The sequence below is a fragment of the Macrotis lagotis genome, chromosome 1 (genome assembly GCF_037893015.1).
Source record: "Macrotis lagotis isolate mMagLag1 chromosome 1, bilby.v1.9.chrom.fasta, whole genome shotgun sequence".
Classification (NCBI taxonomy): Eukaryota; Metazoa; Chordata; class Mammalia; order Peramelemorphia; family Peramelidae; genus Macrotis; species Macrotis lagotis.
In genome coordinates, this window is record NC_133658.1 from 237,535,575 (window position 1) to 238,094,199 (window position 558,625).

Below are 558,625 nucleotides of genomic sequence, written 5' to 3' on the forward strand. Positions count from 1 at the left end.
ACCCACAAAATAACAATGTTTTACAAACACCTGTTTCTAGAAATTGTCCCACATTTGATGACTTACCTAGGTTGCTCAAGATATATCCTCATGGGTGCCTAGTATTTCTGAGTTTGAAAGGGAAAGGGAAGGGAGAGAGAGGGAGGGGAGGAGGAAAGGGGGAGGGGAAGGGAGGGGAGAGGAAGGGGAAGGAGGGGGAGGGGGAGTCAGGAGGATCTGAGTTCAAATGTGGCCTCAGATGCTTAATTGCCTAGCTTTGTGACCTTGGGTCAGTCACTTAACCCCATTGCCTTGCAAAAAAACAAACAAAAAAACTACTTGTTCTCTTCTTTCTTCCCTTTTTCTTTTGATTTGGGGGACCTATGACACTTCAAAATGGGAAGAAAAACAAAGAGAAAGGTGGAGAGGGCAAATAGAGGAACAGGTTTAAATCCCACCTCTGCCCCTTACTACCTATGTGACCTTAGGCAAGATGCTTTCCATCTCTGTGCCTCCATTTCCTCCTCTGTAAAATGAGGAGTAGCATTATTTGATATCCACAGTCCCTTCTACCTCTAGATCTAGGAACCTTTGAGTTCCTCATATTTACTTTTAAATGAAGATCAAAGACCAAACTATCCCATGGTATAAGCAATATTATAAGTTGAGCCCAAAAGCTGTCAAGGGACCCTAACCCCCATTTATAATATTATCAATAGCTTATATTTTTTTAAGTTTTTTGCAAGACAAATGGGGTTGGGGTGGCTAGGTGGCACAGGTGGATAGAGCACTGGCCCTGGAGTCAGGAGTACCTGAGTTCAAATCCGGCCTCAGACACTTAATAAATTACCTAGCTGTGTGGCCTGGGGCAAGCTACTTAACCCCATTTGCCTTGCAAAAACCTAAAAAAAAAAAAAAAAAACAAATGGGGTTAAGTGACTTACTTGCCCAAGACCACACAGCTAGGTAATTTATTAAGTGTCTGAGGCCGGATTTGAACTCAGGTACTCCTGACTCCAGGGCCAGTGCTCTATCCACCTGTGCCACCTAGCCGCCCCAACAGCTTACATTTTAAAAGATTTTTCACGTACTTTATTTCCTCTGAGTCTTTGAAGTGTCCCATAAAGTAGGCAAAGGAGATGTTGTTATTCCTATTTATAGAGGATGAAACTGAGGTTCCAAGTGAGAAACTGATGTGCTTAGTATTATCAGAGGCAAAATTAGAACCCAAGACTTCTGGGTGTTAGCCCATGCTTCATCCACTATATGAGGTTATTTCTAAAGGCAAATTAACACACAGACTCATTGATCAAGAGCTGAAAAAGATCTTTGAAATCATCTAGTCACAATTTTATGGAGGAGGAAACTTGAGGCCCAGAAAGATGATATAATTTGACCAAAGTTACTCAGTTGGTAAATAGCAAAAGTGGTATTTGAACAAAGGTCCTCTGGTGGCCAATCTAGGGCTATTCCCATTGTGTCATGTTCTTCTTCATAATGTTGGGAATATATTCTGCCATTCCTCCCCTGCCCTCAAACCTCCCACATACACACACACTAAGTGGAATTGTAAGCTGACTCATGTTGCAAATGAAATGAGGCCATAACTAGAGAATATTTTCATTCCAGAACACATAATCAATGAAATATGTTTTCCTTCCTAGGGCTCTGAGAAGAACCCATCCCTCACCTCCTGCCCAGTGAAGGTGAGCCCCCATTCTTTCTATGACACTCCAAGACATTCATTGGCAGGTAGTCTTGTGCTTGAAGTATTTGGTTTAGAACATTAGTAGAGTCTTTTGGTAGTCATTTGATAGAACACTGAGAGTCCTTTTTCTGATTCAGAATCAGAAGACCTGACTGTTAAGTTCTGCTCAAGTTCTTCCTTGCTATATCCCTGTAGATAAGACAGTCCCTCTATATCTCAGTTTCTGTATTTGGAAAGCAGGAATGGAATCAATTGACATTACTTTATGTGATTGCTTTGAGTATATATATAAAATGTATAAGGGGTGGCTAGGTGGCGTAGTGGATAGAGCACCGGCCCTGGAGTCAGGAGTACCTGAGTTCAAATTCGACCTCAGACACTTAATAATTACCTAGCTGTGTGGCCTTGAGCAAGCCACTTAACCCCATTTGCCTTGCAAAAAATCCTAAAAAAAAAAATGTATATGTAAATTTTCACAATAGTAATTAGTAATTGCTTTCACATTAGTAATAATAAAATAAAATGATCAACATTAGTGAGACAGCATTATCATATAATGGAATAAGCATTGATCTGGGAAGGAGCCAGGGCTTGACTAGCACATTCTAGCCCATGTGACTTTTCATTTAGCTTCTCTGAGTGGTTAAAATAAAGATAATCATTACAACAGATAGAGTATTGTCCTTGGAATCAAGAAGACCTGAGTTCAAGTATGACCTCAAACTAGATTTGATCTGTGTGATCTTGGATAAATCACCTAACCCTGATTGTCTACAAAAAAACAAATAAGCAAAGATAATGATATTTACAGTTTGCCTCCTGGGACAATGGTCAGGAAAGTATTTATATGATTATTCATCTAAATGTGAGAAAAACATCAGAAGCCATCTGATCCAAATTCCTCATTTTACAGTTGAAAAAACTGAGGCTCAAGAGTTTAAGAGTTTAACTGAAGCCAAGTGACACAAATATATTTGAACCCAGTTCCCCTAACTTCAAATCAAGAATTCTTTCTATTGCATTGTACTGACTACCCTTCTAAACCTTCAGATACTAAAGATGTGTATCATCCATACACACAAAATTAAATTAAATCACCAGTGATCTAGGAGTTTATTGGCATGGAGAAGAAAATTTGATAGCACCCTTAACCACCACAAATAAGTGCTAAGGTCCATATTGTATGTTACCTAGGGTAACACAAGTTATTGAGTGTCAGAAGCAGGATTGCAATCCAGATGTTCATTCCCTGCAAACTTAGCTTTCTAAACATTTTGCTATATTGTCTCTTACAAAATTAAAAGATAAAGAGGAAATTACACAGAAAGGTACCTTAGTATTCAAAGGAGATCAGATCAATCCTGCCTTGTCCCATTATAATGTTGAGAAAATCGAGCAAAGTTCCAAAGATTTACATATCAACTGGAATTCATCTCATCTCTGCTGGATTTTCTTTTCTCTAGCTTGGCAAGAAACTCAAAGAATAGAAACTAGGAGGAAGATACTATTTTAAGAGAGTTTGTAGAACAAGTACAGGCACTTTCCCAAAGCTTTAAATATTTGTTTATCACTAAATATGTAAACAATCCAGTTAAATATTGAACATAGTGTCTCTGCAGTCTCTTTCTTTTGGGGAATGGGGCAAAGACTTCCCATCATAGCACAATATTTCCACCAAACTTATTAAAAACTCTCACAGGACAGACCAGGGTTCTTTTCCCTTTAAAGGATTTGTTCTGGAAAAGGAGAGAAGCATGGGCTTCAGCCTCCTATCCCATTAATTGTGATGTCAGTGGAAGTCAAGCCTAACGGGCGTCATCAAGCAAAAAGGCAAATAAAAAATTTCTTAATTAGGAAATGCAGCAGACAGTGTGTTACGGTGGAAAGAACAATAGTTTAAGAATGAGATCTGGGTTCTAGTCCCCATTAGAAGTGGTTCAAATTTTCATTTTGTTACTTTTTAGCTTTGTGATTTGACACAAGTTACTGGCTCTCTCTAGTCCTAAATTTCCTCATTTTTTAGAATTATGGAGTTGGATTAGATGATTCCCATGTTTTCTTCTAGCTCTAAACACTGAGCTCTGAACTTAGATTTTATAAATACAGGGCTGCTTAGAATAACAAGTGGGGCATTTTGTATCTTCCCTCTGTGGTACTCATGATCAACAATTCTTGCTAGAATCCATGCATGATTGACTTTTGGTTCACACATGAGAAAAATAAATAGAATTCCGTGTTTGGCTGCTTTTTCCTGCACACCATTAAAGAAAAATGGGAAAAATTGAAAATTATCTCAGAATCACAGAGCTGGAAGAGATCTTTGAGGCAAGAGCAAAACAAAAACAAACTGCACCTGAATGAAAATGCCTTTACAACTTTCTCAACATGCTTGAATACTTCCAATGATGAAGAGACTATTATCTTGTCTCTAGTGTTTAACATCAAGAAATTACTATTTGACTCACAGGGGCTAGAGTACTGTACTCAATCCTTGGCATGTGTCTGCATCTAAACATCCAGGTTTCTCCACCTGGCGAACTGAGGTAAACAGAGGGACTTAGGTTCCTGTCCTCATACTTATTCACTTGTTAAACCCTGCACTCCAGCATCACAAGACAAATTTACTTATAGATTAAATTATAGCTTACATCTAGGATTTTCCCAAAATGAAAAAGTAGAGAAGTTGTCAGCATACTGTATGGAATAGGAAAATTATTCCTAAACATGAAAGAAACACTAAACCTAAAAGACTCACAGCAAGCAAAAACAGAACAACTTGAATCAGAATTCAGTAACTTAATTTACTAGTACCATTTCTCCTTGCATTTGATACCGAAGGTTTGCAGAACTGCTAATTAGGAATTTTACATTTCATCTGGTTTTGCACTATACAAACAACTTCCAGTTGAGTACCTTGCACTAGATGCCATATATAGTTGTGGTTACTATGTTACTGGCATGAAGAGAGTCATCTCTTCCCCATCCCTCTCTTGAAATCTAGTAGTTATACAATACTACTTGAAATGTCAAAATCTGAACTGGGAGCTGTCTCTTCTTTGACATAGAAGCCCACTAGTTTGCCAATGTCACAGGGAAGAGTAGGAACTTTTCAAGGTTTATCACATCATGCCAAAATACCAACTCCTTTCAGTGCTGGGTCACCAATTGCACAGAACCAGACAAAGCTTCTACATAGTCAACCAGAACCAGTAAGGACATTAAAGAGCATGTTCCATGGGCTGTCTTATCATAAATGTCTCTCTTCTTTCCTACCCTCCCCTTTCCTACCCTACCCTCAGAATACTTATACCCCTATCTCTCCTTTTCCTAGTCCATCCCCTAAATTCCCCATAGAATTTAGAATTAGAACGTTCCTTAGAGGTTGTCTAGTCTGCCCTTTCAGTTCACAGATGGACTTGGAGTTGTGAAGTAATTTACCTAAAGTCACACAAGTAATATATATCATGGGTTTTCTAACCCACTCCTCTGGCTTTCAATCCAAGCATCTTTCCTCTGCTTCAACTTATTTGTTATCAGTCATTGATTTTTGATGATTGATAGGTGAACACAACACTTGTTGGGGGGAGGGTCCTGGGTTACCTGGTTTTTGTATTATATATATTTTGTATTATTGTATATATTATTTGTGTATATATGTATATATTATATATTATTTGTATATATATATAATATATATATATTTGCCACTTTAATTTATTGCAGGGATGGATCAATATTAGGAAAATAAAACATAGTTGAACATATCAATCACAAAACAAACATAAATCATATGAATATCCAAATAGATGTTGAAAAAGTCTTTGACAAAATACAACATCCATTCCTGTTAAAAATACTAGAGAATATAGGAATAAATGAAGTTTTCCTTAAAATAATAACCAGTATCTAAAACATGAAAAATATTATATGTAATGGGAATAAACTAGGATCATTTCTAATAAGATCAGGAGTGTAACAAAGATGCCCACTATCACCACTACCATTCAACATAGTATTAAAAATGCTAGCTTTAGCAATGAGAGAAGAAAAAGAAATGGAAGGAATTAGAATTAGCAATGAGGAAGCAAACTCTTTGCAGATGATATGATGGTATTCTTAAGAGAATCCTAGAAAATCATCTAAAAAATTATTTTGAACAATTAATTTAAGCAAAGTAATGGAATATAAAATAAACCCACATAAATCATCAGCATTTCTATATGTGAGGAACAAAGTCTAAGGGCAAGATATAGAAAGAGAAATTCCATTTAAAGTAACCAGACAACATAATAATAATGTTTGTCCTTCATTTTCAAAGAAGACCATGACATCAGGGAAATGAAGTCATGACAAGCACATGAATTGGATTTGAGTGAGGGGCAGCCATGCTAAGTCACCAGCATCACTTTCTCCTCCATAGCCATCTGGGTCTAGTGGCTAGATATGAATCAGGATGACTGGAGATGGCCCTGGATGTGAGGCAATCAGAGTTAAGTGACAAGGTCACACAGTTTGCAAGTTGCAAGTATGTGAGGGCAGATTTGAACTCCCCTCCTTCTGAATCTAAGGTCAGTGATCTATCCACTGAACCACCTAATTGCCCTTGGAGACAATATAAACTACTTGGGAATCTACTTCTCAAGACAAATCCAGAAACTTTATGAACACAATTACAAAATACTTTTCACACAAATAAAGTCAAATCTAAATAATTGGAAAAACATCAATTGCTCATAGTTAGGCCAAGCCAATATTATGAAAATGACAATTCTACCCAAATTAATTTACTTATTCAGTGCCATACCAATCAAACTAATAACAAAATTCATCTGGCGGTAACAAAGGTCAAGAATATCAAGGGAACTGATGAAAAAAAATGCAGAGGAAGGTGGCTTAGCTCTACCAGATCTAAAACTATACTATAAAGCAGCAGTCATCAAAACTGCCTGGTACTGGTTAAAAAGTAGAGTAATGAGGGGTGGCTAGGTGGCACAGTGGATAGAGCACCAGCCCTGGAGTCAGAAGTACCTGGGTTCAAATCCGGTCTCAGACACTTAATAATTACCTAGCTGTGTGGCCTTGGGCAAGCAACCCCAATTGCCTTGCAAAAACCTAAAAAAAAAAAAAAAATAAAAAAAAAAAACCAGAGTAATGGACAAGTGGATAAGGATAGGCTCTGAGGAAACATTAGTAAATGATTATAGTTATCTACTACTTGACAAACCCAAAACCCATACACATTAGGGTCTGGGATTAGAACTCACTACTCAACCAAAACTGCTGGTAAGACTGGTAAATAGTATGGAAAAAACTACATCTCACACCTTTTACCAAAATAAGGTCAAAATGGGTACCAGATTTAGACATAAAGGGAGATACTAAATAGACCTATTAACAGATCAAGAAATACTCTATCTGATGGATCTATAGAAAGGGGAGAATTTATGACAAAACAAGAAATAAAGTACATTATAAATTGCAAAATGAACAATTTTGACTATATTAAATTAAAAAGGCTTTGCACTAATAAAACTAAGATTAGAAGGAAAACAAAGCTGGGGAACAATTTTCACAGCTAGAAGTTCTGATAAAGATCTCAATTTAGAAATTTCTAAAATATAGAAACAATTGAATCAAATTTATAAGGTTATATGTCATTCCCCAACTGATAAATGGTCAAAGGATATGAGCAGTTTTCAAATGGAAAAATAAGACATATATATATATATATATATAGTCACATACGCCAAATCATTATTGATTAGAGAAGTACAAACTAAATCAACTTTGAGGTACCATCACACATCTATCAGATGGTCTAAGATGCTAAAAAGGAAATGATCAATGTTGGAGAGGTTGTGGGAAGACTGGGAAATTAATGCTGGTGGAGTTGTAAACCAATCCAACTATTCTGGAGAACAATTTAGAACTATTCTCAAAGAGCAATAAAACTGTTCATGTCCTTTGACCCAGCAATACTAGGCCTATATCCAAAAGAAAGCATAAAAAAAAATAAAACAGAAAAATTCTGATATGTTCAAAAATATTTACAACAGCTCTTTTGGTAGTGGCAAAGAATTAGAAATTGAGTGAATGCCTGTCAGTTGGGGAATGGCTGAACAAGTTATGATATATGAATATTATTGAGTACTATTATTGTATAAGAAACCATGAATGGGGGGCAGCTAGGTGGCGTAGTGGATAAAGCAGCGGCCCTGGAGTCAGGAGTACCTGGGTTCAAATTCGGTCTCAGACGCTTAATAATTACCTAGCTGTGTGGCCTTGGGCAAGCCACTTAACCCCGTTTGCCTTACAAAAAACTAAAAAAAAAAAAAAAAAAAAGAAACCATGAATGCTTGGACTTTAGAGATACATGGAAAGAATTATATGAACTGATGCTGAGCTATGGGAGGAGAACAAAGAGAACATTTGTACATATTAACAACAACATTGTGAGTTGATCAGTTATGATGGATGCAGTTCTTCTCAGCAGTTCAGAGATCTAGCACAACCCTGAGAGACCTATTATCGATAATGCCATCCACATCCAGAAGAAAAAACAAACTATAGAATCTGAATGGATACTATGCTCATTTTTTTTAAACTTTTCATGTCTTTCTTTCCTATCCCATGGTTTTCATTCTTTTCCCTTAGCATTAATTCCTCAAACACAAAATGACTGATATGTTAAACACAAATGTACATGTACAATTTTTCTAGACTATTTGCCACTGAGGAGAGGGGGTGGGAAGGGAGGGTGGTAGAAAAATGTGTAACTTATCAATATGCAAATAGATGAATGTTGAAAAACTTCCATAACATATAATTGGAAGTATAAAATAAAAAATCAATTGAAAACTCAAAAAAAAATTTTTAAATTGTGGTTTTTGTAAATATCCTACCTGGTCTCTAAGAATATTCAATAATCAGAAGTAAATCTGAAAGAGAGATACCTTCTCTTTCCCAGCAGCAGCAAATTCCTGATGATAAACGAACAAGCACACTGGGTGATCATCCCTGTGGAAAATTCATCGGAAGACATAGACAAGATGAGAAAGCCTGAACAAATTTCAATTTTCTTTTTTTTAATTTATTTTTTATTAAAGATATTATTTGAGTTTTACATTTTCCCCCATCTTGCTTCCCTCCCCCCCTCCTCAGAATGCACTCTGTCAGTCTTTACTTTGTTTCCATGTTGTACCTTGATCCAAACTGGGTGTGATGAAAGAGAAATCATATTCTTAAAGAGAAGTCTAAGAGGTAACAAGATCAGACAATAAGCTATCTGGTTTTTTTTTTTCTAAATTAAAGGGAATAGTCCTTGTACTTTGTTCATACTCCACAGCTCCTTATCTGGATACAGATGGTACTCTCTGCAGACAGCCCAAAATTGTTCCCAATTGTTGCACTCAAATTTCAATTTTCAATGTCAAAGGTAGACTCATAGTAGAAAAGGAAGAACCAAAGATCAATGTATAACTATTGCAGAAAGGCAGGTCTTAGATTGAGGAACATCTTAAGGATTCAAGGTGAATATTGGCTCATATTTATTGGTCTTACTGCAGAAATTGTACTCTATTCCCCAATTAATAAATGATCAAAGGATATGAACAGACAGTTTTCAAATGAAGAAATTAAAGCTATATATAATCATATGAAAAAATGCTCCAAATCACTATTAATTAGAGAAATGCAAATTAAAACAACAATGAAGTATCATCTCATGCCTATCAGATTAGCCCAGATGAGAAAAAGGGTAGATGATCAATGTTGGAGAGGTTGTGGGAGGATTGGGGCATTGATGCATTGCTGGTGGAGTTGTGAATGGATACAACCTTTCTGGAATGGAACTATGCCCAAAGAGCAATAAAACTGTTCATACCCTTTGACCAAGCAATTCCAATTCTAGGACTATATCCAGAAGAAATTGTAAAAAAATGGGAAAAGTCCTACATGTTCCAGTATATTCATAGCAGCTCTTTTTGTAGTGGCAAAGAATCAGAAATTGAGGGGGTGGGAAGGTGGAGGGGGAAAGCTAGTCCCCTCAATTGGGGAATAGCTAAGCAAGTTATGGTACATGAATACTATGCAATATTATTGTTCTATAAGAAACCATAAATGGTCAGACTCTAGAGAAGCATGGAATGACTTATGGGATCTGATGCTGACAGAAGGGAGTAGAACCAAGAGAACAATTTACACATCAACAACATTATGAGATGAACAGCCTTGATGAAAGCTCTCAACAGTCCAGAAAGCTAGAACAACTGTATTTGACTGGTTATGGACTATATTATCCCCAACCAGAGGAAGAAAAACAAAACACACAGAAAAAAAAAACCCTTCTGAATCTAATGAACACTTTATATAAATTATTTCATGTATCTCTTCCCTTTAATCCTAATTCCTCATGCCAAAAATTACTAATTTGTAAATATGTTTGACAAAATATGTATGTAAAATGCTAATCTGACTGTTCCCTGCTGGGGGAAGAGGGGTGGGGTGGGAAGGGAAAGTGGAGGGAAATTTTATAACTTGGAAATATGCATGTACAAATGCATGAAAATAAATAAATAAAAAAGAAATTGTTCTCTAAATAGAAGAAAAAAAGGTAGACTCAGGGCAATCAAATTAAGTCTCAAGATGCTATTAAGTCCATAAAATACCAGAACTACTTCCCAATATCTATGTAACATACCTTCTTATAAAACTTTGATTGTTTTAAGACATTTAAGGCAATAAAATGATCCCTAAAGTCCATTTAGATCTCTTTTCTTTCTTTTAAGGAATTTTAGTCACTCTAAGGAAACATTCTTTATACTTTAGAGGTTGAGTGTGCTACCTATCACAGTTGTTATTCAATCATTTTTCAGTCATGTTTGACTCTTCATGACCCCATTTGGCATTTTCTTGCCAGATACTGAAGTGGTTTGTCATTTCCTTCTCCAGCTCATCTTACAAATGAGGAAACTGAGGCAAGCAGGGTTAAATGACATGCCCAGGGTTATATAGCTTAAAGTGTCTGAGACCATATTTGAACTCAGAAAGGTGAGACTTTGTGACTACAGGTCTGGAATTCTATCATTGGATCACCTAGCTGCTCATTAACCCCTGGCCTATTCATGGTTATAGGCAGACAGATATTAGCAGAGAAATTTGAAACTTAAGACTTCCCTCTGCCTGGGTCCAAGGTACTATAGAGCCAATGACTTTCCTGGGAATATCCCTTTTCTGCCACAACTTAGTGCTTTTTTTGCTCCATGCTTGGTCCAACTTCACAGTCCAAACACTTAAAACCTCTTCTGAGATAGTTTTTCCTTTCTTTTATACAAATATTTTTAGGATATGAACCATGCTATAGCTTCTATTTATTCAAGATGGTAGATAGAAGCTGTCCACACTCAATTCTGTTTGATTCAATCAAAAAGTATTTTCACCTACTCAAGGCAATAGAGCTAAATAGAATAGTTTCAACTTTACCCTTACATTTTCCCTCTAGATTTTTGTCTGCTGCCCTCCTAAGCAGGTCTATCTAAATTTGTCAGGTAAAGATCAAATCCCAGAATCTATATTGTAAATTGATGAGGCTCTGAATTATCTGATTTGAGCAAGTCTTTGTGGCATAGTTTGTAATCAAATCTGATAATTAACATTCTTTTACATATGTATTATGGCTAAAGATAGAATATTAACTAATGTTTGAGACAAGAGAAATAATTACAAAATTAATGAAATGACATTCTCTTTATTATGAAGAATGATCATTTGTTAACTTAAGTAAAAGCCTTTTTGATTGCGAGTGTCAAAACAAAAAAAAAATATGAGGCCCTTCTGAAATACAAGACCATATGAAATTAAAATCAAAATCCCCCAAAGCTCCATTCTGGGACCTCTAATATCTGTAATATCCCACTCCCACTATATTACCTTATTTGATGTTCTTATCAACTCCTATGAGTCCAATTATCATCTCCTTGCAGATTCTCAATACATTTATATAGCCCTAATCTCTCTCTCCTGATTTCCAACCTTGCATTTCCTACTGTCTATTGGACATTCTCAAACTGGATATATCATAGACATCTGAAACTCAGCATTACCAAAACAGAAATCATTTCTTTCATCTAACTATCTTCCCTCTCCCATTTTCTCTACTATTCTATAGGGTGCCATGATCTTCCCAATTTGCTCAAGTTCATCCACAGTGTTACTGTCACCCTCCATTCATCACTTTCAGAATCCAATATATCCTCTCTGTTGCCAAGACTACTGTCAATCTACCTTCAGTTGATCCCTACACTGTTCTAAGAACTGGTGATAAAATGAAAAGCAAAAAAAATTGTACTCTCAAGGAGTACACAATCTAATTGGAGGAGACAGCATTCAAAAAGTAAGATAGAACCAGGATAAACTGGAAAGATGCTGGTATTAAGGGGAATCAGGAAAGACTTCTTAGAGATGATGGGATATAAGCCTAGAAGGGAGCCAGAGAAGCCAGGAGACAGAGACAGAGCGTTCCAGGTAGGGAGAAAGTCACTGAAAATGTGCTGAGTCAAGAAATAGTCTTATTTGAGGAACAGCCAGAAGGTCAACACCACGGAAACATGGAGTACACAGAGGTGTGTAAGGTAGAAGAAGACTGGAAAGGGAGGGAAGCTTTTGAAGTTCTTTGAGTATCAAAATGGATTTTGATGTTTGATCCTGTAGTGAATAGGGAGCACCTACTAGAATTTATCAAGCAGGTGGTTGACAGTCAAACCTGAGCTTAAGAAATAGTATTTTGGCAGCTGAGTAAAGGATGGACTCTGGAATGGGGAGATTTATGGTAAGGACACCAACCAACAAGCTATTGCAAAAGTCTTAACATGAGGGGATGGGCCTTGCTCCAGGGTGATAGTAGTATCAGAGAGAGGGAAAGTGTACAAGAGATGTTGTGAAGGTAAAATTGACTGGCCCTGACAACATATAGGACTAGGAGGGGGTTACAGAGAATATATGGGAGCTAATGATGTCATCAAGTGAAATATTATAGGAGAAAAGGGTTTGGGAATGAGACTTAGGAAAAATATACACTTAGTTGGTACAAACCTGAATGAATATCTAACAAAGGAGACTTAGAAGAAGTGGTCAGACAGGGGAAGAGAACCAGAAGAGAGTAGTGTTACAAGAATCTTGTTGAGAGAAGAGAGTTATCAAGAAGAGGATAATGTCAAAGATTGAAAAGGAGTCAAGAAGGATGAGGAATGAGAAAAGGAAATTTAAAATTTGCTAAATAAGCAATCATTGTTAACTTTGGAGAGCATAACTTCAGTTGAATGATAAAGTTAGAAGCCAAATTGAAAAAAATTAAGAGAATTGGAGAAAAGGAAGTAGAAGGATTTCTCAAGAATCATGAGTTACAGAACAATGATGACCAGAGGAGGTGGGCAAATAAAATGAAGAAGGGAGATGTGGGCATGTTTAAGAAACAACCAGTAGACAGACAAAAATTAGAGATATGTATGTGTAAGTGGAGGTGATAGAACAAACTGTTGGGAAAAAGTGGATGGGACAGGATCACTTGTATAGAATATTTCTGAACCACATCCCATCCACTCTATGATCAGATATCAAAGTGATTTTCCTAAAGCACAGGTCTGACCATGACCCCCCAAATTCCCTATTACCTCAAAGATAAAATATGAAATCCTCTAACTTTACAAAATCCTTCTTTTCTAGTTTTACACTTTACTACTCCTCTCCATATATATATATATATATCAATGGCTCAGAGTGAGCCATTGATGTTTGAATTCTCTCCATTTTCACTAGGTGCCCCCCTTACCTGGAACTTCCTCCCTCCTCATCTCTTTGCTTTCCTGACTTCCTTCAAGACTCAGTTCAAATTCTGACTACTGCAACTGGCCTGTTCTCTGACTGCCAAGGGCTTCCCTTGAAATGAGTTTCCATTTTCACCTACATCTTGTATGAAGGTTGTTGTTTGCAAGTTGCCTCCCCGATTAGAAAGTGAGTTTCTTGAGGGCAGAGACCATGATTTTGCCTTTCTTTTGTTTCTCCAATGCTGGCACATAACCAATGCTTAATAAATGTTGACTCACTCACTGACTGACACATCTCATATAATGAAAATGAATTTAATCAAAGAAAAATGTCTTATTTTAAACAAATGATTTTATTTGGCAGCAGAAGTATAATTAGGATCATAATTAACGACTCACTCATTATTCTTCCTTGTTTTAGACATTAGTCATTACCATCTTTAGCCTTGAAATGTGTATTGTACTGTCTCACCCTCTTCCTTTCCTACTTACATCATTGCCTACATGAGTGTGTGTATATGTAAGTATATTACTGTTAAGATCAGACTTTGACTAATGTTTGTGGCAGGGGAAAACAATTAAAAAATTTATGAATTGTATTTTTCTTTCACTTCTAAGCTTAAAGATAAATGTTAAAACAAGAGTTTCTGAATTGGTTTTATTTTTTAAATCAATAATTGTGATTTCATTACAATAGGGAGCTCCTAGGTAATCCAGAGAAGAAACTCTTCACCAATGCAAATGGACATTTTCACTGCAACTTAGAAATTTAAAGATTTCCCTAGAACAGGGGTTTTGTTCAGTCACTTTGGACTCTTCATGACCTCATTTGGGGTTTCCTTGGCAAAGATACTAGAATGATTTGCCATTTCCTTTTCCAGTTCATTTTACAGATGAGGAAACTGAGGCAAATAAGTTTACTAGTCTGAGGACAAATTTGAACTCGGGGCTTTCTGACTTCAGGTTTGACACTGTACCACCCAGTGGTATCAAACTCAAAAATCTACCTAAAGATCTCTGCAGGTAACATATTGAGTTAGAAAAGTACAGATTAATATTATCATAGCCTATTATGTTTTTACTCCATTAAATATTTCCCAGTTTTCTCCATTTTAATCTGGGTTTAACTGCTTTGACCCTTCTCTTCTAGGGCATTGGGATATTCATTGTGTAACCAGGATTATAAAGCCAATATATATCAAAGACTTAACTTGAATCTAGATCTTTATGACTCTGTGATGAGAGATCTATTTACCATATATACTACTTCCCTTTTAAAATCCATAGTAAAAGCAAATCTTACAAAATCCAGATATAATTATGAAATGCAAAAATATTTTCATTTACCAACTCCTGAAGAAAATAGTCTTTTAATTAAACCCAGACCCCAAATTAAACAGGAGATAGAAATGTAGAAAACAATATAGTTTAGAAGTTTGCTAACTAGCCCTTCCTCTCACAAAACAAAACATTCTTAAAGTCACTACACAAAAATATCACCATCCTTTTTATTCTGACTGTGATTACTAATTGCAAATGTAATTAAAATTCCAGTGGTCTTCAAGCTAATCTGTCTACTCTGTGTATACTGAATTTTAGCTAATTCTGTAGTTCTTTGTTTCTGGTTGTTATATTTTAAACCCTGACCTTTATCTTGATGCTGGCTTATTCTATATCAATGGAACTATTTTGTAATGATTATCACTTCAGTCCTGAAAAGACAGAATATTTTTCAAGAATTCAACTTTGATATAGAATGTAAGCTCCTTGAGGGTATGGACTATCTCTCTTTTATATTTGTAATCCCTACCATCCAGAATCCCCATAATTGTACCTGTAAAGAAGGAGGCCAGGTTTGTTGATTGTTTTTCTGATGATATTATCTTGTCTTTGAACATCTGGCTCTTGGTTGAAGCCAATGGAACTCAAGAAGCCATTGTTACACTTGCATCCCGCCTCACAATCCCATCAAAGTCAACTTTACAGATGTTAAAATGGCCTTTATTTTAAACTGAGACTCAATGCCATAGTGGAGTAATCTTCAACTTGACAAGATAAGAAAACTCTTTCTGGTCAACTAATTCAGACATGAAACAAACTATAGTGAGAATCTCTAATTATACATTTATAATTCTAAATGAGACATTCCCAAAATGTGACTCTGAGGTTGACTATGTGAACCTAGCCATGACACCTTTCTGATCATTAATTTCTTCATCGTAAAAGTATGAAGATAATAACGTTTAGGTTACCTGACTCATGGGGTAATTTAGGAACTACCATGTAAAATCTTGAAGACCATAGAAGCAAACTGTTATTATTATTATTATCATGGTTATTTTTATCATGATGGAGACATTGATTTGAAGTATAGTTAAATTTCCATAGCAAGGAGTCATAATAGGATTTCAATGTAACTATGATTTGTTATTGAAATGAAGACTTCTATATTGAATGAGTCCATTTTTTCCATTATTGAGTGCAAACTAATGCACCAATCATATTTTTATTAAATGCTTATTGTGTGTCTACTATGTGTTTACTGTATTCAAGTACAATGAATATTTTTGTAGCAAAAATCATAGAAGTGGTGATATTTCCAATCCCCAGTGAAATTATTTCTGCCCATATTCCATAAATAAAAGTAGAAAGCAGTTCTTGGCAATTCTTGGAATTCATTATGACAAATCTACCCATTTTTTCATGTCAAATGGTGAATTTTTCAGTAAACATTTAAGTGCCTGTTCATGGAAACTTAAAGATCTGGGATAAGGTATTTGTTGCCCTTGAGAAGTCTAATATTTAGAGGATAGAAGAGCTGAATTTGGAGACATTGATTTAAATTATAGTTAAATTTCAGAACCATGGGTCAAATTCCAGATTGGCTGTTTCTTAGCTGATTAGTGTAACTTTGAAAATGTCCTTTCAGGGCGGCTAGGTGGCACAGTGGATAAAGCACCAGCCCTGGAGTCAGGAGTACCTGGGTTCAAGTCTGGTCTCAGACACTTAATAATTACCTAGCTGTGTGGCCTTGGGCAAGCCACTTAACCCCATTTGCCTTGGGGAAAAAAAAAGGAAATAAAATGTCCTTTCATGTCTCTCTGACTCTGTTTCCCCCATCTCTAAAATGAAGTTAAATTAATGACCTCTAAAGTCCTTTCCAGTTTGAAATCTGTGATCTTATTATCATATGGTCCATGAATATAATGATTTTCACTGGGGAGGGGAAGACATTAAGGGATTTTTAACAAATTAGAAGCATCTTAATATTTTAACTAAAAGGGACAATGATTCACCTACACTTGTATCACATCCTTGATCATCCCTACAAAAAGCTGTTGACCTGCTTCATAGAAAGACTTTCCTCATCTGGGAGTTCTTTATAACAATTAAATCATAGGTCCAATAACTTTGCCTATCCCTTTACACAGGGAACTGCTGGAGCAGTGACTCATGAAAGCCAGTTGTTAAATTTTCAGTATAAGCACTTATAATTCAGACATCAATTACAAATCATGCCTTGATATATTGTTTTCTCATTGTCTAGATCAGAAGCGTAAAACTGCATGCTGCTTGCCACTCTACTGAGTACAGCCCCAACCAGATTAAATTGTAATTCACAATGTCATTATTATCATAGAAATTGTTCTTCTGGTTTTACACATTTCATTCTTTGTCACCTCACAGTCACATCCAAATTCCTTGCCCTTCTCAAACTTCTGACTTTGTCTTACCAACTTACCAACTTATTTCTTACATTTTTATTCACCTATTCTTCCCCTGCTTTACCTTATCTTATTGTTTACACTTTTTATTACCTTATTTTTATCTTTTAAAATTTCCTTACCTTCTTGTTTGTATTGCTCTTTCCTACAGATTTAGCCTTTCTTCTCCTCCTTCAATTTTATTCTCTTTCAACTTTCCCTGAAGTTCTCCCCAAATCAATCTCTAAACAACTGCACATTTCTAAGGCCCTCTAAGTTACCTGCTTGATGTACTTATCATTTTTATTCAAGTCCTTCTTTTTTTGGCCCTTCTCTACATAATCTCCTTCAAAAGACAGAAAGATTATTCTAAATATACATTTTCACAATTCTAGAAATATTTGATTCAGTCAGTCAACTGACCAATCAATAAACATTTATTGAGTGCCAGTTACTATACACTGTATTGGGCACAGGGACTACAGACAAAAATGAACAATTTTCAGCCTTTAAGAAGCTTTTAGCCTATTTATATGTATATCTATAATATTTGTATAAATTTTATCTATATATTATATGCATTAACATAAAATCAATATATAAATACTATATATGAAATATATATGTTATATGTATATATAAAATTAATAAAAGTTAAACTGAAGTCATCATACTCTCTTACCTTTGGAGCAATCAATAGGGTGGGCAATATCAGATGAACCAAAGCTGTGCCCTTGCTGAATATACTTGCCATGCTAAGTGTTAGCTAGGTGACTCAAGTGAATTGAGAGCTGAGCCTAGAGACAGAAAGATCTGAATTTAAATGTGTCCTCATATACTTACTACTTGAGTAACAAATAATCTACCTCAAATTTCTCTACTATAATTTATTTTAGGTCTTTAAAAAACCATGTACTGAAATCAGAGGGGCAACTCATAGACTTAGTCATTTATTGAATTTCTATATCTTGTATTTTGGGGTGATTGTCATTTCTAGCCCACTAGCTATGACAAGTTTGTTGAAACTCACTAAAGAAAGTCAGTGCTCAAATCTCCCTTAGTATCCCAAAGAACTTTTCAAAACTGGGGATGAGGACAAATGTGTCAAATGAACTACTTCTGATTTCCTGAGGAGAATAATTATTTAAAAGGGATAGGCCATGTCAGTTGAAAAGACAGCTTCCATTCCTGCTCCAATATACATGCAATACTATTCTCTCTCTTTGGATTTCCCATGAGGGGGTGGGGAGGGTTCCTTCCCCAAGTCTTGGCATTTATGGAACCAATAAAATTATGTGCTATTCGAACAATGGACCCAGGGCCTCACGTAGCCTCTTTTGCTTTGTTTTTCTTCACCTGAACATAGGTGACTGAACAGTGATCATGAGGTATTGATTTCCAGCCTGGAGAAACTTTGCGAGTTCAAGGGGTTGGGAGCACTTGGATTCTTCAGTTAATACTGGCTCCACTAGGGGAAGGATCCCCTACAACTACTACAATGCTTTTTGGAGAAAATGAATACAGGAGGAGATCAAAACTCATTACTTAACTTGCCAGAATACACTTACCATGAGAGAGGTATTATAAGAATATCATGGCAAAGAACTGTAAATTATAGGGATTCTCATCAGCTGAAAAATAACTGAACAAGTTGTGATGTATGGTAGTAATGAAATACAACTATGCTATAAGAAATGATGAGCTCAATTCTTAGGCACAAAAAGGCACTATTTACACAAAATAGTGAAGAGAAAAATGAACAGAATCATGACAACATTGTAATACAGTAATAGCAATATTGTTTTTTATGACTATCACTTTATTTTTTTAAACTTTCTATAAGAATTTTATTTATTTTGAGTTTTACAATTTTTCCCCTGATCTTACTTCCCTTCCCCACCCTCCAAATTTGTCAGTCTTTACATTGTTTCCATGGTATACATTGAACCAAATTAAATGTGATGAGAGAGAAATCATATCCTTAAAGAAGAAACATAAAGTATAAGAGATAGCAAGATCAGAAAATAAGATATCAAGTTTTTTTTTCTAAAGTAAAGGTAATAGTTTTTGGTCTTTGTTCAAACTCCATAGTTCTTTCTTGGGATACAGATGGTATTCTCCATTGCAGAGAGCCCCAAATTGTCCCTGGTTGTTGTATTGATGGAATGAATAGCAATATTGTTTTAAGAATGACTTTGAGTGGTTAAATAATTTTGGTTATTATAAAAACACTGTTAAATAAAAATAATATAGAAGTATGTATAGAATAATTTTACAAATATCTCTACTTGTATCTAATGGTAACCATATCCAAGGTGGGCGGTAGGGAGGAGAGAGGGGGAAAAAAGGTTTATAATAGATCTTTAGTTTCATATGAAACCATCTTTTTTTAATTATATTATGTCATGAAAGTTCTTGTCTTATTCCACAAGTTAAAAAGCTTTTTTAAAAGTTTTAGAATAATATTAAGACTTTGAGTGGCAGTTGAGAAAAGGATTTGATAACTTACAGTGGACTACAGATTGCTGATCAAGTTCCTCACTGCTTCAGTTAGTCCTCACCTCACTGGGGTGGTAGACAGTCAGAAGCACATGCCTACCTGGCCTGCAAGCATATGCAGTAGTTAGAGCAGCAGGCACAGAAAGCTTGACAACAAGGGTTCTAGTGAAATAAGCATCATCCCAGATCCCAGAGCAGTGGGTGGCAGCATGATCCCCAACAGAGGAGTCAGTGATAGCAACATGGGTACTGCCTGTCCAGCAAAGACGGGCAGCAATTCAGGCCCTGGCAAGAGCAGAACACAGGCAGGCCAGTAGTAATCCTTGTATTACTGCACTCTGGAACTGATAAAACTATTTACAGTGTTTGCCAATAAATCACCCTATGGTCAATGTCATAAATATCGTCTACCAAGTAACAAAGGGCAGAATTGTTAAGAGGTACCTTGCTTTAAAGGAGTAAGGAATGAAATCAATGAGATGTGCTGTATAAAGGGCAAGAGAATACAGAGTGGGTAATGGTATTGACCCTAGTGTGCGCAAAAAGGCACCATACCATAGATGGCCTTGCCCTACAGTAAGGACCAATGACTGTGCCAGAAATGTTAGCTATGCTTCAGCCCTTGCTCATCAGCATTGCCTTACAGAAACTTCAAATGCTGGCTTCACTCATCCCATGGACCCAATCTTTAAGATTTAGGATTCCACCCTGTTCCCAACTCTTCTTTCACTGCTACCTATACAAGACTTGTAAAATCAAGATTATCTAATAACAATCTTAAGACTACTTAAGTGAAAGAAGAAAAAGACCACGATATCCAGTAGATTTTTATGACTGCCACCAAAGGGTGGTGTATGGTAGAAACATATATTTCCTATAAGCTAGGCCAATTTCCCCAAAAAACAAGTAAAGAAACTGTCCTTAAGACAATTTACACAGGGGACTAAGGCTGAAAGTGTTTATTTTGCTTTCTGGTTACTTAAGGCATAAAAGTCAACCCCACTAATAATCAGACCCCCCCACCTTAGGTTTAATGAACTTTGTTCATTAACTCATGTTGCTATGTGAGACAACACACTATCCTAATTGGATCCATCTCCCCATGGAGACCAGGGGAGATTCAACCAACCTGAAACAATGCTACATCTTTGCTGAATTTCCTTTTATTAACTGAATTCCTTTATTCAAAGTCATATAGTCTAAAAGTGTTTCAATTTTGTTCCAATATCAAGTCTGAGCCACCATAGTGGCCCAAGTCAGGCTTAGCCCAGAACAGACAGAATAAAAATAAGTTCCACTTTGAACATGTTGAGTTTTAGAAGCAGAACAGCTGATTTGAAATTTCTAGTAGATGGTTGGTGAAAGAGCAGTTCAAGAAAAAGATTGGTACTTGGAAAATATACTTATTAAGTGCTTAAATATAAGACATTATAGACTAAATGAATGCAAACAAAAATAAGACTCTATTTGTTCCTGTGTCATTTTTATACACTTTTTTTTAGGTTTTTTGCAAGGCAAATGGGGTTAAGTGGCTTGCCCAAGGCCATACAACTAGGTCATTATTAAGTGTCTGAGACTGGATTTGAACTCAGGTACTCCTGACTCCAGGGCCGGTGCTTTATCCACTGCGCCACCTAGCCACCCCTCCTGTGTCATTTTTAGTTGTATTTGACTCTTCATAACCCCATTTTGAAGTTTTCTTGGTAAAAATACTGGAGTGGTTTGCCATTTCCTTCTCCAATTCATTTTACACATGAGGAAACTGAGGCACATAGGGTTAAATGACTTGCCCAGGGTCACACAACTAGCAAATGTCTGAGGCCATTTGAACTCAGGAAGAGGAGTCTTCTTAACCTTAGGTTCAGTGCTTTATCTGCTATGCCACCTCACTGCTCTTGGAGTTTATAATCTGTCTTGGTTGTTAGTAGTTTACAATCTGTCACTATGGTTTGTCCTTAGTTCTCAAAGACGACCATGATATCAGGGAGGTGATGCTATGACATGCAAGTGAATTGTAATTAAGTGAGGAAAGTGATGTGCCCTAAAGATATAGCTACAAAGACATGTAGGTATCTCTTGTACAAAGCAGAATAGGAAAGTACAATGATGGATTCATTGCTAAAGGCACATTAGCAACTCACAATTGCCTTTAGAGATCACAGTCACTTTTTAAAAATAGCTCTGCTGATTGCATATTTTCATCTTCTGAAAGCAGATTGAATTTTTTGGAAAGAGCCAACAGTCACTTTGTGCTTTATTCATGAATATAGTGTGTGACCCAGTTGAGCATGCTATTAGAATATCATTGTACAGTAAAAAGTTCAACTGATTTTAAGTCCAGAGACCCAGGTATGTCACTTGACACCTTTGGGTTGTTGAATAAGTCACTTATTTCTCTGGGTCTTCATTGTAAAAAGAAAGACTTGAAATAGATGACCTTTAAGGTACCTTCCAAATATATTATCCTATTATAACGCAAAGGAATAAAGTTTTGAAGCTTAGTTTCCTTAAAAAATAATTCTAAGCAGATTTTATTTTTAGCAAAGCCTATATTGTCCTCTCTACTTCTCCCTTTCCCATTCCTAGAGAGCCATCCTTTTAACAAAGAAAACAAATTTTGAAGAGGAAGAAAAAAATTCCATATCACAATAATAAAAAAAGAGACTAGACATATGCATTGTTCCATACTCTCTAAAAGCTATGATGAGGTTATCTTCTTCATATTACTTCTTTGAGGGCATGCTTGTTCTTTGTAACTTAGCAGAATTCATTTTTATTGTTTTCTGATTGTTTTTCCTATGTACATTGTGTATATAGTTTTCTTGATTCTGCTTACTTCATTTTGCATCAATTTATGCAAAACTTCTCATGCTTCTTGGTATTCATTGCATTCATCATTTCTGCATAACTGCCACTAACAGGTAAGTAAGTCTCAAAGTCTCAGGAATGATTGGCATCACCACCCAGATTCCATCCTGTTTCCAGTCCAGCCCCTAGTTTCCCCATCTGGCAAAGATAAAAACCTGGCAATTTCTGATGGTGGTAGAGGTGGTGGTGCTGGTGTTGTTGCTGCTGCTGCCATAGCTCCAGAAGATTCAGAAAAGTAAATTATCACTACTAAAGTCTTTGTAAGTGATTCAACATCAGGATACAATTTTATTAGTGGCAATAACATTTAAAAAAGGCATCACCTTCTGCTTTCCTGCTGTACCCCAAGAACTTTGGGACCTTTCTTCCTGACTTTCAATTGAAGACTTCTATGTTTAGAATGCAAGCTCCTTGAGAGGAGGAATTATCCTAGTTTTCTATATCTATCTCCAGGGCTTTGCATATATAAGCTCTTTAAAAAACACTTTTTCATTCCTTCTTTCCTTCCTTCCTTTGTTCCTTCCTTCAATCAGTCCAGGAACATTCTATAATAGTCCAAGAACATTCACATACCTCAATTTATTTAGTCATTCCCCGATCAAAGCACAATTCATTTTGTTTCCTATTATTTACTTCTGCAAAAAGTGCTGCCAGATATATTTTGGTATCTAGAGAGCTTTTCTTTTTGTCAATGATCTCCTTGGGGCATATGCCAAGCAATTGGAGCTCTAGCTTGAAAGGTATGGACAAAATTTTAGAGGTTAATTTTCTTGTGCCTGGTTCATGAACATTCTTGGAACGCAATTTATTCCCAAAGAAAAGTGCCAAATAAGTTTTGTGAAACATCAAAGCATCCCTGGGAATGAAAGTATTCCCTCCTGAGGGGGCTTGCTTGAGAGGTTATGGTGCTCATTTGGATTTGGAGTGCAGGCAGGTCTGTTTTCAAAATCAGCATCATTATTTCATATATCCCCAATTGTATCCCAAAGTCAGTAAGTACCCACTAAATTAAGGTAGAAAATTTGACTGAAAGCACTGGCCTGGGATCTGAGAGCTCTATTCCTAGAATTCTATTCCTGTCCCTGCCACTGATATGCCCACGTGGTCTTCAGTAAATCATTTAATCTCCCTAAGCCACTGTTTTCCCAGTCCTTATCTCTCCCTCAAAGGACATTCTTAAGTATTTGAAGGTAGTAGAAAGATAGATCCTTGTCAGAGCAATTAGTAAAAAAAAATAAATTAAAAAAATGAGCCAGGTTTCAAAATGGCAGTCTTTAACTGATGCAGAGCTATTCTGGGCTCACTCTCTTTGAAAGACTAGCAATATGCACATTCAGAGGCAGTGTGGTATAATGGAAGGAAAATCAGATCTGGAGTCAGAGGATGCAGGTTCAATAAATCAGCTTATTTCCTCACTTGTAAAATGAGAGGTTTAGACCAGATGGGATCTGAGGTTCCTTCTAACTCTAAATCTATGATCCTGGGATTATTATATTATAGAGTATCCCCTAGCAGAAGTTTTTAGATAAGAAAAAAGGACAAGGAAAGAAGATGTAACTTGCCCAGGATCATATAGTCAGTGTTGTCAAAAGCAAAATTTGAACCCACATCTCCGTAATTCCAAGACTAGGTATGTTGTCACTTTGCAGTGCTGTCTTTCACTATGAAATTATTTTGTATATATATTTTGTATTTATTTATGCCGATGTTGTTTCATCCCAAAGTGTGTAAGTTCCTTGAGGGTATAAGGGCTGTTTCATTTTAGTCTTTGCATCCACCAGCAGAATCCCTGACACAAAATAGGTCCTTAATAAATGCTTGATGAATGAATGTATGAACAAACAAACAACTGAATCAGTAAATGAGAGGAGGTTGAATATGAATGAGGTTTTGGAATGATCCAGAAATACAAGTCATAGAGTGACACAACTATGACAGGAAATCAAGTAATTCTTATTTAGCACTAAATTTAGAATTTGATGTTTGTTTCAGGATTCCCAGGAGTCACTAGAATCAAAGGTTTTCATAATGGATGATTTAAGCCTTAGACCTGAATCTTGAGAGAAAGAATATTTACATGACAAATTTTTAAAATGAGTTTTTCACTATAATAAACAGAGAAGCAAAAGGAGAGAAGATGAAAAGAAAAAACCCAAGCTGTTCCCCATTTGGCATCCTGTTTACTCATCCAACTGAGCCCTGGGACAGACTTTAAAGCAGCATCTCTTTCTGAAGGCATATATCCCCCAGGTACCAGTTCTGTTTTCTGCTTCCCATTACCTCCATTTCTAGTAAACAGATTGGGAAACTCAATTAATTATACACTCTGGGGCATAGGGCAGTGATGGGCCCTGGGACTCATGCTCAGCCACCAGCTTCCAGTGGTTAACATTTCCTCATGGCAGAGGATGCTTCTCGGAGCTGAGACATCTCTCAATGACAGACCCAAGGGCTGGGGTACTGTCTTCAGAACACCTATCTCCCCTTCCTTCTCCAAGCATACCCCCTTTCAAACTCCCCTATGTCTGACCTTGGCATTATCATCCTAGTTGCCAAGGATCTGAATCAGAGTCATCCTGGACTCCTCATTCCAGTCTTGTCTACTTGACCTCCATAGTGTCTCTCATAGCTCTCTCTTTTCTCCTCTCCTCCACCTCCCCCACCTCAGCCCTTTCTTGCACCTGTAGTCAGTTCATACAGATATTCAGGTATCAAACAGAGGGTACCCTCAGAATATATGTAGCACAAAAGTTAAAACATGTCATTCTTAAAAATGGAATCCCTTCTAATCAATATGAAATCTGTGACATTGACCATCTGCAGAGGAACATCATTTGGAGAGAGAGAAGGAAGAAAGAAGAGATGAACAAACCCTAATTTGGAGCCCAGGGATCTGAGTTTGAATCCCAATTCTGTCACTCATTAAGTATAGTAGCTTGGGCAGTTTTGTTGAATCATAGACCAGTTTTCTCAACTTTATTATCATAGAGAAGCAGCTTTGGCATAATAGGATAAAGCACGGAACTTGCAATCAAGAAGAATTGGGTTCAGATTCTCCCTCAAATACTTTACTAGATGTGTGACTTTTGGCAAATCACTGGATCTTTCTGAGGCTTAATTTCTTCATCTGTAAAATAAGAGCAAGGGGAGGGGGCGGGGGAGTAATAATAGTGTTTTTCTAGTAAGGTTGATTTAAGTATAGAATGAGACAGGGTATTTAAAACATTCTGTAGATCTTAAAGAGCTAGATAAATGTCAGCTTATATTATTACTATTTTTAACAAACCTGTTTTCATTGACATTAGGGTATTCCCATGAAGGGCAGCTAGGTGGCACAGAGGGTAGAATGCTGAGTCTGGAGTCAGAAAGACTCATTTTCCTGAGTTCAGATCTGGCCTCAGACACTTCCTAACTAAATGAACCTGGGCAAGTTTCTTAATCTTGTTTGCCTCAGTTTCCTCATTTGTAACATGTCCTGGAGAAGGAAATTACAAACCATTCTAGTATCTTTGCCAAGAAAAACCCTAAATGAGTTCTTGAAGAGTCAGACATGACTGAAAAATGGCTGAGGAACAACAAAACTTGCAGTGAAATAACTTCCTCTGCCCATGCAGCTTCCCTTCTGCTCTTATTTATAGCCCTACAGAGTTGTTGTAGATTCATAGATTTAGAGTTGGAAAGGACTTGAGAGGTCATCCAGTCAATCCCCTAATTTTTTAAATAAGGAATCTGAGACCCAGAAAGTCTACTTGACTTGCCTGAAGTCACATGGCAGAGTCAGAATTTGAACCCAGGTCCTCTGATTTTAAAGCTATTTGCTCTATCTACCATCCCACATTGCCTCCTGTGACATAAAGTGATTTACCCAAGTTCACCTGTCCATAATTTGTCAGAAGTAGGTCTTGAACTGAGACCTTTCTGCCTCTAATGTAAGCACTCTATCCATTACTCCATAGTTTTTTCTATCTACCCATCTATCTCTCTATCTATCTATCTAGATGTCTGTCTGTCCATATATACACACACACAGTCATGTCCAACTCTTCATTTGAAATTGTCCTGGCAAAGATAGTGGAGTGGTTTGATATTTCCTTCTCAAGAACATTTTGCAGATGAGGAAACTAAAGCAAACTGGGTTAAGTGACTTGGTCATGTAGCTAATAAGTGTCTGAGGTTAGATTTGAATTCAAGACTTCCAAACTCCAGGTCCCATGATCTCTCTCTCTCTCTCTCTCACACACAGACACACACATACACACACACACTTTAAAAATGTGACCTGCCTCAGCTCCCTGGAGATAGAACTCTCTCTTCCAATGCAAGCCAGCCTCTACTCTTCAACTGATAGTCTTAGAGCTATTTGATTTGTCCAGGGTTACTCAGCCCTTATGGGTCAGAGGAAAGGCTTGAGCTAAGATCTCCAGGCTCTGTGGTTAACTCTCTACTTACTTTGTAAGGAACAGAGAAATTTCTTATCATCAGTAACAAGATGTTGGACCTGGGCATTATGTGAAGATTTTCTTGGCAAATGTGTTATTAGAGAGCTTAGATGAGTGTCTCCTGACATCTCATCAGGGAGATCCCAAAATAATAACAAACTAAGTGTAACTAATGCAAAATAAACTGCCACCTCAGGAGCTGGAACTTATTAATAAGAAGTCAAGTAGAACATCTCTATGTACTTTAAGAAAAGCAAGTTGGGTATGCCAATTCTTAACTAGCATGATGGGGGAGGGGGCAAGTGGGGCATGGCATTATTGGGAGGGGTGTACAGGAGTGGAGAGGGTCCCTGTAAAGGTAATAGGAATATTTCTGCCTGTTTAGCATCTAGCTCTATCCAAACCATGGAGAAAAAGTGTTTTCAGTCTAGATGACATTTCTTTTCCCTTTGTCCTGATCTAGACTTGCCCCACAATCTTCTGACAAGAACTTTGTAACTCAGGTGGACTTTCCTACTGAGAAAAAAAAAAAAAAGCAGAAGTTAACATGAGTTCTGGTGTTTGTATGCCAATTATCTTGCTCCGTGGATAATAATAAATATTTTGGTCAAACAACTCATTAAATGCTGACAATCATTGACCAAATCTTGACAATTCCTTTTAATAGGGATGACCTGTTAGGTAATAGAGGGGGAAAGGATACAATGGAAAATGAAGGTGATGTAAAAACAAAATATATCAATAAAATTAAAAAAAAAAAAGAAAGACAGGCAATTAGGTGGTGCAGTGGATAAAGCACTGACCCTGGAGTAAAGAGGACCTGAATTCAAATCCAACATCAGATGCTTAAACAATTGCTAGCTGTGTGATCTTGGGCAAGTCTCTTTTACTTTGCAAAATCAAAAAAAAAAGACTATTGGAAAAGTAGGCTAGGTCAAAGTGTGCAGGGCTTGATTCCATAGGCTGTAGGGGAATTTTTTGTGCAGAAGAGTGATTATTGTAATAATGTTTGGGGAAGCTTAATTTGGCAGGAGTGTTCAGAGTAAGTTAGAGAAAAGTGTGACTTGAAGATGAGGAAACTAACAGAAATAAATAAATTCAAATGTGCAGGGATGAGAACACTGGCAACATATTACTGACAAATTTCTCAAACTTGTGTTTAATAAATGCTTATTCCCTAGTTACCTTACCTATCATTTAAGAGCAAACTATAAGGAGTTTTTGTGATTATGCATCCATTTTTACAGTTTGATAAGTTTCCACACTTTATTCTTCACTGTCTCTTGCCACTCTATACCAATCAGTGGCTAAGTCTTGTCTTGGTACCAGCCTCTGGATCATCCTTGACTCCTCACTCTCACTCACCTCACATATCCAAATTCTAATGATTCTGCCTCCATTATATCTCTAGCATCCATCCCTCATCTTCGCTCACACAGTCATCACCCAAGTTCGAATGCTTACTACCTTTTCCTGGACTTTGTCAGTATCCCGGTTTCCCTGCTTCTAGTCTTTAACTCCCCAATACATCCTTCACTTTATAAAGAAAATGATATTCCAAAAGCATAGGTCTAACCAATTTTCTCCCCTCTCCAACAACCATTTGAGGCTCCCTATCACAAATTCTTCTTTTTGGTATTTAATTATTTCACAATTCGTTTTCAGCCTACCTCCCCAAGTATTGCAGATTACTCCCCATTTCATTCTTTAGGTGCCAATTAAAATTGGTCTGCTCGATGCTTCTTCTAATCTATATGACTTTTCTCCTTTATTTATTTCCTTCTGAAAGCCTTTATACAGGTTGTCCCCCTCTCCTGGAATGCATTTGCTCCTCATCTCCACTTCTCAAAATTTTGTTTCACACAGTAAGTGCTTAAGAAATCCTTACTCAGGGTGGTTAGGTGGTGCAGTGGATAGAGCACCAGCCCTGGAGTCAGGAGTACTTGGGTTCAAATCCAACCTCAGACACTTAATTACCCAGCTGTGTGGCCTTGGGCAAGCCACTTAATCCCATCTGCCTTGCACAAAACCTAAAAAAAGGAAATCCTTACTGTTATTTTTTCCTTCAAGAATGATGAGAAGCCTTCCCCCAATTCCCTCAATTTTCTTTTTATTTACTTTCCATGTACCTGCTCCCCAGGTACCTCCTTAAGATCCACGGGGACTGAATTCCACCCACCCCTCACTCTTGCCTAGTGTCTTATCCCTGAAAAGTGATAAATAATTATTGATTGAAATAATTTAATTGAATGAAGACTCTAGAACAACCTATCTGATTATTGCTTCTAGAACAGAATTGAATTGAATTGAAGCCTGCCAAAGCCATGGCCTCTTATAGCAAGATGAAAAGCAAGAAACCCAACTTATGGTGTCCTCACTTGCAAGAGTAGCAAATGGTTTCTAATCCATGCAGGTATAATCAGAAACTATTGACCAGGAATGGACTGGGGAGACGACCAGGAAGAGGGAGAATTTTCTTAAATATCACCTCCCTATTTCTTGTTTATTCATAAATTGTTCCCCTGTTCCTAAGTCTGATATGTAATATGTTCCATGTTCTTCAATTTTCTTGTAATATGTCTCTTTTTATCTAGGTCATATATCTACTTTTCCCTTATCTTGGTAAATGTTGTAAGACACTAGTTTATGTCCAATTTCTGCCAGACTGTTTTCCAATTTTCCTAACTTCATTTTGACCAAATAATGAATTTTATCCCCAAATCTTAAGTCTTTACATTTGTCAAATACAAGGGTAACTACATTTTTAAATGATGGAGGACCATCACCATGGCAAACCTATACCTTGCTTTCTCACACTGATTTCTGAGTAAGTAGTTTATCATTTGAGAAAGAAAATAAGTCCTATTTCAAGTAGCCTAAAATATTGTACAGATTTAAGTTCTAGTTATGGAGATAAATGGGGAGCCTGAGACCTAGAGAGGTTAAGCAAGTTACCCAATGTCACTCAGCTTGCTAGCTACTTGTGGGGGGAGTTTTTAAGGATCTTTCTGCCTGAGTGTTGTTGCCTTTCTGCCTTGTCATTCTTATATTCTGATTGACTTTGAGCTTCCCAGAATAGCGTTTGTGCTTCTTAGACTTCTTCAATCAAATGGGGTCTGTTACTATAACTGACACTTTTTATTTCTATTATAAAGAATATGAAAGTCACTTTTGTTTGTTTCCTCTTCATTCAAAGGAACTCCTCACTAATGCAGTTCTATTCATTATGCTATAGAAGGAAAACAAGTTATTTCTTTGATTATTGTCTATCAGTTGTTCAGGGGACATGCTTAGTATAAGTCACAAAGGTCACTTCCTTTCTTCCAAGGTTGTTCTGTCTCCATCCAGCCCATATCTCCAAGAGCCCTTCTGCAATTATAGCTCTTTTCTCTTGATTTCCCACAGTGTTGGATGAGGATTAAAAGTATAAACACGTGCAAAAATAATCCATCTCCAGAAATAGTAAATGCTGAAACACTGTATGTTGAAACCCACTGCAGATGCTGACTGCTGAAGCATGATTAACCTAATAGGCTTAAGTCTTTATTTGTCATTCACATCTGTCAGGACACAAGCAAAAGCCCTAGGGTTCTTTAATTCCACAGGGTAAAGCCCTTTAGAATCTGCCTGTTGTTCACTGGCCGCTGAGAATTCAAAACTGAGAAAGAAAACAAGTCTTCAGTTTGGGGGCTAAAAGAAACGAGAGGAAGTTGATTATCCTCTAGGGGTCATTGCCCCAAACTTGGCATGAGTGGGTTGCTGTTGGGGTTTTGATGGCTGGGGAAGGGAAGAGACCTGGATTCCTGCCCAGAAGAGTTTCAGTGCTGCTGAATGAAATGGTGAGACTGATTTTTGCTTTTATTTCTAATCTGATTCTCTGAAGATGGGAGAGTAGGAAAAAAGTCATTCAGAACCATGGGTTGTGCACCATCTCATATTGACATTGTCAACAGTGTGACTAGGAGTGGTATCCAGTTTTGGAAAAAACCCAAGACCATTTTGTCAGCACATCAAACTGGCAGTGAAGGGTTGTCCATCCCTTTGCTGGTCCAAGGCTCCACCTGCTATGGTGATGGAAATTGGCAGCATCCAGATCCCAGGAGGGATCAAAGTATGGCCAGAAGTCTCCATCTGTTCCCAGGGAATCCCTCTCCAGGCAGGAGAGAACTTGGGGATATGACCCTAGATGCCAAAGCTGCCATGTCAGAAAACATCAATTCTCAGAAACATTTGACTGAGGATACACAGTTAGAGAATCAGAACTCCAAGGACTTCTATTGGAATGAAGAGAAAGGATGTAATGCTAGGGAGTCTTCTAAGAAAGGAAAGATACCCACTGGCCACATATTGGGGAAAGAGAGCTGTCACTGTCAAGTCCAAGACCTTCTTGCTTATGGGTCTGAAGACAAGGTAGATTTCCCTGAACCCCTAGTGAAGGCTCACCACAGGGCCTATGCCTTTCTGCACCCCAGCCTCTCCAGATATGAAGCAATCCTAGGCATAGCCCATGAGGCTGCCCAAACCCAGCAGTACCTTCAGCAAATGGTGGGATTCTTGCTTTGCTGCTTTGATGAGATCAACAAGCTCTTGGGAGAGATCACTAATGATGGAGAAGTCCTCCTCCAAGAAGCTGGAGCCTCTCTAGCTTGGCCAGCCGGAAAGGAAGACCCACAATGGCAGCCAGATCTCCTTCAACAGCTGCTACAATATACTGCCAATAGGATGCAGGTTCTCCACCAAACTGTGACTTCCCTCACCTCCAGTGCTCTGCAGGACTCCAGTAGTTACCTCCACTCTGCTACCCAACATCTGGACAGAAAAATAGAGGTGAAAAGAGAATTGGACCAAGGTCTCCTGAAGGCTATTGGGCTCCTCATAAACTGTGCAGCTGGCCCTACTTCTCCCAAGGTCGATGATCGACCTCTGTATTCTGAAGACAGTGGCATTGGGGCTGACAATGAGTCTCTGCATTCTGTGGACAAACTGGGGAAACAGACCAGCTGGGATTCTTTGGATGAGCCCACAGAAAGGAAGCCTTGGGTTTTCTCTGACCGGGAGACCAGGGTGTCAGCCTGGCAGCAGCATCCATTGGTGTCAGAGTTCAGCAGATCCCAGGACTGTGCACTTGGAAAACAAAGAGTTCACCTCTCTGCCAATGAAACTTCAACAAATACACATTCCAGGTCTCTGCAGCTGGGGAAGAAGTCTTCACATAATGGCCTCAAAGACGACAGGTTAACTGCTCCCCTGCTTCTCACTGATGAAGAAGGTGGCCATTCCTCAGAGGAGGAGGAAGATGACAATGAAGATGACACCCCTAGCCTGACTTATGGTCAGAGAGAGACTCGGTCTTTGAAGCCAACAACTTCTCCAGCTCTCACGGAAAGTATTTTATGGTCACATTTCAAGAGAATCGAGAGCCCCTTTGCCCAGGAGATGATTCTCAAGATGAAAGATGCAATTAGTGAAAGAATCAAGTTTGTTCCAGCTCAACGAGCACACAAGGAATGGATGGAAGATGAAGAAAAAAAGATAATACTTCCTGCTAGACCAAACACAGTCAGTGAGGGCAGGAGGTCATCTGGGAGACCAAAAAGATCCAAATCCGAGGAATACCTCAAGGGCCATGCTGAGGACCCCACACTCCTGGAACTGCAGAGGGCCCAGAAGGACCTTAGCCAGAAATTAGAGTTGTTTTATGGTTTCCACAAGAAAAGGAAAATGCAAATCAAAGAGGAGCATCATGTCCCCAAAACCTTTATGTTGTGTCTGGACAAAAGAAGTAGGCCTACCCAGGGCTCCTCTATTAGCAAGCTGAAGGCCTCCCTTGCCAAGAACCTCCGTATTCTGCCTAGTCAGGAAAGGATAGTCTTACAGAAACCTGATCCCAATTCTAAGAGTCAGCAATTCAACAAAGAAAAAGTTGAGACACTTTCAAAGGTTACCATACCTGTCCAGGAACACATATCATGGGAAAGAGAAAATGAAGCTCCTGAGACCCAAGGGTGGAATGGTGAGAGATGTAGCCCTCGACTATCTGTTAAGAAACTTATTGAAACATTTAGTTCTACTGAAGAGATGGTGATGCCATTGAGTCCCAGATTCTCAGAGGAAGTAAGTGGTATCAAGAAATTTAACATTCCTATCATGTCTTCCAGATGTCCTATTTATAGAGGCCTTGCCCCTTTGTATCCCAAGCCCCAGATTTCTCCAGGAACAACTGGAGAACCCGCCAAATTGAATCCAAACTGGAGGCCCTTTGCACCAATCTTTACACCTCTCCCCACAGTGACACAAGTCTCCAGGAGTGCTCCAAACAGTGAAAGAGAGAAGGACTTAGAGGACTTCCCTCCCCCACCTCCAGAAATCCTAATGGACAACTCATTCAATTCATTGAAGACCCCTGGAGATCCAGATCCTGGAGTATGTCCTGCTGAAGTACCCAACAAACTTAGTGCAGTGGGGCCTCCCCCCACCAGGAAAACAGCTTCCCAAAGACTGAAGGTTTCCCTGAATCCCATTGACTTACTACCTAATAAAAATATCCCAAACCCCATCTCTCCCAGTGGCAAAGGGTCAGGGGACACCAAGACAGAGCGGAAAGCCAGAAATCTCTCCTTAGAACTGATCCTTGCACCTGGAACCAGTCACAGCCAAGAGAAACCAGGTGAGGCCAAGGGCCAGCCAGAAGTAGAAGAGGCTGCAAGTCTGAACAAGCAAGCCCATAAAGTGATACCTCTGCCCCCCAGCAGCAAAGCTGGGCTGAACAGAAACAAGGAAGCCAGCATGTCCAAGTCACCCCAATCTGAAGGGCTGAGGCAGGGGCCAGAGAAGAACCCAACTGTGCTCAGGAAAAGCTCCCCTACAAGGATACACTGGTCACATAGGACTGAAAAGAGAAATCTTAGCCCACCTGCCTCACAGAGACCTACTGGGCTGCCAACCCAACCAAGCCTCTCCCATGTGCAAAGGCAGTCCAGCCCTCCTTTTAGCTCCAGGATAAACTCTTCAGTCCAGACCAGGACACCTAGCCCCCCAACAAGTCCCAAGATGACAAGCCCCCCAATATCAAGAAAATCACCTCTATTCCTCCAACCCCAAAATCCCAGTTCTCCCACAGAAGTCCCTCAGAGTCCTCCAGTTTCCCAAGAACTCTCCAGTCACAGAGAAGTGAGCCCTCCTCCCTCTGGCTCCACCCTAACTCCTCCAAACTCCCCATCCCAGGAACCTAAAGAACCAAGTTCATGGGGGGAAAGTGATCCCACTCCAGCCAAGGTGATCCCCAACACCTGCTCAATATTCTGTCCTGCAACCTCCTGTCTGTTTGAGGCCAAATCCCTCTCCTCCCCCAAAGGATCATGCACAGAGGGTAGGGAACATCCGGAGGTGGAAGCAGAGGCTAAGAGAACCATGGTGCTGCCAAGGCAGTGGGGAGAGCCCCAGAGAAGGATGGCCTTGTGTGCTCTCAACCCTCAGCCTTTCATCAGACGGACTGCGTCTGACCATCGGCCAAGAGTACGCCTCCAGCTGCTAGGGTCAGCCTCTGCTGGGACCACAAGTGAATTGTTCAGTCAGACCAGGTAAGACTGGCCTCAAGCTCATTGTCCTTTAGTTGAATCATATCATGGAATGTTAAAGTGGAAAGGTTACTTAAAGAGAATCTAGATTCAATTTACAGGTGAGGAAACTGAGGCCTTGGAAGCTAACTTGCTAATTGGGGAACAGTATAGTCCAATGGAGAGAGCCCTGAAGTTAGGAGATCTAGGATCACAATCCTGGCACTGATTAGCTGGGGAGTTTAGGCAGATCAATTTACTTTACTAATTTTCAGTCTTCACCCTTATAAAATGGTCTAATAGTTGATTGACTTTTTCAGGGTTGTTGAGATAGCATGGGGTATGCTGGATTGGATATTCAGCTTTGGAATCAGGAAAACCTGCATTCAAACTCTATCTCCAACCCTTTAATGGCCCTGGGCAAATCACTTAACCTAGCTTGACTTCAGTTTACTCTTCTTTAAAATGGGAACAAGAATAACTGTAGCATTTACCTCATAGGACTGGTATGAAGATCAAATGTAGATGAAGCCTTTTACAAACCTATTTAAATTTCAAAGTTATTGTTAATGATGAGGCCTTGTAGATCTTAAAGTGATATGTAAACATAAGTTTTGATGAGTTTGACTGACTTGCCCATGTTCACACAGCTAGTAAAGTCAGAACTTGAACCCTGGTAGAAGCATGGAATGTTCATCAACAGGGTCTTCAGAAATCATCTATTCCAGTCCCTTTCATTTGTTGTTGTTCAGTCATTTTCAGTCATGTCCTCTGGAAAGACCTCTGGAGCTGCAGTCATAATCACTATGTTCAAATCCTAACTGCCCCTTTCTGATAGGCAAGAAGAATTGGGTTCAAGTTCCACCTCTAATACAAATTCTTTGGGTCTCATCTATCTCCTCATTTAAACCATGATGGGGTGGCAGCTTCCATCTTAGCAATTATTATTGTGAGGATGAATTGAGATGAGATGGGGAGAGCTCTTTGCAAACCTCCAAGCGCTATTTAAATGTTGACTATTATAATGGTGGAGATGAACTGGTCAAAATCTTAGATTTAGGAAGAGACCTTAAATTTAAGGAAGAGACCTTAAAAGTCATCCAGTCCAACCTCCTCATTTTGTAGGTGAGGAAACAGTGAATAAGAGTGAAAAGTGGCAGTCAGAATTTGACCTCTGACTTCAAATCTATTGTCCTTTTTGACCTGTGAGTTAATTTGATTTAGGGAACCCCCATATAGGTTGCAGGTGATTCACCCAAGGTCTGGTTAATGATAGAGATTGGGTTAGATCTCAGGCCTTCAGCCTGGTGTCCTTTCCATCCATCAGGGCTGGCCCACTAATGAGATCTGAATCATTCACCGTTCACATGGCTCTTTGGGGTGGTTAGAAAGTACTTTACCAACTCGGTCATGTTGATCTGCTCGACAGCTGAATGGGGGAGGTAGCAGAGTTGTAGGATCACAGATTTAGGACTAGAAGGGACCTTGGAAGTCATTTAGTTAAACAGCCTCATTTTAAAGGTCATCAGGCACATTCTCTCTTCCCTTCTCCTGCTCAACACCCACCTTCCTAAGTCAAAGTTATTGCTGTTGTTCTAGTCACATCCAACTCTCTAGGATCCTATTTAGGATTTGTTTGGCAAAGATACTGGAGTGGTTTGCAATTTTCTTCTCCAGATCATTTTACAGATAAAGAAAATGGTGCAAACAGGGTTAAATGAATTACCCAGGGTCATATAGCTAGAAAGTTTTGAACTCAGGTCCTTCTGACTCCAGGGCCAGCACTCTATCCACATTGCTCTCCCTCACAGCTTACAAAGAAGACTGGCTAAATGATATGTGGGAAAGCTGTGGCCCCTGAAGCACTGAGGAAAGGAATATTAACTATGTCTAGAGTTGGAAGGGACTTCAAAGGTTATTTAACCTGAGACTCTCATTTTACAGATAAGGGAAGTGAATTTTCCAAAGTCACATGGATAGTAAACAAATAGTAACTGCCAGAGGAGGGATTTAAATGTAGGTCTGACTTTGTCCTGGATCATGTCTGAAGCCTTGCCCAAGATCCCACAGGTGCTGCAGCTGGAACCTGAATCAGATTCAACCTTTGATTCCAAATTTAGGTCTCTTTCCATTGAAACCATGCCCATACCTAAGGCAAAGGTTCTTAACCTAGAGTCTGAGAATAGATTTCATGAGGAACATGATCTTGGATAGGGGAAAAAAGATTATCTTTATTTCAATGCAACTTTATTTTATTTTATGCATTTAAGCATATTATTCTGAGAAGACCTTCATAAGCTCCACTAGACTGCCCAAAGGATCCATAACACATAGTGAAGATTTCCTCCCCTAAAGTATGATGGGTTCTATGTTTGGCTCTGTGGATAAAAGACAAAAACAAAAATGGTTCTTGTCCTCAGAGAGGTTACTTCTCTTTTTCAGCCAATGTTAATTAAACTACCATGATTCATGAAAAATTATACATTATTATAGTTAAAAACCATATGAATTTTCCCAGCTCCTGGAGGAAATGAGGGATGGATTATTTACAAGAATTTTTCTGTTATGTTACTCATTTCTTAAACCAAAGATGAGCTGCCCACAGCTGGGAATCTGAGAGCAAATCATTAATGTTACTCCTCAAGCCATTCGCTTGTTTTATCATTAGAGTTCTAAATGGGTGCCTTCCTGGAAATGGCTGGCAAGAGGAGGAACAACAACAAAAAAAAAGCATTGATTAGAAACACTAGCATTTCCAAGCAGCAGGAGTCAGTAATCAAAAGACATAAAATTGTGCAAGAATAAAATATCCCTCTTCTTTTCACTTTCCCTAAGGAATAGTAAAGCTAATGAAAAGAGCACTTTAATTTGGAATTAAAGGAATTGAGTTAAATACCAGTTCTGCTATACACCACCTACATGATCTTGAGCAAATAACTTAATTCATGTTGTTAGTCATGTCTGACTCTTCATGACCCCATGAGACCCCATCCTCTGTCCTCCACTACCTCCCAAGGTCTGTCCAGGCTCAAATTCATTGCTTCTATGACTATCTATCAAGCTCATGCTTTGCCATTCCATTCTTTGCCTCCAATCTTTCCCAAGAAACTTGGCCTTTATGTAAAATGAGGTATTTGGACTAGGTGGTTCCAATACATTTGGAGCACTGGTAATACAGAAAAGATAGTAAGTTCTCAAATCATGAGAGCAGGACTTGAAATCAAGACCTGAGTTTACATCCTGCCTCAGATGTATATTTAACTGTGTGACCCTGAATTAAGTCACTTCACCTCTGTTTCCCCATCTGCAAAATGGAGGGTAATAGAAGCTGGCTTGTGGGGTTGATGTGAGCACAAATGAAATAACCTATTCGAAAAGGGCTTTGCAAGTCCTAAAATGCTACCCAAATGTTAACTATTGTTAACTTAGTTGAATGGGATTTTTAGGAGTCATTTAAGTCTATTCTCCTCTCTTCAGACAACACTGCACCTAATGAAGTTGCATTTTTATGATTCCTTAGGATTATGGAATCATCAATTTAGAGGTGCAAAGAATCTCAGAGATCTAGGTCAATGTTTCTCAAAGTGTGGTTATTCCATTAATTTCTAACATGAATTTAGAAGCTAAGTGGCATAGGTGGACAGAATTCTGCTCATGGAGTCAAGAAAACTTATTTTTCAGGTTCAAATCTGGCATCAGACGTTTAATAATTATGTGACCCTAGGCAACTCAATAGGCAACCCACCATACTTTAGGGGAGGAAATTTTCACTCTGTGTTATGTGGAGATTATGAACGTCTGTTTGCCCCAGTTTCCTCATCTGTAAATGAGTTAGAGAAGGAAATGGCAAACCATCCTAGTATCTGTGCCAAAAAAATAAATAAAAGCCCAAATGGGGTTACAAAGAGCTGGACATTATTAAAAAACTACTGAACAGCTAGATGATGGAGTGGATAGAGTGATGGATCTGGAATCAGAAAGACTCATCTTCCCAAGCTAAGATCCAACCGCAGACACTTACTAGCTATGTGAAATGGCAAACCACCGCAATGCTTTGTCAAGAAAACCTCAAAATGGGATCATACAGAGTCAGATACTACTCAGCAACAACAACAATCATCGATATGATGTAATCTACACAAACAAAAGTTCTTTGGAAGGAGATCCTCATTTTTTTTTTAGATTTTAAAGGATTCCTGAGTTCAAAGATTTTGAGAACCACTGATCTGGGCCAACCCCTCTCACCTTGCAGAGGAAGAAACTGAGGCTTGGAGAAACACAATACCTTGTTGACAATCACACAGGTAGTAAATTAAAGATAAGGATCTGAACCCTTGGTTCCTCATCGTACTACATGAACCTTCTTCCATGTCCCACATGATTTCCTTTCCCTCTTTCAAGTATAAAGCTGACTGCTAAATGTTAAGGCGTATTAAGTGATCCCCTGAACTTGTAGCAGAAGCAGACCAACTGAAATATAAATGCACATCATCACCTTAGGGGTAGCATTTAAACAAATTTATAGAATTTCAGACCAGGGATGAACATTCAATGAAATAATGTAGTCTGATACTTTCATTTTGGAGATGAGGAAACTAAGCCTCAGAAAAGAAAATTTCAACTTTCCCAAGGTCCCTTAGTGAGATGGTGGATTTGAAATTCTATGATCTTGACTAACCACAGATATCAAGTCTGCTTCCCAGCCTGGGACAGCAGCAATCAGGGTATAGATCCCTTGACCCCAGGATTCTGCTTTGAGACAGTGGCAAAAAGTCATTATCCAAAGCTAATCTCCCATCACACCTTCACTGTGAAGAGAGTTCTGTACAACTGCAGTCAAATTCTGCCTGTCTAAGCTCCCTGAACTTCATTAGTGGAAATTCTTGTACTATTTTTTTCCAGAAAATGAGAATGATGTTTATATCTTTACTTAGAGATCAGGGGCTCAAATGACAGTCCACTGTACCTCTCTTTTGTGGGTGGAGGAAGCTTCAGTCCTTCACTATTAAATCCTTTGATGGGGCTTAAGGTCTCAGGATGCTAGGACATTGCATAGATTCAAAAGAGGATCAGGTTGTTTCTTTAAATACAAAGTAATAATTCTGCCTCAGATCCCTCAAACACCTACCTGCTTTCTAGCCCTCTCCCACTCACTACCCAGCTTCCTGAGTCAGGTTACATAGCAAACAGGCTGCAAGGTGTGTGGGAAGGCTGGAGCCCTTGAAACCCTAGGGAAAGGGACAATAACAACAGAGCATCATAGGTCTAGAGATAAATGGAGAAACTGAGACCCAGAGGAAGTTAAGTAACTTTCCCAAAGTTACACAGTAGCAAGAATCAGAGGTGGGATTTGAATTGAGGTCTTCTGATTCAAGGGCTGGGGCTCTTTCCTTTGCTGCATGCTCCCAATCTATGGGTTGACTTTCTCTCATAACCCTTGAACAACTGGATAAAAAATGAGTGTTCTTAGGCAATCCATTGACTGGCTCACCACCATAACATAACTCGGGGATATCACATCTATCTGTGAAACTGAAAGGAAGCTCATGGGAACATGATTCCTGTTCCCATCAGCCCTCAAGTTATCTAGCAAGGGGTTATCCAGCCCCTCACTCTCCCCAAAAGATGTCAGTACTATTCCATCCTTTCTTTGGAGTGCTACAAATTTCTCTTCTTGCCTCAGTTTATATAATGGATAATCAGATTCAATAGAATACTTCTCGTTAAGTCATATCTGACTCTTTGTGAAACCATTTGTGATTTTCTTGGCAAAGACACTGGAGTAGTTTGCCATTTCCTTCTCCAGATTATTTCACAGATGAGAAAACTAAGGCAAACAGAATTAAATGACTTATCCAGGGTCATGTAGGTAGTAAATGTCTGAGGTCAGATTGAATTCAGGAAGGTAAATCCCCTGAATCCAGCCCCTGTGCTCTATCTATTGTGCAACCTAGTTACCCCTAATTCACCTTTCTATAATGCCTTAAGATGTATGTGTGTATGTATGTATATATATATATATATATATATATATATGTGTGTGTGTGTGTGTGTGTGTGTATACATATATATGTATGTAAATATATATGTGGGTATATGTGTGACCATAAACAACCCTGCAAGGTGGGAAGAGGGTAGTAAATACTTTCACTCCCATTTTTATAGAGACAGATCTAAGACCCAGCAAAATGGCCATGACCTGCCCAGGGTCACACAGCTAGTTAGTATCAGATCTAGAATTCTCATCCAACACAGGATTATATTTTCAGGACTAGGAGAGACTGACAATCCACTTAATCTAACTCACTCATGTTTTAGAGGAACTGAGGCTCAGGAGTCAAAAAACTTGTATTTGACCAACAGGTAGCAAGAGCAGACCTTGAATCAGAACTTCAGATAGCAATCTTTCTACTTCTGATTATTAATCCATACTCCTTCTTTAAATGCTGAATGAAGATTCAGAATAGAAAGGTCAAGGAAGTATAGGTTCCAAAGGCATGGGCTTTCCTTCAAAGGTAAACCTGTTCAAGAGGGAGTAAGGGCAGAGAGAACAAACAATGATCCTGACCCAATCATCTGGGATGTACCACACTGATCACACTGATCACACAGATCTCAAAGACCATCTTGTCTCTACCACACTGTCATAGTTGATTTTTTTTTGCTGATACATTGCCTTTAGGATTATTCAAGTCAAAATCCAGGTCTGGTCTCTAAAGAAGGCAGAGAAAGCAGGAGGGGACTCTGTTCTTCATCTAACCCAGTTCTCAGCATATGGTTGAAAATTCTTGTTTGTGTGACTGCCGTGGAATGGAATTCCACCACGATGGAATTTGCTGGGCTTTGTGGGTGGAAAGCTGCAAAGGAACTTGGGAAATGTCAGAACTCCTTATCTGCTATCTCAAAAGTGGATCTATGATAGCTTATATTTCCATCTTCCTGTATGGTCACAAGGTATTTCCAATATATAAAGGATGGTGGAGTAGAAGGACTACTTGTTTTGGAAGCAGGAGACCTGAATTTGAGGCTTCATTGCAGCACTTATTTGTTGTGTGGTCCTGGACATCTTACTGATATTTACATTATCTATGTCTATGAAATCACAGGTCCACTCAAACAAAATCATATCAGAATCAATGGTCTATTAACAGAATCCTAGGATTATTTGCTAACTTATCCCCTCCTTTGTTGCTCTTTCCAAGAGAGGTAACTAGGGCATAAGAACTGGGTCTTTGACCCAAGGTCCCTAAATCTTAAGGGGGATGACAGCATTCTTAATCCTCCAAAAGAATAGCAATAACTGAGTTTAGCACTTAGTTAACAAAATTATACTTGAGCCAATAGGTTACCAGATGGTCTCCTAGCAGCTGCCTTACCCACCCACTAGCCTCCCTAGAACATTAAGGGTGCATTCAGTGCCATTTACCCAAGGACTGGGTACAGTCTTCAGTGTTTCCTAGTAGATACTGAGATCCACCCGATGGCCCGCTGAGCACTCAGCACTCTGTTTAGACACCATGGGAAATACAAAGGAAAAGATGATACACCTGCTCTGGAGGAGCCGACAACCTACTTGGGGAGACAACATATCTAAACACAGGAGAATCATGTAGGGAAAAGACATGTAGTTTTTCACTGTGGTGATATCAGGAATGAATCCCAGAAAGGCTGTAATCAATTCAAGTAAACAAATATTATTACACATGAGCCTGCCTTTTGCTAGGCACTGTTTGAAGCATTGGGAAAGCTAGGTGGTGCAGGGGATAGAGGGGCAGATCTGGAGCCAGGAAGACCAGAGTTCAAATCCAACTGTTGATACTTATCAGCCTTGTGATCCTGGGCAAGTCCCTTAACCATGTTTGCCTCAGTTTTCTCATTTGTAAAATGAGCTAAAGAAAGTTGGACCCAACTGTTAATAGCAAAACAATCTTAGGCATTAAAGATTGAAAAGGATTCAAAGGAAGATTTGTACCTTCCCCTTAGGTAGCTTTCATTCTACTGGGAAAAAACACATGGACCTACTGAGTACATTCAAAGGGATATATATTAAGGAATTTCAAGGGGAAGAGAGAGCACCATCTAGCAAAGGGAGCAGAAAATCCTCCAGAAGCAGTCAAAGCCACAGCTTCTTCAAGACAGAGGGAGGAAAGGCATTCCAAATATGGGAGACACAGCCTGTGTAAACATACAGGGACAGGAGATGGATTACCATTTTTAGGGAATAGCAAATGGGCCAGTTTAACCAGAAAAGGGATATAAATAGAATTGGGGGGGGGGTGCAAATTGAAACAAGAAGACAAGAAGTTGGGCAAAAGTCAGATTAAGGAGGGTTTTAAATACCAGGTTAGGGATTTTATATTTTCTCCTAGAGAAAAGAGGGAACCACAGTAGCTTCTTGAATAGGAGAGAGATGATGTCAGTCAGACCTCTTCATAAAATCACAGATATAAAGCTGCAAGGAATCTGAGAAGCCATCTAGACCCATTTTATAGATAAGAAAACTGAGACCTGGGGAATATCAAGTGACAAACTCATATGTCAAGACAAGTCTACTGACTCCAGAGTCAGCATTCTTTTTCATTTACCATATGTGTTAGGGAGGTCATTTTGGCAACTGTATGGATGAACACTGGAGAGGGATGAGAGAAATGTACTTTCTTGAAGTAATTGGATCACTTGTAGTCAACCATTAGGACTGCCTTTTAAAATAAATCCTTCTTTTGTCCCACCAAGGAAGGCCTCATCTAATGGTAGCTCCTCTTTTCCTCTCTTCTTGGTGGGAAGGATGGCTTTAATAATAAGGGATTGTGATTCAGCATTGGTCCAGGGACTTGCATTAAGTTACCATTGGATTCTCAGTGACGCCTCTAGAAACTCTTTGTGTGGGATTATGACAACTAAATGAGCCAGGCTCAGCCCTTCATTAAATAAATGAAACCTACCTTTTAAAAAGAAAAGTCATAATAAAATTCCAGGTTCTACAGTTCCTAAGGGCATTGCTTGGTTGAGAATAATAGGTATTGGCATCAATAGATAGAAGGTGAAATTTTGTTATATATTAATATTGAGTTATTCTCATTTCCACAGTGCTGAGCATTATTGGGGGAGAGAACAGAAAGAGTAGCCCATCATTCTTATTCTTGAAGAATTTACATTTGATTACAAAAGGGGGGGGGGGGGAAGGCCATCCAGTCTACTAAGGATTAAGAATAATAGCTATAATGTCCATGTAAATGGATCTTTAAGAGACTTAGAATTCTATTAGGTTTTTACCTCTTTTCAAACCTCCAGAACTTAACATATATACAGTATGTGTTTAATAAATATTTATTGATTGGAGAGGCTAGGTGGCACAGTGAATAGAGCACTGGCCCTGGAGTCAGGAGTACCTGAGTTCAAATCCAGCCTCAGACACTTAATAATTACCTAGCTGTGTGGCCTTGGGCAAGTCACTTAACCCCATTGCCTTGCAAAAAAAAAAAACCCTAAAAAAAATATTTGTTGATTGACCTGACCTGTGATGTAGACACTATGGGTGATTTAATTGCATTTTCAGAAGAGGACAGTGAGGATCAGAGGGAAAAGTGACTAGACCATTGATGAAGTACAGAGCCAATCACACATCCAACACTCCTTCTGTTATCCTGTGGTTTCTGTCTTTTCTCCTTGCAGCTCAGAGGAGAGTTCCCCAAAGGACATGGTCCCTTGGAATAGCCTCTGCTTATCAGACACGAAGGGAAGCAGCAAATGGGCATCTCACCCTGACCTGTATGTGGTTGGTCGAGGGATCCAGAGAGAGTGAAAGTCCCATTGGGCAGTCTCTCATCACCTGAACCTGAATGAGCTGAAGAACAGAGACAGCACGCAAGACCTGCCCAGAGTTTGAAATGCCTAAAGCCAACCTCTTCCATTTTCCTAGGGTACTGCTGGGGAATGGGGAGGCCAGAGACATTTGGGTGCCATTTCCAGGGAAATCTACTCTGCAGACTTATCCTTCCTAGTCAGAGGGTCCCTTTATCTTGGGATCCAGAAGGAGATTTTAGAACCCTGGTCTTTGTTGCCTATTGTTCTAAGAACTAGCCTTACCCTGGGGACAAGGATCCAGGGCTGTTATATCTCAGTTGTCTTGTAGCATTTTATATGTAAATAAACCATCTCAGAAAAGTCTTCATTAACTTTGACTGTGTTTCTATTGTGGTGAAGAGTCAAATGGATCTTTAAAACCTTGAGGTCAGAAGACCTGAGTCTGAGTCCTAGAACTGACATTTATTAATCGTGTGACCTAGGACAAACCATAGAATAATAATAATAACTGACAATTATGGAGCACTTTAAGGTTTTCAAAGCTCTTTGCACAATTCTCTCTCACCTAATCCTCTCAACAGCTCTAGGAAGCAGGATTAACTACTCCCATTTTGCAGATAAGGAAACCAGCTCAGATCACCTATTGTCAGACAGGATTTGAACCCAGATCTCTCCTAACTTCAAGTCTGAAGTTCTTTTAACTATCCTAGGGTGATTCTACCTTAAAAGTCCCTGACAGTTCGCTTAACTTTAAAGTGAGGCTAAAAATAATTGACCACTAGGCGTTGATCAACATCCTGTTCCTATTGTCAAGAAGGCTTAGGCATAGGCATGCCCATATTCACATGGGTGGTTGTATGCTCTGCCCTACTGGGGAAGTGCCCTGCCTTCATAAGTCAAGTTCTCACAAAGTGAATGACCATCCCTTAGCACTTTCTCTGACTGACTGAGCCATATTACTCCTCTAAGGATCTAGGGATTTATCCTATAAGAACACTTCTGAGACCCCCTTCCTGCTGGAAGAGCCCCCTCCACCCTGAACTTATCATATTCTATTGAGCCCTAGCCTATAGGACCTTCCTTCTCAAGGAGGGGAGAGGGACACTTGACTACTCAGATAGACAGTGTTTCCATAAAACAAAAGGAATCAAGAATACATTATATTCGCATGTGCATTGTTTCTTTCCTCCCCCAGGTCATCCTAATCAGTCCATAGGAGATCCCAAGTCCAAGAGTCTTAACAAGGATATAGTTAATGGGTTTAGACCCTCCACGGCCAGTCCCATGAGCTGGCAAAGAGCGTACAAAATACAACCTAGCTTCTAACTTGTGTATACTTGGCTTATGTGTGCAGTAGAGTCAATCATTAGGATAACCCAGAAACTCTGGATCCAGATCTCAGCTTCTCCTCATGGTGCAGGTCATGGAGCCATGTTTGTTATTTGTCCTCCGTTCTTGAAAACAATCATATCATAACAAGTACATGAATTCGATTTTGAGTGAGGGGGTGCTGTGCTAAGTCTCACTTTCTCCTCCAGAATCAATTGGGGCCAGTGACCAGATAAAAATCAAGATGACTGGAGATGACTCTGGATGTGAGACAAGCATACAACTATTAAGTGTCGAATGTCCCAGGTCAGATCTGAACTCGGGTCCTCCTCCTGACTCCTTTCTACTGTACAACCCATCTGCCCCATGGAACTATAAACAGGAGTTGGGTTTTTTTAAAGAAACCCTTAATTGCTTCTTACCACTGCCCCATTCACCATCTTGTCGCTTGGTGGCATCTGGATGGTAAAGTGGATAGGACACTGGGCCTTCTCTCCCCATCTTTGACCTGGAGATCTTCAGCATTCATTTCACATGGCTGAGAGCTGTCCTATGTACCTTCCCCCTCCTCAGCTCTTTTCTTCTTAGGGATGGGGCCAGATGCAAGGCATAGACAGAGCTGCTGCCATCCAGTGGATGTAGTTTATTACACTTCCCTGAGGTATAATGGATAGAGAGATGTGAAGTAGAAAGCCCTAACCCTAAGTCCTGCCTTTGATACATGCTGTCTGGTTGACTGTTAAGACTGCAAGGTTCAGAAAGGGGACTGACCTGTGTTGGTAGAAGGCATTTCCAATACAAAGTCCAATACCTATTCTTATCTTCCCTTTTTGTTCTGGCCAGAAACTCTGAGGATCTTCCTCTCTCAGGCTGATTCTTCTGTGAGGTCAAACTGGGCCATCTTTTGTCTCATTTCTTACCTAGTCTTTAATTCCTGAATAGTATTGCCTCAGACAAACTGAGACCTGGGAAATACCTCAGCTTAAAAAGACCACTTCATCTGGACCCTTTAGTCATTATGACTTATCCAGTCTTGCCACTGGATTCCAATAACTCTAGAGGAAAGAATGAGACTGATGACTTGGTACAGTCCTCCCTCAGTTAAATCTAATTCACTTACAAATAAAGACATCACCCACCTGATGTCATTGGTCCTCTTTGAGAACAAAAGTCAAACAACAATACCCCAATCCTCATTCTTACATTACTTAATTCACAAGGGTTCTGAGAAAAATCACTTTGTGAGCTACACAGCACTATAGAAATAGGATTATTATTCTGAAAGCTAATCAGAAAATAATATAAATAATACTTTTTCTCTCTAAGAGTTATAACATCTCTACATAAATTTACTCTGAGGTTCTGCTTAGTAAAGCTGCTTACCTGGAGGACATGGGGATGAAGCTGGAGCTAAGATACAGGTGGTTCCTATCCCCCTAATCTCAACTTTGCCTTTCCTCTCACAGTTTTTGGAATATTACGTGTTCTGCTCCCTGAAGCTCTGCTCTCAATGGGTCCTGAGCTGGTGCCATCCCTACAAGGCAGTGCATGAGGTCTTCCTAAAGTCTGAGACAAAGGGATAATATTTTTTAGTTGTGTTCTAAAGGCAAATAGAATTGCTGTGGATAAGTCCTTGTCTTTCCAGCAGCAGGCACCAAGTAGAAAATGATACCCTAAAAGCACCATCCCCTCCCCAGCCAAAGCTGAGCAGAAGGTAAAATTGTGATTCATGAAATAAGATTTCCAAAAACCCAGGAGGAAAACAATCACTACTCTCATACTGAGAAGGGAGAGAAAGAAGGAGGAAGAACAATTACCTTGCCAGTGTATTCTGAGCTGTTCTGAGAGGCACTTTGATCCAAAAACACTTTAATCAGTTTGCCCTGCCCTGTCCAGCCCATACACTTGAGGCAGTTAGGTGGCTCAATGGATAGAACACTGGAGTCCAGAATCCCTGAGTTCAAATCCAGCTTCAGTGTGACCATGAATAAGTCACTTAATCTCAGTTTTCTCATCTGTAAAAATGGGGATAATAATTGCTCTTACCTCCCAGGGTTGTCAGGATAAAATGAGATATCATAAAATGCTAAGCACAGTGCTTGGACTCGGAGTGTTACAGAAATGTTCATTATTATTATTATTACTATTATTATTATTATTATTATTATTATTGTGTTTAGTTGTTTTTCAGTTGTGTCTCACTCTTTGTGATTCCATTTGAGATATCCTTGGCAGGGATATTGCAGTGGCTTGTTGTTTCCTTCTCCAGTACAGATGAGGAAACTGAGACAGATAGGGTTGTGACTTGTCTAGAATCACATAGCTAGTTAAGTGTCTGAGGTCAAATTTGAACTCAGGTCTTCCTGACTCCAGACCTACTACCTGCTGAATCATGTAGCTGCTTATTATTCTTATTACTACTAATACTTGACCCCAAATCTCCACTATTGTTAAGAGTCACACTTTTGTATTGCACAAAGAAAACCAGGGCATGATTTTTGAAAGGCTTATGTTCAAATATTCAGCAATTTCTATTGTCTAGATTATATACTCTCTAAAGTCCTGTCCAACCAAAAATCTAAGATCCATTAGCCCCATTCCATTAGCATCATTAAAATAGACTATTTTTTTAAAAAAAAATCAGATTAGTTATTGTCATTTTAGAAGCCCATTTTACTAAGGAGGAAACTCTGAGGCTTTGATCCACAGATGGAAATATCAAAGCTAGGATTTGAACCCAGGGTTCCTGGCTCCATACTACATCTCAGCACAGAAGACAGTCCCTTTGTATGCTCTAGCTCTGTCACAGGTCATGCAAAGAAACCCTTTCATCTCCTCCTTTACCCCTTGCCCCTCAGTCTGAAAAAGCACTTTTAATACTAGGTCTGGGCTGTTGTGCAACTCTCTTCATTCCTCTCCTCCCACAGGCTCCCCCTTGGTCAGTCCAAAACCAGAGGGAATAACTGCACATTTCCTGAATTGTAGGGTGATCCACTGTATGGATCTCTTCCCTGGGCTCCTACTTACCTATTTCCCAGCCTCCTTCTCTTTCCTAAACTCTAGACCCTCCCCCAGGATTATAAATAGTAGATGGCACAAGCCTGGAAAGTTGTGGGGTGAGGGAAGACTGGTTGGTTTCTGGTTTTTGGTTTTATTTAGGTGTTTTTTTTTTTGCAAGGCAAACGGGGTTAAGTGGCTTGCCCAAGGCCACACAGCTAGGTAATTATTAAGTGTCTGAGACTGGATTTGAACCCAGGTACTCCTGACTCCAGGGCCGGTGCTTTATCTACTATGCCACCTAGCTGCCCCTGGTTTCTGGTTTTAAGTGATGTTCCCTGTCCATTAACCTATTGTTTTTATCTTCATACCTGCCATAAAGTAGATTGTAGGAGGGAAGGATGAAAAGTCCCATGATTTCCAAAAGAGGAGGATGGGTCCTGCTTGACTTATCCCTTTCTTGTAGACTTCTAGGCCCAGTCTTTTTTTTTTAAATAAATTTTTATTGATAGTTCTTGATTTTATATCACTTAAATTTTACTCTGTATTCTTTTCTTTTCCCCCCTCCTAAAGAGCTATCTCTTATAATGAAGAATTTCTTAGAAAAAGGGAAAGGGATAAAAAAATAAAAATTGATCAGTCCATCAGAAAAACCTGACATTATATGAAGTGTCCCACAGTCATACTCTTTACTCCTAAAGGAGTTAGAAGGGAAGCTTTTTCTCAAATTTCTTTGTAATATTCAAATTACTCATTTTGATGTGTTTGTGATTGTTATTTTTTTCACCTGTGTTGACTTAGTCTTTGTGTATATTGTTTTCCTGATTCTGTAAAAATCTCTATGATTCTCTGTATTCAGCATATTTGTTCTTTTTTATTTTAGGTTTTTGCAAGGCAAACAGGGTTAAGTGGCTTGCCCAAGGCCACACAGCTAGGTAATTATTAAGTGTCTGAGACCGGATTTGAATCCAGGTACTCCTGACTCCAAGGCCGGTGCTTTATCCACTGCTCCACCTAGCCGCCAGCACAATCTTATTCTATTATATATACCTATCACAATTCGTTTAGTCATTTCCTAAATCATGGGCATCTACTTTGTTTCCCGTTGTTTGCTACCTACCAAAAAATGCTGCTAGAAATATCATGGTATCTATGGAGCCATTTTGTCAGTGATCTCCTTTGAGTAATAAGCCTGGCAGTGGGATCTCTGAATCAAAGGCTATGGAGATTTTAGTGACTTGATTTACAAAATTCCCAATTGGGTTCCAGAATGGTTGTATTAATTCTTAGTTCTACCAGAATGCATCAGTATACATCTCTTCCATAACTCCTCCAACATGAACTATTCCCATCTTTTGTTATTTTTGCCAATTTGTTGGATATGAGGTGAAACCTTGGGGTTGTTTTGATTTGCATTTCTCTAATTAGTGATTTGAATCATTTTTATGTGGTTATAGTGTAAATTTTTTCTTCTGAGAACTGTTTATCCATATCCTTTAACCATTTATCTATTGGGGTATAGTATTGGGTCTTAACATAGGTTTCTGTTATTTTCCATATATCCTGAATATTAAACTCTTAATGGAGAAAAAAAAGAATTTATGCCTTGACATGAGAGGTTATGTTTCAGCAGTTGGGGCCAGTCAGTCCAAGAGTAAATGAATACACGGCAGCTACTGGGAAAGAGGGATGGGACATTGACCAAGGCAGGCAAATCCCTTGGGGAGCTCAGTGGGGACCCTGGCCTTCAGCAGGACAGCCAGAGGACCTTGAACCAGAGGAAAAAAGCATGGGAAAGTGTGATGGGACATGGCTAAGCTCCAGTCAACAGGCTAGTGCAAATAGGATGTGGGAAAGGAGGAGTAAACATGGAAAGGGGCAGTGGGGGTGGAGGTACATCCTTTAGGTCATGTCCAACTCACTATGACCCTATTTGGGGTTTCCATGGCAAAGATACTGGAGAGGTTTGAATCCTTGACTAGCTAGTCATAGACAGCCCAGGCAAGGAGCAGAACAAGGATTGCCTCTCCCATGGTCCCCTCTCACTTACACATGTACACCTTCAATCAGCAGAATGAAGATGAGGATGGTGATGGAAAGAGGAGAGAAAGATTCTCCATAAAAGCTTGTCAAAAGAATGAATGAATGAAAAGGAGGAAATGTTGGGGAGAAGGGAGAAAGATACTGAAAATTAAAAAAAAATAGGGAAAGGAAAAAGTCCCTCTCTCAGGAAATAGAAGAGAAGGAGAAATGAAAAAAAATGGTTAGAAAGAGAACATGATGAGGAAAAAGTAAAAGAAAGAAGTCCAGAAGAAAGCTAGGCTCTCTGTCCATGGATTGGATTGTGACCTTGAATATATTTATTCACCTCCTTGGGCCTTGGTTTTTTTTAATCTTTATCTTTATTAATTTCTAGGTTTTTATCTTGTTTATTTTTATGTAAAATGAGGCATTAGAAGGTCTTTAAGGTCCCTTTCAAATATAACATCCATGAATCTCTAACCACTGAAGAATATGTTGGGACAGTAAACAGACTTTTAAGTAATTTTTCAAACAGACAACCTCAGATAAATGATAAATGTGATGTCTACTTGCTCTGAGTCAATACCCAAGAGATGTATTCAGATATCATATGTGTGTAATTTGAAAAAGAAAAAAAAACTCCTGGTGAGATAGATGAACTCTACGGGATACCTATAATGAAGATCATCATGATGAACTCATTCCATAAAGAGACAACTAACAGCCTACTTGCTATCACTGTCACCATTATTTATTAGTCTTTCTCCCCCTCCCCTTTTCCCCTGACTGAGGACAGCACAATGGAAGAAAGAGGGAAGGTTTAGACACAGAATTAAAAGATTCATAGGTGCCTAGATGGTCTGTCATATTGTAGAGCAAGAGTTCACTTTTAAATTTATTTCTGGTTTAACAGAGAATTGCACCTAAATTTTAATCCTCTAAAATCTAGAGCAATGGATTCTGACCTCTAATCACACAAAGTGATGCTGATGTATCTAACAACTAACCAATATTGGGTCCTTTGAAGTCAGCTTGAACATCAAGTGGCTAATTCAAACAAGGTTATAATGAAGTGACTTGCCCATTATCACAAAGCTAGTTAATGACAGAATTGGGATTCAGAACATGTTGCTCTGAATCCTCATCATATTAGAAAGAACAGGCAGGATCAGAGAAACAGTTCAGGGAGGCCAAGCAGGAGCTAAAGAAAAGAAAAGGAAGGACAAGAGAGGACCTGAAGAATGGGGTGGTGGGGGAAAGGACAGGCATGATGGACAATGAAGGTATCTAGTAAATTCAAATGTTGACATTTATAAAAGGGTAGTTAGATGGTGCAGTGAACTGACCTGGAGTCAGAAAGACCTGAGCTTAATTCCTACCTCCAACACTAGCTGTGTGACCCTAGGCAAGTCACTTAATCCTGCTTGCCTCAATTTCCTCATCTGTAATATGAGCTGGAGAAGGAAATGGCAAACCACCCAAGTATATTTGCCAAGAAGACCTCAAATGGCATCACAAGGTATCAAATATGATTGAACAACAAACAAACCAAAAGTGTTAGGTATTGTACCAAGACACTTTACAAATATTCTCTCATTTGATCCTCTCAACAAACTCTGAAAGTTAGGTTATTATCCCCATTTTACATAGGAGAAAACTGAGACAAACCAAGGTGAAGTGACTTGCCCAGAATCATACACCATGTAAATGTCTGAGACCAGATTTGAATTCCAGTCTTCCTGATTCTAGGCCAAACACTCAATCTATCTACTGGACTACCTAACCACAGTGAAAGGTTTTGGGTTTTTTCCTTTGGATATATTACATTAATAAAGAAGTAGGAAAGAAGAAAGAAAAAGGGTCTGAAACTCCTTAAGGACTATCATGTCTTTTCTAGTTCTTTGATCCTATAAGAAATGTCTGATCAAAGTCAAGTTCTAAAACAGGCCAAAAGGAGACAAGCTTCATCACAGTCACAATTTCCCCCAAGGCCTACCCAAGAAAAAAGAGAAGGGAATATTTGTTGGTCCACATTATTTTTTTTTTAATGAGGGCTAATATTGGACAGAACTAGATCTGACACTGGTCAGATATAAAGGGCAGGCATTCTTGCTCCAGTGACTTTACAATTAACAATAAATGAGTAGTTTAGAAATAAAATATTCTTGTAGTAGGGTCCTCCACTGAAGTTCTTCTCTGAAGTTTTATTGGCATATGAAGGTCACCCCTAGGGCTTTGCTAGCAAAGTCCACATGTTGACAGATTCCACAGAGCTGAAAAAAAAATCTAGTATATACTAGCCACTGACTGAGTATCTGTCACACAAGGACTGGTCTCACGAAATAAAGGAAGGCTCACTACAGAAGAGTGACTGCTAATTTTATTTTGGTCCCAGCACTTTATAAAATAAATCTATTTACAAACACTTATTTTTACTCTCTTCCCAATTAAAAAAAAAACACTTGAAATTTTGATGATTGTTTTTTGTCTTTTGTTTTCAAAGACCAAAATGACATCACAAATATTAGAGACAAGAGATAGTGTGCCCTACTGTGGCTGATCAGACCAATATGAGCTGGGCACGCTCTATCACAGAATGGAAACAAACAGGTCATGTGAATACCTGGGAAGGATTCTCTAAACTTACACAACTCACTTTTTCATTGAGCTGCTTCAACTCTCACTCACAGAAGACAGCACCCTCTCTGATGAGGGCATGCCCTGCTGGGCAACTGTGCCAGTGTCTCCCATGCTACATGATTAATCCCAAAGTTCTTTCTTTTGTTTGTTTTGCAAGAAATGGAGTGAAGTGATTTGTCCAAGATCACACAACTAGTAAGTATCAAGTGTCTGAGACCGGATTTGAACTCAAGTCCTCCTGACTCCTGGGCCAGTGCTCTAACCATTGTGCCACCTAGCTGCCCCAGTTCCAAAGTTATTAAAAAGTGACCTTCAGAGTGTCCTTGTATTGCGTTTTCTGACCTCAGTGCACTCGCCCTTTGTGAGTTCTCCATAAAAGAGTCTTTTTGGCAAGAGTGCATTTGACATCTGAACAACACCACTATAGCTGCACTCTCTGTAGTAACATTTGAATGCTTCTTGAAATAGATATAATCCAACAAAAACAGGTTTCCACCTTGTTTGTGTCCAAAAATGTTTTAATGTGCATCGCGAATCCATAACCTCTTTTTTAGGAGGTGGGTAGCATGTTTCTTCATTGGTTTTCTTATGTTTTGGTCATTGCACTGATTGGAGTTCATCTTAAGATCCTTTTTTTAAAAAAATTTTCTTTATTTTAGGCAATGGAATTAAGTGACTTGCCCAAGGTCACACAGCTAGGTAATTTTTGGTAATTTTTAAGTGTCTGAATCTGGATTTGAACTCAGGTCCTCCTGACTCCAGGACCAGCACTCTATCCACTGTGCCACCTAGCTACCCCTGGAGTGTGTCTTTACAATGTTGTCACTGTGTAAATTGTTCTCCTGGTTCTGCTCACTTTACTATGTATCAGTTCACAGAAGTCTTCCCACATTTCTCTGAAATCATCCCTTTCATCATTTCTTTTTTGTTGCTGTTTTAGCATGCAATGGGGTTAAATTACTTGCCCAAGGTCACACAGCCAGGTAATTTTTAAATGTCTGAGGTCATATTTGAACTCAGGTTCCTCCTAACTCCAGGGCTGGTGTTCTATCCACTGTGTCTCCTAACTATCCCCTCCTTTCATCATTTCTCATCACACAGTGGTATTACATTATATCCAAATACCACAATTTGTTCAGCTATTCCCTAATTGATGACTATATCCTTAGTTTTCAATTCTTTGTCACCACAAAAACAACTATTATAAATATTTTTCCTCGATCTTTTTGGGATATAGACCTAATGGAGATATCACTGGGTCAAAGGATATACATAATTTGGTGAATTTGAGGCAATTTCAAATTGCTTTCCAGAATGACTAGAGTAATTCATAGTTTATTAGAGTGTTAATGTGCCTTTTTTCCATAGCCTTGCCAACATTTATCATTTATCTTTTTTTTTGTGAACTGAACACAGCAATTCAAGGATACCATCCCTTAAGGTTTTGAGGGTTTTGTGCTTTGCAGAGGTGGAGAAAAGAACTAATTCAATGAAATCACAGAGTCCATACTAAATACTTTTAATTTCCAAACTATTTAAAATCAAACATTTTTAAATCACAGTGACCCTCTGGAAGAAGTCAAAATGACATATGAACTGGATGTAGTATATAAAATTCCCATCATCTTATCTGTTTTCAGGGAGCCTATAGAAGATATTTACAACACAATACTTCTTTTCATTTACAAAAAAGTAGGTATTTTTAATTATCCACATCTGGAAAATATTAAATATAAAAGAATAATAACAAGATAATGACTTTTTCCAGGACAATTGGACAATGGTGATGATGATAATGATAATAAAAGATTTTTTTTCTATAGAAAATATGTGGTTCAGTGGAAAGAATGGTGGATTTGGAATCAGAGAATCTGGATCTGAATTCAAGTTTTAACTTGCTACTATTGGTGACCTTGGAGGAATCAGTCTTCATCTATAAAAGGAAGGGATTTGACTAGATAAGCTCTAAGATTCCTTCTAGCTTTAAATGTATAATCCTGTGGTGCTTTTAGATTTACAAAGAGCTTTACATATGTTATCTCATTTGAAAAATATTTAAAACATTTCAAAAGAATCCTTGGAGGAAGAGACACATAGAAGATAGTGGCAGAACATTAGTGACTTTTTGCCTGGGTTAAGTGTGACCTTCAAGATGAAATACAACCTTCCTCCACCTTCACGTAGGTCTGGGGGTGAGCAGCTCTTTAGCATAATTGGTGGTCTTATTTCTTTCCTCCCATTACCTTCTGGCTCCACATCTCTGATAACTTTATGTTGGTATTCAATAAAGGGCAGGTGAAACAAAGATAACCTTCTTTCATTCTGAAGTCTTCATGTTTGACAAGACCTGTCTCCTAAAGCCCCACAGGGTAACTGACAAAGTAGTTTAGAAAATTTATTATTGCTACAAAATAAAATGGTGTTTTGTATGTAACCATAGTGAATGCAGCCTATAATATATGCATTGAAGTGAGTAAGGATAGATGGTTGCCATTGCTTGCTGACACCCCTTCAAGCTCCCACAATGGTTGACAAAAGAAATCTTTTCAAGTGTACAGTGCTTTAAGTGGTCCCATATCAAAGATTGTGGGTCGTGCTGGTGGTCTGAGCCTATATTCAGCACAATTTGTTAGACTGCAATATCCTTTACTCATAGCAGCTGCCTGAAGTTTATATAAAGTTCCATCAATCCATCTGGACGTTTTTATGAAATCTAATTAAAGGTACATACCCTACACTGGGGAGCACGTCTTTAATTCACTCAACACTTTAAGTCAGTTTTATAGCAGAAACTCTTGACTGCTGAGATGACTGAATTCACAGGGTCCACAATGGAACTCAGTGGAGTTTCCCTGGATTCTCTACTTGTCCTGGGAACAGAGATGCAGAGAGTGAGAAGGGAGATGGAGAGACAATCCAGCAGCCAATAGGAAATCAAGCCCTCCTTAGGCTTGACTGATGATACCAGGAGGGATTAAACAATACCTGTGGGAGATCCTCTAAAGGCAGAAGAAAGAGGAAAGAGGAGAGCAAGAAAGAGAGAGAGAGAGAGAGAGAGAGAGAGAGAGAGAGAGAAAGATATAAAGAGACAGAAACACTAGGACAGATATAGAGACAGAGACACAGAAATAGAAAAAGAGAAATAAGAAAAGAAAAAGGAATAAGAAGAAAAAGAAAAAGGAAGGGAAGAGAAGAAAGAAGAAAAGTTATCTGGTTTTTGCACCCCAGACTGAATTTTTCCTTTATCTTTACCTCTTCAGAAGACTGCATCATATGCTTGTGTAGTGAAGCAACAGAGAACCTCAGAGGTCAGCTACTCCAATCCCCTCATTTTACAGATGAGGAAACTGAAGCCCAGGAGCTTAAACAATGAGGCCAAAATTACTCAGATACTAAGTGGCAGAGTTCAGATTCTGATTCCCACTGAGAGGTCATTCCATCTTATTATTGTCTCATTATAATTCATTTTAACCCATTCTGTCTTGTGCTGTTCCTAGATGGAAAAACAAAATATCTCAAGAAGACAAATAGATGTGGATCAAGCAACTGCTACCCTCACATACAGCAATACCAAGAAATACACCACTCTCCAAATTTCTTACTACTGCTGCTTCCTTTCCATGGGATAATCTTCACATCAATTGTCTGTTAAACTACAAGGAAAGATGGGACTTTTGGGGGGAAAAATAACAGCCAGAACAGGGACAGACTACATCCCAAGAGAGAATATGCTTTATATTGAAAGGCTTCCTATAAACAATAGAAACCAGGTGAAATGACATAAAGGAAATAAAGATTTGGGGATATAGACCATCACCATGAAAATTATCAGTTGGATTTTTTTGAGAAATAGAGCAGAAGTTGAGAAGAAACAAGAATATCCCCATGGCTTTAAAAACTATTTGTCTAGTAGTTTATTATTGTTGACCCTGGGTCATTTCCTGATCCTCAAAATTCTCAAAAGGAAGCCAACTAGACAATTTTGATCACATTAAATTAAAAAGCTTTTGCACAGACAAAACCACAGTAATCAAGATCAAAAGAAATGTAGCAAACTGGAAAACAATTTTTACAACTAGTATTTCTAACAAAAGACTCATTTCTAAAATATACAGAGAACTGAGTCAAATTTAAAAAAAAGACAAGCCATTCCCCAATTGACAAATGATCAAAGGATATGCAAAGGCAATTTACAGATGAGGAAATCAAAGCAAAAAATTTTTCTAAATCACTATTAGAGAAATGCAAATTAAAGCATTTCTGAGGTCCATCTCACACCTCTCAGACTGGCCAATATGACCAAAAAGGACAATGATCAATGTTGGAAGGGATGTGGGAAATGTGGGACACTAATATATTGTTGGTGGATCTGTGAACTTATCCAACCTTTCTGGAGAGCAATTTGGAATTATGCCCAAAAGGCAAAAAAAATGTGAATTATCCTTTGATCCAGTAATATCACTACTGGGTCTATACCTTGAAGAGATTATGAAAAAGGGTAAAAATATCACTAGTACAAAAATATTCATAGCAGCCCTGTTTGTGGTGGCAAAGGATTGGAAATTAAGTGAATGTCCTTCAACTGGGTAATGGCTTAGCAAACTTTGGTATTTATATGTGATGGAACACTATTATTCTATTAGAAACCAGGAGGGATGGGAATTCAGGGAAGCCTGGAAGGATTTGCATGAACTGATGCTGAGTGAGATGAGCAGAATCAGAAGAACATTTTATACCATAACAGCAACATGGGGATGACAGTCAAGTTTAATGGACTTGTTCATTCCAACAGTGCAACAATCAGGTACAATTCTGGGGTATCTGTGATGGAGAATACCATCTGTATCCAGAGAAAGAATTGTGGAGTTTGAACAAAGACCAAAGACTATCACCTTTAATTTTAAAAAAAATATTATCTTATTATTTAATTTTGCTATCTGTTATACTTTGTTTCTTCCTTAAGGATGATTTCTCTCTCATCACATTCAGCTTAGATCAATGCATACCATGGAAACAATGTAAAGACTAACAGATTGCCTTCTGTGGGGAGTGGAAGGAGGGAAGCAAGATTAGGGGGAAAATTGTAAAATTGAAAATAAATAAAATCTTTCTTAAAAAAAAAGCCAATGCAAACCCAATGTCAAATAGCATCCACCAAGAAGGTTATTATAAAAGAAAAACTTTTGGGGGAAGAGGTAATTGAGTTAAGTGACTTGCCCAGGATCACACTATCTCAGTCATAGTGTTTGAATACACATTTGAACCAAGGCCCTGTTTACTCCAGAGTCAGGTAACTTTTTTAAAAAAATAAATTTAGTAGGAATAGCTGAGCTAGGCAGGTGGTAGCAGAGGAATAGAGAGCTGGGCCTTGAGTCAGGAAGTACTAAGTTCAAATGTGACCTCTACTAGCTCTGTGACCCTGGGCAAGTAATTTAATCTGTTTGCCTGTGTTTTCTCATCTGTAAAATGGGGATAACAACAGGGTTATTGTGAGGATCAAATGAGATAATAATTGTAAAGTGAACAATGCCTGCCTTTATAAATATTAGCAATTATTATTCTGTAAGAAAAAAAAGGACTAAACTTTAAATTTAAAGATATACAATTTCTTACCTATGAAAAAAACCAATATACATGGACTATTTCAATAACCTCCTAATCGATCTCCCTGTTCCAGAGGCCAAATAGATATTCTTAAAGCATATCTGACATGTTACTTCCCTACTCAAAAAGCTAGAGTGGTTCCCAGTTGCCTTTAAGATAAAATATAAACTCCTCTATTTGACACTGAAATCTACTTTTCCATACTTGTTGGGATGGGAGATTTAGAAATGCAGGGCCCCTCAGATACCATCTTGTCATTATATAGAAACCCAGTTTTAGTTCAAACTAAATCAGTTGCCTGGAGTCACCCAGGTGTGTCTGTACTAGAATTTGAATCTGGTTAAATCTAACACTTCACTATATTAGCTCCACCCACTTCTGCACACTCCTCTCTTCCGGCCAAACTGGCTTAACCCACATACAACATACCCCCAGTGATCTCCTTTGTTGCCTTTGCCCAGCTTATCACCAATGCTTAGAATTCACTCTATATTTGGGAAACCCTAGCTTTTCTCAAGTCTCTTACCAGCTCCTACAAGAAGCCTATTTTGATTCCCAGTTTGTCAGTTTCCTATCTTGAAGATTACTATTTACTTTCTATGTGCTTACATTTACCTTTCTTGTTCATGTTGAAAGGTAGGACAAGAATTCAACCTATTACAGATGGTTCCATGTCAGAAAACCATCTAAAACTTTTGGCCATCCTTAAGGCTGGCTGAAAGTCAGTTACCCCAAGTCTTTTTGCCATGGTTAGATGGTCCAGCACCTCAGACCGCAGAGCTTTTTTAGCAGTCAATTGAAGGTTTGATTTGATCCTGGAGGTAGGACCGAATCAAGCCAAGGACATATTAGAGTTTTCTGGAGGAGATTCTCTGGGCCCTAGGCTAGCTCATAATTCCTTAGAAAAGCTATATTTTTAGATTTCCCCCCACAAAATTCATATCAATTGTAGGAAAGGCAAGTTATAGCCTAAGCTGGTCCATCGCTATCATAGGGACTGGCAAAAGGCAGTCAAATCTAGAATGAAAGATTCTTGAAATCCATTAATGAACATCAATAAGAGAAGGGTCAGGGCAGCTGGAGCTAGTTTCAAAACTGCCTATGGTTTAGCTTTGAGTTTATCAGATTGAGCGCTCAGAAGATAAGGAAACTGAGGCATCTGATTGAAGATGCCAACATCTCTACAGAGTCTGTCCTTAAACAAGATACAAAGAAGAGGCACTATGGAGCTTAGCAGGGAGAGGCAAAAGGAAAAACCAGATCAATGTGAGACCCATGGTAAAGCTAGAGAGAAACTATCCAAAGCATCCAAGAAGCATGGTGGAAAGATTTCATAGGATCTGTGAATGGGGATGGCAGTGAGGAAGACGCACCATCTTGAATTCTTGCTAAGAATCGCAACTCAGCTGCCAAGTATTGTCAGGTAAGTATGTGTACTCAGGGACTGTGGGTTTCTTTAAACCTGTGTTTTCCCTTTCCTTTACTAGGAGTCTATATTTGTTCATATAATTTCCCTTTCTTTTCCAAATGGAAGAATGGGTTTATAAAATGCCATAAGAATGAATTGCTCTATTTTCTCTCACTCTGCCTCTTTCAAAGGGTAGCCCTGAGGAGCCTTCCAGTTCTAAATCTATAATCCCATAATATCCTTAAAAAACCCATGTACCCTCTGCTTAAGGCCATGCTTGTTAGCTCCAAAAATGATCACAAGTCCCATTTGTGCCAGGCATTGAGGATTACAGAAAACTTTCTTTGCAACAGCTTTCTGAGTTAAAATAGTACTTGTGTTATTATCATCTTTTATGGGTGAGGAAACTGAGGCTCAGAGATTATTAAGGAGGAAGGAGAAGAATTATACAAGGAAAGTGCTGTTCTTTATTCTTTCTCAAAGAGACAGATATATGTTCAAGGAAATCTGCTGCACAAGAGTGTTCTCTGAAGGTTATAGTGAGTGATGTAGTCATGAGAAAAAGTGGGGTTTTAAAAAGACAAAGGAAGAGACCAGAGCCATTCCCTCACAGATTCTGGGTAAAAGATCTTGACAAAATCCAGGAAATGACTGTCCAAATAAAACCACTTTATGGGAACAGACACCAAAACACCAGAGAGAATTCATAGAATAATGGTAGACACTTTATTCTCTGAAGTTCTGTACAGAAGATAATAGTACCCATGGGAACCAGGTACCTCAGAGTCCATTAGGGAATAAACATTTTCAAATCTTTCACATGCTAAGAACATTGGAACCCACAGAAGTTCTTTTATACCAGATCTCCCAGTTCCCTGAGAAGTATCCACCCCAGAGGAGGCCCATTAGTGCTGTGTGGTCAAGACAGGTCTGAAAAACTAATAGTTCTTATCAACTTGAGTAGATAAACCTTCAGTCTGTTCCTTGCATTCCTGACAGACTCAATCTGACCCTGTTGAATTTCTCATGTTTGCTGGATGGGAGTTAATTGGGAATATTACAAGTCAAGAAGATCTGAGTTCAAATCTGACCTCAGACACTAGCTGTGCCACCCTGGTAAAGTCTATTTAACTTTGTTTGCTTTAATCCACTGAAGAAGGAAATGGCAAACTGCTTCAGTGTCTTTGCCAAGAAAACCCCATGTATAATATGGTCCACAAAGAAGAATAATTAAATAACAATTAGAGTACATGGAGTGACGGTGAAAGACCAGGGTTTGAGTTTGATAACTGTTCCTCCTTGACAGCCTCTCACCCACATTCCCCCTTCACCCCTTTGGACAGATTAGCTGGCCAGGCCTTGGACTTCTAACATCCCCAATCGACTCCCCTCAGCAGTGGTAGGCTAGATCATAAGAAACCCAGAACTTCAGATAATAGTGATCCAGATGTAGAGCTAGAAGGCTCTTCAGAGGCTGCCTAGGACAATCCTTCTTATTCTGAAGTCAAGGAAACAGGCCCTGTTAAGCAACTTGTTCAAAGCAATGTAAGATAGTACTGTCTGTCTGATGTAGGATTTGAACCAAAATAATGGTATTCTCACTGTGTAGCACTGCCTTCTTTGACTCCATGTTCATTGTTTAAGTAAAAGCAGACTCTGATTAGCACCTAGCAGGACCCAAGGAAGATACCAGCCTTTGTGGTCAGAAGCAGTGGCATTGCCATCTTTTTTGTGCCTAAGAAACTGGGAAGCAAAGGGAATAGAGGACAAATATTTCTTCAAAAAATGTTCAGGGGCCATGGAAAGGTACATAAAGCACTCTTTGGTTATGTCAGTCTATGGTGAACAGTTGACTCTAGCAGGGTATAGGTATTAATGAAACTAAGGTTGTGGGTCCAACCCATGTATTGTGTTTCCTACACAGAGAAAAATCTTTGTTCTGCAGTCACAGACTGTATCCTTAATCCCAGTCAGTCATCTTGTAGGTGTTATCTATTGGCCACAAGAATGACTAGGCAAGAGAGTGTGGGTGGCTATTTGAAATTACCCCAACAACTGGAAAAAAAATCTCTAGAGTTTATATCCTGGTCATAATAGCCTTCATTTCTATATGTGAAGAACTATACATGTTCTGATTGATACTAAATTAAACCTCAATGTGTGCTTGGCCTATAGCTCTCCTAGAAACTACCAGAGAGAGAGAGCCCAAGATCAGGTCACACCATGGCCTTCACTTTATGGGGTTTTTTTGAAAAGGGATGGTATAGGAATGGTTTGAGATAAAAAGCTCCCAAGGATTGCTGTGACACCTGTTTTTGTCAAAAGTATGGTCCTCACACTTATATCCATGGGTTAAAGTACCAGATAGGACCTAAGAATTTGGGGTTTTTTTTAAAGTCCACAAGTAAGTATTCTTAACCTCTCAACTGAGCTTTAAAAAAATATCCCCAATCACTGGGGCAAGAACTAAGTGCTCAAGATAAGAGGCTTGAAAGTTGGAGATAAGGCAAAGTAGAAAAGGATATAGTTATGTCACTGAATCCAATATGTATCCTGAAAGCTGTATATTCCTAAACATGCTAGGAAAACTCCAATAAGTTTCTGAATTCCTGAAAAGCTCCCAGGTTCTAAAGGAAATGTTAGTTCCAACTTCTCAGTTCTATCTCCACTCTTTCAAGTATTGGAGTGAGAAGAGGAGAAAAAAAGACAAAAGTTTATCTTATCTCAAGGTGCTACCCCACCAAAACAAACAAACAAACAAAAAAGAGCCAACTTCTATAATGGAAAAGATTTTTCCTTCCAAAGTCAAGGACCTATGATTCTTTTGGACACTGATGCATGTCACAATGATGGTTTAAGAATCTTAGAGATTTATCCAGAGTTGAGAGTAAGAGTCAGAAAAAAGATTCCAACTCAGCACTCCCTACCTCCAAGTCCCGCAACACTATCCACTAAAGTTCTACCCAAGGGTGAAAGAAACCTGGAAGGTAGGTTAGAATATAATCAAACAAACCCAGTTAATCAAACAATCAACAGTCAGATGAGTACATCTCTACATGTAGGAAAAATAAATGGCAGAGTAGGCTCTTGGTGACTTTGGGGCCGTGATCAAACTTCCATCTGTCCCACTGGCATTCCAACCTTTCTTGGTTGTAACTGGAACTGGCAACTAATGTGGTTGCCCCTGGAAGTACCCTGCTACCCTGCCCTGAGCAAAAAGGCAACTAACCCGAGGACCCAAGTCTCTTAAGGGACACAAAGAGTGCCTCCCCCAAACAAAGAAGCTTCCAAATATCTTAATATCATCACAAACATTTACCTAGAGACTGAGGGGAATCCCTATCCAGCCCTGGGTGAAAGCTAAAAATTGGCAGGGAGTGGGTAGGATGTGGAATTTCTGTAGTGTTCTAAGCAGGTCTTACTCCAAATCTGAAATCTCCCTAAATTCAATGGAAAGGCTCAAAACCCCTTGTGTAGAACCTGGAACCAACTGGAAGCTGCCCCCAATCTAGAGCTTCCTGGACCTCCTCCCCAACCCTGAGGTCATAGAGACTGGGAAAAGGCCCTGAGTTTACAGTGTAGAATTGAGCACCCTGCTATCCAATTTCCAGTGATGCCAACTTCCTTTGGGCTGATAATTATGGATTGGCACAGAAACTTTTGATTTTACAAGTTCTACCTTTCCAGTATATATCAGTACAGTAGGCTCAAGTTAACTCTTTTCCTGTGGAAGAGCTCTGTCAAATTACCCCTAGTCCATCTACTTCCTAAGCATCCTATTCCTGAGATTAGGGCTCTAATTCTCTTGCTCCTTCAAAAATCAAAAATACTAGATCTTTGCATCTGAAACACATCTTTCCTCCTTTATTCCTTCCCAATTCCTGACTATGTTCCATAAGATAAAAGCCTTTATGCTAATACAAGAGAATAACCAGAAGAATCCTGACTAAATGTGGGACATCATTTAAGGCTACTCAAAAACCTACCACTACTATTCTCAAAACCCACAAACCCTCAGACACACTCTGAAATTGTTCTATAATAATGTAAAAATCAAGTTAGTACTAACTTATGATTTTAAGAAACTCTATAAAAAAATGAGCCCAAAGGGGAATTCTTCAGACTTTAAGGATTTTCTGTGGATAAGAACAAAGGGCAAAAGAACTAAACCCCATTGGCCCAATCTATATTTATTCAGTTTATCTCCAACTGGACCTAACAATCCTTAATGGCCTTAAACATCTCTAAACAGCTCTCTTCATTAGGGTATAACTAATCTGAGCATTCACAGGTGAGTTTGGTCTATCTGCAAATGGGCAGGTATTCACATATAGGCTATAACATAAATAAATAATGCCCTGCCTTTTCCTTCCTTTTAACATCACAGAATAACTCACAATTGATTGTGTTTATGATATTTTTGTTTGTGTTTCTTGTTTTGTTTTTTGTTTTTTTTTTCTTACAAAAATACTTGTGTAAACTTCTCTGGGGGATAAAAGAGTGCAAGAAAATAAAACCTTAGAAAAATAGGTGTTTTTTTTAATTCTACCTCAAAATAAACTATATACATCTGAAACTCTATAGGACTATTCTACCATAGATTCTTCCATCTGAAAAAAAAATAAGAGTTAAAAAAATAATTGCCCATCTCAGATCCATGTTTTATCCAGCTGAAAGTTCTTGAGATGCCAATGGCCTCAAAGAGGGGGGGCAGTACCCTTGTTTTTTCCTCCCCCGGCCCCCAGCCCCTGGTCCCGCCTCACTGAAAGTTCGAATCCAAGATTTCCTGGAGCATCTTGCTAACTTGCTTTGGCTGTCCAGCAGCACAGTCCCACAGTCGGTTTCCCATTTGCTCATAGAGGCTCTTGGTCAGCTGACACACCACAGTTCGGACATTGCCACTATGCCCTGGCAGGACCCCATTCCCAATCATGTTGTTCAGGAAGTACCAGAGAACAGGGAGGACATGTCGTTCCACACCCTGAGGCTTCCGGGAGTAGACTGAAGTCACAAGCACTGTAGAGCAAAGAAGACCAAAAGCAAACTGAGGCATGAATTGTTTCCCACTCCTACATTCCCCCTTATAGATCAGTCACTGATCAACCAAAACAAGTCAGCTCTGCCATCAATGGCAGTCCATGCTGTGAGGTCAAGCGATCATTGCCCCACTCCCCACCCCAATTCCATGCCCCATCCCAACATAAACACACATGTTGGCATAATCAAGAAACCTGGGATTTAAGAGGAATCAGGATACACTTGGTCACCTGCAAAATTGAAATGAATAGTTGAGATTAAGACACAACTTGAGGGGGCAGAGCCAAGATGGCAAAAAGAAAGGATCAGGTCTTAGGCACTCTCTGATAAAACTCATAAACTAAGGACTCTAACTAAACTTTGGAGAGACAGAACCCACAGATGGACCAGTGAGGCAGTTCTCCTACTCAAGGTGACCTGAAAAAGAGCAGAAAGGCTCTGCTCCCCGGGTCGGAGGGGTGGCCCGCCGGAGGGGTGGCCCACCAGAGCCAAAGAACTTCAGCCTCCCGGAGGCAGCCCCAGGGCACTGGGAGCCACAGCTCACAGCAGCACGGGAGTTTCCTGACCTGTGCCCCGGGGAGCACTGGCACAAATTGGCGGAAGAGTGGGGGACTTCTGCCAGAGAGAGCACGTGGAGCCCAGCCCTCAGGGCACACAGCAAGCCATGTGGTCACTGCATTCCAGATCCAGGGCATGAGCCCATTGAACTTAGGGAGGGGAGTGAAGAGAGAGAGACTGCCCAGCTCTGTCCTCTGCCCCTGGAACAGGACTCTGGAGCTCTGACCACATTCAGATCCTGATTGCAGTCCAGGCCTCCCCATAGAACAACAGGGCCCCCCCACCTCAGCCTCATGGTAGAGGGAGGGAGCTTGTGGTCATTTACAGACCAGGAAGGAAGACAGAGCCTCACACACTGAGACTCTTGTGGGAGTGTCCCAAAAGCTCAGGAAGCACCCCAAAAACATGCTTAGGCTGGGAAAATGAGCAAGCAGAGAAAAAAGAGGAACACCATTGAGAAATACATTATCTATGATCCCAAGAAGGATCAATATACTCAGTCTGAAGATGACTCCTGCATATAAAGACTCCAAGAAAAACAGAAATTGGGCTCAGGCTATGACAGAGCTCAAAAAAAACTTTGAAAATCAAGTGAAGGAGTTAGAAGAAAAACTGGGAAAAGAAATGAGAGAGATGCAAGAAAAACATGAAAATGAAGTCAGCAGCTTAGTCAAGGAAATCCAAAAAAATGCTGAAGAAAATAGCATGCTAAAAACCAGCTTAGGTCAAATGGAGAAAACAGTTCAAAAAGTTATTGAGAAGAATACTTTAAAAAGCAAAATTGGCCAGATGGAAAAAGAGATAAGAAAACTCTCTGAGGAGAACAAATCCTTCACATAAAGAATAGAATTCAGGGAGATTGATGAATTTATCAGAAATCAGGAATCAATACTTCAAAACCAAAAAAATGAAAAATTAGAAGAAAATGTGAAACATCTCATTGAAAAAACAACTGATATGGAAAACAGACTTAGGATAGATAATTGAAAAATTATTGGAATACCTGAAAGTCATGATCAGGAAAAGAGCCTTGACATTCAAAGAATTACTACAGGAAAATTGCCCTGATATTCTAGAAGCAGAGGGCAAAATAGAAATGGAGAGAATCCACCAATCCCCCCCGCCCCCACAAGAAAGAGATCCCAAAAAACCAACCCTGAGGAATATTATAGCCAAGTTCCAGAGCTCCCAAGTCAAAGAGAAAATATTACAAGCAGCCAGAAGGACACAATTCAAATATCATGGAGCTGCAGTCAGGATCACACAGGACTTAGCAGCAACTACACTGGAAGCTCGTAGGGCTTGGAATATAATATACCAGAAGGTAAAAGAGCTTAGAATGCAACCAAGAATCAACTACCCAGCAAAAATGAATGTCCACTTCCAGGGAAAAAGATGGACTTCCAATGAACCAGGGGAATTTCAAATGTTCCTGCTGGAATGGCCAGAGCTAAACAGAAGTTTTGATCTTCAGATACAGGACTCAGGTGAAGCATGGAGATTGGAGGAGAGGGGGAAAATATGAGGGACTTAATGATGATGAACTGCATGTATTCCTGCATAGAAAAAATGACACTGATAATACTCATATGAACCTTCTCAGTTAATAGAGCAGGTAGAGGGAGCTTTTATAGTTGAAGCACAGGAGAAAGCTGAATTCGAAGATAAAATATGGAGTAAAAATGGAGTCAATAGAAAAAATGGAAATGTAATGGGAGAAAGAAAAAGGAGAGGGGGGAATAGGCCAAGATATTTCATATAATAAGATTTTTCTTTATTACAATGAGCTATTCCAATGATATGGAAGGGGGGAAGGCAAGGGGGAATGAGGGGATCTTTGCTCTCATCAGAGGTGGCTAGGAGAGGAAACAGCATATATACTCAATGGGGTATAGACATCTGGAGTAAGAAGGAGGGGGGGACAGGGGGAAGGGGGGGATGTGAGTGATGGAGGAGAGGATGGACCATGGGGGAAAGAGTGGTCACATATTTTCTTTTTTACTTCTTGCAAGGGGCTGGGATTGGATGGCCTGTCTGGGACCATAGGGCCAGGTGGATGCTGGGCCTAAGGGGTAGTATGGGGGCTCAGGGCCTCTTGGCCCCAGGGCCAGGGATCTGTCTGCTGCATCACTCAGCTACCCTACAGCAGAGCCAGAGTGAAAGGAGAGAGAAAATATAGTACATGGCAGTGGAGAAATAGGAAAGGAGGGAGTTACGATCAACAATGGCAACAGTGGAAAAATATGGAAGTAACTTTTGCCATGGACTTATCATAAAGAATGTGACCCACTCGTGACAGAGTTGTTGGTGTTGGAACAAAGCCTCAAACACATTTTTTATTATTATTATTTGGGGGGGGGTGCAGGGCAAATGGGGCTGGATGGCCCACCTGGGGCGGCATAGCAGGATGATCCTTGGGTGTCTGAGGCCAGATTTGGACCCAGGTGCTTCTGGCTCAAGGGCCAATGCTCTGTCTGCCACCTAGCCGCCCCTACTATTATTACTATTTTATTTTATTTTTTTTTTTATTTTTTTGTTTTTTGCAGGGCAGTGGGGTTCAGGTGGCTTGCATGTCACACAGCTCGGTGATTATTGGGTATATGAGGCCGGATGTGGGCTTGGATGCTCATGACTCCAGGGCTGGTGCTCCGTCCACTGTGCCACCTGGCCATACCTACAATTATTATTATTTTTTTATTTTAACTTTTTTTCTCTCTCCCCTTTACTTTATCGCTCAAGTGAGTCTATATTTGGGGGGGGGTATTTTGTTTACTCTTAAACAAGAATATTTTATTAATGTATAAAAAAATTGATACAAAATGAGAATAAATAAATATTAAATGTTAAAAATACTAATGGTACCACAAAAAAAGGAAAAAAAAAGACACAACTTGATTTGCCTAGGTCCTAATTACAATATCCTTAAATAATCTATGTCCATCCTCCATTTAAGGTTCATTTCACATTATTCTCTTTCATTCACTCAATATTCCAGCCCTTCTTGCTATTCTATACATATTTGATGTCATCTCTCACTGCTCTGTACCTATGCTTGAAAATCCCACCTTCTCAAATTCAAATCTTTATCTTTCCTCAAGATTAAATCTCTAAATCAAAGATTTTCCTGATTCTCTTGAATCCCTATTTGTCAAAACTTTGCCCTTCTCAATTCATCTTGAATTTACTTGCCTGTATACTTGGCATGTTCTTCAATAAATTACCAAAATAAAAGCATTTATTAAGTGCTTACTATGGGTCAGATGCTGTCCTGAGCACTAAGGGTACAGAGAAAGGCAAAATTATCCCTACTTACTCTCAAGAAGTCTAATAGAGGAGACAACAAATAATTATATACAAACAAAACCTAGATGGGATAAATTGGAGATAATCACAGAGGAAAGAAATTAGCAGTAAGGAAAACTGGGAAGTCTTCTTGGAGAAGGTTGGATATTAGCTATGAAGAAAGCTAGGAAGCCAGAAAGCAGAGACAAAAAAGAAAAAGAAATCCAGATATGAATTGGGACAGTCAATGAAAATGTTTTAAGTTGGAAGATATCCTGTTCAAGGAATAGCAAGAAAGACACTATCACTGGATCACAGGGTACATGGAAAAGTATAAGGTGTAAGAAAACTGAAAAGATGGCAAATGGCTAAGTTATGAAGGGCTCTGAATGCCAAATAGAGAATTTTGTATTTGATTCTGGAGAATAGGGAGCTAATAGAGTTTATTGAATAGGAGGTGACATGGTCAGACCTGTGCTTTTGGAACATCACTTTGGCAGTTGAGTGGAGGATGGATTGAAGTGGGGAGTGATTTGTGGCAGCAAACTTGCAATAGTCCTAGCATGAAGTGATGAGGGCCTACAGCAGGGGACTGGCAATATCAAAGGAGAGAAGGGGCAATATACAAGAGATGCTATGAAGATAAAAATCATTGGATTTTGGCAACAAATTGGATATGGCAGTAAGACACCAAGCAGTTGAGAATGACCCTAGGTTGTGAGTGTGGGGGCCTGGAAAGATAGTGGAGACAGAGGGGAGTTTAGAAGGGGAAAGGGAAAGGAAAATTATTTCAGTTTTAGACATATTGAGTTTAAGATGTTGATGGGAAAACCAGTTCAAGATGTTCAATAAGCAGTTGGTGATATAAGACTACAAGTTAGGAGAGAGATTAGGATTGGATAAATAATTTTAAGAATCATCCATATAGGGGGCAGCTAAAGTGGCACAGTAGATAGAGCATCAGCCCTGGAATGAAGAGAGCCCTGAGTTCAAATCCAGCCTCAGACACTTAATAGCTGTGTGACCTTGGGCAAGTCACTTAACCCCATTGCCTTAAATAAATAATCATCCATACAGATGATAAATTGATATGTGGGAGCTAATGAGATCACCAAACAAAATAGTATGGAGGGAATAGAAGGGAGCTCAAGATGGAGTCTTAGGGGATATCCAAATTAATAGATATGATGAATAAAAATACAGCAAAGAAGATTGAAAGAATAGTCAGATAGGTAGGAAATGAACCAGAAAACCAGAAGTTTTCCCCAAAAACCTAGAAAGAAGAGAGTATCCAAAAGAGAATGACATGTCAAAGGCTGCAGGTCGTAAACTTATTTAGGATAAACTCATTTAGGATTCCCATTTTGAACTTTTTGTTTCTATTAGCTCATAGCAAGTAATTAATCTATTTTTAAGTTGAATGAATTTGAATCCAACTAACTCTGTGACCTTAAGCAAGACTGGGCTTATTATGACCAGAATTTTCAGTGGTCTCTGAAGTTGATAAAGTCCCACTGGCTAAAAGGAAAGGTCCAGGTGAATATATCATAGCAAATAGGTTTATTTTCAGCATCTGTCAGCTATACCTAAGGCATGATAGATAGATAGATAGATAGATAGATAGACAGATAGATGGATGGATGGGTGGATGTGCTCACTATGGGTCAGGGCATTCTGCTAAACATTGGGGATACACAATTTAAAAGTATGATGGAGGTCCGAATAACACAAGAAAAAGTCAAAACTGGCCTCCACACTTCAGGGTGCTTTCAGTAACAGAGTCCACAGTTTCATCGGGGGGGGGGGGGGGGAGTGGAAAAAAACATGGTGTGGAATTAACCTCGAATGCGATGGAAGTTTCAATGTAAGCAAGCTAAAGTTAAAGCTAAAGCTAGCCTATCAGATTTCAAGGTGGTTTTAGGATTAGAATCCAAGGTGTCAAGGGAGAGTTATGGCCTGAGTGGAGACATATAGAAATGGTCAGGAAGCGTAGTAGAGAGAAGATATATGTGAGATATGTAGAGAGAAAAATAACAAGGTCTGGCAACTGATTTGACATGTGTTATAACTACAAATGAGGGGGTCTAGGATTATACCAAGATTTCAAACCAGGGTGATTGGATGGATAGTCTTACACTTGATAGAATTAGGGAAGTTCAATCAGAGCTGTACCATGGTGGATTGAGCTACCTAGAGAAGTAATGAATTCTCCACCATTAGAGGTGTCTAAGCCAAAGCTGAATGAACATTTGCTGGGGAGTTTCTATATGGGGAAGCTTAGACTAGAAATCTCTCTAAGATACCTTTCCAGCTCTGAGGGTCTAGAATTCTAAGATGCTAAGATTTCCTTCTATTTCTTCAAAGAGTTTGTGATTGACTTTGAAATACCTACAGGAATCAAGCTTGAAATGTCCAACAGAAAGTTGGTGAGCTCAGGAGAGAGATTAGGACTAGATATGTAGATTTTGGAATCATATGCATAGAAATGGTATTTGAATCCATGAGAACTGAAGAGATTCACAAGTGAGAGAAAACATAGAAAGAAAAGAAATGAGACCAGTTAGATAGGACGTACAGTGAGATGAGGTAATATGGATGATGAGTCAGTATAAAAGTCTGAGAAGGAATGTCCAGACAGGTAGAAGAAGATCCAAGAGACAGGAATATCACAAAACTCAGAAGAAAGAGTTCTGGGGCAGGGGGGGAGGGGGTCAACAGAACTAAATGCTACAGAAAAGTCTAAGGACTGAGGACTTAGAAGGCAGTTTTAGATTTGACAATTAAAAGGTCATTAATAACTTTGAAGGATGCAGCTTCAGTTGAGAGATAAAGTCAAAAGTCAGATTATAGATTTAGAAGACAGTGAGAATGGGGCAGCTAGGTGGCTCAGTGGATAGAGCACCAGCTCTGAAGTCAGGAAGACCTGAGTTCAAATTTGACCTCAGATACTTAATAATTTCCTAGTTGTATGCCCTTGGGCAAGGTACTTATCCCCACTGACTTGCAAAAATCAAAAAAAAAAAAAAAAAGACGACAACCAAAAAAATGGGAGAGAGAATGTTTTGTGTGAAACCATTTTTAGTTTGGAGAAGAAAGGAAGGAAAGATATAGGATTAGTGGGTATGGAAAAAATCTAGTTAGGGTTTCTTGAAGATAAAAGACATGAAGATCTTTGAAGATGACAGAGAAGGAACTATTAATAGAGAGGGTGAAGATTTAGAATGAAAAGAGAGATAAACAATCTACAGAAAAGATGAGAGATATGAGGTATCAAGAACACAAAAGGGGAAGCTAGATGGTGGCTGGGTGGTGCAGTGGATAGAGCACTGGCCCTGGAGTCAGGAGTACCTGAGTTCAAATGCAGCCTCAGACACTTAATAATTACCTAGCTGTGTGGCCTTGGGCAAGCCATTTAACCCCATTGCCTTGCAAAAACTTTAAAAAAAAAAAAAAGAGTACACAAAAAGACTAAGAGAAGAGAAAGGACTATATTTCCATCGGAGATTGGAGTAAAGGAGGAAACAATGGAAGTCATGACAAAGAGTTGTAAGAAACTGTTGAAGATTTATGAGATAAGGAGAGCAGCACAAAGGGAAGTTTGTGTTGAATGGCCTTGAAGTCTATAACATATAAGGGGATGTTCTCAATTAAGATGCTCATAGAGAGCAGACGCCATAGAATTAAGGCTTAGAATAGTCAGGGTGGAGAATTCCTCTTCTCACTTAAGGAGGAGTAAAAAGTATTATCCTGATACAATGGAAGGCTAGTTGGCAATGGATAACAAATCTTTCTTGGATCCAATCAGCATGATCATGATTTCCTCCAGTTCCATTTATCAGTATTTGGGTAGAAGAGTAAAAGTAATCTAAGACAATATAGAGTCTGAGTGATTCACCAAGGAGTGAGGTTAGAGAGAAAGAGGAAAAAGTGGTTGAATTAGGAATAAGAGTCTGGGAGCCCTGAGGAGTAGAAGGATTGGAGATAACAATGAGGACAAAGAAGCTGAGAAGGGATGAGAAAAAGGAAAGAATGCTATGGTAGAAGAATGATAGTAGCTCCATCTAACACCTCTATGTGGATGACTCTCTCTCTCTCTCACCAGCCCTGAACTATAGTATAGTCCTTGGTCTCCAACTTAGTGATGGATTCTTCCATTTGGATATCCTGCCTTCACTTGAAATTGAACATGCCTTAAATTGAAATCATCCCATGGGGGTGGCTAGGTGGTGCAGTAGATAGAACACCAGTCCTGGAGTCAGGAGTACCTGAGTTCAAATCTGGACTCAGACACTTAATAATTACCTAGCTGTGTGACCTTGGGCAAGCCACTTAACCTCATTGCCTTGCAAAAACCTAAAAAAAAAAAATTTAAATCATCCCATGTCTCTTGAATAAGTTCCTCCTACTGACTTCCCTATTCCCTGTCCCCTATTTTTTTCTGTCACTTGAAAACAAGCCCTCTAAGATTAACTCCTCTCACATTTCTACCTCCAAACCTTTGCATGCAATGTTTTCATCACCTGGAATGTCCTTCCCATTCATTCAACAAACATTTACAAATTATGTACTGTGTGTCAGTGTGCTTTTTTGTCTATCTGAAAAGATAGATCTTTGGCCAAGGCTGAAGTCAAATCCCACCTTCCCCCAAATGCCTTCCTCACTATCCCTATCTCCCATTGATCTCTCTGGTCTCTCTGAGACCCTAGAGTATAACTAAAACATAGAAGGATAAAACAAAGAATGAGAGCCAATATTACTGAAATTGCTGAAAAAAATTAAAAAATAAAAAATAAACCATCACAGCAATATATTCAATAAATCATTCACTGGATCAAATTAAAGATATACTAGCGATATAAGGAGTTCCACATTAGGAAAATAATCAACATTATTAACCATATTTTTAAAACATTAAAAATCACATGATTACTATCAGAAGTTGAATAAAAAAGCTTTGACCAAAGAACAACACTCCCTAATACCAAAATCTGAGAACAGCATTTTCTGTAACATTCATGTACTTAGCAGATACTGGTTGTTGTTGAGTTGCTTCAGTCCTGTTCTACTCTTCATGACCCTATTTGGAGTTTTCTTGGCAAACCATTCTAGTATCTTTTCCAAGAAAACCCCAAATAGGATCACAAAGAGTTGGACATGACTGAACAACAACAAATGTGTCAAGCACTTTTCAAATTTTATCTCATTTGATCTTCACAACAATTTTATGAGATAAGTGCTATTATTATTCAAAGAAATTGAAGTAGACAAAGATTAAATGACTTGTCAGGGTCACACAGCTAGGAGGGGTCTAAGGTTGTATTTGAATTAAAGTCTTTATGTTCAAGCCCAGCACTATTCAGTTGCACACCAAGTTGCAAAGAATATTAACAGTTGAAGGTGCCAAATAATGGGGGGGGGAACCTAACTTTAAGGCTAAAGAATTGAGTTGATGACAATGGGAATTCTATTCTAGGAAGGATCCAGCGGGACAGGGCTAGCCTCTTAAATTTATTTGCATACACACACACACACACACACACACACACACACACACACACACACACACACACATTCTCATTCTCTCTCTCTCTCTCTCTCTCTCTCTCTCTCTCTCTCTCTCTCTCTCTCTCTCTCCAGATAACCAAGGTTTTGTTCTCTCTGGAATTTTGAGAACTCTCTGGGACAGATAAGAGACAAAAGGTACCTTTTGCACCTGTACCTCAGATTGTCAGATTCCAGCTCTCAGATGCCTGCCTCAGGTCATGATTGTCAAATACCAATCACTTAGTGGTTGGCAAAAATCTGACCTGTTATTGTCCAACATTATCCCCTCCATTGCATCAGGAAGGATATAGCTTCCAGGTAAGTCTATTCAGAGGAACCCTTGGGACAAACATTTATTCACAGCCATATAATTTTTTACTGCTGCTAGCCTAATTATCAATGGCAGGATGAAGAAAGAACCAATGATTCTATAATCACCTTGTCACACCTCTTCTGCAGACTGATATTCCCATAAGCTCAGAATGAGGCACAGGCAACTATGTCCCAGGATGGGACAACATCCACAAAGCAGGACAGGAATGTTCTCAGCATGCCAAACTGTTAGGGAGGATGGCAGAGCCTGGTCATCTGCTCCCTCTGCTGTCAGATAAGTGTAGGTTATGTCCTTATAGAGTTACAAGCTAATACATACTTTCACCAATGTCCACAGTTAACCAGACCAGACCAGCTGGAAAATGAGAAACTAAAGGAGACAAGAGCATATAAAACAGTGGTGTCTGTAATTATTATCTGCCCTTTCAGTGGGCAGTGATTTCATAGATCATAATTCTAGACTGTTATAATTTCTTATTCTACAGGTAAGGAAATTAAGACTCAGAAAGCTTTAGTGATTTGTCCAGGGTCACACATTAGAGGAATATAAATGCAATTTGAACTCATGTTCACTGACTTCAGACCTAGAAATTCAATCATGGGCAGCAATGTCATAGGACTGGACATGAACTGCTCAGTAACAGAAGTCCAACTAAGGAGTGGATACTAGAGATCTAGAAAAGGAAGCAGTCAATCCTAAGAAAGTCAGTCAAGATTGGGAGAAACAGGGGCAGTTGGGTGGCACAGTGCATAGAGCTTTGGCTCTAGAGTCAGGAGGGCCTGAGTTCAAATCCGGCCTCAGACACGTAACAATTACCTAGCTATGTGACCTTGAGCAAGTCACTTAACCCCATTGCCTTGCAAAAACCAAAAAAAAAAAAAAGATTGAGAGGAAACAAGTGTTAAGTAAGCTGGAAATAGAGCAAAGAAGACCAAAAGAATTGAAGCAGCACTAGCAAGAAAGAAACACCACAGAGTAATGCTGATACTGGGGCAGAAGGTCTAGAATCTGCTTTGCCTTATCCTGCCTTCCTAAAAGCAGTTCTTTGTCCTCAAATATTGTTACAAATATTGTCAGACTTGCTGATGAATCTTGTCCCTAACTAAGGCTGTGAAATGCTTATTCCAGTCACTAAAGATTAATGCTAACTAAAATTAAGTGCCAACTCCACTGATCCTAAAGTAACTCCTACCCACTGGAACACTACTCTCTACTTGAGAAGACAAGAACCTCTCAAACTCAGTGATGTGAATGTATTTCAAACTGGAAGAAGAGCCACCTTCCCTTATATTCCAATGACAGATACAATCCCTTCCACCCTTATTTTTTGTTCCTGAGTCCTAAACTCCATTTCTATTCATATTTTCTTTGCTGAAAGAGAGGGAGGCAAGCCAACTCAGGCACCGTGATTGTAGGAATTGGCCGTCAATGGTCTTTCTAGCTGACTGAGACTGCAGATGTCCTCTTGGGAGACATCACAGTGGAAAAAGGCCCATTAAGTTTAGGCTTAAATGTAGCTGGGGGTAATTAGCAAGAGATTTACTCCTATTAAGCCGAGCTTTTATTGGCCATCTCTCTATGTCAGTTGAAATTACCATCTCCTCTACCCATGGCTAGTACTGAGCTTAATGAAGAGTGGCTTCAGGGGAGAAACAGCTGCCATTTTTAGTCTCTTGGAACAGAATGGAAAAATTATAATAAAGTTCAAGGATTGGAGAAAATGATGATCACCTATTTCTAGACTGAAGCAGATTGTCTGCATAAGGTCAGAAAAGAATGTCCCCAAATCAGGGATTGGTGTATCTAAATCAAGAGTGAGTGTTCTTGTATAGAATCCATTCCCACATATTTCTGCCTACCCCCCAGCATGCCCCCAAATCAATGCTATTGTCATTTTGGCACCTGAGTGGCAATAGAACCAACTGAAGCACCCAGGACAAAAAACAGGGGTTGCAGATGCTATAAATTAACTGGGCCAGTAGTTTAATCCAGACAAGTTATCAATGTCAGAGACGAGGAGACAGGAGTTATCCATCAGATTTAGACAGACAAGAATTCTAGAGTTCATAGATGTGGGATAAATGAGGTAGAAAGAGCAGACTAGAGCAATAAGGCAAGGGATCTAAACAGAAGATCTGAGCCACGAGGACATAGTTTAGGTAACAAGTAATAAGGCTCTAGGTCAATTAAAAAAAGGAACAAGCAGCAGGCAGAAACTGCAAGAGTGGTGTCATGCTGAGACAAAGGCTCTGTGAAGCAGGGATAGAATAGTTATCAGATTGGGGATAAGCACCATTCCACAGGTAGAAACAAGCTAGTTTCCCTGGATGAAATGGAAGAGTTGAATTCTTAGATAAAAAAGATTTAGAGCTGAAAGGGACCTTAGGGGTCTCTGATTTTATAGATAAGGAAAATGAGACACAAAGAAATTAAGTTATTTGCCCAAAATCACACAAGGAATAAGTGGCAGAAATGAGATTTGAACTCAAGTTCTATAACTACAAATTCAGTATTCTTTCCACACTGCCTTCCCAAGGCACTTCTGGTCAGCAACTCAAATAGCTGAGAGTGGATATCCTCATCCTTCCATTAACCAGAGAGTGAAATTCCAGGTCTATAAACAATGTGCTAATTTCTACACAAGGAAGATATTTTTGGCTACTAGATTTGGTAAACAAGATTTTGAAACAAGAGTTTCAAAGCATTATCCATATTGTTCCTCTGGCAGAAGGCATACAGAACACTTCAAGCCAGGTCTGAAATGGAAATTAATGCTGTTATTAGATGCAGGCCAAAAATATAAAATAATCTCTGAAGAATGGGGATTGTGCAGAATTGCAAAGGCAATAGAGATCAGAAACTCAATACTAACTTAGCTGTGTGACCTTGGACAAGTCACTTAACCCCATTGCCTTGCAAGATAGATAGATAGATAGATAGATAGATAGATAGATAGATAAAAGGCAATAGAGAAATTTAGAGAATATCAACAAACTATCACATGTTAATCATGAGGATGTAGATACTACAAAGCATAATAAACATGATCAAAGAAAAGGTTCATCAGAAAAGGAGTTAGGTAGATTGACTGATACGACAGAAAAGGAAAAAGATAAATGTTGGAGGAGATGTGGAAAGACTGGGACACTAATGCACTGTTGGGGGAGTTGTGAACTGATGCAGCCATTCTGAAGAGCAATCTGGAACTAAATCTAAAGGACAATCAAACTGATCCAGTAATATCACTATCGGATCTGTCATACATAATGATTAAAAAAAAAAGAGGGAGGGTGGGGACGGAAGGACCTATTTGTACAGAATTATTATTTATAGCAGTTCTTTTTTGTGTTGGCAAAAAATTGAAAATGGAGGTAATGTCCATCAATGGGGAATGGATGAATAAGTTGTGGTAGATGATGAGCAAGTTAATTTCAGAAAGACTTGGATGAATGGATGAAGAGTGGAATAAGCAGAAGTAAGAGAATGCTGACACAGAAATAGCAATATTGTAGAATAATCAACTGAAAATGACTTCGATATTCTTAGCAATACAATGATCCAAGACAATTTTAAAGAACTCATGCATGATGAAAAATGCTTTTCACCTCCAAAGAAAGAACTGATGGAGTCTGAAAATAGAGTGAAGTATACTATTTTTCACTTTAATTTTTATGGGGTTTTTTGGTCTGTTTTCTTTCACAACATGACTAATATGGAAATATGTTGTGTATGATTGCATGTAAATAACCTCTAACAAATTGTTTACTATGTCCAGAAAGGGTGAAGAAAAGGAAGGGAGAGAATTTGACTCAAAATTCTAAAATAGAAATGTTTAAAAGCATTTTTACATTCAATTGGGAAAAGATTAAATATTTTTTAAAGAGTAAAGAAGTTAGACAGGTGATTTTATGAAAGTGAGAGATAACAGTTAGCCTCAGAATATTTAAAATCCAAGAAGGGCTCGAGCACATAGGGTAGATCCTTTGAGCATCATTTGTGGGAGGGCATAAATAAAAATTGCAAAGAAAAAACCATCATGAATGGGTTGCAATCTGAACCCAGGGAGAGAGTACAATAAAATCACTGATCTAGCTAAGTAAATATGAATTCCAAAAAATGGAATAGGAGTTTTTCTCACTCTAGGGTTTTGGGCTACTTGCTAGTAAAGAACTCTGCCAGGTCCTGCTTCTCTCTCTATCCATCCCAGCAGCAGCTCTCCTCCATCAGAGTCCAGTATCCTCAAAAAAATGGTTGTATCATCACAGAAAGGGTACCCTTTCACATTTATCTTCTCAGGTCCATATCAAGCCCACCCATATCAGAGTTTACACCATATATCTCATCTGCTTAGGCAGACTGTTATCACTCACTCTATTCTGTGAAGACTTAAAACTAACAGTAAACAATGCTTCATATCTCTTTAATGGAAAAATGTTTCTTGTTTATGCTTTTCTTTATTTTTAAAAACAGTTAGGGTAGCTTTTCTTTTAGTGTCACCTTTTTTTTTCAAAACAATTCCTCTTCTGTATTTCAAAACAATTCCTCCCTGTATGAGGGAGGTGGGAAGGGCGAGGGAGAGAAGCCATTCAGTGAAACTAGCCAATCTCAATCCTCATCTTTCTTGGCCTCTCTTGTAAGCATTTGACATTGTCAACTTCTTGGATTTTCATTCTAGGGTTTTGTGATACATTCTTCTCTTGATTCTCTTCCTACTTATCTGAACAGTCTCCTCCTAGGCTCCCTTCTCTTTTCACACTGTCATTTGATGACCTCCTCAATACCCATGAGTTAATTATCATCTCTTCACAGATGACTCATAAATCTATTTATCCAGTATTCTATTCTCTTTCCTGAGCTCCAGTTCAGCATCACAAACTACCTATTATACATATTGAATAAGATATCACAGAAGTACACACACACACACACACACACACACAAACACCTCTCCCAAACTTCTCTATAATTGACAAGTGAGACATCTTTCTAGATACCTACCTTTGCAATATCCATGTCATCCTGGGTTCCTAACTTTCAGTCACTCCGCTTATATATACTCAATTACCACATCTGATCATTTCTGTCTCTTTACCATCTCTCATATCCTTTTCTCTCTGCTTACATAACTGTCACACAAAGTGATTCAAATAGCCTCCTATTTTTTTGTCTTCCTGCCTCCTATCCCCACAGATATCAAGGTGATTTCACTAAAGTTATAAGTCTAAGCACATAGCCTGCCCATTCAAAAAAACTCCAGTGATCCTGTATAGCCTCTAGAATCAAATATAAACTCTTCTAGGGCTTACAGTTCTTTATGACCTAGTCCTTTCATTTCTTTTCCAGTCTTCTGACACATTTCTCCACTCCATGTTCTCTGCAATCCATACTAGCCAACTTAATATTCTATTTGCACAATCTCCTATTTCTTCTTCTCTCGTTACATTCCTTCCTCACCTCCACATCTTAGAATATCTGGCTTCTTTCATGAATTAGCTCAAGCTCCAACTCCTTCATTACGCCTTTCTTGATCTCTTTTCAACCTCAACTGCTAGTGCCTTGATGCTCAAAATTATCTTATATTCATTTTGCATTGTCTGTATGTACTTACATACATATTTTCTGTACTTTCATACAAATAATCTATATGTATTTACATCAATACAAGCTGTCTCCTCCATTAGAATATTAGCTCCATGGCAATGCAAGAGTTAGAAAGATAGGCATATGAATACATTGTTGGTGGAAATGGTCCAACCATTTTGGAAAGCAATTAGTGACCTGTAATACTTATAAAATAATGACTAATCAAGTGACTCCAAAAAAGTCCATATGTTGAGTCAGAGATTTCATTACTGAGGAAATTATTTCATTGTAAGAAAATTATTGGTAAGAAAAAGGTCATCATATACTCAAAAATATTTATATAGCAACACCTTTTTATGATAACTAAGAATTGGAAATAAAACAAATGCCTACCAATTGGGGAATGGCTAAACAAATTGTAGTATATAAATATCATGGAATTTACTGTTTGCTATAAGAAATGATGTGTGTGATGGCTATAGGGATGATGCAGGGGAAGATGAGAATTTGAATGTAACAGAAAGAATTTGGGTGGAGATGTAAATTGACTTGAAGTAGAGAATTATGACTGTAACAGAAATAATTGTAATCTTGGGTGAGGACCCTCCCCATTCTTTTGGGGGGTTTTTAGGTTTTTGCAAGACAAATGGGGTTAAACGGCTCGCCCAAGGCCACACAGCTAGGTAATTATTAAGTATCTGAGACTAGGTACTCCAGACTCCAGGACTGGTGCTCTATCCATTGTGCCACCTAGCCGCCCCCCCCCCATTCTTAAAGTTCCATTGTTTAATGTAAAATTTGTATCCTGATCTCCTTGGGCTTTACCCTCTACCTAGACCAGTATAGGGGAAGGGAGTTCACCTTTTGCCCTCGGGATGAGAAGCAAGACAAAAACCTGGGTTGGACCCTGGTTCAGGGCTGACAGTCTTCTCTGACCATAGCCCAGCCAAGGTTCCTTGGCTATTCTTTATCTATCTCTATCCCTAGCCCTTCCTATGTCTTGTAACTTCTTCAATAAACTTTTGCTTTATTTCCACCTATGCTTTCCCATTCTGAATAATGATTCCTCACAGGCAGAATCAAACCCAAGTAGCCAGCGGCTACAGGGAAAGCATGGAAAGATCTATGTGAACTGATGCAGAATGAAGCAGAACCAAGAAAACAATATGCACATTAACCACAACATTGTAAATGGAAAGAACAACACAGCAAAAAAAACAAAAGTGAGTTTAATAAAATTGAGTGATGATGTTTTTCCTTCTTTTTCAAAGAGGACCATGATATGAGGGAGGTGATGGCAAGACAAGTACATTGGATTTGAGTGAGATGGTGCTGTGCTATGTCACCAGCCTCACTTTCTCCTCTGGAGCCATCCGGATTCAGTAGCCAGATAAGAATCAGTATGCCTGGAGATGGTCTTTGTTTCAAGGCAATCAGAGTTAAATGACTTGTGGAAGGTCATACAGCTAGTGGTCTGAGGTTGGATTCGAACTCCATCCTCCTGACTTAAAGCTCAGTGCTCCATCTAACTGAGTCACCTAGCTTCCTCTTTTAACAAAATTATAATGATCATATAGAACTTTAATGAAGAGATATGAGAAGACTCACTAACCCACCAATTTGTAGAAGTGGGAGGCCTATGGGTTTGTGCAATGCACATGTTTTTGGACTTTTTCAATGCATTGACCTGCTGTGATGATATTTTTCTTAATCTTTAAAAAAGTACTGTTTATCATATGGAGTGGCTTTTAGGAAGTGGTGGGGGAAAGGATACATGGGATACTATGGTGAGGTAAGAAACAGAAAATATAAAAAAAAACTTTAAAAACATGAATATTAACTCCTTGGGGCAGGATCTGTTTTCACTCTTTTCTTTGAATTCCTAGGTCTTAGCACAGTGCCTAATTCACTGTAAGCTTTTAATAAAGCTTGTTGATTTATAGGGATTAACAGGATCCGCAAGGTTCCACACCCATAGAATTTTTACCTTGGCCAAGAAGAGAGGGAGGGGCATTTTCAAGGAGATAGTTTTAACCTCTTTCAAAATCAGTAGTAAAGAGTTTTGGAATTGCAAGGTTAAATTCAATCCCTTTTTAGGAGTAAAGTAACTAACTTCCCTGGACCCTGCCTCAATGAAGCCCTCCTGTAATACATTCATCTCCAAATGGACTGTGAAAGGCCTAGAAGAATCTGGTCCTAAAATAATTTGAGGTGGGGAATGATGCAGGGGAAGATGAAGAGAATGTGAATGCAACAGAATGAATTTGGGTGGGTATGTAAATTGACTCTTGAGATGTAAATTGACTTGAAGTAGAGAATTATGATTGTAACAGAAACAATTGTAATCTTGGATGAAGATCCTCCTCTTTTTTTTTAGGTTTTTGCAATAGGTTTTTTTTTTTTTTTGCAAGGGAAATGGGGTTAAGTGGCTTGCCCAAGGCCACAGAACTAGGTAATTATTAAGTGTCTGAGACCGGATTTGAACCCAGGTACTCCTGACTCCAGGGCCTGTGCTTTATCCACTGCGGCCACCTAGCCGCCCCATTCTCCTCATTCTTAAAGTACCATTGATTCATTGTTTAATGTAAAATTTGTATCCTGATCTCCTTGGGTTTTACCCTCTACCTAATTCCCAGTCTATAAGAGAAAGTGAGTTCACCTTTTGCCCTCTAGATGAGAAGAAAGACATAAAAACCTGAGTTGATCTCCAGTTCAGGGCCTGCTTAGTCTTCTCTGACAATGGCCCAGTCAACACTGCTTGGCTGTTCTTTTATTTCTATTTCTCACCCTAGTCTTCCTATGTCTTGTAACCTTTAAAATAAATTTTGTTTTATTTCCAAAAAAAAAAAAAACCTAACTAGGCTAAATACAAATTTAATTCCTCACAGAGGCATAAAAGAAAGAATACAAAGACTTGAAGCAAGACACTCTGGTTTTTCAAGTCTCAGTTCTCCCACTTACTGGCTGTATGATTTGGGTAAGGCATTTCCCCTCCATAGAATAAAAGACCTTACTTGGTAACTTAAAGTTGTAGACATGCAAGCTTAGACTAATTGATGCCTGAGGCCCCTTCTAGATCTCATATTTTTCAGAGAGTTAATGAGAAATGTGATCAGTTTACAAGGATCATAAATTTAAGAATTGAAGGAGTGATAGACTCAGTTTCCCCTTTATTAGCCTGTCATTATCTAAGGGCAAAAAGCCAAATATTTTGTCATGTTCAATCTAAAAGGGAGATAAAAAAAATTCTTCTAGATCAATTCCATCAATGGCACCAGAATTGGAGATCTCCTTTACTCTAAGAGTAAAATGTTTCTAAGCTTACTTTCTATCTCTACAAGAAGCTAAACTCAGGTCAGTATAACTTAGCTGAAATCTGAATATGGTGACATGACAAGCAACAGCCTGCTTTCTAACAGTCTATTCTCAGAAACTATGTCAGAAAGAATGGTAAAAAATGATTCCTGTTAGCCTCCATATGATTTTTTGGTAAAGCATTCTCTAATAGATAAATGGCTAAAGGATTGGAACAAATAGTTACTGAAAGAGGTATTTCAAGAATTTCTAAACAGGGGTGGCAAGGTAGTGCAGTGGATAAAGCACTGGCCCTGGAGTCAGGAGTACCTGGGTTCAAATTCAGTCTCAGAAACTTAATAATTATCTAGCTCTGTGGCCTTGGGCAAGCCACTTAACCCCATTTTTTTGCAAAAAAAAAACCTATTAAAAAAATTTCTAAACCACTAATATATTAAGAAAAATACAAATTAGAATAACTCTAAGGTTTTATCTCTCATAAAGTAAATTGGTAAGGATAATAAAAAATGAAAATAGTCAATGTTGGGGTGGTTGCAGAAAGGCAAACTAATACCCTGTGATTGAAAGTATGAACTAGTCAAACCATTCTGGAAACCATTTGAATTATTAAGAAAAATGATTTTAAAAAAAAGAGAAAAGGACCTATTTGTACAATAACAATGTTTGTGGTGACTAAGAACTGGAAATTGAGCAGATTCCTATCAATGAGGAATGGCTAAACAAATTATAGTATTTGAATGTGATGGAATATTATTGTGCTATAAGAAATGATGAGCAGGAAGACTTTAGGAAAACCTAGAAAAACATACATAAACTGATACGAAGTGAAGTGAGCAGAACCAGGAAAATACTAATCATAATAATAGCAATATTGTTCAAACTGTGAATATAATTTTTTACTTTCTCTCTTCTATTTTTCTGTATTCTTTTTTTTTTTTGCAAGGCAAATGGAGTTAAGTGGCTTGCCCAAGACCACACAGCTACATAATTAAGTGTCTGAGACAGGATTTGAACCCAGGTACTCCTGACTCCAAGGGCGGTGCTTTATCCACCACACCACCTAGCCGCCCTTTATTTTTCTGTATTCTTGAATAAAATGACTAATATGGAAATGTTTTAAATGATTGCATATTTGTAAACTGTATCAGATTGCTTTCTGTCTCAGGGAGGGGAAAAGGAGGGAAGGATAGAAATTGGAACTCAAAACTAAAAAACAACTAATGTTAAAAATTGTTTTTCCATGTAAGTGATAGTGAGGGGGGTAATAAATTATTATTTAAGAAAAGAAAAATGACTAAACTATATATGTCACCTGATATTCTACTCCTAGTTATATATTTCAGTGAAGTCAAAGTCAGAAAAATAAAGGTCTCTATGACCTAAAACATTTATAGCAGTACCTTTTATAGAAGCAAAGTATTGGAAACAAAATAGAAGCCCATTAATTGAGGAATGATTGAACAAATTCTGCTATACAAATGCTATGAAATATTACTGCAGAAGAGAAAGGACAAGTGAGAAATTTAAAGAAATATGGGAAGACTTTTATGAACTGATGCAAGGTAAAGTCTACAGAACCAGTAAAATGGCATACATAATGACTTACAAAAACCCAAATACAAAAAACAATGTCAAAACCAAATGTCATGTCATTATGATGCCCCACCTTGGTCCTAGAGATAAAAAAATACATGTTCTTTTCACCAGTGATGTTTTTCACTTATTTATCCTTATATGTAGAATGTGGCACACTCTGTTTGTCAGACATTGTCACGATTGGCTGGTTTTTCTTAGTTGTTTTCCTTTGTTACAAGGAAAAAATCATTGGGAGGAAGAAGTAGGAAAAAGACCCAGGAATGGGGGGGTAGAGATCTACTCAGAAATGACTATTATAAAAACAAAAGGCATCAATAATATGTATAAATGAATATCTCTATTATACAAAATAATGAGTATGTTCCATCTTACATACTACATGTTAAATGAACTTAATATATATTATATACATATAGATTATATATAAATTTTGTTAAATCCAACTCAATAATTTTCCTTATTAACACACCAAGAGGCACTCATACATAAAATGAAATGCTTGAAGAAATATGTTTCAACTATTTTACAAAAAAGGGTAAAAACTAAGGAATGGACCATTTAAAGTAGTTATATATGAAAGGGCAGGGTGTTTTAGACACCATAGAATGGATACAACAGCAAAATGTAGTGTACCATAATATGAGGAACATAAAACTCATCCAGGGGTTTCTTACCTGATAGACGCTGTGTGATGTCACACATTGCTCTGCCAGTCAGGAAACAAAGTCGACCCGCAAATGCTTGCAGCAGGGAAAAATTGTCTGAAAGGGATACATTAAAATAATCTTGAATTTCTGGAACACACTAATAAAAAGGACTCTAAAAATACAAAATAATTCTCTCAGGTCAGTTAAGGAACCCCTACTATAAAGAAGCAGAAATTGGCCACATAGGATCCTAAAGACCAGAGGAAGTTGTTGGCACAGTAGAGAGAGCATGGGACCTGCAATCAGGAAGACATGAGTTCAAATCCAACCTTAGCCCTTTTATAAACCTTGTGACCCTGAGAAAGTCAATTAACCTGAGTTTGCCTCAGTTTCTCAAATGCAGAAAATGGAGATAATAGGATAGTTGTGAGCATCAAATGAGATAATTTTTTAAAGTGGTTAGCACAGTGCCTAGCCCATAGCAGTTATTATACAAACACTTTTTCCCTTTCCTTATCTTCCTTTTACTCAGGGGATGATGTGGAAAAGAGAAGAGAGTCAGGAAGACCTGATTTACAGGTCTACCTCTCTCCCATACCCCACTCTTGACCCTGGGCAAATCTCTCAAGCTCTCAGGAACATTACTATTTTTTCATTTTTTCAAAGTATTTTCCCAGTTGATCTCTCCTTTGACCTACAAACAACCTCTGTGAGTCACATGAGAGATAGCTAGGGTGGGTATTATTCCATCCATTTTGCAGACTGAGCCTGTGCAATTCAACTCTGTATGTAATTCTGAACCTGGAATGTAGAATGTCATCTAGTACAACCCCCTTCAAGAAACTTGGAAACATAGTGGGTAGATCTCTCCAGAAGTCCCAAGTTAAAATCTTCACTTTCTAGCTGTATGACTCTCTAGGCAAGTCACTTAGCCTCTCTGAGTCTCAGTTTCCTCATATGTAAAATGAGGGGATTGGGCTCAATACATCCCTTCCAACTCTAAACCTATCATCCTAGGAATCATTCCAAAACTTCTTAAAGATAAAAAAAAAACTGAGGTCAAGAAATTGACCTGCACAGAAGAAAAGAAAAATAGTATTTATTAAATATTAAATATTAAATATCATGAATCAGAACTATGTATATCCTTACAATCACCCTGGAATTAAGTGCTATCTCTATTCCCATTTTACAGCTGAGGAAACTGAGGAAGACAGAGGTTTAGTGATTGGCCCAAGGTCACTCAGTTAGGTAAGAATCTGAAGCTGCATTTGAACTCAGTTCTTCCAAAGTTACCAGAGGCACTTGGTCTCAGAGAAGTCAAAGCAAACTATAGGCTGAGAAGGAGAATTCAGTTCTCTTGATTTCTAATTCTTTCCCCACAATATTCTGTTGTGTCTCTTTGGTTGCCTCAGATTAAATTTTGCCTCATGGCAAAACATATGCCTCAGGTATAATAAACTCCTTGACCAGCTGTAGAAAAAATTGCTAAATCTTGGAAATTTCTCTCTGTATCTGGTTCTATCTCTTTTTGTCTCTCAGTCTCTGTTTCTGTCTCTCTTCTTTGGTGCTCTGTCTTTGTGTGTGTGTGTCTGTCTCTGTCTCTCTCTCCATGTCTCTTTCTGTGTGTGTCTCTGTCTTTTGTCTTTCTGTCTCCTCTCTCTCTGTATCTCACTCTGTCTCTCTATCTCTCACTGTCTGACTGTCTCTGTCTTTTGTCAGTCTCTGTCCATCTGACTGTGTCTCTCTATGTCTATCTCTCTCTGTCTCTGTCTCTCTTAGGGTCTGTCTATCTCTGTTTCTCTCCTCCTTTCTCCTCCTCCTCTCATCCTGGCCTGGACAACTCAGGCTTCTTTCACTCCTAATATCTTCTATAGTACACAAAAAAGAACAATCATTCACATTTAGGCATTATTAGTGTTACCTTTGGAAAACATTATCATTGTAAAAGAGCATCAGAAAAAGAGACATGATTAAATCAGAGGATTGATGGAATTTTAGACACTGGTGGAAGAAATCTCCAATTATTCCATTTCTAAGTCAAGTCAGCCCCAACATGTATTTTTTTTTAATTTCAATTTCATTCCACATTTCCTAAACACCTGCTGTGTCCCAGATACTGTGTTAGATACTAAGGATGCAGAAATGGAAAAAACACTAGAGAAATCTAGAGAGATTCCTATAAGAACAAATGGGAATAAAAAGTTACTCTTAGGTGGATGGGGGAAAATGAAGGAGGGGGTGTCACATCATTGTGCCTAAATGTCTCTTGCCAGCATTGGTTAAATAAATATTAACTGATGTGTTGAATTTAGAAGCAACTTTATCATCCCTATGCTACAATTAGCTCCCCCTAGGGCCTCAGTTAAACCACAGTAGTAAAGCCTGATTCCTATCTTCCTTTTGCTAAGGCAGCTACTTGGAAACAGATCTTGTATAAAAACACACCTAGTCCCACAGAGAGCAAGGAACATTCGTCATCAGGGGCTTGTCAACTTAAGGCTGGCAGTGGCGCAATACAAAAGAGTGCTGCATTTAGAATGAGCAGGCCCAGGTGAAAATCCTGGCTTTGCTATTTATTGTTGATGTAACAATGGTCAGGTCAGTTGACCTGACTCAGTCCCACTTTCTTCATCTGTAAAATGAAAGGGGCTGGCCTCGATGGCTCTGAAATTCTAAAATCTCTAGGTACACATTGCTAGAACATTGCTGCCTCACCTTCTGTTCTGAATATTGATATGAATATTGGACAGGCACACCCTGACCCTGGGATTTTGCAGAAATACTTTGACAACTTCAAAGAGGAGATGGTAGGACAAGGAAGACGCCCTGTGTTTTCAGTAAAGGTGGAGCTGCACAGCTTGTCCACACTTGCAGGTGAGGTGCAGGGGAGATGAGGTGTTAGAACAACAAGCCAAGCCAAAGAAAGGTTTCTCTCCATATGATTCATCTGCCCTTCTGCAGAGCTGAATTTCTTTTATCAAGAGTAAAAAGAGACCTCATCCAGGGAATGTGCCAAAAAGGACTGAACTTTTTCCCAATGTGCCTCAGGTTCCTCATCTGTAAAACCGGTATAATCAGTGGTATGCTGGTAAAAGTTTAACAACAGGTTGAGAATGGGGAAAGAATTGTACACACACTACACTTTTAAGTTTAATCTATACTGTTCACATTTTCTCTATCATTTTAAGCCTAGACATTCATCAAACAATAAACCAAAATTTAGTGGCATTTGTAGCATTTGTCAATTTATGATGTGTAAATGCTCACACTGAAAATTTAACAATTGACTCTCCTGGAGATTCATCTTGGCTCCAGTACATTCCTGGGTATGATATTTAAGATTTAAATATTTCATCCAATCTGTGATCTCTTCAGTGTTGGTTCCTCCCTGCAGTGGGGCAAATCACATTCCCCCAAGCCTCCTTATCCAGCACAATCTGTCCATATTTTCCTTCAAATCTCCAAAAAAGAGGTCCAACCACTGGGTCCTTTTAAAACACAAGTCACATGGTTACCAAAGCAATGTGTGAGCTGTTGTTCTTCATGCTTGATTGCATGACATCTTTTCTGGAAATACATCTTTTTCATTCAATTTTTTCCCATTTTTCATATATAATTCATTTCTGTTTAAATGCTGCAGCTCATTTACATTCACCATGTTGTCTCTCCATTGCTCTTTGGATCATCAAATTCTTAGACACTGTGGTTCTTCATGATTTATAGCTATACAACATCATGAGATTACTTCTTTAAGTTACAAGATGGGAATTCTGTTTTCAGAGAGGATCTTGGGGTCACTGAAAGACATGCTACATTTTTTTTTACTATACTCGAGTACTACTTCTTGCTCTCATTAAATTCTAGACCCAGGGCACTATCCATATGCAGCTAAATGAGTTATCCATCCAAACAACAGGCATTCTTCATCTATTTGATTTTCCCTATCTATATGAATAATTAGGTCAATGTTTTCAAAGTTATTATAGGTCTTATGGATGAGGTACTGCCATGGTTCAAGTGCCCTATGCAGTTAACTCAAAGTTATTCAGAAACAGGAGTGATGTCAAATTCAAAGTACTGACTTAGCAAGCCACAAATTAGCATCTGTTGCATTGTAATTTTATTTATTTTGGTAAATATTTTCCAAATATATTTTAAGGCAAGAATTTGCTACTTTTGAACTAGAAGATTTCACATCATGTAAAAAGTCTGACTCATACTTGGACTCTGCATTTAACATCTTCCATGACAGTAGTAAACACCTTTGGTGGTCATTTATCTCCTGCTTTCTTTTATATTAACAGAGAGTCACTAAATAGTTATCTCTTTTTTTCAATATTTCAAAAAATCTTATGTGATTTTGACATATACACAAAAGACACCTTTGCAGGAGAGACTTTAAGACCTTGCTTGTCTCTATTGAGTCAAATTCTTTTTTGTAATAAGCAAAAAAGAAGCATAGTGGTATCTTGTATTATCAATATTCTTTAGTTAATTTATGACTATAATGACATTGTCACCTATAGAATAACACTTAAAAAAGATTGGCTGTCTCTTCTCATATTTTTATTAAATATCTCCTCAATACATAAGTAACATTCTCACAAAAAATTTTGCAGGGATGAAAAAGCAAGAATATAAGTGGTAAGTGGAACTCTTTTTTTTTGGTAGTAATAAAGTCTATGTCTTTTTTTATCTTGATGTCTTCCCTTTTTCCACTATCTTAAGAAATTCTCCCTGAGTGACATCAAAAACAGCATCTTGCATGTAGTATATACTTAATGATAAATCAATAAATAATTGATTGAAATTGCTGGCACAGACCTTCTTTTGCATATATTTTGATCTAGTCCAGCTATCATTTGTTTCTTTGTTTTCATTAGTGGCATTTCTACTTTTTTACTCAACATAACACAGACTGTGATGCTAGAGTTTAAATGTAGTTTATCCATTGACATTAAAACAGAAGACACTTTGTTGGAGAAATCAATGGATTTTTCCCATATTTTATCCAAATTCTGGCTTCCCCAGACTCTAATGGAAGAACCCCTGCTCTCTCCATCTAGGGCAGACACTTGACCCTTGAGTCACTCTTGACTGTAAGCCTTTGTGTTGAGAATATAACTTACCCACCCATGCCAGAGTTCCTTTCTAGCTTTAAGACCAGGGTGCCCTGTTAAGTAAATAATATCAAATGTCCTTGTATGGGCAAGCGGAGGAAAGATCTTAGTATCAAGCAACTAGGCAAACACTCATTCCCCTGTGAAAGAAAAGGAGAAAGCAATCCCTACCCTTCTAACCAATCCACAGAAAGTCAACTAGGGGAAAATTTTGGCTGTTTTATCTACTTTATTCCTGAATTCTAGAATTAGAGGGAACATCTAGTTAGCTGGCTGAAGAGACAAGACCTCTGAATTGGTCAACATGTCTTTATTAAATACTTACTATTTACCAGGAACCAGACTGAGTCATGGGGATATAAAGTAAGGCAAAAATAGTCCCTACCCTTAAGGAATTCACATTCTAAAGGATAAGATAGTATGTAAATAATTAGGTACATACAAGATATTTACACAATAGATGAAAGTAGTCTGCAAAGGGGCAGATATTATCTATTGAAACTGAATTCAGGACTTTGTCATTGAAGACCACACTGCCTCTATACAAGATAGATACAAAATAAATCCACAATAATTGGGAATTGGGAACCACTAACAATAAAGGGAGTCAGGAAAAGCCTCTTAAAGGTGACATTTGCACTAAGCTCTGAGGGGTTCTAGGAATACAAAAGGCAATAGTGAAGAGGGAGATCTGTGAAAGCCTCCTTTTTTCAGTCATCCAAGAATGGTATAATTCCTTAATTCATTGGAGATCTTCCTCATTCCTATTTAGTTTTGTAACTTGCTAGGATGGCCACACTTAAGTCACTCAAGAATCCTAGAATCTTGTGTTGGGTGGGACCTTAGACATCACATCTAGTTCAACTTTCATCTCACAGGAAGACCTCAACTTGTCTATCCTGCCTTTTTCTCCCCAGGCATCACACACACTGCTTTTTGCTAGTGACAGATGGGCTGTCAGCAATTCATTTCATAAATTTCTCTGACAGCTCAAGGTGGAAAGCTCAATGGATTTACAATTAACCTGGATCTGTGGCTCACTAACTGTGTAACTTGGAGAAAGTCTCTTCATTTCTCTCAATTTTAAAACAAGGATAAGCCTTGTTCCACCACCCTCATAGGCTTGTATGAGGAAAGCATTTTGCAAAGTGATTAAAACACCATATTATGGTGACACTACTATTACTCTACATTCAGAGGCAGCTCTGATAGACTTGGTGCTGGGAAGAATTGAATTTGAATTCCATCTGACAAACTAGGAATACTATTAAGATATTACCTGGTATAGTGAATAAGGCTAGACCTGGGATCAGGAAGACTCTATCTTTCTGAATTCAAATCTGAGACACTAACTAGCTGTATGATCCTGGGCAAGTCACTTTAACCTGTTTGCAGCAGGAGCCAGAGAAGGAAATGGCAAACCACTCCAGTATCTTTGCCAAGAAAACCCTAAATGAGGTCACAGGAAGTCTGGCATGATTGAAAAATGACCAAATAACAACAGAGATAATGGTGCAACCTTGATCAATTTGCTTTTAACTTCTCTGTGCCTCAGATTCCTCCTCTGGAAAAAAGAATTGTGAGGATCAAGTGAGGTGTCTAAAGCATTTTGCAAACCTTCAAGTGTTATATCAATACTCCTGTTGCTGTTACTTTTAATTTAATTTTTTTATTTTTTATTTAATATTTATTCTCATTTTGTACAAAGAATGTTTTTATACATTAATAAAATATTTTTGTTTAAGAGTAAATGAAATACCCCCTCCCCCCATAAATATAGACTCGATTGAGCGATAAAGTTGCTGTTACTTTTAACAGTCAACTTTCTCAGCTGCCAGCTAGCCCAACCTTCTCCTCAAAATTGTGCCATCAACAAACCAACACCCAAGAACATTCCATTCTACCTCCTAAGTCACTGAGGAAAATGTTACCTTGGATATCCAGAATAAACATTATTTTTAACAGCCCTTTTATTCAATTCTGAAGAGTTGGAAATCATTCTACATCAATCCTTTCAGTCCTCAGTCCATAATAGCGGGGACCAGACTCATACAGAAAGAAACCAGCCACACCCTTAGAGCAGACTTTACCTTTAGCCAACATTGTCAACCCCAAAGGGGTGAGGTTCACAAGCCATAGCTTCCTCTACTTACTCCTGAGTATTTATTCTACAGGACAGATTCAAAAGTCAAAAGCTACCAACCATGAGATAGATTGCATCTCTGTTTCCCTCCATCTTCCAGACCTACCTCTCCATCACAGTAGGAGATTAAATGACAAACTGTCAGGTCTTTTTTCCCCAAAGCTGAGCTGGCTGTGACCTCCTCAGTCTCCTCAAGGTGTCTCTAGTTTTATTTAGGGATTACTTTTCCTAATATTTTCCCTCCTGGCCTTAGAGCTTAAGCTTTTAAAAATACAATGCTGTATCTCAGTGGAAGCTAAATCTATAAACCTGTCCATCCCAAGATCATTCTTTTCCCCTTAAAAAAACTTCTGATAACATTTTGATTCATTCAGTCACTTGTAATCATGCAATGGAAAGAATTCTACTGGACTTGGCATCAGAAGACCTATTCTACCTTGGCATGAACATTGCCAAATGAGATAATGGAGATAAAGCCCTTTGTTAACCTAATGGAGCTATATAATGTAAACCGAATTAGAGATCGGGATAGGCAGATATAGAGTGCATTCTAGACTTGGAAGGAGCCTCTATTAAAGCACCAAAGAGGATAGATGGAAGACTTTGTGTTAAGATGGCAAGAGCACCGATGTGGTTGGACCATATTATATGATCTATGAAGGGAAATAAGATATAAAGCTGGAAAGTAAGATTACAGTTAACTGCACAAATCACAGCAAGTAACTTCTGAGTATTTCCTCATCTACTAAATAAGGATGATAATACCTACATTATCTATCTTATAGGCTGTTGTAAGAGTCAAATAAGAATGGATATGAAGTGCCTTGCAAATTTAAGCATTATGCACATACCAGCTTTCATTAGTATTATCATTAATAATTTTATTCAAGCTAAGAGATGTTAAGGATAATTAAAAATAGCAGATAATTCAAGGATTGTTTACATTTTACTTTGGAAAGTTTTGTTTTTCTTTTTATCCCTAATACAGTTAGATTTAATTCAGTGGTTCCCAGCTTTTGTGTCATAGATACCTTAGGGCACAAGTAGTTATTTCAAGGGGTCTACAAATCCCTATGAAACCCATTTTTTAATTTTTGATTTATTTATTTAAGGCAATGGGGTTTGAATGACTTGCCCAAGGTCACACAGCTAGGCAATCATTAAATGTCTGAGGTCAAATTTGAACTCAGGTCTTCCTGACTCCAGGGCCGGTGCTCCACTGTGCCACCTAGTTTCCCAAAAACCCATTTTTAAACAAAACAATTAGATCTTCTGGGGACTAAATAATATTATATATATATATATATATATATAATTTTCCAAATAGGTTTAATTATTTTCAGTCATGAGTAACTCTTTATGATCCCCTCAACTGGGATTTTCTTAGCTGAGATACTGAAATTGTTCAGGGCAGCTAGGTGGCACAGCAGATAGAGCACTGGCCTTGGAGTCAGGAGGGTAGGTGTTCAAATCAGATCTCAAACATTTACCACTTACTGAATAACCTTAGGCAAGTTACTTAACCCTGATTGCCTCACATCTGGGGCCATCTCCAGTTTTCCTGATCCATATTTGTTTGGCTCCTGGACTCAGACGACTCAGAAGGAGAAAGTGGGGTTGGCGACTTAGCACAGCACCTTCTCACTCCAGTTCATGTACTTGTCATGGCATCACCTCACTGATATCATGGTCTTCTTCTAGAATGAAGGACAAATATCATCACTGAAATTGTTTGCCATTTCCTTCTCCAGTTCATTTGACAATGAAGAAACTGAGGCAAACAGTGTTAAGAGACTTGACCAGAGTCACACACAGCTAGTGTTAGGTTGATTTGGAACTCAGTTCTTCCTAACTCTAAGCCTAGTTATCTATCCACTGCACCATCGAACTGTCCTGGCTTATATTTACTTTGTTTACATTTTGCAAATACTTAAATGCATCCATGCTTTCCTTGAGAACTATGAGCTCCCTAAGTTTGACAGCAACTGTTTCATTTCATAAATCTCTAGCACCTAGCATAGTGCAGACAGATAGTTAAGTAGGTACTTAGAAAGTAGGTACTTACACATTTTCTTAACCAACAATTACTAAAAGTAATTGCTATCATTTTGGGATCTATGCCTTCTTTTGTTTCTTCTTTTCTCTTTTTAATTATTGTAATAGTTAAATAATAGAGATCATGTTATGCTGGACAGAAGGCCAGTCTTAGAGTCAAGACCACTTAACCTCCCATTGACCTGAGGCAACAAGGTCCAGGAATAGAGAGATGGAACTGATCCTCTTGGAGAAGAGATGTTTCTGCTCTACGATGATCCAATAGCAACATTTTACATTTAGGTAACATTTTTTGTGACTATGAGTTTCGGGGACCTGGGCAACTCAAGATTCTAAATTAATGCTAAATTGTCATTGCTGAAAGGAATTGCCCCATGCCAAGAAGTTCCCTATACTGGATGAAAACACAGGTCTAGACCCTGACCCCCCCCAACATTCAAGCACACACACACACACACACACACACACACACACACACACACACACATTCTCACATATCACTTCATATACATCATTAAAAATTTTGTGAAGGCAAATATTATATATATTATGCAAAATTTACAGATGAGAAAACGGAGGTTCACAGGTTACACTATTTAGTAACACTACTAATATCTCAAATAGAATTCAATACCCAAATTTCTTCTGACCCCAAGGTCAATGCCACATTGCCTCTTGAAAATTTTGGCTTCTGTGGACTATAATCTGATTGTTATTTTCAGACCCAATGAAGATATGGAAAGGAAGGCCAAGAATATATACAAGTCCCATACTGAAGGTGGATTGAGAACAAAAACTCATGGGACAGAACTTTATGGAAGATTATTTAATTTCAGATAGAGATTACATTGATTATAAACTTGTGTCTGACCTCTGCAGTTAGGTTGGTTTAATGGATAGAGTTCTGGCTTGGAGTCAGGAAGACTTGAGTTCAAATCCAGAGTCAAACATTTACTAGCAATGGGACCTTGAGCAAGTCATTTAAACACTGTCAGCATCAGCTTTCTCATCTGGAAAATGAGAATAACAACACCTACCTCTTGTGGTTATAGTGAGAATTAAATAAGACAGCAATTGTAAAGTGCTTTGTAAAACTTAAAGGCTATATAAATGCTAGTTATTATTATTATTATTTAATATTAATTAAATGACTTCACACCTTTGATGTCCTAAATTTCACATCTCTTTCTCTGTTCTTTGGTCTGAGTTTGAGTTTCCTCAGTTACAAAATGAGGATAAAATACCATCAATACCTCTCTCCAAAAATTACTGCAAGGTTCAAATAAGATAATGGAAAATTTTCCTTTGGAAATTTTGAGATGGAATAAAATATCTTGAGGCAGTATATAGCAGTAAACAGTAATCAAGACTTAAGAATCAGGAAGACCTGGGTTCAAATCCTGCCTCTGACACATACTGGCTATTTGACCCTGGGAAGGTCACTAAACCATTTGGTTCTCCTAGTCTATGACACAAGTTTTTTCCCCCAAAAAATGCATTTTGTTTCTTTTTTTGTTTTACATGCATTTATCATCTTTCCCTCTTCCCTCCCCCTCCCGTTGAACAAGATGGATAAAAAAAATCAATCTACATAACAAATGTGCATAGCCCAGCAAACCAAATTCCCAAATTGGCCATGTTCAATTTTTGATCGTGTTCAAAAAATTTGCATCTAATAATATCACAAGCTGCAAAAATGTTGTCAACCTGTATTGGGAGAGGTTGCCTTCTCATCCAAAAGGCCCCTATCCCAATGAAATTACTGGTCCAGATTCATCCCTATGATTATCATCATCACTATTGGGATACTAAAGCCTGTGCTATTTACTTAATGGGCCCATTCAGAGAATGAAATAAGAGGTGTGAAAGTGTAATTCTCTTCCTGAAAGGATCTAGTTGTACTCTCAAGTATAGGGAAGAGTTAAAATTCTTCCAAGATGTGGGGGTCTTATAATCTTCAAGAAGTTAAAGCCTATTTTGCTGGGTGCTGGTTTTCCCAATAAATCCATGTGAGTCGATGATTTAGCAAGGGCCTTGGCCGTGTGGTTATTGGCAATAGCAATCTCACTTACACAGAACAACAGTTGGAACAAGCCATAATTTAGAACTGGATTTATATTGTTTGTTCTGTCGCCACACACTGGGCAAGTCATAAATTCCCTTGAAGAGGAAAAGGGAAAATTGACAATATTTATGAACTAGAGATGGGGAGGAGAACCCGATTGAGAGCCTTGATTTGTTGCTGCCAGGAAATGGCATCTCTAGGCTCCAGTCAATAACTGCTCCCTCTGGTGCTCAATAGACCCCAAAGGCCATGTACCAAAGTCACCCCTCAAGTGTTACATGATTAATGGTGGTAATGGTTAATGGGAAGGATCTACCTTTTCATCAGCATGAGAAACTCCATCCACCAACAGAGATGGAAACTCAACTACAATTTAGTGGAGACAGAAGTTGCTAGCAGTGCTATGGGTGATCTTTCAGACTCCAAGCTCAGAACGCTATACCCTACATCATGCTATCTCTGTGGTCTTTGTTTAATGAACTTAATTTCTTCAGAAAAGATTTTCATATCATCTATGTTCTGGTCCCAAGGATGAGATATGCCTATTGTCAGAGTGCTAATGGTCCTATTTTATCTTCCTATTTGTCTTTACTTTGGCTTAAAGAGAAATGACAATGTAGAAAGAGCATTGTTTTTTGAATCCCACTTCTACCACTTACTACCTGTGTGACCTTGAAGAAGTCACTTCATTTCTCTTGAATTCAGTTTCCTCATCTATAACATGAAGGAGTTAGATTAGATGATTACATCCAGGGTCCTTTTCAGCTTTAACTCTAGAATTCTAAATAGAACAATTGTTGTTGTTTAATTCTTCCCCTGGAAAATTTTCAACTCTCTAATTTAAATAGTGCATATGTGAGACCATGACAGGAACAGAGAAATTTAGCTTAATATTTAAAAGAACTTTTGAAAAAATCAAAATTAATATTATCTCTAGTTTTTAAATTGTAAAAATTTAATTAATTTTATGCTATATTAATTTTAAAATTGAGTCAGTTTTTCCTCTGAGTTAGCTTAAAGTTACAAGTTAACTTATTATCATCCTCATAGGACATATTCTCCAACCTTGCCTGTCCTTGTAAGGAGGCCTTCTTTCCCTAGGAAACCCTTCTAGGTGCCAGGGAGTCTGCAGGTCCACTAAGAAAGCCTGCAAGATGCTGATTTGTTAGCTGTGTGACCTTGGGGGCAAGCCACTTAACCCCGTTTGCCTTACAAAAACCTAAAAAAAAAAAAAGATGCTTATTTGTACCATAAAATAGTTAACATTCCTAAATTGTCAGAGAGGGATGATCACTAGTCCCACATGGGTAGACCAGGCTGCTTTCTTTAAAAAAAAAAACTAATCATGTTGTCCTCACCTCCACACTGCTATGTACCCTGTAAACAATTATATTGCCTTTCTACCTACCAATATAAAATTGGGGAAAAATTTTTATTAAGGCTGGTGAGTCCTACCTTGGGGCTCTTTGGTCATTGAGAGAGGTCATTGTCCCAATTTATTGGCTACTGCTAGCCTGACTAATAAAGTGATTATGCTTAGACCATTGTCTCTCAGTTTACCTTAATTTTCTAATGTAACATTTTACAATTAAAACTATTTATAAGGAGAATGGACCAGTCTTGGATAGATCAAGTTCCCATTTACTGGATATTAAAGATTTCAGTAGAGTCTGGACAATGCCTGTTGGAAAGGTTGCAAAAGGGGACTCTTTCAGGATGATGGACTTTGAAAGTACTTTCCATAATCAAGGTTCTATTTATGCAGTCTTCTGTCCCTACATTCCAAAACACTCATAAATCTATCTTCTTAGTACTTTTGTGAACTGTCTTTGCAGTCTGGCAATGAGATACCATTTTATAATCATTTGTAATCATGTCATATCAGTCAGCAAACATTAATTTTAACAATATTATTTAATTTATTTATTCCATTAGGTCTGGAAAGTTGATGCTATTATCATCCCTATTTTACAGAGGAGAAAACTGAAGTAAACAGAGATTAGATGACTGGTCCAGGGTCACACAGTTAGTTAGGAAGTATCTGAGGTTGCATTTGAACTCAGGTCTTCCTGACTCTAGGGCCAGCACTCTATTCTTTGAGCCACCTACCTGCCAATTAGAGACAAGCTAAGCATGAACTTTAGACAAGATTAAGTGGAAATAATCTTTGGAAGGAAGAAATTGATAATTAAGGGGAATGGAAAAAGGCTTCTTGCAGAAGGTAAGAGCATAGATGTAGTATCCATCTTTTCTAATCTAGCTCAGTTGCATGCACCCTGAGGAGTATGGACTATAACACATACTCATCCACCCCCTCTATGTGGACTGATTACTTCTAAGGAGAGGATTTGACCATGTCATTTCGCCAATCAACATTTCCACTACTGCCCTTTAGGGTCAACTTACAGGCTTCTCTGACTATTAATGCCCTTCACGTGGACAGGGTAGATTTCTTGTTGGCAGGGACTACCCGAAGCACCTGGTAAATGTTAGGTGACTGCTGTGGTTTAGTTGTCAGTTTGGTGGCTTGGATTCTGAATATGCACCCACAGGCAGGCCAAGGGAAGACTGTGCAGCAGCAGACAGACAAAACTGAAACAAGATGGGGAAGGGAGCTGAACTGGGGGAGTTGGAGATCTGAGCTAACTCTGCCAATAAATATATTCATGACCTGGGGAAAGGAATTCTATTTCTCTGGCCTCTGTTTTCCAAAAGGAGGGAGCTGAACTAGATACAAACTGAAGGAGGTCAGTGATATAAAGTAAAAGTTTCCAAATTCACCAAAATGTTATCTCAGCAATTTCTGTAGTAGCAAAGAAGTGGGATTGAAATAGATGCCCATTCTTTGGGGAATGGCTCATCCAACTGTGCTGCATGAAAGTGCATGAATATTATATCACTGGGAAAAATGATGATAATGATGAATTCTGAAAAAATGCCTTGTACTGCAAGGTGAGGTAAGCAAAATCAGGAAAACAACTTATTCAATGATAAGCACAATGTAACTAAAAGAACATCAATGTCAAAATAATTGAAACTGACCACTATTAAATTATAATAACCTATTTTGGACCCAAAAAATGATTGCTAAGAATGAACTAGTATATACATTTGAACAGGATAGTTTTGTAGTGAACATATAGAATATGTTTTGTTGTTCAGTCGTTTTCAATTGTGTCTGACTCTGTGACACCATTTGGGGTTTTCTTGACAAAGTTTTTGGAGTGGTTTGTATTTCCTTCTCCAGATCATTTTATAGATGATGAAACTGAGGCAAACAATGTTAAAAGACCAGCTGAGAGTCACACAGCTAGTTAAGTATCTTTAGCTCAGATCTGAACTCAGGAAGATGAATCTGACTCCTGACTCAGCAATTCATTCACTGTACCACCTAACTGCCCAGGAAAATTTCTTCTAAAAATATATAAACTATACGTAACAGATGTATGATACAGATATATGGTACAATGGACATTCTTTAAGTCCTTTTGTTTATATGGAAAAGCTTTATGTGATTTAAAAAAAACAACTTTTTTTTAGAGGAAAAAAATGTACCTCCCTACCCTCTCTTTAGAGATGGGAGAAAATGGGTGTAGAATCTTTTGATATGTTGGTTATTTTTCCTGAACTTTTTTCCTCTTTTTAAAAACTTCTTTGTTATAATAATAGCTCTAAACATATTGGGGAGAATAGATAATAGAAAAACAAAAGGTATGTGTATAAACAAAGACATACATACAAATATGTATTGGACTATTCTGTGGTCTTAAAAGTCTCTTCTGATTATACATGTCTGATTCCATCAGATTTCTGCAGCAGTTTTGATGCAGCCTCTACCTGGAGAGAAGGGCCACCAGTACTGGTCTGGCTCTTCCACCAGCTAGCTGCATGACCTTGGGTAAGTCCCATAACATCTTTGGCTTTAAGTTTAGCTTAGTAAAATGAGGTGCTTCCTCAGATCCCTCCCTGTCAGCTCTAAATCCTGTAAGCCTGTGAGGATCCCATCATGCTTGACTAATTGGCTCCCCACTGAAATACATCTTCCTCTAGGGTAAGACCAGGCTTTGTTAAACAACACCCACAACACCTCCCAGGGTTGTTGAACAAATGTAAGTGAAGACAATACATTTATATCTACCTAAAATTGTGACAGCAGATTTATATGTGTGTGTGTGTGTGTGACAAAGAAGCAAAGGGCAGAGAACTGAATTCCAGGACAGGAGACAGTCTCAGGATCACCAAATTAGAGCTGGGAGTAGAGAGTATTAAATATAATCTAGTCCACCATCACCCCATGTTCCAAATGAAGATATAGAAGATAGGAGAAGTGAAGAGATTTGCCCAAGGTCACCCGATAAAGTGGAGGAGGTAGAATCAGTACCTATAAGCCAGGGCTCTTTCCTCCAGACCACACACCTTCCTATGTAAAAGATGAAGAGTTGCACCTCCACCCCAAGCTGCCCCAGTAATCTCATGAGATCAGACAATGTTGGAGCCAAAGGGACTTTGGAGGTCACCTAATCCAAGGGATCTTAAGCTAGGTTTTATGGACTCCCAAGGGGTCTGAGGATAGATTTCAGGGAGTCTGTCAAGTTGGATGGGGGGGAGGGGGAAATGATATCTATATTTTTTACTAACCTTTAGTTTCCCTTGCAATTCTTTTATTTTATACATTTAGAAACATTACTGAGGAGGGGTGCAGAGGTTTCAAAGAAGTCCGGGATGCAAAAAAAGTTAAGTTCTGCTCTAATCCAATGTTCTTATTTTGTTGCTACATCACCTATATTTCCTAATACATTCTTCCCTCCCCAACCCAAGTTCCAGAGAGACATCCTTTATAACAAAGAATTAAAAGAGGGAATGAAAATAATTTAGCAAAACTAACCAACATATCATCTGACTCTGACATTATATGCAGGTTTAATGTTAGCAAAAATAATTGCAATAACTTAGATTTATATCAAACTTTATAGTGTATAAAGCATTTCACATCCAGGATTTCATTTGATCTTACAGCTATCCTGGGAGGTAGGTGAAGCTGGGATTATGGTCCCCTTTTTACTGATGAGGAAACAGAGAGATGAAGATATTCACAAAGTGGGCATACCAGAGCCTGTGTTATAGACATACATGCATACATATGTACACAAACACACACATGCTTAATTAAGCAATACCAGCAGACCTGAGTCCCAGGCAATTGAGGAAAGAAGCAGAAAAAAACATAAGAAAATAAAGTAGAAAAAGGAGAAGAATGGGAGAGGGCTGGGATGGGGGGGAACAATAAGAAACATTTTTGTTTCCTTTAAAACTTTTCAAGCACCACCATCTGCAAGGTGTCTGACTTCTCCTGATGCTAGCCCTTCCCTTGTAATACCATCCTTTCTCTCTTATTTTACATGCCATCTTGAAGCAGCTAAGTGGTCTTACAGATATTCAGCACTCTGACCTAGAGTCTGGAAATTGAGTTCAAATTTAGCCTTAGATACATCCTAGCTGTGTGATTTTCGGTAAATCACTTAAACTTAAGTTCATAAATCCTAGATTACATACACCTCTCATATCTTGCTAAAATCAAGACCTTTCTTAGAAATCATTAATTTAAGAATCAACCAGTATTTTCTGATTAGTAAACAGAAAAAGTGAGTGTTGAAGATTTTCAGATAATAGATAAAGAGTCAGTTTCAGTGATAGGAACTGCTTTGAGCACATACTAAATGATCCTGGGTAAGTCACTTAACTCCTCAGGGTCCTAGAAAATCTCTAAGACAGTAAATTGTAGAGCCAGGGCTGATTGCATTGAGAAAGGGAATAGTTTCTATACCCATGAAATCACAAATAGGGACCAAAACAAGCCACACCTCTGTGGAACTGCAGGACAGAGATGAACTGACTCAGAGTTAAAAGGAAGCATCTCACCTATGTTCTCAATCATAGCATCCAAAGCCATCACAGCAGCTCCGTAAATGGCAGAACTCTTGGAGTTGAGGTTATCTGAGACTGCAGTGGCCACGGAGACCAGCACCGGGTGTAAGTTCTCTTTGAGGTAAGGAATCATCTCCCTAAAGACCTCTAGGGCACATTGGTTCACTTTCTTGTTGGGATCCTGGAGCCTTGGGATGAATGCATCAAAGATCTAAGAAGAGAGAAAGGAAAAACAAAGACTCTCTGGGGGTTCCTGCTGGTCAAGCCAGGAGGACACAGAGGATGGTGGTCAACCAAGTGATCCATTCAGGCTGTGTGAGTTACAGAAAACTCTAAATTCCAAACTCATCATGCAGAGATACTAAAGACCTTTATTTCAGAAAGCAGTGTGGTATGGCAGAAAGAAGAGTAACTTGACTCAGAAGACTTGATTCTGTACAGCCTTGGACAAATCACCTTTCTGACCTTCAGTGTCATCAAATGTAAAATGGGAAAGGTGGAGGAGTTGGGGGTGGGTGTGAATGTTCAGTGGTATCAAACTCAAATAGAAATCTCTATAGGCTACATGATGAATTAGGAAACCACAACTCAACATTATCTAAGTTTTGTTGTATTTTATTTATTTTGATATAAATTTCCCAATTATATTTTAATTTAACCACATTCAGGTGTTTTTCATGAACCTCATGAAGCCTGAGATGGTCTCTAAGGACCTTTTCCAGATCTACTATTTTAGGAGTAAATGACATATATTCCTCATTAATCAATGTTTATTTCCTGCTACACACAAGAAGCATAATGCTAGGTGCTAAAAAGAGCAAGATAACCAACTTCTTTCCTGTCCAAACACAGACATACAACATTGAAGCAGAAGGTTTGGGAGTGAGGAAGTCTGGCTTTCAGGCTGAGGAACAATGCAAAATATACTGGACAGAGAGGCAAAGGACTAGGTTGAGTCCTAGCTTTGTCAACAACTATGTGATCCTGGACAAGTCATTTGACTCCCTTAAGTCTCAGTTTTCTTGTCTGTAAAATGCAAATTAACCTGCCCTTCCTACCTCCCAGGTTTATTTTAAGGCTTAAACAAACCAGATAGGAAAGCTCTTCAGAGACATAAAGCATCATACAAATATGAGCCATCACTGCCATCACCCTCTGCTTTTACCTATAGTGGTGCCTTGTTTGATTAATCTTCTAAAACTTAAGTTCCTTTATGTTTAAGGTAGCCATATTAAAAATGAGACAAAATGTTCATAAATCATCATGCGAAATAGAGTGATAAAGAACCTGAGTGATCATCTAAGTGCTATCTGTCCAAACTTCCTAACAATGAGAAATGCCCATAATGAAAAGCTAAGGCTTGTGCAGTAGTGAGTTCTCTGTTCCTAGAGGTCTTTCAAATGGAAACTGCCTGACCCCTTGCCAAACATATTGCAAGAGAGGATTCCTTCTCAGACAAGGGTAGGATCTCTGAGCTTTTTATTTCCAACCTCAAGTTTCCATTATGAAGGGATATCTTCAAAGTAGAAATACACTAGAAAGGAAGTCGTGTCTAAAGCCACTTCAAAGTCAATGTCAAAGCAGTCACAGACTAAGAAGACCAAAGTGTCAGCCTTTGTTATTTTTCAAGATTATTGACAGAAGGGGCATAGCGAAAATGAAAAAATCAACTGCCCTCTTTGCATGACTTCCATGTTCCCCATATGCTCACCTGTGTTAAGTTGGAGATGACAAAATTTTGGTTGTTCCTGCAGTAGCCAGGGAGAAGTATGATGCCTTCTATTCGAGTCCGGTACTCCTTGGATTGAAGCAAGGTGTTCAACTCCTTCAATTTTTCAGCCATGTCTGTGCCACGAGTGGTAGTGCGATGGACCACTACTGGCTCATTCTCTGAGCTGCACCTACAAGGTGGGTAGGGAACTGCTTAAGAGTCAGCCTCCAAGGAACACCCTCTCCTTCCCCAACTACCTCTATCCCCAACCACATTAAGCTTTAAGAATGAGCTCTGGAGATGGAACCTCCAGTCAATACCAAGCAATCTTGTCCATCAACTGTGAAGATGCTCACTAAACCTATAACTTAGTTCATGGAAACTCAGCAAAATCACACTTCTCTGAGAATGATGAATCTGGTTTTCAAGGGCACCAGACTTTGGCAAAGTAGCATTGGAACCTAGATGTAGACCTGGAAGGATAGTCAGAAGCCATCTTCTACAACCCCTTCATTTTACAGATGAGAGAAATGAGACCAAAGAGGTTAAGGGACATGTCCAAGGTGATAATGATAATCACGTATCAAAGGCATGAACATTCTGAACCCAAGTCCTTTGCCTTCAAAGTCAATGATCTTTCTGTACCCCTTTTCTTACCTTTCTCCCTATCTTCAGAGAGGATAGAAAACACTCTCTTCTCTCCTAAGATCTTCCTTGGAGCATTTTGTTTGGATCATATCTTGCCCATCACATTCAACCCTCTGTCATATTTATTTCTGTCCATGTCATATCCTTCCTCATAAGCTCATGTCATCCTTCCTATCATAGATCATAAGCTCCATGAAGGCAGGAAATATTACTTTTGATTTTTATATACACACAGACATATCTGTGTAGTATTTATTTTGTAAATTTTGTTGATTTAAATTGCTGAATATACAAAATGTAAACACAGAGTGTTCTGTGCAGTATATCCTTTTTAAAAGTTTATTTATTTAAGTTGTTGAATTCTTGAGAATGGGTTAAAAATAAAGATAGTAGACAGTGAAGGAATCAAGAAACAATGGAAAGTTTGAGTCCATAGAATGAGATGTGGGAATTTTGTTTGACTACTTATTTGTCATTGAGGGTTTTGTTTTCCATTTATTCTAAATTTTCAAAGCAGGTGAGGGGTAGGAAGGGGAAAAAATGCTTGTTAAGTAACCAAAAGAAAAGGGGGAGAAAAGGAAGGGAAGAAAGGAAAGGAGGGGAGGGGAGAGGAGGGGAGGGGAGGGGAGGGAATGAAGGAAGGAATAAGAAGGCCTGGATTTGAATCACCAGTTTTGCCACTTCCTACCTTGGTAACCTTGGACAAAGTCATTTAGCCTTTCTTGGTCTTCTTTCCCTCATCTATAAAGTGAGGTCCCTAGATGACCTCCAGGGACCCTTCCAATTTAAACTCTACAATCTTAAGAACAACTTCTCTAAAGTTCTCCCATGTACAATGAGTTCTATTTTTCACGGAATTTGAATAAATCAGGACAATGTCTGTGTTCTTTTAATATGTTTCAGCACAAATTCAGAGAAAAATAGAACTCATTGTATATGGAAGGACCCTAAGCTCCTTCTTATTTTAGTACCAGTATGTTCATACAAGTATTGCCCTGTAAATTCTCCCTTTAGTCCTATTCATCCCCAAGACCTATTTTCCTTCCCCCAGAATCCTCCAGGACACAAGGGTTCTCCTCACAGACTGGTCCTAAAATCAGGATTCTGTTATTCAAAAGCAGTGACATACATACCCTTGTTCACTAGGCTGGACTTCCTGACAGGCTAGCATGTTCTTCAACAGCTTTCGACCCTTAATAGGTGGAGGCTCTACCTTTTCTTCAACTCCCTAAAAACAATATAGATATAGATATAGATTATAGAGATAGAGATAGAGATAGAGATGATAGAGATGATAGAGATGATAGAGATAGATACGCATACACACACACAAAATCAATGAAGCAAGAAGTTCATTCTAGAAGCACCAAGACACATTTCAAAGACCGTGAAATGACAGAAGATGAACACCATTCTTGGGTTTTCACAACAGAAATAGCAACCCATTCAAAAGCCTTGGCTCTTCACAGACTAGTTATCTTTAGACTTGCTTTCTAGAACCATAGTCTCAGGTTCTCAGAAAGCTAAGTAAAATCCACCCCAAGGAAAAGAAAGGAGACAAACACTTCCCTAGAGGAGAGTGACATGCACACCTTCCGGAAATGTCTCCAGAAGAAGGGGATCAGTCAGCTAAGAAAAGTTATTCTAACTTTTCTTCCATAGCTATGATTGGCTCTTAGAAGCAAGGACTGCTTCTTTAGGAGCTTGATAAATGTTTGTTTGATTTATGGAAGACTGTGGTTAAACTATGTAACTTCTATAACTATCTAATTTGTAACTTAGTTCAAAAATTGATCGTTATAAATAGGGATACTATATTCCATGTCAGTCATACTGATCAATATTGTTTTAGATTATTTAAAATAGCTAGATACTATAAAGTTGGAATATTGCTATGGTTTAGGAAATGATGAGCTGGTGGATTTAGAAAAATAGAGAAAGGTTTGAACTTATGAAGGAAGATGCTGCCCACAAAGAAACAGAGGAAAAGTGGAAATATGCAGAGTATAGTCTTATAGATATGTATATGAATGTATTTTTGTATATATGTGTGATTATATATATCTACCTATATATGTACATATGTCTATGTGTATATATGTATGTGTTTATGTATATATATATGTGATTGTATGTATATGTGTATATTCATACATAATTGTCGCGTTAGGAAGAGGAGAAGGGAAAATAAGGAAAAATGTGTACAGCAGAAAACAAAAAACCCACAGGGAAACAAAAAAAAGATGGATAGCTTTGAATACAATATGTAGCATTTGCTGAAATTTATTGCTTTATATTGAATCCTCTCATATTCTGCTGTGTACATGGAATTATTTTTCCTTTTCTCATTTTGTATTTAAGTTTAAAATAAAATTTTTAAAAATAAAAAATAATTGGCTGTTATTTACTAACAATAAGACTAAGTCATCATACTGATATGAGCTTCAGCTCTCTGATCCAAAAATGGAAGTAATGATATCTGCACACTCTACCTTATGCAATTATTTTGGAGAAAGTCCTTTGTACACTTAAGCTACCTATGGAAATGTGAATTATCTAAAATCCCCATATGAAGTTTCCCTAAAGGGATTAGCAATCAGAGCCTTAAGAAAAGCCAAAACAAAACAAAATTTTTATTTATTTTTTAAAACAAAATTTTTTAAAGTAGAATATAAGATAGTAGCTGTAGTCTAGTCAAATACTTCATTTCGCAGATTCGAAAACTGAGACTCAGGGAGAATAAATAAGAGGGTCCTGGTTCAATAGAAAGTTAACTCTGGGTATCATATTTTAGGAAGAACAATGACTAACTTTAGAGGGCAACCAGAATGATCAATAAACTGAAAACCATCCCTCATTCTAGAAGCCCCATGACACGTTCCAAAGAACATGAACAGACAGAAGATGAACACCACTGTTGGGTTTTCACAACAGAAACAGCAGCCCACTCAGTAATATGCATTGGCTATTCACAGACTGGAAACATATGGGGATTTTAAATAATTCACATTTCCATAGATGGCTTAAGTTTACATAGTACTTCTCCAAAATAATTACATGAGGTAGATTGTGCAAATCACTTCCATTTTTGGATGAGAGAACTGAAGCTGAGATCAGTATGGGACTTAGTCCCATTGTTAGTAAATAACAGCCAATTATTTTATTTTTTAAAATTTTATTTTAAACAAATTCAAAATGAGAAAAGAAAAAACATTTCCACATACACAGAACATAGGAGAGGATTCAATATAAAGAAATAAATTTCTAGAATAAACTGAAAATCACTGAAAGAGCTCTAATTATACATAAGAGGAACTGAGATTCAGGCAAAGCAGGTGAAGGAGCTTATTCAAATTCACATAGCTTCCCAAGTTCACATTTGAAGCTGGGAGGGACCCCAAAGGTCAACCAGTATAACCCCTCATTTGAGAGATGGACTAACAGGAAAGCAGGTGACTTGCCTAGATGACAAGAACTTTTGACCATTAGTCATTCTAAGATGTTTTTTTCTCCACCATGGCTACACCTCTTTCAAAAAGAGAAGGAGGGAGGGCAGCTAGGTGGCACAGTGGATAGAACATTGGCCTTGGAGTCAGGAGTACCTGAGTTCAAATCCAGCCTTGGACACTTAATAATTACCTAGCTGTGTGGCCTTGGGCAAGCCACTTAACCCCATTGCCTTGGGAAAAACTAAAACAACAACAACAACAACAACAACAATTGCTTTGGGGTGGCTAGGTGGTGCAGTGGATAGAGCACTGGCCCTGGAGTCAGGAGTACCTGGGTTCAAATCCAATCTCAGATACTTAATAATTACCTAGCTGTGTGGCCTTGGGCAAGCCACTTAACCCCATTTGCCTTGCAAAAAACCTAAAAAAAGAGAGAGAGAGAGAAGGAGGGAAGAAACTGCCAGGAGGTAAATTATAAGAAATGTTGAAACATTTACTCCACCTGAGAAAGTAATGAATGATATGATTAATATGGATCTATAATTAGCATGGTTATGCATGTAGAGTGCTTTCTATCAGGAGGAGGGGGGAAAGAAGGGAGGAGGGAGAAAAACTCAAAACCTTACAAAAAATATAAATGTTGGAAGTTACCATTGCAAGTAATTAGATAAATAAATAAATTTAATTTTTAAAAAGAGGTAAGTGAAAACCCTGCCCCACTTCCAATCATGCTCTAACCCTGAAATTCCTTTCAGGCATCAGAATCTTGACAATCAATCCTCTGTCACCTCGCCAAGCTAAAAGCTCAGATTTCCCTCTTCATCTTTGGCACTCACCTTTTGCCTGATGGTTGCCATCACATCACACAAGTCATGAGAGGGGAGGGATTGTTTCAGGTATGCATCAAACCTTGAGTTTGACATCAAGATGCTTATCATCTTCCGGCCATAAATTCTGCCATGAGAAGAGGAGAAAGATACAGACAATCTTAAATGAAGCTGCCACACATATATTTTCCCTGGTCAATATGGGAAGGAACTCAACAGCAACTCTTGAAAATCTGAAATGTCCCAGAAAGACCTCTTATGCATGGAATCTTTCTCAGCTAGGAAAGACTCAGCTGGATTCATGAGACTACCTAGAGGATGAGTATGCTGATGGAACAACCTCTATAAGGTTGAGACTTCCAGGAAAGACTTCCAGGTACTTATACAGATGGGTCAAGTTTACAGATCATATTCGTAAACCAAGATCTGGAAGTGACCAGAGTCACCATCTAGAGTCTAGACCAATTCTCCCTATTGATGAGAAACTGAGGCAAGTGGGTTTAGTTGACGTGTTCAGGGTCACAAAGCTCATGTGTCTCAGGTAAGATTTCAATCCATGTATTCCTCATGTCAAGTGTGGCACTATGGCATGTTGTCTAGACTTCTGAGAGGTTTTCATGAAGATCACACCATCTTACTGTACTTTCTAGGCTGGTATGATCTCAAATCAAAAATGTCAAAAGAACAAGAAAGTATATACCTCATGTGTGCATGCCACCCACACACGTAGAAAATTACTTCCATGTTTTAAAGATGAATGTGACCTTTATTTACTTTTCTTGCAGAACATTGCCACAGAAATGTAAGATAGACACAAGTGATTGTTTATTAGCAAGCTGATATTTTTACCCAGAATTCCCAAGGGTCCATGACATTGAATTTGATGGCACCAACACAACCACAGGCACCTGGGAGCTCTGGGTAAAAATGTTTGCCTGCCTGCAAGCAGAAACTTCCAACTTCCTAAGTTTCCATGGTAACAGAGAAGAGAACAAGTTAGGGCTACTTACAAAAAAGATCCAGATTTTCTTCTTCAAACAAACATATGAAGGGATTCTGATTTACTTCCCATAAACATATCTCTATGTTTGGATGAGAGAACTCTCATCCATCTCCCTGTCAGCAAGCTGACATGCTGCATAGGTAGCACAGTGGATAGAGCACCAGCCTTAGAGTCAGGAGTTCAAATCCAGCCTCAGACACTTAATAATCACCTAGCTTAATAATTACCAAACATATCTCCATGTTTGGATGAAAGAACTCTAACCTATCTCCCTTCTAACAGTATAGGGTTCTGCTGTAATATGAAAAATACTTTTCCCCCCCATAGTCTATGAAAAAATGTTTGGAACATCCCTGTCTATCAACTAACCCTGCTATTCTTTTCTTTCCACTTTGCTGTAATGAGGATCATGTTTTTTAAAAGTAATAATGGATAGACTCAATTAATGCCCAGAGAGAGGCAAGTACTGAAGCATAAAACTAATTTGTATCAGCTCTTCTGATCACTGGACAATGCTAACAAGGCCCCTGAAGTTCTGTCAAAGTTTCCCTTATTCAACAATTCTTTTTTTTTTTGACAGTCATTTCAAAAACAATGGTCACTATTTTGAAAAGCAAGTGAGCCAGAGTAGGTGGAGCAAAACAATCCCATCCCCACTACTGGAAAGACTATTCCAAGTTCAAACTCCATGGACTGAATCCCTAAGTCCCCTCTTGAATAAAGACAAAGCCTAGCCTTGGAAAAGGCCTGAGAAAATGTGCCTACCTCCCCTCTTAACAGAGGTGGTGAGACGGGGTATGGAGCAGCATATATATTATTATACATGGTTGATAGGTTGATGGATTCTGTTGAACTATTTTTTTCTTTTAAAAAATCTGTTACAGGGGAAGACTTATTGTATAGGAAAGGAGAGAAATTATTTATAAATATTGTAATAAAAAAATTAATAGGGGGTAGAGCTAGGTGGCTCAGTGGATAGAGCACCAACCCTGGAATCAGGAGGACCTGAGTTCAAATCCATCTTCAGACACTTAAAAAATTACCTAGTTGTGTGACCTTGGGCAAGTCACTTAATCCCATTACTTTGCAAAAACCAAAAAAAAAAATTATCATTAAATAATAGGAAGGACTGGCATCTGTCTTACCCAGAGATGGAACTGGGGAGCAGCAATCATTTTAAACAACTGACTTGGAGGGTAGCAGGAGACACTTTTTTATATAACCAGCAGGGTGGAATAAACATTCTGGAGGTCAGAAGACCTAGGTTCATGTCCCAACTCTGCCATTTACTCCCTGTTTGACCTTGAGCAAATCATTCCCCTCTGTGGGTTTCAGTTTTCTCTTCTGTAAAATTGGGAGAGAGGTTTGACTCGACAAGCTCTAACGTACCTTTCTAACTCTCAATCTTCCAGACTAACTATAGAAACAATATCTCCCATCTCTAAACTCTACCAATAATCAGTATTTATACTTACACTACCAACCACACACCACACAGAATCACTAGGAGAAAGGCTTTACTTAAAAGTGTTCTTTTCTTCTACTATTATTAAACGAATATATATTCCTGTTATCAAGTCCCTTGACATGTTGACATTTATTTTGTATTAAGTAGCAGGTGTTATAGGAAAAGTGAATAGGAAGATGCAAAACTTGCTGCAGGCACACCAGAGGGTCTTGTCTGGACCACAGCTGCTTCCTGCCCTTCCCCAGTCCCCCTCCCAATGCGAGGTACAGTTGGAGCATGTTTTACAATTTTATAGGATAAATGAGCTACCCTCTTGGCTTCCTACCTAGCCTTTGCTGTTATGTTCATGGGATCATAGATTAAAGACAGTATCCTTATTACCCCAATGCTCCCATTTTACAGATGGGAAAATCCAGTGATGGAAGTGACTTGCTTAAAAACAAAGTAGCACCCAGAGATCTTTTTGCTACATCACGCAGTGTCTCATTCCTTTGCATAGAGTCCAGGAAGAGCAATTTAAACTCCATTGGTTCAGAGGCTTTGACTTTTTAAAAGATCTGCTAGGGGGCGAATAGGTGGCACAGTGGATAGAGCAGCAGCCCTAGAGTCAGGAGTTCAAATCCAGTCTCAGACACTTAATAATTACCTAGCTGTGTGGCTTTGGGCAAGCCACTTAACCCCATTGCCTTGCAAAAACCTAAAAAAAAAAATTTAAATAAAAGATCTGCTAGGCAGTTTTCACTTTCCCAAAGTACCTAGTTACCTTGTATCTTTATTGGAGTCCTGTGCAAGCTTTACCAGTGTTCGGATCAGCATGTCAATACTGTCTCTGGACCCTGACAGTAGTCTCTCAGCTCCAATCTGCTCTAAGACATTGCATAAATGCTCAGCAGTGCATCTTCGGACCAGTGGGTTTCTGTGGCTGGAAGAAAACACAGCATGGCCAGGGATGTCAGCCCAAGGAAGGGCACCTAGACCTAGGGAGAGAGGACCAGTAAAACCAATCACTGGGTCTCAGATTCCAAGACATTTCATGTCAGTGATCTATAAACCCTGTGGGAGCTACAGGATCAACTGCTCATGTGGCCCCTGGAAATCCAGAACACAGATATAAAGAAAACTATCCATTCCTGATCAACAGACTGGAGGTGTAGATGCTAGCAGGCAGGAAAGAAGGAGGCAGTAGGAAGGAAGGCAGAAGTGTTGTCTGGCTGCTAGAAACACCAAAAAGCTCAACTCTTCTTTCATTTCCTCCAAAGCTCCTAAGTCCACTAAACTATGCTGCTTCTATGTCCAACGGGCATCTGTAATGGGATACCAGATGCTTTTTTCCCTCTGAAAACCTGACCTTGATTGTTCTTGGCAAGGGAAGGAGTGCAATTACTCCCAAAGTGGACAACCAGTGATAATTAATCAAGGTCACCAATCTGCAGCAATCTGAAACAGGACCCCAGATCCACACATTATTCCAAGATGCCCAATCTATAAAACTTGATACAGTCACCAAGCTGTAGTTGCATACAAAGAGAGATGTGCAAGCTAATACAAGACCACCCCCTGCAGGTCTTAGACAAGATCACCAATCTGTAGACTCGTGCAGTATCCCAGATGTGGAGGTTTAGTGAGGCTTCCTAAGGGGGATTTTCAGAAATCTAAAAGATTAGACTCACAAGTGAAAAAGGATTAAAATTTAATATTTAAAATGTTTTTAATTTTTAAATTTTAAAAATATTTTAAAAGAGGGAAACAAATCGGACTGAAGAAAAGCTAAGCAAGAAGTGGGTCCAGCTGGTAGGAAGAACAGAATCTGCCAGTCAATGTATCAGAATTTGCCTGATTTCACTTCTCACTGGCCCAGGTTTCATCAGAAAGAAACATCTCCTCCTCTGGGAGAGGAAGAGGAGGCTCTCCACAAGGACCAACCCTCTTCAGGTTTGTCTCCCTTTGGTGCCTATTACTGCAGTCGGCAGGTACCCCCAGTCAGCCTGCTTCTGTAAAATAACAAGGTGCCTCCTCTCTCCTTCCTGCCCAAGGGTTTGGGGCAGAACACATACAGAAGACCTAACTTTTCTCTCAGCATCCCTGTCACATAGACTACCTGTGAGAGAGAACAGTCAGGAAGGAGAATGGAAGAGAAGTCTTTCCACCCAAAGACAGCTGCTCTAACAAGGAGCTGCAATGTGTAAACTCGAAACCTATAATGAAGGGTCTCCCCTTTTCATCTTTCTCCATATCTTCCCTCCTTTCCACTTTCCAATCTCTTCCCCCAAACCCTACTCTTCTAAAATGAGCCTCTCTTTGTATCCCACCCCATCCCTTCTAAACCTCTGCTATTTCCACATCCTTCTCACCCCCTTTTGCCCCTTTCCTTCTACCTTTCTCATTCCTCTCACCTCTGGGCTCCATTCTTCCTGTATCCTCAGCTCTCTAGACATTACTATGTTCCCTCCCCCCCAAATGACAGCCAAATACATACTGTACACCTCCCGTGATGAGGGCCGCCAGGGATTTGGAAGGAGTCACATTTTCTACCATGGCTCCGAGGGACCGGTCAGCAGCTCTTTGGATGAATTCGCTAGTATCCCCCATCCTCTGGAGCAAACACCGGGTGATTTCCTCTGCTTCTGGGTCCATGTTCTTCTTCATGGTTCGGAAGAGGTCTCCCAATGTACTGATGGCCAAGCGGGACACCTTGGAACGGAGGTTGGTAACCTTTGGGGAACAAAGAGAAAAAAGAAAAGTCTCTCAGAAAAGATGATGGCATGGCATGAAGAATGATTACATTCCCAATGAAGGATGAGAACTAACTTCCCAGGCTCTTCTGGGTCTCATCCAGGAGTCTATCACTTTTCACTCAATGACAAGGCCAAAAAAGTTTGGTGGAGGGAAGGTATAAAGAACTAAACTCAGGAAAGTTGGGTAAATAAGACAGACACTGAGGGCTGAAGGATATTCTATACATGGGGGACAAAGTGAAAAAAGACAGAATAAATCTCTATTTTGATTCCTCCTCCAGTATTCCACCCAACACTCTACACTGCCTCTAATCTTAAGGTCTCTAATTCAAGTTCCTCAAGGATTAGGGTTACTGCACTTTTGCCTTTTTATCTCCAGGATCTATTGTTTGTGGCACATAGCAGGGCTTAATAAATGCTGGTTGCTGGAATGGTTGGTTGAATTATATCTGATATTACCAGATTGGTATCATATCAGATCATATCATAGAATATCAGTCTTCTGAGGAAAATGTATTGAAATGGCCAAGGTTACATAGTGTATTAAGGGAAAAGAAATTGCTTGGGAAGCTTTTGCTATAATTCAAGTATGAGACCATTCAACAATAGACTTCTTCCAACAATCTCCATCAGGCACCTACTATGTGTAATATACATAAAGCTTATCTGATGACTATGTGGATTGGGGGGGAAAGGCAAGCATTGTAAAAAAGTCTGCAGAAGGAATCAACTTCTTAGATTATAGCAGATATGTAATATATATTGAACAGAGTAAGCAGAGGTTTGGGGCCAGAGAGGGATAGATGATGGAAAATACACCTTGTGACTTGCCCACTGAGCAGTGAGTGCTTCCTCACCTCCCTCATCACTGCCAAAGTAATGTCATGCAGTCTCTCTGCAAGGACCTCAGAGTGACAGGTTGCCAGGCGTCGAATGCTCACCAGCCCTTTTTGTTTCGTCTGCCTAAGAAACAAACCCCGAGGATCCAGGTCACAAGGCAGATGGAAATATCATTAACTTTACCCTAAACCCAAGAAGACCCCTCAAGGCTTGGACAGGGCCACCTGGATTATGCCCCCAGCACTGCCTCCCTCCAAGGCTACCCAGATCACACCTCATGAAACTTGTGCACACAGATAGCATGCATTTCCCCAAATTACAACAGACATGACCTCAAAGCTGATGTTTCTTCTTTATATCAAATACTCATTATGATATAAAAATAATATTTCCTGGAGCAAAAATTCATTATGACACAACTGACTTTACTGCAATTTTGCTTATATCATATTTCCTGGAATACTGTGAGGAATATTGCAATGTAACTAATAGACCTAACCACAAAACCCATTGTGCAAATGTTATTCTTGTCCATTTACAGGGGTGGTCATTAAAAGAGACCTCAACTCTACCTTGCAGAACTGCACAGATATTGTGGAAGCTTCACCAGACCCCTGGTATATTAGCCTGAGACAAGAATAAACTATAACTTTGAAAGGGGAGAGATGGAAGGAGGGATAGAATTTGGAACTCAGAACTTTTTTCAAAATTATTAAACCATTGTTTTAATATGTAAAAGGGGAAAAATCTTTTTATAAAATTAAAAAAATATTCCTAGCAAATAACCTAGGAAAGTCCCGGGTTCTTCACCCACCCTTCATTCATGGACAGAGCACTGCAGTACTCTACATTGCAACCAATCTCCAAGAGAAGGTACGGGGTCACTCCTGATTGTTGGTGATATTCAATAGTCATTGTTCAGACCCCACAAGGGCAGAGGAAGATGAGAGAGCATAGGCAAATAAGAGAAAGAAGGTAGGGTTGGTCCTCACCAATCATTGCTCTCAAGCCATTGTAGGGAATTCATCAGTGCTAGTTCTGGGTTTGAGAGAGGCCTCAGGTCTTTGGAGTTGTTGTCTATTTGTTCTTCTTCCTCCCATTCTGGAGAACCCACTGAGAAGACTGCAGGCAAAGAATTGGCTGGAAAAAAAGAAGGGAGGATGGAAAGAAGGGGGGGGGGAAGGAATGAGGAAGGAATGAAAGGAAGAGAAGAAATGAAGAGAAAAGCAATAAAGAGGCATTACAGAGACCAGTTTTGTGGGCAAGACAAGAGCTAGCAAGTCCAGAAGATTGCTTGCTACAAAGTGTGGCCTGAACCAGATTAAAATTTAATTGGGGAATGTTTAACAAAATAAATTTTGAAAAACTTTTGAAAATGTTATTTTGTGGTTTCCTAAGCCAATATCCAGTTGACTAGGTTCTATTTCTATTTAAGTTTGACATCATTGGGTAAGATAACATAATTAAGCTTCTTCACTTTTACAAGTTTCTTCTTATGGCACTTAGATTTCCCCAGACCTAACCCACAGCATTTCCCCAAAAATACACAATAAGTTGGCATACCTAACATGAAGCGGGAAAGGGCTTCGGTGACAGCTGTGGGCAGTTTTCAATACCTGCAGGACTCCCGGTGGACTGAGGGAGGGAAGCTGTAGGTCAGCTGTCTACCTGAATGGGTGCCCCCCTTCCTCAGGAGCCCTAACTTAAGGAGAATGTCCATTATTACATATGGAAATACTGGCTTGTGATAGGCTACCTGTGCTCATATGACAGACTAATTCATTCTATGTATTTAAAGTCAACTCTTCATTATCTATAGTTGGGTGCTGGGTAAGTGGATGAATAACCATCAGAACTGATATTCTTTTTCTCACTGATAAAATCAGAATTCCCTTAGAAGCTGAATTTTTTAATTAGTCTGTTCTGTGACTGACACAGGCTGTGCTTCAGTTTCTCTTCTATATAAGACAAGGATCGTCCCAGACCATCTGTACTTCACTGGATAGCATGAGGATTAATTAGATGATGTCTGTGAACCCCTTTAAATCAAAGTGTTAGCAGTTGGATAAGAGTACTAAATCCCCTACAACCCTGCCAACTGGGCTTATAACTCACAAAAATCATAGTCTATCAAAGCATCTTAGAGGTCATTTAGTCCAACCCTCTCATTTTATAGCTTAGAAATGTGAATTACAGAAAAGAGAAAGGATTTACTCAAGGACATAAGCAAAGTGCTAGTTGGTTCATACTGCATCCAAGTCCTAATGAACCCAGGTCTAGCCACTATGACATTTCCCAGTACCTTCTCCATCATCAAGATCCAGTAATATTAGTGCTCACATGGAGACAGCCTAATTTGCAAAATATAAGCACAAGAACACATTCAAGAGAACTCCCTCAATATTTGAGTAGTGTTTAAGTGGCAAACAATTTATAAACAAATAAGAGATAAGAATGTCTGGTAAGATTTTATTAAAGTTTCTATTAATTAGCTTCCCTTTGGTATCCTTTCATTCATATAACCCACAGAGTCAGTAGCAATAGCTATCACCACTGTCACTACCACCAGTATGACCACTCACATAATAGAGAACAAGGAGATCATGATAGGCTGGAGGCCCATACCCTATTTCCTCTAATACATCTTCCAAAATGCATAGAACTCAAAGTATTGATTCATCTTTTCCCTTGGTCTCCTAGGAGAAAGACCAGCCCTAATATAGGATAAGGGTTACTTGAGTTGTTCAAATACAAGTCTTCCACACTCAATAAATCAACCAGCATTTATTTAAAAATCTACTACTTAGCCAACTGGAATTAAGGTTGCTGGGGAAAATAGAAACAATCTCAATTTGCAGATGATACTACTCTGATGACAGAAAGTAAAGAAGAATTATGAAGCCTCTTGATGAGGATGAAAAAGTTGCCTTGAAGCTTAACTTTAAAAAAACTAAAAAAAAAAAAAAACTAAGATCCTGGCAACTGTTCCTGTCACTTCCTGACAAATAAAGGAAGAAGAAATAGAAGAGTGTCAGATTTTATATTCTTGGGCTCAAGGATTACTGCAGAAAGTGATTGCAGCCATGAAATTAAAAGACACTTACTCCTTGGAAGGAAAGCCATAGCAAAAATGGACAGCATACTAAAAAGAAGAGACATCACCTTACCAACAAAAGCCTACACAGTCAAAGCTATGGTTTTGGGGGGATAGTAACTTATAACTAAGAGAGTTCAACTATAAGAAAAGCTGAGTGCCACAGAACTGATGCTTTCAAATTGAAGTGCTAGAGAAAACTTTTGAGAATCCATTGGACAGTGAGGAGATCAAATCATCAAGGAGATCAAATCAGTGCAACAGACCCTGATGTTAGGAAAGAATGAAGCAAAAGGAAAAGGGGATGGCAGAAAATGAGATGGATAGATAGCATCATGGAAGCATGAATTTGGATAGACTTGGAGAGATAGTAGAAGTTAAAAATCTCTGGCAAAAGACCAAAAAAATCCCTGGCATGCTTTGGAAAATGGGGTCACGAAGAGGTAGATAAGACATTGAACAACAATGCAGCAAGTACCATGCTAAGTGCTGGTGATACAAAGACAAAAGTGAAATAATCCTTGCCCTCAAAGAGCTTACATTCCAACCAGAGAGACACAATATAAAATGGTTGGTTGGTTCTTGTCCTTCATTACCAAAGAAAACTAAAATGACATCAATATGTTAGAGATAAATTACAGCATGTCTGACTGTGGCTGATCAGCCCAAAATGAGCTCAGGATCCTCTACCACAGGTGGGGCACAAATTCCATGTGAACACCTGGGGTGGGTACTCTAAACTTAAGCAACTCATGTTTCGTTTGGGCTGCTTCAATTCAACCTTGATCATAGAGTCCAGCACCCTCTCTGATGAGGGCATGCCTGTGCCATATCTTCCATTCTATACAATCAGTTCTAAAGTTCTTAAGAAAGACTTTCAGGATGTCCCTATATCATGTCTTCTGACTCCCCTGTGATCACTTGCCCTGTGTGATTTCTCCATAAAATAGTCTTTTTGGCAAGTGTACATTTGGCATTCTAACAACATGTCTAGTCCATCATAGTTGCACTCTCTGTAGTAATGTTGGAATGCTAGACAGTTTAGTTCGAAAAAGAACCTCAATGTCTGGTACCTTATTCTGCCACATGATCTTCAAAATTTTCCTAAGACAATTTAAATGTAGGTGATTCAGTTTTCTGACATGATGCTGGTATACTGCCCAAGTTTCACAGGCATACAGTAATGAGGTCAGCACAATGGCTCTGTAGACATTCAGTTTGGTAATCAGCCTAATACCTCTTCTCTCCCACACTTTCTTTTGGAGCTTCCCAAAATACTGAGCTAGCTCTGGCAATGCATTTGTCAACATCATAATCAATGTGTACCTTCCTGGAAAGTACACTGACAAGGTAAGTGAATTTAATGGTTTCACATATGGATGGTGTGGTGTTGGTTGATGGAGAACCTTTGTTTTCTTGGTGCTATTAGGCCAAAATTAGCATATAAAAATTATATAGAAAATAAAGCAAGTTAAGTTGGGTAGAGGGAAACATTGGCAACTGGGGATAATCAAAGAAGGCTTCATGTGAAAAATGAAGCTTAAACTCTAGCTTTAAAGGAAGCAAAGAACTTTAAGAAAGGGGTATGAGAGGAAAATGCATTCAAGTCACAGGGGAAAGACAGACAGTACAAAGACTGAAGAAAGGAGATGGAGTACCACTCCATAGAATTCAGTCAAAGAACATCGATCATGAAAGGCAGGTTAGAAACAGTTTAGGAAGAACCCTAAATTCCAGAGATGTAATAGGGAACCACTGGACTTGGTTTATACCAATATGTCATGGATCTGTGTTTTATTAGTGTAGCGACTCCTTACAGCAATGGGGATCCCATTCTGTCTCTACTGTAAACAGACATTCTAGAGAGTTGCCTGAAACACAGAAGTTAAGGATCTTGTCCATATCATCAGAATTTTTAATGCTAGAGGCTGGATTCGAATGCAGGTCTTCTTGATTCCAAGTTGAGCACTCAACCCCCTAAACCATGTAGCCTCTCTTATTTTTGGAATTGTATTAAATTTATCTGTGTGTGTGTGTGTGTGTGTGTGTGTGTGTGTGTGTGTGTGTGTGTGTGTTGTCTTTATCCTTTCTATGATATAACTCAATTCAACAGGAATTTATTAGATGCCTTTTTTATGCTGAGGAACTGAGAAAATATTAAGTTTAGATGATATATAGTCCCTGCCATTGCTGAAGCACATAGTTTAGTGGGGCTGTGGGGAGGATGAGATGTACAAAGGCAACTGAGATACAACAGAGATAGAAGCCATCAAAGAAACTGCTAAATGAAATCTAAAAGGGATAGTTATTATTAACCAAGGGAATCAGAGAATATTTTAGAGAGGAGTTGGAGTTTATGCTAGACTTTGAACCAAGAGCAGGATTTGACAGGCAAAGAGGTGGAAACAACTTTCTAAGGTAAAGAGAATAGTATGAATAAAGGTCTAGAGACAGGAAAGCCCAGAATAAGTTCAGGATGGCAGTTTGACTGAATATTGGAGTGCATAAGAGAAAGTAAAAAGAGAGAAGCCTGGGAAGATAGAGAGGTTTCAAGGGATAGATTTTGAATGTCAAGCAAAGGAATGTGAATTTGGCAAACAAAAAGGAACCACTAAGATATTTGAGAAAAGGGCTATAATTTGATCAGATGCATATAGAAGGGAAAATGGACTGAGAGAGAGAGAGAGAGAGAGAGAGAGAGAGAGAGAGAGAGAGGTGAGAAAATCTATAAAAAGGGTAGTCAACTCAAGGCAGTGGGATTAAAGGAAAGGGGACTGATGAAAGAGATGTTATAGCAGAGTGATTTGTCATTTCCTTCTCTGGCCCATTTTGTAAATGAGAAAACTGAGGCAAACAGGGTTAAGTGGTTTGTCCAAGGTCACAAAGCTAGTAAGTGACTAAGGCTAGAATTGAACTTAGAAAGATGAATCTACTTGACTATAAGTCCAATACTCTTTCCACTGCACCATCCAGCTGTTCTTCAAGACAACCAAGGGCAATGGGATTAAGGGGAAAGGGATGTATACAAGAGATACTCAAAACATAAAATCCATAGGATTTAGTAACTATCTAGGTCACAGAGAGAGAAGAGGAAAGAATCAAAGATAATGCTGGATTTTAAACATGGGAGATAAAATCTATCCAATCCTTCTTCCACACAACTCCCAAATTGAAATTCCTAAAGATCAAGAAGCTTCAGTGGTACCCTCTTGCCTTTGCATAAAATACAAATTCCTCTGTTTGACTTTTAAAGTCCTTCACAACCTGGCTCTAAGCTACCTTTCTGAGCTTATTGTGTATCCTGATGTTCTAAGTTGTCCACCTTGATATTATTTCAAACATATTATTTCAAACATATTCAAACATAATTCAAACATAATTTTCAGTGAACTTTTTCTCCTACTAATAGAATGGAAGTTTTTCTCTTGAGGGATTGTATGGTGTATTGGATACAAGTTCAAATCTTAGGCAAATCATTCCCATCCACAGGGCTGTGTTTTCTCATCTCAAAAGAAGAGAGGGTTGACCTAGATAGCTTCTGAGGTTCCTTCCAATTCTATGTATGAGCCTATGATTCTTTTGGGAAGAGGAGTGACATTTTCTTGTAATGAAGAACATTCTCACATTTGATCATATCCTATAAAACCCAGTGATTCTGAACCCCTGAGAGTGTTCAGTCATGTCCTACCAGTCTATTTCTTATTCCCATCCACCTAAATCCTCCCATCCCAAGCACCACCCACCCTTTTCATTGTACCATCTGAGATACAATACAAATATCCATTCATCCTAAATCTTTTTTCTCCCACTCCTTCCATCTATTAGCTTTGACTGAAATCTGCGCCAAAGGGGAGAAGTTGGAATATTCCTTGCTCCTCATTGCCACATTCAGGTTCTCCTCCTTCATCCTTTTCTCAGTAACTCCCTTCCTTTGAGGTTCATCCTATTCTTATCTACCACTGAATCAAGATCTTGGTAGCTGTTGTCTACTGACACCCTAGATCACTCGCCTTCCTTCTTCAATAAGTTTAATATTTGGCTCACAAGTTTTCTCTCTTCCCAACTCCTACCTCATGCTGAGACTTCAACACACTCAATGATTCTCTCTCTCAACCTAATCACTGAGTTCTTCAGCCCCATAACCTACTCTTCTACCTCAACCCACACACAAAGATGGTCATACCCTCAATCTTGCAATCACTCATAAATGTACCACATTCATGTTCAGGAATGCAGAAATCCCTTTATCTGACCATAATCCACTTGTTTTCACCACTCCCTCTGCATTACTAAGCTTTACTCTCCATCTGCATTATGACTTTCAATCCTTTGACTCCTTGATTCTCTTCCAGGCCATCTCTCCTACAATAGTTGCTCTCTCCTCTTTTCTCCATCTTGTTCCTTGGTGAACCAATTCAAATTTAAACTCTCCTTATCTCTTGAGTGCCTAGCCTCCTTAGAATTTTGCCAATTACAACCTATTGATCCTCAACCTTATATTTCTCCCAGCATCCACAGTTTCATTTCATGTGCTACTGAACAAAGATGGAGAAACTCACTGTTCTGACTGAATCAACTATAAATTTATGTAACACAACCTCTTCTGGGACCCAATTACAAAATACACAAACAACCAACTCCTTTCCCAGTTCAGCATGGAGGCTAACCCCTTAACTGTCCAACTCTTAGCCTTCACTCCTTTAGTCATCCTTTGGTGAAGGGAAGTTAAGTAGCCAAGAACATCTTTGCCATGGATCAAAGTGCGCCAATATAATGACTGGAAAACCAAGGATAGTGTCCTAATAAAGGACCTTCAGGGTCCAAATTCCAGGGGGGGAAAAAAGTTGAGCCTCACCTGAGGCATGGCGGGTAAAACAGGGTCCCTGGTTAATGACAGGAATATTGGGCAGCGAAGACCGGTTAGCTCGTTTCTTCAAGATAATGCCGAGGCTGGTTCTGCATGGGCTTCCCAACTTGGAGGAAACAGAGAGGGATCCACCACTGTGGAGAGGTATGAGTCCTACAAGGAGCAGAAGAAGCAGCATCTTAATTAGCACTAGCTATTGCAGCCTATGCTGTGAGTGACCATGCCAGGCCTCTTAGCACATTGCCCAGGCTCTTAGAAATGGGCCCAGCAAGAGCCTGAGCCAGATAGAACAGATGAGTGACACTTAAATATTCTCTCAGGAATGACTCAATAACTTGATGTTCCATGAAGTAGGAACATCCCCTTGGCTTAGAGGATGTTCTCATTCTAAAGGTCCTCAACTTTCTCTGTTCCAGGCTTCCCTTACCTTCCTTGATCATGCTTCTGGAGGTCAGACTCTGGGATAGAAAGTCTCTCTCTCGATGCTTCTCTTCTCGCTCCCTGACCCGTTGAAATAACTCCATTTCTTTCATTTGTTTCAGACGCATCTTCTCCTGGGCTGATTTGGCAATGGTCACCTGGATCTGTACATTTTCAATGCAAACGTGAATTGTACCCCAAGGATCTTGTCCAGTACCTAATGGTGTCCCTTTTGCCCATAGAACTATATTAGTTTACAAAAAAAAAAATTACCCAATCATTCTAGATCCTCCCAGGAAATATTCTTTTTCTGGTCCTTCTCTCTTAACAACTAGCAAAAAAAAAAAAAAAAAGCACATGGGGGGAGGGGTTGTTTCTTTGCTTTCCACTAATATTCAATCTGAGTTTCTCTGAGACTAAGTGGGATGTGAACCCTGAGCTTGTCTCAGGAGTGTCCAGTGAAGCTGGATAGAACAAGCTAAATATGCTTGGGTTATACCCAGTTCAAAAGTATACTTCTTACCCATTCATTTTGATTTATTAGCTCTAAAGGAAGGGGACAGCTTAATCAAGGGAAAAAACCCGATCACTTCCCATCCTTTACTCTTTTATCCAGACCAAAGAAATGAAGGGAAAATGAAACTGAGAAAAGAAGACAAGAAGAAAAAGAAAAAAGGGGACTAAAAATAAAAGGAAAAAAAAAGAGCAATGTGTTCAAGATTAGATCACAAATTGGAGCAGAATCACAGATTTTTCTTGAGTCAGTTGCCCTTTAGTACAGTCGGTAAGAGAATTGGACCTGAGGGCAGGAATATCAGAGTTCAAATCCCCCATCTGGCTCTTACTGGCCATATGATCTGGATAAGTCACCTAACCTCTCTAAAACAGGATTAATAACAGCATCTATCCCACAGGGGTATTGTAAGCATCAAATAATATTGTCTCTAAATCACTCTAAAACTGCCAGTCATTATGGCTGCAGCAAGAGGTGGTATTCTTTGATAACTTGGCAGTTGCTCAAAAGACCTGGTTGCAGTTTATTTAAACCCATCTGCCTGATCTGTCATCCTTTCTCCTCTTTGAGCTATGCAGTCCCTTCTATCTGATTCCTGCCCCCAACCCCAAGGATCTATCTCTTCCACTCCTGTTCCTTCTCTTTCCCTTTTGTCCCTTTTTCCATCCCTTACTTCCTACTCCCAGCAGTAATTTGGTTCTCAAGTGACACCCAATACCCTCCTCCAATGAGGTTCAAATCACTGAGATACAATGGGGCAAGTGCAGGTCTACCAAGTGGGTTCACTCCCTCCTGTTTTTACTGCCTAGATTCATAGTTACTTTAAAACACACACACACACACACACACACACACACACACACACACACACACACACACACCACCACCACCACCACCACCACCACCATCACCACTACCACCACCAGTCGCAGCAGCAGAGTCTGTAGCTGAAACTGTTCATCATCCTCTATGATGGCCATCATCTCCATGGTCTTTGAACATACCCTGGGGCTGCTCTCTGACCGGTCCGCTTCTCTGAGCAATTGTTGGCTCCTTGTCCGTTCATCTTTATTGGCATGACTGAAGGAGGGTGTTGTCAGTGGAGATACACTCTTCAAGGAATGGACAGCAGACTTTGTGCCATCAGCTGGCCTGATTCGGACAGGAGGGATCATAGACCTTGCCTCTGAAGAATTAAGCATAGTGGTATGGTACTGATGGCATTAAGACACCTAGCATACCTGACAACTCTCCAATCCAAGGACTAGCATTGCTATTATTCCTAAAGCTCTCAAAACTTGTCAAAAAACACTTCTAATTGACTCACCAAGATATAAATTAAGTTTAATCTTCAAAGGCACTAAACCAGGAACAAGATAAACCATCTGAGGAGCAATATAATCAAAGAATTTCTTAATCTACATGTCAGATCAGGAAAAGTATAAGAATTTAGTTGTCTTTCATTTATGACAGAAGGAAAGATAAAGGAAAGGGAAGAAAAAAGAAAAGTGAAGAAGAGAAGGGGAAATGGGAGGAAGGAAGGAAGGAAGGAAGGAAGGAAGGAAGGAAGGAAGGAAGGAAGGAAGGAAGGAGGAAAGAGGTAGGAAGGGAGGGAGGGAGGAAGGGAGGGAGGGGAAAAGATAACATATTTAGTAAGGATCTGTAATGTTTAAGGGCTATACAACACAGACCCTGTCCTCAAAGAGCTTCCAGCCAAAGGGAGAGGAAGACTACAAATACATGGACTATCTGTTAGCAAGCACTTCAAAGTCACACAACATAGAATGTTAAGAATTGGAAGGAATCCTAAAGATCCTCAAGCTGATGCCCTTCATATTACAGATAAAGTGAAGCCTCAAAAGAAGTGACTTAACCAAAATCATATTACTGGTTAGTGTCAGAGCAGGGACTAACATCCATCAGCTTTGCTGCCAGCACTGCAAGTTTAATTCTGCTAGACATCAGTGAACTTTATTATCTGTGTTCCACCTACATGAGGAAATGAGTTCTGGGAACTGCAAAAATGTAATTTGCAAGAAATGGCATTATCTTAATTTTTCAGACTTAAAAATTAGACCTAATTTAGACTAAAACCAGCTCCTAAAAGTTTTTTCCTGCTTCACTTTTCTCTATCCCTTTGTAGGATGCAGCCCAGAAAGTGAAAAGAGCTCTCAGTGCCTGTTCCAACATGAATTAACTATGTTATGTGACTCTGGGTAAATGGCTTCATGTCTCTTAGTCTCAGTTTCCTCAGTGGGCAATAAGTATTTCTAGAGCTCCTTCAATTTTTAAATATTGTTTCATTGGATTCACACAACAACCTTACACAGTGTTATTATTTCCACATTCTAACTGAAGAAAATGAGTCAGTTTAAATGATTTGTCCAGAATCACACTTCTAATAAGTACCTAAGACTAAATTAGAACTCTGATTTTATAGAAGAGTATCCACTAAATCACTTAGTTATCTCATCTGTAAAATGAAATAAAAAATAGCATCTGTCTAATGGGATTGTTGTGAGGCACTTTGCAAACTCTCAAGTGCTATATAAAGGCTGTTATTGTTGTGGTTTAATAAATTCTCTGTGCCTCAGTTTTCTTATTTGTAAAATGGTGATAACACTTGGGCTAAAAAATGACAATGATGTAAACAGAAACAGCAACCACAAAACCTGAAAATTGAATTATAATGCAATTTCAGTGACCAAGTTTGTCTAGAAGGAGTTACATCTCTGCTTTTTCTTCACAAAGGTGGAGGACTAGAGGTTGTAATGTCTCTTGTACTGTCAGCCACAGCTAATGGTGTGGCTGGTTTTGTTGTACTGTTTTTCTCATCTTTCTTTTTAATCTTGGTTATAAAAAATGATCTCCTTCATAGGGGAGGGGAGGGAGAAGGAATACTTTGGAAAGGAGGTAATATAAAAGAAAATATATTGATCACAATAAGATATTTAAAATGCTAATAATACTTAATAGGGTTGTGAGGACAGTTTATACCCCATGAAACTTGACTCTTTGAGTGTGAATCATTGAGGGTGCTGAGTAGCATTTGACCCACACCAGAATGCTAGGGGGAAGTTAAGACTTAAGTGGAGATGGGTGAGGAGCCAGGTTGCTGCAAAGGCTGAGCATGTCAGACTAGTTTTCCCCAGGCCTAGAACTTTGTGTCCTGAAATTGGGCACTCCCTGGCCAACAGCCACACCTGCTGAGCATAATTCAGGGGCCAAAACAAGCAGGGGAAAAAAATCTAAGCTATCATCAACCATATAAAAATGTTGCAAATCAGTAATAATTAGAAAAATGTAAATTAAAGTAAATCTGAAGTTCCACACATGAGATTGGCAAAGATGCCCCTCCTTTCCCCCTCCCCCACCCCCCAGGGATAAACATTGGAAGGGCTGACGTAAACAAGTACTTTAATACATTGCTGGTGGAGCTGGGAATTGGTCCAGTCATTCTGGAAAGCAATTTGAAATTATGCCCCAGAAGTTATTGAACTGTGCTTATCCTCTGACCCAGCAAAACCACAACTAGACCTGTTTCCTGAAGAGGTGATCAAAGAAAGAGGGACAGGACCCATATGAATAAAAATATTTTTGTGATTAGTGGGAGCTAAACTTTAGAAGAAGCTGCCCTGGATAAGTCCAATCAATAAAATAGCTACTTCTCAAAGTCCCTCCCTTCCTCCAGGAACACTGTACATATTATTTCAACTCTGCCAAAACTCACTCCTTGTACCTGTTCTGACTTGGGCAACTCCTGCTATGTAGATTCCAATCCCTTCTGCAACTCTGTCTCTGGAGGCTTCTAACTCCCCACCCCTCTCAACCAATTAGATCAGATCCAGCCTCCCTTCCTATATAACTTCTCCTGCCCTTTCCCGAATCAGCATTTCAAATCTGAATTCCTCCTCACATTAAAAAAGATGCTCAATTCCCCCACTCCTCTCCCTCTCCCCACCCAAATCCTCTCATCTGACTACCTTTCCAGGAGTGGTTTCACTCTCCTGACCTTTAATCATCCCAGGGACCTCATTAAATTTGGGGGTCTTAGGGTTTCTCTCTCCATAGAATGTCAAAGTTTGTAAGGGACTTGAGACAACATCCTCTGTTGATGATTGAGAAAAACTGAAGCCCCGAAGGGATGTGACTTGCTCAAGGTAGGACAGTAACAGATTGCTTCTTTCATCTAGGCTTCCTTATCCAAAACTATTGTACTTGCCACTATATGACACTGGCTGCTTGGAAAGGATTTAACTGCAAAGTGCAGTATTCCCCACCTCCCATTCCTACCAACTTGCTTAAACTATTGAAGCCAAGGCAACTAGATGGCATGGTGAATCAAGAACTGGCCCTGGAGGCAGGAACTGAGTTCAAATCCAGTTTCGAACACTTGCTACTTATTAGCTGTTTGACCTTGAGCAATTCACTTAACCCCATTGTCCCACACACACAAAAAAAAGCACTATGGCCAAGAGTGCAGGATAGGAAATTAGTAGTGTTAGGTATACATACCCACAGATTTTGGGGTTCTCTCCAGGGAACTGTTCTCCTGTGCCAATCTTAAAAGAAATTGGAAAGGAAAAAGTTTTAAAAAGACCTTTTTAAAGCCATATTAAGAGGTAAAAAGCCAGAAATGTCCATTTCAGGGTGAGGGTTGAAGATTGCCTCTACAAAGATGCAGGGAAGGATTGGGAAGGAGTGGGGAGGATAAAATCTAGCTAGAGAAAGTACTCTTTTAAAGGAAGAGTTAAAATCTTGAAAAACTTTAGGACTCTGATTAATAGAATGATTGACCATCATTCCAAAGGACCCTGGATGAACTGTTATCCATACCTTCTGACAGAGGTCCCCTCATTAGATGGTTGAGAAAAACTGAGGCCCAGAGAGGTTGTGACTTGCCCAAGGTAGGACAGTAACATATTGTTTCTTTCATCTAGGCTTCCTTATTCCAAAACTATTGTACTTGGACTTTATGATGCTGGCTGCCTGGAAAGGATTTAACTGGAAAATGCAGGGAAGGATTGGGAAGGGAGAGATTAAAAAGCAGAATGAAACATAAGCTTTTGGACAAAGCCCATGAGGGAATTAGCTTTGCTTGACTGTACATTTTTGTCACAAGAATTTTCTTTCATATTAAAAAAAATTGTTGTTCAACGTAGAGAAGAGAGAGGGAAAAATCAATACTTAGTAATTGGAGCAAATAATAAAAATAAAGTTAATACTAGGGTCAAGAGGCTATGTTCTAGTTCCAACTCAAGTATTATCTAGCTCTGTGATCTTGAGTAAATAATGCCATGTATCTGGGCTTTGATTTTCTCATCTTTTCATAGGAATAAATGATATTCATAGAGTAAGGCTTAAGATGTATATGCTAAATACATATAATAAAAATATAAAGAATTCAAAAAATAATAAATTAAAAAGAGTTTAGCAGAAAGTACAGATCAGTATAAAAGTAGTTTAGCAAATACAGGAGCAGTCACATGATAGAATTCAGCACTTAGTAGGATGATTGACATAGTAGGTACTTAATAAATATTTGTTGATTGAATTAGCTACATACAATTTTCAAAAGAGAAGCAACTCATTTCTTATAGTAGAAAGAGCCCCAAACTTACATTCAGCCCTAAGTTTACTGTCTGACCTCTATATGACCTAGGCAACTCACTTACCCTCATTGAGTCTCATTTCCCTGGCTTTAGAATCAGGATAACTATAGCTCTATGGGCAGACTTTGTACAGGGCTTTTGCAAAAATCAAATAAGAAGTTGCTGCCTACTTACCAACCATGTGACCTTTGCCAAATAAGTCACTTCATATTTCTGAGCTTCAGTTTCCTCATCCCTACCTTCCAGAGATGTTCCAGAGGGTCAAGAGTATAGAAAGTGTGGCAAGAACTTTGTAGCCAAAAAGCACTCTGCATAAATGTCAAGTTGTTATTAGTAAGTAATCATTCTTCTACCCCCCCGCCTTTATTTTCTTGTACCAAAAACTCAGAATCACAGAATCTCACACTGGAAGGGACTAGCCAGTGGCTGGTAAGTCTAACCTATGACCAAAAGCAAGTACCTGACACAACATGACAGACAAGGGGCCTGCCACCCCTTCTTGAATATCTCCAAGGAGGAAGAGTCCACCACCTCCCAAGGCAGCCTATTCCATATTGAGGTATATCAAATTGTTCTTGACATCAAGTCCAAGTTTGTTTCCTTGCAAACTTTCACCCCATTGCTCCTGGTTCTGTCCTCTGAGGCCAAACAGGAAAAAAAAAATCTCATCTTATTCCCATACTGGACATTCCAAAGGTTTCCCAAGGACCCAGGACTCCTGATGGCCATAGCTTGATCTTGGTAAAATAACAACTTGTCTTCCAGGGAACAGAAGCTAAAGCAGTTATAGGAGGGCTCCCTAGGAACCAAGATGGGATTAAGGAGATACCCCTCTGCCTTATTGTGTTTTTTCTTAGAGCACATCCAAGTTTACTCTATCAAGCTTCTCTTGGTCAAAATACACATAGAAGCTCACCCTGGAGGGAATTCCTTTCATTTCCAAAAAGAAATCAGCCCTTGGTATCTTGGTGTAGGGGAGATCTGAATGCAAATCTAAAGACATTCTTGTTGTACTGGGTGAGGCATTCAACTAGAAATCAGAAAAAACTGAGTTTAAATCCCACCTCAGATATTCACTAGCCATGAGACTCTAAGCAAGTTACCTCACTCCTCTGGGTCTCAGTTTCTTTATCTGCAAATTGAGGAGGAAAATAAAAATAGATAAACATTGATGGCAGTAAGATGAGCCTATTGGAGTCCCAGGGGCTCCCTGCCAAAGTTCTAAAACTACTTATATATTCTTCTGCTCATCACTTCAAGATCAATCCAAGTTGGGGAAAAGATAACCAAAAATGTCCTTGGTCTTCACTAAAGCTTCCTTGTTCACACCAGTCCCCATTGGTATTGTGGAAATATGTAGGGAGTGGGGAGGAGGGGTGGTAGCAACCAAAGTGGTTCCAGGGCCAGTCTGGGAGTCCATGTCTTCTCTGTGGTAGCTGCATGATAAATTAGACTTCCAGAGCCTTCCCCAGAGTGAACATGACCTCAAAGATCTCCCTGGAATTGAAGCCGCTTCTTGGAGTTCTATAAATTAAAGAGTACCAGATCTCCAAGCTTGGCATCAACCCCTTGCATTCTCTGAACCCATCACCAATATTAGGCCAAAACTCCACTGATTTTTATGGGGTAAAAAGATGGAGCTGGGAAATTCATCAGTTTCACATTTGCATTCCCATGGACCCTTTCAAACTAGTAGCAGTATCTATCCCCAGGACCAGTGATCACACTACCAATTATCTCTACCTGTGAGCAAGTAAGACACTGGAGAAGATTAATTGGGACCCAAGATGTGGATGGTCTCTTTCTCTTGTGATTCACAGCCCTAGACTCTAGCCACAAGGTGTGACAATGTCCCTGACATCCCAGCATAGACAGCTATCTTATCCCTACTATTGATGCTTTTCAACAATCAGAAACAAGATTATATGGCCACAGGCTATAAGCTTTGAAATCATAATTTTAAAATGAGAAAGATTTCAGTAGCCTTCTAGTCCAAGCTTCCACAAGAAATCTGAGTTCCATGGAGACTGTGACTTGCCCAAAGTCACAAAGGTAGCAAATGTCAAGAGTGGGATTTGAACCCAAAACCAGAGAGATTGTCTTTATTATACTGCTTCTCCAACTGATTGCAAATTTGATTATTCTTTCTTACTTCTCAAATAGGGCCCTCTCTTTCTATCTCCTTTCCTGAATCTCCTTCCTCCTTTTGCTTCCCAAAAAAGGACATACCCTGGGGCTCAGTCTTCATCCCTTTACTCTGCTTTCCATAACCCTGTCCCTTAAAGCAGTCTTTCATTTAGTTGGACCCACAAGCAGGACATCTTTGGATGGGCAGGACTGCATGGAACAGGCAGAGATATGAGAGGAGTGCATTTCAGATGGATGAAGAAGCATAAGGAAAGACACAGAGATGGCTGTGATTGGTAGTCCTTTTTGATCAGATAGAAGATTATCATTAGGTAAATTATATTTAGTGGGAAATAAATCTGGCTGGGCCAAAACTTGGAGGATCTTGAGCGCCAGACTAAGGAGCTTAACTTCATTTATAAGGTAGTTAATGATTAAAGATTTTTGAACAAAAATGTGACATGACCAGTCATGGTCAGACTGTGCTTTAGGAATATCAATTGGGTAGTCATGTGTAATAAAAATCAAAGCATACAGTGTCTAGACACTGTAATGCCAGCTTAAGGGGGGGGGAAGCTAAGTCAGACAGAGGGTCTAAACAAGAAAATAGAGAGGAAAAGAAAAAGGCAATAGATAATCTGTAAACAGAATCAACAGCACTTCACCATGAATGAAGAAAAATAAGAGTTCCCATTGACTCTGAGGGTTTTGAGCCTGGACTTCTGGGAAAACAATTATCAACAGAAAACAACAAAACAAGAAGGAAAAGCTGGTCTGGAGGCAGGAAGTATATAGTGCCAGTTTTGATTTGGGGCAACTATAGAAGTGCTATGTAGAAATGATCAACAAGCACCTAGAAATGTGAGACTTGACTAGACTGGGAAGAGGTTGAGGTTGGAGGTAGATATGAAAGTCAGTCAGAAAAGTTAGATGAGGCTAGATGAGGGTAGATAAGATCACTAAGTGAGGAGAAGCCAAGAGAGAACCTTGGAGAATGCCCACATGAGGAGAAAGAAGAAAAGGAGGAAATGCCTATAAAAGAAATAGAAAAGTAATAGCCAAAAAGAAAAGAGGGGGTCCTAGAAGCAGAAAGATGAAGGAGGAAAGAGTTTCAAGGAAAGGATTGTTGATCAATGGAGGCACATGCTGCAAAACGGTCAAAGAGAATGAGACCATCTGATTTTTCAGTAAAAGGGAACCTTTAAGAGAGTAGCGCTAAGGGGCAGTGGATGGTGCCCTCAGTGGTGCAGTGGATGAAGCACTGGCCCTGGAGTCAAGAGAACCTGAGTTCAAATCCAGTCTTCCCTTGATACTTCCTAGCTACAACCTCGGGCAGGTCACTTAACCCCATTGCCCCACAAAAACAAAAAAGCAAGAGAGTAGCTCCAGCAGAGTAGTGAAGATGGAAAGCAGATTGCAAAAGCCCAAGAATGTGAAGGTATACATACTGTACCAGAAAGAAGTCTGGAGAGAGAAGCAAGATGGCAACCCAAGGGGAAAGTAGAACTGGGTTCTTAGGTAAAGGGAAATCTGAGCAGGTTCACAGGTAGAAGGGGCACCCTTAAAGATTTAAAGGAAAGGAAAGGAAAGAACAAGCTGGGGACAGAATAGAGGACCAACCCAAAATCTACTTCAGAGCATACCCGAGAGTCTTGTCTGGGTTCTTGCCCACATTCTGACACTATCTGGACTGACTCCAGCCTGGAGTAGTCAGCAGCTACCTCTCATGGGTAGGATGTACTACTTTCTTGGGAGAGTGGAACTTTCCTTTTCTACAGGATATTCCACTCAAAGGAACTGGGTATATCAAGGAGAAAAACACCAATTATCGAGATTAGAAAACCAGTCTTCCAGTCTTTTGATAAAGCAAAGACCCTCCAGAACAGGTGTTCTTAATCAGTTTTTATATCCCAGGCTCTTTGGTCATCTGGTAAAGCCTATGTACCCCTTCAAGAGATGTTTTTCAATGCATAAAATAATGCATTCAATGCATAAATAAAATATATATGCATAAAATAAAATATATAGGATTATTAAGGAAACGTATTAAAATGCACTTATAAAAATATTTTTAAACATCAATTAGGAAACATGCAGTCCAAGCTGGAGTGTGAGTTATGGTGTGAACTGGTGAATCCAGTGACCAAGGCTGAGCTGGAGGCTTGGGTGAGGGAAACAGGGATCCAACTGGTGCAAGTGAACAGGCAAAGAAAATACAGAGGTCCACCCCCAGGCTGGGTGGGCAGCCCCCCACCAGTGGGCTGAGGTATTCATCAACTGTCTTCCCCAGGATGTGTATGAGCACCAGCTGATCCCCCTATTTCAGCGAGTGGAGTATTTCTATGAGTTTTGCTTTATGATGACTTTTAGTGGCCTGAACCACCTATGTGCAGGCCCAGGCCACCATCGCCACTCTTCGCAATCATCTTCTGTGGCTGGCCTGCCTGCTGCTCATCTGCTGCAGCACCGAGAAATTCGAGCTGACCCTTGATGGGTTGAGCCACCAGGCCTTGCTTCAGGCCTTGCAGTCTCTGGGATGAGGTCTACAGGAAGCACTGCTGCTCCCCAGCCTTATGCACCCCCACACACAGATTGCATTGCTCAACTTTAGCTCCCACCAGGCTGCAGCCATCACCAAGAAAGCTCTTGCAGAAGGGCAGTCAAAGCTCTGGGTGAGTAGGTGACAGTAGAATAGCTGAAGTCAGACTTGAAGCAACGACTACAACAGCAAACTGAAGGTCCTTTATTTCGAGGGTTGGGGCTTGAGAGCAGTCATAGGATCTTACCATCCCTTCGCTGTGCCCAGACTACCCTTAAGACACTGTGCCAACAGAGGCACCTAGGCATGCCTGTATTTCTCACTAAGTGCTTGGAAGCTGCACCTGTAGGCTGGCACCACCTTTAGTACCAAGTGGTTATCCCTGATCACCCTGTGCCTTTCAGTGGCCTTATCTGGGTAGTTGTAACAAAGAAGGGGCCAAGTGGTCATGAAGTTGCCAAGAACACTGTGCCCCTTTGCCTCCTAGAAGTATTAGATAAGTCAAGGGAAAATGAGAGCCCAGGGTAGGGACTGTTTTCCTGCTAAATAGTTACTGTTTCCTTTCCTCTCTGCATACTGGAGGCTTGGGTGAGGGAATGCAGTTGGTCACCAGATAGCTGTGGAGGGTAGGGTAAAAGAGCTCCTTAGTCCTTCAAGAAAGGCAGGGCCCTGAAGCTGGACAAATGGGAACACAAATGGGAACACAATTCTTGGCTGATCTAGGAGGAAAAACACCTCTGTTCCATTCTTTTTATGCCAGGCACATCCCTCCATTCACCTAATCCTCAAATGTTTATGGTTTTGTCCCTTAAGATGTTTACTTGCTGACTAAAGTGAATTTTTTGACCCCTCTGTTCATTACTGTTTTTCCCCTTAGTATTTGTTGTTGGTTTAAGCTTAAATCTGTTTAATTAAAAATCTAATGTTGATGTTAAAAAATAAAAGCAATTAGGGATCTTAGGTTAAGAGTCCCTACAATATCAATAATAATCCAAGACACTCAACTACAGAGTACTGGCCCAGGGTACCCATGCAGACCCAACAGAAGCTGATTAACCCTTAACAATTTCTGAATCTTTAAAATTCCAATGAAGGGCCAAATATGGCTTACCTTATTCCAGAGACCTCCTGGATAGTGAGAACATCTTGGGTTGAAGGTAGGGAACTAGGATTGCTAACAACAGCTGGCAATGTCACTGACTTGGTCTCTGCTGGCTGCCAGGCCTTTGGGATGGGAGGCATCAAGGAGCCTCCCAATGATCGCCTCATCTTCTCATCCTTGCAATGCAGGTACTGAAGTGATATCTGTACCTGGAAACAGTATCGGGAGAGGGAGTTGAAGTCTAGCTATTCCTTCTCACTCCGATATTTTTAAAGATCTGCAGTTTTGATGACATGGGACTCTCCATGGATGCAGAACACATCTCCTCCAGTCTTGGAATTTAGTTACCATGAATGACGTGGTCAAATAACCCCAATCCCCCCGCCCCCCCGTCCTTCTGGTGATGAATCTCTTTAAACTGAGCTACGTTAATCGTCAAAATGATAGTCAAGTCTTCACTTATATTCAAGCCTTCCAGCCTGGAAAGACCTGCTAGAGTGTAGTCTCATTTCTAGTCTTTGAGAGCCCAAAATTGCCCTCACACCATGATGAATCATGAGAGGGAGATTTAGACAAAGGAAATCTTATAGAGAAAAATGAAGTTTAGGACTCTAATGTCCCAAGGAACATTACACACACACACACACACACACACACACACACACACACACACACACACACACACCTTTCTCCTTCCTGTGACTGCTGTGGGTATAAAATTAGAAAAACCAGCACTGGCCCTGGGTCCAATGGGGCAGGATCACCCTATGGATACCTTCCTTTGTGGCCATCTCAAAATCATCCTACTTCTTTATTTTTCCAACTCAGAAAGTTCCCCAGTCAAACTCTACTTCCTTTTTTCTTCCAATTTCAGGGAATCATAGAATTTTAGACCTGAGAAAGCCAATAATACAGTGATCTTAACCATGCTCCATACCTGCGAAATTATTTGTTCAGGAACCTACATGACCTTGAGCATGACATATCATTAGTTTACTACTTTTACTAATAATAATGATACCTGTTATATAACTATTACATATTTATGTGTAGTATGCTTATATGTAAATATATAGAACTTTAAGGTTTACAAACACTCAACATCTTCCTCCTTTTCCTCATCAACAGAGGCAGTATTTAAATCATACTTTAAGGTTTGCAAAGTGCTTTATATGTTAACTCATTTGATTACCTACATTATCCCTGTGATACAATAACCTTGTGAAGTGGCTGCTATTATTATTGCCTTTTTATAGGTGAGAAGATCAAAATGTAAGATAGTAAAGTAATTTGCCCAAGACCTTATAGATAGTGTCTAAGGCAAGATAAAAACCTGGTCTTCCTGATCTCAGGTCCTGTACTCCAATCTCCTACTTCATGCTGCCCTTACTTTATTTCTTGGGGCCTCAGTTTCCTCATGTAAAAAATGAGGGATTAGACTTGATCACCTCTAAACCTCCTTTGGATTTCCTCAGCTCCAAGGCAGCCCTCATTTTCCCATTGTTAAACTATGTCCAACATGATCCCATAAAAGTTTGACACAAGATGAGCATCCATTAGTCAATCAATAAGCATTTATTAAGTTTCTACATGGAAACTTTAGGAAGAATGAAGCTACTTTGTGCTTTTTTCCTTGATAAAAATAACTATTTCAGGGCAGCTAGGTGGTGCAGTGGATAAAGCACCGGCCCTGGAGTCAGGAGTACCTGGGTTCAAATCCTATCTCAGACACTTAATAATTACCTAGCTGTGTGGCCTTGGGCAAGCCACTTAACCCTATTTGCCTTGCAAAAACCTAAAAAAAAAATAAATAAAAGTGGAATTACTTTAAAAAAAATGACTATTTCATGTCTTCCTGTGATGGAGAAGACAATTTTATTAGAGACGTGATTATTTTTATTCCTGACAAAACATTTTCCAGATTTGATGAGGTACAAATGGTAGGCAGTCCTAGCATCCAAGATGATGAACTCTTTCTCTGTAGAGTTTCAGGGTCAAAAATCCCTGGACCTTTAAACTGACCTTAAGTACCTCAGAGAAGTGAATAATTCTCCCTCCTATTTGGAATCGATAATGGATCAAATCAACATCCTTTGCCAAAGGATGCAGGATATGTTACCTGTTGAGGCTCAGGTACCCTTTCCTTAGGAAAAAGTCTTTCTTGATGAAAACAGTTATTGGTTCTCTCCATCTCTCAAGACAATTTGTAAGGAGTTTGTGTGAGCATGCAGTTTAGAAAGGGGAGCTTCTTGAAGACAGGGACTAGCTCTCTCACTTTTATATTTGTTTTTCTAGTGAATACCAAAGTGTCTGGAATATTGTAGGTGCCTAATAAATGCCTGTTATTTGATTGATTGAAGATAGATCACATAAAAATAAAAAATAAATCACATAAACAAATAAATGAGTGGATAGACAGAGAAATACACAGTTTCTGTGATAGTAAATAGAAGACATTTACTCTATGAAGAAAGGACCAAACTTAAAAATGGTAGGTCACAGATTACCTCTTGGGCAGCTAGAGTTGCCCTTGGCTGGCCCTTACTATTCCCTTGTGGGCCCAAGCCATTCTCCAAGGGTCCTTTGGACTCTGGGGTGGTAGGGATGCTCTGGATGGGAGGCATTGGCCTAGAAACTGTCAGTAGTCTCTGAGAGGTGGAACGGGGGATGGCACTCTTCAGGGAAGCACCCTTAGTAACTCCTCCAGGATCCAAGGAAGCTTCAGAGGGGAAAAAGAGGAAATAAATACTTTATTATTTCATGTGAATAAAGAGTGAGAGGTGAACTGAACACCCCTGGGGAACAAGAGACTTGGAGGTACTCAGTACCACATCTGACTTAGTAGAATGTAAGTTTCTGAAGGTTCGTTTTGTCTTTGCATTTCCAGTACAGAGCACAAGAAAGCTCTTTGCATCTGCTTGTTGATTGATTGAATAAGTGAGTGATGAACCTGAATCTGAGTCTATCACGGCATCTTTGGTCAGCTAACAGCAGGGGAAACTCAGGGAAAGTAATTTGACTTTCTTTGGTCTGCTGTCCATTTAAATATTGTCCCTTGGATTGCACAAAATAAGACCCTGAGGGACCCAATTCAGTCAGTCTGTCTTCCAATAAGCATTTATTAAATCTTTACTATTAAATGCTAAGTTCTGGACATACCAAGACAGGAAAAATCGTGGTCCCTGCCCTCAAGGAGCTCACCGTCTAAGGGGGAAACCACAGACCAACAGCTGCATGTATAACATCTACAGACAGTACAAGAGGAACATCCCCATAGCTGGAAGGACAGACCAATTTTCCTAGGGGAAAACATGCCCAGTGAGGAGGGGAGAACAAACACTCCCTCCAGGACGGTCATCACCCAACGAGAATCTCCTGGATTTGGAAAGGCCCTTTCTTCCAGAGAACTCAAAGTCCTTTTATTTACATCAGCAATGTAGTTTAAATAAAAGAGCAATGGATTTGGAGACAGAAGATTTGAGTTTGAAGACTAGCTACAAATAACCTTGGACAAGTCATTTGACTTCTTTGGGATTCAGTTTCCACATTTATATAATAAAAATACTGTATTAAGTAATCTTGAAAAGCTTATGACCTGTGATCACTGGGCTCTCCCCACTTGACTACTTCCTTAGAATTTTAGCCAGGCCTAAATCTTGAGCTCCTGGCCCCGGTAATCAATCAGAGTGATTACAAAGTAAAGTCCCTACACAGCCAACCTCCTTCTCCCAAACCCCCACCCTCACCCTTCCACCCCTCCACCCCCTCCACCATCCTCTGTTGCTCTTTCCAGATCCAGGATTTCTGTGGCTTATGGAGTCTTTGTCCATCATACAAATAGACCCCTCTTATCAGAGTGGCTTCTGTTTTCCTCTCCTCGTGGGGTGTGTCTTTCCCAGGAGACCCAGAAGGACTTTTACCTCAAGCTATCAGAGGTACAATAGATTTTAAAGACCACCTAACCCTACCCCACCCCAAACACCCCCATTTTACAGATAAGAGCACAGGCCCAGAGATGGGAAATTGGTTGTCCAAGGCTCACCAAGCAGTTGAACTAGGTCTAAAATTTGCCTGTCTGATTGCTAGCCTTCCCCCTTCCACAAGCGGAACCACTAGGCTCACCTCGGGGAGAAGAAGCAGACAACCCCTCAGAAAGTCTCCTCTTCTTCAGCTTGTCCTTGATCTGCGTGGTCTCCAAGGCTGCACTGTTGGCCTCCATCTCCCGGACTGTAGCTGGCAAGAGAGGTTGGGGTCCTGAAGGGATAGCCTCCACATTCTTTATATGGCCATTCCTGGACTGCCAACCCTTTGAGGCAATACTGGTCTTGAGGTTGGTCAGGTCTCCATTTCTGGTCCACACAGGTGACTGCTTCTCCATCTGGATTTTCAGCAGGGACTGGGGAGAGCCTGTGGACAGACAGAGGACTGAGTTGCCTTGGTCCAAACATAGCAAAGTATCAGGGGTAAACAAATGCTTCTACCTACTGCAGCTGTAAAACTGAAGATAATCTAAAAATAATCCCTAAATAAAGTTTTAGATTGCTGTCATAATGCAGAATGAAGTAAGCAGAATAAAAAAATAATTTATATGCAGACACACACACACATATATAATTATATATATATATATATATATATATATACAATAACTATAACAATGTAAATTGTAGATAGACAGTAATTTTTAAAAAAGAAACCCAGTGCTGAATAATTATGATTAGCAAGCTTGAACTTAAAGAAGAAATCAGAAAATATGCCTCTCTCCCTTCTTGGCAGGGGTAGACCATGGGCATGAAACATTTTGGATACTGTTAAACTTGATTAATGGATTGAATGGTTCTGCTAAACAGATTCCCCTTTCATCTCCCATCCCACCTTCCTTTTTTTTATTTTTTTTATTTTTTAGGTTTTTGCAAGGCAAACGGGGTTAAGTGGCTTGCCCAAGGCCACACAGCTAGGTAATTATTAAGTGTCTGAAACCAGATTTGAACCCAGGTACTCCTGACTCCAAGGCCAGTGCTTTATCCATTATGCCACCTAGCTGCCCCCCCATCCCACCTTTCTTTTTAAATCTTCATTACAAAGGATAACTTACTAGGTTGGAAAAGGAGTGGGTAATAGAACTAATATCTTATCCTTTATAGTTTGCAAAGTATTTAAACATATATTATCTCACTTTATCTCCATACAACTTAGGGAGGTAGGTGGTATTGCTTTCCTCCTTTTATATATGAAGAAAATGAGGCCCACAGAGACTTACCCAGGGCCACACAGCTAGTAAGTGTCTGAGGTCATATCTGTACTCTGATCTTCCTAAATCCAACTGTCTCATCTATTCATAAATGAAAGTGATTGAGAAACAAAATACATCATTAAATATTTAAATGCTGAAGGAAGGCAGGCACACACTCAAATGTGTGCTCACTTCATTCTCCAGGCCTGGTCTAAATAAACCTCAGCCCTAGCCCAGATGATTCTGGGCAGTGCCCAGAGGTAAAATCTAGGTTGTTGAAACTAGAGCTTATAAATAATCAATGATTGAGTGTGTGTGTGACTATATAAACATACAACAAACATATATATGTATATATATATATATGTTTGTTGTGTGTGTGTTCAATGCATATTTGACCATCTTTATACACTTGTATGTGTGTATGTATTTACCTACAGATATGTGTAAATGTAGATAGATGTGTGTGAAACATGCACATAACTCTTTCTTCACATATCCCAGGAGACATTTTATTTCACTCTAATTCACTCTGTGGCGACCATCCTACCCTCACTGTCTCCTGTCCATCGACCTCCATAGTCCTGCAGGCTTGAGTTGTTGTTTCTATTGGGACTCTGGAAGGTGCGGAGGCCAGAACTGGCACTGGATCGGGGTACGCTGCCACAATATATGGCTACAGGAACCCGGAACTTGGCTGGAAACAAAGACATGGTGCATGGGTTTTAACACCTCTGGGGAGAATAACTAAAGGGAAAAAAAAAAACAAGAGAGCTTGGCACCTCCCCAATGGGCAATGGGCCAAGGTTCAGGGCCCACTTTGAAAATCAGATGCAACTTAGCCAACAACTGTGGGAAGAACCCCAAAGTGGTCCTGTGCCTGTTAACTATCAAAACCAGGCAAAGGAGCTCAGATCTCATAAAAGGTGGATCGATCCTATGAAATTTGTCTTGATTTGCTTTTTCTGTATCTTGTATGTTCTTAGTCATGTACTTATTAGCTCTTCCTTACCCTTAGAATTGACATTCTTAAAGACAAGAGCTATTTCACTTTTTTCTTTGTATACATTAGCCCTTAGCACAGTGCCTGACTAAGCTTAATATATACTTGTTAATTAACACACATCTTTGATTGATATCAAAAGGTCCCGCCACTTATATCATGGCCCCTGACCATATTCTGGGTCCCCAATGCACAAGGGTGCTAGAATTGCAGTGAGCTTGGAGCTCATCTAGTACAATCCCCTAAAGTCCAAAGAGGCTAAGAGACTTATCCAAGGGTCACCCAGCTTCCCAAGTCCAAGTTTCCCTGACTTATATAGACCAGTTTCCTTCCCAGGATATAATTCAGTATTTGCCACTCTGTGGTTGTATTGGAAGGAAGAGATAGTTGACCCAAGCTGAAGATTTGTCCTCAAATCCAGCCCACCCCAACTAAAGGGGAAGAGACAAAACACTTCTTGCCCATGGGAGACCTCTCCTCTTTGGGAGTTTGTTACCTGTAGCGAAGTCATCATGTGTGGCCATGTCTCAAGAAGCACAGGACTCTACAAAGGCCTTTTGGCCAATAGGAGCTACTTGCTGAGCATTTGGCCACCAGGGCCTGGGTGGTCATTGAGGTTCAATATCTGGTGACCTAGCCTGGAGAAAAAATACCCTGCTTACATAAAAAGACATAAAAAGTCCCTCCTTGGAAAGGGGCTCTAAGCTGGCCAGTCCCATCACGCTCCATGGTGTGCAGGGGTCTGAAGACCAACCTTCTGGCCATGATCATGAGCCAGAAAAGGAAGCCTTTGGGAGAGCTTTTCAAAATCATGTGACTCAGAACTTGATTTAAAAATAAAAAATAGGTTTAAGCCTAGAAAATAAATGAACCCAGCCAGCTTTTCATCCCTTGGAATTGGAAAGGTGAGTCTGGGGCCCTTGCAGTGATAATTGGCTCACCATCTTTGATACAGAGCAATGGAGTTTTCTCTTAGATACTTAATCACATCAGTCATATACAGTCCTCTCCTCCAGAAGCAGGCACTGTCAATTATAGTCAAAAAGTCAAAAAATCAAAAGAACTAAAATTTAAAAACCACTTCAATAGATACATTAAACACAAAAATTCAAATAAAAAAGTATTTATTAACCAACTATGATGTGTCTGACCCTTTGCAAAGTTTTATAGAATTTAGACAAAAACCAAAATGAAACAGTCCCTAACCTTATGCTTACATTCTCCTGGGGAAAAACTAAATGAATGTGGATGAGAAAATGTGAAATATGCTAAATAAATAGAAAATAACTTCAGGAAAAGGGAGGAGTGATGAAGAATACTATGAAAAGGTGGGGGGGGAGGACTTGAGATAAGCCTTGAAGCAAATTCAGAGATTCCAAGAAGTGGAAGTGAGAAGGGAGAATGCTTTAGTCATGGGCTGGAGTGTGGGAGACCTGGCTTTGAAGAGACATGCAGGTGGGAGATGAAATCTCATGGACTGGGTACAGCAAGGAGGCTGGCTTGGCTAGAAGGCAGGGGAGTGAAGGAAGGAAGGGAGAAAAAGGGAACTGACATTTATTATTATATTCCAGCTGGGCAGTTAGGTGGTGAAGTGAACCAGGTCTGGAGTCAGGAAGACTCACCTTCATGAGTTCAAATCTGTCCTCAGACACTAGCTGTATGACCCTTGGCAACTCACTTGATACTGTCTGTCTCAGTTTTTTCATCTTTAAAATGAGTTGGAAAATAGCAAAGCACTCTAGTATCTTTGCCAAGAAAACCTCAAATGGGGTCAAGAAGAATCAGGCATTAAAAAGAAGAAGAAGAATCAAGCATGATTGAAAACATCTGAACAATACTATTTCGAGGCTCTTGTGAAACATGCCTTACAAATATCATCTCATTTCAGGGGGGCAGTAATGTGCAATCAATATGGAAAGACAGGCTGGAATGAGACTCTGAGAAACATTGACATTATCAGCATTTTCTAAGAAATTTAACCTACCTAAATCAACCTTCTTGACAAGAAGATCAAAAGTTTAGAAATTGCTAGTGAACCAAGCAAGGACAGGACTGTCTCATACCATGATCTTGAAAGGAAAATGGTTAAACATTAAGAATAATATCACAACAAGGAGACAGTCTGGAGTAAGAAACAAATTTAAAGAAAGCCTGGGGGGAAGGGGAAGAAAGTTCAGAAAAAGAATAGGAAAAAAGTTGGAAAAGATCTGTTAAGATTTCAGTAACAAATTTATTTCTCATTTAAAAAGGTGTCCAGTCAATCACAAATCCAAAAGACTCAGAATGAAACTTGGTATTTAACTCCAGATATAGGAGTGATGAACTCAGGACAGATTGAAGAATATTTTCTTTTTTTCTTTGTTTTTTTGGAGGGAGGGGAAGCATAGCTAATGTGAGATTTGTTATGCTCACTATACATATTCCCAATAGAGAAGGGAAAAGAGGAGGGAGGAAGAAAATTCAGAACTGAAAATAAAACTGAAGTCTTAAAAAGGTGTCCAAGAATATTGATAACTAGTGACCCTTATACTATCTTCCCCATCTCCATAAAATTTTTATGAGAGTAATTTTCACAAAAATATTGGTGACATATACAAGAAAAGAATGACAGGTTTTTACAGTTAATAATTGAGAGCAGATCACATTTACATTTTATATTCTCTAGCAGTCACACAATTAGTTGAAAGGTTCACAGAATACAAGATTCCACTATACTTCTTGATTGTTGATGATTAAAAAAACTCCATTTGATTCAGTAGAACAAAACATGGTTTTAAATGCTCTTCTCCAATAAGATGTCATCCACACATATGCCAAACACATGTTATAAATGACTCAGTCTTCTAGATATTAATTTCAAGAAATGTATGCTCACCCAAAGATGTTTACTACTGTCATGGAGGATGTCCAGTTCAAAGTCTAACTGTAAGAGGAATTTCTTTAAATAGTGAGGTCCTCCGGATGCTCCTGTTGCTGGATGGCATTGTGCTCCTTGCATCAAGTTTCAGAACACTGCAGCATCTCCTAAATGAGATCCATAATTATTTGAGAGTTTGGTTTAGCTATAGAGGAAAACTCAGTAAATGAAAAAAGCTTATGGTCCATTATGCTATGCAGTTGGATAGACAACCTATAGAATTGCTCTGTCAATAACATATCTTATACATGCCTCATGCAAGGACAATGAATTGAATAGAAGAAGAGCAAGCAATCCACCCTTTGAGAAAGTGTAGTTTTTTAGGACCCTCACTTCTCCTTAAAATAAAAATTATTGGGGTGGCTAGGTGGCGCAGTGGATAGAGCACTGGCCCTGGAGTTCAGGAGTACTTGAGTTCAAATCTGGCCTCAGACACTTAATAATTACCTAGTTGTGTGGCCTTGGGCAAGCCACTTAACCCTATTGTCTTGAAAAAAAGCTAAAATAAAATAAATTATTTTAATATCTTTATTCTTTTAGTGAGGATATATGGTTGCAAATCATAGAACAGCATAACCCTCCTTAATCTAAGGCAGCTGGTAACTCAGTGAATAGGGCTCTGGCCCTGGAATCAAGAAGACGAGTTCAAATCTGATCTCAGACACTATGTGGTTGACTCTGGGCAGGTCTAACCCTATTTGCTTCAGTTTTCTTATCTGTAAAATGAGCTGTAGAAGGAAATAGTAAATCAGTCTAATATCTTTTGCCAAGAAAACCCCAAATGAAATCACAGAGTCAGACATGACTGAAATGACTCCAGAGCCAGTGCTCTATCCTTACAAACCATATAGCTATGTGACACTTAAAAAACTATTCAATCAATAAACATTTTTCAAGTACCTACCATATGCCAGATGCTAACTGGGAATACAAAGAAAGGCAAAAGACAGCCACTGCCCTTAAGATTTTCACAGTCATGCATAAACAGATGCATGTGAAACAATGAAGTGAGCAGAACCAGGAGAATAATGTATACATTAACAACAACATTGTGTGATGATCAACTATAATGGTCTCAGCTCTTCTCAGCAATTTAGTTATCAAAGGCAATTCTATATTCATCAATTGGGGAATGGCTGAACCAATTGTGGTATATGTATGTTATGGAACACTATTGTTCTCTTAGAAAGCAAGAGGGATGGGGTTTCAGAGAAGCCTGGAAAGACTTGCATGAACTACTGTTGAACGAGATGAGCAGAACCAGGAGAACATTCTACATACTAACAGCAACATGGGGTTGATGATCAATCTTAATTGACTTGCTCATTCCATCAATGCAATGATCAGGGACAATTTTAGAGTACCTGCTACGGAGAATACCATCTATATCCAGAGAAAGAATTGTGGAGTTTAAACAAAGACCAAAGTCTATTACCTTCAGTTTTTTTTTAAAAAAAAGGTGTCATGTCCTACATAATTTTGCTATCTCTAATATTTTATTTTCTCCTCAAGGATATGATTTCCCTCTGAACACATTCAATTTCGATCAATAGCATGGAAACAATGTAAAGATTTTCAGATTGCCTTCTGTGGGGAGATCAGGGGAGTGAAGGGAGGGGTGGGGGAAAATTGTAAAATTCAAAACCTTGCAAAAATTGTATATAGGGGCGGCTAGGTGGTGTAGTGGATAAAGCACTGGCCCTGGAGTCAGGAGTACCTGGGTTCAAATCCGGTCTCAGACACTTAATAATTACCTAGCTGTGTGGCCTTGGGCAAGCCACTTAACCCTGTCTGCCTTACAAAAACCTAAAAAAAAATGTATATAATTGGAAAACAAATAAAATATTAATTTAAAAAAGGCAATTCTAAAAGACTTGTGATAGGAAATGCCATCCACATCCAGAGGGAAAAACTATTAAGATTGAATGTAGGGGCAGCTAGGTGGTGTAGTGGATAAAGCACCAGCCCTGGAGTCAGGAGTACCTGGGTTCAAATCCAGTCTCAGACACTTAATAATTACCTAGCTGGGTGGCCTTGGGCAAGCCACTTAACCCCATTTGCCTTGCAAAAAAGAAAAAACCTAAAAAAAAAAAGATTGAATGTAGACCAAAGCAAACTACTTTCACTTTTTAAAACTTGTTTTATATTTTTCTTTTTCTCAAGGTTTTTTCCCTTTGGTTCTGATTCTTCTTTTACAACATAACTAATATGGAAATATTTTAACATAATTGTACATGTATAACCTATATCTGACTACTCACCATCATGGGGAAGGGGAGAGGAAAACAGAGGTAAAAAAAATATGGGATTCAAAAACTTACAAAAAGATGAGTGTTGAAAACTATCTTTGTATGTAATTGAAAAAATAAAATAAAATAACATTTCAAAAAAAGTTCACAGTCTAATGGGGAAGACAAACAACTATTTATAAACAAGCTACATACAGTATAAATTGGAGCTAATCATCAGTGAGAAGAGACTAGAATGAAGGGGAATCAGGAAAGGCTGCCTGAAGAAGGTGGGATTTCAGTTGGGACTTGAGAGAAGCCAGGCAGCGGATAGGAGGGAGAGCATTGCTGTGGGGGGAGAGGGGGAGGGAGGGAAGAGACAGACAATGAGAATGGCAAGAATAATGAATGTTTTGTTCTAGGGAGAGCAAGGAGGCCATTTCCACTGATTGCAGACCCTGTGAGGAAGCATGAAGTAGGAGTCAGAAAATCAGGGGACCAGATAGATGATAAAGAACTTTAAATTCTTGCAGAAGATTTTTGTATTTGATCCTAAAGGTCATAGCAACTGGAATTCATTAAGAAGAAGGGTGACAGACCTGTGGTTTAGGAAGATCATTTTTGGCAGCTGAGGATGGAGAATGGGAAGGTATGGGGAAAGACTTGCAGACCAACCAGCAGGCTATTGCAATAGACCAGGTCTGAGGTGATGAGTGTATAGACTTAGAGCAGGAAGGGACCCAGAGGCTATATAGTCCAATAGCTTCACTATACAGATGAAGAAACTGAGTCCCCAGAGAAGGGACATGTTAGAGAGGTGGTATAGTGTTGGAGTTGGGGTTCAAACCCTTGCACTCTCACTCCCAGTCCAGAACCCTTTTCACTGTGTCATAAACTTCTCACCCAGGTTTCCAAAGTTTGCTACTTCCAGCCTGGGTCCCAGGTCTGGGAGGTTTGTAGCTGGTAGGCTCAGCTTTTTTTAATAGTAGCAGCAACAAACTTGGCAGGACCAGAATTAAAACCACCCCCATGTTCTGACCCAGAGGGAAGGACTCTTTCCAATTAGCCAACATGAGCTGGCACCCTTCCCTCTTATGTAAAAAGAAAGGAACTGGGAGGAGGAAGAGGTTCTTTACCGATTTACTTTTGCAGGTCTATAAAGCTTCTCTATCAGGAAGGATGACCCTTTAGAAGCAATGAAAAGCATCTTTGCTGATATCTGTCCCCTGACAGAGCAACTGCTCTCTTTTCTCCCTCCTCCTTGTAACAACCCCCACCACCACCTCACCACACCTCATTCCCACTCCTCACACGTACCCAGAGGGCAGACAAGGCTCCTAGCAACAGCTCTGGTCAAACACACAGCCAGTTAGTCCTCTGGGCTTGGCTGCCCCAAAGCCCAGCAGAGACTCTGGCCTTTCTCCTTCCTATCCTGTCTTCCCCTCAGCACCCCCTTCTTCAATCCCTTTGCCTGACTTCACTCCATAGACTGCCAACAATCCTGGCTTTATCAGGGGAAGCAATAAACTCTTGCTTTTCCTGGCATCAGTAAGACAAATGTCTTGCCACCCATAGGCTGATGAAGGTGCCTGAAATTCAGACACACACACACACACACACACACACACACACACACACACACACACACACACCACTCATGAGAAGCAACATTCCATCTCACAAACACCTCTCCTCCCTCTGGGCTGCCTAGAACCCCCAAGGGAAGTAACAAGGTATCTCGGGAAACACCAAGCAGAAGTTTTCCAGAGAGGCCCAGCCTAACCTGTTACAACTGGCCTGAAGCCACCACAATCCCCTAAAACAATAAATAAACAAATAAAAACATCTAGTTGAGAGAATTTTGAAGGGGGAAAAAATAAACGACTGAGGATTTCAGTGAAGACAAAGAAAGGGTAAGAATAGCTCATATTTTTCCAGTCCTTTTAAGTTGAAAGATATTTAAAGGACTTCACAATCTGGTCCAACTTACCCTTCCAGGACGATTATCCATCATTCTCCCTTCCCAAACAGGCCTTCTTGTGGCTCTCCACCCCAGACATCTCTATTCCATTAGGCAGGCTGTCTCCAAGGCCTGCTATGGGTACCCTCCTCAAGCTAGTCTCTTGGAATCCTTAGTTCCTTCAAAACTCAGCTCAAATTTATCTTCCTACAAGAGTTTTCATGGATACTCTAATGCTCCCCCACCCCAGATTATCTCATACTAAGTGTCTTAATTTTAAGTGTAGTTTTAAGCTACTAAAATAAAATAAAATTGTATTTAGGGAAGCTAGGTAGAGCACCAGTCCTGGAGCCAGGGGGACCTAAGTTCAAATCTGACCTCAGATACTTATTAGTTACATAACCGTGGGCAAGTAATCCTCATTGCTCCCCAAACTACATTTTGTAGTTTTGCATAAACCTACCTGTGGACATGCTATCTTCCCTGAGGAAAATGTAAGTTACTTGAAGGCAAAAGTTGATTTTTTTTTGTATTACAGTATCACAGTGCCTGGAGCTTATTAAATGATTACTGATTGATTACATTGTTTTATTTGATCTTCACAATGACTTTATGAAGTGAAGTAGGTAAAGTAAGCACATGGGAAAACTGAAGTTCAGAGGGAAGAGATCTGTCCAAGGTAACAAAGATTACTAGTTGGTGATCAAAACTCAGTCCTCCACTGCTGACTTTTAATAACGTGGCAATTATAAGAAAAATAAAAGACAGATTTGCTTTATAAAAATTTAATTAACAACTCATGCAGTCTTTGTAATAGCTATGCAGCATCAAAAAATTCCTTGTTTTTTTACATCATATTTATGTTTATGGTTATGAGGTTCAAAAGGTGAGAGAGCTAAGAGAGCTATGATCAATAAATATGCATCTGAACAACGTGCTGTGGACTTAACCCTACATTTAAAAATGATAGTTTCTCTCATTAAAAACAACAGAAACACAGACAAAAGTTAAGGAACCAAGTCTGTTTGTCATGAGCCACATACATTCCAGAGGAAGTAGGGGGCCCATGAATAGGAATCCTGCCTTGCTAAGAGCAGGTACCCAGGGGCAACTAGGTGGCACAGTGGATAGAGCACTAGCCCTGGAGTCAGGAGAACTGAGTTCAAATCTTACCTCAGACACTTAATAATTACCTAGCTATATGACCTTGGGCAAGTCATAACCCCATTGCCTTAAATAAATTTTTTGAAAAAGAGTAGGTGCCCAAGTTCTGGGAAGATAGAATTTAAACAGGAGGCAGAAAAGATTGGAGGTGAATAGAACAATGAAGTAAAGAGAAAATAGGTAGAGAGAATAAAGAAAAAAAGAATAAGGAAAGGGAAGGGCAAGACAAAAGGATAAGAATGACCCACCTATCTTTTTAACTACTTACCTGACCTTCCTACCTATCTGATTGATCTTTCTCAGTCTCCTTTGCTGACCCAAACTTATCTCATTATCTCTCCTCCAAAACCTGCCCCTTCCTACCTTGCCTATTTCTTTAGAGGACAGCACCATTCTCCAAGTCCCCCCAGGTTTGCAATCTGGGAGTCACTCTGGACTCCTCATTCTCTCTCACCCTCTCTATTCAAGCTCTTGCCAAGGCTTTTCAATCTCACCTCTACTAGTTTCATTTCCTGAATATGCCTCCTATACAGCCTGCTGGTGGACTGACCTCAAGTATTTGCCCAGTCCAATCCATCCTCCATTCACCAACCAAAATGACTTTTCTAAAACACAGATGTCATTCTCTTCCCTTCCACCACTCAATATATGCCAGTGGCTCCCTATCACATTTTGAGATGAAATACAAAACCCTCTGTTTGGTGAGCAACCCCTCTAATCTGACCCCCTCCTTTTCCTTACATCTTACTCTCCTTTCCCCTTTTTATATCGCAAGTAGTTAGCACAGTAAATGATACATAGTAGGCACTTAATATATGTTTATTGACTGACTGATCCCATCCTTCATTCTTGAAATCCATCCAAGATCCCTTCAACTTGCCCACAAATTCAGACACCATTCAAAGGGTACTTCCACATCTGTGCCCCTTAAGACATCTAGTCAGTTGAATTCAAAAGACATATTGTTAACAGTGCCTACTAGGTAGGAACTATTTCACAAAGATGAGTGACTTTCCTCTGCCCTCAGGAAGTCTAGAAGAACTGAGAAGATATCAAAAGAGATAATTATTATGCCAAATATTATATGATGAGGGAACTTGAGACAAATTTGAGCTCACTTGGGCTTACAGTCCTCTGAATATTTCTTTCTCCCTTTGCCCCTAGCTAAACCAAGTCATACTGATTCTACCTAGCAATTGATTCTACCTTCTCAATGGATTTATCTAGGCATTCATTTGGCTTCTGTTCAGACCTTTATCACCTCCTGTGGAGGTGGGCATGGGCACAAAGGATAGGACACTAGACTTATCACCTAGAAGACCTAGGTTCAAATCCTACCTTAGACTCACACTAAGTACATGATTTGAGCAAGTCAGTTTATGCTTATGTTTATGAGGTTCTCTGTGCTTTAGTTTATTTATCTATAAAATAAGGGTATTGGACTCAATGGCCTAGAAGGTCCCTTATAACTCAAAATCTAGTCTATGACTTTGCCTGAATGATTGCTTCTGACCCCTAATTTATCTTCCTGAATCCACTTCTCTCTTCTCCAAACCATTCCTCTGTCCGCATCTAGGGCCATTTCCAGTCATATCATATTGATCCATATCTGGCCCCTGGATCCAGATAGCTCTGGAGGAAAGAGTGAGGCTGGTAATTTTTCATAGCCTCCCCTAACTTAAATCTAAGTCACTTCTATGATTTCATGGTCTTTTCTAAGAATGAAGGACAAACAACAGCAATTGCAGAAGTGATTTTGATAAAGTACAAATCTAATCATTTCCCTCCCCGGTTCAAGAATTTTCAATGGCTCCTTACTGCCTTGGGATGAAATACAAATTTCTCAAATTTATATCTATCTTCATCCCATCTTGCCAGTGCTTTTTAAGAGTACTCCTTTTAGGGGCGGCTAGGTGGCGCAGTGGATAGAGCGCCAGCCCTGGAGTCAGGACAGCCTGAGTTCAAATTTGACATCAGACACTTAATAATTACCTGGCTTGGAGCTGTGAATTCATCCAACCTTTCTGGAGAGAAATTTGGAACTACACCCAAAGGGCAGCAAAATGTGCATACCCTTTGATCCAGTCATACCACTACTGGGACTATACCCTGAAGAGATGATGAAAAAGGGTAAAAACATCACTAGTACAAAAATATTCATAGCAGCACTGTTTGTGGTGGCAAAGAATTGGAAATCAAGTAAATGTTCTTCAGTTGGGGAATGGCTTAGCAAACTGTGATATATGTATGTCATGGAAGACTATTGTTCTATTAGAAACCAGGAGGGATGGGAATTCAGGGAAGCCTGGAGGGATTTGCATGAACTGATGCTGAGTGAGATGAGCAGAACTAGAAAAACACTGTTCCTCCTAACAGCAACATGGGAGCAATGATCAACTTTGATGGACTTGCTCATTCCATCAGTGCAACAATCAGGGACAATTTGGGGATGTCTGCAATGGAGAATGCCATCTGTATCCAGAGAAAGAACTGTGGAGTATGAACTAAGACCAAGGACTATTACCTTTAATTTAGAAAAAAAAACTGATATCTTATTGTCTGATCTTACTATCTCTTATACTTCATGTTTCTTCCTTAAGGATATGATTTTTCTCTCTCATCACATTTAATTTGGATCAATGTATACCATGGAAATGATGTAAAGACTGGCAAATTGCCTTCTGTGGGGGGTGAGGGGAGGGAAGTAATATTAGGGGGGAAAATTGTAAAACTCAAAATAAATAAAATCTTTTTTTTAGGTTTTTTTTTTTTTGCAAGGCAGATGGGGTTAAGTAGCTTGCCCAAGGCCACACAGCTAGGTAATTATTAAGTGTCTGAGACAGGATTTGAACCCAGGTACTCCTGACTCCAAGGCCGGTGCTTTATCCACTACGCCACCTAGCCACCCCTAAATAAAATCTTAAAATAAAATAATAAATAAAATAATTACCTGGCTGTGTGGCCTTGGGCAAACCACTTAACCCCATTGCCTTGCAAAAAACTAAAAGAAAAAAAAGAGTACTCCTTTTGACAAACTTTCCTTTTCTTGATGATTCACAATCATCATTAAGAATATCAATTTAAGTAGCAGCTAGATGGTGCAGTGGATAGAGTATTGGCCCTGGAGTCAGGAGGACCTGAGTTCAAATTCAACCTCAGAAACCTAATAATAATTGCCTAGCTGTGTGACCTTGGGCATATTCCTCTTAACCCCATTGCCTTAAAATAAATTTAAAAAAGAAAGAATATCAGTTTAGTTCTGGGTCATAGTACAGTATAGCCCTCAAATTCTGATTCCAACATTAAAAGATCCCAGACTGTTCTACTTTTTGAATTTTTGTATCTGCTTTCTATAGATTTATGTTTCTCCATCCCCACCATTAATCTAACAATTTTTGCTGCTATTGATTGTTCTTGACTCTAAACATTCTTCCATTCTGTGTTCACTCCCATCCATCTCTTGCAACCTTCTTATTTTCTACTTCTAGCCTGCTATGACCTGGGAAACCAGGTAATTAAACTTGTTAAAAATGTTTCAAAAAGAGAGTAAATGAATTATGACTTAGAGCATCCCCAATGTGTTTCTCATCCATTCTTATCTCTCCATTCACAGTCACAGCTATCAAGCTATCACCCATTTTAGGCTTTTATCACTTCTCTTCTGGATTGTTATTAATTACTTTCTAATGATTTCCCTGTGTATATATTCTCTCTTCACCCCTCCCCCAATTCATCTTCCAAAGAGCTGCCCAAATCACCTTCCCTCCTGAACTCTACCTCTCAAATCACTAACTTCCTTCAAGGAACAGCATGAGAGCCATATGCTACAAAAGGCCTTTCCTGAACTCCTCAGTTGTGAGCACCTCCTTCCCTAATTACTTGGTATTCACTATGCTTGAATTTAGTAAGAGCTGTTTCCCCTAGTAGAATTTATAACTTCCTTGAAAGCAGGGATGATTTCTTTGTCTTTTCATCTGTACCACTGATGTCTACCACATAGTCGGTCCCTTAATAAATCTTTATTGAAATAGAATTCCTAAAACATAGGTCTGATCATCTTATTCCCCTGGTCAAGAATCTTTAGGGATTCCTTGTAGCTTCTAGCTTAAAATGAAAATCCTTCAATTTAGCATTTTACTTTTTTTTTTTAGGTCTTTTTGCAAGGCAGTGGGGTTAAGTGGCTTGCCCAAGGCCAGACAGCTAGGTACTTATTAAGTATCTGAGGTCACATTTGAACTCAGGTCCTCCTGACTCCAGGGCCAGTGCTCTATCCACTGCACCACATAACCACCCCCAATTTAGCATTACAAAATCCTTCAAAATTGGCTAAGATGACAAAAAGGGAAAACAATCAATGTTGAAAAGGTTGTGGGAAGATTGGAACATTAATGCCTTATTGGTGGGGTTGTAAACTGATCCAGCCATTCTGGAGAGCAATATGGAACTGTGCTCAAAGAGCAATAAAACTGATCATACCATTTGACCCAGCAATTCCAATACTACATCTATATCCAGAAGAAATCATAAAAAATGGAAAAAGTCCCACATGTTCTAAAATATTCATAGCAGCTCTTTTTGTACTGCAAAGAATTGTAAATTGAGGGGATGTCCATCAATTGGGGAATGACTGAACAAGTTATACTATATGGATGTTTTATACTATTGTTCTATAAGAAACCATGAATGTTTGGACTCTAGATAAGCATGGAATGAATTACAGGAACTGATGCTGAGTGAAGGAAGCAGAACCAAGAGAACATTCTACACATTAACAGCATTGTGAGTTGATCAACTCTGATGGATGCAGCTACTCTCAACAGTTCAAAGAGTTAGGACAAACCTGGGAGACCTTTAATGGACAATGCTATCCACATCCAGAGGAAGAAAAACAAAACAAAGCAAAACCAAAAAACCTACAGAATCTGAATGAATACTATATTTTTTTAAATTTTTCTTTTGCATTTCTTTCCTATCTCATGGTTTTCTTTCTTTTCACTTAATCCTAATTCCTCATACCAAAAATGACTAATCTGCAAACATGTTAAACACAATGTATATGTACAATATTCACCTGACTGTTCACTGCTGAGGGGAATGGGGTGGAAGAGAGGGTGGAAGGAAAATTGTGTAACTTAGAAATATGCATATGCATGTGGATGAATGTTGAAAAATTTTCATAACATGTAATTGGAAAAAGAAAATATCAATTGAAAAAAATTTAAAAATAAAATAAAATCCTTCAAACTCTAACTCCAGATTACCTTTCCCAGCTCCCTTTTGTGAACTCTCTATTTTAGTCAAATTGATCTACTTCTGTTCCCTGAACTCGGATCCATCTCTTATCTCCATGCTTTTACACAAATGCTTCTCCCCCACCACTGTCCCCAGCCTGGAATGCTTTCCCTACCTTACCTTCCTTTAAGAATCCTTAGATCATACTTTTAATACTGGAAGGGACTAGATACCATCAAATCCATGCATATACATACTTTATATATGAGAAAACTCAGGCTTGGTTTCTCTTTAGTAACTTTCCCAGGAATATATGACTAATAAAAGCCTAAGAAGAATTTGAACCCAGGTCTTCTTGACAAATCCAGGGCCTATCCATTATGTATAAACAAAACCAACAGGTGTTTTTCTGCTTTCTTCTCCCTGCTGGACAGTGACATAGCTGACTGCTGCCTAGGATTTTGCCTGGAAAGAGGCGGCTTGATTTAGGGTGTGGCCTTTTTCTAGTCATTTCCCTCTCTTCCCTTACACTTTTTTCTCTATAGATTTCATCAGCTATATTCTGTTAAAACATTCAGTTTCGGGGCGGCTAGGTGACATAATGGATAAGGCAGGAGTACCTGGGTTCAAATCCGGTCACAGACATTTAATAATTACCTAGCTGTGTGGCCTTGGGCAAGCCACTTAACCCCATTTGCCTCGCAAAAACATAAAAAAAAAAAGAATCTCAAAATCATCCTAGGTAGAAGTCCAAGAACCATCATTGTGCAGAAAAAGAGAGTTCAGTCTTTTACATCTTTCTGAAGTTTTTCTCCAAGAAGTTCAGAACATTTGAGATTTATGTTACTCTTCTCTTCCATCAATACTCTGAATAACACAGGAAAAACCTTGGAGTTTACATTTGACCCTAGAAATAATAGGGGAGTCACTGGGAGTTGATTTTTGCTGTTGTTGTTGCTGCTGTTGTTATTTTGTTGTTTTTAAGTAGGGGGATGATAAGGTTAGACTTGAAAATTCACTCTGGCAACTAGGTGGAGAATTGGTAGAGGAGATGACTTGAGGCAGGGAAACCAATTAAGAGACTTTGACTATAGAGTAGAACACAGGAGAGGAGGGCCTGACCTAGATGATGGCCAAGGGCATGGAGAGAAGGGGACGGATTCAATAATTGTTGTGGAGTATCCAGAGAAGGAACTATGGAGTCTGAATGTAGCTTAAACATACTATTTTTAATTTTTAAAATTTGTTTTATATTTTATGTTTTCCCCCCTCATGAATGTTTTTCATTTTCTTCTGATTCTCCTCTCACAACATGATTAATATGGAAATATATGTAATATAGTTATACATGTATAACATCTATTAGGTTACTTGCTGGCAAGGGGAGAGGGGAGGAAAGAGAGAGGGAGAAAGAAAAATGTAGAATTCTAAACCTTACCAAAAAATGAATGCTGAAAACTATTTTTGCATGAATTGGAAAAATAAATAAATAAATTCATATTTAAAAAAAGGAATTACTGTTGAAGTAGAAACATCAAGATCTAATTGGTTACATAAAGTGAATGAGAGTAAAGGGTTGAAGATGATGACAAGAATGGAATGCTAGATAACTGGAAAAATATTTTTGGCATCAACAGATGATGGGGAGTTTGGAAGAGAGGTGAATTTTTTGTCACTTTTGGCTGGGGGAAGAATTCTGTTCTGGACATGCTTTATTGATGACTATGGAATAAACAGTTTGAAATGTCTTGTATAGTAAGTGGTTCATAATGTGGCACTAAAGTTAAGAAAAAAGACCTTGTATATACTATATAGATCTGTAAATTATCTGCATGCCAATAAGTAAAAGAATAGAGAGAATAAAAAGAAAAAAAAGGTCCAAGTCAGCACTCTGGGAAACACCCCAATTAAGTGTATATATAGAAATTATAAATGTTGAGCTAGGAAAAAAATATCATAAATAACCAAAAAAACTGAGAATGGAAAAGAGAGTAATGTCACTAAAACCCAGAATAAAATATTCAGGAGGAAAGGATGGTCATCTGTGTCAAATGCTACAGAAAACAAAATGAAGTTTGAGACAAGGCCCTCAGATTTGGCAATCTGACTTCATTTCTCCCATCAGGACACACTCCTTCCTCCACAAGACTTTATTATGTTTCAGAAATTCTTCAGCCTCGAAGCTCACAACATTGCTATTTCTTGAATTGAAATATTCTCCATCCCTGAGGCCTCACCTTCTGATGGGCTGGTTCTTCTTGACCTTCAATTTACAGTGAAGTCAAGGCCAAGGATATCTGCACTGCTGACTCACTTCCATAGGTCTTTCTCTACCCTCATCCCCTAACCTTCTTACACCCCTCTCCTCTTTCCAGGTGCCTTTATTTTTTTAGGGTTTACATTTTATTGACATGCATAGAAATACAAAGCAAATAATGACATTAAAATAACAACCAAAATATTTAAAAGACAGATTCACCATCTTTTATACTATATACTATATATCCTATATCCTTAAATACCAAAGTTAAGAACCCTACCCCTGAAGGCACTAGAGGGAGAAGGTCTTTTGTCCATGATAACATCTGGTCTGATAAGCCATGATCAATGAACATCAATAAAGACTACCAGGACCACACTCTTTCAAAATTGCAAAAGGGGATTATGGGTTTAAAAATGGAAGAAGCTTTTAGAGATCTAAGCCAACCACCTGATTTTATAGATGGGCAAAACCAAGATTGACAAAGTATTTCTTGTAGAAATAAGGAAATGTTGATTCAAAGTAGGTCAAAGTCACACAGTCAATACAAAGCAGAACCAAGATTTAAACTCAAATCCGGTGATTCTAAATTTAGGGAATGGTTCACCATACCACGATGCCTTCTACAACTCCATGTTTTATCTTCTACCCATCCTTCCAGGTGTGAATATGCAGAAATATTTAGAATTATATGATCATAGATTTAGTGCTGGATGGGTATGACTTTACAAGCTCATATAGTTCAGTTCTCTCATTTTACAAATAAGAAAACTGAGGTTTAAGAAATTAAATAGTCAATGGCAAAAACAGGATTTGAATTGGGTCTTTGGACTCCAGATTAACCACATTCCTTTTCACCATGCCTCTTGACCATGTAGTGAAAGGATGAAAGAGCAAATAGTGTAAGAGTTAGGTGCTTCTCCCGGATATTAAAAAGAAAAAAAAAAAAAAAGGTGCTCTGAACAATCCACAAATCACTTGCTCAATATTTGAGAGTTACTTGCCTAGAGAAAAGGCCTCAGCATCCTCACGAATATGTCCTTCATTTAAACAAGACATTCAATAAATGTGCTTTTGGATCAGATTGTGATAAATAAATGGCATAGACTATATAACTCAGTCATAAGAAACAATGAAAATGAGGAATTTCAGAGAAGTGTGGGAAGACTGATTCAGATGGAAGTTAGCAGAATCAGGAAGAATAAATACAATAAAATGAATGGAAAGAATAAAAAAAGAGAACTTAATACTGTGTAATTATAATAACCAAGACTAACCCTAAAGAACAGATGAGAAAAGGAGTTTCCCTTCCCTGCTGTGGGGGGGAGAGGTGGGAGGGGGAGTCAGAATCTGGATGTAGAGCACTGAACATACTGTCAGGCTCAGTTAATGTGCTGGGTTAGTCTTGTTGGGTGGCTCTTTTCCTTTCGAAAAAAAAAATCTTTCTTACTAAGGATGGCTTGTGTAGGAGGAGAGAAGAGAGGGACACATTTTGAATGAAAGTGACATTTAAAAACAAAACAATGCAATGTAAAAAGAAAAGATTCCCCAAACAAGAGGGGTCACTCACTCCAGATGCCATCTTCAGTGATACAGAGAAGATGGAGAATGAATTCTCACTCCAGTCTCCCTGAGCCTTCCCCTCCTTCATCAATAACTTCATCTCTCAAATATCCACAGATATCACCTGCCTCCTGCTAGCTCCTGAGTTAACTCTATTCGCCAGGCTTCTCTGATGATTGGCATCACCTCTATCCTTACGGATGTCTGGCATGCAATAAAGGGGGATGGTTCAGAATGGCTTCCCTCTCCTCCCTCTGCCCTCAAACCTTTTCTTTTGCCCTATTGGATATGTGGTCCTCTGCTCAAGATCCCAGGGTTTCTCTGCAGTAATGTGTCCAACAATGACTTCCTTCCCCGCCTCCCTGATCACCAGGTGGACAGCTCACTCACCTCACTTCCCAGAGCTGGGCATTTCCCTCTTACTTCCGTAATCTGATTTGCATCACACCTGGCCAGGATCTTCACTCCCTTCCACATGAGGGCAGCTACCGAAGGTCTGCCACCTTTGGCCCTCTTTCCTCCCCCTACACACCTCTGTTTGATGTCACTGCGGAGCCTCAAGTCCTAGGTTTTGCACCTGGGGCTGAGGGGCCTGCTTCTGTCTAGGCTGGCACAGGTAACCACAGCCCGGAGGAACAAAGCTAAGTGCAAGCTCTACCTGCACACTCAGCGTTGCTCACCCTGAATAAACAAGGCTGCATAGCAACCACTTCTCCGAAGAAGTCTGAGAACTCCCTTCATAAGGGAGAGAGGGAGAGAGAGAGTAGTTTTCCCTTTGGCCTCTTTTCCTCTGCTGCTCAGTCAGTGTCAGGGCACCCCCAGGAGGCCAGCCTGCAAGGAGACTGGGGAACAGGAAGGATCTGAGGTGTCTGGGCTTCCTGCCCTGCCCCCTACCTCCTTCGCTCTCCTCCCACCCCACTGATGTGAGCAAGTCCAAACCAACATTCCTTTCCCACTACCACCACCACCCCCACTCCCCACCCACCCCCAGACAACAGCTCTAGAAAGTAAAGGAGAGTGGAAAGGTGAGCTTTTCATTAATAGCAGGACATAGTGTTCTGGTCTAAATGTGACCCACTGGTACATCTCTCACCCCTGAGTTATAGATCAGATCTTGGAGAAACTGGTTCCAATTCAGTAAAGTTTCATTCTTCCAACTTCAAGAAAGTCCCTCTCTGGTTTCTCAAATTCCCTACTATGTGAAATAGGGTTCAGGATGACCTCCCTTCTGTACTTTGAAATGAAATCCCATCTCTTTAAAAGTTTTCCTGGGATGTGCTGTGACTGGCTATGGCCAAGTAGCTATTTCCTAAGAAGGCTTTGCCACCTTGGGTACACCAGAATGTGACAGAAATCCTGCAGAGGTGAGAGTAAGAAGAGGACTAATTTTAAGAGAAATGCAAATTTTAAAAAATCTGAAATTTTATCTTGCACCCCAAAGTAAGCAAAGTTAACAACAGATAAAAATAATCAGTGCTGGAGTGCTACAGAGAGAAACTAATTACTCTGTTGATGGAGCTGTGTATTTTTTTTTAGTGGGTTTTTTTTTTTTGGTAAGGTGATGGGGTTAAGTGGCTTGTCCAAGGCCACACAGCTAGGTAATTATTAAGTGTCTGAGACCAGATTTGAACCCAGGTACTCCTGACTCCAGAGCTGGTGCTCTATCCACTGTACCACCTAGCCACCCCTGGAGCTATGTATTGATTCAACTATTCAGGGATTGGAATTATACTAGGAAACAGACTAAAATGAATTTTGACTTCAAGATCCCATTGTGAAGCAAATACATCAAAGAGACCAAGGGCAAAAAGAAAGGCCATATATGAACCAAAACATTCACAGCAGCACCTTTTGTCATAACAAAGAACTAGAAAGAAAGCATATGCCCATTGACCGAGAAATGGCTAAACAAACTTTGTTATGTGGATATAATATATAAGATTATCGCATGTTAAAAAAAATAAATATTATGACAGAAAAGGAAAATGATAAATGATGAAGAGGATGTGAGAAAATTGGGTTACTAATATAGTACTGGTGGAGTTATGAACTGATCCGACCATTCTGTAGAGTAATTTGGAACTATGTTCAAAAGCCCACAAAGGTCTATAATCTGAAGAGATCATCAAAAAAAAAAAGAGGAAAACACCCACATGTACAAAAATATTTATAGCAGCTCTTTTTGTGATGGTAAGGAATGGGAAATAAAGAGGATATCCTCAATGGAGAATGGTAAACAAGCTATAATATATACATATATGTGTATATATATTAACATATATATGTATATATGTTTATAAAGGAATATTACTGTTCTGTAAGAAATCATAAGTAGGCTGATTTCAGAAAAACCTGGAAAACTTAAATGAACTGATGCAAAGTGAACCAAGCAAAACTAGGAAAACATTGCACACAGTAACAGCAACATTGTCCGATGATCAATTATGATTGACTTAACTCTTCTCAGTAATACAATGATCCAAGACAACACCAAAGTACTCATTCTGGAAAATACTATCCACATCCAGAAAAAAACTGATGATCTAAATGAAGATCAAAGCATAATATTTTCACTCAATTTTATGTAGCTTTTTCTTTTGTTCTATTCTTATACAACATGACTAATATGGAAATGTTTTACATGAGTGCATATTATATATATATATATATATATATATATATATTATATTAAATAGCTTACTGTCTTAGGTAAGAGGGAGCAGGAGGGAAGGAGGGAGAAAGCTCAGAATTCAAAATTATATTTTTAAAAATGAATTTTTAAAATTTTCTTTACATGTAATTGGAAAAAGTTTAAAATACTAATTAAAAGAAAAAATACAATAATTCAGAGACACATAGTAAGATTTATTTGGATTGAAACAGAACAAAGAAAATAATATGCAGGGGGTGGCTAGGTGGCGTAGTGGATAAAGCACCGGCCTTGGAGTCAGGAGTACCTGGGTTCAAATCCGGTCTCAGACACTTAATAATTACCTAGCTGTGTGGCCTTGGGCAAGCCACTTAACCCCATTTGACTTGCAAAAAAAAAAACCTAAAAAAAAGAAAATAATATGCAATAACTACAACAATGAAATTGAACTTTATACTTATAACACTCTGAAAAAGATAAGAGAAAATGAATCTACCTTCCTTCCTTGCAGAGGTGGATATGAATTATTGCATACATTGTCAGACTCAGCTGATATGTTGGTTGAGTTTAATAGTCTGCTTTTCTCTATATACTTTAAAATTCTTTGATATGAGGGATGATAATCTGGATATGCATGAGGAGGGATGAATTCAGAAAGAAAAGTGATTTAAAAATAAAAGTTATCAATAATTTTTTAAAGGTTCCCTCTGGTTTCTGATAGTTACTCACCATGTGAAGTAGGGTTCCAGGACAATCCCCCTCTAAAGCTTTCAAGTTAAATTCAGTTCCAAAAGCTTGCCAGGTACCCAGTGATTGACCTCCGCCAGAAGCCAAGTTTTGATTGGTCTACTTTTGCAACCTCTCTCCTACCTATCTCCTCCTTTCTTTTCACAGAGCTATTACCTAGTTCAGTCGCTCATCCAGCCTCACTCACCCTAGTGCAGTAGCCTCCTAATTGGCCTCCCTGCCTCAGGCATTTCTGCTCTCCAAAGAGCTGTCAAAATGATTTTCCTAAAGCATCGTTCTGATCAGATCACAGTCCTACTGAGAAAGCTCTAGAGGCTTCCTATGCCTTTTACAGCCTAGCTCCAAAGCATATTTCTGGGTTTATCATATATGACTCTCTTACACACACTCTAAGATCCAACCAAATGGATTTCTTGCTATTCCTCATATAATCCTCACACCCCATTTTAGAGTCCTTGTACTGATTGTATCTGGAAAACCCTCCCTCCTCATTGAAACTATTGATGAGTTCACCAAGACACAAAAAGATTAACACAGGTGACAAGCAGATTAGATGGATTTAAACTGTGTCTTCCTGACTTCTAAAGCTGTCTAGGCTTCATAGGCCCAGAAAAAGGTAAAAGGATCTGCTCATTCCATGGAAGTAAGAGTAGGCTTTCCTTCTTGCAAGAAATGCCATCACCCCACCTACGTGGGTAGGGGGATGCCTCCCTAAGAACCTCCTATACTGGTGAAAGAGCAGGTCCAAGAACTGTCTACATGAGCCAGTCACAGTCCTGGGGATACAAAGACAAGGAAGGTACATTCTACCCAGGGAGACATCATACATACGTCAGTAATTACGTACATGGAAATACAAGGTGACATTTTGTAGTGAGGCATCAACCACTCAGGGGATCAGCAAAGACCTCCATAAGGAAATGGCCCCTGCACTGGACTCAGACATAAGAGAAGTCTTCAAGGTATACTAGCATTAGCCCTTTCCCCCAGGTCCTGCCAATTCCTTCTTAGGGAGGCATTCATCCAGGTGAGCAGGAGAGGTCCCAAAGAGCCTTCTAGGGCATTGCCACGGACAGGATTCATGAATCAACCGTGGCAGGAGGCCGGGGAGGACCAAAACAAGAAAGCCCAATGGGCTGAGGTTTGGCACCAAGCCGGGATGTGACACTGGGTCTCTGCCAGGGGAGACAGGCACAACTTCCCTCTCCCTGAGGAAGCAATTTGGACAAGTTAGACTGAACTCTTGAACTCTTCCCAGAAAAGATTCAGGAGGAAGGTCTTTCCATAGCCCTAAAGGAGCTGGTTCTTACTGCAAAACCCACACTTTGGGGGAAAGGCAGGAGGGCAGCCAGGATACTTCCCAGGATGGAGAAAGCCTCCCCCTTTCTTCTGATTTATATATTTAAGTTTATAGATAAAATAATATTAAAACCTTACCTTTACATGACAGCATTTCATTGTATGTATTTTCATTGGTATTTCCCCCCCCAAAAAAAAAATAAAAGATGAAATTTCAAACTTAGAGATGCTCCTGAGGCCTCCTTGCTTAGAGAAAATCTTCAACAAAGAAATTTCATTATCTTCACAAATATACCAAACTCAGACTTCTTGGAGACCTCAGCACCTTCACACTCACTCAATATGAAGCTGATGCCCCAGATGTGAGGCTTTTGTTTATACTCTGAATATTGGGCCCTAAAAGCACCTCTCCAATGGATGCCCTTCTCTTTATTACAAGTCTCATGACTGTTGCTTGTTCTGATGCTGTGATCATTTCCAGCCTTTCTATAAATCTCTTGGCCCCATTGCTATCTTTCCAGTTCTGCCTCTCCAGATTCTTCCAAGCCCAGTTATGACAGATGTCCAAAAAAGCATTCCCTGAATCCTTTGAAACTAAAATCTATCTGGCTCAAAGTAGCTTTTTAAAGAACTCTTCATTTCTATAGGAAAAAATAAAATGAAACTATCTTCAATTATCTAAGGGTTATCATATGAAGGAGAAATTCTACTTATTCTGCTTAGTTCCAGAAGGCAGAACTAGGAACAAAGAGCATAGAAGTAACAGCAAAGCAGATTACTCCTCAAAATAAAGGAAAAGACTTTCTAGTAGAATGTAAGCTCCTTGAGGAAAAAGATATTTCTAATTCTCTTTGTATACCCTGTACCAACAGAATAGTTTGCATATATTATTCATGGAATGTTTATTTATTAGAATTGAACTGAAATAGGGAAGGATTTCCTAATATAGCAGTTGAGAAATTAAATGGGTCACTTTGTCATAAATAATAGCATAATATTTATAATGCATTTTGCAAACTTTAATGTTCTCTATTTATAATATATTATTTATATATAAAGTTATTATTTTAGCTATTGTTAAGTAATGAGGCAATTTATTTTTGCTGGTTTTTTTTAAATCACTGACATCTGAATTAAGACATCTGAATAACCATTTGTTGAGGGTGTTGTAAGTGGGATTCATGTTTCAGGTAAAGCCTAAATTGGGATAATTCTGAGATCTTCTCCAATTCTAGGATTCCATCTTTTCATAATTATAAATATAATGTACAAAAAGTTTACAATGATTTATGTTTATGTTGATGAATTAAAGAACAAAACATAGAAATTATAAGTAATTTCATTAAGGCTAATAACATTAGAAATCAAATATTTTGGGATGCAGCCAAAGGAATCCTTAGGGGAAATGTTATCTCTCTAAACTATCATCAACAAAAGAAAAAGAACTTATCAATGAATTGGGCATGCAACTAAAAACTAGAAAAATCAACAAATTTTTACAAACTGAATTAAACACCAACATGGAAATGGTGAAAAATCAAAAGAGCTTAAAAAATTGAAAGCAAATAATAATAATAATAATAATAATAAATCCATAAATTTAAAAATAAGGTATGTTCTTTAACTTAAAATTAATAATTCTTTTTTAAAATTCCATTGGGATACTTCTCCAAATTGAATTCATGCTCTTGGATTAGGTCCCCAGAGGGCATCTGATACTCTTGGTTCATTGGTATACTTCTCTGGGACCACTCTTAAAACTATAATTCGTGAGGCACCACCAGTGTATTGTTTTCTAACAGTCATGACAATGAATGCAATTAGCTCTCAGCAAAGGCATTTATTCAAACGGCATAATAAGAAAAGCACCGGCACAACATTTTCCCCATAATCCTCCAGGTACCCTCTCTCCCAAATATGCAAAGTTTCAAATAGGAAATAGGGACTCAAGATTAAAAGTATAATAGTAGTGAGGTACACACAGGCAACTCACACAACTATGTTACTACAGAGACCTGATGTCCTTTCTCTTCTAGAAGAATCTTCACAAAGCTCCTGGAGGAAGTCAGTAATTCCTAGTGTGCAGGGTGCTCAGCTAGGGTCCAAAAGTCTGCTCCTTCAGGCAACTCAACTCTGCCCAGTTCTGTGCAGAATAGCTCTATGGAATCCTTAGTTGTTTCTTTTCTTTTCTCCCAAATCACCAGTTCCCTAAGGCTGTTGATAACCCCAAGTAACTGCCTCAATGACTAAGCTTCCTTTAATTTCATCAAAAAAAGTTGCTCACTCTTCACCAAGCAATCACTAATGGTAAACACTTATGATCACTATATCAATACCTTCTCATCTCAATTGTACAGAAAGTGGGGGGGGGGGGGGAAGGAATAAGTATTATTGAGCCTACTATGTACCAGTTGCTGAGCTAAGTACTTACAAATGCTAAAACTCATCTGATCCTCATAACAACTCTGTTGTAGTATTACTTTAGTCCCCAATGTATAATTGAGGAAGACAGAGGTTAAGTGATTTGCCCAGGCTCAGAGATCTAGTAAGTGACTGAAACTAAATTTGAACTCAAATCTTGTCTCCAGGCCCAATGCTCCACTGAGTCTCTAGCTGCCACCTAATTTCTTTTAATATCTTCCCCAAAATTAAAACATTTGCCAGCCCCAGCAAATCAATTGAGGTACTTTAAGATAATAACCATGCTCCTTTCAATTGCATCACACTTCTAAAGGAATAAGGGATATTAATATCTTATCAACACCTCATTATCTCTGATTATGTACCACTCTTTAACAATCAATAAACATTAAACACCTATGCCACTACAAGGATATAACAGTATCATCGAGGTCACTACCCTTAAAGAGGTCTAGTCTAGAGGAGAGGAGACCATGCAATATCCCTGGGATTTAGTTTTCTCATCTATGCAATGATGGGACTTGAAACAAAGATCTCTAAGGTCCTGCCAGTTCTAAATCCTTTGCTTCTATTGCTAAAGAAACAATGAGAATTTTGAAAGCCCCCATATTTGTATAGCTCTCCATTTATTTCAATGCCCTTTCACAACGATATAATACTATTTAAAGACAAAGGCTATTTCATTTGTGTCTTTGTATCTCCAGGGCCTAGTTTAGTGCTTAATACCTATTAGGTATTTGATAATTGTTAGTTAATTAATTGATCTATTAAAACTAAAAGGATTACACAGAAGAGTATGCCCAATAGTATAGAAATGATACTATTACTAGATTATAGGTTCCATTAGTTCAGGAACCTTATCATCATTATCTTTGTGATTTTCACAGAATTTATTGCAAATAGTAATTACCTAACAGGGTTATTGAAATAAATTAAGTAACAGTTATTGTAGGGTTCCAACTTCAAAAGACTTGGATAATACTATATTCCCAAGTTCTAAAAGATTCTCAGGCATCAACATCATTTTTTGGGTACCTGAAAGAGATGATAGAGAGTTTACTAGGGGCTTATTCCTTTTATCTTCTCAAATCTATATGTGAGTTTACAGAGCTTTGAGGAACAGAGGAGGAAGGAGTGGTCTATATGTATGTTTGAATATAACTTTGCCACAATCAAATAAAATATCTAGAGATACTACTCTTGAGGCATTTTAACTGTCATTATTATTATTAATAAGGGGAGGTCAATAGTAGGCTAATAATCCCCCCTGGGTTCCTAAAGTCACTCTTTGGTTTTAATACATCCAGCCAAAGGGAGCAAATCTTTGGCAAGCTTATAATTCTTGGCATTAGGTTTGCTTATAACTTTCCTCATTATTTGTATTTGAGATTAGGAGGTCTTCAGAAGTCAACAGCTGATTCCAATCTCTCTCCTCCTCCACTTGCAGCTTTTTTTATTCTTTTTTCTTTTTTTCTTTTATTCTTTTATTCTCATTTTGTACAAATGTTTTTTTACATTAATAAAATATTCTTGTTTAAGAGTAAATAAAATACCCCCTCCCCCCATGACTTATAGACTTGCTTGAGCGATAAAGTAAAGGGGAGAGAGAAATAATTAAAATTTTAAAAAATAGTAATAATTGTAGGTATGGCCAGGTGGCACAATGGACGAAGCACCAGCCCTGGAGCCACGAGCACCCGAGCCCAGTAGACACAACAACCACCCAGCCGTGTGACATTCAAGCCACCCAATCCCCACTGCCCTGCAAAAACCAAAAAGAAGAAAAAAAAAAGACCCAAAATAAAATAAAATAGTAATAATAGTAGGGGTGGCTGGGTGGCGGACAGAGTATTGGCCCTTGAGCCAGGAACACCCAGGTCCAAATCTGGCCTCAGACACCCTAAGATGACCCTGCTATGTGGCCCCAGGCAGACCACCCAGCCCCATTTGCCCTGCACCCTCCCCCAAATAATAATAATAAAAAATGTGTTTCAGTCTTTGTTCCAACACCAAGAACTCTGTCATGGGTGGATCACATTCTTTATGGTAAGTCCATCACAAAAGTTACTTCCATATTTTTCCACTGTTGCCACTGCTGATCACAACTCCCTCCTTTCTTATTTCTCCACTACCATGTATTATATTTTCTCTCTCCTTTCACTCTGACTCTGCTGTAGGGTAGCTGAGTGGCACAGCAGACAGATCCCTGGTCCTGGGGCCAAAAGGCCCTGAGCCCCCATACCACCCCTTAGGCCCAGAATCCACCTGGCCCCATGGTCCTGGACAGGCCATCCAATCCCAGCCACTTGCAAGAAGTAAAAAAAGAAAGTGTGTTATATCTGACCACTCTCCCACCATGGTCCATCCTCTCCTCCTTTATTCACATCCCCACCCCTTCCCCCTGCTCCACCCTCCTTCTTACTCCAGATGTCTATACCCCATTGAGTATATGTGCTGTTTTCTCTCCTAGCCACCTCTGATGAGAGCAAAGGTTCCCTCATTCCCCCTTGCCTCTCCCCTTCCATATCATTGCAATAGTTCATTGTAATAAAGAAAAATCTTATATGAAATATCTTGGCCTATTCCTCCTCTCCTTTTTCTTTCTCCCATTCCATTTCCCTTTTTTTCTATTGACTCCATTTTTACACCATATTTTATCTTTGAATTCAGCTTTCTCCTGTGCTTCAACTATAAAAGCTCCCTCTACCTGCTCTATTAACTGAGAAGGTTCATATGAGTATTATCAGTGTCATTTTTCTATGCAGGAATACATGCAGTTCATCCTCATTAAGTCCCTCATATTTTCCCCCTCTCCTCCAATCTCTATGCTTCATCTGAGTCCTGTATCTGATAATCAAACCTTCTGTTCAGCTCTGGCCATTCCAAAAGGAACATTTGAAATTCCCCTGGTTCATTGAAAGTCCATCTTTTTCCCTGGGAGAGGACATTCAGCCTTGCTGGGTAGTTCATTCTTGGCTGCATTCTAAGCTCTTTTGCCTTCTGGTATATTGTATTCCAAGCCCTACAAGCTTCCAATGTAGTTGCTGCTAAGTCCTATGTGATCCTGACTACAGCTGCACGATATTTGAACTGTGTCCTTCTGGCTGCTTGTAATATTTTCTCTTTGACTTGGGAGTTCTGGAACTTGGCTATAATATTCCTTGGGGTTGGTTTTTTTGGATCTCTTTCGGGGGGGGGGGGAATCGGTGGATTCTCTCCATTTCTATTTTGCCCTCTGCTTCTAGAATATCAGGGCAATTTTCCTGTAGTAATTCTTTGAAAATTATGTCAAGGCTCTTTTCCTGATCATGACTTTCAGGTATTCCAATAATTTTTAAATTATCTTTCCTAAGTCTGTTTTCCATATCAGTTGTTTTTTCAATGAGATATTTCACATTTTCTTCTAATTTTTCATTTTTTTGGTTTTGAAGTATTGATTCCTGATTTCTGGTAAATTCATCAATCTCCCTGAATTCTATTCTTTGTCTGAAGGATTTGTTCTCCTCAGAGAGTTTTCTTATCTCTTTTTCCATCTGGCCAATTTTGCTTTTTAAAGCATACTTCTCCTCAATAACTTTTTGAACTGTTTTATCCATTTGACCTAAGCTGGTTTTTAACATGCTATTTTCTTCAGCATTTCTTTGGATTTCCTTGACTAAGCTGCTGACTTCATTTTCATGTTTTTCTTGCATCTCTCTCATTTCTTTTCCCAGTTTTTCTTCTATCTCCCTCATTTGATTTTCAAAGTCTTTTTTGAGCTCTGTCATAGCCTGAGCCCAATTTCTGTTTTTCTTGGAGTCTTTAGATGCAGGAGCATGTGTTTCCTCATCTTCAGACTGAGTATATTGATCCTTCTTGGGATCGTAGATAATGTATTTCTCAATGGTGTTCCTCTTTTTTCTCTGCTTGCTCATTTTCCCAGCCTTAGCCTGTTTTGGGGGTGCTTCCTGAGATTTTGGGACACTCCCACAAGGGTCTCAGTGTGTGAGGCTCTGTCCTCCCTCCTGGTCTGTGAATGACCATAAGTGCCCCCCTCTGCCAGGGGGCTGAGGTGAGGGGGGCCTGCTGTCTATTGGGGGGGGGCCTAGACTTCGATCAGGATCTGAATGTGTTCAGAGCCCCAGAGTCCTGTTCCAGAGGCAGAGGACAGAGCTCGGCAGTCTCTCTTCATTCCCCTCCCTCAGCTCAATGGGTTCATGCCCTGGGGGCTCCTGCTTACCAGCTCTGCCTGCTTCTATTCCTTTATCTGGGCTGGGGAAAGACCATGCTGCTGGCTGTGTGCCCTGAGGGCTGGGCTCCTCGTGCTCTCTCTGGCAGAGGTCCCCCTCTGTTCCCCCACTTTGTGCCCGGTGCTCCCTGGGGCTTAGCTCAGGAAACTCCCCCCTGCTGTGAGCTGAGGCTCCCAGTGCCCTGGGGCTGCCTCCGGGAGGCTGAAGTTCTTTTGCTCTGGCGGGCCACCCCTCCAGTGGAACGCCCCTCCAACCCCAGGGAGCAGAGCCTTTCTGCTCTTTTCCAGGTTACCTTGAGTAGGAGAACTGCCTCACTGGGTCCCTCTGTGGGTTCTGTCTCTCGAAAGTTTAGTTAGAGTCCTTAGTTTCAAAGTTTTATCAGAGAGCGCCTAAGACTGGATCCTTTCTTGTGGCCATCTTGGCTCCACCCCCCCACTTGCGGCTTTTACAAAAAAAGCAGAAGTCTAATGTGTTCAATGGTATCAAGAAGCAAGGATTGTGGGGTAGCTAAGTGGTACAGGGGACAGACCACCATCCCTGGAGTTAGAAGGACTTGAGTTCAAATCTAGCCTCAGAAACTTAATAATTTCTTAACTGTGTGACCTTGGGCAAGTCACTTAACCCCATTGTGTTATAAAAACCAGAATAAAAAAGGAATGGTGTTGATTTACCTTATACACATTTCTCTTTTATTACTAGATCCAGGTTGAGGTTAACTCAGTCAAAGTGTCTTAATGGAACAGGCAATCAGGTAACAAGGACGAGGCTTGAAGCATGGGAGTACATGATGCTGTATCATCAACCTCAGATCTGCAAAGCTCTCTCTGTAGAATGATCCTTCCTCAGTCTAATCATTTGTAAGCATTCATTAAATGTTTACCATGCGCTGGCTAATACAATACAAAGAGATGGGGATACTAAGAAAGGCAAAAATAGTCTTCTTGGAACTCAGAGAAATTTTGGTGATGCTGGCACACTCAATTAATATTTGTTAAACACCAATTATATACCCAGCTAAGAGCTAGGAATTTAAAGACACACAAAAAACAGTGCTGGGGATACAAAGAAGACAAATGACTTGTCCCTGCCCTTGAAAAGCTCACAATCTATTGGGCAGACATGAACATGCCAACAACTTGTGGTCAAGTTGTAAAGATCTTTGAAAGCTAAATAGAGGAGGAGGAAGGGAGAGGGAGAGGGAGAGAGAGACGGAGAGAGATAGAGAGAGACAGACACAGAGAGAAAGAGAGAGAGAAAGAGACAAACAGACAGACAGAGAGAGACAGAGAAAGAGATAGACAGACAGAGAGAGACAGAGACAGAGAGAGAGACAGAGAGAGAGAGAGGATGGATGGAAAGACAGACAGACAGACAGAAAGACAGATAGATAGATAGATAGATAGATAGATAGATACATATAGATAGATTATTCTCAAGTCAATATAAACCCACTTGAGTGTGGTTTATGTGACAGGGTATGATTTGAGTAAAAGGAAAATCACTTTGGTAAAAGCATGGAGAAATAACTGACATGAGGAAAGCTTGTGGCTGAATGACCAGTGAAATAATATAATCTCAGGGTGGCTAGGTGGCGCAGTGGATAGAGCACCGGCCTTGGAGTCAGGAATACCTGGGTTCAAATCTGACCTCAGACACTTAATAATTACCTAGCCGTGTGGTCTTGGGCAAGCCACTTAACCCCATTACCTTGAAAAATCTAAAATAAAACAAACAAAAAAAAAAGAAAGAATATAGTCTCAGGGAGGTGTGAGAGGAAAAAGAAAGGGTCAGCTGCAAGAAGTTTTATGAGAGTAGAAACAGTAAGGTTTGGCAAATGACTATATATGAAAAGTGAGGGAGAGAAAGAAGTTGGGGATAATAATGAGGTAATAAACTGAGGAGGTTGGAAGAATGATGACATCTTTGACAGAGAGAAGTTTAGGGGCAGTTAGATGGTTCAGTGGATAGAGCATGGGCACTGAGATGAGGAGTTCAAATCTGTCTTCAGACACATACTAGTTTTTGTGTCTGGGCAAGTCATTTAATCTCAATTGCCACCACCATCACCACTAAAATAGGGAAGTTTGAAAGCAAAGTGTACTTCGTGAGAAAGATAATGCATTTTGTTTTAGAAACAGATTGACCTCTCTGGGACATCAAGTTTGAAATGTCCAATAGGCAACTGCAAGTAGAACATTCTAAGCCTGAGGGATCACACAAAAATGGAGGATAAAGTGCTGTGAAGAGGCAAGAGGGTGCTGGTTCCCGCTTGAGAGCTGACTGATAAATTTTCAGTATGCATTTACACCTCAGAAATTGGAAAATGCTACAAATCAGAGTTTGATCTATTGCATTGCTGATTATCTAAACTTAAGAAAGTGAGGGAGAAAAATGTGAATAAGGCAAGATTAAATTTAAAATTATATCATACATTTTCTAAATAATTATTCCTTTATTTTTTGAATAGTATAAAAGTGACTGAAATTTCATATTTAGTAAGTTCTCAGATTTCAAAATATGGGGAAGTTTATTCTATTGCAGAAAAATTAATTTTTGTTGTATGTCAAAGCAATTGGCAAGTATATACTTGACAACAATTCCATTAAGAAATTAAAAATGATAGCCCTTTCTAATACAATGTCTCATCAGATACATGTCTGATGATGTTGAATCAATTAATGTAGATAAAGTTCAAAAAAGTGACATTTATGCTTTGCAATTTAATGAGACAATTTATATGTGTAACCCATGAATTTCAATTGTATTCATGAGAAAGAGATTGATGTGATGGTAAAATGGAAAAGAATATGCTATTTTATCATTAATTGATAAGGATCACACAATTGTAGAAGACATTTTAAATCTAATTAATTCATACTTTGAGGAAAATAAATCAATTGGTCCTCTTTTGGAATTTGTTTAGAAAGAGTAAAATTGAAGAATGGGAAATTGGAAGCATTATTTCTCATAGCATGAATACATTGTGGCATACCCAAAATTTTGTCATCAAAGAGAATGTCATAACTTAAAAACCCATTATTATTGTTATTATTATCAATATTATGTATACTATAAAAACAATTTTATAAATTTATTTTTTATCTTCTATATAATTTGGGGTGGCTAGGTGGAGTAGTGGATAAAGCACCAGCCTTGGAGTCAGGAGTACCTGGGTTCAAATCCGGTCTCAGACACTTAATAATTACCTAGCTGTGTGGCCTTGAGCAAGCCACTTAACCCCATTTGCCTTGCAAAAACCTAAAATAAATGATTCATCATTTTTAATTTTATAAAATCAGGATCCACTCTCAATTGTTTGTCATTTTATGCAGAGAGATGGACAACAAGCATATTACACTTGCAAAACATACAGATATTAAGTGAGTTTTCCATGATAAACTTACTACAAAGAGAAGAGTTATAGGGAGTGGTCAGGAAGCTGCAATTTTCTAGTTGTTTTTCAGGTGTATCTGACTCTTTGTGGCTCCATATGGGGTTTCCTTGGCAAAGGATACTGGCATGGTTTCCTATTTCCTTCTCTAGCTCATTTTATAGATGAGAAAACTGAGGCAAACAGGGTTAAAAAAATGAATCTTACTCATTCACTTACTCAGTCACTCACAGGTAACAGAGCCAGAAAGACCTAAGTTCAAATGTGACCTCAAACTCTTACTAGCTGTGTGACCCTGCAAAAGTCAATCTTATTTAGGTTGGAGAAGAAAATACCTGGAAGAAAAAAAAAACAGCAAACCACTCTAGTATCTTTGCTAAAGAACATCAAATGGGTTCATGAAGAGTCAAACACAATTGAAATGCCTGAAAAACAACAATAGTAGTTAGCTGACTTCTTCATTGACCCTCCTTTTTCCTTGAGTGTACAAATGATATGATATGATTACAAAGATGAGTCTCTTTAACAGACATCTTTTCAAAAATTAATGAACTTGGGGCGGCTAGGTGGTGCAATGGATAGAGCACCAGCCCTTAGTCAGGAGTACCTGACCTCAGATGCTTAATAATTAATTACCTAGCTGTGTGTCCTTGGGCAAGCCACTTAACCCCATTGCCTTGCCAAAAAAAAAAAATTAATGAACTCAAAGTATCTTTACAGGGAGGACACAAATACAAACACATTCATTGCTAAAAACAAAGTAAAAAAATATTATTAAGAAACTAAACTTTTGGAACTATAGTTTGAGAACTAGTATCTTGTGGCATTACATAATTTCTCATTTGAAAATAAACCATTGGGGCGGCTAGGTGGCGCAGTAGATAGAGCACCAGCCCTGGAGTCAGGAGTACCTGAGTTCAAATCAGGCCTCAGACACTCAATAATTCCTAGCTATGTGGCCTTGGGCAAGCCACTTAACCCCATTTGCCTTGCAAAAAATAAAAATTAAATTTAAAAATTTTAAAAAACAAATAAAATACAAGGCCACCTGGAAATATGTGAAACAGTGCTACAACCATGGGGACCAAAAAGACCTCATACAGAAGGTGATGTTTATTTCTTTTTTTTAGGGGTTTTTTTTTTGCAAGGCAAATGGGGTTAAGTGGCTTGCCCAAGGCCACACAGCTAGGTAATTATTAAGTGTCTGAGGCCGGATTTGAACCCATGTACTCCTGACTCCAGGGTCAGTGCTTTATCCACTGAGCCACCTAGATGCCCCTTGTTTATTTCTTTTTTTTAAGCCATAGAATGTTTATTAAAGATATTATTTGAGTTTTACAGGTTTTCCCCCAATCTTGCTTCCCTACCCCCACCCCCACCCCACAGATAGCACTCCGTCAGTCTTTACTTTGTTTCCATGTTGTACCTCGATCCAAATTGGGTGTGATGAGAGAGAAATCATATCCTTAAAGAGAACAGAATTCTCAGAGGTAACCAGATCAAACCATAAGACATCTGGGGTTTTTTTCCCCCCGAATTAAAGGGAATAGTCCTTGTACTTTGTTCAAACTCCACAGCTCCTTATCTGGATACAGATGGTACTCTCCTTTGCAGACAGCCAAAAATTGTTCCCAATTGTTGCGCTGATGAAATGAGCAAGTCCTTCAAGGTTGAACATCACTCCCATGTTGCTGTTAGGGTGTACAGTGTTTTTCTGGTTCTGCTCATCTCACTCAGCATCAGTTCATGCGAATCCCTCCAGGTTTCCCTAAAATCCTGTCCCTCCTGCTTTCTAATAGGACAATAGTATTCCATGACATACATATACCACAGTGTGCTAAACCATTCCCCAATTGAAGGACATTTACTGGATTTCCAATTCTTTGCCACCACAAACAGGGCTGCTATAAATATTTTTGTACAAGTAATGTTTTTACCCTTTTTCCTCATCTCTTCAGGGTATAGACCCAGTAGTGGTATTGCTGGGTCAAAGGGTATGCACATTTTTGTTGCCCTTTGGGCATAGTTCCAAATAGCTCTCCAGAAGGGTTGTGTGAGTTCACAGCTCCACCAACAGTGTAATAGTGTCCCAGATTTCCCACATCCCTTCCAACAATGATCATTATCCTTCCTGGTCATACTGGCCAATCTGAGAGGTGTGAGGTGGTACCTCAACGAAGCTTTAATTTGCATTTCTCTAATAATTAATGATTTAGAGCATTTTTTCATATGGCTATGGATTGCTTTCATCTCCTCATCTGTAAATTGCCTTTGCATATCCTTTGACCATTTGTCAATTGGGGAATGGCTTTTTGTTTTAAAAATATGACTCAGTTCTCTGTATATTTTAGAAATGAGTCCTTTGTCAGAATCATTAGTTGTAAAGATTGTTTCCCAATTTACTACTTTTCTTTTGATTTTGATTACATTGGTTTTATCTGTGCAAAAACTTTTTAATTTAATGTAATCAAAATCATCTAATTGGTTTTTAGTGATGTTCTCCAATTCTTCCTTAGTCATAAACTGTTCCCCTTTCCATAGATCTGACAGGTAGACTAGTCCTTGATCTTCTAATTTGCTTATAGTATTGTTTTTTATGTCTATGTCCTGTAACCATTTGGATCTTATCTTGGTAAAGGGTGTGAGGTGTTGGTCTAATCTAAGTTTCTTCCATACTAACTTCCAATTATCACAGCAGTTTTTATCAAAGAGGGAGTTTTTATCCTGGTGGCCTGACTCTTTGGGTTTATCAAACAGCAGATTACTATAATCCTCTCCTGCTTTTACACCTAGTCTATTCCACTGGTCCACCACTCTATTTCTTAGCCAATACCAAACAGTTTTGATGACTGATGCTTTATAATATAATTTTTGATCTGGTAGTGTTAAGCCACCTTCGTTTGCATTTTTTTTCATTAAGCTCCGGGCAATTCTTGACTTTTTATTTCTCCATATGAATGTACTTACAATTTTTTCTAGCTCATTAAAGTAATTTTTTGGAATTTTGATTGGTAGGGCACTAAACAGATACTTTAGTTTTGGTAGAATTGTCATTTTTATTATATTAGCTCTACCTATCCATGAGCAGTTGATATTTGCCCAGTTATTTAAATCTGATTTAATTTGTGTGAGAAGTGTTTTATAATTGTTTTCAAAAAGATTCTGAGTCTGTCCTGGCAAATAGACTCCCAAGTATTTTACACTGTCTGAGGTTACTTTGAATGGAATTTCTCTTTCTAGCTCTTCCTGCTGTTTCTTGCTAGTCATATATAGGAAAGTTGAGGATTTATGGGGGTTTATTTTATAACCTGCAACTTTGCTAAAATTGCTAATTGTTTCCAGTAGTTTTTTAGATGATTTCTTGGGATTCTCTAGGTAGACCATCATGTCATCTGCGAATAGTGAGAGTTTTGTCTCTTCCTTCCCAATTCTAATTCCTTTAATTTCTTTTTCTTCTCTAATTGCTGCTGCTAACATTTCTAATACAATATTGAATAGTAGTGGTGATAATGGGCACCCTTGTTTAACCCCTGATCTTATTGGGAATGCCTCTAGCCTCTCCCCATTGAGTATAATGCTTGTTGATGGTTTCAGATAAATACTGCTCATTATTTTAAGGAACAGTCCATTTATTCCTACACTCTCTAGTGTTTTTAATAGGAATGGATGCTATATTTTGTCAAAAGCTTTTTCAGCATCTATTGATATGATCATAAGGTTTCTGATAGGTTTGTTATTGATATAATTGAGTATACTAACAGTTTTCCTAATATTGAACCAACCCTGCATTCCTGGAATAAATCCTACTTGATCATAATGTATTATCCTAGTGATGACTTGTTGTAGTCATTTTGCTAATATTTTATTTAGGATTTTTGCATCTATATTCATGAGGGAAATAGGTCTATAATTTTCTTTCTCTGTTTTAACTCTTCCTGGTTTAGGTAGCAGTACCATATTGGTTTCATAGAAAGAGTTAGGCAGAGTTCCATCTTTCCCTATTTTTCCAAAGAGTTTATATGGGATTGGAACCAATTGTTCCTTAAATGTTTGGTAGAATTCACTTGTGAATCCATCAGGCTCTGGAGATTTTTTTTTAGGGAGTTCACTAATGGCTTGTTGAATTTCTTTTTCTGAGATAGGGTTGTTCAGGTATTTAATCTCTTCTTCATTTAACCTGGGCAACTTATATTTTTTGTAAATATTCATCCATTTCACTTAGATTATCAAATTTATTGGCATAAAGTTGGGCAAAATAATTTCGAATTATTACTTTAATTTCCTCCTCATTGGTGGTGAGTTCACCTTTTTCATTTATAATACTAGCAATTTGGTTTTCTTCTTTATTTTTTTAATCAAATTGACCAGAGGTTTATCAATTTTATTGGTTTTTTCATAATACCAACTTTTGGTTTTATTTATTAATTCAATAGTTTTTTTGCTTTCAATTTTATTAATTTCTCCTATGATTTTTAAAATTTCTAATTTGGTATTTGGGGATTTTTGATTTGTTCTTTCTCTAATTTTTTTAGTTGCATGTTTAGTTCATTGATTTCCTCTTTCTCCAGTTTATTCATATAAGCATTTAGAGCTATAATATATCCCCTGAGAGTTGCTTTGAATGAATCCCATAAGTTTTGGTATGTTGTTTCATTATTATCATTATCTAGGATAAAATGGTTAATTCTTTCTATAATTTGTTTTTTGGTCCACTCATTTTTTAAGATGAGGTTATTCAGTTTCCAATTTGCTCTGGGCCTATATCTCCTTGGCCCAGTATTGCATATGACTTTTATTGCATTGTGATCTGAGAAAGATATATTCACTATTTCTGCCTTTCTGCAGTTGATCATTAGGTTTTTATGTCCTAGTACATGGCCAATTTTTGTATAAGTTCCATGTACTGCAGAGAAATAGGTATATTCCTTCCTATCCCCATTCAGTTTCCTCCATAAGTCTACCATATCTAATTTTTCTAACAATTTATTTACCTCCCTAATTTCTTTCTTGTTTTTTTTTATGATTTGATTTATCTAGATCTGATAGTGGGAGGTTGAGGTCTCCTACTAGTAGAGTTTTGCTGTCTATGTCTTCCTGTAATTCTTTCAGCTTCTCCTCTAAGAATTTGGGTGCTGTCCCACTGGGTGCATATATATTCAATATTGAAATGACTTTATTGTCTATGGTACCTTTTAGGAGGATAAAGTTTCCTTCCTTATCTCTTTTAACGCTATTTATTTTTGCTGCTGCTTTGTCTGAGATAAGGATTGCTACCCCTGCTTTTTTTACTTCAGCTGAAGCAAAATATATTTTGCTCCAACCTTTTACCTTTACTCTATATGTATCTCTCTGCTTCAAATGAGTTTCTTGTAAGCAGCATATTGTAGGATTCTGGTTTTTAATCCACTCTGCTATTTGCTTACGTTTTAAGGGAGAGTTCATCCCATTCACATTTAAGGTTATGATTACTAATTCTTTATTGCCCTCTGTGCTATCTTCCCTCTGTTTGTATTTTTCCCCCTTTATGCCCCTTTTATCCATATTCCCCAGTATTTTGTTTTTGAATACCACCCCCTTCAGTGTGTTTGCCCTCCTATATCACTCCCTCCCCTTTCTTTCCCCTTTCCCTGTTCCCTTCCCTTCCTTTTGTTATTTCCCCTTATTTCCTCCACTCCCCTTCCCTTTCTCTGTCCCCCCCTCCCCTTTTCCCCTTTTACTTCTTGAAAGGTTAGATGTTTTATAAGTTAACTGAGTATGTGTAGGTTGACTTAAGCCAAGTCTGATGAGAAGAAGATTCAGGTGTTTCTCCTCTACTCCCTTCATTCTCTCTATTACCATAGGTTTTTTGTACCTCTTAGTGTAATGAGATTTGTCCCATTCAATCCCCTCCCTCCTCCCGTCTCTTTCCTGTCCCCCTTTTTAGGGAGGTAGTGTATTTTTTTTAGATCATTCTATCTAAGTCATAGAAAATTCTGAGTGTCTGACCCTTCTAGTTCAGTATATTCTGTTGAATAGAGTCCAAATTCCTGAGAGTTATTAGTCTTTCTCCCTGGTGGAGTTAAAGCCAGTTACATCCCATTAGATATCAGTCTCCTGGATAGGTCATGGATGTCCAGCATTTCTGGCTAGGTATATTCTCTCTGTTAGAGTTACATTTCTCAGGATTCTCAGGATTTATGAGAGTCTCTACCCCACCCGCCATGCTGGGATATAGCCAGTTTCAACTTGCTGGATTGCATTTTTTCCCTTTTACCGCCCCCCCCTTTTTTTTACCTTTTCATGTGTCTCTTGAACCTCCTGATATCCAAATTTTCTGTTTAGCTCTGGTGTTTTCATCAGAAATTTTTGGAATTCTTCCATTTCGTTAAATGTCCATCTTTTTCCCTGGAAGAGAAGGCTCAGCTTTGCAGGAAAGTAGATTCTTGGCTGCATTCCAAGCTCCCATGCTCTTCGAAATATCTCATTCCAGGCCCTTCAATCCCTTAAAGTTGATGCAGCCAGGTCCTGCGTGATCCTTACTGTGGCTCCTCGATATTTAAATTGTTTCTTTCTGTCTGCTTGCAGGATTTTCTCTTTTTATCTGATAGTTCTGGAGTTTGGCCACAACATTCCTTGGTGTTTTCCTTTTATGATATTTTTCTGGTGGGGATCGATGTACTCTTTCAATAACTACTTTGCCCTCCGATTCCATGATGTCAGGGCAGTTTTCCATCACTAGATCCTGTAATATTAAGTCCAGGCTTTTTTTCTCTTCAATGTTTTCAGGAAGTCCTATAATTTTCAGGTTCTACCTCCTCGATCTATTCTCGAGGTCAGTGGTTTTGTTGATGAGGTATTTCACATTTGCTTCTATTTTTTCTATTTTTTGATTTTGTTTAACTGACTCTTGCTGTCTCGTGGAGTCATTAGTTTCTGTAGACTCCATTATTTTTTTGGGGGGGAGGAGTTTTCTTCATTAACCTTTTCCAATTGGTCGATTCTACTTTTGAAAGAGCTTTCCATTTGACCAATTGAGGTTTTGAGAGAATTAATTTCTTTTTGCATTTGCTCATTTGAGGATCTGAGAGAATTATTCTCATTTTGCAAGGTATTAATTGTCTCCCCCAAATTTTCCAGTTGATTTTTAAACTCCTTCCTTATTTCTTCAAGGAAGTCTTTCTGTGCTGGAGACCAGATTGTATTCTCCTCAGAGGTTCCAGGTCTCTCTGGGTTGGGGTCTTTCCCTTCCAGGAATTTTTCTATGGATCCATCTTTCCACTGACCCTTCTTCATTATGCTAAGACCTTGAGTTGGATGGGGCTGGTTCACCTGGGCTTGGGATCTCTAAAGGCTTTACTGAGTGCAGTTTCTCTGGCTGGCCAGTAAGAGGAGCTGGTTGCTCTCTCTGGGGTGTCTGTGACCTTGGTTGCCAGGCCTTCTCCCTTTGCTTGAGGGAGGGAATTGGAGCTATTGAATTCTTTTGCCTTCAATCAATGGTGGGCTTTACCCTGGCCTGAGGTGATTCCTCAGCTGGGCTGGTTCTTTTGCTCACACACCTGGGCCTGCCAGTACTCAGCCAAGGCTGCTGTAGGAGACGAATCCTGAGGTAGATTTTCCTCTCCTGGCTTTTCTTTCTGGGTTTCCTGGTTCGGATTTCTTTTAAGAGGTTTGTTTCATGTGATAGATGGGGAAGAGATCAGGAGACTTTAGAACTGTGCCTGTCTTCTCTCCGCCATCTTGGCCCCGCCTCCCCCCTTGTTTATTTCTTAAAGGGATAAATTAAGATTCCACAAGTAAGAGAATGTATATTCAACCTACTGGGGACAGTGAGGGTAAAGGTGCAGAAGTGGGAAATGAGAGAAACAGTAAGAAGGTCAGTTTGACTTTAGGATCATAAAAGACTGAGTCCAGGGAGATAAGTGAGGTGTGATGAGGTTAGGAAAATATCCTGGCTTGGTGAAACCTAGACTGGCAGACATAAGGAGGTGTACTCAACTTAAATTTACAATAAGAGAACTTCAGATTACTGAATCAAGATCTTGTGGCAGTTTTCTGCATTAGTCAGTCTTCTCCCATGCTACTGCCTCAGAACTCTCATGGATGAAGAGATGATGAACTCAGAGTAGTATATCAGTGCTGGGCAGAAATTCCTAACCCCTACTTTACCAGCCCCCATAACTGCCAAGCATTCTCACAATACAAAATATAAAAATCTACTCTCACTACCAGAGAACTAGAAAAATGGAAGCCAGCAGAATCTGTTTCCTTGACTTGCACCACAGACTCATCCTTATAAGGTGACATGCACCCCACCTGAGTTGATATCCCTTCCTGGCTCAGTTACCCAGAAGGGGCAGCCCTGGAAAGTGTACTCCTCTATAGATTGGGGGGATACTTCCATCTAAAGTAACCACTACTCATACGTTCTTCAGGCAGGTGGCTGTTGGTGCAAAGGGAAGACCCAAGCAACCCTGGTACCCCTGAGAGAATGCCAGTCACTGTGTTAAACACTTATTATCTAATTTGAGCTTCACAGCAACACTACTATCATTATTCCCATTTTATACTGTCATTATTATTACTCTAATATTTAAGGTGTTTTTATGCTTAATATTATTATTATTCCCATTTTACAGTTGAGGAAACTGAGGTAGGCAGAGGTTTAGTGACTTGCCTAGGTCACATAAATATTAAGTGTTTGGGGTCACATTTGAACTCAGGTCTTCCTGAGTCTAGGCCCAGCAATCCTTGCACTGTGCCACCTGGCTGCACAGGTTGAGTCCTGTCCCCATTCTGTGACCAGAAAGGAATTGCAAGCTCAATAGGAGCCAAGATGGGTGATATGGATGACAGAAAAGATCCCTGGTTTGTATGTGGAAAGGTATAGCTTCCAAGCAAAGGTGGGGGGCGGGGGTGCCTCACCATCTGCTCTGATCAGACTCCAGAATCTGGAGTATGGGTTCAGTTCTGACAACTCAGTCTAAAAGAGGAGGGTAATAGCAACAGGAAAGGGCCTCAAATCTATGCCAAAGATCTGTTGAAGAACCTCAGGGATATTTTTAGTCAAAAGAAGAAGGAAGCCTCAGAGGGAACAAAAAAGCTGTCTTTAGGTATTTTTTTTTTCCAAGGCAACAAGGATAAGTGGCTTGCCCAAGGCCACACAGGTAGGTAATTATTAAGTATCTGAGACCGGATTTGAACCCAGGTACTCCTGACTTCAGGGCTGGTGCTTTATCCACTGTGCCACCTAGCTGCCCCTGTCTTTAGGTATTTTACAGAATCACAGAATTTGAAATTTGAAAGGAATCTCAGTGAGCTCCTAGCTCAGTGAGCCTGGCTTTAAGCCAGGCACTGTACTTTACAATTATCATCTAATTTGATAATCACAACCACTATTGTCTCCATTTTACAGATGAGAAAAACTAAGGCAAACAAAAATAAAGTGACAGCTAGTAAGCATCTGAAACTAGACTGGAATTCAGGGCTTCCTGACTACAAACCCTATCCATTGCATACCTAAGAGAGGTAAAATGGAGATAAGATCTCAGAGGAAACATTAGCTATAAGGGGCATCTGAAAAGATTTCTTGTAGAAGGTTGGATTTGATTTGAAGGAAGACAAAGATGAGGAGAGAAAGATTTCTAGATGTGAGAGACAGTCAGTGAAAATGCAAAGAGTTGGGGGGATTGGGTGTTGGATTGAAGAGGAGAGGAAGGAGGGGAAAGACATGTCAGGAAATATTTTCTAATATTTAGGAAATTCCAAAAATAAAATAAACTACCTGGGAAAAGAAAGGAATTCCCCTTATTGGGTATGTTAGAAGAGGGATTTTATCCTGCATGTAACAGGCCATAAGTTCAACTCTAAGGCTATTGATGTCCCTACCAACTAAAACCTTCTATGATTCAGATTTTGAAAATCCACTTTTTCCATTTTGCACTTCTCCTCAAAACACAGAAGGTAATTCTCTGTCCATTAATTACTGAGCTTAGAAAACCAAGAACCAATAAACTATTCTGATGAGCCTGCCTAATTAATCCTCAGAAAATAAACAAATAGCTTCAGAGGAACTTGGAAGCTGGAGTGTTCTCAATAGTAAAGAACAAGTTTCTTGAAAGCAAGATAAACAAAACCAGATAAACAGGAGATGATGATTTTTATTAAGAAAAAATGTTTAGGGGGTGGCTAGGTGGCACAGTGGATAGAGAACCATCCCTGGAGTCAGGAGTACCTGAGTTCAAATCTAGCCACAGACACTTAATAATTACCTAGCTGTGTGGCTTTGGGCAAGCCACTTAACCCCATTTGCCTTGCAAAAACTAAAAAAAAATAAAATAAAATAATTACCTAGCTGTGTGGCTTTGAGCAAACCACTTAACCCCATTGCCTTGCAAAAAAAAAAATGTTTATCAACTGCAAGACAACATAAAGAAAGGAGTACTGAATATTGGAAAAAAGGGTCATTTTTACCAATGAATTTTTTCACCAAAGATTATACCAAAAGCATTGCTCAAAGAAATACAAGTCAGAAAGATCTTAGCATCTTCATCAGTGAAAAATATACACTTGTAAAGATGATTTGAAGAATTTTTTTAACTTCCTGTGAGCCTGGAAGCCTTGTCCTCATTGAAATTCTGATGATTAGATAAACCTACTGAGAAACAGACTCTTCAGAATTACAGAAATTTCCTTAAACTGATAGAATTTTGGAGTATAACCACTCAAAATTGTAACATGTCACAAAAGGTTAAGAAATCTTAGCCTTAGTCAAAGTAGTAGAGATAAGCATTCTTTAACAGTCTAGAAACTTCCTTAATTTAAACACCACTGAAAATCAAGGCAAGACTTGGAAAAAAATTTTTTTTTATTTTACTTTTTTTAATTACATGCAAAGATAGTTTTCAACATTCATTTTTTTTTGTAAGGTTTTGAGTTTTTCATTCCCTTCCCTCCACCCCTCCCCATGGCAATGAGTAATCTTATATAGGTTACATATGTACAATCATGTTTAACATATTTCCATATTAGTCATGTTGTGAAAGAAGAATCAGAAATAAAGGTGGGAGAAACCACGAAAGAGAAAAAAACAAAAAGTTTTAAAAAGTGAAAATAGTATGCTTTGGTCTGCATTCAAACTCCATAGTTTCTTCTCTGGATGTAGATGCCATTTTCCATCACAGGTCTTTCAGAATTGTCTTTATTACTGAACTGATGAAAGGAGTGAAAGGAGTTAAGTTTATTACAATTGATCATGACACAATGTTGCTATTAATGTGTACAATGTTCTCCTGGTTCTATTCACTTCACTCTGCATCAGTTCATGCATAGTCTTGGAAAAAATGTTTGTCAAAGGTCCAGTTAATGTCCAATATATTAGAAATACTATTTCATGATAAATTAAAGAATATGTCAAAGTCTTATGAACTCAACATCAAATCATGTAAAACAAAGTAACAACAGCAACAGGATTCATATCAAAATTTTTACACTATAGAAAGCTACAAGACTTGTTATGTAAATTAATAAACTTTTATTATTTCATTTTATTCCAAGTAACTCATACACTACCTAACATGGAGGATGCTTTGCAAACTTTAAAACACTAGTTAAGGAAGTGCCTGAAATTCAGTTCTCCTCCAGGAGATGGTGCGCAAGATCCTACTTCAGAGGAGGAGCAACTTGAGCTTCTGGAGTCAGTGTTAAGGTCTGCACATTTCCAGAGTGCAATACCTCTGGAAATCTGCTTTCCTTCCTCTGGAGTCCCCACACTGCCAAACTCATACATAAAGAGTCTCTTCTAAAGGCTGCGGGAAAGCCTTATTCTTGATCCACTGAATCTTAAGATTCAGAGAGACTCTTCTACTCTCTGTCCCATTTTTATCAAGGCAGCTAGGCTAGACTGTGCAAATTATTATAAACTGTTCCTCAAAAAATGATCAAATGCTATACTGTCAGATTCAGCTAAAATATAGGTTAATTTTTGTCAAGGTGATTTCCTTTTTTCTTTCTTCTTTGTTTTTCTTTTTAACCACAAGAGATGGCTCGATGAGTAGAGAAGAAAGGATATATCCAGAAATGAAGGTGATATTTAAAAAAAAAAAAGAAAGCAATTACCTTTTTTTAGATTAAAACTTTCCAAAAGGGAAGGACAGTAAAGTACAGATATCTTTGATTTGGGGAAGGAGACAAATTTGTTCCAGGGGGAAGATTTTTGTCTTTTTAAGACACAGGAATTCACATAAAAGGAGGAAAATATCAATCCTATTTTTTTAATAGGTCACCTTTGCAACTTAAAAACAAAAAATGTAGGATAATGAATAGAGAACTGAACTTGTTATCAGAAAGACGTGAATTCAGATACATCTTCAGACACTGACCAGAGAAAGTCATTTGATTTCTCTGGGTATCAGTTCCTTCTTCATCTGTAAAATTGAGTAGAGGAGCTTGGACTTCAGGCCTTTAAGATCCCTTCCAGCTCTAGATTGTCAATCCTATGACTTCCCAGTTGGGTCTTAGAGACTGGGGAGGCAGGCACCATAGTGCAATCAGAGATCAGGCCACTTTTCAGTTCCCCAGTTGTAACTTTTATGTTGGACTTAAAATCCGAGAGCCCAGATTCTACCATTTAGTAATTGTAAGATCTTGAACTAGTAACTTCTCTATGATTCATTTTCATACTCTTTCACATCAGTGAAGATGGACTCCTGAATAGTGATGGTCTGAGCCTTCTAGTTCTAATCCATGAGTCCAGAACCTCCACCAAAGATCTATTCTGCTGCCTCACTGTAGAATGGAGTTGGTCCTCGGGTGCTCTAGAAGATTGCGCCTGAAGAGCATCATTACTGGCTGGTCTTCTCAAATTAGAATGGTTTAGAGTATGAATCCAATGACAGGTTGCAGCTCTGTCTTCCAAGGATCTGAAAGTTAAGTTCAGAGAGTCTCATAGCTGATTTTTTAAAAGCCACACAGTGTCAGGAAGGTCCTCTGCTGGACATGATTGAGTTTCAATCAGCACTGATGGAGGGGAGCTGCTGCCCACAAAAGCAGATAGCAAGTTTACAAAAGTGGTGTAATGAGAGAGTGAAGGAACTCCTTTCCTATGATGGATGAATGAACCTAGGTAAGGTGATAGAATCATAAAATGTGAAAAGGAAGGTACCTCAGAGACCATCTAGTCCAATATCCTCATTTAACAGATGAGAAAACTAAGGCCCAGGATGTTAAAGTGATTTGCCCAAGATCACACAGGTAGCAAGTATCAGAGGCAGAATTCAAACCCATGATTTCTATGTATCCACAGAGTCATAGGACAAGGAAAAGGGTCCTCGGACCCAAGTGCTCACCTGGCCTCTAAAATTCTGAGATTTGAATTTGACAGGAGAGGGATAGGAAGGTATTTCTCTTCCTGTTTATTTCCTCTTCCCTGACCCCTTCTTCTGGTCCCAGAGTTTCAACTGCTCTAATTTCTCTGTCCAGGTTGAGTCTCTACAAAACCCTCCTGTCTTTTAGAGATGTCTCCCTAATGCAAGATGTCATCAAAACACAAACATCCTGAGTTTTCTTCTCTTGGTGGAAAGATTGTAAGAATCTGAGCCAGAGGCTCTAGCAAATATAGACTCTGGTTCTGGTACTTCCTAGTCACCAGAAGATGAGACAAGTAGCTCGACTTTTACTGAGACTCAATCTATACATAATATGAAAGTGTTGGACTGGACATCCTCCTCCAAACTGGGCACAAAACCCAGTACTGAAGTAGGGGAAATATTGTACAGAGAAATGTTTATTAATTACTAATCTATACCCTCTGTACTGACTCTGTATCTTCCCTTATTCCCTTTTCACTGTTCAAGTTATTGAGATGAGGTCAGTGAATTTTAGGTAAAGTTCCTTGCCCCACCCTGAAATCCTAACAACAAAATAATGGTCCCAGCCCTAACCAGAAAGGATTACCTAAGTCTTTGCTCTACTACCCTCATTAGCATATCTCTCTTTACCTCAGTCTCTGCTTTCTGAGTTATCCAACCCCCACCTACATCTCTCTAAGTCTCCCTATATCCTCCTTAAAAACTCACTTACTGGGCAACCTGCTTTGGGGGAGTGTGATTTCCCCAAATAACCTCTCTTGCTCCTATACTTTTCCTTACTGCTCAAGGTTTAGGTTACTTAGGTTGTTTAGGAATTTGTGGTTTCCTGCCCTTTAGTCTTTCTTTTCCCTACCTTAAGCTAATTACAGCAATATTTAAATAAACTTTTTTGTCCCTAAAATTCGTTCTGGGTCAGAGTTGGTCTTTAACATGAATTCTTTTGTGTTCTGCCCAAACTTTTAGCTGGCTCCATTTTTCCCCAGCAACAGTATGACCTATATCCTTCCTCCTCCCATGTCTTCACACAGTCAACATGCCCCACACCTGGATGCTCTCCCTTCTCATCTCCACCTCACAGAAGAGCTCAGATACTATATCCCACCATGAGGTCTTTCTTAGTCCTCTCCTTCCTCCCTTCCCTGAAATTGCTTTGTATATGGGCCGGTGCTTTATCCACTACACCACCTAGCTGCCCCTGCTTTGTATATATTTTGCATGTGTACATATATGCTCTTTGAGGACATTTTTATTTTTGTATCCTCAGTGCCTGGCTTGTAGAGGTTTAATAAATGCTTATAGTTTGATTGATTCTAGATCCTCTATCTATGAACATTGGGCTAATTGCTCTCTTAACTGCAGTCCTCTCTGCCTGGTCTCAGTGGACAGGTAAACAAACCTTTTACTGTTGACTCAGAAAAGGATAACTATTATAGCAATGGCTACATTCATTTGCAACAGCTGGTTGGCATTAGGTATTCTTGATATCTTATAGAGCAGCATGTTGTGGGGGTGGGTAGGAGGCAGAAAGAGTGGGATCTAGGAAACGTGGGTTCTAATCTTTCTATACTTGTGACAAGTAGTGCCCTGCTCTAGTCTTCAGCTCTCTCCTCCACATCAAGAAGAATTTGGAGGGATCATTATTATGGTATATGTGACCATATCATGCTGCACATGGACCAATTGGTTTATAAACCTGAAAGTGACCTGGGCAGGGAAGGAATTGGGAGACACTGAGAATTCAAGTGACTTGCCAAAGGCACACAGTCAGTATGTGACAGAGGTCTTCTTGATTTCAGAACATTCTATGCAATATCCCGTATTACCTATTAAATTATCAACAAATGTTAAATGATTTCTTAGTTTGAACCAGAAGGTATGACATTCCAGAGTTGGAAGCCCTTAAAATTTTTCCACTTTGCTAAGAGAATGATTCAAATGATGTTCTCCTGATCCCATTCAAAAATAATGATTAAAAAAATAAGAAGCAATTAATTTGAATTCTGAGAAAAATTCTGAGTAAAAATGGCATCTGGGGCAGTCAAACTGGAGTGGGGGAACTCTGGGGAGAAAGAAATAATGTAGGGGCGGCTAGGTGATGCAGAGGATAAAGCACTGGCCCTGGAGTCAGGAGTACCTGGGTTCAAATCCGACCTCAGACACTTAATAATTACCTAGCTGTGTGGCCTTGGGCAAGCCACTTAACCCCTTTTGCCTTGCAAAAACCTTAAAAAAAAGCAGCTAATCTTGAAACTATCAAACCTTCCCTATATTGACTCTGTACTAGTCTACTATGTAATCCTATCTAAACTAGTGTCTCCAAGTTATCTCACCAGGCTCTCCTGTGTTTTATGGTTAATCTAAAACTCTACATCCCAAAGACATGTGCAGAAACACATCTTATATAATGTTTTAAACCACTCTTTAGTCCTTCCAGATGCTGCCCCAACCCCACCCTTAACTCCTTCCTGCAGAGGGCTACAAGCCCCATAAGAGTTCTGTTGACTTATTCCAAACTGTGGATCTTAGCTGACTTTAACTAATCAGTCCAGTTATGTATTTACTATTTCTCTTCTTCCCTCCCTCTGTCCCCATACTATAGTGACAGATAGGTGAAGTAGTGAAATTGCCTTATAGCTGGGTCCATCCCCAGTCATCTTGATCCAAATCTGGCTGCTGGACCCATATGGCTCCAGAGAAGAAAGTGAGATTGGTGACTTTGCACAGCACCCCCCAACTCAAATCCAATTCATGTGTATATCATGGCTTCACATTCCTGATGTCATGGTCCTCCTTGAGAATGAAGGACAAACAACAATAATCATTTAGCTGACCTTTATATTCTCACTAACCCAGCTAGGAGCTGTTTCATCTTTGCTTAAACTTACTATTTTCTTTTTAAAAAAACTCACTTTATAGAGCACCAGCCCTGGAGCCAGGAGTACCTGAGTTCAAATCCGACTTCAGACACTTAATAATTACCTAGCTGTGTGGTCTTGGGCAAGCCATTTAACCCCATTTGCCTTACAAAAACCTAAAAAAAATTTTTTTTAATTTAAAAATTAAAAAAAACTCACTTTATTTACCTTACTTAAGAACATAAGAATGAATTAACTTGTAACTTCTTTATAATAACCTGTGGATTAAAATTTATGCTTTTTCTTACCTTTCTGAGTCAGACAGCTTGGTTATTTCCTCACTGATAAAAGGATCCCCATCTTTGCAAGCCCCCCTCCCTGAAGCCATTCACTTAGATTCAAAACTATCTAAAAACAATTATTTAGCACAGATTGTATTCTAGGAACTCTTTACTAGATTCAAAGACAAATTTTGGAAATAGTTCCTGTTCTCAAGGCTCTCACATTCTATTGGAGTAAGAATGAAAAGCAACAGGAGGAATAAATGTATACCAAATATCAAAAGTAGCATCAAAAAACAACAAAGGAAATCTCAAGTGACATTCTCAAAAGAATAATCTTGCATCCAAATAAAGAATTGAAACTAGTCACACATTGATAAATGAACATAATTAAGGGAAGAATGGTACATAGAAAAATCTCCAGAGGTGGAAAAATAATGAAACTCACTAAAATGAAAATACTGTTTAAAATTTTAAAATATCAATTATTACTACAATAATAAGATCTATCACAAAAAAAAAACAAGCAAAACAAATCAATATTGAAAGAGGCATTACAGATTTAAAAAGAAAAGGGAAAAGAAAATGCAGGGGGAAAAAAAGAGTAGAAGAAAGGGAAGGTGGCCACCCCAAAACTAAAACTATATTAGATCAAGGTGTATGAGGGGGAGGAAAAGGGAAGGTTCCAAAATGCTTTGTCATTTAAATGCATATATGACTCAGCCATCAGGATAGTAATTCATGTTTTATAACTCAGGTCCACATCCTCTCATTAGTTTGTGTTGGGGGGGGTCTTTCTCACTGTTTTCTAACCAAGGACACACCATTTTTGTATCAAGCTATTCCCCATTTATCCCTTCAAAAGTGTGAACACTGAATTTTACAAATACATAGTGTATGTGTGTGCATACATACATGTGTATATTTTTAGATATATACATGTTTTAAACTTATATAAACATATTTATAACATAGATATACATATGAATCTATGTTTTAAACTTTTATTTCTTGTCAAAGTCTGCTTCTCTCCCTCAAATATGAGTATAAAAATGTCAAAATCCTCCTTCCTTGAAGAAAAGGAAAATTACTTTATCTTTTTGATAAATTCCCTATTGTAGGATGGCACAGATATCCTGGAAAGGAGAATCTCATGTTTATTGGAAATCTGTTACAGCTAAGGCCCAAGTATCATGAGTTAAGAAAAATCATTTCTTGTCCCCTAATGGGGACCCTTTGTGACATGAAGAAGAGACCCTGAAATCAGGGGAATGGACTATAACATATGCTGTGACTTCATTGGCTGCTACTAATCATCCTATGGTCCTTTTCTACTTTCTCTATCTGTGTCCTAAAATAGAGTACTAGACCTGAAATTAGGAGGACCTGAGTTCAAATTTGACCTCAGACACTTGACACTTAGCTGTGTGATCCTGGGCAAGTCACTTACTCCTAATTACCTCATCCCAAAAAAGTTTCATTTACTAAAAGATATCAGAAAGTCTACAAAGCTTTCTGACAAAACAATTTAACAAATAGTCATTTAATCAAATTTAGTAATTGAACCTTGATAAATGAATTAAAATTACCTAATGAAAGGGGGTTACAAAACAGATTGCAAATAAAATAAGAATTTTTTCCTGTAGAAAATTTGTTTTTCTTATTTCAAAGGATCTATGATACCATCTAATAATACAGCATGCAACTTGTCTTTGCTTGACTTTGCTTTATACCTCTCATTCATGTCCTTCCATAATGCCTTGGGAAGAGACACTGAACATACTGATAGGTCTTCTTCTATTAATATCACATGGATAAGGAAATTAGGAATTAGATGGGAAAGTAGAGCTGGTAGTTCTGTAAACCTACTTTCATTGGGACTGGGTTAAAGAGGGAATATATTCATAAATAGATATATAGGTATATAAAAGTCTTTAATTCAGAAAGAAAAGGGAATAGGGAGAGTACTACATTAGAGGGGGAAGGAATAAGATAAATGTATATATAGAAGGATGTGTATATCAATGCGGAAGGGGAAAATAAAAAGTTTGTAAGGGAGGGATTCTTAGAAGGGTGATAGGTCAAGGAATAGTAGGATAGGGTAGCTAGAAGCAAGTAGAGAAGTATGGGGGCAGCTAGGTGATGCAGTGGATAGGCCCTGGAGTCAGGAGGACCTGAGTTCAAATGTGACCTCAGGCACTTAATAATTGCCTAGCTGTGTGACCTTGGGCATGTCACTTAATCCCATTGTCTTAAACAAAAATAAAAGAGTTGTTGCTTTCAGGAAATGCTATTAAAAATGAGAGATACACAAAAAGCAAATATATAGATATCTATGAATATGTATGTGTATGTATATGTATATGTGCATATATAAGAATGTTTATATGTGTGGATATGGATCTGTATGTGTGTTTGTGTGTGTGTCCATGCTTAAATGCAGCTCTCTGGGGTAGGAAGCAGAAAGGAAATAAATAAAGCAAACAGTGAACAGAAGAGGACAGAAGAAAACCTTCAAGGCAGCAAAAAAAGGGCAATTTTGGACATATTGTATAGTATTTGTTATATATAGGCTTTCTTGAAATAGAAATTCATTGCTTTATGTTATGAATCCTTTCATGTTTTGTTGAGCACATGACAATTTTTTTTTATTTTTATTTAAAATTTTTTTAAAAATGAAAAAAAAATCACTTGGATACTAAGGGAGCACCTAGTTGTTCATCAGTGATCCCTCACTATCTCTATATAACCAGTTCAATTTTAAAGGGACTGCTTCTTTGATATCTTTTATGCCACCTCTTGTACAATTTCTCATTAGTAGTGGGCTGGGATGGCTGGCCAGACAAGATCATCTGGGAGCTATACACAAAGAAAATCTAGGAGTGATAATTTTCAAGACCACTGAAAGATTATTCATTTTTAAAATAGCTGAAAGATGAAAGAATAGCAAATTTTGGAGAAAGGGGAAGGAGAACTTAGACCTTATTATTAACTCTCCAAAAAGACAAATGAGATGATATCAGTAATTACTGATCCAGATGCTTACTTTCCATATCCATAAAATCTTCCTACACAGAAGGTTGGAAAGGTATGAGAAGGGAATGAGCAGACTTTAACAAGTGAAATTCCATAGTAAACTATATCTATAGTTAGACAACTTATTGGAAGATGGAGAGAAAGTAAGAATCCACTATTATGGTGGTTGTTGCTGTTCTGTCATTTTAGTTGTTTCCATCTCTTTGTGATTCCATTTAGAGATTTCCTGTCAAAGATACTGGAGTAGTTTGCCATTTCCTTCTCAAGTTCATTTTGGAGATGAGGAACCTGGGGCAAATAAAGTTAAGATGACTTGCCCAAGGTGAAACAGCTAATGTCTAAGGCTGGATTTGGACTAAGGTCTTCTTGACTCCGAGTTCAATTTCCTATCCACTGTGCCACCTGGTTGAGTAGAACAATTTGCTACACACATTAAAGGCTACTCAATCAAGGTATATATATATATATATATATATATATATATATATATATATATATCTATCTTTGTCAAATTCATATAAGATTCCTTGAAGGGTGGATAAAATGCTTTTCAATAAACTTTTTGCTCTTAACATCAAGGGAAGGATAATTAAGACTGAACTAGAATCCTACCCCAGATATTTATTGTGACCCTGGACAAGGCACTTAACCTCTGCTAAAGTCTCATAATACACAACCAAATGACATAATATACATAAAGTGTTTTGCGAAATAGTTAAAGTGCTACATGAATGTAAGCTAATATATTAATTTCATGTTATGAAGACTGCCTACAATCCTGAGTCCAGGGCAGAGATTGTCTTTTGTCTTTTTGTGGCCTCAGATTAGAGGCCTGGAGGATAGAGCAGTAAACCCCATCTAAAGTCTTCCTTTTGTAGAGGGTTCCAAACTTTTAGGACTCTCCAGGTAAATTCTCCATTGTTCATCAGCAGGTCAGGTTGGTTTGGACTTCCCAGAGAATCATCTCCCTTACCTCACCACTTTACTTTTGGGAGTTGTCTTCAATTAGTAGATTATAAACTCCTTGAAGGCAGGGATTATCCTTTTCTTATTTGTACACCGAGTGTTTAGCCTAATAGTGTATGGCATATTTCTGCTATTTGTTGCTGAGTCCTTTCTGACATGTTCAACTCTTTCTGATCCCATTTGGGGTTTTCTTGGCAAAGATACTGGAGTGGTTTGCCATTTCCTTCTCCAGGCTAGCACAAAATGGGCATGATATGACTGAATATACTTTGTTTTATTTTATTTTTCAAGGCAATGGGGTTGAGTGGCTTGCCCAAGGCCACACAGCTATGTAATTATTAAGCGTCTGAGGTTGGATTTGAACCCAGGTACTCCTGACTCCAAGGCCGGTGCTCTATTCACTGCACCACCTAGCCGCCCCTGACTGAATATACTTTGGACAGAAAGATCAAGAGATGAATAGATTGAATTGATTTTGGCAAACTAGTTGTTTCAGGATCCCAAGATCCTCCCCCATCACAAAAGCTTGCCTTTTCAAAAGATGAAGCTCCTCCAGGTCATATTATTGATGCTGGGCAAAGTGTAGCCAGCTAAAAGTTCAGGTTGAGCGGGATAGTCTGAGATTTCTTCAGCAGAATATTATAGATTGGAGAATAGTTAACTATGTGTCCCTCCTCCCTTCACAAAGCAACTTCTGGGATATTGGTTAACTGTGACCCCACCCTATCTGTTGAAGTCTGGATGACCATTCAATTCCTGGGGCTGAAAAAATAATCCAGTTTCGGTTTGAATTTTATGCTCTTTTCCCTAGATTAGTTTGCTGGTCTAGATTGTAAAAACCACATTCCTCATTAAAGAGGGTGGGTCAGTGAGGGGCAGGAACTGAGTTAGGATAAATGTGATTCTTGGGCCTTTTGCTTTTGCCTCAATCTCTGCAGTTGATTGTGGCCCCTTACTGGAGAAAGGAATAAAGCCTTCTCTCCATACCTTGAGAGATCTCCGAAATTTATTTAAGTGGCATTTGTTCCACACAAGGTGAAACATGAAAGAATTCATGGAAAATACCAGCTCTGACCCAGAAAAAATTTTAGGGAAAAAAAGGTTTAAGTATTGATCTGGTTAGCTTAAGCTAAGGAAAAGCAAAAAAACTAAAAAAATCCAAAGAAAAAAATACAGTTGGAAGCCACTGATGGCCTAAGGGGGACTAGCAGCAGCAGCAGCAGCAGTTGCATCAACAATATAAATTACCATGAGAGGATAAGCAATAAGAAAAGGTATAGGAGCAAGAGAAATTACCTGGGAGACCATGTTCCCCAAGAATGCATTAGCTTCGCTAGAAGCCAACAAGGTACAAGCAGTAAGGAAGAGTAGAGGGGCAGGAGAATTTATTTTTGGATCATGCTCCCAAGACAAGCATCTTAACTGAGGAGCGTGAGCTTTTAAATGGGAAGGAAGATGAGGTAATTAGGTATAAATTAAAGGGGCAGTAACTCAGAGAGCCAAGATGAGGTAATTAGGAATTTGTAGATAAAGGATGGTGCTCAAAGACTTAATCCTTTCAGGCTATTGTTTTATTGATAGGGTCTTGTTTTGTGCCTGGGAGCAGGGATTAATAGGAGTTCTCCTCAGGGAGACAAGGGATTTATTAAAAGTTCACTGGCAGGAGCAGCTAGGTGAAGCAGTGGATAGAGCACTGGCTCTGGAGTTGGCAGGACTTGGGTTCAAATGCGGCCTCAGACACTTAATAATTACAAGTTCATTGGCCTCATCTTATAGTCTGAACTCAGAGTAGAGGGAACAATTATTGAACATAATTCTCTCCTGTATTCCAGTCATGGAATACCAGAATCTCTGAAGGTCTGAAAGTGAATACCATCTTGGGTGAAAATGGGACAATGTGGGGAGGTACGTGATGGGAAAAGAAAAGTGTGTTGGGGGTGTGTGTGTGTGTGTGTGTGTGTGTGTGTGTGTGTGTAAATTTAAACAGTGACTTTAGCCCTTTTTAAAATACATTTTGAATTATTCTTCTTCTGGGTCTATTAGAACAGAGTTGGGTGAGGCCATTTTTAATCAAGTCAATTTATCAATGGAAAAGGTCCTTAGAGGGAACTCCTTTAATTGTAAACATTACAAAGGATTGCCTTCTTAATCCTACCAAGAACCCCTTCAGTTTTGAAGATCTTTTAGGATAAGGGACTCCCTTTTACTGGAATCTCATGACAGTCTGGCATCACCCTCTTTCTTGTCTCATCTGAGAGAGAGAGAGAGAGAGAGAGACAGAGAGAGAGAGAGAGAGAGAGTTTGTGTGTGTGTGTGTGTGTGTGTGTGTGTGTGTGTGTGTGTGTGTGTGTGTTGGGGGGGACTGGGGGCAATATTATTTTTTATTGGACAATTTTCCACCTTTAAAAAAAGATCCAACATTTTTTGGTTCTCTACCAGACCTGCCCCAATACATGCTGGCGAAGTTCACAGTTAAAGAAATATTAATAACTGTGCTTCTTAATCTAATTTTGCTTTGCTCTTTTTTAAGGCCAAGATCTCTGGTGATTTTTGTCCCTGATTAGGACTAACCCTGGGAAGGTTAACACAAAATTTATTTCCAGCAGGTCAAAACTCAGTGAGTGTCTCTCCTCATTTGGGGGAGAATTTTTCACAACACATACACATACATATAGATTATAGATTGAGAGAGTCAACTTAAATTCATTCTATTACAGCTAAGTTTGAGAAAATATATTATATTAACAATAACTAACAAAGTCAAATATAAACCAGAACACATTAATGGAGAAAGTCAAGGAAACATCTAAACACATCTAAACATATCAATGAAAATAGCATATTAAATTTAACTATTCACAAAATAAGATAATTAAATTTAAAGGAAAAAAGTGCTTTTAAAAGGAAATTAATACCTCCACTATCAGAACATTTTAAAAAATTTTTTATTTATATAAGGCAAGGGGGTTAAGTGACTTGCTCAAGGTCACATAGCTAGTAAATTAAGTGTCTGAGAATGAATTTGAGCTCAGGTCCTCCTGATTCCAGAGCCTTGCTCTAGCTACTGTGTCACCTAGCTTGCTCCCATCCACCCCCACCTCCACTAGAATATATAAAACTAAGATAAGGAAGACATCATGGACTTGAACTCTAAGAAACTAAATTTAAACTGAAGGAAAAAAATTGCAGAGAACATACTTTTTTCCTCCTCCTTCTTAGTGGCTAAAAATTGGATCATTGGTCTCAGACACTTAATAATTACCTAGCTGTGTGGCCTTGGGCAAGCCACTTAACCCTGTTTGCCTTGCAAAAACCTAAAAAAATAAATAAATAAAATAAAATAAAAATTGATCATAATGTTGACTATAGAGAAATTCCAGGTAAAATTAGAAAGGTGAAAATTTTAATGGACAGTAATTCAATAGAACTAGAAACCAGAAACAATAATGTGTTTGGGGAAGGGGGGCAGAAGTAATAAGCCTTTCTAAAGATTAAAATAAATAATTTATTAAACATTGCCAGGGTTAAAAAGAAGTTATAAAAATAGCAAACTATTTAAAAATTAATAACAATATAAATACTGTGTATTACAACAGGAGCTATACTCAGAGGGCATTTTCTAAAGAATGTTTAACAAAAGGGGATTAAAAAAGTGAATTAAATTGCATTTCAAGAAAATATAAAAGGAACAAAGTAACACATTAGAGAAGCTAAAAAGAGGAAATCTGGGAGGTCAGAGGAAATTAAAAGAGGACAAAAACCACTAAAACAACAAACCAGGAATTGGTGTTTATTTTTTTAAAAGACCAAAACAATTGATAAATAATTTGCAAATGTCATAAAAAATTCAACTTTACCCCACTAAAATTAAAAAAAAAAAGAACACAGTTAACACAATATAAAGTACCAGGCATTGCTCTGCATAAAATTATACTACTGTATTTGAGAACTAGGATAAATATCTACAAAAATATAAAAACCAACTCAGGGAGAAAAGAATACATAGGTATGTTAAACAAACCAATTTCAGAAAAAGAAATGAGATAGATTGTTCAAGAGCTTCCCTGTAAAAAGGCACTAGATTCTTTAAAAAATTAAGAAAATTATATTAAAATCTTCGAAGAAGTTATAATGTAGACAAAGTTTCTATGGAAATTCTTCTCATGGGGCAAATTGTTTTGATATACAATTTCACAAGGGTAAAGATGAAAAAATTAAAAGCTAATGTCATGAATACTGATTTGAAAACAGTAAATGGATGTAAAATAAATACATCAATATTCCCACTCCCACCCCAAAAGTCATTACCATCAAGTAGCAGTGCTGTCAGAAATACAACTGATGGAAGGTTCAATATTCAGAAATCAAAATCATAGCACATACCAACAAAAATACTTTGAAATCAATAATCTCACCAATAATTATTCTATAAGACAGCTGTTTAAATAAAATACTGTATCTGTTTATGAATGTTTAAAAAACATTCAAAAGTATAATAGAAAGTTTTTTCTAAATATGATAAAAAGTGTCTATTTGAAATGAAACGCAATCAGTATAGCAGGACAACATGAATAGTAATGATGACATTAAGTTCATTCCCAATAAAAACAGGATAAGACCAAGGTTTGTACATTTTCATTAACTCTACACAACAGTTTTAGAAATGTTAACAATAAAGAAAGGGAAAAAATTGAAGAATAAGAATTAGCGATGAAGATACTTCAAAAATCTCTACTTTCAAGAGATTAAACAACAAAATGAGAGATAATTAATGTAAGGTATTCTTATGTGTCACTATTCTAAAAGAGGGAAAAAATTGAAAGACAAATATTTCCAATATTTGTTTACAATTACTTATCAATTACCTACCAATAAATAGTTAGCATCTATTTTTAAAGACCATTTTAAAATTATTTGACTAAAGTGAGGAACTATCCTTAGCTTATATAAGGATTGAATCTACACAACAGAAATTTCACTTCTTCCTAAATTAATTTATAATGTTTAATGTAATTCCAATCAAAATATAAATGAACTATGTATTTAATTTTATAAAAAGATTAATAAAATTAAATAAGGATTAAGAATATTAAAGACAACTGGGGGCCATAAAGTCAATGAAGAGGAACTGACTCTCCCAGATTTCAAAATATGTTATAAAGTGGCAATTATTTCTAATTAAACATTATTAGATTAAACAAAGAATAGATATGGGAACAGAATAGAAAATCCTAAATAGAATCAAATATATATAAGAGATTGGAGTTTGATAAACACAAGATCACAAACCAAAAGTAAAGAGAATCACTAGTTAATATAAAGGATTGGGAAAACTGAAGAGCAATACAACAACAAAACTGGTAGAGAGTCTCACCATTTACAATAAATTTCAACTGGATCAGTAATCTAAATATAAGAGAAATTTGAAAGAAAAAAGATGTGCATCTCAAGTCAGGAGAAAATGTTTTAATTACAAACAGAAGCAAATTATGAAAAGAAATAGATTATTTAAGGTTATAAAAATGAAAAGATTTTGCCCAAGAAAAACCATGATTTTGATGTGAAGTTATTCTCTCTACCCAACTCCCACCTCAAACCATAGCTCCTGAATATCATTCTAGATAATGGCCAGGGTGAGAAGATTACTGTACAGTCAATGTGGTGTGGAAGGCCTCCAAAATTATCGAGGCTGATCTTCAGATGACAGATATCCAGTCTGTTGCTGGGGTCATTTGAAGCTTTTTCTGGTTGATATTTCCTGTCAAAGTATGGATTTCACTGCACATTCTTCAGAGAACTAGGTCATAGCTGTACCACAATAAAGTATAAGGAGAAGGACTTCAGTGAAAATTGTGGCAAATATTTGATAAAGCAAGCATCTGATGTTTAGAATCTACTGATACAAACAAGAGGAAAAAGGACATTCTTCAAAAGTTTAAGGACAGGAATATAGATTTGGAGCTTGAAGGAACCTTCAAAGATAATCTAGACCAATTCCCTCATTTTACAGATAAGGAAACTGATGCTTAGTGGTTGGGACTTGCCTGAAGGTACATAGCAATTCTCCTGGTATGGTCAAAATTTAAGGTATGGTTGAGATTTGAATCCAGGTTTTATGAACTCCAAATCCAAATAGTTCCCACCTCCACCCCCCACTGCACAATCTTTTAATTCTTCAGGGATATTGTCATTTTTTGAAAGAGGTGGCCCAATTTCTTCTCGTTTGACCCTTCTCAATTTTTTCCCTTGGGTCTTTACCTTGGTCACACCTGCTGTCACCCATTGTGCCGTTGGGTTCTCCTTTCTTCTCCCTTTATATTATTTTGCTTGGTGAGCTCATCAATTCTCAAAATTTACTTCCAGTCTCATAGTTCCAACTCTCTACTGTATCTCAAACTGGATGTCCCACAGATGTCTTAGACTCAACCTATACAAAACTAAATTTAATTATCTTTTCTCCAAGTCCTCCTCTCCTCTTAACTTTCATACCAATGCCAAGGGGGCTACAATACTCCCAGTCACTCTAGGTGTTACCCTATTTTCTCAGTTCTCTCAACATCTATATCCAATGCATTACCAAGTCCTATAAGTTTTACCTTCTAAATAGCTTTTATTTACCCGATTCTTTCCTCTGACATTGCCTGGTGCAAGTGCACTTCAAATCTCTCATCATTCCAGCTCTCTACTCAGCTGTCAAATGGATAATTTTTTTTTGAGGAAACTGGGGTTAAGAGATTTGCCCAGGGTCACACAGCTAGTAAGTATCTGAGGTTGAATTTGAATTCATGTCCCTTGACTCTGTTGTATCCACTGCACAATCTAGCTGAGCCTTGTCAAATTCATTCTTAAACAAACACGTATCTGATCATGTAACATTCCCTATTCAATAAAATCCAATGGCTCCCATGACTTTCTGAATCAAATATAAAATGCTGTTTGTTTTTTAAAGTCCTTCAAAAATCTGGTCAACCCCTCTCTTCAGTCTATCTCCTTCACCCTTGTGTGTTCTGTGATGCAATGACCTTGGTTTCATTGATGTTCCTTGTGTAAGAGGCTCTTTCTCCCAACAAGAAACATTTCATAGACTCTTTTGTAAGTGGAATTCTCTCTGCTCTTCTTTGCCTCTTTCTCCTGGATTCCTTGGTTTCCATCATGTCCCATTTAAAACCCCACCTTCTACAAGCCTTTCCCCATCCCCCTTAATGCTGGTGCTTTCCCCCTGCTGATTATCTTCAAATTACCTTCTCTGTCCATAATTGCTTTCATGTTGTCACCCCCATTGCAACCAGTTAGTAGTTCAGGAGATAAAGCAATGGGCCAGGAGGACACCTGCATTTAAATTTGACCTCGGAGACATACTGGCTGGGTGATCCTGTACCAGTCGCTTAACTTCTGTTTGTCTCAGTTTCCTCAACTATAAAGTAGGGATAATGATAGCACCTCCCTCCAAGGTTTTTGGGAGATCAAGTGAGATAATAGTGCCCAGTTCATAGCAGGAGTTATATAAAAGCTTATCCCTTCGCCTTCCCTTCATTAGGATGTGAGCTCCTTGAGAGCAAGGCTAGGTTGTGCCTTTCTTGGTTATCCCCAGCATTTAATAGTTGCTTAGCACTTACAAGGTCTCTAATAAATACATCCTGCCCTGACTTCAATTTAGTGTGCTTCCTCTTTAAGACTGGCAAACCTCTCCACCCCTCCACTTCATCTTATCTGCATGTTTCCCTACAGTGGATTCTATGTGGGACAGTTCCTCATTCTTTGAAAATCTCCTGCTATCAGCATGGTAGATCCTACCTGTCTATTCAACCCCCTGAATCTCACCAGGAGAAAGACAAAAGAGACACCCCACCACCACCCCAGGAGTTTATATGCTATTGAGAGGTGAGGTGAAGGGAGCAACAGGTGTATGGAAATTTAAGCTAAATTTTTTGCAGTTACACTAGTAACTAGGGTAAGGGGGGTGGGGGTAGGGAGGGAAGAGATCAAAGTTTACAAAAATATATTTAAGCTGATCCTTGAAGGAAGCTAAGGATTCTGCTAGGTGGAAGCAAGATGATGTATTCCAGGTAACTGAAGAGTCAATGGGAAGGAATGGAAAGAGAATGGAATGATTGTAGAAAGAACAACATACTGGCCCAAATGGTTCAATTTATGCTGAACAAGGTGTTCTCTACAACATACAGAGCTTTTGAATCCTTTTAGTGAGGAGAAACTCAATAATTCTTTGGGGGACAAAGGTGATAAATAGCAATTATATCTTTGAGATGTTACTTTGTAATCAATGTAACAGGTAAGACTTTAGACAAATAGGTAAACACCATTACATTGCTGGTGGAACTATAAATTAGTGTTACCTTTTTGAAGGACATTGATAATAAAACCAAGTAAAATTGAATATGCATTTTGTTTTACTAGCTGCCCACTGTTCAGGATTATTTCCTAAAGTATTTAACTTCATACTAGCAAAAAAACAGAAACTTCTACATCCCCAAATCTGTGGTCTACCAAGATGGTGAAATAGCAGACTATAAAAATGACACATGTATGAATATATACACATAATTATATATAGTTTTATACATACTATCTACATGTATTTATATATGCAATATATACATATATATTCACAAACACAATTATATATATACACACACACACACACAATTTTACGCACACATACACACTCACTTTAACTCTGCCTCCCTGTGCAAGGACTGCTTTAAATCACCTAAATTGGGATCCTTGACAGTCATATCCTAGTTTTCTAATGATAAGGACAGCAGATCCATACACACACACACACACACACACACAATTGCAAACAAGGAAAAACCCAAGACTTGATCAAATATTTTCTACATGCTCACCTATCATTCCCCTTTTTGAGAAAATTGACAGAAATCTTCACTCCTTTCTTCAGTAAGTCAAGCTTGGGGGATTTCCAAACAATTGGTTCATAAATGCTTTTTCCACACTTTTATGGGAAAACCAACTTTGACAGAAAAGTATATAGCAGGAAAAGATAAAAGTCAGATTGTTCAAGGAGTTTCTACAGAAGATTGCAGTTATACAAAGTAACACACTTTGTCATTCACAGAGATTCTGCTGCTCCATAAACAAATGAAGACCCCCTTCCCTGACCTGGGTTGAAGTTTCACATGTGTGTTAAATGAGTTTGTCTTACACGCAATTCCCTGGTAATGTCCATGGCCTTCAGGTACTGAGTGACCTCTTGCTCTCTAAACCTTTTTCTTTTCTCAAGTCCAAAGTTAAATTGAGGAAATTTTATTTGGTCAAAGTTTAAGACACTTTATGTCAATGTGAAATTTATACTGCAGTCTACCTGACAACAGTTGTGTACTTAGAAATTTGAAAAACATAAATAGAAATAGAATGGAGATAGATAACTGAGGGAAGCTTCCTGCTAATGGACCCTGACTGTGGACCTTGTCACTCTTTTGATAGAGGAAACACCAGCCTAAATAAATTTCAAAGATACAGAGTAACTTATGAAATCAGAAATTTAGATTAAGGATTGAAATAAGAGAGTTGGTCTCAATCTGGAATGAAAAATTAATGAAAAAACATTAATGAAGCACCCCAAACTCTTTATATGCTGGGGGGATAAAAATAGAAAAGTGAGGCAGTCCCTGTTCTCCAGGACCTCACATTCTTATACAGCAAGACAACATATAGGAGTTTTTGTCTAAGTTAGATAATGTCCAAGGTAGTCCAGTTGATAAAAACACTGGGTCTGGAGTCAGGAAGAACTAAGTTCAAATCAGGTCTCAGATACTGGGCAAGAAGACACTTAATCTACCTACCTCGGTTTCCTCATCTGCAAAATGGATAGGAACAACCTGCCGGCATTTTTGCTGGGATCAAATGAGACATTATTTGTCGGGAATTTAGGACTGGGTCTTGAACATGAATAGGTACTTAATACATGCTTACTCCTTTTCCCTTCTCGTACCCCTACTCACATGATCATTAGAGCATAAGAAGACCTGGGTGAAATTTTATTTTATTTTTTATTTAAGGCAATGGAATTAATGTGAACAGATGGCATCAATCAATTTTGGTAGAAGAAATTCTTAATCAGGAGTTCCTCACCCCATGGAAATCAAAGGGCTAGTAAAAAAAGAAAAAAATTATAATCACTCTGGGCAAGGCAGCCCTGGCTCGTAACCTATGGCAGCATAGGAGAGGTGGTGGTCAAGCGCTTGAGTGTGGGAGTTCAGGGCTAGGGTGAGTTAAAACAGATCTGATATCCTCACTAATGCAATAAAGTGAATCCCTGAGCATCTAAGGAGGAATGAACTGGCAAAAACTGGTAAAGCTCCTTGGCCAATCATCACAGATCAGGTCTACCCATGGGATTGCCCTTCCAGACTGGGTAAGAGAAAGATCCAGTCTCAAAAAAAAAAAGGGAGGAAAAGGAAGGAGGGAAGGAGAAAAGGGAAGGAGGGAGGAAGGGAAAGGAGGAAGAGAGGGAGGAAGGAAGAAAGGAAGAAAAGAATGGAAGAAAAAAGGTAGAAAAGAACTGAAATTAATGGAGAAATCACAATTGTTCTAGTCAATTATAATTTTACATCTTTCTTGTTGGCAAATTTAGTATCTACCATTTATTTGGTCCTTCACATTCAACTTTGTTTGATGAGTTATCATTTTAGGTATGTTTGCGTTACAGGAATATAAATTAAGAATAAAAAGAGATAATCCATCTCCTCACTTAATAGATAAACCACATTAACTGCCTTGTTCAAGGACATAAAACTATTAAGTACCAAAGCTGAAATTCAAACTCCTGTCAGGACTCCAAACTTAGAATCATAGACTTGAGCCTCAATTTCCTTGAATCATAGAACTGAGCCCCAATTTCTTTCAACTCAGTTGTAAGCTTCTTGAAGGAATTAGGTACCTTGCGTGCTATATACATCTTTACATCTTCCACAGAGTATGGCATAATGCTAGGTCAAAGCAATCAAATGTTTACTGATTGACCTTTCATTCATTATGATTTAAAATGTGCATTTACAAGACAAGCCTCTATAGAGATTTATTTCCTACAAGGTGCAGGTTTGTTGGAAGTTCCTCTAGCAGTTATCTGTTTTGAATTAGGAGCCTTCAGAAGCAATCAGTTGCCAATCAAAGGGAAACATTTGTTTGAGTTATCCAGTAGGCAATAAAGTTGCCACACAGCTCATGAGTCTGCATTAAGACAGAAATTCACTCATAGGCATATTCTGGTTACTAATTTTGCTTTTTTCCTCCTTAAACACAGAATTCAAGAAAATCAATTAAATAACTTCAAATTTTACCTCAAGAGTTAAAAAAAAGTGAATTGTTTGTTACTTAGCATTTTAAAAAAATGTACAAATAAATTCAACTACTGGAAGGTGGGGCTGGTAACAATATCTAAATACATATAGTGAAAACTTTCATAACACTTTTTTGAAATAATTAGAAAATTTAGATTTAGAACTATACTATTCAGACAACGAAGAGATGACTTTATAGAGCTAGATAAAAACAAAAAGACTAAACTAGGGATAAAAAGGGAATAGTATTTGTTATGAAGCAATAATTATCAAAACTACTCAGCATTTTTTAAAAGTAGATCAGTGTAATTAGACAACCAGGAACCATAAATAATCAAAGACAGCAGCCTAATGTTTGACAAAAGGAAAGGAAATAAACATTTATATTTTTTACCCTTTCTTAAAACTGCTGGGAAAACTGAAAAGCAGTTTAGCAAAAACTAGCATTAAATCAAGGGAATTATTCAAAAAGTGGTTATAATATCCACCTCCTTTTACTCAGAAATTCCACTGCTAGATATATATACCCCAAAGATGTAAATGAAAAAGGAAAGACTGTATACCTCAAAATATTTAAAGCAGCACATTTCTTGTAGTAGTAATAAACTAGAAACAAAGTAGATACACATCCATAGGGGAATGGTTAAACAGTATGTGGCACCTGGATGCAATGGAACATTACTGTGCCACACATAAAAAAACATAGGAATACAGAGAGAAGCATTAAAAGACTTGCATGAATTCATATAAAATCAACTGGGCTGAGCTAAGGAAAAAAATATATATGAATATGATTACAACAATGTAAATGGAAAGCTACTACAAAAATAATAAAAAATTAATATTTCAAAATTGCAAAGGATAAACTTGGTCCCAAAGGAAAGATAGACGACATCTGTCTCAACTCCTTTGAAGAGGTGAGGATCCACAGATGTGGGAATTTCACATTTAATATTAGATTTGTTTTATCTTTCTTTCAAAATACCTCTTTGTTATAGGGGGGAAAATTAGGTGACAAAAAAAAGACCCAATAAAAATGTATTTTTTAAAAACTGAAGTAGTTCAATGGAACAGATTAGATAACCAAGAACCAGAAATAACTGGAGTAATCTAAACACAAAAACAACTGAAGAAAGGAATCAATTACTATTTGATTAGAACAGCTAAAAAAAAAATCAGAATAGTTTGGCAAACGTAACTTTAGATTGGGAGTTATAAAAAATTTAATTTGTGTCACAGATCCCTTTAACTTATCTATTCAAAATAATATTTTGTTGTTGCTTACATTCATAGTAGAGGAAAATGTCAAATTGCAGTTAGAAGTTGCTGACAAAAATTTATTTGGAACCAAGTTCACACTCTCTGAAATCTATTCACAGATAAACTTGGAAGTCCATGAACCATGAATTAAGAACCCATTTTTAGACCAATATCCAATAAATGTTATAATAAATTCCAAATGGGCAATCTGCAGAAGTATAAAGAGCTAATTCATAGGAAAAAAAAATTTAAGCAAAAGAAAGAAGGTATGGTTTCACAACTATGGTTCATTCTTAAATATGAGAAAGAAGAGATTAAAAATAGGGAAAATCAATAATTTCAAATATGTAAAATTAAAAAAACTATTGCACAAACAAAATAAATAGGGCAAGACTAAAACTGGGAAAAATCTTTTCATCAACTATCTTTGCTAAAAGTCTAACATCCAAGATACAGAACTTGAATATTTAATACCAAGAGCTATTGCTCAATATTTAAGAGGCAGTAGTCAACACCTACCACCAATTTTCAAAATAACAATTATAAACTATCACCAATCATATTAAAGATTACTCTCACTAATAAGTGAAATACAAATAAGAACAATTCTGAAGTCTGACCACACAATCATAAAAAAGGTAAAAGTGGAGCTGAGAACTGGTTTAACCATTCTGGGAAAACAATCTGGAATTATGTGAGAAAAAGTTAATACATCAGTCATACCCTGTTACCAAGTTATCTCATTATCAAGAGTATATCCCAACATCAAGTTTATATCCCCAAATAATTTAAAGTCATCAAGGTAGGTCTCACATGTACAAAAGTATTAAAAGTAGTAGTTTCTGTGGTCAGGAAAAAAAAGGAAACAAAGGTGCCCATCAAATGAAGAAAATCTAACGAAACTAGCATATGAATATAAAAGAATGTTAGCACAGTGCCTGGGCCCAGAACAGGCACTTAATAAATGTTACTGATCATTATACTATAAGAAATAACCAACACAAATAATTCAGAGAAGACTTACATGAACTGAAAAAGAATAAAGAACATGCACAGTAACAACAAAAGAATGCTAAACCCAAATTGAAGACTATTATTTCTTAGCAATCTTGGCCAAGGAGAAAAAAATGAGGAAAAGTGCTGCTCTCCTTTCAGGAGCAAGGTAGGGGACAATGAATCCAGACTGTTCCATATACTGCCAATTACAGAGTTTAAGCTTGGTTTTATGAAACATTTTTTGCTGTGCTACATGGGAGGACCCGTAGTAAGAGGTAAGGAAAGCTGGGATATGCATTTTCAGAAGGGGGGGGGGTTGGGCTGGAAAACATAAGGCATCAGTACAACAACATAATAACTGGAATCACCTGACTTTTTTGACTGGTTCTTGTTTCTCAACATAAAATGTCAAACTAAATGGCCTTTAAAATCATGTCCATTTCGATATATGGATCATCTTGTCTTCAGCATGGGCATGGAACCTACTGGGAATGATGGGATCCTAAGTTTGGCAACAGGAGAAACCTCATCAACTAGTCTGAACTCAACTTTACAACTGAGACCTTGAATCAACTTTGACTCCCAGCACTGTGGCTAGAAGATTGGAAGCACCTCACACACACTTCACCTCCAAGACCTTCCTATGCATCATTATTTAAATCAGCAAACTTGGATAGGTGTTTCTTCAGGAGTTATCATATTCATCTCTAATATTCTCAATCAAGTCTTTTAACAAATTTCCAAAGCAATGGACAAGTGGCAAGTGAGTTTTCACTTCTTTTCACATTGTCCTCATATTCACCAATGGGTGAAGGTGCTGCTCAGAAACCAAAAAATCACCCTGAAGTGGCCATTAAAACAGTAGTGATAGGGGTCTAGATAATTCTATCTCAAACAAATGACTTCACTGGGGAGTTTTCCTTTTAGGGAAGATTAATAAACAGATTTGTATGGAGACTAGCACATTTACAAGGTTTGATGTGATCTGTTTGAACATGGATCTAATTTATTAACAACTTAAAATTTTTTAAGTAAAGAAAAAATACTGAGAATGAAAGGTATTGGTCTTTCTCCCTCACTGCAGCAGTAGAAAATTGCCTAAAGTATTGAATTCATATGCACTACCATACAGTCTCCATACTGGATATTTTTGCTTAATTGTTTTCCTTTGGCACAATGGAGAGCACAAATTGGAGAAGCTGGAGGGGCATGATATGAAGACCAAAAAAAGGCAATGAAACATTTTTGAAAGCTGTTGGCTGAAAACTGAGGGAGTCAGACTAGATGATCTGAGGTTTCTTCTAGTGATAAATCTGTGATCCCATCACTCCCAGAAGAACATATGCATCACTCCAAGGGTAAGAAGTTCATTCAAACAGTGATCATGATTTAAATTAGAACAAGAAATTAAAGACCTCATATTTTTTTTTCCTACTACTGAATCTTCCCTTTTTGTAAGGGAGTTTGTCAGACCTTCCTTAGTCAGGAGAGGCCTTGGCCAAAGTCACTTTAACTTCTCTGATCCTTAGTTTTCTTAACTGTAAAATAGGATTAACTTTGGTACTCAATCCTCATCAAATCAAACACATAACCTACAGATATGTTTATATGTATATAGAATTTTTTCTTCAAAGAGCTATAAGAAGTTTGGTTTTTCTTAAAAGGTGACCTATTAATTCTTCCCACAAATAAGTAAGAAATACCACAATAGGTAAGAATGGTACTGAATCCAACCTAAAGGAAAAGAACAAGCAATTAATAAGCACCTACAAAGTACAAAGCATTGTACTAAATGTTATACAGATATTATCTCCTTTGATCTACACAAAATCCTATCAGGCAAATGGAATTATTCTCCCCATTTAATAGTTAAGGAAACTGAGGCAAAAAAGGTAACTGGGGGCAGCTAGGTGGCGGAAGTGGATAAAGCACCAGAACTGGAGTCAGGAGTACCTGGGTTCAAATCCCATCTCAGACAATAATTACCTATACGTGTAGCCTTGGGCAAGCCACTTAACCCCATTTGTCTCGCAAATATATAAAAAAAGCCAACTGATTTGCTCATGGTCAGGCCTAATTTGAATGCTAGTTTTTCAGACCTGACCCAATTCTGTAGCTACTGGGTCATCTAGCCAAGGAAGAGAAATTACATAGTGATACCCTACCTTATATTTTCTTTTTTTAGTCTTTATATTACCTTCATTTTCATATTCTCTCTCCTCTCATACCAAATGAAGCATTCTTAGCAACAAAGAAACGAAATAGAAGAAAGTTCAGCAAAATTAACCAACAAAAATAACTGAATCTAACTATATATACAATGCTCTGCCAAAAAGTGAATAATTTTCTTACCCCTTTTCTGAGGTCACTCAAACTATACAGCATCTATATTAAAAAAAAACTAGCACATCTCATGAAGGAAAATTAAAAACAAAAAGCATTTCATTGAACCATTAAAAATGATCTTTACATTTACTAGAAAACAAGAGATACAACTAATCATGTGGTACTGGTAGGTGACAAGAACAGAATCAGATATCCTGGAATGGATCTTAAATACTATTAAGTTTAAAAAAAAAGAGTTCCCTTTCTATGACAACTCAGTTCTTACTCAGCTTTTCATTTGATGTGCTCCAACTCTAGATTCAAGGCCTGTAGCATAAGCTTAAGAGTTATGCTTCCTTAATAATAGTAATGACTATAATAGCTAAACTTTCACAGCACCTGAAAGTTATCTTACAGGACCTGCATAACAACCCAGTTAAGTGGGTGGTGTCACCACTCCCATTTTACAGGTTAAGAAAACAGGATCAGAGAGGTGAAGTGATCTGCCCAGGGTCACATGGCTAGGATTCACATCTAGACCTTCTGGTCTCCCAAGTATTTCCCACTACATCCCACTGCTACATATATTACATAGTCTTATATGTAGTGCATCTCAGGATGTAGATGAAATATAACAAATATTTTTCCTTTAGAAGGAAATTCAAATTCCCAAATAAGTACCCAATGTTGAGACATCAACATGAAAAACTTCATCATAAACCTTAGGACTCTACCTTATACTTATACTCCACCTGACAAGAGCATGGGGGCATGAAGGAAAGAGGTCAGCTCATTAATCTCATCTCTCCTGCTTTTACTACTCTGAACTTTTCTTACTTACCCACCATGCCCCAACATCCTCTACCACTTTTTTTCAGTCCTTTACCCCACAAAAAATTCACTGATAACAAAGCCCTTATGAACATCAAAATATTTATAGAAGTACTTTTTGTAGTAGCAAAGAACTGGAAAATGGATGTTTATTAATTGGATGATGACTAATCAAACTGCAGAATGTAATGGATTGTAACTGCTGTAAGAAATAACGAATCCAGAGAATACAAAAGTTTGCAAGATGTAATGCAAAAGAGCCAATATACACAAAGACTACACAATGAAAATAATCAATCAAAAGTGAATGTTATGAAACTACAAACAACAAACATGGTCCCCAAAAGGAGATAATAAAAAAAATTTCCATCCTATTTCTTCACAGAACCAAGAGATTCTTGAGTATATCACATATATTTTAAGACTTTTCTTAATTGTGATTTTTTTTTCTTTTCCCCCTTTATCTTTTACAAAAAAGATAAATTTAATTTAATGTTACAAAATTATCAAAATACTTTAAAAATTCAAGTTTATGTACCTCAGATTTAAAAAATGCCAGTGATAAGCTTCATAAGAGACCACTCTTCCATCCCTCAACTTCTAGATCACACAAGTAATTCACTTATGAGGATCCCAGTAAAGCTTTATAAAGGGCTTGAAAATACACCTCAGCCAAGAGGCCAATAAAGCATAAGCAACAGCTATACAACCCCAAGGAAATCTGGTTGGCATGATACTCCCAAAAGATCATTCATTCTGAGGAATCATCGTTTTTTTCTCATGAGCTAAAATCAGTGATTAATTTGCTTGAGTTCTGGATTTTTACTAAAGCAGAGCTGACTCCCAGTGGCTGCTTTTAATATCAATGTATGATTCAGCCATGAATAAAAAAGTAGAAGTGAAGAAAAACCACCTGCCCTCCCAGAACAAAACAAAAAAACACCTCCCAAAATGCTGCTTTAACAACATATAACATAAAAGATTTAGAGGCCCCGCTGAAGTTCATTTTCACCATATGAGGAGCTTCCCTCAAAGAGCTAAGCAGCTAAAATATCAGAAAGATTAGACTGAAGCAGTTAGGCACAGTTAGGAATTAAACCCAGGTCCTCTGATTCAAGATCCAGACCTTTTTTACTTCTGTACTCCATTAACACCTGAATGGGAACACATGACATTGGATTCAGAGATTATACAAGCATCCAGAAATTCCAAGAGTACTGAATGAACACCTATGTGTAAAATCCGCAGAACAGTCTAGCTAAGAAGGAAGGAAGATAGAGGGAGGAGGGAAAGAAGGAAGAGGAGGGGAAAGGGAAAGGAGAGAAGAAAAGAACCATGACTCTCCTAGAAGGATATATAAGGCCAATTGTCCAAAGTACAAAATAGCAAAGTAATTGGTCACCTCAACACAAGAGGATAAAAACAAACTTTCCATTCTCTCCTTTAAAGAACTATCATCCAAAGAAGAGTAACAGAATGAAGGTTGGAACAGGCTCCTAAAAAAATAAAAAAAGAACTTGTGTTTGACTTTATCCTTCAAACTGGGACCCAATGGAGGTCTTGGAAAAATCCTACCCTGTGGAAAACTACACTTAGCAGTGCCTGTAACTCTTAATTGGATATCCAGTACTTTTTATTTACTTTACATTCAAACTATTCTTACATGGTCAAGTACTTTTACAAGATAACTTCTAAGTCCCCTTGAATTCCCACCTTTTCTGAAACTTAACAAGACTATTATTTGATACCAACTTCTGGTTGATGAAAGACAATCCCTGGACTCCCACCCCTGGCACCCAACCCCTCAACTTAGCAACTTTTAAAATAAAAAATAAAACATTTATAAAAAACTTTTAAGGTTGGCAAATGGTTTTACGTTCATTACATCATTTGAGCCTCCAAATCACTCTATGAGGTAGATAATAAGAGGCATTAATATGCCATGCAACAGATGAAGAAATTGAGGTGTAGAGCTGCCTGTGATGACAAAGTGTTAGAAGGTGAGATGTAAACCCAGATCGTTTGGACTGTCATTAGGTATCTGGTTTTAAAAACAACTTTCACACAATGATTACAGGAAGAGCAGTATCTTAAAAATTAGTCCCTTGGTTTAACTCACTTAATCTAACAACCTAGCAAGAATTGTTTCTAATAACTGCTCATAGCAGGGTTTTCAAAAACAGACAAGAATTTCTTCAATCATAACCCCATGGGCTAAAAACTCAAAAAATGAAGTCTAAGTAAAATATACAATTCTAAGATGGTAAAGGCATCTGCTAAAAAAGAACTTAATTTAGAAACTGGTACTGATAGTTCAACAGTATTTTGAACTGAACTTAAAACAACATTCAATCTCACATTATATACCAGCATATTGTCCAGCCTAATGGAAAGGGGACCTTCAGTCAAAAGTCAAGGCCTTAAGCATCAAATTAGAGGCCTCTCCTATTATCTGATACCACTTGGTTATATCAAGAGTGTGAAAAAGTTATATAATACATTAATATTTACATTATAACACTGATCAAACTATAAAAGATTTGCCTAGATTTTCCTCCAACTCAGGCCTAAAATTATCTAAAAAGTAATTAGCAGTTGCCAATTCCTAAAAATGGCACATTTACCAACTGCCAAATGGACAGTGATTAGCACTGTGATATTTTATAAAGATGTGGCCTGTTCAAAGTCCCAATCCCTCTGCTTGTTAGCTTAAATTATATATGTACATAGATAATTTCAGTAAGTGCTCAATATTTGAGAAAGGAACTATCCATAATGATCATATTGAGTTAGGGTATACAAATCACCTTGTCCACCAATTTTAAAGGATGGATCTTTGGTTTTGCTTTGTAGATTGTGGGAAACCCTGATCTAGAATTATTCCTATTACAAGGTCACTTTCCCCTACAAGTTGGACCAAAGAACTTTGATTCTATTGTCTACTACAGATAGCTGGTAAGGCAACAGAATGTGAGATAGGGAAGGGAATAAGCATTCAGGATGCCACCTACTTCGGTGTTATGGGAGGGAAAAGAAATATTATTTATAGATGATGGTGATTTAATGACATCATCTTTAATTAATCTTTTGGAAATGAAGAAAAAAATTATAAACAACCCTCTCCAGGTATAACCACTTGTGTCAAAATAGTCATCAGGAAATTACTGAGCTTTTTCCTCTTCGTAGGTTTCCCCATAAATACTGGTAAACTCTCACCAGATAAAATCCATGTTAAACAGGAACACTTTAAACCACCTGAAATTGTCCCATTCAACAATGATCTATTTGAAGAGACAGGCTCATGAAACCTTTTATAAAGAACATTGGACAAATCAGCCTCCATGTATTTTGTAGATGAGAATAACTGAGGTTCAAGAGATAGGAAGTGGTTTGCTCAGTCACAGATAATGGCAAAACCAGTGGTAATTAGCGAGTCATTAGCTCAGAAAGCAAACCAAAAAAATAACTAAAAAATTATTTGAACTCAGGTTCTAACCACTATGCCACCTAGCTGCCCCAGTCTTTAGAAAATAAATTAAAAAAGTAAGACGATTATAGGTAGAATTTCTGCTATCAAATGGTTGATATCTTCAAACTGAGCAAGTACAATGCTAGAGTGTTACTTTTTATCCTACCTCCATCCTCAGGTCATCCTTAAATCAGGGACCAATATACATCAGCTGTTATCCATAAAAATAAAAGGCAGAGTGGCACTTACTAGCAATGTGTTCCTAAAAAACACATGCAGATCAATTAATAATCATTTTCAGATGTAATACTGTTATCGAAAACGTCAGTAAAACATTTTGTAATATGTTCTTTCAGAATAACCTAATTTGTTAGAGTACCTAAAATATATCCAAACCTGACAAATTTTCTTAAAACTGGAGCATTTCTTCCATGATAAAGTTATTAAGTGGAATACTATTCACAACCAAAGTAGTTATGTTAGTCTAGTGTCAGCCAATTCCCTTTCACTACCTACTGTACAAAATCCTGCCAATATGAACATTACTTAAGTCTCTAATATCGATCCAAGCCTGCTTGAGAATGTGGGGTCACTCAAGTGATGGTTCATTGATTTTAAGTCTTAAAAGACTTCCTGACCCACTTGCTAATCAGGCCTTGCAATTGGATGAAGGAAATACTTTTTCATGACAATGTCTACAAGAGCTAGGCCTTAAATTCAGTGTTCTATCAAGGCCACTGAAAATGAAACACCAAGCAATGAAGCTATGCTTTCCTTGCCTCTTCAGCAGATACAACAAGACAAGCAAATGAGTAAAGATGTATATTTATTCACTTTACAAAGAGAGTGGTGTTTGGGAGCCATAAACAGCTCCATTTATAGACAAATAGACTGTACATACAATATGCCCATGGCCAGGTCAAACTTATTTGGCCCAAGGTGTTAATGTGGCTCCAGTTCTGTTAGCAGAGGAAAAGGAGATTCTTGTTTGGCCACTGAGATAAAAAAGTCCCTAACAAATATGGTTTAAATATTCACAGGAAAAAAAAACCCCAACAACTTACCAATCCAGCCCTTCCTTCCTGTTTGAAACCATGTTATAATGAATATCCTCCTATTATGCCCTAAACTAGGTCCAAAATTTTTCAACTAAGTCACTGATAAATTCTAAAAAGTCTTTTTTCAGGCCACAAAAATAAAAATATTGATTTATACACACATAAAAAAGCTTGAGTCCAATTTTTTTTCCTTAAAAAAAAAAAGGGGAGGGAAGGGGTATCCAAACTTTGCAAAGCTCAGTTAATAGAGAAGGAAAAAGTAATTAGTTACTAAATCATAAATATATCTGCCTTGGATTTAAAAAAAAACACAAACCTACAACAAAAATCTGTTGCTAGGATTGTCACCAATATTATTATTAACTGAAGACAAAAGAAAAAATTGGTCTCTGTTCTAAAAATCTAATCGACAATAGAAAGCTGGAGTTCATGACTTCAGCAGTGACTGTAGGTGAAAACCAAAGAAAGTGCGTAGGCAGTTGGTGTGTGCTTTAAGAATGAACATGAATGGACCCCTGGCCATGTTCTACAGTCACAGAGAACCATTCATGTGGCATGGGCTACTAGTTATTTTGATGTCTGAATACCATAATTATTATTCTTTAAAAATTACTTAAATATCTAAAAAAAATAGCATATTTTCTGTGAGGGCTTTTTGGGAGGTGGGGTGTGTGTGTGTGTGTGTGTGTGTGTATGTGTGTAGGAGTGGGAGGATATGACCAGTGATTTCAGCCTGCCTGAGCAAGTCTTCAGGTTACTTTGGCCAATATTCCTAGAGATTAAAGGAATCTAAAAACTTGCAATCACATTTACAACTTCATTTTTTGCACTGTTTAACCACACACAAAGGCAAATTTGGCTCAGGATCCTCACTTCTTACCAAGTTTACTCAGGACAAGGTCACAGCTGAACCAGATTACACATACCAACCTGAAGTAAAAGTGGATCCCTCCAAAGAACAGGTTGGGCTGTGGTTCTGATGGGGGATGGGTTGGGGGAGAATTTCCTCATCTTCATTTAACTCAATTCTTGATATAACCAATCATTCCAGGACTTTATTATATTATAAAAATATAAGATATGTAGGACAATCGTGTCAGTATGTTGCAGAAAAATGTGTCTATTTACTGTGTAAAGTTTATTAACATTTGAAAGAAACATTCTTATTTACACAGTTAAGTTTGAGGTGGGAAGGATAAGGGGGCTGGCATGGTGAGATCACCATTCTGAATTTGGAAATGTGGGAGGGCCTGCTGCATTCTGCCATACAGAGGTCAAACACACAGACCACCCTCTCCAGGAGAACATGGCAGCATTCAACAATGAGAGCCAAAGTTTATAGTTCTATTGGCCTATTTTTCCTTTCTTCTTCATTCTTCTTCACTTTCATTTTCTGGGTCCAAATCAGAATCTCCATTTATTTCTTTTTCAAGAGCCATTTCTTTCTCCTCACCATTTTCTGTGTCCTGATCTATTTCTTGTTGATCATCATCATCATCATCATCATCATCATCATCATCTTCTTCCTTTTCACTTTCTTTCTCTTCTTCATCCTCCTCCCAATTCTCCTGATAAATTAATAAGAAACATTCACAGAAGCTCTTTATAGAGCTGTAAAAAAGGCTAAAAAAACATGACAGCAGGAAGTTACTTACATCAGAATTTTTATCTGCCATTACTTCATCATCAGACTCCTCATCAGAAGATTCTATAAAACAAAATTTTTTCTTAATCCCCAAAACATCTAAAAAGCTAAGCTCTAACTTCACTTTGCCAGATAGAACCAATACCCAAGCAACAATATTTTAAACAATATTTATTTCAACAGCATTTAAAAAAATTAGAGCAGTAACTTTACAGGAATAGAGAATTTCTAACAAGGAAATTTTGCTCACCTCTATTAAGAATGTGAGCACCTTGGGGGCAAAGAATGCTTTTTTGCCACTCCTGTGAGTGTGTATGTGGGGGGGGGGGGGGGGAGAGGGAGAGAGAGAGAGAGACAGAGACAGACACTCCTTATGATTAGTCTTGGAATATTGCTCAGGGCATTAAGAAGTTAAGTGTCATGCCCAGGACTGCACAACTACTATGTGTCAGAGGTGGGACTTAAAGCCCAGGTCTACCTAATTCTAAGGCTGTCATTTTCTTCACTATGATGTGCTGCCCCCTTTATATTAGATACAAGGGGCAAATGTTCTTGATGCCAAAATCTCAATACCTGCTGAAAATGATACACCAAAAGAGTCAAGGATCTATACATAATTTATTACCTATACAGATTTCCCATTTCAAAGCTGAACTTAAGAGAAGCAGAATTAAAGTGATATTTCTCAATGTCTATGTTGAAGATGAAATCTAGAACTACAACTCCAATTTGAATTCCTGCTTCTTACCTTCCTCATAAACCAGTTTGGCTGTCTGTCCTGGGGGAGGCACACCTTGAGTTTTTTCAGATGCTGCAACCTAAAAGATGAACCATTAACTGAAAAGTCAGTCATAACCCAGGCTCCCCCACCTTAACCATAAAGAAAAAACAAAAACCTGACACCAAAAGGTAGGGAAAAGGATTAAATGTATTTTCAAAATTTTAATGACCTAAGTTTCTGATAGCATGCAGCCATACTTCCTCTACCCCAATAGATCTACAAAGTCAGAGATGGCTTTTGAGAACTACTGGTGCTAATAAGCTGGTGGTGAACTTTATAAAAATGACAAGGCCTGCTTGTTTTCACCAGTCAGAGAAAACACCCTCTAACCCCCAACATGAATAGGCTTCAGGAAACTCCTGGCAGACCAGGCTAGACAATTAAATGTTTTTTTAAAAGCAACTCCAAAAAATTTATATTAACTAGGGTAAATTATAACAGTGCTAGCGAAAATTACAAAAATCAAATGCTGTGTGAATTCTGACAAACAGGGCATTTTTTGAAAATTAAGATTAGGACCCTTTTACTACTATTTATTCCAAATTGACCTGGCAATATTATTCTCTAAATTCAAGTAAAGATTCACTATAGGATTAGATCAATATGTTCTCATGCTTCTAATACTACATATACAAAATCAATCACCATGGATTAAACACTGATATATATATACCTGTGTAATAAGAAGGATGAGTTTTCCATGCAGTCGAGAAAGCTTCCTTAAGGTTTTGACTCTGCTCTCCATCAATTGGTATAGCATGCCCAGCTGGGGTACCAGGTCAGGCAACTAGAGGGGAAAATGATCAAGGTAACACTCCATTTCATTTTGTGTCAAGCAAACAGAAGAAAAAGGAATCTCACAGAGCACACATCATTTCTGACACAGAACTATTCTATAGGGAGGGGGGAAAAAAATCCATTCCATCGGCCATTTTCTTAGTCCTCTTTTCCCATTTTAAACAGTATGCTTCAAGTTCACTACTCAACAAACATGGAACATTTCCTGACACAAATCCTGAGTGTGTTTCAAATGCTGTCATTACCCATGAAAGATGTATATTCTAAGGGGATGAATTCAGAATCAACTATTAAGGTTAAGGGTAAGGGTATGGAGATGTGAGTTCAAGTTCACATAAAGCAAATTCAACTCTGATGCATAATTTTTTAAAATGATTAAAAAATTGTCACATGACAAAGGATCAGTTTCTTTTTAAGCAAAGCTGAATACAATTTTTAAAAATATTCTCATCTATGGAATAGACATAATCTGTAAGGATATATTCCAAAGAGTGGGAGAATGTGCCAAAAGGACTTTCCAAATAATAAAATATTTTGTTAATGTAGTAGTAGCAGTAGTAGTACTGTGTGTGTGTTTGGGTATGTAAGTTTATTTAATGAATGTGAAATTGAGTACTATTCAGTTGTTAAAATATAGTAAAGCCTAAAAATATAATCCATATAATCTATAAACCATGTTTCCTTCTACCTCCCTCACTCCCCAGTCAAGAAGGGGAAGGGAGAAAGGACCTGAGACTGAAGGAGAACTTTTCCAAAAATTTTTCCCATTCTTCTTTCCCTTGAAATCTCAAAATAGAACAATGAAAGCAAAGGTCATACAGGGATTAACTAGAAAAATTACATTACTGACATTCTTTCTTTAATTTTTCAAGGCAATGGGGTTAAGTGGCTTGCCCGAGGCCCCACGGTTAGGTAATTATTAAGTGTCTGAGGTCAGATTTGAACCCAGGTACTTCTGTCTCCAAGACCGGTGCTCTATCCACTGCACCACCTAGCTACCCCTAGACATTCTTAATGTTGAAATCAAACTTTCCCCAAATTCTGTTTAATCTGATTTATTGAGGTCACAACAAAGAAAAGTGCAAAAACTTTTAAACATCAACAAGATCAATTTTAGGAGCAAAATGATTACATGTAGGAGCAGGCAAGTAATGTAGGGGATAGAGCACTGGGCCTTTGAGTCAGAAGAGTTCAAATTTGGCCTCAGACTCTTACTAGCTATGTGGCTTTGAGCAAGTCACTTAATTTCTGCTTCAATTTCCTGTCCATAAAATAGGGATAATAATATCATCTATCTCCCAGGTAGAAGTCAGGAGATAATAATTGTAAAGTGATTAGCAAATATCTGACACAGAGTAAAATGCTAGCTATTATTATTAATAACACATTCTTGTGTCCCTTAACGAAATAGCTTCAGATGGGACTAAATCATTTTGATTTGGTCAAAATTCCTATTCCTCCATAAACAGTGTTTTGGTTCTTCCTTCACCCCAAAGAAACTTAGCAATTTTGGATGTGTGTGTGGATGGTCACCAAAAAAAAAAAAAAAGATGATTTATACTCTCCTTTACATTCTACTAAGGGATAAATCTAGTTTTTTACTCTCACATAAAAATACGACTACTTCAAACACTCTCCACTTGCTTTTAACCTACTTAATTAGGAGCAGAATATCAGATTCAAAGGAAAACAGAAATTATTTCCTTGAGCATATAAACACCTCTCTCCCTTCTTATCCTCCCCCATTCATGCAATAATGACTTCTGTAGTTGTTTCTGCTTGATGTATATGTCTTTCCCAGCAATGAAATCCTCTGTCCTGCCTTCCAGGAATTTGAGGCAAAAGTAAATGGTCAAGAAGATAATTTTGAGAATAAACATTTGGTCAGTCTTGCTGTTAAACACATCTTGAGGACAAACTTGTTTTGACAGCTTTTAGGATACTCTGAATAGGATCCAGATGCCCAGAGAAGACTATCTTCAGTCATCTTCCCTAGCCCCTGGGCTCATTTTCCATTTTCTGGGAGCTACTCTTTTTTACCATTATTATATACTGCTTCTTAATAACTAATGTAGATAATGAGACATGGCAGGATCATGGCCTTATATTTAAACCAAACCTTTCATTGAACTTTAACAAGGGTGGGGGACTCCCTCCCAAAGATAATATAAAGTATTTGGTTATTATTACTGAAGATACTTACTGTAGACAGATAAGATGCATGTATGGTTAATACGGATTTTAACCATGGAACCATAAGCACAGCACTGGGGGAAAAAAAAGACAGCAATTTAAAACTCAAAATTCAAAATAATTTGGTCATTAACCTTGTTGGGGGGGGGAATAGCTAAATAGGGGAATTAAATTACAATTACTATTCTCTGAAGGTAAACTGTCACATTAAGTCTTCTAGTTTTTTCCCCAACATTCACAATATTCTATTTTGAGAAATACCCTCCACCACACAGGGGAGTACAACATTATTTCCCTTGGAAACTGCAAATCCATTTGAAGAAATTATATTCCTTTTCCCATCATCATTATCATCGTGAAGAGAGTACAGTATCTGGACAGTCACTGGTTAGGTGACCATGGGGGCAGGTTGTTTAACCTATCTCATTTCCTCATCTTTAAAATGGGGGTCAAAACCACTACCTCATAGGGCAGCTGCAAAGATCTACTAAGATTATATGTAAAGCAGTTGACAAGTTTTATCAAGAAATTTAAACCTCTTTACTAACTGAAAGAAAGGAAGAGGACATTTTAAAATCGTTATTATTATCATTAGTTAACAGCTATGGTGATGTGATAGTCTCAAAAGCTTGAAAGGCACACATATGTATGTCTGTGCATTCTGTGTATTCCTGTAACTACTTCAAAGGTTTAAGGATAAGAAAAAGAAATCGATAAATTCTGTGTCTTTATAAGTAGATAGAACAACCATTTCTTTACATCAGTATTAAGAGATTACGAGTTAGAGTCTGAGTCATGTAGAAGACATGTTGTGAATCATGCATTTCTTCCCCCAACAACAAAAAACTTAAATGTTTTATAAGACATTTGGAACAATGAGCTAACTCTAGAAGGTCAAAATTAAAATTCTCAATACCTCAGCCTCAAGAAGAAACTCATATAGAATGTGCAACATGAAGATACAAGGTGAGATATGAGTTGGGTCCGGAAGAGATTTCTACAAAAAATGTTAAGAAAGATACTTTCCTTGTTTGGGGTCATGGGGGAAGGAGGAAAAAGTAACACCAGGCAGGATATGAGCCAAACTCTTAATATTCTATAAAGGATAGTCTAAATCTGAAGTTTGGAGGGTATGGTACAGTTAGCAGTCCAGTTTGTCTAGAAGCTTAAGTGAAGGCAATAATAATGCTGATATGTTGCAGCTACGTTGTCAATCTTAAGGTTACATCTATATTCTACCTTATAAGTATTACAGGACCAACAACCTATACATAAAAAAAGATTATTTTGGCATTCTGTGTGAAAGATGATTTGGAGAAGTGAGAGACTACAGACAGGGAAATCATTCAGGAGGCAATTAATAATAATTCACCATTAGACTGTATGAGGAAAAGAAACTGATTATAGAAGGATTTTGTGATTTTTGTATCTAAAGCATCAAGCAGTTTCTGGCAAAAAATAAGAACATTAAATGCTTCCTGATTGCCTAAGAGTTGTGATGTTGTACTACTAAACAAGAGAATAAGCAGTTTTTAAGTTCTATTCTGTGGCAGGTATTGGGCTAAACACTTAATTATTAAATACTAACTCATATGATCCTTACAACCACTCTGGGAAGTGGGTATTATTATCATTCCCATTTTACAATTGAGTAAACTAAGGTAGCAGAGGTAAGGTAACTTGCCAGAAAAGGTAGTTAAGTGCCTGAGGTCAGGGTTGAACTCAGGACCTCAGGCACAGTGCTCTAGTCATTGCACCTTAGCCCCTTCCTTCAATGACTGCTACACCAGAGTTCTACAACTAATGCAACAATAGCTACTACTACTATTGCTGTCATCTCCAAACAAGAATTCTGGAGCCATCATCAGCAAGGATCCCTCTTTCAATTTAACTACAAGCTGGACATCCTTCATTACATCTGTGGCAGATGCCCCCCTGTGATATCAGTAAACAGAGCAAAGTCAAATGAAGTTACCTCTATTACTGCATCTATTAAAGAATTCTGAATGACCTTAGAGAGGGATTTGAGGGACTGGATTTGTCTCAGGAGAAATGAACAAGGCCAGATAGCTCATGTCAAATGTACAACTCTTTTACAAACCCCAAGATTCTCCTGGGAAAATAATCTCATCTTATCCATATTTTTTCCAGGCGTTCTTTATGACTGCAAATTAGATAATGTCAAATTCTACAACCAAATTATAGGTTGCTCAGGGGGAAATGGAAATAGGTATGATAGGCCCTCCTGAATAAGCAAACACACACACACACACACACACACACACACACATACACAGTATCAATGAAATGTATGATCAGAATAGAAGGTTAAATGGTCACATACTGAGAATGAATGATAAATATATGGATAGCCTAATTACTGTCCTGTTGTATGTGCAGTGTTCAGAAAGGCCCTCAAGGACAGGAATAAATTAGAGTCTGCATCATTGGAAGGAATACCCAACACCAATGAAATATGGTTAGTCTTAGTGATCTCCAAAGCTAACCTTAAACAATTATTTAAAATCAAGCTTCTATTAGAAGAAAATTAATTCTCCTTGATTTTATTTTTCTTGATATCCCTGCAGCAAAGGCAGCAGAAAGGAAGAGAAAAGATTTCATGATTCCTCTAAGAGCTACTCTCTGGGTAGGGATTCATTTACATTTTCTCTTAGCCTGTCCCAACACACTCCTAAATGTGCCACAAGGCATGAAATTAAATTTTTATTTATTTATTTTTTAGGTTTTTTTGCAAGGCAATGGGGTTAAGTGGCTTGCCCAAGGCCACACAACTAGGTAATTATTAAGTGTCTGAAGTTGGACTTGAACTCAGGTACTGACTCCAGGGCCAGTGCTGTATGCACTGTGCCACATAGCTGCCCCTCACTTATCCTTCTTAATGACATATTTCCTCCTCTTTTTGTTCTGGATTTATGGATAGTCATCTTAATCTATACAAGTTTATAACAATCTGCAAATACTCCTTCAAAGTACAATGTTCAGTGACAAATTTTTATTTATTTATTTTTTGTTTTTTGTTTTTTTTTGCAAGGCAATGGGGTTAAGTGGCTTGCCCAAGGCCACACAGCTAGGTAATTATTAAGTGTCTGAGGCTGGATTTGAACTCAGGTACTCCTGACTCCAAGGCCATTGCTCTATCCACTGCGCCACCTAGCCAACCCCATGAAATTAAATTTTTAAGTGAATAAAAGATATCCTGGGGTAGTCTCAAGTTTGAGCTATGAATTACTATAGTAACCTCCTACTTGTGTGTGTATGTGTGTATCAAAAACAAAAAGATAAAACAGACACCTTACCTATTTGGATGTCCTTGCAACCTCTTAGTAAGCTGGAAATAAAAAAATAATTAAAAACATTTAATACATGACATCTCTAAAATTTCATTAGGAAATTTTAAATTTTATTCAATTTCTATAATGACAATTTTTTACAGTACGATATAAAAACACTTTCATACTAAAAATAAAATTTTGATATACAAGTCTCCATTAGAAAAGTCTCCCTCTGATTTGCATGAACTGATGCTGAGTGAGATGAGCCGAACCAGAAAAACACTGTACACCCTAACAGCAACATGGGGGTGATGATCAACCTTGATGGACATGCTCATTCCATCAGTGCAACAATCAGGAACAATTTTGGGCTGTCTGCAATGGAGAATACCATCTGTATCCAGATAAAGAACTGTGGAGTTTGAACAAAGTTCAAGGACTATTCCCTTTAATTTAGAAAAAAAAACTGGATATGATTTCTCTCTCATCACTCAATTTGGATCAATGTACAACATGGAAACAATGTAAAGACTCACAAAGTGCTTTCTGGGGGGGGGAGGAAGTAAAATGGGGGGAACTGTAAAACTTAAAAAAAAAAAAAACTTTTTTCACGTACCATATTCAAAGCTCTAAGAGAAATGTTCCACTAATCCAACAACACTTAATACATGGTCCATAGCAACACACTGCCATTTCAGCTATGTCTGAAAACGCTAGTTTTAGCAAGTACTCTTTCTAACAATAGGACTATCCGCTAATTACTATTAATTCCAAAGCCTGAAGCCACTGTAAGCTTTGGACTAATATCTTTACCTTCTCTCTAGCTTGCTCCCCACCCAAGCAAACCTTTATATACTTTCTGGAGCTCTGGATTTTTGTTATATAAAATTCTCAACTATGTTCAAGTTTAAAAAAAAAAGGATTTGATTCAGAGAGGAAGGAAGCAATGTCAAAACAGTTTCTTTTCAATTAAAGTCTGTACTACAAGGGGGTTATCCACTTAGGATGATACTTTAAGTGGTCTTATTGTCTAGCAAGTTTCAAAGATAACATTTTTGCTAATAAAGTAACCAAATGTGCACAAGGTACATTTTACATCTTAGACCAAGTAGCCCAGCAGAGTAAAGTTCATACTTAGTTTGAATTCTGAGCACAGAATTCAAAGCCCTGCCACATACTGTGCAAATCACAACTGCCTTGGTTTATTTGAACTACTCAAAATGGTCCAAGAATTGTAGCAACACCCCCATCTTACCTCATTCAATAAAGGAATAACAGCATATACAGGAATCCTTAATACTGTGTTTCTTATTAAGGTATCCTTTCTTGTTTGAAGTACTTTCTGAAAGTAAAGAATAGAAAATTACCCAGTAATATAAACAAGACAAAGGCAAGAACAATAGAATTCCATAACATTCATATACAATAGCTTGTTCAGCCATTCCTCACATTGATAGACATCCCTTCAATTTCCAGGTTTTTGCCACTACAAAAAGAATTTCTATAAACATTTTTGCGGTTAAGGATTCTTTAAAGGTTTTCTTTCTAAAGTTTAGTGGCATTCTTTCTGACTGCATAATTCTTTTGTTCTATAAGAAACCATAAATGGAATGAATTACAGGAACTGATGCTAAGGGAAGGAAGCACAACCAAGAGAACACATCAAAAACATTATTGTGAGTTGAATATGAAGCATGAAGCTCCTCTCGGCAATTCAGAGAAAAAGGCCAACCCTCAGAGACCCGTAGATGGACAATGCCATCCACATCCAAAAGGGGAAAAAATAAAATAAAAATAAAACTACAGAATCTGATGTATATTATCTTCAATTTTTTTTAAGGTTTTTGCAAGGCAAATGGGGTTAAGTGGCTTGCCCAAGGCCACACAGCTAGGCATTTATCAAGTGTCTGAGACCGGATTTGAACCCAGGTACTCCTGACTCCAAGGCCGGTGCTTTATCCACTACGCCACCTAGCCGTCCCTATCTTCAATTTTCAAAAACTTTTGTTTTTTCCCCTATCTCATGGTTTTCTTTCTTTCGGTGACCTATCGAAAATGAGAAAGCCACATGAACTGTGAGTTTTCATGTTATAGAGGAATCTATTAGGGTACAGGCAGGTGGGATAACTCAACGCTCCACATTATCAGTGCTTTTGTCTTTCTACTGCATCCACAAAATGTGGAATGAAAAGTATATTATAGTCAGGATACAGTTGTAGCTATGTTTCACATAAGAGAGATTTCTCAAGGAGATGCAGTTCCTTAATATAATATTTTTAGTTTTCTTGGACAGGCTGGCCCCAGGTATGTGACCTTAGGCAAAGTCACTTTAATCTTCTTGAGGCTCAATTTACTGCTTCCACAACATCTCACAGGATCAATGGTTCAAAGATCTATTCAGTAATCTCCAGTGGCTCCTGATTACATCCAGGATCAAATCAAAAAAGTTCTCTCTAGCATTCAAAGCCCTTCATACTATAGCAAACTTTCTAGTCTCCTTACACCTCACTCCTGAATATATAATATATCCTCTTTGATACAGTGGACCTGGCCTGCTGGCTATTCAATGAACTAGACACAATCATCTCTTGGTTTTAGGGATTCTCTGGCTGTCTTCCCAAGCCTGGGATGCCCTCCCTCTTCAACTCTGCAGACCTCCCTCCCTTGCTTTTATGTTCCAACTAAATACTTTTACAGGAATCCTTTCCCAGATGCTCTTCTGTTACTTATTTCCAATTTATACTGTAGATTACTCACTTTAGACACAGTTGCTTGCACTAAATGCCAGTTTTAGCAAGTACTCTTAATAATAGTACCATTTGACATTGCTTCCACTCTGAATCAAATCCTTTTTTTAAATTAACTTGTAAATAGTGGAGAATTTTAATTGAATAACATAAATCCGGAGCTCAGAAAGTATATAAAGGTTGGGGGGGGGGGGGAGAGGCTAGAGAGAAGACAAAGATATTAGTCCAGAGCTTACAGTGGCTTCAGGCTTTGGAATTAATAGTAACTAACAGATAGTACTATTGTTAAGAGTACCTGCTAAAACTGCACTATTACACTGAGCTCCTTGAGGATAGATATTTCTTTTAGTATCCCCAGTGCTTAGCACAGGGCATGGAACATAGAAGGTACTTAATAAATGCTTACAGATTGGTCCATTCAATGAGGACATTTAGTCTAACTCTCTCATTTTACAGATGAAGATAATGAGACTCAGGAGGTTAAAGTTACAGTGAGACTTGAGAATTCACAACTTCTGATGAGGGCAGTGCTCTTCTCAGTATGTCTTGTGAGATCTCTAGCTAACTGGTTAAAAAAAACTGTGACTATAAGAATTTTTATGATAGATCTAAGCCTCATTACATAACTGCATACAAGTTCAACTTATATTTAAAAAAATTATTTGAAAAATATTAAAAATAATTTAAAAACTAAAATTTTATTTAATATCATTCAATTTCCTGAGAAAAAGATAACACATGACAGTAGTAAACTCTGAAAATTCAGTTAAATGACAAATAGAATAAAAGGTCTAAGTCACTAGAAGTTAAAAACATTATTGCACATTGAAACTAGAAACGTTATATAATTGCACCCCCTTAAGGATCTCTCTACTTGGGAAGTAGTTATGCCACTGTATCCTGACCATGAAATATTTTTCATCCCAGAGTGTAAATGTAGTACAAAGACAAAAGCACTGATAATGTGGAGCTTCCAGTTATTCCATCTGTCTGGACCCTAACAGATTCCTCTATAAAATGAAAGTACATATCATGTGGTGACAAGAGCATTAGACTTGGGAGTCAAAGGACCTGAGTTCAAAGCCTACATGTACAAAAAGAATATTTTTGATGTTATCACAAGGGTAAAGTCAAGCATCCACTGTTTGATAGTAGTAACAGTAACATAACTGAATGAAGAGTATACATTATGGAAGGGACAAATGTGCTCACTATTGATCATAAAACACATTTGATGAGCAAAAAAAGATTGTATCACAGCATGTTTCTAGTGTCAAGATTCTGAGATTACATAATGCAACAATAGAAAATTGATTTGCATTTGGGTACAGTTGCTGTACTGGTTAGAGATCTATGTGAAAATATCTGACAAGACATCAATAAAACCTCAAAATAGATACAGCACAAATTTTGTTCAACAGGACTCAAAAAAGAAAAATGTGTCCTTCCCAAAATTATTCTCTGCTTTAATGAGATCCACAATGCCTTTTAAATGACTAGCTAAACAATCCACATAGAAAAAAAACGAGATAAAATCACGTAACTACATGGGCAACACATTCAGTCAGTCTGTTTAAAGGAGCAGCTAAGTGGCGCAGTGGATAGAACACTGATCTTGGAGTCAGGAGGACAGGAGCTCATGTCCAGCCTCAGATACTTGACACTAGCTGTGTGACCTTGGGCAAGTCATTATACCCTGATTGCCTCACATTTAGAGCCATCTCCAGTTGTCCTGATCCACACCTGACCACTGGACCTAGATGGGTCTGGAGGAAGTGAGACTGGTGCCTTAGCACAGAACCCTCTTTGTCATGGCATCACCTCTCCTGATGCCAAGATTTTCTTTGAAAATGAAGGAGATAGGGGCAGCTAGGTAGAGCAGTGGATAAAGCACTGGCTCTGGAGTCAGGAGTACCTGAGTTCAAATCAGGCCTCAGACACTTAATAATTACCTAGCTGTGTGGCCTTGGGCAAGCCACTTAACCCCATTTGCCCTGCAAAAAAAAAAAAAAAAAAAAAAAAGGAGAAACGGTCACTGAGAACACAACCCTGGTTAGTGGGGGAGCAAGGTAAGGTCCTGGGCCAGGAAACTTAGTAGAAAATGTAAACCGGTAACATGTAGGCAATTTTATGGCACTTTCCATCATTCCAAATATTACCCAACACAATGCTAAAAGCACATATTGTCAAGCATATATTATGCTTGATAAACATACTTTTTCTATCTCTGATCACATAGCACAGACAAGGACCTTCCAGACAAGGTAACTAATGGACACCTGGACATGACATCCCACTCCTCCACCATAACACTAGACCATAAAAGCATTACAATACCAAGTAGTAGCTCCTCTATGAAAGATATGGATGAAGCATGGATTATGAGCTAAATTACTGGCTAAATTATTGGAAGAATTACACAATCTAATCTATTAAAACATGTTTGAGTGCAGACACAATGTACATATATCAAATCACATACACTAGCTAGTCCCAACAAAAATATATCTTAGAACTAGAGAATGTGACCCCCCCCCCCAAAGTTCTTATGACTCACTAGAAACTGCAGTGCCATTTTAGAACTATGCAAAACCAACAAGTACCACTTACATTTAGCATATAACAGTCGTTGCTTTCCAGGCCCTGAACTAGAAGAACAGGGTAGCTGTCCGCCTTCAGGTCCCCCTTTTTTTTTCCTTTTATGTTATCTATGTCCATTGCTCCCAACCGTTCTTCAATGCTAACTTGCTGAATGAATAAAAACACTGTGGTTAAAACACATTTTACTTCCATTATTAATGTGTATATGAAGTCATACACTAAAATATAATGTTTTCTTCATTAAAGGGATAGTGAACAGTATAAAAATTACACTCATAATATACATTTTCTTGTCAGAGGAGAACAATGATCCCGGAATGCAAGGAAGGAGGACTCAATGTGCTTTTTTCAGATGAAACACTACTAGTTACACTCTCCAAAGATTATATTTATGAACTGAAAAAATAAAGCCTGTGATTTGTCCTTCATCCAGTCAGTTTCTTAAGTTGATAGTAACTCTAACTCATTCATCAACTCATTCCCTGCCCTCCATTCTTCTCACACTCCATTATCACCTGCCTGACATGACATTAACTTGTTAACAATAACTAGATTCCAACCCCAATTCTCTGCCAACTAATCTCCCTTATTAGTAGATCTGATTAGACCAGTCATTAGTCTATTCAACACTTTTAAAATCTAGGCAGTGAAAAATATAAACTCCTTAGCCAGATATCCAGCAATCTGAAGTCACTGTAGGAACAAAGTTCTCTATGTCAATACACTTTACTTCATGTATTTCACATGCCCACAGAAGTTTCTTGAACCAAACAGATATCCAAGTGAACTGACTACTAACATATATATATGTATATGGTATGCATGTATGTTGCAAATGCTGTATGTATCTACTATCTGAAGTTATATGTTTTGAAATGCTACACATTCTTCATGATACAGCTTTAAAATTCCTACTTCTACTATAAAATCCTGTTTTCCCGATTACTCAGTTAAGAAATCATCTTATCTTCATCCTCTCTGGATCCTTAGTTCTAACTATGAGACAGCACACAATATGAACTTAATCTTATATCATGAAGTGTCAGGCCTGAGTTCAATTCCCTAATAGGTACTAGCTCTGTGAACCTGTCCAATCAGTTTAACTTCTCTGTGACTGTGTACTGATATTCTACAACATCAGAAGGCTATTCTTTTAGGCTCTTAATCTATGGTCCTGTGATTAAATGCCAGATATGCTCAGACAGCCAAGAGAAAGGCATCACTGGATCTCAGCAAAAAGCGAAACCAGACTGAAATCATCACAGCAAGTACTGGCTTTTATTTAATTCAGAAATATGAAATATTCCCACAATGATTATACATGCATGCTCCTTTCTAGGTGGTGTGTTAAGAAAACAACTCAAAATTTCTATTTCTAACTCCAAACTGGCAAGGGCATTTTCTTCCTTTTTTAGCACTACCCTTCAAAACATAGTAAAGGAAAATAAAATTGCTGCACAAAGCCAGCAAACTTCTAAAGGATTTAAGACTTGTATACTATCCTCTATCTGTTTTTATGGAAAAACAAACAGTCAAAAAACAGATCTAATCCAAATTAGACATAGTATGTGATAGAAAAGGTGCTGTCAAATCCCTCTGAAGGTTTCAATGACAACCTAAGCAATGACTGATAATTAGATGCTCCAAAATCTGTCATTTAAAATTAAAGAATCAGTTGAATGACCCATCCCATTTAATAACCTGACTTCATTTACCTCATTCTCTTTTAATCTCCTTTTGCTTTCTGTTTTCTCTGTCTCCAATGTAGGTTTGATGGCTGCATGATGCCCAGGAATCCCAGGACCTAAAACTTTGGCCTCTGAGTTCACCACTGGTGTTCTAACCTATAGAATTGGAAATAGTATTTAGAAAAGTGTGTGTGGGGGAAACCTATGCAACTCAAAATTACTCACTCCAAGACAAGATTAATCTGTAATAATGGTAAGAGACATCACAAAATGGTGAGACAGCACAAATGTCTGATATTTGAAATTCAACGTGTATTAATTTTTCTCTAAAAACATGTTTTAAACAAGACATAAATTTTTCTAAACTAACAAATTTTTAAAAAATCTAATCTTGATTTAATATGAAAATTTTACTGGAGAAATATGTATATTTTAATTAAATTGCCTACAAACAAAAGTTTCTAAACTATAAAATTACATATTTATCAAAATCAATTCTAATTTACTTATGTAGTTTAAAAAGAAGCTTCAAGTAGCTTCATTATCTTAAGAGGAAAAGCACACTAACTCGGTCCTTTGCAAAACTTACCATTTAAAGACATAGCTGATTACTTCACCAAAGTTACCTAAGTGATATATGCCAGGATTGCTCAGACAGCCAAGAGAAAAAAGCATCACCTCTGAAAGTCAGTCATAAGCGAAACCCAATGGAGGTCATCACAGCAATTCCCAGCTTTTATGTTTTTTTGTTTTGAAGTATACCAAACTGATTTTGAAAAGACCAGTTTTATTAATGAGTTTTAACCAGAAACAGAATGCCATGTTCTCTTTGCCTCTTTCAAATTAAAATCTATGGTAACTCTAAATTCCACATGCCATAATTCATTGGACAATACCCTTTTTATAGATCATCTGTATAGATCATCTTTTCTCAAAGATTTGAGTACTCTCAGATATACTTTCAACATTTCTTTATTCAGTTATACTCATCTCATAGAACGAAGTCACTTTAACTCTAATATAATCTAATTATACATAATATCTTTTTTGGGTGCTGGTGATGAGGGGCCATAATGTCAACTGACTTTCCCAGGGACACAGCTATTAAATATTAAAATATTGAGGTTATTTTTAATAATGCTAGTAAAGCATAAATTAAATTCTCCCTCAACCACAGGCACAAAACCTAAAATCATCCAAGTTCATGAAAATGAAGAGCATTTCAAAGTATATGCTGAAGTAATTAACATTACAGAAGATGTAAATCTCAAATTGCCTTTTGATCAGTAGAATAAAAATAGGCAGTTTGAATACAAATCTTAGGTTCAATTGCGTTTCCAGGTTTGCTAAAGTTTGAGATGAGTAGCTACTGGAATAAAAACTGAGATGCTGAACTGAATGGCAAAAGCACAGATTATATACTGCAGGGAGGAGCAAACAGCAGTCATCCAACAAGTAGCCCACATGTTCTATGCCACTGTAGGAGGTCATGTAGGACATAAAAGAAAGACCGCCTGCTGGGAAGGATTTTGTACACTAACAGAGAAGACAAAAATGATATTAAGAACAAATACAAATGAACACAAAGTAGTCAGAAGGAGAAATACCTGAATTAGGTCAGGAAAGGATGTGTGTGTCAGGGGTGTTTGGGCTAAGTACTGAGAATTCTTGGGGAGTCCAAACTGAGATGAAGAGCATTGTGTAAGGCAGACAGAAAGACCCAGGCTATGGCACTGAAGAGCAATAAGATAGGGGGAGACCGGATGCTGAAATACTTTAAATGTTAAATGCTAAATGACAGGGTTAGAAATTTATCTTAGAGTTAACTGGAAACCACTGGAGTTGTTTAAGGAGGGGAATCACATAGACAGACCTGCACTTAGAAACAGACATAGTGTGCAAGATAAAGTGGATGGAGTAGGGAAAGACTTGAAGCAGGAGACCAGTTAGTTGGCCACTGAAATAATCAAAATGAGAGATGATGACGACCCGAACTAATGTGACTGGCAAGAAGAGATCAAGTTTCAGAGACACTGAGAAGGTAGAAATAGCACAACATGGAAAGTGACTAGATATAGTAGGGGAAGGAAAAGTTGTGGTCTAAGATAATATTAAAGTTATAAACCCAGGAGTCCAGAAATATATGGTTGTTGTTTTCAATAGAAGATATGAGGTTTAAAAGCAGGAAGGTAAGGAGGAAGGAAATGGGATCTGTGGGGAAGCTGCATAAGAATAGTAGCACCAGCCCAAGAGCAAGAAGGACCTGAGTTCAAATACAGGTTTGGACACTTAATAATTACCTAGCTGTGTGACTTTGGGTAAAAAAATAAACAGAAGTTGGGAATCTCCAGGGTCTATTGTGGCTGGGAAAAGGCACCCTATAGAGTAAACTCTCTCCTGTAAATTTGGGGTGATATCAACCAAATGAAATCAGGATGGTTTCACTCCTAAAATTTGTGCATATCCAACATATAATAAAAATCTAATATTTATGACAAACTGATTCATTAAAGCTATTATCAAAACTCACCTTTGTTACAGCTATTCCTATTTTTGGAGTCCAACAATTGACATCTCTTATCAGACACATATGGGGTTCTTTAGAATTCAAAGACTGGAACAGATATAAAGTAAATAAATTAATTTCAGATACCATACTCAATCAACCACAAAAATTTAAACATACATGCCAATGTAGAAATACATGCACAAAATGTACACATATTAGAAAATGGAATATAGCTTAAAAAAAAAAAAGCAATTTGTATTCTGATCTTTAAAAATTATGAACAACACCCTTAATGCTAAGGAGTTCAATTATATAAAATTATATATTATATATAAAGAAATTATATATATAAAGAAATGTTTGCCTCTCAAAAAAATCACATGCATCTTATTACATCTATTTTTATATGTAGGTAAATAACAGTCCAAAATATCACACCAAAATCTTCTTCAGCCTTAAATACAGAATTTTATATTAGTTATTCAAAAGAAGCACTTAGTTATCCACCTACCACTCTTTCAATAGATGGCTGCAAATGACTGCCATACACAAGTAGCAAAGATTGCTTGTCTGAACAAAAAGCTGCTGCTAGAATTGGAATAGGTGTTGGTGTTGATTCTTTTTCTTTCCCAGATGTTGCAATCTGAATAGTGCAATTTGAAGTCAAAGGCTTTTTGCAGTATCTAAAAATATAAAAAAAAAATTAAAAAACTCAAATGCTATCAAACCATGAGATTAAGTAGCAGGCCCAAAATTATGATGGGAACCCCCTTATTATAATGCAGAGAAGTAATCATTACCCAGAATATTAAAATGTCCTAACAAGGTAAAAACTAGATGCAGAGGGTACAATGAATACACTTTTGCTCATAAGCTATCTGTATAGTCTACTTCACCAACCTTGTCTCTACACAGGTACAGTGCAGGCTGCTCCGTGAGTGCACCAAGAAAGAGGGATGCACTTTGAAAAGTTAATACTGGGGCAGCTAGGTGGCACAGTGGATACAGCAATAGCCCTGGAGTCAGGAGGACCTCAAAACTTAATACCAAAAAAGCATGAAAACACAAGAATCTAATGTTCTTCCATGGGGATAGTCTATAAAAACCAAACTAATTATTTTCTCACTCCTTTCAAAGGTTTTCATTTTAGGTATATAATTTGATTCAAAAAAATTTCTATTTACCACATTCGAAGCTCTGTGGATAATCCAAGAAACACAAAACAAAAAAACTATTTTTGAGGAATTCATAAACTAATAAAGGATGGGCAGAATAAGACAAACTACATATTGATACAAGGCAATATAGAGAAAGTGCCAAAAATTTTAGGGACATGACTTCCTGTTGGTGGGGGTGGGTGGGTTTGTGAATTAGGGAATCACAGAGGCTTCATAAATTAGCTGGTAAAATAGATGTCATCAAAAAGATGGAAGGAAAATAGAGTACCCATTCTACACAGGGAGGTAATTGCAAGGCCTGAAACAACTACAATGGGAGAATAAAGACTCTACAACTCTGATCAATGTAACAAAAAACCATAAGTTCAAAAGAATAAGCCCTAACAAAGAAGTGATAAAATTAAAATGCCAAAAGAGAAAAAACTATTATAGGAATATGATCTGTTATGCAACACATGCATCAATGGCTATGGGTTTTTTGGTTTACTCAATGAAGAACAAAAGAATGAATGGAAATGAGTAGTGAGAGGAACAGATAAATTTTTTTAATCCAAGTGATTACTGTGAACAAATTAAAAAAATATAAATAATTTTCATGAATTGCTTTTCAAGGTAAACAGAAGTTGGCTTTCTTTGTGGGGGAGGGGTAGGACTGAGAGGTAGAGAAAACAAATAAAAGACAACAGCTGAGAAACCTAGCAATGTATGAGGTTGGGAATATATTGTTCATAGAACAGACAGAAGAGATTGAAGTGCAGAGAAGAGCACAGACAAAGCACAATCTTGAAGAGGAAAGTCATCTTCTAAATCTAGAAGAGGACTGATTTAAGACATGCAGTTAGAGAAACAAGGGGGATATGACTACTAAAACTTACTATCTGGTTGAGGGATATAGAACATGCATATGATAAAAACTTAAGAACAATTAAAGGAAAAAAACACAAAAACAGACTTACAGTAGGAACCAGGTGAAGAAAAATAAATTTCCATTCGAAAAATTCTAACTTACCCATTTAATATGTGTTCAAATAAATGGACCTGTCCATCTTTGCAAACAACAGCTAACTTCACAGGCTAAAGAAGTAAAAATGCACTGATTATGCTCAATGAAATCAAACATTCAACAATTTCCATTATGTGTTAACATACTAACTTCCTGCAATAAATCAATTGTTCTCAAAACATCTCTGTCCCCTCTTAGTTGTAAATTTCCTAGACATCCATATTATGAAGGGAAAAGGAAAATACCAAGGTAGACTTTTAGCATAGCATTTTTAGGAAAAGTCTGGTTATTGTAATATGTGATTAAAATTTCTGTCTAGGATTCAGTAACTTCTTCACATACACTATAGATAACACTACTACCAGAATGGTAGACTAAGTTACACAAATGGAGTGAAGGGCAAAGATATGCCCAGGCATTATTATGGGTTCCCCTTGTTTACTGCTATTCTAGGATTTCTTAAGTTCCAAGACAAACAAGTCACAATTCTGAAGGAGCTTGGTTAAACAAATTCCTTAGGAGAATCAGCTCCAAACTCCTAGGTATGTGTTTTGCTTTAATGAGTGTAGGATTTCATAGAAACAGAAAATGGGTGGAGAAGATTCTATTATGCATAGTAAAAAAATAAATAAATAAAACCTAAAAAACAAACAAAAATAAAACCTATTATGCATAGTAAAGGGAAGAAATGAAAAAAAAAAAAAAGCTTTAGAACACCATTCTCTTTACTACTTAAAGCCATGTTAAAAAATGTTAACTCACTATTGATGGGGCAAATAAAAATTAAAATAATTCTGATATAATACTTCATACTCATTAGATTAATAGGACAGAAAAGGAAATTAACAGATATTTAAGGGGATATGGGGGGAAATGATTCAATACACTGTTACCATGTATTTGCTTTGACTTAACAATACCACTACAAGATCTGTATTGCAGGAGAGTGAGAAAAAAAGAAAATGATAGGACCTATATGTACAAAACTATTTATAACAGGTTCTTTATTTTAATGGGGTTTTTTTGCAAGGCAAATGGGGTTAAGTGGCTTGCCTAAGGCCACACAGCTAGGTAATTATTAAGTGTCTGAGACCGGATTTGAACCCAGGTACTCCTGACTCCAAGGCTGGTGCTTTATCCACTATGCCACCTAGCTGCCCCAATGAGTTCTTTTCTGGGGGAGGGTGACACAAAATGAGAAACTGAGGGGATGTCCATCAAATGAGGAATAATTATACAAATTGTGTTATTTGATTATGATGGACAAACAAGATGCTCTCAGAAAAACCTGAAAAATCTTACATAAGGTGACACAAAGTGAAGTGTATTGTGTAAGATGATCAGATGTGAATGATTTAGCAAATCTCAGCAATACAATGACCCAGGACAACTCTGTTGGTAGCTTTTTTGGGGGCCAGGCACGGGCTGGGTCTATGCTTTCTTACATAACATGACTATTATAGAAATGTTTTACATGATGTCATATGTATAACCTATATCAAATTGCTTGCTTTTACATTGTGGGGTAAGAGGCTGGAAGAGAGGAAGCATTGAGAATCTGGAATTCAAAATTTTAAAAACAAATGTTAAAAATTGTTTCTCCATATAATTGGGGAAAATAAAATGCTAAATAAATTTATTTATTTAATTTATTTATGTTTTTGCAAGGCAATGGGATTAAGTGGCTTGCCCAAGGCCACACAGCTAGGTAATTGTCTGAGGGCGGATTTGAACCCAAGCACTCCTGACTCCAGGGGGTGCTTTATCCATTGCGTCACCTAGCTTCCCCAGCTAAATAAATTTTAAAAAATAAAGTTCTCTTTCCTGATACTTATGAAGCAAGTCATATACTGAAAATCTTATTAGGTTAAGTAAAAATTTGGGGACAAATGAAATAGGCAACATTTTAGAGATTCTGCTCAAGAAACTGTTAGCTTAGGAATTCTAAAATAGATGTGAGCTTCTTTCCTCACAGGAACACTATTTAATATGAAACATATGGAAGGACTAGAAAACGAAAAATGAAATTGGAAGGAATGAGGGTAAAGAAACAAAATCTTTTGTCCCCTGATTGTTGCCTTGAATGATAGAGAGAAGGTACTAGCTCAGTTGTTCCTATCGACTATCTTATGTTTGAGGCAAGGTAGTTTGTTCAGTTCATAATAAAATATTTCTATGAATTAGAAAGGGAAGACACTGAAAAACTGTGGTATAAAAGTTAACATTATGCAAACATCAAGATTCCACTATTTTTTTTTTTAGGTTTTTGCAAGGCAAACAGGGTTAAGTGGCTTGCCCAAGGCCACACAGCTAGGTAATTATTAAGTGTCTGAGACCAGATTTGAACCCAAGCACTCCTGACTCCAGGGCCGGTGCTTTATCCACCATGCCACCCGGAAGATTCTACTATTTTTAACGTTTCACATTACTCTGAACCTTTAACAGTAGTAAACAAAAATATCAACTAATAAGAAATTTATTATGTTATAAGGGCTTAGAACTAACTATAAGTATGCAAAGTGGAAAGCTCAATACTTTTGCAGTCAAGAACACAGGTTTCAACCCAGACTCTGCTACTACTAACTGGACAAGGTATTTCACCTTTTTGTTTCTTTCCTCAACTATAAAAGTAGGCACCCCAGATTAAGTGATCTATAAAATTAAAATTATTCTACATAACTTATGCCTCTTGATCAATTTTATGACCACTCTAAAATGCAGATTTTTTATTTACTGAAGGTTGCTAAACTTATGGAGAAAAATCAGAATTTTTAAATGGCAAATTTTCATTCTGTTAACTATCAAATTCTAGGGAATTGCCTTTATAAACTCAGATGGTTTAAAGTAGAAATTTAAACTAGTTATGATGTGAGGTATGATCATATTAAAACTATCATTTGCAGCAATCTTTAGAGAAATTGATACAATCTTTAACCTTAGAACAAAGTAAAATTCAACATTGTAGAATTTTGAGCTTGCAAATGAACTATCTGGCAATATAGCAAAAAAACGCAATTTGTCCTGTTAATAAAATCTTAATACCTGGTCAGGGTTGCTGTGAGATTTAAATGAGATCATATTTGTAAAGCCCTTAGTATTGTTTTCCTCCCCTTTCCTGTCTCATTCTTTACTCAAAAATTTTATTAGTCATTTTATTACTTTTTAAAAAAATTCTCAACAGATGCACACATTTCACTCTTTTTAGTCATTAACAAAACTGTGACCCTCCCACCACCCAAGTTTGTACATGACTCAAATTCAGTAACATGCTGCACCTTGCAAAATGGGATAAAAAGGAAATAGCATTACTGAAGAGTCAAAACCAAATTATACAGTAATTTTACCTCCTCTTTGTTTTCCGACAAAGTAAGGTCAATGTAGACCGGTTCATCAGTAACTGTAAAAGACATCACTGCATTCTTCTCTTTATTTTCTGATCGAACTTGCCTAGGATACATAAACCAGCCCAGTGAGATATAGAGAAATTGGAAACTATATAGGATCACATTATTAGTTAAGTGGAATAAAAATGAAACTGAAATTATTCTATTACCTAAACTAGATGACTGGAAAACCAAAAGCATTTATCAATACTATTTGGCAAACATAGCATAGTTAAACAATAACACAATTCATCAAGCAGAACACAAATTTAGGAGTGAGGACTCTGGTAGGAGCAGCATCTGTTTTATATAAGCTGGGATGGTTCACTCAGGGACTGAGGACACTTGAGACATGAAAGCCTCTAGAAAGGGGATGTGAGAGGCTTAACAGATTTCCTATTGCAAGGCAGGGATACTTACCTAGCAGAGCTCTGGTGGCTTTATGTAAGTTTACTTTTTAATCACTCCATGTTAAGTTTTAAGTTGATTTTTTGGTCCACTAAACTGCATTCTAAATTTCTACCACAATCACAGTACTGTCTGAGTTAGACTTGGCTGAAATAAAAACCTTAGAAGTCATCTGAGCTCACCCTTTCTTTAAAAAACAATAACAATGAGGATAAATGAGGATTGAAATCTAGAGAAGTCAAGTGATTTTCCAAAAGTCACACAGGTAACAAAAGAACCAGCATTTATTCTGAATCCACTTTCTCCAAATCTAACAGCTCTTCTTTTTGTGGCTATAGATGCTATGCTGCCAGTTTAGTTATTAAAATTTCTGGACATATACTATTTAATTTTGTCTATGTTCATAGAAAAAAAAAATCTCTATTTACTCAAAACTCATTACTTGGATTCCTATATATTCTAAAACCAAATCATGGTCCCTCCCTCACAAATTTAAGACTATATTAACTGATATTAATTAGTCTACTATAGAGGCCAGTTCTTTTCATTAATGTGGAGAAATTCAACTCTGGTAATAAAAAAACCGTGACATTTGGAAAATATAATAAAAATTTTTCTTTGACAAAATAATGTCCCATGACCTCAGAAATAATTCAAAATTCAAAACAATTAAAAAAATGCCAGTTAACAGCAAAGATGTTTACCCAATGATACTGAAAAAATTTGTCAAACTGGCCATTAAGACCAGAATACAGAAACTAGAATGCAAAAAAGTCTAGAAAAGTAAAATTTAAATTTAAGATCACGACACTGGAGCTACAGTTACAATAATATTGATACAGAACAATCACTTGTAATTAATCATTAGTTAACAATATTTATCAAGTATCTATGTATCATGCACTTGGCGCTAAGTCCTAGGAATACAAGCACAAAGATGGAAATAGCCTCTTTCTGAAATAAGCTTTGATAGAAGACAGAGATAATGTGATTTGAGTTCTACCTCTGCTCTTTTATTATTGATCACGAGCAGATCCCAATCGAATTTTGCTTTATATATAAAATAAGGACAAGATCTAAACTGCATATCAAAAAATGGAGATAATGGAAATAATATGATACTCATCTCTCAAAACTATTGTGAGCATCATATGAAATGAAGTGCTCTGTAACTCCAAAGCACTGTGATTACGTGAAACTATTAGTATTTTACAGTCTATTTATATTAAACTACTTATTACCCTTTAGAATTTCTGCCATTCACCTTGAGGGAAAAAAGCAAAATTATTTAACAACAATATCTAGACCACTTCACATTGGTTTCTATGTTCCAGTAATGTTGTTTCCAAAACATTTTATCCAACTTCTAATGTAAGAAGTCAGAAATTTTGGTTTTTACAAAATTGGTGTGAAGGTAAATAAAATATAAAAATGTTTATAATAGCATTTTAGATGAGGATTTGATGAATGTTTATCCACAATGACCTATAACTAGGTCCTGACTTAGTACACAAATGAATATAGAGAAGTGCATTATTCAGATTCACATTTCCTAATTCCTTTGAACTAGAACAAATAACCAAATCTTACATAATTACAGCTTCAAATACAAATCTGAACACATGGAACTACTTTTCAGGATTCATTATTTGCATTAATTGGGGTGTAGCTGTTTTAATAAAAAACATATTAGTTTCTTTTATTCATCTATTATCTCTACTGTAAGTTAAAAAAGTCCTTATAAAAGTTAGAGATGTAAAATTTACATAAAAGTACAGTCAGTTATACTTTTTGGATCCACAAGTGGCATTTTTTCAAGTCATAACTTCTTCCTAGTGAAAAGAAATACATACCACACATTAAGTAACCGATCATGCACAGCTCCAGACAAGAAATAAAGGCCTGTAATTCCATCAAAGGGCTGACTTTCATTAGGAGGTCTTATAGTTGTGAACTTAAGTGATGAAACAGTTGTTGCATGACCTGTGAAATGCTATAAAAAATTACATTTCATTAGAAAAAGATGGTTCTAAAGCAATGATATCAAAGAAACTGGATTAATTCTTTCATCTATAAATTGTAATAAACAATGGGGAAAAGTGATCACAACTAAATGAAGAAAATAAATTATTCTGAATTACTGAATTATTACTATACTTGGAACTAGTTTGATTTACTCACTCTATAGACTTCTTTGTTCTCCAAGTCCCACAGTTGGATAGTTCAAGCAACTGAAGGTATTTATGCTGCACTCTTTAGAATTCTTAGGAAAAAGGGCATCTGCCTAAATTATAAAAAACTACAAAGTAGTCCTTCTTAATAAACCCATGTTTCCTTAAATTTCATAGTAGAAGGTTAATTTCATAATTCTACCACAAAAATCAAAAAGGGTACTGAATATGCTCAGACACAGCCAAGGAATTAAATGTCCTCATTCAACTATCAGTTAAGTTGAAATGAATTCAGTATCATCATAGCAACAAATCTCAGTAACCCAAAGAACTTTTTCTTCAACTAATATATAGTATAAAAATCTCTATTTGATTTTAAACAGTACAGTTTTCAGTCTGGAAAACAAAAAATTCTATGGTTAGCGGTACAGTAAAAGCTCATTAATTCAAACTAACCTAAATCAAAATCTATAGTAATTTAACTTATCCTGTACATAAATTGCACTAGTTGTTTTTTTTTTAATTAACACCAACCAAATTAAAATAAACCAAGATTTCTGGGTGCATCTTTATTCTACTTAATAAACTACTGTATCTAATAGATTTGAGCAAAGTCATAGTGAAATGATTCAGAAGTTTCAAAAGCTAGAAGGGGGATATAGGAAGGAAATCATCTTATCCAACCCCTTCATTTTACAGGTGAGAAAACTGAGGGCCAGAAAGGCTATGACTTGGCCACAATCACAAAGAAATTATAAGCAGCAGGGCTATAAACCCAGACCCACTATCTTCAAATCCAGTATGTAAACAACACTGCTAATTCTAATTGATTCCTATAGCTATTTGGAAACATTTCCTTGGTTGTTGATTCCAGTAATTAATTCAGTGTACTTCACAAACACAGGATATTTTATTAACAAAAAAATTCATACTTTCCCTAATTCAAAATGTTGTTTCTCCCAAATTAGTCTGAATTATTGTGCTTTTACTATACCTGCACCTAGTTTGACTCACTCACTCTATAGACTTCTTTAGTCTCCAAATCCCATAGTTTGATAGTTCGACCAGCTGAAAGCAACATTTTTCCATCAGGACTGATGCACAAAGCACTGACACTGCTGATGTCACCTTTCCATTTGCTGTATTACAGAGAAAAAGATATTGCAGAACATCATTATTTTCATTCCTTTGTAGCAGTAAAGTAGTAAAAGTTACCAACAAGAGCTTCATGCCAGGCAGTGCTCCTGGAAAAGTCAAACCTTGTGTTCAGCTATACACAAGCAAAACTGACCCAGCACTCTGTCGTTCTGTCCCAACATAGCCCAGGCCCAGCCTTGAGAAAACTTGACTGGCTGCTGTCCAAATCATCTTAGAAGTGGTTCCTTTCAGCAGATAAGGGTTTAAGAAAGACAGGCAGACAATTCAGTCACAGTCCCTGTCTCCCAGTGTCTAGTCTACTTCTCTTTCTTGTCCCTGGCATCATCCCATCCCAATCAAGTCTGGATCACACACTAACCTGAGCTTTCAGTCTTTCAGCCCAAGGTAGATTCATGTTGATGTGGCTGCTAGCATTCTCATCTCCTTAGAAAACATGTTTCCTAATCTTATTTCCAGGTGTAGGCCCCTGCTGGAGGAAAGCATCAGGGGGTAGTGCAAGAACATGGGACTAGGAGTCAAAGAGACTAGGGCCTCATCCCAGCTCTGTAAACTTGAGCAAGTACTCTAAACCTCTCTAGACTTCAGTTTCCTCAACTGTTAAACAAAGAGATTGAAACAGAAGATAATTTTGGTTCTACATTTCTATGTTTTTCTCTTCTGGACCTCAGGACACTCTGACCTTGTTGTCAAATCCTATGTCCTACAGAAGACACTTACACATTTGGTCCTATAGGACCAAAGAACTTGTTGCTGTCACCTAATCACCTGAAGGACCCTAGAACAATTTTCACTCTAGCTAGTATCATTATCATCCCACTCAAAGAGCATCATAAAAATGCTTTCTCAGTGTCCATTCATTACAAGAAAAAAAATCTTTTTTTTTAAACTTTCTAACTGATTCTCTCACTCCTCAGGGCATCAACTATATTTTATCTCTCAATGTTTACCAGCTGAGTTCAGCATATATTCTATAATCACACCAAGATCTCTCAAACTTCTCACTGTGAAATGCATTAGTAAGATGAGGAAATCCTATACAAGTAGTTTGTTATGTTTCTTCAACAGTTATGTAGATCTTCTCTTTGAATTTCTCAAGTAATGACTGGATAGCATATCAAAAACTCGGTTTTCAAATGAGATTAAGAATATTTTTAATTTTAACTGGCAAAAAAAAATTATACTGGAAAAAAAGAACAAGCTATCAGCACCCCTGAGAAATTCAACTTTTACTTCAAGAACAGTCTTCTAATTCTCAGTTATTCAGAGATATATTAAAATATCTTAAAAATTTCAGGTATCCCAAAACTTTTAATTAGCACATTGAATGACGGACTACTCATATGGAACAATTCTGAAAAATACAATACACTGGAAAGATGCATAGAAAGAACAATGTGAGGAAAACATGACTGAACAAAGTCATCCTATAGTCAGTGCTACTTATTCCTCACAAGAATCATGAACTAATTATTTTGTGAAATTACTTCCCACATGCAATATCCTTTTAATAACAACACAAAGACTTCGATAGTTTTAAAGGCATCTTGCAATGAAACAAAATTATGTGTAATTCTAATTCACAGGTTTGAAGAAAAATAAATACCCTCTCTCTCCTTTGCAGAAGTGAGGGACTCTGATTATGAAATACTGTATTTATTCAAAGACTTAACTGATATGGTTAGATTTGAGGATCTGCATTTTTCTTTCCTCTTTTTAATCTTTTGTAAAATGGATAACCCTCTGGCAAGAGTAGATTTTTTTTGGGGGGGGGAATCAAAGTGATGTAAAAACAAAAACTAAAACTTAAAAAACTAAGTTGCTTTGATTAAAACAAATTTTTATCTCAAACTGCCTATGTTACAAGTCCTTAATTTGATATCTTTTTAAAAAAAGTTGTCAAGTCACATCCAGAACACAGCTGCTCTTTTATTTGGACCATATAGCAATGATACTTTCACTTATAAAAGAGTTTGAACCTCTAATTCCTTTACTATTCACTGTCTCCTAAATCTATTGAAATTTGGCTTCTCTAACCAATATTCTCCTGAAAACTAAAATCTAATCTAGGAGCATCAACAAAAACCTTCCAGAAGCAGTCAAATTTTTTTTTTTCTTCAGGCCTCATTTTTCTCTCACCTATGTAGTTTTTGATACTATTGATTTATGACTCCTACACCTCCACCTGGCTGATCTGACAGGATACTGGTGGATCTTTCAGTTCTCTACCATTCCCACTCAAAGGATCTTACTCCCACAGGTTCAACTTATATTTCTATATCTATTTTTTTTTAAGACATTTGCAAGGCAAATGGGGTTAAGTGGCTTGCCCAAGGCCACACAGCTAGGTAATTATTAAGTGTCTGAGACTGGATTTGAACTCAGGTACTCCTGATTCCAGGGCCGGTGCTTTATCCACTATGTCACCTAGGCGCCCCTCAATTTATATTTCTACAAAGATGATTCCGAAACCTGCAACTTTGTCCCAGCTCCCAAACTGTGAAATGCCTAAAATCTAAACCCAAGAGACAACATGTTTAAGTGGGAAAAATCATTAAAGAACAGCAAAGCATTGGTAGGATGAACAAAAAGGACCTCCACATCAAGCAGATCTGATCCAAGTTCCACCTTTAACATAACAAGTGATCCTAGGCAACTTACTGGCCAAATCATGCTAGGTTTATAAGACTGTAAGTTGTGGATCAGCTGTTGATTTGCTTCAGCAGAGGGAATTTCCTCTAGGAGTTCATTTTTGCCAATGAAATCACAGGTTTGGACCAAAAAAGCACCTCATTTGTATCTACATGTGTAAAATTGGGATAAACAATATGTACAGCATCTACCTTATGAGTCACAAAGAAGGAAAGCCCTTGATAAACAATAAGGGGCTAGATCAACATGGGTAGTTATTAACTAAATTAATCATACTGTTCCCCAAATAGATAACCCCTTTCTTCTTACTATTCTATTACCACTCTCCTGGTCACCCAACTTGAAACTTAATCTTCTTGGAATTTTTCTTATTCCTTTCTGTCACTAAGTCTTCTTAAGTCTTTCTTTAAAATCTCTCTCATATTTCTTCTTTTTTCATTCTTACTTTGACCACCTTAGTTTAGAACATGTTCAAAGCCTTGAATTTCAATAATTACCTCTACTTTCTCTTTTCTTCAATTGATTTCACCAGATTATTTTTTTAAACAAAACACTATTTTAATATTACAACTGAAGTTAAAACTTTTCAGTAGCTTCCCAATGCCTGCAACAGGAGAATACAATTTCTGCATTTAGGGTCTTTCGCAATTCAACTCCCACCTACCTTTTAAACTGTATCTCTCAAATCTCCCAAATTCCAAAGACTTTACGGTTCTCTTATCATCATCATCCAGCATCTTTGCAGCAGCCTATTCTTTGTACAATTACCCAAAACCTAATTATCTGAGACTTTTTTTTTGTTTTTGCAAGGGAAATGAGTTAACTGACTAGCCCAAGGTCACACATCTAGTTAATTATTAAGTACCTGATTTGGATTTGAACTTGAGTCCTCTTGACTTCAGGGCAGGTGGCTCTATCCATGCCATCTAGTTACCCCTTAAGACTTCTTTCATGTCTTTTTTCCTATAAAACCTTTCCAAGCTATGCCAAAACATTTCTCTATTCTCTAAATTCAGTGTTTATTGCAAATATCATGCATGACCTTGAGAGTTTTTCCTAAACTATCATTTGCCTTTTTATCTCATTTGTAACTTTTAAAGACTTTTGCCCCCTCTCCATCCAAATGTTAAATTCCTTAGGGACAGGTTCTATTATCTTAAACTTTGGTGTACCCCTACAATACCTAACAAACATGTCTACATAAAGAGCGAGAATCACATGCATTATCTGTTGATCTGTTAAACTTCAACTCAATTCTAAGCAATCCTAGAATCCTTATTTTGAAATAGAACCATCTTACTCACCACTTTACTCTGCAAGTCTGTGTATTCCATTCCACGATATATTTATCATCTGAACAGCTATACAAATAATCATTATCCTGGTGCCACTGTATGCAATTTACTTTATTGTCATGTCCACCACTCTAGAGAAGGGAAAAAAATTAAACAGAAATATAAAAGACAATAAAGTGATTACTTAAATGAAATAAACTCTTATAATTTCATTACCAATTTATATCCAAAAAACCTAAAAACTAATTTACCTACAAGGCATAGAATATATTACATCTCCCTAGCTGTAAAGATTCAGCTTACACCACTCTATTTTCCAAGTTAAAGTATAGCAGGTCAAAATACAGCATTCCAATTTTTTTTTTAAGATCTGGTAGCCTATGTCAACTCTCAAAAGGGCAAAAGACTTAGGAGTAAACAACTGCAATACTTTTTTTAAGCCAACAGTAAATACATACATTTTAGAGATACAAAGAAACAAAGCTTAAAACTTTACCTCATTGTATAAATCTTAAAATAGTTTGTTGCATCAATCGTTGGGGTGGGAGAGGAGGAAAGCGTAATTATCATATCCAGAAATCACTGCTACAAAACCCATTTAATTTTTTTTTTTAAATAAAAGATGCCAGTGCTACTTCAAAAGAAAAACATTTTCAAAAGTAGAATTTAAACACTTTCTACTAAACTCCTAACGTTTAATAATTTAATTTCAATGTTTCTAATGTATTGTACATTTCTAGGGGAGTAAAAATTCCAAGATGACTAAAATACCACTCATCAGGCTTCCAGCACCAATAATGGTCAATAAAATAAGGAGGCTTCTTTATATTTGACCATAATTTGGAATTCTCCCCTTCATTTCCCAAAGAAAATAACTCATTCTTTTCATTATTCTATGACTACAGAATCTAAGGAAGAAAAGACAAATAATTGGTCTAGAAATGGTTTTTTTTTTGCTTGTTTCGGTTTTGATTTTTGTGAGGTACTGGGGTTAAGTGACTCATTTAAAGTAAATATCAAAATGCCTGAGGCCACATTTGAACTCCTGTCCTCTGACTCCAGGGCCAGTACTTTATTACTTTATCTACTGTTGAGGGAGATGACCACTATCTTACTCTCCTATCTCTACTTTTTTCTCTCTCACTCTCCATCTTCTAGACTATTTTTTCCCTACTCTATTATGAGTCAATCACCTTTCCCTTCCCCAAAATCAAAGAAACCGTATACAGTTTATGACAAGGGATCATATCAATACATACCATGACAAATTGTTGGACCAAACAATCCAAGCTCATAAGTCCTTAAAAAACCAAATTTACAACTAACAAAATAACTTACTGTAGATCTCTCAAATTCGTTATAACCTTCCTATTAAAAAAATAAGTAAACGTGACTTCAGAAATGTTATTGTTTTAATACTTTATATATGTAAATAATCTATATGACCTAATCATTCATCCAAAGATTTATACCCTCTTTAGAAAAACTTTGTCAACTAGTTTAAAGGTATTTTTTTTGAACCCAGGAGGAGAAAGACTACATATTTGCATTCCATTCTTCTTCCTACATCCCGGACATTTTTGGTGGTTGGTTTTGATAGTAAGTTCAGGTAGATTTTCACTAAATGGATAAAATAAGAGCTGCTAAGGGGATCAAAGTATGTATAGGATATTTAAAGTAAGCTAGTAATTGTCCCTAGAAGGCAGGAATAATCAAAGAAAATGAGAACTTAAGGGGCAGCTAGGTGGTTCAAATTCAGGCTTAGTCACTTAATAATTACCTAGCTATGTGACCTTGGGCAAGTCACTTAACCCCATTACCTTGCAAAAACAAAACAGAAAAAATGAGAGCTCAAATATCATTCTCATAGACCAGAGAAAGTAAATTTGTAGGATCACTTCTAGTATTGAACTTAGTGGACCTGGATGAGTAAAATACAATTTCCAAATGGTATTCAAATTAACACGGGAAACAAGTTTTATTAATCAAAAAGCTTCCCTGTGGGAGTCATTCTAATGGGATTTTAATTAAACATGTGGATTATCAATTTTCAAAGACTATTTGTGGGGTATTCTTATTTAAAAATACTCCAAACATTTATACCATCTGATTCTTATAGAAGTTGAGTATACTGTCTACTCATTCCCTCTCAGACAAAAGCATTACTCCAATATTCCAGTTTAGATTGAGACCAAAATCAAAACCATTAAGAGTTCATTATGCTAAAATTATACTTACTACAAGTTTGCTCTGTAATTCTCCTTTCACTGTGTTGTATAATAAAATGGTGCCGACTGCCGTACCAATGGCCAACAGGTCAACCTGGTCACTGGTTCCTATAGCTTCAGATTTCCTTTTTTTCCTCTGGGGACCTTCCTGGAAAGAAAAAACAAAACAAAACCCCCCCACAACTTTTTAATGTATTTCAAGCAGTCCTGAATAAATTTTTCAAGACAAGATACTAACAGTTAAATGGACAGAAAGTTTAGAATATACTAAAACCCATTAGCTAATAGAAGGAAAACTCACTCTTGGGTCAAAACAGAGAAGCTTTGATTGAAGGACATATGCTTTTCATGCTTTTTCCATATTCCTGACATGCCACTTAAAAAAAGTCACTTCATAATAACAAGGATATAAACTCAACAGAAACCTCATCTACATTAGCTGGTGCCATAAACAGCTAAAAATGGCACAGGAAATTCTTTTGGGGTTCTAAAGTTTTTGATTTTTTGAATGCACAAATGTATTTACTGAAAATCCAGAGGCAGCACTGCACTGCTAAGATTTTTTGGGACATGCTGTATTTAATATCAGTAGATGAAGGGTCACAAAGTTTCAATTCAATGATAGTGTTCTAAAGAAAACAGTGTTTAAAAGATGCTCTAGTTTAAAGGTGAAAAGTAAAAACCGGGGGGAAAAAATGTAGTTTTAATGGAGGGCGGGCGGCTGGGTGGCACAGTGTCAGGAGTGCCTGAGTTCAGGTCTGGCCTCAGATACTTCATGATTGCCTAGCTGGGTGGCCTTGGGCAGGCCACTTGGCCCCATTTACCTTGCAGAAACCTAAAACTGAAAAAAAAAAAAAAACCCACCCAAGTTTTAATGGGAAGCTGAACTCAAAAATAAGATCTAAGAAAGGTAGATAGACATTAAGATGAGCCAACATTTCTCATGGACAATGTTATTACAAATTTTCTAGCTTTGAAAAATCCTACATTTGCATGCCTTACACTGCGGTTCTAATAAGAGAAAACAGAGGAGCAGCTAAGTATTCTCAGTTAACAATCTGAGGCTCCCAAAATTATTCCTAAGGCAATAGTCAGTTACTAGGTGACAAATGCCAGAATTTAAACCCAGGTCATCTGAAATTTGAATCCGCTAAAGTAAGAATCCAATCCCCCTCATTTTACAAATGAGGAAAAGGAGACAGAGAAGATAAGTTATTTATCTAAGCTCACAAAGCTGGAGCAGCTAGGTGGCAAGTGGAGAGAGCCGGGACCTGGAGTCAGAAGGACCTAAGTTCAAATCCGGCCTCAGACACTTAATAACTGCCTAACTGTGTGACCTTGGGCAAGTCACTTAACCCCATGGCCTTAAATAAAAAGCAAACAAAAAAATCATAAGGCAGCAAGAAGTATAGCTCTAACTCAAAACCAGATCCTTTCACTCCAGAGATTACTTTTTTCTTCTATACATGCTTATTCCATGCTGTCACTAATTCCATAGAAGCAAAACCCTCAATAATTACTGGCCTCTTTCCTTTGCAGTCCTGCCCCATTTCCTCCAAAGGAATGACCTCTCTAAAGAAAATGGGAAAGGGGAAAGATGTCAAGAAGAGCCTTACAAACAGAAGGAAATTTGGAGGTCATCTATTTCTAATCTTTATTAATGAGGAAACTGAAGTGATTAAATGATTTGCCCAAGGCCACACCGAACAGATTCATTCTCCAAATTCAACATTATTTCCACAGTACTACAATCTTCAAATTCTGATCCCTCCCAAAAAACTAAACAGTTTTCAGGAGAATTGAATTAAAAGCATTCAAAGTGAAGTAATTCAACAAACACTTATGAAGTCTCCTATAAGACCACTAAAGTAGGGGTGAGGGAATTCTAAGAAGAGAACAACAAAAGGCAAGTACCTCACTAGATATCTAGTCACATGTGTATAAAAGCATAAACTTACATTTCATTGTTCTGAAATATGGATAAATCATAAAATGGTCTATTTTACACAGAGATGTACTATTTGAGTGCTCTAGAGAGCCAACAACATTCAATGCACTAAAAACTAATGGGGAACCACTTAAATTGCTGCCCTCAAAAGTCAAATCAAAGGAAACAAGAATCAAATATACAAAACAATGCAACTATATAACCAAATACTTAACTAATGTTTCTAATTGTTTTAGATCAAAGTATTAGGTGGGGCAACTAGGGACTTCTATGAAGGCAAGCACCTGAAACAAGTTGGTTAACAAAAGGGAAATAAGCACCTATTAAATGCTGACCATTTATTAAATATATGCCAGTATGAGTGGGCATACACAAAAAGCTAGATCTCTTAAGAATGGAAGTTAACTAGAAGCAAAAAGCTGCACCAGCTAACTCTACTTTCTCCAATCAGTTTAATTTTTAAGTGAACCACAGGCATGAAAGAATGTATGAAGCATGGGCAACTTCCCCCAGTTCCTCTAACAAAAAAAAAAAAAAAAATCTTTGAATTTTATGAATTCCAAGAAAGGATGATTATGAAAGTACCAGAGAAATTTGGATAGATTGAGAAAGAGAAAAGTAGGAAGAAGCAGAAGGACAATTTACAAAATGACTAAGGAAAACAAGTGAAAGATTTTAAGACTCTGATACAGTGATCAATCATGACTTTAGCAGTCCATGGTGAAGTACACCTTCCATGGGTAGTAGACCACAAACAGAATGAAGTCTCTTTTTATTTAATTGTGAAAATTTGTTAAAAGAAATTCTTCAAAGAGCAGAGAGAGACATTGTAAAGCAATAGCAATATTGTAAAAAATAAGAAAGTATTTTAAAAGAGAAAGCATTATAAAAGTTTTTTTAAAAGAAAGAATAGAAAATCCTAGACAAAGATAAAAGAAAACTCTCATAAATTTAAGCTATCATATGCTTTACGATTTAAGTTCTAAGGATATCAATAGCTTCTACATTAATTTACTTATTCAATGCTATAAGGAATCTCCAAAAGAATATTTTAAAGACTTAGAAAAAAATTACAAAATTCACAGAGGAACAAAAGTCAAGAATCACAAAGTAATGATGAAAAAAAGGTTAGTATCAGTTTTCGAACTGTACTACCAAAGTTATTACTAAAATAATTTAATATTAGCTTAACTTAAAACAGAGAAAACTAAGTGGAAATACTAGGTAGACAACGAAGAAAAAAATAAACACAGCAACAAAAACTGCTGTGAGAATAGGGAATTGTTTTAGATCAACAGGTCATGCCATTTTCTAAACAGATGTGTATAAGATATAAAAGGTCACATCATAAATAAATTATAGGACCAAAGGAGAAGAAGTTGCCTTATGGATCTATGGCTAGGGGAAGCATCTGTGAAAAGACTGAAACAATCACACAACATAAAAGGTCAATTTTGACTAAATGAAATTTAAAAAGCTTTGCATAACAATTCTAATGAAGCAAAAATCAAAGGGGGAAAAATCTTTCCAACAAGTTTCAAGAAAGAACTGGTTTCTAATATACACAAAAAACTAATTAAAACTTATAAAACCCGGGCGGTTAGGTGGCACATTGGATAGAGTACCAACCCTGGAGTCAGGAGTACCTGAGTTCAATCCAGCCTCAGACACTTAATAATTACCTAGCTGTGTGGCCTTGGGCAAGCCACTTAACCCCACTGCCTTGAAAAATCTAAAAACTTAAAAAAACTTTATAAAAAACAAGCCATTCTACAATAGATAAATGGCAAATAGTCACTTTCCAAAGAAAAAAAAATCCAAGTTATCAATACTTTATTTAAAATGCTCTAAACACACTAATGATGGGGCTATGAATTGGTTCAGTCATTCTGAAACCAATTTGCAATTATGTGCATAAAGTTATTGAAATGTGTGCCTCTGTCAAACAATTATTAGGCTTCTAACTCAAAGATATCTACATGTATAGTAAATATTTGTCTGCCCATCTATTTTTGATGTTCTTTAAAAAAAAAACATACCTCCTGGGGAAGCTAGGTGGCGCAGTGGATAGAGCACCGGTCCTGGAGTCAGGAGTACCTGAGTTCAAATACAACCTCGGACACTAATAATTACCTAGCTGGGTGGCCTTGGGCAAGCCACTTAACCCCATTGCCTTTCAAAAAAAAAAAAACCCTAAAAAAAACATACCTCCCCTCATTCACTAAGTAGGCAAGTAACATATCAATTGTACATGTGAAACCATAAACAACCCTATTAGCCAAGATGATTTTTTAAAAAAGGGCAAGAAAAACAATGTGAAAAAAAAGGTATTCTTTAATCTGCATTCAGTGTTCATCAGTTCTCTTTCTGGAGTCCTTTAGAATCATGGAGTTTTGAACCATTGGCTTGATCAGAGTAGCTAAGTCAATGATAATTGTTAAAATACTGATGGTCACCATGCTTGGTACAAGGTTCTCCTGGTTCTACTTACTTCACTTTAGGTCAGTTCATTTAAGTCTTCTCAGGTTTTTTGCAAGGCAAATGGAGTTAAGTGGCTTGCCCAAGGCCACACAGCTAGGTAATTATTAAGTGTCTGAGACCTGATTTGAACCCAGGTACTGTTGACCCCAGGGCCAGTGCTTTATCCACTGTGCCAACGAGCAGCCCCTCAGGTTTTTCTGAAACCATCTTCCCTGCCCTTTAGTACAATACAATAGTGTTCCATAATAATCCTATGTTACCCTCAGGTTTTTCTGAAACCATCTTCCCTGCCCTTTAGTACAATACAATAGTCTTCCATAATAATCCTATGTTACAACTTTTCAGTCATTGCCCAAATGATATGAATTTCCCCAATTTCTAATTCTTTGCCACCACAAAGAGCTTTTTAAGTAGCTCTTAGAATGTCAGTTACCAATTGGAAATTAGGGGCCATTTTCCTATTGGGCAATAGGTAAACAAATCGTGATATAATCAATGCAATGGAATATTAGTATGCCATAAGAGTCAATTAGAATATATAGATTTTTAATGATTGCAGAAGACAAAAAAAATTGAATAGTAAAAATAAACATATATGGAGAGTTAAGAATTGTCAACTTACAATTGTGTGCTATAGGAGGCTTATAATCTTATGTGCACTGAGTCTGTTAGAATAAGTACCAAAATATAGTTTAAATGGCATGTAAATGAAAATTCACAGAGAAAGAAACATATAGCCCGCACTGGAGGCCAGTATAATATTCGGATTAAACAGTAAGACTCTTAAATTGGGATCAAGTAGAAATGGGAGGAGGAAAGAAAAGCTCAAGTGATATGAAATCCAAACTAGGTGACTATATACTAAAACTGTGGGTCAGTTATGCCAAGGAAAGATGTAGAAAGAAATACTGGAGACAAAAACCCAGTCTCTTAACCACTATTCATGGGCAGGGGAAGGAAAAATAAGGAAATCTACTACAGAATCTGAAGTGTCTAGATTTTTCTTCTCAAGGATGACTACTAACAAGTTATTCCACACTCACCAACATATAGTAAAACAGAAGATTGAGAGAGGGGAAAATCAATACCTGCTTCTGGCTGACTTTCTCCCTTGTGCTCCCTGAGTACAAGGGTGAGAATATTGTCTTTAGACTTCTCCTGATACTGTCTTCATAATGCTATACCTTGTTCTTCCTCAGCAGAAGCACAGAAACCATGTCCTCCAAAAGGCCAACAGGTTTGGGACCCAGGCCATATTAAATGATGTCTATGCAAAAGACAGAACATGCAGAAGAAAGGGAAGAGATAGGGAAAATTTTAAAGGACGGGGAAACATTTGAAACAAGATTTTGTATAGGAAACTATTTCTAAGGGCCTCCATGCCTAAATTATTTTGGACCCTAGTTAACAATACAACAAGCTATATCAATCTTATCCTCACTGAATTGAACAGTCCCATGCTTCTGCTCCTATCCAACCTCAATCCCCAATTCATTCTATCATGACACAGGTCAAGAATGGACATAAAGGAACCTGTGAAAAGTATAAAACAAAGATAACAAGATAACTTAAGTTGACTTTCGGGGGGGGGGGGCGCTTTTGTATTATAAAATGGAAAGAGTATAAATTTGGAAATCAGAAGACCTGGGTTCAAATCTTAGCACTTACTTAAGCCTACATCAATGTTATGAAGTAAATAGAGTACTACAATAGTTCAAGCAAGAGGCTATGAAGGCCTGAACTACTGAACCAGAAAGGAACAGCACAGATGCCAATCAAGTTTCCAATCTCTCTCTCTCCATGCCATGCTTGGTAGAGAGATAATACCAGCAATATTGTTTTTAACAGAGAATTACCTATACAGATCTCCCTTGCAAGGTTGAAGAGAAAATACAAAAACAGCAAAGTTAAGAATAAAGAGCATCAAAATTGCCTTAATTTTGTATTTAATAAAACGCCATGTATTTCTGTATAGATACATGTCACAAATTATGTATTTACTTTAAAAAGAAAAATTTTAAAGCAAGAATGTGGCATTAAGTTTAGTGCAAAAAAATAATATCCTATTGCTACTGTAAGAAACTCATGAAATTTTCTTTTGACAGAAAAAAACTAGCACTACTTTCCTGAGAAGTTAAATAAACCTTGCATTTTTTTTTTTAGATTTGAGATGAAGATTATTGGGAGACAAATGTGTCTCCATTATTTATTATCTTTACTTTAAATTTACAAAATTTGTATTTAGGATTCCTGCACCATATTCAAATCAAGACAAACAAAAAGGGAATTGGATTAGAGTAAACAAATCCTGGATAGGATACTTACTAGTGGTATATACTGGTGGCAAGCCAGACCTACTTCCATGTGTAAAATGCCCTGCCTGCCTCCTACAGTTTAAGATCACTCAGTCAAACTCCAACAGAACTGGATTCCTGCTGGCCACAACATAGAAAACCACAAGTTAACATTATCTATGTTGAATTTCATTTTTGTTTTTAAAAAATTCTAATTATATTTCAATCTCAGCTTTAAGCCTTATGATTTTGACACTTCTGTATATAGATTAATGCTTTGTTGACAAAATAACTGCTATGTAATGGGCAGAGTTACTCAGCTAGTTAAAAATACTGTCTCCAAGTCTACTGCTTTTTCCATTTATTGGGAAAATTTCCCATATTGTCTTTTCTTCAAAAGCATACTAACAATGTCACTAGCTGGGTGAACTTGGATAAATAACTTATCCCCATCTGGAAAATAAAGATAACTTGTGCTTCCTGCCTACTCCATATGTTTTTGTGAGATCACTTTGGTTAGATGCTTTGTAAAACCTTAAGGTGCTCTATATTTAATAAAAAGCAACAATTAAATTATCTTACTTCCTTAACACACATACCCTCCAAATTTGTATTTTCTATTTAGGGACTCACCATCTCCCCAATGCTATTTATCCAAAACATAAATAAGTTTTCTTCACCCCCCAAAACTAGTAATTGCCAAATCTAGTGAATTCTACCTCTAGAATATGTACAGCATCTGTGCACTTCTTCATTCACACAGCCACCAACTTAGTTCAGATCCTCACCATTCCTTGCCTGTGCTACCCTATTTAACAGTCTCTTAACTAGTCTCCCTCTTCTAGTCTCTCTCCTAATTCATCCTCCACAAAATAAAATCACTCTGAATCTGATTGTACCAGCCAATTCAAAATCAGTTAGTGGCTTCCCAATGCCTAAGAGAGAAAATGCACTCTTCAGAACCTGTAATTTAAGGCCTTTAATAACCTAATTCCAACCTATAGGTCCAGCTTTATTCCATATTAGTCCTCTTCATGAACTCTACATTCCAGCCAAACTGAAGTACTAACTGTTCCTGAACTTAACAACCTTGACATCCCATCTCTACTTCACTATTTAAAGTTAAATTATCCCTATGCCTGGAATGCAGTGCCCCATTATCTTTCTCTGTTTCTCTCTGAATTAACTCTTTTCAAGGTTCAGCTCAGGAATCATCCTTCTATAATGCCGTCTCTGATCTTTCCAGCTGTTTAGTATTTCCCCTTAATTTTCTATCTCTCCCCATTCCCAGGAAAATGTCACCTCACGGAGAGATCATAATCTAGAGGAAACTTTAGAAGTCACTCCATCCCCCCCTTTATAGAAGAGGAAACTTTGAGGCAGAAGGGACGAATCAAGAGGCTTGCAAAAAAAAATTCATAAGTGTAAGTCAGATTTAAGTTCAGGTCCACTGACTGTAAAGCCAATAATGTTTCTACTGTACCAAGCAGCTTGGAGTGCAAAGCATATTTCTATATGGTAGAATCTTAGGAAAAATGCCTTGACTTGAGCAGCTGTAGCAGTTATAGGAAAGTCACCACCTCTCCTAAAGCCCTTTTGGGCACCACGTGGGTTGATGGTTGCAGAGGAAGCCAGATGACTCAATCGCCAAATGGTCTCTCACACCTGAGGGGCCTTTCGGCAGAGGCACATGCGGGGTACGCTGAGCCCCGAGCTTCCGGATAAGGCTACGAGGTCCACTTCCCACCCCCGAATTCCCACTAAATTCTCCCTTTACAGCAGAACACTAGCGCGGGAGGAGCGGGGAGGGGCAAGCCCGGGCGGGCCCCGGGGCGCGGCGGGTGTCCAGCCTGGGGGGGCCCGGATCGGTTGACAGGACGGGGGGGGGGGGTGATGGGGGTCGGATGGGGGAGGGGCGGTGCGGGCCCAGGACGGCTGGGGGAGCTCAGGCCGCGCTGCGTCCGGCCGGGCACGCCGGGGGAGGGGAGCCGGCCTCCCGCGGCCGGGCGATGCCCCGCGCGGCCGCTGCGCACTGCCCGGCGAGGGCTGGCCCCGCGCCCTTTCCCGCCCCGCTCCCGCGCCGCTGGGCTTACCTTGGCCAGTGACCGCGGCGGGGCCCAGGCCAGGCAGGTGCAGGTGGCGCTGAGGTGAGCGGAAGGAACCAAGTCCTGGTGCAGGCGGCTGCTGGCCGTCTCCCACACGCGCAAGTGGCCGTCCGGGCCGGCCAGGGAGAAGTACTGCTGAGCCCGCGGGGAGAAAGCGCAGGGGCTCCGGGAGGGGGCCAGGGGGTCGCGGCGGCCTCCGCCACTCGCCGCCATTGCTCTTCTGGCCCCTCAGCAGCCACGTGTTCGACCGCGCGCCTGCGCAGGCGGCCTGGGCGGGGTGTGCGGAGAGGAAGTCGGGCCGGACGGGGCGGGGCCGCAGGGGCGGGGCCTCGGCGCCGCTCAGGGAGTCTGCGTGAGGCGGCCCCACCTCGCCCGGCCCCGCGAGGGAGAGGACCCCGGGGCCAGGGGCCCTTCCCAGGGCCCCGCATTGTGCGGGCAAGGAATGCCAACTCAGGCCCTCCGACTCGAGGGAAACGAAGGAGACGCAGGAGTGGGATTCGGTCCAGCTTCGGCTGGACTCCCCCCGGCCCCCTTCCGGGCCCGTCCCAAGCCCCCTCGGGGAGGCCTCGCTGCTTCCCCGGGCCACGCGGCTTCCTCCACTCGATTGTAAGCTCTTTGCGGGCAGGAGCTGGCTTGCCACTTCAAAATTTGGCACAGAATAGGCGCCTGTTTACCGATTGGTGAATGGACGGACGGATGGATTGGTACAACAGCGTGCCACACACTTGGTCACCCACCTCTGCAAAAGAGGCGGCGTTCTGAAGTTTGGGGGTCAATAAAATCAAAAAGGAATTATTCAGTTCCTGCTAGGGGCCAGGCAATGTGCTCGGTATGAGGACAAATATATGAGAGACAATCACTGCTCTTGAGAAACTTTATGGAATCCTTTTGATATAATAAAAAAAAAACGTTTGATTTGGAATCAGTGGGTTTAAGTCGGTCTTCTACTGTTGGTTGTGTAATCTTGTCCAGGTCACTTACTTGATCTAAGGCTCAGTTTATTTAAGTGTAAAATGTATCAATTGGATTAAACTATAACAAAAGTCCCTTCTGGGTGAGACATCCTCTCAGATATTGCCATCAATTCCTTTTGCAAACATGAAATTGAGAAAATTAAGGAAAGAAACTTTTAAGAAAATATCAAAGAAAATGAAATTGAACCTTTTATCCTTTAAAAAACAGACACCTTTCAGTGAACTATTCTCTCCTGTAGTCCTGAAGGATCAGGAATTCTCTACAGGGGTTCATTTTTGTGTTTTCACCAGTAGAGCAACACGAAATGGTTTTCTCAGATATGGTAAAAACACTGGGTTGTTGGAGCATTCTTAGAAGCCAATAGTACCCCCCAATTTCCCTGTGATTTTCTCTTAAAGTCTGAATAGGCAACTTGGTGGAATTATTCAAGTTTCCCTTAAGGTTTTGTTGGATAACAATTCTCTAAGTCTCCCAGCACAATAGTTTCCTCACATGTTCTTTTTTGTGGGGATGAGGGAAGGTGGAGGGAGAAATAGGAGAGAAGAATTGGGAAACACCCTAGAAACTTTCTCTTTCCTAGTACCTACGAGTTTCTATTAAACTCCTTCCTGTCTTCATGAAGATATGCTCAGATTTCCAATTCTGAAGTCTTCCCTTGTACCTTCTAGTTTATTCAACTACTACCCCAACTCTGCTGCTCTACTACTATTGTTGAAACAGTTGTCTATGCCTAATGTTTACATGCCTTCAACTACATCTATTTTCAATAAAATTTCTTTTCTCAGAATTCTAATGAATCTGCTCTTTCAAAATGGTCTCCAAATTGCCAGATTCCATGGCTTTTAGTTCTCAAATTCCATTTCATCTCTATAGTTTAAGGCTCTTCACAACTTGACCCAATCTGCCTCTACAGTGTTATACCTTATTCTATTCTCCTCACTCCTTTAACTCAATGGCCCTACTATATTAACCCACTTTCTGTTCATACATGATACTTCACCTTTCATTTCTCCATGCATTTGCACTGATTGTAATTCTTTCCTGGAAATTCCTCTTCATCAGGAAATAATTAAGGATTTTTTTTCTCCCAGAAATTAAAAATGAATCTATTGTAATTTGACAGAATAGGGGAATAACAAGGATTCACCTAGTCCCAACATTTTCAAGCTTCAAGACTATTCACAAGATAAGTTTACAAACTATCAAGATAAAAGCATCACATAGCAGAAAGTAGCGATTTTAATTGCATAAGATTTTTCTATAAAAATAAGGAAAGACATAAAAAGTTAAACTATTAATAGAGAAAGCTACCCTAAATCAATTACCTAGCATAACTGAGTATAGTTTTGTTTTGGTTTTTTTTTAGATTTTGTTCAAGGCAATGGGGTTAAGTGGCTTGCCCAAGGCCACATCGGCTAGGCAATTATTAAGTGTCTGAGGTCAAATTTGAACCCAGGTACTCCTAACTCCAAGGCCAGTGCTCTATCCACTGTGCCATCTAGCCACCCCCTGAGTATGAAAAAAAAAATGCACTTTCAGAATTCACAATAGTTTGAAAAATGTATGGATCTTCAAGACAGTCCTGAGGTTATGAGGTACAAAATCACCAAGGTTTCCATTGTAACAGATAAGAAGTAGACTGGAGGGACAGAACAACAGATGAAACTAGAAGGGAAGGTAAATTGAGAGGAAGTGGTCCAGCTCAGTTCTCCTGCCCAAGTAATCCAGCAAAAATTGAGGAAGAGCACCAGATAAAGCAGTGGTCAGGATATGCAAAAAAGAAATGGCAGTGGATGCTTTTTCCAGCCCAGTTTAGCCCAGAGAGATAGAGGAGGGAGGCCCAAGTGGAAAACTTCCAGAAATTTCCCGGGTAAGGATCAGAAATGGAGCCTGCAGCTGCTTAGTGGAGCACAGAACTGAGAGCAGGATTGATTCTGCTGTCATGTAGATCTAATCCCAGGGTTCTGGAGCTTGCCACAGTGAAGGTTAGGACTTACAGTTGTGCATCAAAGCAGAGGCCAGATGAGTGGCAAGTCTGCAATTGTGTTGTTTATGAACTGCAGGAGTCTTGTAACAGCTGACAGTACTCTTAATCAGAGATTAGCTTGCAGATCCAGAACTGGGGTTGTGAGATGGCAAAGTTCAGACCGGGAGTCAGTGATTTAGTCAATAAATATTTAATAATTGGCTACTATGTGCTAGTTACTGTGCTAAACTTGGGGATAAAGAGAAAGCAATCTCTGATCTCAAGGAGTTCACAGACCAATATTGAAAACAATACATAAAAAGAATTTATCTGGACTAATTAGGGCACTGCATGTGTCTTAGATTCACTTCTGAGCTGTCTAAATAATAAATACTTCTATACCCAAATCTGCTACCATTGTGTTTGAAGCATTGCTATTTAATAGGTAGAGAACTGATTGAAATGCCTTCTCTGATACTTATTGGCTCAGTGACACTAGGAATTTTACTCAACCTCTCAGAGCTTGTGGCCACTCAATCTAAGTCTATAAATTGCAGAGAAAGTAAAGACCTGCAGATAATATAGATAATACAGATTGGTCAGGAACAAAGCCCTACCAGAAATTTCATTCAGAAATGCCAGTCTGTCCCTGACATGAAATTCTAATTTAGAGAGCAAGGTTGAAACAATAGGTAAAAGAAGATAATAACAAGATTCAAGAATGTCTACTACAGAAATTCCAAATAACAAAAAGAATTCCACATTTATACAAGCAAAGTCTCACAGAATAGTTAGACAACAATGTCAATTAAAATTCCTGGAAGAAATGAAGAATTAAAAAAAGATACTATTAACTGGCAGTTGATTAGTAGTTCTCAAACTTTGGGGTCTTAGGATTTCTTCACACTGTTAAAAATTATTGAGGATTTAAAAGAACTTTTGTTTAGGTATCTTTTTTTAAAGATTTTATTTTGTCAGTTAAAATGTCAATAATAAAACTTTTGTTGGATGAATAACTTTAATGTAAAATAATTATATGTTACAAAGTGAAAAAAATTTATTGAGAAGAGTAACTTTTTAATCTAATGTCTGGCTGAATAGAAACAAGCTGAATTTTTCTATCTGCTTCTGAATTCGTTTAACCAGTTGTAATATGTTGTTATTGTTGAAGAAAATGAAGAAAATCCAGCCTCGCAGATATGTGGTTAAAAAAGGGAAGAAAATTTTAATAGACCAATAAAATATTAGTATTATTATGAAAATAGTATTGACCTCACAGATGCATTGAAAACATCTCAAAGACCTTCAGAGTTTCTTGGACCATTCTTGGAATTACTGAGAGAAAAGAATTAGGAAAAAATGAGTCTTAGAGGTAAGACTTTGAAAGAAGATAAAAGAGTTATGCAAAGAAGGTAGTTTCCCTCCTTCAACCTTCAGGGAAAGATTCTTTGTGGGATTGCTGAACAAATATTTTGCATTCTCCTCAGACTTTAACTATGTGAGTAATTTATGGAATTATCCTGAAGGTATGGTAAAGTCCATGCCACCTGCCTTTTGTGGATTTAGTCCTCCACCTACAGGATCTGTTTGTTAGTAGCATTTTTCCACTCAGAGAAACATGCTGTTGGGAGAAATCTCTATGGAAAAGGGAAGTAGTGCCTGACTCTTGAATCTGTTACTTCTCCAATTATGAGGTAAACCAAGGAAGACAGATTAAATTTGAGTGGACAGAATTATGGTCTAGAACTCGAAAAAAAAAAACCTGGATTGGAAACATCTCTGGCACTTACTGAGCTGTTGTTCAGTCATTTCTGACTCCTTGTGACTCCATTTGTGAGGTTTTCTTGCAGCTCATTTTACAGATGAGAAAATGGAAGTAGACAGGGTAAGTGACTTTCCCAGAGTCATACAGCTATAAGTGATTTGAACTCAGGTCCTTCTAACTCCAAAGTGGGCTCTATCCACCATGACAGCTAGTTGCTCTGCACCTGCCTCAGGGTCATTTGGGGATAAATGAGATGTGTACCATCACTTTGCAAAACTTAAAATGCTATATAAAGTTTATTTCCTAATTGATAAATGGTCAAAGGATATGAGCAATTTTCAAATGAAGAAATTAAAGCTATAGCTAATCATATGAAAAAAATGTTCCAAATCACTATTGATTAGAGAAATACAATTTAAAACAACAATGAGGTATCATCTCATGCTTGTTAGATTAGCCAAGATGAGAAAAAGGGAAGATGACCAATGTTAGAGAGGTTGTAGGGGGATTGGGACAGTGATGCATTGTTGGTGGAGTTGTGAATGGATCCAACCTTTCTGGAGAGAAGTTTGGAACTCTGCCCAACGGCCAAAAAAGAGATTCATACCCTTTGACTCAGCAATTCCAATTCTAGGTCTATATCCAGAAGAAATTGTAAATAATGGGAAGAGTCCTAAATGGGAAAAATTATGCAAAATGGGAAAAGTCCAAAATATTCATAGCTCTTTTTGTAGTGACAAAGAATTGGAAATTGAGGGGATGCCCATCAATTGGGGAATGGCTAAACTAGTTATGGTACATGAATACTATGGAATACTATTGTTCAATAAGAAACCATAAATGCTCAGACTCTAGAGAAGCATGGAATGACTTACAGGATCTGATGCTTAGTGGAGGGAGCAGAACCAAGAGAACAATGTACACATCAACAACATTATGAGATGAACAATCTTGATGGAAGCATATCCTCTCCACAGTCCAGAGAGCTAGGGCAACTGTATTTGGCTGGTTATGGACTATATTATCCCCAAAACAAAACACACAGGAAAAAAAAACCCTTCTGAGTCTGATGAACACTTTATAAAAATTATCTCTTTGCTGGTGGCTAAGTGGTGCAGTGAAAGGAGCACCAGCCCTGGAGTCAGGAGTACCTGAGTTCAAATTCGGCCTCAGATACTTAATACTTGCCTAGCTTGTTGTGGCCTTGGGCAAGCCACTAAACCTCATTTGCCTTGCAAAAACCTAAAAAAAAAAAAATTATCTTTCCCTTAATCCTAGTTCCTCTTGCCAAAAATTACTAATTTGTAAACATGTTTAACAAAATATATATATAAATGTTCACCTGACTGTTCCCTGCTTGGGGGGGGGTAGGAAGGGAGGGTGGAGGATAATTTTGTAACTTGGAAACGTGCATGTACATATGGGTGAAAATCATTTTTTAAAAAATGCTACATAGACTTTTAACTTGCAAAGATAGATCAATTTACAAGCATTATTTTTGAAAACTTAGGCTAGCTCTTAGGAAACTAGTGGCAACAGAGGAATGAATGAAAGTATTTGTTAAATCATTTGGTAAATACGAGTCATTGTTCAAAGCGTAGCTAATACAAATACAAGCAAATACAGTTTCTACCGGCCAGGAGTTTACATTCTAAAGGGGACAGGAACGTGAAAGGGTCCTGGGGACGTGGAGCGTGTGGGATGTGGCAGCTGGAGGAAGGGGAGGTTAGCTTGGCAGGAGCTGTCCAGCAGGAGGCGGAGGCCCGGGCGGGAGGGTCCGGGCTCCCGAGGGCAGCCTGCTGGGGGCACTAGGCCCTGCGGGGCATTGGCCGGGCCGGCCTGCCCGCAGCAGGTTCCCGTGCTGACCCAGACAAGCCGGACAGAGGCGCTCGGCGGCCGCGCTTCTTTTCGGGAAGTTTCCGGGCCGCTGACGGCCCGAGGGGCTCGGGCTCAGGGGTCCGTCCCCGGAGCCCCGGAGCGCTCGCGAAGCACGCACCGGAGGCCGCAGGCCCCGCTCTGGGCCGCACAGAGCCCCGGGCTGCTCGGGGGCTCGGCGGCACTGAAGGCCCCTGCGGGCGGCCCCGGCCCCGGCCCCGGCCCCGGCCCCGGCCCCGGCCCCGGCCCCGGCCCCGGCCCCGGCCCCGGCCCCGGCCCCGGCGTGCTTCACTCTGCTCGGGCAACGCGACTCCGCAGACTCTCAGGAACGCGCGGGGGAGGCCCGGATCGGATCCGCGCCTTTGCCCAGGTCCGGGGGCCGGGCCGCGGCTCCGGCCTCTCCTTACCCCGCCCCCGAGGCCGGGCACGCAGGTCTGTGACTCAGGGACCGCCCCAGGCGGCCGGGCCGGCGCCGACCCGGAAGCGCTTCCTCGTGGCGCTGCGTCACTCGTGAGGGCCGGGGGCAGCGGGCGAGGGCTCCAATGGCTCCTCGCGACGTCACTAAGCGGGGACGGCGCCGGCTGCGGCCCGCGCCATGCTGCGGCCTGCCGGGAGCGGCTGCCGCTTGCTGCCCCGCGCGCTGCCGGGCGCTGGGCTCGGCCTCGGCCCCCGCCGGCCGGTTCGCCCGAGGCGAAGCCCCGGCTGCCCCTCGGGAGCAGCTGGGCGCCGGGCCTGCGCCTCCTGCGCCAGGGACCCCGGGGACCGGGGGGAAGCGAGCGGGGCTCGGGGGAAGGATGGGAGCCTCCGGGAGGAGCCCTCCGTGCCGGCCCCCGCCGGCCGCGCTCTGTGGCCCGGGGAGAAGCCCACGCGAGTGTCCCCGGACGAGGGGCCGCGCCCCGAGGCCCAGCCTGCAGCCGGGGGCCGCGCAGAGTGCCGCGACGCCGCCCCGCCGAGGCCCCGGGAGCGCCCCTTCCAGCCCGGGGACCTTCTTTACGCCGAGTTCCGAAGAGGCGAAAACACATTTCAAAGACTGTTTAAGTTGGAGGCTGCAGGGCAATTGAGCAGTAACTGGGGAGCGATCCTCCACACAGAAATGATTGGGAAGTTTCCCGGCCAGGTACTAAGGAGCTCCGTTGGGCACCATTTTATGCTGAGAAGACCAGCACTGGAGGAATTTGTTTTATTGATGAAAAGAGGGCCTACAATATCGTATCCGAAGGTAATGCCCATTATCTAGGTGGTTCTCGGCCTTCCTTTAGCTGTTAGGTGATCAGATGCATCAGACAACCACTTATGGTTGCCTAACGTTATCTGAACTTTATGATTTCAGTCCTGGTGAAAATATTTACTTCTATATTCTCATTTATACTTAAAATGTATTTATGACCTTTAAAAATAACACTTTTCAGGGCGTAGATTCCCCCCCCCTTTTTTGGCAGGATCTGATTTTGTTTGCTAAGCACTCAGGAAAATGTCAAGATGTGAATATCTTCATTGGTAGAGAATATCTACTTGAATAAAGTCACAGTTCTTTGCAGTGTGTCTGAGTTAGCTCCTGGTGGACAGGGACATTTTTCTCTGTATCTCTGGCATCTAGCACCGTGCCTAGTATGCAAAAAAAGCCACAACATCATTATATTAGCCATTACTCGATATAGTCAGCATAATTTCAATACTCTGAACTGGACAAATCACATATAGGTGGTACTTGGGACACAGATTGGCTCAGCCAGTTTTTAAAATTGCTTCCCTACCTGACCAAAACATGCAACTGGAAAAAAATGTCTTCAGTGCTATCAGTTTAAATAAAACCAAACCACTGCCTTCAGAGTCTACATATGACACATAATCAAATGCAAATGCATGTTATCTATTAAATGTGCAAGACAACGTATTGAAGTCTTGAGTGAGCAAAAGGTCATTACTGACTTGGGGTTAGGACATATAATTTGATCTGGACTTTAAAGTTTAAGTAGAAATATTGTGGTCAAGAATAAGGAAGTGTACTAAAAAAACAAAAAACAAACAATAAGGAAGTGTGAACTATGGAGGCAGAGAAGAATAGAGTACTGGGATGACAGTAGTCCAGGTTTTGTTTAGTAAGGACAATTGGGAGATTAAGCTGAAAGTTGTACTATAATGCCAGGTTTTGAAGGGCCTTGAATGCCATTCAGAGGAGTTTGGACTTTATTTGGAAGTATGAAAGAAATCTGAACAATGATAGGATTAGATATATGCATAAGGAAAACTAATTTGACAACACTGATGAATGATTTAAAGGGGAAGAATCCCTGATAAGAGCCTAATGGATAATGCCCTGCAACTGATAATGAGGACCTGAACTATGAAAGAGACATTCATACAACAAAGAAAGACAGGGAAAAAGAAATAGTAGTATAAGGGACCCTTGATGATGTTAATGTTTTGTCCTTCATTCTCAAGATGAAGACATCAGGGAGGTGATGCCATTACAAGTACGTGAATTGAATCTGAGTGAGAAGTGCTGCGCTAAGTCACCAGCCTCACTTTCTCCTCCAGAGGCTTTTGGGTCCAGGGCTAGATATAAATCAGGATAACTAGAGATGGCCCTGGATTCGAGGTAATTAGGGTTAAGTGACTTGCCCAAGGTCACAGTATCAAGTGTCTGAAGTCACATTCGAACTGCCATTGTCAGTCCTTGTGATCCACACCTCTTAGCTGCCCTAGCATAAAGGATAGAATCTTAAGAAAGACTTAAAAGATAAAGAACCAGGTAGGAGATTGCTTAGAAGCAGTATAGGAGAATCAGGAGACTGGACTATCTGAAGCTAAGAAAGAAGACAGTACCGAGAAGAGGAATCATTAACATCTGCTTTGGAGAGATCAAAGGTGTCAATTATATAAAGGTCTTTGGATCTGGTAATTTGGGACCATTTTTATTAGATTTAGTGGGTGATGAGACCTGATTGATGAAGTTTGAGGAGCAGTGTGAGTGATAAGGCAGGAAAGTGTATAAAATAGCTTTCAAGAAACTTGGCATTAAAAAAATTAAAAAAAGAAACTTGGTGTTACAGAGGGCAATAAAACTGCATACCGTTTGATGTAGCAATACCCACTACTGGGTCTGTATACTGAAGAGATCTTCAAAGAGGGTAAAAACCCCACATGTACAAAAATATTCACAGCATATGCTAACATAGTAACAAAGAATTAGAAATTAAGGAGATGTCTTATCAATTGGGGAATGGTTGATCAAATTGTTGTATATGTATGTGATAGAACACTATTCTAAAAGAAATGAGGGATGGAATTTCAGAAAAGCTTGGAAAGACTTGCATAAATTAATGCTGAGTGAAATGAACAGAACCAGAAGAATATTATACACTCTAATAACATGGGGTGATAAATCAACTATGATGGACTTGTTCATTCCAGTAGTACAATAATCAAACAATTTTAAGGGATTTATGATGGAAAATACCATCCATATCCAGAGAAGAAACTGTGGTATTAAATGAAGACCAAAGCTTATTATCTTCAATTTTTAAAAGTTATCTCATGTAGGGGCAGCTTGGTCTTGTAGTGGATAGAACACCGGCCCTGGAGTCAGGAGTACCTGAGGTCAGATCCGGCCTCAGACACTTAATAATTAGCTAGCTGTGTGGCCTTGGGCAAGCCACTTAACTCCATTGCCTAGCAAAAAATTAAAAAAAAAAATTGTAATCCTTTCTGTCCAGGTATCTGACAGATGTTTCCACATGACTGTCCAACTAGCAGTACCTCCAACTGAACATGTCCAAAACTTAACTCCATATATGACTCTCCAAACTAGTTCTGCATGCTTTTCTTTGTTAATTTCCTCTTAAGCTCAATTCAAAAGCTGTTATCTTTGATTCTTTCCCTTCTCTCTCTTCCAATCATTCAAGATCTGTCAGTTGTCTTCATGGCATCTCAATTATTACCTCTCCTTTCCATTCCTACTGTTATCACCTTAAATCATGTCATCATCTCTTGAACCTGGACCACTACCATATCCTCCTAACCTGTCTACCTTCAGACTTTCCCAGTCCATCCTCCAGCACTGCTTGGTCCTCTGTGATCTTCCTAAAGCACAATTATGATCAAGTTCCTCCTTTCCACTAAAATCCACACTTCTTAATCTAGCATTCAAGTTCTGTGATTACCCTTCCAGATGATGGTGCTATTGGTGAGGGAAGAAGGAAAATGAGCTATATGTCTTCATCCACTGTATTCTAAGTAGTGCTGAACTTAGTCATTCTGTTTGTTCCAGGTGGAACCTTCAATTCCTAATTCTAGCTACCAAAATTCTACCTATCCTTTCAGAGCCCAGCTCAAATAAAATTATCTCCAGGAAGCCTTCAGTAACAACTGGTTTACACACTCTAATGGCTCTTAATAAACTTCTAGTCATTTGTCTTATTTCTCCTGCTCTAGATTATAAGCTACCAAAGAAAGAGACTGTCTACCAAAGGGAATAAATAAGATGTGAAAACTGAGCAAAAAAATTAATTTGAACAAAAATAGGATCAAAATGGTTTAATAAAAACTATATTCTAGGTCACAGGTTCAATCCCTCCTCAGAACTTTATCATTTGATACTTATTTTCTCATACTTATAAACAGCTGTTTTTCAGTAAAATTTTATTAATCACCTACTATGTGCTATGCCCCTGTACTAAGTAGATTTGAATGCGGGTACTCCTGACTCCAGGGCCGGTGCTCTATCCACTGCGCCACCTAGCTGCCCCCAAGGATTACAATTTTAAGAGAGATGCAAAAGCTAGGCTATAAAATTGAGATTTCTTTTGGTAGGTTCACATTTAGATGGGAAATATGTAGAGCAAGGAGATAGCCTAGGACAGCTCTTTTGAAAGAATCCTTAAAGGTTTTAGGGAGGAAGAAGAGTCATTCAAAAAGACAATTGGGAGATGTTAAAGATTGTAGAAATATGCTGCAGCACACTGAAAGAACCATTAGATTTGGTTATTAAGAGATCTTTGGTTTACTTTAATTGTACAATTTATATCTACAAGATAAGCTCTTGTGAGCTTATTGTGAGCATACTTAGTTTTTTTCCCCTACCCTTTATGCCTAGGATAGAACTCAAGTTCTTGTTGATTATATAACTTGTTATATTATTATATTGTTTTCTCATAGGATATGAATATGATGTTGATGATGATGAATGTCAAACCAGGCGATATCATTTTGGATGTTGGCTCAGGTTCTGGTGGAATGAGTTTATTTTTATCACAAGCAGGTAAGAAATTATTAGACTGAATTTAGACACCAGAGGAAATTTCATTTTGCATAATATGGCAAGAACTTATAAAAATGATAAGCACAGAGCCTAATTGCTCACATTAAAGACAATGGAAGGTCTTCTCTGGGCTGCTGTCTTACTGATTCCTGGCTTATTAAGTGTTTCCTGGGTCCTAGAAGCTGTATTAATGGAAGGCAGAGAACAGAAAGGGGAGTGAAAATGTAAAGGAATAAGATTTGACAACAGATTGGATATACAAGGTAAGTGGGAGTGGAATTGAGAGTGATGATTTTGAGCCTGGGTGGCTGGAGAGTGGTGCCTTTGACAGTAATAAGAAAGTTGGAAAGAGAAGAGGGTTTGGAGATAAAGATGAATTTTATTATGTATCTACAAGAATACTATTTCAGAAAAAATTTAGCAGTTCTTTACCTCATCTTCCACAGCCTCCTTGCAAATAGAGGCACTTGTATTCTTCCCCTACTTCTTCTGTTTCTGGAACCCTGAACCAAAATCCAATCAACTGTCAAATTTCTGGATAAGGTGTGTCCATCTATTTCCCTGTAGCCTTACTCACCATTCCTATAACTTTCCATTCCAAAAGCCCACCTGTTCTCCCCATCCCCCATTCCCTTAGGGGTAGGGAGAATCTTATATATTTGTGTCCCTGGGTCTTAGTATAACTTGCATTTATAAGCAAGCACTTAATGATTTTTCATCTAGTTTTAATGTGACAGACATATATAAACAAATTTTTCTGAACTACTCTTTTATATATTCTCTGGTGAACTTTCATCCAACTTTTTATTGCTTCTCTTAATAGCTTATCTTCTTTCCTATGCCTCTTATACCTGGATCATTTGTTTTCTGTCTCCAAACTTCTACCTACCATTCGTAGGTTAAGGAAACTAAGATCAAGAGGAATTAAGTTACTTGCCTAAAGTTTATATACTAGTTTGTGATAAAGCTGTGATTGCATTCAACTAAATCCTTCTGAGTCCACATCAAAGTCATTCTCTGTACTACCAAGTAGTATGGTACAAGACACTTGGAATATTTTTTGTGTACTTCCTAGTTAAGGTATTCTGAATAATAGTGTTTCATTCTTTTGTATTGAAATTATAAAAGTAATATAGTTGCAGGAAGTGGCAGCATGGTATGAGGGATTCAGAACTGGTCTCAGAGTCCAGAAGATCTGGGTTGCTTTATTGCCTCTAATCCAAGTGACCATGAATAATTCACCTGATCTCTCAGAGGCCCAGGAAACTTTCTAAGACTGAAGTCTCAGTTATGCACTTGGGAGTTCACTATGTCAATAAAATCACAGACCTGGCAAAATCAAAAATGTTGTCACAATAGATTACTTTAGATAGTGGGAAAGTCTATCTTTAGATTACTTAATCTACAAAAATTTTATCTGCAGAAGCATGAATTCTTTGATTAGCTGAATAGTTTTTTGTTTTTTAGGTTTTTGCCAGGCAAATGGGGTTAAGTGGCTTGTCCAGTGTCACGCAGCTAGGTAATTATTAAGTGTCTGAGGTCAGATTTGAACTCAGGTACTTCTGACTCCAGGATCAGTGCTCTATTCACTGTGCCACCTAGCTGCCTGCTGAATAGTTCTAAAGTTAATTCAGTTTGGTACCTAAGGGACTCAAGATGTGATGACATTTTTACTAAATTATACATTTGCTAAGATTTGCTTTAAATGATTTGTATTTTCTCTTCCTCATTTAATAATCTGATACCTATAGCATGACTCAATGAGATTTGTCATAATTCTCACTGTCAGAATTATTTTAGGGCAATTAGATGGCAGTGCATAGAGCACTGAACCTGGATTTATCAGCTGGATGACTCTGGCCAAGTCACTTAACCCCTGCCTACATTAAACTGGAGAAGGAAATGGCAAACCCCTCTAATATCTTTGTCAAGAAAACTCCAAAAAGAGTCATGAAGAGTTGGACAGGACTGAACAACAGCTATGAACTATTAAGTTGGGATACTTATCTTTTTTTGCCTCTTCAATAGATGCAACTTTTCCTTTGATATACTGTTCTATATACAAAATCACTATTGGACCCTTCAAATTTCTTTGTTTGATTCAGTCTTTTGTTAAATTAAATAAATGAATCTAGTACATCTTTATTTATTTCTGGTTTTTTGCAAGGCAGTAGGGTTAAGGTCACACAGTTAGGTAATTATTAAATGTCTGAGGCCATATTTGAACTCAGGTCCTCCTGACTCTAGGGTCAGTGATCCATCCACTTGTCCACCTAACTGCCCAGAATTAAGTGTTTATTAAGCATTTGTTATGTGGTAAGCTTGGAGATTACAAATGAAAAAGGTTAAGATGTTGCTTTCAATGAAATAAACATTCCTTTGGGTGAGGTAACACATTTAGGGGAGAGGTATTTTGTTTTGGAAAATTACAGAGTAGCACCTTAGGTGAATAGATTAAAATAATCTTTCCAATTATAATAACAGTATCCATTTGATTATGGTTTCAGAACTGGAAAGTGGAAATTTAACCAGAGGTTAAATTTGCAGATTTGCCATTCAGAGCTAGAACTGGGGTTAGGAGCTTGGAAAACGGGAACCTGGAAGCAGTACTAAGTCAGTCATTATGTATTTATTCATTGCCTAATATATGGCAGCCATTGTGCTAAGTGCTGGGGATACAAAGAATCAAGAAATATGTACAAACAAGCTATATGCAGGATAAACTGGAAATCATCAAAAGAGTGAAAGCACTAACATTAATAAGAGGCATTGGGAAAAAATTTTTGGAGAGGGTGAGCTTTTTTTTTCTATTTTAAAAAACTAACAAACACCATTACAAAATTATGAACTATTACTACTATTTTTCAATGTTATTCATTCAATTATTTTAGTTGGATTACAGGGACGAGTTAAAAGTTTTGAAATTAGAAAAGATCACCACAACCAGGCTAAGAAGAACTACAAGTGCTGGCGGGACGCATGGAAGATTAGTCATGTAGAAGAATGGCCAGATAATGTGGATTTCTTTCATAAGGATATTTTAAAAGCTGCTGAGGACATAGAATCCATAACATTGGATGGGGTAAATCTTCTAAAAGTGTGTTCTAAAATATTAGATTCTTAGACTACATGTATTTAAGGTTGGATTGGACCATTGGGATGGTGTATTTACTTCATGGTCCCTTTTTAAATGATATAAGGCATTGGATATCAACTTAGTTTTCTCACTTTGGTAGTAAGATATTTTCTTGATATGCAGATATGATATCCAAAAGGAATATTTTATCATTCAAATTACTTCCTCCTAGACCACTAGCCTTCTAACTTGGATTTCTAAATTTCTTTTTACCTTGAGGACAGTTACTATTTCATTTCTGGCCTTGTATCCTTAATACCTAGCTATCACCTTGTAGAGTAGGTGCTTAATAAATGTTTGTTGAACTGAATTTTTCCCATACTTATTACATCTTTTTTCTTCTGTTGAAACATTTTAGCTAGTCAGGACAACTTTATGCAGAATGATTGGGAAATATTTTCTAGTTAATTGAATATTCTGGTTGATTATTTTCATATAGCACATGTGAAGTTATTAAAAAAACAATATCCTTTTAGTATTGACAACATGCTGGACATAATTTAATATGACTTTAGTAAAAGTTTAAGGTGGACTGCAGACTTGGTATTGTGATGTGACAAGATGAGTTAGATATTGGGCTGCATTAATCTAGGCACAACTTCCAGGAACAAGAAAGTATTCTGCCCCCATCAGACCAAATCTGAAATGCTATGTTCTGGGTACCACAGTGGGAGAAAACACCAACTCTGGAGTCAGGAGGACCTGAGTTCAAATATGGCCTCAAGACACTAAGTTGTGTAGCCCTAAGCAAGTCACTGAATCCAGGTGCCTCCAAAAAAGAAAAAAATAGAAATAAAGACATTGTTAAGCTGGAGAGTCCAGAGAAGTAACAAAAATAGTTAAGGACTTTGAGACTATTCCATGTGAAGACTTTTGAAGGGCTGAGTGTATATAGGCTGGAGAAGTCTCAGAGGGGACATGATAACTGTCTTTAAGTATCTGGTGAACCATATCAATCTTCTGTTTGACCTGTTCAAATTTGTCTTAACAGATAGTAGCAAGAATAATGGATAGAAGTTGCAAAGAAAGAAATTTAGGATTAATAATAAGGAAAACTTTCTTATATATAGGGTTGCCCAGAAGTATGCTAGTTGCTTTGGGAGATACGGATTGACCTCATTAGAGGTCTTCAAGCAAAGACTAGATGAGCATTGAACTTAATGGTCTCTGAGCTCCCAGTTTTTAAAAAAAAGATTCAAAAGAATCTTTGAATATCTTAGAACCATCATAATGAACATCTTAGCTTATTATTCTGATGAAGAGGCGCTAATTCATGAAGTTTTTCAGTTAATAGAAAGCAAAATAAATCAGTGTTCATGCATGTGGTTGGTTATGAACAATTCTGTTTAACCTACATTTATAGACTATATTTTAAAAAGCCCTTTCCTCACAACAGCCCTAGGATATTAGTACTCTGTATTCTCACATACTTTCATATATGAGTTCTCTTGCATTAATATGGAAAGTATATAGATGTCATGTTAATATTAGAATCTAAAGGAGGTTTTTTGCTTCTTCTCAAGGTTTATGAACACCTCTGTAAAATCTTAATTTTACAGATAAGGAAGCAGATTTAGGAATGTAAAGTAATTTGTCCATAGTCATGAAGTTTATAACTGGTACATCTTGAATCCAATTCATTCTGATTCCAAGTCTACTATCTCTCTTGAAAAGACAATAATGATGACCAAGTTTATAATTTAAGTCAATTTTTAAAAGTTGTGGGAAAAAATGTATAATTGCTCATTACTTTATTAACACTTACTTTCTGTTACTCAAATCCAGCTTTTATCAGAAATACAGATTATTCTGGATAGACCTCACAGATCATCTAATCCATCCCCCTCCTTATGTAGAAGAGGAAACAGCCTTCAAAAAGAATTTTATCAAGGTTGCAGGTCTTAAGTTAGAAGAGCTACATTTTGAAGGTCTTCTGTCTGCAAGTCCAGCATTCTTTTTACTGAACAGTCTCTACTTTCAGCTAAAGTCTATGAATCAATTAATATTCAATGATTAGTTGACTGAAAGAAAAAGTTGACTGTTTCCAATCAATATTTTACTTTATTTGATAACTATTATGTCATCAAAAACATGATAGAGATTGTGATTTTTTTTAGGGTTTTTTTTTGCAAGGCAAATGGGGTTAAGTGTTTTGCGCAAGGCCACACTGCTAGGTAATTATTAAGTGTCTGAGACCGGATTTGAACCCAAGTACTCCTGACTCCAGGCTGGTGCTTTATCCACTGCGCCACTAGCCACTCAGTAAACATTTAACATATAAATAGCTTCAGATTGTTAAGAGTTATCAATACTTTCTTTTGTTTCGCACATTGACTAACTTTGTTTTTATTTGTAATGAATTCTATATTAACAATCTCTCCTCAGGGGCGGTTCAAATCCGGTCTCAGACACTAAATACTTACCTAGCTGTGTTGTGTGACCTTGGGCAAGCCACTTAACCCCATTTGCCTTGCAAAAAAAAAAACCCCTAAAAAAAATCTTTCCTCTAAGAAAAATTTGTTTAGTACCATCTTTGTGACTAGAACGATATTGGGCACTGTGAGGGTGAGGAATACAAAAGACTCAGTACAAATTTTCTTCCTTTGGGATACTTTCTCCAACTTCCAGGCATCACTTCTTCCTCTCTTTAAAATTAAAAAAACTAACTATAGATATAAAATGTTACATACATGGTAGCTTTGTTTACTTAACTGTTTTTCTTTGTTACCAGGAAAGGTTCAATGATGGTGGTATCAGTGGTAGTGGCATGTCAGGAAATGAGGATTTAAATGTAATTTTAAAAACAAGTATAATAAAAAACTTTAAATAATAAATTCACAGCAACTATTATCTCCTACCCAGACTTGTGATTTTTATCTGTATGGTAAATTTAAACAGTCTTTGAATATTAATTTTTATTGTTTAAAATTTATACGAAATGTGTAAATTAAAAAAGAAATCCCAAGAAAAATGAAAAATTTAAGACATATCTAAGACACTTCATCCTGTTTTTATAGACAGAAATCTAGATACTGATAATTATACATCACCAGACGAGTATATCAGTAGCAATTATACAAGTTATCAATGTGCTACATTCTAATTTTAAAAATTCTTAAGTCTATGAAATAGCTTTCCAAAAATAAACTAAATTATCTCTTCTCTATTTCTCTAACATACCCCCAAATTTGTGTGCCTTTACTTAATAAAACTCAGTGTATATTTTCTGTCCTTTATAGGTGGCTTTGGACATGTTAAATCCTCAAATTGCTTTGCCTGTTATATATCCAAATCTTAAGCAAGGTGGCATATGTGCAGTATATCTAGCAAAGTGAGTATGTAATATAAATTAAATACATTTTAATTTCACTGAAATACCAGGTTGGAATAATCTTTAGCTGTAATCTATGAAAACAAACATAATACAGTAAATCCTATTTTAAGTACTATACTTATCTGCAGATTTTTTTAATTGCCAGTTTCACATATTTTATATATATTTCATATGTAAGCTCTCTTTAATTAACAAGGAAAATATATAGATGTCATGCTAATACCAGGATCTAAATGAAATTCTTGCTTCTTCCCAAGGCTCTTGCAGAATATTGTAGCTTTTTTTCATAGTTTTTAACCTTGATTTAATCTTGATTGGTTAGGTTAAGTGGTCTAACAAATGTATTTTTTTTAGAGTGAACAAATCTATTTTCAAAATATCTAGTGTTCTTTTATTAAGATTTCAATATACATTTTGCTTTTATTTTAAAGTATCACACAGGTAATTGAACTTTTAGAAGGAATACGTATCTGCAAACTTGCACTCTCATGTGAACAGATAAGAGAAGTTCTTCTTAGAGATTGGTTAATATGCCCAGCAAAAAGGAAAGATGGCACTTTAGCCCAAAAAGTTGAGCCTAAACCCAATACAGATTTAAAGTTACATCCTCAAAGGGAAATTGAAACTGAAGAAAGTGAGAATGTACAAGAAAATGATTATGGTAAGAATGATGTTTTTTTTGGTATATTTTGTAGTAATAAATGAACTTTGGGTTTCTGAGTATTCAGTGAATGTTATTTGGGACACTTAACATTTAACTCCTTTTAGGTACAGAAATATAGTATATATTCATGTGCTGTTAATTTAGAACCTCCTAAATACATGAAGTTCTTATTTTCCAGGGAGTCACTCCTAATTTTTCCTTCTTCTTGGTTTTGAGTTTCTTAGTGTAAAAGATGCCATATAGATGTCTGTAAAGAAAAGTTCCCAATTATCAGTAGTTTTGATGAAAAGTATATTTAAATAGCAAATAGGTTTTTTTTAATGTATCTTATAAAGAGAAAATAGAAGTTATACAGAAGGGGGTATTATAATTTTAAAAATAATGACCTAATGCTTTGAGAAGTCTGAAAGAAGTAAATTCAGAAAAATCTGTGGTGTATATATGTTGCTTAACCTTTAATCTCATAAATTAGTTTTTAAAGTTTAGTTACTAACTGTACAAACATTGACAAGGTGATGCTGTGACATTTATTTTTTAAAACAGTAGAGACAGAGATGAAAGTTAAATATGGAAGTTAACCTACTTGGGGAAATTACTGTATTAACAAAAATGGAAATAAGCATAATAATGGAGAAGTACCACTAAATTATGTTAATAGCTTTTAAATCAAGTTTTGAAGATTTCTGTATAATATATAATTACATATAATCTTATACACACATACATTTATACATATATATATGTTTGTTTGAATATCTTTGTTTGTTTGTATCCAGGTGAATCATTTTCTGGTTTCCCATATAGCTCAATTCCCTACATTGCCAGACCTTTTCATTGTCAGTCTAATCACACAGGTAATTAATATTCAGCAAATAATTTTTGTTAGATGAAATTTAAAATGTTTTTAACTATATTTATAATTTAACATTTTAATAATGCTTTTTTCTTTTAAATTAGCTTTTCTTGTCAAATTGAGGAAGTTCAACCCAGAATATTAACTCCAGATGACTGACTTCAAATAATTTCAAGATTGCAAAGTACCAAGATAAACTTAATATTGTAAATGATTACATTTATAAATTTGTTGTTTTATCTTTTTTATTACTTTGATTTACAAATCTTTATTACATACAAATTTTAAAATATGAAAGCTAAATGAACAGGCAACCGTGCAACTGTTAAAAGCAAACCATATATTACCTCATTTTGACACTTATCTTGAAATTACATTCAGACATTTGTATTTAATGATTCCAAGTTGGTTTAGTTGAGCCATTTCATTCTTCATTTCCTGTAAACCACTCCATTGATTTATCTTGCTTCATGCAACTCATTTTCCTTCCCTTTTTTGATACATTATCAGTGTCTATTAAAAATTTAAAAAACAATATTAAGACAATATTAAGACATGAAAAATTATGGGGCTTTTTAAGTATACATTCGGATGGCTCTCTCTTTATATGTATATGTATTTTGGGGGAAAAAACAAAATTTTTGGATTTCAGATAATGAATTTATTTGGGTTAATAAAAAGATTTAAAACAATTATTAGTTTTCCCCCAAATAAAAACATTTTGGTTACATTAAAAATCTTTTCAAACAGCAGGAATTTTCAGGTGTCTTTTTGTCTCTTAAAAATATAATATTGTTTAAATCATCTTACCAAAATGTCAATTTTGTCAATTATTTTGAAGCCTTGTTAAAGTGAAATTCTACTAAGTATGGACTGTTACAGTTTGTTGTCAGTTTCGGAGATTTTCAAATTGTTTCCGTGAAATAAATGTTTAGGCTGATAATAGTATTTATAAACAATAACAAACTGAGGAGTTGTCTTTGTGCAAAAGTAGATATATTAGGATTTATAAAACAATGTGTTTAGAAGTGCTGATGCCCTATTTCTACAGTATGTTGGTGGACTCACTGCTATTAGGGAGAAAAATTGCACAGGATAAGAACTACAAAGATGGAATGTATACATATACTGAATAAACTGAAAGAAACAAACTCAAAGAACTCTGAGATACAAAATACTTGCAAATTGTTTAAAAAAACATATTTAGAGTTCATTTTATTTGTAGTAGTTTTCTTTTTGCAAAAAAAATGTATTTTGCATAGACAAGAAAGCCATTGCCTAATTAAGTCCTCAGGCCAAAATTTTGGTATAATTTAGGAGAGATCAAATTTGGCCTCCAAGACATTAGTAGTTATGTGACTTTGGGGGCAAGATACTTTTGGCTCAGGTTTCCTCATCTGTAAAACAAGTTGGAGAAGGAAATGGCAAACTACTGCAGTATTTTTGCCAATTAACCCCCAAATGCAGTCATGAAGTGTTGTACATGACTTGAAAAAATTGAACAACAAAATTTGGGGGGACTCCTATTTCATACTTTTCAGGGTATATGGAAACATACTGCATACAAGATGGTGCTCAATAAATAAACTTTAAATGAACTAAATGATTTTAAATCATACCATGGGAATAGTAAGATTGAGTTGGTTCAAGTGGTAAATCCACTGAGAATGAATTGTATGATTCCTGAGATGACTGTTTCTCCAACATTTCTAATGTGCCACTGGATGAAGAGGAGGAGGATGATGAAGATAATCCCAGTCCTACAAATCTTCCTTTTTTACCACAAAGTGAACAATCTACAGGTGTGGCACTAGGTCCTCGGGGCAGCTGAACTTCATCTCTGTGGTAGTTTCTGACAGCCCCACTGTGATGAATGGACCTTTCTCGCTGCCATATATAATGTGTTGGAGCAATAGCCATAACCTGCAAAGGAAAACTGATTTAGAATTTTATTGTCTTGAAAATTAACTTACATATATACATATATGCATGCTATATATTTATAACTTAAATATATTTTGCTTTACTTTTAAGTTGCTATCTTCCTAAGGCATTACTTACCATCTAGTAGAATTGGGTCACTGTCACTTATATATTCTCCTATAAATTATCCATGAGGAGTCCACCTAATATGTGAAGGGGTCTTCTTCTAAAGTTAATGTCTTCACATAGACACTAAGAAAGATCACAGATCACTCAGTGTATTCGTCAGTTATCCTTAACTTTGACTCCATGACCAACTCGCTTTTTCCAATCATAAATTTCTAATGATACTCAAGAGATGGAGCAGCATACAGAATCCAAAATATATTAGAACATAGCTTATAAGACAGCTAATATGACAATGGTCAAAAAACATGATGGGATAATTTCTGAAGAACATATAAACTGTCTACCTCATGAAATGATGCCCTGATAAGCAGTATAATCAAGACTACTCTAAGATACCACTTTAAAGCCACTAAAATAGCAAAAAATAGTATAACGTCAAATTCAACACTGAGCTGCAGGAAAACAAGTATGCTAATATGTTGTTGGTGGATCAGTAGACTGGTATAAATTTTACAATAAGAGTTAAAAAACTGATCCTACCTTGGTGCAGAAAGTCTATTGCTAGGGCTATATATTCTAATTATCTTTTAAGAAAAAGTATCTTCACAAAAATATTCATAGCTACCTTATTTATATTTTTTAAAAAACTACATTCAATGATTAAATAATAGTTTTAAAATGACATGTTAATAGAAAATTAGGTGCTCCAATCCATCCTCCACATAGATGACCAAAAAAAAAAATAATCTTTCTAAGATATAGCACATTTATTAGCTTGAAAATATTTTAGTTAATCCTTCATTCTGAGAAAAACATAGTCATCCTGAAATTTAAAACCCTTCACCATTCCCATTTCTACCCCCCAAAACACACTACCTGTCCCCTCAACTGCCTATTTTCAGCCCCAACTATGTCCCAGGCATGAAATACCCACTTTACTTTGACCTCCAAGGATCTTCCCTTCAAGGGTCAGCTCTTCCACCAACACTTAGCCTAGTTAATGTTATTTTTTCCTTTTCAAAATACTTTGCTTTTACCTATCTATACATGCCATATTCCCCAACTTGAAGGCAAGGTCTGTTTCCCTTTTGTTCATTATATAATGCTTGCCACATATTAGGTAATTAAGAAAAATGCTTACTGGAATGAATTGGATAAATATAATGTATGCATGTAAACAAAAACCTATGGGAAATGATGCAAAGCAAGATCTGTAGAATCAGAACTATATACATATTGACAACTAAGATCTATAGGTGAACCAAAAGTATAATAAAGATAACATTACCACCTAAATCAGTTTACTTATTCAGTATTATACCAATCACATTACCAAAGGATTACTTTATAGTTAGAACACTAACAAAATTCATCGGAAAAACAAAGAAGTTAATTATCTCAAAGGAAATAAAATATATGGGAAAGGGGCCTAGCATTACCAGATCTCAAACTACTACAAGTAGTAATCATCAAAAAAATTGATAGTGGTTAAGAAATAGGGAGATTATTAATCCATGGAATAGACACCAAGTACATAATCTACAAAAGCAAATGACAAAGTAGTCTAGTGTCTGATTAAATTAAAAGATCCCAGCTGGGTCTAGAGGCACAAATTCACTAACAAAAACTGTTGGAAAAGTTGGAGCAGACTAAAAGCAATTAGATATAGATCAACATTTAAATTACAAAACAAGATAAACTCCATTAAATAGCTATGAGACTTAGAAATAAGGGGTGAAATAATCAGCAATTAGAGGAAGATGGAATATGTTAGATCTATATCCAGGGAATTAGTTTGTAACTAAACAAAAAATAGAGAGGTTCACAGGAGTAAAATAGGCAATTTTGATCACAAAATTAAAAAGTTGCACAAACAAAACCAATAGTTAAAATGAGAAAAGAAAGGTAAATGGAAAAAAAGGTTCTCTGTTAAAGATCTCTTAACATCTATAGAAATTGATTCAAATTTATAAAAAAAAAAGCCATCTTCCAAATGATAAATGATGAAAGGATATGAATAGGCAATTTTCGGAGGAAGAAATTCATGCTATAATTTACCATATGAAAAAAATTGCTTCAATTCACTAACTGATGAAAATAACTTATGTTTTACCTTATTTTACCTTTTTCATCAGACTGGAAAAGTTGATGAAATAGCAAATGTGTTATTGCATTGTTTTTTAGATCTGGTCCAGTTAGCCCCCAAAGCTATTAAATTGTGTATAACTTTTGAACCAGAAATATCATAACTAGAGATCAAAAAAAAATATGAAAAGAACCTATATGTACAAAAAAACATTTATAGCTGTTGTATGTGTGGTGGCAAAGAACTGACAGGATGTTCATCAATTGGGGCATGGCTGAATGAATTATGGTGAATAAATGTGATGGAATATTATCATGCTATAAAATTGTTGCAGAGGGGCAGCTAGGTGGCACAGTACTGCCCCTGGAGTCAGGAAGACCGGAGTTCAAATTTGACCTTAGACACTTGATACTTAGCTGTGTGATCTTGGGCAAGTCACTTATCACTCCCCCACCCCCCAATTGCTCTGCAAAAAATCAAAAAATAATGATGCAGAGTTAAGTAAACAGAACCATGAGAACAATTTATACAATTGCAACAATAATTCAAAAACAAACAGCTACTAAGGAACAACAAGTACAATAACTATGATTAAACAAAGATTCATGAAAATATGTTATCTGGGGTAGCTAGGTGGTAGTGAATAGAGATCTGCCTTAAAATCAGGAGGACCAGGGGCGGCTAGGTGGCGTAGTGGATAAGGCACTGGCCTTGGAGTCAGGAGTACCTGGGTTCAAATCCGGTCTCAGACACTTAATAATTACCTAGCTGTATGGCCTTGGGCAAGCCACTTAACCCCACTTGCCTTGCAAAAACCAAAAAAAAAAAAAAAAAGAAAAAGAAATCAGGAGGACCTAAGTTGATAGCTGGCCTCAGATACTTACTAAACTGTGTGTGATGCAAGGCATCCTACCCTGATTGCCTCCAAAAAGCAAAAACAAAAAATTAATGTTATCCATCTCATGATAGAGAGAGATGATAAACCCAAAGGTACAAATCAAGACATGGGGGAGGAGGTGAGAAACAGCCAATTCAATTCAGAATTTTTTTTTTTTGCTTGACTACATGTTTGTAATGGGTTTTGTTTTCCTCTCTAAATAAGGGGAGATGGGGGGGTGCTGGAGGGGAGGAAATAGAGGTAGATTTTCATCAAAAAATCAAGTGAAAATATAGATTTTTAAATTTGTTTTTATAGTGATACATTTCCCCTGTATCCTCAGAGTGCAATCTTTTATAACAGAATTTTTTTTCAAAAGATAAAAATATTCGGGCAGCAGCATATCCTTTCATCACTTATCATTTGGAAGATGCCTTTTATTTTTATAAATTTGAATCAACTTCTATATTCACCAGCTAGGTGGCGCAGAAGCACCAGCCCTGGAATCAAGAGTACCCAAGTTCAAATCCGGCCTCAGACTTAATAATTACCTAGAATTACCACTGCCTCGCAAAAACCTAAAAAAAAAAATTAATAAAAAATTAAAACAGACATTATAGGCAATGTTCCACACCAGTAGATTCTTCCACTTCTGCAAAGGAGTGAAGGAGGGTGGTGTCTTCTTATATCTCTTCTTTGTGTCCAAGTTTATCATTTGTAACATTCAGTTTCAGCTGTGTGTTTTCCTCCTATTTATACTGTTATAGTCATAATATGTTGTTTTCCTGCCTCTCCTAACTTCACTTTATATCAATTTAGATAATCTTTCCATGCCTCACTTTTGTTATTTTTTAAAGCACAATGAAATCCCATTACATAGTCATGTACTATAATTTATCTATTTCCCAATAATTGAGCTATTTTGTTTCTATTTCTTTGCAATCAGAAAGTCATGTATTTTATTGTATATGGATCCTGATTACTTCATTGAAGTATCTATGTAGCAATTCTACTTTGTAAAATGCTAAGGGTTTAATTCTACATGCTTATTTGATCATTTCTGTTTATGGCTATTAAGTATATAATAAATTGTAAAGGTTTTCACAAAAAGTTTTCTTAAAGCATAGCATTCTAGTATGAAAAAAGAAGCCAAAAAGTTATTGCTCAACTCCCATGTGCAAAGCAATATATTGTTAGGTTAGAGATGTCAAACTCCTGAGTGAAGACCTAATCATATTAAAATATAATTGGGAATGTTTAACAAAATAAATTAAGGTGAAATACAACATGTTAATTTGTGTTTTTTTTAAGTCAACAAGTGACCTGCAGGGATCTATTTCTATTTAAGTTTGATACCACTCTGCTAGGTAATATGGTAGATACAAATGAAAAACTTAAAATTGATCTTGTATCATTTTCTTATTGATCCTTTTAATAAGTAATTAAATTTGTCCTAAAATTGTTTAACTCACAGTTCTTTGTCTTTGAATGTAGTTCAGAGTTCAGCTGACCTGTAATGGTTTAAATTTTAAAATCCATCTATCCTTGCCTCAGGGAATTTTGCTAACCTTGGGAAATGTGTATAAACAGAGAAGGAGTCAGGTCTGATATCTTTATATCCTATGATAGTCGAGGATATCTGGTTTGCTGTTCAAAAAATTTGAGTTACTATCTGACCATCAGAACTTAAAACGATGAGTATTTCTTAGTTTTATGAGAAAAGAAGGGGGAGTCATTGCTAGTCCCTCATTACCAAATTTCCAACCAATCATGTTGCCCTTAATTCAATGATGTCATCTATCTTGTTCTGTTCTTTGTTCTGTACTCCTTAAAAAAATACATAAGGGGAATTGTCCTCTTGGTGTTTTTGGCTTCAGTGGAGGCAATCCATTGACCCCTTATTGACAGGTATCATGCCCCTGATACTAAATGTTACAGTGTGTGGAGATCTACTTCAGTTTACTTTTTTGTTAAAATTCAAATAAGTCATAAAGTATAAAATACTGTTCTAGCTCCTGTGCAGGTCACACTAATTAATCACTAAGAAATAATATAACAATAAGTAACCTCATTAAATTTTTGATGATGCTAAATTGAGGTCAATCTTATATGCAATACTGCATACACTGGGGTGACACCAAAATCTCACTTATGTGTTGGGTCACAGTCTAAAGAGAATTTGTGGGTTTAATTTTTCTAACACTATAGCCCGGGAATCCCAGTCATCTTTTAGAAAAGGATATTTATTAATAGCAAAACAATAACCCTTCCCCTGCAAAAATCTGTGAAACACTGACCCACAAATACAGTAAGAGAAAATAGGCTTACATTTGAAAAGCACATTTCATAGAGTAGAAACATAACACCTAGAAGCAAACTCCTTTTGCTGGAGTCCTCAAGAAGTTTCCCTCAGGTATAAATAGTGTTTTACTAGGTTATTTGAGGAGCTATTCTTCGGTGTCTATCCTTGCCTCCCAATCTAAAATACTACAGTTCTTTGTTAGTTGTTCCAGGGACACTTTTAGGATGCTAACAGAAGATAGGAAGTTTTATGTACCTTTGAAGGTCATAAAGTCTTCCTTTCATGAAAGGTGGGTAGAAGAATAAATGAAATCCAGGACTTTGCCTCTCTTTTTTCTTTTTCCTCCTCTGCCTCCTCACAGTCAATTCCTTCTTATGGGTTTAGCTGAAATGCCCTCTCTTCTGCTTGCTCAAATATACCAAGTTCTAAACTAGCTCCCTGATTTTATACAGGCCCTAAGGGAATTAGTTTCTCAACTAGTCCAAATATGCTTCCTATGCAAGCCACTCCAATTGATCAAGGGCTGCTTTGCATTTAATGTCTTTAGTTGAATGAGACATGTTCTCAACTAGCTAAATATCACTAGCAATATTTTAGCAGTTGCTTCAAGTGAAATGGGATATTTTGATTCAAATCAATTATTCCTGTCCCTTACACTTCAAAGACAGAATTAGAATTCAAGGCAACCTAATATACTGAGAAAGTAGTTAAAACACAGTAATGCAAACATACAAAAAAAAAATTCAAAATGATATGCAAGAAGTAAAGAGCAAAATGCAAACTGCAATAATCAGACTACATAGGGTAGAAAAATACAGTTTGCTACAAGTCAATGAGAAAATGATACACCTAAGATTCAGAAATTACATTCTATTTTAATAACACATATATGTATATAGGGACCTTCAAAATCATCTAACTCCCATTTTACATACAAGGGAATTTAGACATAAGTAAAATTATTTTTTCAAATCATATAGATATTAAATTAAAGCTCTCTGACATCAAATCCAATATACAGTACCAAGCCCTGGAGATAAATTCCTTCTCTCAGAAAAAAGGTTGAAAAAAGAGCTTGAAAGTGAATGCAGATCCTTGTGACTAGACCTTGAGCAGCCCAGATACAAAACATGGGCCTCCTTTCAGCTCTGACCCGAGGCCTGATCCAAGGGGCAGACAGAATGAGCAAATGGACAAGCAAGCGTGGCCCCTGCTCATTCTACAAAGGTCGTGGAGCCAAGTTTACTGGCTTTTCTTCAGGTGGAAAGTTTGTGAAGGTGAAGGAAATGGTACCTGAATTTGTGGTTCCAGATTTGACAGGCTTCAAAATCAAACCATATGTGTCCTATCGAGCTCCAGCTGGCACAGATGAACCACTGACAGCCAAGCAGCTCTTTATGGAAGCTGTAGCACCTTCGATTGAAAAGACTTTAAAGAAGGAACTTTTGACCCTAAAAACTTAGAAAAAGTATGGCTTTGAGCCCACCCAAGAAGGCAAGCTCTTCCAGCTGTATCCTAAAAACTATGTACAATAAGAATAAAGAATTATCCAGGGGGCAGCTAGGTGGCTCAGTGGAAAGAGCACCCAGTCCTGGAGTTAGGTGTACCCGAGTCCAAATCCAGCCTCAAACACTTAATAATTGCCTAACTGTGATGTTGGGCAAGTCAACTTAACCCCATTGCCTTAAATAATAAATACATAAATTAAAAAAAAAAAGAAAGTGAATGCAATTAATGTTAGAAGCAGGCTCTTTTAGTAGATTGCTATTTTCTCTCCATTTTCATACCTGTGGTGTCACAGAAGACCTTGAATATCATAAAAGTCTAAGGGAAATAAAAGCATTGTAAGTGCTTTCAAAAGAAAAATATAAGTTAAAAATAAGTTTTGAGTTTTAGGAGGACTTATAAACTCATTGTTCTATACCTCTATTCTCCTTAATTTTCCTGGGGTTCAAGTTGTCAGAATTCACTTAGCAAATTTTTTTTTCTTTTTGGCATGACTGGTGGCAATAACAACACAAGATGATGAGAAGGCACCAAACCTGAGCTGTTGGCCAGGAGGTGCAGACTATTCACCATTGGCCACACAAGGAAACAAAGAGCTGGAATACAATGAGAATTCCCTTTCTTCATTTCTTCTATATAACTTTGAAATTGGGGTGCTGACAGATAGAACTTAATAGTCTTGGGATCCATTTTAAAAAATAATTATTTATTTCCCTGAGTTACATGAAAAAATACTGTACAACATACTAACACCACCATCTGACACAGCAGAAAGTAAGATTCAAATTATAAAATGCTTTAGTTTTAAGAGTTTTGCTATATAATATTTATGGCACAGTATTATGAAAAGGGAATTTTGTCTGAAATCAATGGCGTTTTCTTGAGATGTTAGCACAAAAGATCACAAAATTCTAGGGAAATGCTAGTGGAAAAATATTTTGCATGCCACCAATTTTATTTTGGAAAATCCATTTTAGAGGTTATTAATTTCTATGTTAGTAAAATGCATATTATCAGAATTAAAGTTTTGTCACAAAGAACTGTATGCAGAAAATCATATTTCTAGCCATCTCTAACAAAAGTTTATGATAGTCACAAGAACCTAATCCCTTATTTCTCACAGGTTCAATGCATTAATATTCCCATTTTTGACTTTTGTACCTTTTTTTAGAAATGGTACACCCACAAAGGTTAGTTTGAATTAAGTATATAATAGGTGATGTTGTGAATAGAGAATCAGCCTTGAGTTTAAAGCTTAAGAGGATAACCAGTGATTCCATCAGATAGGAAATAGATAATTATTCCAGCAATACTACATGAAGCACCACTCTCTGTGTAGATATGTTGCTTTAAAAGCATATCAGGGGAGCAGCTAGGTGGCACAGGGGATAAAGCACTGGCCCTGGAGTCAGGAGTACCTCTGTTCAAATCCAGTCTCAAACAATTAATTACCTAGCTGCGTGGCCTTGGGCAAGCCACTTAACCCCATTTGCTTTGCAAAAACCTAAAAAAGCATATCAGAGCCATATCAACATGGATATTAATGCACTATTGGTTTTTGAATCATTAATTGGAATAAGGACCCCTAGGCAATTTTGGAATGCAGATTAAAATTGCTAAAAAGTCATCAACTTCACACATAATTCTTTAATCTAGTGATATAAGTCTATACTACCAAGAAATTAAAACACAGTGAAAGGGCCCATATGATCAATATATTTATAGCTGCTCTAATAGAATATTATTACACTATAAATTATGAGGAGTATGACAAATATAGAAAAACTTGGGAAAACTTGTAGAAATAGATGAATAATGAATTAAAAAGAACTAGAAGGCCAAATTTCATGACCATGATTATGTAAATAAGAATTTGAAAAGTGAATAATTTCTTGAGATTTGCAATTAAAAGGGTAAAATATTCCTTCACAGTCCTGAATGTGATTTGGCACTATCATAATCTTTCAGTCAGCTTCCCATGAATGTAAGATGATATAAAAAATATAGAGGATGTGGTCTATTTAGAATGACAGTTTACTAATAATAACAACACTATTGTAGAACATGCACATATAAGTCAGATGAGGAGAGAAGTGTTAAAGGATAAAGCTGAGGTGGACAGGATTAAAAGGAGAGGGAATCTAATTACTGGGGATATAAAGAAAAATTATCTGAGAGATATAGAGAAAAGTAGGGACATAAACATTAGAAACATGTAGAAATATATTTTGGGGAAACTATGAAACACAATCTACCTGAAATATTTCTGCTTAAAGCCCCTTATAACAGAATTGTAGAATCTCAGACTTGGAAGGAATTTAAATGATTGTTGATTCTATCCTATGTCTTATAATATTTCTTTTTTCTTTTTTTTTTAGGTTTTTGCAAGGCAATTGGGGTCAAGTGGCTTGCCCAAGGCCACACATCTAGGTAATTATTAAGTGTCTGAGACCAGATTTGAACCCAGGTACTCCTAGCCGCCCCATCTTATATTTCTAACAAGAAGTCAGACTTAAAGACGTTCAATAATGGGAACCTACCATATCAGTTCATTTTGTTTTTTAAAAAGCAGACATATTACTAAATAGTTATTGATACTATTTTAATAAACTACTAATGTTGCTATTAATGATTTTATTTGAGTGCCACTCTGTATTGCTACCATATTGTTTCTCCTTATCTCCTTGTATTTTGTATGACTGATTTTGGGTTCTTAGATTTAAGTATTCTACATTCTAAATTCTTATTGCCTCCTGAAAAAAAAAAGTTCAAATTCTTCTGTTAGCCTATTTTCTTTAAGGTTTCTTTCAATCCTGTTTACCTTTAAAAATCATGTTTGAGGGGCAGCTAGGTGGTGAAATGTATAAAGCACTGGCCCTGGAGTCAGGAAGAGATCTCAGACACTTATTATCTAGCAGTGTGAACTTGGTCAAGTCACTTAACCCTATGGCTTTGCACCCCCCCCCAAAAAAAACTCACAATGTTTGAGTTCTAATTAGATATGCTTACTTTTGGGAGATGTTAAAGGGGGGACCTTCTGCTTAAATATGAGATCAACTAAATTACTACTGAAGTTCTTTCCAACTCTGGAATTCTATGCAAAATATTTCAACATCTTGTCATTCCCCCAAGATTAGTTTCTACAAAATTATTTTTGTTCTTACTAGAAATAAGGTGAATCCTAATTCTTCTTAACTGATTCAGAAAAAAATCCACTTTTTTCTTCATTTTAGTAATGGGAACTATAATTTTATTGACTTGAGGAACATTTTATTGACATAGATGCACACCAGTAACTTATACCTTCAAAGAGTTATACAGAAATAAACAAAGATTAGGTGTTTTCCATGCTCACAAAACTAGTGTTAAGGAAAACATGAATTCATCTCTTCTTGACTCCAAGGGCTGTCTTCTATGTACATGATCTTTCAGAAATTTATAGGAACTGAAAATAGTGTTTTAGATAAAAGGATTGAACAGAGCTTTTGTCCAGACTAACCACAAACTCACAAAAATATTGGATCCTCCCAAAATTAATTAAATTTATCTACTTAAAAACTAATAAAACCAAATCACTGTTTTTTCCCCCGACCAATTAATATAAATTCCAATTTCTGGAATCCTCCTTTATTTATTTATTTTTTTTAAGGATCAGGGGGGTAAGAAAGGGCATAGATTTTAATTCACAGGTTGTTTCAAAAGTTCACAATTTAGAAAAAACTCACTGGCTAAGTTCTTTAGCAAGGTAAAGAGTTTCTAAGACAATAAATTAAGCACAGAAAACAACTTTGGGAGCGGCTAGGTGGCGCAGTGGATAAAGCGCTGGCCCTGGAGTCAGGAGTACCTGGGTTTAAATCTGGTCTCAGACACTTAATAATTACCTAGCTGTGTGGCCTTGGGCAAGCCACTTAACCCCATTTGCCTTGCAAAAACCTAAAAAATAAAAAAATAAAAAAAATAAAAAATAAATAAAACAACTTTGGTCTGGGAAGAACAGTACAATTAAGAAAGGGGGGAAAAGGGAAAGGGACCAGCCAGGAGACAATGATTGGGCTTAGATTAACATGGATCCAGCTGCATGATAAAAGTAGTGGTTCAGTTTGGGGATGATGCTCCCCAAGAGCAGGTTGACCTCCAAAGGAGAGGAGCAACCTAGGATACATAGTAAAGAAGTGCATAGGGGAGTGAGAGGTTATTTGGGGAATTGTGCTCCCTCAGAGCAGGCTGATCTTCTGAAGGAAATCAAGAAACTCAACTGAGTGAGCAAGCTTTTAAAGAGGACTTGGTGGACAGCTAGGTGGCTTTTAAAGAGGACTTGGTGGACAGCTAGGTGGCACAGTGAGGAGCGGCTAGGTGGAGTAGTAGATAAAGCACTGGCCCTGGAGTCAGGAGGACCTGAATTCAAATCTGGCCTCAGACACTTAATAATTAGATAGCTGTGTGATCTTGGGCAAGTCACTTAACCCCATTTGCCTTGCAAAAAAAAAAAGAGGACTTGGAGGTGGATAGCTCAGAGAGCAGGGATGAGGTAATTAGGTTATTTGTGCAGTGACTCAATTCTTTCAGGCTAAGACAGCATTCATCTTTTAGTTGCTAGAGGCTTGTTTTATGCCTGGGGACTGGGATTTACAGGAGTCCTTCCTTGCCAGTTTGGGGCAAGGTACTTTACTAAAAGTTCATTGTCTTCATCTTATAACCTGGACAAATTGAGATAGATGGTAGTGGGATTGGTATATGGTCCATGCAGAGGGAACAAATTAAAGAAAAGATTTTTCTTATTATTTTCCCTACTTCAATTTCTTCCAGGTACTTTTATATTCCCTGTGACCATATATTCTTTTCTGAGGCTCTGCTTAAATTTCTTGTAGCATTATTTTTCTTCTGGGGTTAACATTTGGTTTTTTTTCTTATTTGTTTTTTTGCAAGGCAATGGGGTTAAGTGACTTGCCCAAGGTCACACAGCTATATAATTAAGTAAGTGTCTGAGGCCAGATTTGAATTCAGGTCCTCCTGACTCCAGGGCCAGTGCTTTATCCATTGCGCTACCTAGCTGCTCCATTTGGTTTCCTCTTAAGCCATAATAGTTCATTATGTTCCAGCATTTTCATATGTTTGCTAAAATCCTCAGTCTTGATTTTTCTATTGGAGCTTTGTGCTTTAGTTATTCTTTATTCATCTCATTTAATAGGTTGACAGGTCATACTTGGTCCTGGATAGTGTGCCTACCTAACACCAGGTTCAAGCCACTGGGAATTTGTTTTAGCTCTGCTTCCTGGTGATTCAACAGAAGTCTTGTCTCTGGTTCTTTGTTTCCTGTATTTTTAACTGTTGATTGGATTGATAAGGTAGCCTCTTTTAAGATGCCAACTACTTTTCTTTCCAGGCGACCCTTTTCTCTTCAGCTTCTATTCTGGGTTGTCAGACCTCTCCTGTTTTCACTAGTTTGGCCTGTTACATCCATGGTTACCCTAAGGTTCAACCATAGTGATGGAAAGAAACCAGGTTGTGTCAATTCCGAGGACACTAGATAAAGAGTTCTGTCAACTTGCCTGTGCTGCAGAACAGATCCAAATGACAATAATAGTATACATTAAAGTCCCCCATTAACAGGTAATTTTTTCTATCACTTCAGATCACACAGAGGCCAAACAAAACTTCTTGTTTTAGAAAAAAACCTGCTATCTCATTGTCTGATCTTGCTAACTCTTTTACTTTATGTTTCTTCCTTAAGGATATGATTTCTCTCATCACATTCAATTTGGATCAGTGTATACCATGGAAACAATGTAAAGACTGGCAAATTGCCTTCTGTGGGGGGTGGGGGGGAGGGAAGTAAGACTAGGGGAAAATTGTAAAACTCAAAATAAAAAAAACCAATTTGTTGAGGTAGAGAGAGAGTGCTCAAGAGAGCGCTTAGATCAACATAGGTCCAGAAACTTAGAGGAAGGAAGGAGAGGAGGAAAGTGGCAGGGAGGCCAGGAGAGGAAAAGAGATGAAAAAATTTGGAGATCCAGTCACATGGCACCGAGGCCAATATTGTTCTGGAGGAATAGCCAGAGCTTCTAGCTTAGAGAGAAAAAGTTGTAGCCCTGAGATTCTGAGAAGAAAAGACTTCACCCTTGTAGATCTTTGCTTAAAGGCATTTCCATGGTGGGCAGGTGATCCTTCTTTATTCCGGAGTCCCTTCTGATCCTATTTATTGTTACTTGGTTTAGAGATTACTTCCTTTCTTCTGGCAGCTTATTATATGGTTTCCTCACTGTTACTAGTACTTAAAATTTAACTACCATGTACCTAAGAATATTCAAACTTGGGTTCTTCATTTTCAAAGTTCTGTGGTTTGTTTTTTTCATTCTTTTAAAAATTCTTGCTTAATTTTATTAAGTGATTATTTCCTTTTTTTCAAGCTCTTCTATTATTTGGTCTTGGGATTTTCTTAAATATTTTTTAATTTTTAAATTTATTTTAAACTTAAACGGATTTAATAAAAAAGAATAAATTTCAATTTCAAGAAAACCTATATTATAATAATACACATTGTGTTCAAAACTATCCATCTTTACTTCCTTGTAGATTTTTTTGTTCTCTGCTGTTATTTTTTTAACTTATTTTTTCCCCTTCCTCCCATCCAACCAAGGCTACAATTAAACACACACACACACACACACACACATTCCCCTACACACCATGTGCTTATATATATGTGTGTATACACACATATCTATAGTACTGTACTATGCTTATTTCCACTGCTTCTCTGAAGGTAGATAGCATCCCCCTTCATAAATCCAAATCTTTCCCTATTTTCCTTTTTTTGATTAAATCTATTTTAGCTTTAAATTTTTCTGAGATCATGATTATTACCTTTTTTATTTTTTTTTAATTTTTTTTACTACCTGCTTTTTTAAACATAATTCTACTCTGACCTTTATGTTTATATATCCCATTTTGATAAAACATTTCCTAAAAGCAACATATCAATGAATTAAAAATTTTTAATCTTCTGATTCATTTTTAATAGGTGAATTCATCCCATTCACATTTTAGGCTATAATTACTTATTTTCATCCTTACTATTTCTTTCCTATCTCTATTCCCATCCCTCTTCACTCCTCTACTTTATTTCTACTCACTACCTTGCCCTTAATCAAGTCCCTCCTCAAAGAATCCCACCCTTATCCTCTTCCTCCACTGTCCCCTTGCCCTCTTATTTCTATCTGAATTTAGAAGACTTTTATACCCTTCTAAATATATATAATTTACAAAGAGAGTAGGGTTCCAGAACTATCCTTCTGGATACCCTTCCCCCCATCTAATTCCTTTGTATCAGTTCTTCCTGTCATATATCATTTGTATGAAATAATTTTTTTACCTTTTACTACTACTTTTTGCTTTTTGGAATCACATCATCCTCAGCTTTATGCTAATCGTTTAGGTTTTTTTAAGTTTTTTTTGCAAGGCAAATGGGTTAAGTGGCTTGCCCAAGGCCACACAGCTAGGTAACTATTAAGTGTCTGAGGCTGGATTTGAACTCGGGTACTCCTGACTCCAGGGTCTGTACTCTATCCACTGCGCCACCTAGCTGCCCCCCACTAATCTTTTTTTTTGAACAACACAATTATTGAAAATTATATAGATATGGTTTACATTTCCATTTATAAAAGGTAAGTTTGTCCTTATTGAGTCCCTTGCAATTAGTCTTTGATGTTTATCTTATATTTTTCTTGGATCTTGCAGGTCAAGTTTCCAAAAAGTTATGATCATTATGCCAAAAAAAAAAAAATCCTGAAAATCTGTCAATTCACTGAATTTCCATTTTTTAAAATTCAGGATTATATTTAACTTTGAGGTATCATATTTTCAGCTGTAATTCCAGATCTTTTGCTCTTCAATATATAGTGTTCTTATATGTTAAGATCTGTGGTCTTTTAATATAGCTGCTGCTAGGTCTGCCAGTTTTTCTTCTAGAATCTCTTTTAAATGGTTATTTGTGAATTTCTTCCTAGGTTCCACTTTTCCACCTTGTTCTAACACTTCAGGACAATTTTCTTTAATGATTTCTTGTATCAAGATTCTTTTTTTTTTTTGAGCATAGCTTTTTTGTTTGTTCGTTTGTTTTTTAGTTTTTGCAAGGCAATGGGGTTAAGTGGCTTGCCCAAGGCCACATGGCTAGGTAATTATTAAGTGTCTGAGGCCAGATTTGAACTCAGGTACTCCTGAGTCTAGGGCCGGTGCTCTATCCACTGCGCCACCTAGCCACTCTGATCATAGCTTTTTAATCACAGAGAGCAACATCCTGCTCCACAGTTTCAAGTAGTCCAATTATTCTTATGTTTTTCTCTTCTTGATCTATTCTCTAGCACTTTTTTCTTATGTTTCACATACTCTTTTATTTTTTCATTCTTTATGTTTAATTATGTCTTGGTGTAACTGGTTTCCCTTTACCCAATTCTAATTTTCAAGGAGTTGCTTTAATTCCTTAAAATTTTGGATCCCCTTTTACAGTTAATTGACTTTCTTTTCATAATCTTGTTTTGCTTTGTTTTTTAATTTTTCTCAATATCTTATTTTTAAAGTCTTTTTTAAGTTCTACTAATTCTTTTTGGATAGATGATCATTTTTCTCCTTTGCCTACTCATTCTTTAAAAAATTTTGAGCACTTTGGTTTTGTTCTTGGTCCAACCTATGCATTCCTTTCCCCCTCCAAGTTATAGTTAATACATACATACTAAACTGAAAATGCTCTTTCTCCCTAAAAACCCTCCACTGCCTGTAACTTTCACTTCTCCCCTCTGGTCTAGAATGGAAACCAAGAACTCAGCTCTACAGTAAATTCTCACAGCCAGCAGCATCCCTACTCCACTGATCCAGCACATAGGGGTGCTGGTTCCTTTTCACTCAGGATCAAATTTCAAAGTAACAGATGGACATGGCAAGGTTTATCAGGAGAGGTTCCCTCAATCTTGCCCTCCTGAGACACCCCTACTCTATCCTACAGCAGAGGTTGAGGTGACTTCCCAACCTAGCTGCCCCCAGGGCTCACCAGAAGAACTAGCCTGGAGCTGTTCACACTTCACTGGGGTCAAAAGGGATCTTTCCAAGGATCTTCTCTTGTTGTCCCAGTTATGCCCCAAATCTTGTTTATTTCTGCCACTAGACAGTCATCCTTAAGTGCTATTTTATCTTGTTTGTGGAAGAAATGAGAGCTTAGAATTTTCTGACCTATTCTATCAACTTCCCAGAATCCTCCTAAGCATGACCAATTCTTGAGTAATTTTTTTCAATGAGTCATTTATCTTCTTGAGTACATCTCCCAGGATATCTATGTGATTTCTTTTTCTATTTTCATTGCTTCTCAACTTCAGCAATTTCAATTGCCTATAATACAACATTCTTCTTGCTTTCCTTAATATAGTTAATTTTTATTTTCTTGTATAGATATGTGTGTTTTATCATTTATCTTTTCTTTGATGTTTCTCTTTTTTGAGATTTTTTTTGCTGGTTAGGCAATTTGTTTTTTTTTTTAAATAAGGCAATGGGGTTAAGTGGCTTGCCCAAGGCCACACAGCTAGGTAATTATTAAGTGTCTGAGGCTGCATTTGAACTCGGGTACTCCTGACTCCAGGGCCAGTGCTCTATCCACTGCGGCACCTGGTGCCCCGCAATTTGTTTTTCTTGTGGGATTAGTGAGGAGCCTCTTTCCCTTTAATTCTTCTGGGTTTTTTTGGATTTTTTTCAAGGCAGTGGGGTTAAGTGACTTGCCCAAGGTCATACAGCTAAATAATATTAAGTGTTTGAGGTCAGATTTGAACTCCTTATTCCAGGGTTGGTGCTCTATTCCTCTAGCTGCCTGTTTTCCTTTAATTCTTGACTGATATTTTTTGATCACTTTCTTTCCCCAATTAACTTTAGTTAGCTAGATCAGGGCTGTCCAACCTTACTTTTAAAATTTTTGTTGAAACAATAGACATTAGGTTTTCACTTGTCATTTTAGTGAGAGCTCTGGGGTAGTTCAGCTTCCTTAAATAAAGCATTTAGTAACCCACAGATCATTTTGGATAGCCCTGAGCTAGATTATGCAAGTGCATCAACCCAGACTACTCTGCACAAATATTTTTCACAGGTACAATTTGAATAGATTATTTTGATACCCAAAGTTTGTTTTAAGAATCCAAAAACAGAGAGGGGGAAAAAACCTTTTTAGTTTTTCAATGTTGATCGCTTTATTTTATAGTACCTATGGTCATCCTGTATGAGAGAAAAAAACTACTTTGGTTTTTCAGTGCCTAACCAAACTCCAGACAACTTAATTTGCATTTCATACTGAGGATCTGCATACTTGAAAAATCATAAATATTTTATTTAATAGAAATTACTTTTATCCCATGTCAATGCCATCATTCTCAAACAAATACATCATGTGGTACATTTCCCCCATGTTTGATGCTTTTTTTTTTAGGTTTTTGCAAGGCAAATGAAGTTAAGTGGCTTGCCCAAGGCCACACAGCTTGGTAATTATTAAGTGTCTGAGGCCGGATTTGAACCCAGGTACTCCTGATTCCAGGGCCAGTGCTTCATCTACTGTGCCACCTAGTCGCCCATTGATGCTTTTGAAGTTTTGGGAAAGTTAAAAAAAAAAGGACTTTGTCTAGATTAGACAAAGTCTCAATAGCTCCCCTCAACCTCTAAACATATGCTCCCATCTTTTTACAGGAGTAGGTCATGGAGGAAACCAAAAACTATTCATTTTAAGACAAAAATATAAAGTATAAAAATTGTTCCTTTAAAATACAAGCTGTATAAAAGGAACGGTGTTGTGAAGTCTATTCTTAGATATATAAAAATAATCATTTTATGAAGAAAATACAAAAATGAAAATATATAAATTTAATAAGTTACATATAAATTTTTATTTTAAAAAGTCCTTACCTCTTCACAACACCGTCTGCTTACAATAGCTCTATAGTCAATCCTATCCCAAAGTTGATCTCTTAACTTTAAGAAGTTAGGAAACAATTTCCTCCAGTTTTTTCCTAAAGCCCATGGAAAAATTTCATACTTTGATTCTTCTTCATCTTCTTCAACTGTATTAGCAAGATACCTATAAAAAGTTAACATAATAATAATATTGTCATAACATCAAACAAAATCCACATCTAATCTTATACCTACTTTCACCTAATGTTAAAGAAATATACAGAACATTAAAACTCCATTATTAAGTACCAATTTGAACCCATTTTATTACACTGTGGGTCAACTTTTGTTCTCTTTGTATTCATATGTGCACTCTTACTTATTTGGCATTTTCTACCCAATCTAGCACAATGTTAGGTCTTAAATATCTGTCAATTGATTGAAAAAGAAAAACAGTATTATAAATGATCAGTATATTTTCATTCCAAGACAATCAAGGGCGTACTACCCTTCATAATATAGTGGAAAGACTATTAGGCTTGGGTTAGAGTTACTTCTACCATTGACTAGGCAACCTGTGGACAATCACAACCTCTCTGAATATTAGTTTATCTGTAAAATGGGAATAATAATAATAACAATAATACTTTTATTATTTACCTCACAGAGTTATGAGAACCAAACTAAATAATGTTTAAGTACTTTGAAAACTAAAACATTACAGAAATGTGAGTCACTGTAACTATTTTTTTATTTTTTAAAAATACTTCATATTTATGTAGTATTTTATGGTTTACAAAGAACTTCTTTCACAACCTTGTTAAGTAGGTACTATTCAGTCCATTTTACATATGAAGAAACTTAAGTTCTGAGACATGAGATGAACGCTCATGATGACACAGCCACAATTAGAGATAATATCGAAACTCAGATCTCTTCAATTCAAGATCAGGAAAATTTCTAACATGTCATATTTCTTCTCAAAATATCTATAAACATATTTATAGATATGAGCACAAAATTCTTAAAAATATAAACATTAGGTAAGTTACATTAGACATGTATATGCTTTCCTTTAGTTTAAAATCTTGAGGGTAAAGGCTATATCTTCTAATTTTCATTACATAAAGTACAAAGAACAATGGTCAATCTACAGTTACGTAACAATTGTGTGAATAATGGTTTCTTCAAAGTGATTGGCTATATTTAAATTTAGATTATTTGAAGTCATAATTTATAAAATATAGTCACTGACATCAACCAATGAAAATAAGCAGTGTAACTTCAATATGAAAAGAAACTGTCTTTGAAACGAAGCAAAATTTGAACACTAGGGATTTAGGGATTTGGGAGAAAAGGTTAAAATTCTCAGATAAAAACTGCAGAATTACATGTTCAGCTCATAAAACTTATGTACAAAAGAAGGAGCAGTGTAAACTGTTATCACAACTTATTCTTACTGATCACCATCATTATGAAAAAGAGGATTTGACAGATATTACATCAATAATCTATGTAAGATTCTTTTCCTTCCTGCATTCCATAATAAAATATGGTATTATAAGTATTTCTTTAATGAATGACTCAGATTTACATTTGCCTTAATAATTAAGATTATGTTGCTAATAGACTTCATAATGTTCAACTTTTTTTTCATAGTTATATGTTTAAGCTTTTTAAATGTCTCCAGTTCTACTAGGAACTAGAAATTATGCTTACAAGTAATGGTCCTGGATGGTAGCACCATCCAAGTATTTAAATACCATCCAGAATCATTACTTGTAAGCATAATTTCTTTACTACCACATGATATAAGTCTGATCCACAAAGGTTAGAGAAATGAGCTATTATCAGTAGAAGAGCTCAGAAACAAAAACCAGTGTCTTAAAACAGTATTTAGTATATAAATATTTAGTATTTAGTATACTAAGTCATGTGTATTAAAAGGCAGTGAGAAATGACTATTTTCTTGTCTTGTGAATGAATTTTTTGTCAAGGCAATGGGGTTAAGTGGCTTGCCCAAGGCCACATGGCTAGGCAATTATTAAGTGTCTGAGGCCACATTTGAACTCAGGCACTCCTGACTCCAGGGCCAGTGCTCTATCCACTGTGCCACCTAGCTGCCCCGATCAATACCACTCTCCCCTCCCCATAACATCATCTAATGACAAAAAAACTGCAATTTCAAATTAAATTTTTATTTTGGGAAAATATTTTAAAACATTTGTAGCCCTATGAAATAATAAAATAATTGAATGGAAGTACTTTAAATATACCTGAAACCAAATGCAACTTTTAAATGAAGTTAGCTTTAAGTTGCTACTTTACAGAAAATAAAGAACTTTATACAGAAAATTCTCCTACAAACTAGATGAAAGAAAATATACTTACAGAGCAATAAAGAAATTTATTCTGGTATGCTCGCTTATACTAAACTTAGCCCTCTTGAAGTAAACAAAGGTCATAGCCAGAAGATACTAGAGGAAAAGGGTTAAAATTTTAATATTAATGCTTTATTTTTATAAATTTATTCAAAACATTTAACATTTTTAAATTATTTTGATGACCTAAGGTCCTTAAAAATTAAAACAAATTTTAAAACTTCATAAATTCTTGGAAAGAACCATTTCTTCTCTGCATTTTACTTTTGAATTAACAAGGATTTATATTCTTTTCCTTTCATCTCATTTTATTTATTTATTTAGATTTGCCCAAGGCCACACAGCTAGGTAATTATTAAGTTTCTGAGGTCGGATTTGAACCCAGGTACTCCTGACTCCAAGGCCGGTGCTCTATCCACTGCAACACCTAGCCGCCCCCTTCCATCTCACTTTAAAAGAAAAAAAAATAAAAAATCCTTAAAACTACATAGGCAAAGAAATATTTGACCATTGTTCATGATCACAAATAAATGTCTCATTTTGAATCTTAAATTGATCACTTTTCTGTTAGGAGGTGGTGATGATGAAGAACACTGTTATTAGTCCTGTGTAATCATGATTAGTCAGTGCAATAAGCAGACTTCTTAAGTCTTTCAGAAGTTTATCTTTATTGTATTATTGTTGTCATCAATTGTTGATTCTGTTCATTTCACTCTGCATAGCTTCATACAAGTCTTCCCAGGTTTTTTCTGAACTTTATTATTATTTCTGATGGGACAATAGTATTCTGATAACACATTCATATTCCCCAGTTGTTCAGCCATTTTTTTTTTTGTTAGTGCAAGGCAATAGGGTTAAGTGGCTTGCCCAAGGCCACACAGCTAGGTAATTATTAAGTGTTTGAGACCAGATTTGAACCCAGGTACTCCTGACTCCAAGGATGGTGCTTTATCCACTATGCCACCTAGCCGCCCCCCCCAGCCATTTCTTAATTGATAGGCACACCTCTGAATTCCAATTCTTTCCTAATACAAAAAGAAATGCTACAAATATTTTTGAATCTAAAGATTCTTTTCCTTTCTTTGTGGCACAGGCCTAGTAGGGGAACTTCTTGTTATATTTAATTTTGTATCTTCTACAAATAATACAAAAGGTGAGAAAAATGTAATATTCTTGACATAAAATTGCGATAATAGGATCTTAAAAATTGAAAAAATTATAATACAATGTTTTAATACTCATATATGCTGACAAAACAGACCTTAAAAAACTATGCAGACTACTCATTTAAAAAACTGTTAGTTTTAAATGAGATACCATCAAAAATTAATGTAACCTAAATTATGTTTACGTGGATGTGAAGAAATATCTTTAAGGGTATTGTATTACAAAAGCATCATGTAGTACATCATAATTATATCAGTACAATAATAAGACATTACTGTTAACCTAGAATTATTACTCCTTGCTAACCACCTTATGGATTTACCAAGAATGATTTTGGCTAATCCAAGATTAAATAATCAGATGATTATTAAAAAAACTTATACTAAAGGAAACCATCACCCCTTTTATTGAGCCAGAGAAATAAATGAGGTTAACAACTGCAGCACTGTCTGGAAGACAATAAGTGAGCACAATTGGTGAATTCCACATTTAGGTTTTTCATTTAGAATTTTATTTTGAAATGTCTCTGTAGTAATTTAAGTTGAATTCAGGTAATAAATTATTATCTAATGGCAATGTAATCATTCCTAAATAAAAGAGATTGCAGATGACCTCATCATTCAACTGAAAGAGCACTCTCCAAAGTTTAATGATCTCTTAACTGAGAAATCTAACAGTCTTTTCTCAATCCTCATCCTCCTTCTCTGCAAGTTTTGCTTTTTTTTGTGATACTACTCTCTATGGTTCTCCCACCAATCTGACTACTCCTCAACATCCTTTGCTCTATCTTCATTTAGGTAATTCCCACAAACCATTGGCATCCCCCAGTTCCCCCTTCTCTTCAACCTTTATTATTTTCATCTACTCAATCTCATCAGCTCAATTATCATCTCTATGATGAAGATATAGACTAGACATAACCAACGCTAATCTCTCTTATCTTCCAGTTGTGCATTTCCAACTGTCAATTAGAAATCTCAAAATGGATCTCCAGAGGTTATCATAAACTCAATATGTCCAAAACTAAATTCATTATTTTTTCCCCAACTCTTCCCGCTTCTCTAATTTTCTTATTGCTGTTAAAGACACTAGCATTCTCCTAATCACCCAGGCTTGAAACCTAAGTGTCATCCCCAACTCCTCCTCTCACTCTCCTTATCCAATCAGTAGCTATTGATTCAACTTAGTCACCAATTCTCATATATGCTAACATTCTGATATAGAGTCTCATCATCTCCTATCTCTAATACTACAACCTGATGATTGGTCTCCCTGCTACAAAGCTTCCTTCCTGTCTGCCGATTCTCTACTCATCTGTTAAAGTGATCTTCCTAAAGTGCAGGTGTAACCATGACATACCCCTATTTAATAAATTTTAGAAGCTCCCTATCACTTTCAGGATCAAATTTAAAATGCTCTGTTTTGTTTGTAGCCCTTACAATGTGGCTTCTATTTTTTCAATTTTCTTATACCACTCTCCCCTCCCCACAACATCACCACTCTTTTGACAGAGACACTGGCCTCCTTACTATTTCTCAAATAAGACAATTCATCTCCCCACTTTAGGCATTTTCATGCCATTTGAGCCTGGAATGTCTTCCTCCTTTTCTCCATCTCCTGGCTTCAAGTTCCAGCTAAAACTCCTCCTACTATCAGTATAAAAGAAAGATAATAAAGGAAGCTATTAATGGGGAAGAGTGGTTGGAAGGAGGGACTGCCAGAACAATCCTCTTGCAAAAAGTGAGATTTGTGTTGAGTCAGAACAATCCTCTTGCAAAAAGTGAGATTTGTGTTGAGTCTTTAAGGGGACCAAGACATTCAAGGAGAAGAAGGGAGGAGAGAACAAAGAAAGAGATAAAGGATTCGTAAATATAAAAATATTTATAGCAGTAATTTCTGTTATAGCAAAGAACTGATATTAAAGGAGCATACACCAACTGAGAGATGGCTGAACAAATTATAGTACATGATTATAAATGGAATAATATTGTGCTAGAAATAAATGAAGCGGGGCGGCTATGTGGTGCAGTGGATAGAGTACCAGCCCTGGAGTCAGGAGTACCTGAGTTCAAATTCAGCCTCAGACACTTAATAATTACCTAGCCGTGTGGCCTTGGACAAGCCACTTGACTCCATTGCCTTGCAAAAAAATCTAAAAATAAATAAATAAATGAAAATGAAGCAATCACTTCAGAGAAATCTAGTGCAACTTGTATGAGTTGATTCAGAGTGAAGTAAGTATAACAAAGAAAAAAATTTATATTAACTATGATATCGTAAAGGATAACAACTTTAAAAGACTTAGGAATTCTGATAAATGTAATCATAAAGTCAAAAGATTAGTAACAATAGGCTACTCATCTTTCTGATGAGTGGTAGAAAAATGCTTTTTAGCTAGTCAATGTGTAGATGTTTTGGTTGACTAAGCTTATTTATTACAAGGTTTTTTTGTAGGTTTTTCTTTTTTTATTTGGTGGGATTGGAAAGGAAAGGAAGACTAGCAATAGTGATTCAATAAAAAGTAAAAAGAAAGAAACAGGTCACTAAAATTTAAAACGAGAATATAATAGAAGGCAGGTGGAAGGAAGGTGGGGAGGGGGAGGGGTATCCAGTCAATTTGAAATGGTTTTCTTTAAATCAAGCTGTATGCAAATGGAGATTTGTAGTTTCCCATGCAAGCCTCTTCTTCTGCTCTTTGGGTATGGAATAGTTACATTTATAAAATTCAAAACAAAAAAAATCTAATGATCTAATAACCAAACCAGAGTAGGGTGACCAAGATCAAAGGGATTGGGAAAATTTAACATAGAAAAGAAATAACTTGGGGAGATAAGATAGCTTTTTTGAAATATTTGAAATTCTTTCATCTTGAAGAGAAGCTGAACATACTCTGTTCGACTCCAATGGGCAAAACAAGAACCAGTGGATGAAAATTATAGGGATACAGACTGGTTTGATATCAGTAATACAATTAAGTACTAATCAAAACTGTCTGTAACTGTGATGGGCTATTTTGAAAAGAAGCAGACATTTTTAATTTAGTGCTCAAATAGTTGTTGGGTGACTATTTGAGAGGGATATTGCAAAAAAAAAGGTCAAGCTTTTAGGCTGAAGATGGAAATCAGCTTAAGATCCAAGTTCTCTTATGTCTTTATATCCCCAATTCCTACTTCACTGTAGACAATGTTTGCTCAATTGAATTTTATTTGAAGTTTTAAGATTTTATAGTAAGTATAAATAGTTTATCATTCAAAGTTTTCTATCAGTTGTTTCTACTGTTATTTCTTCAAATGCATCTTTTATCTGTCTTCTTTATTTCAGGTAAGTCCAATTTACTCACTGTCGTCTCCTACTTAAAACACAAATGTGTCCCTTTTGATGTTATTTCTTCCTCTGGTCTACCATCTCAATCTATCACTCCTACTTCAAAAAGGCAGTTCTAAACTTACCTCTTTCTGGGAGCCCTCCTTATATAATCCCCTCCCACCCCATTCAGATCACTTAAGCAGACATTCAACATATACTGAACAAAAAGTTTAAACTAAACACTCTATCCTGGAAAAACTCACTCACTTCCTGACTTTAAAATGTTATTTCTTGATTACTTACCTAGATCGACTGCATCAAAGATGCATTAAAAGCCACCAATATGGCCATCTCCTCTCTCTTACCCCCAGCATCATAGCTCAATTCAGTCTTTACAGTTAAGGAAGTGGAGATCCAAAGAACTGAACTGATCTGTCCTATGTCCACATAGGAAAAATGCAGACTTAAGATGCATACCTAAGTCTTTGACTCCAAAAATAGTGCACTTTCAACTATATATTATGTTGATAACTACCTTCCTGTGGCTTAAAGGATGTCTTCAATAAAGGGGGGGGTCTACAAGTAGCTCACAATTCTTTTCTTCTTTTCCCTTCAGTACTTTCCATCATCAATAATCTCATTTTTCTCTTTCAGGGAATCCTTTTAATTCAGGAAAAATGGCTGAGAACTCCCTTTAGGGAAAAAAAAAAGAGAGCTCTCCTCTCCCTAAAAATATGCCTTTATGTCTAAGAATAACTTGTTTCTCTCTAGATCCCCCCCCCCCAAATAATTAGAAATGTGTTTTATAAACAACAGTCATTAGTGCCACATTCTGCTACAAGATAATTTGGAGATCCTGGAATTATTATGAAATATTTATATATTTATATATTCTCCTAGATAACGTTAGGTAATATAGTTTTTAGGGATGTATAACTTTTCCATCAATATTTTAGTAGAAACACACTGGAAAGTATATAAATTTAGAAACCTATGTTCTGTACCTGCATTTTCAGTTAACTAAGAATAAAAGCTTGACTATATTACTTTGTAAACTTTAAGTTCCAATAACTAAGATTCCACTAGAAATCAGTCCACTTAAAAACCATTATTTTTATATAATTATTTTCAAAGAAAGTTTGTTTTCATTAGAAAAAAGGCAGATCTAGGCATTATGGGGTCTTAGCTCTGATACTATTGCTTTCTCTCTCTGACAATGAGTAAGGCACAGTCCTGTGCATTAAATTTCTCTATTTACAAATGCTGGAAATAAAGGATGACAGAATTTAAGCTTGGAAGGGACCCTTGGAAATTATACAGTACAACCTTACCAATTTTACAGATGAGGAAACTAAGTCTCAAAAAAGTTAAATAACTTGTTCAAAGTTACATAGCTAGTAAGAAGCGACTTGAGATTGAACTTAAGCTGTCTGACTCCAAGTCCAGTGCTTTTACCTAGTTTTCCTTTCTTCACTGGACACAGGTTTGAGTTTTAGTCTCCCTATGACTATAGCAGTGGTTCTCAAAGTGAGGTCTGCAGACCCCTGAGGATTCCTGAGATCTGTTTAGAGGATACACAGTCAAAACTATTTTCATAATAATACTATGACATTTTAATTTCTAGAATAGTAAATATCAATAGATAGAAATCACCCTGAAGTTAAAGGACCTAGGTTGGAATCCCTGGTCTGTTGTTTACTAGCTTCAAGAACCTGTACAGTCACTTTCTTCCTTTAGGCCACTCTTGATCTTTACCAAAAAGATGAAAAAAATAATTCCTCATCTGTAAAATAAGGATCTCTAAAGTCCTGTTCAATTCTAAATCTATTAAGGGATAGTAAGTTTGAAAACTGTTCTGTTAATTTGTAAACACTGCCATCTACTGTTCAAAAGTTTTAAATGTTATACTGTAGATTACCTCAAATTAAAATTGTCTGATTGCTAAATCCAACAGTTATTCATATTAATCCTGAAATAATGCTGTTACACTAAAACATCTAAAGCAATTCAATAAGGATTTAAATACTATGATACAAATGAAATGCTCCCTTATCATCTCTAAGTTTATATTCTACCAGGGGTAAACAAATAAATATACATTAACAACTAAGTAATTTGGGGGGTGGAAAAGAAACACAAACTGAAGTCATTAAGAAAGCTAGCTATCATGAAATAGGTGTCACCTGGACTAGACCTGAAGGAACATAGCAATTCCAAAAGGAAGTAAAAAGGGAAAAAAAATTAAAAATATGTAAAAAAACAATCTATATGGGGGTGAAAGCTGGAATGTCTTATGCATGAACTATGTCGACCATGTTCAGTGATCAAATGAGTGGAAAAAAGAGCACAGATGGAATAGATATAGTGGAGGAAGAATTGCTAAGATTAAGCAACTAATCAGATATAGGAGGTGAGGGAGAATGAAGAATGGATGATGAAGACTGGACTTCTAGTTTGGTGGTATCCTTGACAAAAATACGTTAAATTAGAATGAGATTGGGACTTCAGTAGTAAGCCAACAGTTCTTTTTTTGGATATGTTGGGTCAATCGGATCTTTTTCTTCTCCATAGTTACTATTTTATCATAAAATATGGTATGAAGAAGGTTCATACAATTGGGACAACTATGGGGTGCAGTAGATAGAATGCTGGCCTTCGAGTCAGGAGGACCAGAGTTCAAATCTGGTCTCAGACATTTCCTAGCTTTGTGTCCCCCTGGGCAAATCATTTAACCCTGACTGCCTCACATCCAGGGTCGTCTCCAGTCATACTGATTCATATCTGGCCACTGAATCCAGATGGCTCTGGAGGAGAAAGTGAGGCTGGTGACTTACCCTACCTCTCCCCGACTCAAATCCAATCATGTGCTTGTCATGGCATCACCACTCTGATGTCATGGTCTTCTTCAAGAAGGAAGGACAAACATTATCACATACAATCGACTGCTTTGCCCACAAAAAAAAATCAGGAGTGCCTTTGCTGTTTATGTAGGAACATCTTTTCTCTAATATACTATATGGCATGCAGCAACTTTATTCTAAATAGAAAGATATATCTGAGTTGCAAAATAAGAATACCTTTCAAAAGAATTCATTTTTAAATTATCACTAGAACTCATAAACTGAATTTTCCAAAAAAAATATTAAAATGTGTAGCAGAATATCCATGTTGAGTTAATCTAAATACCACCATTACAATTGTTATAATTTTCAATGACAAATAGGTCCTATAAGACCTTTCATCATATTCAATCAACATTCTACAATCCTGAAAACAAAGAGTTGATGCATATGCCAGAATGTGGATCATAAATCTAGATTTTAATGTTTTCACTCCAAGAAATTCATGAAGCAGTAAAAACACATATCTCTTTTTTCCCCTCTGATTAATAACACATTGGTTCTGAATAAAATTCTTAAGGAAGTCAGACACCCATGTTAAATATTACTTATTAATTATTACATGTTTACAAAAATTACCTTATCAGCAATTTTACAGCAGCAATCCATCCACAAGAAATCTTGGATTAAGTCATCATCTGCAATAATAGATTATTATTACTTTTCTTTTTAAAACAAACTCTTGAAGAATTTATTTCTATATGACAAGTTTTTATGAAGCTTAGTAAGAAAGACCAAAACAAAGATGTCCTTTAGTTCTCTTGCACTGCTCTCTTACAGCAAGAATTACTTAAGTAGTTGTTTTCAACAGTTATCTTTAATTTCTGATTTGCATGTATATGTACTATGATATTGGTAGGGGAAGAGGTGATGAAACATTGCTACACTGTTGGACCAATAGGATTTTAAGAGATTTACTCTGGGCAATTCTAGATTTTGCTCCTTTTCTAAAAGACATGTAAGTCGTTACTAGTATTTAAGTTCAATGTATTGAATGTGTTGATTCTGGCCACCAAGAAACTGCATCACTTTTTGGTCAGATGTTTGAACTAAATTTTGAATGAAAAAACAGAAAAATTTGCTGCTTGTCAAACCCAAAGCATATAAAACATTTTTTTTAACTGAACTATTACTTAGTTTAAAAAATCTAATAACTGACTTTAAACAAGAACCTAAAATATGTATTTACTGAGACTACTTAATCAAAACTGAAAGAAAACATATTTCTAAGTCAAACCAAATCATAATGAATAAGCAAAACCTTATGAATGATATATCATTATGCAGATATTGCTTCACAAAAGTAGCAAAAACAGTGGAAGCAAAAAGAAGCTAGGCAGAAAGTCTGATGTGAGATCCAACTAAACAAGATCATCTTAAACATTTAAAAATGAAACAAGATCAAATTTATGTGAGATGGAGCAATCCTGCCAATGTGTTTGTGTGATCTTCTTATCATCAATGATAGTGATACTACTGTAATTGAACTTATCACTTCATTAACTGATTGGTTATTCGAAGAAACTGTAGAACTTAAGGTAATAGCTCCACCTAATCAAATGATATATACATATATATATATCATTTGATTAGGTGGAGCTAAACACATACATACACACACACACACACACACAAACACACAAAACTCTGTGCTAAAGATGACAACTTCAAAAGCACTCAGAAATTATTTTCCAGATCTCAAAAAATCCAGGATACAAAAAATTCCAAAATAACAGAAAAAGCCAAACATGACTTTGCATTTTAAGTTAATCAAATACATTTAAAAAAATCACCAAATTATGAAAAAAATCAAAGATGATATTCTAGAAATAGATGACTGAGAAGATAAACAAATACTAACCGTATGTCTACTTTCTCGTTTCTATAGCTTTCTCTACATCTTCAAATTTACAGAGTTGACTAAAAGGTACAAAATATGATTCCACTGTTTTTTTTATTTAAAAAAGTATTTGATTTGTGGAACTAAAACAACAGTCTTGAGGGTTCCTTTCAAATGTATTCCATACACACACACACACACACACACATGTATATGTACATATGTCACTAGGTATAACTTGGCTTAAATAATCCTGAGAGTTACTATCAGGTCTGGCATAAAACAGGGGCATATGGGTTCACAAAAGTTATTCACCAATGTTATGAGGGAAATTTTGTGAAGAGAATGAATAGAAAAAGAATGTCAAATAGATGGTAAGGTTCACCAAATACCAATTGTGGTGCTTAATGCACTGAATCCAGAAACACTGTAAATCCTTACCAATGACATCAGTGGTCTAAAAAAAATTGGATTAATAATCCATGAAGGAAAAATATGTGGATGACTAACATATACAGACCAGGTCACATCAAGGACCAGGCTAGGAAACCCAAAGGATAGGTAGTGCAAATGATCAGTTGAACTGTATTGACTAGGAGGTCAAACTGGCTTCAGATGAGAAATTAGGCAGTGCTCGTAATGATTCCAAGTTGCTCCCTACTGATAAAGCCTGTCTCACTAAAAGCAACATTCTCCCAGAACTATACCTCTGAATTACGAAATACATTATTACCACATCAGAATAAAAACTGCAAGTGACTCAAAGAACAAAAGAAAATGCCTATTTAGGTAGGGGGTAAAATTGCTGTAGTACATTGTCAATAATGACTCATTTGTGGGAAAATGGTGTAAAAAACATTATCAAGAGTACAGATGACCAGAAAAGAGTATGCTGGATTATGCTCAGGATGTACTCCGACTACTATAATTGTTGTTCAGTCATTTTTCAGTTGTCTGACCCTTTTGTGATGCCATTTGTTTTTTCTTGGTAAAGATCCTGGAGTGATGATGTGCTCATTTTACATATGAGGAAACTGATACAAACAGGGTTAAGTGACTTGGTCCAAGGTCACTCAGCTAGTGTCTGCAGCTAAATTTGAACTCAGGAAGATGAGTCTTCCTGACTCCAGGTCCAGCACTCTAACCACTGTGCCACCTAAGGTGCACCAAATACTGCAAAAGTACTAGTAAAATATTCTTTTAAAAATCCCATAGAAAGGCCTCAATTAGTTTGGGCTAGAGGAGACTTGGACAAGACTTGCACAAGATAGAGTGGTATGGATGATATTTACTTTACACTGGTGAAAAAATTCCTTACATCAATGGATTCACTAGTTTATTTTTATCTTCAAACATAAATGACATAGCTCTTAAAATTCAGTTTTGTATCTTACTACTATTATTAATATAATTATGTAACTGCAAAATCTTCAGAATGATAGTATACTTTAGAGATTACAGTAAGCTATTTTTTGCCTTATCAATTTTAAAATGACACCAAAGTAGGTGTCTTCTACTTCTTCTTACAAGAACAGATATGGATGCTAGAAGAGATCACAAACCAGTTAGCTTTTCCCCAGTATGCTTTTATCCATCACCTAACAAGAGTTTACCAATAGTAAAATAAGGATCTCAGGCTTCTAGAGCATCAATCAGATGTTAAAACAATATTGGTCTTAAATGTCTTCTCTTCTTCCCAGATTTCTCCCTGAAACTCCACATAACCCTTTTCTAAGTTTCCTCATTTCAAAAGCTCAAATTTTTGTCCCTAGTTCTCTTCCTCTTACACATGCCACAATGCTTCTACAAGGAAGGCATCCTGTTCTCAGGATTTTTGCAGTCCTTCTGCTATCATTAGAATATTTTGATTCCTTGATGTCCTATATCTGCTAGTACTCCCGAGCTCCAGCCCTTAATCTAGTTCATATTGTTGTTGCTACAACCATCCAAGATCAATATCAAGTACCACACATTTTTTTGGTGGATCAAAGAAGGATTTTATATTCTCTGGTATTAATTTACCAGCATAAAAGAAAGATCCTATGCTCTAGGCAAAGGATTATGTCAATCTCATTAAGTAAGGACAATATTATAGCAGGGTGATTAATTTTTGTATTTTACTCTGAAGGTTGTACTAGTATTATTAAACCCACTTCTTTCATGAAACTTTATATGATATAAATGTAAACCAAAAGCTGTAAATATATTTTTCAGAGCTGATGGCAGTCATCTTGATGTAAGCTGTTAAGTTTGTGGGTCATTTATGAAAATCTGGATAATGTAGAAAAAATTTACCGATCTACTGAGTATGAGAAATATGATATGAAAACTAGAAATATACTCTGATTACAAAGGAAAAAGAATAATAACTGATATAACTAATTTTTGCATTCTTATACAACCATTAAAATGCTTTAACCTACCAAATAATTTAAAGAAAGCAGTCATTTCTTGACGCTGTATAACTAGACACGGTCCTTTGGAACGTTTAGACTTGTTACTACTATGTGCATTTTTTTCAGATGTTTGCAAACTATCTTTAAAAATAGGACGCTTAAGATTAATTGGTTTTTTTGGCTGATGAGATCTACTTGATCCTGATTTTACATGGACTGTGACAGTTGGTGGTGTCTCACAACAGATTTGATTGTGTCTCATTCTGGTTACTGAAAAGATTCCTATAAATATGAAACAGAAAATATTTATCATTCTGAATTTCATGTCCACATAAAACAGCTGCATTTATAGAAACTTAGTATTTCTTAATGTTAGTACTATATCAGAAAACAGCAAAAAACACATATCTTTGTATTAGCAAACACCATGGTAAATTAAAAGATTTACTTAATTATTCAAAAAGCATTTATTCAGTTTTTAATGAAAAATTCAGATCATCTTTAATAATCATGAACTTTAGCATTGAAATGAACTTTTGAGGGGTGGCTAGGTGGCACAGTGGATAGAGCACTGGCCCTGGAGTCAGGAGTACCTGGGTTCAAATGTGACCTCAGACACTTAATAATTACCTAGCTGTGTGGCCTTGGCCAAGTCATTTAACCCCATTTGCCTTGCAAAAATCTAAAAAAAAATGAATTTTTGAATGATTGATCACATAAAAAAATTACTTAAGTTTTTGGAGTTACTATAAATTAAGAAGTGACTTAGGTTAAAGATCCCTAATAAATACCAAACTAGAAATTCTTAAAAATCAAGAGAGAGTTTAATAAAATTGAAAGCAAGAAAACCATTGATCTAATAAATAAAACTAAGAGTTGGTATGAAAAAACCAATAAAATAGAATACTACCAAATTCCCAGAATTAAAAATGAAAAAGGTGAACTCACAACCAATGAGGAGGAGGAAATTAAAGATATAATTCGGAGCTATTTTGTCCAACTGTATGTCAATAAATTTGATAACCTGAGTGAAGTGGATGAATATTTACAAAAAATACAAACTACTCAGATTAACAGAAGAGGAAATAAAATAATTAACCTCATTTCAGAAAAAGAAACTGATGAAACCATCAATAAACTCCCTAAGAAAAAGTCTCCAGGACCAGATGGATTTAAAAGTGAATTCTACCAAACATTTAAGGAAACATTTTACATAAACTATTTTTAAAAAATAGGGAGTTCTGCCAAATTCCACCAATACAGTGCTGATACCTAAACCAGGAAGAGTCAAAACAAAGAAATTTATGGACTAATCTCCCTAATGAGCATTGATGCAAAAATCTTAAAATAAAATTTTAACAAAGAGATAGTTATTACTTAAGATACTATACCATGATCAAGTAGGATTTATACCAGGTAGGCAGGGATGGTTCAATATTAGGAAAATACTCAACATAATTGAACATATCAATTACAAAACCAACAGAAATCATGATTATCTCAAAAGATGATGAAAAAAGTCTTTGACAAAATGCAACATCCATTTCTATTAAAAACATTAGCAAGTATAGGAGTTTTGTTTTATAATGGAGTTTTCCTTAAAACTATAAACAGTATCAGGGCAGCTCAGTGGCCCAGGAGGATCTGAGTTCAAATGCAACCTCAGACACTTAATAATTACCTATAAGCAACATCTATCTAAAATCATCAACAATGAGGAAAAAATATTTCTAATAAGATCAGAGATGAAATAAGAATGCCATTATCACCACTATTGTTCAATATAGTATTAGAGATATTAGCTTTAGCAATAAGAGAAGAAAAAGAAATTGAAATAATTAGAATTGACATTGAGGAAGCAAAACTTAGAGAATCCTAGAAAATCATCTAAAAAACTACTTGAAACAATTAACATCTTCAGCAAAGTAGCAGGATATAAAATAAACCCACATAAATCATTTGTGTTTCTATATATGAGCAACAAAGGGCAATGGCAAGGGATAGAAAGAGAAATTCCAGTTAAAGTTACTGCAGACAACATAAAATACTTGGCCATCTACCTCCCAAGACAAATCCATTGTGTATTGCATATGAACATTGTTACAGAACATTATTCACACAAATAAAATCAGATCTAAACAACTGAAAAAATGTCAGTTGCTCATGGTTAGGTGGAGTTATCATAATAAAATTGACAATTGTATACTCTCCCCCAAAGTGATCTAGGTTATGAAAACAGGAAAACCATAAAGAATGAGTAATTTACAGTATAGAGAAGTAGTAGGACAATTTACAACAAAATTAATCTAAGATTTAATGATATGCATATTCAGTATTGCATAACCAGACAATATGGTAAGGCACATATGCCAGAGTTTGCATAAAAGTCTACAATTAGTATTTATAAGGTTCAAGCATTTTTGAAGTAATCAGGGGAAAGTGCTAGATCCAATAAGTGTCAGAAGTAAACAGCTCTGACGTTTACAATGCATAAAGTTCTGAACAAATCATATAAATTTATTTATTTATTTTTAGGTTTTTGCAAGGCCACCCAGCTAGGTAATTCTTACGTGTCCGAGGCTGGATTTGAATTCTGGTACTCCTGACTCCAGGGCTGGTGCTCTATCCATCGCGCCACTTAGAGCCACCCCCCATATAAATTTATTCGATGATTACTGTCTATAATTTCTTTATTCATCCATATTAATTTAATATTTTACCAAAATTAAACAGCAGTCATATTATTTATAGGATTAACTTATAATATTTAGTCTCCTCCAAATCCATACAAATTTGCAAATTTACAGAAGTAATCTACCCTGAGACAATATACATTTGAAAATTCAGGGGCATGATATCCAAGGCCAAAGGGCTGTACAAGCAGGGAAGCATTTGCCTTAAGCACTGAAAGATGGGTAAGGCAAAAAGCTCCTCCTCTCAAACAGAATGACTGGAGACCTTTTCCAGAGCTATCTTATGGATCTTTCCACAATTCATTGAATCATTTTAGCCCTAGTCTAAACTCACCTGTCCTGGCAGCCAGCTAACCTTGAAGTAGATGACCCTTGGGCACTGCCCTCTACTGGAAGCAAAAGGTACAGTGATTAGTTCGGTTCCAGCCACATCAGAAAGGAAGGATGGGCCTTCCTTGTGCCCAGAGCCTGTCCAGGGCGAGCCTGTCCAGGGCGAGCCTGTCCAGGGCGAGCCTGTCCAGGGCGAGCCTGTCCAGGGCGAGCCTGTCCAGGGCGAGCCTGTCCAGGGCGAGCCTGTCCAGGGCGAGCCTGTCCAGGGCGAGCCTGTCCAGGGCGAGCCTGTCCAGGGCGAGCCTGTCCAGGGCGAGCCTGTCCAGGGCGAGCCTGTCCAGGGCGAGCCTGTCCAGGGCGAGCCTGTCCAGGGCGAGCCTGTCCAGGGCGAGCCTGTCCAGGGCGAGCCTGTCCAGGGCGAGCCTGTCCAGGGCGAGCCTGTCCAGGGCGAGCCTGTCCAGGGCGAGCCTGTCCAGGGCGAGCCTGTCCAGGGCGAGCCTGTCCAGGGCGAGCCTGTCCAGGGCGAGCCTGTCCAGGGCGAGCCTGTCCAGGGCGAGCCTGTCCAGGGCGAGCCTGTCCAGGGCGAGCCTGTCCAGGGCGAGCCTGTCCAGGGCGAGCCTGTCCAGGGCGAGCCTGTCCAGGGCGAGCCTGTCCAGGGCGAGCCTGTCCAGGGCGAGCCTGTCCAGGGCGAGCCTGTCCAGGGCGAGCCTGTCCAGGGCGAGCCTGTCCAGGGCGAGCCTGTCCAGGGCGAGCCTGTCCAGGGCGAGCCTGTCCAGGGCGAGCCTGTCCAGGGCGAGCTCGTCGAGCCCACACGTCCGTGAACCCCTCCCCAAACAAGCCCGCGCACCTTCCCCTGCACGTACTCACCACACAGCCCCCCCGCTCCCCCTCGCTCCCAGGCACTACTCGCCCCCCCTTCGACGCCCCATCACCCCACATTCACGCTCCCCTCACCCTGCCCCATGCACGCTCGCGGCACAGCCCCTCCTCCGCGCGCACTAGCCACACACCCACAGCCTCCCCCACACCCGCCCGCCCCCCGCCTCTCTCCCGGGCCGGCCATGGGCGGGCCTCCTGGGCCCTCGGGGCGGCCCGGCCCAGCCCCGCGGGGAGGCGCCGGGAAGGCGGCCTCCCCCGACACCCCGGGGTGGGGGGCTACCTGAGGGTGAGGGTGAGGGCGCCGGGGCTCGGGGCTGTGGGGTGGGTCGGGCGGCCGCCCGCCGCGCCGCGCCGCGCCGGGAGCAGTTACTTCACTCGACGGCGAACAGCGGACACGGCCGCTCCGAGCCTCGGCCGAGCCGGGGAGCGGGCGCGAGGGGCGCGGGGGGCGCGCGCCCGGGCCCAGGCGGCCAATCAGAGGCGGCGGAGGACCCCGGGCGGGGCAGCCTCGCGGGTCACGTGCGCCGCCCGGGTCACGTGCCCGCCCAACTCGCGCGCAGAGGCCAGGTGCGAGGCGGCCCCTCGTGGCCGGGGCCCAGGCCCCCTGGGCAGGCCCCTCCCCCCCGGGGCCGGTACCACCGACCCGGCGCCGTGTCCCGCAGGCGCACAAGTAGCCGGGGCACCAGGCCCCGCCCTCAGCCGGCACTTAACCTCGTGACCCAGGGCGGGTCACCTAGCCCGGGCTGCCTGGCATCCGGAGCCCCCTCCACGCCTGAGTCCCATCCGGCCCCTGGACCCTGAAAGTGAGGCTGGTGACTTGGCGCGGGCCCCTCACTCCGACCCGATTCACTGGGCTCCTTAAAGTGAATACGCAAATATGGGAAGGAATATGCAATTCGATGCTAATACAAATTGACTAATTGCCAAAAATTAACTTCTTCCTTTGGGCGGCCATTTTTTTGAGGGGGGGGCAGTGGACTATACCAGAACAAGGCAGGACGATACACAAGGCCTCCTCAGCCCTCAGAACTGCCCAGGAAAAGCCCCGCAGGAAGGCTCTTTTATATTTATATATATATATATTTATATATATAGCAAACGGCCATTATTTCCTTTCAGAGAAATTGTTTTAGACACAACTCAAGGGTAGGGTATAATGGGGCAAGAGTACTTAGTCTGAAAATCCCAAAACCCTGGATTCTTTTTCTTTGTTTCTGTGAAGCACTAGGGTTAAGTGACTTGCCCAGTCACACGACTGTTAAGTATCAAGTGTGTGAAGCTGAATTTGAACTGAGATGAAGGGTGCTGTTCTACTCACTGTGCTCCCTAGTTGCCCCCAAGGCCTGAGGTTCTAATGACTGGCTGGCTGTGCCACTAATGATGTGACCTGCCTAAGAACTAGTAAAAGTCTCTGAAGAAAAAAAAAAGGCATACCTTAACCTAGTTGGACTACATGGTAAGAGTAGATTTTGAGCTGGAATAGATATCTAATACAACCTCCTTTTGCAGACAGGAAACTGAAGTCCACAGCCTTAAGCCTGCAGACTCTCTCTTTTATAAGTCTCTAAAAGTCAGAGCAGGAACTGTTTCTTTTTTTTTTTTCTATTTCTAGTTTTTGAAAGGCAGTGGGGTCAAGTGGCTTGCCCAAGGCCACACATCTAGGTAATTATTAAGTGTCTGAGGCTGGATTTGAATTCAGGTACTCCTGACTCCAGGGCTGGCACACTATCCACTGCACCACCTAGCCACCCCAGAACTGTTTCTTTCAATAGCTTATAATATCTCTAGATTCTATTTAATGGTATCAAAAAGATGGATCCCACCTAGTGAATGCTTTTGATCATCTTGGCAAATAGTTCCTTAATACACAATATAAGTAGAACCCTAAAGATAGAAAAGAAACAGAATGTAATCTTTCTTTTGAAGGAGCTAATGCGCTATTTAAGGCAAATGAGGAAGGAATGCATTTTAGGTACAAGTTTTTGTGAACACAGAAAAGCATACAGACTACAATGAAGGGAAACCTCACATAGTCTCATGCCATCCAAGATTTTGGAAATTAGTAATATTTGCTAAGAATATTGAGCTAAGGGGAATAGTATGAAATAAGGCCCACCAGATGCAAAGGAGTTTGAGTTCCATATTTTTCTTCCACCTTTTTCCCATGGTAATCAATAATCTGATAAAAGTTATACCTGTACAATCATGTTTAATAAATTTCCATATTAGTCATGTTGTAAAAGAGGATTTAGAACTAAGATAAAAAAAAATGAGAAAGAAAAAAATCAGACTTAAAAAAGTAAACGTAGTATGCTTTGTCCTGAGTTCAGACTACAGTGGGGTTTTTTCCTGGATGTCAGTGTCATTTTTTTTTATGGAGCTTTCTGATTTTCTCAAGCATAAGCTTTGATCCTGAATATGTGTTCTTAGGTAATGTTTATAGGCAACTCCTTTGGGAGTTTTAGGGCATGTAAGATTAAAAAGGAGAAGTCTGTGTGTATGTGTGTACACAGCAAGGGCAGAGATAATACCTTTGAGTTTATTATTATTATTGCATTGGGCAGCTCCCTTTTAGCAATAATAATCAAGGATGATACCTTCTTTGCATCTTATAATCTTAGTTACCTTGAGAACTTCAAAGTGAAATAATTTGCCAAGGGCCATATTTGGCAGTATGTTTCAAAAGCTCAATTTGAGCCCAAGTCTTCTTGATTTGGAGATCATTTCTCTAGGTTATATTCAATATTCATTAAGTCATTGGACACAGTGGTTAATAAATAAGAATTGTTAGTGGAAAACCATAGTGTGTTCAGTTATGGGGTAACATTTCTTAGGACTACTCCTATCATTTTTCTGTGTCTCAGAGGTGATCCTAAGTTCTCAAAGATTATTCTAGAGAATACAAAATTTAACAGGATGTATCAGGATGGAAAGGTGTTGGATATGATTGGGGTGACATACTCTGTCTACTGTCCAAGGAACAGTCTAAATATGGAGAAGCTCACCATGAGCAAGTATGGCTAACATAATCATAAAAAATACAAAATGACCTTGATTACTATGAAAACCTCTTCTGCTGAAATAATAATAAAGGCAGAGGGTGGGGTGCTAAGATTTTAAAACTTCTATAAAAACTAGATGTTGGTATTCCAAATGTGAAATATTTGTTGAGCAACCAAAGAATTGATATAATTCTAACATTCCTATTTTAAATAAATTATAAAGTCAAAGCAGCAGCCAAATCAGGATTAGACTGTGAAGATTTAATGGAACTGAGACTTCAGCTAGGCTTAGAAAAATTGAGTAGGAACTAGAAAATCAAAGAGGAGCCAAAATATTCCAGGAAATAAAATCAGCATTTTAAAAAAAAAGTTAAAATTGTCCTATATGTTTTATCTTCTACCTTTCATTCGACTCTTTCAGAAAAATTTTTATATGACTGGGTTTTCCCTATCATATTTGGGTTTGAAGTACATATAGTAACTACTCACAGCCTGACTTTACTGATGACTGGTATGGACACTGAAGATGGCCCCTTATTTCTGAAGGCTCTCTAAAATGGTACCGGATATGGTGGATACACTTAATCAATCAGCTCAGAACACTCAAACTCATGTGGTTCACTAACATCAGCCTACCCCCAAAGCAGTGACCACACCATATGGCCTGGTTTAATTCACTTAAAAAAATTATCTATCCAACTAACTGATTTGCTTCATTCAGCTTTTATTTTTCAAATTTGAATTTATTTTTCCAATAAGAAATGTTCAACATTTATTTTTTGCTTAAGATTCCAGTTTCACATTTTTCTCCCTCCCTCCTCTCCTTGACATTGAATAACCTGATATAGATTATACATGTATAACTATACTAAACATATTTCCATAATAGTCTTGTTGTAAAGGAAGAATCAGAACTAAAGGGAATCAAAAGAACACGAGGGTAAAAAAAGAAACCAAAGCATAAAACAAAATTTTTTGCTCTGTATTCCAACTCTGTAAGTTCCTTCTCTGAATGTGAATGGTTTCACTTACCTTTTTTGTTTTTAAAGGTTTTTGCAAGGCAAATGGGGTTAAGTAGCTTGTCCAAGGCCACACAGCTAGGTAATTATTAAATGTCTGAGGCTGGATTTGAATTCAGGGACTCCTGATTCCAGGGCTGGTGCTCTATCCACTGCACCACCTAGCCGCCCCCATTCACTTTAAAAAGTTAAGCATGTATAACTGTTTCATTCACTCTATGTTTATTTGAGTCACTGGAAATTTCAAAAGAACAGCAATAAATTTCCCTCTGTGGACAACTTCCAAATTTACTTCTCTAGCCCTGATCTCTCCGTAAGACATTTCTTCTGAATAGCCCTCAACTGAGAGGCAGTAGTTATTCTCAGTCAGAAAACTGACACAGACTAGCTGTATTATCTTGGGCTAATCACAACTTCCCAGAGTCCTAGACAACTCTACAAAAATCAAAGGTTCAACACTCTTGCCCCTCCCTCTCCAAATCCTCAACTTCTCTTCTACTTAATGGACCCTAATGGATTAGTCATGCTTACTAGTCATGTGACCTGGTAAACTCCAAACTCTACTGAGCGGTCTCCTTATATGTAAAATGGTGACTATATCTCTGAAGTCAGGAAAATGTGTTTTAAACTATAAAATTCTTCTCATAAACACAAGCTATCATTTCTCTTCAAAGCCAGACTCCCCTCCCAGTTTATTCATTTATTTTTTTCAAAATTCATGAAATCTTTCATTGGTTATTTTTTAAGTCATTTATGCCATGAATTCATAGGGGATTGGTTCCAACAGCTCAGGTTCCTTGCCACTGGTTCTCACAAAGTGTGCTTCTCTGGGTGGAGCAGGCTGATGTTTTAGTTGAACCCAAGTGCCTTTTTCTTTGGCTTCTTTTTTCTTCTGATCATTTTCCTTTACCCGCTTCAGGAAGCTATCTCTGCTCTTAGAATGCTTAATATGCTCAATAAGCACATTAATTCTCTTGGTTAGAATCTTGCCCTTAACCTGTTTGTTTACAACAATGCCTACAGCATGCTGTGTAACATTATAGACTCGTCCAGTCTTGCCATGGTAACATTTGTGGGGCATTCCTTGCTGAACTGTGCCCATACCCTTGATATCTACAATATCACCTTTCTTGTATATGTGCACATATGTAGCCAGAGGGACGACACCATGTTTTCAAAAGGGCCCAGAAAACATGTATCGAGTCCCTCTCCTTTTGTTTGTCATTTTGGCAACTCACTAGAATATGGTGGAGCCGGTGGAAAAAAGCTATTCATTTCTTTAAATGGCACCATCATTCTCTTAGTCACTCAGACTAAAATTATTTTCATTACCTCATGTCTGAGGTATTCTAATAACCTCCGAATCAATCTCCCTTGTGACATCTTTCCTCATCTTATGTATTTACTTATGCCAATTCAGTTTTTCTGAAACACCATTTTTATCATAAATTCCACTCATCTGCTTGAAAGCCTGCTTTGTGATAACAGAAATGGCATCAAATGATTTTTGCCTCTAACACTTATGAGTGATCTAGATAAAGCATTTAATCTTTCTGACACTGTCTTTTATCAGTTCAAATTTGACCATCTTTTAAAACATCCCTTTACTTTTCACAATAAAGAATCTAAGCACTCTAGACCCTAGAGATAGTGCAACAATCCATCAAGTTTGTTTTCCATATTAGTTCACTGTTCACACTGAACTGAAATATCTTAAATGATAGTACTTATATGTATTGTTATTATGTACAGAAATTTTTTCCCCCAAACCCTTTGTACCATTCGTAAAAGACATACAGATAAGCTATATTTGCTGTTTTAATCAAGGTGACCTGTCCAGATTCTTATTAATTTGCATATAGATTTTATAGTAACCCACATTCTGGATTCCTAGATATATATCATCTTTTCCTCTAACATACACGGCATATTAACTGCTGTACTCATACCTTTATTCTACTAAACATCTATGACTGTTCGCCCTTGTCAAGGTAACCCAAACTCCAGTTCTAAATCTAGCCAGATTACTCTTGACTTTACATCTAACCATGAAATAATCTCCATGAAGGCTTTTCCTTACCATGTTCTCCCCTTTCAGAATTTCCACGTTATTTTCCCATACCATATATTTTAGTAATTTTAGTACTAAGTGCCACAATGGGACTTTAGTGATCATATAACCTATATCTCTTCTATTATACAGTAGTTAAAACTGAGGTCCAGAGGTTAAATAATTTGCTCAGGGACATAGAGTTAACCAGTGATTAAGCCAAGCCTCAGTTCTCTGACTCCAATGCCAATGAAATTCCCAATACATCATACTGTATTTCTTGGTAAAAGAATTTCAGATCCCTTTGAATGCAAAGACAAGTTGAATCGATCCTACTAACAACAGGAAATAACTAAGTTTTTGAACAAAAAAGTCAAAATTTGGTTGCTGTGAACAGGATAGATTAAGGGTGCAATTTTAACCTAGGAGATATATAAACACACTCCCAAAGGTTATGAAAAATGTATGAAATAGGCATGAAATAGCTGAGAAAGAGCTAGAACATCTTGCTGAAAACTTTCTAAAGTAGCTCTGGTGAAAACAACATGGTGTATCAAATCAAGTTTTATGAAAAATTATCCTTTTCATTTCTTTAAGTGTATGTGGCATAGTAAATTTCTTTTTATATTAAACAGGATATAGGGAAAATTTACAGAAAACTGAGAGTACAGGAATCAACACAGTTCAAAAATTACTTTGATTAGAAAGAAGAGACTAAAACTGAAGAAGTTATAGCACTAATTTGAGTCATCAAATTATAAGGGTTTAGACTAAAGTGGTGGAAACAAGATGAACAATTGCAGAGATTTTGGAAAAAATTGCCTGGATTTAGTAATATCTTTAAAGGTAGAAAAATAATAGTGATCATTTCACAATCTATGACCCAACTTCTGCATCTATCAAATGAAGGTTTTGGGAATGGAGATAGAGTAGATAATCTATGAAGTTCTTTTCAAACTTATATCCTATGATCCCATGAATCAAAAAGAGCTAAAACGTTTGTGAAGAAAACTTCCAAATACATCTTTGCTGTTTTTTGTAATCTTATACCAAATGAAAGGAAAGGTAATATTATTTAATACCTAAAGCATATCAGCTTTGGATAGGACCAATGTGAGGAAAAATATGATGGAAGATAAAATAGCAAAGTCATTCCTAACAAAGAAAAAAATTTTTTTTGTTTTCTATCTTTGGGTAATATTATTTAGATTATTTAAATAAACTCATAGCTTTGAAAATTATTATTATTCTGAAGACTCGTATTTTAAGTTGTAATGCCTGGGGGGTTTGGGGAGCAGTCTGAATTAGTGACACCAGAATTATAAAACTCTTGTTAAAAAAAGAAATTAAGTTTTATTACTTTCAAATACATAGCAATATGTAACAGTGTAGCCAAGTAGATAAACATTTGTAATGAACACATTATTTATGAGCAAATGATGTTGTCAAGTGGCTAAGAAGGGTTAAAAAGATTTTTAGACAAACTCCCTTATTTTAGCTTATTTTTCCTCTTGTAGTGGATAGAGCACTGGCCTTGGAATCAGAAAAACAGGAGTTGGAATTCAGCCTTACACTTACTAGCTGTGTGACTTTGGGCAAGTCACTTAACCCTGATTATCCTGCATCCAGGGCCATCTCCAGCTGTCCTGATTCACATCTGTCCACTGGACCCAGATGGCTCTGGAAGAGGGTGAGGCTAGTAGTGTAGCACAGCACCCCCTCACTCAAATCCAATTCACGCACTTGTCAGGGCATCACCTTTGATGTTGTGGTCTTCTTTGAAAATAAAGGACAAAACACCTTCTAATTTAGGTTATACTATAAAGTTTACATAATTGCAGTCTTTTTCATAGATTGAATTTGAATTAATGTGTTGTTAATAGAAGATATGTTATTAATCTTCTATGCCATTTAAAACACATTTTTCAAGCATTCCTTACATATACTCACACTAAAACTATACTGAATATAAAATCTGTGAAGTCTATTCAATTTCAGCAGCTTACTATTTGAATAAATTGACATTTAAAATTAAGCAAGATAAAGTGATGTTGTTAAATTTAACCCAGTATACCAATAATGAAGCACTGAGAATAGCATTTACATATTTTATGTATGTTTATATGTATATATATGGCTAGCCACATAAATATCTGTACCTATATGTATATAGTCAGTTCCCATTTTTCTAAGCCAATATACAGCAAGACTATAATGACGTTTTTTTGGAGGAAAGTGTGTTATTGTGGTTGTTGTATAATTTCATTGGAATGAAAAAAAGACAAATAATCAGTCAGGCTTCAAATCAATTAGACAACTTTTACTAAATGGAAAAAAAAAACTACATTTGAAATATGCCTTTAAAACAAAATGGAATTAGAAAAGAGACATCTATTTTAAAGAACTTTTTCACTGTGTCAAAAATCAAATATCTCTTGCATTACATAACGTGCCAATTCAAATGTAAGTTACTAGAATCGTCAATTTAACATTTTCAAAGACGATATTAAAGTTTTACATCTATTGTAGCACATTCAGAATGTTATTATAAATCTGATCTTTCTCCAAGCTTACAAATTTGACAATGTTCAATAAAAACATTTATAATTACATTCAGTAAAGAACCACACATCTGTGTTTTGTAATTTTCATCTAAGAACTTTAAGTGACTTTTTTACACCTTGCCATTTGCTAATGTTAACCCTTAAAAGGGGGAGGGGGAAAAGAACAGTAAAAGAAATACAGCAATAAACTCTTGATCATGTACAGAAATTATTGCTACTATACACTACAAAGCATAAGTCTATACAGTAATATCGTATGAATTTTGATCATGAAAATCCAGGAGGATAAAATCTTTAGTGATATAAGCCTTACAATCGCATACAACATCCACATGGCAATACTAGACAGTTAAGCACCCAATATCCATATAGTTGACAGTGTCCTACCAATCAGCATCCATTTAAACACATCCCTTCTTTAGGAAAAAAAAATTTAAAAGAAAGTATCAGCTTTCTGAGGCTTATCAAAAAAGGATCCTCACATTCTGGGGATCTACAAAAAATACTCTGATGCAGGTGAGGGCGTTACCTGAAAGCTAAGCATGCCAAAAGGTGGTTCGTGCTAATTAAATCTAAAGCCAAGGTACCACATAATCACATTACTAACTAATTGGGTAATACTATTTGAGCCTTATCTTAAAGTTAAATGAAATGCTACTGCACAATATAGCATTAATAAGTTAAAATATTATAGTGCGCAAGTCCAAATCAGTGGCGATTTAAGTAAAAAGCAAAATGTTTATGTCAGCTGCTCAGATTGCTCAGTCATGTTGCTTTACTAGATCGGACTTAAGTTTGCATGTTATTACTCACTATCACTGTATATTATCCTTTTAAAAAAGTATAACGGGCTGCATATTACTAAGTTAAACAGGTAAACAGCTCAATAAACAAGGGAAAATAAGTCAGTGGCTGTTTTTAAAAGCCCCTCCCCACATTTCACTTCCAAAAATCTAGGGAAAATGAAAACCATTTGCCATTATTCTAGCTTAAAAAAATCCAAAACAACCCCCCCACCCCCAAACAAACCCAAAGTAATTAAACAATCAAGCAACACTAAAAACCACATTACACAAGTGGATCATCATGCTTTCATCTGGTTTAACTATCACATCTAGTTTTAACTGGGATGCTTTTCAACTTTAAAAACCATGATAAGTGCATATGGAATCTTAATGGGTATTTTTGAATCTGGATTTAACTTTGCTGGATATTAGAACAGATTATACTTATTACAATACAGTGTTGCACATCTTTCTACTAGAAAAAAAATGAAGATCCTTTACCCGTCTCTTTAAGTTAAATGTGTGTGACATCATAAAGAGTGTCAAATGGCTGGATGGTTTTACAGTGCACACTTATATATTATGGAGTTTTGTCCTTGACAGATCTAATGGGTTCTCTACACAGATCCTTTCTTCACCTCTTCTTCGGGGGATTAGCTGTTCGAGGTGGAGTGACTGGACGTCCAGAATTCAGTCCACCATACTGGTACTTGGCTTTCTTTTCAGATGGTTTTAGTATCTGGAGTAAAGAGTTTTTCAACAGTCATATTTTTAGAATAAAGACACATAACTGGCTTTCAAAATATAAAAATTAGGATAAAATATTGTGATGACAGAAATGTAATATTTTTTAAACCAGTCTAAAAAGATACCTTCAAAAGTGAAATAGAAAATGCTCCTTAAAATGTGACTGTTAATTTTTAAAAATCTCTAGTTTCACATCATTGAGCATACCTTGCTAATTAAAATCACTCTGTTCAGAGTTTTCATGTTTTTATTCCATATCAATACATATTAACATGACTAATGCAATCTCCCCAGAACTACATTTCTTCAACTGTAAAAATTAAGGGCTTGTTAAACTAAGGTTTATGCTCTTTTGATTTTATCCTAAAAACCTAGGTGGATTAGATTCTATGATGTTGTGGAAGGACAAAACAAACTATAAAAGAGTTTTAGAATTGTGATTATCATTCTCCCTAGCGAAAAAGTTAAATATCTAATAATAATTTGAGGATAACAAACTCTTTTAAGTTACTATATGGGTCTAAATATAAGGAAGCCTTCCCCACCTCCAAATCCACCAATGAGAACAAGTAATAATGAAAATAGTGCTAATGAGAAAATGAAAAAATAAATTTTTCATGTAAAATTTTTTTCTTTTGATTTTTGCAAGGCAATAGGGTTAAATGATTTGCCCAAGGCCACACAGCTAAGTAATTAAGTGTCTGAGGCTGGATTTGAACTGGGGTCCTCCTGACTCCAGGGCCAGTGCCCTCTCTTCTGTCCACTTAGCTGCCCCACACATAAAATATAATACTTTTGTGTAACAGTTTTCCAGCATAGGCTGGAAATATTCTAGGAAATGTTTGAATTAATATCCCAAGAAATAAATGTGTGTACCTTTATTTAAGTTAATCTTAATTAATCTCCTTAGGTTAAGAAGATTTGAGTACATATATAATTGAACTAAAACTAACAGAACACATTGGCTAATTAGATGGCACCGTTGATAATTACAGTTGCAATTTGTACAATAAAGGGAAGGAAGTCTAAATTAGTGAAACAAATTCTCAAGTTCTTTTTATTACTTTCAGATAATATAATTTCTATTTTAATAGTTAAATAAAATTTTATTTATAAGCAAGTAGGAATGATTTCAATTGACATTTTAAGTCTACAGCAAAGCTGTAATTTTCTTCATACTTTTACTTTGAATATTTGCTGAAAGCTAATTTAGGTTTCCTATGGCTTGCTAACTTCTTAGCAGAGAGGGTTCTTGCTCTTCAATTTTTCTTAGAGCATTTATTTTGTTTGGATTTTTCATTTGCTCATTTCACATTCTATTAGTGAAATCATTTTCATTTTAATAATCCCTTCCTCCTTCATCCCTAAGGCAAGAGAGAGGTTCCTTAAGGGTAGAACAGAAATATCCTCTTCAATCCCCACATTGCCTGGCTGACAGCAGCCATTTAATAATTTTCACAACAAAAGAAAATTATTTCAAATGCATTCTATTAAACTTACATATATAGCAACGATAAGGCAAGCAACTCCTTACTAACTACTAAAAAGTGGCTTAGAAATTAATTTGGGTTATCACAGCATCTAGAATATTTTACTACTTATCTCCCAGGGGGGAGGGGAGTAAAAAAAAAAAATCAAAGAGTATTCAGAGGACTGCTTAAATATTAGTATCATACCTGAAATGAACACATCAATGTTTCATCCACACTCATCATTCCACCAGCATTATCAAATTCACCACAGTAATTTGGGGCTGAAAATAAGGTTACCAACTGTCGCTTGGCAAAAAATTCATATCCATCTTCAACCACCTATCAAAATAAAAAACGCTAATTATAATTCATTCCTGATTGTCATTATTTGATACAGTGGAGCAATAATATAACTCAAAAATTGTAAGTAATAGAACATTTTCTCAAGTCCTTTTTGTTATTATTTACAATTCTCTATTTGAATTGCACAACTACATATTGAGACAACACTAATTTAAATACATGTTATTTTGTTGTGTTATTTTTTTTTTGCAAGGCAAATGGGGTTAAGTGGCTTGCCCACTAGGTAATTATTAAGAGGTCTGAGACTGGATTTGAACCCAGGTACTCCCGACTCCAGGACAGGTGCTTTATCCACTGTGCCACCTAGCCGCCCCAAATACATGTTATTTTGAAAAGGTCCTAGAGAACTGATTTTCTATAATTACAATGATTTTCCTCATTGACTTTTAGTTATAATTCCTAGAAATTATTTTCATTTGTGATTGATCCTCAATAATGAATTTCATTCCAAACACAAGGAATTTCAAGTTCTCAGAACCAAAATCTATTAATGATACATACTGTGAAAGGTAACTTTAAAGTATTAAGTCAAACCATTTCTGAAAGTGAAGCATGCTTTTCTTTTTAAATTTTTATTAGATTTTATTTATTTTTTAAAAATTTTTATTAAAGATTTTATTTAGAGTTTAACAATTTCCCCCTAATCTTACTTCCCTCTCCCCACCCCCCACAGAAGGCAATTTGTCAGTCTTTACATTGTTTCCATGCTATACATTGATCCAAACTGAATGTCAGGAGAGTGAAATCATATCCTTAAGGAAGAAACAAAGTATAAGAGATAGCAAGATCAGACAATAAGATATCAGTTCTTTTGTCTAAATTAAAGGTAATAGTCCTTGGTCTTTGTTCAAACTCCACAGTTCTTTCTCTGGATACAGATGGTATTCTCCATTGCAGACAGTCCAAAACTGTCCCTAATTGTTGCACTGATGGAATGAGCGAGTCCAAGGTTGATCATCCCCCCATGTTGCTGTTCTCACTGAGCATCAGTTCAGGCAAATCCTTCCATGCTTCCCTGAATTCCCATCCCTCTTGGTTTCTAATAGAACAATAGTGTTCCATGACATACATGTACCAGTTTGCTAAACCATTCCCCAATTGAAGGACGTTTACTTGATTTCCAATTCTTTGCCACCACAAACAGGGCTGCTATGAATGTTTTTGTACAAGTGATATTTTTACCCTTTTTCATCATCTCTTCAGGGTATAGACCCAGTAGTGGTATTGCTGGATCTGCACATTTTTGTTGTCCTTTCAGTGTAGTTGCAAATTTCTCTCTAGAAAGGCTGGATGAGTTCACAGCTCCACCAACAATGTAATAGTGTCTCAGATGTCCCACAACCCTTCCAACATCGATCATTATCTTTTCTGGTCATATTGGCCAGTCTGAGAGGTGTGAGGTGGTACCTCAGAGAATCTTTAATTTGCATTTCTCTAATAATGATTTAGAGCAATTTTTCAAATGACTATGGATTGCTTTGATTTCCTCATATGTAAATTGCCTTTGCATATTCTCTGACCATTTGTCAGTTGGAGAATGGCTTTTTTGTTAAATATGACTCAGTTCTCTGTATATATTAAAAATGAATCTTTTGTCAGAATCATTAGTTGTAAAGATTGTTTCCAAATTCATTCCATTTCTTTTGATCTTTGTTACAGTGGTTTTATCTGTGCAAAAGCCTTTTAATTTAATGTAATCAAAATCATCTAGTTTGTTTTTAGTAATGTTCTCCATTTCTTCCTTAGTCATAAACTGCTTCCCTTTCCATAGATCTGACAGGTAAACCTGTCTTGATCTTCTAATTTGTTTATAGTATTTATAGTATTTTTTTATGTCTAAATCCTGTATCCATTTGGATCTTATCTTGGTATAGGGTGTGAAGTGTTTGTCTAATCTAAGTGTCTTCCATACTAACTTCCAATTTTCCCAGCAGTTTTTATCAAAGAGAGAGTTTTTATCCCAATAGCTGAACTCTCTGAGTTTATCAAACAGCAGATTACTATAATCGTTTCCTGCTATTGCACCTAATCTATTCCACTGGTCTACCAACTCTATTTCTTAGCCAATACCAGACAATTTTTGATGACTGATGCTTTATAATTTTAGATCAGGTAGCGCTAAGCCCCCCTTTGTACTTTCTTTTCAGTAAATCTCTGGAAATTCTTGACTTTTTATTTCTCCATATAAATTTACTTACAACTTTTTCTAATTCATTAAAGTAATTTTTTGGAATTTTGATTGGTATGGCACTAAACAGGTAGTTTAGTTTTGGTAGAATTGTCATTTTTTATTATATTAGCTTTACCTATCCACGAGCAGTTGTTTGCCCAGTTATTTAAATCTGATTTAATTTGTGTGAGAAGTGTTTTATAATTGTTTTCAAAATGTTTCTGAGTCTGCCTTGGCAAATGGACTCCCAGGTATTTTATATTGTCTGAGGTTACTTTGAATGGGATTTCTCTTTCTAGCTCTTTCTGCTGTATCTTGCTAGTCATATATAGAAAAGTTGAGGATTTATGAGGAAAACATGCTTTTGCAATGCAAATAATCATGTTTGTTGTCAGTTTCTGACAAGGAAGTATGGTCAGTTTCCAAGAGTATATGGTAAAGAGTACCATCTAAGATGTGGCAACAAAGGAAGAAGTGAGATTATGAAGATCTTTAAAAGTCACATAGAGCAGCTTATGTTTGATTCTGGAGATAATAGAGCCTCCCAGAGCTCAGTGGTGAGGTGTAAGGAGGCCACATGATCAGACTTAAGTTTTAGAAAAGTCACCCTGGAAGCCAAGTATATAGATTTGGGCAGGGAAATTAGTTAAATGGCTATTCTGTGTTAGTCTAAACAAGAAGGGCCTAAACTAGGGGTAGTTATGTTATTGTGCAGAATAGGGATGTACAGGCAGCTGCGATTGTTCCATAGATTATCCCTGAGAAGCTTAGTGGGATGCTACCTACAGCTCAAACACCAGAAGTTCAAGCACCTCAGTGCGATAGCACAGGATCCTGGTTCAGGACAGTACTGCTACTGCTGCCACTCAGCTAGCAACGGGTGAAGTATGAGTTGTTCCTGTTGACCAGTACCAGGAGAATAAGATTTGTGCATGCAAGCTTACCAAACATGAGAACAGTCTGTATATGAGAGATATCATAAAACCAGAAATACTTGACAATTAACTAAATAAGACATGTAAAATGAGTGAGAATAAAGAGTAATGGATAATATTGAGTTTGTCAGTCTGGGTGACCAGGAAAAAAGCTGTGCTCACCATTGATAACAGGGAAATTCAGAAGAAGATGAAAAAAATGGATTCTATTAAGTGATGATTTTGAAATAGCAATGAGATAGCCACATCTAAAACAGAGATAATGATGTGGGATTACAGATCAGGAGAGACTAGAGTTCAAGATGCAGAACTGAGATTATAAAGATTACTGAACTAATTGGAGCTGTTAAGAGTACCAAAAAGATTATGGTAAAAAGAGATGAGAATAGGGCCTAAGACAGAGCTTTGGAGGACCCCAACATGCAACAGGCAGGATAAGAAGCTATAAAGCAAATTAAATGAGAAAGAGTCAATAGAGATAAGGGGAAAAGAAGGCAGTGTCACAAAAACTAGAGAGCAAAGAATATTTGGAGAAATGATTCAACAGTGTCAAATGTTCTTCTAATTTTCTTATAACAATCTTTATATTTAGGTCATGCATCTATTTTGACCTTATTATCAGATATTAGTCCCAATTTATGCTCAGTTTCTACCTTACTACTTTCCAGTTTTCCCAATAATTTTTACCAAATAATAAATTCTTATTCCAAAATCTTTTCATTTGTCAAGTACAAGATTATTATTTTTATTTGCTACTGCAAATTGTATGTTTCCTCTATTCCTTGATCTACCTTTTTATGTCTTAGCTGGAACCCAACAGTTTTGATAATTGCCTTATAATATAGTTTAAGATCTGGTACTGTGAATTCTCTTTCCTTTACACTTTTTTTTCATCATTTCCTTTGGATATTATTGACTTTTTTCCCAAATGAATTACTATTTATTTTAATACAATAATTTTTTTCTCATTTAATTGGGATGGCACAAAATATAAATTAGTTGAATAAAATTGTCGTTTTTATACGTTGGCCCTGACTACCCATGAACAATTAACCTCTCATTATTTACTAAGAGTTATGACAGGTGAACAATTTATGAAAAATGAGATGAAAAGTAATTATTAGGTGTAAAACATATAATGTAGATTACATTAATTAAAATGGTGCTGTACAAATAAAATATAGTCAAGATTAGAAGGAAAGCAGAAAATCTGGGGAAATATTTTAGACAGGTCCCACATCTAAAGGAAATAAAGAACTTTTGTCAAATCTGTAAGAAAATATTCATTCCCCAATTGATAAATGGTCAAAGAATATGAACAGGCAGTTTTCCAATGAAGAAATCAAAATAATTTATAGTTATATAAAAAAATGTTCTAATCTATTTTGATTACAGAAATTCAGATTAAAACAACCTTGAGACATCATTTTATACCTATTAGAATGGCTAAAATGACAGGATACAGAGAAATATTGAAAGTAATGTGAAAAAACTGGGCGACTAATCATCGTTGGTGTAATTGAACTGATCCAACCATCTTGGAGAGAAAGCTGAAATTATGTTCAAAGTTTTATTAAATTATCTATACACCTTTTGACCCAGCAATATCACTATTTCCAAAGATGATTGGGGATAAAGGGAAAGAACTTATATGTTCTAAAATATCATAGCAGTTACCTTTTTGATGGAAGGAACTAGTAATTGCAGGGTTGTCCATCAATTAGGGGATGATCAAACAAACTGCAGTATATGATTGTGATGGAATACTACAACTGGGCTATGAGAAATGATGAACTCAAAAGTTTTTTGAAAAACATGGACTTACATGAAATAATGAAGAGCAAAATGAGTAAAACCAAGAGAATACTGTATAGAGTAACAGCAATATTATTTTAAGAAAGACAAAATAACTTAATCACTCAAAGTCAATTATAAATACCCAAATTAACTATAAAGGGCATAAGAAGAAAAGGGGGGGTAGGTGGGTGTGGGTAAAATTTTTCTATACATACTAATATTTATCAGTTCTTTCTCTTGTTTGCAGGTTTAATGGTAGCCATCTTTAGGGCAAAGGTGGGTATGAGGTTGGAGGGAAGGGAAAAAAATTTATAATGTGAATTTGTTCTATATTTGAAAAGGAACAACAAATTGTGCAAAGTAGATTTACAGGTTTTTTTTAACTGTACTATGCTTTAAAAATGTTGGGCAAGTCACTTAACCCCATTGCCTTGCAAAAACCTAAAAAAATTAAAAATTGTAACTTTGGAAGGCAGTTTACATGAATGAAGTTAGACATCAGATTGCAAAGGATTTAAATGAAGTGACAGAAAAGGAAGCAGAGGAAACAAATGTAGATGCCTTTTCTCAAAGTGATGAGCCAAGACATGGAGATGTCTAATCAAAACTGAAAAGTCAAGAAACCCATATTAAGTGAGACAGAAGACAACTGTTATATGATAGGAATAACTCAAAACATGAAGCTAGTGAATGGTATAATGTGTTCAGAGCATTTATAAGTTTATTATTCTAATTAACAAAAGTAGAGGCAGCATGTAAGATAAACAAAAGAAGGTAGTGGGGGGGGGGGGGGGGGGGAAGATCACATTAAGCAAAAAATATTTCCCACAACAGTAGAACAGTGGAGAGAGAGTGCGAGCTGTTAATCATTCCTGGCAATGATAATAAATTATATGCTAAATACACTCACAGTTTAAATGTCAATATTTATACATACTGATCTGACAAAATAGGATACCCTATACTTTAAAAATGTTTCTTGGGTGGCTAGGTGGCATAGTGGGTAAATCACTGGCCCTGGAGTCAGGAGTACCTGGGTTCAAATCCGGTCTCAGACATTTAATAATTACCTAGCTGTGTGGCCTTAGGCAAGCCACTTAACCCCATTTGCCTTGCAAAAAACTAAAAAAAAAAAAAAAAAAAAAAAAGTCTCTCAAAATATTTGCTATCTTGACTCATTGGATATGCAAAATATTTAATCCAAATATACACAGTATTAGTTATTACAAATATTTAAAAACTAGATCAGAAAAGACTATTCAAAATGTTTCCAATTTCATAATTTGACCCCAGAAAGCTAAATTTTGGAGTTATAACCTGATTCCTAAAATTCAGATATTTGTAAGAAATCATTCTTCTAACACTGTACACATTAACAGTAATACTAGAGGGCTTGTGATGAAAAATAACATCCACATCTAGAGAAGGAACTATAGTCTTAATGTAGATCATATGATCTTCAATTTTTAAAATTAGTTTTAGGTTTTATGATTTCCCCTCCTTTTATTCTGATTCTTCTTTCACTACATGATTAATACAGAAATATGTTATATACGAATAATCCTATATTAGATTGTACTGTCAAGGGGAGAGAAGGGAGAAAAATGTTGAACTCAAAAACTTTACAAAAAAAGATTGTTGAAAACTATCTTTACATGTAGTTTAAAATAAAAAAATAAAACCTGAGACAAATTGGTAAAATTCACATTAAAAAACTGATTTTAGGAGATAGGACAATTATAGAGATCAACAAGCATTACTAAGCACCTATTATGCTCCAAACATTGTACTAGAAGCTGTAGGATGCAAATACAAAAATATAATTAGTCCCAATCATTAAAAAAACAAAACTTCTGCTCTGTTAGGGTAAACAATATGTCTATAAATATAAAAAAATTAATGGGAAATCATAGGTGGATACTAGCAGATAGGGATTTCAGGAAATGCTTTATGCAAAAGTTTGAGTCAAATTTTCAAAGTGACAAGGGATTCTAAAACGTACAAGCAAGCAGGGAGTACATTCCTGGCACAAGAGAAACCCATGCAAAGGTTTTATCCTAAAAATAATTTTTTAAAGACATGTGTGTAATGAGCCATATTAGCTGAGGCTTTACTCCAGACAATTCTCATATAATTATTAGAAAACTTTTTGTGAAGTAATCGCACAGTGAGGCTATATTTTTTATTTAAAGAAAATAAATGACCAAGATAACACATGGTTAAATATTTTCTACAAGTTTTCAGGATATTATCTTAAAAAATAAACTAAACAGACAAATTAGAAATCTGTTTCTAATCTTTGATAATCTGTACAAGGTTTGAGATTAAATTAGATTTAGATTTTTATATCAGGATTGCAAAACTGTTAGAATATCAATTCCTTAAAGGCAGGGATCTTCACTTTAAAAGCACTTAATAATTCAGAGGTAGATGTTAATAATTATGTAAAGTAGGGGTCAGGTTTGCCCAAGACTACTGCCTGTTTTTTGGTTTGTTTTTTTTTTGCTAGGAAGGCAAATGGGTTAAGTGGCTTGTCCAAGGCCACACAGATAGATTAAGTGCCTGAGGCTGGATTTGAACTCAGGCATTCCTGACTCCAGGGCGGGTGCCCTATTCACTGCACCACCTAGCTGCCTCACCCACCTACTGCCTGTTTTTAAGAGAGAGCTAAGAATGATTTTCACATCTTTAAATAAAACATTTAAAATGTAAAACCCATTCTTTGTTTGTGAAGGTAGCATGCAAAAACATGATAATTTATACTCCTATGCAAATTTTTGAAAGAAAAACTTCCAGGAGCAGGTAGGTAGCACAGTAGATAGAGCACCAGCCTTGGAAGTCAGGAGGACCTGAATTAAAATCCGGCTTCAGGCACTTAATAATTACCTAGCTGTGTGACCTTGGGCAAGTCATTTAATCCCATTGCCTTAAATAATTTTTTTTTAAAAGAAAGATAACATACATTCTGGTAGAATATATGGGGGGGAAGGGAAAGGGGGAATGTTTTGTTTTTCTAGTCCTATTCCTCCCTATAGTTAGCTTTACTGCCTTGAATATAGTGGCTCAACAAAACATTTTTAACCTATTTCCAAGGAAGATATCTCTTTTAAGTCCACTGGATGGAGTAAAACAAACATTCATCAAAACTAGTTTTAGATTTCATACCTGATGAGCTCGACAAATCAAGTCCAAGTCATGACGATTCAGAAATTTACTGACCACATCAGCCCCAAATGTGAAAGAAACACCACGATCATTTTCTCCCCAGCCTTGTACATCCTTATCTGGGTCAGACCATAGCAAATCACAAAGTAAACCTTGAAAAAGACAGCAATGAAAAAGTTACCAGAAATATGATTTATAAGTACTCATTATCTTAAACTCTTGCTTTTGTTCACCTTCTGTTCTCTCAATTTTCAAACCACATACCTTCAGTAATGCTTCACTGCTTACAGAATCACATCTAAACACTGGCATTCCAAGTTTGGCTGTTCTGCCAGATTTCTTAAGCCTCTTCTTCAAATACAATATGTTCCAGTCAAATAGAATATTTTGTCCCAATTCTACTGCTAAACTTTTCTCAACTATATTATCTTTACTTTTGTCAAACCTCTATGCTACCTAGACTACCATCATTCTACCCTTAAATCCATCTATTGAAATAAGTACATTACTAACAAACTCCATAGCATAGTTTGAAAAATTGGTATTCTTTATTCTCCATTTATTATGGATCTCATTTAGGTTGCTCTACAATATCATAAAACAATACTATCATTATCAATATAATCATCACCATGTCATCCACAAACAGACTACATAGAGGTCAGCTCTAAGGATTTCTTTCCCTTTTCTATTTAACAGCTGTTTCCTATAACAAGAGACAAATGCCTTTGGTCTTACTCCATCAATCAGAGAATTCCTTATGATTTTAATATATGCACAAGGCACCTCTTTTAAGAAGAACTGTTAATGCCAAAATTTCCTCGACAAAATCAATGTTTTTTGAAGTCACACAAAGATTAGGGTATTATGTAAAGAGCTGGTGTTTTAAAATGTATGCAAAAGTCTGCCTGTATAATGCTCATATTTTCATCAAGGATGTCCTAGATAAGTGTGTAGATTAGTAGTTTAAGATTTTGTAGGCAAGAAAATAGATTTTTTTTCTTTTAAGCGAAAATGGTATTGCCTTTTGTTTCAAATATCTTAAGAAATGATTCCTTCAATGCTCTCAAAATTGTATCATCTTCAGTCCTCTCCTCTCTCTCCCATCATGACACTTCTACTTTCTGATGTAGTTTGTTTAGGAGCTGTGGGGACTTCATTGTTGGAAGAATAATTTTCTATAATAAATTCTAAGAATCTTTTCATTTTTCCACATTTATTGTCCAAATTTTATCATTAATCTCAAAATGATGTGATTTAATTGGGTTTCAACATACTTTCTATAAATTTGTTTTTGTGAAGAACATAGGGAGAAAAAAACACAAAGGATACTCAAGAAAAAAGTTAAGCTTTAGAGGACAATTGCAGTAAGAAAATGTTTGAATCATAAGAGATAAAATTCTTTCTAGACCCCTCCTATTATTAGGTTTCTAAGGCTTTTAAAATTTTACTTAGTTTTCATAAACTAAACTCATTAAAAAAAATCTAGCTTTGCTTCCTTGCATATTTTAATTTGTACTAATTACTCAACCTGCATTTATTAAAGGCTTTACTATGTGCCAGTCAATCAAATTTGGCCTCAAATACTCATTACCTGCTCACTTAACCCCTTTTTTGCCTCAGTTTCTACATCTATAAGATGAACTACAGAAGGAATAGCAAACCACTCCAGTATCTTTGCCAAGAAAACTCAGGTCACAAAAAACTGGTCAGAACTGAAAGACCAAACTACTATGAACTGGAAATACAAAGAAAGATACATATATAGTGAAAAAATTAGAAGCACCAAATTAAATAGCTTTTTTTCTGTATTATTCTAGGGGGAAAATTTGCAAGGGCAGGAAAGAAGCTGCTGGAGGTGGAAATCTCTCTTATACCAAATTTATGGATTCAAATTCTCAAATTCAGCAATTTCAACAACAACAAAAAAATTTATTGTCTTCTCAGTTATCTAAACTAGTATAATCAATTTTATGTTTGTTTCAGACTCAGGAATACAGAAGGAGAAAAGATAATTATAGAGCAAAGAGAACATCTTTAAGTAAAGATAAAGAGAGCATAAACTATAAGACAGATTTGTCTGAAGTTCTTGGCAAAATTTATAAATATATTATCAGAGTCATGATTTGTGAACTGCTACAAAGGAAAACAGTGATAATAAACACCAGCACAGTTTCATCAAGTATAGTTCATGATGCACTCAGAGGATTCTGGGAAGAGTTGGAGGAACTAATGAAGAGTAAATTGAGCAGAACAAAGAAAATTGCTTTTACAATGTTGCAAAGAAAATAACTGAATCACTTAATAACTCTGATCAATATCATAAAAAAACCCATGACATATTTTATACTTTTTTAGCAGAGAGATGATGGACTCTACAGAACACCCCCCCCCATGTTTTCAGACATGGCTGATGTGCAAATGTATTTCACTCTACTATGCTCATTTTAAGGAAGGGTTTTTATTTTATTTACTTGGGAGATGGGAGAGAAAGAAATAAGGGAGAAAAGGAATGTCAATTAAAACATCTAAAAAATACACAGAAAAAAAGCAAAAGGAAGGGAACACAAACAAGCAATGCAATCTTGATACTAATGTTAAATTTAACATATATTTAACAATAAGCTGATGTTAGACCAGATTAATTTTTGATGGAATTACTAGATCATTAGATACATTGAGGGAACGCTATGGTTATAAATATACTTGAAAGAAGAGACTTGAAAGTCTCTTCTGGTATCCTTCTGGACAAAATGGAAATAGGAATTAAACAGTGGTACAGCTGAGAGAATTTAAAACTAGATGAGTGGTCTGATCCAAAAGAACACTTGGTATAAAGTCTAGAAGACCTGGGTTGAAATCTCACTTATCAGGTGGTGACTTAATCTACGCGAATCTTAACGTTTCCTTGTTCATAAAATGAGGATCCTTTAAATTCTAAATCTGTAGTCCTAAGAAGTCATTATAAGGGACAAAATCTAATTGAGAGGATATGCATCTCATATTTGGAGATGTCACAAAGCTAGATGCTAAAGAAGAGAGTCAGGATCTAAAAATACAAAATATATTAGAATAATGGGGCAAATCTAATGAGAGAAAATTAAAGTCTTTCATATGAGTTTAGTTTTTCTTTTTAAAGCAAACTTCATAAACATAATATAGTACCAGATGACTTTTCAATAAAATTAGGATGGCTTTATGTAAACCAGAAAAGTTAACAAAATCTTAAAAGCATTAAAATTGGCATAGGATACCAGTCTAGGGAAGTAATGACACTTATCTGCTCTGGTCAGACATCTGGAATAATATTCAATTTTGGGTAACATTATCTGAGGACAAGATAGAAATATCCAGAGAAGTATTTTTACTATACCATATGAAAATCAACTAAAGGAATGAGGATGCTTTGCCAAGAGACAAGAAGGAAAGGAAGAATAAGGTCTTCAAGTTTTGGAAAAATCATTAAATGGAAGGATTAGACTTGCCCTATCTGTCAACAAAGGGAAGTAGGAAAAATGAATGAAAAAAGGCAGAGAAATTTTGGTGTGAGAAATGAATAATTCTTGAAGATAGTTCTATGAAGTCAAAGAAAAGTAGTGTAAGTATCTACTGATAAAGTATCAACTGATAAAATCAGGTCACTAAGGCAAGTCACAGCTTTTTGGCTGTTAAAAACTTACAAGTAGACTGAATTCTACCTGCTGACAAAACCAATTTTTGATCTTTATATAATGTTAATGAAAAAACGTTGAAAATAATCAAAGAAGGTAAGATGTCAGAGGTCAAAAGATTAAAAAATGATTTGAAAACATTCTTATTTAATCTTTTTTTTCAAGGTAATGGTGTTAAGTGGCTTGCCCAAGGCCACACAGCTAGGTAATTATTAAGTGTCTGAGGCCAGAATTGAACTCAGGTACTCCTGACTCCAGGGTCAGTGCTCTATCCACTGCACCACCTAGCCACCCCCATTCTTAATCTTCCTGTTATTTTTAATTTCTTTTTCAATGATAATATCCAAATACAAATTAAGAGCAATACTACCTTGGGTATGAATACTTATTGTACCTGGCAGTATGATATATAACCATATAATAAAAATAGAACACTTGCTTCAAATTCTTACATGTGCTCTAACCTTTCTAACAGAAGAAGACTACTATAAACATTACAGAGAGTGGTAGCCAGGAAGGAATGCTTTGCTTTAGAAAGGTATGACCTAAATGAAGGAACTAATAGAACCTCCTCTCTTTCCCTGCTAAGGTTTTTCTTTTCAGATTATATTCTTTATAAACTTCCATATACCTCACTTAAGTGCTTACATTACTTTCTATTCTACTCTTACAGATGCCCTATCAAATTTCTTATTGCAAATGCTTCAAACTTTTAAATCTGAATCAGTACTTCTTTTCCCCATATTAAAAGAAGGTAATGTGGTCTTCTACTTCACTGAAATTTAAATCACCAAAGAAGAATTCTTTTAATTACCAACCTCTTCCTGTATTCAATTTTGTCAACAAGTATACGTATTCCTAATCCTAACCAAAAAATAAAAACAAAAAACCTTCTGTGAACCCTCAAAAACATATAGCTAACCATCTCATTTCCTTCAATTCTTTCATTGCCAAACTTTTAGGGAGAGAAGTTGCCTTTGGCTAAGTTCTTGTTAGCAGTTTTGACTACAGAAGACTGTCCAGAAACTGCTTATGAAATATAAAAACCTGTAGTATAGAACCTAATGAGTCATCTGGTCAAAATCCAGTAAGGGGGGGGGAAGCCATAAAAGCCTGTATTCATGTGGAAAATGAATAGAAAAAAATTGCTTCTGAATGAATCTGAATGAATCCCTTAATGGAAAGGCAGTGCCCTTCTCTTTCCATGAAGCCTGGAAGCCAACTTCTGATACTGAGAAAAATAAACTTCAATGTTTAATATATATGTATAAATTTCTAAAGTTTAAATGAATAAAATATGAAAACTAAACAAATCTGGATTTGGGGGTAGTTTTGAGGCTTGGAAAACTATACTATCTAAAAAAAAACAGGTGAAATTTAAGGAAGGGAGCTACTGTAATTACAATCCCATTGATGTAGGCACCTCCTTCAGGTGCCACCTTTTAAAGCTAAACTGGAAAATGAAACTAAAGGCTCTACTAAATAAGCCAACCTGCCCAGTTCAAGATATGAAATCATCTGGAAAAGTGGTTTGGCATAAGGTGACAAAACAAAGAAGTCCTTTAGATAACCGGGAAGAATTAGAATGATAATGGTAATCGGAAATGCTTTCAAAAAGAAAATTCTTTGATTTCCATGAATAGTCAAACCAAAATATGATCTACTAGTAACTACTGTTACTAGTATAATTAGTTGTTTCAAATCCTCACATCTGCTGTTCTACTTTAATTAGTTATCATAAATGATAATTTCTGGGGTATCTTCATTTAAAACCAGGGAACCTTTATGCACCTATTTTTTAACATTGACATTTTTTAATTAGAAAACTTTTAGATTGTTAATCTACACCAAAAATACTCTAATTCTATGTTGAATGTACATACTAGTTTGTTTTGACTCAAACTACCTAACCTAGGAACTTGCAGGTCTTCTGAAACTAGAGATATATATTTTACAAAATTGTCCTTTGAAAAAACCAGGGCTGATTTGTGATTGGGCATAGAACTCTTCTTCAAGATATAATTCCGTCTGAGAATTTGCTTCCCTTGTTCTTGCATTTAGACATTGTTTCTCAGTGCATATTAACTAAAACATAAAACTACAGTTGTTGGCCAGTTCTCTTCCAATGTCAGAAATTTGAAATCAAAGGGGTCAAATCTAATTGTTAAATTAAATCTAATTGTTAAATTATATCTAATTGTTAAATCCAATAACCTTTTAAAGTCCTCTTCTTCACCCATCCAATTTACAGAATCTGATACTTTGACTAATTCTCTCTTTATGGATGCTCTTTGCAGGTTCATTAATTTTGTTGTTTTTCTGACTTTTTTTTCCCTTTGTCTTCCTTCATTTGCTCCTTTTAAATCTTTTAGGAAAAGTATTTTTGCCCTTAAATATCTGCCTTTTTAATATTCTCTCTGGAAATTTCATTTACTCTTTTGGCTTTATTTCTGCAGATTGCAAGGCAATGGGGTTAAGTGGCTTGCCCAAGGCCACACAGCTAGGTAATATTATACAGCTAGGCTGTATTTGAACTCAGGTACTCCTGACTCCAGGGCTGGTGCTCTATCCACTGTGCCACCTAGCCACCCCTTGGCCTTTCTTTTGAGTTTCAGAACAGTATCTCTGATTGCCCACATGACCATCATGCCTGAGGATGTTTCACCCATCTAAAACACAAACTGACTTATGATCATAGCCAGTTCTTCCTTCTAACTTCATTTTTTCCATCGGTTGCAGTACTATTCTCATGTAGAAGTGTCATCTGACTTGCCCCTTTCCCTTCCATTGGAATCAGTAAAGGTGATTGCTCATCCTACTGATTTTATGTGCCTTTAAATATTTTGATAGAAATTTCTTTTTTTCCCAGTGATTAAAATGTTTTTACGATATCTTAATTAATGGCACACCTCTCCCAAGGTGGGAGAAGGGCCCCAAACTCCCAAATGCTAGATGTTATATGCACTTCCAAAGGCTTTTGTTCCTGACCCTTCATGCCAATCATAGGCTGGGGTCACAAATCTAATTGATACATTAGCCCCCCCATATGGTTTTTTGAATTTTACAATTTTCCCCCTAATCTGGCTTCCCTCCCTCCACCCCCCACAGAAAGTCTGATAAATCTTTACATTGTTTCCATGCTATACATTGATCAAAATTGAATGTGTTGAGAGAGAAATCATATCCTTAAGGAAAAAATAAAATATGAGATAGCAAAATTACATAATAAGATAACTTTTTCTTTTAAATTAAAGGCCTTTGTTTAAACTCCACAATTCTTTCTTTGGATACAGATGGTATTCATTCTCCATCACAGATACCCTAAAACTGTCCCTGAGTGTTGCACTGATGAAATGAGCAAGTCTATTAAGATTGATCATTAATCCCACGTTGCTATTATGGTGCAACAATGTTCTTCTGGTTCTGCTCATCTTACTCAGCATCAGTTCATGCAAATCCTTCCAGGCTTCTCTGAATTCTCATCCCTCCTGTTTTCTAATAGAACAATAGTGTTCCATACATTGAGAGAAATTCCTATATTATGCTTGTATATGAGAGTGGATAACTTTGGAAGGGTCAATGCAACGAGACTCAATAATTATATGCATATCAATCTTTATATCTCAAATGGTCAAATGACATAAACTCAAATTGTTAGGCTCCTTTCACAAAAGCTCGATTTAATGTACTTGCCTTTCTTTCTGTTGTTCAGCATGCCATTTTGCTAAGGAGTTACAATTTGAATTTTATCACTGTTATTGTGCTATGGTAATCTTAATTCACTCTTCCCCTCATTATAGTTATACCTTACATTTATATCAGTAAATATTTAACACAGTTCCAGGCACAGGATAAATGTTTTCTCTTTGATGATAGATTTAGGGCTGAAAAGGTTTCAGAGATCCATTAAACCTAATTTCCTTTCTTTACATAGGAGGAAATGGGAGACCCAAAGAAGCTGACCTACTACTTGCTCTCACTGAATTTCATTATCTCATACTGTTAAGCCCAGCTTGATATATCCCAAGAATAGTCAACTTTGTTAAAGAAAACCTCTTCCACAGTATTTTAGTAATTTGTAATTTAGTAATTTGTCGACATCTGCTACTCCCATTTCTTTTGTGCTGGTAGGCTATTTGTAGCCCAGCAAAGCCACTTTGCAAAATGGAAGTATGAGGCAAAGTCACTGTTTTGTGGAATAAGAGTTTTGGAATGCTTTCCACGCCACCAAGTTAAGCCTTACTAATATAGGACTTTATAGTAAGTCCTTGATTAAACATATACATACTCAAAGGTTTTAGATGAGTGAACCTCTGCTTCCCTTCATTATTATGGAAATGTGAAGTAAACTAATTGTTCAGAATAAAGTCAAGATCATTTGCAAAAGTCAACCACCACACTTTGCCACCCTGGTAAATCCTGCTTACTTTGGTTTGAACCTGCTATAGCTCCAAACAAGTTATTCTATGACCTCTTTAACACTATTTGGTTAAATCAAATTTTAACTGCACCTGGCTAATTCTGGGGAAGGGTTTTATCAAATTAGCAGACTAAAGGTAAAAGATTATGAAGGAACTAGAAAAAGTAAAGAAAATGGCAAATATTAATTTAGGTATGGATATACATACATACACACCTTTTAAAAAATTGTTCTGAGAAAAGACTGAAGGAAGTTAGTACATTGCAAGAAATGACCAATACCTAGAAGAGGAGTTAAATGTCAAGATATCATTCAAAAGTGGATACTAATAAAGGAAGATGAGGAGGAAAGCTTGGGAGACAGAATAAAATCCAGAATCACATGATAGTAAGAATATCAAATTTTAAATCCATTTGGGGGATGTGGGGGGTGGGAATAATTTCAGCATAGACAGGAGTTAGTACTTATCAAGCAGTCTCCATTCAGGGCAGACCCAAGATAGAATGCAAAACATAATTAAATTAGGGTCAAATTGCTAAATTTCCCAACTGAATGGCATTTCAACAAAGGTTTTGGCATAACATACCTGTATCAGGGACATCTGTTGGTCTCATAATTCTCCGAATCTGCTCCATTGATTGAAGATCTGGTGAAAGTCCTAAATAAAAAAGCAAGAGAAAAATACAATGGAACATATATTCAGTAAAATGTAAAAAGAACCTCAGAAATTAACTGTATTTGATTAAAACAGATTTTAAAATGACAATTTCAGAACTGAGAGCAATTATGAAACTGAATTATCATTAAAAACACAGCAACTCTGTTTTGCTTTCATAAAGACAAGAAAACTATTGAATATCAATACATTCAATTTGAAGGAGAGGGGAACCAAGAGAGTCTGATTTAAGGAAACCTATCAATAGCTACTTAAATATATCTTCACAAGTATCTACAAAAAGTATTTCAAGAGAAAAACAGCACCATCTTATCAATTCATGAATTCAGAAACATTTAGAAAAACAGAGTACATATTTTTTTAATGGTTCTTACTCCTTCATCCCTACAACATTTTTCGACCCAATTTTTACAAATTGGGGGGGAAAAAAAACCCTAGCAATGATACAGAGTTCTATGCCTAGTCACTCACCCACTCGGTCATTTCTAATAGGGACAAGAACCTATTCCATTTTTAGGGGTAGCTAGGTAGCTCAGTGGATCGTATACCAGTCCTGAAGTCAGGAGGACCTGAGTTCAAATTTGGCCTCAGACACTTAATACTTGCTTAGCTGGGTGACTATGGGCAAGTCACTAAACCCCACTGCCTTGCAAAAATTTAGAACAAACAAAATCCTATTCCATTTTTAAAAGCCTAAACAAAAGAAAATTCTGTAATTTGATTTGGCTAAGGCATTCTAAGGATTTCTCATTGGTGTCAAAAAATACTTTCCTCCAGCCATGTTCATAGCATACTCCTGAGCACCAGACTTCATTTATTGCTCTAGCCTTCTGACGGCTGCTATTTCAAAGCTGTTAACTCCTTCCCTTTACAACTTTTGCTCTGGGAACAATAATCCAAACAATACTGTTCATGGGAATTTGTCAAATTGACACTTTAAGTCCACTCACTGTCCCTGCAAAAACTTTACCAAACAAGTTTACACAAAAAATAGAAATTTTTTTGGTAGATTGTTTTTAAAAATCTACCAAGGCAGAAATTTGGACATTGAGGAGATATCCATGAATTGGGGAATGTCTGAACAAAAGTTGTGTGGTATATAAATGTAACAGAGTATTATTTTTCAATAAGATGATGAGCAGGATGCTTTCAGAAAAACCTTGAAAGACTGACATGAACTGATGCTGAGTGAAGTGAGTAGAATCAGGGGAATATTGTGTACAGTAACAGAAATGGATGATCAACTATGACTGACTTAGTGCTCCTTGTCAATACAGTGATCAAAGACAACTGTAATGGAAGATGTCATCCACATCCAGAGAAAGAACTATGGAGTCTGAATGCAGATCAGAGCATACTATTTTTACTTTTTAAATTTTATTTTTTGCTTTTTTTCCCATTTGTTGATTCTTCTTTCATAACTTTACTAATATGACAATGTTTTAACACAATTGTGCATTTATGACCTATATCAGATTGCTTACAGGCTTGGAGAGTAGGAAGGAAGGGAAGGAGAAAGTTTTACTTTTAAAGTCCACCAAAACTGTTGCATTTGAGTTAAACCTATCGTTTAGTGGAAAGGATACCAGATTTGGGAATCTGAGATCCTCAGTTCTAATACCAATTTTGCTATTTCTAATCTGTTTGACCTTTGTTAGCAACTTGTAATAGAGCACTGGACTTGGTGTCCAAATACTGCTTTAGACAACTTACGACCTGCACGACCCAGAGTAAGTTGCTTAACAATTTTCGGGCTCATTTTCTTCATCTGTGAAATGAAGATAATAGCAGTATCTACTTCTCAGGATCGTTGTGAAAATCAAATGAGCTAAAATGCTGTGAAAACTTTGAAGTACTATATAGTTATCCCTTCTAAACTGCAGGGATTAGGAGGGTAGCACCCCTGAGATCTGGAAAATGCTAAAATTTTTCTGGCTTTCCCTTTGTACCAAGAGAAATTTGAATTTACTTTTTTCTTTTATGGAGTATTTACAATACTTACTTTAAAGTTTGTGCTAAATGTTTGGTCATAGGCTAAACATAGGTCAATGTGATATTTCTACATTTGTGTGTCATCTGCTGACTTTCATGTTCTTTTTGGAAAATACTTTTTACTTATTTTAACTTGGAAAAAAGAAATTGTGTATTTATGATATTAAAAGATAAAACATATAGACATTATAAAATACTGGACATATATTTTATGTTTTTCTGAGTTTCTAAAATTTTTCTGTGTTGTCTGTTGTGTCTTCTGCAATACTCCTCAAAAATTCCCATTTAATTTCTTATGCTGACCCATGATATATCAAAACTGATGGAGGAAAGCCACAATATAGAAGGGAATAACTGTATTAAGTCCCCAAAATCTAATACCCAGATTTCTTATCTGGACAATGAGGTTTGACTAGACAATCTGTATGGTCACTTTCTATCTCTAAATTGTATTATTTCAAGTGGGAGGCTATTTCTACATCATAAAGAAAGGATAATACTTATCATGAGGCAAATATTAAATTCACAATGTACTGTAATTGAGTTGGAGAATAGAGGAAATCACAGAATTAGAAGAGATTTAAGGGCTACCTATAGTTCAACCCCCAAACAAAAGATTTTTTTTGCAAATTTTAGAAAGCCTCAAAACTTTAATAAAATACTATGCTACTTTTTTTTAAAAAATGTAAGTGTTTTCATATTTTAAAAAATAAATTAAGGCAATATGGTGTCATGGATAGATAACTGGCACTGATACCCAGAAAGCTTTGGTTACGGTTCTGCCTCAAAACCATACTAGGGTTAGATACCTGGGCAAGATACAACTTTTCAGAGGTCTGGCTGGGAGTGAAAATCTCAGAAAGAAATTGAGGCCAATAATATCATAATGTTATCTATATTTTATTATATTCTTACTTATTTCATTATTTATTTTCCAATTACATTTTAATTTGGTTATCCACTCTTGTTATGTTTGACACCCTTTGCTCTAGACAAATTTCTTAATCCAGGAACCTCCCTATGCCAATGAAATTAAAGGTCTCTATCTCTAAATAAAATGCAATGTTTGACATCTTATTTTACTGATGATTTAGTAAAAATAATGTCCTTAAATTAGCTCATCCCAGGTCTCTAATCTCACTTCAATTATTTCAAACCTCCCAAACATAGACAATACCTCACATTTATATAGCAACTGACAGTTTACAAAGTACTTTCCTCTAACTTTAAGGTAGATAATGAGGTTAAGTGATCTCTTGCATAGTCATATGATTTACAAGTTTCAAAGACAAGAAATTTATCATAACACTTCCTTTGGGAACAGAAGCATGAATAACTATTCCAGCAAGGATTGGGGATTAGATAAGAGTAAAGAACTATAGATTCTTGCTAATTATCAGACTCAGTCTTCAAGATAAGATACTGGTAACCCATGGTATAAGGAAATTTTAAAGAAATAAGGAATAAGTAGAAGTTAAACATCTAGATTCCGAAGTCATTTAGAATAGCAGAAATATGGAGAATATCTGATAGTATAGGAACCTGAAGATGATAGTAGTAATGTTTGTCCCTTCATTTTCTTTTCTTTTTTCTTTTTAAACAGTTTTTGCAAGGCAATGGGGGTTAAGTGGCTTGCCCAAGGCCACACGGTTAGGTAATTATTAAGTGTCTGAGATACGATTTGAACTCAGGTACTCTTAGTTGCCCCATGTCCTTCATTTTCAAAGGACATGACATCAGGGAGGTGATGCCATGACAAGCACATGAATTGGATTTTTTTTTTTGGGGGGGGGGGTTCTATACTAAGTCATTAGCCTCACTTCCTTCTCCAGAACCATCTGGGTCCAGCCGCCAGATATGAATCAGGACAATGGGAAATTATGCTGGATGCGAGGCAATCAATTATGAGGACAATTAAAATATGATTGCTATTTTTTATCAGTCACATTCCCACCTTCTCTCAAATGGGGGGGCACCAGAGAAGGGGGAGGGGGTGGAATTTTGAGAACAGAAAGTAGGAAATAGTTTAAGTTTAGACTGTGTAGTGGTGGCTAAGAGAAAAATGGTGTTGTATTTTACTGAGCTAAATTATAACAAATCAAGGGTTGCCATTGAATAATTACTTCATGATTTTTAAAAAGGATAAAATTAGTCAAACATAAGCAATAGAATTAAAAAAGGAGGTAAAATTTACTTGGGCTATCTGGCGACTACTGGATTTCTCAAGTACCCCTTTGAGGGTAGTATGATTTTCATCCCTGGACTTGAGATGCCTTGAGATGTACATCTTTTAACAGAACTAATATAGGAAGGAATATGTTTTGCTTGACTATGCATATTTGTCACAAGGGATTTTCATGTTTTTTTTCCAATTTGGAGGGAATAGATGAGAAAAGGAAATTGAGGATAATAGAGCCCACCCACCCCACTTTAAACCAGGGCTGTCCAAAATGCTGGGCTGCAAATATGATTTTTATTCAACTTGCTGTGGGTTTACTGAAAACCAGTTTCTTAAAAAGGCAAATCAAAATATAGTGTCTATTATTTCAATAAAACCTTTTTTTTTTAGTTTTTTGCAAGGCAATGAGTTTAAAGTGGCCTAAGGCCACACAGTTAGGTAATTAGTAAACGTCTGAGGCCAGATTTGAACTCAGGCATTCCTGACTCCAGGGCCAGTGCTCTACCCACTGCGCCATCTAGCCGCCCCGCAATAAAACCTTTTCAAAGTAAGGTTTGGACAGCCCCATTTTAAATGATAAGAAGGCTAAAATCACAAACAAGACAGGTTTGAAAAGTTACAAGTTGAATCTATTACATAATTTTTTTTTAAAGTTTTTTGCAAGGCAAATGGGGTTAAGTGGCTTGCCCAAGGCCACACAGCTAGGTAATTATTAAGTGTCTGAGACCGGATTTGAACTCAGGTACTCCTGACTCCAAGGCCGGTGCTTTATCCACTACGCCACCTAGCCGCCCCTACATAAATTTTCAAAAAGGAAGTTGTACCTAAAAGATTCTCAGTTTCACATATAAGTCTTTTTTTCTGTTTATATATATGGAAATGTGTGTTTTATTTGGTGTTTAAGTTCAGAGTAAAAATTAATTTATAATCTTAAAAGAATCCAGTTGAACAGTCAGCCAACCAAATGTGCATGTGCTATCATAATCCAATATTTAATAATGATTTTAAAGCAGTCTAGTGAATGCAAATGCTTAATTGCATGACCTCTAGAGTAAGTCATTACTCTACGTTTTCTACCCATCTCACTGGATTCTTGGTGATGCCCAACTGAAATAATGGATGCTAAGTACTACAAAAATTATAATGTGGTTCAATATTTATTGTGAAACAATTTTTACTCTTATACTAACCTGTGTTTTGCCAAAAAATGATATTCATCACTCCATAGTTGAACTGTTGCCCATTTTTTGTGAAAAAATCTAACATTACTTCTCTAGTCAAAAACTCTGAATAATTATTTCTACTTAGAACATAAAAGGCAAGTTCCTCTGTGTGGTATTTAAAGTCCCCCATAATCTGGTCCTGTTTTATGCCGTCTGTAATGAGCTTTCCCTAACAATTCTAGGTCTTCTTGTTCTCTACTTTTTCTGAAATTCTTAAGCATTTACTTCATGACTCCAAGATTTCAGAGTTCACTGTTATATTTCTCTTTCAATGGATGGATTTTAAGCTCCTTGAGGCCAGAGACAAAGAAGGTAGTAGGTACTCAATACTTACGGAGATGGACAACACACCATTAACTGTCACATATTCCAATATATTGCACAGGTCATACAGAAAAGCAATATTCATCTTCACAACAGGTAATCTGTTAGATCTAAAGATCTAACAGGTCCATGTGTACCAAAAATTCTTTTCAATGAGATTAAGACTGATGAAGTAGGAAACGGCAGTAAGATGACTATAAGAAGTCTTCTTGACAAGATCAGAGCAAAATGTAATTTGCAAATGAAGCTCAAATAATATACTAGGTTAGGGACTAGAAAAGTAGTGCCCATTAGATTTGGTCTTCAACTTGATTTTTCTCCCCATACAGCATGTTTTTTACATTTGACTCTTGGTCTATGGTTTGATGAACGCTGCTTTAGATCAAAAAGTCTCCAAAAGATGGCATGAATTTTCATATTTTATAATGATATATTATACAACTTCATTACTCAAATATATTTTTAATACACACTTTTAAATGTAAGTTATTTTTGTTTCTCATGATTCAATTTCAGTTGTGTGATTTCCTAATTATTCTTCTATTATTAGGAAGATAACCAAAATAACAAAAAAAGATATCTAAATAAGATGAATTTATTAGTTTACCTCCATGACAACAGAAGATCTTCTCATCCACAATGGCTGCAATAGGCAGACAGTTAAAACAATCTGTGAAGGTCTTCCATAGTTTAATATTAAACCTTCGTTTGCCTATAAAATCAACATATAGAAAAAGTTTATAGGAAGTTATATAAAGATCATATTGAGTTATAAGATGCTTTAGGGAAGGTATGTCTTCTAAATGTCTTTTGGCAAATTAATCTAGTCTCGGATATATTCAAAGAGTTTATGACTTACTTTCAACACCTAGCTGGTATTATGTGTAGTGTGAGTAGGAGTGGGAGAAGTAAAAGAGGGGAGTGGAGGGGCATTTGGATTTTGGTAGAATGTCCAATTATTTTACTTTAAGAAGATGGTTATGGGATCATTGGTTAACAAAGTTTAAATCTGGAACCAAGTAAAGAGCATTTCCAAACGCTAGCTAGTTTTTGCTTTGAATGCCTTACTACTACTTGCATGTGCAGCAAGGTATAAAAGGAAGCTAAAGTGGTAAAACTTTTTTCTGCAATTTGCCATAAGCCACCTCAGCAAAAAAAAAAATGTCCTGCCCATACTCTGCAATTCAATTTAAAGCTGCCACTAGGCTGTAATAATAAGAAAGGAATCATAGGTGGGTTATAGGAGGGAGGAACCAAATGCTGGTTTTCTTAGATTTTCATTTACATAGTTTGGCTTCAATACCTAACAGCAGTAAGAGTAAACTTAACCTATATCAGAGTATGTTTGATTATTTCTTTCCTTTAAGATATATCTCTGGGCTAGAAGCCAGTCATACATAATTCCACGTCTTCCCACTGGCAGCAAATAAGCAAATTTTAGAAGAGGATGATATTGAAAGAAAAGATTTCTGTAACCAACCCAAAAAGCTTAAAAATTACTTTAAACACAAGTCTATTAACCAAAGAACCATGGAAATATAGCAAAGCATCTCTGATATAAGCAAAATGAATATTTCTAATGTACTTGATAACTAAAATTCTTTTCTTATAAACAGTATACATATATATATATATTCTCTCAGCTATGAAAAATATTTACTTGCTCAGCAAGACTTTGATTACCTACAAATATCAATACAACTAAACTTCATAACTATTAAAGTTAATTTCAAAAAAAGGGATAATTTTTCAATCATTCCACCTAAAAATTCTCATTAGTATGTTGTTCACTCATTCTCATTTACTTTTTCTCCTATGTGACTATACTATTTCCATTTTTGTGGATACAATTTGTTCATTTTGCATTATTTCATAAAGATTGTGACACATTTCTTTATATCTGCTGGTCTTACATCCATTGTCTATTCATGTCCTGCAATGTATTTAACTATCCCTTCATTAATGAATCTTTAAATTATAAGTGTTTACATATAATACTGCTATGGAGCATTGGAACAAACACTTTTTCTTTATTTGGGGGAATAATTTTACAATCAATAATAAGTTCAAGTGTTAGTCTTATAACTCTGCTATAAGCTGCCAGGCTGCTCTCCAAAAAAAGATTCTATAATTTTGTAACTTTAGCAATCAAAGACTGCTCTATTCTTTTGTAACCAAGAGAGCACTGAGTTTAAAATTTTTATTGTTTTTATGCTCCTTAAAATTCTCCATGTTATCCCCACCACCATCTTCACTCTCCCATAGATCTATCTCATGTAACAAAAAATATCAAAAGGCAGGAGAAAAAATAAATGATGACACCTAATAATGAGTTGACATCTTTTTTAAAAGTTTTAATTTAAGAGAAAAGATGACATTTAGTAACTGACAAAAATTTTACAGATCCTAAATTGGGAAATTTAACAAATATTATAGATACTATGTTATAACATATTTTAGGGTTATATATTATACTAAATTATTATATAATCACACATCAATTAACTATCACCCTAGTACATTATTACAATATTACGCATGTGTGCATGTGTATATATGACACAGAAAAATAAAGATTGATACAGGAACTCCTTGATGTGGAAATTCTGTCAATGCATCTTCCCTGAAGTTTTCAAGAACTGCCAAAAACAATAGAAGTTTAACACTTCTGGCCCAAAGCATTATGAAGTTGAGTGATTTGTCTAGGGATATGCTACCTTTAGGCATCCAACTTAAACTTCAAACTCTCTATTCAAAAGCCATGGTCTCATACTATGTGATAAAGCAAAAATAAACCAGAATAGGTAGAGTTTACAGAAACTGTTAAAGTATTTAAATAATTTCCCATATTAACCTTAATTTTTACTCACATTCATCATAGAATCCATAAATACGATTGATGCTAGCACATTCATGGTTTCCTCTTAAGAGGAAGAAGTTCTCTGGGTATTTGATTTTGTAAGCCAATAGCAAACAAATGGTTTCCAAAGACTGCTTTCCTCTGTCCACATAATCACCCAGGAAAAGATAATTGGCTTCTGGTGGGAATCCTCCATATTCAAATAATCGAAGTAAGTCTGTATATTGACCATGAATGTCTCCTAAAAATTAAAAGTACATTTTTTTACATGTTAGTCATGTAATATGAAGATACTAAGAAATAGATTTTTGTTTTATTAATCTATTTAGGAAGAGTTTAATTCTTGTACCTCATGAAATCCTGTTTATTACCATGGCAGAGTAAAATGTCATACTATGTTCAAGTGAACTGCCCTAACAAAGATTACTTTCAAATGGCCCACTGCTAAATAAAAAGAAAGGTTTTCAAAGTGAAATGTGTATTAAATAATCCTAATACTGAATATTTATTCTATCCTTCTATAGATAAACAAGCAGTCATTATCAAATTCTAAAACCCACAAACATAATAGATCTTTTTTTCCAATATATTTCTTTATACAAAAATGTTTAATCAAATAAACATAAAAGTTATTCACATTTTCTGCATCAAAGTCAAATTACTTTAACAAGTAGATGTCCAACTTGGAAAATGAAATTTGAGTTTATTTTTTGAGACTGATTAAACTCACCTTTTTAAGCAAAAACAAGACAAATCTAAGAGTCTTTATAAAAGCAAAAAAATTACAAAAAATAGCTACAGTACATTTCTTATGAATCAGTTTTTTGGGTTCTATTTAAACTTACCTGATAGCAGATCACTAAGTAATCTGCTTTACTGCTTTTGTCAAAAAGACACTATGACCTTTCAAGAATAAATAGGTAAAATGTGACAAGTGAAGCAAATCAATTAAGTAATCAAAGCATTTTTAGAATTGTCAAGGACCTCAGTGACCATTGTCTAGTCCAACCACACCCAAATAGGAATTCTCAATATAAAAGTGATTCTACTTATTCAGTTTAAATGAGAGAAAACTGGTACTTTAAAGGCAACACAGTCTACTTTTGGATGGCTTTGTTGGTGTATTTTTTCTTTGGATAGTTTAAGAATCAATTCCTCAACACTAATTAAGATTGTGTTACCTTATATATATAAAAAAATATTTTAATAAGATTTGTCAACTGGTAGAGAAAAAGAGAGAGGGAAAAGACAAATAAAACAACAAAAGTGCAAGATCTACTTGCCAGAATGAAATATAGCAACAAAAAACTTGTAAGAACTCTTGTTACCTTAAGAGAAAATCTAGTCTAAGGATTCTTAACCTGTGATGTTTAAGTTTTGTTTTTTTAACATTTTGATAAATGAATTTCAATATTACTAGTTTTCTTTTAATTCCTATGTATTTTATGCACTTTAAAACATTATTCTGAGAAGAGGCCCAAAGGCTTCAAAGTGCCAATGGAGTTCATGCCTGAGAAAAGGCAAAGAGCCTTTGGTCTAGTTCAATTGCCTCAATTTCAGAAGAGAAGAGAAAACCCAAGACCAAGAGATTTAAAAATTATCCAAAGTCATCAGGGGCAGAGCTAGGACTAGAACTCAAATCTCCTGCCACAGTCTTATCCCTCTTTTTTCATTAAAACATGATGAAGTACTCTCTAAGGGAAATCTGCAATAAGGATAACTGGAATTAATTTTATAGAAAATGTTTGAATTCTTATAAAGTTTTTCAGAAGTATTACAAAGAATGTACACCACACTGATTGATAATTTTACTTTTCACTAAAGTCCTACTGCAATATCTCTTCAAAACTTGGAAATAACCCTGTGTTCTTAAAGGTTTTTTATAAGGTCCTAAACCAACCTAGATTTTTAAAAATAAGGCCTGAACAACGTGATGTTTATCATTTGATGAAACGTCTACATTTGATCATATTAGAGCAATAGGAAAGAAAAGACATTCTTGGGGTACTAAAATTTACTGATAAAGAGGCTCAAAGTTTTTCTGCCTTTTCAATTTCCCGATGTTTTGAGATTCTGGAAAGAAGAATAGACTTTCTTTGTTCCAGGTCTTACTGGTTTTAATCTGTAAGAACTATCACCATCATCCAACTACTCACACAACAATCATTTGAAGTCTATTTAAAGCTCCAAAATTATATTCTATGCTTGTACCTTAAAAGAATTAGAATAATTCTTGCTTTCTACAATTACATAAGGAATTTTAAACTTCAAATCCCTATGCAAATAAATTTAGCGAAGTAAAGATCTTAAAACAATTGCAAAGATGTTAAATTCATGTTGGCCACCTACCACAAATTTTTAGGGGAGCTTCTAACTCCAGAAGTATAGGTTGACTGAGAAAGATCTCCCGAGATTTAATGCACAAGCCTCGAACCTCTGCTTCAGTCATCTGCACAATCTTCCCAGGACGACATCCTCGTACTGAAATGCAAAAGATTTGTCTTTTAAATGAAAGTTCTAGATGTCATCTTCAAAAACATATGTCCATATATATCTTCAAGGAAATTAGACACAGATTTGTTTAGTCTGCTTCCTGCTGATGTGGCACTTGAAGGCTATATTTGTATAGTTATGACCAATGGATTTCTCTGCTCACTGAAATGTTTTTCCTAGACAGCCTCTCTCTTTCCTTATTCTCAGGCTCTGTTAGGAGAAGCAGAACCTCAGAATCAGAAAGACAGGAGGGATACGATATAAGGATATAATCACTTTCCTCCCAGAAACAAGCAAAAATCTAATGGGTTTTAGGAAACAGAACAGCATGAAAAGGAAGCAGTGGTTAAGCTTCATCACACTACCAAGTCTTAACATTTAACATTAATATTTCTGACATCAGCTTTAAGAGTCTTGAAGATTTACAAATATACATATTAGAACACTTATTAGAGGCTTTAAAGAAACATTATTTATACAGCTTTCCACCTAGTTTCCAAGTGAAGTACAAACTTAAGTACTATTAAGTAATAATGATGATAAAACAATTTTCTTAATGAATGGATGTTAATTTTCACATTTAATCTTGATAAAAAATATGATGAAAATATAAAAAATTAGTCTGTAAGTAATTAGTTGTATCTAGAAATTTATTAAGGTAGGGAAAGAAAGGGCAAATGTTTATTAAGCACCCATCCTCACAACTATCCTATTCGATAGGTGCTATTATTATCCTCATTTTACAGTTGAAATAAATGGGAAAAGAGGGTGAGTCACACAGTGTGTGTTTGAGGCTGGATTTGAACTTAGGTCTTGCTGGCTCTGGGACCCTATCCAACTGTGTTACGTAGCTGCCATAATAACAATAGCTAGCTAGCATCTATACAGCACTTTAAAGTTTACAACTTGCACTATTCTCATTTGCATGCAATGCAATACATATCTCATACATAGTAAGTACTTAAAAAAAACTAACTGAAAAAATTACTTTAATGGAAAACAGATTTTGAGAAGGACAAGACTGAAAGCAGGGAGACTAGGAGAAAGTTACAATAAGTTGGGTAAGAGGTGATAAGAAACTGAACCTAGTGTACTAACTGTGAGGGATAAATGAGGATGTTAGATATGAAGAGGGAAAATGAAGTTAACTCAGCATCCATTCCCATCTCCCATTCAAGAACATGACGCAGATTTGCATCAAAAACCTACTCCTACATGCCAGTCTCCTCTCCCTTATTACAGAGTGCCACAAAGACCCCAAATCCAAGCTGTGAGAATCTGCTCAAGTCTCCAGTCAGGTTGGCCACAGTCCTTCAGGAGTAAAGGCCTGGCTGAAATTGCAACCTGGAAGCACTAGCACTGTAAAGAGGTAGACTGGCTGTGCTGGGGGGATAAAAAAAGTCTTTGAACTTTTAGTGCTAGGTCAGAGAACTGAGGAACAAAGGAAGAGGGATAAAACACTGTACATGTTGGGGGTATCTACATTCTACCAAGCCTTAGGGAAAGGACACAGTATCCATCTAGGGTCAGTTTGCTCAAAGGAAAGTTGGGGCAGAAACCTAGGTTATTTTAAACCATGAATTAATTGCCATTATGGAAGGAGGCTGACTGAGATCCAAACCTCAAGGAAACCACAAGTGACAAAAGGGAGTCAGGAAATATTAAGAAAAAGCTCTGGAGGAGAAAGTGAGCTGGTGACTTTGTACAACCCCCCCTTCACCTTCAACACAATTCACTTGAAAGTCATGGTACCACCTTCCTAAACTCTTCAAGAACAAGGACAAACTACAATCCATATGACTAGTAGGAAGTGCCAGAAACCCTAAAGTCTTCCCCTTTCAGACTTCCTCCCCAATAAATGCATCCAGATCTATGAAAAAAATACTTTAAAACAAAGGAAAATGATTCAATATTTGATTTAACATAGCTCTTGTGGAATTTGAGTACATAGAAACATACTATTCTTGAGTGGGTTAAAAAATAAGAATTTATTTAAAAAATTTATATTCTACACAGTGAAAATAATCAGAACAAAAACAAATTGGAAATGGTCTGCCTTATCAAAGAAACAAAAGAATATTTTGTAAATGTAAAAATAAGTGAAGGTGAATCTAGAAGAAAAAAACAATAGCATTAAAAAAAACAAGCTCACTATAAGCAAAACACATGGATCTTAAAGACAGGCTGTGTAGAGACAACCTAAGGATCATAGGTCTCACATAAGAACATGATAGGACCAAAAAGCCCATATACTACAATAATGGAAAAAATAAAACTTCCCTGAATTTATAAACATTGAAAATGAAATTCCAGTTGAGAGAATTCACAGAAGTCTCCAGGAAAAAACCCAAGGCTGCCAACTCCAAGAAACATAGTGGTTAAATTTAACAATCCCATTTAATAAAAATAAGACTATCCTCACACACACTGGAAAAAGGAAGAGGGAATGGAATAATGTGTTCCAAAAGGGGAAAAAAAGGGTTTAGATTAGTGCTGTCAGAGGAAGGAAGGGTCCTACCATTGAGCACTGTCCTCTCTGACACCTAAAATAATTAACATTATTTCAAAAATGAGGAACAATGGAAAAGGGGAATCTAAGGGGTAAACCCTAACATGAAAAGTAGCAGAAAGTACCTAGAAAAAGTCTATGATAGATCCCTTGAAATCTTTGAATACATCCAAGAAAAAGAGACATGATAATTATAGAAGTCACAAATCAGAGAATGAGGATACAGAGTAAACAGAAACAAGACAGATTCTTATAGAAATTCTTTTTGGAAAAAGGTGAAGAATGTGATTTTTAAAATTAATGAACAGGACCAGTTAAGAGGGGAGGAAAGGAAGAGAAAAATCAACTTGAGTAAGAGGGGAAAAAATGGGAAATGTACCAGTTAAAAATAGGGAATAAACAAAAATCTAAAGATAAACTCCAATTTTATAGACATATGGAAGAAAATGTAAACCTAATTTATAATTTTAAATGTGAGTAGATTAAACAATTTAAAATGAAAAAGACTGATATTGGATGAGAAAACAAAATCCTCAAATCTGCTGCTTCTAAGAAACATTATAATAAAGACACAGATAAAATAAACTTGAAGGGATGAAAAAAAATGTAAGGTGCATCAAGTGAATCCAAAACAGCAGTAGTTGCTTTCAGATTTGCTATCAGACAAAGCAAAAACAAACATTCAAAGAGTGGGATAAACAAGTAAACCATAGAAACCAAACCAGCATCATCGCATTAGCAGCCAAATTCATAAAACATCTGAGCTTCAAAGGAACAAAATAGTAAGAGAAATTTGAATATTCCTCCATCAATTTTGGAGAAGTCTAACAGAATGATAAAACAAAGGGGAAATATAGAACTGAACAAATTTTTAGAAAAACTAGAACTAAAAAGCAAAAGAATATGCTTATTTCTTTGCAACACTGAACTTTTTCAAAATTACAGAAATTCAATTGTGCACTAATTGTCTATGTACTAAATACAGATACTGCAATTTGTAAAAATGAATAGTTAACACATCCATTACAGACTATAACGCAATAAAGAAATATTGGTTCAGAGACCACAAAAAACAAACCTGAACAAAGACTTAACAATGAAATCTTAGATAATGAACAGGTCAAAAAACAAAGAAATATATTTCTGGGATGTGACTAAAGCAGCCTTCACAGGGAAAAATCATACACAGGCCATCATACATTAACAAACAGAAAAAGGGAAGACTAATGAATTGAATATTAATCAATTAATAAATATAAAATAAGCACAATAGGAGATATTAAAAATTAAGAGAGGAAATAAATGAGCTGGAAAAGGAAATGGCAAACCACTTCTTCCATATCTTTGCTAAGAAAATCAAAAACTGGGTTACAAAGAATAGGTCCCAACTTAAAAAATACCTGGACCACAAAGGTGATATCACAACAAAATCGAAAAATTTTAAAATCATAATATATTATGCATAGTAAAATTGAACAAAAGAAATAGAATGCCTACAAAATAGGTAAAATAACCCATTAGAAGACCAGCAATCCACATAATTAGTCATATAAAAAACTAAAACATTAAAAATCACATCATCAACTCAACTTTATGCAGAAAAAAGTACTTGGAGAAAGTACACCAAGGACCAAGTTGTTATTCTTAAAATCCTTAAGTATGGGCAATACCTTTAAAAAATATTATACAAAGAAAATCTATTTAAAATGAAAAACAATAAATAGGAGCCAATCAAGTATGTCCCATCTCCCCACTATTATTTTATATTGTTTTAAAAATATTAGCAATAACAGACAAGAGAAAGAAATTAAATATAGATAACAGCAATAAAAGGAAACTTGCAGGCTATAAAATAAATGTTCAAAAAAGTCAACAGCATTTCTATATAACAACAAAATACAAGAAGCAGTTATAGAAAAGGAAATTCCATTCCAAATACCTATAAAGTCTATAAAATACCCGGTGATTAATCTTCCAAAACACACAAAATAGTATATAATTTCAATTACAAAATTCTCATTAAAGAAATTTTTAAAAAATAACTGGAGGAATATAATAGTGGTCATGACTGTCATTCTAATAAAATAAAAACTATAATACTAAACTTAATCTACATCTTTTTTTGGTTTTTGCAAGGCAACAGGGCTAAACGACTTGCACAAGGTCAACACAGACAGGTAATTATTGTCTGAGGCCATATTTGAACTCAGGTCCTCCTGCCAAGGCTAGGGCTCTCTATCTACTGCGCCACCTAGCTGCCCTAATCTACATTTATAATGTTATATCAACCAGATTACAAAGAGGTTATTTTCCAGAACTTGATAAAATAGCAAAATTCATTTAGGAAAACAAAAGATTAAAGAATACCAAAGGAAATGATTAAAAGTAAAGATGGAGAACGGCTATTCTAGACTTCAGACAGCAGCAGCCAGCAAAACCATCTGGTATACTAGTTAATGAAAAGAAAAATAATAGGAAAGACTAGACAAGGAAGATTCAGAAAACAATAAAACTCAACTCTGATAAAGTGAAAAACATTATTTGGGCGAAAATTCTATTTGATTAAAAAAAAACTACTGGGAAGCAGTCTGCAAGAATGTGCACAAATCATTCTCCAATTGACAAAATGGTCAAAGAATATCTAACTTTAATTACTTGAAAATGAAAAACTTTTGCAGACAACATTAACATGAGGGTGATAAATAAAAACTAAAAGCTGGTTATTCACAACCACATGAAAAAAAATGTACCCAGTTAAAAAGAAATGCAATTCAAAATAAACCTGAGGCTTCACCTCACACCCTGCAAAAGTGGCAAAAATTGAGCCCCCCAAATGGCAATGATATATGATAGAAGGGTTGTAGAATATATTACTAGTGGAGCTGTGAAGTGATACAAACATTTTGGAAAGTAATTTGAAATTATGCAAATTAAGTGACTAAAATGGCCATACACTTTCAGAGGCCTCATTACTGGGCTTATGACCAAAAAAGAAAAGGGAGGGTGACAGAAAAATGTAGAATCAATTTTGCAAACAATGTAATTGGGAAAAAAATAAATGTAAATTAACCTAATGAAATAAAAATACTATTTTTAAAAATTATATGTGATAAAAGCTGAGAAACAAGGATAGATCTACATGAATTGATGTAGGATAAAATGTTACAACAATTGAAATAATGACACCCTAAAAATTCATTTTGATGAGAATTATGATGATGATACCAACACATGACTGTGATTTGAAAACTGGGCTTATTAAATTTGGAAAGGCTCATCACCAGATGAATGACAACTAAGTGATGAATTATTTGGCTACAATGAAACAGTTAAAAATGACAAAATAGCCTTCAGTTTTGCATAGTTTCCACAGTAGGGTGGCAGAATGACAGAAAAAAAAGAAGAGGGTACTTTTACCAATCAATATATTCAAAGCATATAAAATATTAATTTAACTTAGCATTCTAAAAGAGATTTGTCTAATAAATTGTTATTCTATTGGAAGAAGCAAACCATGTCAATATTGACATTTTCTCTATAAATGGAATCAGAAGACAAGAAAATACAGTGTAATGAAAGGACAGCTCACAGGTAGAGGCAAAGAAAAGAATTTGAAATTTTCATTGTGCACTGTGATAGTTTGTCATCTCAACTTACTTAAGAGTTCATTTTTTCATGAGGAAAACAGGCCAAAAAAAGGTTAACAGGACATGTACACGGTAAAACAACTTATTAGCAGCAAAGGTAGAACTAGATCTCACATCTCTGAACTCCCGTCTAGTACTCTTTTCTATAACTGAAAGGAACTTTTAATGATCCTCTGGAACTACCCACACTCTGTTCCTCCCTTTAATCCCTGCACCACTCTCAAATCTAGACCAATTAACAGTAAAGGGGAAAATTACAGTATTTGGTTTTTTCCATTAATAAACATATAAGGACTCACTACTATAGCACAGAGCAAAGCTGATGGTAAATCTAGAACCCAGAAATATACCATACTAAATAGAATAACTATCACACTCAGATACCTGCATGTTAAAGTTGCTACTATGAATAATAGAGTAACACTGTGCACACACCATGACTAAAATATGTAAAGGTAAGTATTTTTGGAACTTTGTATTAATTTGGAGAGCGTCATTACCAGATAGTGGCAAGGTAGTAAAAATTTTGGACCATATCAAGTTCTACAAAACATTGTACAGGAATTAAAACATGTTGAAGGAAGGAACAAGAGAATAAAGGATATAAAGTTAGATTTGGGAAAACTGGCTATTCACCTGCAGCAGAGGTTTATATAACACACACACACACACACACACACACACACACACACACACACACACACACACACACCCCTATATAAAACTCCTGTTGCAGGTGAACATAGATGGTCATGGACCCACATTTGGCAATCTGGTAAAATCTATGGATAACGAGAATATCTTGCACCTCATTTTCACAGCAAATAAATGAGGATATTCACAATGAATTTCCTAACATGGGGGCAATGATCAACTTTGATGGACTCGCTCATTCCATTAGTGTAACAATCAGGGACAATTTGGGGCTGTCTGCAATGAAGAATACCATCTGTATCCAGAGAAAGAACTTTGGAGTTTAAACAAAGACCAAGGACTATTAACTTTAAAATCCTTATTGTCTGATCTTGCTATCTCTTATACTTTATGTTTCTTCCTTAAGGATATGATTTCTCTCTCATCCCATTCAACTGAGATCAATGCATACCATGGAAACAAATGTAAAGATTAACAAATTGCCTTCTGTGGGGGGTGGGTGGAGGGAGATAAGATTAGGGGAAAAATTGTAAAACTCAACATAAATAAAATCTTGAAGCCAGTTCTCTCCCCCTCCCCACCTGTTCCACTCAAAATGTTAAAAACCAGTTGGGGGTCAGCTAGGTGTCCCAGTGGATACAGCACTGGCCCTGGAGTCAGTATCTCAGTTCAAATCTGGCCTCCTCAGACACTTAATAATTACCTAGCTGTGTGGACTTGGGCAAGCCACAACTCCACTGCCTTCCAAAAAAATTTAAAAATTAAAATTAAAAAAATGACAGTAAAGGGCAGCTAAGTGGCAAAGTGGATAGAGCACTGTGCCTTGAATCAGGACACAAATTCAAATATGACCTTAAACACTTAGCTGTGTGACCTTGAGTACGTCACTTAACCCTATTGCCTTAAATAAAATTTAAAAAATGAAGGCAATAATCTTTGGTCTTTGTCTAAACTCCACTATTCCTTCTCTGGATACAGATGGTATTTTCCATCCCTTAAAACTGTCCCTGATTATTGCACTGATGGAATGAGCAAGTCCATTAAGGCTGATCATCACCTCCATGTTGCTATTAGCTCCCTCTTCTTAAACCCTTATAAAATCTGGCTTCTATAACCTCATCATTTCACTGAAACTGCTCTTTCTGAAGTTACTAATAATTTCTTAGTTGTCAAATCCAGTGATCTTTGGTCTACCCTTTGACCTAGTTGTTCAATCTCTCCTCCTTGATACTCTCTTATTCCATCCCTCTCAGTCTCCTTTGCTGTATCCTTTTCCTGACTACACACAGATAACCATAGGATTCTGTCCGGCCTGGGCCCTCTTCCCTTCTCCCTCTCAACTACTTCAGCTAAGTGATCATATCTCCTCCAATGGATTTAATTATCATCTCTATTCTCTAAGATAGTCTTTTAGGCAAATTAAATTAGATGTCTGGTAGAAATCTTTTTTAGGGGGGTTGTTTTTGGCAAGACAAAGGAGTTAAGTGACTTGCCCAAGGTCACACAACTAGTTAATTAAGTGCCTGAGGCCAGATTGAACTCAGATCCTCCTGATTCTAGGGCTAGTGTTCTAATCCATTGCACCACTTGACTGCTCCTGGTAGATATTTTAAACTCACTGTTTTTTGGGGGTTTTTTAGGTTTTTGCAAGGCAAATGGTGTTAAGTGGCTTGCCCAAGGCCACACAGCTAGAGAATTATTAAGTGTCTGAGGCCAGATTTGAACTCAGGTACTCCTGACTCCAGGGCCAGTGCTTTATCCACTGCACCACCTAGCCACCCCCAAAAACTCACTATGTCTTAAACTTGTCTTTCTGCCTAAATTCTCCTACCTTCCTAACCTTCCCATTCCTGTTGAGGACATAATCATCCTCCCAGTCTCTCAAGCTCAAAATCTAGGAATAAATCTGGGTTACCCCTCAATATTGCCAAGACTTAATTTCACCTTTAAAATATCTCTTGAATATACTCTTATCTCTCCTCTGACACTTGCTACCAATTATCACCTTACACCTAGTTTATTCCAAAAGCCTGTTGATTATTCCTACTCCAATCTGTCCTTCAGTGGTTAAAAAGTGATTTCTCCTAAGTGTATATCTAATCTTGTCTTTCCCCTTACCCCTAGGTTCAATAACCTCCAGTGGCTTACTATTTACTTGAGAATCAAATACAAAATATTGTTTGGCCAATCCTAACACATTCCTCTCTTATTTTTCCAGTTTTCTTACACCTTACTCCCCCAATACACAGGCTTTAATCCAGCTTGGCCTCCTGGCTGATCCACCGAACAAGACAAAATACTCCACCTTTTAGATCTGGGCATTTTATCTGGCTGTCTCTCCTATCTCTCCCCCTCCTCCAATATGACTACAGACCTCCTCTAAGAGCATACTAAAATCCCTCTTCTATGAGAAGCCTTCCCCAACTCCTTTTTAACTCTAGTGTCTTTTCCCTGTTAATTGTTTTCTATTTATCCCGTATAGCACTCTGTATAAATTTGTTTGCATGTTGCCTCTCCTATAATAAGTTCCTGGAAGGTAAGGGACTCTTTTTGTATCACCCTTGATTAGCACAGTACCTGGTACACAATTGTTGCTGTTCATTCATTTCAGTCCTGTTTGAGCCCCCACTGTCCATTTGGAGTTTTGGCAAAAACACTGGAGGGGTATGTTATTCTCTTCTCCAGCTGAGGAAACTGAGGTAGACAGGGTTAGGGGACTTGGCCAGTCACACAGCTAGTCAATGTCTAAGGCCAGATTTGAACTCAGGAAAATGAAACTTCCTTGGTACATTAGGTACTAAATGTTTGACTGATGATTTTACTTCTAAATTTATAAGATTGTAAAGAAAAAAACTTAAAAGGAAGCTATCAAAGCGAAGTTTAATTCATTGACCTCAGGTTAAGAACTCATGGCTTTATGATGAATTTTTAAAAGTGTGTTAATTCTTGTGAACGCAAGCAAAAATCATGTCAAACAAAAGATAGTAGTTATTTATGTTTATTATAAAGGTTTTATTGTTCCTTTTTTCTTCTCAAAGGGAAGAGGAAAAAGAAACAAAAACTTATAAACTGGAAAACTAAAGCTAAGTTTAAAAAACTGGTTTATTGGAAAAGTTATTTTTCACCTGAGGACCTGAAACACGAATAAAAACATGATTTTTTCCCACCTAGATAATGATAAATATGCTTACCTCATTGTAAAATTTGATTATATTCAAGTATCACAACTTGGTTATTCCCAATTGATGGGCATCTACTTTATATTTCAATTCTTTGCTACTTCAAAAAGTTTTCTGTAATTTTTTTGTGTATGTGAAATCTTTCTTTTTATCAGATATTTTAGGCATACATACCTAGCAGTGAGATCTTTGGATCAAACACACATTTTAATTAGTTTATTAAGTATAATGGTTTCCAGAACGGCTGGACTAATCACAGACTGACTACCAGAAATCAGACAGACAATTCGCTTTCTATCTATGCAAATTTTACAGAAATCTGTTTTGTTTTCTTTTTTGCTTTATTAGTAATAAATTCCTCTGCTTCAATCATGAATACATATTCCAAAGTTACTTCTCTTTAATGTAGAATTGACAATATATATCCCTCCTTAAACTGCATTGGCTCCCTGTTGCTTCTAGGATAAAATACAAACTCCCATTACTATTTAAAGCTCGTCTTCCACAAGGAACTCCAATATATCTTTTCAGCATTATTACTTCTCTTCCTATATGGTCCAGTCAAACTAGATCACCCTTTACCTTTCACATGGCACTCAGTTCCACCCATTTCTATACTTCCGTATTGCTCCTCCGTTACTTCTAATTTTCCCCTTATATATTTTGGATAACAAATTCTTAGCAGACGTTTTTGGTGTCTGCTACGAATTTGATATTCAAGATATATTGATGAAAATTAGATGCAATGGTACTACATTCTCAATGCTTCCTTTTTAATCTTAACTCTATTGATTGTATTTGTGTAAAGTTTTTATCTTTGAGCACTTACATCTTCTCCCCCATCACAGCTGTGAATAGTACTTGATTTACTTTTCCTACGGCATAACCCTCGATATTCAGGTCACTTTAAAGTTTAATCTATATTATTAGCCTTTACTTCATCACCAAAACAATACTTCAATTCTTGATTTGTAGTGTTTAGTTTGTCAATAAGAGCTGGCTCTAACATACAACTTGTCCTCCCCTAAGTAATTTATATTTTGTGGTTTATCAAATATTGTGTGTAAGAAACAATGCATATGATAAAGACAAAAAAAGAAAAACAAGGAAAGACTTAGACAAAGTAATATTATAGAATCATGGGAAAAAGTACAATAACAATTTAATGAAAAGTAAACAGAGCAATTCAGTATGAATGACTTGAAATTATTACCAAATTTGTCTTAAAGAGAAAAGAGAAGGTCCTTCAAGACACTTCTTTGCTATGAACAAATGGGTTTTGACAATGTGTTAGGTCAGTTTTCTTTCCCATCTTATATTCTTTGCTTATTAGTACAAGGATGACTCTCGAGAAAGAAAAAATGAAAGACTATTAGAAAATAAACAAAATAGTTCCATAAAATTTACTTAAAAGTATTTGGGAAAATTAGGAATTTTAAAAAGTTTTTGATTTCACTATACTGACTATTGAACTACTAAACATTTTCTAAAATAATGTAACTCTTCAAAAAGCCGAAGATTTAAAGAAAAGTATTAATCAATAAAAAGGGCAATTAGAATTGACAAAAAAGGAAGGATGAAAAATAATGCTTCTGCCTAGTGTGCCATATCTAACAAGAATATTAAGCTTGAGACATTATTTTTATTCTGTGAAGTTTCAGTCCACATAGAGTTCTAATTTAGTACTAGTATACTATAGATTATTTATCTATACATGTAGTATATATATACATATGCTTATAATGATAAGGTTATTAAATGTTGGAGCTGAAAAAGGAATAGCTAGTTTAATCACCTCATTTTTAACAGATGAGAAAATTAAGGGCCAGAAAGGTTATATGACTCATTTTTAATCACATAGTGGCAAAGACAAGATGAACTCTTGACAGTTTGACTCTAGAGTTTTTAAAGGACCAAAGATATAACATACATTTAAATCCCAAAGTTTTACTCAATTGGAAACAAGCATAATAAAGACTAAATTTTTCTTGGAAATAATTTTCGTTAAAAGCAAGTAAGTACATACTATACACATGGCATTTTACTGGAGGAATTTTTCAGGACAGAGCATATTCAATTTTGTTTAATCCAGTGTTATTGTTTTTTTTTTTAATATTTCCAGTTCCTGTTGTTAGGGAAGATAGAACAATACTTTACAAATCATTATCTTTTAAAATAGGGAAACAAAGAAATTTTCAATACATTCCTCAATGTAATGAAAAGACTCACACAATCAGAAGTCCATGAGATTTTAATTCCAAATACTATAGCAAGAAACAAAGGCCTCAAGTCTCAACTTGATTTTCACTGAACAAAAGGTTGTTTTTTTAAAAGTGCTTTCACCTTTACTAGTATTTGTAAGGTTGAAACAAATAAGTTTACTTATAGGTCAAAAACAGTGGACAGTGGAAGTGGCTCTTAAAAGGTCAGGCTGAGAAGAATTGCAATATATATTTCAAGAAAGAGAACCTAAACTGATAGCAAGAAGCATTTCAATATGAGCTATCCATGTGGTCTTCAGAAATCCACTTATCCATGACTAATGGTAAAGTATGTCAGTATTTTTTTAAATAACATTTCCAAACATATTATAAGCACAACAAAATTTGTTATTTGGAAAACATGCATTGCATCAAATGTTTACATATTAAAATTAATTATGAATACTAGACTTGGAGTTAGCAGGCATAAATTCTAATACTAGGATTGTCATTCTTATTGTTTGAGTCAATCACCAGGCATAATTTTTTAAGAGTCTCATTTTCCTTATCTAATCTCTAAAGTTTCTTCCAGTTTCACTTTTCTATGAACCAAATCCATATTATGCCAAGGTGGATGCTTTTCTTTGGTTTGAGGTGGATTACTATATTTCTATGCTGTTGTTTCAACATGAAATCCAACCTTTCTAAATAATAGCCAAATATAGTATACTAAATTAGAACATGCAGTACTCAATGGTGCTGCCATGATTCTTTTTAAATAACCACATCTGTGATGGATTTGACTAAAATAATCTCATCTATAATCTCCATAAAAAAGGCTTATTTAAAAACAAACTTGATGGAAGCCAATCTTTCCATTTTTTTCCTAAATCAATATGGATACAAGAATTTATATTAAGTTTGGGAGAAAGAGTGGTTCATAGAAACAGCAAAAATAATGCTTAAAATTCTTAGGCTATCAGTTAAGATTCAAAATCCTACAAATTCCTACACATTTCTCTAGGGGAAAAAAGGTTATGCCACAACTATAAAATAAATTGATCTATTTAAAAAAAATAAAAGCTGGTTGGCTTTTTTTTTACATTTTTGTCAAGGCAATGGGGTTAAGTGGCTTGCCCAAGGCCACACAGCTAGGTAATTATTAAAGTGTCTGAGAACAGATTTGAACCCCGGTACTCCTGACTCCAGGGCTGGTGCTTTATCCACTGTGCCACCTAGCCGCCCTGGTTGGCTTTTCAGAGTAAGATTCCCAGAATTCACTCCACATGGTAATGAGTTTAAACCTAAGAGCATTCAATATATCACAAGGTGATATATGTGTGTGTATATCTATATCTATATCTATGTATGTATATGTGGTGGCCGTGAGCCTTTAAAAAACTTCTCCAAAGAGAGAAAATTCATTACCTGCTGAGCAGTCCATTTTTGGTTTTAGGATGGTTTTATTGTTAAGTTTTTCTTAAAAACAATCCTAAATTTTCCCTTTGTAATTGACTCCCATTGACTCTTAGTTCTACCAAGAAGAACAAGTCTAATCCCTATTCCACATGGCAGCCTTTTAAACATTTAAAGGCAGTTGTCATGTCAGGCTTCCCCCTATTCTCAGCCCCAGGAAAATATTCAATTTCTTTAACAGGTCTTCATATGAATCCTGGTTGCACAGGTATGGATGTTCTCTTAAGTCAATTCACTAAGTGCCTACTATATGCAAATCAATAAGAAAAGAGATACCGAGATTAAATTCTCTTTTCTCCATAACCTTATATTCTACTGAGGAATACAACATACACACACAGACACAGACACACAGACACACACACACACACAATTAAATACAAAGTAATGTTGGGGTGCATTCTATATCATTTATTGTGTGTCAGGCACTATTTGAAGCACTTTATAAAGATTTCATCTGACCCTGAGATAAGAGCCAATTACTATTTCCAGTTTACAGCTGAAGAAACAGGGAAAGTGACTTGCTCATGATCACACATCAACTAAATGTTGGAGACTGTGCCCCCTAGTATGATAGGTTTTATTCTTTGCAGAGGTGGTACAAACTGAAAACCAAACCTTGAAGGGACCCAGGAACTTCAAGAGGTAGAGATGGGGAGGGGGGAGTAGAATGAATGGAGGTGGGAATTGGATACTGAATATCAAGAGTAGGCAAGTTTGGCTAGAACATAAGGGTTCATGCGGTGGGCATGTTGAACTATACATAGAAAGCCAGGTTTGAGACTTCAAATGCCAGGAGGTGATTTTTTTTTCTTTTGCAAGGCAATGGGGTTAAGTGGCTTGGCCAAGGCCACACAGCTAGGTAATTATTAAGTGTGTGAGACCGGATTTGAACCCAGGTACTCCTGACTCCAAGGCCGGTGCTTTATCCACTACACTACCTAGCCGCCCCAGGAGGTGATTTTTTAACAGAACTGCAAAATCTAGCCTTTTCACTAAGAAGTGAAAAAGGTCTTTTTTATAACATTAAGAACCAAACATTACTCCAATTGTGGTCTGATTCAAGTAGAAATGGTAAGAATATCACCACCTTATCCCAAGATCCTATCTTTCTTAATGAATCCTAATATCACACTAACTTTCCAGGCTGTTCACATTCTCAAACTTGTTTGAAAAATACTTGCTAAGGGGCGGCTAGGTGGCAGTGGATAAAGCACCGGCCTTGGAGTCAGGAGTACCCTGGGTTCAAATCCGGTCTCAGACACTTAATAATTACCTAGCTGTGTGGCCTTGGGCAAGCCACTTAACCCCATTTGCCTTGCAAAAAAACCTTAATAAAAAGGTACTTGCTACACAGTCATACAATTGGGAAGTTGATTTATAAAAAGCAAATGTTAAGACATTTATTTCTATTAAATTTCAACTTAAAGGATTGGTCTTGCTTAGTCTAGCTTGTCAAGATCTTTGCAGATCTTGACAAGTAGTGGGCAACACTACTAGTTTTGTGTCATCTGTAAATTTGTTAAACTAAAGATTTTATCGGAGTCACTGATAAAAATATACTAGGTTATACACAAATCCTTGAAGGTGTCATTAGAGTCCCTTCTGCCAAGTATACACCCAGTTCTGAATCAACACACTCGTATTATTGCTTATGACACATCTTTACACAAAGATGGCATAAGGATACTGTCAAATACCTTCTTCATCTAATGATACATATGACACGTACATTGTGAGACTCCTGATGTCTCTGTATCCCCAGCATCTAGAATACAGGACAGGAATAGAATCTAGATCCGTGATTTCATCTGGGTAGAAAACTCTCTCAACCAAAGGAAGGTAGAACTTCCTCTGCAAACTAGAGAGTTGTAGAGAGCGCTGAAAAAGGTATTTGCTTGCCCAGGATCATACAGCCAATGTGTTGATTGTGAAACTGAGGTCTTCCAGCCTCTGTGACCAGCTCTCTATCATCACACTGCCTCCAGAACATAATAGATGCAAAGAAATATCTGTTTAATTGATTTATATTACTCTGAAGACTTCTCAGATAACCTATTTCTGCAATTTGGTTTGGCTTATTTTGTTTTTTTTCTAAGTACTTCATGGAAACTAATCCATCCACAATTTTTAAAATGCCCTTGTTGATGAAAAAACAAAGGGAAAAAATTTAAGTACAATTAAAAAGGTCAAATCACAAAAGCAGGGAATTTAATACATCAAATTGGAAGTTTCAGATTAATATAAAGTGAGGATATCTAAAGGAGGGTTTCTGAATTTTTTTTTTGCGTCAAGGCCCATTCTTGCCAATTTGGTAAAGCCTATGGATTCCTCAGAATGTTCTGAAATTAAAGAGAAAGAGGAATAATAAAAGTTAGCAATTATATAATGTTTTAAGGCTTACAAAACACTTTAAAACCATTGTCTTAACAGTTGCCAAATTCTGAAGTTTCTGTCTCAATCAATAGTTCCTTGTAAGGGGCAGCTAGGTGGCTCAGTGGATAAAGCACCGGCCCTGGAGTCAGGAGTACTTGGGTTCAAATACATCTCAGACACTTAATAATTACCTAGCTGTGTGGCCTTAGGCAAGCCACTTAACCCCATTTGCCTTGCAAAAAACTTAAAAAAAAAAAAAAAAAGTTCAGTGTATCTGGCTGCTTTCCTCAATACCCACTACACCCTCATCTCTTTTGCCTAAATGGTCTTCCTGCCTTAAAAATTTATTCTACTTATTGTTCCTCAAAAAAGGGCTGAGCATTGTTTCCCTCTACTGAAAACTGTTTTCTGCTTCCCTATTGTGAACCAAATTAAATATAAATTCTTGATCCTGGCATTCAAGAGATTCAATCTACCTTTGTAGCTATAACTTACTCCCTCCCTCCCTTTCATATAAACCTTGTGGTAGTCAAACCAGGCTACCTTCCTTCTCTTCCTCATTCCCATTTTGACTTTTCCTTGCTCTTCAACTTTATTCTTACAACTCCCTATGTCTGGAATATATTCCACATGGTAGTTCCTTCCCTGGGCCTACTAAGGTGACATTTCTTCCCAGATAACATTGACTAGACCTATCCTTTGCATGTTCCATTCTTCCTAGTAGCACAGTTTTTGTCTGTATTCATATTTTTTTCTGCATTTGTCTTATCCTAATCTGCATTAGATTAAATACACTTTGAGACCTAGTAGTTGGTTAGTTTTATTAGATTGTGTCCCCAGGACCTAATACAATGTCTTTGTACCTAGTACCTAATAGACTTTTGTTTGGTGTTTTTGTTTTTACAAGGCAATAGAGTTAAGTGGCTTGCCCAAGATCAGATAGCTAGATAATTATTAAATGTCTGAGGCCACATTTGAATTCAGGTCCTCCTGACCCAGGGCCAGTATTCTACCCAATGCACCACTGAGCTGTCCTCCTAATAGGCTTTTTTATTTTAAATAAGGCAAATGGGGTTAAGTGGCTTGGCCAAGGCCACACAGCTAGGTAATTATTAAGTGTCTATGGCCGGATTTGAACCCAGGTACTCCCGGCTCCAGGGCCAGTGCTCTATCTCCAATGTGCCACCTAGACACCGCGCCAATAGGCTTTTAGTATCTATTGAACTGAATTAAAATTTACATAAATTTGGGTCATAAAAAACAAATAGTATATGGTAAAGTAGAAAAATACTGATTGTGTGACTATTTATTTCTAATTATATGACCTTGAGGAAATTACTTAAAACTCTTGAGTCTCCCTTTCCTTATAAAGTTGAAGGGATACTTGTCTCAATCACCTCATGAGTTGTTTGGGAGAGAAGTATAAAGCAATGTACAAATGTTAACAATTGTGACTGATTTCTAGCTTAGAAACAAAAAAAGCTTAAACAATTGAATATTTGCATATGACCTCTTTAAGTGAAATTAAAGAGCAGTTATTATGGCATTCTGTTAAGCACATATATTTTCCTTTTTCAATATTAAGCCGTTCCTTTCTAGGTTCTTAACCTGGGGTCAATGAGTTTAAAAATTTTTTGATAACTTTATTTCAATAAAATTAGTTTCTTTGGTAATACTATGCATTTTACACATTTAAAAATATTCTGAGAAGGGATATGTAAGTTTCATTAAAGGGCCAAGGGCAACACAACACAAAAAATGGTAAGAATCCTACTTTAGCCAAAAGTGGTACTTCCTCTGGATACCCATCTTTCATCTAGAAAAATCACCCTTTTAAAAAAAGCCTTGTACAGACTACATTTGGAGTCAAGAGGATTATAAACTCATTCAATCTCAGTTTCTCACCTATAAAATGAGGAGGTTAAACTAGATGACCTGGAAGATTTCTTCAAGTTCTAAATCTTTTTTTTTACCTTATGATCAATTAAAAATATCATTTTTGTATATAAAACAATTTCTATATACCAGGAAAAAGAAACTATCTTAATCTGCACAAAAATCACATGTAATCAGACAGGTACTGGGACTAAAATAAATCAACCAATGAACATCAATTATTTTCTTATTACAGGACAGATAAAGTGAAGATACAGCACTAGGTTCAGAATCTGGAAGATTCATTCCTCAGTGAGTGTGAATCTAGGCTAGCTGACTGAACCTGGGCAAGTCACTTATTTCTGTCTCAGTTTCCTCATCTGTAAGGGCAAACCACTCCAGTATCTTTGCCAGGAAAACGGGGTCACAAAGTGTCAGACACAACTGAAAAACAAGACCTACTTATGTGCCAGATATTGTGCCAAATGTTGGAGATTCAAAAATAGGCAAGACAGTCTGCTCTCAGGGAGTTTATAATCTAATGGAGAAGCATTTAAACTAAAGAGTAACATCCGAGTTGAAATCTGTCCTGATTTTAACTGGCTATGTAACTTTGGGCAAGTTTGCTTCTTTTTTCCTCAACTGTAAAATGGGGCCCAATAATAGCACCTACCATCCTGGAAACTATATAGACACCAATCAACTGAGATTGTTAAAAATTATGATGAATGTTATAGCATATTATTGAGGCTTTACAAAAAATGAAATAATGAAGAATCTAGAGAAACATGTAAAATTTTATATGAACAGATATTACATTCCCTCTATTCTGCCTTACTTGGTGATCATTAGCTTTCAAAAATTTAATAACCATCTCTTTACTGATGATTCTCAAATCTATCTCATCTGTCCTAAACTCTCCCAATGACCTCTAGTGTCACATCTTTTAATTCTTTTCAGACATCTCAAACTGAATATCCAGTAGACATCTTAAACTCAATATATTTAAACTGAACTCATGATCTTTCCTCCTAAATTCCCTTCCCTTCAGAGCTGCTCAGTTACAGTCTGGGGCATCCCTATCATTCCAATCCCTTAGGCTCCCAAACCCAGGTGTTCCAACCTCTCATTGTCTCTCATTCCCCATATATTCAATCTGTAATCAAGGCCAGTCGATTTCACTTTTTTATCTCCTGAATGTATTCTATTCTCTTTCTCTAACACTGCAACCACTTCGAAGAAGGCCCTCATCTCCACATACTGCCACTGCTGCAATAGCCTGTTGGTAGATCAGTCTGCCACAAATCTTTGCCCTTCAATCCATCCCCTATTTGTCAGCCAAAGTAAATTTCCTAAAGTTTAGATTCAACCACATGACCCTCAAACCTCATGACAACTCAAACTCCAGTGGTTTCCGATGATTCAAATACAAAATCCTCAGTTTGATGGGCACCCAACCCTTCCAATCTTTTTACAACCTAAACAACCCCTATGACATATTCTTCAATCCAATGATACCAAGCCTCCTTAAATTACAAAAAGAGGACACTCCACTTCTGGGCTCTGGGCATTTTCTCTGGCTGTTCTCCATGCCTGGAATGTTTTCCTTTTTCATCTGTCTCCTCACATCCCTGACTTCCATGATGTCTCACTAAAACCTCACCGTTTATAGGAAGTCTTTTCCAACCTTTCTTAATTCTAGTGCCTTCCTTCTTTTACTTATGTCCTGTTTATTCCATAAAAGGCTTTTTTTATTTGCTTGTATTCTTCCCATTAGAATGTGAGCTTCTACAGGACAGAGACTATCTTTTTGTATTCCCAGCACAGTGCTTGGCATATAATAGCTTAATAAATGTCTGTTGATTCATTATAATATATCAAAATTGCTCTCAGAGAAGAATTTAAGATAATCTATTTCTCCCATTCATTGTTAAGGTTAGAGAAGGAAAGGATTACAGTTCTACCGCTGGAAGGAGCACTTATTTATTCCAGTCTCTGGGTATGTTAGTTGGTTTTGTAGCATTTTTTTTGCTACAAAGGAGAAACAAAAGGTATCAAAAAAAGAACGTTTTATAAGAAAATGTTATAAATCTATTTCATTCAAATAACATCTCCTTAAATTATGTCCTAACATCTAAAATTTGTATGGAGGGGAAATTTGAGAGCCAGTTTGACACTGAAATCTTAGCAATTTCATTAACCTTGACAGTCTCAGTCCCATTTACTAAGAAAAAACAAAACCAGAGTTATACAGTCATCAGTCTAGAAAGTCGACTTGGTTGAGAATCATTTAAGGATAGAAACAACATTGGTTTCAGAGCAATGGACTTTCAGTTCTAGGCATTGTCATTTTGGGGGAGAGCATTTGGCATGAGATTTAAGAGTAGATTAACATAGCTTACCATATCTGGGATCTGCAGTTAGTAGATATTATGAATTTTTAAAAAACCTATTTGTTTATTAATAGAATGACAGATTCTCTTCTAGGAATATTATTAATTTTTACTGAAACTTTTAACCAAAGGAGTTTGCCACAGTTTTCAATGGTAAAATTACTTAAAATTTTAAATTACCTAAGGATTCTTCCTTCAGTAATTCTTGATTTTTAACAGTAAGTAATATCCTAAAGGCAGATGCTGAAACTAAAGTTGGATATATAAACCTGGAAATTAAATACATGAAGATGATAATTGAAAACATGAGTGTTTGTGAATAGAGAAAGAAATAAAGAATGGTCTGGACAGACTTGGAGGGGACAGCTACATCCAGTGGGTCATATGACCATAGATGAAGATTTAGCAAAGGAGACTGAGGAGAGATCAGAAAGGATAAGTAGAAGAAAAAGTCATAAAAATCCCAAAAGTAAAGAGTATGCAGGAGAAGGTCATCAGCTATGTTGACTGCTGCTGGGGTCAATGTTAGAGATTACTAAGAACTTTAGGGGCGGCTAGGTGGCGTAGTGGATAAAGCACTGGCCCTGGAGTCAGGAGTATCTGGGTTCAAATCGGACCTCAGACACTTAATAATTACCTAGCCGTGTGGCCTTGGGCAAGCCACTTAACCCCGTTTGCCTTGCAAAAATAAATAAATAAATAAAAAGAACTTTAGAGAGAGAAGTTTCAGTTGAATGAAATCAGAAATCAAACTGCAAGTTGGAGGAGAATAAGAGGGGAAAAGTGGAGGTACTAAGAATAAGCTTTCTTTTTTTTTTGTTTTTGTTTTTTTTAGATTTTTCAAGGCAAATGGGGTTAAGTAGTTGCCCAAGGCCACACGGCTAGGTAATTATTAAGTGTCTGAGGCCAGATTTGAACCCAGGTACTCCTGACTCCAAGGCCAGTACTCTATCCACTGTGCCATCTAGACTCCCCAGTAAGTTGTCTTTCTAAAAGAATTTAGCCTAGACAAGGATAAAGGATGAGGGCAAAAGATGATCTTGAGTCAAGTAAGGATTTGGGGATTGTTTTTTTTTTTGAGGATAGGCAAATTTGCAAACATCTGGGAAAGAATTAGTAGACAAAGAGCTTGAAGATAAGAGAAAGTAATAATGGTTTAGGCAATCTGCTGGAGAAGATGGGATCAAAGTAGAAGTGTTAAGATTTGACAAACAGAAGGACCACCTCTCTTCAGAGACAGGGGTGAAGGATAGGCAAAGATATATGAGTAAGGTGTGATGAGAAGAGAGAGTTTTGGGTGAATGGCCTTTTGGGGGACACGAATAACCCTAAAAGGGGGTCAATAAAGGGATAAGGAGGTTAAGAGACAGGGTTTGGAATCATTACTGTGGAGAGTAGAATACTAAATAAATTAGGGTTGTATAAAAAGTTGCTATATACATTTATCCAGGACTTTAAATTGGAGGGATTTCTGCTCTGAAGAAAAAGTTTTTAAGAGTAAAAAAAAAAAGGAATTATGGATAATCAGGGCAATTTTGTTACTCTTGCATTAAATTTAATAAAGGGTATGCAATAGAAGTTCAATGTCATATATCATCTTTTTTGTAGACTGAAGTGTAGGTAAACAGGAACAAGAATGAAAAAAAGAGGGTGAAAAGGAAGATAAAATAGTGGAGAGGTGAATGGGTAGCAAAGAAAACAGAAAAGAGAAAAACAGGTAAGACTTTAAAGCTTGAGACATTGGCTTAGCTGGCTGGAAAAGTATTCTAGTTAGCTAAGTAAAATGTAAACTACTTATTAGTGACAAATAATTTATTTACTTCTTTACTTCTAGGCAGAACTACAAACTGGCATTATGGTCAACATTAAAATTTTTAAACAAATGCTTGCTTTTTGGTTTATTCTTTGAAAGATCACCAAGTTCTTACCAACAAGGCAAGAATGGGAGAATGACAGTTAAATAACAAGTAATTATGGAGTACCTAATAGCAGATAATTTGGGAATTATATGTTAGGCTCAATACAGGGGTTCAGGAAGTGCTGAGTTGAATAAAATCTCCATATTATTCACTTTAAAAAATAAATTCATTTTTAGAATGAGATCAAATCTGGGAAGGTTAAATTCCAAGGCATCATTTTAAACAAGTGGATTTTTTTTGAGTGTCATTTGATGACCACATTTCAGTTTTTGAAAGTAATTGTTGAGGCAGCTAGGTGGTGGTTAGAGCACCAGCCCTAAACTCAGGAGGACCTGACTTCAAATCTGATCAGACACTTAACAATTACCTAGCTGTATGACCTTGGGCAAGTCACTTAAACCCACCGCCTTGCCCCCCAAAAATGTAACTGTTAGAAACAAAAAAGCAACAATGTAGAAAATTGAGAATTAATTCAGGATCATAAGAAATTATTCTGAAGAGACAAAGAGCAGAACATGTTTAGCTTAAAATACACAAGCAAGAACTTCAGAGTTCTTACGAGAAATAGTTCTCTCCCCCATTCATTTTTGAAATTAAAAACAAAAAATCCTATTTAATACAACATAGACCCCTTCCCTCAATAGGATCACAGAGTTGGAAGGGCCTTTAGAAGTCATCTAAGCCTAATTTCCAGATTTTACAGATGAGGAAACTGAGTCAGAAAGGTGTTGTAACTTGCCCAAGATATTGAATGTAGGGCCTAGATTCAAACTCAAGTCCTCTTATACCAAATACCCTTTCCATTATACCACTGTATACTTTCAGTTCTATGGTCTACCTAGGAAAGAGAAAATAGGTCAGGAAGAGAGTTGAAGGGGAAAATAAAATAAAATAAATAATATGAAATGTTATTAAAGCCCTGAATAAAAAATTTAACTCATCAATTAACCCTGCTTTAAAATAAACAATTCCTTTGGACTAAAAAAAAAGGGGGGGGAAGCTAAGAATATTCCCAATTAGATTTACACAGAAAACCTTTTTTAAAGGACTCTATAATATTCCTGGGGCAGCTAGGTGCTTATGATTTTCTAGTTTTCGACCAATGTCAAGATACTGCTTTATGTTTCTGTTGACTCAATTTCTCTTGAGACTATGCTTTATTTTTCCAAATGAACTGATATAATTTCAAATTCTATAAAATAGTTACATGGTAATTTATTTAACACAATACCCAACTTGTAAATCAATTTAGGCATTAATTTCATTCCTACTATATTATCTTGGTGTAAGCAGGAAGAGTGAATCTTCAATTATTTAAATACTCCTTTACTTTTGTAAGGAGTGTCATAATATAAACTTTAATTGTATATTTATAGTCATTTTATGAATTTTATAGTAATTTTGAATGAAAATCTAGTAATATATGTGTCAATTTACTTTAAAATATTTTTTTATAGGAACCATCTCTTTATGCCCTTCAATCCTGTAACTAAGTCATTTTTAAAGGCTGGAGAACTCAATATTCAAGAAAGGGTTAGATATTTCTTTTCTGTACTTTAGCAAATGACACAAAGGGAGTGGTGATGCCTTATTTAGCTGGTATGAAGTCTGGTAAACCTAAAATTTAGATCAATAAGGAATTTTCCATTCAATTCTTCAAAATGAGATAAAGTAGAATAATAAAAGATTATTAAGAACTGGACCGTAGCAAACTAAACCTGCTAATGAGAAATTCTGTGTAGCACAATAAATAAAAATGGAGAGCAGATAGAACGATTTTGAGATGGGGGAGAACTGAGTTCCCACCTTTCTTTTGACCCTCACTAGCTGTCTGATTCTGGGCAAAACACCCCTCTCTGAAGCTCCTACACCTGTAAGACCATTAAAGTAGTTCAATCAAAGTTAGAATTCTCACACTAAAAAAAAAAAAAGAAGAAAAGAAAAATCATAAATCTTGATGTATTGACCACTGTTTTCACTGCTTCAGTGGAGGGAATTCCCATACTGAGGATTCCAAGGTATTGATCTAAATGCAGCAAAATTAGTACATTAGAGCAAGCCTCCCTTCTCCCCTTAGTTTTATTAAGGAGACATAGAGAGTTTATAATCTAGTGAGAATATATTATATAAGTAACTATGCTAAATCAAGGTCCATTAAAGGATTATTTTTACAAGTGGGAATATGAGGAAAAAATTCTTTATGGAAGGATTATAGGACTACTGGCTAAAAATGACTGACTTGAATCTGAGACAGACAAGCCAACAGGATTTTCTTGATAGGTAATTTTGCTAAGTGAAGTTTCAAGAAACTAGGAGGAAGAAAAGTTATCATTAAAAGGAAACAACTCTAAATTAGAGAAAAATCAATGAGGTAATAGAGAAGCAATTACTATAATTCTTCTTTTGCAAAGAGGTGGAGACTTATAAAATACATTATTGTATGTACTACAAAAGTTTCTTTAGCTTATTTTTTTAAATTCTTTTTCTTTGTCACAAAAGAAGCTGAGAAATGACTGATGTAAGGACATCCAAAATACTGATCAAAGGAGTCAACCATCCATTCCCTAGCTCATTCGATGACCTCCTTCCAATTGATATCAAACCACAATGACTCTCCAAATCTGGTCATTCAACTTAAGGAACTAATATTATCAGCAAATTCATTTTTTTCTACAAGAATGAGATTTCATTAAGCCTTTTTTTAAAGGGAAAAAAGAACCCATAATTTGAACACTCAAAAAAGTTAACAAGTGTTTGAAGTGATTTCAGCATAGTCTATTTACATTTTCAAATTCATTCCTCATTATCCAGAAATGAAGTTCCAAGCACATTTTTAATTGTTTAGTTTGCCATTTTTAATCCTAGAGGATTAAACAATGAAAATGAAAGAAACATAAAATGAAGAAGGGGAGATGAGGTGCAAGATGGAAAATGCAATGGTTTATCTTAAAAAAAAAAAACTTTGGGGCAACCAGGTAGCACAGTGGATGGAGCACGGGTCCTAGGGTCAGGAGGACCTGAATTCAGACATTTAATAATCACCTAGCTGTGTGACCTTGGGCTAGTCACTTAACCCCATTGCCTTAAATAAATAAAAATAAATAAATAAAAATAAAAAAGCTTTCTCATAAAAACTATTGAGTTAAAAATAAACAACTTATTCTCCCATTTGGAAAAATTCCTATGCAATGCCAATTTTGTTGTAGTATTCAAGTTTAAATTTAACTTTATTATAAAGCTTAAAAAAACTATCCTAAGCATACATAATGAATTTTAAAAAAGCTATATACTTCAATTCCATGTCCAGTAATGACTTCAAACCAATAATCTCTCATCAATGAGGGAAAAGCTAGAGAAAGACAAGCTAGGAAGACTAAATAACTATTACCTTTAATTAAAAAAAATTCTTATTATGTAATTCTGCTATATCTCATACTATATATTTCTTCCTTAAGGATGTGATTTCTTGGGGCGGTCACTTAACCCTATTGCCTTGCAAAAAACCTAAAAATAAAAAAGTATATGATTTCTTTCTCATCACATTCAATTTAGATCAATGCATACTATGGAACTGACAAAACTGCCTTCTGTGAGGGATGGGGAAGGGAAGCAAGATGGGGGGGTTGTAAAACTCAAAACCTTTATAAAATTAAAAAAAAGAAAAAGACTAAACATACTAATGATGAAGTTGTGAACTGTGCAAACTATTCTGAAAAACTAAGAATTATATTTAAAAAGTGACTAAAATGCCCTTACCTTATGATCTAGAAATCTTGAAGCTAGTCATAATATACTCCCTCCATAGATATAAAGACAGAAAGGTAACCTATATACCAGAATATTCATGGCAGTGGTTATGTGGAAGCAAAGAACTGTACACAATTAGGAAATGGCTAAACAAATTGGATGAATGTAATGAAACATTATTGTGATATACAAGGTATAGACAAGGAATTTGTGAACTAGTACAAAGCAAAGAAGAGGTGGAAAAAATGCACCACCACTCTCATCATTACACAGGTGGGGGAAACAATAGATGAGGAATACAGCATATACCATTAGAAACTGACTGTTGAATTGGTTGAGTTTGCAGACAATACCTGTTATCTCTTATTTATTCTTTGTTACACAGGAATAGCTAGTTGGGTATGAACATAGTAATATAAATGCAAATTAAAAATAAGATATCAATAAAACTAAGATTTTAAAATTCTTAACAAATTGGAACTTGCTGGCAGGTCAGACCTGAAAGTAAGAGGGAGTGCTAGGGAGGTGTAGTGTAGTCTTCTCCTTAGTGCTCAGGTTACTGAAACAATAGGATCTGCATCAGTTGAGGAAATTCTTCCCTAGGAGGTTCCTTACATTAATGAAATCATGGATCAGGCTTTAAAAAAAAAAAGTCAAGTCAATTAGCATCTAAGTTGGCTTGATGGATAGTAACATCCTCTAATGGGGCTCGTTGTACTCTGTGATATATACGTATATAAAATTTATAAAATCAGCAGGCACAGGTAAAGAATTCTTTTTAAAGACAATGAGATTAAGTGACTTGCCCAAGGTCAGCCAGCTAGGTAATTATTAAGTGTATAAGGCCAAATTTGAACTCAGGTCCTCCTGACTCCAGGGTCAGTGCTATATCCATTGTGCTACCTGGTTGCCCCTAGGTAAGGAATTCTTGCTGTGATAGTTACAAAAAATGTGCTAAGAGTGGTGACAGAATCACCACCAGGAATTAAATGGTTAAAACTATTATTCCAGGACAACAAAAAAATAGTCCTTTTTATAATGTCCCAAAGACATGCCCTATCACAGTAGCTCATCAATAGCATGTTAATATGCATTAGATGTAACCTACTAAAAATGTCTTCCATCTAGAGGACTTCAGAGCTCTTTGAGGGGCAGCTAGGTGGTGCAGTAGATAGAGCACCAGCCCTGGAGTCAGGAAGACCTGAGTACAAATCTGACCTCAGACATTTAATAATTACCTATCTGTGTGACCTTGGGCAAGGAAGGCCCCACTGCCTTGCCAAAAAAGACCCCCAAACAAACAAATAAAAAAAAACTCTTAGAAAAATATTACACCAATGATGGGTATCAAGAATCTCTAAAATAGGGGTGGCTAGGTTGCACAGTAGATAGAGCACTGGCCTTGGAGTCAGGAGTACCTGAGTTCAAATCTGGCCTCAGACACTTAATAATTGCCTAGCTGTGTGGCCTTGGGCAAGCTACTTAACCCCAACTGCCTTGCAAAAAAAAAAAAAAAAGAATCTCTAAAATAGACAAAGTCACAGAAAATAAACCATAAACATTTACAAGTATGCTGATTTCAACAGGGTTGAACACCTTAAGAGGTGATTCTAGGTTAAAAACTAGAAAAATCAAGATTATGTAGTATAATTACCATTTGGCAAATTTTTTTTCTTATATGTAGAAACACAGGCAAAAATTTTTTATATGCTTCCTTCAGAGCTGGTAAGCTTGACTGTGGCTATACTGTAAGTTAATTTTACAAATATGTTGTATTTGGGAGAAACTTTAAAAATGTATGGCATATTCAATACAAAGAGTTGAAAACTGAAGTTCAGGAGAAAGATTTTTTCCTGTTTTGAAAAACAGGACTGAAATTCCAAATCTCAATCTAGAGAATGCAAAGTCTTATTTCAAATTAGAATCACATTACCTAGAGCTGGATGGGCTTTGGAGGCCATTGATTCCAACTTTCTCATCTGAAGGATAAGGAAAGAGGCTCAGAGAAAGTGACTAGAACAGGGTTAAACACCTCAAGAGGTGAAATTTTCTACCACTCTTATCTATTACAACATACTCTAATGGTTTAAGTACAAAAGAAATTTAAGTGTTTAGTTTAAACTAGTCATTTAAGTACATGTGTACATTCAAATATAAACAGCCTCAATAAAACTTTTTTGCTCACTTTTTACTCCTAAGCATTATGAACTTTCATAACTGTAGTGTCATACCAATAGGGAAATAATTTTCAAAAGATATCCCAAAACCCAAATGAACAAAATATTATAAAAATTGTGATTTGCTATAACAAAATATATGAATACAAATAAAGTAAAAAAAGGTTTTTTTAATTACTTAAATCCAAGTTCCCTATAACAATGAGATCACAGGTTCAGTTAATTAATATGTCTAAAGTCCAAAGCCAATCTCAGAATCCATACCAATGGTGTCAGAAAGACCTAAATTCCCTAGGAAGGTCAGCAAAATTCTGAAGTTTTTCTAGGTCAGTAATATTTGATTATATAAATTCTATGATTATATATGATCATATATATATAATATGTATTTAATGAACCAACTCACTGAAAGTATGAGCATGTTTTTAAAAATGGATTAAATCATTTTATCTTATTTGACCCTCATAAAAGCATGAGCTAAGGTAGCTTAAAAATTAATGTTTTCATTTTTCAAATAAGAAAGCAGATGCACAGAAAGGTAAAGTGCCTTGTTCAATATCACAGAGCAATTATTAAATGGTATTTCTTTGCTGTATTAAGGACTGTTGCTCTAAAATATCTTGGACTCCCAGAATTAATAAAATTATTTTAACTTCAAATGATGAATTCAAGTTTTCTGACTCCAGTGTTCTTTTCCCAATAATATACAGAGTTGAATATCTGGGGATTCTGATTTATGTTATGATGCTATCAACAAACCAGACCATTCCAAGGAATTAAGTTCTTTGCCTTAGGGCTGAGTCATTTTTATAGGCCAACACCTTCTATAGAAGATGCACCTGTCTTTCCAGACTTTCCACAGAATTTTTTTCTTTAAATCAAGGCCCTATAATACAAAGACTTCATCCTCAGAAAAATTTTCATGAGGGTTGGAAGTCCGTTAAGAAGTTAACACTTACTACTATAGGCACCAGGGGGCCTCCCAGTGATAACTGACAGTTTAGAGGAAAAAGGCAAAGAGTTCACGGTAAAACTTTGTTTCCTATTTAATTAATAAACTGTTATGAACTTTCACATCTGGGTTTAGTACATTTAATCACACAATGGCTACAACATCCAGAACTAATTAGTTCTTTAGATACAAACAGGTTGAAAAAAACGTTTCAAAAAAGAATGGAAATAAACCTTATTTTGCTTATCTCCCAAAAGCAGCTTCACCTTCAACTATTTTCATGTAATTTAGGAAGCAAATTAGAAACGTTGATGCTACTATACATGTTGGTATTATCTGACAGGGGATTATCCTCACAAAAATGTTTTTCTTCTCTTAACTAATGCACAAAGCAATTAGTTACGAGGATTTCTGGGTACTTTTCTGGGGGGGAGGGGAGATTTCACTTTTTACATTTATTCGTAACAATCTTAAATCTTCTTCACCACTCCTTTCGGAAAAATAGAAGGGGGAAAAAACCTCCATGGCCCGGAGAATACAAATATGGTCAATGAAATATGTTCATTGAAATCCTTAAGGAAAAGGGGGAGATTACTTTCCAATTTCAGCCCAAAACTAATTAGGATTAATTTGCACAAAACTAACTTGAATTCATTTGATCCGGTAAAAGTCACACACCCCAACAGGACAACTTCACTAAGATTTTCAATGACTTCTTTTCGCGTCTGTCCAAAAGAGGGGGGGGAGGATTCATTCCGGATCCCCAAACTCTAAAATCTAGCCCCAAATCTCGGAGATTTAGGTGGAATCCGGCTGCTCCGCCCTCCCCAACCCCTTCAGCTCGTTATCCAGGACCCGTGAGCCCGGGCGGGCGGTGCGAAAATAAAAGGCGATCGCAACCTTCCGGGGAGGGAGCCGCGCAGAAGCCCGGGCTCGGAGGGAGCCGAGCCGCCAGAGGTCACGGTCGCGCCTCTAATCGCCCCGTTTCCATAGGGGTCGGGGGTTCTCGCCAAACCCCCGAGCTCGAGTCCCTCCCCGCCCCCGGGGGTGGGGGGCGGGGAAGGAAGAGGGAAGGGGCCCGCGCTCCAACCGCGCCGCCCCCCCCCAGGCCCCGACACCTGGCCCAGCCCCGGGCCGAGCGGGAAGGCGGCCGCCGCGGAGCCCCGCGCGCCCAGCCCGAGGGAGGCCGCGGCGCCGCCGGGGAGGCGCCCCCCGCGCCCCGCCGCACTCACCCTCCAGGAGCCGGGTGATGAGGCTGTCCACGTTCAGCTCCCCGTCCGCCATCTTGTCGGCGCTCGACTCTCCTTCCCGGCCGCGGGAACAAGGGCTGCTCGGCGGTCGTGACGCTGACGGCCGCGGTGACGACGGCTCGGGCGGCCCGCGCTCCCGGGCGAATCACGCCCCAGCGGGCTCGGCCCCGGCTCCCCCGTTCCCTCCCCCCCGCCCCACGGAGCGGGACGCGTCCACCCCCCACAGACCCGCACGGGGAGAGACAGGAAATAAATAATTAAATAAGGCAGGCCGAAGCGGGGGGGAGGGGAGAGGGAGGGAGCGCCCACTAACGCAGCCGCGTAGGGGACGAGCCGCCGCCGCCGCCGCCGCCTCCAGGCTCCTCCTCGGCCGCGCCGCCCCGAGCCCCACCCGCAGCCGCAGCCCCGCTCCTGCCGCCCGCCACCCCCGAGGCCAAGCTTACTCCTGCGCAGGCGCAACTCTTCTCCCCCGCCCCATCGCGCCCCTCCCACTACGCATGCGCACTAGAGTTTCGCCTCTTTCCCGCTCCCACGCGCCTACTCTCCAGCGACGACGCGGCCGGCCCAGAGGCGCCGCCGTTTTGCGTGACGGCTGAAGGTCCTCTTACGCTACACGCACGTAAGCGAGGGAACTCTCCCCCTCCCCCTCCCCTCCCCTCCCCCTCCCCCTCAGCTCTTCAGGGGCCCGAGGCCGCGCACGCGCAGTGCCCGCTCCCCTGCCCTCCGCTTCCCTCTCCCCGTGGCCCTGCAGTCTGGGTCTCCGTCCCTCGTTTCCTAAGCAACCAGCCGTACTTAGAGTTACCGGAAACAGTAAACCGCAATTTAGCCTCTTCTGGAAACGAAGATTGCCATTTCCAAAAGGACCGCGCCGCGCGGGCACGCTCAGACATCACGAGTCTACCAACCGGGGCTTTGTGGTAACTGGGGATCCCGGAGGACTCTGGCGAATGTTGGCTTTGACAGGCTAAAAGGCCCGAGCAGCCTAAACCCCGATGACACCTGGGTTTCTTTTATTTATTTTTATTTATTTTTTATTTCTTTTATTTATATTTATATTATTTATATTTTATGCCCCGGTTTATTTGGGTTTTGTTCCCAGGGTGATGTTGGAGGAGTCACTTGGCTTCTCTGAGTCTCCTTTTCCTTATCTTAAAATAAGGGGGGAGGGGTGTTCATTGGAGGATTCCTGATGCGGACAGATGCCGGAGATCTCTTTATTGATCCGTGGGAAAAATTTAGGTAGTCACTCCCCTCCTCGAGCACTGCGATGTGATGGGGGGTTACAAAAGGAGGTGATGGTAGCCCCAGCCTTCAGAGAGCTTACAATCGAATGGGAGGAGGATGACAACAGGTAAACAAATATATACAAAACAAGCTATAAATAGAGGAAAGTCTTTGGAATTGAGGTGTTAGGGAAAGCTTCCTATAGAAAGTGGAGTTTGAGTTGAGACCTGGAGGAACTATCAAGATGGTTATCTTAAACTTGCATAGGTCGCACCATATCGATGTAAGCTCCAGTGGTTTCTGAACTGCTTCTAAGGAGCAAATATAAAACTTCTGTTTGTCTTTTATAGTCTTTAATTTTGGAAGCTTTTAAAACATTCGACCTGTTTTATTCCCCTTCATGATCCTCTTCCATAACCTAGCTGTGCCTAGGTCAGATCTGCACTTTCCTCCTCACCCCCCACCTCTTAGAATCCCCTGGTTTCTCTCAAGATTCATCTCAAACCCCATTTTAGATAGTTCTTGACATGTCCACCTCCAAAAAAAGGTCATTTTATATTTATTTATTTTCTATGTACCCACATAAAATATATGTGTGTGTGTGTGTGTATATATATATATATATATATATATATATATATATATGTAACTTACACGTGAGTTTTCTAAATTCATCTCGCAGGGAATCATGAATTGTTATCTCTGAAATTCCTTCTACCCTCCTCTAAAGGAAACCTTTGAATCCAGACTAAAAGGAAGAAGGTACCACGATTTGTTCTGTTTTCTAAAAGAGAGGGTATGAGACTGAAAATATAATTCAATACCCCTTAAACATCTCCAATTTAGGGGAAATGACTTTGTTCTTAAATTACTTCTTGGTTAATAGCCTTAAAGGAGGATGATTATATCTGAAGGTGTGTCTTCCCAGCACATACTAGTTACACAGAAGATCATGGCAAATACTGGACAGCAAATATATACATTTATTCAAGCATATAACAAACAGAAATCTCAGAAGTTAATCAGAATAGACTATACCAAGCCATACACAGAGTGAATGAGTGCCATCCCTGAACCAAGAGAATCCTAAGGGGAAATTCCTCAGTTTCTACAGAGGAAAGCTGGAAATCTGGGGCACATCAAGACAGTGACTGCTCTACACGTTGACATCTCTTTTCAAAAATCTTTTCTTTCTAAGGATCTCTGCCTGAAGAGAGCCTAGATTTTTTAATGTCTTCTCTCAAAAACTGGAAGCAAGAAGACATCTTTCCTCTTCTATGATCTTACCAACCCCAGCCCAAGTAATCATTCTCTCTACCAAAGAGGACAATCTTGTACAGTATTTTCATCAGCCTTGAATTGGGGTTCCATATATGTGTGTACCTATTGTATCTCCTGGTAGAATGTTATCTTCCTGAAGATAGGGATTTTGTTTTTGTCTCCCCTCTGCCTTACTCAGCTCACCTTTAAAATGTGAATAAGTTTTCAGCAAGTACAAAGTAAGACATTTTCTTTTGCAGAATAAAATTTAATCAAATTGAAGCATTCTTGAGTAATGATTTAGAATCAAGATCTAGATACATTGCACATAGTAGATGCTTAATAATGTCTGTGGATAATACATGATCTATCTCTTGAAATTATTTGTGTTATTTTGCATAGACTTTGTATTTTAATTTACTTGTGCATTTTCTCCCTATACAATGTAAGCTCCTAGAAGCCAGGGACTATTCCATTTTGTCTCTTTTTGCAGTACCATAGATGCTTCCTAAATATATGTTGAATTGAATTAAATAGTTGGGTGTTAGGACTGGCAGAAATCTTAAAGATCTAGTTCAGAATTGTTAACCTTCAACAAAAAAACTCTGCAATCTGGTGAAGATTATGAACTCTCAACACCATGTTTCTAAATACATAAAATAAAACATATAGGATTACAAAGGAAACCAATCATATTAAAATGTGGTTATAAAAAAAAAATTAAGTTCCTGGATTCCAGGTTAAAAATCCCTGGTCTAGTTCAAGATGTTCATTTTATAGATAAGGAAACAGGGGCTGGCTCTGGAATCAGTCAATTTACAACTATGTTAATAAACTGGTTGGTTGATTGTTGTCATTCCTCATCAAAGAGGACTAAAATAATATGAGTCAAGGTTTAGTGTGTTTGACTATGGTTGATCCCACCTATATGAACTTGGAAAGCTCTACCACAAGTTGGATACAAATAGTCCATATAAACTTTTTGAGTGGAGAAGTCTCTAAACTTTCCAACCTTGGAATTTCTTTTGAACTTCTACAGTTCTGCTTTACTCAAAAATCACAACACCTTCTTTGATGTGAGTCTCACAGACTGGGCAGTACTGTACCAATATCTCCCACAGTTTTTTTTTGATTCCACTGTTCTTTCAATAGATTTTGAGGGTATCCTTGTAATGCTATATTAACAATGATAGCGAGGAACCCAAAAGCCTTTGAGGCCTTATTTGGTTTGTCTAGGCCTCTCCCGGAAAAGTTATGAACATATCCATTAGCACTTTGTTTAGAAGATAAAAGACAACTGACGATTATGTCTCTTATGGGCCACCTTTAGGAAGAACTGGTTGACTCCAAAGCTTGGGAAAATAGACTTATAGGATTAGCTGCTCCTTTGTTCTGGTCCATAAAACTGAAGCTGACAAAGTTCCTCAGGTCCTTTTGGTTTTTATTCTCTCACCTTTCTTCAGGGGAGTAACTTGGGATTTATTGGAAAATGTTTAACCATCAGACTCTTCAGATAACAAAACAAAATGACAAATCTTTAAGTTTAAACAGCATAATTAACATTTCTCCATCATTTTCTTATGTCTAGACAATCAACAAAACAAATGATCCTTGATATGTAGATTCATAGATTTCAGAGTGTAAATTTAACAATCTGTTCTCTCAAGTTATTGAAGGTGACTCTAGCACACCCCTGTGTCTAACAAACCTGGATCCTAGGCACATCTGTCTGCTAGGAGATGTTAATGGCTAACAAAGTAGAAGCAAATTTTAGCAGTTGAGTATGTTCACCCACTTAGTGTGATAGGCAGCAATAGCTGTGGTAATAATGGGGTATACTAGAGAAGAACTTAAAAACTATGATGCTAACCTATATGACCACAAGGAAGAGTTTATGGGTAATATTCCCAACTTCCTATGTTGATGAGTTGGAGATTTTGTGGTCCCTGGCTTCATGATACCAGAATCTAATCCTCTATTCAGAGAAAGAAAATTTATTGGGCAGTGCCAGTCTTGGAGTTTGACTTACCTGATAATTCACATTTAAGAGCTCAGGGAGGGGTGGCTAGGTGGAATAGTGGATAAAGCACCAGTCTTGGAGTCAGGAGTACCTGGGTTCAAATCCGGTCTCAGACACTTAATAATTACCTGGCTGTGTGGCCTTGGGCAAGCCACTTAACCCCATTTGCCTTGCAAAAACCTTAAAAAGAGAGAGAGAGAGAGTTCAGGGAGCTGAACTTTTAGAGAGAGAAGGGAGAGAGAAGAGGATTGCCAATCTGACCCCTACAGCTGGAGGAAGTATAGTCAAGCAACTAAAAAAAAAGTATAATAAAGGGACATGAAAAAGATGATATCTTTGATATCCCACTTCCACCCCACACATATACTATTAGTGTGAGTTATTTAGACAGACCTAGGGGAAGGGATTACCTTTCCAGTAGTCCCAAAGTTTGTTTTCCAGGGGGAGTCCAAACCCACTTGCCAATCTTGGAGGATCTATGTGGGACTTTAATGGGAGAATTAGGAATTAATTCACTTGGATGTCATGGTGTCATTCTGTTGACAAACCCAAATTCAATTCCCTTTTGAAGAAAGTTTAAAACCACTCTTTGTCACTGAATCCAAAGATAACCACCAGAATTGTACTGTTTGTTTATGGGTTGCCATAAATCATTTGTAATTTTAGTTTCTGGTTATGTAAATTCTTTGTGAATTTTAAATTTCTCTGTGATGGAATAAAAACTGCCTTGTTCTTGAGATACTTTTATTACTTTGAGTGTTTATATGGGACCTGGGACTCCACATTTCTGAAAACTTGCATGTGAGCTCTATACTTAAGTGATATTTGGAGATTATCCAGAATAAACTCTGAATGGGAGCAATAACAGTCCCAAAAATATTGACCCTTTTTTTTGAGCAATCTGACCTGGTCTGTAGGAGAGGGTCCTGGATGGAGGGTTCTATATACATTCTAAAAAAGTGAAAATAATAACCATTTGTAGTTTAATATACTTATTTATAGTCATTGCTACTTTAATTCTTATTTTTATATTTGAACATTTGTATTTCTCAATAATTTTCAGTGTAATATTTTAAAAACCTGCTACTCAAGTATTTAAATTCAAGTATTTATTGAATGTTACAGCTCAAACTACACTAAAAATTGTGGGTGAAATAGAAGCATAAAAATGTGATTTCTGTCCTTAAGGAGCTTATAACTGAGATGAGGAAATATGACTAGAACATATGAAACAATAAAGATAATACAGTGATATTTCTATCTGGGTACTCTCCAACTTCTCAATAAGTAATATTCCAAAAATTCACTTGTTAATTGTTTGGAATTCATAAGGTATTTCCTTAAAGAATTCAAATCCTACACATTATGTTACTGAATTATATGGCACCAATACAATAGTAGCGGTATTAAACTCAAAAAAAGGGACAATAAACCATACACAAGTATGCTCCAGGCTGCATATTTTAAAATTTTGACTTAAAAAACCACATATTGGGGCGGCTAGGTGGCACAGTGGATAAAGCACTGGTCCTGGAGTCAGGAGTACCTGGGTTCAAATCCGGTCTCAGACACTTAATAATAACCTAGCTGTGTGGCCTTGGGCAAGCCACTTAACCCCATTGCCTAGCACCCCCCCCCAAAAAAAAACCCCACATATTAACTTTATCTATAATCAACTGTATTTTAATTTGTTTTGTTAAATATTTTCCAATTACATTTTAATCTGGCAGTAACATGAGCCAAAGCATCTAACATCTCTGGTACTACAGAACCACCATTTTTAACATTGCTTTTGTGAGAAGATATATTTGAGTGTCCAAAGAAGTTTTTAAAAAGAACTGGGAAATGAGGGTGGTTTTTTTTTTGGCCTGTAAGATTGGTCCTGCAGTTGGGTTGGTGGACCAAAGAGTTAACTACCATTGGTAGAATATAGGGGTGAATGGCATTTATTTCACCCATAATTTTTGGTGTACTTTGAGTTATAGCATTCAATAAATCCTTGCATTTAAATACTTGACTAGCTGATTTTTTTTAATGTTATTATACTGATGGACAAGTTCTGTTTAGACTTCCTGAAAACTAGGCAATTGTAGGATGGATTGAGTCCAGGATTTTTTTTTTGTCCACATTTGTGATTTCGTTGTTGTATTAGGACAGGTCTAACTCTGGCCGGTTTGGTAACAGGTTTAAGATTGGAAAGAAATGAGATTGTCATTGAACATCTAAACCTTTGAAAAAGAAGGTTTACTTATCTTTTAGCAACAGGATACTTAGGGTAGCAAAACAATATTCAGTGAGAAGTTAGCCCTGATTTAGCTGAGTAAAGATTAGCCACAATCATGTTTCCAATTATGGTCTAGGAGTCAGAAACCCAAGAGGTACCTGACTCCTTTGTATCTAAACCACCAGGAAGATATATAAATGAATGACACAAACCTTCAATCCCCAGAACTTTAAGTCTCAAGAATGATATTAATACATTTGTAAGGAAATTGAGAACAACCAGAATTGTATTGATTATTTATATGTCATGGATCATTTGTAATTTTAGTTTGTAATTCTTTAGTTTGTGTTTGTTGGGCAATAGCTTTAGGACTAATCCATTTATTCCTATAACAACTGGTATAATGAACTGTTCATAAGGAAACACCCTCTACTAATTCAGAGTAGTACCTGCTCTGAAAATTAGACTTTTTATTAAAGAGTTGCCTGGGGCACAGAAAGGTTGGATTCTGGGTTTAACTATAATGACATAATCAATGTGTATTTAGACATAGTACTTGAATGCAGCAGGTCTTCATGAATCCTTGGGAAGCAGTGCTACTCCAGTATAGGGTATAAGATTGGTTACCTTTCAGGATAGAATGAGAAATAAAGGGAATACTAGATTTGCTAGTGATGGTAGTGGAAAGAGATTAGTGATTTTTTAGGATTATAATTGGTGTGATTCAGAGTGAAAATATTTTAGAATTTCAGAAGAGGGGGGTAACTGAGCTCTACAGATGGAATAATAATGATAATAATAACAATAATAATACATTCAATTTGACTAATATTTGTAGGAGATTAATCAAGGGAATTAATTTCCTGAAGGAGTTGACAAACTTATAAGGTCAGACTCTAAATGGGACTTTTGATTCTATCTTTTTATGTACCTACCTCACAGTATCTCCTCTATGATGGGTTCCAGAGTTGGGGATTGCCCCCAAGAAAGCTGATTGGCTCCTTCGAGTGTGGGATAGTTGTTTTGGAAAGATCCACTTCTTTGTGCTGTCCTATGAAAAGGAACCAATAAACTACTTTCAGTCTTCTCACCTCTTTCTTTTCTACCTTTCCTCTGAAGAGATCCTGAGAGTACAGAGTATTCACTCCCTTCAAGCATTAATGGGAGCTTTAGAGAAGAATAGGAAAGAGGCAGATATGTGCTCACCCACATGTCCTGAAAGGGGTGTTCCTGAGCTCCTAATGGGTGGGGTGGGAACATTTCCTGAAGAATATAATTCTAGAATCTAGCCTTCTAAGCAAAGAAGTGGGATTTCTTGGGTGTGACTGTTTCAGGGTTTGTCTTATGTATGTTATCCCAACTTTTAATTTTGGGAATCTGTCCTTTTGAAAGAAGGAATATTTCCTGAGTAGTCTGCGTATTGGTGACAAAAGAGGATTCTATACAATGTTTGATAGCAGTATCAGCAAGAAACTAAAACCAAGATAAGGAGGAGAAAGGAACCAGAACTTTACATTCTATTATTAAAGTGAATTATTCAGACAGCATGGGAATTAGACTTAGAATCTTTTCTGAATTGGATGGATATTGCCTTTCTAATCTGAAGATGTCCAGACTTGAAAGGTGATAGTAAAGGGGAACTAGCTGGAATGTAAGGATTTTCTTGCTGGTCTAGTAGTCTCTCTCTAAAGAGAAACTACAGGATGACTAAAATCGGGGGAAAGGGACTAATCAGAGTGTCAAAGGGTGAATAGGCTGCATCACTGGGCACCCTAATACAGGTATTGAAACTAGAAGACTTCAGGACCTTGTAGAAAAGTGGGACACAGGACTGGAGTATTTATGAGTACTTGTGACTTCTTTATTTTTTTCTGCATTTCTCTATAGGCTCCTTTGTGTCTCTTGTGTCTTTCCATGGGATAAATAAAGGTTGCCCTTTAGCCAATAAATGTATTTGGTGCCTAGAATGTTTATATGAGAGCTAAGCACCCTTATACACATTTCTAAAATCCTAGGTATAAGCTACTCACAAATTATATTTGGAGATATTCCCAGAGTAAACTCTAAGTAGGATCAAATTTAAGCAGAAAGTGATATTGTGGTCCAGTCTCCCAATTTCAGACTTAGTCCATGTGGACCTAGAACCTAATATGTGCAATGCACAATCTTAGATGGTAAAATTACAAAGATGAGGAAAGGATCATAGATCCAAAGCTAGAAAGGACAATCTCCCTCATTTTACAGATTAGGAAACTGAGGTCTAAGGAGGTCAAATTATTTGGTCAGGGTCACATAAGTGGTAAGCATTAGTGGCAAAATTTGAACCCAGGTCCCCTGAGTCCCAAATTAGTGTTTTTTCCACAGTATCATGTTTTTGGAGAAGAATGAGAAATTTCTTTGTATCGGTAAGTTGGGGTAGTTTATAAATAACTTAAATATTGTTGGAACTAGGGAGTCACTGAGTTTTTGAGAAGATAAGTTCCAATATTAAAATAGGATTTGTCCAGAAATCAGGAAAACAATAGTATTTCTGATAAAGACCTCATTTCTTTTAAGACCTCATTTCTTAAACATACAGAAAAGTGAATATAATTTATAAGAATATAAGTAATTTTCCAATTGATAAATGATTGAAGGATATGAACAGGCAGTTTTCAAATGAGGAAATATTAAAATTATATTTTAAAAAGTCCTAGGGGTGGCTAGGTGGCGTAGTGGATAAAGCACCGGCCTTGGAGTCAGGAGTACCTGGGTTCAAATCCGGTCTCAGACACTTAATAATTACCTAGCTGTGTGGCCTTGGGCAAGCCACAACCCCATTTGCCTCGCAAAAACCTAAAAAAAAAGTTCTAAATCACCATTGATTAGAGAAATGCAATGTTTCTGAGTTACCACCTTACATTTATCAGATTGGTTAATATGACAGAAAAGAAAATTAACAAATATTGAAGGGAATGTAGAAAAATTGGAACATTAATGTATTGGGGGGGTTTTTTAGTTTTTTTTTTTCTTTTGCAAGGCAAATGAGGTTAAATGGCTTGCCTAAGGCCACACAGCTAGGTAATTATTAAGTGTCTGAGACCGGATTTGAACCCAGGTACTCCTGACTCCAAGGCCGGTGCTTTATCCACTACGCCACCTAGCTGCCCCACATTAATGTATTGTTGATGGAGTGGTGAAATGATCTAACCATTCTGGAAAACAATTTGGAACTATGTCCAAAAGGTCTAGATCTGTGCATTTGTTTTTGATCTAGCTATATCACTCCTAGGTCTATATCCCAAAGAGATCCAAAAAAGGAAGGAAAGGACTTACCTGTAAAAACTATTTATAGTCACTCTTTGTGTTGGTAAAGAATTGTAAGCTGAGGGTATGCCCATCAATTGGGGCATGACTGAATAAGTTGTGGTATATACTTGTAATGGAATAGTACTGTTTTATAAGAAATAATGAACAAAGCAGAGTTCAGAAAAACGTAGAAAGACTTATGTGAACTGATACAAAGTGAAGGGAGAAGAACCAGAAGAATGTTGTATACAATAACACCATTAGTGTATGATGATTAATTCTGAACAACTTAGTTAATCTCAGCAATAAAATGAATCCAAGATAATTCCAAAGGATTCAAAAAGAAAAATACTATCCACCTCCAGAGAAAGAACTGATGGAGTCTAGATGAACATTGAAGAATACTACTTTTTAACTTTCTGTAATTTTTTTCCCCTTGGGTTTGTGTCTTCTTTTACAACATGACCAATATGGTAATATGTTTTGCATGACTGAGGGAGAAAATTTAGAACCCCCAAATTTTTTAAATGAATGTTTTACATGTAACTGGAGAAAAATAAAATATATATTTTTTTATAATAGAGATTGTGGAAATGTGATGCCAAATCTGAAATGAATCAGAAAAGGAGAGACTGTAGAAACATCAACTAGGCCTGTTGCAGAAACCCAGGTATGAAGACTGGAATTGGGCAGTGGCTATGGGAGGGAACTAAATAGCATAATAGATAAAACACCAGTCCTGAAGTCAGGAGGACCTGAATTCAAATCCAGTCTCAGACACTTAATTATGTGATCTTGGACAAGTTAAGTAACTGTTAACTGATTACTTTGCATCCAAGACCATCTCTAGTTAGCGTGATTCATATCTGACCACTGCACCCCCTTCACTCAAATGCAATTCATGTGTTTGTCATGATGTCACTTCCCTGAAGTCATGATCTTCTTTGAGAACAAAGAATAAACATTGTCACCATCATCAGTGGCAATGGTAATAAGAAATAATGAATTAAAAGAGTAATATTTTGAAAGCAGACAAAATTTTGTAAAAGGATTTGAGGGAGAAAAAAAGTAGAAGGAACACTTGAATATAATAATCTTTTAACTTATCTTTTTTATAAATCTTATTTTTTCACACAATCCTGACTTTACTTCAGATTTAAAATACTATGCATATATAATATTCAAGTCTAAAATTACTCTACCCATGGACTCATAATAACTTATATTATTTTCCTTTAGCTCATTATTATTTATGTAGCATCCCTTATATACAGATCCCCTGTACCTAAGTACTTAGTGGAAGTTTGTGATTCTAAAAAGTGTAAATGTTATGAAAGAAATAGTTGTCAAATTAAGCTTATCTAAAGGCAGATCTGACTGTATCAACCTCCTCTCCCAATTCTAGTACTACCTCCCTATTTCCTAAGACCCAAGATCCTCTGTTTGTCTTTTAAAACCCTTCATAACTCAATCCTTTCCTTTTTTTTTACTCTTTTTTTTGGTTTATTTATATTATTATAATAATCTTGTTGTGAGAGTAAACATAAACCCCCCTCCCCCCCAAAAGACAGAAAAACCTCAAGAATAGTGACAGAGAAAGAAAAGTGCACATCAGTCTGTGTTCAGATTCCAACGGCTGTCTCTGGGATGAGTTGTCTTCTTTATCGTAAGTCCACCAGAGAAGCTGCTTCACTATTTTTCCTATTTTCCTCTTACTAGCTGTATTTCTTATTTTCCCGTTACTGGCTGTATTTTCCTCCATTCTATTCCTCCCCACTCTCATTTATTCTATTCTTTCTCTCCTTTCACTTGTCCCTGCTCAGAAGTGTGTTGTATCTGAGTACCCTCTCCCATGATCTTCCCTCTCATCTATCACCTACTACCCCCTTCCCTCACACCATTCCCCCTTATCCCATCCCTTTCCTCTCATTTTTCTCTAGGGTAAGATAGATTTTTATACCTTATTAGATTTCTATACCCCATTTCTATACCCTCTCCTAGCTATTTCTGATGAGAATGAAGGCTCACTCATTCCTCCTCACCTTCCCCTGTTCCATTCCATTGCAAAAGCTTTATCTTGACTCTTATGTGAACTATCTTAGCACCTTCCTCTCTTTTCCCTTTGTCCCAGTACTTTTCCTTTATCACCCATTGCAAAAACCCAGGTATGAAGACTGGAATTGGGTTTTATACCATTATATTCAGCTCCTTCCTGTGCTTCTTCTAACTGCTCTTATAAATGAGGAAGTACATATGAGTTATCAGTATCTTCTTCCCATGCATGAATGCAAACAGTTCAACATCATTAAGTTCCTCACAATTAATCTTAATCATTCACCCCCCTCTATGGTTCACCTGAGTCCTGTACTTGGAGAGCAAACTTTCTCTTCATCTCTGGTTGTTTCAATATGAAAGTCCCTTATTTCATTGAAAGTCCATAATTTTCCCCTGAAAGAAGATGTTCAGTTTTGTTGGGTAGTTGATTCTTGGTTGTAAACCAAGATCTTTTGCCTTTCAGAATATTGTATTCTAAACCCTATGAGCCCTTAATGTAGAAGCTGCCAAATCCTGTGTAATCCTGACTATAAAGCCATGGTAGCTAAATTGTTTGTTTCTGGCAACTTTTAGTATTTTTCTCTTTGACTTGGGAGTTTGGGAATTTGGCTATAATATTCCTGGGAGTTTTTCTTTTGAGATCTCAGGAGGTGATCATTGAATTCCCTCAATTTCTATTTTACTCTCTGCTTCTAGGATCTCAGGGCAGTTTTTCTATATTATTTCTTGAAAAATGAAATCTAGGCTCTTTTCTTGGTCAGGATTTTCAGGTAGCCCAATAATTTTTAAATTATCTCTTCTTGGATCTGTGTTTGAGGTCAGTTGTTTTTCCAGTGAGATATTTCACATTTTCTTCTAATTTTTGGTTCTTTTGGTATAGTTTTATTTCTTCCTGATTTCTCGCAAAGTCATCGGCCTCCTTAAGTTCCATTCTACATTTAAAAGAGTTATTTTCTTCCCAGAGATTTTTTTATCTCCTTTTCCATCTGGCCAATTCTGCTTTTTAAGGCATTCTTCTCCCCATTTGCCTTTTGGGTTGCTTTTTCCATTTGGCCCAAACTGTTTTTTAACATTTTATTTTCTTCAGTAATGTTTTTTGTATTTCTTTCACTAAGCTGCTGACTTCATTCTCATAATTTATCTGTATCACTCTCATTTCTCCTCCCAACTTTTCCCTTAATTGCTTTTCTTTTTTTCCTTTATTTTTTGCAAGGCAAATGGGGTTAAGTAGCTTTCCCAAGGCCACACAGCTAGGTAATTATTAATTGTCTGTGACCAGATTTGAATTCAGGTACTCCTGACTCCAGGGCTGGTGCTTTATCCACTGTGCCACTTAGCTGCCCCTCTTAATTGCTTTTCAAAGACTTTTTTGAGCTCATTTGAGCATCATAACCTGAGTCCATTTTCTATTTCTCTTGGAGGTTTTGCATACAGAAGCTTCAATTCTGATATCTTCTGAGTATGTATTTTGGTCCTCCATGGGACCAAAGTAATTTTCTATGGTCAGATTTTCCTTTTTCTGTTGCTTACTCATTTCCTCAGTTTATGACTTATTTACCACACTTCCAAGGCTTTGGAGGGTTTTTGTGACACCCCACTGGGACCTTAATTCCTCCAAGGTCTTATGAGAGGCTCTGACTGCTCTCTTGCCTCTGCTCTGGTATATGGACTACCACAGGCCCTCCCCTCTGCCCTGAAGCTATGAGGAGGTTCCCTACTTGTCTATGGTAGTATGGGGCCCGGACTGAGACTTGGATCTGAGTGTGGGCAAACAGCAGAGTCCCACCCCAGGGAGAGCAGAGAGACCTCTGCAGTCTCCCCAACCCCCTTACCATTCATGAGCTGGGAGCTATAGAAGTGCTGGGTGGCTTCCCCTATTCCCACTGAAAGTTCTCACCAGAGTGCTGTTCTGAAGCCAGCACTCTGCTCTATGCTCAATCTGGTGCAGCAGAGTTCTCTCATCACCCCTTCAGGCTGTCCCCAGTGATCCCTGGGCCAAGGGGTCTGGAAACCGCTACCTCTGCCACAGACTCAGGTGCCCCCAGGGTTCCAGTAGCTGTTCCTGGAAGGCTGAAGCTGGTTTGCTCCAGTCCAGCTGCTGCACTGAGGCTGGGGCTCTTTCCAACTCCTAGGCCCGGTGAGACACTTCCCTACGGGATCTTCTAAGTTGTCTGGGACTGGGAAATTATATCATTCAGTCTTTCTGTAGGTTCTACCCCTTCTCCTTTCCTGTTTTTAAAAAACAAGTTTGTACTCATGTCTTTTGGGTTTTTTTTGCATCATCATAGTTTTATCCAATATTATTCTCTTCCTCTCTCTCAGAGAGGCATCCCCTATAATAGATAATACTTTTTTAACCCCCTCCCCTCCAAAGCACAGTCAATTAATATTAAGCAAAGGTCTGAAAACATTTGTAGTCCTTTCCAGTCTTCTATACCTTATTTCCCCCTCCTACTCTTGTCCTAACTAAGCATTTTCAGACTGCCCTCTGAAACTGGAAATTTCATTAGACTGTGAAATACTTGATATCAGAGATTGTTTTCTTGTTTTCCTTTCTTTGTCTCCAAGTGTTTTAGTATGTGCCTTGAACAGAGAAATTGTGCAATAAATACATATTGACTTGCCCTGACAAAAATTTGAGGTTAATAAAGTATTTCCCCTGTTACCTCACTTGGACCTCACTAAAACCAGAAAGGGTTGATCTTCTTATTATCTTCATTGTACAGACAAAAAAACTGAGTTAGAAAGTTAAAGTGATTTGCCTCTAGTCACACAACTAATAAGAGTCTGAATCAGGATTTGAACTCAAATCTTTCTAAATTCAAGACCTCCATCACTACACTACCTAGTTTCCTCATAAAGGCATTATTATTCTCCTTCATTGCAGCTTTCCTGTTTTAAACCTTGGCTCCAAAGATGGAGGTGTGAACTTTTCCTTCTTCTCCTAGCATGGTGCCTTCAGATCTGGGTCTTTTTCCATAGTTTCTGCTAAAAATAGCCCAGATTCTTGCCATCTAGTAACTCAGAAGACAGATTAAGCTTAGTGCTGACTACCTCATGAATGATGTTTATTAGAGCATAGAGAAGCAGAAGAGAATTAAACAAAAATATTACTTTATCTTTGCATAAATTTGCATAATCAGAAGGAACCCTATTTGAAAACATAAGGAAGAAACTAGTAGATTTTCACATGCAGTATTCTATATTGGACCATCTTGTAACTGATTGAAGGGTATATCAACTAAAAGACCTCACCATTTTTTGTTTATCAATTTTTAAGGAAGCATTAGACTAAGGAAAGATAAATATAATTTCAAAATTATTAAAATGTATAAATGTAGTTTTGAAATGATTAAAATTGATGTTTTTCAATATAGATGCCACTTCTCAATGACAATCCAATCATAGTTTTTATATTTATTTACCACAATTTGTCCAGTCATTCACCCATTGTTGGGTACTCATTTTGCTTCTATTCCTTTCTTGGCAAAAAAAATACTGCTATAAATATTTTATTATGTAGGACCTTTCCTTCTATATTTGATCTCAATCAATAAACAAACATTTTTAAGCACTTTCTGCATGTCAGATATTATAATGGGCACTGAGGATATAAAGACAAAAAGGAAACAGGTCCTATCCTCAAAGAATTTACATTTTATCAGGGAGACAACATGTACATATTTAAGCTTTTACTTTATCTACATACCTGTATATATAACATGTACATATAAAACACATGGGTTTTTTTTTTTTAGGTTTTTGCAAGGCAAATGGGGTTAAGTGGCTTGCCCAAGGCCACACGGCTAGGTAATTATTAAGTGTCTGAGACCGGATTTGGACCCAGGTACTCCTGGCTCCAGGGCCAGTGCTTTATCCACTGTGCCACCTAGCCACCCCCCAAAACACATGTTTTCATGTAATATACATGTGTATCAAAAATACAAGATAAGTTGTTGGGAGAAGCATTAGCAGCTGTGAGAATTGGGAAAGGGGTCTTCATGGATATGGTATTTGAGCTGAACTCTGAAGAAAACTGGATATTCTAAGAATTCGAAATGAGAAGAGAATCTTGTTGGATCATCTCTAGACAATTTCTGAAGTACATTAACAGACAAAATTACTTCATTTAACCCTTACAAACTATGGGACAGGCAGAACATATGATTTTATAATTGAGTTCAGAGGAACTTATGAAGACACCAAGTGAAACGATATGGAGAAAAAAGAGAAAAAGGCTCAGGATAGAGCTTTGCAGGTTAACTCACCGTTAAAGAATATGATATGGATGATGATCCAACAACAGAGACTGAGAAGAAATGGTCTGACCTAGAATGAGGGGGTTGGTTGGATAACATATTGCAATTCTTTCATACCCATGGGCAGAGTCTTCAGGGTATTCAAAACTTTTTTGCTATTTTATTAAAACTGAGTGGAATATTCCCTCTTAAGAGTTAATATTCCTAGTGAAGTCCTCTCAGGGTTAAAAATCATTAAAACAAAGACAGACTATTACTCTTAGACTATTCTTAGAAGAAAGAGGGAGAGAGACCTTGCATTCCCAGTCAGACACCCTCCTGATTCTGTTAGGGAGGGGAAACAGTAGACTATTTCCAGAAAGACCTTGCATTCCCAGCCAGACACCCTCCTGATTTTGTTAGGGAGGGAAATAGTGGAATACTTCCAGAGAAGAGAACTTGCATTCTTAGTTAGTCACCTATTTGGTGATAGACTAGGAGAACAGTAGACTGCCTTCTCTTGTTTGATGATAAGTACTAAGAAGACCTTGCATATTCAGACATTAATTCATTTAGATAGACAACAAAAGGTCATTAGAAATCTTTTTCTGATACCCTCACCATCTGGAAAACATTTTATTCTTTTCTTTGTTACTGGTAGGTTTTTTTGTGTAAAGATTATAACTCTGAAAACCTTAACCAATCAGGTTGGAGGAGAGTGGGGCTAGGGAAGGGGGGGGATCGTGCTAGGCCATATAATCTTGCTTGACTGTCACCTCAGGGCTGTGCCTTGATCTTCACTACCTTTGTGAGACTTGGAGTGTGTCCTTTTCTTGAGAAAAGCCAAAATAAACTTCCTTTTTTGCTCAGCAGAGTCTATATTTTTTATCCCACACAAAAGTAACTGCCCTGCTGCTCCCTGCAAAAGTAAAGCCCTTCCTTTAATTGTCTTGTTATACCAAATTCCAAATTTCAGACAGAACATGTAATTTTTATACTGGTTTTACAGATGAGAAAACTGAGGATCAGCAAAGTTCTGGGAAATTCTCCCAATGTCATAGCTCTATTGAGTAACAAAGCCAAGAGTTGAAGAGCTTTGGCAGTGCCTAGCATAATATCTTGAACATAGGACCCTGGAAAGGACCTTAGAAGACACTGAGTCCAACCTTTTAATTTTATAGATGAGGAAACTGAGGCTGCAAAATATTTCATCTCCTTTTTCCATGTTGAGGGATCGCCAACCCATCAGCCAGGAATTCACTCCTTCCTTTCCTCTGCCTTATAGACACATCTCTCCTTTAAGAGACTTGAAGTCTTTTACATGAAGCCTATCCTAGTTCCCACAAGTGCTCATATCCTCCCTCCAAAATAACTTTGAATATACTTGATAAATTTTACATTTATTTTGTTTATGTACTTATCTTTCCCATTAGACCAAATGATCTTTGAGAGGGAGGGTTGTTATATTTTTTTGTCCTTATATCCCTATGACCTAACTCAGTTACTGGCATGTAGGTACTTAATAAATGCTTGTTGATTGATATATTGAGTAAAGGCTAGTTGAACTGAAATGAATTTTTTTACTTTAGGCAATATGTCCAACACCTCAGTAGGCAAGAGGTCTCTTTTCACCAGTCCTCTTAAGCTTATAATATAGCTCTCTGTGGGTTGATTGCTGCCTCAACAACTGGCAGACAGCCAAAGTTTAGGTACTGAGTGACCAGGAATAGAAAATGGGAGATAGTATGGAGGCCAGAGAACAAAGATGGCATATTTTAAGTGCATCAGTGATCTCTTCTACAGATGTGAGACAATTTTTTTAAAATAAAGAATTAACTTTTCAACAACACAGCTGTAAATAGCCCTCTTTTGTTCTATACAATGAAATCCAGTCCCTTATTGCTGATTCCAATAGAAAAATCCCCTGGATAGTTTTGTTACTGAGTCAGCCTTAGGGAATTACCTTCTCTTAACCTCTCTCCTTGGTTTACCCATTTAGAATGGAGAAATGATTATAATAATTACTCACTTCATAGAATTGTGGTGAGGTTTAATTAATGTTGAGAAATCCCTTTGAAGTCTTGAGATGAAGGGATTGTTGATAATAAAATTACTAATCTGAAAACTGCTTCAGCAAGACAAAGGTTGAAAAAAGGTAGAAAGCAGGCTCTACCTCTGAAGGTATCCAACAGGACCAGGCTGCCTCTTGACTTAATTAGAATTTCCTAGGTGCACCCAAGCTAGCACAGAGTAGGCAGGTATACCACACCTACTGTCCTTAATTAATGCAAACTTGAAACTGTGTTACAGCTGGGCAGATAGTTGCATAGAAACCACAGGCTATCTGCTCATTTATGTTTGCTGATAGAGGGGCTTGTCTTTGTGTACAAAGTGGAGTGGTATTATAGTCTCAGTTTGAAGTCATGGGAAAATTGTCCATTGTATTTTATGAAAGTTATTTTTATCCCACTTCTCTTATGAGAAGAAAGAGGGAAATTTTTCTATCCCTAAGAAATTGGTAGTCATATTGGAGGCAGCCTGAATTTGAAGTAAGGAGTCCAGATTTCAAATTAATTTGACTATAGCCAAATCATTTAGCTTGTCATAATCCTCTATTTTTCTCATCTATAAAATGTACATAATAATGCTTGCACTGCTAATCTCAGAAGAAGTGAAATGATCTGCTGGATAAAGAGCAGTCCTTAAAGACTTTGTTTCAGGTCTCTGCCACATACAGTCTGTGTGACCCTCAGTAAGTCACTCAACTTCTCAGTGTTCTATGCCCTATGCAAGCCCGGAAGTTGTAAAGAAGGTGCTTAGACTAAGAGGGAATCTCTGATCCCTACTGTATTAAGGTTCTAGATCCAAACCCTATCCCAACATAGCTCACTGGTTTTTCTGTGAGGAAAGACTTTGTCAGCTTTACAATACTATTATATGTAAGTAAAGAATTGGAAATTGAGAGGAAGTGCATCAATTGAGGAATGATTGAACAAGATATGATATAGGATTGTGATGGAAAACTATTGTGCTATAAGAAAATGACAGGGAGGATGGTTTCAGAAAAACCTGAGAAACTTTATCTGAACTTAGATGATGCAAAGTGAAATGAGCAGAACTAAAAGAATGTTGTACACAGTAAGAGCAACATTGTAAGCATGATCAACTGTGAAAGAATTAATTATTCTGATCAAGACAATGATACAAGGCAATTCCAAAGGACCCATGATGAAAAATGCTATCTACTAAGAGAAAGAATTGATTAATTCTGAAGGCAAATTGAAGCATATGTTTATTTTCTCAACTTTTTTTTGAGGAAAGGTTTCTTTTGCAATATATTTTGAATGATGTCACCTGTATAATGGATTTCATATTGTTTTCTTTCTCAAGGGGTGGTGGAGGAGGGCAAGAGGGAGTGATAGAATTTGAAGCTCAAAATTTTAAAACATGAATGTTCAAGTTTTTTTTACATGTTATTGGAAAATATTTAATGGAATGAATAAAAAATATATTTTTAAAGAAAGTAATGAGGTCATTCACTGAGAGCTCTCTCTTCTCCTTTCTTCTTTAGTTCCCATCAGTCAATATCTTCCCCTATCATCTCTTCCTTCACCCCATAACTGATAAAAAGGTAGTCCTTTCTCTTGCTAAGGCAAATCCTTGTTTTTACATACAGACTTTATACAATTTTCTCTAACTTCCTCCTCACTCTCATCCCTATTCTTTCTTTTTTTTTTTTAGGTTTTTTTTTTGCAAGGCAAATGGGGTTAAGTGGTTTGCCCAAGGCCACACAGCTAGGTAATTATTAAGGGTCTGAGACCTGATTTGAACCCAGGTACTCCTGACTCCAAGGCCAGTGCTTTATCCACTACGCCACCTAGCCGCCCCATATCCCTATTCTTTCAACATATTTTCAACATCTCTGTTTACTGGTTCCTTCCCTGTTTCCTTCAAGCACACCCATTCTTGAAAAACCTGACCATCCCTGCTAGCTTATTATCTTCTATTTTCTTCTCAGTTAAACTCTTTGAGAAAGATTTTCTCTACTTCCTCTTATAGTCCTTTTTTTTCTAAATTATCTCCACTCTGACTTGTGATCTCATCATTCAGAATCTCATCATTTAACTACAACTATTCTCTCCAAAGTTACCAATGACTTCTTGTTTTTTTGTTTTCCAAATCAAATGGTCTTTTCTCAAGACTCATTTTTTTTTTGGATTTTTACAAGGCAATGGGGTTAAGTGGCTTGCCCAAGGCCACACAGCTAGGTAATTATTAAGTGTCTGAGGCGGGATTTGAACTCAGGTACTCCTGACTCCAGGGCTGGTGCTCTATCCACTGTGCCACCTAACCATCCCACAATCCTCATTTTTTATAACCTTTCTTAGATCTGAAAAAGTTGATCTATCTTCTCAACTAAGTGGGTGGGGAGCTGGTGGAATTGATTTTTATTATATATCCAAAAATAACAACATTATTTCAGTAAACAGTACTCAATATATAAAATGGGTATCATCAATATAAAAGTAATTTTTTTTACAGCCACAGAATCTATGAGGTAAAAGACCATGAAGAAATTGAGATAATACTCATAGCCTATTACATACATAATATTAAACAGATATTTTACATTTACCTCTTATACTATTCAGATAACTCAAAAGGTTCAAATTCATAGCTGACTAGCTATAGGATTATTGGGAGGTAGTTATCTTTTTCACTGAGAAGTATACTGCTAAAGAAATTCTCCTTCCTCTGGTTGAGTGATACCTAGATACCAAAATCAAGAACCCACGAGATTATCACCAAAGGCTAAAAATGTCTATTACAAAGGATCCCTGTTTGTTGACCTGTATGAAGGGAAAAGAGACAGGAAAGGGCAGCCAGGGATCAAGATCTGAGACTGTGGCAGGTCAATGGTATTATGCATGCCAGGGTTACAAGCTGTCATTGCCCTAGGGCTCCATTTGCTGGATGTTCCAAGGAGACAAACAGATGTGCAAATAGAGAGAGGTCTAAAGGAGAAAGGTGGTACCCTTTCCACAGTTCTTGTAGACTCCAAAGAGGGAAGGTTTCTCAACTAGTTTGCCCACTCTGAATCTCAATAATCAATCCTTTTCTAGCCAATCCCTGGTTGCTAGGGTGGGACAAGAAGTTCCCCAAGTAATCAGAGAAAGGCACTTGCCCTTGCTAAGGAATCAGAGCACAAAGTCAACTTCATGGAAGAGACCTTTGTCCACAAAATCACCTTAAATAAATTAAATCAGTTTCCATAAGGGGAGAACAAAAGTCTAAAAAATAACCTTAATCTGCAAATACTTGATTTATCAATAAGACTTGTATAACAGCCAAAGGCAATGTCACTTCATAATATAAACTCACTTATAAATCTTAAGAGATGGATGCTAAAGACAATTATTTACCTTCACAAGACAGAAAGAAGCAATGGAGAGAAAGCCAGCTTGGAGAAAAACCTTAAAAGAAATCCCAAAGCATTTAAAGAAGATATTACAAGGCAACATTAAGGTCCAAAGAGATTTTTATCAACAAATTCTTTTCACCATCAAGGAAAATGGAGTACTTCATTTGAATTCTAATATTACAATCCCAGATGTATTTCTAGAAGAGGAAATGGCACTGAAGATAGCAAAGATGGAGAAAAGCAATTGGAGTAGACCACCCATACTAGGGGTGACATAATGTTGAGGGCATTAAGGGTATCCTTTTTCAAGGTATCTGAAAGTAGGAAACAAAAGCTTTTTAAAAATCTTGTACCTTATTATTAATAGAAAAAAGCAATTGAGAGGACATCAATAATTATTGGCCCATTTACCATTTGGACCATTTCTCAACTATGAAAAAATATTATCAGAATCATTCACACATGAGTCAAAGATACTGACAATAAGAATATATTAGTAGGGAACAGGTTAGGCTTTCCCAAACAATATTACAATCTTTAATTTACATAACTTAGACAAATGTTACATAAATTATTTAAAGAGGTAGAGAATATAAAATCCCATTAATGCTTATTGTTTATTGATTTTAAAAAGAATTGAATTCAGTAGAGCTAAACACTCTTAGAAGGTTTTTACCATGTCAAAATTATATAAAATTATTTGTGATATATAACAGCATTATTAGCCTTGTTTGATGACCCTCTGTTCATTAATATCAAGCAAGGTACCCAAAAGCAAGATATCTGGTCACTAAAGGTATTCACTGATGTCAAGATCTAAGAGGCACACCATAGAATCTTAAATCAAAGAAAGATTTCCTGTAGGTGATAAGATCTTCCAGATACTCTTAATTATAGGTGATCTTTTTCTGATTGTGTAAAGCCCTGAACAAATGAGTCTAACAATCTGTAAAAGAATGATAGTTTAATGGAAAACCTAAAGAACTCATCACTACACATACACACTTGACATGACTGAGGACCACAAAGGCAAAAAAAAAAAATCTACATATAAAAACACTTCATTCTGCATCTGCAAGCTTTACCTGGTTTCAACTCTATGGACACCCCACCCATCCACACACACCTTTCCCGGGGAGACCTTTTGGTCTCACTCATCTTTCCTGCCATCCTCCCCCCCACCTCATTAAATTGTGATTAATTGTATCCCCAGCACTGCCACATAATAGGTATTTCATAAGTTAGATTGGATTGAACTCTTTAATGTCCCTACTACCTTCTTAAACTCCTGGGGTAAAAATTCCCCACCTTCCCCCCTCACTTCACAGACTTTCTTAGATAGTACAAATGCACAAAAAAGTGTTAGATTAACAATTTAACAAGAAGAGACTAAGAAACTGCCTTTTTTTCCCTGATGACACCAAGCTTCTCCCTCAAGCAAAGGTCCATCTTTTTAATATCATTATTCTTTGGGTATGCTTTTAATTCTTCAGATATTCTTTTAATACTTACTATGAATGGTTGGACTCTTGAAAAGCATGGAATGAATTACAGGAACTGATGTTGAGTGAAGGGAGCAGAACCAAGAGAACATTGTACACATTAGCAACAACATTGTGAGTTGATCAACCTTGAATACTGAAGCTCCTCTCAGCAGTTCAGAGAGCTAGGATAAGCCTAGGAGACTGGCTATGGACAATGCTATCACTATCCAGAGGAAGAAAAACCAAACCAAACCAAACTAAAACACCCTACAGAATCTGAATGAACACTACATTCACTTTTTAAAAATTTCTCTTATGTATTTCTTTCCTATCTCACTAATTTCTTTCTTTTCCCTTAATCCTAATTCCTGGTACCTAAAAAGACTTATCTGTAAACATGTTAAATTCAAATGTATATGTACAATCTTCACCTGACTATTCACTGCTGAGAGGAGGGGGTGGGTGGAAGAAAATATAACTTAAAATGTGAATACGCATGTGGATGAATAATGTAAACCTTTCATAACATGTAATTAGAAAAATAAAAACTTTCATAACATGTAATTGGAAAAATAAAAATAGAAATTGAAAATAAATACTGATAATCTTATTGCATGTTGGTGAGTTTGGAAACACTATTGTCTTCCAAGAATTTAAACTATCTCACCCAAAGGAATATGCTTTGGTTGACTTGAGTAGAATACAATACAATACAAAAAAATTACATAAAGGATGCCATCAAAATAATTTAGGAATGAAAAAAGAACCTTGTCTGGTTATGTGATAAAAGCTAGGAATGACTAATAGAGAGTCCTCATACTCCATTGGTACTTCATTAGAGCAAAGATAGTCTGTCCCTAGCATGGTCATTGTTCACTTACTTACAATTAACCAGACAAAATGTATTTATTAAGCACTTAAAATTGCCAGGCTGATTCTAGATTTTGGAGATACAAGTACAAAAAAATTAATCCCTACTCTCAATGAGCTTTCATTCTATTAAGGAAAAAAGGAAAAAATAAATACATGTAAAAGTATATATGCTATAAATATAAAGTTAATATAGAGAACTTATGGAAGGACAAGAACAAAAGTTGAAGAAGATAAATAGGCATAAGTGATGTAGAGGGAGTACATTGGAACTGTGACTAAAATTCCCTATGAGTATTTCACTTGAAGTAATGGGGGAAAGTCAGGATATAGACTGAAGTCCTCTCATTCCCAGCATTCTACTAGGTGAACACCACCAAAAATTAAATGAGCTAAGCAATAATAATAATAATAGCTAACACTTATATAGTGCTTTAAGGTTTACAAATCACTTTACAAATGTTTTCTAAGATGATGCTCATAACATCTGGGAGGTAGATGATGCTATTATTCCCATTTTACAAATAAGGAAACTGAGGCACAAAGACATTAATTAAGAGACAAGTTCAGTCGAAAATTTAAAATATCTGAGATAGGATTTGAAATCAAGTCCATTTTGATTTGAAGTCTTTGTTCTATGAACTACACTACCTGTCTGCCTAATTCATACTTTCCTTTTGTTTTCTTTAGTATCACTTAAGGCTAGAAACAAATGAGGTAGTGAATTTGGGGAAACCTGGGACAGCTTCCAAGTTCCCTCTAAAGAATGAAAAGTTCAGAATTGAAGCCTCCTATTCAACTACCACATCTCAATGTTAGAACTCTATATAAACATTTGGGAGAATTTTTATTAATATATACAATTCCCCTTCTTTGTCAACTTCATTTCTTCAATTTCCAATTGATTTCATCCAGTCAGAAATATCTGCAAAAAGGGAAAGGAGAAACTGAAGGAATAAGAAAGGAGCCCCTCCTCCCCTCCCTCTGAAAATACAATGGATAGCTTTTGACCCTTTGGATTCAGTGCCTAGATCCAAGGCGTCATACTGACCATTTCTCTATCTAGTGGGAGATTATTTGCTCAGAAAAAATATTAAAGAGCTAAAAATATCTATATAGGGTTTTTCTTACATAAGATTCAACTGCAGTCAAACACATAGAGGAGTTCTGCTGAGGGTGTTTGCTGGCATTATTGACTCTAGTTCAGTTTCACAAAGAAAGATATTTCAATATGTAATTAAATGAAGCTTTTTAAAATTCAAGTTTCAAAGAATAACAAAAACAATGATTGATACCTTTCCTTTTAATAAAATATCATATTCACCTGTCCTTGTTTTGCGTGAGATATTTTAAGCACAGTGAGGTTACTTGTTCCTTGAGGGTCATAATGCATTGATGGATGGAACTAATGCTATTTATAGTTCCACATTGCCTGGAAAGGAAGTAGAAGCAAAGGACAATTAATGAACAAGCATTTATTGAGTGTCTGTATTGACCTGCCACTGTTCAAGGGTCATGGGATACAAAAGAAAAAAAAAATGAAACAAGTCCTGTCCTCAAGAAGCTTACAATAGGAGGAATATATGCACATATAAGCATATAAAATATATGCAAATTAAATATGAGTTAACTTGGGAGTACAGAAAGGGAAAGTTGACCTCAAGAAAGGTTTTCTGCAGTGGAGGAGATATTTCAACTGAGTCTTGAAGGAAGCTAGGAAGGAAGAGGCACAGTGAGTGGGGAGGGCATTTCAGACAAGCTGAAGCTGAAGGTGACAGAGGCAACATCAGAGAAGTGCTAACTCATTGATGTCCTTACTGTTTCCTGAACTCCTGGAGTGAAAGTTCCTTTTTCCCTCCCTCCATCTTCCTGACTTCTTGACTCTGCCATAGGGAAACTATGTATAAAGAACTGAAGATGTTTAGCATAGAGAAAACTTGGCATAAATGTCAAAACTGTCTTCATAAGAGAAAAAGATTAGTCTTGTTCTTATGGGACCCAGAAAAGGGCAAGACTAAGAACAATAGGTAGAAATTACAGAGGTAAATTTAGTTTTGAGCTATAGAAGCAAAAAACCTTCATTAATAATAAGAGCTGCCCAAGGAGGATTGGGTTGCCCTGGGAGGTGGTAGATTTCCTCCATTTACTAGAGGTTTTCAAAGATAGGATGGTCCAACAGGTGTTAGATATGTTGAAGACAGTGGTGTGTTAGTAAATGATCAACAATTAGTTTTCTGGATTGGGTGGGGAGAAAAAGTTTAATCTTGCATTCTAATTTTTTCTATCACTTTCTTAAGTCTAGAGATAATAAAACATTAAATTAAATTCTGATTTGTAGCAATTGCAATTTTCAAGGTACAAATGCTTATGCTAAAAATTTAATAATCAGCTCTCATCATTTGGTACATCACTTGATGCAGAGATTTTTTTTTCCCCTCTAGGAGTACGTCCCTTCCAACTCTGTAATTCTGAGATCTGTTATGTGATCCCTATGATCAGGTTTTGTTTTCGGTGTATTTACATAACTGACAGTTGATACACCGTCTAACTATTTGGGCTTAAATACTGAGGGAAGATTAGAATTAATGACTCCAAGTTTTCCAGAGAATAATTAATGAAAGCAATGAGGAATTTAGAGACAGGAAGGATAGATTGGGGTGGATTGCTCTATAGAAGCCCTAAACCTGGTGTGGTCTATTATTGGGGAGAGATGATAATCCTAGTGAAGGTGTATGTTATCCTGAGTGGGGGTGGGGTGGGAAGAAGGCGAGTGGATAGGAACTGAGAAGATTACTTAAGAGCAATAGCTCCAGGAACCTCAGGCAAAGAACAAAATTTGGTTCAGCTAAGTAATCTTTTAGAATTAGCATCTAAATTAGAGAAGCACTAAAACTAGCTTGTAGCAAAGTAGCTTTTAAAATTTTATTATTTTTAATTGAAAATAAGTATTGACATTATGTAAAAGATTACAACAATAAAGAATTGGGAAAAAATTGAGTTCATTGGGAGGAATCCCAAATCCTACAGTAGTTATATCAAGGTAGAGGTGAAAACAGAGAACTTCTTCTTTTGTCATAGATTCATCTGTGCTTGAAGACCTAGTGAATGGATAATTCTCCTAGAGGATAATTCCCTCCTAGAGGGGCTTCTTGAGGGCAAGAAGCTGTTATAGCTATTTTATTCCCAAATTTTAGCACTAGGCTAATTTGTTGTTAATGCCTAATAAATTGTGGAAACATGAATAGAAAAGCTCTAATAACCAAAAATTGAAACTGCAAGTTATGTTATTATAAGGACCAAGCTTGACCTTTAAGAAGAAATTCAAAAAAAATGTACCTCCTGAACTTTTTTTGAAGAGTTGCGGGACTAAGGGGGTGGGGTGGGGAACTGTATAGTTTATGTTGCCAAATTTGTTCAACGTTTTTAGTTTTGATTCTTTGTTATAGGGATTACTATAGGGGAGGGAGCAGAGAAAAAATAGTTGATGTAGCAACAAAAAGTGATAATTAAAAAAACAAAAGATGTCTTAATTCTTTACTCTCTTATTTATCTGTCAGAGACCATTTTTATATATATATCTTTTGCAATGGGAATGTAAGGGGTCACAATAATATCTGTGCATTCTGTCATTCAGGAATTCATACATATTGAAAACTAGAAATAGATTCCCCCCGCCCCTTTCTTTTCTTTCTGCTGTTTCTTGAGAAGGAGGATTTTATATTGGATACTTTTATCCTTCTGGCTTAGAGAGTGGGTAAGGATACTTGTTCTCCTTTCTTTCCTCCCTTTTTTCTTGGAGATATTTATTTGTTTATTTTATTTTACTGAGGACTGAGAGACTCAGAAACACTCTTACTTTTTCTACCTAACCAGGAATTTAAAGGTATTCTAATAAAAATTGCCCAATGGCATCTCAATATCTTCCCAGAAGTATATCCCCTAGAAATTATATTCTCCTTTTCAGCTTTCTATTTTTGCTTTTGTAAATGTTTTCCTTTCATGAACTTAAGCCTCTTCATTTTCTTGGTGTGTATGTCTTCTGTGCCTGACTGTGATACATGTGATTTGGTAGTTGATAATTCAGAGTGACTATTTGTTTGAACTGATTGTTATTTTTATGAACACTGATTTGAATTCTTGTTTAAATGAGATAAAATTTCCTTACTGTGGAAAAAATGTTTATCTAATTCTCTGTTTGATAAATGTATGGTCCTGTTTTCTTTTGATTAATTTTTTTCAAACAGATTTTCTATTTTCTATTTTCTATCTCTCTCCCATTGAGAAAAATATGCATAGTCTGCACTGTTAGAACAGTACCTCAAGGTCCAGATCTTCTGGCCAATCAGATCATGACTCATGCCCATGGTGATCATCATCTTTTCCTCCGAGAAGAATATGATTACAACCAGTCTTTTCAGTTCATGGAATTCAGATCTCTTGAAGTCTTGAGGTAGTTTCAAGGCTAGAAATGGTCATATCAGGATTGCTCTTTGGTTACCTGTGTGATCAGGACAAATCACACAGTGCAGAAGTGATAGCTAGGAACTTGAAATCCAGTCTTAGGATAATTTAAACATGTACATGCATTTACTGCTATGTTCACAGAAGTACCCTATATATAGGTCTACCTGCTTACTAGAGAGGAGGAAGAGAAGAGAGATCCCCTTTCATTCAGTAAAAGTTCAAGAGAGAGAGCTATAGAGTCCCATGTGACCCTCTCAAAAAAGAAAAAGAAAGATCCAGGGCAGAAGTTACTTCCCTTATTTACAGCTTACTGAATAGATTTTGCTTTCTGCTTAGTTATCAGTCTCTTTTTTGACATAATCCACAGTGTTGGGAACTAAAGAAACAACTCAAAATTTCTGGTCTCATATCACACATATACACACATGTGTATATATGTATATATGTTTATGTATACAGACACATATCTATTTCTTATCTGTCTATCTAGTTTGATATCGATATCTATATCTATTCTGGGCTGGACTAAGGGGTTGAACAAAAAGGACCAGATTATAAACTTGGCTCCTAGGAAGTACCTTAATTCAACAGATCAGGAAGAAGGATGATTTCATTTTTGGTACTTGTATCCTCCCTGCCTATAATGCTTGGCACATCAATAGTAGGCACTAACTGCCTACTCTTTCAATCAGTATTTGTTGGTTGTTTGATAAATGTCCATGTTGGTACCTTTACCATGGTTTCCCAGATTGAATATCTATTACAGGAGTCTATGTATCTGTGGTTTTATCAAGTCCATGTAAGTTTATGTGGCTAATCAGAGGTTCTTTTGAGCAAAGTAGTTTGATACAAGTAGTATCAAATAGACAAATATACAAATGGTAGTTCAAATATTCAGTTGCCTGGATAAGAAAGTGTGGTATGGTAGAAAAAAACACAGGATATGTGGTTAGATGACCTGGGTTCAGGTCCCAGACCTATTATATACTACCTTTATGATTTGATTATTCTTCCCAGGGCTAGAGTTAGAAAAGAATGAGAGAGACACATGCATATGGCAGAAAGACCAATTTCAAGATGCCCAAGCTGCATGACTAGATGGAATATGAAGCATGATTTAGGACTGGTTAGATTTAGTGGGTTAGTTAGGTGAGTTTGTAAACACTCATTCACCAACTTGGATAGCTCAGCCCCAGGATGGGAATCTAGAAACTGAATAGACAAGAGGGCAGGATGATGTTTAGAGATCCTGACAAGATGTCTGATTGGGATTATTATACAATTATGGAGTGGTTTGAGATTTTTATTAGCTTTATTTTGGAGTTATATACTACACACAAAGAAGATTTTAATTTTTTGTGATACAATATTTAGTATAATGTTACTTTGCATTTATATAACTCCTTCCATGGAGTTCAAACAATGTGTTAATTTATTTAATTTATAGAATCACAAATATGGGATTTCGATGGCTATCTAGTCCAACCCATTCCTAAAAGAAATCTTTACGATATATCCTGAGAAGTGATTATCCATCCTGAAGACCTCTAATGAAGAGGAATCCACTATTTTCCAAGGTTGTCCATTCCAGTTTCGGATGGCTTTAAGTATATGCCTATGAATCAAGTAAGTATAATTCTAAAAGTGGCAGAAACTTGGGCATAAGAGGTTTGGAACATGTGTGGGTTTTCTATGTTGACCTACCCTATGGTCAGAAGCATCTTTTTTCCATTGACTTTGTAGCTAGAACTGTAGGGTTCTTTAAAATCTCCCAACTCAGCACTTGCTGTGGCTTTTGTGGCATACACATCTAAGGGAGGAGGCAAGTCCTTCACTCACACTATGGATCTTTAGAGCCTCCTCTCCCCTCTAGAGGTCACATGACCCCTTTGACTTTAGACTTTTTGTTCACTCTGTTCTTAGGAGCAAAAAATAGAATCTTTGATCTGGGCTGGGAGTTTGAGCCACAGAACTGTGGGAGTCCAGGAATTCGGGCCAGGTATTGCAGCTAACCCATCATCAAAGTCCTGATGGGAAGGGTCCCAGTAACATGAACAACTGAAGTCTGACAATTTTGAATGTGAATTTAGCATGACTAATGCCATATATAAACTTAGCTAAATTGTGAACTTAATCTCTCACCCCACTTAGACTGTATTTTGAAGTAAAATTATGCTCCTTAGGAGTTGGGAGGAAATATTTATAATTTTTTTTTGCTTTATCTTTAAAGAAAATGAATATCCCATTATAAAAGCTAATTTAATGTTAAATAATCAAAAGCAAGCGGGGGAGCTACTTAGTGGGCCCCCAAAATGGGGAGAAAAGAACCAGATGGGACTCTAGACCAGGACCTCACTCCATCCTTTCAGGGGCCTGAGAACCCCAAATTGGGGATGGGTAAAGTATAACAGGACTGACTTGAGAGAGTGGACCCAGAATCATTCATGTGATACCATAAGAGAACAAGATAGGCTAGGAGCTAAAGCCTGAAGAGGAGTATTCTGGACCTTGCACATGACTACTCCTTCATCTACTTAATTGATTCTTACTATTCTTGAAACCTTTCACCTTCTTCAAATAGATTTACAAGGGAAAACTTCTGATGTTTACAGCAACAACCTTAAGGGCTCCTCTACTTATCTAGAAGGAGACGTCCTGTTCTTTCTGGCTGGAATGCTGTCCCTCCCCATTCCACCTGTCCCAGGCTGCACTACATACTCAGGGAAGCATGTCCCGTTCTTCAGTGTGGGAAGTGATCTTTCCCTACTCTGAACCAGAATAATACATTTTTCACTTACTACACTTTCATAATGGATCTTGTAAGTATCATTTTTTTTTGTGAGCATGACAGCTCTTTTGTATAAAACTATTTACTTAGTTGGGGGGTGGGGTGGAAGACCCTTATCTGGTTTCTAACATTTCAACATCCATGGGAAAGTGGAAATGGCAATCTATTCAAAGATGAAGATGGGAAGGACAAGGCATTAGAGAAAAATATTCTAGAGGCGACATCATTTTGAAAATATTAATTGATCAACTCTTAAGATATTGCAGAGGGGAGATATCAGGTTTTTTTTGGGGAGGGGAGAAGATTCTGAAACTATTATTACCAAAAGAAGTGATCATACACAAGAATTATTGCCCAATGTACTTTATTATTTCTATAAAATATTTCCAAGGATGAGTTATAGGTGGGGATAGGTGGTTGCAGTGGATAGAGCACCAATCCTAGAGTCAGGAGGACCTGAGTTGAAATTTGGCCTCAGACACTTAATAATTATCTAGCTGTGTGACCTTAGGCAATTCACTTAACCTCAATGACTTGCAAAAGCAAAAACAAAACAAAACAAAACAAAAGAATGAGTTACAAACATATTTACAACATATCATGCTTGATGAAAACATGAGATCAGAACAGGCAAGCTTTTGTAAATGAATTTTTAAAACCCGGCTATAGAGGAAAAAAAAAAGAAAGAACTTCCTATAACTTTGGTGTTTTCAATATCTGGCCATACTCTAATCACCTCTCAGCACCTATTACAGCTGCCTTCATGGCTATTGGAATAAATTTTTCTCATTTCCCCATTCCACCAAGGAAAGTCTTCTTATACTTGGGATAGACACTTCTCCAGCTCACTTGGTTTGAGACCTGTCAGTTACCTTCAACCCTGTTTTGCCCTTCTGCTAAAAGAGTTTATTGGAATGTGGCCACTGTGCAAGTTAACAGCTTCTTGGAACCATTGGTGAGAATTGAGTAAAGGTGGACACTTAAGGTGGATGAATAACCCTGAAAAAGAACTATTATGAAAAATATTTGATTGAATAAAACAAAATACAGCCTTACCTTGAAGACTCTCCCTTAACAAATTAACTGTATCTGAGTATGTACTGTACAGATTCCAAATGGAAATGGAATGATTGTGAAGTAATCTCAATACTCCTGTTTGTCAAAGATTTACTTCTACCTCCTGAGTGCTATAAAGACCTCTTCAATTAAATCTACGACTATTTTAAAGCTAGCCCATAATCCACAAAGAAAAAGCAAATTACTAAAGAATGCTTACTGACCAAATCCTGATGTGCAATTAGGATAGCCTCTTGAATTACAGATATACATATATAATACATGTATCTTGGATGGATATGTGGAGTGTTTGTACTATCGAGTCCTTTTTTCAGGTTTGCTCATCTACCTTGTCTCACTTGTGGCTCCAAGAAGCTGTAACATGTACAGTGACCACCCTGGTAAACTGTCTTAGCAAAAGACAAAACAAGGTTGAGGGTCACTGACAGGCCTCAAACTCAGTGAGTTAGGTTTTCTACCCCAAGCATAAGATTTACCCTGGTGAAATGGACAGATGAGAAAATTTTGTTCCAACAGTCACAAAGGTGGCACTGTGGAGTGCTTAGAGCTTGATCAGATACAGAAGATACCAAGATCATGCACTGTATCCCTGCTCATTTATCTTCACTTTTGTCTTGCCACTGAACTTTGATGACTCTGAAAGAGAGAATGAGATTAAGGAATTTGTGCAATTCTGCTTCATTTAAATCCAACTCATGAATGAGTTAAGATATCACTCTATGATTTTATTGATCCTCTTCAAATTTGAAGGACAAATATAACAATATCTTGAATAGATATCACAAATGACCTAGAATAGTACAGGAGGAAGATTATGGATTGGACTATGGATTATGGATGGACATTTGGGCAATTCTTTCCATGATTTGGAGCTGTTTCTTTGAAATAAAAAAAATACATCTTTTAAACACAAATACATTCTCCTTGTTTTAATATGTTACTTAGTCATGGAATACTGAAGAATCAAAAATTACAGGTGTTTCAAAAGACAATGAAGAGACTAGACTCTTGGAATAGTTGACAACAGATTATTGACATGAAGTGATGGTAACAGATACCATACAGGGTATATGATACAATAGAACACAAAATTATTATTATTATTATTATTCCATCTCAGTGCCTCTTTGGGAACATTAATCAACTCAACTCAATATTACAGTTCCTGGAAGGATCACATCAATTTATTGTCCATTAATCCACTTGCCACTTCATGACTTTCAAGTCCAAATACCCTTTCCGAGTCACAACTTGCTTAAAAAATATACATCTCTTAATAGAATTTCTGTTAGTGAGTTTGGAGGTTATCTTTATTTACTTATTTATTTTTTTGTGACTCAGAGTTGAGCACAGGGGGCAAGCACAAAAATTTAATTATTTTTTAATTAATATTTTTAATTAATTAATATTTTAATTATTTTTTATTCATTTTTTCATTTATTCATTTTATTCATTCATTTACCCATAAACACATGTAAGATGCCATCATTTTGAGTCTTTTTAGTTGGAATAAAAAGGAATGATGTCTATTAAACTTACTTTAAAATGATGAGAATCAATGGTACTAAATTTTAAATCCATGACAAACTAGTAAATTTAATCCCTAGAAATAATTGTGGATTAATAGACACTGCTATCAATGGAGAAGATAGAGAGACCTATGTGACACTGTAAATGTGAAGTTTTCAGAGTCTTAATGTTGTGAGGGAATGGGGAAGTGGAAGGAGCAACTGGATTTGGAATCAGGATACACATTTCAATCTCAGTTCTATTAATTAGATAAACATTTATTAAACACCTACCCAAGTGCAAGATACTATGTTAGTCTTTGAGGATATAAACGGAAAAGAGCTCTTTTCTGCAAAACATTTCTAGTTTAGGAGTAGGTAAGGATTCAGCATATGATCATAGATTAAGAGCTAGATGGGATTTTAGAGGTCATCTAGTCCAATGCCCCCACTTCATGAAACACAAAAACTGAACCCTAGAGAGAATAAATTACTTGTCCAAAGTAAGGTAGTAAATGACAAAGGTAGGATTTGAATCCAGGACCACTTTCCAGAGCTAATCTTTTTTTGTTTGTTTTGTTTTTTAGGTTTTTGCAAGGCAAATGGGGTCAAGTGGCTTGCCCAAGGCCACACAGCTAGGTAATTATTAAGTGTCTGAGACTGGATTTGAACCCAGGTACTCCTGACTCCAAAGCCGGTGCTTTATCCACTATGCCACCTAGCCTGCCCGCTAATCTTTTTTTAGAAAGATTTTATTTATTTTTAGTTTTACAATATTTCCCCCATTCTTGCTTCCCTCCCCCTAACCCCCACAGAAAGTATTCTGTTAGTCTTTACATTGTTTCCATGGTATACATTGATCTCAGTTGAATGTGATGAGAGAGAAATCATATCCTTAAGGAAGAAAAATAAAGTATGAGATAGCAACATTACATAATAAGATAACATTTTTTTTCTAACTTGAAGGTAATAGTTTTTGGTCTTTGTTCAAAGTCCACAATTCTTTCTTTGGGTACAGATGGTGTTCTCCATTGCAGACAGCCCAAAATTGTCTCTGGTTGTTGCACTGGTAGAATGAGTGAGTCCATCAAGGTTGATCATCAACCCCATGTTGCTGTTAGGGTGTACATTGTTTTTCTGGTTCTGCTCCTCTCACTCATCATCAGTTCATGCAAATCCTTCCAGGTTTCCCTGAACTCCCATCCCTCCTGGTTTCTAATAGAACAATAGTGTCCCATGACACACATATACCACAGTTTGTTAAGCCATTCCCCAATTGAAGGACATTCACTTAATTTCCAATTCTTTGCCACCACAAACAGGGCTGCAGAGCTAATATTCTTTCCATCATGCTATGCTGTCAACAAAGACACAAATAAGTAAATATAAGAATATATAAAAATGAATAAAATATAATCAATCATTTTACTTGTACATAAATAGATGTAAAGTAAATGCAAAATAATGAAAAGTAATTGTAATAGAGAAAGTATGTTAGTAATTGAAGTGGGAATGTATAAAAAACATTATTTGTACAAAATAAGAATAAACAAACAAACAAATAAATAAATGATTGAAGTGGGGAGAGGGACCAGTAAAGGTATTGTTTGAGGAGTTTGTACTTGGGTTGTGATTTAGAGATCTAAGTATTCTAAGAGGAGGCAGCTAGGTGATACAGTGGATAAAGTGGAAGGTCTGGGATCAGGAAGATTCCAAATCCTGCCTTAGACACTTACTAGCTGCATGATCCTAGGCAAGTCTTTTAACCCTAGTTGCCTCAATTTCCTCCTCTGTAAAATAAGTTGGAGAAGGAAATGGCAAACTATTCCAGTAAACTCCAAATGGTGTTAGGAAGAGTCAGGCACAATTGAGATGACTGAACAACAGCAATATTCCAAGAGGTGGAGAAGAGCAAGGTATGCATTCCAGACATGGAGAACCAAAGACACAGACATGGGAGAGGAATTATCATATGTGGGGAATAGCTAACCAGTTAGTTGAATGAAATGGAAAATGTATGACAAGAAGTAATGTGAAAGTCGAAAAGGTACATGGGATCAGAATGCAGGGTACTTAAAATACTAGATTGATGACATCCTAATTTTATGTTAGAGGCAATAGGGAGCCATTGCAGATTTTTGGATGATGGTGTTGATGGAAAGGGGATGACATGGTTTTAGGAATATTGGTTTGTCAGTTGTGTGTAAGATGGATCAGAGAGGAGAGAAACTTAAGACAGGGAAATCAAGTAGGATTCTATTACAAAATCAGCTCAGGTATCGTTGTAGATCTGACCAGAAATGATGTCAATTAGCAATCTGGCTGGATTATTCTCATGATCTGTTTAGGCAGCTTCTGGGAAACCAAAGTCTTTGGGTTCTGGAGGAGAGTATAGTTGAAGACCTGAGAGGAAAGGCCATATTGATGCTTGGATTATCGAGAGACAGGTTTGGATTGCTGTGTTATCACTAATTTGTGCTAGAAAATCACATTCTGGCACTTTTCCTGGAATTACTGGGCTGCCATGGTGCCTTTCTGATATATTCATAAAGCCAAGGACTCCCATAGCATCCAGAAATCACCTGAAGTCCTGTTTCCTATCAAATCAGGTCATGGGGTGAAATGGTTCTGGTATAGACAGTGAGAAGAATGTCTTTGCACTAAACGACTCCCATAATGTGGAAGTAATATCATCCTGTATATGATGACATGGTCTTCTTTGATCACAGAGGACAACTTCCCCAGGATCAACACTATTGGCAGGAGTGAGAGGAAGGGACAGAGATGAGAGATGAAACAAAACTCTAATAAATGCCTGAAAGCTGATTAGTTATGGTGAGGAGTGAAAGGCAACAGTGGAAAGAAGCAAAGGACTTCTAGTATGGATCTTGGGCTTTTCTCTTGGTCTCAGTTTCCTCATCGGTATCATGAATGACTTTGAAAATCATTTCCAGCTTTATGTCCAATGGAGAGGGGTTTTCATTGAATGAAGATTTCTCTAAACTACTCAAATTTACTTTGGAGCTCCAGGGAAGGTGAGGGCTTTTAGAGGATAGAATTGGAAGTCAGGTCTAAGGAGGATGAAAACTGAATTCTAATTGAGATGAGATTATAGGTCAGCTCAAAGAATACTTATATAGGTTTATCTGTTTAGGTCAGAGAAGAGAACTAGAATTTCTTTGAGCAAAGTTCAAGAGATGTTGGTGAGTCAAGGTTCATTAGGTCAATTGCATGATATAATTGGAAACAGAGAGATTAACCTGGAATCTGGAAAGGAGTGGACCTTTCAGAAGTCACCCAAGTAGTGAGACCGATTGCTCCCTAGATCTTGAAGAGTGAAGTTACATATAAATGATCAAAAAAGAGGCCCTGAAGTCTGGTCTAAAAAAAGTACAGAGAAAAAGGAAGCTGAGAAGAGTGATTAAGGCTTTAAACCAATCTTAAGGTAATCAAATGTCAGACTATATGTCTATAGTATGTCTAATCCCTGAGAGTCAATCACACTTTACAACAGGAGCTAATTATATCTATTATAATACAGGGAATGAGGAAGGCTCTGTAAGAAAGGTCAAAGTTGGTCACCTTTGGGTGAGAGAAATCCTTTTGGAAGAGAAATCTTCCTAGGCTGAAGTGATGTTATGGGAAAGCTATTCAGATCATCAACTTCTGAGAGACCCAAGATGGATCCAGAATTGGGTTAGAATTTGAGATTAGATTATCAACTCAAAAGATTCTAGAAGAATTGTTCAAATATGTGTTTGCCAAACTGAAAAATCATCACTTATTGTGTCATTGACTTGGTCCATTTTGATTCTGTAGACTATGAGATGAGTTTTCCTACAATTAAGTACTGCTTTAATAAAGATTACTAAGGCTGAGATAAATATTGATTTAATTTAATGATCTAATAGACAGATTGATTAACAAATAACTTTTAACCAAGTGCTGTAGAAAAGAAACTTTTTTCTCCCTAATGTTTCTGAAATATTCAAATTTAAATAAAAACCTATCTCTTGGAATTAAATATTCAGTTGCTGTTATCTCATCATGTAAAAGAATAAACATTGTACTCTCTACCTTCTTGATTTATACGGTTTAGTAATTTCAATGGTCTGTAGAATTTCAATTTAGGGTCAGAAAACAATCTTTTCTGTATCTAAATTCCTTAGCTCTTTTTTTCTAAAGGACTAAAAATACTGTGTTCTTTTGATTTCAGGAGATTAAAGCATTATGAATTACATACTAAAAAACACCCTAGAATGATACAAAGATAAGCCAAGAGAGAAATATTAACATTCTCTTAGGAAGTATTTTTCTCTCAGTATTACATAAATATCTTCATGTTTCTCCACTTTCTTTTTGAAACCAATTTACCTTGTGACATTTGTAAGTGAAATAACTAGATGGAAATAATTTATATTTAAAAGCTTAGATAACTTATTTTTTAGAACCAAGCACAATAATCCACATGTGATTCTTTATGTATTATCCTTTGATCTTTGTGATTTCATTTCATATTCTGAAAATGTTTGCAGTTAAAGTTAGTTACAAAAATGATCTAATTGTGCTCATTTTAGTTGACCTACTATTTAATTTTAAAAATACTTTTTTTCTTCCCCTCCCCAACACACATAACTTGAAAAATATAATAAAAGATTTACTAAGATGAGAGGAGCATCATCTAATTTCAAATTGTCCTAATTAAGTATGTTAATAGGAACCTGCTTTTCTCTGTTAGAAAAAGGACTCAGGGTTGTTGACTATCAATTACCCAATAGGAGGTTACATCTTAAAACTCTTTATCTCGGTATATTTATGAGTCATGACTCATGGACTCAGCCTTCACCCATCAGCCACTCCTATTCTTTTTAAATCCCATCTTTTTTTTAGTCACTTAAACCTTAAGGTGATGGTTAAATAAAAGATTAATAAGAGAATGGTAAAACCAAGAATCATTAGCCAATTTTATCTCAAAACTTTGATATTCCAATCAGTTCCCAGCTTTTCCCTCTCTTATGTCTTCCAAGCTTTGAGAAAAGGACTGAAAGTTTCATTTGCTGAAATTAAAAAAAAAATCCCAAAACTTTTTTGCTTCCCTTTTTAGCAGAAGTGAGGAAACAGAATAGCATCCATCCCAGATAAACATCTATGTAATAATATGGCAGTCTAATAATGTCCACTTTCATTTTCACTAGACTTTGCACCATCAGCCTTCATCTTCTTGCTGAGTGTCCTAGGCCTTTTTATTGCGGTCAGTTTGTTATCTGGTTCCATTGTTCATTCTAATACACATTTATACTTCTTTGTAGTGGAGAGGAATGGGGAATTTCCTAGTCCAGAATTGCAGATTAAGAAATGGGGAGAGACGTCTTCATTGCTGCCATGCTATCTCCTTCCCTCAGTTTCTAACTTTAGATGATGTGCATACCTTATTCATGGTTTCCAAGGACTCTCTCCCAATGAATTCATTCTTTGTTCCCAAGGCTTTCTTAGAAGTTTAGTTCAGAGAAAGGCTGCTTTACTTCACAGACATAAGTCTGTCCTAAAACCTCCAAGATGATATGGTTTTGCCATGTTTACCAATACAACTTCAGAAATCTTGGAATAAACACTTTGTGTTTATTTGAACCCCAATTGGAGGCTTTCTGGAGATTCTCAAGTCAATTTACTTCCTTTGAAATATCTCCACTGCTCTGCGCTAATCTTTGATTGTAGCAATTTCTCAGACGTTAGGCTACTCTCTGCAATGGATAGACATATGGAGTCAGGAAGACCTGAATTCAAATACTGCCTTGGATTAGCTGTTTGACTGAACAAATCACTTAAATTAACTCATTTTCGTTATCTGCATAGGAGCTACCTTATAGGGTTGATATGTGGATCAAATGGGCTAACACATTTTGCTATTGTTATTGTTCATCCTTCATTTCTGAGGTGATATTTTGACTTGTGTGTGAATTGGATTTAGATGAGGCAGAGTTGCACACAAAGCTGTCAGTCTCACTCTCTCCCAGAGTCATTGAAATGCACTGGCAAGACAAAAGTGAGGATGATTGGTGATAGCTCAGGATGCAGAAGACCCTAGCTTGCCTCTTTGATATGTCTAAGCTCCAAGCACTCCACAGTGCCTGCTTCAGTCACCAATATGAAAGAATCATAGCATTTTTGACTATTAGATAAAAAACAAAAGATTCCTATGCAGAAAGCATCCTGAGACTGGCCGAAGGGATCAAGTCATACCTCTAGAGTTTTGTAGAAAAAAAAGTATTGACATCATGGATCAACTCAGTTCAGCTGTGAGTCACTTTCCAGGTTCAGGCCAATGACTAGGGAGCTGCAAATAGGAAATATCATTGTTTTGAATTTTTAGCTCTCTGTTTCTCATAAGAAGAGTTATTTTTCCTCTCAAAAGACTGTCCCTAAAGTTCTATCAAAAAAAAAATCTCTTAACTCAAAGATTTCAAATCCACAAATGCCACTGAGCTTGTTAAGAATGAGATGCAATGTTTTGGGTGTTCCTTTGCAATATCCTATTGTCAGAAATAAACCAAGAAACAATCCTTCTTTTGTCTTTACAGAAAAGCCTGCAATAGTAACTCTGACAAATGCCCCCTGTTATGGAGTGGCACTGAGGGATGTACTGTGTGTGAACACAGAAGGGTTGGGGTGGAGTGAGTGGTACATGGTCTGTAAAGAATATAAAAGGCCAGTAATCTCAAGGTTATTCATAGCTTTCCTGAAGCAAAATTTGCTTCATTTGCAAATATTAGAAAGGCAAAGAGAAGTTAAAGATCATTGTACTAATTGTTCCCATTATGTCAGGAGAGATAGCTTGGTATAATGGACAGAGGGCTGACTTTGGAGACCTGAAGATCTGCGTTTAAGTATAAGCCAAAGACCCTTAACTGTAGGTATGATCATGGGTAAGGCATATGACTCTTCAGTGCCCAGCAGCCAAATCTAAAACTACAAGTTGTGGACAATTTGTGGATTTTAATTGGTGAAGGGAGTTTCCACTCTGGTTGTTTACCTACACTGATACAATATTAGATCCATATTGCTCCTCTGTGCCCTCTACCTGCAGCGATGTAGTTGTGCTAGACTTGGGTCAAACTTTGAACCCAGGTTCAAATCCTGTATCTGACACTTATGAGTTGTGTAATAACTTTTTAAAGCAGCTTCAGGCAACTTTCTCAGACTTATTTACCATGTTATTATATGCAATCTTCAGTCTTCATTGATAGAAAGAGTTCTTACATCCATATAATCAGAGATCCTTATGGTAAACAACACAAAGGATAAAATTTCAAGGCAGCAAAACAATATTTGTGCAAATGTCTGGCAGTTTTTCTCTGTTCTTATTTTCTGGCACAGGCAGTAAGATGAACCAAATGCTGTGAGAGGCAAACGATTACATTAAAAGACAGTGCTGAATATTTCCAGTATTTTTATATAGTTATCTTATAAGCAAATCTACCCAAAATGTTCTTTGACAGCAAATGATATGGTCAGATAGAATGGCAACACAATATAGGGCTAAACAAACAGGACAGGCACATTTCCATAATTTTGTAGAGCTAACTCTTTTTCTCCTGGAAAAGTGAAGAAAGTCCTGGTTTGCACAAAAAGGAATAGGGAAATGTTCTTTTGCTTTGAGGATTTTTTTTTCTGTCAGTTTACTTCTAGAAATATCCCACTTCGCCCATATACACACTCCTTTCCAATTAGCAGAGCCAATAGACCATCAGAAAGAAGAAACTGAGAAAGTTTAACCTGGAAAAGGGATTTAGGGTCAAAAGATAGTTGCCTATATAGCTCTCCTCCTTCAGGCTACTCTACTAAATTCCCACTCTCACTTAAAGTTGTTCCCTAGGGAATGACTCTATTTTCCTTAGGTGTAATCCTGAGGGTTTCTTTCTAGTACAGTCCCCATAGGTGTAATTCTCACTAATTTATCAAGTGGCCTCGATTATATTTTAGTAAAGGTATTTAATAAAATGGTATAATATGAACAGTTATTATGAAACTTCTCAATCTTCCCCCCCCCAAAGAATGGTGTATGCTCTCCAATAAGTACACAAAACTGAGGCTGAGACTTAAAGAACAGTGTTAGTGAAGACCATATGTAGAGAATAGTACATGATTAGAGGAACCCCACAACTCCTGATTATAGGGAGTGCTCTCAAGTACAAAGGTGGCATTATCTGATGCAAGGGGACATATTCCTTAAAGTTGCTTCCTTCCTCTGAATACATTCCATTTAAATGTATTGTGTCTGTGACATGGTGAGAAGTCCTGTCCTTTTTTTTTTTTTTTTGTTTTTTTTTTTTTTTGTTACCAGTGATTGCTTCTTTGGAATTCTTCTTTCGTTAGATTGATGCGTTGATGAACTGAACTCACCACTGGGTTATATAGTCTCTTTTTATACTTTGTCCAAGAAGTGTGACTTCATCTTTTTAACTAGTTAAAAGATGTTTCTTGAATGGCATCATCTGCCTTTTACAAAACAGCCCAAGGTTCTTTTCGAATTGGTTGTGGTTTTGTTTACATATTATGATGAGGCTATGGGAAAATTCCTTAATATCTAATTTTCTCTGTTGATTGATAACTTGGGATTGGAGATGGAACCATATCCTTATCCCTGGAAGTAAGTATATGAAGGCCTGTCATTGGAGGTATCTGACTTATTTTGTTTTGCCCTAGAAGCCAGAATAATGAGTAATGGATAAAAGGTGGAGTAGAACAGTTTAGGTTTGATATAATGGGGGAAAAGTCCTAGCAATTAGAGCTTTCAAGTAAAATGTGTTATTATAGTGAGTGGTAAATTCTTCCTCATAAATGTTGTTTAGAAACTGGATGATTGATTGTTGATGATATTGTAGAAGTGATTCTTCCTGAAAGGACGTATGCCCTTGAAAGGGCAAGGATTTTTTCTTTGTATTCTCAGCTTTTAGCATAGTATGTCTTATAAAAAGTAACTTAGTACATTCTGGTTTGGATTGGACTAGATCAGTTGGGGTGAGGTTAGATGGTCTCTGAGTTTCCTACCATCTCTGAGAGTGTGATTTTTTTACATCCCCATTTGTAGGACCACCAGGAAGAAACTTATACCTCTCCACACTTCTTGGACCAGAATTCAGTTATATTTATATATAATTGTATTTAGTTATAATCCATTTTCTTTTTTTCAAGGCAATGGGGTTAGGTGACTTGTCTAAGGTCACACAGTTAGGTATATAATCCATTATCAGGAAAGTGAGGAGTAGTAGAAATGAGTTGGGTACAAACTATATCACGTAACACAGTATTATTGTGGACTTTGAAATGAAAGAAATGAGGAATCTAAAGAAACATATTAAATTTTGTAAGAATAGATGCAAAGTGAAATAAGTAGAACTAGAATAATATAGTTGGTTGTTATCCTTTGTTCTTTTTTTTCTTTTCTTTTTTTAGATTTTGCAAGGCAGTGGGGTTAAATGACTTACCCAAGGCCACACGACTAGGTAATTATTAAGTGTCTGAGGCTGGATTTGAACTCAGCTACTCCCAACTCCAAGGCCAGTGCTCTATCCACTGCGCCACCTAGCCTCCCCTATCCTTCATTCTTGAAAAAGATCAAAATGACATCGCTATGTTTGGATTTAGATGCATTGTTTCTGACTGGAACTTATTAGAACTTTGTGCTGGGTCTAATGTTGCCAAGTCAGGTGGACTTGAAATTCAAAAAATTTAGGAGCTTTTTAGGGTGAATTAATTAAATACTTGATCAAACATAACCCATGAATAATGTTAGCAATATCAAAATGGCCCTTGACAGAAAAAAAGATTCCTCACACCTGGATTAGACTAACACAAGCTTGGAAGCCCCTACCACAGGTTGGGCACAATTGGTTCATATGAACGTTTGGATTGGAGAAGTCTCTAAATTTGCTCATCTCACCTTTCTTTTGAGCTATTGCAATTCTGCTTTGCTAATAGAGTAGTGTCTTCTTTGATGTGGGCATGTCATGTTGGGGGGGGGGGTCCTATGCCCAGTATCTCCCATGTCACACAATTGATATTAAAGATCTTCAGAGTAACCTTATGAGTGTCCTTGTTTTACTTCTTCTGACCATCATATAAGTGCTTGTCTTGTGTGCATTTTCCAAAAAATAATCTTTTAGACAAATGTACATTTGACATTTGAACAATGTGGCCAGCCCATTGGAGTTGCCCTCTCTGCAGTAAGTTTGAATATTTGGTAGTTAAACCAGAAGAATGGCATACATATGATACAGAGGCAGCTACTTGGCACAATAGAAGACTTGAGTGCAAATCTGACCTGAAATACAGTCAGTTCTGCTATAACAGGATATATGGATAAACGTATTCCTAAAAATCACTATTCTGTGCAAAAATCACACAATAAAAACCACAAGACTTATGGGAAAATAAAACTAAGAGCATAATACTTAAAACCTTTGTCATTTACGTTAAAAAAAACCTATTAAAATGGTAGTACAACTTTTATTATTAAGTTGTGTGTGACCTTGAATGACTCCATTTGGAGTTTTCTTGACAAAGATATTGGACTGGTTTGCCATTTCCTTCTTTAGTTCATTTTACAGATGAGGAAACTGAGACCAACAGGGCTAAGTGACTTGTCCAAGGTTACACAGTTAAGTAAATGTCTGAGGTTAGACTTGAATTCAGAAAAATGAGTCTCCTGATTGCAGGCCTCACTCTCTATCCACTATGCCATCTAGCTACCCCAGCTTAGCATTAATCATGTTAAATGGTTAAATATTAGGAAATATACACATACTACAATAAATAGTACTGGCATCTGAAGGTTTGGGCTGTTGCTTGACTTGTACAAAATTCAGAATTCTATATACATTGTCAGATGTGGTCATTATGTCAATTTTTTTGATTAATTTTTGTTGTTATAACAAGCAAAAGTTTAGTTAATGGCAAAGGTATTCAGAAATGACAGTAATAAAAGGACAAAAGGTCTCAATAAAATTTGAAAAGCAACATGGTATAGGGGATGGCAAATTGGACTAAAATAAGGAATGTTTGGATTTGAATCCTGCTTCAGATGCTTACTAGATCTATGATTCTAAGACTCTTAACTCCTCTGATTCTATAAAATAAGGCAATTGGAATTGATGACTTAAAAATTCCCTTCAGTTTCTAAATCTATAAAATTTTTAAAAGTGTGTTGACTTTGGAGGCAGAGGATATCTGAACTTGAAAAAAAACTTGACTTTTGACACTTACTAGTTGTGTGAGCATGGTGATGTCATTTGACCTCTCTGAGCCTTAAGTTCTTTATCTGTAAAGGAGACTAACAATGTTTATAATATTCACATTATGAAATTATTATGAGAGTAAGTGATAGGATGTATGTAAAGCTGCAATCCTTGAAACAGGAGTTAGCTATTTTTTTATCATAAAGCTTTTCTCAACCCTGGTATTAATTCTCATTCCTTTTAGTTGACCATAAACCAATAGCACAGTACCTGAACACAGCTGGGTTTTATAAAGTTTTATTTGAATAAAACTTAGTTGATATTAAATATTTTCTTTCAAATGTGAATTCATCAGTTTATTTGGGGTAAATCTTACTCTCACCATGGTCTGTCTTTGGATCTCAAAGTCTCTTGATATCACTCTCCTTTTACTCTCCTCCCCATCCTTTCAGCCTTTCTTCCAGACTCTGATGATGAAATTATCCTTTTCCTAATAAAGACTAATATAGTTTAGTTTAGGACTTGGACTTACTCATATTGCCCTCCTATGTAGGTAGTGGGCCAAATTTTCATAATCCACTAAACTTTATAGAAAATAGTTTTCTTAAGAAATAAAAGATAACATTCTCATCCATTCTATTTGTCTGTCTTGAATCCTTTTGGTATGATAGTAGACACAAGTATGTCTCAGAACTCTCCTGTTCTCTTTTCCCTTCAGTGAATCTTCTTTCTTTCACCGATTCCATAAGCAATAGCATTTAATTATTCTAGTCATTCCTTTTCCTTTCCTCTTCCTAACACAGCCTCAATTTCTTTATGACTCCCTCCCCAGTGTTTACAATGTTCTTTTTATCTAATCTGTTATTTTGGGCCCCTGCTTCTCACTTCTGTCCGCTCCACCTGAACCTCTTGTTTTTTCCATTCTCATACCTTTCATCACTCATTTCCTCCAGTGGAAGGCTACAGTTTCTGGCTTCCATTAGCCCTATTCCTGCCTATTTTCTGTCCCTATGCTAGTGAACTCAGTGTATGTGGGCCTTGCTCTTCTAGATTTGGCAAGTCACAGCAGTAAGATGCTTCTATCAGTCATGCCTAGGCCTTGATCACTCATCAAATATCCCTGTCCTTAAATAATACCATTGATACTGTTCCAGCCTTAAGAACACTATGAGACTGTCTTCAATTAACAAACCTGTCTTCTTAGAGAATTATTAATTGAATTATCACTGTACTAGAAAATACTAGATTGTATTAATTATTGTTGTTATTTTTGTATTGAGCAAGAACAAGATAGGCAGAGGGGTTGGAGTAAAAGCAAAGATAGCAATTATAAGGAACAACCTCCTTAGGAGAGAAGATAAATTTCCTCTCCCTTTTTTGCAGGCATGGGGGACTATAGATTTCAAACATTGCATAAATGAAATATAGTTGATGTTGTTTCACTTTATTGATCTTCCTTCCCCCCCTTTCCTTTTAAGTCTTTGTTATAAGGGATGGCTCATTGTGTAGAAGAGGGTAGAAGGATATATTTGGAAGTGAATGTGTAAAAATAAAAGATAGAAAATTTATTTTAAAAAGAGTAGAGAGCCAAGAGGAAAAAGTATTGAGAAGTGGATGGGGGTAATTAAGTATTGAGACTCCATCTGCACTACATACCTGATTTAAAAAACAACAATTGTTTGGAAATAATGGTTATAATCATTCCCTGCACTCTTTGCCATGCTGCCTCTAACCTTTTCTATTACCTTTCTGATAATACCTTTATTCTTTTAAATTTATTTTTTTAAAAAAGAGCAGTTCCATATTTAAGAAACTTATTTCTAGGAGAAAAAGAGTACATAACCAGGTGCCTATTAAAGTGCACATCTGTTTTCTTTCTTCTTTTTTATACTATGATCATTCTGGATATGACCCTAGATCTTACGCATCTTAATCCTGCTCTTTCTCGCCACTTCCCACTTAAGAAAGAGAAACAGCTAAGCAAAAACCATTGATACAGTAACTGTCTGATAGTATATACAAAAGCTTGCTCCTGTAATTTCCTGGAATATTTCATCATCTGCTTTCTGTGACTGAGATTAATTATTACAATTGTTCAGAGTTAGTCTTCCTTTTAACATTCTTGGCCCTTACATTACTGTAATCACTGTGTATATTGTCTTTCTACTTTACTCACTATATGCCACATCATTTCATACTAATTTTCCAGGCACTTCTATTTTTTTGTAAGACTTTTTTTGTTCTCTGGTGTTTTGTTCATAATCGAATCTGTCTTTGGGGAAGTTGACAACTTATAAGGGACCCTCCCTTCTTCAGAAACACCACCATGAGACTATTCCTAATTTCCTCTGCCAAACTGGATCATCTGCTTTCCCTGCCAATTCAAGTCAAATTGCTATGGCATTTCAAGGAAGAAAAAAATGAAATATATTTTCACCTTCTAGATATTAGGCTCCTTTTTCTTCCTTCATTTTACACTAGATTTTCTGAGTCAGATTAAAAAGTTGAGGGGCAAAGAGTGACATCTATGTGTGTATGTGTATTTTCCCCCCCAACTTTCCTGGGTAAAATAGCAGCCCCACAAAGTTCCATAGAAAATCTTTCTCCCATTTTTGTTCTAAGCCTCTGTAACATTGTCAGAGGTTATTAGTCATGTGATTGTTTTTGAATGCATGAGCTTTGGAGATGACAATGGGTTCACCAAAATTATTTTACCATCAGGCTATGTCAGATTTAATTCTAGGCCTTATTGAGAAAGAAAAAATATCTAGTTGGTTTATCTTTTGCCATTCCTCCTAAGTCCCAGAGTGAAAGGCCATATTATTCCACTGGCTCTGACTTTAGGGTTGAATAACTCTTTGGAATCACTCTTCCTGGTACTTATAAGGGTCTTAGAAATCACTTGGGTTATAAACACTTGAAGAGGAGAAAAGAGCTGCTAATTTTCTCAGAAACAGAATAATTTTGGTACTTTGATATTGACTTGATTTGAAAAATTCCTATTGTCTGTCACAATGAACCACACTCATGTTTGGTTTGGTGTCCTAGGGTTTATTGAAGGATAAGAGTGATGGACTTGGCATCAGGAAAACCTGGTTTCAAATTCTGCCTCAGAGACTAAATATCTATACAAACTTGGACTAGTTTGCTTGACTTTTCTATATCTCAGCTTCTTCATATAATGGATTTTATGATACCTTCTGGCTCTACAACCACAATCTATAAAATAATAAGGAAAGGAAACAAGAATTTATTAAGCACCCACCATGCCAAACATTATCCTAAGGACTTTCCAAATATTCTGTTTGATCTTCAGGACAACCCTTGTGAGATGAAACCTTAATAGTTATCTCCATATTTTATAGTTGAGAAAACTGAGGTAAACAGAGGTTAAGTGACTTGTCTAAGGTCACACAGTTAATAAAGTACTTGAGGCAACATTTGAACTTATGTTTTCCTGATTCTAAGTCCGGCTTGCTATCTACGGAACAACCAGTTGCCTGGAAGATCAACATGCTCTCTAGATGGACCCAGGTAGTCATGGTAATTTTCAAGTAGTTTTCCTGCCCCAGACAATCTCAGAATCCAGGGATACAATGGCCAACCCTGGGAACTTAATTCTATTCAGATCAAGACCTTTGTTAGAGCTGAGGGATTCACACCCTTAGGGGGCATTTGTGACTTAAATAGGGTCCCTGGGTATAGCTGGTCATGTGCAGAGTGGACTTGGCTCCAGCTCAGCTTGGTAGGTGGTGTTTACTTCACAGAGTATTTTCTCCTCTGTGGGAATATTCCCAGGGTCAGTGATGCATGTGAACTTGTGGAAAGCTGTAATGTTTCCAGATCTGTACCTGATATCTTCGTAGTCTACATCATTCTATCTCTGAAAGGACAAGTAGAAGTAGTCCATTGAGACACTGGATGGGAGGCATTTGAAATGTGAGGTATTTCCAGAATAAGAAAAACATATTTGGACATGGCCATGAAAAGAATTTGTTTTGCTAAACTATATATTTGTTGTGATAGTTTTTATTTTTATTTTTCTATTGTGTGGTCTTCTTAAATTTATTTCTGCAGTACTGTGTGTTTTTAATTCTCTTTGTTCTAACAAAGTGAGAGCATACACAAAACTAATGCTAGTTTTTAAAGAAAAGCTCAAAAATCTAAACAAACCAAAGTCCAACATCTCACACAAAACTCGATTTCATGGCATTAGGAAAAATCCCCCTCCACTGTGTTGTTTATTTTTTTTCCCCTCCCTTTTTCTCTAATGTAAACTTTTCAGATCCTGTTTTTCTTCAAAGCAATTTAGGCATGCTATCATTGAGAGAGGAATGGCAAGTTTTTTTTTTTTAAGGGTTGAGGCAAATAGTTTTAAATGTAAAATTTTTATGATGCTTTTTGTTTTTCTATCACCTTTATTTCCCAATGTATACCTCATCTTTTACCCTCTTCTCAGAGAGCAATATCTTATTCAGGAAAAGAAAAAGTAGTCCATAAGACTAACCAAATAAATCAAATAGTCTGCCAATGTGTGTAGATCCATAATCCCATACCCTTAACCCCTTCCTCATGTCTGTAAATAAATGGGGGCTGATACTTTCTGATATGACATATTAGACTTTAATTTATTTTTTAAAACCTGTTTCTACATTGTCCTGAGGAAAAAATAGGTTTTGGATTGCATCTGCAATGTCTTACCTAACTCATTGCATTATCAAAGAGAAGGAAAACTGAGGGGTGGTCTGTTTTCTTCCTTTTGGCTTATGAACCTTTAGGACAAAAAGAACTCAAGCAATGAAATGCTGTAGATATGTCTTATGTAAAGTCATAATGATTGTAAAATTTCTGACTTGCAAATATGATAAAATTGTCAGTGATTTGCTTTGATTAGAAAAAAATTCAGCCCTTTAGGAATTTTTAGGATGTATTACAGAGTATGTTAATTTGGGGAATGTATGATAAAATTGTGTTATCTCCTCTCTGAGTTCATTTTAACTCTATTTCCCAGAATGCAGAAATTATAGAGATAGAAATCTAGGTTTTGTTGTTATTGTTGTTGTTGTTGTTTATCATTTGTCTTCAAAGAGGATCAGTGACTTCATGAACTGATGTCTTGACTCACTCATGGATTGGATTTGAGCCAGGTCTTACACAAAGTTGTTGGCTTCAATCTTTCTTTCTGAGTCACCAAAATCCAGTGATAAGACAAAAGTCAAAATAACCAGTGATGGCCCGGGATGTAGTCACTAAAGAAGTCTTCCCATGCTTCCCTTATCTTATCAAGGGGTTTGAGGTTATCCTCAGCTTGATTTAGCCCTTCAAGAGGCTTGGGTATGACTACTGTGCAAGTTACAGATTTTTGAAGCTACAGGTGAGGTGCTTTGTCTTTTATTGTACTTGTTCCTAAGGTCACTGATGACCTGCTCTGTCATGATCCCTCATCTAGTCCTGAGTCTCCATCCTCAGTAACTTTTAGGACTGCATTTCAATGGGACTATTCTCTTGAAGCCTACCTTTTCCCTCTGGTGTACCTCTTTGCCTTTTTTGGAGGGGGTTGGGATTTGGGATCATTGGTTGTGCTGAGGGAATACTGTTCCAAATCTTTGGTCATTCTCTTTCTGAGTATAACCTGAACTTGGAAGAAGGACCATCTGGGAATGTTACCCAAAATCACATAGCTGTCATAACTTGCATTGGAACTCTTAAATTTGGAGCTCCAGTTTAGGGTTTCTTCTACTATACTGCATTTTCTTCATTGGGAAAATATTTGGGGAGGGGTGGGGAAATCCTTCTAGCTATAAGATTATTTAGCTATATATATATATATATATATATATATATATATATATATACATACACATATATATATATACATACATATACACACACATAAATATATGTATATATATATATATATATATATATGTATATATGTGTGTGTGTATATATGTGTAACAAGGGACTGGCCTTCTTTTACCCTGAGCTACCATGAAGCCCAGAGCTAATCAAATACATGAAAGACTGATCAATACTTAGTTTTTATGCACATGTGCACAGTGCTCAGCTGATGCAATACCCTCAATTAACTTTGGAGCACATGTGGTTATTCTGTAATTGGTTCTGATGCTAACCATATGATAAAAAGGAAACTCTATGATTGGCTATGTAACCAAAAAGGAAGGTACATTCAAAAGGCATTGAGTAACCAGAACTACTCCTTCTTTTGGTTTGACTCTTTTCAACTAGGCATTCCAGTGAGAGATAATGAAATAAGAGGAGAGCCCTAGCAACATCCCCACCTGAAGCCAATATGTACCTCATGAGTATGGACCTTGGTTTTTGGCTCACAATTTGTTCTTTTGTATATCTTCATGATCAAGAGGGGCTTGACCTGGAACCTACTGGCTAATCAATGAGACCCAGATTGATTTGAGTTAGGGGCAGGGACCATCTAAACTATGGTCTGTGTAAGACCAGTGAAATTATTTGGTCTGGTGCTTCCATGGCAACTGCAGGCAGGACTTGAAATTCAGTAAATCTAGCCTTTTAGGGGTGAATTAATTAAATGATAGACCAAATATAGTAGGCTAATTTTTAAGTTGATCATTTTGTATAATCCTCGAAAGATGTTATAAATACCAAATGACTCTTGGCAGAAAATAGTTCCCCCACTCCTGGTTTAAAGCTTAGACCTTAAGAAAGAAATCTAGCACATAAACTTAAGTTATCTTGAGAGATTTTAGCAATCAACATTTATATTCCTTTGGACAAAGGTAAGGGTGAGGCATTCTTTATGGCATTTCTTGCCTAGTATCACTAAATTGTTATTGCCTCAATCAAACTAAGACCTATTAAAGATCCTAGCTTATTTCCCCAATTGATAAATGGTCAAAGGATATGAACAGATAGTTTTCAAATGAAGAAATTGAAGCTATATATAAGCATATAAAAATGCTCCAAATCATTGATTTGGAGATTAGAGAAATGCAAATTAAAACAACAATGCGGTATCATCTCGCACCTATTAGATTAGCCCAGATGAGAAAAAGGGAAGATGATTAGTATTGTAGAGGTTGTGAGAGGAGTGGGACATTGATGCATTGCTGGTGGAGTTGTGAAAGGATCCAACCTTTCTGGAGAGCAATATAGAACTCTGCCCAAATAGCAATAAAGTTGTTCATACCCTTTGACCAGCAATTCCAATTCTAGGACTATCAAAATATTCATAGTAGTTCTTTTTGTAGTGGCAAAGAATTGGAAATTGAGGGGATGTCCATCAACTGGGGAATGGCTAAACAAGTTATAGTACATGAATAACTATGAATATTATTATTTTAGAAGAAATAATAAATGGTTGGACTCCAGAGAAGCATTATGGGACCTATTGCTGGGTGAAGGGAGTAAAGCCAAGAGAATAATTTACACATCAACATTATGAGATGAACAACCTTGATGGAAGCAACCCCTCTCAGCAGTCCAGAGAGATAGGACAACCATATTTGACAGATTATGAACTACATTATCCCCAACAAGAGGAAGAAAAACAAAACAAAACACACAGAAAAAAACACCCCTACCGAATCTGATGAACACTTACTTTATAAAAATTATTTCTAATATATCTCTTTCCCTTAATCCTAATTCCTCATGCCAAAAATTACTAATTTGTGAATATGTTTAACAAAATATGTATGTAAAATGTTAACTTGACTGTTCCCAAATGAGGGGACGGGGGTTGGGAAGGGAGGGTGGAGGGAAACTTTGTAACTTGGAAATATGCATGTACAAATGGATGGAAATAAATAAAATAAAATAAAATTAAATTATAATCTTCCAAATTAAAGAAAAAAAGATCCTAGCTCAAAAATACCGGGGTCTCCCACTGCATCCAGGGTCATCTCCATCATCCTGATCCACATCTGGCCACTTGACCCAAATGATCCTGGAGGAGAAAGTGAGACTGCTGACTTCACCACAGAACCCCCCTCACTTAAATCAAGTTCACTTGCATGTCATAGCATCACTTCCCAGATGTCATGGGCTTCTTTGAGAATGAAGAACAAACATCATCTTCATGATTTGAGACAATGAGCTTATGAGTTTTGAAAGGTCAGTGGAATGACTCACCAGGAAGGTCTGGGAGTGGAGTCTATTTCAGGATTTTCAGTGAGTACAGCCCAAGTGGCCTTTGAGACCTAGTCCATTGATAGTTGAGGTAAGGACTCATCCAACAGTTATACCACATTTGAACTTGAGCTTAGTGGACCTAATAGTATGTAAAAATTGGGGTGTCTGAGTCCACTCTCCCCAGAGACTGAAATAGTACAAAGGATAGGGTTGAAGAAAATGGTTTGTACTTTTGTTTTTGTTTTACCTACAAAGTAATTATCCCTTTGTAAAAGCTGATTGATGCAGTGACATGCATTGAGGTGCATGACTGGGGAGACATGAACAGTCAGAGTCAGTATTTATACTGTATGAGCCTAATAGAGGTAGCTTAAATTCACCATTATTTCTATTAACTGTTTCTGGTAGGTTGCTCACTAAGGTTTAACAACCATGTATTTCCTAACTCCTATCTGCATTCTTTGCACACACACAGAACTTAAAACTAGATAGCCCTTGAGCCAAGAGAGACAGAGAAATGAAAATATATACTACAAGTATGCGTGATCTTACCTTTGTTTGTAAATGAAGTCCATTCCAGTATCTTTCTAGACAAAAATCTATGTGAGTTTGTTGTAGAAGTCCTCCTTTTCTCTTTTTTAGTGTAAAAGTCACTTGTCCATGGTGATGACAACAAGAGGTACTTAAGTGCACTTGACTCCTTAGTTTGGTCTTGCCTTATTGTCTCTTTTTGTAGAAAAGGAATAAGAGCAGAGCAAGTATAAATCTGATGTGGGCACACACACACACACCCCTTGCGGTGAGGCAGATGTACAGATCATTTCATCTATTTGGAGTAGTTAAAATCAAGATCAGCAATACTGTCTGTCTGTCTGTCTTTATATCTATCTATCTATCTATCTATCTATCTATCTATCTGTAATGTGAAATGCATCATCAAAACTATGGAAATTGAGCATATATAATAGAAGGGTCTACAAACATCGTGACATACAGAGAAATAGCAATAAACACATGCTTAATGTGTGGCTCAACCCAGTTTGTGAGGGATTGCACAAACTGAGGTGAGTCATAACCCCTCCCCCTCACATCAGGTCTTTCACTCTATTTGAGGCTAAAATATACAAGTTCAGGTGTTTTGTCTATGAAAATGATGGGAGTCATAAAGAAATTACATATTTAACACAGATTAGTGAGCAAGTATTAATATTTATTTTATTTTATCATTATTGTCACTTTTACTTTCCTGACTTCATATCCCTGGATTGATATTAATTGGATTACATGACCTTGAGTGCCAATAAGTGGTGTCTAACATTGGGAGTGAATATATCAGTAGTGGGTCTAGTTGTGAAAGAGGGATTAGTTTTCTAACTTCTGAAACACTAAGTCCAGAGAACTTACTACATATGTAAGCACAGAATTAGTATTTCTGATATAATGCAATGTTTCTTTTTTCATCTTTGTCTTTCCCCTTTTTTGTGCTTTTCCTCACTTTCCCCTCCCTTTTCTTTCCTTTCTATCTCTTATCCTCCTTTTTTGCCCTCCTTGTCTCTCTTTCCCTCTTCCCTTTTCCCCCTCTTTCTTTACCCCATTTTCTTCATTTCCTTTTTCTTTTTCTTCTTCTCTCTCCTCTGTTTCCCCCTTCCTATGCCCTCTGATGTCCAAAGTAAAGGTCCTTAGGGGACGAGGAAGTAGTCAAAGTGAAGTCAGTTTGAGGGGAAGGGAAGAAAAGGAGAATCATTTTGACTCCTTTTCCCCATCTTAAACATTACTCTCAACCTGCATCATTCTCGCTCAGGACCCCCAGTATTTTGACATATTTGGTGCCCGAAATTCTTTAGACTGAAGGCTCTGTTTCTGTGAAAGCTTCAAATCAATTATTTCAGATTATTCATTTTCTGAGTTTTGTTATGTAGTCAATTAATTAGATTGTGCAATGATCTGAGTGACCAGATAAATAACTCTTCTCTATTTTTTTCTATTGAAAGTCTAGGTCAGGGGCGGCTAGGTGGTGAAGTGGATAAAGCACTGGCCCTGGAGTCAGGAGTACCTTGGTTCAAATCCGATCTCAGACACTTAATAATTACCTAGCTGTGTGGCCTTGGGCAAGCCACTTAACACCATTTGCCTTGCAAAAACCTAAAACAAAAAGTCTTAGGTCATCTAGATTTGTAGTAATCTACACAGTAGCAAAATGAGCCCTGTATTTGGAGTCCAAAGATGCAGGTACAAATTCTGTCCCATGTAAATAATTTTCCCTAGATTTCTATTTCCTCGCTTGGAAAATGAAGTAATTGAATTAAACATCTCTTCTCTCACTCCTAGGGTTCTTATAAGATTGTTGCTCCTGAAGCTCAATCAATTGCTAATGATATTACCTATTGAACTCTGTGCTCAGCAGAGCATTTTCATTCATATAGAGTCATCTGGAAATTAATGCAGGTGAGCACACTCTATTCATAGGCTCATGGATATGGAGCTGGAAAGGTCACCTAATCCAGCTCAGAGGTACCTAGTCCAATCCCCTCATTTTAACTGAGCTCTATCAAAGTGACTTAATTATTGTTACAGAAGCAAGAGTCAGAGATAGAATTAAAACCTAAGTTCTATGACTCTTAACTTCACTTCCTTTTCTCCTGATCTTGTAGCCTCCCTTTTCTTTCCATCTTATATTAATAACTCTATTGACACTGACTATAAAATTTTGAAGGTTTTGGTGAATGGGTTTCCTATGACCTTGATTTTACCATTATTGGTCAACATGAGAGGTTGAACCTGCTCAAGAAGCTTCAATGACTCCCTGTAGAACAAAATACAAACTCCTCCACTGGTCATTAAAACCCTTTGTGTTCTGACTTTAGTATGTTTTCTTTCTTTTTAAAAAAATCATTTGTTTTCCAATTATATACAATAGTAGTTTCTACCTACCATTTTTTGTAATTTTATAAGTTTTGAATTTTACAATTTTTCTTCCACCCTCCATTCCCTTCCCCCCCCCCCCACAGAAGGCAGTCTGATAATCTTTATATTGTTTCTATGCTATTTAGTATGTTTTTCTAACCTAACTATCCATTTTTATCTTTATTTCCCCAGTATCCCACTGGCACACAGTAGTTGCTTAATAAATGTTAGTTGAATTGAATTAAGTTGAACCTTGAAACACTAAAAGCTCCATTTTACTTCCTTCATTCAGAGCTCAGAAGAAATTTGGTTAGAGCAGTGTCCAGAATTATCTGAGCAAAGATTTAGATGGAACTAATTGGAGGCATTATTGCTTTAATTTTGAAATTCAAGTATATATATATATTGCTAATTCAAGATCAGGATTAAATAACAAAACAAAACAAAACACCAGTCTATTCTTAAAGAAAATCACCAAATATTTCAGACTCAGTGAATAATTCAATTCTGTGAGTAATCTAAGGTACTAAGCTTATTTTTTGTCTTACATGACTGTTGTTAAGTTTTTGGGAAGAAAATATCTATTCATTTACAGACTGAAATGAAGAGACTGTCATTCTCTCCTCAAGTGCTTGGTGTCATCATTAGAAAGTCCTCAACTCCTGGTGCATAAGCTTTTTGAGGTCATCTAATCCTTAATCATGCATGAAGAATTCATGCATGATTATCCTTATGCATGCTTATCCTTCAGCCTCAGCTTGATCACTCTCAGCAATAGGAAATTCATTAGTTTACAAAGCAGTCCATTTCACTTTGGAGTACCTCTGTATTGAAGAAAAAAATTGCCTCCTTGTACCTTCTGTCTATTCATTCTAGTTTTGCAGTCTGGAGTGGCATATAATAAAATTAATACTTCTCAGTGACAGCCTCTTAAATATTTAAAAACAACTGTTACGTTGCCTGTGCAAGTCTTTTCTTCTCTAGAATAAATACCCCCCAGATCTTTGACTGTTCTTCAGGGGATCTTGTTTCCAGACTTTAATCACTTGATCTGGAATATTCTAGTTTGTTAGTATCTCTCTTGAAATGTGACACTCAGGACACAATATTCCCTATAGGTTTGACCAGCAGCAAGTTCCATCAATCTATAACTTTTCTTGTTCTGGATACTGTAATTCTATTAATTTTTTTTTTCAAGATTGCATTTACTTTTTTTTTAAACAGACATCACAACATTGACCGTTATTGAGCTTTCAGTGTATTAAAACCCTCAAATATTTTTCTCATAAGCTGTTGCTAAGGTCATATCTTTCTCATTCTGTATGCATTTAGTCTTATAACTTAAGTGCTGGAATGATTCCTATTAAATTTCACCTTATTAGTTTTGGCTCAGTGTTAATGCCACTTGATATCTTTTGGGATCTTGATTCTGTAGATCCTGCATATTAGTGCAACTTTATGAATTGTATGAAGCTTGCCATTCTTGTTACAAATCACAACAGAAGAAGGGAGGAACAGTTAAATGAATTGTGGCTTACAGGTTCTCTTGGATAAGCAAATACAAGAGCTGGTAGAATTGGTTTTATTGTGTGTTCATATAGGCAATAAGTATACTCATTTGGGACATGGGACATATGGTCAGGATAATTATTTGCAAAGAGACCACCAGAAAAATGATTATACCATACAACAAGTTTAGAAGTGAAAGAGGTAGAGAAATTCTGTGAAGACCTTGATAAGACCCTCCAAATTAAGTTGATAGATTCTAAACAAGTATCTAAGAACAATATAATCTGCTTGATTCAATGACCAACTAGTATCCCATAGTACAAATGATGGTTCTATCCACTTTCTAACAGAGAGGTAATGGATTCAAGAAGCAGAATGATAAACACATTTATTTTTAGAAATGGTCAATATCTATGTTTGTTAAAATGGTTTCTTCTCAATGGGAGGGGGGAAAATAGAAAGGAGGGATTGAAAATTGAAATTGAAACAGTATAATATGCCAGGAAAATGTCAAAGATGGCTAAAGGAAAAAAATGGGCAAAAAAAAGTCAGAAAATATAATTCAAGAATAAAGAATGAGAGAGATCAAGATCTTCTGTGTAGACTAAAAAGACATTTCATGCCTCTATATCATGCATACTTTCTTTCAGAGAAATCCATTGAAAGATGTTAGGTATGGTGAGATCCAGATATCATCACCAAAAATGATTATTATTTTTTAGGCCCCCTTATTGACATTGGAGTCATTCCTGAATCAGTCCTCTGCATGCAAGCAAACTACTGACTTAATAGAACAAAGATCAAAGTTATCCACCAGTCAGTCAACTGATTAGCAAGCATTTATTAGTCACCAAATAGGAGGTTATTATAATGGTAATGATAGACTGAAGTAGGATGGTGGCCATGTGAGTAAAGGGGACAGATGGAAGAGATGCTCTTGCATCTTATGTTGTAAGTTGAAATTCACTTTTTCATAGAAAAAATTTTATAAAAGCTTTTTTAGGTAGATATGAACTCTGTTATTAGTATGGCTTAGTCTTAGGACCATATATTTTATAACACAGTTCCTTTGAGGAATTTTCAGTCATCCATATGGGATCCAACTTCCATATGGCTATTTGACAAACTTTTCAAACAAAACTGGGCTTAAGTTTGGAACTGCCTTATATAGGAAAAAAACCCCCTATAAACAGCTTAGGACAGGAAATGAAGAAAAATCCCACAACCAACCTAAAGGAATGACTAAAAAAGAAATTTTTTAAGACAGAATATAGCTAAGGTTTTAGGTTGAGTTTCTTTTGATAGTAACATTTTTTTTTTTTACTTTTTGTTTTTGCAAGGCAATGGGGTTAAATGACTTGCCCAAGGCCACACAGCTAGGCAATTAAATATCTGAGGTCAGATTTGAACTCAGGTACTCTTAACTCCAGGGTTGACACTCTATCTGATGCACCACCTAGCTGACTGATAGGAACAATTTTTAATGGCCACATTAGAGCTGAGACAGTAAAGATTGATCTTTTTCAAAGTTGAATATCAAAATTGGCTTAGTTATTTTTTTGTTCTATGATGTCTAATATTGAGAAAATAGAAACAAAATAAGAAATAACTAGCTCCACTTGTTCTTTGTTGCCATTTATTATCCTCTTTTTCTTTACCCCAACTATAGATACCTGTCTTAAATATTAGCACAACTGACAATATTTTTATAGGATTGTGATACGCACTTATGATTATCCTCTGTTACCTTTCCTTCTGCATATAGCTTTAAAAAATTAGTTTTCTTTTCATATCTTTTAACAATAATACCTTTATTTTTGAATATATACTTTATTTTCCAGTGAACCATTCTTGAAAAAAATGAAAAAAAAAGGAGGGAGGGGGTTGGGAGAGCAGTACAGCAAAATCAACCAATATATCAAATGCTTCTGAAAGTATAGGCTGTATTTCATGTTCTAGGTTTCCTATCTAAGTAAAGAAGGGAAAGAGCACATTTGAACTTTAGAATTAGTCAGGGCTGGCTAGGTGGTGTAGTGTATAGAGCACTGGCCCTGGAGTCAGGAGTACCTGAGTTCAAATCTGGCCTCAGACACTTAATAATTACCTGCGTGGCCTTGGGCAAGCCACTTAACTCTATTGCCTTACAAAAAACCTAAAAAAGAATTAGTCAACATCTAGCTTTAGTTTTTTTTCTGGTTGATCTTTCTGTTTATACTTTATAGATATATATCTCTTTAAAATTCAAGTTGGTAGGTGAATTCCTTGTTTATCTACACCTATCTCTTCAGACAACTCTCAGTCCTCATTGGAATTGTTTTCCATTGTGTCTTCAGGATTTTCATTCTTGAGGATTTTCTATTTCCCTTGGGCTGATTTAAATAAAATTCTAGTTCATGGAATCCTACCAATATTTCTTAAGTACTTTTTGATTGCTCTCTTCAAATCTAGGTTGCATGTAAGAAAATGCTCAGCTTTGCTCTCTTTCTTGATTACAAACTCAAGGAGAATGTGGTCACCAATCAGCACCCCTTACAAAGATTTCCATAATTTTTGCCCTGGCAAGAAATTCCTCCTTTTTTGTGTGAGAATCAGATCCAGAATAGAATTTCTTCCTATTGATTCTTCCACTTTTTGAAAGATGACATCTTGAAGGCAAGTCAAGAATTTATTAGCTGCTATGCTTTTGTGAGAAGAAGCTCCAAAAAAATTCTTAATAATGCAAGTTCTCCATCATCATTATTATGTCATTCCTTAGTACTCAGCTTGTGATAAATTTTTCAAAGTCCTTATCTGACTCCCCCCCCCCCCCCCGCCAGATGGTCTGTGGTATTTTACAGTGACAAAATTACTCAAATGTTCACCACCATGGTAGTCTACTCTGATTTCCTCATATGAATATATCTATTTAATATCTAAAGCTATCTCACCTCCTATTTTACCTATCATATTTCTTTTGAATAAAATATTCATATCTGTAGTTAAAACTGCAGTCTTGGGTTTCATGTCTCCATGAAACTTATATAATTTGACTAGCTCTATTCATTAAAAACTTTAGTTTATTTTGCTTACTGCCTAATATAGAAATTATACATAGAATTTGATGCCCTGGGTTTTATTGCTCCAACACTTCTACTGAACTTCTACTCCAACTTGAATTTGCATTCACTAGTTGGGTCCCCAGCAGGTGACTACTATCCTGTGATTCTTCTAACACTCCAGCTCAAAAACCTCCACCAGTTTTGTTGTGTTATTTTAGTCATATCTGACTCTTTATGACCCCATTTGTAGTTTTCTTGATGGATACTGTAGAAGTTTACCATTTCCTTCTCCAGTTCATTTTACAGATGAGGACACTGAGGTCAATTAGGGTTAAGTGATTTTCCCAGGATCACACAGCTGGTAAGTGTTTAAGGTGAGATTTGAACTCAGGAAAAGGACCCAGTATTTTATCTCAAACTTCAGAGTATAATGATAATAAGGCTTATGTGCAAAATAAAATGTTATCTAGGCTTATTCTTTTTTTTTTTTTTAGATTTTTTTCCCAAGGCAATGGGGTTAAGTGGCTTGCCCAAGGCCATACAGCCAGGTAATTATTAAGTGTCTGAGGTCGGATTTGAACCCAGGTACTCCTGACTCCAAGGTCAGTGCTCTATCCACTGTGCCACCTGACTGCCCCTAGGCTTAGTCTTTATAAGGCATAGCGTTCCAGTTGGTTGGGTTGGACTCCCTGGTTCTTCTTTGAAAGGTAGTTGTAGACTCTAGCATCTCTAACTTTAATCTTTGGGTAGGATTCTGTTCTATTCTATTCTGTTTCAGATAGAGCAAAAAATTCTCAGCAAGGGTTGGCAGGAGCCTCTCTCCTCTCTACTTTCTTTACTTCAGGGATCTGAGGCTTAGCATCTCCCAAGTTAAAGGTAAGGAATCAGGGACATTCTAGAAGGTCAATAAGTTTTAGACTTAAACTTTTTCTTTTCAAAATCTCTTTCCAGCTCAAGACCTGGGTCAATAGGTAAGAGATTTCTTCCTTACTTCCGGTGACCATCCAATATATATGTCTTAAATTTTCATCTCCATCAGCTTCGCTATTAGCAAGCAATGACTGATCAATAATTAGAAAAACTGCTCTGAGGTTGAGAATTTCTAATTTTTTTGCAATTCTAAATTATTCCTGATCTATGCAAATGAATGGTTGGGAAAAAAATCATGGGGGAAAATTTATGCTGGAGGTGGGGTGGCAAATTCATTCTCTCTTCTAAGCTACTCAGATGCTTTCTTGAACTTTAATTATGACTCAAAACCTTATAACTTTAACAAGATGCAAAAGAGCTTACTCAACATTTTATAAGCTTTTTAAAGAGAGGTATTCAGACACATCCCTAGGAAGTTTCAGTGCAGCTAAACCAGATTAAAATGTAATTGGGAAATATTTGACAAAATAAATAAAAACGAAATAGAACATAAATAATATTAATGTGTGGTTTTCTAAATTAAAATGCAACCCACTGGGATTCTTAGGTATCTTTTAGAGTCCCTCATTTCTATTTGAGTTTGACATCACTGCTTTATAATATGCGAGGTACATAATGATTCTCTCTTCTGAAGGTGACACACCCGTAACATCTCATGCCTCTGTTATGGCCCCTTATTTACATCATGCACTTTTTACCAGAGTCTGAAAGGATCACACCCTTTTGCTACTCTTTCTTGGACTTTGTCTTCTGTGTTTTTCTGGATATATATCAAGTACTATTCTTTGTCTTTTATTGGAGCTGTTCTCTCTATGTGGCTTGTTGGCTAAACCAAGGAAATTTTCTTCTTCTCTCATCCTTATAATTTTAAAGCCCTTTTGTTTAGATTTATGTCTAAGCTGATATTTAAGATTAAAGGATTGTTGAGCAAGGTTATTTGTTATGTTTTACAAGGAATCTTAAATTATTGATTCACGAATGAGTTACATCTTGTAAAAGAGACTATTGAGTGGAGCCAAGAAAGTGGAAACTAAATCAAATGATTTTTCAAAATCAAGAAACTATAAGCATAAGAACTTATCTTCTTTTTCTATTGTTATTTTATTTTTTCCAATTATTTGCAAAGATAATTTCCAACATTTATCTTTTTGTGAGCTTTTTGAGTTCCACATTTTTCTGCTACCTTGCCTTCCCTCCTCTTCCCCATGACAGAAAGTAATCTGATATAGTTATACATGTACAATCATATTTCCATATTAGTCATGTTACAAAAGAAGAATCAAAATTAAAGAAAGCATTAAAAAAGTTTTAAAAAGTGAAGTTAGTATGCTTTGGTCTGCATTCAGACTCCATGGAGTTTTCTGTGGATATGGGTGAGATTTTCAATCACAAGCCTTTTAGAATTGCCCTTGATCACTCATCTGCTGAGAAGAGTGAAGACCATAATAGTTGATCATCACACAATGTTGCTATTAATGTATATAATGTTCTCCTTGTTCTGCTCACTTCACTCAGCAACAGTTCATGAAAATCTTTCCAGGCTTTTCTGAAATCTTCCCACTTATGATTTCTTATAGAACTATAGTACTCCATCACATTCATATGCCACAACTTGTTCATCCATTCTCCAGTTGATGGGCATCCCCTCAATTTCCAGTTCTTTGCCATTACAAAAAGAGCTGCAATAAATATTTTTTTTATAGTAAGTCTTTTCCCTTTTTTATGAGCTCTTTGGGATACAGACCTGATGGTGAGATAGCTGGATCAAAGGGTATGCACGGTTTTATTGCCCTTTGGGCATAGTTCCAAATGAAAGTTTATACTCTATATCTTTCAATTATTTGTGAAATGATAAAGATGTGGTGCATTGTTAACATTATTTTCAAAAGCCTGTTTGTTCTTTACAGCAACCTCAAAAAGACATTCTCAAGTTGAGTGGAGATGACTCTCATAAAGATTTTATGTAGATAGGGGAGCAGACATACTGGTTGGTAGTTATTGATATTGATTTGATTTTCTTTTTCAGTATTAGTAATTTATGAGATTTTCCATTTCTTCCATACTTTTTATATTTTCTCCTCCTTTAGATATCTGTTATTAATACTCTCACAATTGTGTCATCTTTAGCATTATAGGTATCTTCTGTATATACTTGAACCAATATAGCAACTTTCCTCTTTCAATTCATTTTATCTTCTCTAAGTACATCTATTACTGTGATATCAGAAGCCAAATGTACTAGTGTTTGATGTATAAGACAGTTTATTAGAATGTTTTTTGCAAATCTTGTAATTTGTTTTGTTTATAATCTTCATTGAGTTTTCATCCTAAACTGCCTTTGAAATAATTTTGCTTAGTTGGCTATCTAATAAAAATTTTTTTAAACTGCTTTTACTATCAACGTCTCTCTTCTGTTTGAAATAATATTTCTTATGATTATTTATTGTCCTCTTTTGGTAAAACTTTATAACCCAATTTGTTTTTTTAAATCTGGTGAATATTTATTGCTAGAATTTCAAAATACATTTGGATGGGCAGTCTATGGAGTTTGTCCATCAGTATGTATTACGGGGACATATAGTTTAGTTTGACAATGAGTTGGACCCAGAATTGATAGGAGAAAGGGACTAGGCTGAATTGCTTTCAGGACTTTTCAGAGTTCCTTTTATGACTTCATGTTTCCAATAAGAAGTCTTATCTTTTTAGTGCCAATATATTATTGGTATTGCTATATGGAAGTAAGAAATGGATACAGCTACCCCAGGAGAATAAAAAATGAATATCACATGGAGTAGAAGGAATTGGCAAACCACTCAGTATCATTGCCAAGAAAACCCCAAATGGGTCACAAATAATTGGACATAACTGAAAAAACAAGTATAGTATTATATAGAGAGCAGTGGAAGAATGGGAATTGTGTCATGAAAAGAAGATAGGCTCATTACACACTGAGAGTGAGTAGTGACTGGTGGATACCAGTGCTCTACTAGTACCCTCACAATGTGAGGAGGAATCAAAGAAGGCCTTTGGCATGTTCTGTGAACATCCTTTCTCCCTATTGTAAACTTTTGAAAGGATATAAACAAGTTCATATTGGATGAGCAGGGGGTCTATACTTTTAGAAAGAAGTTCTGAATTAATGAGATCAGAAATGTACTTTAATATTTGAGAGTTGATTAGATATGAAAGAAGAAGGAAAATACTTTCTTATCTGTTGGGTACACTTCAACCCTGATCAGGATCCAGCTATCCTTACATTTTAAGCTATGATCTCCAATACCTTTTTATCTAGCTATTCATATCTCAAATCACTTTTCATTTTTCATATTCTTTGCTTTCACTGAGAATAGTTAAAAACAAAACAAAAGAAAACAAAACCTTTACCCTTATGGTCTTCTGTTTCTTTCCCAAATTCTTGTAGTTTTTTGCCCAAGTTTCTTCTGGCTATATCATCTGTGTCTTTGTGAATTTCCAGAAGTGGGTAGTCATAATCCATTTTGATAAGTCTTGGGAGGTCTGTTGTTTTTTGGAAATAAGCCCTGGCATTAGAACAAAGTTCTACTCATCTTCCTTTTGTTTACTGAAGACTCAATGGGTAGATCACTACCTACTGAAAGAGCAACTTGCAGGAAGTACATTAAAAAAGAGGACTCTGTGCCCATTCAATGGGTAAAGACAAAGTTTAAGGCTGAAAAATTTGTCTTTTGAGCACTCATTTTATCCATGTAACAAATCTTTCTGTGCTATTGGTAATCCTTTCCAAAATGCCCAACACCTTGACTATCCAAGTCTCCCCATTATGAAGTTCCATCCAGATATTCTTTCCCAGGGTAGCACTCCATTCTTATGGTGGCCTAAAGGCTTTGATTTTTTTAAAAAAAGCATATTTTTAAAGTTGGCTTTGCAAAATAAACCTAGCCTTTGTCAGAGCATGTGTATACAGATTCTTAGAAAATGTGATCACTGTAGTCATGTTCCAGACCTACCCTTCATTTTTTTCTAGCCCCTCCCAGGAATGTATGTGTTTGTATATTTTGAGTAAATGACTGGGAAGATAGAGGGACATTATCAAAATTTCAGTTAGCTCTTGTGTAAGGAAAACTATAAAAGAAAAGTGACCAAATAAAGGAAAACCAAAATAATTGGTCTAACAACCAATATTCCTCAGTGTCTCAGAATAATAAGTAAAAATGATAATACTTCCCAATTTGGCATATGTATTATAATGCCAAGTAAATTAATAAAGGACTTCTTTACAGAGCTTGAGAAAATCTAAAGAAATGTACATCAATCAACAAACATTTATTGAATGCCTACTATGTACCAAGCACTATGCTAAGCATATTGCAAATATTGTCTCACTTGAACCTTTCAACAACCTTGGGAGGTAGATGTTATTATCCCCATTTTACAGAGGAAGAAGTTGAGGCAAAGATTTAAGTGACTTGCTGAGGTTCACAAAGCTAGAAAATATCTGCATTTGAATTTGAATTCAAGTCTTCCTGCCTCTAGTTCCAGCATTGTACCATTGTGACCACCTAGATACCTCCTATATAATGGAATAATAAAAATGCACACTGAAAATAAAAGCTAATGAAAGGAGTTTTCATGAATTTATATTAATTTAAAAATAGATGTAATTATTAAGGATGCCATAGATGTACTTGTCTAAATATAAATATTTTTAGAAACCTTTCATGTTTATAATTATAGTTTATAATTAAAGAAAAGGAAAAATATTTATGAAAAATATAAAAGATAAAAACTTAACACATAAAATATGTAAGGAATATATTGCATAATTAAAATGACCTTAGCCCTGAAAAAGAGTTGAGAACCTTCACCTTCCTCCCTTGATCATAGAAGAGGGGAAATAAAAGTGTGGCATATTGCCTATACTGTCAGACAATCCGTGTGTTGGTTAATTTTGCTAAACTTTTAAGTCTTAGCCTGTAGAGCAACCCAAATAATGTTGAATCACTCTGATTGCCAGTGGTTAATTTATAATATTGTTAGAACTCACTGGCCCTTATAATACTATTTTCCCTAATTCTCATTCTCAAAACCATGTTAGTCTGGTTTGTGAAGGCTAAACACTTTTCTCTTCAAAACAACACTGCTTTATTTGAAGTGAGTGCTAACTTGTGGTGTTTGTAGAAGGACATTTACTTTGAAGATTTAATAATAGCATAAACTTTTATAGATGCTGTTATAAAATAGATCCAACAACAGACACAAAAAAATTCTGCTATAACCCAGGTGGATATTTTACTCTGTAAAGCACATGTAACTATGTGAAATTTTTGATTTGGTGTTAGAGGCACTTTTGACAGAGAATTTTTAGTTAAATTTAAATATTTTTCTTTGGGAAAGATGCATTTTCACCATCATGGTCTTATAAAAATTTTTTCTTTTTATACCTTTTACCCCATATGAACACTAACAAACACCCTTGTACTAAAAAAAAGGCTTAACAAAAATTGATCTGATGGAATTTGATGGTATTTGCAACTTAAGAAACCTATTGTTTGGGAACAAAATTGGCTATTAAAATGACAACTTTTTGTGGTATTAAATTATATTTTGTATATTTTTATATATAATATATGTATGTATATATTATTGCAGTTGGATATATTATTCTCCTGATTCTGATTACTTCATACTGCAACTGTTCAGACAAGTCTTCTGCTGTTTATCTCAGTTCCTCATAGTTATTATTTCTTTACTCTAGTAGCAACTCATAGTTTCTTAAATTATTTCTCAATAAACTTTTTCTTAAACTATTCCTCAATAAATTTCTCCTTACGATGATCAACCTTGATGGACTTGCTCATTCCATCAGTGCAACAATCAGAGACAATTTGGGGCTGTCTGCAATGGAGAATACCATCTGTATCCAGAGAAAAAACTGTGGAGTTTGAACAAAGACCAAGGACTATTACCTTTATTTTAGAAAATAAACCTTCTATCTTATTGTCTGATCTTGCTATCTCTTATACTTTATGTTTCTTCCTTAAGGATATGATTTCTCTCTCATCACATTCAGTTTGGATCAATTTATACCAGGGAAACAATGTAAAGACTGGCAAATTGCCTTCTGTGGGGGGTGGGGGAAGGAAAGTAAGATTAAGGGAAAAATTGTAAAACTCAAAATAAATAAAATCTTTACAGGGGCAGCTAGGTGGTGCAGTGAATAGAGCACTGTCCTTGGAGTCAGGAGTACCTGGGTTCAAATCCAGCCTCAGACCTTAGCTGTGTGGCCTTGGGCAAGCCATTTAACCCCGTTGCCTTGGAAAAGAAAATCTAAAAAAAAATATTTATAGAACTTAAAAAAAATTTCTCCTTAAACTTTTCTGCTTGTTTTTTGCTACCACAAAAAGTACTTCAGTGAATATTTGGGTATATATGGCATTATTTTTTCCCCCCTGACTTTGACCCATATATCCAATAATGGTAATAATGGGAGCAGAATAGTGGGACCATTACACAGCTCTAAAAACCTTATATTAATATGCCTCTTTCTAAAGCCCCTCTAATATTGATGTATTATTTGCTATCTTTGCTAATTTGCTAAGTGCAATGCAAAAACTCAGTTGTTTTAATTTTTATTTTACTCATTAATGATTTTAAGCATTATTTCATGTGATTATTGATTTTACTATTAATAATTGTTTGGCCATTTATCTGTAAGGGAGTGACTCTTAGTCTTATATATTTTTGTGAATTCCCCACATCTATGAAATTAGACTTTTATCAGTGCTGTTTGAACATCGTGATTTTCCATAGTATGCTGTAGCATACTGTCTGAACTTACTGTCTATGTGACTATGGGCAAGTCACTTAACCCTGATTGTTTCTATTTCCTCACCTGTAAGAAGAACCAGAGAAGGAAATGGCAAACTGCTCTAATATCTTTGTCCAAAAAAACCCCAAATGGGGTCACAAAGAGTATGCTGATCAAAGCTCAAGTTTTCTGACTTTCATCTAGTTTTGGATCAATTTATTCACTTTAGTCATAAAAAGACTATAGATTAAGGAAAAATTAGGAAATCTAAACTCAGTTTAATTATTTATCAGTCTATTATATATTACTATTATATTTAATATTTTGGTGCAATTTTCCAATATTTCATAGGAAATAAAGTTGACACTCAACTATACAAATGGACAGAGTCAAAATAAATTATCAAAAGCAAAAAAAAATATAGTTCTATCTCTCTTTCCTGCCTTTAAAATCTTTACCCCCCCCATAGTATTGAACTGATATTGTTATTCTATCTGCTACTTACTAACTATGTGACAATTTAACTTCTCAGGGTCACTGGGCAACTCCTGGTCAGAGGTGTCCTGTGTATAGTGATCCATGGTCTGCTAGGGGCCTATAAAACTCCTGAGTGAAGACTATGCCAGATTAAAATGTATCTGGAAAATATTTTTCTAAATAAAATTAAAATGCATTGAAATACAGATAATATTACATTTTAAAACTAAGTCATCATGCAGCCTGTTGAGATGAATGAGACCCTGTTCCTATTTGACACTTCTGCCTTAACCCTAAAAGTTGCAGGTTTTCTGGGAGTTTCCATGGGGGCTGTTATGTATACTTAATAGAATCATAGGTCTATGACAAACACTATCAAATATAACCATTCATCAGTGACAAAATTGATTAAATATGCATTCAAAATAAGGAATAAAATCATATGCAAATCTTTAACTTGATATGCTAAACATTTAAAAAAATTAAAATAGAACCAAATTAAGAAACAACAAAGAAACAAATACCACATTTGCTCTGGTTCCCCTCTTGCCTGTTTTTCAATGTAGTTACCTTTGACGTAGTTTTTTCTGTTTCAAATAGAGCTGTTGCCAGAATTTGTTTTCTGTTTTTGCTCATCCTACTTTGTATCACTGCTTATGAGTTTTTCTATATTTCACTCTTATAAAGGTAGTCTGGTGTGTGTTGGATACAAGAACTAGGAAGATCTTGGATCAAATCTAGCCTCTGACATATGCTTTCTGTGTGATTCTGGGCAAGTAACTTATCCATGGATTTCAGCCAAGAGTCTAGGACTTGCCCCTAAAGAGAAACAAAAAATTGATCTATTATTGGAGAGAGTACCCATAGGCCAGTATCAGAGGATCATGGATTTGGAGATGGAAGGAACTTCAGATCACTAACTACCTCATCACATAAGTAAAGAAACTGATGCCCAGAAAAGTTAATTATCTAAAGTTGCCAGGATAGCAAGTGGCAGAATTTGTATTTGAACCCATGTCATTTGACTTCAAATGCAATGCTCTTTCCATTGTACCTTTAAAATTTGGCATATTCATATATTAATCCATTTCACATTTGCATATACCATAATTTAATTAGAAAGGGGAGGGGTAACAGGGATAGAGCTCCAGTTTTTGAGTCAAATGACCTAAGCTCAAATTTAGTCTTGGGCACTTACTAGTTACGTAACCCTGGGTAAGTCACTTAACTTCTGTTTGCCTCAAATTCCTCAAGGAAATAGCAAACCACTCTAGAATCTTTGCCAAGAAAACCCTAAAAAAAAACTCCACAGATAGTCAGACAACTGAAAAATGACTCAACAACAACAATAACATAGCTTATTGAACAGTCTTAGACTTGGTATCAGAAGATGCAGATTTAAATCTTGTCTCTGACACTAACTGTGCGGCATTGATAAGAAATAACTGCTCTGAGCCTCAGTTCTCTACTAAGTTAGACCTGGGTTGTAGATCACGACGGAAGGTGTGTCTTTACCGCTGAAGTCATCTATATCTATGCCCTCTGCTCTAGTCATTGACGACATTGATTGTTTCTGTTTTTTTGCTAATACAAATAATGCAGATATGGATGTTTTTGTAGTGACAGTTACTTCCCCCATCCACCCCTCAATGCATTTTTGCCAAAATTCTGATAATGAAATAACCAAAGGATATTTTGAATTTTATGATTTTCATTACAATTGGTCTTAATATAACTCCAAAAAGTTTATACTAGCCCACTGCTCCTCTCATTAGTGATATAATTAGGGCCTATTTCCCTGAAACCCAGTGAATGTTGATTGTTATCATTTAGGGAGCTATTTTTGTTATTACTGTGGGTGAAAGCTGGTATCTCAATGTGTATTTCTCTAATCATTGGGAATGTGAACATCTTTTCACATGATTATTAACAATTTATACTTAATCCTTTGAAAATTGCCTTGTTTTCATTATCTTTTCAATAGTTTCTTAAAATGAAACGTGTTTTATAAGTGAAAACATTCTTAGTTCTCCAACCTGTTGCTAGAAGAGAGCTGTTTATTCTATCCTGAGTGATGGCTACAAAAGATGATGGATTCAGGGTGAAGAACTACACATACCCACACCCATGTACACCCACCCAACCCATCTACACACACCACACACACACACACACACACACACCATCTACTCCCTGCAACGTGAACAAGTTATGAACATGGTCAATGAGGGAATTTGTTTTGCTTGATCACACTTTTTATTACATGGAATTTCTTTGTCTTTTTCTTTTTTCTAGTGTGGTGGGGTGTAGTAATGAGATAAAATCAATTTCTGTTCACTAAAAATTAGTCTTGGTGGGAATAAATGGTATAGTATAGTTGAAGGCCATATATATTGTGACCTTAATATGTCACATGTAAATTTCCTTCTATAGTCTTAATAGTAAATAGGAAGGAGTTTCATAAACTTGCATTATTCCATTCTTTTCATATGTCACAATTTCTTCAGCTATCTCCTATTAGGAGAGTGCATCTACTTTGTTTCAAATTTTTGTGTTACCAAAAAAAGAGCTGTTGTGAATAACCAAATGATGAGATGATATTTAAGTGTCATTACTTATATTGGATCAAGCAAGGTGTGGTTGAATTAGAGGGTCTGGTCTAAGAGATCTGGTTCACCAGTCATTGCCTTAAAGGTGAGGTCATGTTAGGCAGATAAAGATTTGGAAATGGGTCTAGCTGTACTCCTAGATGGAATAGGGAATGCTGAGTGTCACAAGGTTCCACCTCATCCCAAAATATTTTACTCATGGATCTGTTGTGGCACTTGAAATTTCTTCTACTTGGATTGCTTCTTTGGGTTAAGTCATTGTTTCCCATTAAAAGATTAAGGCCTCATTAGGCCTCATTTTCCATTAAAAGGCTAGAGACCTCATTAAAGCTTTGTTCTTGCAGTACCATATTAGCATGGATTAAATTATCTTATTGGCAAACTGGAAAGCAAGTAAGTGCCAAAGGAATTCCACACAGGGCAAATATTCTCCAAGTTCCCTACCAGATTAATATTATTTCATGTTGCTAGAAAAGATTTAATAGGGAGCAAGATGGACTCATTGCCCAGACTTAATGTGAGCCTGGGCAATAGGAATTTGGAAGGGGTGGAAGTGAAGATAGGAAGACTAATTTCTACTTCATGATATGCCTGCTGTAAATACTGGTCTCACAACTCTCAGGTAAACTTAAAGGGTCAATCTTTTTTTCTTTTTCAATTCTTTTTTGATGTTTTTAAAAAATGGCTGTCCTTGCTGTCACTTTTCCCCAAACTGACCCTTTACTTTTAACAAAGTACAGCTATGTTAAACAAATCATAGTATTTGGTGGGCATCAAATCAAACTTTCTGACTCATTCTATGTCTATTGTCCACTACCTCTCTGGGAAACTTGCTTCACTATAGTCCTCTGAAGACATGATTGGACACTACTGAACAGAATTCTTATTTAATAATAATATAGATGATAACTAACAGCCCAGCATTTAAGTGCTTTACAATTATCATTCCATTTGATCCTCCTGCTATTTTTATTTCCAGTTTACAGTTGGGGAAACTGAGGCTTGGAGAAATTAAGTTACTTACCCAGGGCCATACAGTTAGTAAATCAGGATTTGAATTCAGATCTTCCTGATTCCAGGCTCAGTTTTATTTTCTCTTATGATGTGGTTATAAACTCTTCAGGAATTTGATTAGACCTGCCATTCTAGGTTTTGAACTTTCTTCTGTTTCTCCTTCTTTTTTTTGCCCCCCCCCAATAGTAACTTAATGTTTTGAGTCCCTCTTCTTTCAAAGTTCAACTGGGAGAGTGAAGAAGTCTGGAGAGTTAAGGGATGGAGTTAGATTATTTTAGCATTTATATAGGTTTTCAGGTTTGCAAGGTACATTATATATATATATATGTATACACACATATATATATATATTATCTCATATTCTCCTCAGAGCATCCCTTTTATGTGGGTGTTCTTATCACCCCCATTTTACAGATGAGGAAACTGAAACCAAGGGGGATTAAACAACTTGCTCAGTATTAACATAGGAAATATTTGAGGTTGAAACTGACCACGGTCCTTGGCCTTGAAAATTTAGTATTCCATCCTCTGCTCTACCCAGCTGTCCCAATAATACCTTAAGTTGAATTTATTGATCAAATTAGTTCCTGTTACCCAGATGGTCTCTCAAAGAGTGAGAACCTAGAATATTAAGTTATTTGGGGAGGGAGGCAAAAAGGAGTAGAAGACAAAGGAATGTACAGAATATAGAAAGGCTGTTGAAGTACAGGAACAGGATGATCTGGGCAGTTTGTAACTATTTCAAAGAATCACAGAAACTCAGAGTTGAAAGGGTCTGCAGAAATCATCTAGCCTTTTAATTGGTCTCCCTATCTCAGGTCTCTTCACTACTCCAAACTTCCACTTAACTCTCAAGAAGATTTTTGTAAAGTGTAGGTCCGATCACGTCACCTCCAACTTGTTGTCTTGCTGGCCTCCAGGAGCTACAGTGACTTCCTAGTATCTTCAAGATCAAATATGACCTCCTCTGTTTGACAATTTAAGCTCCTCATAGCTTGGTCTCTTCTCCTCTTCTACCTTAATAGACTTTTTACAGGTAGCTTCATTCCACACATTCTCTATTTGAAATATCCTCGGCACAACCCTCCATCTCCCCACTTTATGACTCAGTCCCGGATGTCCCCAATACCTGCAATACTCTGCCCTTTCACCTCTGCTTAGTTTTCCCGACTTTCTTCAAGACTCAGCTCATAACCTACTTTCTTGGAGGTGGAATTTTCCATTCCCTCAGCTCTTACTGCCATCCTTTCTTAACTCACTTCATCTACTTTGTAAACATCTTGTAGGTTCCTAAGTCTTTATATGTTGTCTCCTATTAAAATGCAAGATTCTTGAGGGCAAGAGAGGGTTTTCTCATTCTTCCTCTTCTCCATGCTTAGTTTAGCATCTAGTACATATTTGAGAAATATTTGTTGACTAACTATACCTGAACAGGAATGCCCTCTGCAGTAACACTGATAAAGGGTCCACCTTTATACAAAGCATGGGGATTTTTAGAGACGAGGTGCCAAGGAAGGCAGAGGTAAAAAAGCACCAAGGCTTATTTCATCCACTTCACAATTTTGCCTTTAGCTGGGTTTGAGTAAAATATACTGAATGTGGCCTTGTTATCCTTGGACAAGTCACTGTGTTCCAAGGAGGAAGAGAACACACCCAGAGCTGTTCCTGGAGTCATAAAGACTCTCAAAGAGTACTCAGTACAACTCCATCATTTTATATATAAATTTCTTTTTTTTTCATGGACTACCATAGCTAAAAAGATTTTGTCACCAGGAGATCAGTCTATTGGTGATGTGTCTTTCTGTAGTTTTCTAGGAGTATTTTCAGAAGACAGTCTGTTGCTGGGGCTGTACCGATAGTCTTTACCATAGAGTTTACACTCCACTGCCCTAACATTTGAGGGTCTGGTGCTATTTCTATAGCATGAGTTATTAGAGTCAGACTTTGGAGGCATGTTTGCCACTTTAAAGGAGGAGATCCAGCATAGAATTGGACAAAAATTTTCCTGTGAATGGTACTTCTGTTTGTCAGTGATGTGTCGATGGAAGGGTAACAATCCAGGGATAACAACTGGAGAAAATACACTACTGGGGACTTATGAGATATATTAGAAGAAATACCCCAGTCCTTCAGGTTCCCTTTGTTACTTTTGGTGCTGCCTTTATTTATAAATTTGTTGTTAATATTACCACAACTTTAGTGTTCTTTTGGTTCCATTTTATTTGAATCCTTTAATATGTTTTCCTATGTTTCTTTTAATTTGTTATTTCTTATGGCACAATATTATTCTATTTATAAACCACAATTTTTTCAACTATTCCCCACTGATTGGATACTGTTTTTTCTTTTTTTCAATTTTCCCACAATATAGTGAGTATTACTGATAATATTTTCATTCAGGTAACTTTTTTCCCCCTGACGAATTACATACTCTTTTCTTTAGGGCTTTGGCCCTTAAGCTATCTCTGATCTTGCCTTACCAAGACTCAGTTTTGAATTACTTCCACTACCCCCTACCTTCTTTCTTACCCATTTAATGACAGACAAAACTTGAGAAAAATCATAAAACTGGGATAATTAGGTGTACTAAAAATTTATTTTATATAATTTCAATTGTATTCTAACTGCAACAAGAGAATCTTCTTATATCTCCCTATCCCATTCACCATAATGACTTTTCCAAACCTTTCCAATTAAATTTCCTATGACTCTAAACTTCACCCCCTGCACTGAGAAATTTGCCTTATAGTTCACTGAAAAACTAGAGCAATTTGCCAAGAGCAATCCCCTTCTCATCTTCACTTAAATGCCTTTCCTCCTCTACCCCTTCTCATACAACATGGCCTGGCACATAATGGCTACTTAATAAATGTTCATTGAATGACACAAAGAGGGTACCTTTACCCATGTCAAGGCAAACTCCTATGCATACACAAGTGATTCTATGTCTTCTCCTGTTTTCTCCAAAAGTTCACCCTCTCTATCCAGCAGTTTATTCTCTCTATCATCCCCGCTGTCTCAATAATCTTCAATCTCTCCTCCTCTAATGATTGCTTACCTATTACCTACAATCCAACCCATTTGCTTCATCCTCAAAAAAACCCTCACATGATCCATCCATCTTCACTAGCCATCATTTCTCTTTTTGTCCTTAAACCTAAGGAACTTATCTATAATTCTGCTTTAACTTCCTTTCCTCTTAATCACTTCTTAAATATTAAATAAAAATCAACATGATTTGTTTTTCCATAGCCTTTCTGGGGTTGAATTTTATCATCTCCTACTCTTCCAATCAGATACAGATAATGTATGTTTCTCTAATTATTATCAATTTTATTGCTTTTTTTTCCTAGTGATAGTTGGTAGTTTTATTCCTTCTTTCAAGAACTGCTTATTCATGTCTTTTGATCTCTTGTCTATTGGAGAAAGGCTTTTACTCTTGTCAATTTATGTTAACTTTTTATTGACTTGGGATGTCAGATTTTCCCAAGAAATGCTTAACTTGAAGATTTTCATCCAAGGTCATAATTTTCCCTTTTTATTCTTAATGAACTACTTTTAGTTGTGCAAGAGATTTAAATTTTTATGTAAACAAATTAATTTAATTTTTTTAAAGTTATGCCTATTTTGAAACATGATCTCCTCTAGCAAAGAGCTGGAAACAAAATAGTTGCCCAGAAATTGGGGTATGGTTAAATAGGGTGTGGCACATGAATATAATGGAATATTATACAACATATATGTAATATAAGAAATAATGAGCATGAGCATGATGAAAGAAGCATGGAAAGACTTACCTGAACTGATAAGAAAATAAAGTGAGCAGAGATAAGAAAGCAATATACATAATAATTATATAATTTTAAATAGAAACAACAAAAGCAAAGATTAACTGAAGATGAATTTTGTGAAATTAGAAAGAATGGGGTTCACCTCAAAGAAGAGGTAGATGATATCTCCTCTCACTTCTTAGTGGTAGTGGGAGGTCCACTGGTGTGTGTAGCATCATGTAGAGAATTAGGGTTTTTTTTTTAATATATTGATTGGTTTTGATGGTTTTTCTTTTTTTTCTTTTTTATTTATTTTTATTTTCCTTTTTATTTTTCCTTTTTATTTGTTAAAAGGAATGACTCTGTAGAAGGGCAAAAGATACAGGGGGAAATCTAGGCAATGTAAAATATATTAAAATAAATTTAAAAGAATGATATTTTCTCCATAGTTACAAAACATAGAATAATACATTTTTTATGATTTAAAAACTATTTAGATAACCAATTTACTCAGATTTATTGTCATGTATGGTGTAAGATAATTATTTTCATTTTCCTCTTCAAACTGTTATACATTTTCCCCAGTTATTTGTGTGGAATATCATATTTTTTTTAATGTTTTATATTATGGGGTTAATTTGATCCTAAGCTAGTATATTTATTTTTTCCTTGAACAAGACTCTTAGACCAGATATTAATTTCCTTATTTTACAAAATGAGAAGATAGGACTTAAGCTCATTCTAGCTCTAGACCTATGAGTCTATGGTTTTACATGTTTTTATTTCTAGATCTCACTTATCTAATCTATTCTACTAATTGACTTTTCTTTTTTAAATCCAGCTCCAGATGGTTTTGATTATTTATAGTATTTTATATCTATCAATGCTTTTCCCCATTCATTTTCCTCATTTACCTTTAGATTCTTGACCTTTTTCTACATTAATTTGTTATTATTTTTATATAATTTTAGTAAGAATTTTTTATGTTATTTGATATAATGTTAAATCAATAGAGTAATTTAGGTAGTATTGTTGTCTGTAATAGCTACGTGGCACAGTGGCTGTTAGAGTGATGGACCTGAAGTCAGGAAGAGTTGAATTCAAATCAGATACTAACTGTGTAACCCTGGATAAGTCATTTAATCTGTCTGTTTTCCTATAAAAAGGAGATAATAGCATCTACTTGTCAGGGTTGTTATATGACCAAAGGGCAGCTAGGTGACCTAGTGGATAGAGCACTGGTTTTTGGGCAAGAGAATGGGAGTTCGAATCCAACTTCAGACACTTGACACTTAATGTGTGGCATTGGGCAAGTCACTTAATCCTAATTGCCTGGCAGATAGGGCCATCCCCCAGTCCTCCTGATTCATATTTGGCCACTGAATCCAGATGGATCTGGAGAAGAAACTGAGGCTGGTGACTTAGCACAGCCCCTCCTCACTCAAATCCAATTCTTGTGCTTCTCAAGGCATTACCTCCTGGATGTCATGGTTTTCTTTGAGAACAAAGGACAAACATCATCATGATCAAATGAGATTCTTACAACGTACTTTGTAAATATTACAGCACTATATAAATGTTAGTTATTATTATTATTATTATCTTTTCTTGATTAACGAGAATCACTCTGAGTACTGTCTCTTTAATTAACTAAGCATATAGGTGGAATACTGATTAGAATGTTAGACTTTGAATAAGAAGGACCTCAGTTCAAATCCAGCCTAGAGCATTTATTAACTGAGTGACTCAGCAAGTTATTTAATCTGTCTGCCTCACTTTCTCAGCTATAAAATGGGGGAACTACTTCCCAGGGTTGTTCTGAGGATCAAATTAAATTATAATTATAAAAAAATCTCATCAGTTTAGTGTTGCTCACATAGTAGGTGCTTAATAAATACTTCTCTTTCCTTACCCTTTCAATATTGAGCTTCTGTAGTTCTCATTCCAAACCCAGTGCTGTTTCAGTTTTATAACAGTGCTTCCATTACTTCTTCTCAAATTGCTTTGTATTTGTTTGTCAGTGGAAGTCCTGTATATCCAGTAGAATGTAAGCTTCTTGAGATGAACAAATAGATCAAAAATCTATTTAGCTCAGACACTATTCTAAATGCTGGAGATGCAAATACCAGCAAATAAGAAAGTCCCTGCCCTCAAGCAGCTTACATTTTAATGGAGGAAGGCAACAGATGAAGGGATGGTGGAAAGCAGAGGTGAGGGGCACATACAGAGCAACTTGAGATGACCAAGAGAGTGACATGGAGGACCTGAACCTCGATGAGATAAGACTCACCTGTCAAAGCCAGGTGTCCTAGAAATAAAGTCCAAGTTTCTGGTAGGGTGGAGATAATAAGAGAACAGGGGCATGTGAGTAGACAATCAGTCAATTAATGATCAATCAAACATTTCCTAAGTACCTACCATGTGCCAAGCACTATACTAAATGCTGGGAAATGTCATGAAGATATTGATAAACCTTCAGAGAGGATGGGGTACTTTGCTTTTTTTCTTTGTATCTCCAGCATGTGGTACAAATGTCCCTTGTATAAATGTGCCCTTAATAAAAATAAATGTTCACTGAATTGAACTGAACACAACTGAGCTCAATAGCTACAGGGTAAATGCCAATTTAGCAGCATCGGTCTAGAGGACTGGTCTCTTATTGATTTTTATGTGCTGCTTGTAGGTAGTTTAAGAATAGGAGAGAGGATGATTCCCTAGTTAGGGAGGGCTATTGACAGCAGCTTCTCTTCTCAGTGATCTATACTGCCCCAGCTCCCTAATTGTTCTAATACATTCAACCTTACTAAACTGGACTGCTCAGGATTCTAGAAATGTACCTTATCTTTTACTGTCTCTAGGATTTTGTTCCCATCATTCTTCCCTACATTAAATATCTTTTTCTTTTGTCTAATTCCTTCTTATCTTTCAGAGTTTAGGTCATATTCCATCTTCTCTGTGAAGCCTTTCTCTGAACCTTAGAATCCCTAAATGAGGGAAGTTCAGAGATCATTTATTTAGTCAAGGGGTGTGTGTAAGGATCCTTTCTCAGAATAAGGTTTTTAAATAATTGTAGAAAATATCAAATTTCAATTTTGTTTCAGGTTAGTGATAATATGTAATTGTATTTCTTATCCACATTCATGCTTCCCCCCGCCAAAACCTACCTATGGAACTTAGATTAGGAATCCTTGACTTGCCTAGTCTAAGTTAGACATAAAGAGTGAATTCCAAAGGGGTGGCTAGGTGGCGCAGTGGATAGAGAACCGGAGGCAGGAGTACCTGGGTTCAAATCAGACCTCAGACACTTAATAATTACCTAGCCATGTGGCCTTGGGCAAGCCACTTAACCCCATTGCCTTGAAAAAAAAATCTAAAAAAAAAGAGTGAATTCCATAGATGTTAATTGACTTGCCAAGGTCACAAAGAGTTAATGATGATGAACATTAGAGAGCTCCTCCCAGATCTTCTCTTTAAGGAGAGGGTCCAGGGCAGATACCTCATCAATTCCCATCTGACTACAGGACTTCATCTTCCCTGCTCTCTTCTCTTCCTCTCTATCTTCTCCCCTTTCACATCTTCTTTTTATGTATTATCTTCCCTTATTATACTATGAGTTCCTTAAGGGTAGGGACTGTCTTTTGCCATTCTTTGTATCCTTATCATTTGGCTGGCACGAGGTAAGTGCTTAATAGATATTTATAGATTAATGGTGTGTTTAGGACTTTGGTTTTTCTATTATACTTTACCACTGCCTTACTTACATTTGTACAACTTAATAAGTTTTTATCATTTATTGCTCAGTAATGTTATTTTTCTTTTTATGTGTTAGTCTTATCGCCTCATTGTTCTCTAGGTTCTTTGAGGATAGGGAATGTGTAAGCAACTCCTGTGTCTCTATTGCAGGCTGACACAGAGCTTTGCTCCCTGAAAGAGCTTAATGAATGTTTATTGATCAGCTGATTAAAGTCCCTTCTTCTAGGTCTTCACTGCTTATATCAGTTCTCCTGAGATGTTCTTTCCTTATCCGCTATCACTGAGCTAGTTAATTTATTTTCACAGCTGTGCCTGGAGCTGCTCACTGCAGTCCTTGTTGCCCTTGGTCAATTCATCTCTCTTTTATATCTGCCAAGTTTAATCAGATCTTAAAATCAACATCTCTTCCTAGACTCAAACAGGTTCACATTTCCTAGTCTCTGCTTGCTCTGGTTACTTATCTTTTTCATGTTCTTGTTCTACCTACCCCAACCCTAACATCATTTGTTCCTAGGAGACAACTTTTAGCAAATGATAAAATTACTCTTCTCCACAAATGAATTTGTACTACATTATATTATGTCATATGTCATTATTATTTATGTTATATAATAATAATAACAATAACAGATAGCACTTTAGGGTTTGCAAAATGCTTCAGAGACATTATATCAATTTATCCTCCCAACCTTTTACAGGTGAAGAAACTGAAGTAGACAGGGTTTAAATGATTTGTGAAAGGTCATACAGCTAGAATATGTCTGAGGTTGGACTTGTATTCAGACCTTCCTAACCTTAGATTCAGCATTCTATTCACTGTGTCACCTTTTCGTAGAGTCATGTTTCAGGCATATCTGACTCCTTGTGACCCCATTTGCAATTTTGTTGGCAAAGCTACTGGACTGGTTTGCCATTTCCTTCTCCAGCTCATTTTACAGATGAAGAAACTGAGGCAAACAGGATTAAATGACTTGCCCAGAGTCACACAATTAGAAGATGTCTGAGACCAGATTTGAATTTAGGAAGATGAGTCTTCCTGATTCCAAGCCTAAATACTTTATCTAACCACTGTCCTACCTAGCTGTTCCACTGGGCCCCCTAGCTAGTCTCTATATATTACAAGTGATATAATATAATGATACAATTTAATATAATATGATATACTGTGTTATACAATACAATGCAATATATTAAAGCATAGCACAAAACAACATGACATGACTATAATGATGTGATATAATATGATGAACTATAATAGCATAACACTGCAGTGTCAGGAGAAAGCAGAGAAAGCCTCTACCGATATGGACAAGACTGTATGGTATGGTCAGGAAAGGGTGAGTTGAAATCCCCATCACTGGAGAGAACTCCTAAACTGATGAGATCATAGATCCGTTTGAGCATCTGAGGACATACCATAAGCTCTAACAGGAGGAACAGTGTGACATGGTGGAGAGAGTGGAGAGAGACAGCAGGAGCCCTAGGAAGTCAAGTTCCACTCATGACAGGTTCCCTGGACAACTCTCCAAGACTCTTAAAAGGCAAAGTATGTTCCTCTAGGTATTGGTGAAGGGAGTTTCCTCACCTAGAGTTACCTGTTCCAAAGAAATCACAGGACTTCCCACTACTCCTGAAATGTTTAACATATTATGGTCCCTAAAACAATTTCTACTTCTAGGAGAAGGGGAATGGAGAAGTTGGTCAGCTAGAGAGGAATGCTAAATTTGGTGGGAGGCTGGAGTAGATGAGAGATGAGATCTCTTCCAATAAATCCATTAATGTCAGTCAATAAGCATTTATTAAGTGCCCACTGTATGAAAGACACTGTGTTAAGTTTTTGGGGAAAAAGACAGATATAAAACTCAGTCCTTAAGAAGCATTGGAAAAATATGTAAATATATAGATAAATCCAAAATAGTTAAAACATAATGAGAAGGCCACTGGGGAGATAGAGAAAGATCTCATGTAGAAAGTGACATTTGAACTAAGAAAGACTAGGGATTCTAAGATGCGGAAGTGAGGAGGAAGTACATTACAGGTAAGGGAGCAGAGGGAAAAGGAATAAGCATTTATAAAGAATTTTTGATGTGCTATTCACATCAACCCTGTGAGGCAGGTGTTGGTCATGATTCCTCTTTTTATAGATGATGAAACAGGCAGAGATTAAGTGAATTGTCCAGAGTCACATAGATATTGAATATCTGAAGTCGCATTTGAATTTGATCTTGTTCCCTCTAGGTCAAGTGCCTATCTATTTTACCACTTAGCTGTCTGTCCCACTATAAAGGTTGAAGATGGGAAATTGAATATTAAGTATTTTTTTTTTTTACATGCAAGAAGGGTAGTTTGATTGGACCATAGGAAACATGAAGGAGAGTAATTTATACTAAGGCCAGAAAGGTAGGTTGAAGTCAGCTTGTAAAAGGTTTTGAATGCCAAAGATTTTATGAGAATATTTTTCTATCAACACCTAATAATGGAGGAGAGCATTATTTATCACATTTCATTTGACTCAAGCTCTGCTATCTTATATCCTGCTTTATAGAACATACATCTGGGGTCCTTCTGGTGATAAGGAATGCTGTGCTCACACAAGGATCAGGAAGGATAAACTAATGTGTTTTGATCCTCAAACCTGAAGTCCAGGGGAAAAAATTCCAGTGTTAATTTAAGGCATTTGGGAATAAACTAGAATCTGAGAGCAGAATTCTATTGCTCCTGGGAAAGGTGGGTAGGCCATTCTATAAAACTCTTTTTCTACCCTCTGTAGCCTTGTGATTCTGAGTCCAAAGTTCCAAAGGTCATCCTCTCCACCTGTACTCTTGTTAATTGTTATTATTTTTTAAATTTAAGGCAATGGGGTTAAGTGACTTGCCCAAGGTCACACAGCCAGGCGATTATTAACTGTCTGAGGTCATATTTGAACTCAAGTCCTCCTGACTCCAGGGCCGGTGCTCTATCCATTGAACTACCTAGTTGCCCCTCTACCTGTACTCTTAATCCTAATCCTTTCCTTCTTCACAAGTTGATTCTCTCTTTGGTCATCCCCTCTCTTTCTAAAATTTATTCTCTTTATATTCATGTCATACATACACCCATGCTATAAACTTACCCAAATCTCTCCCATTTTTAAAAATAAAAACCTTTCACTTGATCATGTTTTCAAGATATAGAACAAATTATTTTCCCTCTGTTTCATAGCCAAACTCCTAGAAAGTAATTTATGCTTCTTCCCTTCATACTTTCTTGCAATTCATGTTACTTCTCTTGTCACATTTTGCAATCTTTCTTTTATTTATACCATTTAGTGAAACTACCCTTTCCAAAATTACTGACAGGTTCAATTCAATGGCTATTTCTTAGCCTTCTTCCTTCTTTCATTTCCATAGCTTCTTTTTTTTAAATATTTTTGATGTATTTATTATTTCCAGGTAGAGATATGAAATACTTTATTTCTATAGTTTCTTAAGCCCCTTCTTCCTGGGTACTATCTCCTTCCTGGGTTTTTATGATCCTTCCTTTTTATGGTTTTCCTACCTGTCTGACTTCAATCTCCTCTGTTGTCTCCATACCCTATGGGTGGGTAGACCCTAGAATTCTGTCAGATCCCATGGATCCAATTAGCTCTATGTAAATTACTCCTAAGTCTGTTTTTAACTGTCTAAACTTCATTTCTTCCCTGAGTTTTGATTTGCTTGCTGACATTGGCACATCTGAAATTAGATGTTAATAGGATAGCCATTTCTTAGCCTTATTCCTTCTCGAGATATCCCACAGACATCTTCAAATCAATGTATCTAAAATAAAACATTAGTTTTCTTTTGGAACTCATACCCTTTTTTCACTTTCCTATTTCTATTGAAAAGACTATCTTGGTTTGAAATCTTGGAAACCTCCCTGATTCTTCCCTTTCCTTTAACTCCTTTATATAGCTTATTTCTGACTCTAGTAAATACTCTTTACATAGCATATCTCATATCTTAATGATCATAATGAAAATGACAACAGTAATATTAGTATGGACACAATACCTACTATGTGCTAAGTGCTTCACAAATATTTTCTCATTTGATATCTCTACTTATGGACTTAGTTGGCCCTTTCCTCAACTATATTAATGTTGAGTCTACTAATTTTTATCCTTGCCTTTATTCTTTACCTTAGTCTCAACCATGCAGTTGTTCAAGTGATATTCCCAAAATGCACATGTGAAGATATCATTCCGCTTTCCTCAAAGTTTCAGTACCACCCTGTTGCCTCTAGAAAAAAAAGAAAAACTCCTGTTTGACATTTAAAACCTTTCACAATTTGACTCTGATTTAGTTTTCCACACTTCACATTATTGCCCCTCACAATCTATTTTTCAGATAAAGTGAGCTTACTTTCCTTTCACACAAATTCCAATCTCTCACCTTGATGCCTTTGCAGTCTGTTGTGTTCTCTTCCTAATTTCTTTAGTTCCCTTCAAGTCTCACCTCAAATTTCCATTTTTTATGGAAACCTTTCTTCATTTCCTCCATTCCCTTTCCAGCCCCTTGACCTTCACCACACAATCATTTTGTATTTACTGTTTCTTCCCAAGAGAAGGCAGGAACTATTTATGTGTTTGAATATCCAGAAGCTAGTACAATGTCTGACACAGAGTTAGTATTTGATAAGTGCTTACTGAATTTAGTTGAATGGAACTAGCTGTTGCTTTAGTGAAATGGGCATTGGAGTTAGTGCTAGAAGATCTCTGTTCAAATCCTAACTTTATTTCTTATGTTTTATATGACCTTGGGCAAGTCATTTCCTTTTTATGTCTTATCTGCCTCCAGTTTCCTCTTATGTGTAATTTGAATGTTGACTTCAGATCTAAATCTGTGATACTTTCATAACACTCTGGTATACCATTTAACTTGCTTAAAGCACAAGGGCCATGTAACAGTTCCTTAGGTCCACATAGTTCTCTTGTTTTAGGGAGTTTATATTAGGAGAAAAGTTAGAAATATAACTTCAATCAATCCAAGATCCTAGTTAGGTAATTTCCTAACACTTAGTCAGAGGTTTAGTTCTCTGTCTTAATTTGCTCCAATATCTATCTCTAGTTAGCCCCTTTGGGCAGCTAGGTGACATAGGATCAGGCTTGAAATCAGGAAGATGAGTACAAATTTGTACTCAGGTACTTATTAACCTTGTGACCCTGGGCAAGTCATTATCTCTGTTGGCCTCAATTTCCTCATTTATAAAATGAATTGTAAAAGAAAAAGGACATGTATCTTTGCCAAGAAATCCCCAAATGGGGTCATGAAGAGCTGGACAAGATTGAAAAATGATTGACCAACAACAAAAAACCTTTGTCCTCTTTGTGGTTGAGGTAAAATTCAGGTTACCAGGGAGGTTTGAGTAAAGAAGCCACATAGTATATTGCAGTGTCTATTGAGAATCAGACACTGAAAGGGGAAGTTAGAGAAAGAGCAGATTTTTTTTCTTAAAACCTTCTCAAGGGGCAGCTAGGTGGTGCAGTGGATAGAGCACCGGCCCTGGAGTCAGGAGGATCTGAGTTTAAATCCATTTCAGACACTTCATAATTATCTAGCTATGTGACCTTGGGCAAGTCATTTGACCCCATTGCCTTGCCAAAAAAACCCAAAAAAACCTTACCTGAGGAAGTAGATAAGACTGGTAGCATTAGCCCAGTCTCCTCCTTTGAGATATCTATAGGGTCAATGACCCTCCTCTATAATTTCTTTCTCAGAGTCTCAAATATTTGAGGTATGGATGTTCAGCATTTTGAAAAATTTAAAAGTGATGTATAAATGTCAGTTATTGCTGTTGTTGTTATTATATTATTTATTGTCATTATTATTGCTTTTACTAGGTCTGAAGATGACTTTTTGTTTTTATTTTCCTGAGTCTTCTGCCCTCCTGAGCTCAAGAACTGTTCAAGAACTGTGCTAGCAAATGTTTAACAACCAGACTCTTCCCCATTAAAAAATGTGTGAGCACAAACATAAGTGTAATCTGCATTATTAACAATGACTTAAATCTAGACATCAGGCTGAAATTTGTAGCAATTGACACTCTGAAAATTTGCTCACTGAAAATTTAACAATAGTTTTCTCTAAAGCTGTTTAGACCTAGTTCTAATATACTATTATCTTTTTCTGCTACAGCTGAGTTCTGCTGTCTATTTATCTGTTTGGTAGTTGCTTCCAACAGCTCGTTGATGTTCTCATCACTTTTCTCAATTGTCAGTCCCTTGAACTCTGTCCTTCTTTCCTTTGTTCATATAAGCTCCTCGGTGACTGTACAAACCCCTAATCAATTGGAGAACTCTAGTTTTGATTGATTTAATAAAGAAATGTGCAAACCTAACCAAAATAACTATCTTCAAGTAGGAGAGAGAAATCAGCAATCAATGAAACCTTGTCCTTATACTGTAAATTATTTGAAATAATTTATGAATCATCAAGTGGTCTTAGGGTGTTTTCTTTCCTTAGCATGAAGAATTGCCACAAAAAACAGAGACCAATTGAAATCATAATCCTAGACTCTCATAGCAAGCAAGAAGAGAAATAAATAATCCTAGGTTTTGAGGAATAAATGCAATTTTTTGTTTTGTTTTAGCTTCTAGTCCACATTAACTAATGCTGAAAGTAGTGGAAATGCCTCAGAGGAAGACAGTGCTAAATAATAAATATAGAGCTGCAAGCTGCCAAGAGCCTTGGGGATGCTTAGTCCTACTCTCTACCTCCCACCCACTTGAGCCTTAATAATTAATGACAACTTGACCCAGCATTTCTTTCCAGCTGATTCTCTCTTTACTGCTGACCTGGACAGAAGAAAGCTTCTCCTTCCCTCTAAGTGGGCTAAATGAATATAAATCTTGGTTGGGGATCCTTGTCATTACATATTATCCCTCTTTTAGGGGCAATGAAATGGTGATCCCTTAACAAACATATCCAGCAATCACTCTGATTACCCTGATAGTTCCCAAGCTCCTTTTAGGATGTAATACTTGACTTTCTCCCTGTAACTTGGCAACCTGAGCCCTTAACAACTGGAAAAAAATGCTCTTCCCCGCCCCCAAGTAGTACTTTCCTTTTTGCAACTAAGGGAAGCCTAGTCACAGAAAGGGAGAGGATATAATAATAAAAATGTAGAGGTTGATCAACTTGATGGGATCTCAGGTTTGCAAATCTTTGGGACTTTTCCTTCTTTTCTTCATTCATTCATCCATTCATTTACCAAATATTTATTAGATGGATATAAAAGTGCCAACAATCATGTTAAGTGCCTGAGTTATAAAAACAAGAGCAAATAAAACAGTTCTTGTTCTATAGGAGCTTATATTCTACTGGGCAGGAGCAAGGAGAGGACAATATGTGCCCAGAAAGTAAATACAAAATATATTCATAGTTAATTTGTGGGACTATGAAGAAGGCATTTCTGCTGTGGTTGGGGAGGGAAAAACAAAGGAGGGGAGAGATCAGGTTAGGTTTCTCAACAGAAGCTAAGGCTAAGGTAAGGAAGGATTCTATTCCAGACATTCTATATCCAGATAAGATGGATATAGGATGTCATATATAAGGATACTTTGATTATATCTTTCTCTGGAAGATAATTTCAATTTATCTTCCTATAAAGATGGTTTGATATGCCTACTGACAATCATGAGTTTTTTAGCATCTACTGGACATGTTTAGTGCCATTTTGTAGACAGTGAAGCCATTTCCTTTACTTCCTTTTTTGGGGGGATAGGGGAAGATGGAGGATTGAATGGCTCACACAAAATCATTTCTTTGATGAAGGTCTATAAAAGGAAATCTTCATTACAAACTTGGATTTTTTTTTTTCCTTATTGAGAACAAGTCAGAAATCAGAGTCCTGAGAGGAAGAGTGGAGGGGATAATGTCTGAGCTTTGTCATAGACCCTCAGGAGACTAACTGACCTGAGGATGTGATATTAATTAATGAGTCTTTGAGCTCCCCCCTCTTCTCTTCCTCCTCAAAAGACATTAATGGGGCGGCTAGGTGGCGCGTAGTGGATAAAGCACCGGCCTTGGAGTCAGGAGTACCTGGGTTCAAATTTGGCCTCAGACACTTAATGACTACCTAGCTGTGTGGCCTTGGGCAAGCCACTTAACCCCATTGCCTTGCAAAAACTAAAAACAAACAAAAAAACAAAAAACAAAAACCACATCAACAATAACTAGGAGAAATAACTATATCTTTGAAAGAGCTTGACCACCAGGCAAGAAATATCTTCCCTTTAAAACTCAACCTATAAGTTTGTCGATCAAGAGCAAAGCAAGGTGAATTTTTGAAAGCCTAATTGGGTAAAGAGTAAGAGAAAATTCAGTCCTGTGTAGTTCTATAGCATCTAATGTGAGATGAGGTCAAACAAGTGATTGTACTAGCATTTTCACAATGCTGGAACTTCTCAGATGAAGACAGCAAGCTATTTGCATTTGCTTCTGGCTACCAGATGGTATTGACTATCAATTCATATTTTGTTGGAATTATTATTTGTTCCTGCTTATGAGACTTTCTTGGTCTCATCTGTAAAATGATGGGGTTGGCCTAGATGAGTTCTAAAGTTTTTTTCAAATTATAAATCTATGAATCTTAAAGAAAAGTCTTGAATCTGTCTCTTCCTTTCCATTCCCATTACAACTGCTTTGGTTTGGGCCTCTTTTATTTGTTATAATAAAGTATTGTACTAACCTCTTAGCTAGTTTTTGATCCCTAGTCTCAGCTAAAATCAGGTGAAACTTAACAAAGCATAATTTTGATCATGTTGCTACTCTCTGGTTGTTTCCTCATTGTTTATCAAATAGAGTCTAAATTATTGCCACAATTTGAATTTAGAACTTCTAACTCCTGCCCAATAGGATATATGATCTTTGAAAAAGTAATTAAATTATTCATTTCTTAGAATAGAGATTCTGCTGCTAGGCTTATGCCCCAAGGAGGTTGATGAGAATAATAAAAGAACTCTATCAAAAAAAATATTTAGGGAATAAAGAATTTCCATTTGAGAAAAATTCCTTTTTACCAATTCAGGTCAGCTTAGACAACTTAGAGAACTGCTTAAGTAGAGGTTTAAAAGAGTCCACTGTCCAGAGTGGGGCTAAACCAGATTAAAATATACTTGAGAAATATTTAACAAAATCAAATGAAAAATAGAATACATTATAGGATTCATTTGTGGTGTTCTACTGCAACCAACAACCCATTTCTGTCTGAGTTTGACTCCACTGAGAGAGGTTAAGTGACAGTATCACATAGCCAGAATGTGTCAGATGACAGGATTGAACCCAGGTCTTGGAGATCAGATCCCTATTTATCACAGGACAAGAACTCCAGAAAAAAACCCCATAACATTATTATTTATAACAAGAAAAATTGAAAATAAAATATATGCCCAACAATTGAGGTTTGTAAACATAATGGGCTATGACCATAGTATAAGGAATAACTCAACTCAATTAAGAGAATACATTGATAAATCTGTGCTTGGCACTATACTAAGCATAGGAATGCAAAGATAAGAATGGTACAAGGAATTTGCTTTCTTTTGGGGAAGATTAACCATATAAAGAAACATGGGAAATACCATGACTTGGTGATGATGGAGAAAGCAGAACCTAAAGAATAATGCACATAGCTTTAGTGAGGATTACCCTTGTGTGACTCAAAGGTAGACAAATAGATATTTCTAGCTTTTTCTTCTCCTACTCTTCTCCAAGGGAGACTTTTCATTTTTACCAGATAGGGAAGCAGGAGGTTGGTATCGGAGTTCATTCTATACTCCTCAGAGAGACATGGGGTACTAGGCTAGATGTATAGCTACCTTCTCTCTTAAATTCTTTTTACAATATTTATTTTTAATGTTCATTAAAAAATGTTTTTGAGTCCCAAAATATATGCCTCCTTTTCCTACCCCATTGAGAAGGCAAGCAATATGATATTTATACATGTGAAATCATGTAAAACATATATCCATATTAGCCATATTGCAAAAAGAAAAGTAGGAACAACAAAAAAAGTAAAAAAAAATTGTGCTTCAATTTGAATTTAGACTTCATCAGTTCTAGCTTTGGAGGTGGATAGTATTTTTCATCATAATATTGTCTTGATCAGAGTAGCTAGGTCTATCATTGTTGATCATCACAAAATATTACTGTTACTGTGCACAATGTTTTCCTCATTCTGATTATTTCACTTTGCATCAATTCATGTAAATCTTCCCAATTTTCTTGGAAATTACCTACCTCATCACTTCTTATAGCACAATAGAATTACATCTCAATCACTCAATTGATGGACATTCCTTTGATGTCTAATTCTTTGCCTTAACAACAACAAAAAAAGAGCTGTTTTAAATAGTTTTGTACAAATAGAGCTCTCCCTCCCCCTCCTCTCCCCTCCTCCCTTTCCCAATCTGATAAGTATGAAGTGGTACCTTATTGGTGTTTTATGTGCATTTCTCTAATCATTGATAATTTAAAACATTTTTATATGACTATAGAGAGCTTTGATTTCTTTATCTGAAAACTGCCTGTTCACACCCTATGACCATTTATTAATTGAAAAATGATTTGTATTCCTATATTTTTGATTCAGTTCTCTATTTGAGAAATGAGGTATTTATTAGAATCACTCTGTAAAAATTGTTCCAAATTTTCTGCTTTCCTTTTAGTCTGGTTGCATTGATTTTGTTTTTGCAAAAAACATTTAAATTTAATAAAATCAAAATGATCCATTTTATATTTTGTATTTCTCTCTATTTCTTGTTTCATAATTTCTTCCCTTTGTAATATGTAAGATAATTTAAAATCTTAGGCCATTTTCCTTCACATTTTTTAATTGACTCCCTTGATATTTTCTCTTTCTTTTCATTTCTTTAGGTTCTTTCATTTTTTCTTTCTTTCTTTCTTTCTTTCTTTCTTTCTTTCTTTCTTTCTTTCTTTCTTTCTAGACTGAGTATACAACATGAAAGAGTAAATAAATTAAACTTCATAGCCTAGTGTACAATAAACTCAAAGAAACTAGGTCCTGGGATAAGAACATATTCTTCAATTAAAAACTTCTCAATAAGCTAGACAGCAATCTAGCAGAATTTAGTTTAAGACCAATATCTCATATTAGATTCCAAGATAACCTCAAAATGGATATATGATAAATATAAAAACAAAGGAAATAAATAAGAAGGAATTACTTTCTGATCCACAGATAAAGAATTCTGAACTAAACAATAGATAAAAAGGATTACAGAGTCTGAAGTGGATAATTTTTATTATATAAAAATTGAAAATTTTTTATACAAACAAAATTGACACAAATAAGATAAGAAAATAATTGATGGTAAAATTATTTGCAGCAATTTTTTCTGATTAATGTATCATGTCAAAGATGTTTAAGGAACTGATTCAAATTTATGAAAATAAGAGCCATTTCCCCTTTACAGTGATCAAAATATATGAACAAGGAGTTCTAAAGAGAAGAATCAATAGCCATATTAAAAATATTACAAATCACCAATAATTAGAGAAATAATAATAATTAACATCTACAGAACACTATGTATCAGGTTTTGTGCTAAGCATTTTGTAATTATTTTTTTATATGATCCTCAAAACAATTATGGTAAGTGGGTACTATTTTTATCTTCATTCTATAGCTAAGGAAACAGAGATTGAGACATACCTAGGGTTACACAATTAGAAAGTTTCTGAGACTGAATTTAAACTCAGGTTTTCTAGATTCCAAGCCCAGTATTCTATCTACAATGTTGGAGGTACTATAGGAAAATAAGAACATTATTGTATCATTTGTGAAACCATGAACTCATTTAGTCACATTGAAAAGTGATTTGAAATCACACCTAAAAAGCTGCTATATTGTGTTTCTTCATTGATCCTGCAATATCTCTATCAGTTTCATTCCCCAAAAAAGATCAAAGAAAGAGGAAAATAGCTTTCATGTACAAAAATGTTTTTTTGTATATGTTCTTTTTATGGTATAAAACAATTGGAAACTAAGGTGATACTTATGGGGACAAACTGTATTATATTCTACTACTACTACTACTACTACTACTACTACTACTACTACTACTACTACTACTACTAAGAAAACAATTTATAACAACACTGTTATAAGAATCTTATCAACACAATGACTAAGTATAATTCCAGAATATTGAAGATGAAGCATGTCCCCAGCTCTTGACAAAGAGGTTATGATGTACTAAATATGCAGAATAAGGCATATTTTTGCATATGACCAATGACCTTTTCCTGACTATGACTATCTATTACAGAGGTTTTCTTTTTCTTTCTTTTTTAATGTTTTATTGTGGGATGGGGCAGGTAGATATAAGAAAAAATTCTTTTTAATTAAAAAAAGGAAATTATTTTTTTAGATTGTACCAAAAGTTAAGTGAATTTTTCTGTCTAGTGAAAAGTGTAGTCACAATAATTTCTATTCATGCTACATAATAATATTTTATCTTGTGAAATTTTATGGGGTTTTTTTGGCAATAACATAAATTTTGAGAGGAAATGAGTTTTCAGAAAAGTATTTTCAAAGGTTTGATGGATTTTTATTTCCCTTGGATTTTTTTCTCATTAAGTAGAGATGCTTTGCTTAGAATTAGAATAATTTAGTTGTTATGATATTTTCAACTGGTTTATATTCAAAACAAAGAATATTGAAACTTTCTTCCATATTGGGAGTTGTTAATTGGGTATTTAATGGGAAATGTCTGCAAAAAATTAAAGTGGATACAATCTCTTTGAGAGTAGAGACAATAGCATCCTGTCTGCCTTTCTAACTTTACCTTCCTCTTCCCCCTTACTGTTGTTTTATGCTTCAGAGATTAGACATTCACAACAATGACTTTGATTTTCCCTCTTTTTGATTTTACTCATGTCATCTGTACCTTCATCTTTTCCCTGGTTTTAAAAGTCAAACTCAAATGCCACCTCATTCTTCATGAAGACCTTCCTTGATCCTTTAAGTAGGAAGTGATATTTTCCCCCTTATTTTAGTCCAATAACAATTTGTACTTTCCTTATGGTACTTATAAAATACTACTTTGAGTTAGAGTCATATCTGTACACATCTTTGATTTACAGAGCCAAATGTTTTTTTTTTAAATATAGTCAATTCACACTAAACACAGAGATCTTTTTTTTATTCTTCGTGAATTTCATTCAATTGTGTGATTGTGGAAATATTATGCTGTGGACTATTGTTTGTGGAAGTCTGCCTGTTCCCTTCTCACATTTTCATTCAAGCTGTTGCCCTTGAGATGTTCATAAATTATTCTCAAACATATTGTGAAGATGAGAAAAAATCAAATGAGTTGGTAGTCCTTGATACTGACTCATTCATCTTTTTAAATAGCACTAATGCCAGCAATTTTCCTCCAGTTGTTTAGTAGCTTCTTTTCTTTCAGTTATCTTTAAAAGTGATTTCCCCCAACTGTCAAAATTGTCAATTCCACTGATGACCTCTTTCCATACATGCATACACACACACACACACACACACACACACACACACACACACACAAACATACATCATCAATAATGGACTGGATTCTTGTCTCCTGATCGTCTGAAATTTATAATATCAGTTTCCAATCTGTTCACACAAAAAGGAGGAGGACAAAATGCAAGGGCAGAAGGACTGGCCCATTTCTATAGAACCATTTGTTGACCTCATTAAGGAGAAAGTCCAGGGGCTTTTTGAATGCTATAGTATTGTTTCTCAGTGACACTATCAGTGGAGTCAAACCAAGAATGAGTAGCAATAAAAGACTAGGGCTTCAGCCACTAATCATATATCTACACACATGGATACATGTACACAGGTATGTTCATTTATGTGTGCACAAACATATATGTGTATACACCTGTGTGTGTACTTGATCTGATCCAGTGGTTCATTCCAATTTTATTTTTAAGGTCATTTCCCCTTCCTCATGTAGCACATATGGGACTCTGTTGCTCTCCTTTATGAAGGTTTCTGCTAAGCATAAGTTAAGATCATTAAAAAAATGCCTTTATACAATAATGTAATGGGGACAATGTACAAGAGCATCTCTGACACTCCCTGTGTGAAAAGCATCTAGAAGCCTGCCTTCAAAAGAGTTGTAATGTTATATAATGGAAGTTCTTTGGAGAGACATGGGAACATTGTAGATATTTGGTAGCCAGTTCTGATCAATGACCTCATCATAAATAGGAAGCTTTTTGACTGTCGAGACATTCAAATAGGACTAGTACCAGAGTCCTGTCCTTTGTTGTTTGACTAATTACTCTTGATTTAATTCCATTGAAGGCTCCACTGAGAAACAAAAGCATAACATTGTGAGAGGTCCTTCTTCTCAGAGATCAACAAGTGGTCCTATGGAAATGAACTATAGTCCTTTTGCCTCTCCATTGTGTTTGCTGCCATTTTAAGTGAATGGACTGGAAACACTGATCTTGTAATTTCAAAAGGTTAGGAGAGCAAAAGCCTTACATTTGGGTTTTCTGTGCAGCTCATGATAGATACTTCCAAGAGCAAGGATGCTTTTGGGGAGTGGCATTCAACATCCATCCCAGCAGGAACTGGGATGAAGGGAACTCATTTGTCAGTCATGCCACATATGACTGTGAACTTGGTGGGACCAATAACTAAATTCAAGTCTCCTCTCTCAAGAGACCAAGGTGGTTCAGAGAAGAGTGTGCCTCCCAGGTGCTGAGAAGAAATGTTGACACTTTGCTGTTGTTATTATTGTCTAATGAAATTTCCTTTGTAAAAGTAAATTGATGTCAAATTCCATTACATGAACTGATGTGCTACTGGCTAATAGTAGTGGCTAACATGACTGGCAGGGGTTTGAACCAATGGTATTATAAAGAAACACCCACCAATTCCCTCCCTCCAGTATTTCCTAAGAAGACAGAGGAGGGAATATAGCTGATTTGACTCTGGGAGAGTTAGCCACAGCATACCAATGACCAGTTGATGCAATAATAGAGAAATGTTAAAAGGTCTTCTGTGTAACTTGTGTCCTTAAGCACAGAATGTGGACATATGTACAAATCATCCCCTTGAGAGAAGGGGAGTTATTTAATTTTTTGTTGTGTCTGAAGGACCTAAAAGAGTATATGGCACACAGAAGGTAATAAATACTCAAGCACATTCACATAATTTGATTATTTGATTTGTTTTTTCTTCTGGGCTCAGTTAGGCTAAACTCTCTTGAGTGATTATGGATCTCATTTAAGAAGCTATGGCAGTGTCCTAGGGCTTGACATCTATTAGCATAATGTCATCATTGTTATCATCATAGCTCACATTTATAAAGTTCTTTAAGTTTTACAAAGTGTTTCACATATATTATCTCATTTGATCCTCCCAACAACTCTGAAAGGTAGATAGCTTTAAAGAAATTTTCCTTGAGCAGAAAACGGGAGGTCTTAACATAGGATTCATGAACTTTAAAATAAAAATTTTTTTTAGGTTTTTTTTTTTTGTAAGGCAAATGGGGTTAAGTGGCTTGCCCAAGGCCACACAGCTAGGTAATTATTATGTGTCTGAGGCCAGATTTGAACCCAGGTACTCCTGACTCCAGGGCCAGTGCTTTATCCACTGTACCACCTAGCCTCCCCTAAAATTTTTTTTTGATAACTATTCTTCAATATAATTGGTTTCCTTTGTAATCCTATGTGGTAACCACAAAAATAATTTTATTTTCTTTTAAGCACTTAAAGCCATTATTTTGAGAAAAGAGGTCCAAAGGTTTCATCAGACTGCCAAAGAGGATATGACCCCTCCAAAAATTAAGAACACTTAATATAGAAGCATGTGACTTCTATTGCTGTTTGAAGAAAGAGAGAGATTCTATGAGACAGAAGTAAAGAGAGAGAGAGCATTCTAGGCGGAGGGTATGGACAGGACAAGGGTACAGAGATGAGACTTGTTTGAAGGATGAGAAAATAAGGCTAATTTTGTGGGATCATACAGTACAAGTGCAGGAAGGGAAAGGGGAATGATGTAAATTGAGGCTAGAAAGATAGGTTGGAACATTTGACCTTAGAGGAAATAAAGGGCCACTTGGAGATTATTGAGTAAGATTGTGACATGATCTGATGTGTACTTAATGAAAATCACTTTGGCAGCAGTGTAAGGTTTGAATTAAAGTACAGACTTTAGATAGGGAGACTAATTAGGTATGAGCTGGGCCATGTAATTTAACCCAGCAATTTAAAAATTTTCCTTATGAGCATTTGTAACTTGAAAATTGTTAAGGGCTTCCAAATCAAGACTTTAGTTGTTATTTAGTTGATAAAGTGTTACAGAAAATGTTATTAATGCAGATTAAACTTAAAAGTTTATGATATATACACTTTACTTTTCAATAGCTTGTACTCCTTGACTGGACTCCACCATAACCCCAAGAATATTCATCATTAGGCAAGACTGCATCAGCAGTACCATTAGTACATTTTCCCTTTCTGGTTGGTGATCTAGAGGACAGAGTGAAGAATTTCTTTCAAAGCCTCCATGTAAGAGGTTTCCCATACCAGATATCTTTTCATTTGCTATCAGTTAGCATTCCTTGGGCTCGACTCTCTCATCTGTACTCCTCACTAATTTCCACTCTCCAATATTTAGCTTCCAAGGGACTGTCTGTTTTTGGTATCCCCAGTTCTTAGTATAGTTCCCGGGACTTAGTAGATGCTCAATAAATGTTTATTGACAATTGATTACACACTCTCCTCCCTGCCCCCCCCAATATGTTTGTTAAATATTTATCAGCCCACTCATGGGGAAGAGTCTAGGATGGTCATAATGAAAGTCTGAACTAACATAGTAGCTGTTTGAATAGAAAAGATTAGAAAGTGGGAGGTATTGTGGAGGTAGAAATTGATAGCTGCTTGAATATGTAAAGTGAGGGAAAGTGGGATGAAGAAGATAATATTGAGATTATGAACCTGGGAGACTGAAAGAATAATAATAATATCTTAGAAAGAAATAGGTAAGTTTGGCAGGGGGTTATGTTTTCAGGGAAAAATAATGAGGTGGTGTTTTTTTCTTTTTCTTGACTGTTGGGTTTTTTACATCTTGGTTTCAGTCTTTAGGTTTGAAAAACTACCCACAACATTGAGATCATAGATCCATTCAAGTGTAAGTACCCCTTTCATCTCCTGCATAGAACCATAAACTGTTCAGGGGGAGGGACCTATTTCTTGTACATCTTTGTATGCATCCTAGCAACTTGCTTTGAACAAGTTAAGTACTCAACAAATATTTCTCACATTATGCTCAATAAAGAGAAAAGGGAAAGTGAACCAAATGAGCAAATCACTTAGTTCTTCCCCTATACCTGATTTTCCCAACTTCATTTTTCTCCCTTATCAGATAAAAACTTACATGATAATTTGAGTTGAGGGTTGGAAAGAATTAGACTCAGAAATACCTTTCCAACCCAGTCTCAGTCTTTGTCCCACAATGTTTATTCCCTCTGAGCAGAAGGCCTCTTGTTATTCCTCCTTCTAGAATGCTATTTGGCTGTCAGGAATTGTGAAGATAGCCTTCATGTTAAAACTATAAGTCACTGGCAACCACTTTTTTGGTTCTCTTGTTCTTTGGGGGGGTGAATACACAGTATGAATGGAGAAATTAAGCCCTGTTTTGCCAGGGCCTTGAGAAGGACTAAACAAGACATGGGATGATAGGATTCAGAATTGGCAGAGACCTTAGAAATTGCTCATCCTAACCCTTTATTTTATAGCTATAGTAACTGAAGTCTAGAGTTCAGGTCACTTGTCAAAGGCCACATGGGAAATACAGAGATAGATTTGAAACCCAAGTCTGAAATCTTTATTCTTTCCATCATTCCAAGCTGCCTCTTTTTTTTTAATGAATGAGGATATAGAGCTTCCAGGGACTTGAAAAAAAAAATATATATATATATCTGAGGAGGACTTCAAGGGCTATCTGGTACAGCTCATTTATTGTACAGATGAAATAGTCCACTGTGGGTAAATAACTTGCACAAGGTGATATTCGTGTTAGGCCTTAGAAAGGGGATTCAAACCCAAATTTTCTGACTCATAACTGCCAAACTGAGATTTGAATTCAGACTCTTTGACTCCCACTTCATTGCTTTCTGTTACAAAAGATTATTGCTGAACTGTTCTTAGCATATGCCTAGATTTTACTCTTGGGGACATTTATGATAAGACCAATAATTATGTCAAATTATCTTTTCCCACTTACAGGAACTGTACAGCTCCCAGGATATGTCCCTAAATTGCTTTTTTTCTCGGACTTTACAAGAAAAGAAGCCTGTGCTATTGCTGAGATTAGAACAGCTGCAAGATAACTGAGCAGAGTTTTGGTCTATGATTGTGATGGAATACTATTGTGTTCTAAGAAATGACAAGCAGGATGCTTAGAAAATAGCTATATGAACTGATGCAAAGTGAACTGAGTGGAGCCAGGAGAACATTGTACTTGGTAACAGCAATATTACATGATGATCAGCTGTGGGTGACATCTATTCTCAGCAGTACAGTGTTCCAAAACAATTCCAAAGGACTTATACTGAAAACTGCCATTCATTTTCAGAGAAAGAAATGATGGAGTCTGAATGGAGATTGAAAACCTATTTTTTAAACTTTCTTATTCTTGTTCTTTCTTTTTACTGGTCAGGGTAGTCTTTTGCAATATGGTTAATAATGGAAATAGTTTTGCATGATTGCAATGTATAATCTATATCCAAGTTCTTGCCTTCTTGGTGAGGGGAGGGGAGGGAGAGATCTTGAACTCAACAATGATAAAAAAGAGTGTTAAGTTTTTTTATATGCAATTGAGAAAAAAATAAAAACATTTTAAAAAAAGAACTGAGTAGAGGAATTTCACAAGTAATAATAATAATGGCCATTATTTAACTTTATCATCACAACAACCCTGGGAGATAGGTGCTATTATTGCTTTCATTTTACAGATGAGAAAATGGAGGTAGAGAGAGAGAGAGGTTATATAATTTATCCAGGTTCACCCAAATATTAAGTGTCTGAGGCCAGATTTGAATTGAGGTTTTCCTGATGCCACATTCAGTGCTCTTTCCTGTGTTTCACCCAAGTTAATTTATTTGATTCTCACCACCCCATGAGGAGGTTGGGAGAATGTAAGGAGATGGGAGGGAAGTTTGGGGAAAAGATGAAGAGTTCAGTTTTAGATATAAAATTTATATAGAAAATATATGGACTTTAGGAAACAGTGAAACAGTTAAGTGGAAATGTCCTATGGATCAATGGAGAAACATGACTTTGAGAGTGAGGTCAGGTTTAGATTTGGGGAGTTGTCACCATCAAAGTAATCAATTAACCATTACTTATTAAGTGCCTACTATGTGCCAAGTATTTTATTAGTCAATGGGAATACAAAAGAAAAATATGAAGCAGGACTGGGAAGGATGGCAGAGGTCATTTACTATAACCCCCTTATGGTAGAGATAAGGAAACTGAGGTCCACACCCCTCACTGGTAAAGTGATTCACTCAAGGTTATACAATACACAACACAATGAAAGAAAATACATCATTCTTTCTCTACTGCTATGCTGCCTGACCAGCATGGCACAACTTAAAAATACTGTCTCTATAGCCAAAGGACCAGAGTTCAAAATTTTACCTATGCCACTACCTGTGTGACTTTAGCTGTCTTTTCATCTTTCTGGTCACTGATTTCCCCTTCTATAAAATGAAGGGGTTGGGATAGATCTTGGGCAGCTTGCAGACTCAGTGGATAGAGCTCTAGGTATAGGAAGACTCATCTTACTGAGTTCAAATGTGGCCTCAGATACTTGACTGGTTGTATGACTCTGGGCAAATCACTTAATCCTTTTTTTGTCTCAGTTTATTAATCTGTAAAATGAGCCGGAGAAGAAAACAGCAAACCACTCTAGTATCCTTGCCAAGGAAGTCCTAAATTAATCACAAAGAATTGGATAGGAATGGAAAATGACAATATGATTATCCATGAGCTTATGATTCCTGTCCTCAAGGAGCTCACATTCTATTCTGAGGGTAGCTGGTACTCATATGATATTGTTGTTCTGTTGTCTCAGTCTTGTCTAATTCTTCATAACCCCATTTGGTGTTTTCTTGGTAAGTGTCTGAGGCCACATTTGAACTCAGGTCTTCCTTACTCTAGGCTGGGTGCTCCATCCACTTTGTCACCTAGCCTATTCACACATATCAGTGTTTATCAAAATGAATACATGGGCAGCTAGGTGGTGAAGTAGATAGAACACCTGGCCTGAAGTTGGGAAAACTCATCTTCCTGAGTTCAATTCTGGCCTCACATATTTACCAGCTGTGTGACCCTAGGTAAGTCACTTAATCCCATTTGTCTTCAGTTTCCTTATCTGTAAAACAAGCTGGTGAAGGAAATGGTAAACTGCTCTAATATCTTTGCCAAGAAAACTCCAAAAGAGCTCAGAAAGAATTGGAAATGACAGAAAAACAACTAACAGCAACAAAATGAATGCAAGGAAATTGTAGGCCTGAGGAGTTATTGGGAAAGGCTCTCCTATAAGAGTTTTGAAGGAAACTAAGGATGGAGGCAGAGGTGAGAAAAGAGAATCTAGGTAGCCTAGAAAAGCAAGGAAATTGAAGATAAAATATTAATCTAGTATAAGTAATAGTAAGAAGATGAGTTTGGCTAAACCACAGAATGTATGAGGGAGATAATATAAAAAAATAGGCCAGAGTTGGATTTTTAATACCAAAGGAATTTGTATTGGATCTTGGAGGTCATATCTGTTTGGTGTCTGGAATGGAGTTCTTTCTCCATGTCTGATGGACTCAAAAAGCCCATAATAAAGAAATTATGGTTTCCTTGGAACTACTAATTAACAGTCTCATTAGAGAAAAGAAATGATCCTCTCCATCTCTCAGCACTGCCTTTTCCTGGTCCTTTGTTTTGGTTTATTTAGAGTTGGGTGGGGTAGACTCACCTGGCTGGTTCTTCCTCTCTAGGCTACCCCTGACTTCCTTCACCAAGGGATGTTTCCGGCAAAGCAAGTCCTACATAGTCTGACATCCTCCCTACCCCCACCTACATTTTTTTCCCCCTGTTACTTTTACCTTTCCACCATTTCTAACAGCTGTTAATCTTTTGGGGGTGCTTGGATGAATTCCCATTATGATGAATGAGTTACAAGCTGGGTGTAAGAAGAGATGTATAGGTTTAACAATCAGTTTCTCCAGAAAAAAAAAATGTATTTACACATACTTTAAAATTTGGTCTTCATTATTTATACTTCCTAAAACCTGGAAGATCAACAAAGCAACAAATCAAACACTGATCTGAAGCTGATTGCCAATTTCTGGGATGTAAATGCTCATACTCAGAATTAAACAATGGTTTCTCAAAAGCCAGTTAGTACTGGCTCCAGTTTGCCTGACTCTTTCAGGGGACCAGTGATAGGGAAGCTTGAGGGTTTAAATCCTGCTTTTCAGGGATGGGGAGAGGAAAAGTGGTGGGCAGAGAAGGAGCAGCAGCATATTCGTTTTCTCTGGGAGTCAGGAGATGAAATACTTCAAGGGTTAATTAAATCCTGGCCCAAAGCTCTTTGCCATATATGGATATTCCATGATGGAATGCAGGAACCTTGTTTACAAGCTTGGCTTCTCTCTGAGCTGTAGCCAAGAGATCTAGAAGTTTGCTGGGCCTGAGGTAAGGTCCGGAAACCAAACATGGATGGGAGAAAAGGACTATTGCCACATCTAAGGCAATCTGCAAAGGTTAAGCAAGGCAGAGGAGCCTTGGATAGATGAAAAAAACTGTGTGTTTGTGTGTGTGTGTGTGTGTGTGTGTGTGTGTGTGTGTTTTGGGGGAGGACTGTCTGGGTCTGTCCCTTTAAAGGAAGCATTGATTTTTATCAACAAAGGATTCTCTGACTTTTAGCTGGATTGTTGCTATCTCAGCAGGTGATGCCATGTCATTCAATGAATTGGAATTACACGAGGGAGGCCTGTGCAAAGTCACCAGCCTCACTCTTTCCTTCAGAGGGTCCGTCCAGTGGCCAGATATAGTTCTGGATGTCTGGAGATGGCTTCCGCTACATTGGGAAACCTTGACCTACTCTTTGACTGGGTAGAGTACAAAATTCCCTTCCTTCTTGCCTAGGCAAACTAGCTGGTCACTTAGAGATGACCTATCAGAAAAGGAGGGTAGCTAAGTAGATGAGTACCACTGGACCTGGAGTCAGGAAGACTCATCTTCCTGAGTTCAAATCTGGCCTCAGACACTTCTAGTTGTGTGACCCTGGACAAATCACTTAAACCTGTTTGCCTCATTTTCTTCATCTATAAAATAAGTTGGAGAAGGAAATGGCAAATCACTCCTGTATGTTTGCCAAAAAAAAATGACTGAACAACACAGGAAAGAACTCAGACTTCCATATTATAGGAGTCAGAACCAGAATTAATCCAATTCTCTAGTTTTACAGTTGAGGAAACTGAGGGTAGATAGTCATTAGCAGAGTCAGGATCATGGTTAAAGTGGAAAACTGACTGGATTTAAAGTCAGAGAAGTGGGATATAAATTCCCACCTAGGCTACTTGGCATTATGAGTTAAGTACTAGAGTCAAGAAGAACTGAATTCAAATCTTGCCATAGTAGCTATGTAGTCCTGAGAGGATCACTTAACCTCTTTTACCTTAAGTTTCCTCATCTGTGAAATATAATTACTACAGTATAATTGTTGTGAGGTTCAAATAAGCTAATATAGATATGTAAAGCAGCTGGTTACTCCGTCAGCAAAGATTTATCAAGGAATTACTGTATATTAGGCACTGAAAGACAAAAAAAGAAATCAAGTATTTATTGAGTTTACTCTATGCAGGAAACCTTAAAAAAAGATAAAAAAAGGAAAAAAAAACAGTCTATGCCCTCAAGAAACTACATTCTAAAGGAGACTGGGGGAGAGATTTGCAAATCAGATTGAAGATTTATTCTTTCAGGGAGTTTACACTCTTAAGAATAATATGACAGATTAATATGTGAATGTGCTCAAGGGCTGTCCCCTATGTGTAGCACATTTTGTGGGTCAAAGGGAGGCAAAATAGATATCTCCAGTCTCTTCTCCCCCCCACCTTCTCCAAGGAAGACTTTATTTCCTGTCAGGAGGGGAAGCAGGAGTTTGAGGCTAGAAACTTGGTTACTCTGCTAGAGAGACAGGGAATATGGGGTTGGAATTATATTTATCTGCTTCCTTAAATGTTATTAGTCTAGGGGATGTGGTATTTCAGGTTCACTTTAACTTCTGGTTGCTGTTTCATTAATGAGGGAGAGCAGGACCCCAAGCTCTATATCTGAGGCTTGACCCTTTACTCACCAAATACTGGTTCCACAATGAACACACATAGTAATTAGTAAAGAAACTCATTTATTCAATTTGATAACTAAACAGAAATCAGAAAAGGTATCCATGGGAGAATAGATAATAGACAATGCATAATGAAGGAGTTATATTGGGAGTAAAATAATTGAGCTCCAAAGAACTGGGAAGAGAGACAGAGACAGAAATAGAAAGACAGAAGAGACAAAGACAGAAATGGGGGAAAAAAGAGACAAAGAGAGAGACACTGAGAAAGACGGGGCGGGGGAGAGAGAGAGAGAGAGAGAGAGAGAGAGAGAGAGAGAGAGAGAGAGAGAGAGAGAGAAAACATGGTACTGTACAGTTAAATTAACATGGGGGACATGGGGGGGTAGAGGGCAGGAAATGTTCCACTGTTGCTTATTTTACTCTTTTGTTTTGAATTATTGATGTCCTTCAGATTGCTGAAGAAAAAAATGATCATATTAGTGGGCCCTCTTGAGTGAATGAAGATCCACAGAATATCTTTAACCTGGGGTGGCAATTCTGGGGTACCTCAAATGCCATATTTGGAATTTATAAATTCCCTCTCATCTCCATTTTTCAGAATGCCTACCTTTTCAAGGCTCAATTTTCTGGACTTCTTTCTAAGTAGAAAATTTCCTGATCCCCTTAGTTGTTTGTACTTTCTCTTTAAGTAAATATTTTGTTATTTGCTTGCATCTAACACTTTGTGATCCCATTTAGGACTCTCTTGGCAAAGAAATTGTAGTAGTTTGCCATTTCCTTTAGCTCTCTTACAGATGAGGAAACTAAAAACAAACAGTGTTAAATGACTTGGCCAGGATCACACTGCTAGCAAGTGTCTGAGGCCAAATTTAACTTCAGAAAGATGAGACTTCCTGATTCCAGATCTAATACTCTAATCACTATTCCATCTAGCTGCCATAAACTATTTTTGACTGTCATAAAAAATTTTTCTCCCAGAAGTCATGTAAGAAAACCAGAGGTACAAGTATCATTGTCCCCATTTTACAGATGAGGAACTTGTGATCCAGTGATTTTGAAGATAGAAGAAAATGGCCTTCTGAGAAGGTGAGGCTTAAGGATCTATGTGGATTCCTTTTGGGAAGATTTCACTAACTTTGGCTCAAGAGGATAAGAAAAGGCTTAAATTTTAATTCACAAGTTGCAAGTTACTACATAGAGTTCATAGATGACTACAAAAAGTTCACAGATGACTACAAATAGTTCAGTTAAGTTCTTTGGAGAAGTAGCAAAATAGGAGTTTCAGTAGAAGTAGTGGAGGTAAGTAAAGAAGAACAATCACAAGCTGGGCTGTGGAAACATTAAGGACAGTTAAAAGGGAAGAAAGTTATGAGTTTATTTGGGTGATGATGCTCCCCAAGAATGGACTAGCTTCCCATAGGAAGGTTATCCCAGAAGGGATATGTAGGAGAGAAGAGCAAAGGGGAAGGGGTCACCTCTCCCCCCAGGGAGGGCTCCCCTTCAAAGGAAGACAAGCAGCTCAACTGAAGAGTGAGCTGAGCTTTTAAGGAAGACATAATAGTAGGAGGGGTTAGGTAGATCCATATTAATGTTTATCTTTCATTTTTTTTTTTTTTGGTTTTTGTAGGCAGCGGGGTTAAGTGACTTGCCCAAGGTTACACAGCTAGGTAATTATGAAGTATCAGGTCCTCCTGACTCCAGGGCTGGTGCTCTCTATCCACTAAACTATGTAATTGCCCCTATCTTTCATTTTTGAAGAGGAGAATGACATCAGGGAAGTGATACCATGACAAGCACATGAATTGTATTTGAGTGAGGGAGTGCTTTCCTAAGTTACCAGTCTCACTTTCTTCTCCAAAACTATCTGTGTCCAGTGGTCAGATATGACAGATATAAATCAGAATGACTGGAGATGGCACGTTTATGAGGTAATCAGGGTCAAATGACTTGCCCATAGTAAGAGTCAAGTATCTAAGGTCACATTTGAACTCCTCTCCTCCTGATTCCAAGGCCAGTGTTCTATCCAATGGGCTGCCCATAGCTCAGAGAGCAAGAGTTGAGGTAATGAGAGATATATAGATGAGGGGCAGTAGGTCAAAAGAGTCAATCCTTTCAGGTTAAGGCAGGGATCTACTGTTTTGTTGATCAGGAGTTTTGTGGGCAGGAATTTACTGAGTCCTTGCCAAGGAGGTATAAAGTACTTAACTAAAAGTTCATTGACCTCTTCTCATAGCTTGGACAATGGATTGGGGTAGGGGGAAGGAAGATACATGGTCAGTATAGAGGGTACAGATGATAATTATAAAACTTATTTTTCTTTCCAATATTTCTCCTATTTCAATTTGACCAGAGTTACACAAATAATAAGAAAGCAAGAAGTCAGGTTTCCTGATCTCATATTTGGATGGGACACTGAAGGGTGTTATTAATTGAAGGGTGTTAAATACATAAAGGGAGGAGGAAAGAACATTTAGATAAATAGAAGGAAGACACTTGAGGATGATGAGTCTGATGGTAGCCAGGGTTTGTAAAAGGAAACAGTGATATACAGTAGGTTGGCTAGGATGGGTATAAATTATGGAATCCTTTAAAACTTGGAAGAAGAGTTTGGACTTAATGCCATAGGCAAAGGAACCATTGCTTATTTTTGAGTAGGGGAGTGACAGGATGAAAGTACTTATTCCTTTGACCTTCTATAAATTGACTTCATCCTTACCATTGAGTAAAAATCTCACCAACAATTTAAAAAAATCTCTACCTAATGCTAAATTTAGGGATCTTTACTCATTTCTGAATATTGTCAAAAATATCCATGCAGCATTAAATGCAATTGACCACTCTCTTTTTTTCTTTCCTTAAATTTTTATTAATTCAATATTTATTTGGACTGCTTCTTTCAAATCCCATGCCTTTCCTAGCACTTCCTGAGGAAGGGGAGGGGCAGGTATATTCAGAGAGAGTGAAAGGTAGAGAACAAGATTCTTCACATGAGGAAGAGGACTAGGAAGGACAGGCACCATCAGGCAAAGAAGGGCCTTGATCTCAGAGAGGGCAAAGACCAGGATCTTGCATGAGAAGAGCAGCTGCTTCAGGGAGAGAGTCCTTGTGTAACTAATGATGTGGTTTTCAAATACAGTCTCCATCCCAGTCCCAGAATCAGCTGTTTCCAAAAGTAGCTTCAGTCCCACTGAATTTCACTTTTTTATCTTTTTTTTTTAAGATTTTTCAAGGCAATGGGGTTAAGTGGCTTGCTCAAGGCCACATGGCTCAGTAATTATTAAGTGTCTGAGGTCGGATTTGAACCCAGGTACTCCTGACTCTAAGGCCCGGGCTCTATCCACTGCACCACCTAGCTGCCCCACTTCTTTATCTTGATATTACTCTGATGGGAAGTCACAGCAGGGGATGAATGAAGTCAGGGGACCTGATGCTTCCAAGATGCTGAGGCTCTCATCAATTCAGATTTCTGTTGGAGATGACTGTGGACTCAGAAGCAGAGAAGTGTTCCTCAGGAAGGCAAGGATAAAGATGAACTTGGTCTAGGCCTATTTCAGATGTGCTATAGGAAAAAAACAAAGATGCTCTCCAAAAATCTGAGATGACAAAGAGGGACTATGGGGAAAAAATCCCCCCCCTTTTTTTTTGCAAGGCAAATGGGATTAAGTGGCTTGCCCAAGGCCACACAGCTAGGTAATTATTAAGTGTCTGAGACTAGATTTGAACCTAGGTACTCCTGACTCCAGGGCCAGTGCTTTATCCACTGTGACACCTAGCCACTCCTACCTCCTCCCCTTCTAATCTCTTCCTCATACCCCTTACATGGCAACTTGCTCTCCTAATTCTTTATCCAGTAATTTTTTTTTCTCTGATTTGTTTACTGCTCCTATTTTATCCTTTCGTCCTTTATCTGGAGGCAAGATTTGCCTCTAGGAATAATACGTCACCAAAAACTTGGTAAGGCAATAGTGGGAATGGGTTGAGCTGAAGGAACTATTAGCGGACTGTCCACAGCCTTTAAATGCTAGCTAGAGCAGACCAAAGGCACAGATACTACCTGGGGAGAGGGAAGAAGAGAGGGCATAGCTTGGCAGAAAGAAAAAATGGGCTGCCTCTCTTTGGAAGGGCAGGACCTAGCTCAGATATGGTGGCTCTCTTTTACTTCCAGTTCTATTTTGAGAAAATGATCCTGCTGCTAAGGGGGCAGAAGGGTGTTGTTCACTACTCAACTAAAAGTGAGTCAATCTTTATTTAGCTCACTGCTGATGGGCATGGAATCTTAGAGACTCTTAGGGAACTTAGAGAGGTTCAAAGAAAATCTTTCCCACACTCTAGTGTTCCTGCTCATTTTTTTTTATTCTTACCCTCTTTTTCCTTCCCTCCCCCTTTCCCAAAGTTGGAACAACTTTCACTTATTTGGAGGAGAGGGGATAAAATCATAGAATCATGATTTTAGAGCCAGAAAGGGTTTTATAGATGGGGAATCTTATTTTACCAATTTAATTTTTGGGGAAATGGAGATCCAAAGAACTAAGGTGATTTGTCCAAGATCACACATCTCTTTGTATAATTGTCATGAAAATTCAACCTTCCAGCCTCCATTACCATAGACTTTTTTTTTTTTGCATTCATTAGAAACCTTTATTCAGAATGAAAATACCATCAATAGCTCAGGAATAACGTATTCAGTTGTCAGATTTTTAAATTCAATGTCAGAAGAAATTGTTAAAATTTAATAGCTTTTTCCTTTGGTCATGGCCTAATTACATGATCATTTAAGTTTGACCCCCCAAAAAGACCTGAAATGATTGAGGACATGCAAAGGCTGAATATATAAAGGTGATAGGATACGATGGAAGCTCCTTGAGAATGGAGATTGTTCTCTTTGTATTTGTATCCACAGCAAATAGAACAGAGCATGGCATGTGTTATTCAATTATTTGAGTCATATTTTACTTTTCATGACCTCATTTGGGGTTTTCTTGACAAAGATACTGAACTGATTTGCTATTTCCTTCTCCAGCTCATATTACAGATGAGGAAACAGAGGCAAACAGGGTTAAGTGACTTGCTAAGGGTCACACAGCTAGTAAAGAGCCTGAGTCTGGATTTGAACTCAGATCTTCCTGCCTCCAGGCTTGGTACTCTGTCCACTATACCATCTAGCTGCTCTGACATGCAAGGTCCTCAATAGCTGATTGACTGAATAGATTTAAATATCAGTCATAAGAAAATTAACTTCTCTTATTATTTCGATGTCAAGGATTTCTGGTCATTCTTTCCTAGGGTTACATAGGGTTACATAGCTGGACAAGAGATGGGATCTGAGCCATTGACAAAAGCCCATCAATTCACCTCTGCAACCTCTCTCCAAATATGTTCCCTTCTCTCCTCTGACACTGTCACCACTCTGGTGCATAACTTCATGCTTGGATTATTGCATTAGCCTATTGCTAGGTCCTCCCCACTTCAATCTATCCTCCATTCAAAACACTAAAGTGAAGTTCCTAAGTCTGATTTTGTCACCACCACCACCACTCAATTAATTCCAAATGACTTTTTTTTTTCTTGGTAAAAGCTACTGTTTTATGTAGTTGGAAAACAAATCAATAAAATATTTTTTTTTTCTATTGGAGAATAGTTTTATTATTATAAAATTGAATCAAGTCCCTGTATATCATGGATGTGAGATCTTTATTCTAGTAACTTGCTATAAACTTTTTCCCCCAGTTAATTTCCCTTCTAATTTTAATTGCATTGCTTTTAATGTGAAAACTTAAGTTTTATATAGTCAAACTGTTTATTTTATCTTATATGATCCTACCTATGGGACAGCTAGATAATATAGTGGATAGAGTTGTGAGGTCTGTAGATAGGAATATTTATTTTCTTGGCTATTTCAAATATAATCACTGACATTGAATGCCACTTAACTCCGTTTGCCTCAGTTTCTTCATGTGTAGAATGAGCTGGAGAAGTAAAATGAGTGTAGAAGGCAAATCTTTGCCACGAACACCCCAAAGAGGCTCGCAGAGAAAGACATGAGGGATACGTGACAATGACTGATCCTCCACATGCCTTGCTTGGCGGCAATTCCAAAAGCTATCTGGCTGCTCCTGCTTCTAGTTTGCTGTACGTCTCATCAGTTGATCCATTTGAACAACCTCATACACTGCAACTTCGTCTTGTAAAAGGTTCAAGGTCAAGGCGTCCTACAGAGACTGCTGCAGTGACACAAAGAGAAGAAGATGGCCTGGGCCTCAGTTCTGCCTGGCGGAGACTGGAGCAAGGAGAGAAGAGGGGGGAGGGGGAGGCTCCGCCCAGCTCGGCTCGGCCTGGCCCATCCCCGCCGGCGCGGCCCAATTAAGCCCGGCCCGTACCGGCTCGGCCCGTCCCCGCCTGGCACAAACCAGCCCGGCCCGGGCGAGCACAACCGAGCCGAGCCGAGCCGAGCCGAGCCGAGCCGAGCCGAGCCGAGCCGAGCCGAGCCGAGCCGAGCCGTGCCGAGCCGTTCCGGGCCGGGCCGAGGTTCTGTGCCGAGCCGTGCCGAGCCGTGCCGAGTCGAGCCGAGCCGAGCTGAGCCGAGCCGAGCTGAGCCGAGCCGAGCCCTGCTGAGCCGAGCCGAGCCCAAAACAAGTATAACATATTTAAGATGAGTATACACATCTTATATATATATTATATATATAATATATATAGGTATATATATATATATATACCTATATATATATTCAAATATTTCAGATGTCAACCATAATTGGATGTAAAACAATCCTACCTTTTGGTCTCAATTTTGGAAATCTTCAAAATACTTTCTGTGACTCAAAGTCTTTACTATGCTCTAATTTATCTTATGCGTTTCTTCTATATTATTTCTGGATATGCAGATTAAATCTTCCCATAGCTCTCTCTTATTCTGTAATTTTCCTCATCACCTGGAGCCTTCTCACCTTGTAACATCCCAACTTGTCCCCTTCTAACATTGGTGAGTTACTCCTGGGAGCCAGATTTCTTTTCCTTTCAACTTTGCTTCAGACTTTTTGGATTTCAATAGCATACCATAACCTATCTCCTGCCATTTTTCAGCTCCCTTTTGTGTTTTCTCCCAGTTATTTTCTTCCATTAGAATGTCAACACCTTGAAGACAGTCTTTCTTCTTTGCTTGTATTTGTATCCCCATCATTTAGTACAGTGTTTAGTACTAAACAGTGCTTTGTAAGTGCTTGTTATTATTGATTATCCCTATCTATTTAGGCTAAAAAATCTTGGTCCTTTCTTACTTCTTTCATGATAAAGTAAATACTCCTTAGTTTGTTATTCAAGGCCCTCCACAGACTTTCTCCAACCCACCTTTCCTGTCACATCTCTCACTATTCCATTGTACAAGATAGACCTTGGAATGTGTGTGTGTGTGTGTGTGTGTGTGTGTGTGTGTGTGTGTGTGTGTGTGTGTGTGATGGCTCTTAGCTTTCACTACACATCCCTTCTTATTATAGAGAGATATTTGGTTTTGGTGGAAACCAAAGGGAATCTTGAACAATTTTACTTGGGGTGTTGAAGGGGACATTTGTAGAAAGCTGTCAGGGAAGAATAAACTATATGATTAGTAGAGAGAGATGGTGAGTCTTTAACCCTGTGGAAGAAATGGGGGGTGCCCTCATTTCTAAAATTGGACAATCCAAGAGAAAATGTCAGATGCCATCTGCTGAGAGCTGAATGATGATTGGTATAGAGTACATAACTCAGTTATAAGAGGTGACCACAGGAACCTCTAAAAGAATAGGTACTCAGGAGTTAAGGTGGGAACATTACAAAGGAAGTTCTATTTCTTTCATGCATAAACTTCTTGAAATGGAGACATCTTATTCAGTTTTGTATTTTCACAATTGCCTGATGCAGCACATGACTGATGCATAGTTATATTTGTTTATTTAATTCTGCATATATAATGAAGGATTTGAAAAAACTTTGGAATTTCATAGGATTTTAAGTCAGAAGAGACCTTAGAAATCATCTAATGCGACTTGCTCCTTCTACAGATGTGGGAATTTATTTAACTGACTTTTAGACATGTCCTACTATTTGGGGTTTTCTTGGCAGAGATACTGGAGTGGTTTGCCATTTCCTTCTCCTGTTCATTTACAGATGAGGAAACTGAGGCAAACAGAGTTAAGTGACTTGCCCAGGTACATCCCTAGTAAGAATCTGAGGCTAGATTTGAATTCAAGACGATGAGTCTTCTTGAGCCTAGTGCTCTAGCCACTGCACCACCTAGCTGCCCTATTTAAAGCCCAAGGAAATCAAGTGACTTGTCCAGGGTTACACAGTTGGTAAGTGAAAGAATCAGGATTTGAAGCCAGAACTTTTTAAAACTATATCATGCTTCCTACTTTAAGACTACAATTATTCATTTCATTATGGAAAAGAATAATTTCTAGTTCCTGTAATAATAAATTGGGAAGATGTAAACAGATTATTCTAAATGTTTGTACTTTTTTTTCTCTAATTCCCCAGCATGTGATGCTTCACAGACAGCAAAGGTAGTGGGATTAATAGGTTCTATAGCCTTGCAAGGAAAAGTCTGTAATTGTAGGGCAGGGCAAAAGACTCTTTGTTATATAGTACCCTGGAGTACTAAAATTTAGAGAGTGGCAAAAGCACAGTTTGGGTGCCAAAAATTCCTAGTTAGGGTTCAGGTTACTTGGACATACTTGACTTGAAAAAGACTTTTATCTCATTGGGGGAATCCAATGCTCCATAGCAGGTTGTTCCTTCAAATCTGATGTTGATTTAAAGAAGATAGAAAATCTGCCACCCAAACATTTCCATTAGAATGCAATAATATTGCTATTAAGGCATCTCCTCTCTCAGGACCTCAAAACTGCTGGCTTTGGGCTAGGTGACATAGTGATTAGAGAGGTAGATTTAGAATTAACCTGAGTTTGAATCCTGCCTCAGATATACTTATGAGTTGTGTGGCCTTGGACTCAAAGCCTTTTTCACTGATTCCTCTTGTAAAATGGAGATTAAAATAGTGTAATATATGTGTATATATTTATTATTATTAAATTATGTCAAATCTATGAGTTATGCTGGTAGTAGAAAAGAAAAACCAAACCCAAAATACTTTGCCTGTTTTATATGTCACAGTCCTAGGAGTCTTCTTTATTTATTGTCTTTAGTTAAAATCGGTGACCCAATCTCTAATTTTCAACACATCTAAAGTGATAAGAAACCCCAAACAATGAGACATTCTCAGCAAAGGGTAAAAGGAGTAGAAGATGAGTCACCAGACAGCAGGCAGGGACGAATCCACGGGTGACCTTGAAATAAATGACTGTGGCTTTTTCAATGCCTGTGTTTGACTGAACCTGCCTAACTGTGCCCAAGTGCTGAGCCTATCATTGAACTCAACAAGGAGATTTAGAGGAAGTGGACCCCAGCTCAGACACCCTGCTGTTTGGCTTTCATACTAGGGATTAATATTGGAAGTCAGGAGATGGTGAGTCACCCTCCATCCTGTTCAACCTTCCACTCTCCTCCCCTTTTATACAAGCATAGATCCCAGTTACCTGAAAAGGTTAGCCTCAAGGAAAATTGGGAAACAAGGGAAGTCTGTGTAAAGTTAGCCCCCTCTCCCCACTCTTTGGCACATATATCCTACAGTTTGAGTTCTCTGCCCCGATTCTCTGTGCTGGTACCTTGGGTTCTTTCTGCCTTTCAAGGCTCCCTAGGACCAAGCTTTGTACCCCATGCCCCACTCATTCAAAGGTGTTTGTTTCAGAATTCCGAAGATGATGGCTACCTGAACAGAGGCAGACTGTTAAGCTCTCCCTACCTGCTTTAGCAAAAACCTAACCAATAAAGAGTTATTGCATCATCCTGAGGTGCTCTTTAGGCAGGGGACCAAAATATATATCCCTCCAAAATGAGGCAAAGTGCATGCTTCAGCAATACAGGAGATGCTCCAATCCATCCCTGCCAAATACTAAATAAAATCATCTGCACATACACATACACACACACACACACACACACACACACACACACACTCACTCACTCACTCACTTTCTTTTTTTAGATTGAGAGGCAATATGATGGAGAAAAAGAGCTTAACTTAAGGGTTCAGAAGACCTATGTGGAATTCCACAGAGGCTACGTGTGTTATCCAAAGTCTTACAGTACCATGTCTGCTGGCATTAGTATCCAGAGCCTCTGATTTTAAAAACAGTATTTTTTTTTAGTACACTATATTATGTTGTATCCTCATAATAGATTGTAAGCTCTATCAGGGCAGGAACTGTCATGATTTCTATTTCCATAAGGGAGTTTTGCTTGTTCATCAAAGTTGTAACTCAGCTCTGACCTTTTCATTAGGAATGATTAGAAGTCCTTGCTTTTATTAAGTTCTTTCTCCCTCATACCTCGCCCATTCCCCATCCTCCCAATGTAGGATTATTTTCAGTTTTGTTTTCTAGAACAGTATATTCCAATCTTTACTTAATAGTGGCTTTTATATTGTATGTGATCCTGATATGATTGTGACGCCTTGGTACTTGAATTCTTTCTTTCTTGCTGGTTACAATATTTTTTATTTGGTCTGGAAGCACTGAATTTTGTCTATGATATTCCTGGGAATTTTAATTTTAGGTTTATTTCAACAGTGAATTGATGGAGTCTTTCAAAATCTCCTTTATTCTTTGATTTTAAGATATCTAGGCAATTTTATGATTTCTTATTGCTTTTTTGTTTATTTGGTTTTGCTTTCAAGTAGGTCCAATGATTCTTATATTAGCAATACTTGATCTGTTTTCCAGGTTGTTTGTTTTTCCTATGAGATATTTTCACAGTTTCTTCAATTTTTTTCAGTAACTTTGATTTTTTTTGAAATTAAAATTTTTCTCCAATTGCATGTAAAGATCATTTTCAACATTCTTTTTTTTTTTTTAAGATTTTGAGTTCCATGTTTTTTTCTTCCTTCCTTTCCTCCCTCTTCCCCTCCCCAAGACAGTAAATGGTCTGATAGAGGTTATACATGTACAATTATGTTAAATATATCTCCTCATTTTGACTGTTTTTAATATTAATTGTTATCTCTAGAGTCATTAATTTCCATTCTAATTTTCAAGTTGTTTTTTGCTTGAGCAAGGTTTCATAACTTTTTCTACAAAGGTATTAATTCTATTAAAAATTTTTCCTATAAATCCCTCGTTTCTTTTCCATTTTTTCCTTCTAGAACTCTCATTTTGTTTTTAAATAATTTTTAAAACTCTGTAAAGAAAGAAAAACCTCTTGTTTCACCTTTCTCAAGAATTCTAGTTGAACTTGTACCCAAATTGTGTTTTCCTTTGAGATTTTGCTTATAGAGATTTTAGAGTCATTCTCTTTTTCTGGGTTTGGTAAGTGTTCTTATCATCAATAGTGATAGGATCCTTTTTGTTGGCTGATTCATTTTTTCCAGTCTATTTCCTGACTTTAGCCTTTATATTAGAACTGGGCTATTTACACTTCTGGTGGGAATTTTTAGGTTGGTCCTGTTGCTTCTTTCTTGTATTATTCCAGGGATCTCAAGGACAGGTCAGACTGGGGACCTCCAAACAGAGACCAAAGGCAAAGGGCAAATTCCACTCCTGAATTTGGGTCTGAGCAGCATACCTGTGGACCTGCCCTGGTGAGAGTTGAAGTAAACTTCTGCTGGACTCTACCACTGTCAATGAACTAGAAAACTCTGCTGATTCAGAATGCAGAATTGCAGGTTTCTCTGAGATCTGGAATTCCTATCCTGATTATTCCACAGCAAGTTCCCTAATGGTTTGGAGGCCAAAATTGAGATCCCACTTCATTCTTAAGATCAGACTCACATAACTTCTAATTCCTTCTGAAATTGCTCTTAGCTTAAGGCCCAGTCCAGGGCTTGCAAACAACCATTCTTTATCCTTGAAATCATCCCTTGGCATAAGACATAATTGGATAGAGAATAATAGAGCCTCCATTAAGGCATCTTTTCCTGCATCTTATACAAAGTCAGACCTCTGCATGCTGGATCTAGAATATCTTCTTGACTGGTGACCAGCCTCATCCCAAGCTAGCATATTCTGCATGGCCGTGGCTGACCAGACCCCATCCCCAATGTGTGTTGATCTCTTCATTTTCCTGCTGTCTGGGGTTGGAAAAATGACTCATTGTGATTTTTTCCTTGAATTTTTCCATTGGGACTGTATTTATGCATTTTCTAAGCCTATGTGGAAGAGTTGTGGTCAAAATCTTAGTCTCACTTCTTCCAGCTACTCTGCCATATTTTATATTTTGTTTTGAACTATAATTATTTTTATATCACACAAACATGAATATTTGTGAGTAACAAGATGGCTTTCAGTTGCTATCAACTTTTTCCCTCTCCTTTCAATTTTCCTAGAGATATATTGAAACTTCTCTGAACTTTACCTGATGATAATCATTCAATAGAAGAAATTAGAGAGGTGAATGAAAGAGTTTCCCCTGAAGAACCAGAAAGGCTAAATGGGAAGTATACTATGTGTGTATGTAGTAGTGGGATATGAAGAATCTCTGACCAAGGAAGCAGCATGTATTGGAAAGAGAACTGACTAAAAGTAAAATATATCAACAAAAAATTTTTAGAAGAAAACGAATTGACTTTTGGAACAGAAAACCAGGGGTTCAAATCCTTATTCTAATGATTATTGGCTATACGATCTTAAATTTGTCACTTAATCATCCCAGGACTCAGTTTTTTCATCTTTAAAATAATAACTTTGGATTAGATGGCTTCCAGAGTCCCTCCCAACTCCAGAGCTATGATCCATGAGGCAGAGAAAAAGTAAAGAGAAATTAACTGCCCTAACTTGGAGCAACTCAAAGGTCTGAAGGTTAGATTATAGAGTATTTATAGAGTAAATATATTTACCCTAGAGTCAGGAAGATCCGAGTTTAAATTCAGTCTCAGCTACAAGCTGTTTGATACTGGGCAAGTCTCTTAATTTTATCTGTTTCAGTTTCCTTAACTTCAAAAAAATTCTGACAATAATAGCACTTTCCTCCTAAAGTTGTTATAAAGATAAAATAAGTAAATATTTATACAATGCTTTGTAATCCTTGGTAGGAAGGAAGGAAGTAAAGAAGGAAGGAAAAGAAGAAGGAAGAGAATGAAAAAGGAAAGGAAGGAGGGAGAGAACAAAAGACAGATCAGCCACATGCCTGAGGTTGGTCTTTACCCCCATCAAATTGATGAAGGAGAGGCAAATGTTCAGAGATTGGGCATACATATAAATCATATTCATGATGGGAAAAGTGATTGAGTGGTTAGAGAAGACTGTTGGGTATCCCTAGAATCATAGTTCCACCATCTAAATTCATCTACTGCTCAAAATGATAATGTTCTCTGAGAAACGCCATTGCCTTGTGAAATTCCACTATGCTAAGGGCCTTTCATAATGTAGGCATTGATGGTGCTCTGTCCCTAACTTCTGTCACCAACATATACATCAAGACTAATTGCTGCAGAGAGGAAAGACAGAAGAGACATGGGGTAGACAGTTGATTAAGGGAGAGACGCAAACTTTATTATTTATATATGACTGAAAGACTAAAAGTGATTTCATTTCCAAGTTCAGCAACCAACTTTAGTTGACTCTACCACAAATGCCTTAAAATTGCTCTTCATGCTCATGCTCTGTAAGTGACCAATCTACCAAAGAAAACTGATCTACCAAATTCATTGGAGAGGTTATTTAGAGCTGGAAGGGACCTTAGGGATTATCTTGTTCAGCTCACCATTTTATACTCAAATGTTATATTTATTTATTTTCCCAACTACACGCAATGGTAATTTTCAATCATTTTTTGCAAGGTTTTGCAAACATTTTTCCTCCCTCCCTTCCCTCAACAGAAAACAATCTACTAAAGGTTATACATGTATAACCACACCAAACACAGATCCATATTAATCACTATTTTATTATCGAAGAAATAGATTCCCAGAGAGAGAGCCCAAGGTTTCATATATAGTAAGGAACAGTGCCAGCAACAGTAAGCAACCTTCAAGAGTTGCCAATATCACCCTTACTATTTGCAAGGACTTGTAGTACCAGCTAATTGAAGTCTCTGAAACTCAGCCTGCCTGTTACCCAGCTAGGTGTTTTCCTGGTTCTGTCCCTCTGATTGCATAACTGGGATTGACCAGGCTGGAAGCAAAAACAATGCCCGTCTGTCATACTCTTTGTTTGCTTTTGAACATTTTTTTTGGCTTGGTACAATGCCTTCTCACCCTGGATGTCAGACTTTTGTTTCAATGTTATTGAATCTTTTCTATACCTGTGTAAGTTGGATGAAATCATCTTACTTTGCCTATGCTCAAACTGAATATGGGCACAAACAAATGGAGGACTGGCAATGTAACCAGGCTAGTGTGTAGAGATGATTTTAGCCTTAATGGGATTGTATGACCTTTTGCAAAATACTGTTTTTATCCTGTGATTTCATTTCCACAGTAGGGAAAGGACATTTTCTTTCTGAAATGATAATCTCTACTCAATTCTCCTAATTCCTCCCCAGTTAGTTATTTCTTAAACCCTACTATTCTCAAACTATTACCTTGTTAGTCTTTGTAGCTTTTGATGACCCTAAAGTCATCCTTGGTACTCAGGTCAGTAGTCTTTTTCCCATAAGATGGTAGGATTGAAAGTTGGAAAGGACCTTAAGGGTTATCCAGTCCAACTTGCTCTATTTTATAGAAAAGAAAATTGAGAGTTGTAGGTTTAGTTCTCAAAAGGAATGTAGGATCATCTAGTTCAATCTTCTCTTTTATAGATCAGGACACTAAGAGAGATATTAAGTTATTAATGGTCATAGGGGAACTAGTAAAGTTGGAATTTGAATTCAAGTATACTGACTCCAAATCCCTTCAAAGTACCTTTTAATAGTCCCTGGTCCCTGCCTTCTTATATAGACCTTATGTCCTTTGTTTCCCTTACATTCTCTGAACTGATGATAGTGTCCTTTTTCTTGTTACTCAAACAAGACCTTTCATTTCCCAACTCTGGAAATTTTCAGTGGCTGTCTTTCTTTAGAGCTGGAAGGGACTTGTTCAGCTCACCATTTTAGGGGATACTCAAATCTGGCCTCAAATCTTCTTCAGCTCACCAGTTTTGTCTCCTGGCTTGCCAGGGTTCGTTCTATCCCAGCTAAAATCCTACCCTTTTCCCCCATGTAGTCTTTCTGAATCCTTCTTAATTCTAATGCCTTCCCTTTAGAGATTACTTTCAATTTGTCCTCTATTTAGTTTGAGGGCATATAATTGTTTACTCCTTGTCACCTCCATTAGACTAGTAGCTCTTTAAAATCAGGAACTTTCTTTTGCCTTTCTTTGTGTTCTTTACTTTGCCTGGCAGAGTAGGTCCTCATTCTGCCCTTAACAGTCCCAGGTTATTATTCTGTTCACAGATCAGAAGCATATTAAGACAGGACCTCCCTCCCTGCACCCCCCCCCCCCATACACCTTCTGAAGGAGATGGAAGAGTAGGCACAATCCTGTCACACAAAATGGTCCTAAATAGATTTTAAATAAGCTTCCCTGTTTCTATTGAGGGTACTAACTTTCTTTTGTCACATAGGTTTGCTGTCTTGGAAAAAACATTGACATTTTCCTCTCCCTCACTCCCAGATCAGTTGTCAAGATTCAGATTCTATCTTCACAACAATCCCTTCACTTGCCTACCTTCTTTCACTCATGTAATCTTTAGCCCTCAATCTCTTACTGTCTCAGACTTGTACTGACAATAGATTTCTTTTCTTTTTTTTCTTTTCAAGGCTTGCCCAAGGCCACACAGCTAGGTAATTACTGAGTGTCTGAGGCCACATTTGAACTTAGGTACTCCTGACTCCAGGGTCGGTGCTCTATCCACTGCGCCACCTAGCCGCCCCCTGGCAATAGATATCTTTTTTTTTTTAGCTTTTTTTTTGCAAGGCAAATGGGGTTAAGTGGCTTGCCCAAGGCCACACAGCTAGGTAATTATTATTAAGTGTCTGAGACTGGATTTGAACCCAGGTACTCCTGACTCTAAGGCCGATGCTTTATCCACTACGCCACCTAGCTGCCCCGCAATAGATTTCTAATAGGCATTCTCTCCTTTCTCCAATATGTCCTCCACATAGTTGCCTAAATATTGCTAAAATGTATGTAAGCGGGAGGGGATGAGATTCCCACACCTCACCCCCCATACCCCTCACCCTCACCTCAGTTATTAATAGAATATGGAAAGACTCAGAACACAAAGTGTTAATGAGACAGTAAACTAAAGGTAAAAAAAAATCATTTTATGTAGTGCTACTACTTCTTTGATAGAGTTCAGAAGGGAACCAAGTACCTAGCTATGCAAACATATTAGCCTTGTCTTTGGGGGTTTTTCAAAAGTACTTTGAATGTGAGAGCTGGAGAATTTGTAAGGAAGGAGCTGACTATGGAGAAGAACCCTGGGGAAGGGAAAGGAACAGAAATATGAAATGTCTTTCTCCTCTTCTTCCTTCTCTCCCCTTTCATTGATTGTGTAACTTTAAAGAATAGCTACCTCTGGAATTGGAGTGTAACTCTAATAATAGTAATAGCTAAAATTTATAAAGCATATATAAATAATTTAAATATACATATTCAAATAAATAAATAGATAAATGTTCTATATAATAATTTATAAATATCATCTCACTTAATCTTCAACAACCCTGGGAGGTAAGTTGTCCCCATTTCATAGTTGGGAAAATAGGCTTACAAAATTTGCCCAGGGTCACACAAATACTAAGGGGTCTGTAGGGCCTGTACCATCTACCTCACTACCTAGCTGCTTGGAAGCTTTAGAGGATTAGAGTAGACAGGGAATCATGTTTATCAGCTAAAATATTTTCCATCATGAAAGTCTTTCATATTCATTTCTTATTTCTAAAGGTAAGAGAAATTCATAAAAAATATTGGAGGAAAGGACCAATTTATTATTGTCAAAGCACAATTTAGGAGATTTTTTAAGCTTTCATTTTATAGATGCCAAATCTCAGGCCATCTAATGAGGCAAGAGGCACTAGAATCCATGAAGCTTAACACTTTGCCAGTCTCCTTTGATTTAAAATCTCCATCTTTAGAATGGTAGATAGCTTGGCATTGTCCCTGGAAGTCACAGTTAAAAAATATGTAAAACTGGAACTCAATTTCTTGAATTTGTCTGTTGGATTGAAATTAAGGAAATGGTTTCTAACTAAGTTTCAGTGGAGATAAAGCATGGCAGAAGAAGATGATGCCCATGCCTTAGATTTACGAGGGAAAAGAACTTTTATTTTGATTCTCATCAACAAGAGAACATATCCAACAAGGAGCAGATACCCACTCCAAATGACACAGATACAAAAAAAGTTACCTGAAAAGGAAATAGTTTCAAGATGTTAGTCCTGGCCATCAATATTCAGTTATGGAGAAGAGTAAATCCTACAAGTCCCATAGGGCAATCTAAGATATTGAACACAAAGAGTCTTGTCAGGACTCCACAAAGAGAGCAAAATCTTTTAGGATTTGGGGGTATCAGGAGTTGTGAGTTACATTTGCCATTTGTATATCCTACATGTTTTTGCCCCACTACCATTGTACTTACATTTTAAGCCCATTTCTCTCACTTTACTTGTGGGAGAATAAGTCCCCAGAGGAATGTTTGTAACTACTACTCTTAGGGCAAGCTAGGTTGGTGCAGTGAATAAAGCACCAGCTCTGGAATCAGGAGGACTTGAGTTCAAATTTGACCCCAGATGCTTGACACTTACTAGCTGTATGATATTGGACAAGTCACTTAACCCTGCTTATCTCTAATCCAGGGCCATCTCCAGTTATTCTGATCATATCTGACTAGAGGGTTAAGTGAAGTACCTCCTCATTCAAATCCAATTCAAATGCATGTCATGGTATCACCTCCCTGATGTCATGGTCTTCTTCGAGAACAAAGGACAAACATTTCCTAGGTCATTTGAGTAAAAGTCTTCGCTAGGAGCTAATTGAATCTATTTACTGATTGTTAATAGGAAACACTTAGGTGGAGACTTGGAAACTTAACTAGTAGGAGTAGCTCTACCCATAGAGTTACCTCTTAGATAGTATACATGCTCTGGGGACCTAATTTGCTAGTATAGGCTGTGGAAGTAGACCAGAAGAAGTATCATACATAGATTTGATCAGGTCACTCTTATACTCAAACTTGATTTTCTTTGGTGTCTAAGATAAACTATATTTTACTTTCAGACATTTTATTTGCTGAAAAGGACAGAAAAAGGCTTAAGAGAGCTGCTTGTCATGGAAAGAACTAGAACTGCCTTAATGCCCAGACAAGAAAGCAGACCTAGAAAGTTACAGACCTTAGACTAGGATCTACTGCTTCAAATCCAGCCTCAGACACTTAATAATTATCTAGTTGTGTGGCCTTGGACAAGCCACTTAACCCCATTTACCTTGCAAAAACCTAAAAAAAAGAAAGAAAGAAAGAAAGAAAGAAAGAAAGAAAGGAAGAAAGAAAGAAAGAAAGAAAGAAAGAAAGAAAGAAAGAAAGGAAGAAAGAAAGAAAGAAAGAAAGAAAGAAAGAAAGAAAGAAAGAAAGAAAGAAAGAAAGAAAGTTGCTGCTTAACAAAACTTTAGTAGCCTGAAAGGAGTGGAAGAGTCACTCTGGTTACCAAGAGACTAGGGAGATTCAGATATTGCAAATTGTTCTCCCAAAGAGAACAAAAACATTCAAGTCTACAGCTGACAGTTGTGTCTGGAATGCACAGCCTTCTCATCTTTGCCTTCTAGGCTCTCTGGATTCCTTCAAAATATAACTCAACAGGATATTTTCAGAAAAACCTGAAAAGACTTATGTGCACTGATACAAATTGAAGTTGAGCAGAACCAGGAGAATAATGTACACAGTAACAGCAACATTGTATAATGATCAACTGTGAATGACTGCCATTATCAGCAATACCAAGATTCAAGACAATTCCAAAGGATTTATGATGAAAATGCCATCCACTTCCAGAGAAAGAACTGACTGAGTCAGAATGTAGATCACAGCATGCTATATTTTACTTTTTAAAAAAAAATCTGTATTTTCTTTTACAGCATGACTAATATGGAAATATATTCAATATGACTGCACATGAATAACCTATATCAAATTACCTGCCATCTCAATGACTAGAGAGGGAAGGGAAGGAAGAAGAAAATTTAAAATGCAAAATTTTTTAAAATGGTTGCTAAAAATTATTTTTATATGTAATTGGAAAAAAATAAAATATTAAAAAAAGTCTATGGACATTGCAAAACAGCAATAAAACACAACTCAGGTCCCATTCTCTATATAAAACTTTCCTTGATTCCCTGTTACTAGTGTCCCTCCCTCTTGAAATTAATTTACATTATTTTTACATTGTATTTGCTTCCTTATGTACTTGTTATATCCTCTTTATTCCCATTAGTGTGTATGATATTGGACAAGTCACTTAACCCTGATTATCTCTAATCCAGGGCCATCTCCAATTTATCTCTTCTGTGAAGGCAGAACTGTTTTGTTTTTCTTTGTATTACAAGTATCTAACATCGTGAAGATACTATAGAGAAGGCAGTTAATGATTGTCTATTATTGTTACAGTTAGAGAACTCTATTCTGGGGAGGAGGTAAGTAGAACACTATGGGAGGGCAGGACCTTGCTCACAGGCAGAAACATTTGAGTATAAGTTGACTTTATGGTCCCCCTTTCAAATTACTGAGCATTTATTAAACACCTTTCTATATATCATATTCCATGGAACCATCATGGTAAACTCAGAGGACTTTCTTTATAACAAGATCTGCAGTACCATAGAATTCAGTCAAAGGCAAGTCTGCCTGGGACTCTATCCAAAGTGGCTTATTATAGAAAGTGCCAGGAGAATCTTGTTCTGACTATTTCATTGTCTCAAAGCATGGTCCCCAAGGACAATTGTGCAGGCAGTGTGTTCAGGGTGGTTAATCGCCTAGGTTGAGAGAGAACAAAAACAAGATTTGTAATTTTATTTGCTTGGCTCCTGCATGGCTAAACCAGGAGTTGACCAAGTCTTTGGACTGGATAGATGTTAGAACTCATCTGCAAGGCTGTCTTATGCTAATTTGCTTTCCCTTCATGCATTCTTTGATAATTTCCCTGGGGGTGAAAGTTGGAGAAGGATTCAACCAGCAATATGGCAACTCCTTCCATTTGTATTGCCCAATCAATTAAAGAGAAAGGGAGGGGGAGGAGAGGTGTGTACTGGTCTGACAAGGATGCTGTTCTTGGCATGGCATTGAAAGTAACTTTCTTCCACACCCCTGCCACTAAAACTGAGTGGGCCAATGAGGAGCCACGGACAGCTCAAGATAGAGAGAAAGGGTGGTAACAACCAAGGGCCAAGAAGACCAGGTTTTGATCTAATGGCAGGTATCTTCATCTTGAATCTGCACTCTAGGAATGCCCAGCTCCTGAAGTGATGAAGGATGCTCTGAACTCTTGCCTGGAGTCTGCCAGAACCAGGTCTACCATTGTTCAGGCTCTGTTGTCAGTGTTAGTAAATAAATGATTCCTATACCATTATTTGATAATATGCACCTTGAGAACTGATTTGGATATAATATTATTGTTGATGAGCAAATTTGATCATCAGTAGCCTACCAGACATTAAAATTGTATCTGTGTTGGAAAGATCTTAGATACAGATATAAAACTATAGATAGATACAGAATCTTTATCTACATAGATATATATCATCTAATTCTTGGAATTACAGATGGAGGAAGCAGAAACCAAAGAATTCAAGTGACCTGCCCAAGAGCACACATGTAATAGAATAAGAGTTAGGAGGGTACTTTGAGGTTTGCAAAGCATCAAAGATGGGATATGAATCCAAGTCTATCTAATTCCATAACTAGCATTCTTTCCACTATACTTGGCTACTTCAACAGTTCAGCCAACAAAGCATAATTATTATGTGCCAGTCACTTCCCTGTCCTGTATCAGATTTTATATAGTGATATGACCAATAAAGAGAGAATTCTGTTTTTCAAAGGAGATAGCCATTGAGGATATCCCATGCTCATTAGGAGAATATTTTGGTATATGGCAGTCTTCAGCCTAATGGTGTTTTGTCACCCCTTAAATAACTAGCTTTAATATATGTGTTCATGTTCAGAAGCTTCTCAGTGAAGTGTGGCAAATCATTTCACAGCCTTTTAAAAGGTTACAAAATGGTCTCTGAGGATTGGGAGGTTTGTTTAGTTGAAGGATGAAATCAAAAGGGAGGACACTGCTCCTTCCTCCCACCCCCACCCTTGGAATGTGGGTATTTGAGGCTGGATACTTCCCTTTCTCCTCCTACCTTGCCTGATTTTCACTCTCTACCTTTGACTCTACACCATAAAGAAATTTCTTTTGGCATGCTGAGTAGAGGTAAGGAAACCAATGGAGATTACAATGAAACCAGTTTAGCCTTCAACCACATAGTAATGGTGATTGACCCCTGGGTGATTGAGCCTTGGGCAATTTCACCTAAGGGCAAAAGGCCAGGTTCAAACTTTTACTTTGGGGTGTTTATTAAAATGAATGCATAAATATAATTTCTCTCATTTTTCTTCTGAATCCCCAGTTGGGATCAGATTTACTGAAAGTTCACTTTTAGCTTGTCTACCAAGAGCAAAATATCTTTGCTACCCCCTAGCTACAAATAATGAAACTCACGTGCAAAAGCAATTGTGACCAAGCATATCTTTATCTAAAATAAGCTGGTATTAAATTGCTAATTAAATCAGTAATTAATAATAATTAACATTTATGTAATGCTTGCTAAGTATTGGGTATTGATTAAGCTCTTGACAATTATTATCTCTTTTATCAATTATTACATCTCTTATATACCATATAGATGATATATATTTTTTATAGATATAGATGTTTTTTCTATCTATCTACATTCTACCATTTTATCTATTGTTCTGTATCTATAGCTAAATCTCATTTGATCCTTACAACAACCCTAAGGAGGTAGGTACCTTCTTATAGATGAGGAAACTGAGGCGAATAGAGATTAAGGGACATGTCAAGGATCTCACAATGGAGTATGGGAGTGAAATTGTCAGAACTTTCCTTTAGGTAGATCACTTTGGTGACTGTATCCAGACTGTGGGTGAATGTGTCTAGTGAAAAGGATTTTGCTCCCTTATTTCAATTTCTTTATTAGGAACTCCTAAATCCTAGAATAACCCAATACAGAGTCTCTGAATCCTCTCTAGTTAGGTAGTGAGTAATGCTAAAAGTTCCAAGACAACATGGACATTAATTCGCTATAAGTGTGAGTATGTGTATTTGTGTGTGAGAACTGGATTTCAACCTAGGTCTTACTTATTTCAAGTTCAGTGTTCTATTTACTTGACCACTTAAGTAATAGCAACAACAAAAAAATTAGATTAAATGTCCACTATTTCAGGCAGTGAGAAGGAAGGGGAGGAAACAGTCATTTATATATTTTGTCTAATGACAACTAGGTGGTACAATGGATCTTGAAAGTTAGTCTGGAACTGAGTTCAAAACTTCCTCAACTACTTTTGCTAGCTATGTGACCCTGGGTAAGTCAATTAATTTCTCTCAGTCTATTTTCCCAAAATGGGAATAATAATAGCACCATTTCAAAAGACTGAAGATCAGTATAAGATAATGCGAAGTCCTTTGCAGGTCTTTAAATGCTAAATAAACATTATTTTTTGATATTATTAAGTGTCTAGAGGACCTAGAGCTCTGACAGCAGCAACTGTTCAGCCTCCTTTTCTCAACTTGCAACCTCAACTTGCAAAGGAAACATCTGCATTCCCACCTCCACCCCCACCCCGAAGTGTCTTTGCCCAACCCATTGTGTTTGTGTATATTCTATCTCTCCTGAGAGTCTCCTAGACTCTCCTAGGACTCAGTAAACACTGTTGCATCTTTGGAAATTCTTCAACCAGAACAAAGTCACTAATACCCTCTTTTCGCTTCCTACAAAAGAATCAGATGTTCTCAAACTTCATTACAATTTCATGAAAGTTCCCCCAATTTACAGCTTTAAGAGAACTTTCCTTTTAGTCTAATCCCTCCTTTTATAGCTGAGGAAATGGAATAATAGAGAAGCAAATTCCTTGCCTCAAGGATTTGAACCTATGTCTTCTGGTATTTAAACACCTTATTGAATTAACGTTCATTTTGTCTTAGTACTAGAGAGAACTTAGAGACTCTGTATTGGGTTGTTCTAGGATTTGGGGGTTCCTAGGAAAGAAATTGAAATAAGGTAGCAAAACCCTTATCACTAGAAACATTCACCCACAGTCTGGACACAGTCACCAAAGTGATCTACCTAAAGAAAAGCTCTGATAATTTCACTCCCATACTCCCTAAACTCCAAGGCTTCCTTTTGACCCTAGGATCAAACAAATATAAACTCCTTTGTTTGCTATTTTAAAGCTTTTTACAACCAGACCCCAACCTATCTTTACAATCTTATTAGAAATTATGAGAATCACAGGCATTCTATAGACCTGCCAAATCTACTTACTGATCCTCAAATGTGAAACTACATCTTCCTTTATACTCTTGCACTGGCTTTCCCTTTGCCTTTACTCAACTGGTCAACTTCTTTTGTTCAATTTTCAGTTAAGGGTTTTTCTTGGCAAAAATACTGGAGTTATTTCCTTCTTCAGTTTATTTGATAGAGGAGGAAATTGAGACAAATAAGATGAAGTAACTTGTCTACAGTCACACTATTAGTGTTATGTATAAAAAGTTGGAGAGAAATAATTTCTGGGTAATTAATCATTTTATTAATCATGCTAGCATATAATTAATAAAAGGGATCAGTGACATTCTGAAATGCCAAAGACCCCCTCATGGAGCCCACATAATGCTTATATGCCCTGGTAAGAGTGGGTCGTTCCTAAGAGTAGCCATCTACTGGACTGGTTAATAAGTAATGGAAGAGAATGTATATTATAGTAAGAGGTGGACCTATTCTAACAGGGATTGGGGACTTTTGATCATGTCATTTACTGCCAAATCACTCTCAGCCTTGGGTAATTTAGGCAAAGATTCTGCTTCCCTGACCAAACCTGCCTGAGTGGAATATATTGGGCTGGAATTCACTTTAGATTAAATTCTTTGTAAGGTTTTCTAGGTGGGTGAGGCATCATCTCTACCTAGATAAGATAGTCTGGGTGGGAAAATTTTTTAAGAAAGTTTAGGGAACTTCCCAATAATTTGTTATTTAATAATCTTTTCTTTCACTAGACCAGATTTGAACTCAGGAAAATGAATCTTTCTAGACTAGGTCTAGCACTCTACTGTGTCACCTAGTTGTCTCCTTACTGTGCTGAAAGAAAGGACAAATACAATGAATAGAGAGGAACAGGAAGATTGATATGAATTGATACCTCCTCAGAACCCCCCCTGCCCTTGGTTAAATATCTGAGACCTTTTTCCTGATCCTTTATTGTTTAAAAATGGCATCTGGGGAATTCTCATCATTTCCTACCTGGATATTTTCCTGGAATTCAAGATCTCCAAAAACTCATCATTCTGCAAAATGAAATCGACTCTGAAACTCTCAACTCAAATCATTTCCCACTCCAGCTATAGAACTCCATTATGTCCCTGTTCCAAGTATTCTTTTGCCATCCCTTTTCAGCTTTTTAATATTATTTTTTCTTTTCTTCTATTAGACTGTGAACTCCTAGAGGGCAAGGACTGCTTTATGTATCCCCAGCACTTAACATTGTGTCTGGAACAAAATTTTTATTTAATGTTTATTGGTTGTGATGCTGATGCAGAGTGAAATAAACAGAAAAAAGAAAGCAATACACACAATTACTACAACGATGCAAATGGAAAACAGGCCAGGAAGCAATCCAAAATGAATGTAGCAAAATTACAAAGATTAAAATTTTCTCCAAAGAAGAGATTTGAGAAGATCTCTTAATTACTTCTTTACAGTGGGAAGCCCACAAGTCTGAAATGTTTTATATATTTTTCAAAAAATTTTCAATATATTTGTCCAATTTTCCAGGTTTTTTTCTTTTCTTCTTTTTTTTCTCCTAAAAATATTCTTTATAATATGAAATGACTCTCTGGGATGAGGGAAAAGGAAGAATGATGGAAGAAATTTAGATGACATAAAAACATAGTATCAATAAAATTTTATTTGAAAAAATGACTAAAAAGACATCACTGATTGAACTTACTTGAAAATGGAACATGAAATTGCTGACTTGTTCTATTCCAGGTCTCTGCCATTTCAACTATCTCTTTGTATTAGTTGCTTGTCCCTCAGATGCTTTCATGGACCTTCTTGAGCCCCCGTAACCTGTTCTGGAATCCTCTTCTTGAACCTCATAAGTGAGTGGCTTTGGAGTGGCATTTCAGGGTAACAGCAGAAGTCTGAATATATGGTCAGAAGCCAGGAATGCCAGCCAACCCCCTGTGTCTTCAGCCAGGACTTGAGAGCCAGAACCCAGCTGTTGTCACCATGGATGAGTTAGAGCAAGTTGACAGCTCTGTGTGAGCAGAAAAACTATTTTCTGGTTGACTGGAATTGTCCAACATAAGGTGGGTTGCTGATATGGATGGAACAATAATCTAGGGTTCCTAAACTGAGAGGTCACAATGAGTGTACAGTATTAGGTGATTTCCCTTTCATTTAACTGGATTCAACATACATTTATTAAGCATGGGCAGCTAGGTGGCATAGTAGATAGAATACCAGACCTGGAGTCCGGAAGACTCCTTGTAAGTTCAAATCTGGTCTCAGATATCTCCTAGCTGTGTGACTCTGGGCAAGTCATTTAACCCTGTTTGCCTCAGTTTCCTCCTCTACACAATGTATAAGAGTGAAATAAGAAACCATTCTAGCATCTTTGATCAGAAAACCCCAAATGGAGTCACAAAGAGTTGAACATGACTGAGTAATATACACCAGTTACCATGAAGACACTAAGACAAAAAAGGAAACTGCTCCATCCTTAAGAAGTTACATGTTGGGAAAGGAGGGGAAGTAGCTTGTACAGAGATAACAAACATATGCTAAATTCAGAGTAATTTGAAGAAAGCAGTAAGAGGTGGGGTGGTGAAGTGGTGGGGTGATGGTGGTGATGGGGTGGTGGTCGGGTAGTGGGATGGTAGAGTAGTGGGGTGGTGGATCAGTAGTGCATGGGTTGGGGATCAAGCCAGGGACCTCCTCTGGGAGGTGGCACTTCAGTTAAACCTTGGAACAAGCTAGGAATTTCAAGAAACAGAGATGAGGAAGGAGTGCACCCTATATAATAATTCTCTTTGAAATTCAAAGGTCAAGAACCTGGCCCATGCTTCCTTAGGAATATTGGAAGACAGGAAGAATTATAGCTGTAATTAAACAAGTCCATTTCCTCCCCATTTATGTCAAGTATGTTGAGATCCATCAGTGGCCTTCTTCACATCATTCCAATTATATAAGCCAGTGAAACAATTAAGACTCCAAGGGTCAAAGGAGAATGTATGCAAGAGCTGCCTCTTTGCTTTGCATTTCTTCTGATGATTTTTAATTAATTTAATCCTAGAGGAAGGAGCTGAGATAATAGCCCTGGAGACTGAATAATGAATGATGAACACAGACACTACACTTTATATTTTCTAAGAGCCTTCCAATCATCATGTACTTAATTGAGTCAATGCTTTTCTGAGATAGGCTAGAATTAACCCCAATTGATAGGTGATGGACCTGACCCAAACAGGTTAGGAGAAATTTTTTGTAGTCACAGAATGTTAAAAGTTCAGGAGGGTACATCTGGAATGTTTTGGTTTCCTCTTTATTGTATGAGATGACTAGATTCAGAGAGCTGGTAGCCTAGTTTGATGCCATCTAGTCCCTGAGCAGGGTAGAATGAGTCAGAACACAAGCATTGGATTCCCAGTCTTGGACTGAGACTGATGAGCAATGCAGCCTGTTTCCTGGGGTGGCCATTTTACATTCAACTCCCTTTTATCCAGTGCCACTGGAGAGAGGCAGAATAGCAGAATGCAACAGGATTCTGTATTTTCTGCTCTTTGTATCCCCATGGTTTAGCACAAATTCCTAGCACATAATGACTGGTCCTTAAGAACCTTGTTGCTTGTTGACTGACTGACACAATGGATAGACTTGGGGTCTGCATTACCTGGATTCTACCTTGCCTCCGAGGCTTGTTAGTTTTGTGATCCCAGTCGAGAAGAGAATGGCACCCATAGTACCAACATCATAGAGGCTGTTTTGAATCTCAAATTAGACATATAGACATATGTGAGCATATACATATATATTTGTATACATATATAGACTCAAAGACATATGTACACATACATACATGGGGAGAGAGACAGAGAGACAGACAGAGAGAGAGAAAGAGAGAGAGAGAGAAAGAGAGACAGCATTTCAAACTATGCAGTACTAATAGTTAGGAATTGTATTTGTCTCATGAATATCCCAATGTATGACTTACTATCCTGTATTCTAAGTTTGAACCTACTATTCCCATTGATGCTGTGTGTATATTTGCGAGAGAATGTAATCCAGGTTTATGAGGGTAAAGCTTTGTCCTCTTCTTGCTAATTATTAATGGATTATATAATATGTGTAGATATAGATATAAAACACATATACTATAAAATATAGTTATAATATACCTCAGTGTTAACCCTAAAAGTCAAGGTAGTTGTTACTCTTTGGGGATCTCAACCATGAGAACAAGTATAAATTGTAGTTATAGACAGAGGGGCTGCAACACTGGTACAGAAATGCCGCAATCAATTCCAAAGGCACCATAAAGGGAGGGAGGTAGGCCATATAGTTGACTTGAGGCAGAGAATAAATGAGGAGGAAGAATTTGAGATGAGGAGAGAAATCTAGATGGAATAGAAAAGTAATTTCTCATTGAGGTACTGTCAAAGGTATGGTTCCAACAACTCTTTTAGCAGATTGAGTGCTGGCTCTAGAGTCAGGAACACCTGAGTTCAAATATGGCCTCAGACATGAGCTCTGTGACCTTGGGCAGGTTATTTAACCCTGATTGCTTCCAAAACAAAACAAAAAAGTCTCTTTCAATTCTTGATTAATGAATTCTATGATTCCTTACTATCTAATTCCTATTGGAAATCAAAATTGTAGCTAGTTATTTTGAACTTAGGGAAGGGATATTTTTTATTAGGATCTGATACTTGTCCCATGTCAACTTACCATCCAAAGGATCTTGCCTGAGGAGGAGATGACACATGTATGACCTATGTAATGCCTTTTCCCCAAGCACACATCCACTGACCTCTTATGCTAAGGTTGTATCGTCAAGTTTCAAAAGAAGTAACTCAACATGTAGGTTAATTCAGCTAAACAAATAGCATTAAATATTATAGAGGCAGGAAAATCAGTTTGCAATGCTATCACTTCATAACAAAAAAAAAAACTGAACAGCAATACCAACAACAACAACATGTATTAAACACTGAGAATTTAAATAGAAAAATGAGAGAATCTCAAGGAACTTCCCTCAAGGAGCTCACAATCAATATAAAGAAGAATCAGGGAAAATCTCAGGGAGTGCTGATACCACATGTCCCAATTTTAGATATAGAAATGCCAAAACCAATTTTCATGCCTTTTGCTTTTATATTGCAGTTGTTTTAAAATATACTATCATCTCCCAATCCCATCTAATGAAACTTCCCCTCTAATAGCAACAAAACAAACAAAAAAACAATTAAGTAAAATAAGCTGAAACAATGATTACATCTGATAGCACAGGTAGTTTCATAACTATAATCTCCTGAAGCTAGGTGGTGGAATAAATAAGAATGCTGGGCCTAGAGTCAGAAAGATCTGAATTCAAATCCGAGCTTAGACACTGTGTTCACTTAACTTTGTTGACCTTAGCTTTCTAATCGATAAAATGATTTGGAGAAGCAATGGCAAGTCACTCTACTATGTTTGCCAAGAAAACCCCAGTGGAGTCATGAAGAGTTGGACATGACTGAAAAATGACCGAACTAGAACAAAATTATTTTGTTCTGCCTTTTTTCCTATAAAGATTGTTTTATAGTTGTATTCACATTATCTTCGTGTGTGTGTGTGTGTCTTAGGAGATCAACTCCAAAATACACATTCTGTGGTTATTTTAAATGGAATTTTTATTTTTTCTGTTAAGTTTTGTTGGTAATATACAGAAATACTGATGATTAATATAGATTTATTTTATTAACTGCAACATCACTGAAGTTAATGCTTTGACTACTCTTATTTTGACTCTAGTGTTTTCTAATGCATTATCATATCATTGATAAAATTCAATAATTGTATTTCTTCTTTGCCTGTGCTTACTTATTTCCTCAACTACCTTTTCTTGTCTTACTATTATAATTAATATTGCTAGTACAATATCAAACAGTACTGATGACAGTGGATATACTTAATTTATCTCTAATGCTTTGAAAAGGCTTCTAGTTTATTCTCATTACAGGTGCTGGCTCTTGGTTTTAGCTGGATAATGCCTAATATGTTAAGAAAAAGTTCATTTAGTTCTACATTTTCTAAAATGTTTATGTATTTAAAAATGGGTATTGTCTTTTATCAAACATTTCATCCAGGGGTGGCGTAGTGGCGTAGTGGATAAAGCCCCGGCCTTGGAGTCAGGAGTATCTGGGTTAAAATTTGGTCTCAGACAATAATTACCTAGCTGTGTGGCCTTGGGCAAGCCACTTAACCCCATTTGCCTTGCAAAAAAAAAATAAAAAAAAACATTTCATCTATATCTATTGATAGGACTAAGATTTTTGTTGTTCTTGCTATTAATATGGTTCATTATATTTGTCATTCTCCTCATATTGAAGCAGTCATTTATTCTTGGCATAAATCTAACCTGGTCCTAGTGTATATATAATCTTTACAATTTGTTGTTGCTAGCTGGGTCAATCTTGGGAAAATCACTTCACATTTCTAAGTCTCAGTTTCTTCATCTGTACAATGATAATAATAAATTTCATTTATACTGCTTCTGGTTGTATGAAGATTTGCTTTATAAGTGGTAAAGCACTATAGATATGGGAATTGTTTGTGTATGTGTGTGTGTTCATGTGTATTATTAGCTCAGGTTTGTGATTTCATCTATGCCAGGGAATTCCTTATTTAAAAATTCCTTCCAACAATGCTTTCAATCAATAACTTGTTGGTGACTTCTAGTCTTAAGAAAATTTCTTGAGGGGTTAACTGACTTGTCCAGGGGGGCCACAGAGCCAATATGTGTCCAAGAAAAAATTTGAACCAGCTGGTGTTCCCAATCCCATATTCAGTTCTTTAACCACCAACATTTCCTGTCTGTTGATTCTGTATAATTATGAGTTCTACATATCTTAACTCCATTACAGAAAATTTAACTTATTATTTACAGCATTAACCAGCAAGGTAGTCAGATGAATACCATAGGACATGAGGAAAAGGACAGGCTAGACCCATGGGGCCAGGATGAAGAGGATCTGCTAAACAACAGGGGGCATAGGCTATAAGGTTTCAAGTTTGAGAAGTTATATGGGAAGGATCAGGATCCCAGACTTGAGAAATAAAGGACTGAGGCAAATGGTTCAGCTAGCAAAGGGACAGAAACCCAGGCCAAAGAATTTGGGCAAGTAGAAGTCAATACTTTGGCAAGATGGTTGAACTACAGGACTGTGTTCCAAGAATATTGCTTAATACTGAACCCAAGTGCTATGTTAGGTAGGGTTTCCTTATGTAACTCCAGTTCAGAAGCAGAATTAATATCAGCATATGGCCATATAAAATATATATATATATATATATATATATATATATATATATATATATATATATATAGGAATGTAGCTGGGTCCAATTGGAGTGGTGAAGAGGAAGGAAAGAAAAAAAGGAAAAAAAGACATAGTTATTATAAAACAAACTTGAAGAGGGGAAAAGATTACCAAAAAACAATTAGGTAATCTTTTATCCTTCTTCCAGAATGAATTTTTCCATGAATTTGACTTGACTTGTAGTCAAGACTTTTCTATAGTTTGTAGGTATTTCTGAGATTTCAGACAGGTTTAAAGACCTTTTTGACTTACCTCTTTACTGCCAGCTGTGGGTAGTTCAGCTTAGAGAATCATACCTAATACAACCTTCTTCTAAATTCATCAACAGGAGAGTCAGTCAATATGCTGACTTGATTAAGCATGAACCATGTGCCACTCATTGTGGTAAACAGTGGGGATACTCAATCAATAATCATTTATTAAACCAGACAATGCTCTAAAGTGTTGTTATTCAGTTATGACTGATTCTTTGTGATCTCATTTGGGGTTTTCTTGACAAAGATACTGGAATGGGTTGCTATTTTCTTCTCCAACTCATTTTACAGATAAGGAAACTGAGGTAAACAGGGTTCCTTAAGTGACTTGCCCAGACTCACAAAGCTACTAAGTGTCTGAAGTCACATTTGAACTCAGGTCTTTCTGATTCCAAGCCCATGGCTCTATCTACTGTGTCACCTGGTTGCCCAGTACTAAGTACATTTAGAGACAAAAAATGAAAAACAAAAAAAGAGACACTGCCTTTAAGGAATTTACAGTCTAGTAGCAGAAGATAATTTATAGGGAAGCTGAAAAAAGGTAGAGAGGGAAGGTACCCCTTGGCAGGGGGAAGAAGCTATTGGAAAAGTCAGAGAAGTCCCAAGGTTTGTTTGCTTGCCCTTTATTTTTGAAGAGAGTCAATGATATCATAGGCTGATGTCTTGACTCATGTGTAAAATGGATTTAAGTGAGGCAGAGTCATCAACTTCACTCCCTCTTCCAGAGTCATCAAAGTCCAATGGCAAGAATAAAGTCAAGACAACTGGAGATGGCTTAGGATGCACTTGATGGCCTTGGCATCTTCAATGTCTGACCAAGCTCTAAGTGCTCAGCTAGGTAAGATGAGGAAATATCCTGCACTGAACTTCCTCCTTAAATAGAAGTTTGGGGTTTCATGGCTCTACTATCTACTCAGAAGGATGGAGACAGGAGATGAGGTGGAATAACAAGGCTGATGGGATTTTGCACAAGGAAGAGCTTTTCCCAATAATGGACTTCCTGGGGGCACAGTGAAGAAGTCAAAGATGTCTCACAAAAATGTAATCAGGTGAGAAATGAGAAGTTATGAAGATAAAAAGACAGGCATGTTTTCTCTGCTTTCAAGGAGCTCACACTAATTCAGAAGACAACATATTAATAACAAAGGTATACAAGGTATATAATAATACTAGTTAAAATTTATGTATTACCATGTGTCCAGGCACTTTACATTTATTATATCATTTGATTCTCACAACCACCTTGAGAAGTAGGTGCTACTATTATCCACTTTTACAGCTACATTTACATTCAGGTCTTCCAAACTTCAGGCACTCTACCTACTGTATCATCTGAAGAATATATGAAGATAATCTCAGTGGGGAGGCACAAGAAGGAGGGAAGGGGCCAGGAAGTCTCTACAGAAGATGAGTTTGGTGCTAAATCTTGAAGGAGACTGCATGTGAAAGGAGAGTCTCCCAGGCATAGGGATAGCCATTATGAATCAAGAGATGGAGGGCCATGTTTGAGGAATGGCAAACTGGACAATGCAACTGGATTGTAGAATGTACAGAAGGGAGTATGTAGGAAAGGGTCAGGCTGTAAAAGACCTTAAATGCTAAAAGACTAGATTTGTTCCTCAAGATAATAGGAAGCCAAGGGAGTTTATTGAATAAAAGGATGATGTGGTCTAACTTGCTATTTAGGGAAATCCCTTTGCATAGGTTACTTTTAATCAATTATTTTTTTAATTACCTGTAAAGATAATTTCCACCATTCACTTTTTTGGTTGAGTTCCATATTTTCCTCCTTCCCTCTCCCTCCCTCCCCAAGAGTAACTTGATATGTTAGACTTGTTCAATTCTGTTAAACATGATTCATATTAGGAAAATTACTTTGGCAGATGAATGAAAGATGAATTGGAAGTAGAAGAAACTTGAGGCAATAAGAAGTTTATTCCATTCAATTCAAGTAACATTAATTAATCTCCTTTTATATACAGGACACTGAGCTGGTGTTAATTTCTCTAATGCTTCCTGCTCTGTGATCCTTAGCTTGTTTTCTCCATAAATAAAGCAAGGAAAAAATAAAAGTATTATGTAGAATATTTCCAGAATAGGAGAGTCCATTGTCTTCTACTTTGACTATTTTCCCACAATGAGTTTAAAGTTTTTATATTCTGAACTTAACAAACAGAAAATTTTCCATATACAAAGGACAAAAAAGAAGACTGAATATGAAATCATGACTCTATTACATATAGCTTGTTTCTATATCTGTGTATGTGTGTGTGTATGTATTCTTATAGCACAATACTATTCTATTATATTCATATGCCACCACTGATGGCTTTTCTACATTCTTATTTATATCCTTTTTCATCCCTCAAGTAATTCTTTTTTTAAAAAATACAAATAGTATTTTATTTTTCCAATTATAAGTAAAGATCATTTTCAACATTCATTTTTCATAAGATTTTGAGTTCAAATTTTTCTCTCTCCTTCCCCCCCTCTCCTTCTCTCCCCTCCTCCCCTCCTCCTCTAGACAACAAGCAATCTGATATAGGTTATACACATGCAATCATGTAAAGCACATTTCCACATTAGTCATGTTGTAAAAAAAAAAGAAAGAGAACAAAAGAAAAAAACCAAACACAAAAATCCCCCAAAGAAAATGAAAGTAGTTTGCTTTGATCTGCATTCAGACTCCATCAATTCTTTCTCTGAATGTAGACAGCATTTTCCAACCTGAAACTTTTGGACTTATTTTGAGTCTCCTGAGAAGAACTAAGTCAATCATAGTTGGTCATTGCACAATGTTGATGGTACTGGGTACAATGTTCTCTTGGTTCTGCTTGCTTCACTTAGCATCAGTTCATTTAAGTCTTTCCAGATTTTTCCCCTTCAAGTAATTCTAGTGAAAATGTTTTAAACTTAGAGAACTTGCAAATAATAGGTGTTCAAAAGATAAATAGGGTATTCCTAAGTCTTAGTAGCACTTAAAACTTTTGGAACACCCTGAATATTGACTGTAATTTTATACAATCTTACAATTGACTGGAGTAATTCAGTAAAAGGGGAAGCTAGGTGGTACAGTGGATAGAGTGCCAACTCTGAAGTCCACCATCGAACACTAGCTGTGGGTAAGTCACTTAATCTTATTTTCCTCTGTTCCTTATCTATAAAATGAGCAGGAGAAATAAATGGCAAACCACTCCAGTAACTTTGCCAAGAAAACTCCAAATGTGCTGGAGAGAGTAGGACATGATTAAAATGATTCAACTACAACAATTTAACATAAATATATACTTTTCTTTGTTCTGGGAATCCATCTACCAAGATTTTGAGATACCCTAGAGTTAGGACTGTGTAATAGAAAGAGCCCTGACCCTAGGAAGGAGAGTCAGTCAGTCAATCAACAAACATTTTAATCAACAGGCCTTTGCAGTCCCACTTATGACATTTCCTAGTTGTGTGACCACTGGCAAGTGACTTTATTTTATTAGTTTCAGTTTCCTCATCTGTAAAATGGAGTTAACTACAAGGGCTATCAGGAGGCTGAAATGAGATTTTGGATGTAGAAAATTTGTACCCTTTAAAGTGCTAAATAATGTGAATTATGATTGATTATATTATTACTAATGACTGATTCAGGCATAGGATTTCCCCAAAGGTACTATTTAGAGAATAAGCCAATTTTTTTTTTATTCAAAACTAAACATTTCAAAAGAAACTTTAAACGTTTCTGAGCTGAGATGGAAAACTGTTCTATGACATAGTCAGACCAGTGTTTTGGCATACTACAGGCCCAAGGTTGGCACACTTTCAAACCCATGTGCCAAACTACATAAAAATTCAAAACAAGAAGTCAACAAAAAGACTCTATAAGAAGAACACAATTTTAAACCAATAACAAGACAGCCATTCATCTGCTTTCTTTCCCTGATCTCTGGGTCTCTAGAGTCTACTCTTATACATATCCACTGCAAACAAGCCTCTCCCCTTCTTCCTGTCTTAGTCTTGGCCTATGGCCATATTGGCCACACCCCTGGACCCTCTACCATGAGCTCCAGCCTGCCATTCAGGGTGGAATCCGGGCCCTGGCTGGGGACTAGGATGGTTAGGGTTTAGACAACAGATACAAACAGTAGTGGGATTGTGAGGTGGCCTTAGACTCTGCCACATCTGGGATTACCTGAGGAGCCTCACCTTTCCAGTGGGGTTGCCAAAATAGAGACCAACCCTTGTCCATGTTCACAGGGTAGGATGCAAAAGATGGGAGCCACACAAAAAGCAGCCTCTGTGCTTGGATCAGTGGTCAGGACCTTTTATTGGAGCCCACTCACCTGTGAGGACAGCTAGGTGACCTAGTAGGTAGAGAACAAGACTTGGAGTCAGGAAGACCTGAGTTCAATCTGGTCTCGGATACTTAGCAGCTAGCTATGTGACCCTGGACAAATCATTTATCCCTGTTTGCCTCAGTTTCCTTCTCTATAAAATGAGCTGGAATAGGAAATGGCAAATCACTCCAGTATCTTTGCCAAGAAAATTCAAAATGGGGTTATGAAAAGTCAGACATGACTGAAACAACTGAACAACACTTGTGAGGAGTGTGAACAAGGTGTCTTCAGTCTCTCTGTGTGAAATCTGCTCCAGGCATGTACCCTTTTGCTTGGCCTGATTCTCTGGATGTTGACTCTGGTCTATTTAACTGAAGCCAGCTTTTTATTAGCTTTGCGGTTATTGGATCCCTCCCTATCCCCATGGAAGTTATGGACTCTGATCCTGCCAGACCAATGTTTGGAATAGAAGCAACTGGCCACTTCATAATAAAAACTTGCATTTATATAGTGCTTGTGAATTGCTTTGTAAATAGTATGCCATTTTATTCTCACAGTAACCCTGTTAGGTGCTTTTATTATCTTTATTTTACAGATGAGGAAACTGAGGCAAACATGGTAAGTGACCTGCCCAGTTTCACACAGTTACTAAGTGTCTGAGCCTGGATTTGAAGTGAAGTCTTCCTGACTCCAGGCTGAGCTGCCTTTTAGTTGATGATTGATTTCAGAGATATCATGGTCAGATTTGTTCTAGGTGTTTGATAAATCCTTAACACATGCCAATATTAATCAGAATATATTGGTTTTTAATATAAGCTACATCCCTAAATTGCTTCATAGAATTCAGCATTGTAAGGAGCACGCGGGACCATCAAGCTAACTTTGACCCTACTTGGAATTCTTAGCATGATATTCCCTATCACCTGACTCCCATCCCTATTCCCCATTCCTGGATTGCTCATCCTCTTCATCTCTTTCCCGATTTTCTTCCAGACTATGTTAAATCTCACTTCCTGTAAGAGACTTTTTTCAGTACCCTTCCTTCCCTTGTGCTTTCTTGTTGATATTAACTTCCTTTTCTTCCTTCCTTCCTTCCTTCCTTCCTTCCTTCCTTCCTTCCTTCCTTCCTTCCTTCCTTCCTTCCTTCCTTCCTCCCTCCCTCCCTCCCTTCCTCCTCTCTTTCTTTCTTTCTTTCTTTCTTCTATCTTTTCTCCTTCTTCCTTTTCCATCCATCATTCCTTGCTTCTTTTCTTTCTTTCTCCCTTCCTTCTCCCTTTCCCAACTCCCCCCTCTTTATGTATTCATATATATATATATATACATACATATATGTGTGTGTGTGTGTGTGTTTGTGTGTGTGTATGTATGTATGTCTGTATCTTAGCATCCACAGTTTACTCTGGCCTCAGAATCTCCAGGCTTTTCAACCTTCTGGTCACTCTCTTCAGGGTGTCCTCTATTTGTGAGAGTTTTTCATAAAATGTGGCACACCAGAATTCTTCACAGAACTCCAGATTGAGTTTGATTTTTTTTGAAAGAAAAAACGTCTATATACATTGAAAAATAAAGCCAATTATAGTTGAACCCAGTTTTCATGCAAGCCAGAATTAAAGGAAAGTTTAAATATAGACTTGAACCTTCTGGTCTGGATATGTAATTTTATTAGTGTATTTGAACTCAGTATGGAAATTCTGTTCACTATTGCAGAAGAGCAACCATCTATAATTTACAGTCTTAGAGAGTTGATAGACCCTGAGGATTAAGTAACTAGTATAGAGTAAAAGAGCAAGCATGTGTCAGAGGAAGGATTTGAACCAAGGTCTTCCTGACTCCAAGGCCAGTCTGCTATCCACAATATCATTTTGCCATTTGGACCATTGCACATATTTTATGTATCTAATATAACATGCATAGTAAAAAGAGTGCTGAACTTGGATTCCAGAGACTCTTGAGCTCAGTCTCACTCACATCCCCACTTTTTATTTAGCTATATAATTATGTGCAAGTCACATAACCTCTCTGACCCTCAGTTTTCTCTTCTGTAAAATGGGGATAATAATACTTGTAGTCTTATAAAACTTTCATTTTGGGCTTTATTTCTCCAGGGACCAAGTCTTACTGATGTTATTTCATAGTGCTACTCTGAATCTTAAATAAGATAACAAAAAACTTTTCAACCATAAGGAAATGTATACATTTCTATTATTATTATTATTATTATTATTATTATTATTATTATTATTATCATATCATCATTGCTATCTGTCTCATAATTAACTTTTTTTTTCAGATAGAAGTGATCTTGTAACCAGAATTCAGCTCTTATTTTTTTATATTTAAAATTCTGTGGAGTTTTGCAGAGTTGGATAAAATTACTACATTATATAATTGGAGTATTAGGGTATAAGCTCATCTTTTAAGTTCATTAAACAGTGTATTTGGGACATTTCCAGGAATATATTGTACAACAGTATGCATGTGTGTGTGTATATACATACACATATATTTATGTATATTCACATATATGTGATATATATATATATATATATATATATATATATTTAGCATGATGAAATCTGTTAAAATATTGCTTTTTTTTAGGAATCGGTGTTTTACCTTGATGACAATGAGCAATAGTTCAGTCAGTGACAATGCTACTGGTTGAGTCCTCGAGGATATTTTGAGGTCTATATTTATTGTATGGAGATTTGTCTGTATCAGTTCATGAAAAAGAAGAGATTTTTAATGTAACATTCTAGCCCTTGGGTCTAGATATTTGGTGCATGCTACATTTTTCCAATCCACAGGTTCTATTTCCTTGCATAATCTGTATTAATTATCAAATCTGGGTTACTTAGGGCTATCCCTTCCATGATTTCTCTTGATAACCTGGTTTTGAATTGCCCATGTAAAGCTTTCTTTTTCCATTAACAAATCCAAAAAATTCAGTCATTGTTTAATGGGTCTTTGTTGACATACTACTGGCTAAGTTCATAAGGATATCTCCTATGGAGGACCTTTTGATTTCACTTCTGGATTTTAACCAGCTAGAAATAGGGATATAGTTGTTAAATCTCAGTGTGAGTATTTATGCCTTAGAAATCTGCAAATGCTACAAATCAATTCTTGATTTATTATTTTGTGGATTATCTAGTCTTAAGAAAAGGATGGAGTATATATTAATAACGCAAATTAGTTTTTGAAATGCTTAATTTTCAGAGAAGCAGCTGTTAACATTTATCTGCCTACAACTGATCTTAGGCATTTCATGAACTCCATCTGTGTATAAAACACTTTTGCTTACTTCTAACAAATTCAATACTAATTGTGTGTACCTTTTCCCTTTTTTGATCACTGTTCAGTGAAATGTTTTCTGCTTTTTTTCATATGGTCTGAGAATATCTATCAGTTTCCTTCTTTCATCATAGTGAAGAACTATTAACCTGCTTAGGATCCTTTGTTTCATTGCTATTGCATAATTTTTAAGAGCATTTCCAAATTTTTCATAGTTTATTTTATGATTCAAAAAACCATTAGTATTGCATAAGTACTATAGCTTTAAGTATTCTTACCTTTGAGCTTTAATTCAAGACATCAACCAATTAATCAACTAATATTTCACTCCTTAGTGATGAGATCCTCAAAATTTCCTAACAAACTTTTCACTATTAAAATAACCTAATCCTCCACCTCCCACCTCTGTGCAAAAACCAAACCAATACAAAACTAGAGAAGGAGCATAAAACAAATTAAAGTAAATAAACAGATACAGTAAAAATGATAAATTGAAGATAGTGGTAAAACATCAAGTTCAGTTCATAAAGATATTCTAGGATAAAACAATCCTGGTGTCTAGAAGCAACACCAAAAACATCAGAGCACCAAAAAAATTATATATATGACATTATCACTGGTCCTCATCATAGATCTGTATTATGTTATTTTAAGAAGTTAAATGGCCATAAGTCTCTTACATGAAATCTATCCTAGGACCTAAGTTGATATCAGGACTTACTCCTTACTCCCATACATTCATTTATCCCAAACTCTTCAACAAAAGCATCTGCTTTATAAGCCCCATCATAAGGATAACACCAAGTTTTAGCCCCTTTAAAGATCTCTACTGAGGACCTACCATCTCTGTTCATGGGAGCTGGATTAAGAGATCCCTTCATCTTCTTTACTACTAAATAGATTAAACCCCTCTATTCATCTCAGTTATGAAAAGGTAAATTTTATCTTCCCTCTATCATTTAAAAGCTAAGCTCCTTTTAGCAACTCCACCCTTTGGTACCCTAAACTCTTTCTGGGTAGGAGCTGAGCAAATCTACTAGGAAAAGTAATTTTCCAATGACCTTGTGTTGTACAAATCTTTCTGAGAAGACAAAAACCTTGAGATCCAGGAGACCCTACTCAGAGAATCAAATAAAGAAAAATTGGGGAGAATCAGTTGGGTTTTTATCCAAGAGTAGCCCATCCTGCTCTAGCAAATCTTCTTAAAGAGAGGATCCAAAAAAAAACTGCTGGAAAGAAGAGCCTACCATCTCCTAAGCATTGTTATATCAAAAATATATTCTTAAGTACATCAGGGGAAAAATTGCTGGATAGGAGACTTTAAACTTCCAAGCTACAATCCAAAGATTTCCATTCTTTGGAATTCAGGACATTTATCTCCAATAATAAGGGATGTGCTGATGAAGCTCATTTTTTTGATATTTGAATCTAGAATTTTATTACTATGGGGTTAATAACTATAGTAGATGCTCTTTTTTCCAAAGCACACTGATAACTCATCTGAAACAATCTTTTTTTCCTCAATTGATATTTTATGTTATTTTTCCAGTAACATGTTATAAAAGTTTTTCTTCATGTATTCACATGCATATGCATATTTACAGATTCCATAATTTCTTTGCATCCTCCATTCCCACCCCACCCCTTCTCCTCAGTGGCAAAAACTCTGGTGAACATTATATATATCATTTTCTATATGAGAAATTAGGATTAAGGGAAAAGAAAGAAAGCCATGAAATAGGAAGGAAAAATATAACAGAAATTTTAAAAAAGGGGGAACATAGTATTCTTTCAGATTCTGTAGATTTTTTGTTTCTGTTTGTGTTTTATTTTTCTTCCTCTGGATGTGGATGGCATTGTTGATAAAAGGTCTCCTAGGTTTGTCCTAACTCTTTTTTTGTTGTTTTTGGGTTTGTTTGTTTTTTAGATTTTTGCAAGGCAATGGGGTTAAGTGGCTTGCCCAAGGTCACACAGCTAGGTAATTATTAAGTGTCTGAGATTTGAACTCAGGTACTCCTGACTCCAGGGCTGGTGCTCTATCCACTGCGCCACCTTGTCACACCCCCTAACTCTTTGAACTGCTGAGAGGAGCTGTGTCCATCAAGGTTGATCAACTCACAATGTTGTTAATGTGTACAATGTTCTCTTAGTTCTGCTCCCTTCACTCAACATCAGTTCCTATAATTCATTCTATGAGTCTGACCATGATTCTTTAGAGTCTGACATTCATGGATTCTTATAGTACAATAGTACTCCATAACATTCATATCCCATAACTTGTTCAGCCACTCCTCAATTGATGGACATTCCCTCAATTTTTCAATTCTTTGCCATACAAAAAAGAGTTGCTATGAGTATTTTGGAATATGTGGGACTTTTCCCAATTTTTATGATTTCTTCTGGATATAGGTCTAATATTGTTATGATTGGATTGAAGGGTATGATCAGGTTTTTTGTTTGTTTGTTTTGTTTTGATTCTTTTGGGTTTTGCAAGGCAATGGTGTTAAGTGACTTGCCCAAGGTAACACAGTTAGGTAATTATTAAGTGTCTGAGGTCAGATTTGAACTCAAGTCCTCCTGACTCCAGGATCAGTGCTCTATGTACTGTACTCCTAGCTGCCCTGGAGTGTTCAGTTTTATTTCTCTTTGACTGTAGTAGTTTATTGCTCTCTAGAATGGTTGGATTAGTTCACAACTCCATCAACAGAGCATTAATGTCCCAATCCTGCCATAACCTCTTTAATATTGGTTGTTTTACCTTTTTTTTGTCATCTTAGCCAATCTAATGGCTGTGAGGTGGTACCTCATAGTTGTTTTAATTTGCATTTCTCTAATGATTTGGTGCATTTTTTTTCCACATAATTCTACATAACTTTAATTTCTTAGTTTGAAAACTGCCTGTTCATATCCATAGACCATTTATTAATTGGGGAATGACATTACAAATTTGATTCAATTTTCTATATATATTTTAGAAATGAGACCTTTTTCAAAACCCCTAGCTGTGAAAATTGTTTCTCAGCTTTCTGTATTCCTTCTAATCTTGGCAGCATTGGTTTTATTAGTGTAAAACCTTTTAAATTTAATATAGTAAAAATCATCCACTTTTTTTAGGTGTTTGTAAGGCAAATGGGGTTAAGTGGCTTGCCCAAGGCCACACAGCTAGGTAATTATTAAGTGTCTGAGACCAGATTTGAACCCAGGTACTCCTGACTCCAAGGCTGGTGCTTTATCCACTATGCCACCTAGCTGCCCCAAATCATCCATTTTGCAATTTATAATGTACTCTGCTTCTTGGGTTACAAATTTCTCCCCTTTCCATAGATCCAATAGATAGAGTATTTCTTGATCTTTTAATTGGTCTATGGTATCACCTTTTATGTCTAAATCCTGTACCCATTTTGATCTTATTTTGGTCATGGAATGTGAGATCTATGCCTAGTTTTTGCCATACTATTTTCCAGTTTTCTGAACAATTTTTGTACAATAATTGAGTTTTTATCCCAGAAGCTAATGTCTTTGGGTTTGTCAAACTAGGTTACTGTAGTCATTTACTTCTTTTCTTAATCCACTGGTCCATTACTCTATTTCTTAACGAGCACAAGGCAGTTTTGATGACTGCTGCATTATCGTATAGTTTTAGATATGGTAGGGCTAGGTGATAATGGGCTTCCTTGTTTCACCTTGATCTTATTGGAAATGTTGCTAGGTTATCCCCATTACATATAATATTTGTTGATGGTTTTAGATAAATATTTCTTATTATTTAAAGGAAAATTCTATTTCTTCCTTCTCTGAAGTTTTTAATAGGAATGTATATATTTTTCAAATGTATGTATTTCTTCAAAGGTTTTTTTTTCAGCATCTATTGAGATAATCATATGATTTCTGTTGGTTTTTGTTACTGATATATTCAATTATGCTGAGTGTTTTCCTTATATTGAACCATCCATGCCTACCTAGTATAAATCCTACCTGATCATGGTATATTATTCTATTAACAACTTGCTGTAATCTCTTTGCTAAAATTTTATTTAAGATTTTTTGCATCAATGTTTGTTAGGGAGTTTGGTTCACAATTTTCTTTGTTTTGGTTCTTCCAAATGGTCAACATCATATTCGTGTCTTGAAAGGAATTTGGCAGAACCCCTCCTCATATTTTTAAAAATAGTTTATGTAGCGTTGGAATAAATTGTTCCTTAAATGTTAGATAGAATTCACTAGTAAATTCATCTGGATCTGGAGACTTTTTCTTAGGGAGGTTATTGATGATTTTTTCAATTTATATTTTTGAAATGGGGTTATTTAAGTATGCTACTTTCTCTTCTGTTAATTTGTACATTTTGTATTTTTGCAAATATTCATTCATTTCATTCAGTTTATCAAATTTATTGGCATTCATTTGGGCAAAATAGCTCCAAATTATCTCTTTAATTTCCTCCTCATTGATGGTGAGTTCACTCTTTCATTTTTGATACTGGTAATTTGATTTTCTTCTTTTTTTAAAAAAATCAGATTAACCAAAGGTTTATCTGTTTTAATGTTTTTTTTTATAAAACCAACACAGTGTTCTTTATTAGGTCAATGATTTTCTTGTTTTAATTTTTATTAATTTCTCTTTTGATTTTCAAATTTTTTTATTTGATATTTAAATCGGGATCATTAATTTGTTCTTTATGTAGCTTTTTTAGTTGCCTTCCCAATTCATTGATCTCTTTCTCTATTTTATTTGTATAAGTATTTAGAGATAAGAAAATTTCCCTAAAAACTATTGTGACTGCATCCCATAAATTTTGGCATGATGTCTCATTGTTATCATTTTCTTGGATGAAATGATTGATTATTTCTATGAGCTCTTGCTTGATCTACTAAATCTTTAAAATTAAATTATTTAGTTTCCAATTTTTGATTTATCTTTCCATGGCCATTTATTACATGTAATTTTATTGCATCATGATTTGAAAAGTATCCATTTATTATTTCTGCCTTTCTACATTTGACTGTAAGATTTTTTTATACCCTAGTATATAGTAAATTTTGGTAAAAGTGCCATGTACTGCAGAGAAAAAGGTATATTCCTTTCTATCCCTATTCAGTTTTCTCCAGAGTTCTATCATATATAACTTTTCTAAGATTTTATTCAACTTCTTAACTTCCTTCTTGTTTATTTTTGGTTTGATTTGTCTAGTTCTGAAAGAGGGAGATTGAGGTCCTCCTTTATTGTAGTTTTGCTGTCCATGTCTCTCTGTAATTCATTCAGCTTCTCCTCTAAGAATCTGAATGCTTGGGGTGGCTAGGTGGTGCAGTGGATAAAGCACCAGCCTTGGAGTCAAGAGTACCTGGGTTCAAATCCAATCTCAGACACTTAATAACTACCTAGTTGTGTGGCCTTGGGCAAACCACTTAACCCCATTTACCTTGGAAAAAAAACTAAAAAAAAGAATTTGAATGCTATACCACTAGTTGCATATATGCTTAATATTGATATAGTTTCATTACTTATGGTGCCTCTTAAGATGTAGATATCTTCCTTATCACTTTTAATGAGATCTATTTTTGCTTTTGATTTGTCTGAGATCAGTGTCACTACCCCTGTTTTTTTTTATTTCTGTTGAAGCATACTATATTTTGTTTCATCTTTTTACTTTTACCCTGTGTATCTTTCTGCTTCAAGTATGTTTCCTGTAAACACCATATTGTAGGATTCTAGTTTTTAATTTGTTCTGCTATCCACCTCTATTTAATAGAAGAGTTCATCCCATTCACATTTACAGTTAAGATTACTAATTCTTTATTTCCCCTCCATGTTATCTTTCCTTTCCTCATTCCTTTTTTTTTAAGGTTTTTGCAAGGCAAATGGGGTTAAGTAGCTTGCCCAAGGCCACACAGCTGGGTAATTATTAAGTGTCTGAGACTGGATTTGAACCCAGGTACTCCTGACTCCAAGGCAGGTGCTTTATCCACTATGCCACCTAGCTGCCCCTCCTCATTCCTTGTTACCAATATTTTGCTCCTTTTCCCCTTTACCTTTTCTTTAAAAATTTTAACTTTCAGTTGCTTTCACTTATACTTTCTTTCTCTTTTCTCAGTTCCTTCTTCCCTTTTCTTTCCCTTCTCCTCCCCTCCCCCCCACTTCCCTGTAGAGTAGAATAGATTTTTTTTAACCCAATTGGGAATGTATATTTTATTCCCTCCCTGGACCAAATCTATTGAATGAGATGTACTCAATGTTCACACCCTTATTTTTTTTAGCCCCTCTACTATAATAGGTCTTTGTGCCTCTTCACCTGATATTGTTTATCCACTAATGCCTAGCCTTCTTTTTTTATTTTTTTATTTTTATTTTTAACCCTATTTTGTACTTACAACTTTTTGGTAAAATTATAAACCTTTTATCTGAGAGAAGTACAATCAAAGTACTATCAAAGTACAATTAATCAAAGGTTGATTAATAAGCTCAAAGTATTATCAATCAAAATATAATCAATCAAAGGTTAATTGCTTGGTTGCTTGATTCATTGATAAGCAGCATTGCCTCATAGTCACTAAGTACCATCCTCTCTTCTTTCTCATTAGAAATACACTTCTCAAGAGTCATGATTCACATCAAATTAAAATTTCTTTATACCTTACCCCTTTTCAAGGACCCTTCAAGGACACACTATCATCAGGAGTCAAAGCATAATGAAAAACTAAATCATTTATGAACCATTTGTAACCCCTCTCTCCCAAACATACTCTCTCCCACACTCCACACCTTTAACTCCCCAAACATGGCACTTAAATTGTTGTTAACTAAAGTATAGATTAAGAAAAGATAACTTCCTAATGTCCAAGTCTAAGTAAGTTCCCACCCTCCATCCCTATTGTACTACAAATCTCTAAGTATCTAGTAAAGTAAAGTCACTTCTGATTTAATTAAGTATAGAGCCTCTAAGTACTCTTAAGTATTGGGACACTCTGAAAGTATCTTTTTAGAACTTTATAATTGATTGTAAGGTATGGGAGACACTGGTACAGGACCACCCAGCATAGAGCCCTCATCATAGAAAGTACTGAGCTCTATGACCAAGACAGAATTAAAGTAGGTCAAAGAAATCGTGAGACACATAAGTTTAGAATAAACACGCCAGTTTTTCACCTGAACTATTTGTGTAAGACCTATGGTAGAGCATTCAGAGCTCATATTGACCTGATCAGCCACAATCGGACTCTTGTAATTTGTCTCAAATATAATGATGTCATTTTGGTCTTCAATAGAGAGACAAGAACCTGCTCTACCCATATCCTCTAAGTACAATCTCTTCAACTGTGTTCAATCCTTTAACTATTCTAAGAGAAATACAATTCTCAAGAGTTACTAGTGTTAACTTCCTTCATAGGGTTGTGTGCAGTTTAATGTTCTTGATTAACATTTATTTTGTTTTTTCCCCCTTTCCTTTTACCTTTTTATGCATCTCTTAAGTCTTGTATTTGAAGATTGAATGCTTTGTTCAGTTCTAGTCTATCAGGAAAATTTCAAAGTCCTCTTTCTTTGTACATCCATCCCTTACCCTGACAGAATTTGCTTAATTTTGCAGGGTAATAAATTCTTGGTTGTAATTCAAGGTCCTTTGTCCTCTGAAATACCATATTCCAGGCCCTCTGATCCTTCAGTGCTGAAACTGATGAGACCTGTGTAAGTTTAATTGTGCTTCCTTTGTATTTAAATTGCTTCTTTTTGGCTATTTTCAGTACTTTCTCCTTTATCTGTGAATTCTGGAATTTGACTATGATAGTCTTTGAGTTTTTATCCTGGGATCTCTTTATGGAGGAATCTGTGTATTCTTTCAATGGTTATTTTTTTCTTCTTGATCTAGCAGATTTGGGCAACTTTTCCTTGATAATTTCTAAAAGATATTTTATACTCCTTTCTTTGATCTAGGCTTTCTGATAGACTAATAATTTGTAAATAATCTCTCCTGGATCTATTTTCCAGGTCATTTGTTTTTTCTAAGAGGTACTGTACATTTTCTTCAATTTTTTTTCAGCCTTTTTACTTTGATGGAATCTTGGTATCTCTTAGATTAATAAATTTCTATTTGTCCAGTTCTAAATTTTAGGGTTTTATTTTCTTCAGTTAGCTTTTGGGTTTGCTTTTCCATTTGATTAATTTTACTTTTTGCTGAGTTACATTGCCTTTCCAGTTGGGTGATTTGAGCTTTAGATTGAGTTGCATCCCTTTTCCAGTTGGTTGATTACATTTTTTTGAAGAGTTACATTATTTTTCCAGTTGGTTATGTTTACTTTTAAAGTAGTTGATTTATTTAGCCAATTTTTCTTAATTTTCTTGCATGGCTCTCATTTCTTTTTTCCATTTTCTTCTTCCTCTCTTCTTTGGTTTTTAACTTCTTTTTTAAACTCTTCTATGAGGTTTTGGATTTGAGTCCAATTCATAGACTACTTTGAGACTTTCCAGGTATTTGTCACTGTTATCTTCTTGTGAGGTGGAATTTTTATCATCTCTATTTGCATAGTAGCTTTCTATGGTTAGTACGCTTTTAGCTTTTGCTCATTTTAATTGGTTGCTCTGCTGTTTTTAAAAGAAAGATTTTATTTATTTTGAATTTTACATTTTTCCCCTAATCTTGCTTCCCTCCCCCTATGTTGTTCTTCTTTTGAGGTATAGGGAATATAAAGCCAAGCTTTTTGTGCTGGGACTGGGGTCTGATCCCTGGCTTATCGTTGACCAAGATGTTGTTTATGCAGCCTAGGTGCTGCCAAACCCATAACTATTGTCAAGGAATCAGTATAAATTTTTTAAAAAAAATTATCAATTCTGTCCCTGAAGCTTTTGCACATGAGCCAACCATGCAGCTTGTCTTCCTGAGAAGGCTTGCTAGGACCATTGTCTTTAGGTTATCCCTAGTAACCAGTTAATAACTGCTGTAGTCTAGTTTATAGGCATATATAATCATCAATAAACCAATCAAAATAATGTTATTTAAGAGTTATAGCCTCACAGACAGAGGCCTATTGGGCCTATAGGGACCCTATCTATAAGGGGGTAAAGCATTGGATTGGTATTGGAAGTCTCAATAATTGGCAATGTCATAACTTGTTCACAAAAGGAATTATTGACTGAATATGATGTTGGATATAGCATTTCAATTTGTCAAGGGTATCTCTTATGCTCTACCCAACTTAGAGGACCTATCTTGCATAACCTATATTCTGGGTGAAGGATAATCATAGGACTTTGTGTCATTTCAATAGCAACCAGGGCTATGAAATTTATTGAGTGGCTGGTTTAGGGAGTTTTGCTGCAGAAGACCAATGATCATTTAATCCATCCATTTTTATTGTGCCTGCCAAAGCCTCCATTTAGCCTAGTCCTCAAGAACAGAGATTTCCAGTGTAATAAAAGCCAAACATTTAGGTCCATGCATTTGAGCCTCTGTTCATCAGTGGAAATCAATGTTCTGTACTTACAGGGGTGAGCCAAAGATGGTGTGAGCAGGAGAGAAGAGAGATCCTATTAAGCACTCTCTTGGCTGCTAACTTCAAGAGAATGGATGCATGCTACCATGTTCTCTCTTCAAGCCATGATAGGAGAAAGGACTCTGGAAAGAAGCTGATTTGAAAGGAGATGGCAGCTATTATTGTGACCCTCTCTCCAGCTTACTACACTAGAAATTTTGGGATATTTTTCCCCAAAGAATTGCTGAAGTAAAAGATTTTATAAAAACATGAGAGGAGCTAGCAATCTTCATCAAATTCTCATTCTTGCTTGTTATGCTAGGCACTTTAGATCCCCTTGAGATCTAGAAGTCTTTCTTTGTTGAACTATTTCCTTTATCCTAATGGTAGAGCTTTTTCATTATGTTTTTTCATACACATTCTATTGTGTATACTTTCTCTGATTTCTGCTTTGCTATTGACTTGGATAAATGGGTTTCTTTGCTATTTGCTATGTGGGTGTTTGTTGTGGAAGTAACATTTGGTGGAAATGGCTAAGCCTTGAATATAAAGGTTGGAATGTCCCTTTCCTATTGAGTAGTGATAGAAGTTTAGTTTGAATCTGCAAAGTACATCCTCTGAACCATAAATATTAAACTCATAGTCTGTGGGCCTCAAGCAACCTCCAAAATTCTCCAATGTGCCTAAGTCAGATTAAAATGTAATTGCGAAATGTTTAACAAAATAAAATTTAAAAGTAGATCATATATAATGTCAATTTGTAGTTTTATTAGTCAATATTAGACCCACAAAGGTCCATTTCTATTTGAGTTTGACAATCATCACCCTAAGCTAATAATATTTAAGGGAAATATAAATCCTATCTTAGTACTTCTTTCTCTGAGGAGAGCAAAGCAGTGGGCTTCCAGCCCCAAACTGCTGCTTCCTCTCCTGGCAGGAATTAAAGTTTCTTTTGGAGAAAGGTCAGGGGAGATATAACTAGAGATATCTATTTTGCCTTGAGTTGAGCCACACAATGGCAGTCTCATGCTATATATGGAAGACAGCTTTCCTATAATGGAGTTATAGGTCCCAGTATCTTAAGTGACCCAGGGAAGAGTTTGTTGGACAGGATCTTCCAAGCCACAATGTGTCCTAGTCCCCACTCAAAATAGGCAGACACATCTTTTTAATGCAATAACTAAGAGTTATTAAAATACCCAAACATGAAATGGGGGTTCTTCAAAATCTGAAGAATCTTATAAATATTTGAATGTCTTTCCAAATCTAGAGGGAGAAGGTGTCTGTAAGTTATTGTGGATCACATTTGGAATCATCTGAATTCTCTCCATCTAAATGTATCCCTAAAAAGTTAACTGAATGTGATTAACTCTAAAATTTCTTTGAGTTTATCTCTCACCCTTTGTCTCTCATGTCAGCCTTTATTTGATCAAAGACATTTGTCGCCACATCCAGGAAACCTCAGAAAGTAGGATGTCTTTTAAACTTGTCCATAAAACAATGACATTATGAAGGGTAGTTTTCCATCCACTTTCACTTGAAGAAGGTTATTCTTTTCAATGATGTGTCCCTCAAAACCCCAGTAGAAACTGGGATACTCTGATGAAGCTGTTGAGAGTTCTTTGGTATAATTTTAGCCTGCCTATGTAACAACCTCTTATATTCTTGGTTCTCCCCTCCTCATGTAATAATAATTTGGGTATGGACCCAGTTTTGCCCTAGGAGAATTGATTTCCAATAGTCTCGTAAATATGGACACAAAGACTCGAGTGGTTGCCAACAAAAATGTTGGGTGGGAGACTAACCAAATAGGGTAGGGAGACTGACCAGGTAGAGTTGGAGTTTTTAAGATTAACTCAAATTTTAGTGTACTAGAAGAACCCTTTCTATCCTATTCTCATATATACTGATATATAGGCTATTTGTCCTTCATCTTTTTATCCATTCTATATATGAAAATCAATAACCAAAGTTATGGTCAGAATTTTATTCCTTTTGTCCACCTAACATGATCATGAGATTCATGTCTCCTCCAATCATCCCCAGAATTTCGTTTTGCGTGACTAGCTCTGTTTATCTGAAGAGCTACTAGGGCTAAACTAATCTCCTCAAGTTTTGATAATTGATTTGCCTAGGCTGATATGGTGGTCTGACAATGAAAAAACTCTAGAGCCCAATGTCATTTAGAGGTAGTTTGGGGTAAGGGTGGAGACAAGGGGTGAGAGATAAACTCAAATGAAAAAGTATTGTACCTGAAACAAACTGATCATAAAGAATGGGCTGTCATGGGGAAGGGGCATCCAGTCCACTAAATTTATCTTTTAAAAAAGAGATAGATTTGCCATCCTCCTTTGCCACTCTCAGTTCAAGAATTTTATACTTTATACATTTGAAAAGGAATAAAACATAATCCTCATCTGGGGTCTTCAATTGATTCAACTGATTTTGTAGGAGCAAATCATATGTAAATTAACCCAATCAGTAGAATTCTTCCACTGACAAATAATCTAAATTTTTTTCTATTAAATCATATCTTCATTAGCCATTGTTCTGCTGGGGTTTTTTGCAAGGCAATGGGGTTAAGTGACTTGCCCAAGGCCACACAGCTACGTAATTATTAAGTGTCTGAGGCCAGGTTTGAACTCAGGTCCTTCTGACTCCAGGGCTGGTGCTCTATCCACTGTGCCATCTAAGCTGCCCCTAGCCATTGTTTTGAAATTTCATAAATATATTATTTCCATTTCTCTTATCATTATCTTAGTTCCTTAATGTTAAAAGCCTGGGAAGCTAGGTGGTACAATGGATAAAGCACTAGCCCTAGATTCAGGATAGACCTCAGTTCAAATTTGACCTCAGATACTTTCTGTGTGATTCTGAGAAAGTTATTCAATCCTGATTGCCATCTCCTTGATGAAAAAAATTAAAAACCTGCCTACTTGCTTACTCAACCACACTACTCTGTCCCCCAACTTTATGGGGAGTAGGGAGAGAGAGGTAGTAATAAGATGAGCTGGAGGCTCTTTTACCACCAACTCTAGTTCCAAATTATAATTACTCTTATTTTCTTGTTTTATAACTCTCAATTTCATTGAATCTAAGATGTTCTTCAGAGCAGCATTTCCCAAATTTTTTGGTCTCAGGATTCCTTTACAATTTTGAAAATTATTGAGGAATTCAAAGAACTTTTGTTAATGAGGGTTTTATCCATGAATATTTACCATGCCAGAAATTAACTCTGACAAATTTTAAAATACTGCCTGCATTTTAAATTCAATTTTAAAATTAATAAAACCATTATACATTGACATATAACATTTTAATGAAAAAAATCTTTCCAAAGGAAAAAATTTAATGAGAAGTGAGGCTTTTTTACATATTTTTGTAAATTTTGTTAAAGTTTGATCTAATAGAAGATAGATGAATTCTTATATTTGTTTCTATATTCAAGCTGTGATTATATGTTATTTGGGTTTAAGTATTTAAAGACAATCTGGTCTCAGGTATGTAGCTGGAAAGAAGAGTATTATAGTAGACAAATTATATTTTAGTATTATGAAAATAGTTTTGACATCATGAACCCCCTGAAAGGGTCATGGGAACTATACTCTGAGAACTACTGCTCCAGAGAAACCTCTGGAGTAAAACAAACTTACATTCCTCAAGATATTCTGGCTATCCCTCATGCCTGGAATATTCTTTCTTTTTATTTCCACCTCTTGATTCCCCTGGCTTCCTTCAAATTCCATCTAAAAACACATCTTCTACAAGAAGGCTTTCCCAACCAATTTTAATTCTAGATCCTTCCTTTCTTAATTATCTGTTAATTATGGTGTTCATAATTTGTACATATTTGTTTACATTCTGTCTCCCCCATTAGATTATAATCTCCTTGAGGGTAGGTACTATCTTATAAAATTTTGCTTTTAATTTATGGGATCAAATAGGTATTTCCATAATATAATACAATATAAAAGATGATTGCACATGAAACTACAAATCTATTATGCACAACTTGCTATTTCTTTTGAATATACAAAAATTTCTATATAAATTTATTTTTTCTCCCTCCTCCCCACAGATGGTTATCATTAGACACAAGAGGTATTTTTTATATAAATTATGTATATGTGTGAGTGGAATATTCCCTCTTAAGAGTTAATATTCCTAGTGAAGTCCCCTTAGGGTTAAAAATCATTAAAACAAAGACAGACTATTACTCTTAGATTATTCTTAGAAGAAAGAGGGAGAGAGACCTTGCATTCCAAGCCAGGCACCCTCTTGATTCTGTTAGGGGGGGAAACAGTGGACTATTTCCAGAGGGAGAACAGTAGACTGCCTCCTCTTGTTTGATGATAAGTACTAAACTATGAAGATAATAGATTTTTCTTGTAAGACTTGTATACTCAGGGGCGGCTAGGTGGCGTAGTGGATAAGGCACCAGCCTTAGAGTCAGGAGTACCTGGGTTCAAATCTAGTCTCAGACACTTAATAATTACCTAGCTGTGTGGCCTTGGGCAAGCCACTTAACCACATTTGCCTTGCAAAAAAAAAAAAGACTTGTATACTCAGACATTAATTCATTTAGTTAGACAACAAAAGGTCATTAGAAATCTTCTTCTGATACCCTTGCCATCTGGATGGTGAGGTAATATTCTATGAAAACATTTTATTCTTCTCTTTGTTACTGGGTAGATTTTTCACGTAAAGATTGTAAATATGAAAGTTCAAAATATGAGAATTCAATCTTGACTCTCAGTGGACCAGTTCAACTCTACAGTATACTCCAGTATACAGTATACTGAAAACCTTAACCAATCAGGTTGGAAGAGAGGGGAATGGGAGTGGAATCACACTAGGCCATATAATCTTGCTTGACTGTCACCTCAGGGCAGCTCCTTGATCTTCACTACTTTGGTGAGACTTGGAGTGTGCCCTTTTCTTAGAGAAAAGAGAAAAGTCAAAATAAACTTTCTTTTTTGTTTAGAGGAGTCTCTATATTTTATAAATTGATTTTTATCCCACACATGTGTATATAAAATTATTCTAAATTTATCACTTCATTCTCTGGGTGCAGATAGCAACTTTTTTTACATGTTTTACATGTCCTTTATAGTTCATTTGAATATTCATAATAGTCAAAATAACTTATTTGCTCAAAGTCATTCTCAAAGCAACATTGTTATTACTTTATATAATATTTTCTTTGTTCTGTTCATTTCACTCTTCATTATTTTGTGCAAGCCTTTCCAGGGTTTTCTGAAATTATTGAGTTCATCATTTCTGATTGCCCAGGAGTATTCCATCACACTTGTTAACCATAACCTGTTAAACCATTGAGTGCAGGGACTATCTTTTGCCCCCTTTTGTATCCCCTAGCACTTAGTACAGAACCTGGAACACAGTAGGTGCTTAATAATTGTTTATTGAACAAATGTGAAAATGCAGATCATCCCAAATGGAGCTTCAACTACAAAATCCTAAATAATGAGTGGGTTAGTGAACAAATCATAGAAATAATTAATAACTATGTTCAATAAAATGATAATGATGAAACAACATTCCAATTTTTTTGGATGCAGTTAGAGCAGTCCTTGGGGAAAATCACATCCTTACAAACATACATTAAAAAATAGAAAAAGAGAACATGGATGAATATGTATTTTTTGAAAGTTAGAAAGAGAACAAGTAAACAAACCTAAAATAAGAACAAATAAAGAGATATTAAAAGTCAGAAGAGGAATAAATATATTAGAAATGAAAAGCCCATAGAAATGAAATCTAGTTCTTTGAGAAGACTAATAAAATTGATCAGTCCTTAGGTAAAATGGTTAAAAAAAAAAAAAGAGAGCAGAAAATCAAACCAACAAATTAGCAAATAAACTTAGCAAAGTGAGAAGAAATGAAAAGAAAAATCAGCACATATCATGCACAATTAAATGTTAACTAAGCTGAGAATATGAAAGAAAGAGAAATGTCCTCTAAAATAAAAAACAATGAAACTATCACAAGACCTGGTAGAGATCTTAAGTAACCCCATCCTCAGAAAAGGAAATAAGTGTAGGAGGAACTGCTGAAGGGGGGAAAATATCAACAACTTCCAAGACTGATGAACACACAGGGGAATTCTATCAAAAAAATTTTTTTAAAGTTTTTATTGATATCTTTTTAAAAAAATGACTCCATAGTTTACTCTAGTATCGCTTTCCCTAATTCTTCCAGATATTATCCTATTTAATAAATAGTATCTTTAAAGATTAAAAAAAAGAGAGAGGAAGAAATCAATGTTATGACCAAACTTTTAAAAATAGGTTAGTACTCATGCTCCACAAATTATTCTCAAAAATTGAAAAAGCATCCTACCCAAATACTTTTTTGAAACAGCTACCTAAATCAAGGAAAGATAACTCACAGAAAGAAATGTTTATTGACTGAACAGTAGTCCTCATTAACTGATCTCTTCACCTGAATTATCAATAAATTCATCTGTGCTTCTCTGACTATTTTTTTGATGATTATTTTTTAAGTTAAAAACTCATTTACTTTTACTTCTGTTTAATCTTTAAAGACAATTTATGGGGGCGGCTAGGTGGCGCAGTGGAGAGAGCACTGGCCCTGGAGTCAGGAGTACCTGAGTTCAAATGTGACCTCAGACATTTAATAATTACCAAGCTGTGTGGCTTTGGGTAAGCCACTTAACCCCACTGCCCTGCAAAAACTAAGGAAAACAAAAAGACAGTTTATGATCTTTTTCTTTGCTTTAGCAATATAGTTTTCCACAGATGACAGCAGGAACCAGATATTATTTCCAGCATTTCTGGCACCACTTTCTTCTATGTATCTTAATAATTCTGCTGCATCAATAGGAACCTTCTCCTTATTCCAAAAAGGAGGCTCTCCATATATTCTAAACAAGACAATAAAAAAAGAATTTGTTTCTAACTAATATGTATAGAGCTCTCTTTCCTCTATAGCATCTTTTCTCCATTAAAAAAATGAATTTAAGCATACCATTACAAAAAACAAAATGAACAACATTTTTTTTAAAGTTCTCTAATCAAAGCATCAAATAGTGTTGGCTAAACCTGAATTTGGTTTGTTTAGAAGGTTCAATTTTTTTAAGATACTATAGTCACTTATGAATTACAAAATCCATTTAAAACTACTTTTATAATTGTAGTTTAAAAACACATAATACAAGAATAAAAAGAACCCAAAACCCAAAACACAACTTCCCTTACTTAGGAATTGAAGAAAGTGCCTTGCAAAACTGTATGATATTTGGAAAATATTTCTTACAAATTTCTTATTTCTGCCCTGAAACCAATCTTTTTTTAATCATCCAAATCATTGGACTTGAAAAGAAATAGGTGGGAGCTGAGACAGGGGTAAAGAAGAGTATGAACTGTATTTGCTGCAACTGCTCTTTGGAGTATGTCCAAGCTCCCTCTTAATCTCCTGATTTTCTGATCATGGTAGGGAAATTGGAAACTCCTTGTTTCCCATTGTTATTTCCAGATTCTTTCTCTAACACTATCACTTAGCAACATCATACTTGTTTGAGGGTCATTCAATCCAAATTTATCATTTAATCCAGATTGTTATAGTAGTTATTTAGCCCCAGGAAATAGTCACTTCTCACACAGTAATTTCAGTGTTTCTTTTCCAGATGTTCTTTCAAATATCCTAACTTCCCAAGTCCTCAATCTCCTCATTTCTTATGATTTATTCTCTACTCCAACTATATTCAGAGATGATTAATAACCTTGATCTTGACATTATCCACAATAGTTCTTTTTTCATGTCCTCTGAAATTTCTTTACCTTATCATAATCCTTTTCTCTGTTCATCACTCCCTAGGCCTTCCCTTAATTAATCTTCGACCTTATAATCCTTTCATCCCTTAGTATCATCCAAGACTGGGGTGTATGGGATGTTCAGCAGGTGTGATTGCTTGCTTACCACTTTTCAGGGCTACGAATTCATCTTTAGTATCCCCTTCTCATCTGTGACTTCAATAAACCATCAAATAAGCAGAGACCACACCCTGATAAAACCTAGACAGACAGACCTTTAGGCTAAACTAGGTCAAGTGTAAGCAACAGACCTCAAATCTTGTTGAAGAGTTAGGAGGGCATCTACTCCAAGCATGTGAAGACTTCCTCTGGTGGAATGGGTAGATGAGAACAATTTGTTCCAACAGTCAGGGAGGTGCTGGGAAACACTTAGAGCTTGGTAGGACATTGAAAATGCCAAGGTCATACATTGCATCCTGGGCCATCACCAGTCATTTTGACTTTTGTCTTGCTACTGGACTTTGGTAACTCAGGAAGAGATAGTGAGGTTGATGACTTTGTATAATTCTACCTCACTTAAATTCAATTCATATGTAAGTCAAGACATTGCCCTACTATTTCATTAGTCCTCTTCAAAAACAAGAATCCAACTATCCCAGACCATCATCTCTTCTCTGGCTATAAACTCTCTATCTTTCCTAATCTTGACCCTCAGTGGATAAGTTCAAATCTACAGTATACTCTACTCTTGAATCTCTTGGTTCCTTGTACTGTTATACTTAACAAACTCCCAGGGCTGCATATTCTAACCATGTACCTCTTTTACTCCAACTCACATGAACAGAGCTAAAGGACATTTCTAAACAGTACTGAGTCCATTGCATATTTATGCTAGGTAATCTTAAACTGAGTACTCACTACAACAATACTATCCTTCTCTCTGAGTTTCTATCTCACTCATCACAGCAGTTATTCCAAATCTTTTCTCTCTTCAATCCTTCCTAGCCTTTCTCTTCCCCAACCTTATATTTACACACATGCATATACATATATACACACACACACATATAGTATAGTTCTCCAAAAGATTGAGGTCATTAGCTAAGGGTTCTTTCTTTTCTCTACTTCCTCATTTCATATCCTTCTAACTTTACTGTCCACTTTCTCCTCATAACCAAAATCACAAGAAAAAATTGTCCCTTCTTAGCAATGCCAATCCCTTTTCATGTACTCTTGAACACATCTTCTGTGTTCTCTAGGAAAATGCCCCACCAACATCCCATTGTCTCTCTTATCTTCAATTTCTCATCATCTACTGCTTCATTCCCTTTTCTAAGTCTCTCTGTCCTTAAACAACCCTCTTCAAATGCTTATTGATTTTATATCCTACAAAGCCTGCCAGTTTTTGTCCTAGATCTCTTGCCACTCCTCAGCTAAACTTGATAAAAGCCATTTACAATCAATGCATCCATTTCCTCTCCTCTCACTTGCTTTTTTTTTTTTAGGTTTTTGCAAGGTAAATGGGGTTAAGTGGCTTGCCCAAGACCACGGAACTAGGTAATTATTAAGTGTCTGAGGTTGGATTTGAACTCAGGTACTCCTGACTCCAGGGCTGGTGCTCTATCCACTGAGCCACCTAGCCACCCCATCTCACTTGCTTCTAAGACAAAACCTCTGCAATCTAGTTTGCAACTTCATTAGTCAAATGAATTTGCTTTCTCAAAATTTACTTGTGAACTCTTCTTGCCAAATCCAATTCTTTTTGAACCTCATCCTTGACTTCTCTGTTGCACTTGACTTCATTGATACCTTCTCTTTAATTTTCCTTTCTGAGTTTTTGTGATGCTTTTCTCTCTTGATTCTTCTCCTCTATGTCTGAATATTCCCTCATAGTCTCTTTTGGGATCTTCATCTATGTCATGCTCACTTACTGTTGGGTGTCCCCCAAAGTTTTGTCCTGGGTCCTCTTCTCATTTTTCTCTATACTCTTAGGTGGTGATTTTCTCAGCTCCTGTGAGTTCATATTTGATTTCTCAGCTTATAATTTCCAGATTCATTTATCCAGCCCTAATCTCAGTCTCCAGTTCTGCATTACCAACTGCCTATGAATATTTTAAATTGGACATTAGTTTGAGATGTCTGAAAGGCAGTTGAAGATGTGAGTTTGGAGGTCAGCAGAGAGGTTAGAACAGGGTAAGTAGACTTGAGAAATGTCAGCATAGAGGTGGTAATTAATTAAATCCATGGGAACTGTTGAGATCACCCAATGAGATAGTACAGGAGAGGAAGTGAAAGAGGGTCCAGGACAAACTACTGTGGAAAACTTGTGGTTAAAGGACATGATCCAGATGAAGTTACACCAAAAGAGACCAAGGTGTAGTCACATGGATAAGAGAACCAAGAGAGAGACATGTCCCAAAAACCTAGAGAGAAGAGAGTATCAAGAAGAGGTTGAGGAGTATCAAAGACTGCAGAGAGGTGGAGAAAAATGAGGATTGAATAAGACATCAGAGTTGGTCATTAAAAAATCTTTGATAACTTTGAGAGAATAGTTTTGAGGTTGTAAGCTGGATTGCTAGGGGTTAAGCAGAGAGTGAGAGGAGAGACAGTGAAAGCAACAAGTATAGATTTTTCAAATAATTTAGCCAACAAGGGCAGAAGAGATTTAAGACAATAGTGAGAAAGGAAGGATGGATGAAGGGAGGGTTTTTTGAGGATGGGGGAAATATGAACATGTTTGTAGAGAGTAGAAAAAAAATCAAAAGATAGGGAGAGACTGACAATAAGTGAAAGAGAGGGATGACAGAAGGGACTATCTGATGTCTGAAAGGCAGTAGGAGATGTTGGATTGGAGGTTAGCAGAGTTTGGGACAAGAGAGGTAAATCTGAGAATCATCACCACAGAGATATAATAAGTGATAGTGAGGATGACAGAGGGGACAATTCATTAGAGGAGACAGAAAAGAGGGGCTAGCCTTGGTAAGGAGAAAGGCTGTTAAGTGAAACAGGCATGAAAGATAAGATAGTAGCAGAAGGCATCTGAGTGACAGAGAAAGAGAAGAGAATTGTTATTAAAGTCCTCACACATAATAAAAGTATTCATGTGTTCAGTCCATTTCATGTACATTGCTGACTTGCCACCTTTAGTGTTGAGTGCCATTTTTCATTGAGGTAAAGTACTGTGATGAGTGCCATCTTTCTGGTTTATCCCAGTGTACCCTGCCTTTTTGTGGTTCTGTTTAGCTGTTTTACAGTTATGTACAATTCTTTGTGACTCCATTTGGGGTTTTCTTGGAAAAGTGATTTGCCATCTCCTTCTCCAGTTAATTTTACAGATGAGGAAACTGAGGCAAACAGGGTTAAGTGACTTGCCCAGGGTCACATAGGGAGAAAATATCTGAGGCCTGATTTGAATTCATGAAGACAGGTCTTCCTGACTCTAAACCCAGAGCTCGATCCACTGTGCCTTCTAGCTGCCCTTCCTATCTGTGGTATCAGAGCACAAAGCAGTGCCACCCAATCTATTCCATCTCAAACTGATCCTCATTGTGATTTTAAATAGGGCCAGCCTACAATCCCAAGTCACCCCATCACTTTCTTTGACTCTTAAGAATAGTGGCATTTTACTGATTAGGTTTCTAAAGTAATCATTAATATTGCTAGGTCTCAATTTGACTCAGGCATCCTGCCAGTTCTTCAAAATTACTATAATAGTTTCAGGGTACATATAACCCCCACTATATGTCTCCTTGATTGATAGTCCCCTATTTTGCTACACTATCTTCCCAAATCTCATCTTTCCCCCTTCCCTTGATGGAGAGGAAGGAGTTGAAGTTTTTTTTTGTTTGTTATCATTAGTATTATTATTTCATTGATATGACACTTATTATAATCAAAGAAATCTAGAAATGGTTTCTGACCTCCTAGAGCTCACAATTTAGCTGAGGCCACAATCATACTCAGGAAACAATTTGGGAACAATAAAAGATAATATAATGATTAAGGGCTATCAAGTATGATTAGGATACTGAAAAGGGAGAGAGATCTATCTCAAAAGAGTAGTAAGGGAAGGTTTTGTGGAAAAGGTAAGACCTGAAGAATGGACAGGATATGGAAAGAGTAGGGTAATTACCCCAGGAAGGGGAAAAGGTGACAGCCAAGGTGTGAAAGTGAAAATTTGCATAGCCTAGAAAGAGGGTTTGAAGCAGACCAAGATTAAAGTACTGTGATTTTTCCATTGAAAGCTTTTGTTGCTGTTATTTAGTTATATCTGACTCTACATGGTTCCATTTTGGACTTTCTTGGCAAAGATACTGGAGAGATTTGCCATTTCCTTCTCCAGCTTATTTTATAAAGGAAGAAACTGAGGCAAAAAGGGTTGAGTGACTTGCCCAGGGTCACACAGCTAGTAAATGACTGAGGCTAAATTTGAACTCATCAAGATGAGTCTTCTTGACTCCCGACCTGGTACTCTTATTTACTGACAAGTAAAGGGGATTAAGTGACTTTCCTAGGGTCACACAGCTAGTATGTATCTGAGGTGGGAACTAATGCTAAGTGCATGATGATACCTAATTTCCTGAACTGGATGATCTCAAAAAATTCTTCAGGTACTAAAAGAATCCTATGATCCCATGAAAGAAAAGAAGAAATATGATTTCCTGAATATCTTCAGAGAGCCTAGGCAAAATTTAAAATAAATGTGGTTTCTTAGGATCTCTCACTCCATCCCATTCCCATATGCTCCCCTTTTATCTTCTTTTTGTTCAAATGAAGCTCTTGAGAAAAGACTTGACAAACTCTTTTACAATAATAAATGACTAATGAGGTTTGTTCTGTTATCTTTCCCAGAGATATTTGCTACAAAAATGAAGACCAAAGAAATGAATCTCTTATGGTAGAATTTCAAGAATCAGTTACTGAGCAGGGGGCAAGAAGGATTCTGAGAACCACTGAAATCACACTACACTTTATTTCCTCATAAAATCCCTTTGACGTTCCTTTTAGAAAGGGAACTAATAGTCCTCAAATAGTTACTAGTGTTTCCATCTATGTGACTTCCTTTGTCCCTGAATTAGAAAGAAGAATGTTAAATCATCAAATCTTCTGCCTACCTCTACCCACCACCCCTTTCCTGTGACCTCTCTCAGATCTTTTCATGTTTTCCTCCTCCCTTCCCTTGATTATGGAGGCTGGAGTAAAGTTTAGCATGACTGGAGCAGCTGACCTAATATAGTGGACTACACATGAGGTACTCTCCAAAAATGTCTTAGAAGGTCTCTTCTCTTCTATGTGATGACTGCACATTCTTGTATATAGCTCTCACTTGCAATCTCACTTCCTATATCCCATTGCCATGACCCCTTGCTATTTTGGCTGTCCTCTTTTACCTGAACTCCAATTTGTCAATAACCTTCCTAAACTATGGTATGCTGAACACAGTTCTCCAGACCTGGTTTGACTAGGTGATGTAAGACAGGATTATATCTCTCACTCTTGGCTTCTGAATGTCTGTTAGTACAGTCCAGGAATTTACATTTGTCTTAATTTAGTCTCATTTTATTAGATTTGATAGATCATTTTTACCTGTTGAATTCTTTTTTGAATCTTATCTCACCCACACTGGTTTTATGTATCCCTCCAAGCTATGTCATTTGTCAATTCAATAAGTGTGCCCTCTATTAGTCTTCATCAAAGTCATTGGTAAAAATATTGAACAGCTCAATGCCATAGGCCATATGGCTAAAGAATATATATCCTTGAGACATTATACTGGAATACTTCCACATTGATACCTTAATGGCTACTCTTTGTTGGGATCTGGTTATTCAACCAATTCCAAATCCATCAATTTCAAATATTTTTTGCCCCACATATGTCCATCTTATATATGAGAATAGTGTAGCTTAAAAAAGATAGGGAATGGTTTAACTTTTCTTATTATCTCAGGAATAAAGAACATAGTAGGTACTTAATAAAGGCTTGTTCCTTTCCTTCCCTATGCTAGCTCTTAGTGATCTGTGCTTCTCCTACTGTTGGTTCATCCTTCTCTCTGATACACATACATTATCTTGTACTTGTTATATAACTAGATGTGTTTTTCTCTCCCTTCTTCTATCTATCCATCATCCATCCATCCATCCATCCATCCATCCATCCATCCATTCATCCATCCCTCTATCCATCCATCATCTTTCTATCCATTCATCTTTCTATCTAATCTATCCATCTATCTATCTATCTATCTATCTATCTATCTATCTATCTATCTATCTATCTATCTAGTTTGTATGGGTTCATATTGCTAACTCCATAGAATGTAAGCTCCTTGAGGAGCTTGTTTCACTTTGTATTTCCATCACTGAACCAGGTACTTGCCACATTTAATAAATGTTTGCTGATTAATTTCTAAATGGTTAGAAATCACATCTTCAATAGAACCATTCTAAAACCCTGACAAGTATCAAGGTCCAGACTCTGTCCTATTGTTTAGAGATAGACCTTTCCTTTTCATTTCTCTGCTTCCTCCATTCACCTTCCTGATTTATCCTCAGCTTGAAGACCTCGGATGAGGAAGAATGTTACTCCTCTAGAGATAACCCATTCCTCACCCTTTTTGTCCTTTTCTTTTTTTTTTCTCTCCAACCTCTTTTATTCTCCCCTACTGAGCAATAGATCTTAGTTTTTTATTTTATTTTATTTTATTTTTTTGCTAGGCCATGGGGTTAAGTGGCTTGCCCAAGGCCACACACCTAGGTAATTATTAAGTGTCAGAGGTCGGGTTTGAACTCAGGTACTCCTGACTCCAGGGCTGGTGTTCTATCCTCTGTGCCACCTACCCTCCCTGAGCAACAGATCTTGTACAACCAAAGCAAAGGGTTAAAGGCTCTAGGGCTGGGCTTATGTAGTTCTGGGAGGATTACCTTTCCAGCTAGGAAGATTTTCTATCTATCCCTATCTGAAAAGTGTCCTTTTTCTTAAAGTAGTAGGCTCAGGTTCCCTTTATTTGAGATGGGGATACTCTAGTTTGCTGTTTCTCACTCCCTCCATCCCATATCTTGAGAGCTGTAAACATTTTCAGGGAATTTGTTCTCAGGGGGTTGATTTGGGAAGGGGAGGAGGAAGAAGGGAGGGAGCAGTGAGGAAGAGAGGAGAGGGAGGGTTGATTAAGGCTTAGTCAACTCCTTTGCCTCAAGGTCCCACCCAAGGTAAAGGTGAAGCAGTGCCTAGGTTCCCTCCTGGGAGACCTTCTTTTCTTCAACCTTCCTAAGTAAATTCATAAAAACTGTGCTTAATGAGCATCCTGAAAGTGAAGAAAGGATGGACCTCTGTGGAGAAGTCTAGATGACAGTATGGAAACCAGGAACTCTTGAATGACCCCAGCCCAGCCTGAGAACCAAGATCTGAATTTCACTGTATTGTACAATTGTACCATTGATCCCTAGGAGACAATTCTGACTGTCTGGGGGAGGTGGGGTCAGAAGATGCTGATATGCAGGGAGAAAAGGAAAAATCCCTATGCAAAATTCCTTTACTTAGAATGGGTATTCATGAAGCTGTTGGCCTCCACTGCTTGTGTACAAGTCCAAGGTAAGCAAAGAATGAATGCCACAGGAGATGCTTGACAACACAAGTATCACTAAGATATGTTGTCAGTGACTCAAGAATGGAATATGGCAATGAAAGAGTACCCAGACTCAAAAGAAGCAGTTTAAAGGAGGTGGTGGAATAGCCTCCTATGTCATCACAATAACTAATATTTATATAAGGCTTGAAAGTTTGTAAAGCACTTTATATACACCATCTTGGTTAAACCTTACAGCTGGGGCGGCTAGGTGGCACAGTGAATAGAGCCTTGGAGTCAGGAGTACCTGGGTTCAGATCCAACCTCAGACACTTAATAATTACCTAGTTGTGTGGCCTTGGGCAAGCCACTTAACCCCATTTCCTTGAAAAAAAAAATCTAACCCCCCCCAAAAACAAACAAACAAACAAAAAACCTTACAGCAATATGATGAAGTTCCAGGTAGAATTATCTCCATTTTACAGATGAGAAAACTGAGGATACTAGAGAGGAGAAATGTGGTAATCATATCTCAGTGGCAAGAGAAACAAATGATATTATGACAGGAGTAGAGAACAGACCACCTGGAAGGAAAAAGTGAGAGAAATTCAGAAACAGATCACAATCTTGGCATAGGAATGTTATATAGTAATGATTCAGCAGCATCTAAAATCTGTCTACTCTCCTGTTGGTTTACTCATCTTGGCCAGAACCAGGCTACCATGTTATGTTCTTGCTATTTCCAAACTATTCTTGCTGGATGGTGGGGGCGGGGGCAGTGGGGTATGGGTTTGTGTGTGTCTATCTAAAGCTCTACCCAATACCCTTCTAGCTGTTGTATCCATGTATCCCTTCCTCTATTAGAATGGAAGCACCCTGGGGCAGCTAGGTGGCAGTGGATAAAGCACTGTCCCTGGAGTCAGGAGTACCTGGGTTCAAATCCAGTCACTTAATAATTACCTAGCTGTGTGGCCTTGGGCAAGCCACTTAACCGCGTTTGCCTTGCAAAAAAAAAAAAAACTCTAAAAAAACAAACAAAGAATGAAAGCACCCAGAGAACAGGAACTGTCTTATTTTTGTGTATTTGATTACCAATGTTTAACAAAGTATCTGTCACAAAGTACTTTATAAATGATTCATTCATTTGTTCATTAGGATGTAAAGAGGGGAGCTTTTGCCTAATTCAGACCTCCTAGAAGAAACTAGTTGCTGAAGTATAATCTCCTTGGCCTCTTGGCCTCTTTGGCTACTCTGAACTTGGAATCAGGAGGCCTAGGCTGAAATTGGACACTTCTGACTTGAACAAGAGCAAGCAACTTAACTGCTACATGCCTCAGTTTTCTTATCTGTTAAATGGGGATACCGATTCTTCCCTACTTAGCTCACTGAGTTGTGAGTAAAACAATTGATAAACCTAAAAGTGAAATGGCTTTGGGGTTAGAAACCCAGGGTTCAAATGGTGTTGGCTCTCGATTACTTCCTGTAGGGTGTCATAAAGTCACTGCTTCACCTCTCTGGGCTCTAAATTCATGATCTTATGAGTAGAAAGATAAATATAGAGAAAACTAATCTTAGAAGAAAAAAATGACCTAGGCTAGCTGAGTGAGCATGAAAATGTCACTTAATGTCACTGTGCCTCAGTTTGCCTATCTGTAAAATGAGGTTAATATTATTAGTACCTCATGGAGTTGTAAGATTCAAATGGGATAATGGAAGTGTAACAGCCTCTGATACATGCTTAGACCACCTAAGACCACCTTCTTGAAGTCTCCCACATGGCAGACTGGAGTAGATATGGACATACATTGGCCTCCCCTATGGTTGGGAGAAGCCTTTTACCAATGACTGACTCTTTCTTTAAAAAGCAACCTAGTGGGGTGGCTAGGTGGCCCAGTGGATAAAGCACTGGCCCTGGAGTCAGGAGTACCTGGGTTCAAATCCGATCTCAAACACTTAATAATTACCTAGCTGTGTGGCCTTGGGCAAGCCACTTAACCCCATTGCCTTGCAAAAACCTAACCCCCCCCCCCAAAAAAACCCTAAAAAGCAACCTAGTTAAGCAGCAACCAGGTGCTTTTCCTGGATTTGGATCCGAGTTGAAGGGTTTCTTCACTGTTGTTGCTGATATTGTTGCCTATCATTCAATTTTTTTATTAATACTTTATTTGTTTTCCAATTATATACAATAGTAGTTTTTTGGAAAGGTTTTGATTTTTATAATTTGCCCCCGCCCTCCCTTCCCTCCTCCCATCCCTCCACAGAAGGCAGTCTGATAATCTTTACATTGTTTCCATGCTATACATTGATCAGAATTGAATGTATTGAGAGAGAAATCATATCCTTGAGGAGAAAATAAAATATTAAGAGCAAAATTATGTAGTACATAAGACACTTCTTAAAAAAAAATGAAGGTAATAGACTGGTCTTTGTTTAAACTCCACAACTCTTTCTCTGGGTAAAGATGGTATTCTCTGTCACAGGTACTCTAAAATTGTCCAATTATTGCATTGATGGAATGAGCAAGTCCATTAAGGTTGATCCTCACCCCCATGTTTCTGTTAGGGTGTAAAATGTTCCTCTGGTTCTGCTCATCTCTTTCAACATCAGTTCATGTAAGTCTTTCCAGGCATCTCTGAAATCCCATCCCTCTTGGTTTCTATTAGAACAATAGTGTTCCATAACATACATATGCCACACTTTGTTCAGCCATTCCCCAATTGATGTACATTCACTTGATTTCCAGTTCTTTGCCACAAACAGGGCTGCTATAAATATTTTTGTACAAGTGTTGTCATTCATTCTTTTTTTTTATTCTTTATTTTTCTAGGGTTTTTTTTTTTTTTGCAAGGCAGTAGGGCTAGGTGGCTTGCCCAAGGCCACACAGCTAGGTAATTATTAAGAGTCTGAGGTTGGATTAGAACTCAGGTACTCTTGACTCCAGGGCTGGTGCTCTATTCACTGCACCACCTAGCTGCCCCATTTTCATTCATTCTTAAAGAGGATCATGACATCAGAAAAGTGATGCCATAATTTACTAGTGGATTAGATTTAAGTGAGGGTGGGCTATGCAAAGCCCAGCCTTACTTGGGCCTGGTGTCAAGAAGACTCATCTTTTCTAAGTTCAAATTTGGCCTCTGATATTTTCTGACTGTGTGACCCTGGGCAAATCACTTAACCCTGTTTGCCTTAGTTCCCCTATCTGTAAAATGAGCTGGAGAAGGAATGGCAAACTACTCCAGTATCTTTGCCAAGAAAACCCAAATAGAGTTATAAAGAGTTAGACACAACTGAAAATTACTGAGCATTCATACTATATGGTAAAGCAGAAGACTCAAGACCAACCTCTCTGACACTACCTTCTGTCTGAGGTTTTGGCCTATTCCTTCATTTTTTTTTTTTGGTAGGGGCAGAGAGTATTCTTTCCAACAAGAAAATGTGATACTTGTGGATATAGGAATCCAGATCAGCTGTTATAGCTAGCCTAGTAGACCTTTGAACTTGAACATGTTGGGACTAATGTCTTTTAAGAATAGAACTAAATTGAAAGTCTAACTCCCCCACTTCCCTCCCTAGAGAAAGAAGTGATATTAAATATGCCTCTAGGAGTGTGGTGTGTGTGTGTGTGTGTGTGTGTGTGTGTGTGTGTGTGTGGTGTGTGTGTGTGCGTATGTAGATGTGTGGTGGTGTGTATGTATATGTAAATGTTTCTATTTATTCTTTCTATGTTTTTGAATATTGAAAATATCAAAATAAATAATAGAAATAAATAACAGGAGAGCTTTTAAAATACCTAACCTAATCTGTTGTTAATAGATTCAATTGAATTGTGAAAGTCCTTGAGACCCTAAAATGGAGAAAACAAAATTAGTTAGAGATGGAGTCAAATGCTGAGGGGAGAGAGAATTCAATGAGAAATAAGACATTAAGCCTTAAGAAAATGAGACCAGAGCAAAACCATGTTACACATATAAAGAGTTTGTCAATTAAATAAAAGGCAGCGTATCATTGACTTAGATCTAGAAAGGATCTCAGAAGCTATCTCAATCTTCTTCGTTTTTTCTTTATAAATTCTTTTTTTAATTTATTTTTATTCTCATTTTTTACAAATGTTTCTTTACATTAATAAAATATTCTTGTTTACAAGTAAACAAAATACCCCTCCTCCCCCATGAATATAGATAGACTTGCTTGGGCGAAAAAAGTAAAGGGGAGTGAAAAAAATTAAAATAGAAAAAAAAATAGTAATAATTGTAGGTATGGCCAGGTGGCGCAATGGATGAAGCACTAGCCCTGGAGCCACGAGCACCCGAGTCCATATCCAGCCTTGTAAACCCAACCATCACCCAGCCGTGTGACATGCAAGCCACCTGATCCCCACTGCCCTGCAAAAACCAAAAAAAAAAAAAAAAAAAAGAAAGAAAAAAAGACCCAAAATAAAATAAAATAGTAATAATAGTAGGGGTGGCTGGGTGGCAGACAGAGCATTGGCCCTTGAGCCAGGAGCACCTGGGTCCAAATCCGGCCCCAGACACCCAAATATCACCCGCTATGTGGCCCCAGGCAGGCCATCCAGCCCCACTTGCCCTGCACCCTCCCCCCCAAATAATAATAACAAAAAATGTGCTTGAGTCTTTGTTCCAACACCAACAACTCTGTCATGGGTGGATCTCATTCTTTATGATAAGTCCATCATAAAAGTTA

General features: G+C 37.0%; 7 protein-coding genes, 3 long non-coding RNA genes, 3 other non-coding genes and 3 pseudogenes across 30 annotated transcripts in view; 6 read left to right on the forward strand and 10 right to left on the reverse strand.

Annotated features, from left to right (window-relative positions):
- CLIP4 (CAP-Gly domain containing linker protein family member 4) overlaps nt 1-15,401 on the reverse strand; it is a 136,479-nt gene extending 121,078 nt beyond the window's left edge. The window contains exons 1-2 of one of the 3 annotated variants that reach the window (XM_074209783.1): nt 15,341-15,401; nt 8,641-8,704 (exon numbers count right to left, since the gene is read on the reverse strand). The gene's annotated coding sequence lies outside the window, so the exon portion shown is untranslated. Of the gene's footprint in view, nt 1-3,019; nt 3,164-8,589; nt 8,705-15,340 lie in introns of those variants that run through there. The other 2 variants (XM_074209782.1, XM_074209784.1) reach the window with 2 other exon arrangements.
- The window catches only part of PCARE (photoreceptor cilium actin regulator), a 72,167-nt gene extending 27,436 nt beyond the window's left edge, over nt 1-44,731 (forward strand). For 3 of the 10 annotated variants that reach the window (XR_012473433.1, XR_012473431.1, XR_012473435.1), the window contains 2 exons: nt 1,644-1,685; nt 18,577-19,367. Coding sequence is in view for 1 of the 10 variants with exons in the window: in XM_074209780.1 (XP_074065881.1) it covers nt 30,932-34,596; nt 44,245-44,374 (3,795 nt within the window). In the remaining 9 variants the exon portion in view is untranslated. Of the gene's footprint in view, nt 1-1,178; nt 1,686-15,395; nt 15,610-18,576; nt 19,368-24,695; nt 24,822-30,844; nt 34,597-44,244 lie in introns of those variants that run through there. The other 7 variants (XR_012473439.1, XR_012473438.1, XR_012473432.1 and 4 more) reach the window with 6 other exon arrangements.
- Nucleotides 44,732-65,025: 20,294 nt separating this feature from the next.
- Nucleotides 65,026-160,826, reverse strand: TOGARAM2 (TOG array regulator of axonemal microtubules 2). Of its 3 annotated transcripts, XM_074209790.1 has the most exons (22): nt 160,490-160,822; nt 145,651-145,799; nt 143,717-143,800; nt 143,272-143,413; nt 142,323-142,469; nt 140,662-140,946; nt 139,047-139,258; nt 136,549-136,748; nt 129,675-129,721; nt 126,164-126,345; nt 124,653-124,809; nt 124,214-124,378; nt 117,257-117,404; nt 116,282-116,387; nt 115,166-115,401; nt 113,453-113,611; nt 110,228-110,345; nt 107,076-107,170; nt 105,295-105,484; nt 103,578-103,794; nt 86,300-86,386; nt 65,026-65,392 (listed from the first exon to the last, which is right to left on the reverse strand). In XM_074209790.1, exons 4-22 carry the CDS (start codon nt 143,297-143,299, stop codon nt 65,136-65,138), a joined length of 3,036 nt encoding a protein of 1,011 aa, XP_074065891.1. In that variant the 5' UTR covers nt 143,300-143,413; nt 143,717-143,800; nt 145,651-145,799; nt 160,490-160,822; the 3' UTR covers nt 65,026-65,135. The 3 variants fall into 3 exon arrangements, with proteins under 3 accessions (XP_074065891.1, XP_074065890.1, XP_074065892.1); XM_074209789.1 differs by lacking the exon at nt 143,717-143,800; XM_074209791.1 differs by lacking the exons at nt 65,026-65,392; nt 86,300-86,386; nt 143,717-143,800 and adding an exon at nt 99,813-100,250 and having other exon boundaries at nt 160,490-160,826.
- On the forward strand, nt 118,073-124,868 carry LOC141504653 (uncharacterized). Its single transcript, XR_012473444.1, has 3 exons — nt 118,073-118,094; nt 120,624-120,708; nt 124,768-124,868. It is a non-coding gene; the product is annotated as an uncharacterized LOC141504653 (long non-coding RNA).
- On the forward strand, nt 134,990-135,965 carry LOC141504651 (dead end protein homolog 1 pseudogene; annotated as a pseudogene).
- A 38,339-nt stretch (nt 160,827-199,165) lies between the features above and the next one.
- WDR43 (WD repeat domain 43) lies at nt 199,166-259,384 on the reverse strand. Of its 2 annotated transcripts, XM_074209793.1 has the most exons (19): nt 259,122-259,384; nt 250,316-250,453; nt 248,087-248,208; nt 243,994-244,114; nt 242,658-242,797; nt 240,358-240,460; nt 237,020-237,084; nt 235,344-235,515; nt 234,854-234,937; nt 232,351-232,479; nt 230,645-230,782; nt 226,543-226,629; nt 225,312-225,343; nt 222,005-222,068; nt 219,677-219,790; nt 218,971-219,040; nt 218,233-218,285; nt 218,031-218,145; nt 199,166-201,125 (listed from the first exon to the last, which is right to left on the reverse strand). In XM_074209793.1, exons 1-19 carry the CDS (start codon nt 259,344-259,346, stop codon nt 201,115-201,117), a joined length of 1,983 nt encoding a protein of 660 aa, XP_074065894.1. In that variant the 5' UTR covers nt 259,347-259,384; the 3' UTR covers nt 199,166-201,114. The 2 variants fall into 2 exon arrangements, with proteins under 2 accessions (XP_074065894.1, XP_074065893.1); XM_074209792.1 differs by lacking the exon at nt 199,166-201,125 and having other exon boundaries at nt 216,329-218,145; nt 259,122-259,383.
- Nucleotides 231,829-231,903, reverse strand: LOC141510691 (small nucleolar RNA SNORD53/SNORD92). The gene has a single exon (XR_012475116.1). It is a non-coding gene; the product is annotated as a small nucleolar RNA SNORD53/SNORD92 (small nucleolar RNA).
- Nucleotides 232,970-233,049, reverse strand: LOC141510692 (small nucleolar RNA SNORD53/SNORD92). Its single transcript, XR_012475117.1, has one exon. It is a non-coding gene; the product is annotated as a small nucleolar RNA SNORD53/SNORD92 (small nucleolar RNA).
- LOC141510693 (small nucleolar RNA SNORD53/SNORD92) lies at nt 243,204-243,284 on the reverse strand. The gene has a single exon (XR_012475118.1). It is a non-coding gene; the product is annotated as a small nucleolar RNA SNORD53/SNORD92 (small nucleolar RNA).
- Nucleotides 259,385-266,297: 6,913 nt separating the features above from the next.
- TRMT61B (tRNA methyltransferase 61B) lies at nt 266,298-285,271 on the forward strand. Its single transcript, XM_074209794.1, has 7 exons — nt 266,298-266,933; nt 270,872-270,974; nt 273,866-274,056; nt 277,350-277,441; nt 277,876-278,105; nt 278,885-278,962; nt 279,066-285,271. The coding sequence occupies exons 1-7, from the start codon at nt 266,310-266,312 to the stop codon at nt 279,104-279,106; spliced, it is 1,359 nt and encodes a 452-aa protein (XP_074065895.1). The 5' UTR covers nt 266,298-266,309; the 3' UTR covers nt 279,107-285,271.
- On the reverse strand, nt 279,198-317,068 carry SPDYA (speedy/RINGO cell cycle regulator family member A). 2 transcript variants are annotated; one of them, XM_074209796.1, is made up of 8 exons: nt 316,874-317,068; nt 315,719-315,770; nt 312,719-312,973; nt 309,035-309,093; nt 301,093-301,178; nt 298,714-298,885; nt 280,581-280,884; nt 279,198-279,474 (listed from the first exon to the last, which is right to left on the reverse strand). In XM_074209796.1, exons 3-8 carry the CDS (start codon nt 312,951-312,953, stop codon nt 279,386-279,388), a joined length of 945 nt encoding a protein of 314 aa, XP_074065897.1. In that variant the 5' UTR covers nt 312,954-312,973; nt 315,719-315,770; nt 316,874-317,068; the 3' UTR covers nt 279,198-279,385. The 2 variants fall into 2 exon arrangements, with proteins under 2 accessions (XP_074065897.1, XP_074065896.1); XM_074209795.1 differs by having other exon boundaries at nt 315,719-315,773.
- On the forward strand, nt 287,356-287,828 carry LOC141504657 (large ribosomal subunit protein mL41-like; annotated as a pseudogene).
- Nucleotides 317,069-317,356: 288 nt separating the features above from the next.
- LOC141504659 (large ribosomal subunit protein eL21-like) lies at nt 317,357-325,076 on the reverse strand (annotated as a pseudogene).
- A 100-nt stretch (nt 325,077-325,176) lies between these two features.
- On the reverse strand, nt 325,177-387,194 carry PPP1CB (protein phosphatase 1 catalytic subunit beta). Its single transcript, XM_074209797.1, has 8 exons — nt 386,838-387,194; nt 356,357-356,488; nt 354,018-354,248; nt 351,755-351,859; nt 345,340-345,411; nt 336,663-336,814; nt 328,437-328,571; nt 325,177-326,752 (listed from the first exon to the last, which is right to left on the reverse strand). The coding sequence occupies exons 1-8, from the start codon at nt 386,887-386,889 to the stop codon at nt 326,648-326,650; spliced, it is 984 nt and encodes a 327-aa protein (XP_074065898.1). The 5' UTR covers nt 386,890-387,194; the 3' UTR covers nt 325,177-326,647.
- Nucleotides 387,195-387,551: 357 nt separating this feature from the next.
- LOC141504660 (uncharacterized) lies at nt 387,552-485,735 on the forward strand. Of its 3 annotated transcripts, none has more exons than XR_012473445.1 (4): nt 387,552-388,206; nt 416,852-417,030; nt 484,055-484,107; nt 485,205-485,735. It is a non-coding gene; the product is annotated as an uncharacterized LOC141504660 (long non-coding RNA). The 3 variants fall into 3 exon arrangements; XR_012473447.1 differs by lacking the exon at nt 387,552-388,206 and adding an exon at nt 397,499-397,541; XR_012473446.1 differs by lacking the exons at nt 484,055-484,107; nt 485,205-485,735 and adding an exon at nt 472,793-472,966.
- On the reverse strand, nt 391,758-405,363 carry LOC141504661 (uncharacterized). Its single transcript, XR_012473448.1, has 3 exons — nt 405,194-405,363; nt 394,519-394,634; nt 391,758-391,845 (listed from the first exon to the last, which is right to left on the reverse strand). It is a non-coding gene; the product is annotated as an uncharacterized LOC141504661 (long non-coding RNA).
- Nucleotides 485,736-558,625: the final 72,890 nt, after the last annotated feature.

Coding starts and splice junctions, on each gene's coding strand:
- WDR43 (XM_074209792.1), bottom strand. CDS start 259,346: ATGGCGGCGAGTGGCGGAGGCCGCCGCGACCCCCTGGCCCCCTCCCGG. Junction 234,938..235,343: donor AGCCATCTATTGAAAGAGTG/GTAGGTGGATAA, acceptor TATCTGTTCCAG/TCTTTGAATTCTAAAGAACC. Junction 218,146..218,232: donor TGGCAGATAAAAATTCTGAT/GTAAGTAACTTC, acceptor TTAATTTATCAG/GAGAATTGGGAGGAGGATGA.
- SPDYA (XM_074209796.1), bottom strand. CDS start 312,953: ATGAGACACAATCAAATCTGTTGTGAGACACCACCAACTGTCACAGTC. Junction 301,179..309,034: donor GCTGTAAAATTGCTGATAAG/GTAATTTTTGTA, acceptor CTTTTCCTCTAG/TATCTTCTGGCTATGACCTT. Junction 279,475..280,580: donor TCAATCTTACTATTCCCATG/GTATGATTTAAA, acceptor AATTTTTAATAG/ACACTGATAATGTATCAAAA.
- TRMT61B (XM_074209794.1), top strand. CDS start 266,310: ATGCTGCGGCCTGCCGGGAGCGGCTGCCGCTTGCTGCCCCGCGCGCTG. Junction 274,057..277,349: donor AATCCATAACATTGGATGGG/GTAAATCTTCTA, acceptor TGTCCTTTATAG/GTGGCTTTGGACATGTTAAA. Junction 278,106..278,884: donor TGTACAAGAAAATGATTATG/GTAAGAATGATG, acceptor GTTTGTATCCAG/GTGAATCATTTTCTGGTTTC.
- TOGARAM2 (XM_074209789.1), bottom strand. CDS start 143,299: ATGGCCACACATGATGACTTCGCTACAG. Junction 124,810..126,163: donor GGTCAGAGAGCAGCCCCAGG/GTATGTTCAAAG, acceptor GAAAATGTACAG/ATCCAGGTGACCATTGCCAA. Junction 115,402..116,281: donor CTTTGGCAGTGATGAGGGAG/GTGAGGAAGCAC, acceptor TGTTCCCCAAAG/GTTACCAACCTCCGTTCCAA.
- PPP1CB (XM_074209797.1), bottom strand. CDS start 386,889: ATGGCGGACGGGGAGCTGAACGTGGACAGCCTCATCACCCGGCTCCTG. Junction 356,489..386,837: donor CATCACCCGGCTCCTGGAGG/GTGAGTGCGGCG, acceptor TTTGCATTTCAG/TACGAGGATGTCGTCCTGGG. Junction 354,249..356,356: donor AGCTCCCCTAAAAATTTGTG/GTAGGTGGCCAA, acceptor TTTAATTTTTAG/GAGACATTCATGGTCAATAT.